Source organism: Podarcis tiliguerta (assembly GCF_965153285.1).
Source record: "Podarcis tiliguerta genome assembly, chromosome: 4".
NCBI classification, from domain to species: Eukaryota; Metazoa; Chordata; class Lepidosauria; order Squamata; family Lacertidae; genus Podarcis; species Podarcis tiliguerta.
The window spans coordinates 7,528,130-8,104,845 of NC_139537.1; the positions used below are offsets into that span (position 1 = coordinate 7,528,130).

A 576,716-nucleotide genomic window follows, 5' to 3' on the forward strand; every position below is an offset into this window, starting at 1 on the left:
TGCACGGAAACACCGTTTACCTTCCCACCGCAGCAGTACCTATTTATCTACTTGCACTGGTGTGCTTTCGAACTGCTAGGGAGTCTTCTCTTCTCATGATGTGTCCAAAGTACTGGAGCCTCAGCTTCAGGATCTGTCCTGATTTCCTTAGGAATGGAGAGGTTTGATCTTCTTGCAGTCCGTGGGACTCTCAAGAGTCTCCTCCAGCACCAGAATTCAAAAGCATCCCAATAGGGATGGACAATTTTGGTTTCTCAATCTTCCAACCTCAAGTTCAGCCCCTCTTCATTTCCACCTCAGTTTGGGCGTTTCATTTCCCCACCTCAGGAAATCTGCACATGTCTTTATTGTGCGTAATGAGCACCATTTTGTACGTCATTTTGCCTCTCACATACATTTCTCCAGGCAGTTTCCTCCAATATAGTGCAGTCCCGGAGCTTGCTGCTATTCGCAAGCCTTCTGAGCCCGGCAGGAACTCCCGCCGGGCTCCAAAGCCTTGCGGATATCTGCCCGAAGCCCGGGGTGCGCAGCACTGTGCTCCCCGGGCTTTGGGCTGCAGGCTGCTATCTGCAAGCCTTCGGAGCCCAGCGGGCACTCCCACCACACTCCCAAGGCTTGCAGAAAGCTTCCTGAAGCCAGGAGAGCGAGAGGGGTCGGTGCACGAAAGCCTGCATTCGCTCCATAGGACGCAAACACATTTTCCCCTCATTTTTGGAGGGGAAAAAGTGCGTCCTATAGAGCGAAAAATACAGTAAGTCTGTGGCTCATCTACAGCTACCTAGAGAGATGATGAGGGAGGAGATATTCAAATTGTTCACGTTAAATCCTTGGCCCCAATCCTGCCCCATTTCTTCTCTGTTTTTCTCCCAATGAACCCTTTGTTTCTGCTGCTGCTGCTGCTGCATCCCTCTGCTTCCCCCGAGGCCAATTCGTACAGATGTGCCGCCCCGGTTTTAATCGCCTTCATTTTCACATTTATCGTCCGCGCATTGCTAAAGAACTCCTAATCTCATGAAGGCAGACCCCTTTCTCCACCCCTCCTGTGCTGCCCCTGCGTTGCGTGGGTGGGTGTTTTCAGAAATATATAATGGGGGTGTCCAGCTGGTGTGGGTTGATAGAGCTCTCAAAATGAGCAACGTTGAAAGACCCCCAGCTGAGAAGGCAGGCGCTCAGCGATTAACGGAGATAAAAGGTCGCCATCGCCATCTGGGAACTCCCTCTACGGAGACAATGAAGGCAGGTCAATGCGGGGCTCGGCAGAATTAAGTGTTTTAAACTGATTTTAATATCGTATTTTTATTTGGTGATAAGATGCCCTGGGAACCTCTAGGAAGGGCAAGTACGAAAGGCAATGGCCGTTTGTCGTTTGTTATTGAGCAGGTTGCAGTGCAGGAAATCCAGGAAGATGTCTCTTTGAGCACCGCTGACCACAAGGGAAAGAGGCAAAGTCTACCTTTCATACAGCAAAACACCAACACCACAAACTGGCTTATAAGTATAAAACCAAATTTACTAGAATAATAGAGATAGACTTGTAACCATTCAAACAACAAACATACTAAGGTGCCATGTGCAAGACAAAGCCTGGAGATACTGTAAACGTGGAGTGGATAAACGTACAACTTAACTACATCTTAACAACCTAGACAGCATCTTAAAAAGCAGAGACATCACCTTGCCAACAAAGGTCCGTATAGTTAAAGCTCTGGTTTTCCCAGTACTGATGTATGGAAGTGAGAGCTGGACCCTAAAGAAGGCTGATTGCCGAAGAATTGATGCTTTTGAATTATGGTGCTGGAAGAGACTCTTGAGATTCCCATGGATTGCAAGGAGATGAAACCTCTCCATTCTGAAGGAAATCAACTATTTTACTTTTAAAAGACAACTGAAGGCAGCCCTCTTTAGGAAAAATTTTAATGTCTGATGCTGTACTGTTTTTAATATTCAGTTGGAAGCCGCCCAGAGTGGCTGGGAAACCCAGCCAGATGGGCGGGGTATAAATAATAAATTATTATTATTATTATTATTATTATTATTATTATTATTATTATTCTATCTCTATTCCAACTATTATTCTAGTAAATTTGGTTTTATACTTGACGTGGAGGAACTGGCTTATGTTTGTGGTGGTGTTGTTTTGTTGTATTATTATTACTGACACCACATTTGATACTTTGTGTATATACTACCTTTCATACAGATCACCTCAGATTTCGTATATGTGCTGCCGAAGCGAGCACCAGATCACCTCAGATTTCAGTCCCAACTGTCCTCTCCAGGTGGGGCTAGGATAGGTCCCTGCCTGAAATCCTTAAGAGTTGTCAGCCATCAGAATATTGAGTACCAATTGTCTGACTCAGTTTAGGGCAGCTCCCCATGTTCCTAAAATGTAATTTAGAGAGATGCTACTTCCTCACCTAAGAGATACGGTTCTTCTTAAGAGACTCTGACCCAATTTTGCATGCTGGCCCCTGAGATCAAAGATCAGGTTTTTGCCTATGTTTGGATACAGCTGGACGCCATTTTGAATCAAGATGGCAGACCAAGCCATTAAAAACGCTGCATTTTTTGTTTCTTCAAGCAATGCTAAGGTACGAGGCTGCTAGTTAGAGATAAACTGAACTGGCCTTGGTGTTTTATCTGCCCCTGAATCGACTAATGTCTTTTACGCCAGCGTAAAAACCAAGCACAATGAAATAAAGAAGGAGAAACAACCAGAGCCGTCTATTGAGATTCTTACAAAGTTTTTAAATCCATAGATTTCTAATGTCAAAATCAAGTTGTAGGAACGCGGAGGAGTCCAGGCGGGCTGCGTTTCAGAAAGGCAACAGGCCGTCGTTCCTCCACGTCAAGTAGTGAGCAAAGCCTTGCACGATTCTGTTGACGTTATGCTCGCCGAGAAACGCCAGGAGGGTCTCCGCCATGAATTCGTGGTTGAAAAAATAGGTGTAGCACAAGGCCAGGGTCAGCAGGAGAACGCAGCCGAGCACCAGGACGCTCAGGACTTTGCCCACCTGCCAGAACCAGTACATGGCTTTCCTGCTCTTTGACTGCTGCAAGGCAACATCCACCAGTTTGGCCTCCACGATTTCGTGCATTAGCGAGCCTATCTGCACCCTGTTTTCCTGGTCCAGCCTCAAGATGGTGGCCTGTTGCACGCAGGTCTCCAGCTGGGCCTGCAGATCTTTGATGTCGTTCCTCTGGCTCTGGCGGAGTTGAAGAAGCGCCCCGACTTTCTCCCTTAGCTGGGAGGAATTGTTCTTCTCTGCTTGATAGTGATGCTCAGTCTCCTGCAGCCTATCTTCCAGGCTCTTCAGGTATTTTTTGACCTCCACTGACAGGTTCTGCATCTCTCGAAGGTCCTTCTCCTGAGCGGCTTTGTAGTCTTCAAAAAGGGCCACCTGGGAGGTCACCTCACGGAGTTCCTTGCTGAGCTCTGCGTTCGCTTTCGCCAAGGCCTTGTTCTGGGCATCCAGTTCGTGGATCCTCGCGTTGGTGTGGTCCATCTTCTCTCTGATGTCCTCCACCTTCTTCTGCATCTCCTCCATGGCGGCCTTGAATCTGTCCGCCGTCTCTTGCAAGCTCCGGTTGTGGCCCTTGATGGTGCTGTTGTCCTTGAGCAGGGCCTGGTTCTCAGAATCAAGGTAGGCCACCGTCTCTGTCAGGTCACTGATTTGGTAGCGGAGCTTTTCGTTCGTCGTCGACAGTTCCTCCATCGTCAGTGACATGGTGAAGACGTTGCGTTCAGAGCTGGAGACCCTATGAGAAGATCAAAAAGGTAAAGGTAAAGGACCCCTGACAGTAAAGTCTAGTCACGAACGACTCTGGGGTTGCGGCGCTCATCTCGCTTTATAGGCCGAGGGAGCCGGCGTTTGTCCACAGTTTTTCCAGGTAATGTGGCCTGGACTAAGCCGCTTCTGGCAAAACCAGAGCAGCACATTTAATTATTTAAATTGCATACCGCCCTATCCATACCTGCAAGTCTTAGGGCAGTCCACAACATAAAAACACAAAACATGTAATAAAAATAAAAAACAAAACATCTCACTAGTCCCCCTCCCAAACGCATTTTGAAAGGGTACTGGACGCTGCACATTTCTTCTTATTTTAAATTTTGCGGCCCACACATTTTGTTGTTTGTTAGAAAGAAAGAAAGAAAGAAAGAAAGAAAGAAAGAAAGAAAGGCATTCTATGAATCTCTGCTTACTCAAATCCTACTTAGAATCACTGGTCCCATTCTAAGGCTCCTTCCTTTTCGATTTTGAGGTGCCTCCTGAAGTCATTTGAATGTGGTCAGGCTCATGCAACTCATTTTTGTTTCATTTTAACCGTTTTGCACTGTTTTTATGGTGTTTTATGTCTCATTGCCTATGCTGTTTCACATCGTCATGCTGCGTTGCATGAGTTGGCGGTGCGTAAATACTTTTACAAATAAAGAAGATCTTGCAGAGAGAGAGAGAGAGAGAGAGAGAGAGAGAGGGAGAGATATTTGTTAAGAGGCAGAGAGGAAGCAGTTAATGATGAACGGCTTGACAGCGAAAGGGCCCCTCAAACAGATTAAAGGGACAGAACGATTCTAATTTTGAGCCTCTTATATGAAGACAGCTAAGCCCCAGAGGGGGAAATGACAGAGATTTATTCCAGCCAAGGGAGCGCCTAATAGCTGATCATCATGATAAATATTTATGCCCAGCTGGGAGCCTTGAGCCTTCAATTCTTCACCCATATGCACTGAAGCTTGGAGCAAGCAATCTGCAGCAAAGCAGATCAGGACCCTGGTCAGCTCCCAGTGGCTTCTCACAGCTGAGCCAGGGAAGATGTTGTCTCAGCCAGAGCCACCTGAAGGCCTAAGAAAGCTGGTGAGGTTGTCTCTTCCAGGGACTTTACTCCTTAGGAGGGGGGTCTGCAGTCTTAAAGGGCCCATAGCCAATTCTATGGGAAATAATAATGGTTTTGACCTTTAAAGCCCTATGGGGCCTAGGACTCTTGGACCCACAGGACCGCCTCTCCTGGTATGCCCCACGGAGGACCTTAAAGTCCACAAATGACAACACTTTGGAGGTCCCGAGCCTCAAGGAGGTTAGATTGGTCTCAGCTAGGGCCAGGGCCTTTTCAGCGCTGGCCCTGACTTGGTGGAGCGCTCTGTCACAAGAGACCAGGACATCTTTCCACAGGGCCTGCAAGACAGAGTTGTTCCGCCCAGCCTTCGGCTTGGACTCACTCTGACTCCTTATATGGGATTTGGTATATAAATTTTCCCTTGGCTTTTTTGCTGGCCCATGTAGGACCAGCATGGATAGCTGGCTCAGGTGAATATCTGAGGTTTCCTTCCTTTATGGTCTTGATTTATGGGCTACTACTAAAGTGAGGTTGCATTTTAAGCTGTATTTTAAGCCATATTTTAATTAACTGGTTCCCCCCCTGTCCCCCCCATTATGTTTTATTGTAATTTATATTCAGTATTAGCTGCCCTGAGCCCGGCCCTGGCCAGGAAGGGTGGGGTATAAATATTATTGTTGTTGTTGTTGTTGTTGTTGTTGTTGTTAATTAAATTTGTATACTGCCCTATAAAGGTAAAAGGTAAAGGTAAATGACTCCTGGATGGTTAAGTCCAGTCAAAGGTGACTATGAGGTTGCGGCGCTCATCTCACTTTCAGGCCGAGGGAGCCGGCATTTGTGAGCTCCTGTTGCTCAGTCCCTGCTCCTGCCAACCTAGCAGTTCGAAAGCACAAAGTGCAAGTAGATAATAAGTACCACTCTGGTGGGAAGGTAAACGGTGTTTCCGTGCGTTGCTCTGGTTCGCCAGAAGCGGCTTAGTCATGCTGGCCACTACGCCGGCTCCCTCAACCAATAAAGCGAGATGAGCGCCGCAACCCCAGAGTCAGCCACGACTGGACCTAATGGTCAGGGGTCCCTTTACCTTTCCCTTTAGACCCATTGAAATTAATGAACATGACTATAACACCATGCATTTAAAGCACTATTCTGGCACCTTCACAGCCACGGAGCAGCCTGGGAACTATAGTTTGCGAAGGGTGCAATCTCCTAGAGCTGCCATGCTCAGCCCTCTTAAGAAACTACAGTTCCCAAGATTCCCCTTGTCTGCTAAAGTGGCAGAATAACCCTTTAACTGTGTTTTGTGGATGACACCACGGTTAGGCCCATTCATTTAAATAGGTCTAGTCTGAGTGCCACTCCTTCAGTCAAAATTGTGCCCTCCCCATCACAATTAGGTTTAGAAAAAGGTTAAAGGTAAAGATAAAGGGACCCCTGACCATTAGGTCCAGTCGTGACCGACTCTGGGCTTGCGGCGCTCAACTCACTTTATTGGCCGAGGGAGCCGGCGTACAGCTTCCAGGTCATGTGGCCAGCATGACTAAGCCGCTTCTGGAGAACCAGAGCAGCGCATGGAAACGCCGTTTACCTTCCCGCTGGAGCGGTACCCATTTATCTACTTGCACTTTGATGTGCTTTCGAACTGCTAGGTTGGCAGGAGTAGGGACTGAGAAACTGGAGCTCACCCCGTTGCAAGGATTCAAACTGCTGACCTTCTGATCAGTAAGTCCAAGGCTCTATGGTTTAACCCACAGCGCCACCTGCGTCCCAAAGGTTATTTTTGTATAAATGGGACCTTTCCCCCCTAAGCCTGATTCCTGCTCACAGGGGAGATTTTGCAGGAAGACTGCATATGCCCACTTTAATAACATAACACCTTTTCAATGCCTGCTCCTTAGCGTACCTGTTATTTTAATGAATGGGGAGTTGCTTATTCAAGTAAACCTAGGTTTTAAAATCCGTTCTCGTATGTATGTAACAAATGACTTTGCCGGCACATGTTTAAGGCAAAAGCGCCCCCTACTGGTGCATGTATAGTACTGCAGAAGGTTTCCCAAGACTCACTCTGTCTCCCTGGGACCCACGAAATTTGCACCAGCAGGGAGGGAGAAACTGTTTTCCTCAGGAAAAATGGGGAGGAGCGTTGGAGGATCAAGCCTTCTTTATGGAGCCTGGAGAATGAAAACAAAGGGGGTCTTTAAAACCCTGCCTGAGTGCTTTGCCTGTGCTCCAATGTTCTATTGATTCCACACACAAAAAATAAAAATAAAAAGATTTTCTTGGTTTGCAAAAATATGTGTGTTCTCTCCCGCCCCACCTCCAGGTTGTAGAATCTTTTCTACAGATCAGTTACATTTGATGCGAGACATTACTGTTGTAAACGGTATAATGTTCCCCTTCTGACCGCAGCACTAATAATAATAATAATAATAATAATAATAATAATAATAATAATAATTTATTATTTATACCCCGCCCATCTGGCTGAGTTTCCCCAGCCATTCTGGAAGGCTCCCAATTGAGTGTTAAAAAAAATACAGCATTAAATATTAAAAACTTCCCTAAACAGGGCTGCCTTCAGATGTCTTTTAAAGATAGGATAGCTGCTTATTTCCTTCATATCTGAAGGGAGGGCGTTCCACAGGGCAGGCGCCACCACCAAGAAGGCCCTCTGTCTGCTTCCCTGTAACCTTACTTTTCGCAATGAGGGAACCACCAGAAGGCCCTTGGAGCTGGACCTCAGTGTCCGGGCTGAACGATGTTTGGAAATGTTCCTCTATCCAAATGCTTGTTACATGAAAATTCATTTAACCAAACTCAAGGAATCAGTTCCCAAACCTCACTAAACGCACCGCAGATTAAGATATCCAAACATCCGGACCTGTTTTTCCCTTCCTTGTTTGCCTTTTGCAAGGTTTCGGAGGGTTTTCCTGGGTTAGAAATTTCCCCATAGAAATAAACGGAAGTGATTGACTCATTATGTGCTCACCTAAACGAACAATTTCCTGAGAATGCATTGTGTTTGGGAAGTATTGTTCCCTCAGAGCAGGAACTACAGTTCCCAGAAATTATTTTTTGTGGTTCAAATTATTATGTGTGTTCAATACTTGGCATGAATCCAGTTTCACCAATCAAAATAGGCACATCTCAGATGTTGAGGTCTAATTCCAAAGCCGAAAATTGAAACGGCGAGTCCTGTGGTCACCACACCCCCAGCGGTTGAATGGCCATTGTCAGGGAACTGCCATCGGAGCGGGAGGCGGAGAGGAGGCTCCCGGACGATGGTGGAGAAGGTCCTAGTAGGAGGAGGGATAGCCCATCCGCTGAGGAAGGTAATCAGCGCAACACCAGTGGAGAAGGGGAGGAGATGGAGGAATCGGAGAGGTGGCTCCAGGACTCTTCGCAGGAGACCAGCGGAGAGGGGACGAGTACTCCGTTGCCCACACCCACCTTGCGCAGAAAGCTTTCGCGGAGGCAACGGGGGAGGAGACTGGGCGTCAAACAGCTTCTGTGCTGGAAGTGGTTTAAGAAACGCCCACTGACGGATTCTGCCAGCGACTGAGGCAGCCACAGAACTTGAGGCTGTCCTGACAGAAAGGGTTCAACCATGCAACCTAGCCAGGAGTAAAGGCAACTTACGCACGAGCAACCCCTAGAACCATTACAGCCATGTTTCATGTATGACCTAGTTGAGATTCTTGAACCGCAAGGGGTTGGACTAGATGACCCTTGGGGTCGCTGCAAACTCTTTGATTTTTAGTATTTAGCCAAGCTTGGGCATTTTGCGAAATTTCGTCCCCGCACGAATTCCCCACCCCTGACCTCGAACCCTCAGCCTCCGTTCTGGAGATGCTATACCTGTGTGACTCAGCCGCAGGTGTGAGGGCTAGCAAGAGAATTTGGCACTGCCATGGCGCCCAGGTCGGACTCCTCCCTGGGTGGTCGTGATGAGGATCTTTCTGGCCTAGCACCCTAATTCCGCCCTTACTGCGTTGTCCATCGCAACTTCTCTCATTCCCCTGCTTCCCGCTTTCAGATATTCGGCATTTTTTGGCCTCCAAGCCCAAAAACACGGGTAGAAAACACACCCCTCTTTCCTATATCGCCGGCTGCCAGCTCCTCGTTTGTTTCCATCTGTCTGTTTTTAATTCGGCACCCGTGTCAGGAAGGTAGAAATCACTCAGGGCGCCATTGTGTTGTCGTTCGTCATGGCAACGCCTCGGCCAATAGCGTCAGCGGGGAGGCAGGGTGATGTCACAAACCTTGGCTCTGATTGGGCTCTTGAATTCCACTTTCTTTCTTTCTTGAACTTCCTGGTTGAGCGCCATCGATCATGGCGGCCCCCTGCTGAGCACCGGAGGGGGAAGCTCCGAAAAAAACAGGGTTCTACCGCTACGGCGACGCGGGGGACCCTTGGAAACGTGGACGGAGGAGGTCTACGTCCGTGGGACTCGGCGGGCACCAACAGCGCTCGCCCAAAACGTCTCCGGGGCTCAGTAAGAGCTCCGGAGCGTGGCGGGGGTTGAAGCGGTGCTGAGAGTCAATCGCTTCTTTTTCGGAGTGACGTCGCGCAGCTGTGATCGGAGCAGCGCTCAACTTTTCCCTGTGCAATCGGGACTAAAAAGAAGGATCCGTGAGTAGGAAAAATACAAATATTTTAAAGGATCTGATGAAATTAAGCAAGAATTGAGAAGTAATTGGACTTAAATCGGACTTAAATTAACAACGTAATATGACACCGAAGCGGAAAGGTTTAAACAGGGAGCCAGCCTTCCGCCTGTAAACATTGGAAAGCAAAGACGTGAGGACTAAAAACCCTATAAAATAAAGTTCGAAAGGGTTGAAATCTGAAGTCTTTGGAGAGAAATCCCCCCCCCTCGGGAAGCAGGGAAAGAGGGGGGGAGTTTAAAAAACTTTTTTTTTATTGCCTGCATTGAAAGAAGTTTACTATAAAGCTCACTGCCTGGACTCCTGGTCCTGATCTGTCAAATTTGAAAGTTAAGCCATATGGACTGTGGAAGTGCTCAAAAGGACTTTTTATAAGGACTGGAGTAATGGATATGGAGTTGTGAGTTGTGGATATTGAGAGGGAACATTACTGATACAAGTTTGCTGTGAAAGGAGAGTGGGAGACATATTATCCCTTCAGCTGCAACATCTGCTAGGTCCCCCTGGTGGTTACTGGAATTGTTACAGAGCTACAAAATAACTGAGAAAAACTTCCACTGTTTATTTTGGAGTAGATAACAAGTTTCAGCTGCAGAATAACCTTGAAACAGTCGGCTTATGGCAGAGGAAAGAGGGAAAGTACAGCAATTCCAAGACAAAACAACAAGATCTGGCAAATCTTTTCACACGGGAAGGAGGGGATCCTTCCCAGAACCTACAGGAAGTGCCTCTGTTACACCTAAAGTTAAAGTAATGTCGGGAGCAGAAGACCTTATTACGGCAGGATTTGCAAGGATACAGGGATCCTTAGACAAACTGACAGAAGAACTGGCAGACACTAAAAGACAAGTTACGGAATTAAAAAGCCAGGTTACTGAAACAAATAAAGGAGTAACAGAGGCCTTCCAAAAAATAGAACAAAATTCTGCAAATATAAAGCAAAATACAGCTTCAATTAAGGAATTACTGGAAGTATCGGCCGAGACAAGAAAAATTGCTGAGGAGGCAAAGGAAGTTGCAGTTGCCACTGAGGAGAAATTACCACCGATGAACAGACAACTAGAGGAATATAGAGCAAAATTTTCTATGCTGGACCTGAAAGAGAGACAAACGAATTTGAGAATTAGAAATATACCAGAAATTGAGGAAGGAAACCTGCGGGACCTTCTTACACAAGAATTTGAGAAATTTTGGAACTTGGAATCCGAGAAAGAGGAATTCAAGATCTTGAGTGCCTTTCGATTGGGAAGAACAAGCAAAAGGATCAAAATTAGAGACTGTTTGATTACGTTTCGAACCAAAGAAGAAAGAGACAAGGTTCTTGGACTACATTTTCAAAAACCCTTGGTAATTAATCAATCTAAAGCTGAGATCTTTAAAGATATTCCAAAATTTCTTTTGGACCTGAGGTCAAACTACAAGGATCTGGTTACCCAACTAAGAAAAAACAACATCATCTTCAGGTGGGAATTCCCGGAAGGAATTTCTTTCAGTATCAAGGGAAGAAAGATAAAGATAAAATCAGTGGAGGATAAGAATATATTCCTAGAAACCTACGAGGAGGACCTACAGAAGGGAACTTTAAAAGTAACAGACCCATCGGAATCATCAGAGGAAGGGAGTGAAGGCGTGACAGGAGCAAAACCAAAGAGGACTCGGAAGAAAAAGACACCACCGGATTCGACAGATAAGGATAAGACATTGGGAGCAACTGGAGGAACATAATAGAATAAATTCACCATGTCTCTGCAAATTTTAAGTTGGAACTGCAATGGTCTTAACTCGATTCGACGGAGGAAATCGATCTTTCATATTTTAAAAAAGGAACAATTGGACTTAATTTGCTTACAAGAAACACATGTGACAAGGCTCCATAGGAAAATTTTAATTAATAAAAGATTGGGCCAAGAATTTATCTCATCTGATAAAGTAAAAAAAAGAGGGGTTGTAATATATGCTAAAGAGAGCCTCTCACCAAAGTTTATGTTCAAAGATGAACAAGGGAGATATTTGGCAATTGAAATCCAATACCATGGACAAAAATATCTGATAGTAGGTGTGTACGCACCTAATGATGGAAAATCCGAGTTTTTCAAGAAGTTGCATGAGACATTGATGGATTATTTGGAATACAATGTGATGTTGATGGGTGACATGAATGGAGTAGTTTCGACAAATATGGACAAGGCACAACGACAGGTAGTCACCAAAGATGGGAGACTTCCAAAAACCTTTTTTGAATTGACTGATAACCTGGATTTGGTGGACATTTGGAGAACTAAAAACCCTCTAGGAAAAGAGGGTACTTTCTTCTCTGAAGCCAAAATGACCTGGACAAGAATCGACCAGATATGGATCACGAGAGGACTGGCACCGAAGACAAAAAAAGCGGTAATCTGCCCAAAGACTTGTTCCGACCATAATGCTGTTAAGATGGTAATGAACTTAATACCAACTGGTTCCTTTAGATGGAGGATGAATGACGCTCTGTTTAGAGACGAGGAAATAACTAAGAAGGCCCAGAAAACCCTGAAGGACTATTTTGAGATAAATTTAAACACTACGGTGGAGAAAAGAACGGTATGGGATGCAAGTAAAGCTGTTATGAGGGGGTTTCTGATTCAACAGAATACGGTCAAGAAGAGACTACAAAAGGAAAAAAGAGAAAAGATCCTTGAGAAAATCAATGAGGGAGAAAAGAGACTAAGAGTAAAACCAAAATCACAGGAAATTTTAAGAGAAATTAAGTTATATCAAGTTGAATATATGCAAATGATTAATCAAGAAATTGAATGGAAAATAAGGCAAATGAGACAACGGACATTTGAGTCAGCAAACAAATGTGGAAAGTTATTGGCATGGCAAATAAAGAAGAGACAAAAACAGAACACGATAACAAATTTGGAAGTGGAAGGAAGAAATATACAGAACCCAGTGGAAATAAGGACTGCCTTTCAAAAATACTTCAAACAGCTTTACTTTCAGCAACCCTAGAATGAAGCAGATATAGAGGAATTTTTGAAAGAGAATGGGCTATCGAAAATATCTCAAGAAAGCAGATTGAATCTGAGTGATAGGATAACAGATCAAGAAATTCAGAGTGCCATTCAGAATATGCAACTAGGCAAGTCCCCAGGACCGGACGGACTGACTGCTAAATACTACAAAGTATTGAAGGACTGGTTAATTCAGCCGTTGAAAGATGTCTGTAATGAAATACTTCAGGGGAAAAAAGCACCAGAAACGTGGAAGGAAGCTTTTGTCACGCTTATACCGAAGATAGAGACTGAAAAACATCAACTTAAAAACTACCGCCCAATATCGCTATTGAATGTGGATTACAAAATCTTTGCAGACATTTTGGCTAGAAGATTTAAGAAAGTATTAATAAAGGAGATTCATAAAGATCAAGCAGGTTTTCTCCCAGGAAGACATCTATCTGACAATGTGAGGAATATAATTGATATATTGGAATTTTTGGAGGAAAAAATAAATACAAAAGCAGTTTTGATATTTGTGGATGCGGAGAAGGCCTTCGACAATATTTCTTGGAGCTTTTTGAAGAAGAATCTCCAAGGTATGGGAGTAGGCCAAGAATTTGAGAATGGTATAAGTGCAATCTATTCTGAACAAAAAGCTAAATTAATTGTAAATAATGTAATAACTGAGGAGTTCAGAATAGAGAAAGGTACAAGACAAGGGTGCCCAATTTCCCCTTTACTTTTTATATCAGTCCTGGAGGTGCTGCTGAATATGATTAGAAAGGACCAACTGATCAGAGGGATACAGGTCGGATCTAAACAATATAAATTAAGAGCATTTGCAGACGATTTAGTTTTGACACTGCAGGAGCCAGAATCCAGTGTAAAAAGAGTCTTAGAATTGATTCAAGAGTTTGGTCGATTGGCAGGGTTTAAATTAAACAAAGTTAAAACCAAGGTTTTGACAAAGAACTTAACAGAAATTGAGAAAGAAAGGTTTCAGAATGAGACAGGATTGACAGTAGTGAAAAAAGTGAAATATTTGGGAATTATCATGTCTGCTAAAAATGGGAACTTATATAAAGATAACTATGATAAATGTTGGTCGGAGATAAAGAAAGATCTAGAAATATGGTCTAATTTGAAACTCTCGTTAATGGGTCGTATTGCCGCGATAAAGATGAATGTACTGCCAAGAATGTTGTTTCTATTCCAGACGTTGCAAATTATAGACAAAACTGACTGTTTCAGGAAGTGGCAAAAGGATATATCTAGATTTGTCTGGCAGGGCAAAAAGCCAAGGATAAAATTTAAAATATTAACTGATGTTAAGGAAAGAGGGGGCTTTGCCCTGCCAGATTTGAAACTTTATTATGAAGCAGCAGCTTTTTGCTGGCTAAAAGAATGGCTACTTCTTGAAAACACTGACATGTTGGACTTAGAAGGATTTAATAATGCTTTTGGTTGGCATGCATACTTATGGTATGACAAGGTTAAAGTGCATAAAATGTTTAAAATTCACATTGTCAGAAATGCATTGTTTAAAGTTTGGATGAGGTATAAAGACTTGCTTGAAAATAAGACTCCAAGGTGGTTGTCCCCAATGGAAGCAAAAGCACTAAAAAAACTTAATATGGAGGCCAATTGGCCAAAATATTGGGAGATTTTAGAGCAAGATGGTGATCGAGTGAAATTACAGAGTTACGATAAATTAAAAAGTAAAGTTCGAGATTGGCTTCATTATCACCAAATAATGGAGGCTTTCAAAATGGATAGAAAAATTGGTTTCCAGGTGGAAAAATCAAAATTGGAAACAGAATTGTTAGAACCCAAAACTAAGATTCTGTCAAGAATGTATAACTTGCTGTTGAAATGGAATACACAAGATGAGGAAGTGAAATCAGTGATGGTTAAGTGGGCCCAGGATTTGGGTCATAACATAATGTTTGCTGACTGGGAAAAGTTATGGACCACTGGTATGAAATTTACAGCATCTAATGCCTTAAGAGAGAATATTATGAAAATGATATACAGGTGGTACATGACACCAGTCAAGCTTGCAAAAATCTACCACTTACCTGACAATAAGTGTTGGAAATGTCAAGAGGTTGAAGGTACATTCTTTCACCTTTGGTGGACATGCCCAAGGATAAAGGCATTCTGGGAGATGATTTATAACGAGTTGAAAAAAGTTTTTAAATACACATTCTTGAAGAAACCAGAGGCCTTTCTCCTGGGTATGGTTAGCCAACAGGTGCATAAGAAGGATAGGACATTTTTCATGTATGCTACAGCAGCAGCAAGGATACTCATCGCACAGTATTGGAAGACTCAACAGCTACCCACACTGGAAGAATGGCAGATGAAAGTTATTGACTATATGGAATTGGCAGAAATGACCGGCAGAATCAGAGACCAGGGAGAAGAGACGGTGAAGGAAGATTGGAGGAAATTCAAGGATTATTTACAGAAACATTATAAGATAACGAACATTTGATGACATCGGATTGAGGATGAATGGGTATTTGGGAAAAAGTGATCAGAGAAAGATTTAATATTTTGTCAGACTAAGGAAATGCAATTATCTATTAGTCTTTAAGAGTATTAGAAAATCAAAGTACGATAGAGGACAAGAATTTGCAGACAGAATATATGATTTGGAATACAGAGAAGGAAGGCCTGGGGAAGTCGGAGAAATAAGTTAATGTAAAGAATACAAGGAGACAAAAATTGTCTTTAATATGTTTTATTTTCTATGTTGTATTTTGCTGTTTTGTGTTTGTGTGTTGTAATACTTATCTTTTCTATTTTTTCCTTTTCTTTTTCTTTATGTTGTTTTTCTGAGGTTGTTTGTTTAATGTTGTTTCAAGTTTCTGTTGTAAAACTCAATAAAATATTATTTAAAAAAAAAAATGAATTCCACTTTCTTGAAAGGTTCTTTGAATGCCATTTTGGAGAACTTGCCACTGCATTTTGGGCGTGTGTTCGTGGAGGAGTGGGGAGATGGTCATGGGAGAAGCAGGTGTCTTTGTCCTCTAGGGCCATAGCCTAGTGGGTAGGGTATCCGTCTAGCGTGCAGAAGGCCTCAGGTTCGATCCCCTGGAGGTTATAGCACTGGTTGGCCTTCTGCCATGTCCAGAGAAGAGGAGGCTCTCCTAGATGGAACAAGAAGAAAAGGGTGGACAGGCAGGAGGAGAAACCGCAGTAAAGTCAAGGAAACAGGTCACTTCTGGTGGTTCCCAGCACAGCTCCTGGGGTTCTGCTGACCATCATCAAGGACCGAGCCTTTAATGTGGCAGACCCTGCCCTATGGAACTCCCTGCCTCTTGAGGTTTGGGGAGAACCTGTTAGGATTCTTCCTCCGTGTTTGCAGTCATGAGATTGTTGTCTATCACATGAAGGTGTATGTTTTCATGGCCTGGAAACAATGCCTTATGAGGATCGGCTAAGGGAGCTGGGCATGTTTAGCCTGGAGAAGAGGAGGTTAAGGGGTGATATGATAGCCATGTTCAAATATATAAAAGGATGTCACATAGAGGAGGGAGAAAGGTTGTTTTCTGCTGCTCCAGAGAAGCGGACAAGGAGCAATGGATACAAACTACAAGAAAAAAGATTCCACCTAAACATGAGGAAGAACTTCCTGACAGTAAGAGCTGTTCGACAGTGGAATTTGCTGCCAAGGAGTGTGGTGGAGTCTCCTTCTTTGGAGGTCTTTAAGCAGAGGCTTGACAACCATATGTCAGGAGTGCTCTGATGGTGTTTCCTGCTTGGCAGGGGGTTGGACTCGATGACCCTTGTGGTCTCTTCCAACTCTATGATTCTATGATGATTCCACAGTGTGGGAAGTGACGGAGACAGGATGTTCGGTATTACTGTGTTCCATGAAGTGGGACTATTGTCCTTTCTCTCTTTGCTGTCTGATGAGAAAGAGGAAGGAGCTAAGGCAGAATGCTCCGAGTGTATTATATGTAAATAAAGTAGATTAGCCAAGATGCTGAGCTATGGAGTCTGTTACGCGAACCGCCAATACTCTGCTTCTTGGTATCAGTCGCTGCGATGTTCAGGCTGAAGAAAGCTTTTGAAGCTCCCGAAGGACAGACCAGGAGGACCCTGTGTCTCTGCCAGGGTCCTACTTGTGAGTAGGACAATCCTAACAGAACCATCTCTCCATTCGTTCATCCCTTGAAGACTCTCTAGAATGGAGAGGCATCTGCAGTGTGAATTTTCTTCTTTTAATCCAGTTGTAATAATAATTTATTATTTATACCCCACCCATCTGGCTGGGTTTCCCCAGTCACTCTGGGCGGCTTCCAACAAAATATTAAAAAAACAATAAAGCATCAGACATTAAAAACTTCCCTAAACAGGGCTGCCTTCAGATGTCTTCTAAAAGTCAGAATAGTTGTGTATTTCCTTGACATCTGATGGGAGGGCGTTCCACAGGGCAGGTGCCACCTCTTGAGAAGGCCCTGTAACCTCACTTCTCTCAGGGAGGGAACCGCCAGAAGGCCCTCGGAGCTGAACAATGGGGGTGGAGACGCTCCTTCAGATATACTGGACTGAGGCCGTTGAGGGCTTTCAAGGTCAGCACCAACACTTTGAATTGTGCTTGGAAACATACCGGGAGCCAAGTTATGTGGTCTCGGCGGCTGCTTCCAGTCACTGATCAGAACCCTCCTTGTACCTTAAATGGAGTTGTTTTTCACTTTTAACAGCCAGCCGTTAGGTCCCAGCCCCCCCAGTTTTGCAGTCAGGCTTCACTGATAATGGGTAATGAAATATACTCGGAGTCACATAGTGATTTCACACTCTTTATTGCAGCTCGTAAAACAGTGAAAAAATTTTCCCCAAGACCTCAGGCTTTATATACTTTATTTACACAATGGGTCCCATTGTGGTTGATTGGTTGATTCTGCTTCCCTCCTGGAGCCTGATTGGGCTGCTAATGCAGGCCAATCAGGTTGTTGCATTTTACGATCCTACCTGCCTATTGTTCTAGGATCCAAGCTCAATACATAACAGGTAAGAGAAATTCCACCTCATTGGGGGAGTAATGGCATTGTCCAATGCGGTCTGTTGTTGTCACAACATGCCCATTGGGGTGAATGAAACTTAGGCAGGTGTCGTCGTCTTTGGCGATCACTCATAGCCGAGTAAGAATGTCTTTTACAAATGCATATTTAACAGTGAGTCCGTAAGTGACTGTGGAGGCCAATTCTGGATCCACATGTCCTTCCATAATGGGGACATAGGTTTCCAGGCAGGAGTTGATCACGGTGTGGATTTGCCAAGCATGCCTTCCTCTTAGCGCATTTCTCCCTTGCATCCTGAGTTCGAGTGTCTTCAAAGCCCACGACACCTTTGGTAAAGGCTGTTCTCCAACTGGAGCGCTCGCAGGCCAGTGTTTCCCAATTGTCGGTGTTTATACTACATTTTTAAAGATTTGCCTTGAGAAAGTCTTTAAACCTCTTTTGATCACCAGCATTACGCTTTCCATTTTTAAGTTCGGAATAGAGTAGTTGCTTTGGAAAACAATCATCAGGCATCCGCACAACATGACCAGTCCAACGAAGTTGATGTTGAAGAATCATTGCTTCAACACAGGTGATCTTTGCTTCATCCAGTAAAGTGATACCTCAGGATGCAAACGGGATCCGTTCTGGAGCCCCATTCGCATCCTGAATGGAACGTAAGACGTGACGATGCATCTGCGCATGTGTGGGTCGCGTTTTGCCGCTTCCTCGCATGCGCCTGATGTCATTTTGAGCATCTGTGCATGCAAGAGTGGTGAAAACCGGAAGTAACGCGCTCCATTACTTCTGGGTTGTCGCAGAGCGCAACTCGAAAGCGCTCAACCTGAAGCACATTCAACCCGAGGTATGACTGTACATTGGTATTAGTTCGCCTGTCTTCCCAAGTGATGTGTAAAATTTTTCGGAGACACCTTTGATGGAATCTTTTGAGCTGTTGGAGATGGCGTTTATAAGTGGTCCATGTTTCACAAGCATATAGTAAGGTTGTGTCAGTCAAAAACTCACAATTCCATAATGCAACAGGTACTGACTGCATGTCTGATTTGCAGCAGTCTGATCTGGGTAGAAATAAATGAGCTCCCCATCACAAGAAAAGAGTTTCAAAGCTTTACTGCAAACGGTCTTGAACAAGTTACAAAACAAACGTTGGAAGAATACAAAGTAACACATTGCTCGTTAACATGCCAGCAACGCAGTGCGGTCTTCTTTTGAATACTGTTCAATAAACTTTCCTCTCTCTGGTGCCAGTGAGAGATCCCATGCAAGCGTCGCTGAGCCGAGCCACAACTGCTGATGGCGCCAACGACTGATTTAGATGCTGAGTTTTCAGGTTTAATTTCATGCTGCGAGAGATCTCTATTTGGGCTTCTGGGATGAGTCGTCAATTAACCTGAAACGGAAACAGCCACCCTTTCCCATGGCATTTGCTCTAGCTAAAATTCCTGAATAATGCAAGCATCTCTGCATAGTATTTTAAGCAAAATGCATTCAAACAAATTTCATGCATTTTTAGATATGATAGCCATGTTCAAATATATAAAAGGATGTCACATAGAGGAGGGAGAAAGGTTGTTTTCTGCTGCTCCAGAGAAGCGGACACGGAGCAATGGATCCAAACTACAAGAAAGAAGATTCCACCTCAACATTAGGAAGAACTTCCTGACAGTGAGCTGTTTGACAGTGGAATTTGCTGCCAAGGAGTGTGGTGGAGTCTCCTTCTTTGGAGGTCTTTAAGCAGAGGCTTGACAACCATATGTCAGGAGTGCTCTGATGGTGTTTCCTGCTTGGCAGGGGGTTGGATTCGATGGCCCTTGTGGTCTCTTCCAACTCTATGATTCTATGATTCTATAATATTTCTGGGTTAGCGGAGTCTGTAACCTGAAGCGTCTGTAACCTGAGGTAGCACTGTATTCACAAAAGGATTAACTGCCTGCAGGATGGTTCTTGATAACTAAGGATGGATTTTTGAAAAGTGAGATGGGAGCAAGCAGAAGGAGGGGGCAATCAATAGACGAGCAATTTGAAAGCCCCATCATTCATCTTCATTGATCATTCGGGATGGCACTTCCCTGAGAAGGTTTGACAACCATACGTCAGGAGTGCTCTGATGGTGTTTCCTGCTTGGCAGGGGGTTGGACTCGATGGCCCTTGTGGTCTCTTCCAACTCTATGATTCTATGATTCTATGACTGCTTAAGTGTTGCCTTCCTTCTTTCTGTTGCACCTCCCAGCTCATTCCAATGCAAGGCCTCAGGAGGTATCGCCTTCTAAGCTAAACAAGCTACAGTGGTACCTCGGGTTAAGAACTTAATTTATTCTAGAGGTCCATTCTTATCCTGAAACTGTTCTTAACCTGAGACAGCACTTTAGCTAATGGGGCCTCCCGCCACAGCCACGCCGCCACGCAATTTCTGTTCTCATCCTAAACCAAGTTCTTAACTCGAGGTACTATTTCTGGGTTAGCGGAGTCTATAACCTGAAACATCTGCAACCTGAAGCGTCTGTAACCCGAGGTACCACTGTATAGCTTAGGGCCCCACTCACTCTCTTGGGGTGCCCCAAAAAAATTTAAGGGGGAAAAAACTGGATGTACATTTCCAAAATATAAGATAAAAAACAAATTAAAATAAAATCTACATACAGCAACAGTGTTTTGTGTTGTTTAGGCTCCTAGGATGTAAGTCATGGGCCCCGCCTGCTAGCCTGCTCCCTAAAATATCACTGGTTTGCTCCTTTCTATATATAGGGTGCCTACATTCTGCATGGACTGGTTATTTTGTTATGTGCACATGGCTTTAAATACCTATTAGGTCCATAAATTTCCATATAGCATATATTCAACATAAAAAAACAGTGACCATTTGTTGTTGACAAAGGACAGCTGGACATATAAAGGGCCCCATTGCCTTCAGGAGCTGAGGGCCTCATCAAAACTAAATCCGGCCCTGAACAGGAAAGAAGATTCTGACTAAACCTTAGCCAGAACTTTCTGACAGTAGGAGCCATAGCTGTCAAGCGTCCCTTATTTGGCGGGACAGTCCCTTACCCCAGCACACGTCCCGCTGCTGTCCCTTTATTGATGGTGTCCCTTAAATTTCCCGGGTTTCAAAGGAAGCAGCTCCTCTCCCTCCCTCCCTGCCGGCCAGGGAGGAGGGAGGCTCCAACTGTGTTGCTTGGCTGTGTTGCTCACCCAATAAGGAGTCTAAGAATGACTGGGGGGTGGAGCTTGCATGCCTTGTGCTGATCAAATCGGCTGCGTTGCCTGGGGACTTGCCTTTGCTCAGCGCTTCCCAGCGGAGAGGTGACGGTGGTTTTCCTTGAGGCTTTGTTTGGCTGCTGGCTGGGCTTTCTGCCTTTGGCTCAGAGGGGCCTGTGCTGAACGTACCTGTGCTGAGTGCTCGGATCGGAATCGGATGGATACGTCATCGACGGCCCACTCACCCTTGCTGCTGAAAAGGTCTGTCTGGAGCGGGGGCACATGGTGGGGGAAAAGGAAAGGAGATCTTGTGGGGGGGGGCTTTTGAATTTGTTTTGGAGGCTCCTTCAATTGACTTATGGGGGAAAAGAAAGGAGCTGACTAAAATGGTGGGTGACTGGCGATCTCGTGGCGAGGGGGGGGAGGCTGGGTGTGTGGCTACTTAATGCAAGCTGAGGGGATTTTTGAATGCTGGACGCCATTTTGTTGCACGTGCTGCTGCAAACTTTGCAGTGCAAAGCCAGACCAGGCAGCCATCTTAAGTTGAGGCTGCATACGCCTTGTGGTGCATGTGATTCAGATTCTATTCAGTTGAACCTCTGGTTACAAAGCTGGTTGGACAGTGTTCTCGAAGCTACCAGCATGAGTTTGACCAGACTGCAGGAGGACAGGAAGACTGGAGTGCCTGGAACAGGTGAGGCTGCAGGCCCCTTATTTTGGCTGCTGGTCCCTTATTTTCAAGGCTGCTGGTCCCTTATTTTCAAATCTGTAAGTTAACAGCTATGGTAGGAGCTGTTTAACCATGGAAGGAACACCCTTAAAAGCTAGTGGACTCTCCTTCCTTGGGGTTTTAAACCAGTGTTTCCCAAAGTTGGGTCTCCAGCTGCTTTCAGACTACAATTCCCATCATCCCTGACCTAGCTGGTCTTCCTTGCTAGGGACGATAGGAGTTGTAGTCCAAAAATGGCTGGAGACTCAACTGTGGGAAACACTGGTTTAAACAGAGGGTGGTCGGCCATCTGTCAGGGGTTCTTTCGCTGTGGTTGAAGGGGGTTGGACTAGATGACCCTTGGGGTCCCTTCTAACTCTAATTGTATTCTATGATTTTGCCCGACCTGCAATTGCCAGCAGCTGGCATTCAGATGCATAGGAACAGAGCCACCATGGTTGGTAGCCATTGGTAGCCCTCTCCTCCTCATGAATTTGCCCAGTCCTCTTTTAAAGTCATCCAGCTTGGGGGCCATCACTACATCATGTGGGAGGGAGTTCCATAGCTTTAACTACGGTCTGTGTGAAGAAGTACTTTCTTTGATCTGTCCTGATTCCTCCAAATTTCGGCTTCATTGGGCGTCCCCGAGTTCTCGTGTGATGAGTGGGAACGGAGAAACGTTTCTCTATCCATTTTTGTCCATGCCAGGCATATTCACCCGCAAAGGCCAAGTCATTGTTGGCTCACACTGCCTCTGTCAAATGTGATTGGCCTACAGGTTCCCACGGCAATAATGCAAAGGGTCATTTCCCCACCATCCCCTCTGCTCCTGACATGTCCGCTCTGGGGTTGGGGGTGGGGGGATCATTAAGAACAGCTGCGTGAACGAGATCAAGCAGAAGAACACCTGGCAGCTGGCAAGAAAGGGGTTTGTTCCGTAGCTTAATATAAGGCGGGTGCCGTCCTTGAATCACAGAGGAGCAGAAGAATCCTGGACCCCCTTAGAAGCCCACGGTTTGGCTGAAATTGTACGGTGCTAGGACACGGGGTTTTCTTAAGCCCACCCAGTGGTGTAGCATCCTTTGCTGGTGCCCGGGACACCCACACATGCACCAGGTGGGACCAGGAGCTGGGCAGAGAGAGGGAACAAAACCCACCATGCCAGCCCAACTCTCACAGGGCTGGCGTTAGACATGGAGGGTTCACGGGGCCACAGAAAAGTCCCTGTGATCACACAGGGTCCCCGGACGTTTCACCGTCTATTGATCCCTGTGCCACCACTTTATTTCTCGCTGCCGCCACCCAGGCCCTACCTGGTACAATACTGAGTCCAGTCAGGGTTAAATTGGAACATAAACTTCTGTTTATTTATTGCAGTTTAACAAGCGTGTGGTTTCATAAACGGTATTGGTCAATTACAATCATGGGGTGCCTATCCAGACCTATAACTTCTGCTACCTGCTCTCACTCACTAAACCACCTCTCAGATACTTACTCATCTTCCTAGCTCCTAACTGTTCCTGACTCAGCTTATTTCTCTACACTAACTCAACCTGCCCACAGACTCTATCCCAATTCACTCCCACTCCAACCAACCACCCAACGAACCCCCGCCTTTGCCCCTCCCAGAGCTGGTTTTATAGTCCCTCTGACTCCACCCCCTGGGTCCCTGCTCCTTTGCTGGCACCCGGGACACCCAAACATGCACCAGGTGGGACAAAGGGGGGACAAAACCCACCACGCCAGCCCAACTCTCACAGGGCTGGCGTTAGACATGGAGGGTTCATGGGGCCACACTACATTGCCCACCTGCCCATCGGTGCAAGGGGGAGACCGACCAACTGATGCAGCCCTTGGCAGGTGACCCTCCCCAACACTGACCAGACAGCCATTCAAGAAGGGGGCCAGGGGCATGGAGGCCTGGCCCCGGGCTCTGGGGCCCAGAGACCCCCAGCGGCAGGCAGGGCAGGGATCCCTGTGTGGGGTACCCAACTCGCGCTCCTCAAAATAATGCGCCTGGGGTTATGGCCCTCCTATGGGCTCCCCACCAGTGGCGTAGCATAGGTTGTCAGCACCCGGGGCAAGGCAAGTAATTTGCGCCCCCCCCACTGCACTGTCCCTCCCCCAGATAGTCCCTCGCTCTCTCTCCGCACCGCACCGCACGCCTGGCACCCTCCCCTCCACAGTGGGCGGCGACCCGGTGGCTCGGATCGGATTTGCACAGCCAGCACTGCAGTGAGAGAGAGTGAGTGAGCCAGGGGCAGAGAGCTGCGAGTGCGAGTGCACCCCCCCCCCAGATGTTGCGCCCGGTGCGGCCGGCCCCCCCTGCACCCCCCACGCTACGCCACTGCTCCCCACGCTATGCCCCTGAGCCCACCTATATTTCCCTACATTTCCCTTCTATTTTCCTTCTTTCCTTCTATATTTCAGTCACTGAGTGGGGGGTAGGCAGAAAAAACAAAGCAAATAGGCACTGGTTGCTCAAACAGCAGCATCTAACAAATGGGGAACAGGTGCTGTCCAGAATGGCGTTGGACTACAAGTCCCATCAGCCCCTGCCAGCAGATGGCAGCGGTCAGAGATGATAGGAGTCTCAGCCCAGCAGGAGTGGGGAATCTGTGGCCATCCGGATTTGTTGCTTTCATTTATTTATAGCATTTATAAACAGGTTAACAGTTCCAAAACATATTTGGACTACAACTCCCATCACCCCTGACCATTGGCCAAGCCTAGTACGTGAATAAAAATAATTTCGCCCCCATTTGTATTCAGAGAAGGCCGCCACCGAACGAACAATATCCGCAAGAAGCAGCTGTCTGTAGCCAGCCGGCGACGCCACAACGAAACCTAATCCACAATCTCAGAGGCAGCGGGGGAATATTCGATCTGGTTCGCATCGATCTGGAGAAACGAAATTTGTGCTGGGAAAAGTTTTAAAAGGAAAAGAACAAGAGGAAGGAGGGAAGGAACCCAGATATATCAAGAAGATGAGCCAGAATTTGCAGGACACTCTCGAGAAGTTTCGGAACGTGATGGAAGAAATGGAGCGGAAAGTGGCGGCCATGCGGGAAAGGACGGAGGAAGCTTACAGAAAGATCAACGAGCTGGAAGAGCAGAAATATTCGCTGATTGACTCCAGCGAGCAGCTGAGCAGAGAGCTTCACAAATTGTCCTACCAAGTGGCCCTCTTTGAGACCCAGAAAAACCCTCAAGAAAAGATCTATCAGACTCCCAGGCCGAAGGGAAATTTTGCCGCCGAGAAATGAACAGGAGACAAAAGAACGGCAAAAAAAAAAATTTTTTTTTGCTAATGATCACAACCAACAGCGTGAATTAAAAAAAAAATGACACAAATGTGTTGGTTTTCCCACTTTTTAAAAGCTCAAGGGTCCCAGTCCTCAAGAAAAGACCAGGGGCCATAGGGGGCTGTTATGTAGGTTTTATTTGTTTTTTATCTTTATTTTGGAAATGTACATCCGGTTGTTTGTTTCCTTTAATTTTTGGGGGGGCCCCCAAGAGAGTGGGGCCCTAAGCTGTAGCTTGTTTAGCTTATATGTAACTCTGGCACTGTTCGTGTCATTTGAATTCATTGGCCCAGGTCCTTGCCTCTGGAGAGGAAGAATGTGTGAGATATTGAACGTGGTCACCAAACAAGACAAGGAAACCTTGGATATAAGGATAACCCTTTTATTTGTAACGCGTTTGCAAAGGCGGGCCCCCCCGCACTCAAGAGTACGGAGAGGGCCCCGAGCAAGCTTCAGCTCGTGACTTTTGTTCCTATTGCTGCCGCCCCTCCCTTAGAGGCTTGGCTTACAATCTACCTATTGCAATTTAACACGATTCTAATACATAGACCAATCTACACTCATTATCCGAGTTTTACCTAATATGGGAGCTGTGCATTCTGAAGCTCCTTGTGGTCTTTTGTGGTCTAACTGACAGGAAGCACGCTCAAGCTGCTGACTCTGCCTGCATACATGGTCTTCTGTAAATTTCCACTGGGTTTGAGGCACAATTGATTACTCCTTCTCACAATTCCCCCCTCTTGTTGTACCCTGCCTCAAATTCACATAACAATTCCCAATGTTCTCCTTCTTCGCCCTCCGTAGGCACAGGGGCATACCGCATGGACATTAGCTGGGTTTGGACCTGCCTTTGCGCTAGTAGAGAAAGAGAATTATTGATTGCCCTTACAAATATGGGCAAAACACATGGAATCAACACACACCCAGCAGCTATGAGTCCAATAAGGGCCACTTTTTGGAGGGATTATCCGAGCTCCACCATTCTTTACCATTCCATTGCCCTAGGCAGGGCATATTCCCTACCCATGTTCCATTGGTGTCATTCCTTAGAAAGCATTCTGTTCCCACCAGCTGATTAGAGATCTGCCATATCTCATTTCCCAAATGGTGGTAGGTAAAATTCTTTTGGCTTTTATAGACCTCAGTATAGTTCACCTCATGGGCTACCCAGGGCCATTGATCCCCCATGTTGGTGCCCCCGCATACAAAACAATTCCTGACTGTTAGTTCTTTTGCAATTGTTTCGGCTAAGCTTAGAAACATGTTGTGAGCTTTAGGTGGAAGAGGGAGATGGTTGAGCTGTTGCATCTGTTCCTCAAACTATCAAAGACCGTAATGGGTCTCTTTGTTACTTTGCTCGTGTGTACCTGAATAATTAAGTAGCCATAAGGATCCTTCCCTGTACCATCTATCCCCAATCCCACGTATATGTGTTTCGGTGTGGTTGTTGTAGATTCCTTGACCCATAGGCAGACGGGATTGCATCCTCCAGATTTGCAGTCTGTGGATGCTCCCCTAGTGGTGATATTTACCCCCTCAGGTCCCCTGTAACTGGGCTGCCTATTGACTCCCTCCGTGTACCAATAATTCCACGTCCCACTCCCTGCTCCCACATTGGTCTCTCCTATCCGTTTGGACAAATACTTCCTGTTCTGTAAATATGACTGTTCCCAGCTGTGGGACCCACATGTCACTCCTGCCTAGTTGTTCGGGCCCTGTCCCTTGGCTATAGCGGTGCATGCATCGAAACATACATGGACTGCTTTCCCTCCCCTCGTTACATTGTGTGCTATGTACCCCTGCCTGTCTTGGGCTATAGAGAACATTGTCTTCCTTTCCCCCCCTTTGTTTGCAGTTCCCCCTTTGTATCCATATACATATATACTTGAAGTGATCGGCCCCACCGCCAGAGGCTCATAGCATTCTGTCTTATTTTCTTTGGTCTGACACCTATAATACTGAGTTTGATTATATATACACGGTCTTAATTGTGTGAGGCACTCCGGGGCCACATTGTAATACATTAAAGTCCTGGTGACTTTATTCCCTGTCTTTGTGGTCTGAATACACTCTGTACATTCCTGGTCCTGGGTGCCCGAACAAATCCGGGCAATGCCCAGACCCAGGAAAAGGAGCATTAACCCTCTCATGGCTCAGGGAAAATGTCTCGGATCTGGCGTTTTCCTCAAATATCTCAAGGCTAGAGTCACCGTGGGGGTCTCTAGTAACTCACAATGGACCACCCCCTGCAGAGTGACTCTACAATATTGAATTATTATGTCCTCTACAAAGACTATAGAGCATTCTTCAGTACAATGCACGCAACAAACACATGCTTCACAGTGAGCGCAGCAACAACATTCGTAGAAACACTTGCAAGTACAAAATAAACACATCAGGAAAGCATTCACTGTCCTTAATCTCCTCCCTGGTTCCTGGTCCCTGATCTGGTGAGTTTCACCTTCAACGGATTGTCTGGGCTCGGTGTTGCCGTCCAACTCTCAGGCGGGGCCCTTTTTACCCGGTGATAGTGAGTCCATCCGTGTTCTCGGGTCCGTACTGCTGACTCAGTGGTGAGCAGGACCTGGAAAGGACCATCCCAACTCGGGCTAAGCTCCTCCGCCTTTCACGTTTTGATCAGGACCAAGTCGCCAGGCTGGGAAAGGTGTTGTTGTTCCAACAACGGGGGTCTTTGTGCCAAGACTCCCTGCCTATGGAGAGATAATAAGGACTGGGACAGTGACTGCAAATATTTCCTCAGAAACAAGTCTTTAAATACTATCTGGGGGTTTCCCAACTGTGTCAAATAAGGCCGTCCCATCATCATCTCAAAAGGGGACAATCCCGTGTCTTTCCTAGGAGCTACCCGCATTCGCAACAAAGCCAGGGGTAGATTTTTCGTCCAAGGTAGTCCATTTTCCAGATATAATTTAGTCAAATGTTTCTTAATTTCTGCGTTTGCACGCTCCACCTTCCCACTACTCTCGGGGTGCCAAGGAGTATGAAAGTCCCATTTTATTCCTACCAACCCCATGACTTCCTGCAGCACCTTTTGGGTAAAATGAGTTCCTCGGTCTGAGTCCAATGTCTCGATCATTCCATACCTAGGAATGAGGCTTTCTAGTATGTTTTTGGTGACTACTTGAGCTGTGGCCTTTCTACTGGGGTATGCTTCTACCCATCCCGTCAGGTGGTCTTTAAAGACCAATAAGTACTTCTGCCCTCCCCTCTCCGGTAGTTCAGTGAAGTCTGCTTGTACTCGTTGAAAAGGCCATACTGCGAGGGGTCTCCCCCCTCTTTCTGTCTTCTTTGCCCGCGTTTTATTAACCTTCTGACAAATTAAACATTTCCAGGCGATGGCATGAGCCATTGGCCACATGTCACGGCTCCAATACAGGGGCTTAACTAGGTTAATCATTCCTTCAGTCCCAAAATGTCCACTCTCGTGCACTTTCTCCAAGATTCCCATCATAGTTGTTTTGGGGAGTACCATTTGTCCCTCTGGGGTCTCCCAACCACCCTCCTTTTCTATTGGACAACCCAATATACTTAGGTTCGTCCTGGGGGACTGGCTTATATTCCTTCATCAGGGCAATCACCGTAGGATTCATCATCTTTGTCATTAAACGTTATACCATATTTTGCAAGCATTGCAATAAGCAGGGAATACACAAGCAGAGGAGCAAAAGAATTAGCAGGGGCCCTATTAACATTGCAAAGAGTCCCTGAATCCAACCACGTGGTAGGAGTCTTTCCAACCCGGACATGTCCCAGCCCTCCCAGGTCTATTATAGGGATTGTGGGCTCCCCAAACACGCATCTGGTTAGTGAGATTGAGGCCCCATACCAGAGAAGGGGGAACTCCGGCAGCTGTGGGCTCCCCTACTAGAAAAAGCAATAGAACAACTAGGGGAAATAATTGCAGGGCGCTTTCCCCACAAATTCTATGGCGTTCATGCCAGCAGAAATAAATGGCCATCCAGGAGCACAGGGTTCCCACTGCAATTCCCAGCCACCAACCCCAATGATTCCAAGGCTCCTGCATTTGGTCTAGCTCGGGCGTATCCCACCCAAAACACAGCAGGGGGTTGAGATGAACGTACTAGGGTCCCTGAAGGGGTATGTTGGGAGATATTCCGGTCAGCACATGCTGGCTGTAAGTGGTAAGGCTGGCTAAATCAGCCTGCTCCTGATAATTCCACCGTGGAGTGGTGGGGGGGGGGGGTAGACCTGGTCAAGTTGGCCCCCGTCCACTCCCTGGTCTCAGATTCTGCCAGTCATTTTTGCCATTTCAAACAATACATCAAAACACCAAGAGAAAAAAAAAAACAAAAACATCTAAAAACACATCCAATTTCCATATCTTTATCTTTCATTTACTTATTTCCTCGACTTCCTCACATCTCCCTTTCCCTTATTTTCCCAATTTCCTCCCTTCCCTTCTTTTGGCATCGGGTGGGGAGGTTTCCTTGCATTTCCTTACATGCGCAACAGCCTTGTTTATCTCAACTTGCACAGCCCCTTGCACAACAACCCTATCTTGCCCCACCAGTAACTGCTTCACCCGTTACTGACAAGTCAGTCTCTCTTCCCCCTCCCTTCTCAGGAGGCATGCTCCTGGTCACGTACACTCTTTCCTTCAATATGTATCAGTTTCCCCTTCTGGATTCCAATTATAACCTCTCTCAGGTCCTATTGGATATTGGGGCCAAACTACCCTAAAAATTAATCATTTTTACTTTTGACAGGCCCCTGGTATACTGTCTCACCCCATCTTCATCCCATTCTAGTAGGACCTGCCCCAAGGGACTATTCGGATCAATGGGATCCTGCTTTCCTCCATTAGACCCTTTTCTACACGTACTCTGTCCCTTGCCCATTGTTACAATGTCTCACAACCGCTCACTCACAGATTCACGCGGACTCGCCTGGCCGTTTCCCTCGCGGGACCACGGAACCGCAAGCTAATCCTCTCGTCAGGACTAGGTCCTGATCCACACTCACGCGTCCGTATGGAACCTCTCTTTCACTCAGGAGACGAGTCTCTCACCCCCGTCCCTCTTACAAATCCCAGGATTTACTCACCCAATGCAGTTCAGCGCCGTTTCCCACGACTAGTGAACAGGCGGGCGTCCCCGCTGGGTACTCACGGTCCCCGACCGCGATATCTCTCCCTCTCAGTCTCGGATTCAGCTCCCTATATCAGGTTTCCGTCAATCAGCCCTCGTGAACCGTCACAGACACGCCCGGGTCGGGTTTCTCCGAAAAATCGGAGTGGCGCCTACCCGTTCACCGGGGGTCGCTGCACAGCTCGTCGAGGGCCCCACGTTGGAGCGCCAATTTGTGAGATATTGAACGTGGTCACCAAACAAGACAAGGAAACCTTGGATATAAGGATAACCCTTTTATTTGTAACGCGTTTGCAAAGGCGGGCCCCCCCGCACTCAAGAGTACGGAGAGGGCCCCGAGCAAGCTTCAGCTCGTGACTTTTGTTCCTATTGCTGCCGCCCCTCCCTTAGAGGCTTGGCTTACAATCTACCTATTGCAATTTAACACGATTCTAATACATAGACCAATCTACACTCATTATCCGAGTTTTACCTAATATGGGAGCTGTGCATTCTGAAGCTCCTTGTGGTCTTTTGTGGTCTAACTGACAGGAAGCACGCTCAAGCTGCTGACTCTGCCTGCATACATGGTCTTCTGTAAATTTCCACTGGGTTTGAGGCACAATTGATTACTCCTTCTCACAAATGCAAGCTTGCATTTTCTGCCAGATATTTGAATCAGAATCATAGAATCATAGAGTTGGAAGAGACCACAAGGGCCATCGAGTCCAACCCCCTGCCAAGCAGGAAGCACCATCAGAGCTCTCCTGACATATGGTTGTCAAGCCTCTGCTTAAAGACCTCCAAAGAAGGAGACTCCACCACACTCCTTGGCAGCAAATTCCACTGTCAAACAGCTCTTACTGTCAGGAAGTTCTTCCTAATGTTTAGGTGGAATCTTCTTTCTTGTAGTTTGGATCCATTGCTCCGTGTCCGCTTCTCTGGAGCAGCAGAAAACAACCTTTCTCCCTCCTCTATGTGACATCCTTTTATATATTTGAACATGGCTATCATATCACCCCTTAACCTCCTCTTCTCCAGGCTAAACATGCCCAGCTCCCTTAGCCGTTCCTCATAAGGCATCGTTTCCAGGCCTTTGACCATTTTGGTTGCCCTCCTCTGGACACGTTCCAGTTTGTCAGTGTCCTTCTTGAACTGCGGTGCCCAGAACTGGACACAGTACTCCAGGTGAGGTCTGACCAGAGCAGAATACAGTGGCACTATTACTTCCCTTGATCTAGATGCTATACTCCTATTGATGCAGCCCAGAATTGCATTGGCTTTTTTAGCTGCCGCATCACACTGTTGGCTCATGTCAAGTTTGTGGTCAACCAAGACTCCTAGATCCTTTTCACATGTACTGCTCTCAAGCCAGGTGGCACCCATCTTGTATTTGTGCCTCTCATTTTTTTTGCCCAAGTGCAATACTTTACATTTCTCCCTGTTAAAATTCATCTTGTTTGTTTTGGCCCAGTTCTCTAATCTGTCAAGGTCGTTTTGAAGTGTGATCCTGTCCTCTGGGGTGTTAGCCACCCCTCCCAGTTTGGTGTCATCTGCAAATTTGATCAGGATGCCCTTGAAGATGGGTATCACATCGCCTCGCAGTCACCTCTTTTCCAGGCTAAACTTCCCCTTCTCCCTCAACCGTTCCTCATAAGGCTTCCAGATCCTTGATCATCTTGGTTGCCCTCCTCTGCACACCTTCCAGCTTGTCAGTGTTCTCCTAAAACTGAAGCCCAGAACACGGGTGTTGTGGTACTCAGGTTCTACTTTTGAGCTGGTGGACTTGTAAAAGGGGTAAAAGTTTATTAGGAAATAATTTGTAATGAATTGAAAAAATATATATTTAAAAGTACTTCCCCCAAAATCCAGAGTCCTTTTCGTTGGGAATAATTCAGACAGAAATTCCCAGCATAGCTGTCAACGTTTCCCCCTTTTTAAGGGAAATTCCCTTATTCTGAATAGGATTCCTCGCAAGAAAAGGGAAAAGTTGACAGCTATGATTCCCAGGTGTCAAAAAAAGGATATTTATGTATTTATGTATGCCGCTACTGTGGTCCGTGTTTTGTTAACCCCAGAATGGAAAACAAGTGAGGTCTTAACCAAACTTAAACTGATGGAATATGTGCAGATTGCAGACCTAACATATAGAATAAGAGATCAAGAAGAACATACATTTAGAGAAGATTGGAAAACGTTTATTGAATATATGGGGGGATATTTGAGAAAATGGGCAGCATTAAGATAAATTCAGCAGTGTAAATAAGTTTTGATGGATGTAATAATGGAATACTCAACGATTTAGTTGATATAAAATATGCAGGGATTTATGTTAGGCCAAATGAACCATGGAAAGAGAAGAAGGCAAGTCGTTGATATTTTAAGGTGGTTTAAATGAATATTCTAAAACGTGAAACAGAAAATTTAATAAAAAATTATGGGGGGGGGGCAGGGAAAGGTTCTGCTTTTGAGCTTTCCAGTTGGCTACTGTGAAAACAGGATCTTGGACTTCTTAGCTTAGCAGACTCATTAATCTGCCTCCTCAGGGAAGTGCCATCCCAAATGATCAATGAAGATGAATGATGGGGCTTTCAAATTGCTCGTCTATTGATTTCCCCCTCCTTCTGCTTGCTCCCATCTCACTTTTCAAAAATCCATCCTTAGTTACCAAGAACCATCCTGCAGGCACTTAATCCTTTTGTGAATACAGTGCTACCTCAGGTTACAGACGCTTCAAGTTACACACTCCGCTAACCCAGAAATATTCTCCTGGGCATGGTCGGCCAATTGGTGCCAAAGAAGGATAGAATTTTTTTTATGTACGCCACAACAGCAGCAAGGATACTCATCGGAAAGTATTGGAAGACACAAGACCTACCCACCCGGGAAGAATGGCAGATGAAGCTGATGGACTACATGGAAATGGTGGAAATGACCGGCAGAATCCGAGACCAGGGAGAAGAATCAATGGAGGAAGATTGGAAAAAAATTAAACTATATTTACAGAAATATTGCAAAATTAATGAATGTTAGAAGAATACTGGAATGAAGTTATATGGTTTTAGCAGAAATGTTATTAAGGATTATGTAAAAACTGATTGTTAATGGGCAAAAGTGGAAAATTGAAAGCAAGACTGTGTTAAGATAAATTATAGATCAAAAAACTGAGAAAGAGGGAAAGGATTTGCTGAACCAGTTAATTTGAACTAGAATACAAAAAAGGGAGGTGTGAGGAAGTCGAGGAAACAAGCAAATGAAAGATAAAGATATGAAATTTGGATGTGCTTTTAAATGTTTTTGTTTTTTCTTGTTATTTTGTTGTATTGTTTTTTTCTATTTTTGATGTATTGTTTGTTGATTTTTTGTATTGTTTTTCTTTACCTTTTTTCTTTTTGTAACTATAAACTATCTAATAAAGATTTCTTTTTTTAAAAAAAAAGAACTTTACCTCAGGATGAGAACAGAAATCGCACGGTCGCAGCGGGAGGCCCCATTAGCTAAAGTGGTGCTTCAGCTTAAGAAAAGTTTCAGGTTAAGAACGGACCTCCAGAACGAATTAAGTTCTTAACCCGAGGTACCACTGTGTGTGTGTGTGTGTGTGTGTGTGTGAACCCTTTCCCCCTACAAATTCCCACCCCAGGACCAGAGCATCTCCACCTGCTCCCCATAAAGGCTCATCGCAGCCACCCATCTGCCTTCTCCCCTCCATTTGTCTTCTCCAATGGACAGTCGTATCTGGGCTTAAGCCAGAAGAAGGCAAGATTTCATGGCAATAAATCACGGAGGGAGAAAATATCACTGTGGATCATAAACAGTAAATCTGGCGCTTTAATTAAACAGTTGGTTAATTGACGAAAACACTTCTGACTACAGTGGTACCTCGGGTTAATTACTTAATTCTTTCTGGAGGTCCGTTCTTAACCTGAAACTGTTCTTAACCTGAAGCACCACTTTAGCTAATGGGGCCTCCCGCTGCCGCCGGAGCACGATTTCTGTTCTCATCCTGAAGCAAAGTTCTTAACCCGAGGTACTATTTCTGGGTTAGCGGAGTCTGTAACCTGAAGCGTATGTAACCTGAAGTGTATGTAACCCGAGGTACCACTGTAATGAGAAAGGAACCTTTAATGATTTGGGAGAGTAAACTGTTTTCATCATTTTTTTATAAAAACCCTCCTGCATTGCAGGGGGTTGGACTAGATGACCCTCAGGGTCCCTTCCATCTCTGCTATTCTATAATTCTATATAATATAAATAAATAAATAGCAAAGGCAGCCACCTTGGCCCACAAGGGAGATTCAAAAATCAGCATGCGGGAGAAGACCCTTTTGGAGCGGCAACCAAAATGTCACAAAAATGTGTGCAAGCTTTTGAGTTCTACAGAAATCTTCATCGGGCTAGATATTAAGAGAGAGAGAGAGAGAGAGAGAGAGAGAGACTAGTTTTCAGAAGTATGGCTGCCTCTGACTGTGGAAGCAGATCAGAGCCATCCTGTTCTTGCAGGAATTTATGTCTAGGTTGTGGGGTGTTTTGCCCCTCCAGCAGATATCATGCCCACCACCAAAATCAGCACAATCACTTTTGTGACGTTTGTGATTTGTCCCCACAAAACACTTCATCACAGTTGCTTCCTGTCTATTCAAAGGGCCTTTGCTGCACGATACCAAATGTAAGAATTCACTGATAAATGTATCTGTGTATTGACTCACTGGGAAAACTTCAGAAATTCATATAGACACGTGAGCTCAGCTACTCGGCAGCCCCTCTGCCTGAGTGATAATCCCTGGCATCCTGATACCTGAGTGCCAGACAGGTAGCCATTCCGGATATAACAAACCCAGATGAAGACAAAAGGGTGTGATTAACTTGGCTGGGAAACAGGGAAATGCAAAGATCTTTTTTGTTACACTTGATGGGTCTTTGGTGGAGGGCAAGGAGAACCATGGGGCAGGGTCCAGGATGCTCAGATTACTGCCACCAGACCTCCCCTTCCATGATATAACCGTGATGTATGAGTGATGTAGTTTGGGGGGGAGATATAGCATGGGGATTAGCAGCTAATAAAAGTTTGGGTGCTTTTTTATTCAGGGTTTACATCTTGTTCCACCTTGTGGCAGGTGGGAGTCCCGTCGCAACAGTCTTCAATAAAGACCAAGCCTACTGGCTGCTGTTTTGCTCTGGTATTCCTGGCTGGTGTCCTTGTTTCTTGTCCAAGGGAGCCCATAGATGTCTCCTTTAACAGAAGGAACATCCTTAAAAGCTAGTGGACTTTCCTTCCTTGGGGGTTTTAAACTGGTGTTTCCCAAAGTGGGGACTCCAGCTGCTTTCAGACTACAATTCCCATCATCCCTGACCGCTGGCCTTCCTAGCTAGGGACGATGGGAGTTGTAGTTCAAAAACAGCTGGAGACCCAACTGTGGGAAACACTGGTTTAAACAGAGGATGGTCGGACATCTGTCAGGGGTTCTTTCGCTGTGATTGCAGTGGGTTGGACTAGATGAACCTTGGGGTCCCTTCTAACGAAAACCTAAATCCAACCCTGCACAAGCAGGATTCAAACACAAGTCCCCCCCCCCTCTCCTCCAATGGTTTCTGGCAACTAGTATTCCCAAGTATGGCTGCCTCTGACTGTCTCCGACTGCCTCCGATAGTCTCCTCCTCCATGAATTTGTCCAGTTCACCCTAAAAACTCTCTAGGTGGGTGGCCTTCACCGCTTTCTGTCCAAAACAGAACAATGCTCTGTGTGAAGAAACACTTTCTCAAGTCAAGTTCAGGACAGGGCATTGAGAAATGGCAGCCAGAGTCATTACGGCCCTTAACTTCCTCTCCCTGCCAAAATGCTACACTAGTTTTTGGAGCGGTTGTTCAGGGCCAGCTCTTAGATGACGGGCATCTCACCCCTTCTGCCCTCGGATTACATAAAAGCTGCAAGAAACAGGCACACGCTAGTCACTCAGAGTAATCCGGCCTTTGTTTTTATATAACTCTTCTTTAAAAAAAGAAAATCAACGGGTGGAAACAGAGATGAGCTGTAGCTGTTCTCATTTAGCTGTCTCTCAAAGAGCCTTTCTGGTCGTTTGCTTTTGTTGAAAAATGAGGTGCAGCTTAGCCTTTCTTTCAAAGTGTTGGTGCTGACCTTTAAAGCCCTAAACTGTCTCGGCCCAGTAGACCTGAAGGAGCATCTCCACCCCCATCATTCTGCCCGGACACGGAGGTCCAGCTCCGAGGGTCTTCTAGCAGTTCCCTCACTGCAGGAAGTGAAGCTACAGGGAACAGGCAGAGGGCCTTCTCGGTGGTGGCACCTGCCCTGCGGAACACCCTGTGGAACGCCCTCCCATAAGATGTCAAGGAAATAAGCAACTATCTAACTTTTAGAAGACATCTGAAGGCAGCCCTGTTTAGGGAAGTTTTTAATATTTGCTGGACCACGGTATTATTAATATTTTGTTGGAAGCTGCCCAGATGGGCGGGGTAATAATAATAATAATAATAATAATAATGCACAACTTAGTCTTTCATAATAGGCTGTATAATAACAATTGCAAAGTTATTTACTAGAAACTACTTCTCAAAATTATATACAGCTTCTCATAATGTCGAAATCAACATCGTGACATAACATATTAAAATGTAGCTTATTCAGTTGACCACCAAGTCCAGTATGTAGAGTTGTGAGAACCTACCACGAATAAGTTCCATGTAGCTGTTACATACAGTAACGAACTACACACAACTGATGAAGCCCCTTGGGGTGAAACAGGGGACTATCCAGGAATCTTTGTCTTGTCTGCCTGTGCCAGCATCTACCACTGCCAGCGTTCAAATGATTTGATGTTGTACTCTTCTAAGGAATACATCAGATAGAAAAATACAGTGGTACCTCGGGATAAGTACTTAATTTGTTCCGGAGGCCCGTTCCTAACTTGAAACTGTTCTTAACCTGAAGCACCACTTTAGCTAATGGGGCCTCCTGCTGCCGCCGTAGCACGATTTCTGTTCTTATCCTGAAGCAAAGTTCTTAACCTGAAGCACTATTTCTGGGTTAACGAAGTCTGTAACCTGAAGCGTATGTAACCCGAGGTACCACTGTACAAGAGAAGATGAAGAAATTAGAAACAAATATGCTATGGGACTGACAAAATAGGAATTGCATTTTGTACATACTGGACTTGGTGGTCAACTGACAAAGGGATAAAGGGGTAAAGTCGCTCACAAAAAGATTACTAGGGATGAAAACAGCAGCACAGCAAAAGCTCCATCTTCCCTTCCAGAGATCATAAATAGGTACTGCTCCGGCAGGAAGGTAAACAGCATTTCCGTGCGCTGCTCTGGTTCGCCAGAAGTGGCTTAGTCATGCTGGCCACATGACCCGGAAGCTGTACGCCGGCTCCCTCGGCCAGTAAAGCGAGATGAGCGCCGCAACCCCAGAATCGGCTACGACTGGACCTAATGGTCAGGGGTCCCTTTACCTTTTACCAGTAGATTGCGATCAACCTGCTGGACATCCCTTCAGCAGACGATGAAGCTGAACTACAGTGGTACCTCGGGTTACATACGCTTCAGGTTACATACGCTTCAGGTTACAGAGTCCGCTAACCCAGAAACATTACCTCGGCTTAAGAACTTTGCTGCTGGATGAGAACAGAAATCGTGCTCTGGCAGCGCGGCAGCAGAGGGAGGCCCCATTAGCTAAAGTGGTGTTTCAGGTTAAGAACAGTTTCAGGTTAAGAACGGACCTCCAGAATGAATTAAGTTCTTAACCCGAGGTACCACTGTACTCGGATCACTTTCTTTGTCGGGCTAATGGCCTTAGCTGCTCAGCTAAGCACTGCCGTTTGCATGACTAAAAGAGTGGCCACATTGCCATAGCAACAACCACGTACGGGCTTGGCTTTTCCCCACCCACCTTACTTGGCTGGACGCCACGTGCAAATGAGGATGCGTCTGTCCTAGTATATGTAAAAATGAGTATATGTAAAAATGTTCTCTCTGGGGAGAGAACAGCAAAGACCTGATGAAGAGAGCACAGCAGAGGTTATATTTTCTGAGAATCCTCCGGAAAAACCATCTCTCAAAGGACCTGTTGATAGCATTTTACCGTTGCACTGTGGAGAGTGTATTAACTTATGGTCTCTGTGTGTGGTTTGGGAGCTGCACGGCCAGGGGAAAAACAATGCTGTCCAGGGTTGTAAAGACTGCGGAGAGAATAATTGGGTGCACTCTTCCCACTTTGGATCAAATCTGCGCTCCCAGGTGCCATAAGAAAGCTGCAGAGATAGCGTAGGATAGTGCGCACCCCGGAAATGATCTCTTTCAGCTTCTGCCTTCTGGAAGAAGGTACGGGGTTATAAAGGCCAGGACTAGCCGCCTGAGAAACAGTTTCTACGCAAATGCAATTCTGGTTCTAAACGCGGCATAAGGGGTCTCTGTAGTATAGTGTATTTTAAAATGGGGTTTTAGAGTTTTTGGGGGTTTTAGAATGTTGTATGTAGTTTTGTAGTAGTTTTATGTAGTTTTGTGGTAGTTTTATGTAGTTTTTATGTAGTTTTATGTAGTTTTTCAATTTCATTGTTCTGCAAGGGACAATGACAATAAAGATATCGTAATGGTAATGGTAATCGTATCGTAATGGTAATCGTAGATGTGCGAAATGCCCAAGAGATAATTTTTGGCAGCCGCCCAAATGAGAGGGTCATCAGTCATACAAGTGCCTCTGAAAAGACAAGAAATACAGCATCTTTTTCAGGTGTTGGTGAAAGCCGCCAAGGACTCCCAGTAGCTGCAACATTGCTGAAAATTTGGAACGTTTTCTGGAAGATATAATCAATGGTGGATGACTAGACAGCACGGAATTCAGCAGTTCTCTGGATCCTCAGGAAGCTGCAATCGATCACAAGGATTGATGTGATCGAGAAAAGAGAGCTCCGCATAAATAGGAGACAGAAGCATTTGCATTTAATCAGCAGAATGCTATCTTTCTCCCTTTCCCCACACTTTGGCTAGCTGTGCTTACCTGTGAAGAGCAAGCAGCATTAAACTCAGGGGAAACCAATAATAATAATAATAATAATAATAATAATAATAATAATAATAATAATTTATACCCCGCCCATCTGGCTGAGCCTCCCCAGCCACTCTGGGCGACTTCCAATCAAGTGTTAAAAACAATACAGCATTAAACATTAAAAACTTCCCTAAATAGAGCTGCCTTCAGATGTCTTTTAAAGAGAAGATAGATGCTTATTTCCTTCACATCTGAAGGTTCCACAGGGCGGGCGCCACTACCGAGAAGGCCCTCTGTCTGGTTCCCTGTAACCTCACTTCTCACAGTGAGGGAACCGCCAGAAGGCCCTCGGCTCTGGACCTCAGTGTCCGGGAGAACGATGGGGGTGGAGAGGCTCCTTCAGGTATACAGGACCGAGGCCGTTTAGGGCTTTAAAGGTCAGCACCAACACTTTGAATTGTGCTCGGAAACATACTGGGAGCCAATGCAGATCTCTCAGGACCGGTGTTATGTGGTCCCGGCAGCTACTTCCAGTCACCAGTCTAGCTGCCGCATTCTGGATTAATTGCAGTTTCCAGGTCACCTTCATAGAGCGCATTGCAGTAGTCCAAGCAGGAGATAACTAGAGCATGCACCACTCTAACCTACTTTTGAGTAGACCTGTATAGGAGCCTGGCCTGACGCCGCTCTCTCTACAAGGCTGCACAGAACTAACTCCTCTGGAAGCATTATAGCTGACCATAGAATCATAGCTAAAGGTAAAGGACCCCTGGACGGTTAAGTCCAGTCAAAGGCAACTATGGGGTTGCGGCGCTCATCTCGCTTTCAGGCCGAGGGAGTCGGTGTTCTTCCACAGACAGCTTTCCAGGTCATGTGGCCAGCAGGACTAAACCGCTTCTGGCTCAACGGGACACTGTGACGGAAACCAGAGTGCACAGAAACACTGTTTACCTTCCCGCCACAGTGGTACCTATTTATCTACTTGCACTGGTGTGCTTTCGAACTGCTAGGGTGGCAGGAGCTGGGACAGAGCAACAGGAGCTCACTCCATTGTGGGGATTCGAACCACTGACCCTCCGATTGGCAAGCCCAAGAGGCCCAGTGGTTTAGACCACAGCGCCACCCACATCCCTATAGAATCATAGGATTCCTGTGTTGATGAACATGGAAGCAGGAAAGCCACACAGCAACATCACAAGCTGATTCCCTGACATCTCTACATATTAATGTCTGTAGGGAAGGGAGAGAGGGAGCCATTCATGTAATTAAATGCATAAGCTCCCTCTCCCTGCAGACATCCATGTTATACATTTATTTATTTCCTGAGTGTCTTCCAGCAAAACGTCCCAAAGCAAACGAACAATAAAAAGCATCATTAAAAAAAAAAAAAATCAGTCAAACTGTTCATCAGCCAAGGCATTGGTTTTGTAAAAAATAAAAACAGAAAAGAATGGACTCCTTTCAGTTCAGCTTCTCAATTTTGTGTGTGAAACAAATGCACACACCATATGTAGACATGGGCTAGCTCACAGCGACTTCTGCTCAGTTCTGTTGGACAAAGGAAACAGGCTGCAGTCTGGGACGGAGTCATTGCTCACTGCTAATATCCATCCGATCTTCACGGGGACTAGATGGCGGTGAAGGTCCTGTGCGATTGCCTGGAGGCGGTCAGAGGATGGATGGTGGCTAATGGTTTGAGGTTGAATCCCGACAAGACAGAAGTACTGTTCTTGGAGGACTCCCTGGTCCTGAATGGGGTAACTGTGCCCCTGAAGTACCAGGTGTGCAGCCTGGGAGTCATTTTGGACTCACAGCTGTCCATGGAGGTGCAGGTCAATTCTGTGTTCAGGGCAGCTGTCTACCAGCTCTATCTGGTACTCAGGATGAAACCCTCCCTGCCCACAGACTGTCTTACCAGAGTGGTGCATGCTTTAGTTATCTCCTGCTTGGACTACTACAATGCGCTCTATGTGGGGCTACCTATGTGGGGCTACCTATGTGGGGTCACCTATGAAGGTGACCCAGAAACTACAACCAATCCAGAATGTGGCAGCTAGACTGCTAACTGGGGGCGGCCACCGAGACCCCATAACACTGGTCCTGAAAGACCTACATTGCCTCCCAGTACGTTTCTGAGCACAATTCAAAGTGTCAGTGTTGACCTTGAAAGCCCTAAATGGCCTCGGCCCAGTAGACCTGAAGGAGCATCTCCATCCCCATCGTTCTGTCCAGACACTGAGGTCCAGCTCTAAGGGCCTTCTGGCGGTTCCCTCCCTGTGAGAAGCGAGGTTACAGGGAACCAGGCAGAGGGCCTTTTTGGTGGTGGCGCCCACCATCTTTCCCAACATCAGGGTCTTTTCCAGGGAGTCTTTTCTTCTCATGTGGTAGCCAAAGTACTGGGGCCTCAGCTTCAGGATCTGTCCTTCCAGTGAGCACTCAGGGCTGATTTCCTTCAGAATGGAGAGGTTTGATCTTCTTACAGTCCATGGGACTCTCAAGAGTCTCCTCCAGCACCATAATTCAAAAGCATCCATTCTTCTGTGGTCAGTCTTCTTTATGGTCCAGCTCTCACTTCCATACACCACTACTTGGAAAATTATTATTAGAAACCTGCTTCTTTCTTTAATGGAGAATTGGGATTCTTGAGGCGGAGTTCAGTGCCCAATGCCAACCTTCCTGCTTTTACGGCACGGTCAGAAAATACATCAAATCTCCCCCACCCCTGAGGTGTTGAAAAGTAGTTGAAAGGAAGCCTATAGAATCGTAGGATCGTAAAGGACCATGAGGGTCATCTAGTCCAACCCCGTGCAAGCCTGGAATCTTTCGCCCCACGTTGGACACAAACCCACAACCTTGAGATTATGTCTGTAGCTCTGAGGTTCCTGCATAATCCCAACATGTTACTTACGTTACAGATGTAGATCTGGATGGAGAAAGTTGTGTGTCCCCCATTTCACTTCCGCAACATGACACAGAAAGACGTTTAACTCCGGGGTCCTCACTTGGTTATACATCATTAATGCCTCTGCCTAAATAATGGATCGCTCATTAAAAATGGAACACTATAATATCCACTATTCTGAGATGGAGGAACCCTGATTGTGACCCAGAAATGTCACAAGGGTTGATGGCTGGTGGTTACTGAATGGGAAATCCTTGCCCAGCTTAAATAATAATGGAGATCTGGGATACATATGTGACTATTGCATAGTTAAGGAGAGAGGAGGAAAGGATGGAGCTGACATGAAGGTAGGGACACAAAGGAATGGAAAAAAGAGACAAAGAGAAGGAGACTCCCATCCAAGCAAGGACATCAGTGTAGACTTGTGTGTGTTTGTGTGTTTTAATAAATATGGGTCTCTTTAATACCCTGGATGTCAGTGCTTAGAGCAGGCTTCCTCAACCTCAGCCCTCCAGATGTTTGGAGACTACAATTCCCATCATCCCTGACCACTGGTCCTGCTAGCTAGGGATCATGGGAGTTGTAGGCCAAAAACATCTGGAGGGCTGAGTTTGAGGAAGCCTGCTCTAAGCACTGACATCCAGGGTATTAAAGAGACCCATATTTATTGAGGAAGCCTGGCTTAGAGACTTAGAATGGAGATCCTGTGGACCTGGTGAGGTTGGTGGGACTCCATCAGCTCTGACCAGCATGGCCACTTGTCAGGGATGATGGGAAATGGCAGCCCAAGACTTGAGATTCAGTGTGACGTAATGGTTAGAGAAGCCTTTCTCGACCTTGGCTCCCCAGATGTTGTTGGGCTACAAATCCCCAGCATCCCTAGCTAGCAGGACCAGTGGTCATGGATGACAGGAGTTGCAGACCAACAGCATCTAGGGACCCAAGGTTGAGAAAGGCTGGGTTAGAGTGTTGGGCCTGAAGACAAGGGGTTCAAATTCCCACTCAGCCATGGAATCGTAGAACTGTAAAGTTGGAAGGGAACCCAAGGCTCATCTAGTCCAACGGAGGAATCTGAATCATGTATGTCGCCTTGGGGAAAATAAGGTGGGAAAGAAAGAAAGACAGAAAGACAGAAAGACAGAAAGACAGAAAGACAGAAAGACAGAAAGACAGAAAGACAGAAAGAAAGAAAGAAAGAAAGAAAGAAAGAAAGAAAGAAAGAAAGAAAGAAAGAAAGATCCTTGCTGAATCAGGCCAAAGGCATCCTGTTCTCACAGTGGCAAACCAGATGTCCCATTTGGGAAACCCCTCCAGGAGGACCTGAGATCTGTGGGATATATCCAGTCTCATATAACCAACATGCTTAACTCTAATTAATGCATGAAGGGGTTAAGACCATAGAGTAAGCTGTCCTGCCAGGCTTAGCTAGGTCACACCCGCTCACACTGGGAGGAAGGGCTACCAGACTCTTTGTTCTTTCTCTTCCACCATGTGAACCCTTCCACTGCGGGCGTCTGAGCTAGGTTGCTCCAATCCCAGGCCGTGTGGCTTTAGCAAGTCACCTCTCTGTTTCTGTACAGATAATTTAGAAACCATTTTTGAAACAAAGTTGTCTGTCTTGCTGCTGTGTGGAAAAGCACATGAATCTGACGTTTGAAGAGTTTGTAAGTAAATCATTTTTCAAGTTACCAAATGCACGGTCTCTTTCTATGCTAAGGGAAGTGGGGAACTTTGGAAGCAACTTTGGGTGAGCTGCCGTTGCTCGGTCCCTGCTCCTGCCAACCTAGCAGTTCAAAAGCACGTCAAAGTGCAAGTAGATAAATAGGTACCGCTCCAGCGGGAAGGTAAACGGCGTTTCCGTGTACTGCTCTGGTTCACCAGAAGTGGCTTAGTCATGCTGGCCACATGACCCAGAAACTGTACGCCGGCTCCCTCGGCCAATAAAGCGAGATGAGCGCCGCAACCACAGAGTCGGCCACGACTGGACCTAATGGTCAGGGGTCCCTTTACCTTTACCTTTATGTATACATGTTCAGAGTAGTCTTTGTAGTTAACAGGATTTCTTCTGATCTGACTTTGTCCCACGTGGGTTTTTTTTTTGAATGCTCAGAGGAAATCTGATTGGTTCTTATGAACACTGTGTAAAAAGTTATTTTGTGAATAAAACGACCTGGGCCGAGGGGTGGAGAGGATTATTATGGGCACCTCCTCCCAGAGTCTTGCTGGTCAAGCCTCATGTGTATTCTATTAACCAGAGTCCAATCCTTCCTTGTTTTGAGAACGCTACAACTTAGAAGGGGATATTTTAAAGGTCTAACAGCTTACATTCCCACTCTTCACTTTGCTGAATGTTTTGCGATTTTAAATCTGTTGGAGTTCTCTCCTGTAACGTTCTTGCCCTGAACCTGGATCTAGGCATCCGGAGAGCTATCCTTTTACCACTAAAATATTTTTCTCCCCTTTCAAACAATTGGAAACAAGATCTACAGTGCTCAGCCTGCTAGGAATCCCTAGTAATTGGCCTGTAAAGGCACAGAGCCTTTAGCAGCAGAGATTTGGAACTTTACTCTTTAAAACAGGCACGGCAGACTGGGGGCGGCCGCCGAGACCATATAACACCGGTCCTGAAAGCCCTGCGTTGGCTCCCAGTATGTTTCTGAGCACAATTCAAAGTGTTGGTGTTGACCTTGAAAGCCCTAAACAGCCTCGGCCCAGTAGAACTGAAGGAGCGTCTCCACCCCCATCGTTCTGCCCGGACACTGAGGTCCAGCGCCGAGGGCCTTCTGGTGGTTCCCTCATTGCGAGAAGCCAAGTTACAAGGAACCAGGCAGAGGGCCTTCTCAGTGGTGGCACCCACCCTGTGGAATGCCCTCCCATCGGATGTCTAAGAGAACAACAACTACCAGACTTTTAGAAGACATCTGAAGGCAGCCCTCTTTAGGGAAGTTTTAATGTGTGACATTTTAATGTATTTTTAATCTTTGTTGGAAGCCGGCCAGAGTGGCTGGGGAAACCCACCAGATGGGTGGGGTACAAATAATAAATTACTATTACTATTACTACAGTGGTACCTCAGGTTAAGCACTTAATTTGTTCCGGAGGTCCGTTCTTAACCTGAAACTGTTCTTAACCTGAAGCACCACTTTGGCTAATGGGGCCTCCCGCTGCTGCAGAATTTCTGTTCTCATCCTGAAGCAAAGTTCTTAACCTGAAGCACTATTTCTGGGTTAGCGGAGTGTGTAACCTGAAGCGTATGTAACCCGAGGTACCACTGTATTACTTTTTGCTCTCCAGATGTTGTCAAAATCCAACTCTCGCCATTCTCATCTGAGGAAGCAACTTGATGGAATGAATCCAGACACAATTCTGCAAATGATTCCAGAGACAACAGAGGATCTAGCACCACTTTATTGATTTTTGAATTATTATTTTTTGTATTATTATTCAAATAAGTCTTTTATACGTTTCATGCAGGCTACATGCTTGTCCCGACTGCTTACTCAGGAATGGAAGGCAGGGGCCTAACCTCAACCAGCTGGTCCCGTCCTAAGGAAATGGGTTCCTTGTCTGTAGCACCGGTTGTTTTAATGGAGGCACTGAAAGCAAAAAAAGAGAGAAAGAAGTCATCATGCCACAAGACTGACCGAAAGCCTATTCTGTCACACATAAAAGCAGCAGACCTTGCAATCATTTGCGTAGCGTGTCATTTGCGTAGCGTGTCATAAGGTGTCATCGGGTTGCAGCTGGCTAAGAAGCTACCGAAATCTGTCACCATTCTTCTACTGTTGGAGATTGCTGCTGTTTCCAAACCCATAGCTGTCAAGCGTCCCTTATTTGGCGGGGCAGTCCCTTATCCCAGCGCCATGTCCCGCTGCTGTCCCTTATTGATGATGTCCCTTAAATAAGCTACTGAAGGTAAATGGGGCCCTTTCTATGTCCAGCTGTCCTTTGTCAACAACAAATTGTTGCTGTTTTTTTGTGTTGAATATATGCTACATGGTAATTTATGGACCTAATAGGTATCTAAAGCCATTTGCACGCAACAAAATATGTATTTTATAAAAGTAATTGTTGATCCCTTATTTTGGCTGCTGATCGCTTGTTTTCGAGGCTGCTGGTCCCTTATTTTCAAATCTGTAAGTTGACAGCTATGTCCAAACCTGGGCTAGCAGCTGGTAATGGAATATGCAGAAATAGCCAAACTAAGGGGGGAAATTCGACAACAGGGCGAGGAAACATTTCAAAAAGAATGGGGGAAATTTATGTTGTATATAGGAAGGATAAGATGAAATAGTAAAACCAGTAGAATTGGAAACAAACCTCATAACGGGAAAGATTAAGAAAAGTGATGGATAATGAAAATAATAAGAAGCAAAATGTTGAAGGAAACTTATATAACTAACAGTCGTGGTAAATGAATACAGACAGACAACAAGAATTGTATAAACATGAGGACTTATTTATGGATACACTATGGAGAAATATAGAAAATGGGTAACAATATATAAAATGGAAGAAAATAATGTGATAACATTATATGTGAGATAAAAAACCAGAAGAAGGAAGGAGGGAAGTCAGCTCTGAAGAGGAGGTATAAATGTAAAATGTAATACAATATGTGTATGTGGAGTATCTAATTGAAAAACTAATAAAGATTATTTAAAAAAAGAAGCAGCAGCTACCGAAATCAATAAACATCACTGTCTGTAGTCCATTGCTCCAATGGGTCTACTCTGAGCATGACTTCGTTGGATAAAAACTCATAAAAACAATTCATTGGGTAGGGTTGCCATATGTCTGGATTTCCCTGGACATATCTGAGATTCCAATAATGAATTTCGGGAAATTGGGAAATGTCTGGGTTTTCGAAACTTTTTCCCAAAACTCAACAACCTTTCTTAAATTTATTTTTACTTCTTGAAATGTGGAAAGCTTATCATAGTGTGTTTCTGCTCTCAAAGGTTGGCCTAAACTGGAGCTACTAAGCTATGCTGGTTTTATGGCATGTTGAGCCCTCAGTGAGTTCAATACCTCTCCCATCCAATATTGGCTATTTAATGGATTTGCCAATTATTATTACTTGCATAGAAAGCCAAACAACTCCCCAAACTGTCTACTTAATGAGAAAATTAGAACTATGCTCCTGTTAACAGCTGCGTGTAATGGAGTCATGTTGAAACTGGCTTTTGATATCGCACCCTGAAGGCTTACAATATGGAAGAAGATTCACATTTTATATATGAATAATCCTTTGTGAAAGTGTTTATTTCGTTACGGGGCTGTAGCCAAAAGGTGGACAATAATTGAAGAGCCCAAAAAAATCCAGAGCTGTTTTTCTTTGGGTCATTTTCTTTTTGAACTCAGATAATAAGGCTCCTAAACAGCCCAATGTGCAAAGGATGATGATGTATATTCTAGTCTGAGGCCCGTCCTCTGTTGTAGATGAGAGATAGTCAGTCCCTAAGCAGGGAAAATTTCTAATCTGCTTTTGCAAGCTGCACCTCGACATCCGCATGTGGAAATTTCAACCACATATTTTGGAGTTTATTCAAAATGACACCCCAGCCGTTTGCTTCCCCTTAAAGCAAAAGGTAAAGGTAAAGGGACCCCTGACCATTAGGTCCAGTCGTGGCCGACTCTGGGGTTGCGGCGCTCATCTCGCTTTACTGGCCGAGGGAGCCGGCGTACAGCTTCCGGGTCATGTGGCCAGCAGGACTAAGCCGCTTCTGGCGAACCAGAGCAGCACATGGAAACGCCGTTTACCTTCCCGCCATAGTGGTACCTATTTATCTACTTGCACTTTGACATGCTTTCGAAATGCTAGGTTGGCAGGAGCAGGGACAGAGCAACGGGAGCTCAACCCATTGCAGGGATTCGAACCGCCGACCTTCTGATCAGCAAGTCCTAGGCTCTATGGTTTAACCCACAGTGCCACCCACGTCCCTAAAGCAAAAGGTAAAGGTAAAGGGACCCCTGACCATTAGGTCCAGTCGTGACCGACTCTGGAGTTGTGGCGCTCATCTCGCTTTACTGGCCGAGGGAGCCGGCGTACAGCTTCCGGGTCATGTGGCCAGCAGGACTAAGCTGCTTCTGGCGAACCAGAGCAGCGCACAGAAACACCGTTTACCTTGCCGCCGGAGCGGTACCTATTTATCTACTTGCACTGGCGTGCTTTTGAACTGCTAGGTTGGCAGGAGCAGGGCCTGAGCAACGGGAGCTCACTCCGCCGCGGGGATTCGAACCACCGACCTTCTGATCGGCAAGTCTTTTGGTTTAACTCACAGCGCCACCCACGTCCCTCTAAAGCAAAAGGTAGAGGCTGGCAAATAGGAAAGCCTTTGCCATCTATGAAGAATGAATTCACCAGGATGTGCTACAGTGTATGGAAAATTCACAGAGAAGACTTGACTGCAGAGAGAGAGAGAGAGAGAGAGAGAGAGAAGACCAGAGATGGCCAGATACTTTGACTCTCCCTCGCTTGCAAAGCTTTCCCCAAAATGATCCACTTGGTTCACATCTGCGTGTCACAAATAATATTTTGTGTGTGTGTGTGTTTTGTAGTTGTTATCATGCTTTTGCAGGTCTTTATGGCATCTTAATCTCCCGGGACCTGTTTTAGAGATGTTTATCGTGTGAATTGGGTGGGGAATCTGTGTGGGAGGGAAGGGTTAAGTCCCCCCCCCCATGTGTCATCATCTCCATCTTTAAAAGATGAAGGAAAATAATCAGCAGGAGGTGCAGTCACCCGTTTTCTTGCAAAAGCCCAGAATATGGTATTTTTTTAACATCCCCAATGCTGGTGGGGCTTAGTGGATTTGCTAAGCAGATTTGCAGCATCCATTAAGCGGAAAGATCCAGTGGTCACAATCCAAGTGAATTGCATGAATTGCATTGGGATCGGTCGTCTTATCTCTTGTTTATGATTGGACCATTTTCTTTTGTTTCTTAAGTTGTGATGACACAACCGTGATTGGGCTCATCTCTGAAAGGGAGGGTGAAATGGATTATAGAGATGAGGTGGAGCGACTGACAGAGTGGTGCAGAGCTAACAACTTGCTCATAAATACAAGGAAGACAAAGGAACTTGTGGTGAATTTAGGAGACAGAAGAGCAATGTCCAGCCACTTTTGATTGATGGGGTCTGTGTGGAAAGGGTAACAACGTTCAGATTTTTGGGCATTGAATTACAAGAGGATCTGTCCTGGAGTGTCAACACAAGGGGGCTTGTGAAGAAGGCGTAGCAGAGACTGTATTTTTTGAGAATACTAAGGAAAAACCATCTTCCGCAGAAACTGCTGCTTGCCTTCTATCACTGTGCCATTGAGAGCGTGCTCACTTATGGCTTATGTGTGTGGTACGGAAGCTGTACTACCCAGGACAGGATGGGGTTGCGCAGGGTTGTTAAGGCAGCAGAGAGCATTGTTGGCTGCCCACTCTCCACCTTAGAGCAGATTTATGCCACAAGGTGCCATAGGAAGGCACTGGACATAGTAAAAGATCCATCGCATCCTGGTCACTGTCTCTTCGAGCTCTTGCCGTCGGGACGGAGATACAGGACGATGAAGACAAGAACGAGCCGTCTTAAGAACAGCTTCTTCTCCAGAGCGATCTCGGCCCTGAATGGGAAGCCCGGACTTTGAAAGTCATCAAATCTCCTTTGTATTTTACTATATTTTTTAATTAGTGTTTTTATGGAGCAGCCAAGTAATTTCGTTGTCCCTGAAGGGGGCAATGACAATAAAGATATTATTATTATTATTATTATTATTATTATTATTATCTGTACAGGACTCTAAGCGGCAATTTCCAAAGCCAAGTTGGACATTTTGTGGAAGCCAATTCTTGGCGAGACTGGGTAAAGTTCTTGAGAGCATCTTGAACGTGAAAACATTTATTATGGTGTTTGCTTGCGTAGGCGTGAGAGACAAAGAGAATATCTGGGTGTGCGAGGCATTTATTTTATGGGAATTTAATGTAAAGAATGCAACTTATTCTTAGGGACCAGGCAAGAAAGAGAGTTGATGATCAACACTAGGTCCCGTCTCAGAGCTTCCTACAGCAGCTGATTGCTGGAGGTGGGTGAATTTGTTAATTATGGTGTCTTCACTCCTCATTTTCCCAGTCCACTGTAATTCTGCTTAAGTTCGCAATTAACAACTCCTCGTGAATATTCAGCAGCATGTTAATTCCTCTTTATCCCAATATATGCATTTTTTGTATGCAATTTTGTCTCCTATATGCATTTTCACACTTAATTCCCCCTAACAATTTTTGTACACACTTTTTGGTTGCTGAACTGCATTGCAAAATTCAGAGAAGTGTGGAGGTCAATGGCGACCTGTGCTAAAGTTTGCTAATTGTTTCAGGAAGTACAGATTAAGTAAGTATGCATCGAAATGCAATCCAAACCAAATCTCTTCCCTATCCCTGCTGACTGCTGTGGTGACAAAAAACTCCTTTTGCAGTTTTTCCAAATTCAGTGCAAGTGGAGATTTCACCCCAAAAGCTCTGGTTACTTCTTTCCCCTGCTTTTAGTTCGGCGCTCAGAACCAAAATTATTTCCGGCCTTCCTCTAAATAAAAGCGAGCCCCCATGAAGCATGGATTTATTCCATTTGCTTATTTCATCTGAGGTTTTCCTTCATTTTGTGGTGTTTGTCTAAATCAGGCTTTGTCCAGGACAGTCGGGGTGCTTTCGTCTCCAGCGACAGGCTAGAAGATGTTTTGCTGTCTGAGGCAAAGAACAAAATGGCTAAACCAGCCCATTTCATGTGCAGGAGCTGGGCTGGCTGACAGCTGAATCTTATTTCGACACTGGGAATGGGACCGTGTCTGTCTGTGGGCAGAAGGCGGAAACTACAACTAATCCAGAATGCGGCAGCTTGACTGGTGACTGGGAGCGGCCGCCGAGACCACATAACACCGGTCTTGAAAGACCTACGTTGGCTCCCAGTACGTTTCCGAGCACAATTCAAAGTGTTGGTACTGACCTTGAAAGCCCTAAACGGCCTCGGCCCAGTATACCTGAAGGAGCTTCTCCACCCGCATCGTTCTACCCGGACACTGAGGTCCAGCTCCGAGGGCCTTCTGGCGGTTCCCTCATTGCGAGAACTCAAGTTACAGGGAACCAGGCAGAGGGCCTTCTCGGTAGTGGCACCCGCCCTGTGGAACGCCCTCCCACCAAATGTCAAAGAGAACAACAACTACCAGACTTTTAGAAGACATCTGAAGGCAGCCCTGTTCAGGGAAGTTTTTAACGTGTGACATTTTAGTGTATTTTTAGTCTCTGTTGAAGCCGCCCAGAGTGGCTGGGGAAAGCCAGCCAGATGGGCGGGGTACAAATAATAAATTATTATTATTATTATTATTATTATTATTATTATTATTATTATTATCTTGTTTCGTTTCATTTACAACCCAATTTTCCTCCAAGGTACTCCAAGCAGCCCACATGGTTCTTGCCATTTCCCACCTCAACATCACAACAACCCGGTGAGGTAGGGCAGAATACAACTCGCCTAAGAAACTCTCCCTAGTTGAGAGGGGATTTGAACCCGCAGCTCCTTGGTCCTAGAAGGACACTCTACCCAATGTTTCTAGAAAGGGGAATGACCCGTGAGGGGATATCTACCCGACAACAGTGCTGGAAAACTATACTGTCTATATAGGCTGAGTAGAATTGGGTCCAATAAAAATGGATTTGGGAGGAGAGGAGTGGGGAAATGTCTTAAAATACTTCAGTTGTGCAAAGCCACATATTGGAAGTCCAAACATTAGTAGATAGATTGTCCAATTTGAAATTATTAGAGGATTTCCAATGTTGAGTGGAGGCAATACTTTCCCCCCCCTTAAAAAATGTTTAGGGGTACTCTCATTTTGACTTGAGAAAATCACCATTTTATACTTCAAATCAGGGGAAATAAATACAGTAAATGGACAAAAGTACAAAGATTCACAAAATGTTTAGCCATATGCGTACCCCTATGTCCCACTGAGTGGAGGTACAGTGGTGCCTCGCAAGACGAAAAGAATCCGTTCCGCGAGTCTTTTCGTCTTGCGGTTTTTTCGTCTTGCGAAGCAAGCCCATTAGCGGATTAGCGCTATTAGCACTATTGGCAGTTTAAGGGCTATTAACGGCTATTAAAGGCTTAAGGGATTAGCGGATTAGCTGCTAAAAGGCTATTAGCAGCTTAGCGCTTTAGAAAAAGGGGTTGGGGAGCGAAAAAACCCCTCAAAGATTTTCGTCATTTTCGTCTTGCGAAGCAAGCCCATAGGGAAATTCGTCTTGCGAAGCGCCTCTGAAAACGGAAAACCCTTTCGTCTTGCGGGTTTTCCATCTTGCGAGGCATTCGTCTTGCGGGGCACCACTGTATTAGAGTTTGGCATCTTTTCATGTATTTGCGGTCGAAACATGAAAGAAGAAGTCTTGGGTTCAGCCCAAGACATGCCATCTTTGAAACCTGACACATTGCTATGCCCTTGACAGCCACACCATGGAGCAAAACGTTTAATAAAACCATCCTCCGATGGTCACAAAATGCACCCACATTTGAAAAAGGATCGTTTGAGCCTCCTCACAAAACGGGAGCTTCTAGTCACACGTGTAACATCAAAAAAACAGTGGTCGGGTGTTTTTAAGAGCATATTTTGTGGTTGGGCAATGTCGCAACACAAAGAAATTTCTTCCCACGCGATCGCGGCGGGTGGAATCCCAATCAAACCTCCGCCATTTTCTCCTTTGGTCTCCGGTGAAAGAGTGTGGCAGGGCTTTCGGCAGGTAACGTTCCCATGAACAAAGAGTTCTCAGAAAATGCATTCAAGAGTTTATGCTGCTGTTCACATTAACTGCTTCCTAAGGGTTGGGTTAGGGATGCGGGTGGCACTGTGGGTTAAACCACAGAGCCTAGGGCTTGCCGATCAGAAGGTCGGCGGTTCGAATCCCCGTGACAGGGTGAGCTCCCGTTGCTCGGTCCCTGCTTCTGCCAACCTAGCAGTTCGAAAGCACGTCAAAGTGCAAGTAGATAAATAAGTACCGCTCTGGCGGGAAGGTAAACGGCATTTCCATGCGCTGCTCTGGCTTGCCAGATGCGGCTTAGTCATGCTGGCCACATGACCCGGAAGCTGTACGCCAGCTCCCTCAGCCAATAAAGCGAGATGAGCGCTGCAACCCCAGAGTCGGCCATGACTGGACCTAATGGTCAGGGGTCCCTTTAACTTTAATGGTTGGGTTTAGTTGGACAAGCTGTTCCTCTGACGACTGCATTCATTACAAGATGGCCTATGAGGGAGGCTGCCTTGCCCTACGTAATATTATGTGCCATCTTGGTTTCCTTCCATTCAAGGAAATGAAGAAGGGGTTTTGTGGAGAGCAACATCCATAACCACCAAGGCAAACTCAAAAGGCCGTGATCCCAGGCACCTTTGCTTTTTCCTACACAAAAAGGTTCCGAGTTCCAGTCTCGCTGCTGTCGGTAAACAGATACCTACTGTAGTAGATGAATGACGAACCCTTTCAAGAAAGCACTAAAGCCTGTTTGCTGACAATGGGGGCTTGTGTTTTTCATTTATATGTGTGGATTTGATTGTTTTATGCCTTTGAAAACCTGTATCGAACAGTAAAAGCCACCAGCCAGTTCATCGATGCAATTAAAAGAGTTTCCTATGATTTGCGGCATAGGTGCTGGGATTTGCACCAATAACCTGCTATACTCCTTCCGCCAATAAAATGTGTGTTTAAGAGGCAACTGTTAATTTTGCGGCTGAATCCATAAGTTCATGTGCCACTAGACCTCAGCATGGGTGCCTTTTTGAGATCTGTAGGAGGCATAATATTGTAATAAAGCAAATCTGCCATGCAGGGTTAGGCCTGAGGACAATTTTCTCGCAAGTTCCCGTACTCATTCCTCACTGCAAAAGAACACACCAGAACCAAAGGTTGCCAAAACAGTGGAGAAGAAATGCGTTTAACTTGCAGCTAGGGGCGAGCGGATATGTCCAGCTTGGTACCTCATTTCCCCAGTCTGAAAATTCAGTTCTCCACATTGTCACATTACGTTTGCAATTATATACAGTGGTGCCTCGCAAGACGAAAAGAATCCGTTCCGCAAGTCTCTTCGTCTTGCGGTTTTTTTCGTCTTGCGAAGCAAGCCCATTAGCGGATTAGCGCTATTAGCGGTTTAGCGGCTATTAGCGGCTTAAGGGATTAGCGGATTAGCTGCTAAAAGGCTATTAGCGGCTTAGATAAACTGATAAGCGGCTTAGATCAGCTGTTAAGCGGTTTAGCGATCAGCTGTTAAGCGGCTTAGCGAACAGCTGTTAAGCGGCTTAGGGGCTTGGGGAAAAGGGGGGGGGGAGGGGAAAAAAACCCCAGGAATCGCAAGACATTTTCATCTTGCGAAGCAAGCCCATAGCAAATTCGTTTTGCGAAGCACCTCCAAAACGGAAAACCCTTTCATCTAGCGGGTTTTCCGTCTTGCGAGGCATTCGTCTTGCGGGGCACCACTGTGTATATATATATATATATATATATATATATATATATATGCCTTCATGAAAATTCGCCAGCGTTTTAGTGCATCCTCCCCTCCCACCCCAAACACATTTATATATGCAATTTTGCCCAATATTCACATTTTCGCAAAACAGTTTCTCCTAACAGAGTGCTTTTTTGGTATGCTATTGTCACTAATATATATGTTTTAATGCACACCACCTTCTTTACCCTAGTAATATTTGCCTGTTTGTGCACATTACTTGGCTAGAGAAATGTACTGCAACATTCAGAGGAGTGCATGTTTGAAAAGTTGGCTTTGCAGTTTTGCAAAGTGTGAATTGCGTAGTGTTATGGAAATTACCGGGGGGGGGGGCACATCTTTAAAGTTAAATATTACAAATATAATGGCTGAATGTATCCTTTCAACTTGACAGCTCAGGGAAGTTACCTAGCTTAAAAAATAATATAAAATCATCTCCTTTCCCAGTTCTCTCCATTCCAAAGCTATTTTCCCCTTGAAAAAGGACTCCAGGAAGTTCCCGGAGGTGACAATTGCTGGGCTCATTGTTATCCAAGGGAAGCCAAACCTCAACACCTGACTTGCCTCAGGCTCCAGACATGCAAAGGAACTTCTATTGTACTTTTGGGTGGTGGGTACTTAAGACATATTTGTCCATGCTAATCTTATACCTGAGTTTTGCCCTGCCATGTCTGCTTATGCTAATCTTGTACCAAGGACTTGTCTGGACATGTTTGCCAAGGTTAACCCCTCCCCTTTTGTGACATGTCAGTGATGTAGCAATGATGCTGTATGAACTGTATTCTGGGATATGGTGGGAAAGTTTTAAAAGTCTTTGTCACCCCATCCTCGGGGTTCAAATTTGCTCTTTGAACCTATTGCGCAATAAACTTTGGTCTACAGCTATTTGCTCCAGTTGGCTAGACTCCTTCCTTTATTCCGCAGGGACCCGTGGGCTCTGCCCGACGAGATGGGTGACTTAGCAGCCTAGCGTCTAGATTTTTCCATAACAGTAGGCTCACTTTTACATGCAAACTGAAGCAAACTTTTGCCTCCATCCTTACTTTCCCCCTCTTCCTATTATTATTATTATTATTATTATTATTATTATTATTATTATTCCTAATCGATCAATCAGCTCAAGCTTGAAAGAGAACCAAACTTTGCAGAGCATCGTTCTCACGATTTCTCCCAGATGAAACTAAGGTCTCTTGTGGGACTTACCGTCAAAAAAGGAAACCTCTTTGGCTTACTCAATTCGGAGGGTAAAAACAAAAAAAAATCAAGGAAGTGGGTGTTTGCGTTCAGCATTTATTTATCGTTGTCCAGGAAGAAGAAGAAGAAGAAGAAAGTGACCCTCTATTTGAACAAACACACCACAATCTATTGGCTATACATTAATATCGGTCTGGCTGTGATTATACTAACAGCAAAACTGAAGGCAGTACTGAGACAGTGAATTCTTAGCAAAGTTTAGGGAGACAATTTTGCCGCTCTTGGTGATAATGCTGCAGAATCGAGGCCACAAAATATCTCTTAAGACAACTTGGGTCTGCCTCGCAGAATCATGAGCATGGATAAGCTTGTGAAAAGACCACACAAGACCCCCCCAACAGAAACACCGCAGATGAGCAAAGCGTGTGGTTGTGGAATTTATTTCAGGGTTTTTTTTTTTGCAAAGCCAAGGTGAGTGGGAGTGTCAACAAGCCGTGAAGAGGACCTTAAGCACCATCTCAGGCAAAAAAGAGGATATAACAGTACAAGGAAGGAGGTGATCAAACAAGCAGACGAGAAAGCGCAGGAATATTCAAAAGGAAGGTGGTGAAAAAACGGGAAGGGAAGCCAGCAAGCAAATATTTGTACAAGGAATGCAAAGAATGAGGGAGTTACAAAAGTTTGCCGAGACACAGTTCGGAAGGAAAACCTGAATGGCTGAATGAAACTAAATCGTGTTTTGCATCCAAGACCACAGGAGATTTCAGGTGCTGCTGCCGCAATATGTCGGTCTTAAAAGAGACACTTGGGTGTTAACCAGAGAAAAGATAAGTCACTAAAGGCCTCTTGCACCCTCCATGACTCATGAGGATTTTTTAAATACGAAAACAAAACAAAACACACCTCCTTGTTTCATTAGACTGGAGTCTCCCCACAGACCGGTAGGGGCATCTTAGCATCCTATAAGAGGGCAGGTGAGCATTTAATCTGCCCAGTTATGATTAATGGGGCTTTGGATCAAAGAAAAATGCATTAGCTCAGATTTGGCCAACCTTTGTCCCTCCAGATGTTGACGAACTACAACTCCCACCACCCCTGGTCATTGGCTATGCTTGCTAAAGCTGATGGGAGCTGTAGTTTGGAGACATCTGGCAGGTCCAAGGTTCCGCGCACTTGCCTCAAATCAGTCTTTCCCAAACTTGGGTCTCCAGCTGTTTTTCGGACTACAACTCCCATCACCCCTAGCTTGCAAGGGATGATGGGAATTGTAGTCCGAAACCGGCAGGAAACGCTGAATTAGATCAACCTTTGCTAACCTGAGAGTTCTCAAATCAGCTCTAGCATCAGACTGTAATCAGACTGGCATATTTGCGGTGTGTGATTTTTCCTTATTTAAGTGTGTGTGCTTTTTGTTCTTTGAACAGCCATCTCAGTGAGGAGGGGAGGTCAGGATTGTGCAGGGAGAGGTGGAGCCACGCTTTCCCTCCTTCACCACTGTCCTGGTGAAAAGTGCACATGCACGCACACCTAAGATGCTATTCAGCCTGCGAAGGAAGCTCCTGGTCTCCTGCCTCGTTCGGCTGCCTGAGCCAGGCCGAATCATATCCCAGTTCTGCCCAGGACTGGAGATAGCATACCGGTAGTATAACACTTTTCTATGGCTACCCTTTGCTCTGTGTGTCAACTGACAGTGCTTCAAAGATCAAATGTAGCACCTTCTCCCTCCACTATCCAAATCCATTCCCTGTTCCCGTCCACCCAAATAAATATCTGTCACCCCAAATTTCCAAATACAGTGGTGCCTTGGTCCTCAAACAACTTGGAACCCAAACCCTGCAAACACAGAAGTAGATGTTCCGGTTTGCGAACTTTTTCCAGAAGCCGAACGTGCTCCGATTTGAGTGCCACCCTTCTGTTTTGAGTGTTACGCTGAGGTCTGTTTCTGCTGTTTATTTTGCGTTTTTGTTTTTGCGGCTTCTTTGTTTTGTTTTGGTGACTCTGTGGAACCCAGTTCAGCTACTGATTGATTGATTGTGTGACAGCAGTACATTGTCTATTGCTTTCATTTTATGGGTCAATGGTCTCGTTAGTAAAATCCATGTCAAATTGCTGTGTCAGGGGTTGTTTTTAAAAGTCTGGCACAAATTAATCCATTTTCTATGGGAAAGCGTGCCTTGGTTTTGGAACACTTTGGTTTTGGAACGGACTTCCGGAACAGATTAAGTTTGAGAACCAAGGCACCACTGTATGGCAGAAGAGAAAGGAAAAGGATTTATTCCTTGCCTGAGCTGGGTATTTGAAACCCCCTGTTTGCTGTGGCCAGCTGGCAGAAATTCAAGAAGAAAAATGGACCCAGGCCAGTTTTAAAGGTTGCGGATTCCTTAGGGTGATGGTGGTTAAGGGAAGGAGTTTAAAAAAAAAAACTCTTTAGAAAAACATGGCCCAACTTTTTGCTGCAGGGCTCTCATGGAGCATGTGGATGAGATGCTGTCGCAGAATGAAGGAGCATCTTTTCAGAGCTGCAAATTTCTATAATCAAGCAATGTCCATGCAGGTTTCTTTTCCTTTTTAAAAAGCATTCTGAATAGCAAATGAGCATTATGATCAACCAATGAAGCTCTCCACGATGCATGTATCTTTGTTGAGAATTTTTTTTTTCCTTTTTAATGCATCACACATTTGCAATTATATTTCTACGCTTCCTTCTGGATATTCCTGCATTTCTCCAAAGCACTGGAGGTATAAGAACAGGCCCCCGACCGACGACCGAGCCGAACCCCCACCCACCCAACAACCCACAAACACACAAACCTGGCTATACTTCATACTAATATAATATAGCTACACTTGGAGATACACCACAGAATTTTGTTACACATACTCTATAGCCGAAAGCATTCGGGAGCAAGCCTTAATAGAACACATCACACACAAATACAGTACGGTTTTTGCATTCAGTTCAGGAGCCAAAGCCAAGCCCACAGACATTTGCTACCCAGTTATCATACAGCTCACCCCACCCGCTCACCCACCCCACCCCAGCCTCGGAGGCTGCAATCCTAAAACCTCCACTTACACGGAAGTAAGCCCAACTCAATTCAATAGGCCTTACTTCTGGGCAGAGATGGTTAGGTCTGCAGCCCGAGATCTGTTTTTCCCCTAACCTGGTTCTGCGGCAAAGACAGTATTTCTGCTTCTTTCTCAACTACCTCAAAAATTTACATTCCGCAAATCTTGCGCTCTATAAATAATAATACTAAAAAAGATTCATGGGGTAGGGAGGGATGTGTGTGGAAGCCTTTCTCGAACATCTCCATAGCAACTGTGGACCTGGAAATTTGCCCTTTTGATCCATCCCAATCGCCTTTCCTGTTTTGTTAACGTTCTTTTAAAAACTAATTGGCAATTTGGGGCCAAAGACCAATTAAACCCAACGGCTGCTTCTCTGGGCAGTGAATTATTCTTTTCCCAGTCGCTTGCGGTGATGTTCTTACTTGTACATTGGAGGAACCAGAAAAACAAACTAAAAACTGTTTTGTCTTTGACATGAGAAAGCACCCGGGGCCTCTGATGAACCTAATCTGTATTTCCAGAACTCACCTGGAGAGATACTAACTAGTATTCTTCAAATTTGTGATGGTGGTTCAGCAGCGATCAGCTGACACTTGCATGACGCCATCGTCAGTTGTGTGACATCATCATGAGGTCATCTGCTGACGCCGGCTGTCCTCAGCAGACTCCAGGTTTATACAGTCTCTCACATCACACCTGTGTGGATATCTGACATCACACGCATGCGACACACACAACGCTTGATCTGCCCTTTTTCGCAGGCGAAAATGTTGGACAAATCACGACGTCGGTGCACATGGCTGCCAAGTGGAGATCTTGAAATTTCATGTTATTTTCAGCATGGGGTGGAAATGAGGAAAATTCTCTGCTGTTGGCAAGGTATGAAACCAACCTCTGCTGAGGACAACCGGTCCCAACATGCGAGCTCAGGTAGGGCTAGGAGAGACCTCTGAAACCTGGGGAGTTGCTGCCAGCCAGTGTAGGGAATGCTGAGCAAGGTAGACCGAGGGCACGGTAGAATGCAGCTTTCTATGTGCCATAATCTGAAATCAGCAGGGTTCTGGCCATACCGTTTAGACTGATCACAGAAATCCCTGGGTCTCTTTTTATATTCTGGAGACCAAACCGTTCCCTTTTTATTTTCTGGTTTCTGATCTACCGTATTTTTCGCTCCACAAGACGCACCTAGTTTTTGGAGGAGGAAAACAAGAAAAAATATATATTCTGAATCTCAAAAGCCAGAACAGCAAGAGGGATCGCTGCGCAGTGAAAGCAGCGATCCCTCTTGCTGTTCTGGCTTCTGGGATAGCTGCGCAGCCTGCATTCGCTCTGTAAGACGCACACACATTTCCCCTAACTTTTTAGGAGGGAAAAAGTGAGTCTTATAGAGCAAAAAAAAATACGGTACTTCTGCAAGGTTTTCTACCCCTGAACCTCTGAGCTACGTGGACTTGTAAGCTGAAAAAGAGCATTTCCACTGGGAGATGTTTAACGTCGCCATTACAAATTTCGAAACCTCGCACGGTGCGGGCTGCAGATGTCCAAAGAAACTAGGTTAATGGGAATTGCATTGTTCCTCCCCCCTCTTTCCTTCTGTCATGTTTAGTAGAACTTTCTCCTGGTGACGTCACAACATGAGATGCTCTCCACCCTGATTGGCCGAGGCGGGGCTAGGAAATACGGGACGCTGTGACATCACAGCAAGCGCCATGTTCTCCTAAGGCATTGTGGGTGGGAAGGGGCGGGCCCTCAAATTCCAGGTCACGGGTTTTGCATCTGTCCTCAAAAACGAAGGGGCTGATCCTGGCCCTTTTCCAAATTGCTTAGGAGCGACAAGGCGGTCCCGTTCACCCCCACAGAAATGTAAATTACTTTGACTTTTAAAAAACACCGCAAGGAGGTTCGGGAGGGCTATCAGATAGATTATTTTTTACGCACGAACCAATATTTATTTTACACCCTCTCTTAGTGGTATGGATTGAGGTTGTTCTTCCTCTGAGCTTTATAGGCTAAGGCATAAGAAAGGGGCACTCGGGCAGAGACTAGTATTTGTTTTTAAGGGAGCTGGAAGTGGTCAAATGGGATACTGCTTTCAGTGTGTGAATATACACACACTCCCTTTGCCTCATTATTGCCCCTGGGTACAACAGGTTTGGCAGGATTTTTGATGCCCCAAAAAACCAGGCCAACCTGTTTATCCGGGGCGAAAGCTAGACAAGAAGACCTGTCTCCCAGCCCCTGTCCTGTTCTATCTCCCCCCCTAAATCTCTGATGTACGCAGGCTGCAAACTAATCTGCTATGCCTTTCCCTGCCTCCTATTACGCTAGGCAGCCAAACAACCCCCCCCCCTTGCAAAAAGGAGGCTTTCTAATCCGCCTTTGAAATCAAAGATAAAAAGCTTCTAATACAATTGGAACACAGGCAGATTAGAAGCCTCTAATTAATTTTGTGGCCTTTATTTAATAAAATAAAGAAAATAAAGAAAATAAAAGGAGGGGGGGACAGAAAACGAGAGAAAGAGAGAGAGAGAGAAAGAGAAAAGCAAGTAAGAGCAGTGAAATTTACTCTTTCGCCTCGGCCAATTTATTGTTCATCTCTTTACTCTTCTCCTTTTCCTCGGCGTTTGTTGCGCTGGGCCCCTCGGAGCTCTTTTTCTTAGACGACCGGCTCGAAACCATCTGCTTATCTTTGGCCTTTTTCAGGGGTTTATGGCTTGTGGTCGTCTTTTTTGGCTTAGAAGGCTGAGGGCTCGGCTTCTCCACCTGGGCGGGTGCAACCGGCAAGCCGCCGCCGGCACAAAAGAGAAACAACACACACAACACACAAGGAGAGGTGAGGGGGAGGGAGGAGAAAAGCGAATTTAGAGAGGCGTTGCCGAACGGTGGCAAAGGTTTCATCGAGAGGGCAGCGTCAAGGCCTTTAAGCCAGGCACAGGCCAACTCGGCCCTCCAGATGTTTTAGGACTACAACTCCCATCATCCCTGACCACTGGTCCCGTTAGCTAGGGATGATGGGAGTTGTAGTCCCAAAACATCTGGAGGGCCGATTTGGCCTATGCCTGCTTTAAGCTGACTGGTGAACTAACCTGTCCTTAGAAGCATTAACCCTCTTTGTGTATGCACCACCATCAGGCTTGTGGGCCACAAGATTTGCCTTGCATCTCTGTCTGATATGCAGTGGAACAGCTTAGTTGATGAACAACTTGGATTAAGAACGCTGCAAACCCAGAAGTATGTGTTTTGGTTTGTGAACTTTGCCTTGGAAGCAGAACATGTTCCGCTTCCTGTTGAGTGTAAATTGAGTCCCTCGGTGCTATGGGAAAGCGTGCCTTGGTTTAAGAACGCTTTGGTTTAAGAACGGACTTCTGGAATGGATTAAGTTCGTAAACCAAGGTACCACTGTATGGAGCATTAGGGGACAGTTAGTACCACTGGTAGGGACATGCTGTGCTCCTTCTGGGGTAGTTTGTCCAGCTTTGATGGCCACCCAGCACTCAGTTCTCACCTGTGGCTCCGCAGAGGACCTTAAGGTCCACAAATGACAACATTTTGGAGGTCCCAAGACGCATGGTGGTTAGATTGGTCTCAACTAGGGCCAGGGCCTTTTCAGTACTGGCCCCGACTTGGTGGAACACTCTGTCACAAGAGACCAGGGCCCTGCGGGACTTGACATCTTTCCGCAGGGCCTGCAAGCCAGAGCTGTTCCGCCTGGCCTTTAGTTTGGACTCAGTCTGACCCTATGTTTCCCTCCCCTTATGGTCTTGATTTATCAGCTACTTTAAAATGAGGCTGCATTTTAAATTGGTTTCCCCGCCCCCTCTCTTTCTCCCCCTGAAATATACTTGGAGTCGAGAGTGGATTTCATGCTCTTTATTCAGCTCATAGTGGTGAGGAGGAATGGAAGTTCCCCCAGAATGTCTGCTTTATATACATTATTTATACAAGGGGCCCCACATGATTGGCTAATTCCAGGATTCTCCTGTAGGCCAATCAGATTGCGGATTCCCTTCCACCTGGAGCTGGATTGGGTGGCTCCTGCGGACCAATCAGACTGCTGCATTGTTCTAGGACCAATCTGATTGCTGCATTCTGAATCCTATTGTTCTAGGACCAATCAGACTGCTGCGTTCTGAATGCTATTCAACTCAGTACATAACACCCCTTTATTGTGATTTTATTGGTGTTAGCCGCCCTGAGCCCAGCTCTGGCTGGGGTGGGTGGGGTATAAATAAAGTTGTTTATTATTATTATTATTATTATTATTATTATTATTATTATTATTATTATTACATGCTGTCAGGAGGCAACAGCGGCCACACCCTAGGAATGGCTTCAACTGGCCAGCTAAACCAGGTGAGGGAAGCTGATGGGGTCTCAAACCCTCAGGGATTTAGGGGTTCCCCCTGCATGCGAAGATAGGCTCTGGCAGATTGGATGAGACCAAGACTGGGTCCAATGGTCAAGAAGATGGTTTCTGCACATGCCGTTGAGCAGAGACATCCAGCTCCCATGAAATTGTGATTTACTCACAGAATAAAAAACTGGCAATCAGGTCAAAGTTGTTGAGCTTTCTTTAGGGAGGAATGTCAAAGTTGTTGACCTTTTTTAAAAGGGGAGGGTAGTAATGTTGAGCCTTCTTTAGGGGGAAAGTCAGCGTTTTCATTTTTGCAGCTTCTTTGTTTTGTTTTCGTGACTCTGTGGAACCCAGTTCAGCTACTGAGTGATTGTGTGGCTGCAGTACACTGTTTATTGCTTTCATTTTATGGGTCAATGGTCTCGTTAGAGAGTAAAATCCATGTTAAATTGCTGTTTCGGGGATTGTTTTTAAAAGTCCGGCACAAATTAATCCATTTTGCATTATTTTCTATGGGAAAATGCACCTTGGTTTTGGAACGCTTTAGTTTTGGAATGGACTTCCAGAACAGATTAAGTTTGAGAACCAAGGTACCACTGTGTGGCAGGAGAGAAAGGGAAAGGATTTATTCCCTGCCTGAGCTGGGTATTTGAAACCCCCTGTTTAGCTGGGGAAAGGCTGCTGCAATGCTCCCACTAGGGTGAATTAGCCTGGCAGAAATTCAGGAAGAAAAATGGACCCAGGCCAGTTTTAAAGGTTGCGGATTCCTTAGGGTGATGGTGGTTAAGCTAAGGAGTAAAAAACAAAAACAAAACTCTTTAGAAAAACAGAGATCTGCCCCCTGGAACCCTCTTGGGGATCAACCCACACCTGCGTCCCTCTTAAGTGGATTAGCCTGCCCAAAAATTGCAGCCAGATATATCCAGGGAGTTTTGTGCAGGGCCCTTCTAAAACCTTGGGCATTAAAGGCTGAGAGAGACCCCTAGCCAGGGCCCTGAAGAGATGCCCCGATCTCTGCCCCTCACACCACCATCCCCGAGAGGTCAGAAAATGTCTGAGGAGGCTCCCTGTGTGGTGGTGAAGGCAGCATCCTGAATCCTGCGGCACAAGGGAAGCTGAGAGCCATGCTACACCAGTGCTCTGCAGATCCAGGAAATTAATCTGCTTACATCAGGGGTCGGCAAGGATTACCGGGCGTGGGCCGGATCACTCAAACAGAGATCCTTTGTGGGCCAGGCCAGCGCAGCGCGACGCTGGAAATTGCGTCTGCGCATGTCTGGAACACAGGTGGCGCTGTGGGTTAAACCACAGAGCCTAGGACTTGCCGATCAGAAGGTTGGCGGTTTGAATCCCCACAACGGGGTGAGCTCCCATTGCTCGGTCCCTGCTTCTGCCAACCTAGCAGTTCGAAAGCACGTCAAAGTGCAAGTAAATAGGTACCGCTCTGGCGGGAAGGTAAACGGCGTTTCCATGCGCTGCTCTGGTTCGCCAGAAGCGGCTTAGTCATGCTGGCCACATGACCCGGAAGCTGTACGCTGGCTCCCTCGGCCAGTAAAGCGAGATGAGTGCCGCAATCCCAGAGTCGGCCACAACTGGACCTAACGGTCAGGGGTCCCTTTACCTTTATTTCTGCGGTGCCGGATATCAGTTCTGCACATGCCCAGATGCTGAAAATTGTGCCTGCGCAGAAGCGATTTTCAGTGTCTGGGCATGTGCAGAAGCAATTTCCGGTGCTGCCGACATGCGCAGACGTGATTTCCGGCATCTGGGCATGTGCAGAAGTGATTTCCAGAGCAGCGGAAGAGAGTCCCCACGCTGCGCTGTGCCGGTTTAGTGCAGCGCGCGGGAACTTGCCAAGAGGGCAGCTTGGTTTGGGGGCGGCTCGGGGGTCAGTTAAACGGCCTCCGTGGGCTGCTTCTGGCCCATGGGCCGCAGGTTGGGGGACCCTGGCTTACATCAGATCATGTATAGATTTGTAGTGAACAAACGAGGGCACACAGAGATACTAGGGGTTACTATAGGCCCTGAAAACAAAACGAAAACCCCAAGCCCTGAAGCTTTTGCAACAGCGGGAGACTGATCTGATGGTTCGTAGTCTCTGTCGAATCTGGTTTATGGGCCAAAATGAAACTGAAGTCAAATCATAGAGCAGTCCATGGAGGTGAGAACTTCTGAACTAGCCAACCAACTGGACGGGATGTTAGTGGGATGCGTGAGGAGTGGTGCATCCTGTTGACCCCGCAGAGACTCCCCCCTCCCCAAATTTGCCACAGAGCAGGGAGGGAGGACCTCCCCCCCTCCAGATGACGCTGGACTCCAACTCCCATCAGCCCCAGCCAGCGTGCTAGGAAGCAGCATACAAAAGTATGAAATAAACTAATGTTTTGTTTCGGCGGGGAAGTATCCCACAGAGGAGCCGTGCCGCCCGTCTCCCGTCTCCCTTACCTTTGTGATTTCCTTGTAGGGCTCGCTGTACAGGCTCCGTATCCTCCGATGCTCGAGGAATTTGTTATCCGAAGGGCCGGGCTTTGCCCCTTCGACAGTGAACTGGGTGCTGTAACTCGTTTTGTGGTTCATCTTCCCCTCCGGAAACTTGTACTGGGGCTTGACTTTGATGGCTTTCACCGGCTTGACGTCTGTCCAGGGTTGGAATTCATTTCTGAGGGGAAGGGGGAGAGCTTGAGTGAGAAGCAGGGAATCAAAAGGCTGGCCAGAAGGGCTACGAAACAGAATGGCTTCAGTAGCTTTCTGTTTGTACACACTGTTATGCTGAACAGTGTCGGTTTTTTAATTGACACAGGAAATGCCTAGATGTGTATCACTGAAGGCTTTAATGTGGGGAAATGCCACTGGAGTATACTAAGTGGTCTCTGAACTCCTTGATGAGTTGATAATTAACTGTTGTCAGCTAGCTAACATGTGAGTGTTTAACCTTAGATCAGGTGACAAAGGTATTCGGTTGCAAATGCGCCATCTTGGAAGGGTGCTGGCTAAGTCTTTGCTCTCAGGCTCTGTGGGAGTGAGATGCTACCCTTAACCTAAGATGCTGCACAGCCTAAGCGGCTGAAATGCAGGCAAAATGGAGCCCACGTTAGAGACAGCTATGTTAGTCGGCTCTGATTATAGGTTTCTTCTATTTCTAAGAAGATGGGTCTGTGTTTGACTTGCACAAGATGGAATTATGGAAAACCAATAAAAAAATAATTGGCACACAAAAAAAGACATTGTATGGAATTATTGGGATGTACCTTTGATTTTTTCATTCTGTTTTTGAAGAAAGTTCTGCAAGTAAAGTTTCAACAATCTAATGGGTCTAGACCAGTGTTTCTCAACCTGCGGGTCCCCAGACATTGTTGGACTACAACTCCCATCATTCCTAGCCAGCATGACCAGTGGTCAGGGATGATGGGAGTTGTAGTCCAACAACATCTGGGGACCCACAGGTTGAGAACCGCTGGTCTAGACGATGTTTCACTCCAAAAGGAGCAAGTCTTTATGCATCCGGTGACTTCACGCTGAGCAATATTAATATCTGCGATAGACACAGAGAGCTCCCCCACCCTCTACCCAAGGGTTTGGGGGAAGAGGCTGTTGCCATGTCAGGTTGCCTGGTCTTTCAAAACTCAAGAGCCAGAGCTGGAGGCTACAGAGTGATCACGGGCTGGAGCGTAGTATCACTTGGTAGGGGAATAAGGTGGTACTGGGCAGGTGCCAAAAGAAGATCCTGGTTTAGATCTGTTAGATCAAGCGTGGACCACTAAAACTGGAAGATAGGAAATTGCCTTCTCCTGTGTCTGACCATTGGTCCATTTACCTCAGTGTTGTTGGCACTGACTGGCAGCAGCTCTCCAGGATTTCAGGCAGAGGAGAAACTGAGATGAAAGTTTATAACCTTCTGCACAAAAAGAAGGTGTTTCCCCATCTCCAGTCAGCACGTCTGTCTCATGCTTGTGGGGTTCAGTGGCACTGTCAAACTTTGAGGCCATTGACAGTGGAACCTCGGTGGTCGAACACTTCGGAAGTCAAACATTTCAGCTTTCGAACAACGACAACCCGGAAGCAAATTCTTCTGTTTTTTCGAACGCACCTCGGAAGTCCAACAGCTTCTGAGGCGCATTTCTCCATATTTTCCAACGGATTTTGCCAGGCGCCCATTGCGCCTTAGTTATCGAACGTTTCGGAAGTCAAACGGTCTTCTGGAACAGATTACGTTCGACAACCGAGGTTCCACTGTATAAATTTCCTCCGTTTGGGGGACTTTTGTTTGTTTTAGTGATTTGTGCAGCCTCTCTGTAAGCCTCCCCCCTTTTGGGGGGGTAAAGTCATTTAAATAAATAAATGTATGATGATTAGACACCATTCCATACATGTTTTTGTTTGTGGTTCTGCATGCCCGCCCATGGAATAACAGAGTTCAGTAATAATCTCTGAATTGGGTTTTCTGTGCATCCTAGTTCCAGTCTACAGTGGAATGTGTTTTGCTATTCATATGTTTCAAACAGTTGTTTTTTTTAAAATAAAAATTGAGATTTCCCAAGCTTGGGAATGTCACAGTCCTATTGTTTTCCCCCCTGTTCTTTTAGATGCGGCCATCTTGTGCTATGCCACACCCTAGGGCAGCCATTTTGTGTTATGTCATGACCCGTTGACAGCCATTTTGGCCGCCATGGGAGCCATTTTGTGACTGGTGTCCATGACCACATCCTCAGAAGACCTCACAAGGTCAGCGAGCTTTTCCGCAGCCCCCCAACACGCTCAAGGGCTATGTGCCTTTGGTATTCATACTCTGAACAGTCACTTATTTCATGCGTTTATAACAGCCGGAGCCAGTAAGCTGGCCAGAAATTTAGGGGATGCTGGGGAATATTCACATCCCCGTCTTTGTGGGGCAGGGAGTAGAATCCACTGACACAACGTGATATGGATAAAATGGATAAAATGAAGTCCCTGGAGACTGAAATGTGGAACAAGGAGACTTGATTCAACACTACAGCCGAGCTCAAAATGGCTGCTGTCCGTGGTTCCATTCTTCGCTGGTGTTCCCCGAAAATGTTGTCCTCCATGCACCCGTTCCCCAAACACTTTGGTTCCTGCTACTGTAATGAAGGAGGCATGTTTTTTCTATTTTACTGTTTTTTGCGTATTAGCATTGTTGTCTGTTTTGTAATTTCAGGGTTCATAGGGCTTTTAAATCATCATCATCATCATCAGTAGTAGTAGTGGTAGTAGTTTGCCAGCTTAGAGGAATTTTTTTTTTTTTTAAGGTGAGCTTTCTGAACAAGAAAATAAACACCCATAAACTTCATATGAGCATACGAAGAGCTGCCTGGATCATAGCTGTCAACGCTTCCCTTTTTTAAAGGGAAATTCCCTTATTCCAAATAGGATTCCTCACAAGAAAAGGGAAAAGTTGCCAGCTATGGCCTGGATAAGGCCAAAGGCCCATCTATAGTCCAGCATCCTGTTCTCACATATCCCTTCAAATTCATAATATTTTTGTTTACTGTACCATAACTTTAATGTAAAGTAAAGGTAAAGGTACCCCTGCCCGTACGGGCCAGTCTTGACAGACTCTGGGGTTGTGCGCCCATCTCACTTAAGAGGCCGGGGGCCAGCGCTGTCCGGAGACACTTCTGGGTCATGTGGCCAGCGTGACAAAGCCGCATCTGGCGAGCCAGCGCAGCACACGGAACGCCATTTACCTTCCCGCCAGTAAGCGGTCCCTATTTATCTACTTGCACCCAGGGGTGCTTTCGAACTGCTAGGTTGGCAGGCGCTGGGACTGAACAACGGGAGCACACCCCGCCGCAGGGATTCGAACCGCCGAACTTTCGATCGGCAAGCCCTAGGCGCTGAGGCTTTTACCCACAGCGCCACCCGCGTCCCAACTTTAATGTAGTTCTATTTATATCTAAAACTTTCAACTCTTCCCTCTTTTGGTCTAATTTTTTTCCTTATCCTTCTTTTGCTTAGACACCCTAAATTTCTCCTCCAATATCCTGACCTCCGCTTCTACCTCCCTAATCCTTCTATCTTTCCCTTTTTTAAAAACACTGACAAGCTCTGAATACATTCTCCCCTAATGACTGCTTTCATGGCTTCCCATTTTGTTGTTAATGGGAGATCTGGGTCTTTATTTTCCTCAAAATACCTTTTTAGCACTATTTTTATTTTAACCTTACTCTGTTCATCAGCTACCAACCAAGGGTTAAACCTCCAAGAATAGGACCTATTAATATGACCTATTTGGAGGATGGCAGATATAGGGGAATGGTCAGTGATCTTAACCATTCTGATATCCATTCCCTTCATCCATTCCCAACAGGATTTGAACACAAGACCTCTATCCTCTCCTGCAGCTTCCAGCAACTGGTATCCAGATTCTGACAGGTAATGGGCTCAATATAAACAGCTGCACAACTCTACTGGTACTAACAGTTCGGGGGAAACTGGCTTCCTGTTCTCTATATCTCCCCATCCTTCTAAAACAAACTTTCCAAAGTGGGCGATAACTAATAATAATAATAATAATAATAGATTTTATTTATACCCTGCCCTCCCCAGCCAAGACCGGGCTAAGGGCGGCTAACAATCAATAAAAAACCCAAGTTGATTAAAATACAATTTAAAAACAAGATTAAAATACAACATTAAAACATTAAAATGCAGCCTCATCACAGGAGGAGAAAGGAAAAAGAAAGAGGGGGGGAGGGAATCAAATTGACTCCAAGCCAAAGGCCAGGCGGAACAACTCTGTCTTACAGGCCCTGCGGAAAGAAATCAGATCCTGCAGGGCCCTGGTCTCATGAGACAGAGCGTTCCACCAGGCCGGGGCCAGTGTTGAAAAGGCCCTGGCTCTGGTTGAGGCTAATCTGACTTCCTTAGGGCCCAGGACCTCTAGGGTGTTGCTATTTATGGACCTTAAGGTCCTCCGTGGGGCATACCAGGAGAGGCTGTCCTGTAGGTACAAGGGTCCTAGGCCGTGAAGGGCTTTAAAGGTCAAAACCAGCACCTTAAATCTGACCCTGTACTCCACCGGGAGCCAATACAGCTGGAAAAGCACTGGGTGAATATGCTCCCATGGCAGAGACTCCGTGAGGAGCCTCGCTGCAGCATTCTGCACCCGCTGGAGTTTCTGGGACAGCTTCAAGGACAGCCCCACGTAGAGCAAATTACAGTAGTCAAGCCTGGAGGTGACTGTCGCATGGATCACTGTGGCCAGGTCGGGGCGGGAAAGGTAAGGGACCAACCTCTTGATGCGGCGAAGGTGGAAAAATGTCGCCTTGGCTATTGCTGTAACCTGCACGTCCTTGGAAAGGGAGGCGTCAAGGATTACACTCAAACTCTTAATGGAAGGCAATGGCGCTAAATGGGCCCCTGCAAGAGAAGGGAGTTGGTCCCTCATCCCCATGCCATCCCGACCCAGCCATAGGACCTCTGTCTTCGAAGGATTTAATTTCAATCGACTCCCACGAATCCATCCAGCATATGGGTGACAACCCAGCCCAAACTGCCACTGCCAAAGGGGGGGAAGCACTAGCCTTGGGTGTGATAGGACAGGGGGGTGTTGAATAAAAATAAGGGGCATTGCAAGCATAAAGAAGACAATTTTGAAAAACCGTTCACACATGTTCCTTGTGTTGCGGAATGACGCTTAGTCACGCAACATCAAAGTTGCGGTGAGTACTTTAGTTTCCAAATAAACACTTTCTGTGTGTAATGTGAATACAGTGGTACCTCTGGTTGTGAACGGGATCCATTCCGGAGGCCTGTTTGCAACATGAAAAGAGCACAACCCACAGCGGCGCATCTGCACATGTGCGGGCTGCTATGCGCCGCTTCTGCGCATAACATCATTTTGCGCTTCTGCTTATGCGCGAGCGGCGAAACCCGGAAGTAACCCTTTCCGGTACTTCTGGGTCGCCGCGGGACGTTACCTGAAAGAACGTAACATGAAGCGGACGTAACATGAGCTATGACTGTATCACTAGGGTTGATTTTAATAAATCATTTTATGATTTCAAGCTTCAAGGTGTCTCATTTACAACAACTGCTTTCTTTACTGTGTTTCAGGACACAGGTAGAAAGAAAGATACAGTGGTACCTCAGGTTAAGTACTTAATTCGTTCCAGAGGTCTGTACTTAACCTGAAAGTGTTCTTAACCTGAAGCACCACTTTAGCTAATGGGGCCTCCCACTGCGGCTGCACGATTTCTGTTCTCATCCTGAAGCAAAGTTCTTAACCTGAAGCACTGTTTCTGGGTTAGCGGAGTCTGTAACCTGAAGCGTATGTAACCCGAGGTACCACTGTACACAAAAGAATGCAAATTTATCTCTGCATCTTTGTTTTTTTCGCTTAAAGAAGGTAGATGGGGTGTGTGTGTGTGTGCTGAGTAAATCTTTCCCTCCTGAAAAGTAGGGCGGTAGGCCCAATAAGTTTAGGAACCCCTGTTCTAAAATAGCAATGAGAGGTAGGGTGTGTTGCTGTCAAACATCTCTGAGTTTCCACCATCCTCAATGGAAAAAAATCAATGAGAGTTGATGGTGGACTGACCAATAAGGTCTGCTTTAGTTCCCTCTCCCCTTTTCAGGATGATCAATCCACTTTGCAATCCATTTGAGTGACAGCAGGCCGTGATGCTGCGTCCTTCCTCCAGGGCAGAAACACACCCATTAATTAAAACCTAGCCGGTCGTTAATATTCAGCGCACACTCCAGGCTAGCGGCAAACTGCTTGTAAAGACCACACCGCAAACACCACAAGCAGCCAATGTGTGTCTGCACGTATATGATTTCCCCCCTTGCATTAACGGCATCCCAGAAGGGAGATTTGCATGTAGATCAGAACTCCACTCACTGGATTGAGATCTGCGTACACAACAGGTCGTTTCTAACAAGGAACTTTAGTCCGGACCAGCTTTCCTCAACTTGGTGCCTCCAGATGGCTTTGCTGGCTGGGACCGATGAGGGTTGTAATAAGGACAAATTCGCCGTTCTGGGTGGACGGAGTGACGGAGGCAGGATGTTTGTGTTACTGTGTTCCGTGAGGTGGGACTGTTGTCATTTGTTCTTTTTCTCTTTGCTGTCTGATGCTAGAGAGAGAAGGAGCCATGTTGCAGTGCTCCGTGTGTGTTTATATGTAAATAAAGTAGATTAGCCAAAATGCTGAGTTGCTGAGGTCTGTCACGCAAACTGCGCAAACTCTGCAGATCCCTAAGTGTGTCGGTGGGCATCGGTCACTGTGATGTTCGGGCTGAAGAAAGCTTTTGAAGCTCCCGAATGAAAGTCCAGGAAGAAGAAGAAGAGTTTGGATTTGATAACCCGCTTTATCACTACCCGAAGGAGTCTCAAAGCAGCTAACGTTCTCCTTTCCCTTCCTTCCCCACAACAAACACTCTGTGAGGTTAGTGGGGCTGAGAGACTTCAGAGAAGTATGACTAGCCCAAGGTCACCCAGCAGCTGCATGCGGAGGAGCGGGGAAGCGAACCCGGTTCACCAGATTACGAGACTACCGCTCTTAACCACTACACCACACTGGCATGTGTCTCTGCCAGGGTCCTACTCGGGTGTAGGCTGAACTCCTGACACCACCAGGATCATCTAGTCCAAACCCCTGCAATGCAGGAAACATTTGTCCAGTTTGAGGCTCGAACCCACAACCCTGAAAATAAGAGTTTCATGCTGTAATGGACTGAGCTATCCAGTTCATCCAAGCATTGCATTCTCCAACCACAGAGCCAGAGCATCACCTTCATGGCTGACAGCCATCGATAGCCCTCACCTCACCCATGAGTTTGTCTAATCCTCTTTCAAAGCCATGTAGGTTGGCGGCCATCTGTCCTGTGGCAGGGAGTTCCGTAGTTCAACTACATGCTGCTTTTCCCCCTCTGTCCTAAATCTTCCAACATTCTGGATGAGATGCATTCAGGATGCCGGACTAGATTGGCCATTGGCTTGATCTAGCGGGCTCGTTTCATCTTCCTGCAGGAAGCCAGAGGCATCGATTGATGTTCCCTTGGTAGCAGAACACCGAACCTTTTAGTCTGAGAGTCGAAGGCAATTCTTAATGGGTTCTTCCTTGAAACCCCCCGCGTCCAGTAGCCCACTTTTCCTACTTCCCTGGCCCTAATGCAAAGATGAGGAGGGGGACCTCCAGGCAGGCGTGGAAAGAGACATGCCACCGAGTACGCCTTCATTAAAAAGCTCTGCCTCGTGCGCATCACCAAGACAAAAGGCACATGAATAATGTAACGTGCAGCAGCTAAGAATAAGCGCAAGCCATACGGAGCTCTACAACTGGTGTGGGGCCCGGCACGCGAGTCTCGTTTCGCTGTAGTTGTTGTTTTTAAAATTTATTTAATCATTTTTTCGATACAAACAACAACTGCAAAAGACAGCTAAAAAAGTCAATGCAATTCTGGGCTGCATCAATAGGAGTATAGCATCTAGATCAAGGGAAGTAATAGTGCCACTGTATTCTGCTCTGGTCAGACCTGACCTGGAGTACTGTGTCCAGTTCTGGGCACCACAGTTCAAGAAGGACACTGACAAACTGGAACGTGTCCAGAGGAGGGCAACCAAAATGGTCAAAGGCCTGGAAACGATGCCTTATGAGGAACGGCTAAGGGAGCTGGGCATGTTTAGCCTGGAGAAGAGGAGGTTAAGGGGTGATATGATAGCCATGTTCAAATATATAAAAGGATGTCACATAGAGGAGGGAGGAAGGTTGTTTTCTGCTGCTCCAGAGAAGCGGACACGGAGCAATGGATCCAAACTACAAGAAAGAAGATTCCACCTAAACATTAGGAAGAAATTCCTGACAGTAAGAGCTGTTTGACAGTGGAATTTGCTGCCAAGGAGTGTGGTGGAGTCTCCTTCTTTGGAGATCTTTAAGCAGAGGCTTGACAACCATATGTCAGGAGTGCTCTGATGGTGTTTCCTGCTTGGCAGGGGGTTGGACTCGATGGCCCTTGTGGTCTCTTCCAACTCTATGATTCTATGGTTCTAAGACACATACAACAAAAACCATAATAACACAACTTGACAATTCAGATTTGAATACACTGATATACCTATGACTACACCTTTTTAACAATCTTTTCCCACGTCTCTCTCCTCCCCCCCACTTCCCCCCATATCACTTAAATATTCATTCCAGATTTCTTCATATATATCCATTCTTAATTTGCGTCAACATGCAATTCGTTCGTATGTAGCTAATCTGTCCATATTATCAATCCGTGTGCTCAATGGAATCTTTTTGCGGCTCCTCCAATTCAGCAAAGCAAGGTTTTTTTTGCTTCTAATATAGCACGATACATCCATTTCTTTTCTGTTTCGCTGTAGTGAAATTAAGGGAGATCGACAGCATTGCCGAAGGCAGCCTCGCTCACAGTAGCAGAACCCGGATGATATACCCGCAGCAAGCACCTGGAGTACTGTGTCCGGTTCTGGGCACCACAGTTCAAGAAGGACACTGACAAACTGGAACGTGTCCAGAGGAGGGCAACCAAAATGGTCAAAGGCCTGGAAACGATGCCTTCTGAGGAACGGCTAAGGGAGCTGGGCATGTTTAGCCTGGAGAAGAGGAGGTTAAGGGGTGATATGATAGCCATGTTCAAATATATAAAAGGATGTCACATAGAGGAGGGAGAAAGGTTGTTTTCTGCTGCTCCAGAGAAGCGGACACGGAGCAATGGATCCAAACTACAAGAAAGAAGATTCCACCTAAACATTAGGAAGAACTTCCTGACAGTAAGAGCTGTTCGACAGTGGAATTTGCTGCCAAGGAGTGTGGTGGAGTCTCCTTCTTTGGAGGTCTTTAAGCAGAGGCTTGACAACCATGTCAGGAGTGCTCTGATGGTGTTTCCTGCTTGGCAGGGGGTTGGACTCGATGGCCCTTGTGGTCTTTTCCAACTCTATCATTCTATGATTCTAAGCATGTTCGCTGGAGGCGCAGAGGCCAGCATTGCGTGCAGCGACCGTCCCCCCCCCCCGGGCATGCTCACTGAGTTTGTATCCTCTGGGCCAGGTGTGGGGACCTCTTTGGCCCTCCAGATGTGTCTGAGCCACAACTCCCATCACCCCTGGCCATTGGCCATGCTTGCTGGGAGTTGTAGTTCAGCAACACCTGAAGAACCCAAGATGCCCACACCTGCTCTCTTGGCAGACGCAAATCATGAAGCCTTTTAAGAGAAATGGGTCAGTGGTGGTTCAGTGGCTGGTGGTTCAGACCCACCCAAGGACGGTTGTGGACATGGGGGTTGGACTAGATGACCCTTAGGTGCACCCCAGCTCTGCAGTGCTATGATGCTATGATTTTATTGGGATGCGGGTGGCGCTGTGGGTTAAACCACAGAGCCTAGGACTTGCCGATCGGAAGGTCAGAGGTTTGAATCCCCGCAAGGGGTGAGCTCCCGTTGCTCGGTCCCTGCTCCTGCCAAGCTAGCAGTTCGAAAGCATGTCCAAGTACAAGTAGATAAATAGGTACCACTCCGGCGGGAAGGTAAACGGCGTTTCCGTGTGCTGCTCTGGTTCACCAGAAGCGGCTTGGTCATGCTGGCCACATGACCCGGAAGCTGTACGCTGGCTCCCTCAGCCGATAAAGCGAGATGAGTGCCACAACCCCAGAGTCGGCCACGACTGGACCTAATGGTCAGGGGTCCCTTTACCTTTTAGTTCCCGTGCTTCTCCAAATGAGTCGGTATAGCATGTAAAGCATATAAAGCCATTGCCACAACATCCTCCGTAGTAGCCCTCGATAGCCCTCTCCTCCACCGTGAATTTGCCCAACCCTCTTTTAAAACCATCTACATCGGTAGCCATCCTTGCCTACTGTGGCAGGGAGTTCCATAGTTTACCTACGTTTAACTATGTGCCGGACGAAGAAGCACTTTATTTTATCGGTACTGAACCTTCCAACGTTCCGTTTCTTTGGACGTCCACAAGTTCTAGTGGTTTGAAAGAGGGAGTGAAATGTTTCTCTGCCGCTTCCTCTATTCCATGCATAAATTTGCAAACTTCTGTCATGTCCCCTTTCTTTCTTTCTTTCTTTCTTTCTTTCTTTCTTTCTTTCCCCAACCTAGTGCCTTCTCTGGCTGCAGCTGATGGGAATTGTTGTTCAAAACAGCTGAGTTGGGTGAAAGCCCCTGAACACCGGGAGAGGTAAAAAAATTGGCAGCTGTGCCCCCCAAAAACTCTGGTTGCTATGAAAATCTGAAGCAGTGGTCTGTTTGTCGAGTCTCTCCCTGGAAACGAAGGGCGAGAAATGCATCCCAAATAGTTTGGCTCATTCCAGAACACTTAGAAAGCTGGACATTGGCACATGCAGAGTCTAAGATGCTTGGATGACTGGAAAATCCGAAAGCACGACTTACGGCTGTCTTGCTGAAGGAAAGCAAGCCTGGGCTTCCTGGTCCCTGAAGTGGATACTGCCTGGGACCCTCACCCCTTGATTTCAATCAGAGAAGAAAGATGCAATGGAAATTCCACTAAGAATAATATATGTTTGATATGTTCCATCTGCAAGATGCACATTTTCAGCTACATGAATCTCCACCAAACCAAAAAGTCCAGCAAAATCCTTAAAGAAGGACAGAACTTTCTTTATGTATGCTACAACAGCAGGAAGAATACTCATTGCGAAGTATTGGAAGACACAAGAACTACCCACTCTGGAAGAATGGCAGATGAAGGTGATGGATTATATGGAATTGGCGGAAATGACCGGCAGAATCCGAGACCAGGGAGAAGAGTTGGTGGAAGAAGATTGGAAGAAATTTAAAGACTACTTACAGAAATACTACAAAATTAATGAATTAGAATGATGTTGGATTGAGGTTAAGTGGTTTTTAGTAATAATGTCATGAAGGAATATGTAAAAATGGATTGTTAACAGGTGAAAAGCTAAAGTTATAATATATTAAGATCAAGATAAGGATAAAGTAAAGAGGGAAAGGATTTGCTGAATAAATAAACTGAACTGGAATACAAAGAGGGGAGGTGTGGGGAGGTCCGGGAAACAAGCAAATGCAAGATATGTTATGAAAAATTGAACTGTTTTTAATTGTTTTTCTTTATTATTTTTGTATTTTTTCTTTTTTCCTTTTGTGATGTTATGGAAAATCTTAATAAAATATTATTAAAAAAAACAACAACAAAAAGTCCAGCAAAATCCACCACCACTGCTCCCTCCAGATTTGCTTTCTCAAACTCCCACTTGCCCCAAGACTCAGAGGTTGGTGCAAAGGCTCCTGAGACTGCTAGCTGTTTTCATGTTCCTTCTGCACCATTTTTGCATTTTCCCCATTGGTTTTGGGCCGGTTTTGCCAGTTTTCAGCCTTTTTCCAGTTTGAATTGATTTAGTTAGTTATGTCCTGGCACCACGCATACCACCGAGGTCTCACGCAAGTCAAACGCATGGAAGTAGGGATGCACCTGCCCGCATGTTTGCATTTGAAAACTACAATCGTGTGGATGAAATAACTTCAGCAAAGCAACTACCGTATTTTTTGCTCTATAAGACTCACTTTTCCCCTCCTAAAAAGTAAGGGGAAATGTGTGTGCGTCTTATGGAGTGAATACAGGCTGCGCAGCTATCCCAGAAGCCAGAACAGCAAGAGGGATTGCTGCTTACACTGTGCAGCGATCCCTCTTGTTGTTCTGGCTTCTGAAATTCAGAATATTTTTTTTCTTGTTTTCTTCCTCCAAAAACTAGGTGCGTCTTATGGTCTGGTGCCTGTTTGCTTGCCGATCTGCCCACTCGACCACTTCCATCTGCAGAACCGTTGCAGGAGCCAAATAACGGCCATTCAAGATTTGAAAGAAATTAATCTTTCCTTGTGGTGGCAGCCACACTTTGGAACTTCCTGCCTATAGATGTCAGGCAGGAACCGTCATTGTACTTTTTTTTGGGTGCCTGCTAAAATCATTCTCCACCTGCTTCTTGGGAGGAAAGCAATGACAAACCTAGACAGCATCTTAAAAAGCAGAGACATCACCTTGCCAACAAAGGTCCGTATAGTTAAGGCTATGGTTTTCCCAGTAGTGACGTATAGAAGTGAGAGCTGGACCATAAAGAAGGCTGATCGCCGAAGAATTGGTGCTTTTGAATTCTGGTGCTGGAGGAGACTCTTGAGAGTCCCATGGACTGCAAGAAGATCAAACCGATCCATTCTGAAGGAAATCAGCCCTGAGTGCTCACTGGAAGGACAGGTCCTGAAGCTGAGGCTCCAATACTTTGGCCACCTCATGAGAAGAGAAGACTCCCAGGAAAAGACCCGGATGTTGGGAAAGACAGAGGACACAAGGAGAAGGGGGATGACAGAGGATGAGATGGCTGGACAGTGTTCTCAAAGCTACATGAGTTTGACCAAACTGCGGGAGGCAGTGGAAGATAGGAGTGCCTGGTGTGCTCTGGTCCAGGGGGTAATGAAGTCGGACATGACTAAACGACTAAAAAACAACAACAAAAGCATTCACATTTAGGAAGGCCAATGTGGGTGGCGCTGTAGGTTAAACCACAGAGCCTATGGCTTGCTGATCAGAATGTCGGCAGTTCGAATCTCCGCAACTGGGTGAGCTCCTGTTGTTCAGTTCCAGCTCCTGCCCACCTAGCAGTTCAAAAGCACATCAAGTGCAAGTAGATAAATAGGTACCGCTCTGGCGGGAAGGTAAACGGCATTTCTGTGTGCTGCTCTGGTTCGCCAGAAGCGGCTTAGTCATGCTGGCCACATGACCCGGAAGCTGTACGCCGGCTCCCTCGGCCAATAAAGCGAGATGAGCGCTGCAACCCCAGAGTCGGCTATGACTGGACCTAATGGTCAGGGGTACCTTTACTTTTACCTTTATCCAGCTATGCTGCTATGTCCTTTAATCTGGTTTTTAGCTAATTGCAGATTTGGATTCTTTTTGAATGTCTTAAATTAGTTGTTTGTAAGCGGTTTGTTTTAAGCCGATAATTTCATTGTTTCATCCTTTTTGTTTCATGCAAAAAGTGGTGGCCCCTCTCAGCTCTCACCTGGGAGCCTTCCCTCCTTCTCCCAGTCTCTCACCCTGGGGGAGGGGGGTCTTCCCTTCCCTGACTCTCAGGGTCCTTACACACACCTTCATGTGTATGTAATCCTTGGACCCTGATAACAGGCCAGAGCAGAGAACGCCAAAGGAAAACAAAAGAGAAGAGAAAGGAGAAAGGAGATAAACAGAAGGAAATAACAAAAGAAAGAAAGAAAGAAAGAAAGAAAGAAAGAAAGAAAGAAAGAAAGAAAGAAAGAAAACAAGGACTTTCCATTTTCTGCCTGTCAGGTAAATAATAATAAATAACAATAATAATACTACTACTAATAGTACTACTACTAATAAAATTTCTTTATACTGTGCCCTCCCTGGCCAGAGCCAGGCTTAGAGCGGCTAACACCAATAAAATTTCAGTAAAAATATAATAAGAAAATGCAATTTAAAATAAATAAAAGAAATTATTCAATACATTCCCTCTAGGATGACATCCAGCTATTCTACTTTCTCTAAAGCAATATTTCCCCAATCTTCAGACCCAAATGTCTGAAATTGTTTTTAATGGCTAATACCATTGTTCTAATCTTTTTGTCAATGGGTGGTATATAATTTTTTTCTTCCAATTTTTTTTTATTATTTTCTTTACATTACATATTCTTTCTTACCATACATTTATCAATATATAAACCTTTTTGCTCTGCCGAGCTTGTGACCTCTCTCCATCCCTTCAGTTGGTATCCCATATCAAATTCTTTTCGCGTATTTTATCATCACATCTTATCTATTTTACATTGTAGGAATTACTTCAATCCTGCTAGTGTTTTTAAGTTTTTACAGCTGTCCTTTAAATATTCAATAAATTTCCTCCAATTGTCCTGGAATCTCTGCATGGTATATAATTTTTAATGAAACAAATCGCTATGAGCACGCTTTCTGAACTTATTCTGGTTGCAGTATATGATGTGATGCAAAATCTGATCTCTTTGAAAAGAAAAGGAAAAAAATGTACATGCACAGACTAGGCTTCGCTGCAGCAGGAAAGCAAACTTAGGAGCTCTCCGTCGTTTCAACACCATTTTCTACAAACGGATGACCTCTTTTGCAAAAAATAAAAAACAAATCCTGGAGCCCAGCTTCTCAAACTACTAATTTAGCCCTGCTTCTCCCCATGTCAAGAATCTCTGCAAACATCAGGGCTGCCCCCAAAGGTCTCAGGGGAGTCTGCAAGGCAGGCAGAGAGCCTGGAAGCAGATGGCGAGATTGAGAGTCATCTTTTCTTTGTTTAATTAGCCATCCACTATAAAAGGACTCGGTGACTGAAGTGGAGGCAGCAGTTGACAGGCTTTTGCTGTGTCACAGGTGGTGTTTCTGGGAAAGCCATCATTAAAAGAGAGGGAGGGGGGAAAATCAGTGTCAACCATCACATTCTAGATAATGTGCAACGAAGCTTCGCAGACACTCTGCTTAAAATTTAATGCGTGCCAAGGTTTAGTCCTTGCGGCTTAGCACAAACTAACCCTCCCTTTATTTCTGTTTGATCCTCTCCCGTCCCAGAGGGAGAAACAGCCTTTATGTGTCCCCTGAATATGCACAATCCTTATCAGTTTCCCTGTTCACAACACTAAGCGGGGCATCCAATGTACTCAACGCTGTTAGTAGGCACAGCAAAAGTTTCCCCTCTTTCCTCCGCTTGAATGTGCCCCACAGTTCTGCTCTGGAGCAGTAGGAGAACCCCCGGAACAGATTTAGGGGATGGAGATGGGGAGAACACGCAAGACGAACAGTCATTAAACAGCCTGGGAGTCATTCTGGACTCACAGCTGTCCATGGAGGCACAGGTTAATTCTGTGTCCAGGGCAGCTGTTTATCAGCTCCATCTGGTACGCAGGATGAGACCCTCCCTGCCCACAGACTGTCTCGCCAGAGTGGTGCATGCTCTAGTTATCTGCTGCTTGGACTACTGCAACGCGCTCTACGTGGGGCTACCTTTGAAGATAACCTGGAAACTGCAACTAATTCAAAATGTGGCAGCTAGGCTGGTGACTGGAAGCGGCCACCGAGACCATATAGCACTGGTCTTGAAAGACCTACATTGGCTCCCAGTACGTTTCTGAGCACAATTCAAAGTCTTGGTGCTGACCTTGAAAGCCCTAAACGGCCTCAGCCCAGTAGACCTGAAGGAGCGTCTCCACCCCCATCGTTCAGCCCGGACACTGAGGTCCAGCTCCGAGGGCCTTCTGGCAGTTCCCTCCCTGCGAGAAGTGAGGTTACAGGGAACCAGGCAGAGGGCCTTTTCAGTGGTGGCGCCCACCCTGTGGAACGCCCTCCCATCGGATGTCAAGGAAATAAACAACTATCTGACTTTTAGAAGACGTCTGAAGGCAGCCTGTTTAGGGAAGTTTTTAATGTGTGATGCTTTATCGTTTTTTTAATATTCTGTTGGGAGTCACCCAGAGTGGCTGGGGAAACCCGGCCAGATAGGCGGGGTATAAATAAAAAATCACTATTATTACGATGATGATGATGATGATGATTGCTTTCTCCTGCTCTGGAGAGTAGGAACCAAACCAACATCTTCAAGCTACCAGAAAGGAGATTCTGACTAGGAATAACCTTCTGAGAGTGACAACAGTTTGACATTGTAATGGAGTCCCTTGGAAGGTCGAATGGATTCTCTATCTCTGGATGGTCATCTATCAAGTATGATCTAGTTGAGATTCCTGCACTGCAGAGGGTTGGACTAGATGACCCCTGGCTTCCCTCCTAACTCTACAATTCTGAGATTCTATGGCAGCTCCCTGTGTTCTCAATATGATTCCTAATCTGGGGAAGAAGCTCAGTGGCAGAACAACTGCCTTGTTATGCAGGAAGTCCCAGGTTTGATCCCCAGGATCTACAGATATAACTGGGAATCCCTAAAGAGCTGCTGGCAGTCAGTGTTGGCAACACTGATCTAGATGGACCAGTGGCCTGATTCACTGTAAGACAGCTAGCCTAGGTTCCTACAAATTGCAGTGCAAGAAAGGAAGAAAGCACCCGTCGCTTAAACCAGAAGCGACAAGCCCTTTCTTCGGCTCAAGAGCTGCATTCCCCCTTGGCCAAACATTCCTGCCATAAACATCCCCTGATAAAAGGGCCACTTGGAGCTAGCGGTCATCGCCACATTTTGTGGCAGGGAGTTCCACAAGTACGCAGGAATCTCCCCATTGCCGTCTGCTGCAGGAGTGGACCAGCCCAAGATATGCTTGTGGTTTCTTCCTGCTTCCAAGGAAGAATGGAGAATGAAGTTGATGGAATATGCAGAGATGGACAAATTGACTGGGAAAATAGGGAACCAATGTGACCAGAGATTTACCGAGGACTGGAATAAATTTACAGAATATATCAAAAATGTATGTGAGGAGCAACTAACGCTTGTTGGTTTTCAAAAAGCTTTGTGAAAAAGACTGATTGAAATGTTGTTTGAAAGATAGGTTAAGATTAAGAGTGGTAAAGTGCAATATAAATTTAAGAAATGTGAGATGTAGTGAGAATATGGAGAATTGTCAGATAGGCTGAGGGAAGTCCAAAAGACGTTTATGTACAAGGCGAATGTTAAATTTGGATAAAATGTTTATTGGAAATTGAATAAAAATTAATTATATTATATAAAAAAAAGATATGCTTGTGGTTGGAGTAAAGGTCAAGATGTTCCCATCATTCAACTCAGAGAAGTTGACTGGCGGCGGAATGCTATTTCAGCACTGGACAGCGCCCTCCTGGGGGAGGTAGACTAAGGCAGGTGACACAACGAAGACTCAGTGACCCTTTTCTCCGTATCACCACCCTCACAGGCATGGTTGGTGGGAATGCAGGAGGGGGTCTTCTCTGTGGTGGCAGCCCCCAGGCTACTTTTGAACTCCCTTTCTGGAGAAGTTCAGAGGCATCGGTCCTGTATACCTGAAGGAGCGTCTCCAGCCCCATTGTTCTGCCCAGACACTGAGATCCAGTGTTGGGGGCCTTCCGGCAGTTCCATCATTGCGAGAAGTGAGGTTACAGGGAACCAGGTAGAGGGCCTTCTCAGTAGTGACGCCTGCCCTGTGGAACACCCTCCCTTCAGATGTGAAGGAAATAAGCAGCTATCCTATCTTTAAAAGACATCTGAAGGCAGCCCTGTTCAGGGAAGTTTTTAATATTTAATGCTGTACTGTTTTTAACATTTGATTGGGAGCCGCCCAGAGTGGCTGGGGAAACTCAGCCAGGTGGGCGGGGTATAAATAATAAATTATTATTATTATTGAAAGGTTGTTTTCTGCTGCTCCAGAGAAGCGGACATGGAGCAATGGATCCAAACTACAAGAAAGAAGATTCCACCTAAACATTAGGAAGAACTTTCTGACAGTAAGAGCTGTTCGACAGTGGAATTTGCTGCCAAGGAGTGTGGTGGAGTCTCCTTCTTTGGAGGTCTTTAAGCAGAGGCTTGACAACCATATGTCAGGAGTGCTCTGATGGTGTTTCCTGCTTGGCAGGGGGTTGGACTCGATGGCCCTTGTGGTCTCTTCCAACTCTAGGATTCTATGTTGTTGTTGTTGTTGTTGTTGTTTCCTCCTTTCTGCCCTTCTGCCCGCACCTTTGTTCCAACAGGCCTTAGGGAACTGACTGCCTTTCATGAAAGAGCTGGTTCTATCCCACTTTCATTGCAATTATTTGTATGGTTTTAATAGATTAGATAAAATGGTAAAGGTAAAGGTAAAGGACCCCTGACAGTTAAGTCCAGTCACAGACGACTCTGGGGTTGCGGCGCTCATCTCACTTTACTGGCCGAGGGAGCCAGCGTTTATCCAAAGACAGTTTTTCCAGGTCATGTGGCCAGCATGACTAAGCCACTTCTGGTGAACCAGAGCAGTGCACAGAAATGCTGTTTACCTTCCCGCTGGAGCGGTACCTATTTATCTATTTGCCCTTTTTTGGCGTGCTTTCGAACTGCTAGGTTGGCAGGAGCAGGGACCGAGCAATGGGAGCTCACCCCGTTGTGGGGATTCGAACCCCTGCCCGTTCGGGCCAGTCTTGCCAGACTCTAGGGTTGTGCGCTCATCTCACTCTAGAGGCCGGGGGCCAGCGCTGTCCGGAGACACTTCCGGGTCACGTGGCCAGCGTGACAAGCTGCATCTGGCGAGCCAGCGCAGCACATGGAACGCCGTTTACCTTCCCGCTGGTAAGCGGTCCCTATTTATCTACTTGCACCTGGGGGTGCTTTCGAACTGCTAGGTTGGCAGGCGCTGGGACCGAACAACGGGAGCGCACCCCGCCACAGGGATTCGAACCGCCGACCATGCGATCGGCAAGTCCTAGGCGCTGAGGTTTTACCCACAGCGCCACCCGCGTCCCATAATAATTATAATAATGGCCCCCAAAACACCCAACACCTTGCTGTCCCTGCTTGAGGCAGCTGTTTTTATTTTATTTTATTTTATTTTATTTTATTTTATTTTATTTTATTTTATTTTATTTTATTTTATTTTATTTTATTTTATTTATTTTATTTTTTTGCTAGCCCTGGAGAATGAGTGTAAGAGGGAAAAATGGGCACTGGCCTACAAATGTTCTAAAATGAAAACAAAATAAAGGAAATAAATTTGCAAGAGTTCAAACGAAGGCAAACCTCTTGGACAGCTGGAGGGTGGTAGAGTATCCGCTTTGAATGCAGAAGGTCCCAGGTAGGACTAGGAATGTCCCCTGCCCAAAAAACCCCAGAGAGCTGCTGCCAGTCAGTGCAGACACTATTGAGCTACATGGACCAATGTTCTGATTCCTTTTAAGACAGCTTCCTGTGTTCTTATTGAACTGGGTGGTAAAACACCCTGTGTCAGCTCACTTCTGGATGGTGGTCTGCAGCAGATGTGGTCTGCCATGGAGGTGCTGGAAGAAGCAAAGATCACCCGTGTTGAAGCAATGATTCCTCAACATCAACTTTGTTGGACTGGTCATGTTGTGCGGATGCCTGATTATCGTCTTCCAAAGCAACTACAGTGGTAGCTCGGGTTACAGACGCTTCAGGTTACAGACTTTGCTAACCCAGAAATAGTACCTCAGGTTAAGAACTTTGCTTCAGGATGAGAACAGAAATCGTGCTCCGGCGGTGTGGCGGCAGCAGGAGGCCCCATTAGCTAAAGTGGTGCTTCAGGTTAAGAACGGAGCTCCAGAATGAATTAAGTTCTTAACCCGAGATATCACTGTACTCTATTTGGAACTTAAAAATGGAAAGCGTAATGCTGGTGGTCAACAAAAGAGGTTTCAAGACACTCTCAAAGCAAATCTAAAAAATTTTAGTATGAACACTGACAACTGGGAAACACTGGCCTGCGAGCGCTCCAATTGGAGAACAGCCTTTACCAAAGGTGTCATGGGCTTTGAAGACGCTCAAACTCAGGACAAAAGGGAGAAACGTGCTAAAGGAAGGGTCGCTTGGCAAACCCTCACCGTAATCAACTCCCACCCGAAAACCTGCGTCCCCACTGTGGAAGGACGTGTGGATCCAGAATTGGTCTCCACAGTCCCTTATGGGATCACTGCGAAGACCGTGTTCATGGAAGACAATATTACTCAGGTACGAGTAATCGCCACAGAGGAAGAAGCTGAAATCAGCAGATAACCTGCTGAGTTACTCCCATAATATTTATTGATGTGGGGAGGGGTGGCGCAAGCGAGAGACAGAGAGAAAAGCAGTGCAAATTATGGATCAAGAAAAGCCATCAGGATAATTTGAATCCTGATGGACCTTCCATCCATCACCAGGCACTTTCTATTACAATTATAATTGCTAGATGCTGCTCCGAACCTCCAGGGAAAAGATGCAAGGGATCTCAAGGTCAAGGCAGACAGGAAATCAACCAGACAGCCTGTTAAAGGGGAGGGCTCCTTCATCACCAAGTTGCACTCATCCAAGGATAACAAGGGTGCCAACCAGAATGAGCTTAGTCCAACCCAGCTCAAGTGTAATCTGATAGACTGTGTGGGAAGCACCCGGAGATAAAAGGAGAGATTAATATAAGAATATTCTGGATACCTGGTGCATGCCAAAGCGCTCTGGGCTTAGTCCTTTAACTTCAGTGGTTCTAAGGTTGACGAATCAGGCTACCCAATTTTTGTGCGTGAGTTGCAGCCGTGTAGGAACAAATTTGGCATGGGGACTTTGCAGCCTCTCAGATCCTGATTATCTTCTTCCAAAGCAACTACTCTATTCCAAACTTGAAAATGGAAAGCATAATGCTGGTGGTCAACAAATCTACACCGTGATCAACTCCCGCCCGGAAACCTAGGTCCCCACTGTGGAAGGATGTCTGGGTCCAGAATTGGCCTCCACAGTCACTTACGGACTCACTGTTAAAACTGTGATCATGGAAGACAATCTTACTCGGCTATGAGTGATCGCCAAAGAGAAAAGACTGCCACTGTCATGCTTTCTATCGTTTTAAAGTACTATTTGACGTTTAAATTTGGTTTTCTTTTCCTTTCCTTTCCTCCTTTGCAAGCCACTTTGATTGCAATAGCAAAAAACCGCTAACAGACATCACCTTGTGCAACCACACTTGGAAGACGCTAAAAAGTTCAGATGGTGTCAGCTGGGAAAAGTTCAGAAATGGCCACCCAAAAACGATCAAGGTGTGATTCTCCCTTTTTAAGTTGGGGAAAAAGAAGGTAAGATGGGGGGACCATGACCGGGAGTGTATAAAATTATGGTGCAGAGAAAGCAGAGGTTTCTTTCCCCTCGCACATAACAATGGAACTCAGGAACATCCAATAATAATAAAAATGAACGTTGGATGATTCACACTAGATAGAAGGAAGGAGGGCACAGACCATCTGCAGAATGTGCTTCACGGATAGCCACCAACTTAAAAATGGAAAGCATAATGCTGGTGGTCAACAAAAGAGGCTTAAAGACTCTCACAAGACAAATCTAAAAAAATGTAGTATAAACACCGACAACTGGGAAACACTTGCCTGCGAATGCTCCAGTTGGAGAAGAGCCAAAAGGTGTCAGGGGCTTTGAAGACACTCGAACTCAGGATGCAAGGGAGAAACGTGCTAAGAGGAAGGCACGCTTGGCAAACCCTCACTATGATTGACTCCTGCCCAGAAACCTATGTCCCCACTGTGGAAGGACGTGTGGATCCAGAATTGGTCTCCACAGTCACTTACGGACTCATTGTTAAAACCGTGTTTATGGAAGACAATTTTTCTCAGCTACGAGTGATCACCAAAGAAGAAGTTAGACTACAATTCATCTTCTTCCTGGGCAATGGCTTTGGTGGGTGGGGACAGGTGATGAGAGTCAGAGGCCATCTGAAGGACCACAGGCCCACCTGGAGCAAATGAATGAGAGAGTTAAGGTACAAGCATCTTTGGACACATTTCAGTTGGTTAGAGCGTGGTGCTGATAAGGTTGCAGGTTCGATCCCTGTATGGGACAGAAGCATATTCCATCAATGCAGGGAATTGGACAAGACGATCCTCGTGGTCTCTTCCAACTCTACAATTCTATGATTCTGTGATAAGAATTTTGTATCATGTGTTATGTTGTGAGGACCTTGCCACAGCGGCAGAAAGCACCGAATCTATAGCTTTTACTGCTCCCGACAGTCTGGACCAAAGGGTAGGCAACCTAAGGTCCGGGGGCCGGATGCAGCCCAATCGCCTGGAGAAGAGGAGGTTAAGGGGTGATATGATAGCCATGTTCAAATATATAAAAGGATGTCACATAGAGGAGGGAGAAAGGTTGTTTTCTGCTGCTCCAGAGAAGCGGACACGGAGCAATGGATCCAAACTACAAGAAAGAAGATTCCACCTCAACATTAGGAAGAACTTCCTGACAGTAAGAGCTGTTCGACAGTGGAATTTGCTGCCAAGGAGTGTGGTGGAGTCTCCTCCTTTGGAGGTCTTTAAGCAGAGGCTTGACAACCATATGTCAGGAGTGCTCTGATGGTGTTTCCTGCTTGGCAGGGGGTTGGACTCGATGGCCCTTGTGGTCTCTTCCAACTCTATGATTCTATGATTCTCAATCTGGCCCATGGACGGTCCAGGAATCAGCGTGTTTTTACATGAGTAGAATGTGTCCTTCTATTTAAAATACATCTCTGCGTTATTTGTGGGGCCTGCCTGGTGTTTTTACATGAGCAGAATGTGTGTTTTTATTTAAAATGCATCTCTGGGTTATTTGTGGGGCATAGGAATTTGTTCATTTCCCCTCCCAAAAAAATATAGTCCGGCCCACCACATGGTCTGAGGGATGGTGGACCGGCCCACAGCTGAAAAAGTTTGCTGACCCCTGGTCTGGACAGCTCTTCTCTAAAACATTGCAATGTCCTCTTGCACGACTCTAGATAAGAGCTACAGTTTGCAGGCAGGAATTTTGCAAAAGTTTACATGTTGGCTACACAGATTTGCCATGATCTGAGCAGCTCCTGGAAAGCTCACATCAATCACCGATGATGTCGTTTTGGAGGTCTTCATTGCCAGATTTAAGAAAATGCAGGTTTCATAGCATGGGGGAAGGGAATAGGTTGTAGAATTCAATAAGGCCATATTCAAAACGCAAGAACGCGACAAGCTTGGAAACACAGGGGCGTGTGACTAGCCCATTCACAAGAATGAGTTTCACAGGTCTGGGAAAAGCAGGGTGGGCCAAACTCATTCACAAAAATGAGGGCCAGCAAGTGACTGGTTTTTGTGAGAGTTTGTGAAGCAGCTGTGATCTGCAAGTAACAGGACCTGAGATGTGGCCTGATTTGGCATTCAATAAGCTTTTAATTACACCCACTCCTTAGGAGTGTATGTTTATTTGTTTGCATGTTCTGCAAGCCTCTGAAAAGTAATTTTCACCCCCGCACACCGCACCAAAACTATTATTCATCCTTCCTCCTCCGTGCCTGAGATCTTACTCTGCTTGTGGATTTGTTAACGGGAAAGAACCCGAAGGAAAATGACGGAGGGTTCAAGTAGCAGCTATCTTGGGGAACAGCTGTGAGCATGAGTGGTGAGGGCCGACAAAAAGAGCCTAGAGATTGTAGCCAGCGGTGGCTGGTCACCGCTGTGATTGGTGGAGAAGAAGGCAAGGAGCAACCAAGATGTTCAAGGGTCTGGAAGCCAAGCCTGATGAGGAACGGTTGAGGGAGCTGGCCAACCAGATACCTCCAGATGCCTGAAAGGTGTGCAGAAGAGGGCAACCAAGATGATCAAGGGTCTGGAAACCAAGCCTGATGAGGAATGGTTGAAGGAGCCAAGCATGTTTAGCCTGGGAAAGAGGAGATGGACAGAAGACGTGACAGCCATCCTCAAATATCTCAAGGGCTGTCCCATGGAAGGAGGAGCATGCTTGTTTTCTCCTGCTCTGGAGGGTAGGACCGGAACCCACAGCTTCGAGTTACAAGAAAGGAGATGCCGACTCAACATCGGGAATAACTTTCTGACGGTAAGAGCTGTTTGACCATGGAACAAACTCCCACAAGAGGTTGTGGATTCTCCTTCCTTGGAGGTTTTTAAGCAAGGTTGGATGGCCATCTGTCCTGGACGCTCTAGTTGAAGTTCCTGCATTGCAGGGGGTTGGACTAGATGACCCTGGGACCCCCCTTCCAACTCTGCAGTTCCATAATTCTATAAGCAGAACCAGAGCCAATGACTGGCAGAGGCAACTACCATATTTTTCGCTCTATAAGACGCACCAGACCACAAGATGCACCTAGTTTTTGGAGGAGGAAAACAAGGCGAAAAAATATTCTGAATCTCAGGAGCCAGAGCAGCAAGAGGGAACGCTGCGCAGTGAAAGCAGCAATCCCTCTTGCTGTTCTGGCTTCTGGGATAGCTGCGCAGCCTGCATTCGCTCCATAAGACGCACACACATTTCCCCTTGCTTTTTAGGACGGAAAAAGTGAGTCTTATAGAGCAAAAAATACGGTAATTCTAGCGTTGTCCCCGTCCTCTTCCTTCTATAAAGTCCTAAGGTGAGCCTATGGAGGAGGAAGCTGATAGGAAGATAGGAGGAAGGCAGGCAGGCAAAGACTGGCGAGCGAAGAATGAGGTTAGTGGGTCAGAGCTGCATTTGCCCCAATGGACCACCCCCTCCCCGGGGCCACTGAGATGCAAGGAGGAGGTCTCAGCACTGGGAACCCCCATGATTGGAAAGTTTAAAAATGATAATCAGAGGGAGAAGTCACTGAAGATTGAGCATGTTCAGTAGCCAAGGAACAACAACAAATTAATTAAATTTGTATACTGCTCTATACCTGCAGGTCTCAGGGCCATTACAACAACAACATTAAATTATTAATTAAATTTGTATACTGCTCTATACCTGCAGGTCTCAGGGCCATTACAACAACAGCATCAAATTATTAATTAAATTTGTATACTGCTCTATACCTGCAGGTCTCAGGGCCATTACGACATAAAGCCACAATATAAAAGCACAAAATACATAATAAAAACGAAAATGAACACAACCCAGTAACTGCTGCAAAAGAAAGCTATAGAAAGGCAGGAAGTGGAATGATAAGGAATGGAATATGTTCGTTCTGTATCTGTTGAATAAATGATGTTTAGAGAGGAATGTGGCAGGAGGTGTTTTTGGGTCCTTAGGACTGGGGGTAGGAAAGGATACAGAGCCTCCATTTCAGGGGTTGGATTAGATGACTTTCAGTGCAGTGGCAGAGGAACCATCTCTGGCACCTGGGGGGGGGGACGCCGAGGGGCAGGGCAGGGCAGGGCAAACCGCCCAGTGGCGCCCGCGTGGCATCCGTACGGAGTGCACACGTGTGGCATCCTGTAGAGAGTGCGCCCGCGCGGCAGCCCATATGGACGCTGTGCGAGCAGCGCCCATACTAACTGTGCACACCCTTGGCCGCTCTACAGCTGGGGGGAGGAAGGGGCCATCTTGCCACTCACACCCACACCCACACACCCCAGAGTGGCACCTGGCCCAGCCCGCCCCCTCTGCCCCCCACTTCGTACGCTCCTGTCTCAGGGTCCCTACCAACTCTACAGTTCTATGATTCTACCTGAAAAGGGCCCCCTGAATCCATTTGTTATCTTTTCTAGCTATATATTATGTTATTGAATTGAAATACTTTATTGTCACTTGTACAACTTGTATACAGTGAGATTACACGAGCCCCCCCACTCAGCTCTCTTAGTCTTAATTCCACTCGTTTACTCACACACACACACACACACACACACACACCAAACCCAAAAGTCAGTCGCCCTGTTGTTATCTTTTCATTCAGCAGCCTAACAGCCCACGGATAGAAGCCGTTCTTTACCCTGTTGGTGCGACTAATCATGCTTCTTTATCTTCTGCCTGAGGGCAGGAGATCAAGAAAGTGCCGACCACGGTGTGAATCATCCCTGAGAATTTTCCTCACTCTCCTGAGGCAATGTTCTTCCACTATTTCATCCAGCGGATTCACGGGACAGCCCATAATATATTGTGCTGTATTCACCACCCTCTGTAGGCACTTCCTATCAGATGATGTCAAACCAGCGTACCACACTGTGATGCAGTAGGAAAGGACACTTTCTATTGTGGACCGGTAGAAGGAGATCATCAAATGTTGATTGACATCATTCTTTCACAATATCTGAGGAGATGGAGTCTCTGTTGGGCTTTCTTAACCACCTGGGTTGTATTGATTTTCCATGTAAGGTCTTCACTGAGATAAACTCCTAGGAATTTAAAGGAAGAGACTCTCTCCACACAGCCCTCCCCGATGTACAGCGGGGCTAGTTGTCCTCTCTTCCTCTGAATGTCCAACACCATCTCCTTTTCCAGCTATATATTATGTTATACTTACATTAACAACGCAGAGGTTGGATGCTTCAAAAGCTGCGCTCGACATTCTCTCATTTGGCTTGAAGCCAAGCGAGGGGCTCAATCCATTTCCCCCCTCCCTTTCTGAGCTACTGTGCTGACCTCTGCACACCTGAGCCCAGAGTGCTTGCCAGCAAAGCACTTTAGGGGAGTGGAGCGTCCGTGATATAATGCAAGCCTGCACACGTCCTCCTCTTCTTCCCCAACTGCATCACATCGCAGTAACTGGAGCAGACAAGTAATTACCTGGCAATAAATTTGCGGTGCACGGATGGGTGTGGGCTCAGCAAGTTCCCTACCCCTACACACACATAAACACACACACACGGCCGGATTTAGGTTTGATGAGGCCCTAAGCTACTGAAGGTAATGGGGCCCGTTATATGTCTAGCTGTCCTTTGTCAACAACAAATGGTGGCTGTTTTTTGTGTTGAATAAAAGCTCTATGGTAGTTTATGGACCTAATAGGCATCTCAAGCCATTTGCGCAAAACAAAATATGTATTTTATCAAAGTAATTGTTGAACTGAAATGAAATTAAGAAGTATATTAATAGTGAAATACAATTAAGAAGAAGTATATCAAAGATGAAATAATTATTAAGCTCTAACTTAAAATGGGACACGGGTGGTTCTGTGGGTTAAACCACAGAGCCTAGGACTTGCCGATCAGAAGGTCAGCGGTTCGAATCCCCACGACGGGGTGAGCTCCCATTGCTCAGTCCCTGCTCCTGCCCACCTAGCGGTTCGAAAGCACGTCAAAGTGCAAGTGGATAAATAGGTACCACTCCGGCGGGAAGGTAAACGGCGTTTCCATGCACTGCTCTTGTTTCGCCAGAAGCGGCTTAGTCATTCTGGCCACATGACCCAGAAAAACTGTCTGCAGACAAATGTCGGCTCCCTCGGACAGTAAAGTGAGATGAGCGGCGCAACCCCAGAGTCGTTCACGACTGGACTTAACTGTCAGGGGTCCTTTACTTTTTTTTTTTAATGTAGGTTTTATTTTTAAATGGCCCTAAACAGCCTCGGCCCAGTAGATCTGAAGGAGCGTCTCCACCCCCATCGTTCTGCCCGGACACTGAGATCCAGCACCGAGGGTCTTCTGGCAGTTCCCTCTCTGCGAGAAGTGAGGTTACAGGGAACCAGGCAGAGGGCCTTCTCGGTGGTGGCACCTGCCCTTTGGAACACCCTCCCACCAGATGTCAAGGAAATAAACAACTATTCTGACTTTTAGAAGACATCTGAAGGGAGCCCTGTTTAGGGAGGTTTTTAATGTTTGATGTTTTATCGTGTTTTTAATATTCTATTGGGAGCTGCCCAGAGTGGCTGGGGAAACCCAGCCGGATGGGTGAGATATAAATTATTATTATTATTAAGCATATGCAAGAAGAGTTTTGTGCACTGGCCACAGTGGTGAGGGAGAGAAGAGGCAAACCATGTCAAAGATTTGGCAGGAGCATTAAGCTTTAAGCACGGGCTATAATTGTTGTATTTCTAAAAGCTCCTCTGTTGGCTTGTGCTCACGATGTCCTGCAAAGCTCAGCTGCCAGGATATCAGGCAGGTACTTGGATCCTCAAAATAGTATCCAAAGAAGAGCTAAGATGTTTATCCAGAGATTAGCCAGACAATGCTATTATTAATGAAAGTGAGCAGGACTTGGGTATTATTCATCAAGCAGCAGGGATTTCATTAACCAGGCAGCTGCAAAGGTTGCAGCGTGGACCAAAAAGGAACATTCTACTCTTTCTGACACCTAACGAGCAAATTCAGTGGTTAACGAAACCAGCTAGAAAATGCAGGTTCAAATCTCTCGCTATCTGCGAAGAACCTTTTCCGATACTGAGGCACACTCTTTTCCCCCTGAATTAAAACAGGAGTGCACCTGGGTGTGTAAAAGTGAGGAGGCCAATTCCGTTCTCTCTATGTGAGTTGCCGATCTGGGTGTGCCTCTTCAGAAAGCCCACGGGAGGAACCAACACAGAGATACAGTGGAAATATTTTTTTTAAAGGTAAGATAATTCTGCTACGGGACGCGGGTGGCAATGTGGGTTAAACCACAGAGCCTAGGACTTGCCAATCAGAAGGTTGGCTGTTCGAATCCCCACAATGGGGTGAGCTCCCATTGTTCGGTCCCTGCTCCTGCCAACCTAGCAGTTCGAAAGCACGTCAAAGTGCAAGTAGATAAATAGGTACTGCTCTGGCAGGAAGGTAAACAGTGTTTCTGTGTACTGCTCTGGTTCACCAGAAGTGGGGGTTGGACTCGATGGCCCTTGTGGTCTCTTCCAACTCTATGATTCTATGCTGGCCACATGACCCGGAAGCTGTACGCCAGTAAAGCAAGATGAGCACCGTAACTCCAGAGTCGGTCACGACTGGGCCTAATGGTCAGGGGTCCATTTACCTTACCTTTAATTCTGCTACATCACTGAATTGGATTACACTGGTTGGAGAGAGACTCATCTCCAGCTGATGGAAGGGGGGGGGAGGCCACAGAGCATACAGAGACATAACAGGAGGCTTCCTCTTTGCCAGGGACATTGAGTTCACCAAAACCTTTCACTATTTCATTCTTTTATGTGTCCAAGCATCATAACCAGGTTCCTTGTGGCCAGGGCTTTGCAGAGCCAGGCACAGGCCCAGGCCAGGTAGATAACCTGGCCACAGAGAAGTGAGGCTGGCCTCAACTAGAGCCAGGGCTTTTTCGGCCGTGGCTCCGATCTGGTGGAACACTCTGTCACAAGAGACCAGGGCCCTGCGGGACTTGACATCTTTCCGCAGGGCCTGCAAGACAGAACTGTTCCACCAGGCCTTTGGCCAGGGCACAGCCTGACTCCCTCCATTGGCAATCTTCGCAGAGCTCTGGCCCAATGGTTGCCAGTGGCTTGAATTAATTAATTTTATAATGAATGATTTTAGAGTGTTGTTTGTGCTGTACTTTTGTACTGCTTTATTGTTGTTAGCTGCTCTGAGCCTGGCTTCGGCTGGGGAGGGCGGGATATAAATAAAATTTATTATTATTATTATTATTATTATGTGCCCCCCTTTTTTGCCCTGGGGATAACTGGTCTTATAAATAAGTAAGTTTATAAATAATTTTCGCAAAAGTTATGATGACAAATAATTTTATTTCAAGGCTTGAACCGTATCTGCACATAAAGACAAAATGGAAAATATAGATAAATATGCTGACCAAGGACCTTTGGAATCGAAGGCCTGGGCCAAGTGGCCCATATGCGCCCCCCCCCCTCTGTCTGGGCCTGCCTGTGACCCCAGCTGTCACAGACTGGCTGGAGAATGATGGAAGGAACCAGCTGGGGAACCCCCAAGGGAAGAAGGCTCAGAGCCCAGGGATTGGTGGTGAGGCAACTATGAGTATTCAGAGGGAAAAGAAGGAGAAGACTGGGAGCAGAAGGTGTTGGAAGCTGAAGAAGTAACAGGGTTTAGTGAGCAGGAAGAAACTGTGGCAGAGAGCAGTGCAGAATCAGAGGCAGAAGAGGAGGCAGGAGAGGAGGGAGACCAAGAAGCAGGCTGCAGAAGAAGCTGGGGTCTCCCCCTCCTGCTGCAACCAGTCCCCACCCCCACTGGTCTCCTAGGACCAGAGGTGGTATGAAGAGGTTGGAGGAGAGACACACAAGGCAGCAAAGTCTCAGATTGCTTGGGAAGGATCTAGGGGAGAAGGAGATTTAGGGAACTGTGGCATCAAGGCAAGATCGACCGGACAGAGTTGTGCTCCCAAGGTCTGGCCTACTGAGCTGCTTGTTTCTTTGCATAAATAGTTAGCTTCAATGAAGCCATGCGAGTCCTTACTTGACCTGCTCTTGGCACCAGCACAGAGTCTGGGCGTTCCTGATCTAAATAGTCACATCCAACAGGTCCATTCAACATAGTGAGGATATAGCATCCTAACTTGGACATAACATCTACTGAAACCACAAGGACTGTCTTTGATAATAATAATAATTATTATTTATTATTTATTATTTATTATTTATTATTTATTATTTATTATTATTTATACCCCCGCCCATCTGGCTGGGCTTCCCCAGCCACTCTGGAAGGCTTCCAACAAAATATTAAAATACAGTAATGCATCAAACATTAAAAGCTTCCCTAAACAGGGATTTGATTTGTGTGTGTGTGTATATTTAAAAATATTATCCACTGTGTTTAACTGTCCCTTTTTTTGTCACCATCCGCACCAGCAGTCTTATTGCATTAGACCTGAAATCCCTCTGGCCTTTTCGTTGTGTAAAGCATAAACGCTTAAATGCAAACGATATAATATTGTTTTACAGGTTGCCCGTTTTACAGCACAAATGCTTTCACCTGCCTTTCCCACCCATCCCCTTCCACACCCGTGAAGCTGCCTTAGACTGAGCCAGTGACCAATCCCACCAGAATCTCTCCCAGATCTCAAGATCAGAGAGTTTTGCAGCTTGGCTGGTGTGCAGCCTCCACAGCTGAGAAGCAAAGGAGCAAACCCAAGTAAGTCTTATCCAAGCAAATCGTTATTTATAGGTGCCACATAATACCCATGGTGACAGCAGCCACGAAACTGAAAGACACCTGCTTCTTGGGAGAAAAGCAATGACAAACCTAGACAGCATCTTAAAAAGCAGAGACATCACCTTGCCAACAAAGGTCCGTCTAGTTAAAGCTATGGTTTTCCCAGTAGTGATGTATGGAAGTGAGAGCTGGACCATAAAGAAGGCTGATGGCCGAAGAATTGATGCTTTTGAATTATGGTGCTGGAGGAGACTCTTGAGAGTCCCATGGACTGCAAGAAGATCAGACCGATCCATTCTGAAGGAAATCAGCCCTGAGTGCTCACTGGAAGGACAGATCCTGAAGCTGAGGCTCCAAGACTTTGGCCACCTCATGAGAAGAGAAGACTCCCTGGAAAAGACCCTGATGTTGCGAAAGATGGAGGGCACAAGGAGAAGGGGACGACAGAGGACGAGATGGTTGGACAGTGTTCTCGAAGCTACCAGCATGAGTTTGACCAAACTGCGGGAGGCAGTGGAAGATAGGAGTGCCTGGCGTGCTCTGGTCCAGGGGGTCACGAAGAGTCGGACACGACTAAATGAATAAACAACAACAATACCTATTGTGCATTCTTAAGAAATTGATATTTTAGTGTGGGAGCACCTACATTGTGGGACTCCCTATTGACATCAGGCAGATGCCTTCACTGTACAATTTCAGGGCTTGCTAAAGAAAACAAAAGGAAGTCAAACCTTGAAATGTTCAAATGATTGTAAAATTAATGGAATGTAGACATTTGAAGAGTATAAATAAAAACTTTTTTAAAAGTAACAATAATATTAGCCTGTTGACCAATTGACAGTTGATTAATCCATCTAATAGATCAATTCATCTAACCAAACAAACAAACAAACCAGATCTGATCAATCAATCTTATCTAATCAAATCATTCTAATTAGAATCATAGAACTGCAGAGTTGGAAGGGACCCCGTGGGTCATCTAGTCCAACCCCCTGCAATGCAGGAATTTTCTGCCCAATATGCACCTAGGACCCACAATCCTGAGATTAAGTCACATGCTCTACCGATTGACTAAGCATTCAAGCAAACATTGCAGCCGTAGTTGTGATGCATGCATTTGCAAAAACATTTGTCTCTGTTGTCTGTTTCTAGGATGCGCTTAAAAACAGCATTCCCCAACCTAGCGCCCCCCAATACTTTCACCAACTCAAAGCCTTAAAAAATGGAGGTCAATGTGCGTATTGACCCATAGATCTTGTCTGTTTTATCATGCAGGGGTCAACAAACTTTTTCAGCAGGGGACTGTCCCTCAGACCTTGTGGGGGGCTGGACTATATTTTTTGGGGGGGAATGAATGTATTCCTATGCCCCACAAATAACCCAGAGATGCATTATAAATAAGAGCACACATTCTACTCATGTAAAAACCCCAGGCAGGCCCCACAAATAACCCAGAGATGCATTTTAGATAAAAGGACACATTCTACTCATGTAAAAACACGTGGATTCCCGGACTGTCCGCGGGCCGGATTGAGAAGGCGATTGGGCCGGATCCGGCCCCTGGGCCTTAGTTTGCCTACGCATGGTTTAATGCATTAACAATACTGGGAAATAATAAGCCATTGCCATGTTTGCTCCTACAGCCGCGGTCAACCAACCACCTTTCCAGACAAGAATTACTGTACTTAATTTTTACATGTGGATTCCATTCACTGAAACTAAGAACAGCAAAGCATTCTGAACACTGCGCTGTCTGCACCAACACTATCACACAATTTTGGTTATCCTTGATTATTTTAACGAAAGGAGAAGACCTTTCTCTCTCTCATACACACATCAAACACACATGCACACACCGTACCGCCACTTCTTAAAGATATGTAGCAAAACCATTTGAAAAAACGAAGAAAATTTCTCAAAAAAACCCCCCCCACACAGCAGAAAATCATCCCTGGTTTTCCCTGGCGGGTGTGTGGGTGCTTTTTAGGAACAGGGATGCCGAAAGGCTCTCTGCACACAGTCGCGGCTAATTGAAATGGGAGGAGCGCTCCACATTGCCTTTTTAGAAAACCAGAAGATGATTCACGGCGTCCCTTTTAATTAAATATAACTGCATCTGGAAGAGCTACGGTTCTATTTCTGTTTTCCAGACTTGACGGCTTCCCAGCTTTTCAGGGACGGCATTGTGCTGACCGACGAGGGCAGAAAGAGAATTTGCCAGGTCTTCTGCTAAACGATAACTGGCCTTCAAACACAGAAGGGCGACAGAAACAAGAAACGGTGAAAGGAAGAGGTGAGGAGCAACTACGTTTGGGTGGTGGGAGTACCGGCTCGGCTTCGCCGGTGCGTCTACACCATGGGTAGGCAAACTAAGGCCCGGGGGCCAGATCCGTCCCAATCGCCTTCTAAATCTGGCCCGCGGACGGTCCAGGAATCAGCGTGTTTTTACATGAGAAGAATGTGTCCTTTTGTTTAAAATGCATCTCTGGGTTATTTGTGGGGCTTGCCTGGTGTTTTGACATGAGTAGAATGTGTCCTTTTATTTAAAATGCATCTCTGGGTTATTTGTGGGGCATAGGAATTTGTTCATTTCCCCCCCAAAAAATATAGTCCGGCCCCCCACAAGGTCTGAGGGACAGTGGACCGGCCCCCTACTGAAAAGGTTTGCTGACCCCTGGTCTACACAGCCATGACCACCCCTCACGTTGCATCTCCCTCTCTTGGAAAGCAGCAGGTATGCCTGGAAGCTGGTCAGGGTGGATAAAAATCAATGACTTTTTTTAAAAAAATCAACCAATCAATCAATTATTTTTAAAAAAATAAATAATAAAAATCTGATATATTTTTTAAAATTTAAATTGGATTTTTAAAAAAATTAAATCAGTTTTTTTAAAAAATAAAATGCTTTTTTGTGGAAAAATCTTTCTAAAGATAGTTTTCTATTTAAGTTACATTATAGTCCAAAGGCTATTCACCAGGAAATATGGATTTGTTTTTAATTACGTAGCATGAGGCTTTGTATGCAATGTTTAAAATTTTCCATTAATACATTCGCAATGTCATGCTCTTCCAGACGTTTCTGTAAGATTATTTGGGGTAGTTTTTTCTAACGACAAGATATTATGACAGATGCTTCTTTTTGAAGAAGAGTGTGCTACAGAAGTTTTAAGTTTTTCCTGTGTGCTAAAACTCAGTCTAAGGTGTGTGTGTGTTTTTTGAATTGCTTAACCACATCAGTTAACAAACGTGGAGATGTATGCTATAACGTTATTGTTTTAGTTAAACAATTTTTTTTAATTGTTATTAAGGAAATGCTTATTTTTCTCCTTCCAATAAAGTACAGCAGAAAAGTTGTCCAAATATAAACAGTTAACTTACGAAACCTCACAATCATTTCACAACTATCTGCCTCTATATGTTTCTAATAGTACAGTGGTGCCTTGGTTTACAAACAGTCTGGTTTGCATACGTTTTGTATTATAAACACGTCAAACCCGGAAGAGCATGTCCCAGTTTGCAAACTACTTTTGGATTACAACCCCTTTTTTTGGTATTACGAACAATTTTGGGGGGGATGTTCATCTGAGAATCAATCACAGTCAGTGCTGGATTTGCGTATAAGCTAAACAAGCTATAGCTTAGGGCCCCACTCTTTTGGGGGCCCAAAAAAAAATTAAAGGAAAAAAACTGGGTCTACATTTCCAAAATATAAGATAAAAAATAAATAATATAAAACCTACATGCAGCAACAGTGTTTTGTGTTGTTAAGGCTCCTATGATGTAAGTCATGGGCCCTGCCTGCTAGCCTGCTCCCTAAAATATCACTGTTTTGCTTCTTTCTGTATATAGGGTGCCTACATTCTGCATGGAAGGGTTGCACGGCAACATATGCAAATGGCTTAAATTACCATAAATTACCATATAGCATTTATTCAACAAAAAGACTGCAACAATTTGTTGTTGACAAAGGACAGCTGGACATATAAAGGGCCCCATTACCTTCAGTAGCTTAGGGCCTCATCAAACCTAAATCCAGTCCTGATCACAGTCAGTTCATCGTTTGAAAAATGAGGCTTTAGAGCCGTCTTGGCCGCCCAAATGGCAACGAGACTGTTTTGGTGACTGTAACTTTAGTTTAAGGAGCCATTTGGCACCGAGTCCCCCACCACCATCGAGTATCTAATACTGCCCCCCAACCTCACAATGTCCATGAAAGCAGTGACACACAGCGAATGTTACTGGAGAAAGGACTCTGTGAATAGAGGGAACCAGGCAGAGGGCCTTCTCGGTGGTGGCACCCGCCCTGTGGAACGCCCTCCCATCAGATGTCAAGGAAATAGAGTCATACCTCCGGTTACAGCCGTTTCAGGTTGCGTTTTTTTGGGTTACGGACCACCGAAAACAGGAAGTGCTGGAACAGGTTACTTCTGGGTTTTGGCGGTCGCGCATGCGCAGAAGCGCTAAATCGCAGTGTGCGCACAGACGCGCTGCTGCGGGTTGTGAATGCTGCGAGTTGCGAACGTAAATCCCGCACGGATCACGTTTGCAACCCGACTGTCCACTGCAAACAACTGTCTGACTTTTAGAAGACATCTGAAGGCAGCCCTGTTGAGGGAAGCTTTTAATATTTGATGAATTATTGTATTTTAATATTTTGCTGGAAGCCGCCCAGAGCGGCTGGGGAAACCTGGCCAGATGGGCGGGGTATAAATGATAAATTATTATTATTATTATTATTACTTTTATTATTATTATTATTATTATTATTATTATTGAAAACAGAAGTGTTGCATGTACCCTTGTGAGCGATCCTTTAATAAAAAAACAACAACGTATAGATCGATAGAGAGATTAGATATCGATATAGATAGACACACACATAATTTCATTTAAATGCACGATGCCTTGGAATATAACTCCTCTGTAAGTGAGAAGCTGCCTGTATAACAGCATCATACACAAGAAATAAGTTTCCTTGATCTGCTGTTTGCAACCCATTCATTCCCTGCTCAGCCCCCAGGAACTGAGGGTGCCACGCCCGAGACTTAATATTCCACTAGCATTCAAAGATTAAGACACAGATGGGTCACAACCATAGCTGTCAACTTTCAGATTTGAAAATAAGGGATCAGCAGCCTCACCTGTCCCGGGGACAGTCTACAGGATATCTAACAATTCTGGATAGCAGCGGGAAGCAGTGGGAAATGGCACTGGAATAAGGGAAGGTTGACAGCTATGGTCATAACCGAAAACAGCCAGCTGTCGATTGCTGATTTGCAACCCTGCGCAGGTCTCCTCCCGAGGAACCGCCCTTCAGTTCAAGGCAAGTTGCTCCCAGGTAAGCATGTAGTGGAGCTGCCGTCTTAGTCAAGTGTCTTAAGACAGGGGCAGCCTCCAGAAGATGGTGGACTACAACTCCCATCAGCCTTGGCCAATGGTCAGGAATGATGGGAACTGTAGTAGAACAAGATTCAGAGAGCTACCCTGCTACCCTTGGCTAAAGATATAATCCTAAATCCTTCTGAGCCTCAGTTCTTTTGAGCCTGCCAGCCCTTTCTCTCTCCAACCACATGTAGTTTCACAAAGGCTACATAATCTTCTTTCTGGCCTTGCAAGGAATCAAGCCTTCTGTATTACGGCCTGTCCTTTGAAACTCCCTGCCCAGTGATATTAGGCCAGTGTGTCTTTCAGGATCTGCTAATACTGGGGGTTTTTTTTGTTGAAGCATGCCTACTCAGACATGTCAATTCAACATGTATTTTCATGTGTAATTTTAGTTTCTATTTTTAAATAAAAAAATCTGCCGGTTTCATTTTGTTTTTAACATCTGAGCTTATCAGTCATTTTAAAGTAGGTTTTCTATTTCATGTAAACCACTCAGAGGTTATGATGATTTAAAATATATATGAATCCTGTGAAAGGAACTGAACGGATAACAGCAATAAGAAGTTTTAAAAGGCACAGAATAAACTTGAAATATAAAATTCTGCAAGTTCATATATGTACCCTCATATAATTTGGGGGGGGGGGGGAGAGATTTATAGATGGCAGAATTAGGAACACCCAAGAGAATTCTCTTAGCAAATGTCAAAGTCTTGGTTCTGGGTGCAAAAATTCAGTCCCGGGTGGGTGTGAAATTTTGTACCGTCCATGTGAGAATTCAAGGACGGCAAAATTTCAGAGCCTCTTACAGAATTTCAGCTCTGGAGGCAGAACCAGAGTCGACACTTGTTATTTCTAAAGCCATGAAATCTGTTGCATTTGATGTTAGAGGAAGAAAAAAGGAAAGAAGTTTATCTCCCACAGCACGCAAAATTGGCCCAAAACATTTTGACTCCCAGGGAGAAATATATATATAATGTGCCCCTGCAGTTATTTATCTGGGAAACAATCCAATAGGGTTTTCACTAATCTGAATGCAAGCTGTAAAAGGAAAGAACCATTCACACAAGCATGTATATGCCGACCACTGACTCACCTGCCTTGTCTACTCTGAATGGCAGAGGCTCTTCAGATACCCAGGAGAACATTCCTAGCCCTGTAGTCAAGCATCTTCTCAATGGGAAATGTCAGGGATGGATCCTGGGAGATTCTGCATGCACAGCACAGGTCCTACCAACGACCTCCTTTGGTGATGGCAGCAGCTGGGGTGCAGAACATCTGCTTTGCTTGCAGAAGGGCCCAGCTTCAATTGTTGGGGCCTCCAGTTAGGGTTGGGAGATTCTCCCTTGCCTGATGCCGGTCAGTGTAGGCAATAGGGAGCTAGATGGAGCAGTGGTATATAAGGCAGCTTCTGATTTTCCTCATGTCAATGTGGCTTATGGAGGAGAACCGCCTTGTGGTTGTGCCCAGTAGACCTGAAGGAGTATCTCCACCCCCATCGTTCTGCCCGGATGCTGAGGTCCAGCTCTGAGGGCCTTTTGGCAGTTCCCACATTGCGAGAAGCAAAGCTACAAGGAACCAGGCAGAGGGCCTTCTCGGTGGTGGTGCCCGCCCTGTGGAACGCCCTCCTATCAGATGTCAAAGAGATAAACAACTACCTGACATTTAAAAGACATCTGAAGGCAGCCCTGTTCAGGGAAGTTTTTAATGTGTGACATTTGGATGTACAGTGGTACCTCAGGTTAAGTACTTGATTCGTTCCGGTGGTCTGTTCTTAACCTGAAGCACCACTTTAGCTAATGGGGCCTCCTGCTGCCGCCGCACCGCCTGAGCACGATTTCTGTTCTCATCCTGAAACAAAGTTCTTAAGCTGAGGCACTATTTCTGGGTTAGCGGAGTCTGTAACCTGAAGCGTATGTAACCTGAAGCATATGTAACCTGAGGTACCACTGTATTTTTAATCCTTGTTGGAAGCCGCCCAGGGTGGCTGGGGAAACCCAGCCAGATGGGCGGGGTACAAATAAATAATAATAATAATTATTGTTATTATTATTCCCGGCAACAAAGATCCAAGCATCTCCCACAAATTCGGCCAGCCCCCTCCCTCCATCTGGTAGTCAGGCCCACCTCCGACCACGCGACTGGACCAAGCAGGAAGTCCTACCATGTATGGGTCAACCTGCTGGGCTTCTTACCTGTAGGAGGAGGTGCTCACCCGGGCTGTGACTTCCTCCTTGATCTGCCGGTTGAGAGCATCCACGGCTGCCCGTCCTTTGCTGGTGTCGAGCGACGTGGAGTACCCGGCTGCCACCTGCTGTTGCTGCTGTATCGGGTCGCCCTCAGATACAAGGACCTTCTTCTTGGTCTTCTTGGCCCTCCCTTCTTCAGGCCTGGCGGGGTTGGGCTCCTCTTCCTTCGCTCTCTCCTCCTTCTCTGGAGCCACGTGGGTCTTCCTCCTCCTCTCCAGACTCCCGGGCCTCTCCTTCGAGCCTTTGTCCAGATCCACCGCAGGAATGGGCATAGGTTTGGGGATCCAGGGATGGTCGCCTCTCTTGGGGATGGGCCAGGCACGGAAATCCTTCTGGTACTGGCTCTCCTTCTCGAAGGGCGTGTCCGACGGCTGGTACTCGCTCTTCGGCTTGCAGCTGGGCTCGGGTCTCTGCACCTTCCAAGCCTTGTAGTCCTGGCGCATCACCGAGTCGGCCGACGGGTCTTTCGGCTGCTGCCCGGGCTTGTGGTGGCCTCCCGGGGCCGCGTGGTCCACAGCTGCAGAGGTCGCCCTGGCAACCGCATCCAGGTCACCCCCGCCAAGGGCAGAGGGCTGGGTCTCGATGGCCGAGGATGGGCGTGGCAGGTGGTGCTGCTGCTGCTGCTGCTGCTGCACCAAGACATGGGTCCCCGGGATCTCGGTGGCTTCCGAGTATTTGGTGAAGACCAAAGGCACGGCGATGTCGGCTTTGTCCAGCTGGTTCCAGAAGCGGGCGATGCAGCAGGCCCGGCTGATGCAAGGCCAGGCCATCTTGGCAGCCTGGTCCAGTTCCACTCCTCCCTCCACGTTTGGGGAGCACCTGCTCACCTCCCTCCCCCTCCCCAGATATAGACAGCTACACACACACACAGACAATGGGAGCCACCAGCTCAGTAGCTACCCAACTCTCTCTCCCTTATGTTACAGGAGTGATTTTGCACACACAAAAATCAAAGTGTGGTTGGCAAAAGCACCCAAGCTGGATCAGAGGCTGAACCTTAAGTAAGACAAACAAACACCCAGCAATTAATAATAATAAAAATCTAGAGTCATTCAGAAAAGAGGGACCAACAAATCCGGAGCCTCTCCCTTTGGTAGGCGGTTGAAGGGTCCAGAGATCCCAAGAGAAAGATGATCAGGGATGGAGAGGAAATTGTCCTATATCCGATTTGCCAATATCCAAAGCAGAGGGCGCGGGCAAGCCCCAAAAGGGAGACTGGAGACCCGCTTGCTTTCAAAGGGCATCGCCCACCCGAGGAGGAGGAGAAAGGGGGGTCTTTCGGAGCCTCATGGCTGAGAGAGGGGACGGAGGGGTGATGGATGGCGGGGGGGAGAGATCCGGCCTTGCAGCCCCACCTCTTTTCTTTCGCTCCGTCTGTCTGCCTGTCTTTCTCTCTCTCTCTCTCCGGCTCAACTGCTTGCAGACACCGAGTCAGGCTTCCGAAAGAGCCGCGCGCCTCGGGGCTCCGGCCATCGCCATCCGACGGCAGCGGCGCAAGGACGGCCGCGCTGGTTGCGGCTGCGGCAGAGAGGAGAGAAGACCGCACCCAGTCGCGCGCCCGGCGGAGAAGGATGCTGGAGGGAGGCGATGCGGTCGGATCACCTGCCTCCGTCAGCACGCACTGCACGCAGGGGAGGGAGGGGGAGGTGGGGGAGGAGGAGGAGGGAGGAAGCAGCCCTTAACCCTTCCCGGCCTGGACAGTAGAGGGAGGCTTTCCCAAGGGGGGAGGGCGTTCTTCCCAAGGAAGAAAGGCGATTGCCAAGATGCGTAAAAAGCGCTCCACGTCTCCAAAGCGCTGCGCCATGCAATGGCCGGCTCGGGATGGTCCGGAGCAAGAACCCTTGGGTTCTTCAGCGTTGTTGTTGTTTAAACTTTTAGTGGTACCGGACTTTTCATGACGCCATGGACCAGAGCACACCAGGCACTCCTGTCTTCCACTGCCTCCCGCAGTTTGGTCAAACATGTTTGTAGCTTCGAGAACACTGGCCAGCCATCTCGTCCTCTGTCGTCCCCTTCTCCTTGTGCCCTCCATCTTTCCCAACATCAGGGTCTTTTCCAGGGAGTCTTCTCTTCTCGTGAAGTGGCCAAAGTCTTGGAGCCTCAGCTTCAGGACCTGTCCTTCCAGGGAGCACTCAGGGCTGATTTCCTTCAGAATGGATCCGTTTGATCTTCTTGCAGTCCCTGGGACTCTCAAGTCTCCTCCAGCACCAGAATTCAAAAGCATCAATTCTTCGGCAATGAGCCTTCTTTATGGTCCAGCTCTCACTTCCATACATCACTACTGGGAAAACCATAACTTTAACAATACCGACCTTTGTCGGCAAGGTGATGTCTCTGATTTTTAAGATGCTGTCTAGGTTTGTCATTGCTTTTCTCCCAAGAAGCAGGCGTCTTTTCGTGGCTGCTGTCACCATCTGCAGTGATCATGGAGCCCAAGAAAGTAAAATCTCTCACTGCCTCCATTTCTTCCCCTTCTGTTTGCCAGGAGGTGATGGGACCAGTGGCCATGATCTTCGTTTTTTTGATGTTGAGCCTGGAGCAGGAACCGGCAAGCCACTCCAGTATCCCTGCCAAGAAAACTCTTCAGCGTTAGGAGCCTAGAAAGAGGCTCCTGGTGGATCAGGCCCCTGGCCCTCCTTGTCCTATTCATTCTCAATGGCCTCCGCAGATGCTTCAATGGGAAACCCGCATGAGGGACCTGAGTGCAAGGAGACTCAGGGTTTTCCATGTTTGATTATGTTTTTATATATGTTGGAAGCTGCCCAGATCAGGCAACCCTGTCAGATGGGCGGGGTATAAATAATAAAATTATTGCTATTACAATTATTATTACCATTATTATTATTGGAGGGGCATGCTGGGGATTGAACCTGCAGACTACATTCAGAATCTTTTCTCTTTCTCTCTTTGGTGATCCCTTGTAGCTGAGTAAGATTGTCTTCCATAAACACGGTTTTAACAGTGAGTCCATAAGTGACTGTGGAGGCCAATTCTGGATCCACACGTCCTTCCACATTGGAGACATTGGTTTCTGGGCAGAGGTTGATCACGGTGTGGATTTGCCAAGCGTGCCTTCCTCTTAGCACGTTTCTCCCTTGCGTCCTGAGTTCGAGTGTCTTCAAAGCCCATGACACCTTTGGTAAAGGCTGCTCTCCAACTGGAGTGCTCGCAGGCCAGTGTTTCCCAGTTGTCGGTGTTTATACTACTTTTTTTATAGATTTGCCTTGAGAGAGTCTTGAAACTTCTTTTGTTGACCACCAGCATTACACTTTCCATCCAGTGTTTGTTCCCATTTCTCCACTCTTTTTTTTTAAAAAATGAATTTTTATTGTTTTCCTGACATATTCTTTCCCAACAAACCATAATAATACCATACATTCCCTTTGACTCTGCCAAGTCGCGACTCCCCTCCCTCCCTACAATTGGTATATTTAACCCCTTTCTATCACGCACATCATTCTCACAATAATACTGTTATACATTGGAGGTATTATGTCAATCCTGCTAGTGTCTTAACCTCTTTACAATTCTTCTTTAAATATTCAATACATTTACTCCAATTATTTTGGTATCTTTGATCTTCCTGGTCCCGGATCCTCCCTGACAATTTGGCAAGTTCTGTGTATTCTATCAACTTCACCTGCCACTCCTGGATGGTTGGTATGTCTTGTGATTTCCATCTTTGGGCCAGGAGAGTTCTTGCCAGGAGGGTTCTTATCATGTTCCCCAGCCCCATTTCTGCACTCTCAGACTTCACATGCACTTGCCAAAATGTCTCTTGGAAGCACACGGTTTCTCATTTTCAGAGGCAGCTGAAAACACACAAGCACACAAACACACAAGAATCCCTCCCTCCCTCCCTCCCTCCCTCTCTCTCTCTCTCTCTCTCTCTCTCTTGCAAAGGTGCTGGACAGCACCCCAGAATCCTCACCATTCTCTTTCCCAGACAGGAATTTTCAGTACTAAAAGTCTTTGGACAGATCCCCCGGCAACCCACCCTTTAAAAAGCTCTCAAATGAAAGAGCAAGGGAAAGTCCAGAGGGAGCGAAGGAGCGGCGAATAATGAATTAATCCCCCTCTTTAATCTACCATGGCGTGCCCATTTAGAAATCTGAAAGGCGGATCATAGGCTATTGGAGTGCCAGGGGGCATTTAAAATAAATAGAATCCCAAAGTCTCTAGAGCTGTGTGTTTGTGGAGGGAGGGCGGAATTCTATTCCTGGACGTGGGATTTTAAACCTTTGCAGGCTTTTCCCACAACAGGGGAAGGAACGAAAGATATCAAGGATCCAGCACTGCCTTAACTACTTATTGCAGCCATTATTATTATTATTATTATTATTATTATTATTATTAATTTATACCCTGCCCATCTGGCTGGGCTTCCTCAGCCACTCTAGGTCGCCCCCAACAAAATATTAGTAAAGGTAAAGGGACCCCTGACGATTAGGTCCAGCCGTGGCCGACTCTGGGGTTGCGGCGCTCATCTCACTTTACTGGCCGAGGGAGCCGGCATACAGCTTCTGGCTCATGTGGCCAGCATGACTAAGCCGCTTCTGGTGAACCAGAGCAGCACACGGAAACACCGTTTACCTTCCTGCCAGAGCAGTACCTATTTATCTACTTGCGCTGGCGTGCTTTCGAACTGCTAGGTTGGCAGGAGCAGGGACCGAGCAACGGGAGCTCACCCCGTCGCAGGGATTCAAACCGCCGACCTGCTGATCAGCAAGTCCTAGGCTCTGTGGTTTAACCCACAGCGCGGGTGTAAGACTTGGCAACTGAGGGAGCACGTACTACGCTAAGTCAATTCTGTGTCCAGGGCAGTTGTTTACCAGCTCCATCTGGTGCACAGGCTGAGACCCTATCTGCCCGCAGACTGTGTCACTAGAGTGGTGCATGCTCTGGTTATCTCCTGCTTGGACTACTTTTGGGCTACCTCTTGGACTGCTTGGGCTACCTTTGAAGGTGACCTGGAACTGCAACTAATTCAGAATGCGGCAGCTATACCTTTAGTACGTGCTCCGTCAACTGCCAAATCTTACACCCGCTCATAGGAAATGGAGAACCAACCAGAAATTGGAGAGATCTGTCTGGAGGAAATGCAAAAGGCTACCAGTGTCCTTTTGTTATGAGCCAGTGTCTCCTAACTGATGGCTGAAATAGGCAGCAGCTTCGCCATTAAGAGCAGCCACATTTATAATGGCATCTTAAGAATGATATTAAGGACATAGGAGGCTGCCCTATACTGAGTCTGATCACGGGAACTTTTGCTTGCAAGGCAAACACCCCACCCCTGAGCTATGATCCTTCCCCAAATTGCAGAATTTGAAAAGATACAGAAGAGTTTGGATTTGATATCCCACCTTTCACTCCCCTTCAGGAGTCTCAAATCGGCTAACATTCTCCTTTCCCTTCCTCCCCCACAACAAACACTCTGTGAGGTGAGTGGGGCTGAGAGACTTCAAAGAAGTGTGACTAGACCAAGGTCACCCAGCAGCTGCATGTGGAGGAGCGGGGAATCGAACCCGGTTCCCCAGATTACGAGACTACCGCTCTTAACCACCACACTGGCTCTCAGAAGAAACAACCAATGGGTTGAAATTGCATATGTGGATTAAATGTTTAAGGTTTGTGGGTGTTTGGGGTAGTGATTAACATTGGTTTTTTTTTTTAAAAAAAAACAACCTTTTTTTTCTTTTCTTTTTCTTAAAGATTTTCTTGGGCTACAAAAGTACATACCTCCTATTTATTTTTCAGAAAGTCTCAAGGTTTCGCTGTGTTCAACATGCACAACAGCCGCTGACAGCCATGGAAGCAACCAATCAAACGTCCACCATTTGCATTCCCAATGTATAAGACGACCCCCACTTTTTAGCATGCTTTTTAAAGGGGGGAAAACAGTCTTATAACAGAAAAGTACGGTAATCATTCGTTCATCCTACACTGTCCAATGCCTTTCCTCATCGCTTTCCAAACCAGAAGAAGTCCCATATTTTATTTTATTTATTAATGGAATTTGCCTTACTAGGACATTTGAGCCCTTTGACCTATTTTAAGCAAGTAGACCAAAAGCGGAGATGTGCAGCTGACTCACTTTTGCAAAATACTGACAGCTGGGAAGCACCTTCTTGTGAGAAGACATCATCAATTTCACTCAGCTAGGCCCCTTCTCTCCTGCTGAGACACAACAGTCATTAGAAAGAGAGAGTAGCTGTTTCCTTTCTGTTTTACGCCCCTGTTAGTCTAGTGGAGAAGGAAGGCAGATCACCAGATCTTTTACCATCATCTGCCAAAGATTTAAAGCAACCACACTCTTCACTTTTCACTGTCTGTGTTAAGGGAATATGAGTGGATTGATTGACTGAGTTTTTATTTATTTATTTTTGATTTTTTTAAAAAATTGTTATTAAACTTTATTAAATGTTGCACATAATGAAACATGTTATTCTATTATATAAAAGAAGAAGATTTACACAAAAAGAAAAAAGAAAAGAAAAAAGAAAGAAAAGAGAAACAAAAATAAAAAATGAAAAATATTGTCAAAAACACAGCTACCCAAGAAATACAAACCATCATTGATGATATTCTAAACACATAATTCCAGTAAGAGAGCCTTTTACCTTGACCGTATCTTTTTCTACCTGCAACTCTCACTTTCTTATCTGTACCTAATCTCTGGTTTCATTCCCTGATTTATTTGATGACTTCCTTCTACCTCTATGTGGTTCCTAATTTCTCATAATGCTGGTGGTCAACAAAAGAGGTTTAAAGACTGCCTCAAGGCAAATCTAAAAAAATGTAGTATAAACACTGACAACTGGGAAACACTGGCCTGTGAGCGCTCCAGTTGGAGAACAGCCTTTCCCAAAGGTGTCATGGGTTTTGAAGACACTCGAACTCAGGACGCAAGGGAGAAGCGTGCTAAGAGGAAGGCACGCTTGGCAAACCCTCACTGTGATCAACTCCTGCCCAGGAACCTATGTCCCCACTGTGGAAGGACGTGTGGATCCAGAACTGGCCTCCACAGTCACTTATGGACTCACTGTCAAAACTGTGTTTATGGAAGACAATCTTACTTGGCTACGAGGGATCGCCAAAGAAGGAGGAGGAGGAGGAGGAGAAGAAGAAGAAGAAGAAGAAGAAGAAGAAGAAGAAAGGTATGTGAGGTGTTCTGATAGAGCAACGCTCCAGATTTTATTAACCCCAGCCTCTATTGGTATATTAGAAGTTTCCTTCTAGTAAATCAGATTGTTAGTTGAGTTCCAACATGACAGTGATTGAGGAACGGAGTGATCATTCTGTGATATTATGGCAGTGGGCAAAGCTGTGTTGTAACTTTTGAATACATGTGTTTTAATAATAAATAAATGAAAATTCTGGACAATGGTTTGGTCAGGAAATGACCACAATACTTCAGCGACACCGCAAATTTGTCTGCTAAGTCTATGGGTTGGTCAAGGCAAAGGTTTCAGCTCTCAGGAGCTCTTGACACTGATGCGGGCGGCTGCCACAACCTCAACTGCCCCCAAACGGAAAACCTGACAAGACTTGATTGTTTTGCTTTGGTATAAAAATACGTGGAGTCGACATGTAGCTGACAAAAAATTATGTGTTGCCAAAGGCTGGGAGGGCCCTGAAAAATTCTGTGCTGTTTGGTGGGATTTTATCTTATGTACAGCAAATACAGACACCAAGGATTCCCTTTTCACAATGCAATGCTTTCCTATTATTATTGTTGTTGTTGTTGTTGTTGTTAAGTTGTGGACGAACATATCAGACGACACAGCGCTTTCTCCAAAGCAGCTCTTTATTTGTAAGCTGGAACAGAACTGAACTGAGGAGCTCAGTCAGCCTGCTTATACAGAGCTCCAGAACAATTGTAACTGTTGCAACTTTCTAAAACTATCCAATCACTGAGCGTCACTTTCAATCCTTCATTTGCATAACAATCTACAGTATCCCCCTGCTGGCCCAGGGTGAGAACTTCAGTATATAACAATTATTATTTTACTTAATTTCTATACCACCCTATACCGGAAGGTCTCATAATCTTAAGCCACCCAATATTGAGTCTTTTCCAAATAGCCAGCTCTGCTGCTATTATTTTTATTGAATTGATTTGTATTGTTTGATTGACCACTTCAATCAAAGCTTTAAAAACCACACATGTATAAATCATATGCCCCCCCCCAAAGAATCCTGAGAACTGTCATTTAACTACAATTCCCAGACCCCTTAACAAAATTCAGTTGCTGAGATTCTTTGCAGAGGTACAGAACGGGCTTTAAACGCAGGGTTAGTACGCAGCCTACAACTTCCACCAGCCACAGCCAGCACAACTTTCGCTGCTTTTCAGATTAAAGGAAGCCACACAGGCACGACATATGTTCCGGCTCTCCCTATTTACCAGGGAGAGAGAGAGAGAGACTCTGTTTTCTGACTCAAGTCCCTAGTTGAACCTGCCTGTGCGTTATCACTCGGAGACCGCGAAAATTGCCACTCTTCAAATCTCAGTCCCCTACTCAGTTCCCGAGAGAGAGACAAAATGTGTGCTGAATTCCTAGAGCCCATGTGTGCTATGTCAGCAGTGGCGGAGCAAGGTGGGTGTGGTCTGCCCCGGGTGTCACCTCCAAGGGGTGTGTGACAACATGCTGTGTGGTACCCAACGTCTGTGAGAGACACTGCGTGTGTAGGCTTCCTGCTGTCAAAATGGTCCGCCTGCCGACTACCCCTCAGCTGTAGGGAGGCAGGCAGACTCCTAGTTGCAAGGCCAAAATCCTTCCTGCCACAGTGGTACCTATTTATCTGCTTACACTGGCGTGCTTTCAAACTGCTAGGTTGGCAGGAGCTGGGACAGAGCAATGGGAGCTCACTCCGTCATGGGGATTCGAACCGTCGACCTTCCGATCGGCAAGAGGCTCAGGGGTTTGGATGCCAACCAACCATGTGTGTGTAAATAATTAGGGATGTGCTGGGTTCAAATGATGAGGCGACCTGGGTCGATTCTTTGCATTGCGATCCCACATTTCTTTAGCTCAGGGGTGGGGAATCACACCCCTGGGATCTGAATGTGGCCCTTGAGGCCCCCCTCTATGGCCCTTGGGCCTTTCCTTAGGCCACACCCAACACCACCCTCCTCCAAAGCCCTCCTCTAAACTCTCCTTGGGTGTTTTTGCCTAGCTGAAATGTCCCCTTGAACAATGCCTCTTCGTTCCTGGATGGGGGGGATGCTCCCAATTTTGCCTCTGGCCCTGACTGCCACTTGCATGCGGCCCCCACAATTCTCCCTGCAATAGGATGCGGCCCTTCGGCTGGAAAATAAAACCTCCCCTGCCCCCGTGATGGGCGTGGCGCCAAGGGAACATTGCAGAATGGCACCCAATGGATCGGCAAACCTTCAGACTTTGCGATAAGGCGTAATCTTATCAGGAAGCCCGGCAGCAGGGACTTAGCTCCAGATCAGTTGCCATCAGCCTTTGACCATCAAAGGTGGCAAAGGCATTAGGTGGCTAAACGGCACATGAGTGTGTGAGCTACATGCGCCACTAAGCAGATAAGAGCTGCCCTTATATCATGTGGCCTTGCCCTTGCAGCAGCGAGGCTTTGCCATGGATGTGTGTGTGTGTGTGTGTGCAAGGCAGGGAGCAGAGGTGAAATAGGAAGGTGCTGCCTCTTGCCCCCCCCCCCCCCACTCCTGCTGTTGCGCTGCACCCCCAGGGCTCCCCCCCCCCCGGGAAAATAGGTGCCAGAACTCATCATGCAATGGTTACAGTAAGTCACTAGCCTGCTTTCACCACCTGCGGAAGTGCTAAAAACTACAGCAAGCTGTCTCCCTAGCTGGTCTGACAGTTGCCCCTGGTTCTGGTGCAGGTCAAATAATTAAATCCATTGATAATAATGATAATGATGATTTATTCACCACCCATCTGGCTGGGTTTCCCCAGCTACTCTGGGCAGTCCCCAACAGAATATTAAAAACATGATAAAACATCTTCCCTAAGCGCAGATGGTGCTGTGGTTTAAACTACATGCCAGCGCAAGTAGATAAATAGGTACCACTGTGGTGGGAAGGTAAACAGTGTTTCTGTGCACTCTGGTTTCCTTCACGGTGTTCCGTTGCGCCAGAAGCGGTTTAGTCCTGCTGGCCACATGACCCAGAAAGCTGTCTGCAGACAAACGCCGGTTCCCACAGCCTGACTTGACTTTGACTTGACTTCACTGTCCAGGGGTCCTTTACCTTTACCGCTCCCACCTAGAAACTGCATTATACAGAGTCAAACCCTTGCTCCATCTAGCACATTGGCAGCTACTGACAGCAGCTCTCCATGGTTTCTGGCAGGGGGTCTCTCCTAGCCCTCCTTGGAGATCCCGGGGATTGAACCTGAGACCTTCTGCTTCCAGGGCGGATGCTCTTCCACTGAGCTATGGCCCTTCTACCCATTGATGTCTGTAGGAAGGCTGCTGTCCAAGCAGCAGCAGACACAGCCCTGCCCACAGTTGCTCCCAGGCAAGGGGTACAGTGGTCCCTTGGTTCTCAAACTTAGTCTGTTCTAGAAGTCTGTTCCAAAACCAAAGCATTACAAAACCAAAGCGGCTTTCCAATAGAAAGTAATGCAAAATGGATTACAGTGGTACCTCTGGTTACGTACTTAATTCGTTCTGGAGGTCCATTCTTAACCTGAAACTGTTCTTAACCTGAAGCACCACTTTAGCTAATGGGGCCTCCTGCTGCTGCCGCACCACCGGAGCACGATTTCTGTTCTCATCCTGAAGGAAAGTTCTTAACCTGAAGCACTATTTCTGGGTTAGCAGAGATTGTTATCTGAAGCGTATGCAACCTGAAGCGTATGTAACCTGAAGTGTCTGTAACCTGAAGTACCACTGTAATCTGTTCCAGAGTTTTAAAAACAACCCCTAAAACGGCAATTTGACACGATTTTTACTATCTAACGAGACCATTGATCCATAAAATGAAACCAATAAAGAATGTACTGCAGTCACAGAATCACTCAATCTACCAGTAGCTGAACTGGGTTCCACAGAGTCACAAAAACAAAACAAAAAAGCCACAAAAACAAAAATGCAAAATAAATAGCAGAAACAGACAGACCTCAGCGCAACACTCAAAACGGAAGTGTGGCACTCAGAACGGAGCACGTTTGGCTTCCGAAAAGAGTTTGCAAACCAGAACACTTCCTTCTGGGTTTGCAGTGTTTGGGTTCCAAGTCATTTGAGTACCAAGGCGTTTCAGAACCAAGGTACGACTGTATTCAGAAGCAAGCTATGGCTGATCCTGAAGGCAGCATATAGCCACTGCGGCGCTCATCTCACTTTCAGGCCGAGGGAGCCGGCATTTGTCCACAGACAGCATTCAGGGTGATGCGGCCAGTAGGACCAAACCACTTCTGGCACAACAGGACACTGTGACAGAAACCAAAATGCACAGAAACACAGTTTACCTTCCCGCTGCAGTGGTACCTATTTATCTACTCGTACTGGTGTGCTTTCAAACTGCTAGGTTGGCAGGAGCTGGGACAGAGCAATGGGAGCTCACTCCGTTGTGCGGATTCGAACCACCGACCTTCTGATCGGCAAGCCCAAGAAGCTCAGTGGTTTAGACCATAGCACCACCCACATCAAATTGGGGGTAACACCTTGAACTTGGCATGGAAGAAAATCGGCAACCAGTGCAGGTCTCTGAGCACAGGTGTTGTATGCAGACAATGCCTCACACCTGTCAGCAATTGTGCTGCAGCATTCTGCAGAGTTGCAAGGGCCAGCCGAGAAGTTGGCAACCCTGCACACATGGGAGAAGACACCCTCCAGCAGCCACGGGTCACAGCACTGCCTTACTACTTTCTCCTCCTGTTCCTTGATAGAGATGGAGTTTCAGCCGGACAAAGCCCCGTTTGCCGGGAGATGCGTCTTGCGCGAGTCTTTTTTACCCTCCTGCCGTCTGCGGATACAAGAGGCTCTTCTGTTGGACTGACAAACAAAAGGTCTGTTGGTACTTGTTGCTTCTGTATTAAGGGAACTTAGAAGCCTTGCAGATGCCTCAGACGATTGTTAGGGCCACAAACAACTCCCTGAACAGACTGGCGGGGAGGATGGAGCAATGTGGAGCCAGAAGATTTACATTGTCTCCTAAATGGAGGCATCCCTCCTGTTCTGCATTATGCCTCCTCTGAAGCAAGTGCCACAGAGCCCAGTGGACTTTACGTTCGAGAAAATATGAGCACTTCACCAGGGCAAAACCTAGAGGATTCGGATGCAAAATCTTTCCAATAACATTTTTTTTAATTGAAAACATTTCAAACAAAAGAAAGTGGAAAACAAACGGAAAAATAAATAAAAGTGTATAAATACACACACACACACCACACCACACCACACCACACCATAATTCTACACATGCTTATCGAATACCACTGATATTGATCCACTGGAAAGAAAATCTATGCCCTTCCTTTCATTAATGGATGGAAGACATGGGAACTCTTGCAACATGTTTAGGGAAGTTTAAAGGTAAAGGGACCCCTGACCATTAGGTCCAGTCATGGCTGAATTTGGGCTTCCGGCGCTCATCTTGCTTTATTGGCTGAGGGAGCCGGCGTACAGCTTCTGAGTCATGTGGCCAGCATGACTAAGCCGCTTCTGGCAAACTAGAGCAGCACACAGAAACGCTGTTTACCTTCCCGCCGGAGTGGTACCTATTTACGGGAGCTCACCCCGTCACAGGGATTCGAACCACCGACCTTCTGATCGGCAAGCCCTAGGCTCTGTGGTTTAACCCACAGCACCACCCGTGTCCCACTCTGCTTCTAAATATACCTGCTGCCTCGAGGGATATCTTCAAGAGAAGACAAGGCAAAGAAGTCAACCCTACGCAGATCCAGAGCTAAGTCCCTAAGGCGGTTGGTTGGCCTTCTGATCGGCAAGCCCAAGAGCATGGGTAGGCAAACTAAGGCCCGGGGGCCGGATCTGGCCCAATCGCCTTCTAAATCTGGCCCATGGACAGTCCGGGAATCAGCATGTTTTTACATGAGTAGAATGTGTGCTTTTATTTAAAATGCATCTCTGGGTTATTTGTGGGGCATAGGAATGCATTCATTTCCCCCCAAAAAATTAGTCCTGTCCCCCATAAGCTCTGAGGGACAGTGGACTGACCCCCTGCTGAAAAAGTTTGCTGACCCCTGCCCAAGACGCTCAGTGGTTTAGCTGGGCTAGACAGGAAGACTGCAAGACTCTGCGCATTGGGTTTCGCTACCTTTCTTAAATCAAAGTTTCCCAATGCACACAGGAACACTTGATCCGTTCCATGGGATAGGCGTAATCCACTCCCACGTTAATTGCTCCCTGCAAACCACTCCTTTAATTCTGCGTCAGCAGAGACTTTGCTCTTTCCCGTTTCCTTCGCTCGTCCGTGGAAATTCCTTTGCCATCCAGTTTGAAGCCACGCACCGCAATGAAGGTCGAATTCGCTCCCCGCTCCATCCCTTTAGAAAGAAGGCTCCAGACAGCTTCCGTTCTCCAGTGGGTCTTCAGTTTCCTGGGTCTAGGTAAAACAAAACCCTACTAAATATTTGATTCAAGCAGGTAGCTGTGTTGGTCTGCTGCAGTCGAAATAAATTAAAACAGTTCTTGAAGAAGATAGTTAAAAAGACTCTTCTTAAAAACTCCTTTAAAAGAACCAAGTCTTCAAAAAAGTTATATGATCTAAGAAAGTCTTTAAAAGAATCCTTCCAAAAGAATTTAAAAATCATAATGTAGCACCTTAGAGACCAACTGAGTAGTTTTATGTATAACTTTCGTGTGCATGCACACTTTTTAGACACGTATCTGAGGTATTTGAAGAAGTGTGCAAGCACACAGAAGCTTATACACAGAACAAACTTAGTTGGTCTCTAAGGAGCTACTGGACAATTTTTAAATTTATGTAGATAACACAGACAGTCTTTACTTGGACTTTGTTATTTTAACCCAATGCAACTGTACTCATTCTACTTTATAGTTTTGTTTCTCATCAGATACCCACATCTGAAGGTATCTGCATGTACACGAAAGCTTATACCTAAAACTACAGTACTCAGTTGGTGCTACATTACAATTTTTAAATTCTTTTGGAAGGATTCTTTTAAAGACTTTCTTAGATCATACAACTTTTTTGAAGGCTTGATTCTTTTAAGGGAGTTTTTAAGAAGAGTCTTTTTAACTATCTTCTTAAAGAATTGCTTTAATTTATTTCGACTCCTAAATATTTCTGAGACACTGCCGGCTCGATCCTAACTATATCTACTCAGAGGTCAGTCCTACTTGAATTCAGTGAGTTTTGCCTAGGGAAGTGGGGTTAGGACTGCGGCCGTAGCCGTTTTGCTTGACTAGATCACAACAGCAGGTGGGAACAGGACAGTGATCTTGCTGGAAAGAGTCTCATGAAGTTGAGAGCCAGTGTGGTGTAGTGGTTAAGAGCGGTAGTCTCGTAATCTGGGGAACCGGGTTCGTGTCTCCGCTCCTCCACATGCAGCTGCTGGGTGACCTTGGGCCAGTCACACTTCTCTGAAGTCTCTCAGCCCCACTCACCTCACAGAGTGTTTGTTGTGGGGAAGGAAGGGAAAGGAGATTGTTAGCCGCTTTGAGACTCCTTAAGGGGAGTGAAAGGCGGGATATCAAAGCCAAACTCTTCTTCTTCTTCTCTAAATGAGCTTCTCTTCACCCATAGGAGATGGAGAGGTTCGTATTCCTGATTCAGTGGCAACGGTTTGCATGGCAGCCTTTCTGTGCCACCGTATGCAAACAGCAAGATCTGTAGGTTTCTTACCGGTCTGACTCCTTGAGAAATCCCCCGACACGAAGAGAATTAGTAGGCAGGGCACAGATTTGTATCGCAATTCTAGGTGCTAATCTGTATTTACAGATGCCTCAGATAGATCAGAGTGGTGCGTGCCTGTGGTAACACTATTCTTAATATATATTTGTTTACACCCCGCCTTTGCTCCTGGCGGGATTAGCCCTAAGACACCCTAAGCAAAGGTGGTTTTCTTCTCTAACTAGAACAGAGATTTCCAAACTTCTCATGTCAGTGACACACTTTTTTAGACATGCATCATTTTGCGACACAGTACAGTGGTACCTCAGGTTAAGTACTTAATTCGTTCCGGAGGTCCGTTCTTAACCTGAAACTGTTCTTAACCTGAAGCACCACTTTAGCTAATGGGGCTGCTGCTGCGCCGCCGGAGCACGATTTCTGTTCTCATCCTGAAGCAAAGTTCTTAACCCGAGGTACTATTTCTGGGTTAGTGGAGTCTGTAACCTGAAGCGTATGTAACCTGAGGTACCACTGTAATAGCAAACCGGAGGTTAAACTTCTTCTTTGGCGATCACTCGTAGTCAAGTAAGATTGTCTTCCATAAACACAGGTTTAACAGTGAGTCCACAAGTGACTGTGGAGGCCAATTCTGGATCCATACGTTCTTCCACAGTGGGGACATTGATTTCCAGGCGGGAGTTGATCACGGTGTGGATTTGCCAAGCATGCCTTCCTCTTAGCACGTTTCTCCCTTGCATCCTGAGTTCGAGCCTCTTCAAAGCCCATGACCCCTTTGGTAAAGGCTGTTCTCCAACTGGAGCGCTCGCAGGCCAGTGTTTCCCAGTTGTTGGTGTTTATGCTACATTTTTAAAGATTTGCCTTGAGACAGTCTTTAAACCTCTTTTGTTGACCACCAGCATTATGCTTTCCATTTTTAAGTTGGGAATAGAGTAGTTGCTTTGGAAAACGATCATCAGGCATCGGAACAACATGACCAGATCCCTATCTAGCCCCGTGTGTTTCGTGAGGACACACCAACACACTAATGTGTTGTGACACAGAGTTTGGAAAGCTCTGAATTAGGAGCCGCCATGCCTGCTTGTTCCTGTCCCCAACTCCAGCTACCCCTTTGTCCTTACCCACCGCTACCCCTTTTCCCAGTACATTATTTTATTAATTTTTTCAAACATTTTCACAAGGATCTTCATATCATTACATTGTTTGATAAATGGACTTCCCGTCCCCGCAGTGTTTTTACTCAAACTTTCTTCACGGCATTATAATATATCTCTTACAAAAAGGTTTCTCTATTACCGTTATTCTATCGTTTTTCTTCCGCCGCGTTCATCTCGAATCCTGCCCACGATTTCATTTGACTGTAGAGGTGTTGTTGTTTTTGAATAGTCCACGAAAGGTCTCCATCCTGCTATTAAAAAGTTCCCCATTCCGATCTCTCTGTTTTGCTGTCAGCTTTGCCATTTCTGCGTAGCCCATTGCTTTCAAAAGCCACACTCCTCCTTCGTTGCAACCTGCTCTTCTTTCCGTTTCTGTGCATATAATATTCTGGCTGCTGTTGTCACATACAGAACCCCCTCTTCTTTACACCTTGCCCACCCCCTCGGTTATCCCCCCGCAGCTCACCCCACCCCTTTTTGCTTCAGGCCCTCCCACTCCCACCCCAAGTCCCCACCCCTTTTAAAGGAAGGTGACGCTGCTTCACACAGCGGTTTCCTAAACCTCTTGCACTGTGGGTTAAACCACAGAGCCTAGGACTTGCCGATCAGAAGGTCGGCAGTTCGAATCCCTGTGACGGGGTGAGCTCCCGTTGCTCAGTCCCTGCTCCTGCCAACCTAGCAGTTCGAAAGCACGTCAAAGTGCAAGTAGATAAATAGGTACCGCTCAGGCGGGAAGGTAAACAGCGTTTCCGTGTGCTGCTCTGGTTCGGCAGAAGCGGCTTAGTCATGCTGGCCACATGACCCGGAAGCTGTACGCCGGCTCCATCGGCCAGTAAAGCGAGATGAGTGCCGTAACCCCAGAGTCGGTCACGACTGGACCTAATGGGTCCCTTTACCTTTACCCTCCCTTAAACCTTGCTGCAGTGCATTAAATGGGTTTGCTAAACTCCAGGATGCTGAACAAAATGAGTTGTTGTTGTTGTTGTTTATACCCCACCCATCTGGCTGCGTTTCCCCAGCCACTCTGGGCAGCTCCCAACAGAATATTATTGATAATAATAAAAAAGCGATAAAACGTCAAACACTAAAAACTTCCCTAAACAGGGCTGCCTTCAGATGTCTTCTAAAAGTCAGATAGTTGTTTATTTCCTTGACATCTGATGGGAGGGCATTCCACAGGGCAGGCGCCACCACCGAGAAGGCCCTCTGCCTGGTTCCATGTAACCTCACTTCTCGCAGGGAGGGAACCACCAGAAGGCCCTCGGAGCTGGACCTCAGTGTCCGGGCAGAACGATGGGGGTGGAGACGCTCCTTCAGGTATACTGGACTGAGGCCATTTAGGGCTTTAAAGGTCAGCACCAACACTTTGAATTGTGCTCAGAAATGTACTGGGAGCCAATGAAGATCTTTTAGGACCAGTGTTAAGTGGTCTCAGCGGCCACTCCCAGTCACCAGTCTAGCTGCCGCATTCTGGATTAATTGCAGTTTCCAGGTCACCTTCAAAGCGCATTGCAGTAGTCCAAGTGGGAGATAACTAGAGCATGCACCACTCTGGTGAGACAGTCTGATCAAGCAACCTTCTCTGATGTCCTTCTCTACCATGGCATTATGACAGAGATGGAGGGGAGATGATGGAGGAGGAGAAGGCATCTCCTCTGCTGGTTAAAACTCAGTAGGCAGGTGGAGGCAGACTGAGGTTCATAGGGCTGTGTCTCGTGGTCCGCATGGACCGGCATCCCCCGAGCGAGGTCAAACTTCGTTTGCTTAATTCCTACACACTGCGCACCTGCTAAAGTGAAAAAATGACAGTCCTACATGGCCAGCAGACCACTTTTTGACTGTGAGCTCAGACAGTTGGAAGTTAAGAATCCGATGCCTCGTTGTAGAGGAAGATCATTCATTGTGGTGCAACAGAGCAATGTTTCACTCTGGCCAATATTGAGTGGTGGGGAGAGGAGATGCTTGCAGTTTCCAAGGCGACAAGTTAGGGAGAGGAAAGTAGTGGCTTAGGAAACTCGTAGGAGTACGGAGTGTTTTCAGGAGGAAACGGAATGAGGCAGCAGGGGAGAAAACAAAGCAAACAATGGATGGGGTCAGGTGGATCTAGCCCAGCGATGTGATCCCAAGCATGGGTCTGCTAGGATCCCAATGATGGCATTACCCCTCTCATGCAATATTCGACCCAAACAAGTGATGAGGTTCATGTCTAGGGATGTGGAGACCAGTTGTGGGCCTGATCATTCCTTCTGTTCCCTTTGCAGGCCACATTTAAGAGGTGGATAGTCCCACCCCCTGCCCATCCCTGGATGTCATGACGACACCGGGCAACGCATTTTTTGCCTGCACGGTCGGCTGATGGTTGGAGCTTGCAAACCCCATTCATATTTTTTTTATATAATAATATGTATTAGTTTTCCAACAAATTGAACACAAACTACAAAAAAACAAAAAAGAAAAAACATACAAAAATACAATACAATACAAAAAAAACACTACAAAACACTAGCATACAACTAACAAAACAAAACAAAACCCATTTAAAACACAATCCAATTTCAATATCTTGTCTTTCACTAATTTCCATTACCTCCTCACACCCCCCCTTTTTGTATTCCACTTCTATTAATTGTTTCAGCAATTCCTTTCCATCTTCCTCTGTTTTCTATCCTATAATTATCTTAACGCTTTCTAACCTTGTATTTCCCTTTAATGCTCTAATAACCTATTTATACTTAGTTCCTTCTAACATTTCTACTAAAGCCATATAACTTCATTCCAACATTTTTCTAACATTCATTAATTTTACAGTATTTCTGTAAATAGTCTTTAAACTTTTTCCAGTCTTCTTCCGCCGACTTTTCTCCCTGGTCTCGGATTCTGCCAGTCATTTCCGCCAATTCTATGTAGTCCATCAACTTCATCTGCCATTCATCCCTGGTGGGTAAATCTTGTGTCTTCCACTTGCAAACCCCCTTCAGCCCAGCTGCACCAAACAGCTTGGGATCAGGATGCTTAGAAAATTGTCTCAACCCTTATATGCCCAAACCAAGCGCTCTGCAGGTGAGGACCTCCTGCGGATGCCAGTTTATCAGGTGGTCTGTTCCACACAATGTAGGAATCAGGCTTTTAGTGTGGTGGCCTGCCCTTTGGAACGCCCCTCCCCTTGAATATTAGACAGGTGCCATCTAGGTAAAAGGTAAAGGACCCCTGGACGGTTAAGTCCAGTCAAAGGCAACTATTGGGTTGCGGCGCTCATCTCGCTTTCAGGCCTAGGGAGCCGGCGTTTGTCCACAGACAGCTTTCCGGGTCATGTGGCCAGCAGGGCTAAACTGCTTCTGGCGCAACGGAACACAGTGATGGAAACCAGAGCGTACGGAAACACTGTTTACCTTCCTGCCGCAGCGGTACCTATTTATCTACTTGCACTGGCGTGCTTTCGAACTGCTAGGCTGGCAGGAGCTAGGACAGAGCAACGGGAGCTCACTCCGTTGTGGGGATTTGAACCGCCAGCCTTCCGATCGGCAAGCCCAAGAGGCTCAGTGGTTTAGACCACAGCGCCACCCGCGTCCCTCAGGTGCCATCTCTAACCATCGTGGCTGGCCACCATTGCTAGCTCTCTCCTCCATGAATTTCACATGTCTGGACTGTGTCCTTGAAATCTGGAAATGATTCTTGCTTGCCTGGATAGAGAGAGGGTTTGACAAATGTCTCTGCAGACTTGCCTATTCTACCCAAGTAAAATAATAATGCAGTAGTACCCTGGAAGTCGAACGGAATCCATTCCGGAAGTCCGTTCAACTTCCAAAACGTTCGGAAACCAAAGCGTGGCTTCTGATTGGCTGCAGAAAGCTCCTGCAGCCAATTGGAAGTCATGGAAGCCCCATCAAACTTTCGGCTTCCAAAAGAACGTTCGAGAACTGGGACACTCACTTCCGGGTTTCCATTGTTTGGGAGCCGATTTGTTCAGGAGCCAAGGCATTTGAGATCCAAGGTTGCTGCTGCTGCTGCTGTTGTTGTTGTTGTTGTTGTTTAGTTGTTTAGCCGTGTCCGACTCTTCGTGACCCCCTGGACCAGAGCACGCCAGGCACTCCTGTCTTCCACTGCCTCCCACAGTTTGGTCAAACTCACGCTGGTAGCTTCGAGAACACTGTCCAACCATCTCATCCTCTGTCGTCCCCTTCTCCTTGTGCCCTCCATCTTTCCCAAAATCAGGGTCTTTTCCAGGGAGTCTTCTCTTCTCATGAGGTGGCCAAAGTCTTGGAGCCTCAGCTTCAGGATCTGTCCTTCCAGTGAGCACTCAGGGCTGATTTCCTTCAGAATGGAGAGGTTTGATCTTCTTGCAGTCCACGGGACTCTCAAGAGTCTCCTCCAGCACCATAACTCAAAAGCATCAATTCTTCGGCGATCAGCCTTCTTTATGGTCCAGCTCTCACTTCCATACATCACTGCCAAAGAATGCTCCAACTACCGCACAATTGCACTCATTTCACACGCTGGCAAGGTGATGCTTAAAATTCTACAAGGCAGGCTTAAGCAGTATGTGGACCGAGAACTCCCAGAAGTGCAAGCTGGATTTCAAAGGGGCAGAGGAACCAGAGACCAAATTGCAAACATGCGCTGGATTATGCAGATAAGGTACGACTGTAATAATAAAATTACATTTGAGTCTCCGCCCTCCAATGGCACATGGCTCTTGGGATGTTGTTCTGAAAGGAATGCGGACCTCCGAAAATGTCCCCCAGCCCTGTGTTAAATGGAAGTGAGTGCGGCGTGTGTGTGTGAATGTGGCCTCGTTCCCTTGGGACATCCTCTTTGTCCGCCTGTTTGTTGATCTGTTTGTCTGGATGCTTCAGCCTCTATCTCTCTCTCTTTCTCTCTCTCTCCACGGCACGACTGATGCCAGCCATTCTGCCCGTTAGCAGATGGGCTCGGTGGCAGCCGCTCGGCTCTGCCGCTCTCAGCCGTTGCTGTGGTTACACGAGGGAAGCTCTGGAGGCCTCGCTGTGTGAGGCAAGCACGGGGTGCCCCTCGCTGGCATGAAAACCAGCGGCTGCTGCCCTCAGCCTCTCCTGTGTGGTCCCTTTCGAAGGAGGACAGCGATTCCAAAACAGCACGTTCGCGAAAGGGACTGCCGCCAGTGCAAAATGAAACGAAATGGAAAAAGGAGGATGCGTGTCCCTTTTGTTGAAAGGACAAAGGAAGCATTTTGTTTTTATTCAATCAGTTTCATCCAGGGTGCACTGGGTGGTTTACAAAACGAAAAGACCAAAATACGCACCATAATTGCAAACAAAACAATATCCCCCGTGGTTTAGAAAGGCCACGGATTAATTTTTGTCTCCTTCGCACCCTGTTTTCCATAACATTGTCGTTTCTCCCCTTCTGTTTCACCCTATTTTCTATCCAGCCATAACTGCAATATTATAATCTGATTGCTTCTGTTGCTCATAAGCTCAAATCCTGCTTGTGAGGTCATTGCACTATAGTAGGCTTCTTCAAACTCGGCCCTCCAGATGTTTTCGGCCTACAACTCCCATGATCCCTAGCTAGCAGGACCAGTGGTCAGGGATGATGGGAATTGTAGTCTCAAAACATCTGGAGGGCTGAGTTTGAGGAAACCTGCGCTAGAGTATTTCTTTAAGTATACCTGAAGAAGTGTTATACCTGAAGGAGCGTCTCCACCCCCATCGTTCCGCCCAGACACTGAGGTCCAGTGCTGAGGGCCTTCTGGCGGTTCCCTCATTGCGAGAAGCAAAGCTACAGGGAACCAGGCAGAGGGCCTTCTCGGTAGTGGCACCCGCCCTGTGGAATGCCCTCCCATCAGATGTCAAAGCGATAAGCAACTACCTGACATTCAGAAGACATCTGAAGGCAGCCCTGTTCAGGGAAGTTTTTAATGTGTGACATTTTAGTGTATTTTTTTGGTATTTGTGGAAGCCGCCCAGAGTGGCTGGGGAAACCCAGCCAGATGGGTGGGGTATAAATAATAAATTATTATTATTATTATTATTTAAGTAGTCTGAAAAAGCCCTCCAGATGTTTTGGGCCAAAGTTCCCATCAGCCCCAGCCAGGGAGCTGCAGTACAAAACCTCTGTTGGGTGCCAGTTCAGGGATTTTGGAGGAGACCAAAGTTCTGAGGAGTGGAGAACAAGAACGGGAGAGTGGTTTCACTCACGTCTTCTTCACTTGATGATCTGACCCAGCGGAGAGCTCTCCTTGCGTACTTAGAGGGGGCTCTGCCCTCAAAACGTCTGGGAAACAGCAGGTCAAGTTAGGGCTGAGTTTTGCAAGCTGGAAGGCACGGCTGCTTCTTGCCCCACGGAGGAAATCTCACCCCCAGTCTTGCCTAACAATTCTCGCAAGCATCAGAAGGGCTGGCAAGAATCAATGGATCCCGATTAATCATCAGTCAGCTGGGACAAGGGCAAGGACATGGTATCTCCTCCTGACTTGTACTTTGGGCTCCGAACAGTCATAAAATGAGGCAGCTTACAGAAGGCGGCATTTTGCAACAGACTGATCTTTAAAAAAACAAAAATAAACGAATTGTCCTGCAGCTGGTCAGCTCCTGTGTCATGAACACAACAGGCAGCAAATTCATAGAAACAAAAATTGTAGAGTTGGAAGGGACCCGAGGGTCATCTAGTCCAACCCCACGCAATGCAGGAATCTCAACTAAAATTCAAAAGGTAATGCTCACCCCAATGTTAAGCAGCGATGGCTGAGGCTTGTCAACGTCAGTCACCCGTTTCTCCAGTCTTAAATTGAGTTTTCCACATTTATGCCGCAGTTTGTGATTTCATTCTTTAAAGAAAAAACTCCATGGAAATGTGTCGCCGTTTCGGTGCATGTCTTTTGTGTGCAGTTTTTTCTAATGTACACACTTTTGCAGGAGTTTCCCCTAATATATTGCAGGATCCGGGAGAGAGACGACAGGAGGACCCCTAGTTGTATATCGTAATTTTTATGTTACGAGCCAACCTGAGATCTAGGGCTAGAGGACAGTGTACAAATTTAACAAATCATCAGCACCAACATCATTTCCAACAGCAGAATCAGGAGATTTGAAAGGATGTGCCCAGGTTTTGCAAGGTGGCGAAGCTCCTTCCCCCAGGATGTTGCAGATTGTTTGCAGGAGCTCAGAAAACTTTATTTCTTTCCTTCTTCTTCTTCTTCTTCTTCTTCTTCTTCTTCTTCTTTTTGTTGGCTCAGGTATCATATATTTTAACCGCTGTTCCAGTACAATTAAGTTCTCAGAACAAATTCATACAACAGCATAGGTTTTCATGTTTCCTTTTCACAGATCAGCAATCTTATCTTAGCACAGTTGGATAGTTCTACTTTTGTTGTTGTTGTTTAGTCGTTTAGTCGTGTCTGACACTTCATGACCCCATGGACCAGAGCATGCCAGGCACTCTTGTCTTCCACTGCTTCCCACAGTTTGGTCAGACTCATGCTGGTAGCTTCGAGAACACTGTCCAACCATCTCATCCTCTGTCGTCCCCTTCTCCTTGTGCCCTCCATCTTTCCCAACATCAGGGTCTTTTCCAGGGAGTCTTCTCTTCTCATGAGGTGGCCAAAGTATTGGAGCCTCAGCTTTACGATCTGTCCTTCCAGTGAGCACTCAGGGCTGATTTCCTTCAGAATGAATCAGTTTGATCTTCTCGCAGTCCATGGGACTCTCAAGAGTCTCCTCCAGCACAATAATTCAAAAGCATGAATTCTTTGGTGATCAGCCTTCTTTATGGTCCAGCTCTCACTTCCATACATCACTACTGGGAAAACCATAGCTTTAACTATACAGACCTTTGTTGGCAAGGTGATGTCTCTGCTTTTTAAGTTCTACTTACCTTCATACAAATTCAAACAGATTTGCTTTGGAGGCTGCACTGCAGGAAATATTATAGTATAGCAAGAATTTACTTCCAAGCCATAGAACAAATCTGCAACAAGCATTGCACCTTGCAAGTTATCAGTTACAACAAAAACAGCTACTACAACAACATCAAGTCAATATGCTTGTTGAAAAGTTCAGAAATATGCCATTATTTTTTCCCCAACCACCAGGGGCAACTAGGTTCCAGGACTACACTATACCTGTTCAAAAATCAGGATGGAAAACAAACCAATTACCACAAAAAGACGACTTTATTTCTTGGACAATGACCATCTGCATTTGCCAACTGGGAAAGAGAACTAAACTTCCCTGTTCAAAGCTAGTTCCTTTGCTTGCAAGGAGTTTCCCACTTTGACTCCTCATGATTTTGGTGTTGGTGCTGACCTTTAAAGCCCTAAATGGCCTCGGCCCAGTAGACCTGAAGGAGCGTCTCCACCCGCATCATTCTGCCCAGACACTGAGGTCCAGCTCCGAGGGCCTTCTGGCGGTTCCCTCACTGCGAGAAGTGAGGTTACAGGGAACCAGGCAGAGGGCCTTCTCGGTAGTGGCACCCTCCCTGTGGAACACCCGCCCAGCAGATGTCAAGGAAATAAATAACTACCTGACTTAGAAGACATCTGAAGGCAGCCCTGTTCGGGGAAGTTTTTAATGTTTGATGTTTGATTGTGTTTTCAATTTTGTTGGGAGCCACCCGGAGTGGCTGGGGAAACCCAGCCAGATGGGAGGGGTATAAATAATAAATTATTATTATTATTATTATTATTATTATTATTATTATTATTACAGTGGTACCTCGGGTTACATACACTTCAGGTTACTTATGCTTCAGGTTACAGACTCTGCTAACCCAGAAATAGTACCTCAGGTTAAGAACTTTGCTTCAGGGTGAGAACAGAAATCGTGCGGCGGCAGCGGGAGGCCCCATTAGCTAAAGTGGTACTTCAGGTTAAGAACAGTTTCAGCTTAAGAATGGACCTTTGGAACGAATTAAGTATGTAACCAGAGGAACCACTGTATTATTGGGTTGTATGGAAAATCCCTGCTGAATATAACTGCCCTCATCTTCCTGAGGTAAATGGCCTCCTGCCTGGGCCCTGTTCTGAGGACAGCCTTTCCTCCTCCTGACCAACGTGCTTTCCTTTCGTAGCGCAATGCTGCATCGCGATCTTCGTCGGCCTCCTCTTCACCCGCTTCTGGCTGATCAGCGCTCTGTATGCGGCCTGGTGGGCCTGCGATTGGGACACGCCAACCAAAGGCGGGAGGAGAATCCTCTTCATTCGGAACTGGGCAGCCTGGAGATACATGAAAGACTATTTCCCTGCCACGGTAAGTGTGGAAGATTTTGTGGAGGGTGTTTAAAATAACCTTTGTAAAGAAACCAGAAGCTTTCCTTTGGGGACTTACAGTGGTGCCTCGCAAGACGAAATTAATTCGTTCTGCGAGTTTTTTCGTCTTGTGAATTTTTCATCTTGCGAAGAACAGTTTCCCATAGGAAATGCATTGACCGTTTCCCATAGGAATGCATTGATGGTTTTAAGAAAAAGGCGCAAGACGTTTTTGTCTTGCGAAGCAAGCCCATAGGGAAATTCGTCTTGCAAAGCAACTCAAAAAACAAAAAACTCTTTCGTCTTGCGAGTTTTCCGTCTTGCGAGGCATTCGTCTTGCGAGGTACCACTGTACAGTCATACCTTGGGTTACAGATGCTTCAGGTTGTGTTTTTTCAGGTTACAGACGCTCCGAAACCCCGGAAGTACCGGAACAGGTTACTTCTGGGTTTCAGAGGTCGTGCATGCGCAGAAAAGCTAAATCGTTCAAATATATGTTGGAAGTGTAAGGAAAAGGAGGGGACATTCTATCATATGTGGTGGGATTGTAATGTAATTTTAAAAATTTGGGAAGTGATATACAACGAATTGAAGAAAATGTTCCATTTAACATTTCTTTAAAAACCTGAAGCATTTTTGTTAGGGATTGTAGGGAATGATCTGCCAAAAAAGCTGAAAAACATCTTCATGTATGCAACAAAGGCCGCTAGAGTTTTAATAGCACAAGGATGGAAGACTGAAGAAACCCCAACTAAAGAATCAGGGCAACAAAAACTGATGAACTATGGAGAACTGGCAAAACTGACATATAAGCTATGGGACAAGGATAACTGTGACTTTAAATTTGAATGGGAACCGTTTACAAAGTATTTGAAGACGCAACAAAGCGAACTGGACTCCTTGGCTGGCTTTGAATAAACATTCACAAACGTTTTATTGATAATAATCAGCTAAACAGTTTGAGGATCTATACAACTGTGTAACATGCAGAAAATAGCATTATTGGAGAAACCAAAGACTGGAACTGAGGGAAGTCGGGGGGTCGGGAGGTGGGTTTTGTGTGGGAGGGTTGGGGTCGGGAGGAAAAATGGGGGGGGGGGGAGATAAGGATGATATGTTTCTCGATAATATGACCAGCTCCATTTGGTACATAGGCTGAGACCCTGTCTGCCTGCGGACTGTGTCGCTAGAGTAGTGCATGCTCTGGTTATCTCCGGCTTGGACTACTGCCATGCGCTCTCCGTGGGGCTACCTCTGAAGGTGACTCAGAAACTGCAATTAATCCAGAATTTGGCAGCTAGACTGGTGACTGGGGGCGGCCGCCGAGACCATATAACACCGGTCTTGAAAGACCTACATTGGCTCCCAGTACATTTCCGAGCACAATTCAAAGTGTTGGTGCCGACCTTTAAAGCCCTAAATGGCCTCGGTCCAGTATGCCTGAAGGAGCGTCTCCACCTCCATCGTTCTGCCCAGACACTGAGATCCAGCGCCGAGGGCCTTCTGGCGGTTCCCTCACTGCGAGAGGCCAAGTTACAGGGAACCAGGCAGAGGGCCTTCTCGGTAGTGGCGCCCGCCCTGTGGAACGCCCTTCCAGCAGATGTCAAAGAGATAAACAACTACCTGACATTCAGAAGGCATCTTAAGGCAGTCCTGTTCAGGGAAGTTTTTAACGTGTGATATTTTACTGTATTTTTTGTTTCTATGGAAGCCGGCCAGAGTGGCTGGGAAGGCCCAGCCAGATGGGCGGGGTATAAATAATATATTATTATTATTATTATTATTATTATTATTATTATATGTTTTGTTCTATTTTTGAATTTAAAAAAAGCTTTAAAATAAAGAAGTGCCGAATCGCAACCCACACGTGTGCAGTCATGTCCAACTCTTTGTGACCCCATGGACCAGAGCACGCCAGGCACTCTTGTCTTTCATTCATATATATATATATATATATATACACGATAAATTGTACATTCAATGAAAAATGTATTCCATAGGATTGAAGGTGACCACGAGGGTCATCTAGTCCAACCCCCTGCAATGCAGGAATCTTTTCCCCAACATGGGGCTCGAACCCACAACCTCGAGATAAAGAATCTCACGCTCTTCCAAGTGAGCTATTGAAACTGGTCTGGCCCTCAATGATTGTTGGAGAGGCTGTTATTCCCTAGCTGATGTTGGACTGCAACTCTCACCATCCCTGACCATTGGGCTTGCTGGCTGGGGGCGGGGCTGGAATACAACATCTGGAAAATGACATCTCCCCCCATTCCCCCCCCCCTTAAATATTGAGCCTGCATGAAACCTGCCATGTGACACTTGTCCAGCAGGTGGCGCCCCACAACCAGTCTTGGCTCCAAGGAACGTCCTTGTCAGTCTGAGATGCCAAAGACATTTCCCCTGTAAAATGCTGGAAAAGGATTGAGAGGTGTTAATAAGGGAGCTTTGAGAAGGATCACAGCAGCAGGGAAGGATGCAAAGTGCTCTAGAGATTACTATTAAACTGCACAATATTTGCGGGAGCCTGCAACCTGCGGGGAATCTTCTGTACTGAGTTGAATAGGATCCAAAATGCAGCAGTCTGATTGGTCCTAGAATAGGATCCAGAATGCAGCAGTCTGATTGGTCCTAGAATAGGATCCAGAATGCAGCAGTCTGATTGGTCCACAGGAGCCACCCAATCCAGCTCCAGGTGAAAGTGAATCCGCAACCTGATTGGCCTACAGGTGAATCCCGGAATTAGCCAATCACGTGGGGCCCATTGTGTAAATAATGTATATAAAGCAGACATTCTGGGGGAACTTCCATTCCTCTTCACCACTATGAGCTGAATAAAGAGCATGAAATCCACTCTCGACTCCGAGTATATTTGAACCCGGAGCTGTCATTTTCCCAGACCGTGCGGTTCTTCCATCGGCTCTCAAAGCGCCAATCAGTGCCTGCCAATTCCAGAGGCGAGAGCTGGATTTCCTTGCCACCCTCCCGGTGTGGAGCTGTGTGTTGAAGGTTTCTTACCTGAGGCTTAGCCACTCCCGAGAGATTAACCAGAGCCCTCTAATCTCCCCATAATATCTCTGTGGCACAAACGAAGGAGTGTGTCTGGGGATAAAGAGGTGAAGTGATGATGGGACCTGGGCTCCCTGCCCACCCACCCTTTGCCACCGTTAATCCAGGATGTGGCGCTTCAAGACCCGGGGGCAGAGAGGAAGAAGAGACACACAAAGGAGATGTGCTATCCAAAGGACTGTCACACAGAAGATGGAGCCAGCCGGCTTTCTGCAGCTCTGGAGAGAAGCACCAATGGATTGAGATACGACGACTGTTTATAGCCAGAGAAAATAATAAAAAATTCCTTTACGCTACAGGGGCTGCGAGAACACTAATTGCCAAAAATCGGGGGGGGGGGGGGGGAGAAACAATACTGTCAAAAAGAGAGTGGCGAGATAAATTATTTTACTACAGTGGTACCTCGGGTTAAGTACTTAATTCGCTCTGGAGGTCCGTTCTTAACCTGAAACTGTTCTTAATCTGAAGCATCACTTTAGCTAATGGGGCCTCCCGCTGCTGCTGTGCTGCCGGAGCGCGATTTCTGTTCTCATCCTGAAGCAAAGTTCTTAAGCCAAGGTACTATTTCTGGGTTAGCAGAGTCTGTAACCTGAAGCGTATGTAACCCGAGGTACCACTGTATATTGAATTTCCTAGATTGACAGAAGACATTAGGGGCCAGCCCGAGCAAAAATTTCAAAAAAAAAAAAAAAAAAAAGAATGTGGAAAATATAGAGAATACCTTAAAAACCAGTGCCCTCAGATTAATACTTGGACTTGTTTTGATTAATTTTTGCAAAATAAATTATGGTCCAAAAGCTAAAAACAGAAAGAAAATGGGGTGATAATGAACTAAGAAGGAGATAGTTTACCAAAGATGAAAAGAGAACCGTGTTGAGGATGAAGTCAATTGGAAGAAAAGAAGAACTGAAATATTCTATATATATATTGTTGACTATTTGATCTGTGTAAATTTCCGTATGCTACTATGTTTTATTTGTATTTCTTTGTTTTTTGTTCGGATTTTGATTGTGTATTATTAATTTTATGTTTAGTTTTATGAGTGTGTGTGTGTGTGTGTTGTAAAATAAACTTAATAAAAAAAATATAAAAAGAGAGAGAAAACAACTACAGTGGTGCCTCGCAAGACGAAATTAATTCGTTCCGCGAGTTCTTTCGTTGAGTGAGTTTTTTTGTCTTGCGAAGCACCACTGCAGTTAACAACTAACAACGGCGGGGAGGGGCGGGGAGAAGCAGGGCAGCTGCCGCAGCCAGTAGCTCGGACTCACCCGCACCTTGTGGCCACCGCGCGACGCGGCTGCTGGAGGGCGGTGGGGCTCAGGAGCGCGACTCTGGCTGCAACGCTGGCTGCTGGTGGCAGCGGCTCTCAGAGGAGCGCGCAAGGGCGGTGGGCAGCGGCGCGAGGCAGTCGGAAGGTCGGAGGGAGCCGGAGGAGCCGTCAGCCGGAAGGTGGGAGGGAGCCGGAGGAGCGGGGAAGCGAGCGTGCGACCGTCGCCATGACAGGAGAGGCAGGGCCGTTTCGTCTAGCGAAGCAAGCCCTTTGGAAAATCCGTCTTGCTAATCACCTCAGAAATCGAAAAACCCTTTCGTCTAGCGAGTTTTTCGTCTTCCGAGGCATTCGTCTTGCGGGGTACCACTGTATTTATGTATGCAACCATAGCAGCACGGATGCAACTGGCCCAGAGATGTAAAGAAGATAATGTCCCGACTAGAGATGAATGGTTGGTGAAGATGATGGACTATGCCGAAATGGTGAGAATGACCGGGAGAATCAGAAACCAGGAAGAGAAGAATCTGTAAGTTGACAGCTATGAGGAGAACCCACCACTTAGGCTAAAGGGCTGGAAAAATCAACAACTAAATCACCTGAAAAGAACACTCCCAGTACAGAGGAGGATGGGGAAAGAGCTCTACTTAAGAGACAGGTTGGAAGAGGAAGGCTTTCAGCAGGCCGCGAAAAGACAACACAGATGGCACCTGCCTAATATTCATGGGGAGGGGAGTTCCAAAGAGTAGACGCCACTCTCAGGAGCTCGGCCTACACTCGAGTAGGACCCTGGCAGAGACACATGCCCGACTGGCATGTTTTCTCCCTCCTGGTCGATCGTTCTGGAGCTTCAAAAGCTTTCTTCTGCCTGAACATCACAGCGACCGATGTCAACAGACACCGGCACACTTAGGGATCCAGAGAGTTTGCGCTGTTTGCGTGACAGACCTCAGCAACTCAGCATTTTGGCTAATCTACTTTATTTACATATAAACACACACGGAGCACTGCAACATGGCTCCCTCTCTCTCTAGCATCAGACAGCAAAGAGAAAAAGAAAGAAGGACAATATAGTCCCACTTCACAGAACACAGTAACGCAAACATCCTGTCTCCGTCACTTCCCACTCTGTGGAGTCAAAACGTATACCGTCATGTGATAGACAACAATTAAAACATTAGCAGGATTTTAATCACACTTGTAACAAATACCATGGATGATATAAAGTAAAGGTAAAGGTACCCCTGCCCGTACGGGCCAGTCTTGACAGACTCTAGGGTTGTGCGCCCATCTCACTCAAGAGGCCGGGGGCCAGCGCTGTCCGGAGACACTTCCGGGTCACGTGGCCAGCGTGACATCGCTGCTCTGGCGAGCCAGAGCCGCACACGGAAACGCTGTTTAGCTTCCCGCTAGTAAGCGGTCCCTATTTATCTACTTGCACCCGGGAGTGCTTTCGAACTGCTAGGTTGGCAGGCGCTGGGACCGAACAACGGGAGCGCACCCCGCCGCGGGGATTCGAACCGCCGACCTTTCGATCGGCAAGCCCTAGGGGCTGAGGCTTTTACCCACAGCGCCACCCACGTCACCTGTGGATGATATAGATGGGTACAAAATATAGATTGTGGAATAATATGTAGTTGTAAATGTTGACAATAGGACCCACGGAGGGGATGGGCAGAAGTCTTGAGATTCTGAGAAATCTGAATTTGGATTGTTATAAATTCTAATAAAAATGATTTGCGGGGGGGGGCACAGGAGGGGAGGGGGCTCTTGTGTTTGAATCCTGCTTTGGGGTCTTCCCAAAGGCATCTGCTCATGAACCTGATCCAACAGGGATCTTCATGTTCTTATCGACTTGGGAGTAGGCCTTCCCAACAAAAACAACAACTGTGGGGCAAGCATCATCGCCTGAGCACATCCGTTATACAGTGGACGTTTCTCTTGAATGATCGGCTGGCCCTGTTTACTCTCCTTTGCCAGAGAGGAGGTCTCCCACCCCTCTCCCAACTCCTGGTTGCCATGGTACCGGCCCTCGCATCCTAAGAAGAGCCTGGAGGCCTTAAATAAGGCTCTCCAGGTTGCTATACAAGGTAATCTTGCTTAATGGCTCTTCGGAGTGTGTTGTTTGACTAAGGCAACAGGGCAGGGGAGGTGAGAAGGCAGCAAGATCCCGGTCATTGGACAGCAAGTTTGTTTGTACGTCGCTGCCCCCCCCCCCCCGCTGTAGCCAGAGCTTACTCTTGAGGTCCCTCTGAGTGTCTCTATTTTCCAGGGGCGGTCCTGGATTTACAGAAGCTGTCTTCGTTTCTGATTAGATCCCCAAATGTCCCACTTTTCCTTAGGACAGTGGTTTTGAACCAGTGTGCCATGGCACCTGGGGAGCCTTGAAGGATGGTCAGGGGTGCCGTGGGCAAGTCTGGCCCATAGCTGTCAACTTACAGATTTGAAAATAAGGGACCAGCGGCCTCGAAAATAAGGGATCAGCAGCCAAAATAAGGGATTTTCCCAGCACAGGTATGTTCAGCTTCTGAGCCCCTCCGAGCCAAAGGCAGAAAGCCCAGCTAGCAGCCAAACGAAGCCTCAAGCAGTGGTTCCCACAGCGCAGCAACCCGGCAAAGGGGATGCAGCAAGGAAAACCACCGTCACATCTCCGCTGGGAAGCGCTGAGCAAAGGCGAGTCCCCAGGCAACGCAGCACAAGGCATGCAAGCTCAACCCCCCCCCAGTCGTTCTCAGACTCCTTATTGGGTGAGCAACGCAGCCAAGCAACACAGTTGGAGCCTCCCTCCTCCCTGGCCGGCAGGGAGGGAGGGAGATGAGCTGCTTCCTTTGAAACCAGGGACATCATCAATAAGGGACAGCAACAGGACACAGCGCTGGGATAAGAGACTTTCCCGCCAAATAAGGGACGGTTGACAGCTATGATTCTCCTTCCTTGCAGCTTTCTGAACAGAGGTTAGATGCTCAGGGGATTGCTTAGCTGGGATTCCTGCATTGTGTGGGGGGTTGGGCTGGATGACGCTTGGGGTTCCCATCCATCTCAACAATTATACAATTCAGTTGGTGGAGGGAAGGCTGAGTCCCATTTGCCCCACTGGACCAGACTCCACTGGAGATATTGGTGGACAGGAAGGGAATCCAAGCCGTGAAACCAGATGTTCCAGGCTGGGGACATTGCAAAACCAGAGAAAATTCCCTCCTTATCCTGCTCTCACTGAAATGACTCTGTAAGGAAAAGCAAACAGCTGTGGTGATGGCCGAGGCACGAAGGCTCACAGCCTGGGCTCTGTAAAAGTCTAATTGATCTGTAAAAGTCTCATTAATCAGGCAGATGGGCAAGGGAAGCCAGTCATCGGCCACTGAGATCTGAGAGCGCCTGATGTTGTTTTGGATAAATGAGCGCCAGGCAGAGGAAGATTCTTAGAAATAAAACAAAGGGATGCGGTTAGGTTATCTAACTCGGCCACCCTCCCCGCTAGCGTATAAGCGTATAAGAAGAGAAGACTCCCTGGAAAAGACCCTGATGCTGGGAAAGATGGAGGGCACAAGGAGAAGGGGACAACAGAGGACGAGATGGCTGGACAGTGTTCTCGAAGCTACAAACATGAGTCTGACCAAACTGTGGGAGGCAGTGGAAGACAGGAGTGCCTGGCGTGCTCTGGTCCAGGGGGTCACAAAGAGTTGGACATGACTAAACTACTAAACAACAACAACAACATTATTCCATAATCTATATTGTGTACCCATCTATATCATCCATGGTATTTGTTACAAGTGTCATTAAAATCCTGCTAATGTTTTTATCGGCTTGAAGTGGTCTCCTATGTAAGTTATAAATTTTCCCATTCTTTTTTTTTAAAAATTGTCCTCTTGGTTCCTGAGGTTTCCAGTTAGCTTTGCCATTTCAGCCTAGTCCATCAGATTTACTTGCCATTCCTTCCTGGTATGGACTCTTTCTTCTTCCCAACTCTGGGCTAGTAGCATCCGTGCGGCTGTTGTCACATACATAACAAGTCCCTTCTGTTCCTTTGGAATGTCGTTACCTGTAATTCCTAATAGAAAAGCTTCTGGTTTTTTTTAACATTTTAAACCTTTCCCCCCGTTTCAATTAAAAAAAGTGCTCTTTCCTGGGTTTCAAATAACTGAATTATGCTGCATAGTTCAATAATATATTTTACCAATCTTGTTTACTTCTATGGTGGAGGCTTCTTTCTTCTATAAGGGCTGTAATAATGCTTGAGTTTGCTCAGCAGCACATGTGGGCCATGGTAAATCTGGAAAAGGAATTTTTTTGTGATGCCCCCCTTCCCTTGATGCCCTAAGCACGTGCTTATTTTGCTGAATGGTTAATGGTTAACCCAGCCCTAGTTCCACACAATATAGGAACCTGGCCTTTAGTGCGGTGGCTGTTAGAATTCCTGCTCCGTGACTGCAGTCATGGGATTGTTGTCTTTCACATGACGGTATATGTTTTGACTCCACAGAGTGGGAAGTGACGGAGACAGGGTGCTTCTGTTACTGTGTTCCGTGAAGTGGGACTATTGTCCTTCTTTTTTCTCTCTTTGCTGTCTGATGCTAGAGAGAGAGGGAGCCATGTTGCAGTGCTCCGTGTGTGTTTATATGTAAATAAAGTACCGTATTTTCCGGCGTATAAGATGACTGGGTGTATAAGACGACCCCCAACTTTTCCAGTTAAAATATAGAGTTTGGAATATACTCGCCGTATAAGACTACCCCTCTTCCAATGCACACCAAATAAAAATTTAAAAAACCAGTCTCCAGTCCGGCTCGGAAATCCGCTCCACTTCCCAGTGGCCGGGGGCTTCTGGGGCCCATTTTCAAGCATATTTCTGCTTCATCTAGAGAGCTTGGTGTCCTCTGATTTAATTTGCTGCCGTTTTATCCTTTGGTGGGGAGTTGCTGCTGCAGCCGGTGTATAAGACGACCCTGACTTTTGAGAAGATTTTCCTGGGTTAAAAAGCAGTCTTATACGCATAGCTGTCAACTTACAGATTTGAAAATACGGGACCAGCAACCTTGAAAATAAGGGACCAGCAGCCAAAATAAGGGACCTGCAGCCTCACCTCTTCCAGGCACTCCAGTCTTCCTGTCCTCCTGCAGTCTGGTCAAACTCATGCTGGTAGCTTCGAGAACACTGTCCAACCAACTTTGTAACCAGAGGTTCAACTGAATAGAATCTGAATCACATGCACCACAAGGCCTATGCAGCCTCAACTTAAGATGGCTCCCCGGCCTGGCTTTGCACTGCAAAGTTTGCAGCAGCACGTGCAACAAAATGGTGTCCAGCATTCAAAAAAACCTCTCAGCTTGCACTAACTAGCCACACACAAGGCATGCAAGCTCCACTCCCCAGTCGTTCTTAGACTTCTTATTGGGTGAGCAACACAGCCAAAGCAACACAGTTGGAGCTTCCCTCCTCCCTGGCTGGAAGGGAGGGAGGGAGAGGAGCTGCTTCCTTTGAAATTTAAGGGACATCATTTAAGGGACATCCATCAATAAGGGACAGCAGCGGGACATGGCGCTGGAATAAGGGACTGTCCCTTCAAATAAGGGACACTTGACAGCTATGCTTGTACGCCAGAAAATACAGTAGATTAGCCAAAATGCTGAGTTGCTGAGGTCTGTTATGCAAACTGCGGAGACTCTGCGGATCCCTAAGTGTGCCGATGTCTGTTGCTATCGGTCGCTGTGATGTTCGGGCTGAAGAAAGCTTTTGAAGCTCCCGAACGATCCACCAGGAGGGAGAAAACATGCCAGTCGGGCATGTGTCTCTGCCAGGGTCCTACTCGAGTGTAGGCTGAGCTCCTGACAGTGGTGTCTATCCTTTGGAACTCCCCTCCCCATGAATATTAGGCAGGTGCCATCTGTGTTGTCTTTTCGGCGCCTGCTGAAAGCCTTCCTCTTCCAACCTGTCTCTTAAGTAGAGCTCTTTCCCCATCCTCCTCTGTACTGGGAGTGTTCTTTTCAGGTGATTTAGTTGTTGATTTTTCCAGCCCTTTAGCCTAAGTGGTGGGTTCTCCTCATAGCTGTCAACTTACAGATTTGAAAATAAGGGACCAGCAGCCTCAGGAATAAGGGCTCAGCATCCAAAATAAGGGATTTTCCAAGCACAGGTATGTTCAACTTCTGAGCCCCTCTGAGCCAAAGGCAGAAAGCCCAGCCAGCAGCCAAACGAAGCCTCAAGTGGTGGTTCCCACAGTGCAGCAACCCGGCAAAGGGGATGCAGCAAGGAAAACCACCGTCACCTCTCCGCTGGGAAGCGCTGAGCAAAGGCAAGTCCCCAGGCAATGTGGCCGATTTGATCGGCACAAGGTATGCAAGCTTCACCCCCAGCCATTCTTAGACTCCTTATTGGGTGAGCAACGCAGCCAAGCAACACAGTTGGAGCCTCCCTCCTCCCTGGCTGGCAGGGAGGGAGGGAGATGAGCTGCTTCCTCTGAAACCCGGGAAATTTAAGGGACATCATCAATAAGGGACAGCAACGGGACACAGCGCTGGGATAAGGGACTTTCCCGCCAAATAAGGGAGGGTTGACAGCTATGGTTCTCCTTCCTTGCAGCTTTCTGAACAGAGGTTACATGCTCAGGGGATTCCTTAGCCGGGATTCCTGCATTGTGTGTGGGGTTGGGCTGGATGACGCTTGGGGTTCCCATCCATCTCAACAATTATACAATTCAGTTGGTGGAGGGAAGGCTGAGTCCCATTTGCCCCACTGGACCAGACTCCACTGGAGATATTGGTGGACAGGAATGGAATCCAAGCCGTGAAACCAGATGTTCCAGGCTGGGGATATTGCAAAACCAGAGAAAATTCCCTCCTTATCCTGCTCTCACTGAAATGACTCTGTAAGGAAAACAAACAGCTGTGGTGATGGCCGAGGCATGAAGACTCACAGCCTGTCTAATTGATCTGTAAAAGTCTCATTAATCAGGAAGATGGTCAAGGGAAGCCAGTCATCGGCCACTGAGATCTGAGAGCGCCTGATGTTGTTGCGGATAATTGAGCTCCAGGCAGAGGGAGATTCTTAGAAATAAAACAAGGGGATGCGGTTAGGTTATCTAACTCAGCCACTCTCCCCGCTAGCTTCTTCCAAGAAATAAGTGCTCTAAAGGGAAATGTCTTAATGGGAAATAAAGGAGATTCTCCCCATCTTACCCTGGAATCTGCTCCCTGAGTTGGGCAAAATGTAAATCAGGACCTGATGGCATTTATTGGTTGTAAAGTTCGTTGATTCAACAACATTTATACACTGCTCGGTTGTCATAAACCCCGGAGAGGTTTTGCAAAGCAATAAAAATTGTCAATAAAACACAGCTGAAAACGTTACAATTACAATAAACTAAAAACAAATTAGCGACACCTGCAACTGCTGCATGTGTGGGCAGGCTTGCTTAAACCAAAATGTTTTTAGCTGGCACCAGGAAGATTATACCTGCTTGATTTCAATTGTTTTTTTTTTATTTTTTAAAATAATATTTTATTTTCCACATTCAATAAACAAAAAAAGAACAAATCGACAAACACATCAAAAGGAAAAAAGCAAAAGAGAAACAATACATACATTATACAAAAACAAAAAGAAAAATGAAAACGGTAAGAATAAAAGAGTTAAAAACAAATATTGTATCATCATATTCTTCAGCATTAACTTAGGTCTGCGACTTCCCCATGCCTTCCCACTCTGTATTCTAGGTCTTATATTCTGGTAGTAAACTCTTTCCCTCTGGCGTATCTTTGGTTCAGATTAATATTATTGTCTTATTTATCCTTACATTTCCCTATGTCTTGTTAAATATACTTTCTTTAACATTGTCATTATTACAATAACATTCTTTTACATTCAATCTGATAACCTCAAACGTTCGTAGTTTTATAATGCTTCTGTAAATAGTCTTTAAATTTCCTCCAATCTTCCTTCACCATCTCTTCTCCCTGGTCTCTGATTCTGCCGGTCATTTCTGCAAGTTCCATATAGTCGATGAGCTTCATTTGCCATTCTTCCAGCGTGGGTAGATCTTGCGTCTTCCAATATTGCGCGATGAGTATTCTTGCTGCTGTTGTAGCGTACATAAAAAAAGTTCTGTCCTTCACTTGAACCTGTTGGTTTACCATACCCAGGAGAAAGGCTTCTGGGGTCTTTCTAAATGTGTATTTAAATATTTTTTTCAATTCATTATAAATCATTTCCCAGAAAACCTTAATCCTTGGGCACGTCCACCAAAGGTGAAAAAAGGTACCTTCTGCTTCTTTACATTTCCAGCATTTGTTATCAGGCATATGATACATTTTTGCAAGCTTGACTGGTGTCATGTACCACCTATATATCATTTTCATTATGTTCTCTCTTAAGGCATTACATGCCGTAAACTTTATTCCAGTGGTCCACAACCTTTCCCAGTCAGCAAACATTATGTTATGGCCAACGTCTTGAGCCCATTTAATCATAGCCGATTTCACTTCCTCATCCTGTGTGTTCCATTTCAGCAGCAAATTATACATTCTAGACAATATTTTTGTTTTAGGTTCTAATAGTTCTGTTTCCAATTTTGATTTTTCCACCTGGAAGCCAATTTTTCTGTCCATTTTAAATACCTCCATTATTTGATAATAATGAAGCCAATCTCGGACTTTACTTTTTAGTTTGTCAAAACTCTGCAGTTTCAGTTTGTCACCATCCTGTTCTAAGATCTCCCAATACTTCGGCCAATTTGCCTCCATATTGAGTCTCTTTACTGCCTTAGCTTCCATTGGAGACAACCACCTTGGGGTTTTGTTTTCCAAAAGATCTTTATATCTAATCCAGACATTGAGCAGTGCTTTTCTGACAATGTGAATTTTGAACATTCTATGCACTTTAACTTTATCATACCATAGATATGCATGCCAGCCAAATGCATTATTGAACCCTTCTAAATCCAATATGTCTGTGTTTTCAAGAAGTAGCCATTCCTTCAACCAGCAGAAAGCTGCTGCTTCATAATAGAGTTTTAAGTCTGGCAGGGCAAAGCCCCCTCTTTCTTTAACGTCTGTTAATATTTTAAATTTTATCCTTGGCTTTTTGCCCTGCCAGACAAATTTAGATAGATCTTTTTGCCACTTCTTGAAACAGTCAGTTTTATCAGTAATCTGCAGTGTCTGAAACAAAAATAACATTCTTGGCAATACATTCATCTTAATTACAGCAATGCGCCCCAGTAGTGAGAGTTTCAAGCTAGACCACGTATCTAGATCCTTTTTTATCTCCGTCCAGCATTTCTCATAGTTGTCTTTAAATAAGTTCCCATTTTTTGCTGTCATAGTTATTCCCAAATATTTAACTTTCTTCACTACTGTTAAACCTGTTTCTTTCTGAAACCTTTCATTTTCAATTTCTGTCAGATTTTTTTGTCAAAACCTTAGTTTTTGTTTTATTTAATTTAAAGCCTGCCAATTGGCCAAATTCTTGAATCAGTTCTAAGACTTTTTTTCCACTAGATTCTGGCTCCTGCAACGTCAAAACCAGGTCATCTGCAAAGGCTCTTAATTTGTATTGTTAACTCCGACCTGTATCCCTTTAACCAATTGGTCCTTTCTAATCGTATTCAGCAACACCTCCAGGACCGATATAAAAAGTAGTGGGGAAATTGGGCACCCTTGTCGTGTTCCTTTTTCTATTCTGAACTCTTCTGTCAAAACATTATTTACAATTAATTTAGCTTTTTGTTCAGAATAGATTGCCCCTATACCATTTTCAAATTCTTGGCCTACCCCCATGCCTTGGAGATTCTTCTTCATAAAACTCCAAGAGATATTGTCAAAGGCTTTCTCCGCATCCACAAATATCAGCGCCGCTTTTGTATTTATATTTTCCTGTAAAAGTTCCAAAATATCAATTATATTTCTTACGTTCTCTGATAGATGTCTTCCTGGGAGAAAGCCTGCTTGATCTTTATGAATCTCCTCTGTTAGTACCTTCTTCAATCTTCTCGCCAACATATCCGCAAATATTTTGTAATCCACATTTAACAATGATATAGGCCGGTAATTCCTAAGTTGATGTTTTTCAACGTCTGTCTTTGGTATAAGAGTCACAAAAGCTTCTTTCCACGATTCTGGAGCCTTTTTCCCCTGAAGTATTTCATTACATATTTCTTTTAAGGGTTGAGTTAGCCAGTCTTTCAATGATTTATAATATCTTGCAGTCATCTTAATGTGATCAGACAATCTCTGGTTTTAATCTTTTTACTTGCTCTTCCCAGTCGGAAGGCACTCAAAATTTTTATTTCTTCCTTTTCTGGATCTAATTCCCAAAATTTCACAAACTCTTGTGACAGGTAGTCCCGCAGGCTCTCCTTCTCAATTTCAGGCAAACCTCTGATCCTGAGATTTGCCTCTCGTTCTTTCAAGTCAAATAGAGAAAACTTAACCTTGTAGTCCTCCAGCTGTCTGGTCATCGATGGTAATTTCTCCTCCGTGGCAGCTGCGACCTGTCGAGCTTCTTCTGCAATCTTTCGCGTTTTATCGGAGTCGCCCAATAATTTCTCTATTGCAGCTGTATTTTGCCGGATGCTCAGCGTATTTTGATCTATTTTTGAAGATGCATCTGCAATCCCTTTGTTCGTTTCTACCACCTGATTTTTGATTTCTGCAATCTCCTTCTTTGTGCCTGACACCTCCGCTGTAAGTTTATCAATGGCCCCTTGTAGTTTTGAAAAGCCAGAACTTATCAGTTCATCTGTAGTAGACATTCCTTTCCCCTTCTGCTGTAAGGCAATGCCTCCTGTAGGGTCTAGAGAACCTCTTCTTCCTGGAAGAAAGGATTTGCCCGATCTTGTTGTCTTTTCCTGATAACTCTGATAACTCTCTTTCTCAGCCATAAGCCAAGCTTTCCCACGGTCAGACTGCAGCTGCAGCTGAGCTTGTGGCACAAACAGACAGTCCGATAAGAAATTGCAGTAAGATGTTACAGTGGAAAATTACCAATAGACTTGTGACGATGTCTGTGCCCACTAGGGGGACTCTAAGATTCCATAATCAGAAGAAACAAAATGTCCTTTGGTTTACAGTCAAGACCGAATTGTATCATCAATCCTTTTGGCGACAGTTTTATGGTTCTAACACCTTTATAACAGTTTTATAGCACCTTTAACTCTCATTAATCAAGCGCCGTCCACTATCCCCTTTCTGAGGCTAATATTTTCAAATTCGACAGCTCAGAACCTGGGAGTCAGAGCGATGTTTCTGTTACCGCAGCCTCTTTCTCCGGGGGATTTAGTCTTTCCCAAAATACTCCCCCTCCTTCCAGTTCTTGGGAGGGGGGTTGCAATCCTTTCTATGGCTTCAGAGTAGCTTTTTCAGTCTCTTATTTTAGAATGTTAAAAGCATAGTCTTTACTTTCTACTATATACAAAGCGGAAGGCTGACTTCCTGTTTAGACCTTCCCGCCTCTGTTCCGATCATTCTTAAAGAAATTTAAAGTCCCGATTCTTTTCCAATTCAAGTTTTCCAAATTAAAGTCCTTCAAATTTACTGTAGTTTACTCACGATTATTCTGTTTTGTAATCCAAATTGTAACAAGAAGAGGTCGAACGCTTTCCGATTAGCAGTGCGACGTCGCTCTGAGAAGGTAGCGATAGCCTCACAGCACCACGCCGGCCCCCCCTCCGTTCCCCGGGGCTATTTACAACCTGGAGACGATCTGGAGCTGCGCTTTCGGTGCCCGCTGAGTCCCACGGCCGTAGGCTTTCCCCGCCTGCGGTTTTATGGAGTTTCTGCGTCGTCGAAGCAGTAAAACCCCGTCCTTCTCAGAGCTCTTCCTCTGAGACATCAGAGGAAAGCAGCCATCTTCCGATCGCGTTCAGACCTGGAAGTCCCTGCTTGATTTCAATTGGCAGGGAGTTCCGAAGTGTAGCAGCTGCAACGCTAAAAGATTGATTTCCTACCGTTGTGGAACCGTGGCATCTGTCAAGATGCCAGCTCTATAGATGGAGGAGGTTGAGCGAGCATAGATGGGAGAATGCGATCCCTGAGCAGATCTTGGGGTGGTTTGCAGCAGATCAGCAAGATTCTGATCCGGCTCTGAAACCCTGGAGAGCCATTGCCAATAAGTCTTGACTGAGCACAATAGATCCAATAGTTTGACTGGGTGAAAGGCCGTCTCCAATTGCCACCCCAATCTCTGAGCGGCGCGAGATTTCTGGGGTTCCTGACGCTTGCCCAGGGTCCATGTTTTACCTGAACGAGGCACAAGGGAGACTGCAGTGTCTTTATGATAGATGGTGTGTTTTTATTTTTTACAAAGGTTATTTTTTTGTTAAATTTTTATTCATTTTCAACAACAATCTTCCAATTAATGACAAATCAAACCAGTCGAAATTACAATAATAACAATACCACCAATGATATATTCCCGTGTTCCAGATGTCTAGCGATGATCATCCTCATTCATGTCTCTGCATTTTTGGCTATTTTTCAAATTCAAAACTAATATTATCCATCCTTATTCTCAGTCTGATCAGTCGTTGTTTCTGTGGCTCACATCTTCTGTAGCAAAGTTTTTACATTGTTGACACACAGGAGGCATCCCATGCCCCCATATTATTATCTGTCCGGTAGGTAGCCGTGTTGGTCTGACACAGTAAAAATACCGTATTTTTTGCTCTATAAGACTCACCTTTTTCCCGTCTAAAAAGGGGAAATGTTGTGTGCATCTTATGGAGTGAATGCAGGCTGTGCAGCTATCCCAGAAGCCAGAACAGCAAGAGGGATTGCTGCTTTCACTGCGCTTCTGAGATGCAGAATATTTTTTTTTGTTTGTTTTCCTTCTCCAAAAACTAGTTGCGTCTTGTGGTCTGGTGCGTCTTATAGAGCGAAAAATATATAAAAAAAATCTGAAGAAGTGTGCATGCACACGAAAGCTTATACCAAGAACGAACTTAGTTGGTCTCTAAGGTGCTACTGGACAATTTTCTATTTTTTATATATATTCTGTCCAATTATATTGGTGTTCAGTCCTCTCATCCTTTGTTCGTCAAGTTCTCATTAAAGGCACTGGGCTTCGTTCCAAAAATAGAGTTTATAAATGGCAAGTCAACAAGTTCTCTCTGATGTCTACAAAGGTTATTTTAAGCATCCTTTTCATTTCTGGCTCACCATCCCAGGTAGCCAATGGTCCCCTTTCTCGCCAGGAACAGAAGGTTTCCTTACAGCAAGCAGGCAGCTCAAACTCCCACACTATCTAAACACCAACCTTTTCTGCGGTTAGAGCAAAGTGTGCTTCTGATTTTAATTTGGGGCGGAGAGGAGCTGTGCCCCCATGGTCAAAAAACAGGGAAACACCATTAAACAATCTCTGGGGTGAGCTCTCTGCGTGGCGGTTGTGGCACAACGGGGCAGTGCATTGGCTATCAACCAGATGGTATGTTGGCATGCAACCAAGGAAACAAGGGCAATTGGCAGGGCCCCAGCTGGCTCCAGCAGAGCTGTTTGCGGGTCTCTCGGCCGTCAGGTAGCCTCTGTTTAGAGGTGAAGAGAATGGCGAGATTGAGATCCTGGTACTTCGAGATGCCATTTTCTGCCCTCCAAAAGCGCAGCCCCAGGCTTGCACGTTGCAGCGATTGATTCTCAAACAGTAAGAATTGAATTGGCAATATCTATCGGGATACAGTGGTGCCTCGCAAGACGAAAAGAATCCGTTCTGCGAGTCTCTTCGTCTTGCGGTTTTTTTCGTCTTGCGAAGCAAGCCCATTAGCGGCTTAGCAGATTAGCGCTACTAGCGGTTTAGCGGCTATTAGCAGCTATTAAAGGCTTAAGGGATTAGCGAATTAGCTGCTAAAAGGCTATTAGCGGCTTAGCGGGCTTAGTGGATCAGCTGATAAGCAGCTTAGCGATCAGCTGCTAAGCGGCTTAGCGACCAGCTGTTAAGCGGCTTAGCGATCAGCTGTTAAGCGGCTTAGCGATCAGCTGTTAAGCGGCTTAGCGGCTTGGGAAAAAGGGGGGGAAAACCCCGCAGGAACTCGCAAGACATTTTCGTCTTGCGAAGCAAGCCCATAGCAAATTCGTTTTGCGAAGCACCTCCAAAACAGAAAACCCTTTCGTCTAGCGGGTTTTCCGTCTTGCGAGGCATTCGTCTTGCGGGGCACCACTGTACGTTGATTTGGAGCGATTCGGAAGCAGCGGGGTGCTAAAAACAGACACACGTCTGTTCTTAAGGTTGAACGGAATATCGCAACAGGTTGGCGGTTTGAGCCCACCCAATGATGGCTGTGGGCTGGATTCTTGCATTGCAGGGAGTTGGGCTAGATGAACTTTGGGGTCCCTTCTAGCTCTACAGTTCTATGATTCTACGATTCTAGTGTACCAGGCAATAACTGTTGCTGAAGCAGACTCCGAGGGGTAGGAGAGCATTTGCAAGACTTCAGGGTCCCTGAAAAGAAATCAAGCTCGTGGTAGCACAATGACTGTGCAAATCGGTCCTCAGTTCTCTAGCGCTGCTTAGATATGGTCTTGCTCCGCGGCCCATGTTTTGTTAGCCCCAAAATGGAAAACGAGCAAGGGCCCAACCAAAGAAGAACGGCAACTGAAACTGGTGGGATACGCGCAGCTTGCAGATTTAATGTATAGAATAAGCGAACAAGAAGAATGTACATTTAAAGAAGGCTGGAAAATGTTTACTGAATATATGGGTGAAAATTGTGTTCATTTAAAAATGCTAGTAGCATTAAGATGAATTCAACAGTGTAAATAAGTTTTGGTGGATGTAACAATGGAATACTGAATGGTTTAGTTCATGTAAAATATGCAGGGTTGTATGGCATGCAAAATGAACCATGGGAAGAGAAGAAGGGAAGTCAGTGATTTAAGGTTGTTTAAATGAATATTTTGAAATGTGGATTAGAAAATATATATACAGTGGTACCTTGGGTTAAGTACTTAATTCGTTCCGGAGGTCCGTTCTTAAGCTGAAACTGTTCTTAACCTGAAGCACCACTTCAGCTAATGGGGCCTCCTGCTGCTGCCGCGCCACCGCAGCACGATTTCTGTTCTCATCCTGAAGCAAAGTTCTTAACCCGAGGTACTATTTCTGGGTTAGCGGAGTCTGTAACCTGAAGCGTATATAACCTGAAGCGTATGTAACCCGAGGTACCACAAATAAATGGTCTTGCTCCGTTCTCTCATTCTCCCAGTTCAGAAGGTGAGTCCCGGAGGAGCCCTAAATGACTTTGGTCTTCTTACAGCTGGTGAAGACGGTGGAACTGGACCCGACAAAGAACTACATCTTCGGTTTCCATCCCCACGGAGTCCTGGTGGCTGGAGCCTTCCTCAATTTCTGTACGGAGGCAACTGGGTTTTCCAAGATCTTCCCAGGACTGACCCCTCATCTGATGATGCTGAACCTCTGGTTCAGATTCCCGTTTTTCCGTGACTATCTGATGAGTGGAGGTAAGAAGAGCTGTGGTGCTCAGGGCGGTTGATACAAGCCAATATCTGGCTGGTGCAAGAGAGAGAGAGAGAGAGAGAGTCTGTGCTTTTGTAAACTTCCTGCACCTAATAATAATAATAATAATAATAATAATAATAATAATAATTTAGTTATACCCTGCCGGGCTCAGGGCAGCTAACACCAGTAAAATTACAATTAAAAAACCCCAAACAATTTAAAACACAGGTTAAAATATAATTCAAAATGGACTTCCGGGTCTGAACGCGATCGGAAAATGGCTGCTTTCCTCTGATGTCTCAGAGGAAGAGCTCTGAGAAGGACGGGGTTTTACTGCTTCGACGACGCGGAAACCCCATAAAACCGCAGGCGGGGAAAGCCTACGGCCGTGGGACTCAGCGGGCACCGAAAGCGCAGCTCCAGATCGTCTCTGGGTCGTAAATAGCCCCGGGGAATGGAGGGGGGGCTGGCGTGGTGCTGTGAGGCTATCGCTACCTTCTCAGAGCGACGTCGCATTGCCAACCGGAGAGCGTTCGACCTCTTCTTGTTACAATTTGGATTACAAAACAGAATAATCGTGAGTAAACTACAGTAAATTTGAAGGACTTTAATTTGGAAAACTTGAATTGGAAAAGAATCGGGACTTTAAATTTCTTTAAGAATGATCGGAACAGAGGCGGGAAGGTCTAAACAGGAAGTCAGCCTTCCGCTTTGTATATAGTAGAAAGTAAAGACTATGCTCTTAACATTCTAAAATAAGAGATTGAAAAAGCTACTCTGAAGCCATAGAAAGGATTGCAACCCCCCTCCCAAGAACTGGAAAGGAGGGGGAGTATTTTGGGAAAGACTAAATCCCCCGGAGAAAGAGGCTGCGGTAATAGAAGCACCGCTCTGACTCCCAGGTCCTGAGCTGTCAAATTTGAAAATACTAGCCTCAGAAAGGGGATAGTGGACGGCGCTTGATTAATGAGAGTTAAATCTGCTATAAAACTGTTATAAAGGTGTTAGAACCATAAAACTGTCGCCAAAAGGATTGATGATACAATTCGGTCTTGACTGTAAACCAAAGGACATTTTGTTTCTTCTGATTGTGGAATCTTAGAGTCCCCCTAGTGGGCACAGACATTGTTACAAGTCTACTGGTAATTTTCCACTGTAACATCTTACTGCAACTTCCTATCGGACTGTCTGTTAGTGCCACAAGCCCAGCTGCAGCTGCAGTCTGACCGTGGGAAAGCTTGGCTTATGGCTGAGAAAGAGAGTTATCAGGAAAAGACGACAAGATCGGGCAAATCCTTTCTTCCAGGAAGAAGAGGTTCTCTAGACCCTACAGGAGGTACTGCCTCACAACAGAAGGGGAAAGGAATGTCCAGTACAGATGAACTGATAAGTTCGGGCTTTGCAAAGCTACAAGGGGCCATTGATAAACTTACAGCGGAGGTGTCAGGGACGAAGAAGGAGATTGCAGAAATTAAAAATCAGGTGGTAGAAACGAACAAAGGGATTGCAGATGCATCTTCTAAAATAGATCAGAATACGCTGAGCATCCAGCAAAATACAGCTGCAATAGAGAAATTATTGGGCGACTCCGATAAAACGCGAAAGATTGCAGAAGAAGCTCGACAGGTCGCAGCTGCTACGGAGGAGAAATTACCATCGATGACCAGACAGCTGGAGGACTATAAGGTTAAGTTTTCTCTAATTGACTTGAAAGAACGAGAGGCAAATCTTAGGATCAGAGGCTTGCCTGAAATTGAGAAGGAGAGCCTGCGGGACTACCTGTCACAAGAGTTTGTGAAATTTTGGGAATTAGATCTGGAAAAGGAAGAAATAAAAATTTTGAGTGCCTTCCGACTGGGAAGAGCAAGTAAAAAGATCAAAACCAGAGATTGTCTGATCATATTAAGATCCAAGGAGGAGAGGGATAAGATCCTAGGACTGCATTTTCACAAACCTTTGGAAATTTCTCAATCGAGAGCTGAAATTTTTAAAGACATCCCCAAACTTTTGCTCGATCTCAGAGCCAGATATAAAGACTTGGTGACCTTGCTGAGAAGAAATAGTATCATCTTCAGGTGGGAATTCCCAGAAGGACTCTCCTTTAGTTTCAAAGGACGAAAGATTAAAATAAAGTCAGTGGAAGACAGAGACAGTTTTTTGGAGGCCTGCGGGGAGGACCTACAGAAAGGGACAGTAGACCTACTAGAGGAAAGAAGAAAGAAGACAGCAGAGGCAATATTGAATCTAAATTTGGATGGAAAGACTCCACCAGGAGCAGAAGAAGACAAGTTACCAGAAGCAACGGGAGGAACAGAATAACAATAATACAACATGTCTCTGCAGCTTTTGAGTTGGAATTGTAATGGTTTGAACATTTCTCGGAAGAGGAAATCCATTTTTCACATATTAAAAAAAGAACATGTGGACTTGATTTGCTTGCAAGAAACACATGTGACCAGGCTTCACAGAAAAAATTTAATTAACAAAAAGTTGGGACAAGAATTTATTTCATCGGACAAAGTTAAAAAAAGAGGAGTTGTAATCTATGCTAAAGAAAGCCTGGCACCAAAGTTTATCTTTAAAGACGAGCAGGGAAGATATTTGGCTATTGAAATACAGTACCATGGACAGAAATATTTGATGGTGGGCATATATGCGCCTAATGAAGGGAAATCAGAATTCTTTAAAAGATTGCATGAGACATTGTTGGATTATATGGAGTACAATGTGATTCTAATGGGAGATTTGAACGGAGTAGTCTCAACGAATATGGATAAGGCACAAAGACAGGTAGTTACCAAAGATGGGAGACTACCGAAAACCTTTTTTGAAATGACTGATAACCTGGACTTGATTGACATTTGGAGAACGAAACATCCCCTGGAAAGAGAGGGAACCTTCTTTTCTGAAGCCCAAAAGACTTGGACTAGAATTGACCAAATTTGGACCACTAGAGAACTGGCCCCAAAGATAAATAAGGTGGAAATCTGCCCAAAGACTTGCTCCGACCATAACGCTGTTAAGATGGTAATGAACTTACAACCAACTGGATCCTTCAGATGGAGGATGAATGACTCTCTTTTTAGAGATGCGGAATTTGTAAAGAAAGCCCAGAAAACTCTGAAAGATTATTTTGAAATAAATTTGAACACTACGGTGGAGAAAAGAATTATATGGGACGCAAGTAAGGCGGTTATGAGAGGCTTTTTGATCCAACAAAATGCACTCAAGAGAAGATTACAACAGGAAAAAAGAGAAAAGATTTTGGATAAGATCAAGGAAGGTGAAAAGAGATTGAGAACAAACCCAAAATCACAGGAAATATTAAGAGAGATAAAGTTGTATCAAGTACAGTACATGCAATTAATAAACCAAGAGATTGAATGGAAAATCAAACAGATGAGACAAAGAACATTTGATTCGGCAAATAAGTGTGGAAAGTTATTGGCATGGCAAATAAAGAAGAGACAAAAAATGAACACTATTACAAATTTGGAAGTTGAAGGAAGAATGTTGCAATATCCCAACGAGATCAGGAGTGCTTTTCAAAAATATTTTAAAAAGCTCTACTCTCAACAACCACAGAAAGAAACAGAGATAGAAGAATTTTTGAAAGTGAATGGGCTACCAAAAATATCGCAAGAAAACAAACTTAAACTGAGCAGCAGGATAACAGAACAAGAGGTAGAGAGTGCCATCCAAAATATGCAACTAGGCAAAGCTCCGGGACCTGATGGGCTGACTGCAAGATATTATAAATCATTGAAAGACTGGCTAACTCAACCCTTAAAAGAAATATGTAATGAAATACTTCAGGGGGAAAAGGCTCCAGAATCGTGGAAAGAAGCTTTTGTGACTCTTATACCAAAGACAGACGTTGAAAAACATCAACTTAGGAATTACCGGCCTATATCATTGTTAAATGTGGATTACAAAATATTTGCAGATATCTTGGCGAGAAGATTGAAGAAGGTACTAACAGAGGAGATTCATAAAGATCAAGCAGGCTTTCTCCCAGGAAGACATCTATCAGAGAACGTAAGAAATATAATTGACATTTTGGAACTTTTACAGGAAAATATAAATACAAAAGCGGCGCTGATATTTGTGGATGCGGAGAAAGCCTTTGACAATATCTCTTGGAGTTTTATGAAGAAGAATCTCCAAGGCATGGGGGTAGGCCAAGAATTTGAAAATGGTATAGGGGCAATCTATTCTGAACAAAAAGCTAAATTAATTGTAAATAATGTTTTGACAGAAGAGTTCAGAATAGAAAAAGGAACACGACAAGGGTGCCCAATTTCCCCACTACTTTTTATATCGGTCCTGGAGGTGTTGCTGAATATGATCAGAAAGGACCAATTGGTTAAAGGGATACAGGTCGGAGCCAAACAATATAAATTAAGAGCCTTTGCAGATGACCTGGTTTTGACGTTGCAGGAGCCAGAATCCAGTGGGAAAAAAGTTTTAGAACTGATTCAAGAATTTGGCCAAATGGCAGGCTTTAAATTAAATAAAACAAAAACTAAGGTTTTGATAAAAATTCTGACAGAAATTGAAAATGAAAGGTTTCAGAAAGAAACAGGTTTAACAGTAGTGAAGAAAGTTAAATATTTGGGAATAACTATGACAGCAAAAAATGGGAACTTATTTAAAGACAACTATGAGAAATGCTGGACGGAGATAAAAAAGGATCTAGATACGTGGTCTAGCTTGAAACTCTCACTACTGGGGCGTATTGCTGTAATTAAGATGAATGTATTGCCAAGAATGCTATTTTTGTTTCAGACACTGCAGATTATTGATAAAACTGATTGTTTCAAGAAGTGGCAAAAAGATCTATCTAAATTTGTCTGGCAGGGCAAAAAGCCAAGGATAAAATTTAAAATATTAACAGACGTTAAAGAAAGAGGGGGCTTTGCCCTGCCAGACCTAAAACTCTATTATGAAGCAGCAGCTTTCTGCTGGTTGAAGGAATGGCTACTTCTTGAAAACACAGACATACTGGATTTAGAAGGGTTTAATAATGCATTTGGCTGGCATGCATATCTATGGTATGATAAAGTTAAAGTGCATAGAATGTTCAAAATTCACATTGTTAGAAAAGCACTGTTCAATGTCTGGATCAGATACAAAGATCTTTTGGAAAACAAAACCCTAAGGTGGTTGTCTCCAATGGAAGCTAAGGCAGTAAAGAGACTCAATATGGAGGCAAATTGGCCGAAGTATTGGGAGATCTTAGAACAGGATGGTGACAAACTGAAATTGCAGAGTTTTGACAAACTAAAAAGTAAAGTCCGAGATTGGCTTCATTATTATCAAATAATGGAGGTATTTAAAATGGACAGAAAAATTGGCTTCCAGGTGGAAAAATCAAAATTGGAAACAGAACTATTAGAACCTAAAACAAAAATATTGTCTAGAATGTATAATTTGCTGCTGAAATGGAACACACAGGATGAGGAAGTGAAATTGGCTATGATTAAATGGGCTCAAGACGTTGGCCATAACATAATGTTTGCTGACTGGGAAAGGTTGTGGACCACTGGAATAAAGTTTACGGCATGTAATGCCTTAAGAGAGAACATAATGAAAATGATATATAGGTGGTACATGACACCAGTCAAGCTTGCAAAAATGTATCATATGCCTGATAACAAATGCTGGAAATGTAAAGAAGCAGAAGGTACCTTCTTTCACCTTTGGTGGACGTGCCCAAGGATCAAGGCTTTCTGGGAAATGATTTATAATGAATTGAAAAAAAATATTTAAATATACATTTAGAAAGACCCCAGAAGCCTTTCTCCTGGGTATGGTAAACCAACAGGTTCAAGGGAAGGATAGAACTCTTTTTATGTATGCTACAACAGCAGCAAGAATACTCATCGCGCAGTACTGGAAGACGCAGGATTTACCCACGCTGGAAGAATGGCAAATGAAGCTCATTGACTATATGGAACTTGCAGAAATGACTGGCAGAATCAGAGACCAGGGAGAAGAGATGGTGAAGGAAGACTGGAGGAAATTTAAAGATTATCTACAGAAACATTATAAAATTATGAACGTTTGAGGTATCAGATTGAATGTACAAGAATGTTATTATAAAAACGACAATGTTACAGAAAGTATATTTAGTAAGACATAGGGAAATGTAAGGATAAATAAGACAATAACATTAATCTGAACCAAAGATACGCCAGAGGGAAAGAGTTTACTACCAGAATATAAGATCTAGAATACAGAGTGGGAAGGCATGGGGAAGTCGCAGACTTAAGTTAATGCTGAAGAATACAATGACATAATATTTGTTTTTAATTTTTTTTATTCTTATCTTTTTCATTTTTTTTTCTTTTTGTATAATGTATGTATTGTTTTGTTTTTGCTATTTTCTTTTTGATGTGTTTGTCGATTTGTTTTCTGTTTGTTATTGAATGTGGAAAATAAAATATTATGTAAAAAATAAAATAAAATATAATTCAAAATGCAGCCTCATTTTAATAGTAGCCCATAGATCAAAACTGTAAGGGGAGGGAAACATAAGGGTCAGACTGAGTCCAAACCAAAGGCTAGGCAGAACAGCTCTGTCTTGCAGGCCCTGCAGAAAGATGTCAAGTCCTGCAGGGCCCTTGTCTCTTGTGACAAAGCTTTCCACCAGATCGGGGCCAGTACTGGCCCTAGTTGAGACCAATCTAACCACCTTGTGACCTGGGACCTCCAAGGTGTTGTCATTTGTGGAGCTTAAGGTCCTCCGTGCGGCATACCAGATGCAGTAGCTGTGACCTTTTATATGTCATCGGACTCCCATCCTCCCCAAGCTCCATCCAGCATGGCTGTTAGTCAGCGATAACAACAACAGCAACTTATTACTTATACCCCTCTCATCTGGCCAGGTCTCTCCAGCCACTCTGGGCGGCTCCCAACAAAATATTAAAAACACGGTAAAACATCAAATATTAAAAACTTCCTTAAACAGGGCTGCCTTCAGATGTCTTCTAAACGTCAGATAGTTGTTTATTTCCTTGACATCTGGTGGGAGGGCGTTCCACAGGGCGGGTGCCACCACCAAGAAGGTCCTCTGCCTGGTTCTCTGTAACCTCACTTCTCACAGGGAGGGAACCGCCAGAAGGCCCTCGGCGCTGGACCTCAGTGTCCAGGTAGAATGATGGGGGTGGAGACGCTCCTTCAGGTCTACTGGGCCGAGGCCGTTTTAATGTATTTTAATCTTGTTTTAGGGACGCGGGTGGCGCTGTGGGTAAAAGCCTCAGCGCCTAGAGCTTGCCGATCGAAAGGTCGGCAGTTCGAATCCCCGCGGCGGGGTGCGCTCCCGTCGTTCGGTCCCAGCGCCTGCCAACCTAGCAGTTCGAAAGCACTCCTGGGTGCAAGTAGATAAATAGGGACCGCTTACTAGCGGGAAGGTAAACGGCGTTTCCGTGTGCGGCTCTGGCTCGCCAGAGCAGCTTCATCACGCTGGCCACGTGACCCAGAAGTGTCTGCGGACAGCGCTGGCCCCTGGCCTCTTGAGTGAGATGGGCGCACAACCCTAGAGTCTGTCAAGACTGGCCCGTACGGGCAGGGGTACCTTTACCTTTACGTTTAATCTGGTTTTTATACCTGGTGTTGGCCGCCCTCATCCTGGTCTTGGCTGGGGCGGGAGAGGTTTAAATAAAAATTGTTGTTGTTGTTGTTGTTGTTCTCCTGAAGATGTCCCGCAAAGGCATTTGCCAAATAATAGTACTATTAATAACACTACAGTGGTACCTCAGGTTAAGTACTTAATTTGTTCCAGAGATCCGTTCTTAACCTGAAACTGTTCTTAACCTGAAGCACCACTTTAGCTAATGGGGCCTCCCGCTGCCGCCGCACCGCCAGAGCACAATTTCTGCTCTCATCCTGAAGCAAAGTTCTTAACCCGAGGTACTATTTCTGGGTTAGCGGAGTCTGTAACCTGAAGCGTATGTAACCCCAGGTACCACTGTACTGATGGTTTTCAGGGAGCTTACTCTCACGCCTCCTGCATTTCATACCCAGGTTTAGTCCCATCTGACAAGGAAACGGCTGCCAACGTCCTACAGAGGTCAGGAGGAGGGAATGTCCTCGTCATCGCTGTGGGAGGAGCCCAAGAAGCTCTGGACGCCCGGCCAGGGGCTTGTACTCTGTTGTTGGCAAACCGGAAGGGGTTTGTTCGGCTAGCTATACATCATGGGTGAGTCGTGGCACGCTGCCGGGCGAAGGACTGCATTGTGCAAACCCCGTACGAAACATTAACTCTGGTGGCACGGCTACCTGCAAGTGCAGGAGGGCAGTGACGGGCCCCAACTTGGAGGGCTTTGAAAGAGGGTGAGAGAAATTCATGGAGGAGGAGAGAGCTATGGATGGCGCCTAGCCCTGATGGCTCTGTAACTTTATACAAGCGGTGAGCCATCAGGGGTGATATGATAGCCATGTTCAAATATATAAAAGGATGTCACATAGAGGAGGGAGAAAAGTTGTTTTCTGCTGCTCCAGAGAAGCGGACACGGAGCAATGGATCCAAACTACAAGAAAGAAGATTCCACCTAAACATTAGGAAGAACTTCCTGACAGTAAGAGCTGTTTGACAGTGGAATTTGCTGCCAAGGAGTGTGGTGGAGTCTCCTTCTTTGGAGGTCTTTAAGCAGAGGCTTGACAACCATATGTCAGGAGTGCTCTGATGGTGTTTCCTGCTTGGCAGGGGGTTGGACTCGATGGCCCTTGTGGTCTCTTCCAACTCTATGAGTCTATGATTCTATGATTCTAGGTAAAGCACAGCTCATCAGGGATCCAGGAAAATCTCCTGCTTTTGCTTCCTGCCTTGGATTGCAAAAGCAGTGTTGACATTGGGCAAGTCGCCATTGAGGGCAAGGGGTGGAGCCTCAGCGGCCCCCAGGCCTTGCTTTTTCGGGCTCATAGGTAAAGGGACTACTGATCGTTAGGTCCAGTTGTGGCCGACTCCGGGGTTGCGGCACTCATCTCGCTTTACTGGCCGAGGGAGTCAGCGTACAGTTTCCGGGTCATATGGCCAGCTTGACTAAGCCTCTTCTGGTGAACCAGAGCAGCGCACGGAAACGCCGTTTACCTTCCCACCGGAGTGGTACCTATTTATCTACTTGCACTTTGACATGCTTTCGAACTGCTAGGTTGGCAGGAGCAGGGACCGAGCAATGGGAGCTCACCCCGTCGCGGGGATTCGAACCGCCAACCTTCTGATCGGCAAGTCCTAGGCTCTGTGGTTTAACCCACAGTGGGGCCACATCAAATCCAGGATCCACTCCTAGACGGTGTTCCAAGTCGGGGTGGGGCTCCTTACCACTGGTATAAACACTGGGTGTGCTTTGGGCATTATGATGATGACGCAACACCTTCTTTTCCATTCCTCTGCCCCCTCCCCCAGCACTCCTCTTGTCCCCGTGTTTTCCTTCGGTGAGAACGAACTGTTCGATCAAGTTGAAAACCCCAAGGGCGGCTGGCTACGGTGGATCCAAGAGCGTTTGCAAAAGATCATGGGGATCTCACTCCCCCTCTTCCATGCCCGCGGGATCTTTCAGTACAGTTTTGGGCTCATTCCGTATCGGCGACCGATCCACACTGTGGGTAAGTCTGGTTGGGAGAGTAGCTAAACTGCAGCTGGGAAGCCAAATCCTGTGTGAAGATTACTCTTTCCTGGAAATTAAAGCAGTGTCCAAACCATGGGTAGGCAAACTAAGGCCCGGGGGCCGGATCCGGCCCAATCCCCTTCTAAATCCAGCCTGCGGACGGTCTGGGAATCAGCATGTTTTTACATGAGTAGAATGTGTGCTTTTATTTAAAATGCATTTCTGGGTTATTTGTGGGGCACAGGAATTCGTTCATATGTTTTTTTCAAAATATTGTCCGGCCCCCCACAAGGTCTGAGGGACAGTGGACCGGCCCCCTGCTGAAAAAGTTAGCTGACCCCTGGTTCAAACACTTGTTAAAATATTCAAAAAAGCTTTCGCTTGCAGAACATATAGCTAATGAAGAACATATGCAAAGTATTTACATTCACATAGTTATTCAAGCGTGGGCCTAGTTTTTCTTAGTTGAAGATTACGTAGGGTTCCCATATTTCAAAAAGTGAAAATCCAGACACAAAAACTGTTGAGCTTTTTTGGATAGGGAGGGGCCAGTTGATGAGGGGTTTTTTTGCAATTTTTCAAAAAAGAAGAAAAAGCTTTTGAGCTGTTTTGGGGGAAATTCGCCAAAAAATCAACACATCCAACACGGGCTGCCCAGGTTTCCCCAGACATTTTAAACAATGTTTGGAATTTCTGCCCAGATGCTATTTCCGACGGACGTGTCAGGGAACTGCCATCAGTGCTGGAGGGAGAGAGCAAAATCCAGAGGGATTCCGGAGAGCATCCCGGGATTGGGAGAGGCAGCCCATCTTCTGCGGAAGAGAATCAGCGTAGCACCAGTGGAGAAGGGGGGCAGATGGGGGAAGCGGCGAGGCAGTCCCATGACTCCTTGCTGGGGTCCAGCGGGGAGAGTAGGGGTCCTCCGCTGCCTACGCCCTCCTTGCGCAGAAGGCTTTCGCACAGAGAGAGTAGGAGAAGACTAGGCGTCAAAGAGCTTCTTTGCTGGAAGAAGTTTAAGAAACGCCCACTGACGGATTCTGCCAGCGATTGAGACAGCCACGGGTGAGTGGCTGTCCGGACAGGAAAGGTTCACTCAGGCAACCCAGCCAGGTATTTGCACCGGCTTACGCACGAGCAACCCCTAGAATCATTACAGGACGAATCCCAGATATGACCAGGAAATTCAGGACGTATGGCCCTATATTACTGATTCTTCCGTAAACATTCAATCAAACTGTGTCTTTCTCTCTTTCCGCTCAGCCTTCTGTGGAATAGCCAGCTTGGCCATGCAGTTCCTTCTGTGATGTTTCCACTTTCTCCTTCCAGTAGACCTCTCCTTACTGCTTCTTTAGGAGAACATAAACTTCTGCCCTTCTTTCCATCACATACATTCGCACAGAAACATTGTCAGACCTCTCCTTTGTTGCGATTAGAGAGAGAGAGCGCAATCTAACATGGCCTCTTCTTCAGTGTTCATGGAGCTGCAGCCATGAGTCAAGTCACTTGCACAAAACCAAATGGAGAATGTAATAAGACACCTCCCATGTGACCAGAGTTAACCAATCTCATGAGAGTTACTGGGGAACGTTCCAGAATGAAACACTCAGCAAGGCATTTAAGCATTCTCAATTTCAGTAAATTAAAACCACTTAAGCAAAGTCTGCTCATGCCTAGAAAGCCTGGGTCTAAGCAGTTTTCCACTTCACTTTCTAAGTGTTTTCCCCTTGCCTCGTTCCTTCCCTACGGAAAACTCGCTCTTTAGTGCTACATTGGAGCAAATGTCAATCCGGAGAAAACCCCAATTGCCATTTGCTCTGATTGAGCACTAGAAAGCAGTTTTCCCTGGGGGAGAGCCGCAAGACGAAAGGAAGTGTGCATGGGCCTTTAGCCAAGTCACATTTTCCAAAACAATGGGCAAACCAAAACGGTCATTCTTCAAAATCCACACACCTCCCAATTTTTCAGTTCAGTTCTTCAGCCAAGTAATGTGCACAATAAATGTGCACACTTGCGTAAAACACAAGTAGAAATGTAGATATTTATGAAAATAGCAGACAAAATTCATTATATAAAGCAGGCATAGGCAAACTCGGCCTTCCAGATGTTTTGGGACTACAACTCCCATCATCCCTAGCTAACAGGACCAGTGGTCAAGGATGATGGGAATTATAGTCCCAAAACATCTGGAGGGCCGAGTTTGCCTATGCCTGATATAAAGGGATTGGCTTTGCAAAAACATGTGCATTGGGCAAAATTACCTACAGAAAAGTGTGTACGGTATATTTGGAGTAATTTGCACCAAAATGCTGAATTTTCATGAGGACGTTAAATGGAAATAGCGGAATGTGCAAAACTTAAGATTGGAAAAGTGAGAGACAAAAGCATTCATTAGCTTAAAGACCCTCTTTTCCAACCGTAGCTGTCAACTTACAGATTTGAAAATAGGGGACCAACAGCCTTGAAAATAAGGGATCAGCAGCCAAAATAAGGGACCTGCAGCCTCACCTCTTCCAGGCACCCCAGTCTTCCTGTCCTCCTGCAGTCTGGTCAAACTCATGCTGGTAGCTTCGAGAACACTGTCCAACCAACTTTGTAACCAGAGGTTCAACTGAATAGAATCTGAATCACATGCACCACAAGGCCTATGCAGCCTCAACTTAAGATGGCTCCCCGGCCTGGCTTTGCACTGCAAAGTTTGCAGCAACACGTGCAACAAAATGGCATCCAGCATTCAAAAATTCCCTCAGCTTGCATTAACTAGCCACACACACACACAGCCTCCCTCCCTCCCTCCCACGAGATCTCCTTTCCTTTCCCCCCACCATGTGCCACCGCTCCAGACAGACCTTTTCCCCGGCAAGGGTGAGTGGCCCGTCGATGACGTATCTATCCGATTCTGATCAGAGCACTCAGCTCAGGTATGTTCAACTTCTGAGCCAAAGGCAGAAAGCCCAGCCAGCAGCCAAACGATGCCTCAAGGAAAACCACCATCACCTCTCCGCTGGGAAGCGCTGAGGAAAGGCGAGTCCCCAGGCAACGCAGCCGATTTGATCAGCACAAGGCATGGAAGCTCCAACCCCAGTTGTTCTTAGGCTTCTTATTGGGTGAGCAACGCAGCCAAGCAACACAGTTGGAGCCTCCCTCCTCCCTGGCCGGCAGGGAGGGAGGGAGAGGAGCTGCTTCCTTTGAAACCCGGGAAATTTAAGGAACATCATCAATAAGGGACAGCAGCGGGACACGGCACTGGGATAAGGGAGCTTCCCGCCAAATAAGGGACGGTTGACAGCTATGTTCTCCAACAATTGGGGATCCTACTTCTGTCGTTTAATACTAGTAATGATTCTTCTGCCTGATGCCAAACACCGAGAGAACGTTTCTAGGACTGAATTCACCGTGGCGCGGTAATTATCGCCGGAGCCGGCCACAATAACATCAGGTTAATTCAGAAAGACAGTTTTGTACAGGTAACACCGTCCTCTCTGATAGGATTTGACAGGCAGTGGTTGCCCATAATTGTTTGACAGCTTGTTTGGACCTTCTCCGTGGTTAGACGGACTTTCGCCAAGCTCTGCAGTGGAGGAGACACTTAATGGGATGTTGGTCGGAAACCGCGTTAGCCCATTGTTGCTTGACAAACACAATTAGCTCAGCCTTTCAGAGGGAAGGCAGGCAGGTCTTTGCTAGATTCCCAGCTGCACCACTTTCTGGGGCCAAGCCCCAAACCCAGACAACTTTGGCTCATCCTCCCCTCAAAAAAGCTCAACGGCTCTGGCTGATTATCTTTATTGCATTTCAATAAAAATACCAAAAAGTATAAATTAAACATTACATCCAAATATTCAAAAATGGAAAGAAGAAATACATAAAAGGAAAATATATAAAAAGAAAATAAAAAGAAAAGAGAGGAGAAGAAAGAAAGGAAAAGAAAAAATGATAAATAATAAAACATGAAAAATAATTAGTCAAGTGCACAAAATCGTTCACAGGATACAAACAGTACTTTGAATATTCTATACGCCAGGTTCTACGAAAGAAATGCATTTGTAATCCTCCTTTTCTTTCTTTCTTTCTTTCTTTCTTTCTTTCTTTCTTTCTTTCTTTCTTTCTTTCTTGTCACTTTCTTTCTGATCCGGAAAAGTAGTCTGAATCCCTGCTATATTATTTGAATTCAGCCTGATCTTTTATTTCCCTTCTCTTCCCTCCTGTTCCCCTTTTATGAAGATCACCCGCTCTGAGACCCCACAGCTAATTCTCCCCTGGCCTCCTCGCTGGCCCAAGTAGGACCAATTCAGCCAGCTAGCCTTATCTAATTGATTTTTATTGTTATTCATGTTTTTGTACTGTATTTTATGCTGCTTTTATAATTAAGTGTTTTAAAGTGTTTTAAATTTGTTGTTAGCCACCCTGAGCCTGGTTTTTGAACCGGGAAGGGCGAGGTGTAAATAAATTGTTGTTGTTGTTGTTGTTGTTATATTAGTTGATTTCCCTCTATCTCTTTGTGGCTTCAACACTTCTCTTAAGTGACAAATATTCTGCATTCATTTAATAGTATCCGTTTCCCCCCATTATATCAGTGAAATTAATCTAAGCACAACCCAGTATTATTTTTGGAACCATATTTTGTCAGGTAGTTTTTAAAGCAATCCCATTCCTTTATTTTTGTAACTTAACTCTTGTTTCACTCATATTCAAGCATTTCTTTTTACAGAGCTTCATTAAAGCTTACAAGCATTATTTGTTTTTCACTTAAATTATGCATATACTCTGTAAACTTTTCCCAATCTTCTGTAAATCTCTGATCTCGTCGATTTCGAATCCTTCCTGTCAGTCTATCAAGTTCTGCAAAATCCATCATTTTCATTCTCCATTCTTCCAATGTAGTTGGCTCCTCTTGCTTCCATTTCTGAGCCATTAGTATTCTCGTTGCTGTCACTGCATATAGAAATACCGTATTTTTTACTCTATAAGACTCACTTTTTCCCTCCTAAAAAGTAAGGGGAAATGTGTGTGCATCTTACGGAGCGAATGCAGGCTGCGCAGCTGTCCCAGAATCCAGAACAGCAAGAGGGATTGCTGCTTTCACTGCGCAGAGATCCCTCTTGCCGTTGTGGCTTCTGAGATTCAGAATATTTTTTTTCTTGTTTTCCTCCTCCAAAAACTAGGTGCGTCTTGTGGTCTGGTGCATCTTATAGAGCGAAAAATACGGTAACTTCCTGTCTTTCTTGTTTATCTCATTCCCTGTAATTCCAAGTAAGAGCGCTTCTGGTTTCTTAACAATATCGCCTGAGTTTTCTTAACCGCTCTTTGCTGTCTGTCCCTCCCCACTTGCCCGCAGTTGGAAAACCCATCCCAGTTGAGAAGCGCCCCAACCCCAGCCAAGAGGAGGTGGACAAGTTGCACGAAGTCTACATGGAGGAACTCTGCAAGCTCTTTGAAGAGCACAAGTTGAAGTATGGAGTCTCAGAGGATAAGCACCTTTCTTTCATTTGAAACAAGGAAGCCGCGCTTCCCATCCCCTTGCCCACGTTTAAAAAAATAAATAAAAATAAAATATTTATGCTTTTCAGTTTTATACATTTCATTAATTTTTACAATCATTTTAATGTTTCAAAACTTGACTTCCTCCCCCTCTTTCTGCGATTCCTTGATTTTTAATATCTTCTGCATATCCAAATTAACTTCATTTGTTCATTTATTTATCTGCTTTAAATATATACAGGGGTACCTCGGTCACGCCCACCTCTAGTCACATGCAAGAGGAAGTATGTCCCAGCTCAGGAGGAAACAGGAAGTTCTGACTGGCTGGAGCAAACATCCCCTTGCAAGTCCACTCTAGGAAAACAAGGAATGTTGTACTTGACTGCTATATATATATATCACATCCCACACCCATTCCCTTACCAACATTTTGGGTTGCCTCCAAAGAAGTAAGAAGCAGTCACTGACACTGTTTTGCAAACCTGTTGCCCTGAGGATTTGTGACATGCTAGGATAAGTACAATGGTACCTCGGGTTAAGTACTTAATTTGTTCCGGAGGTCTGTTCTTAACCTGAAACAGTTCTTAAGCTGAAGCACCACTTTAGCTAATGGGGCTTATTTTATTTAGAAAATCTGTAAGCTGCTCGATCACACAGTTCTCCAAAGAGGGTGCGAATAAAAACATAGATAAAAACCCAGTTAAAAGAAACAAACCAATTAAAAACTAATATGCACAACATCGTCGTAACTAAAAAGCAAAAATAAAACCAACCAAAGCTTTGCAAAAGAAATGTAAGAAACTAAACCACGAGCCTGGAGAGAGCTACTGAAACGAAAAGGTTTTCAGCAGGAGTCTAAAGCGATCCAGTGATTGTGCTTGCCTAGGATCCATTTCCCAACAGAAGAGATTCCCCCTTTTCAGAAAGGCAAAGAGGATCCCATGGAATGTCACAAACACTTCGACACATTCCTTGAGTCGTCTTAGCCGTAATCCAGCCAAACGCAGCATGGCAGGGCATCACTCTTTGCCGGGCGGCTATTATTAGCTGTGTGGCTTGAGCTTTAAATTAAATAAGACTGGGAGGTGCTTAAAGCAAGCAAGCAGATTTATTGCAGGAGTAGGGGGAGGAGAAAAAGGAAGAAATCCACTATCTTCAGGGCCTGGCACCAGAGCTCTTGAGAACAACAGAAGGCGGTCCACATTTAGGCTGCCTTTGCGGGGCATTTTGGTTATTCTCTGGTTGTTGAAACAGTGCGGTACAAGTGGCTTCTGTTCCACACACTTAAATCTTTTGGCATTGGGTCCTTTGGCCAGGGGGGATGCGGGTGGCGCTGTGGGTTAAACCACAGAGCCTAGGGCTTGCCGATCAGAAGGTCGGCGGTTTGAATCCCCGCGACGGGGTGAGCTCCCGTTGCTCAGTCCCTGCTCCTGCCAACCTGGCAGTTCGAAAGCACCTCAAAGTGCAAGTAGATAAGTAGGTACCGCTCCAGCGGGAAGGTAAACGGCGTTTCCGTGCGCTGCTCTGGTTCGCCAGAAGCAGCTTAGTCATGCTGGCCCCATGACCCGGAAGCTGTACGCCAGCTCCCTCGGCCAATAAAGCGAGATGAGCGCCGCAACCCCAGAGTCAGCCACGACTGGACCTAATGGCCAGGGGTCCCTTTACCTTTACCTTTGGCCAGGAGCAGCCCTAGGTAGAGTGAAGTAATTTCCTCAGATGGCAGATATGCAAGAACAGCACCCTCTGTCTTCCTAACCCCCAGCCACCCTCCTATGGTGCCACATGGCCTCTTCTGGAACCCCAAACTTGGCCTGCAGTCTCAGGTGTGGGGCAGGATACCATCCCATCAGCAGCATTGAAGTAAGATTCAGCTGCCCATAATGATGTCATATATTTAAGAAGAAGAACCTGTGATTGCATAAGCACATGCTTTGTGGAATTATCTCAGTGTATCAGGATGATTTTGTACCTGTTCTGAAGAGGTTGTGGTTAGTAAAGCTTTGAATCATCATGATGGGGTTGGACAACTTTTATTCCAAAAGGAGCCAGCTTTTATGCGTCCAGTTGCTTCATGTAACACAATATTAATTCTTCTTCTTTGGCGGTCCCTCGTAGCCTAGTAAGATTGTCTTCCATAAACATGGTTTTAACAGTGGGTCCGTAAGTGACCAGCGAGGCCAATTCTGGATCCGCACTTCCTTCCACAGTGGGGACATAGGTTTCTGGGCAGGAGTTGATCCCGGTGTGGATTTGCCAAGTGTGCCTTCCTCTTAGCATGTTTCTCCCTTGCGTCCTGAGTTCGAATGTCTTCAAAGCTCATGACACCTTTGGTAAAGGCTGTTCTCCAACTGGAGCGCTCGCAGGCCAATGTTTCCCAGTTGTCATTGTTTATATCAATTTTTAAAAATTTGCCTTGAGACAGGTTTAACTCTTTTGTTGACCACCAGCATTATGCTTTCCATTTTTAAGTTCGGAATAGAGCAGTTGCTTTGGAAGACGATAATCAGGCTAAACAACATGACCAGTCCAACGAAGTTGGTGTTGAAGAATCTTTGCTTCAACACTGGTGATCTTTGCTTCTTCCAGTACACTGGCATTAGTTCGCCTGTCTTCCCAAGTGATGTGAAATTTTTTCGGAGACAGCCTATGCAATAACTCTGGGTATTGCAGCTCTGTGAGGGGAATAGTGGGACGGGGGAAGGAAGTCCTAACAACTTTCAGCACCCTTTATGAATTACACTTCCCAGGATCCTTTGGGGGGAAGCCACGACGGTTGATAGCGGTGTGAGGGTATTTTATATGTACAGTGGTACGTCGGGTTAAGTACTTAATTCGTTCCGGAGGTCCGTTCTTAACCTGAAACTGTTCTTAGCCTGAAGCACCACTTTAGCTAATGGGGCCTCCCGCTGCCGCCGGAGCACGATTTCTGTTCTCATCCTGAAGCAAAGTTCTTAACCTGAAGCACTATTTCTGGGTTAGCGGAGTCTGTAACCTGAAGCGTCTGTAACCTGAAGCGTATGTAACCTGACGTACCACTGTACAGCGCAGAAAAAGCCTTAGCAAAAGGCTGCATTCTGTGTTCTGGGCTCTCCTCAACACTCTCTGCGCTGGTTCAATTTATTTGACTGTTTGGGTTAGAGGAAGAAGACCCAGCTTTGTACAGCTCTTGAGAAAATGTCTGGGGCTCCTTTGAAGGATTTCACACAGCCGCAGCCGCGGAGAAAACAACCTTCGAGCAAGAGGTTTGGCATGTCCAGGAAACATTCTTGAAACCAGTATGTCCAGAATGTCCATCAAAGTGGTCAGAACATGACTGGGGGAGTCCAGCTGATCGCTGCACAAAGGCAGCTCTTGTTACACAAGCAGCAGCTGTACAGGGTGGTGGTTATTTTAAAAACAGAGCATGAAATCTAGCATCAGGGGGAAAAGAAACTCATGTAATTTTAGATAGCCCTTGTGCATTCATTGCAGACCAGTGCTGTGCACCACAGGCTGAGACATCTGTCGGAGCAGGGAAGGGGAATCTGTGACCCTCTGCAGATGATGCTAGATTTCCTTCAGCTCCAGCCCACAAGGGCTGATGGGAGTTGTAGTCCGGAAACAACTGGAGGGCCGTAGTATTAAATATAATACTAGATAGAACAATAAAAGGTAGAGGGACCCCTGACCATTAGGTCCAGCTGCGGACGACTCTGGGGTTGCGGCGCTCATCTCGCTTTATTGGCCAAGGAAGCTGGCATACAGCCTCCGGGTCATGGGGCCAGCATGACTAAGCAGCTTCTGGCGAACCAGGCCACGAGACCCAACAACGCCCGCCTTCACGAGGTCCGGCGAGGCCAGCTGCCATTGCGGGGAGGCCCAGAGAGGCCCGGCCCCTCAAGACTGGGCAGCTCAGCCCTGTCCCAACTTACTTACCATCCCATAGAATTGGCATCTATGTCAGTACAGTGGTGCCTCACAAGACGAAAAGAATCCGTTCCGCGAGTCTTTTCGTCTTGCGGTTTTTTCGTCTTGCGAAGCAAGCCCATTAGCGGATTAGCGCTATTAGCAGTTTAAGGGCTATTAACGCCTATTAAAGGCTTAAGGGATTAGCGGTTTTGCTGCTAAAATGCTTTTAGCAGCTTAGCGCTTCAGAAAAAGGGGTTTTGGAGCGGAAAAAAACTCAAAAATTTTCGTCAATTTTCGTCTTGCGAAGCAAGCCCATAGGGAAATTCGTCTTGCGAAGCGCCTCTGCAAACGGAAAACCCTTTCGTCTTGCGGGTTTTCCGTCTTGCGAGGCATTCGTCTTGCGGGGCACCACTGTATCTACTGTTCTGGCTGCAAATAGCATAGATGGAATCCATGGCTAAATTATATCCCTTTGAAGAAGGCAACATTTGCTCGGAAGAGGAATTGTTTTGGGGTTAATTAGACGGCCTCACAGCCTATTGAAGCACATAGTGTGGCTGTTTCTCATGGGTGTTGCCCAGTTCTTTTTTCTAGGTGAAGTGGTGGCAACTCCAGGTGGGGTGGGTGTATGTGTGTGTGTGTGTGTGTGTGAGAGAGAGAGAGAAAGAGAGAGAGAGAAAGAGAGAGAGGGAGAGAGAGAATGAAAGAAAGAGGCACAAAAAGACGAGAAGTCTTGAAATGAAATAAACTGGCCTTGATGAAAAGTCTCCCCTTCGTTCCTACAAGGTTCACATGGGGGAAAGGGGACACATTGCACACAGACGGAGTTAAACTAGCATTAAACCTCTGCCAGCCCATCGGAGCAGTATGTTACAACTCTCAATTTCAACACAGTTGGCAGCCGAAACTTTGCGTAAGAAGCTTCTGCTCTCCCAAGAGATAAGCAGGGGCCAGATGGCAGATGGTGAGAGAAGGGCTATAGGAGGCAGAGGGTGACTGGCCATGTCTGCAAAGCAAGGACTGATGGCTGTTCCCAGTCTCGATGATGATGAAGATGGCAATGATACAGTTTAAAAAAATTAACAAATTATATGCCAGTTGCTCATTGCACAAAACGTTTTCCGAGCAACTTACAAGTCGTTTAAAACGTAAGTAATTTAAAAGTTACCTCGTAACGTAAGCACAATTACACAGGAACATATTCATATAAAAATATCCAGTTCAATAAAATACACTAAGAAACATCCCCCTCACAATACAGTGGTACCTCGGGTTACATACACTTCGGGTTACATACGCTTCAGGTTACAGATTCCGCTAACCCAGAAATAGTACCTCGGGTTAAGAACTTTGCTTCAAGATAAGAACAGAAATCGTGCGCCGGCGGCGCAGCAGCAGCGGGAGGCCCCCATTAGCTAAAGTGGTGCTTCAGGTTAAGAACAGTTTCAGGTTAAGAACGGACCTCCGGAACGAATTAAGTACTTAACCCGAGGTACCACTGTAGAGGGAAGAGATTTGTCAAGCTGGAGGGAGAAGAGACGGTGGAAGAAGATTGGAAAAAAGTTTTTTTAAAAAAAATATTTAGAGAAATATTGTAAAATTAATGAATGTTAGAAAAATGTTGGAATGAAATTACATGGCTTTAGTAGAAACATTATAAGGAGTTAAGTACAAATAAGTTTTAGGGTTTTAATGGTAAGATAAGGTTAAAATAAATTAAGATAATTAAATGACAGAAAACAGTGAAAGGTGGAAAGGATTTGCTGAAATAATTAATAACTAGAACACAAAAAAGGGAGGTAGGTGTGAGGAGGTCGATGAAACAAGTTAATGAAAGATAATGATAAATATTGGATGTGTTTTTAACTGTTTTTGCTTTTGTTTCTGTTTTGATGTATTGTGTCCTTTGTTTTCTTTTTATGTATTGTAATGTATTGATTTGTATTGTTTATTCTTTTTCTTTCTCTTTTCTTTCTTCTTCTTTCTCTTTCTTTTCTTTTTTTTATTTCTTTTTGTAATCTTTAAACTTTTAATAAATATTATTTTTTTAAAAAAGGAGAGATTTGTCAAGCTGGAAGGGACATCGAAGATCATTTGTTCCGAACCCCCGCGGTAGAGGAATCACAGCTATAAAATCCCTGACTGATAGCCATCCCACATTTAAGCAGAGACCTTTCCTTTGGCTATTTCCTCATTTGGGCAAGACTTCCATATGGCAGCTCTGGGATGGATAAAAAAAGGTAAAGGTACCCCTGCCCGTTCGGGCCAGTCTTGACAGACTCTAGGGTTGTGCGCCCATCTCACTCAAGAGGCCGAGGGCCAGCGCTGTCCGCAGACACTTCCGGGTCACGTGGCCAGCGTGACATCGCTGCTCTGGCAAGCCAGAGCCGCACACGGAAATGCCGTTTACCTTCCCGCCGGTAAGCGGTCCCTATTTATCTACTTGCACCCGGGAGTGCTTTCGAACTGCTAGGTTGGCAGGCGCTGGGACCGAACAACGGGAGCGCACCCCGCCGCGGGGATTCGAACCGCCGACCTTTCGATCGGCAAGCCCTAGGCGCTGAGGCTTTTACCCACAGCGCCACCCGCGTCCCTCTGGGATGGATAGATGCTTTCTATTTCCTGTCCTTTCCTCCAGTAGTCAAAGCAATCGAATGCTTTGTGAAAGGCACCCGTGTTGTTATCTACTCGAAATGTAGGAAGGTAGCAGCTGGAGGATGAAATTTACTTACATAAGTTCTAGCCGAAAAAAGGACCTCGGAGCAGCTTACAAATATCAGTACAGTGGTACCTCGGGTTAAGAATTTAATTCGCTCTGGAGGTCCGTTCTTAACCTGAAACTGTTCTTAAGCTGAGGTACCCTTTTAGCTAATGGAGCCTCCTGCCACCGCCTCGCGATTATTGTTCTCATCCTGAAGCAAAGTTCTTAACCCGAGGTACTATTTCTGGCTTAGCAGAGTCTGTAACCTGAAGCATCTGTAACCTGAGGTACTACTGCATCAAGATAGCTGCTTGCCCTCGGGCTCACCACCTACAAAGACACGACACACAAGGAAAATAGGAATGGGAGGGCGGAGGAGAAAACAAGCCCAAGTCCTTACGGTTACATTTCTTAAAATAACAGCAATATCAGTGATGGTTACAGTTTTTCTTGAAACTGTTGATGGATCTCTGAGCCACAATGAAACAGCAAACGGACGCTGGTCTATGGAAATCCTTCAGGTGGAATCGCATTACACAGAATCAGACCACTGATCAAGCTGGTTGTCTAGCTGTCGGCTTCAATTGATCACAGAGGCTCTTTGGGATATCAGGCAGATGTCTAGACAGGGGGCGCAGGATCGTGTGTATGTTTCAAAAGATCAAAGCAGTGTCTTGTGTATGAAAAAGCTGGGTTGTGACCCTTTGCCTAATACCCTTTTCCTGATTTGAATCCTCGTCCGCCAAAGTTGCTCTTTGCCCTATAGAGCAAAACAGGTAACAGGTACAGTTTGGCTCTCTTGTGTTTCACTGGGGACATCTGCATGCATGGCCTGGGCTCTGGGCTTGGAATACAGAACAGTCTTCTCCAGTGGCGTAGCGTGGGGGGTGAGGGGGGGCGGCCGCACCGGGCGCAACATCTGGGGGTTAGGGTTAGGGGGCGCAAATCCACGGGTTAGGGGGCGCAAATTACTTGCCTTGCCCCGGGTGCTGACAACCCACGCTACGCCACTGGTCTTCTCTGACGTGCTGCTGTTAGACCGTTTCTTGCAGAGAGTGGGAACGACTTGTTATCTTGCATATGATGATAAGGAAAGATTCAGGACAGGGAAAATACCTCTCCATTCTGAAGGAAATCAGCCCTGAGTGCTCACTGGAAGGACAGATCCTGAAGCTGAGGCTCCAATACTTGGTCACCTCATGAGAAGAGAAGACTCCCTGGAAAAGACCCTGATGTTGTTGAGAAAGATGGAGGGCACAAGGAGAAGGGGACGACAGAGGACGAGATGGTTGGACAGTGTTCTTGAAGCTTCCAGCATGAGTTTGACCAAACTGCGGGAGGCAGTGGAAGACAGGAGTGCCTGGCGTGAGAGCCAGTGTGGTGTAGTGGTTGAGAGCGGTAGTCACGTAATCTGGGGAACCGGGTTCGCGTCTCCGCTCCTCCACATGCAGCTGCTGGGTGACCTTGGGCCAGTCACACTTCCTTGAAGTCTCTCAGCCCCACTCACCTCACAGAGTGTTTGTTGTGGGGGAGGAAGGGAAAGGAGAATGTTAGCCGCTTTGAGACTCCTTAAAGGGAGTGAAAGGCGGGATATCAAATCCAAACTCTTCTTCTTCTTCTTCTTCTTCTTCTCTGGTCCATGGGGTCACGAAGATTCGGACACGACTAAACGACCAACCAAACAAAACATCCTATCTCCTCTCAGTCTCCTCTACCCCAGGCTAAACAAGTTCTGCTCCTTCAACCATTCCTCATAAGGCTTCGTTTCCAGATCCTTGATCATCTTGGTTGCCCTCTTCTGCACACCTTCCAGGTATCTGGAGGTATCTGGTTGGCCACTGTGAGAACAGCCTTTGGCCTGATCCTGCAAGCTCTTCTGGGAGATCTCAAAGCCAAGCCTGAAGCTTGCACAAATCTTGCCCTCGGTTCATTTCTTAAGGGGGTTGCCAGTAGGACCTTTGATTCCATTAACAAAGAGCACCTCTGGGGAGCAGCTGAAAAATGTCCATTGTGCTTTGCGACACAGAAGCATCTCCCTCCCTCCCCTGGCAACATTCCACCGTTTTCCTTTTCGGATAAAAATAGAAGCAGCGGCAGAACGCGAACTATTTCTACACCAGCCTTTCAGTCAAAGTCTTGCAGCAAAAAAGCTGCAAGATACCAACTATTGACCCTGAACGTCAGTGTGTCTAGACATGGCGGGTTTGTCTTGCCCCATACCAACCTGGCCCAAAATTTTGCACTTTGGCACCTCCTGTTTGTGAGCCAAACTACATGGTATGCTCAATGCCTCCTTAGCAATGTTTGCGCTATAACTGCAGGCACAGTGGGCCAAGGTGGTTTTGTTGCCACCGTGGAATCGGGAGCAAGGAGGAATTGGGGAGAGCAAACTCTGGGGCCAATTCCTAGTTACAAACATTCCATTATGCTTTCCACACAGCCAGTGGCGTAGCGTGGGTTGTCAGCACCCGGGGCAAGGCAAGTAATTTGCGCCCCCCCCCCGCTGCACTGTCCCTCCCCCAGATAGTCCCTCGCTCTCTCTCCACACCGCACCGCACGCCTGGCATCCTCCCCTCCACAGTGGGCGGTGACCCGGCGGCTCGGATCGGATTTGCACAGCCAGCACTGCAGTGAGAGAGAGTGAGTGAGCCAGGTAGGGGCAGAGAGCTGCGAGTGCGATCGCAACCCCCCCCCCCCGATGTTGCGCCCGGTGCGGCCAGCCCCCCCTGCACCCCCCACACTACGCCACTGCACACAGCAGAACCCGGCTTTCCTCAACACAATTTGGATTAGCTCGGAGAAGGATTTGCATTTCATTTTATTTTATATTTACAGCAGCGTGCAATAGGGGTGGGGGGTGTTTTTCAGCTTGGGGGTTGCATTTCCCTGTGTAGAACCATCTAGATGGGCGAAGTAATGGATATAGCAGGTTGTGTTCTGGCCATGCAAAAATGAGAGGTTTTTGTTTTTTTTTTTTTGTTTTTTTAGTAAATCTTTATTGGTTTAAAATACAAACGTACGACGAAAGTGAATATAGAAAGGTTAAATACAAAAAAAGAAAGAAAAAGAAAACACCGAGACATAAAAGTAAGAAAGAATTTAAAAAGACAAAGTAGATAAGAAGAAAAAGAACCAAAAAATTTATACAAAATCATATTTCTCAAATAAAAATTTCTGCATAAAACTTCCAATCGTTCTCATTATACTGTTTCTGTTGTTATGATTTTATCGCACAGTTTTACTTTATACCCTTTTTCATACATTCCACTCAAATATCTGTTTCATTTATATCATTCAAGTTCATCTGTATCATTCAAGTTCTGCTAGGATGGTATCATTTTTACAATATAATCTTATAAATTCTTTAAACATTTTCCATTCTCCATATGTTTTATCATTTAAGGCTCCCCTGACTTTTCCGGTCATCTTTGCTAGTTGGAAATATTCTGTCATAAGTGTCTGCTATTCCGGCCATTCTGGCCAATGAGAGGTTTTTGAGGCAAGCATCAGGCAGGATCACAGCTCAAGGAGCTGGGGAGAGAGATTGTGTTTTGGGGAAGGGGAATAGTTTAGGGGGGCTCTCAAGGGCTAGATAGAGAGGCCTTTGGGGGTACATTTTTTTTAATAATATGTATTAAAAGTTTAATAGTTACAGGAAAAAAAGGAAAAGAAACAATAAACAATTTAACAAACAATACATCAAAAATAAAAATAAAAACCACAAAAAACAACAATACATCAAAACAACAAGAAAAACAAAAACATTTAAAAACACATCCAACATTTCCTTATCTTTACCTTTCATTTACTTGTTTCATCGACCTCCTCACACCTCCCTTTTTTGTATTCCAGTTCAATTAGCTATTTCAGCAAATCCTTTCCATCTTTCTCAGTTTTTTGTTCTATAATTGATCTTAACACAATCTAACTTTTAATTTTCCACTTTGGCCCATTAACAATCAGTTTTTGCTTAATTCTTTATATCATTTCTGCTAAAACCGTATAACTTCATTCCAGCATTCTTCTAACATTCATTAATTTTGCAGTATTTCTGTAAATATACTTTGAATTTTTTTCCAATCTTCTTCCACCCTTTAGGGGTACATTTTGACAAGCGCCAGCTCATCCTCAGCCCCAAGCTTGGCAGCACTGGTGTGGGAAACAGGGACACTCCAGGAACAGAAGCTGGGATGGCCTTTGTAATTCTGGGACTGTCCCTAGAAAACAAGGGCACTTGGAGTGTATACTGAACAAGCTGGGTGGAGACACGGTTTCGAGTATACAGGTAATAATAATAATAATCTCGCTCAAGGCAACCCAAAGCGACTTACAAACAAGCAAGCAAACGGACACCTGAATACAGTGGTACCTCGGGTTACATACGCTTCAGGTTACAGACTCCGCCAACCCAGAAATAGTACCTCGGGTTAAGAACTTTGCTTCAGGATGAGAACAGAAATCGTGCTCCGGCAGCGGGAGGCCCCATTAGCTAAAGTGGTGCTTCCGGATAAGAACAGTTTCAGGTTAAGAACGGACCTCCAGAACGAATTAAGTACGTAACAAGAGGTACCACTGTAGAAACCTTCTTCTTCTTTGGTGATCCCTTGTAGCTGAGTAAGATGGTCTTCCATAAACACGGTTTTAACAGTGAGTCCGTAAGTGACCGTGGAGACTAATTCTGGATCCACACGTCCTTCCACAGTGGGGACACAGGTTTCCGGGCGGGAGTTGATCACAGTGAGGGTTTGCCAAGCGTGCCTTCTTCTTAGCCCGTTTCTCCCTTGAGTCCTGAGTTCGAGTGTCTTCAAGCCCATGACACCTTTTGTAAAGGCTGTTCTCCAACTGGAGCGCTTGCAGGCCAGTGTTTCCCAGTTGTTGGTGTTTATACCACATTTTTAAAAATTTGCCTTGAGACAGGTTTAACTCTTTTGTTGACCACCAGCATTATGCTTTCCATTTTTAAGTTTGGGATAGAGTCGTTGCTTTGGCAGACGATCATCAGGCATCCGAACAACATGAGCAGTCCAACAAAGTTGATATTGAAGAATCATTGCTTCAACACTGGTGATCTTTGCTTCTTCCAGTACACTGGCATTAGTTCGCTTGTCTTCCCAAGGGATGTGTAAAATTTTTCAGAGACGCCGTTGATGGAATAGTTTGAGGAAAAACCAAGGGGGGATACCTTAAAAACATACCACCCACTTCTAGAAGGCCACAGATCGTTAAAGGCTATGGATGTTGGAATCATAGAATTGTAGATCTGGAAGGTACCTCAGGGTCATCTAGTCCAACCCCCTGCAATGCAGGAATCTCAGCTAAAGCATCCATAACCGATGCCTCCAGCTTGGTGGCTGCACAAACTTGCAGTTGCTTTTTGCATTATCGACCACACCCTGAGGTCCCCACCATCCAGTGGCGTAGCGTGGGGGGTGCCGGCCGCACCGGGCGCAACATCTGGGGGGGGGGCGCGCTCGCACTCGCAGCTCTCTGCCCCTACCTGGCTCACTCACTCTCTCACTGCAGTGCTGGCTGTGCGAATCCGATCCGAGCCGCCGGGTCGCCGCCCACTGTGGAGGGGAGGGTGCCAGGCGTGCGGTGTGGTGCGGTGCGAAGACAGAGCGAGGGACTATCTGGGGGAGGGACAGTGCAGCGGGGGGCGCAAATTACTTGCCTTGCCCCGGGTGCTGACAACCCACGCTACGCCACTGCCACCATCCCCCCAAAATGAGTGGCGAGGGCCCTGCTTCTCTAGCAATCCAGCTCTCTGTTCCCTCCCTCCACTTCCTGCAAAATCATCACACAGATGTCGGCTGGACAGGAGGCAAAAAGAGCATCTTCCAAGAGCCGCCTCAGGACCCTTTCTCCTCTCTGTCTCCATGGCAACAGGAAAGGCTTCACAGGCCTTCATTGCCATTCCCCACTTCTGTCTCCTTCATCTTATCTGTGTCGCGTTATGTAACTGCTGGCGAGGATGAGGCAATTCAAAGGCTCAGCAAGGCAGTGGATAATTGGCATAAAAAAAAAAAAAAAATTCACAAAACTGAGCTGGATCTGAAGGCCGTATAAGTTGTGCTATGTGAATTTATGGGCTCCTGCCTCACTTTGTGACCACCAGCCATGCAAAGCAGATCCTGTCCTGATTTTCAAGGCCCTTGAAAGTCTTACACCAACCTTTTGGACTACAATTCCCATCAGCCTCAGCCAGCACCGCCAAATGTTGCTGGGTCTGATGGGAGTTGTATCCCGAAACAGCTGGAGGGATGGATGGATAAGCCTGTCATTTCTGATTTCTTTGTTTCTCGTTTTTCCGGACTTAAGTTCCACAACGTGTTGTGATTGTTGTTGTTCAAAAGAGAATTCTCAAGGAAATTCATCAGGATGGGAAAAGTACGAGAAAGTGGAAACCATAACCTTCCTTGGAGGTTTTTAAGCAGAGGTTGGATGGCCATCTGTCAGGGATGCTTTAGTTGAGATTCCTGCTTTGCAGGGGGTTGGACTAGATGACCCCTGGGGTCCCTTCCATGATTCTACAATTCTATGATTCAAATCTACAAAACTTTGTCAAAACACGGTCCACTTTTATTTCATTTGCAAAGAACATGCGCATGAACTACCCAAGGCATATGGGAACCTGTGGAATGGCACTTTTAAAACCAGCAGTTGTCGATCTAACGTTTTATTTTATCATCACTAATGGAACTGCCCAGCAGTGAAATGAAGGCCTGGAGACAAAAAATGGCCACTGTCCACTCTCAATTTTCCCTGAGACTTTTTAAAAAGCTAATAATAATAATAATAATAAATAGGAGTGCCTGGCATGCTCTGGTCCATGGGGTCATGAAGAGTCGGACACGACTAAACGGCTAAACAACAACAACAACAACAACAAACAACAACATATTAATAGTGAAATAATTATTAAGCTCTAACTCAAAATGATTGGCGGCCCATTTCTTACGTCATAGGAGCCCATACAACACAAAACACTTGCTGTGCGTAGGTTTTATTTTATTTGTTTTTTATCTTGTATTTTGAAAATGTAAATCCAGTTTCCCCCTCTTTAATTGTTTTTGGGGGGCCCCAAGAGAGTGGAATCCTAAGCTATAGCTTGTTTGACTTATGTGTAAAACCAGCACTGGGATATAGGATACTACCCAGTGGCGTAGCGTGGGTTGTCAGCACCCGGGTCAAGGCAATTAATTTGCGGCCCCCCCCCGCTGCACTGTCCCTCCCCCAGATAGTCCCTCGCTCTCTCTCCGCACCACACCGCACGCCTGGCACCCTCCCCTCCACAGTGGGCGGCGACCCGGCGGCTCGGATCGGATTCGCACAGCCAGCACTGCAGTGAGAGAGAGTGAGTGAGCCAGGTAGGGGCAGAGAGCTGTGAGCGCGAGCGCGAGCGCGCGCCCCCCCCAGATGTTGCGCCCGGTGCGGCCGGCCCCCCCTGCACCCCCACGCTACGCCACTGATACTACCATGGGTCTCCTCTCCCTCCCTCTTACCTCTGACATGTAAACAGCTCAGAGGTAAAAGGGATCCGAGTTGTTGTTCTCCCCATATGCTTTTTACAGAATCGTAGAATTGTAGACAATTCTGGGACAGCTCTGAAGTACCCCTCATGCCGCAATGCTGTTTCAGGTGTGTTTGGCTCACTTGCTTCCAGTGCAGCCATGCAGCAAACTTAACTGATTTCGTGGGAGGTGGCCCAAATTGCTATCAACTTGTCTTACTCTCTCCCGTGAAGATTGCATTCCCAAACCAGTGATTGCATTCCTGCACTCTGCAAATTAAACTTTTTTTCAGGTGGGAAGAGTGAAGTAAGTTTCAGATTCGTCAGCTCCCTGAAGTCTGGGGGACACTGTCCCTCATTGAACCGCCCCAGCATTTAAAACTGATCTGGCAACAAATCAAACTCTCTTCGACATCCTTTTGTAACTTTGGCCTTTTGTATGCATTGCAACAGAGCCGCACTCCGGATTTTGGTGCAAACCCCGTTTTTGGCACCTCGTTAAGTTTGTACAGTGGAGAAATGAGCCATGGTAAAAAAAATAAAAATACAGCCGACCTCATCTCTAGAGTCAGGGGTGAAAGTCCTGGGAGAAGTCTAGGACCCAGTGGGGACATTGAAGTTGTCCCTGTCTACTGGCTCTTTAGGGACATGGGTGGCACTGTGGGTTAAACCACAGAGCCTAGGACTTGCTGATCAGAAGGTCGGTGGTTCAAATCCCCGCAACGGGGTGAGCTCCCGTTGCTCGGTCCCTGCTCCTGCCAACCCAGCAGTTCAAAAGCATGTCAAAGTGCAAGTATCCGGTAGTTAATAGGTACTGCTCCAGCGGGAAGGTAAACGGCGTTTCCGTGCGCTGCTCTGGTTCGCCAGAAGTGGCTTAGTCTTGCTGGCCACATGACCCGGAAGCTGTACGCCGGCTCCCTCGGCCAATAAAGTGAGATGAGCGCCGCAATCCCAGAGTCGGACACAACAGGACCTAATGGTCAGGGGTCCCTTTACCTTTGCTGACTCTTTGCTGACCCTTTGGGGGGGAAACCACAGATTCTGAGCACTGGCAGGGACTTAGAATGAAAAAAGCAGCCTGCCTTTGCTCTCCCTTTCCAGGACTGGATTTAACCACGTTCCAAAAGTGGGGCAGGGCTCTCCGGGGCTCTTTGCTGAAGCAACAGATTGCAACCGAGTCTCCCGGGTTCAATTCTGCGAGAGGAGTCACGCAATGACATGATGCAAGACGCCGAAAATTGGGGCAGCGGGCACTCGTGCATGATGCGCTTCCGTGACACGTACACACCATTGTGAAAACTACGGCAGGAGTCATCCTCAGTTGTGGCTGGTAACTGCCAAAGTTGGTGGGGCAGCCAAGGTTCAGTGGGACCAGTTTGTTCTCCCCCTTCTCCTCCATTGTTAAGATATTACAGGCATTTAAGCAATGCTACAGTAATAGGGTGTGCCATTTTAGGGAGCGAAACTTAATTTTTGCACATTTCTTCAGTGAGGAAGTATTAAAAATACGTTTTTTGGGGTGTGAAGAATTCAAATCTGCTATTATTTTTGCGACAGGGCAACATTTAGCTTGGTCAACCAACATTTAATGAAGAAGCACAGAATCTGCTTTTGGAAAACCAAAGCATTTTAATTCTACCTTCTGAAACGGTCAGGTTGTTGGCATGTCTCTGTCACAAAAGACAAGTGGAGTGCACCTCCAGGGGTGAAGTCGAAGCAGCACCAAAGTGACCTCTCTGGAGTGCAAGCCTGGGCAGTGTGTCTGGAGGTCCTGGGCTACCCAAACGACAAGACCCCCTTCTCAGCCTCACTGACATGGTCAAAAGGAAAGCACAACAAGACGTTTGGCACCAGCTTCGCTGCAAGAGTTGCTGGAAGGAGGCGTACAAGGCACCATTCCACTGGTTTAGGGACTCCATTCCGGATTTGTGTAGGGTTGGCTCCTGAGCCTTTTCCTCTCCTGAAGATATCCTGCAAGGCAGCAGAGGTCTAGGATCAGTTTTTCCCCTTCTCGGTGGGCTGAACTACAACTCCCATCACCTCTACCTAGAAAGGCCAGAGCTCAGGGATGATGGGAGTTGTAATCCAACAACATCTGTGGATCCACAGGTTGAGAACCGCTGCTCTACAGCATGGGCAGTCAGCACCTTCTGACCGTCTTCTCTTGGTCTTGTGGGTGGTGCTGTGGTCTAAACCACTGAGCCTCTTGGGCTTGCCGATTAGAAGGTCGGTGGTTTGAATCCTCGCGACGGGGTGAGCTCCCATTGCTCTGTCCCAGCTCCTGCCAACCTAGCAGTTCGAAAGCACAGCTGTCACAGTCCAGTCTACGGGCGATCGAAGTCCCGGGTGAGGACATCAGGACCGGGGGCAAGATGGTGGGGTGGGAGCAGGAACGAGAGTCCAGAAGCCAGAGGTACGAGGGTCAGGAAGCAGGGAGTCATGAAGTCAAGGTTCCGAGGGTCGAGAAGCAAGGAGTCAAGGAGCCGAGGTTTGAGGATCAGGAAGCAAGGGCCTCACCTGTGCGGCTGCGCCTTGCCTCTCCAGAACAAACTTAGGAAGGCCCCAGTCCTGCGAAGCCCTACTGGTCACAGGGCTTGGCTCTTGCACGCACTCCTGACAATGCCAGTGCAAGCAGATAAATAGGTATCGCTGTGGCAGAAAGGTAAACAGCGTTTCCGTGCACTCTGGTTTCCGTCACAGTGTTCCGTTGTGGCAGAAGCGGTTTAGTCATGCTGTCCACATGACCCGGAAAACTGTCTTTGGACAAACACCAAACTCTACGCTTGTAAAATCAAATAATTTTTTTAATTTTTTTTAAAAAGCATTTGTGTGCATGTGGACAGACTTCTAAAACTGTGGTTTCAGCCATTCCCCCATCGGCACAGAGGCTGTCTGGAAATATATATATATATATATATATATATATATATGCAGGTTTTGGTGTCCTCGGGTGTCTTCCCGTGTAAAAGTTGGGGTGTCTAGGCGACGTTTCGACGAGGTCTCACTCGTCATCTTCAGGCTGGTGCTTTCGGCTTCTTGTTACTGGAACAGAGCAGGATCTCAGTGTTTGAGTTCCTATAAATACTGTTGAGGAGGTGTGGTGTATAGCCTCCAATGTTCTGGGCAGAGAGGAGGTTCCCAGGCTAGTGTGCCTTTTCTTCTTTTGTTCCTTAATTACTTGAGGGATATCTTGAGTGATTTCTTGAGTGATTTCCTGAATCCCACTTAGGTGGGTCATTAGGTGTGGATTAGTTGCTAAAGCCTTCGTGTCTTGAACTCTTGAACTTTGTGAAGAGTTTTTCTGAGAAGATGGCTGTACTGCACTTGGTTGTGCTCTGGCTTGGCTTCGTGTATAGGGGCGAGCTGTGGTTTTGTGGCCTGTGCCAGCCAGATCTGTGTAGGGATTGCAGGGGGGTGCAGCATCCGGAGGTGCCACCCTGATGCTGCACCCCCCTGCAATCCCTACACAGATCTGGCTGGCACAGGCCACAAAACCACAGCTCGCCCCTATACACGAAGCCAAGCCAGAGCACAACCAAGTGCAGTACAGCCATCTTCTCAGAAAAACTCTTCACAAAGTTCAAGAGTTCAAGACACGAAGGCTTTAGCAACTAATCCACACCTAATGACCCACCTAAGTGGGATTCAGGAAATCACTCAAGAAATCACTCAAGATATCCCTCAAGTAATTAAGGAACAAAAGAAGAAAAGGCACACTAGCCTGGGAACCTCCTCTCTGCCCAGAACATTGGAGGCTATACACCACACCTCCTCAACAGTATTTATAGGAACTCAAACACTGAGATCCTGCTCTGTTCCAGTAACAAGAAGCCGAAAGCACCAGCCTGAAGATGACGAGTGAGACCTCGTCGAAACGTCGCCTAGACACCCCAACTTTTACACGGGAAGACACCCGAGGACACCAAAACCTGCATTCCTGTACCCGTGAAAATCTACGAAAGCAAATATATATATATATATATATATATTTGCTTTCGTAGATTTTCACGGGTACAGGAATGCAGGTTTTGGTGTCCTCGGGTGTCTTCCCGTGTAAAAGTTGGGGTGTCTAGGCGACGTTTCGACGAGTGAGACCTCGTCGAAACGTCGCCTAGACACCCCAACTTTTACACGGGAAGACACCCGAGGACACCAAAACCTGCATATATATATATATATATATAAAATATTTCATAGACAACAAGGCAGCTGGGAATGGTACTTTGACCTGGAGCCAGTCTGCTTGCAGTTGGGTTGATGCCAGAAAACTTGTTTCGAAAAAGGTACAACAAATACTTTCTAAAGTTAAAAGAACAAAACGAGGGGGGGGGGAGGAAAGGGAGTTTCCAAATTTGTATCAGACCTTGATCACCCCGCAAAGGTCCCAAATGCATTTCCCTAAGGCAGGCACCCCCAAACTCAGTCCTCCAGCTGTTTTGGGACTACAACTCCCATCGTCCCTAGCTAACAGGGTCAGTGGTCAAGGATGATGGGAGTTGTAGTCCCAAAACAGCTGGAGGGCCGAGTTTGGGGGTACCTGCCCTAAGGCCATTGACGGATGGGAAGATTGTGGTGGCTGCAATACGGATATCCAGCATTGCAATCCTATCTGGAAGAGCTTTCTCTTGAAGCCAAACCCTACGTCATGGGTAGGCAAATTAAGGCTTGGGGGCCAGATCCGGCCCAATTTAGAAATCTGGCCCCCGGACGGTCCAGGAATCAGCGTGCTTTTACATGAGTAGAATGTGTCCTTTGATTTAAAATGCACCTCTGGGTTATTTGTGGGGCATAGTAATTTGTTCATTCCACCCCCCAAAAAAATAGTCCAGCCCCCCACAAGGTCTGAGGGACAGTCCACCGGCCCCCTGCTGGAAGAGTTTGCTGACCCCTGCCCTACGTGGATAGGATTGGGCTGCTACAACTATCTGCACTGGTCAGTTTGCAGATTGGCACTGGAGAGGCTATTCAGCGGTACCCTCTCCCTGGCTAGCTGGCATCCTCTTGTGCTTGCGAATGTTTCAGGTAGACCTGCTGTTTTATGTCCTACCAGGGCATGTATCAAGTTTCCTGACGAAATCTTGCAACTTCATACTGCAAATGTTCCCATAGGCGCACACTAGCGCTATAACTTTTTGACTTCTTTCCCTCCCGCAAAAAAAACTGATTTCCTGTATCATAAAGCGATGCACTTTTGCTTAGATGCACTGAAAAAGGGTCCAATTCTTCTGAGTTGTGGAAAAAGGTCACCCCAAAATGAAAAACTGGAATCACCGTGTACGTAAAGCTACAACTCGCAAGTATTAGCACTTTAAAAAAAACTTTAGGGAACTGTTTAGAACTTTTGCAGCTGTCTGGAACTTCCTAATCTGTGTAGAACGTTCCAGAAGAATCCAAATATTGGTCTATATACAAAGAACACACAATTGAAGTGATGTGGGAACTTTATGGTGCTTGCAGCAGAAACGAAGACAAACTGCAACCTCAATTTATTTAAAGCCATAAGAAGTGATGTACATTGTACAAATCATTGTGCAAGTGTTAGGAAAAAACTGCAAGCTCTGTTTATGCTATGCATATTACGTAATACATTATACAGTTACCGTATTTTTCGCCCTATAAGACGCACTTTTTCCCCTCCAAAAATGAAGGGGAAATGTGTGTGCGTCCTATGGGGCGAATGCAGGTTTTCGCGGAAGCCTGGAGAGTGAGAGGCGTCGGTGCGCACCGACACCTCTTGCTCTCCAGGCTCCAGGAAGCTATCCGCAAGCCTTGCGCACCTGGGGGGAGTTCCCCTGGGCGCGCAAGGCTTGCGGGCGGCAGCCTGCAGCGCGGAACACGGGGCGCCCTTCGGAGGACGCCCCGTGCTCCGCGCAAGTGTCAGCAAGCCTTGCGCACCGGGGGAGAACTCCCCCCGGCGCGCAAGGCTTGCGGGCGGCAGCCTGCAGCGCGGAACACGGGGCGCCCTTCGGAGGACGCCCCGTGCTTCACGCAAGTGTCAGCAAGCCTTGCGCACCGGGGGAGAACTCCCCCCGGCGCGCAAGGCTTGCGGGCGGCAGCCTGCCGCCCGGCGCATGGGGCGCCCTGAAGCAGAGCGCCCTCGCGCCGGGCAGACATCGGCCAGCCCCACAAGCTCGGGGGACAGCGGGGAGGCGCAGCGCCGCCATCCCACTGTTCCCCAACCTGGTTTTGGGGGGGAAATAAAGGGAAAAAATTTTTTCCTTTATTTCCCCCCCCAAAAAGTAGGTGCGTCCTATGGGACGGAGCGTCCTATGGGACGAAAAATACGGTACATATACAAAAATCGATATATTGATTTCGGGGTGACCTTTTTTCAAAAGATTTGGAAATGACAGTTCATTTCCTTGTTAGTAGGCAAAAGATCATCTAACTGAGCAACAGGAACATGAGGTTGTAGAAAAGTTATAACCCTGGTAACGTAGTGAAATTGACTTGCGAGGTGGTATGTTGTGCGATAAGAGATTGAGTGTGTTTTTTTGGGGGGGAGGCTCGTTTAATTTCATTGTACACAGGTTGTACAATGACAATAAAGGTATTATTATCATCATTATTATTAGTGCACCCCCCCAAAAAATATTGTTGTAATGGACTGCAGGTGCCCCCTCCAGACAGTGTCAATGATTGGGCAAGCATTGCAGAACAGCTAATAAAGCAGAAGAACATGGTTATAAATTCACCAGTATTGCATTATTATTGCATCAGTGACATGCAGTATTGCAGGATTAGACTCGCCTTTCCAAAGGGACACGCATATTTGCCATGTATAGTGAAGTCACACATCCTTTTTTTTACCCATTGACAAGCAAGACCAATTGCTGACATATGATATGTGACATGTGAAGTAACATGACATGTGAAGTTATAGTGCCACTGTATTCTGCTCTGGTCAGACCTCACCTGGAGTACTGTGTCCAGTTCTGGGCACCACAGTTCAAGAAGGACACTGACAAACTGGAACGTGTCCAGAGGAGGGCAACCAAAATGGTCAAAGGCCTGGAAACGATGCCTTATGAGGAACGCCTAAGGGAGCTGGGCATGTTTAGCCTGGAGAAGAGGAGGTTAAGGGGTGATATGATAGCCATGTTCAAATATATAAAAGGATGTCACCTAGAGGAGGGAGAAAGGTTGTTTTCTGCTGCTCCAGAGAGGCGGACACAGAGCAATGGATCCAAACTACAAGAAAGAAGATTCCACCTCAACATTAGGAAGAACTTCCTGACAGTAAGAGCTGTTTGACAGTGGAATTTGCTGCCAAGGAGTGTGGTGGAGTCTCCTTCTTTGGAGGTCTTTAAGCAGAGGCTTGACAACCATATGTCAGGAGTGCTCTGATGGCATTTCCTGCTTGGCAAGGGGTTGGACTCGATGGCCCTTGTGGTCTCTTCCAACTCTATGATTCTATGATTCTAAAGAAGATTGGAAACTCAGGACAAAAGGGAGAAATGCGCTAAGAGGAAGGCACGCTTGGCAAACCCTCACCGTGATCAAATTCCCACCAGGAAACCTATGTCCCCACTGTGGAAGGACTTGTGGATCCAGAATTGGCCTCCACAGTCCCTTACGGACTCACTGTTAAGACCGTGTTTATGGAAGACAATCTTACTTGGCTACGAGGGAACGCCAAAGAAGAAGATTCTTCTGTTTAAGGAAGCTTTTAATGTGTGATGCATTACTGTATTTTAGTGTTTTGTTGGAAGCCGCCCAGAGTGGCTGGGGAACAGAAATCGTGCTCCGGCGGCGCGGCGGCAGCAGGAGGCCCCATTAGCTAAAGTGGTGCTTCAGGTTAAGAACAGTTTCAGGTTAAGAACAGACCTCTGGAACAAATTAAGTTTTTAACCCGAGGTACCACGGTACTATTTCTGGGTTAGCGGAGTCTGTAACCTGAAGCGCCTGTAACTGTACAGTGGTACCTCGGGTTAAGTACTTAATTCGTTCTGGAGGTCCGTTCTTAAGCTGAAACTGTTCTTAGCCTGAAGCACCACTTTAGCTAATGGGGCCTCCTGCTGCCGCTGCACGATTTCTGTTCTCATCCTGAAGCAAAGTTCTTAACCCGAGGTACTATTTCTGGGTTAGCGGAGTCTGTAACCTGAAGCGTCTGTAACCTGGGGTACCACTGTATTAGCATCCCACCGGAATGCTCCATCCTTCACACTGTGCGGGGGGGGGGAGGTGGAAAGGGAAGAATTGATGGCAAGGGGGAGCCGGCGAGAGGATTCGCGACGCCTCTCCACTCCCACCCCCTCGTGGCCATTTCCAACCAGCGACGTCCCTCTCCGTCGTCCGCTTCCCCCCCCCTTCCAGCCCCGTTAATGGGCCGGCCCGCCTCGGCCAGCCGCGCGGCGTCACAATCCTCCGTGGCCCCGCCCCCGGCCAGGTGATATAAAAGGACGCGCCGCGCGCCCTCGTCCGTCTGCTGCTGCTGCCGCCGCCGGGAGAAGGAGACGCAGCCGCCTCCTCTGCCGCTGGCTTTGCTGCGCGTCCCCCCGAGCGAAGCTGCGCTGTTCCCGGCTCGCGAGCAGGAGGAGCGCCGCTGCCTCCCGGCGAGGGATGGATCGGGGCCCGAGGCCGCTCAGGTTGCAACGCTGAAGCCATGAAGACCCTCATCGCTGCCTACTCCGGCGTCTTGCGAGGTACGGGTGGTACCCAAGGCAGGGGGAGAAGGGGGGTGGGGGGGTTGGAGGAGGTTTTTTTTGGGGGGGGAGAAGCATGGGCGTAGATCCACCAAAATTATTGAAATTAACTGAGGTTCTGCTCACCTCCCCCCAGTAGAAGCCTGCAAGGCTGCCCCCCCCCGTAATGTCTTTTTTTGGGGGTATTTTTACCCGTGATTCCCCCCCCCCAAAAAAATAAGCTCAACTTTTACTGCATCCTTCCTTTTGGCAGATCAGGAAAACGGCAAGGTTTTTTTAGTGGGGGCAATAATTAGAGTAAGATCTGTTATTTGCTTATTGATGTCAACCCTTCAAATGTATTTTCTATAGTTAGGTTTTTACCTCTATCTTCAATACATTTTATTTTATTGCTACGGCTCGTGGCTGATGCAAATAAAGATTCTTCTGATTCGACAACTTTAGGGAGTGATCTCCTAAAAATAAAATATTTTAGCTGCGCCCCCCCAATCCTGGCAACGCCCATGGGAAGAAGGGATATTCAATTTTATATTTTATACTCCGCATGTAATCTCTGAATGTCACGCAGGATCGCGTTCCCTCCGCTCACCCACATCTCCTTCATAGAATCTCCATTATTGTAACCTGAAGCCATGGGTTCGAGTCCTACCACCCAGAGCAGGATAAAGCAAGCTTGCTCCATCTTCGGTGTGACAGCCCTTGAGATATTTGAAGATGGCTATCATATCGTAAATGGCATTTCCAGTTTTTTTTCCTTTTTCTGCCCCTCCCTACCTTGCAGTTTTAAGGGGGGGGGGGAGGCAGATGAAGTAAGTAAACAATTCGCCAAGGGATAGTCCAGCTAGGTTGCCAACTTTTATAAAATTGGCGGGGAGGTAAGCCCTGTCCCGCAAAATTGATATCAGAAGAGACGACACATATATGCCATATGAATGGCAATATGCCATATGAATGGCAATGTCAAATCAACTTGGGGAGGGGGCGAAATATTTTATTGTGGGGAGTCTGAAGGGCTTCGGTGCCTAGGAGTTGGCTCCTATGAAATGCAGCGGGGCAGATTGCAAAGGTGGAAGCCGCAAGGTGTGTGTGTGTGCACACCTTGGTGCCGGGAAGAATGTTGTTGGGTTGAGGTGTGCAAGAGGGGAAGGGAGAACGGTTATCTGCAATCTTTTAGCCGGCTTCCTTATTCGTGTCTCAAGGAGGTGCGCCATAACAATGGCAAAAGGGGAGCTAAGTTTGAAACGTTGAAAGATCTGCAATAAAAAGCCGGCCATTCCTTTCAAAAGAAGCTAAAACTGCTTCAAAGAGACATGGAAAAGGCAGGTTGGAACGCAGGTCTCCTCGGTTGTTTGTGGAAAGTGCATATAATGGGTGCCTCTCGTATCTGGACAGGAATGCTGTTCCACAGAGCAGGGGCAGCCCTGCTCTGTGTTACTGCGCAGATCTGAGATCTCTGGAACTTGCAGGAGAAATTGAAGGATCTTCTTTGGCGATCCTTCGTAGCCAAGTAAGATTGTCTTCCATAAACACGGTTTTAACAGTGAGTCCGTAAGTGACTGTGGAGGCCAGTTCTCGACCCACACGTCCTTCCACAGTGGGGACACAGGTTTCCGGGCGGGAGTTTGATCACAGTGAGGGTTTGCCAAGCATGCCTTCCTCTTAGCACATTTCTCCTTTGCGTCCTGAGTTTGAGTGTCTTCAAAGCCCATGACACCTTTGGTAAAGGCTGTTCTCCAACTGGAGCGCTCGCAGGCCTGTATTTCCCAGTTGTTGGTGTTTATACTACATTTTTAAAGATTTGCCTTGAGAGAGTCTCTAAACCTCTTTTGTTGACCACCAGCATTACACTTTCCATTTTTAAGTTTGGAATAGAGTAGTTGCTTTGGCAGACGATCATCAGGCATCCGCACAACATGACCAGTCCAACGAAGTTGATGTTGAAGAATCATTGCTTCAACACTGGTGATCTTTGCTTCTTCCAGTACACTGGCATTAGTTCGCCTGTCTTCCCATGTTATCTGTGACGGCCAACGCCTTGCCCCATCTGCAGATGGGTAGCCATTGCAAACACCGCAAGCAAGGTGTTTGCATGTTGGCTGTGGTTTTGCCCCCACCATGAGCAGCCTAGCCATTTTGTTCTGCACCAGCTGCAGCCTCCAGACCAACCCCCAAGGTCAGCCCCAGAAAGAGCACACTGTAGTAATCCAGCCGTTTGGGTACTGATGCACAGGTAACTGTGGTCAAGGTATCCTGATCCAGGAATGTCTGTAGCGGTCTTAAAAGGCATCCTTAAGCCTAGGACCCTCGTACCTACGGGACCGCCTCTCCTGGTATGCCCCACATAAAGGTCCATAAATAGCAACACCCTAGAGGTCCCGGGCCCTAAGGAAGTCAGATTAGCCTCAACCAGAGCCAGGGCCTTTTCAACTCTGGCCCCGGCCTGGTGGAACGCTCTGCCTCATGAGACCAGAGCCCTGCAGGATCTGATTTCTTTCCGCAGGGCCTGCAAGACAGAGTTGTTCCGCCTGGCCTTTGGCTTGGAGCCACTTTGATTCCCTCCCCCTCTTTCTTTTTTCCTTTCTCCTCCTGTGAAGAGCCTGCATTTTAATGTTTTAATATTTTAATGTTGTATTTTAATCTTGTTTTTAAGTTGTATTTCAATCAACTTGTTTTTAATAATTGGTTGTTAGCCGCCCTTAGCCCAGTCTTGGCTGGAGAGGGTGGGGTATAAATAAAAAATATTATTATTATTATTATTATTATTATTATTATTATTATTAACTGCTGAGGGCACCTTTGCCAGCTGCAAGCAATGCAGCCTGATCCATTTTATCAAAGCCCCACTTCTCTAGCCTCTTCCAAGTTGCTTCTCGGTTGTTTCCTACCTTTCTATACTAGAATAGCTGAACCTCTTTTTGATGGACTTTTTGGCTCTACGGTTGCCATATGGTACAATGCACCATTCTTCCTATGTTCCCTAGAACTCACATTGATAGCTCTTTAACACTGCGTGCCTCTGTTGGCCCTTGAGGTTTATTTACCCCCAGGTATTTTACCTGTGGGGACGCGGGGTGGCGCTGTGGGTTAAACCACAGAGCCTCTTTAGCTTGCTGATCGGAAGGTTGGCGGTTCGAATCCCCATGACGGGGTGAGCTCCCGTTGCTCGGTCCCAGCTCCTGCCAACCTAGCAGTTCGAAAGCACGTCAAAGTGCAAGTAGATAAATAGGTACCGCTCCGGCGGGAAGGTAAACGACTTTTCCGTGTGCTGCTCTGGTTCGCCAGAAGCGGCTTCGTCATGCTGGCCACATGACCCGGAAGCTGCACGCCGGCTCCCTCAGCCAATAAAGCGAGATGAGCGCCGCAACCCCAGAGTCATCCACGACTGGACCTAATGGTCAGGGGTCCCTTTACCTTTACCTATTTTACCTGTGAGGTCCAACAAGGGGTTTAAAGACAAAACAAAAAGCAGAAAGTTAACCATTCATGGAAGGGTCTGTATGAGTGGAATGGAGCTTCCACCTGCTGGTGCAGTCTACCTCGGAAAACTGGGTGCTGTTGGGAAAACAGAGAGCTGTTTCCTTTGTGCCCTTCTTGGCTGTCAGGCTTCTCGGAGGAGTCAGGTTTGCTGCTATGGAAGAAAAGCAGACTTGAACTTATGCCCTGATCCTGCTAGGTGAAGCCTGAAGGGGCCAGTGAGACTGTAAGCATTTGAAACACTAAACCTGTAAATGCAACGACAGCCACAGATACAGCGATTAAAATGCTGCCATAAAAACCACAAAGTTTCTGCGGAGATCTGGAGATCTGCAAGTATAGGATGTAAACTAAGCATGCTTGCGAGCTTATTTTCTCTTGCTCCGGAGGTCAGGAACCGAACCGATGGATTCAAGTTACAGAAAAGGAGACTCTGACTAAACATAGAACCATAGAATTGTAGAGTTGGAAGGGACCCCTAGGATCATCTCGTCCAGCCCCTGGAAGGCAGGAAAACACAGCTGTCCCATACAGGGCTCGAACCAGTAACCTTGGCGCTATCATGCTTCAACCAGCTGAGCTAACCAGCCAGATATCAGGAAGAACTTTCTGACCTTAAGAGTCGTTTGACTGTGGAACAGACTCCCTAAGGAGATGGTGGAATCTCCTACAATAGAGGTCTTTAAGCTGATTTTATTATTATTATTATTATTATTTATTATTTACTTTTCAGGTTTATATATTTCACTATTTTTACAATCATTTTAACGCTTCAAAACTTGACTTCCTTCCCCCTCTTTCTGCGGTTGCTTAAATTTATTTCGGATATCTTCTGCGTATCCAAATTAACTTACGTTGCTCTTTTATTCATCTCCTTTAAGTATATGCTCTTACGAAACTGCAGGTTATTGCAATAATCCTGCCATTGTTCTTATCTGTTTGCAATTTATCTGTAAATATTCAATAAACCATTTCCATTCTTTTATTAAAAAGTTTGCTACCTTGATTTCTTATTCTTCCGGAGAGTTTTGCCATTTCCGCACACGTTTTTGTGTTTAAGCTGAGTTTTGATGGTCATGGATGCTTTAGTTGAGATTCTTGTATTGCATGGGGTTGGTATAGAGGACCTCTGGGTTCCCTTCCAACTTTAAGATTCTATGGTTCTGGGGCCAAAGTGGAAAAATTTAAAGTTAGATTGTGTTAAGATAAATTATAGAACAAAAAACTGAGAAAGATGGAAAGGATTTGCTGAAATAGCTAATTGAACTAGAATACAAAAAAGGGAGGTGTGAGGAGGTCGATGAAACAAGTACAGTGGTGCCGCGCAAGACGAAAAGAATCCGTTCCGCGAGTCTTTTCATCTTGCGGTTTTTTTGTCTTGCGAAGCAAGCCCATTAGCAGATTAGCGCTATTAGCGCTATTGGCAGTTTAAGGGCTATTAACGGCTTTTTAAGGCTTAAGGGATTAGCGGTTTAGCTGCTAAAAGGCTCTTAGCAGCTTAGCGCTTCAGAAAAAGGGGTTGGGGAGCGAAAAAAAACTCAAAAATTTTCGTCATTTTCGTCTTGCGAAGCAAGCCCATAGGGAAATTCGTCTTGCGAAGCGCCTCTGAAAACGGAAAACCCTTTCGTCTTGCGAGGCATTCATCTTGCGGGGCACCACTGTAAATGAAAGGTAAAGGTATGGAAATATTGGATGTGGTTTCAAATGTTTTTTGTTTTTCTTATTGTTTTGATGTACTGTTTTTTTGTTTTGGTTTTTCTTTTTGATGTATTGTTTGTTAGATTTTTTATTGGTTTTTTTCTTCCTTTCCCCCCCTGTAATTATTAAACTTCTAATAAATATATTTTTTTTTTTTTTAAAAAAAAGATTCTATGGTTCTGTGCTATGTTAGGGCATGCAGCCAGGTCTCCATGTGGACTTTGCATGTGGCTGAAAGCACCTTCCATGTTTCGGAGCAATAGCCTGAATTCTTTGTAGCGCTCATCAAAGGGCTTTGCACATTGGCAATCTTTCCTTATTTACTTGGCTTGTGTGCTGTTGGCTTTCTGCTGAGGGGCTCAAGGCCATTCTCGGCCTCGCCGTTGAATAGGCAGGACCCCAAAGGGACGGAGAGCAAACAGGGAGAATTATGCAAACAATTCCCAGCGTTCTTTGGCCCATTTGCGGCAAAGGCTGTGCTGCAGGTGCTCCCTGCCGATCCGAAATTCTCTGGGATGCAACCTGGACTGCTATGGCCCTTCTTCTTCATGGTGGCTCCTTGTCTGGTGGGCTTCCTCCAGAAAAAAAGCTTCGCTGCCCCATTCCTCCCATTTCCTGGGTGTAAGTCTTCTTAAAGACCTGGCTTCTTATAAAACTTGCCCAGGTTTGTGCCACTGCAACCTGATCTCTCCCTCTTAACCGAATTCAGGAGGGATTCCCAGAAAAGTGTACAGAAATCGCAGCCCAGGGGAAACTAAAGACCGACCTTTCTTGAAATGCTTCTTTTGCCTGTTAAAGTATTGGTTCAGAAAGCATGTACAGTGGGACCTCGGGTTAAGAACTTAATTCGTTCTGGAGGTCCGTTCTTAACCCAAAACTAACGCTAACCCAGAAATAGCCCCTCGCATTAAGAACTTTGCTTCAGGATGAGAACAGAAATTGTGCAGCGGCAGCAGGAGGCCCCATTAGCTAAAGTGGTGCTTCAGGTTAAGAACAGTTTCAGGTTAAGAACAGACCTCTGGAACAAATTAAGTACTTAACCCGAGGTACCACTGTACAGTTACAGGCGCTTCAGGTTACAGACTCCGCTAACCCAGAAATAGTACCGTGGTACCTCGGGTTAAAAACTTAATTTGTTCCAGAGGTCTGTTCTTAACCTGAAACTGTTCTTAACCTGAAGCACCACTTTAGCTAATGGGGCCTCCTGCTGCCGCCGCGCCGCCAGAGCACGATTTCTGTTCTCATTCTGAACCAAAGTTCTTAACCCGAGGTACTATTTCTGGGTTAGCGGAGTCTGTAACCTGAAGCGTATGTAATCTGAACCTTATGTAACCCGAGCTACCACTGTACATTAAAAGCATTGGCTGTGAGCCTGTGTGAAAACAATAGTACAGTGGTACCCTGGTTCTCAAACGCCACAGAGCCTAGGGCTTGCTAATCAGAAGGTCGGCGGTTCGAATCCCCGCGATGGGGTGAGCTCCCGTTGCTCAGTCCCTGCTCCTGCCAACCTACCAGTTCGAAAGCACATCAAAGTGCAAGTAGATAAATAGGTTCTATGGCGGGAAGGTAAACGGCGTTTCCGTGCGCTGTTCTGGTTTCGCCAGAAGCGGCTTAGTCATGCTGGTCACATGACCCAGAAGCTGTACACCGGCTTCCTTGGCCAGTAAAGCGAGATGAGCGCCGCAACCCCAGAGTCGTCTGCGACTGGACCTAATGGTCAGGGGCACACCCATTTACCTTGGTTCTCAAACGCCTTGGTACTCAAACAACTTGGAACCCAAACACTGCAAACCTGGAAGTAAGTGTTCTGGTTTGTGAACTTTTTCTGGAAGCCGAAAGTGCTCCGTTTTGAGTGTTTCACTTCCAAACAGAGTGCCGCACTTCCATTTTGAGTGTTACTCTGAGGTCTGTCTGTTTCTGCTATTTATTTTGCATTTTTGTTGCTCTTTTTGTTTTGTTTTTGTGACTGTGTGGAACCCAGTTTAGCTACTGATTGATTGTGTGACTGCAGTACATCGTTTATTGCTTTCATTTTATGGATCAGTGGTCTTGTTAGATAGTAAAACTCATTAAATTGCTGTGTTTTTGGGTTTTTTAAAGTCTTTAACGGATTAATCCATTTTGCGTTACTTCTATGGGAAAGCGTGCCTTGGTTTTGGAATGCTTTGGTTTTGGAACGGACTTCCGGAACTGATTAAGTTTGAGAACCAAGGTACCACTGTATTGAAATCTGTGTATTTGCATTCTTGTGGGTTGTTTTTTTTAAATGGTCAGCAAAATTGTGGAGGATCTGTAACTTCACATTTATAAGATGCTTGCTTTCATTGAATCGATGTCTGTAGTTCCTTCAGGGATTTTTTAGAAAGTTAACAGCACTTTTAAGTATAGGAACAAGCCTTGTGAGATTGGTCAATATTACCTCCAGATAGCGGATTAAGGTGTGCATTTGGGGTGTGTGTGTAAAGAGTGGTTTGGGGTTTGCCCCGATTTAGAATGAAAAGGCCAGATCTCCAAAGTCATTATGAGTTACACATAATTCTAGAAAGAGTGCAAAACACAATTTGAGGTTGTTGTGGTTTTTTTTTTTTTTTTTAAAAAAATGATTTAAATATTTAATCCTCAAAGTTTGGGGCTTTAGCCTCCCAGTTCAATGCTACCTGGTGTGTTGACGGCAGAGCTGAGATTTCACAGCGCATCTTGGCCTGCATAAACTCCCTACATTTTAAAGTTCACAACTGCCTCCAATGAATTTTGGGAACTGTAGTTTATCATGCGCAGAGATATACTTCCCAGAACACTTAACACAGTACAGCTCTCAGGATTTTGGGGGGCTTTCATGTATTTTTATTTAGTACTTTTCAAGTTTACACATTTCACTAATTTTACAGTCATTTGAACATTTCAACACTTGACTTCCCTCCCCCTCTTTCTGCGGTTCCGTAAATTTATTTCTAATATCTTCTGCATATCCAAATTAACTTAATTTTCTCATTTATTCATCTTCTTTAAATATATACTCTTTTAAAAACTGCAGGTTATTACAATAATCCTGCCAATGTTCTTATCTGTTTGCAATTTATCTGTAAATATTCAATAAACCATTTCTATTCTTTTATTTAAAAAATTGTTATGTTGATTTCTTACTCTTCCGGTAAGTTTTGCCATTTCTGCATACTCCATAAGTTTTTGTATCCATTCTTCTTTCGCTGGGACTTTCGCATCTTTCCATTTTGGGGCAAGTAACATTTTGCTGCCTCGGTTGCATACATGAATAAGTTTCTATACATTTTGGGTAGTTCTGTCCCTATACTTCCCAAAGGAAAAGCTTCTGTTGTTTTTTTGTTGTTGCTGTTTTTTACAAAGGTTATTTTAAACAGCCTTTTCATTACATTATATATCATTTCCCAACAAGCTACAGCTCCCAGGATTCCTGGGTGATGAGTGTGTGTATGTGTGCAGTGGCGTAGTGTGGGTTGTCAGCACCCGGGGCAAGGCAAGTAATTTGCGCCCCCCGCTGCACTGTCCCTCCCCCAGATAGTCCCTCACTCTCTCTCCGCACCGCACCGCACGCCTGGCACCCCCCCCCCTCCACAGTGGGCGGCGACCCGGCGGCTTGGATCGGATTCGCACAGCCAGCACTGCAGTGAGAGAGAGAGAGAGAGAGAGAGAGTGAGGCAGGTAGGGGCAGAGAGCTGCGAGTGTGAGCGCGCCCACCCCCAGATGTTGCGCCCGGTGCGGCCGCCCCCCCCTGCACCCCCCACGCTACGCCACTGTATGTGTGTGTGAACTGTATTTTAAATGTATGGTGCATGTACAAACCAAGTAACTACACTGGTGCAAAGTAAATTCTTTATATTGAAGATCCTCAGGCTTAGGGCCAAATTGGACTCTCTAGGCTGTGGGTAGGCAAACTAAGGCCTGGGGCCCGGATCCGGCCCAATCGCCTTCTCAATCCGGCCCGCGGATGGTCCGGGAATCGGCGTGTTTTTACACGAGTAGAATGTGTGCTTTTATTTAAAATGCATCTCTGGGTTATTTGTGGGGCATAGGAATTTGTTCATTTCCCCCCTCCCCCAAAATATAGTCTGGCCCCCACAAGGTCTGAGGGATAGTGGACCGGCCCCCTGCTGAAAGTCTGCTGACCCCTGCTCTAGACCTCTTCATCTGAACGTAAGACAAGCCTGCAGGATTTGAACGCAAGACCATTCTTTCTGGCAACCGTGGAGGTAGAGCACATCCATCGTGGCTGCTAGCCATGGATACCGCCACGAATTTGCCTAATCTTTTAAAGGCAACCGCTCACTTGCCAGGCCACTCCACACACACACACACACACACACACACACACACACCCTGGTGTCACTCCTCCCTGGCCCTCCTCCAGTCATTTTCCCATGCTGGAAATCATAGAATTGTAGTGTTGGAAGGGATCCCAGCGGTCATTTAGTCCAACCCCCAATGCCTCTTGCTAGCCTGGATGGGGAAGCAGGTGTGAATGGCCACACCCAGTGCCGGATTTACGTATAAGCTAAACAAGCTATAGCTTCGGGCCCCACTCTCTTGGGGGCCCCCAAAAAAACAAAGACTGGATGTACATTTCCAAAATATAAGATAAAAAAACAAATAAAATAAACCCTACATGCAGCAACAGTGTTTTGTGTTGTGTAGGCTCCTAGGATGTAAGTCATGGGCCCTGCCTGCTAGCCAGCTCCCTAAAATATCACTGGTTTGCTCCTTTCTATATATAGTGTGCCTCCATTCTGCATGGACTCTTATGTGCAAATGGCTTTAGATACCTATTAGGTCCATAAATTACCATGTAGCATATATTCAATGCAAAAAAAACAGCGACAATTTGTTGTTGACAAAGGACAGCTGGACATATAAAGGGCCCCATCACCTTCAGTAGCTTAGGGCAGGCATAGGCAAACTCGGCCCTCCAGATGTTATGGGACTACAACTCCCATCACCCCTAGCTAACAGGACCAGTGGTCAGGGATGATGGGAATGGTAGTCCCAAACATCTGGAGGGCCGAGTTTGGCCATGCCTGGCTTAGGGCCTCATCAAACCTCAACCCAGCCTTGGCCAGTCTGTACAGCCTGTTGAATTTGTACAGCCAGTATTTATGTGTAGGAGAGCATGAAAAGGCCTCTATGCGCGCACCCTATGGAGGGGCTGCCATGTGGAAGCAGATCTGTCCCTTGCGCTTGGCTCTGTCATGTTGGGCTTCCTTCTGCGATGGCGTGTCGGTCATGTGGGACCCAGGATCTTGGAGACAGGGGACCTGTGGGGCCCTCCAGAGGTCGCCGGACTCCAACACCCATCCGTCCCATTGGCCATCGCTGAGATACGATGGGATTTGTATTCCAGGAGCATCTGGGCTGCTGTTTCTGCACCCGTGCGCTATTGTTTGATGTTTTATTGTGTTTTTGATATTATGTTCGCAGCTGCCCAGAGTGGCTGGGGAAACCCAGCCAGATGGGCAGGGTATAAATAATAAAAATAAAAATAAAAATAAAAATAAAAATAAAAATAAAAATAAAAATAAAAATAAAAATAAAAATAAAAATAAAAATAAAAATAAAAATAAATAATTTATTAGTTGTTGTTTAGTCATGTCCGACTCTTCATGACCGACTAAACAACAACAAATAATAGTAATAATAATATTTATTATTTATATTGGCTTCCAAATGCACACTGGGCAAGGCTGGCGCGAAATAGGCAAAGCTGCGTTAGAAGGGCAAAAATCCTTGGGAGACGTTTCAAAACGTGCCACTACCTTTTCATTTGTTCGGTTTCAAAATGTGCCTTTTCATTTGTTAGGTTTCTTTTACTGTTTTGTTGTGTTGTCGTTGTTTCTCAGTTTCACGCAACAGGCCCGCAACATACGCCTTGTGTTCTAAGGGTCGTGCCAAAAGGCAAAACCACGTTTAGTTGGTTTCAGTGGTGGGTGGGATTGCCCTGGGCATTTCCCCCTGCAAATTCACCCCCTTTCTGCCTCCTTTTTAATTTTTTTTACATGCTTTTGCCACAGGTATAAAGCCCTACTGTATTTATAATTTGTGAACTGCTTAGGACACTGACAAACTGGAACGTGTCCAGAGGAGGGCAACCAAAATGGTCAAAGGCCTGGAAACGATGCCTTATGAGGAATGGCTGAGGGAGCTGGGCATGTTTAGCCTGGAGAAGAGGAGGTTAAGGGGTGATAGGATAGCCGTGTTCAAATATATAAAAGGATGTCACCTAGAGGAGGGAGAAAGGTTGTTTTCTGCTGCTCCAGAGAAAACTCTATGATTCTATGAAATAAATCAATTTCTATACAATTTAGGTAGTTCTGTCCCTAAAATCCCCCCCCCCCAAGCTTCTGGATTTTATTTTATTTTTAACAAAAGGGGAGGATTGCCCCGAGTTGAGCCTTTTTAGGGGGGGTGTTGCCGAAAAGTACGGTAATTTGGATATGCAGAGGATAGTAAAAATACAGTGGACACTCAGGTTGCAAACGTGATCCGCGCGGGAGGCATGTCCGCAAGCCGCAGCGTCCGCAACCTGCAGCGCCATGTCTGCGCATGCGCGGGTTGCGATTCGGCGCGCATGCGCAAAGCTCAAGTTAGCAGTTATGCACATGCCCGAGCGCCAAAACCCGGAAGTAACCCGTTCCGGTACTTCCAGGTTTCGGCGCATCCGTAACCCGAAAATGCACAACCTGAAGCGTCTGTAACCTGAGATATGACTGTAAAGGGAATGCAGAAAGAGGGGGAAGGAAGTCAAGTTTTGAAATATCAAAATACATGTAAAATCAGTGAAATGTATATATCTGGAAAGTATAAATGATTTTAAAAATAAAATAAAAATAGGGATTCCGAGAGAAGGTCGGCTCAGACCTCTGCACGCTGCCTAAGGTAGTGTACCGAATCGGCTATAAAACTTGAAAGCTTTTCTTGGCCTGGCGCCACAGCTCCTCAAGAAGCCGGGAACAAGCGGACCTCTGTTTGCCGGTTCTTGCTCTTTGCGCCGCCGCGCACGACTGGCTGGGAGAAACCAGCCGAGCGAGCTTGACTTCGCCGTTGCTAAACATGACCTTCAGCACCTAGCGCCAGAGGAAGGAATCGGCAAGAAAATGATTGATATCGTTATCTCTCTCCTCTCCACTCCAAACAGGAACATCTTAAAGATTAAGTTTTAAAAATAGGTCTTTATCCAGGGCAGGGTGATTTAATGGCTAAGACTTCCTTTCACCTCTGGGCCGCGTGTAAAAAGGGTGGACGGAGATCGCTTGAGAGCCCTTGGAAGTCTAGTTTGGCACTGAGCCGTATACTGATTAATTATTGTTCATATTAATAATATTATTAATAAGTCATGTTGGCTACTGAAGCAGGTGACTCTTTTACACAAATGCGCACCGGTGCAAGTTACCCTGCGTTACTCAGAAGTAAGTGCTGCTGCATAGAATGGGGATTACTCTGGAGTAGAGTGGCTGGGGCAACCCTGTGAGATGGGCAGGGTACAAAATAACAACAACAACAATAAATAATAATAATAATAATACAGTGGTACCTCAGGTTAAGTACTTAATTTGTTCCAGAGGTCCATTCTTAACCTGAAACTGTTCTTAACCTGAAGCACCACTTTAGCTAATGGGGCCTCCTGCTGCCGCCGCGTCACTGGAGCCCGATTTCTGTTCTCGTCCTGAAGCAAAGTTCTTAACCTGAAGCACTATTTCTGGGTTAGCGGAGTGTGTAACCTGAAGCGTATGTAACCTGAAGCGTCTGTAAACCGAGGTACCACTGTAATGTTTTAGGGGTTGCATTGGGCTTCATTTAAGTGCATCTCTTTTGCACCTGATTTCAGTTTATGGATATAGGACAGGGGTCAGCAAACTTTTTCAGCAAGGGGCCGGTCCACTGTCCCTCAGACCTTGTCGGGGGGCTAGACTATATTTTGAAAAGAAAAGAAAAAGAATGAATTCCTATGCCCCACAAATAACCCAGAGATGCATTTTAAATAAAAGGACACATTCTACTCAGGTAAAAACACGCTGATTCTCGGACCGTCCGTGGGCCAGATTTAGAAGGCGATTGGGCCCTGTGCCTGTTTGCCTTCCCATGATCTAGGAGTTCCATTTTTTTAATTTACAAAATCCTGCAACCCTGAAAGTCCGCCCTCCCCTGTAGTAACAGACGTAAGCCAACGCAAGCCCAGTATGCTAATGGCGAATTGCACCATAAGCGCAATTAGCTCTTTATTCCAGCTGGGTAATTCTTTATCCCGATATTAAACCTTTGGCTTACGAGGGGGGAGCTAAGCCACTTACAAACTCGCTTGTGCGCTCAAAAGCATGGAAATTGCAAGCTAAGGAACCTGGGCTTAACCCCTGTGCCTTGTAAGCACATTTTTACAATCACACAGATTGTGCTTATACGACTCGGGGAACCTCCAGGTGCCCCTTTTATCGCACATTCGTGATTTGCGCTCATGACAATCCCACTTTCAGTACTTCGCCTTTCGCAACCGCAAAGGTTTTGGGGCAGATGTACCGCTTTGTTTTTGATCCATGCTTGTCACAGAGTTTCCTGCTGAAATCCTTCAGCTTTTTATAGCAGGAACGTTCCAGAGTTGTTGTTTTTGTTCTGCCACGGGGCAAGAGTTTCCCCTCTGGATGGCCAATGCAGTGGTACCTCGGGTTACGTACTTAATTTGTTCTGGAGGTCCGTTCTTAACCTGAAACTGTTCTTAACCTGAAGCACCACTTTAACGAATGGGGCCGCCTGCTGCTGCTGTGCCACCGCTGCACAATTTCTGTTCTCATCCTGAAGCAAAGTTTTTAACCCAAGGTAATATTTTTGGGTTAGCGGAGTCTGTAACCTGAAGCCTATGTAACCTGAAGCATCCCTAACCCGAGGTACCACTTTCAGTAACAGTGGGGGACATGGCAAATTGGAAAAATGACAGGGAACCAGGCAGAGGGCCTTCTCGGTGGTGCCCGTTCTGTGGAACGCCCTCCCATCAGATGTCAAGGAAATAAACAACTACCTGGCTTTTAGAAGACATCTGAAGGCAGCCCTGTTCAGGGAAGTTTTTAATGTTTGATGTTTTATCGCTTTATTATTATTATTATCATCAATAATATTCTCTTGGGAGCTGCCCAGAGTGGCTGGGAAAACCCAGCCAGATGGGTGGGGTATAAACAACAACAACAACAACAACAAATTAATAAAATCATTTCGTACAGCATCCTGTAGTTTAGCAAACCCATTTAATGCACTGTTTAGGGGAGTTTTTAATGTTTGAAGTTTTATTCTGTTTTTAGTCCTCCCTTTGGAGCCACCCAGAGTGGGCACGGTATAAATTATTATTATTATTATTATTATTATTATTATTATTATTGTTATTGTTATTATTATTTATTATTATTACCTGGCTCCCAGACGTATGAGCTTTGTGCATGCAAGGGAGATTCCACAGCCCGCCTCTCCAACCACAAGAGATCTGGAGTGGTACCAGCCCAGACACAGGGCTTAGAGCTACCTTGGAGTTTGACGTGATGCAAGTGTCTTGCAGTCGTCTGAGGCAGGAGGAAGCCTTTGGGTCTGGGTTGGAGGCCATCCCAGGGCACGATGGCCCATCCTTTGCAGATGCTGCCGTCTGACCTGTCTGCAAAGAGGCACGGAAGGATGGGGGAAGTAATAAAACTTCCCGCGGAAAGTCAATATTGGCTCTCCAGAACAAGAGTGTTTACAGGTCGTAAATGGCCCCAGGTGAAGAGATTTGTGTGTGTAAATAATGGGGTTGCAATGGGATCATTAGGAGTCAGTGGTCTTGGCCAGGGCAGGGCAGGGCAGGAGTCCAGAGCCTCACTCAGCAAACTGTCTAGAAGGAGTGTGAATGTGAAGACTCATTAGGGAGCAAGCCAAGTAATAATATAATTTATTATTTATACCCCGCCCATCTGGCTGGGTTTCCCCAGCCACTCTGGGCGGCTTCCAACAAAATATTAAAAACAATACAGCATCAGACATTAAAAACCTCCCTAAACAGGGGGTTGTCTTTTAAAAGTAGAATAGTTGTTCACTGCCTTGACAACTGCTGGGAGGGCGTTCCACAGGGCAGGCGCCACCACCGAGAAGGCCCTCTGCCCGGTTCCCTGTAACCTCACTTCTCACAGGGAGGCAACCGCCAGAACGCCCTTGGAAGTGGACCTCTGTGTCTGGGCTGAACCTCCTTTTGCAGGTAACTCTTATTAAGCTGTCCAGGAACCCTATCCCATCAGGATATCTGGGTATTTTCCCCTTTGTGGTATATAGAACTGGAAAGTTGTTTTGTTTTGTTTTTGTTTGCTCAACACACAACAAAAAAGGACAAAATGAACCATAGTGAAGGTACCATCAGTCTTGCCTTACATAGAGAGTTAATATAAGTTTCATAATCAATAAACTGTAATGGTCTCTTCTTTATAAACCCCACTTCCCATCTACTCCATAAATCAAATTACCATTCTTTACTGCCCATACCTGTTGTTACTGTCATCTCACATCACGTTCAAAATACGTTAAATTGTATAAGAAGTGAACGATATTGCTGGAGTTTTATTCAAATGCCGCTACGAATTTTAGGTCAGTATGACTAATTTTCAAATATATTTTAAATACTTCCCATTTTGAAATGAAATCTTTCCTTGGTTTGTTCTTTAACTTTTTGGATAAACTGGAAAGTTGTTTTAAATGCCGCAGATCTCATGGCTTTCCGCCTGCCCTCTCCGTCCCAGCACAGATTCAGTTCTCTTGCGACGTTTGCCGTTTCGCTCTTTTTCTCTGCATGAATTCTGCACTTCGGAAGTTGATAACGCAGGGCTGGAAGTGTTGGCTTGGAAACAAAGTGCGCTGCCTGCTTAATGGAGTGCTCCTAATAGGTCGGGCCTAATCTGTAGGGCAGAAAAAAACACTTTGTGGTGCCAGCATATCTGGTATTTTATAGGCAACGACTGAGTAATATAACTGGCCTTTGTGTCCAAGAGGAGTGCTGCCTATCAGCAGGGTTAGTGCGTATATAATTTTTATTACATTTTCTCTTTTACCCTTTTGAATACTCATTTAAACATCCTTAAAATATCAATGACTTCCCTTCTTCTCTTTCCATGGTTCATTTGCATACCTTAAATCCTTGCATATTTTAGATAAGCTAAACCAGGTCAGCAAACATTTTCAGCAGGAGGCCGGTCCACTGTCCCTCAGACCTTGTGGGGGGCTGGACTATATGGGGGGGGGGAATGAATGAATTCCTATGCCCCACAAATAACCCGGAGATGCATTTTAAATAAAAGCACACATTCTACTCATGTAAAAACACCAGGCAGGCCCCACAAATAACCCAGAGATGCATTTTAAATAAAAGGACACATTCTACTCATGTAAAAACACACTGATTCCCGGACCGTCTGCGGGCTGGATTTAGAAGGTGATTGGGCCGGATCCAACCCCCGGGCCTTATTTTGCCTACCCATGAGCTAAACCATTCAGTATTCCATTATTACACCCATCAAAACTTATTTACACTGTTGAATTTATCTTAATGCTGCCAACGTTTTCAAGTGTACATATATTCAATTAACGTTTTCCAATCTTCTCTAAACATATGTTCTTTTTGTTCTCTTATTCTATATGTTAGGTCTGCAAGCTGCGCATATCCCATCAGTTTCAGTTGCTATTCTTCGTTAGTTGGGACCTTGCTCGTTTTCCATTTTTGGGCTAATGAAACATGGGCCACAGTAGTGGAATACATAAATAACCTTTTTGGACCTCTGGGAATTTCAGTCTAAGTTATCCCCAACAGAAAGGACTTTGGGGTTTGGGGGAAAGTACAGTGGTACCTCTGGTTGTGAACGGGATCCGTTCTGGAGCCCTGTTTGCAATGTGAGCAGAATGCAACCCGTGTCTGCGTGGGTCGCGATTCACCACTTCTGCACATGAGCATGACGCCATTTTGAGCGTCTGCGCATGTGCGAGCGGTGAAACCCGGAAGTAACCCTTTCCGGTACTTTTGGGTCGCCGTGGGATGCAACCTGAAAACACTCAACCTGAAGTAAACGTAAAATGAGGTTTGACTGTACTTTAAAACATTTTTTTCAGTTCATTATGGATCTTTCCCCAGTACCCTTTTACAAGTCCACCACATATGAAAGTTTAGTGTGTATCTCTCTTTGGGTCATAGAACCATAGAATTGTAGAGCTGGAAGAGACCATGAAGCCAATGTAGGAATCTTTTTCCCAATGTGGTCCTCAAACTCACAACCCTGAGATGATGAGCCTCATCATACCAACTGACCAGGTGGGTCAGTCTAGACCAGCAGTTCTCAACCTGTGGGTCCCCAGATGTTGTTGGACTACAACTCCCATCATCCCTAAGCTCTGGCCTTGCTAGCTAGGGGTGATGGGTGTGGTAGTTTAACAACATCTGGGGACCCACAGGTTGGGAAAGGCTGGTCTAGACAATGTGCCGAGATGCATTTAGAACAAACACTATTTCCTGAATTTGGGTTTGGTCAACTTGGGCATTGCTTAAGGTAAGCCTTCCCCAACGTGGTGCCCTCAACATGTTTGGGTCTACAACTCCTTTAAGCTCCAGCCGTGGTGGGAGGTTGTGGGCCAAAAGATCTGAATGGCACCATGTTGGCGGGCAGTTGGTTTAAACTATGGTGTGGTGCCTTAACCATGGGTTGGTGTCTTGAGCTGCCATTTTCTCAGATAAGTCTTTTTCTAAAAGCAAAGGTGGATTAGAAGAGTCAAGTAGGCCACTTAGTTTTCATCCTGAGACTCTTGTCTCAAAATTCAGTTTCCTTTTGGGAATTATAGGGGCAGAACTACCCGAGCTGTATAGAAATTTATTCACATATGCGGCTACAGCGGCAAGAATGTTTCTTGCCCCCAAAATGGAAAGAAGTTCCAGTGAAAGAACAATGGATCCAAAAATATGCAGAAATGGCGAAACTTACTGGAAAAATAAGGAATCAAGACAACAAACTTTTAATAAAAGAATAGAAGTGGTTTATTGAATATTTGCAAATAAACTGTAAACAGATAAGAACATTGGCAGGGTTATTGTAATAACCTGCAGTTTTATAAGAGTATATATTTAAAGTAGATGAATAAATGAGTAAGTTAATTTGGAATATGCAGAAAATAGAAAGAAATGAATTTAAGGAACTGCAGAAAAGAGGGGGAAGGAAGTTGAGTTTCCAGGTGTTAAGATGACTGTGAAATTATTGAAATGTATAAAATTAAAAATCATTTTAAAAATCATTTTATGGCCTACAAAGATGGTGTGCGGCTGCGGGAGAAATACAGTGGTACCTCGGGTTAAGTACTTAATTCGTTCCGGAGGTCCGTACTTAGCCTGAAGCACCACTTTAGCTAATGGGGCCTCCTGCTGCCGCCGCACCGCTGGAGCACGATTTCTGTTCTCATCCTGAAGCAAAGTTCTTAACCTGAAGCACTATTTCTGGGTTAGCGGAGTGTGTAACCTGAAGTGTATGTAACCCGAGGTACCACTGTAATGGCACATGCAGTTTTTGGCAGCCCACTGTGATCTCCCTTACATTTGCCTGCTTGAAGTAACTCAAAATAAAAGCAAACAGCAATAGTTAGCCATTAATAAGTTTGTTCTGGTACAGCGATAAGAGTACTCACCTTTTAATACTCTTAAGTAATCTGGCTGCGTTGTAGGTGAAGTTCTTTTCTATTGTTACCAGTATGTTTTCCTTCCTTCTCTTCCTCCTTGACGTGCCTGCGGCAAGGAATTTGTCACCGTCTTGAGAAATCCCAGAAATTGGAGAATGGGTTTCCTTGTGGCTGCCTTGCAACATCTATCTAGTGGCTTTTGTTCTGCCTTGGAACGGACTGTGCAGAAAGGTTGACGCAGGGATGAATAGGGTCGCGATGGTGGGAAAGACATTGAAAGCCACGAGATTGAATTGCGCAACGCGAATGTTCACGTTAAGGCAAATTGTGGGTCTTGCAGCTGTGAAAATGAAAGGCGAGTCTTGCCAAGAGACTTGAAGTTCTCTGACGTGCTTGATGGCCTTTTGGCCATCACACTCGGGTCTGTTTATTAAAGCGCTAGGGACCTACTTGTGCGACGCTGGATTGCTCTGTTGTATTTTAACGTGCGTGCCAGCTGGTTCAATGCCATCTTTTTTTAAACATATATTTGTTGTTGTTTAGTCATTTGGTTGTGTCCGACTCTTCGTGACCCCATGGACCAGACCACGCCAGGCACTCCTGTCTTCCACTGCCTCCCGCAGTTTGGTCAAACTCATGCTGGTAGCTTCGAGAACACTGTCCAGCCATCTTGTCCTCTGTCGTCCCCTTCTTGTGCCCTCCATCTTTCCCAACATCAGGGTCTTTTCCAGGGAGTCTTCTCTTCTCATGAGGTGGCCAAAGTCTTGGAGCCTCAGCTTCAGGATCTGTCCTTCCAGTGAGCACTCAGGGCTGATTTCCTTCAGAATGGATAGGTTTGATCTTCTTGCAGTCCATGGGACTCTCAAGAGTCTCCTCCAGCACCAGAATTCAAAAGCATCAATTCTTTGGCGATCAGCCATCTTTATGGTCCAGCTCTCACTTCCATACATCACTACTGGGAAAACCATAGCTTTGACTAGACGGACCTTTGTTGGCAAGGTGATGTCTCTGCTTTTTAAGATGCTGTCTAGGTTTGTCATTGCTTTTCTCCCAAGAACCAGGCGTCTTTTAATTTCGTGGCTGCTGTCACCATCTGCAGTGATCTAAACATATATATGTATGTATAATTTTTATTGACTTTTTCTATTTTGTTGTTGTTTAGTCATCTTAGTCCCTGACCCCATGAACCAGAGCAGGCCTTGGAAACTCCCATTTTCTTCTCAAAGCCTCTCCTTTTTTATGTCCATGGAGTTTTCTTGGCAAAATACCTGAGTGGTTTGCCACATCCTTCTCCAGGTGGATCACATTTAGTCTAAACTCTTGGCTATGATCTATCCATCTTGAGTAGCCCTGCACAGCATAGTTTTTGTTTTTATTTTTAAAAAAATTATTAACAACTTCAACATAACAAATCATCAAAACAAATCATCTTCGTTATTTCCTTCCCTTTTCCCCCTTCCCCCAAGACTTCCCTCAGTTCCCCTCTCTTACTTCTCAACTCATGTTATTCTCTGCATATTGTAAAATTGTACATATCCTTTTATTATCTTATCTGCTATATTAACCCTCAATAAATTTATGTATGTTTATTCAAAACCTGCCAAGGAGTCCAGTTCATTTGGCTGCCTTTTTAAGTAATTTGTGAAAAGTTCCCATTCTTCTTTAAAGTCACAGTTGTCCTTATCTCACAGTTTGTATGTCAGTTTCGCCAGTTCGGCATATTTCATCAATTTCTCCTGCCACCGTTCTTTTGTCGGGGTTTCCTCATTCTTCCATCCTTGTGCTAGCAAGACTCTTGCCGCTGTTGTAGCATACATGAATAAATTCTTTATACAGCGTAGTTTTTCAAGCCCCTTCGCCACAACAAGGCAGTGATCCATGAAGGGGTTTTCTATTTTACATTTTAGAATATTCATTTAAACAACCTTCAAGCAATGACTTCTTCTCTTTCCGTGGTTCAATTTGCATACCACAAATCCCCGCATATTTTACATAAGCTCAACTGTTCGGTATTCCATTATTACATCCATCAGAACTTATCTCCACTGTTTAGTTTATCTTAAAGCTGCCAGCGTTTTCAGCTGTACACAACAGTTATTTCCCATTTATTTAGTAGATGTTTGCAATCTTCTCTAAACGTTGGTTCTTCTTGTTCTCATATTCTGTATGTTAAATCTGCAAGCTGCACATATTCCATCAGTTTAAATTTGCCGTTCTTCTTTGAAGAAGAAGAGTTTGGATTTGATATCCCGCCTTTCACTCCCTTTAAGGAGTCTCAAAGCGGCTCACATTCTCCTTTCCCTTTCTCCCCCACAACAAACACTCTGTGAGGTGAGTGGGGCTGAGAGACTTCAGAGAAGTGTGACTGGCCCAAGGTCACCCAGCAGCTGCATGTGGGGGAGCGGAGACGCGAACCCGGTTCCCCAGATTACGAGACTACTGCTCTTAACCACTACACCACACTGGCTCTCTTCAGTTGGGACCTCGCTCGTTTTCCAAGAGTGGCGTCGTTTTTAATGCTGCCCTTCCTTGCCCCAGGCGGGGGCGTCAATTGCTTGTCGGTTGATGGGCGGCCTACTTTTGACGGAGAATTATAGAATCATAGAATTGGAAGGAAGTTCTAGCGACATCAGCCCCCTGCAATGCAATGCCAGCTCTGCCCAAATGACTTCCACCCATCTTGTGGGCCATTGGGCAGTTGCGATGGCTGTGGTGTGCCCTTTTTATGGGCTTTGGTCTCCATCTGAGGTCGAGACTCCATGCCACCTGCCAACTGGTGGAGGCATCACATTTTCATGCCTTGCGCTCTTGGCCAGAGGTCGCCAATCTGATGCTTCTCCTGGAGGTCTCATAGAACAGGAGGGGGAAAAATGTTTCCAGAAAAAGCGGATAATCAGACATACCTCTTTCACGTGCGCCCTCGCCTTGCCAGCGTTTCCCAAACTTGAGTCCTCAGCTGTTTTGGGACTACAACTCCCATCATCCCTAGCTAGCAAGACCAGGGACGATGGGAACTGTAGTCCGAAAACGGCTGCAGACCCAAGTTTGAGAAATACTGTAAGCTCCCGATATTCTTACTTAAACTCACAGTAGCACTCGGTACAGAGGTATTCTGCGCCTTTTAAATAATGTTGTCAAGGCAAGGATTTTGGCAAGTGTAGGGCCAGGAAGCTATCTTTGCTGAGATTCCGTCTTTGACACACAAAAACTATGGGCATTGACAGTAGTCCTGCATCCTTTGCATGAGATGAGCCTAGTTGCCCTGCTATGTCCTTGAGGAGATGCTGAGTTTCTTCCATCGGATTCAGCTGCCTATTTTAATTCGCAGGAGCAGCCAGAGCGTGGAAGATGCACGACTCCTTTGGCTCTTGTTCCGGGGGCGAGAGGAGTTCCCAACATTTTTAAGGTGACTTCTGGATTGGACTATTTTGGATTCTCTGCCACCCCACCTGCTGTTAGCGAGTGCCAGAAAAAGTGTTGCGACAGCGAGAGCAGAATTAGCTGCTTATCCACAGGGACAGGCAACTTGTCCAGGGCCGGTTCTCAAATATGTCATTTCTTTCCGTGGCTATACAGTGGTACCTTGGGTTAAGAACTTAATTCGTTCTGGAGGTCCGTTCTTAACCTGAAACTGTTCTTAACCTGAAGCACCACTTTAGCTAATGGTGCCTCCTGCTGACGGAGCACGATTTCTGTTCTCCTCCTGAAGCAAAGTTCTTAAGCCGAGGTACTATTTCTGGATTAGCAGAGTCTGTAACCTGAAGCGTCTGTAACCCGAGGTACCACTGTATAGCAACCAGGTGGTGACTTGCGTGGATGAATAAGCCTATTCTGGGTAGAAAACAGTGCCATAGCGGGTGGCACCACGGAGTCTCTTGAGCTTGATGATCGGAAGGTCAGTGGTTTGAATCCCTGCGACGGAGTGAGCCCCCGTTGCTCAGTCCCAGCTCCTGCCAACCTAGCAGTTTGAAAGCACGCCAGTGCAAGTAGATAAATAGGTACTGCTGTGGTGGGAAGGTAAATGGTGTTTCTGTGCACTCTGGTTTCCATCAGAGAGTCCCATTGCGCCAGAAGTGGTTTAGTCCTGCTGGCCACATGACCCGGAAAGCTGTCTGTGGACAAATGCCAGCCTGAAAGTGAGATGAGCGCCGCAACCCCATAGTCGCCTTTGACTGGACTTAACTGTCCAGGTGTCCTTTACCTTACCTTTACCTTTTACTGTACAGTGGTACCTCAGGTTACAGAACGCTTCAGGTTACAGACTCCGCTAACCCAGAAATAGTACCTCAGGTTAAGAACTTTGCTTCAGGATGAGAAAAGAAATCGTGCGACGGTGGTGCAGCAGCAGCAGGAGGCCCCATTAGCTAAAGTGGTGCTTCAGGTTAAGAACAGTTTCAGGTTAAATACGGACCTCCAGAACGAATTAATTACTTAACCTGAAGTACCAATTTTTGGGGCGGTGGGGGGGGGGAGGAATGAATGAATTCCTATGCCCCACTCTTTAGTGCTGAGTCGGAACAAACAGCAATCCGTGGGAAATCCGAACTGCCGTTTGTTCCGATTCAGCGTTAAAGAGTGGGTTTTCCTGGGATGCGGAGCTTTAAAGCATGGACGGTGTAACAGGAAGTCTGGATGAGCCCTCAGACTTGGTCAGTGTTAGAAATTAGCCGGGCACGTTTTGTGACTGGCATAGGTCCGATTGCAACCACGTGGAGAGCTCTGGTTGCCAGGTTGGCTTCAGGTTACATACGCTTCAGGTTACAGACTCTGCTAACCCAGAAATAGTACTTCAGGTTAAGAACTTTGCTTCAGGATGAGAACAGAAATTGTGCTCCGGCGGTGCGGCGGCAGCAGGAGGCCCCATTAGCTAAAGTGGTGCTTCAGGTTAAGAACAGTTTCAGGTTAAATACGGACCTCCGGAACGAATTAATTACTTAACCTGAAGTACCAATTTTTGGGGCGGGGGGGGGGGGGAGAGGAATGAATGAATTCCTATGCCCCACAAATAACCCAGAGATGCATTTTAAATAAAAGCACACATACTACTCATGTAAAAAAACCGCTCATTCCCAGACCGTCCGCAGGCCGGATTTAGAAGGCAATTGGGTCGGATCCGGCCCCTGGGCCTTAGTTTGCCTACCCATGCTTCATGTAGCTGTCATTGCCCTACCTGACCTGGAATCCAGAATAATTGATCTTCATCAAGTCTCTTCAAATGGAAGGTGACAAGTTCTGCAAACAAAGAGATTCTCTTTGTAATCCATCTGTTGTGGACTCCTCTGCCCATGTTGTGCGGTTTCTGCCAGCCACATTTGGTGGCGTGTGGGGATGGATATTACAGCCTCCCGCTCCACATCATCTCCAGATGTTTGGACCACTTCAAGCCCAACTGGCATGGGGTTCAAAACATCTGCAGGGCACCATCCTGGGGGAAGGCAGTTACCGTACTTTTCCGTCTATAAGATTATATTTATTCTTGAAAAAACATGCTAAAAAATTGGGGTTGTCTTATACATAGGGTGGAAGTTTGATTGGCTGCTGTTACGGTGTCAGCGGCTATTGGGCGTGTTATTGGTTGCTGCGCCAATGGGTGGTGCTGATTGGCTGGCACTGCAGGGAGGGGACAGACGGGAGGCGGATTTTGTGACATGTACGGGTGAGCGATTTACGGCAGCCCCCCCCCCAAAAAATGTTCAACAACCCCTTGTAATCTCCCTCCATTTTCTGAAATTTGAGTCCCCCAAAATAGGGGGCATTTTATCCATGGGGGTGCCTTATAGACAGAAAAGTATGGTATGTTGATGGTGATTTTATTTATTATTTATTGCATGTCGTCATCACTTTTAACAAAAAATCTCAGAGCGACCAACAAAGATTATAAAATATAAAAACGTCATAAGATTCATAATAATATACTCAGAGGCTTAGAAAGCTTAGAAATTGCTGGTGTGAAATTATTATTTTTAATCTGTTTTAGTATGTTAACCTTTTGAGCGTTTAATTTTCTCTTATTTCCTTGTTTTATCTTTTTGTAAACCACTTTGAGGTATATGTTTTGTTTTGTTTTTTACAATCAAGCAGTGTATAAATTTTATGATAAATAAAAAAATATATATTGGAACTCCAATATTAGAAGGATTGAAAGACACTTCTTGCAAATCTGATCATTTTAAAGGAATGTTTTAAAGTGGGATTGGAGTATTATTTCAGGTGTGGCTTCTTTTGCCATTAGCAGCTCTGTGAAGAGGGCAAAGTACACCTTTTTTTGTTTGTTTGCTTTCTTGTGCCTTCAAGCTTACCTGTACACCTGGGAGTAAGTCCCCCTGAAATTATTGATGCGACTTCAGAGTCAAGTATGGATTCTGGTGTCCTGTTGGAACATGATCCAGACCTCCAAACCCTCTAAGTTCAGGGCATCCTACTTTGTTTCCACCTAGCCCAGAACCCATGGGAGCTCAGCTCAGGTCCAAGCTGGGCTACCAGTGATCAGGTGCCAAGGATTTTAATCCTTTGAACACCGAACCTTACACCTTTTATATAAAAGCTCAAAGGAGCTTATGCAATGCAGCTGTTGTTGTCGTTTAGTCGTGTCCGACTCTTCGTGACCCCATGGACCAGAGCACGCCAGGCACTCCTGTCTTCCACTGCCTCCCGCAGTTTGGTCAAACTCATGCTGGTAGCTTCGAGAACACTGTCCAACTATCTCATCCTCTGTCGTCCCCTTCTCCTTGTGCCCTCCATCTTTCCCAACATCAGGGTCTTTTCCAGGGAATCTTCTCTTCTCATGAGGTGGCCAAAGTCTTGGAGTCTCAGCTTCAGGATCTGTCCTTCCAGTGAGCACTCAGGGCTGATTTCCTTCAGAATGGAGAGGTGTGATCTTCTTGCAGTCCATGGGACTCTCAAGAGTCTCCTCCAGCACTATAATTCAAAAGCATCAATTCTTCGGTGATCAGCCTTCTTTATGGTCCAGCTCTCACTTCCATACATCACTACTGCGAAAACCACAGCTTTTACTATACAGACCTTTGTTGGCAAGGTGATGTCTCTACTTTTTAAGATGCTGTCTAGGTTTGCCATTGTTTTTCTCCCAAGAAGCAGGCATCTTTTAATTTCGTGGCTGCTGTCACCAATGGAATGCAGCTAGCACAACGCTATTTTTATGGCACTCGAGGAAGATCTACCTCCTGACTTCTGTATTGCCAAAGTTTCTTCCATGGGATGATGATGATGATAATGATGATAATAATAATAATAATAATAATAATAATAATAATAATAATAATAATAATAATAATAATAAAAAATATTTATTTATACCCTGCCCTTCCCGGTTCAGAAAACCGGGCTCAGGGCGGCTAACAACAAATTTAAAACAATTGATGCAACAAAAACCAGCATAAAATACAGTATAAAACGTGGATAGCAATAAATTCAGAATTCAAAAATCAGTTTAGGGGGGAAATCCATCCAATAGACATTAGATGATCACCAGGGCTAGCTGGCTAAATTAGTCCTATTTGGGCCAGCGAGGAGACCAGGGGAGAATTAGCTGTGGAATCCCACAGCTTAAAGAGAAAATCTTTAGAAAGATTTTTTCCTCCAAAAGCATCTTATTTTAAAAATCCAATTTAAATTTTTAAAAATCTGATATATTTTTTTAAATCGTTGATTTTTATCCACCCTGCTTTCCTGTGATCCTGTGTAAAGCTGGGAGATGGTGACTAACTCAAGGTAATCCAGTAAGATTTAGGGCTGAGTGTGTTACGAACCTGAGTCTCCCTGCCCTTATTCTGACACTTTAACCAGGACAGGACATTGATATCTAGATACCTGTTCTAGGTATCAAGGTATCTAAGTAGCAAGACACACATCACAGCTCTGGAATGTAGCCACTGAAGGACGCTGAAGTCTTTTGCACAGATGGAGGGGGCAATTACGCTCTTGGATAATAATGTTTGTGGCACATTATTATTAATTTTGTATAATACCACCCTTCATCCGAAGATCAAAAGCCCGTCTGTATGCCTGCTTCCTTGTTCCCTCTCCTGCTGCTTGAGTTACAATATCGCTAAACCGATTAAAAATGAATGAAAAAGCCATTTAAGCTTCCAGTTACCCTGACTTAAGGAGACAAACCCAGTAAAAGCAGCCTTTGGAGAATTTACTACTATTGAGGGAAGAGGGAGATGGGGAACATTATCATCCTTCTTTTCCAGGGGTTCTTACCGACTCAAAATTCACCCCAAAATAAATCTCCAGGTGCAAGCCAAGAGAGAGAGGAACCTCCTGTCATTTGAATCATAGAATCATAGAGTTGGAAGAGACCACAAGGGCCATCGAGTCCAACCCCCTGCCAAGCAGGAAACACCATCAGAGCACTCCTGACATATGGTTGTCAAGCCTCTGCTTAAAGACCTCCAAAGAAGGAGACTCCACCACACTCCTTGGCAGAGAATTCCACTGTCGAACAGCTCTTACTGTCAGGAAGTTCTTCCTAATGTTTAGGTGGAATCTTCTTTCTTGTAGTTTGGATCCATTGCTCCGTGTCCGCTTCTCTGGAGCAGCAGAAAACAACCTTTCTCCCTCCTCTATGTGACATCCTTTTATATGTTTGAACATGGCTATCATATCACCCCTTAACCTCCTCTTCTCCAGGCTAAACATGCCCAGCTCCCATAGCCGTTCCTCATAAGGCAGCGTTTCCAGGCCTTTGACCATTTTGGTTGCCCTCCTCTGGACACGTTCCAGTTTGTCAGTGTCCTTCTTGAACTGTGGTGCCCAGAAGTGGACACAGTACTCCAGGTGAGGTCTGACCAGAGCAGAATACAGTGGCACTATTACTTCCCTTGATCTAGATGCTATACTCCTATTGATGCAGCCCAGAATTGCATTGGCTTTTTTAGCTGCCGCATCACACTGTTGGCTCATGTCAAGTTTGTGGTCAACCAAGACTCCTAGATCCCTTTCACATGTACTGCTCTCAAGCCAGGTGTCACCCATCTTGTATTTGTGCCTCTCATTTTTTTTGCCCAAGTGCAATACTTTACATTTCTCCCTGTTAAAATTCATCTTGTTTGTTTTGGCCCAGTTCTCTAATCTGTCAAGGGCGTTTTGAAGTGTGATCCTGTCCTCTGGGGTATTTGAAACCTGGTGCATTTATTTATTTAACAGAGTTTTTATATCACTTAATTATAACCTCTGAGTAACACTGTAAAATGCACATTAAAATTACTGATGAAGTTAGATGTTTAAAAAAACTGCATGGGGAAAATGCGGAGAATACTTCACAAAACAGTGCCCTAAGATACATACCTGGACTTGTTTTGATTAATGTCTGCAGGAGACTTTGTGTATATTTAAGTTGTAATTAGAAAAATCTCAATAATTATTCATAAAAGAAACGACTTATAAGAAGTAAATAAGGAGGCCAGATACAGGATTAAGGAAGTATTTTATTTGGTTGTTTGTATTGCTGTATGTTATGCTTATTATATATTATGTTCACGTTCAATGAGGGTGGATTTCTGTACAGTGGTACCTCGGGTTACATACGCTTCAGGTTACATACGCTTCAGGTTACAGACTCAGCTACAGAAATAGTGCTTCAGGATAAGAACTTTGCTTCAGGATGAGAACAGAAATCGTGTTCCGGCAGCACGGTGGCAGCAGGAGGCCCCATTAGCTAAAGTGGTGCTTCAGGGTAAGAACAGTTTCAGGTTAAGAACGGACCTCCAGAATGAATTAAGTTCTTAACCTGAGGTACCACTGTATTGGGTGTGTGTGTTTATGTTGTAAATAAAATTTCCAATTAAAAAACCCCCTGCTTTTGTTTACGTTTTGAAAAAACGTGAGGTTAACTTGTTTTTAAAAAATGCATATTGTGAAATAAAACATTGAAACACATTTTTAAATTTACATGGCTGTGTTACGTTTGTGTAAATCAAGTCTCCCCCCCCCCCAAGCTGGTGATGAAAACAGTCACAATTGCCTTGTTCCTGGCTTTGTGAAAAGTTAAACCGAAAAGCAAATTCTGGTCTCCAAGAGTCATCTTGGGATTTCCTGTCTCTCAGGGATCCATCAATGTGTAACTTTCTCTGTGCCCATTTGCGGATGGACGGAAGCTGCTTGCAAACAAGGAGCGTGGGTTGTTTTGGTTTGGTTTGGAGGGGGGCGTGTTAGCTGAATCCTCCCCTTTCCATAGTCCATCTGCCGAAAAGTTCAAGAGCCTGTGGGATTTTGCAACGTAAGGAAACAAAAAGCTGGCAGGGGTCTCGTGGCTCAATCTCAGGCCTTCTGTTTTGCTGATCTTTGGGACCAAGGCTATTTGAAAGGTCGTTGACTTTTGGCGTTGCTGTTTTCTCCCCATAACTGGCAAGCCCCCTGTCCACATGGGCAAGGAATGCCACAGCGATGGAATTGCGTCCATGTGGCTCCTTTGCAGATTACTTACTTGCAGGGATTCTTGCACCACCACCCTCTCGGTCTGCCGTATGTATGACTTTCTCACATGGAACCAAGCTTAGACATGGCAGCTTGTTCTTGTGTAAAGCGGGTTGCAGGCTTGTTTAAGCCTCTTACTATTAGTTTCTCGGTAAGTTCCCTTATGGGACGCGGGTGGTGCTGTGGGTTAAACCACAGAGCCTAGGACCTGCTGATCAGAAGGTCGGCGGTTTGAATCCCCGCGAGGGGGTGAGCTCCCGTTGTTCAGTCCCAGCTCCTGCCAACCTACCAGTTCGAAAGCACATCAAAGTGCAAGTAGATAAATAGGTACCGCTCCGGCGGGAAGGTAAACGGTGTTTCCATGCGCTGCTCTGGTTCGCCAGAAGCGGCTTAGTCATGCTGGCCACATGACCCGGAAGCTGTACGCCGGCTCCCTTGGCCAATAAAGCGAGATGAGCGCCGCAACCCCAGAGTCAGTCACAACTGGACCTAACGGTCAGGGGTCCCTTTACCTTTACCTTTAACCCTGGTTCACCTAGCTTATACACCTGAGTTTCTAACACTTCTTGGACTTGGGGTGAGGTTGAAGGAAGGCTGCGTACAGTGGTATCTTGGTTTACGAACTTAATCCATTCTGTAAGTCCGTTCTTAAACCAAAGCCGTTCTTAAACCAAGGTGCGCTTTCCCTAATGAGGCCTCCTGCCGCCGGTGCCCTTCCACCGTTTGGATTACATTCGTAGACCGAGGTAAAGTTAGCTAACTCCGGAACACCTTCTTCCAGTTTTGCGGAGTTCGTATACCGAATAGTTCGTTAGCAGGGCTGTTCGTAGACCCCAGGTACCACTGTATTGGGCTTGTAACATTTTCTGTGAGCCTTTTTAAAGAGAATGCTGCGAACGAGGTTGTTGAGACCGTGCTCACAGGCGTTGTCAGTAGATTTCAGCTGTGAACAGAACTGTTTTATGCTTCTTTATAAAGAGACTGGGCAGATTATCACACACAATGTGGTCTATTGCTGTCTATACCAGCTGACTACCAGTTCCAAGACTTTGCCTTATTGTTCTTTTTGTGAACATCTCAGAGGCATCTGATTTGCCTTTGTGAGACAGAATGCTGGATCTCTGGCATGATCCAGCCGGGGTGGTTATGTCTTGTTGGATCTGCTTTATTGCAAAAATTAGGCACAAGTTCTGCATATATTTATTTTTCAAGTGGCTTTTATGCTGCCCTTCTGCCAATGGCTCCCAAGAGCAGCTAGCATGCAAACAAATAAATATTTCTTGCATGCCTTTTGGGGGGGAAAAGGACGCCGAATAAACATGACTACAAATACATAAAGTGCTTTTTAAAAACAGCCACAATCTGTTACCTACATAGCATTAAAGCAACACCACCACGAAATCGCCGCCATTAAGAAATCGCCAAATGTTAACCAAAAACAGATTATGAGTTTCATTGTTACACTGCTTACTATTAAATGCCTGGGAGCAGGGTCTAGACCTTGGGTCTCCAGCTGTGGCTGGATGGTTTTGTGGGAGCCGATTGAAACTAAATCCTTCGAAGACAGAGGTCCCATGGCTGGGTCAGGATGGCATGGGGATGAGGGACCAACTCCCTTCTCTTGCGGGGACCCAGTTTGTGCCATTGCCTTCTGTTAAGAGTTTGGGTGTAATCCTTGACGCCTCCCTTTCCATGGAGGGACAGCCAAGGTGACATTTTTCCACCTTCGCCACATCAAGCAGTTGGTCCCTTCCCTTTCCTGCCCCGACCTGGCCACAGTGATCCATGCGACGGTCACCTCCAGGCTTGACTACTGTAATTCGCTCTACGCGGGGCTGCCCTTGAAGCTGTCCCAGAAACTCCAGCGGGTGCAGAATGCTGCAGCAAGGCTCCTCACGGGGTCTCTGCCATGGGAGCATATTCACCCAGTGCTTTTCCAGCTGCATTGGCTCCTGGTGGAGTACAGGGTCAGTTTTAAGGTGCTGGTTTTGACCTTTAAAGCCCTTCACGGCCTAGGACCCTCATACCTATGGGACCGCCTCTCCTGGTATGCCCCACGGAGGACCTTAAGGTCCATAAATAGCAACACCTTAGAGGTCCTGGGCCCTAAGGAAGTCAGATTAGCCTCAACCAGAGCCAGGGCCTTTTCAACTCTGGCCCCAGCCTGGTGGAACGCTCTGTCTCATGAGACCAGGGCCCTGCGGGATCTGATTTCTTTCCGCAGGGCGTGTAAGACAGAGTTGTTCCGCCTGGCCTTTGGCTTGGAGTCAGTTTGATTCCCCCCCCCTTTCTTTTTCCCTTTCTCCTCCTGTGATGAGGCTGCATTTTAATGTTTTAATGTTGTATTTTAACCTTGTTTTTAAGTTGTATTTCAATCAACTTGTTTTTATTATTAGTTGTTAGCCTCCCTGAGGGCGGAGTATAAATAAAATTTATTATTATTATTATCCCTGACTACTGGTCCTGCTAGCTAGGGATGATGGGAGTTGTAGTCCAAAAAACAGCTGGAAACCCAAATTTGGGAAACCCTGCTCTAGACCTAATCCTTTGACTAGGGGTAGGTAGTCAAAGTGGTACCCTCCAGTTGTTGTTGGACTACAATTCCTATCATTCCTGGTCAATGTCCATGCTGCTTAAGGCTGATGGGAGTTGTAGTCCAACAACTTCTGCCGTGCACCTCATTGGCTACCCCTGGCCGAGTCCTTCTCTGGAGGTTATGGGGTGGTGGGTGGGGCTTATGAGCACGCCTGGAAGAAGCGGACCATTTGGATCCCCATCCTTCTGCCCGGACACTGAGGTCCAGCTCTGAGGGCCTTCTGGCGGTTCCCTCACTGAAAGAAGCAAATTACAGGGAACCAGGCAGAGGGCCTTCTCGGTAGTGGCGCCCGCCCTGTGGAACACCCTCCCACCAGATGTCAAAGAGAAAAATAACTACCAGAGTTTTAGAAGACATCTGAAGGCAGCCCTGTTTAGGGAAGCTTTTAATGTTTAACAGACTATTGTATTTTAATATTCTGTTGGAAGCCGCCCAGAGTGGCTGGGGAAACCTAGCCAGATGGGCAGGATTTAAATAATACATTATTATTATTATTGTTATTATTAATGCCAGGATATGTGGCTCAGTTCCCCTTTCATGCAGAGGACCAACGAGTAAATAGGACCATGGTTTACGTGTGTTAATTCCTACAACCAGAAAGCGACTGGAATTTTGAGACTCTGTTGCATAATTTTCTGTTTTTTGTTTCTGCTAAGGGCCTGCTAAGTCTTTCTCCTTTTCTCCCCCCACCCCCTTCTCTCTCCAGGCACGGGGTCCGGTATCCTCTCCGCATTTCAGGATCTGTCCTGGCTGTCTAAGTCTAAAGTAGAGAAGCAACTGCAGATCATCTCAGTACTACAATGGGTGCTGAGTTTCCTCATCATGGGTAAGCCGAGTGCCTTTCTGTTTTCTGTCTGCGGTTGGTTGGCAGGTCTGTTTTTGAACCATGTCTGTGTCAGGAGCTCAGCCTACACTCGAGTAGGACCCTGGCAGAGACACATGCCAGACTGGCATGATTCCTTCCTCCTGGTCGATCGTTCAGGAGCTTCAAAAGCTTTCTTCTGCCCAAACATCACAGCGACCGATGCCAACCGACACCCGCACACTTAGGAATCCGCAGAGTTTGTGCATCATGCGTAACAGACCTCAGCAACTCAGCATTTTGGCTAATCTATTTTATTTACATATAAACACACAGGGAGTGGGATGCGGGTGGTGCTGTGGGTTAAACCACAGAGCCTAGGACTGCACAATCGGAATGAATTTCAAGAACCCCAGATGTATTGAAAAAGACGACTTTCGAGCTGTCTTTTCCCAAAATTGCAAGAAGACATTCCGTTAAGGCAACTGTAACACGGGTGGCGCTGAGGGTTAAACCACAGAGCCTAGGACTTGCCGATCAGAAAGTCGGCGGTTCGAATCCCCGCAACGGGTGAGCTCCCGTTGCTCGGTCCCTGCTCCTGCCAACCTAGCAGTTTGAAAGCACGTCAAAGTACAAGTAGATAACTAGGTACTGCTCTGGCGGAAGGTAAATGGCGTTTCCATGCGCTGCTCTGGTTCACCAGAAGTGGCTTAGTCATGCTGGCCACATGACCTGGAAGCTGTACGCCGGCTCCCTTGGCCAATAAAGCGAGATGAGTGCCGCAACCCCAGAGTCGGCCACGACTGGACCTAATGTTCAGGGGTCCCTTTACCTTTACCTTTAGGGACCCTTTGGGGGAAGCCATAATCTTCTGTGAATCCCGAGTCTACCACGAATCAGGTCTGTTGGGGCCCCCTCACATATTTGCCCTCTGATGTTTGAGGAACATCCTGTTATTTACTCAGCACTATCCGTTTAAGGCATGTTAGAACATTTCCAAAAAAACAGAGGCACATGAGCTTCCCTGGACACGCTCCGCCTCGTGCCGCCCCAGCCCAAGAACATGGCACTCCAAAGCTTGCCAGCAGGGAGACATAACAAGAGGACTGCCAACAAATGCTGGCCACTTTTGGACATCATCTTGGCACTGGGTGTGTTTTCTTCACATGCAATATTCAGGATTCCCAAGGTCCGGGGAATGAGGATGCCATCGTACCTCCATTTAACGGGACCGAGCAATGGGAGCTCACCCCGTCACGGGGATTTGAACAGCCAACCTTCCGATCGGCAAGTCCTAGGCTCTGTGGTTTAACCCACAGCGCCACCCGCGTTCCTTAAAGGGTCCCTAGCGCAGATAAATGAATGGAGGGAGGGTCCGCTATGGTTAAATTGGGAACGGGGTGGCCTGCAACTTTGGGTAATTGCTATCGAGAAACAGAAAGGTGGACATCTTTTCTGAGCCAGGAGGGGCTTGTTGTTGTGGAGAACTGGCTCTCTTTAACATGGCGCACGTGGAAGCTAAACAGATGTGCACTAATGCCTAGAAGGCACGCAATGTGGGTGGGGGTATTTCAGGCATGGGGGACAATGCAGACCCCCCCCAAGTTCACCTGACCCTCCGATATCTCCCCAAGCCATTCACCCCCTTCTCAAGCCACACCCTCATTGTGCCCCAAATGTTTTTTCTTGGTTGGACTGTATCCCTCAACTCTGATGATGCCTCTTATTTGCCTAGATCAGGGGTAGGCAACCTAAGGCCCGGGGGCCGGATGCGGCCCAATCACCTTCACCCCCGGACGGTTGGGGAATCAGCGTGTTTTTACATGAGCAGAATGTGTCCCTTTTATTTAAAATGCATCTCTGGGTTATTTGTGGGGCCTTCATGGTGTCTGCCGATCAGAAGGTCGGCGGTTTGAATCCCCGCAATGGGATGAGCTCCCGTTGCTTGGTCCCTGCTCTTGCCAACCTAGCAGTTCGAAAGCACGTCAAAGTGCAAGTAGATACCGCTCCGGCGGGAAGGTAAACGACATTTCCGTGCGCTGCTCTGGTTTGCCAGAAGCGGCTTAGTCATGCCGGCCACATGACCCGGAAGCTGAATGCTGGCTCCCTCGGCCAATAAAGCGAGGTGAGCGCCACAACCCCAGAGTCGGTCACGACTGGACCTAATGGTCAGGGGTCCCTTTACCATTACCTTTACAAAGGCAACATTTGCACCCATTGCTCTGGCCACCTCTGCTCCTGGCCCTACCCAACCCTGGCTTTGAGGGGAATATGGCCCTTGTTTTCACCACCATGGGCAATGCAACCTGAGAACCTCACCTGCAGGTCTACAGCCGCCCCATCTTCTCTCTGGTGCTAAGGCATCCCTTTCGCAAGTGGTTGCAAAAAAGCTGTATCCTGACAGTGGTTGCTTAGCAACTCTGCAGAGGATGGTTTTCCTATGCAGAACTGAGTGGATGGCAGTAGTTCTGCACCCTTGAGGGTGACAGCCCGCTGCGGTATGGATCTGGGCCCCTCTCAGGTTAGAGATGGGAGAGGAGCATGAGATGGCCCAGGAGGAGTCAAGGTATTACCGCTCCAGATATTAGGAGTGTATCTTATAAATACAGGCTTGGCAATGGCCCTTTTCATGTAGATTGTCATATTGTTGAATGTGATTGGTTTAGGTATGAGTGGGGTAATGCCTGAGGTAGTGAACTGCGGAACAAACGGATCAGGACCACAATAACTCAAGAATTAGCTCTCTCCTGACCTGGACCCTCTGAGGCCTGCCTTTCTTTGCCTCCTCCATGTGAGGTCCAGAGGGTGGCAACACGAGAACGGGGCCTTTTTTGCAGTGGCTCCCTGTTTGTGGAATCCAGGGAGACTCGCCTGGCGCCTTCACTATACACCTTTAGGCACCAGGCAAAAACGTTCCTCTTTAAGCAGGCCTTTGTCCGACGGGTGCCCTTTCAAATGAGTTGGGGAGAGGGGATCATTGAGTTGTTTTTATTATGTATTTTGTGTTTTTATCCTGCGGTTTTATCTTGCGAACTGCTGCGAGACCTGTGGGAATAGGGTGGTATGCAGATTTTAACAACCGCCGCCACCAATTCATGGGAGATGGAGCAATTGATGGCTTGGGGTCCTAATGGTAATGCTGCCTCTGGGATGAGAGGTGCAACAGGAGAAGGCTCTTGTGGGCGTATCCTGCTTGTGAGTTTCCTGCTGGCATTTGGTAAACAGGATGTTGAACTACCGTATTTTTCGCTCTATAGGACACACATTCTCCCCTCCAAAAATGAAGGGGAAATGTCTGTGCGTCCTATGGAGCGAATGCAGGCTTTTGCTGAAGCCTGGAGAGTGAGAGGGGTCGGTGCGCACTGACCCCTCTTGCTCTCCAGGCTTCAGGAAGCTATCCGCAAGCCTTCGGAGCGCGGCGGGAGTTCCCTCCAGGCTCCGAAGGCTTGCGGATAGCAGCCTGAAGCCTGAAGCCCGGGGAGCGCAGCGCCAACTCCCGCTGTGCTCCCCGGGCTTCAGGCAGCTAACTACAAGCCTTTGGAGTTCCCGCTGGGCTCCAAAGGCTTGCGGATAGCAGTCTGTTCTGTCTGGGCCCCATGGCTAAAAACGAAGCCAAGACAGCAAGTGGGATCCATCCCGCTTGCTGTCTTGGCTTCTGCCAAAGCCACGCGCAGCCTCTCCCGGCTGTAGAGGTTGCGCGTGGCTAAAGAGGAAGCCAAGACAGCTATGGATCCCTCTCGCTGTCTTGGCTTCTTTGCTCTTTGGGGCTGGGGGGGGGGATTCCCCCCCCTTTATTTCCCCCCCTAAAAACTAGATGCGCCCTATAGTCCGGTGCGCCCTATGGAGCGAAAAATACGGTAAATGGTCCTTTGGCTTGATCCAGCAGAGTGCTTATGTTCGTCTGAACTTTGCCCCGTGGGGCAAAACAACCTGTACCCAGATTGTGTTTTGAGCATAGCAGGAGCTGAACGTTCCTCGCAGGCACCGGTCCCTCCCTCTTGCTCCCCTTGCATATAAACATGTTGTTGTTTTCTTATCGGCGTGCAAAGTACAAGAGAGCAGGGCTCATCCAGACTGCCTTTTGTGCTGCGTTTCTAGGCACAGTTTAAAGCTTCATGTCTGAACATTGTTTTCTTTTTGCCCTGGCACTATTTCCGTAAAACCCTGCTCTTTAGTGCTGAGTTGGAACAAACAGCAATCCGTGGGAAATCCGAACCGCCGTTTGTTCTGATTCAGCGTTAAAGAGCGGGTTTTCCTGGGATGCGGAGCTTTAAAGCATGGACGGTGTAACAGGAAGTCTGGATGAGCCCTCAGACTTGGTCAGTGTTAGAAATTAGCCGGGCACATTTTGTGACTGGCATAGGTCCGATTGCAACCATGTGGAGAGCTCTGGTTGCCAGGTTGGCTTCAGGTTACAGGTTAAATTGTGCTCCGGTGGTGCGGCGGCAGCAGGAGGCCCCATTAGCTAAAGTGGTGCTTCAGGTTAAGAACAGTTTCAGGTTAAGTACAGACCTCTGGAACGAATTAAGTACTTAACCTGAGGTACCACTGTATTATTATTATTATTAAACTGAAGCTTTGAAAAATGGGAATCTGATATTGGCACGTTCTTGGCACAAATGTAAGCCTTGAAAAATGAGAATCTGATATTGGCACATCCTAAAGTTGAAAACATCTGGGAGCCTGTGACCCAGGTAGACTCTGAAGCCGGCCGGAGTAACCTGAGGTGGCTTTGGAGAAAGCTTTTTTTGGATGAATCTGTGCAGGAGGCTTAGCCGGTCGGCTGTGATGTCACTTAAGCCTTAAACAACACAATCCGATTTAGCTTGGCCGGGCAGGGGGGAGGGCAAAGAGCGATGCAGAAGGGTTCAAGAGGCGAGGGTGTGTGTTTGTATGCCAGGACTAATCCCTTCTTAGCAAAATGAGTTAATTCTCCTTGCTCTTCATCTCTGCCCTAGGTGTGGCCTGCACTGTTATCCTCATGTACATCCTCTGTACGGACTGCTGGCTGATTGCAGCCGCCTACCTGGCCTGGCTCGTGTTTGACTGGAACACTCCGAAGAAAGGTAGGCGAATCGCTTCAGTCGGCAGAGAGGGAGACTCGACGTCTCAAGGCTGCGGGTTCGAGTCCCACATTGGGCAAAAAGATGCCTGCATTGCAGAGGGTTGGACTAGATGACCCTCAGGCATAGCTGTCAACGGTTCCCTTTTTTTAAGGGAAATCCCCTTATTCCGAATAGGATTCCTCGCAAGAAAAGGGGAAAGTTGACAGCTATGCCCTCAGGGTCCCTTCTAACAATACAGTGGTACCTCGGGTTACATACGCTTCAGGTTACATACGCTTCAGGTTACAGACTCCGCTAACCCAGAAATATTACCTCAGGTTAAGAACTTTGCTTCAGGATGAGAACAGAAATCGTGCTCCGGCGGCGCGGCAGCAGGAGGAGGCCCCATTAGCTAAAGTGGTACCTCAGGATAAGAACAGTTTCAGGTTAAGAACGGACCTCCAGAACGAATTAAGTTCTTAACCAGAGTTACCACTGTACAATTCTATGATTTTATGCATCGAGGTGGAGGCAACAGCCTCAATGTGGTCCATATCCCTGCTTCATCCCAAATCCATGCAGATTTTTTAAGAGGGGAAAATTTCCATGCTTTCCAAGCCTTTGAACCAGGCATAGGCAAACTCGGCCCTCCAGATGTTTTGGGACTACAACTCCCATCATCTCTAACTAACAGGACCAGTGGTCAGGGATGATGTGAGTTGTAGTCCCAAAACATCTGAAGGGCCAAGTTTGGCCATGGCAGCACTAGAGGATTTGAAGCAAAATGTCTCCAGTATGCTGAAGACACACAGCTCTAGCTCTGCATAACATCTGAATCGGGCATGGACCAGGGTCTGGGTTCAGTGATGAGCTGCTTGAGGGCCATTAAAGCATCTTAAAAAGCAGAGACATCACCTTGCCAACAAAAGTCCGTATAGTTAAAGCTATGGTTTTCCCAGTTGTGATGTATGGAAGTGAGAGCTGGACCATAAAGAAGGCTGATCGCCGGAGAATTGATGCTTTTGAATTCTGGTGCTGGAGGAGACTCTTGAGAGTCCCATGGACTGCAAGAAGATCAAACCTATCCATTCCTATGGAAATCAGCCCTGAGTGCTCATTGGAAGGACAGATCCTGAAGCTGAGGCTCTAAGACTTTGGCCACCTCATGAGAAGAGAAGACTCCCTGGAAAAGACCCTGATGCTGGGAAAGATGGAGGGCACAAGGAGAAGGGGATGACAGAGGGTGAGATGGTTGGACAGTGTTCTCCAAGCTACCAGCATGAGTTTGACCAAACTGCGGGAGGCAGTGGAAGACAGGAGTGCCTGGCGTGCTCTGGTCCAGGGGGTCACGAAGAGTCGGACACGACTAAACAACAACAGCAAAGTTGAAACCCTGTGGGTGAATTCACACCCATTTTCCAAGTAGGAGCTTAGTACAGTGAGCACAGACCCATTTGAACCCCAGTTCACCCCATTCCTTTGCTGTGCTGATACTCTGTTGATACCAGTGGGAATTGTTATTGATAGTTATATATTCTATTTATCACCCACCCTTCTTCAAAAGGAGGGAGGGTTACAGCAAATCTTTAAACCAGGCATAGGCAAACTCCAGATGTAGTCCAGATGTTTTGGGACTACAACTCCCACCATCCCTAGCTAATGGGACCAGTGGTCAGGGATGATGGGAATTGTAGTCCCAGAACATCTGGAGGGCCGAGTTTGCCTATGCCTGCTTTAAATGGAGGCGATCATAGGGTCCGAGATCCCATAAAATATTTCAGGGATCTGGGCGCCCCCAAAGTTGATGGGCAATGCCATTCCAATGGTCTGTGTGTGCCATGTCTTGTGATTGATTTTGTGGGGTGGGGCTTACCTGCCCCCCCAATATTTAAGTTGGCACCCCTGGAGGTAATCCAGGGCTTTCCTTGGGTTTTTGTCTCTTTTTAAAAGAACCCACTTCCCACCACCTTTCCTTTTCATCCACCCAGACTTTGACAACTGCACATTCCATGCCTGGTCTCTTTCATCAGTTCTTTCTGATCAACCACTGACTGCTGCTCCATTAATAATTATTATTTTTTAATCCCAAAAGGTGGTAGAAGATCGCAGTGGGTCAGAAACTGGGCTGTCTGGAGATATTTCCGGGACTACTTCCCGATCCGAGTAAGTACTGCTACGACCTGTTTTTCTTTTTTCTTTTCTTTTTTTATATAATATTTTATTGGGTTTTACAATAAATACAACACAACAATAGGTAAAGAACAACACAACAAAAAAGAAAAAAAGTAGGAGAACGCGACAACACACAAACACAAAACAGCAAAAACATAAAAAATAAAAATATTAAAAACAATTTTTGTCTCCTTATATTCTTTGCATTAACTTATTTCTCCGACTTCCCCAAGCCTCCCTTCTCTGTATTCCAGATCATGTATTCTGTCAGCAAATTCCTTCCCTCTGTCATATTTTAATTTTATAATAATCTTAATATCTTAATATAATTGCATTTCCTTATATCTAAAAATATTGGATCTTTTTCTTTACACTTTTTTACTAATAACCTTTTACATTCAATCTGGTGTCATCAGACATTAATTATCTTATAATGTTTCTGTAGATAGTCTTTAAATTTCTTCCAATCTTCCTTCACCGCTGCTGCGACCTGTTTTTCTCCGGCTTCCTTTTTAAAAAAAAATAAATTAATTGGGAGAAGCCTTCCTTGAAAAGGCCAGTCCGCATTGCTTCTGTCTTATCGTTCCGGCCATGCTGGGCTTGCAGAAAAGCCTGTTTTATGGGTTCCTTAGTGGATGGGTGGTGGTTTTGCCATTGTTGGCCTTCATCTCTTAAGGCCGGGATAGAGAACTGGCGCATTCTAGCTGTGGAGGACTACAAGCCCTCTCCCCTGGGGCTGATGGGGGCTGATGTTCCATAACATCTCAGGCCTCAGAGGTCCTCCGTCTCTGTGCTTAATAATAATAATAATAATAGTTTATACCCTGGGTTTCCTCAGCCACTCTGGAAGACTTATAGCACATATAAAGCCACAGAAAAACATCAACCTTTAAAAAGTTCCCTGAACAGGGCTGCCTTCAGATGTCTTCTAAAAGTCAGATAGTTGTTTATTTCCTTGACATCTGGTGGGAGGGCGTTCCACAGGGCGGGCACCACCAACATAAAGGCCCTCTGCCCTCACTTCTTAAATAAAATAATAATAATAACTTAATAACTTAAAGAAAATAATAAAATAGTAAAATAAAGAATAACTTAAATAAAATAAAATATAATGAGAATAAGAATAAAAAGAATAATAAATTATTATTATTATTATTATTATTATTATTATTATTATTAATACCCCGCCCATCTGGCTGGGTTTCCCCAACCACTCTGGGCGGCTTCCAATTGAATATTCAATACAGAATCAGACATTAAAAACTTCCCTAAACAGGGCCACCTTCAGTTGTCTTTTAAAATTAGAATAGTTGTTTATTTCCTTGACATCTGCTGGGAGTGCGTTCCACAGGGCGGGCACCACCACCAAGAAGGCCCTCTGCCTGCTTCCCTGTAACCTCACTTCTCGCAGCGAGGGAACTGCCAGAAGGCCCTCAGAGCTGGACCTCAGGGTCTGGGCTGAATAATGCAGAGCGTTATAATCTTGTGAAATGCACCCAGGGTGGCTTTGAGGAAATTAAAAGGTGTGGGTTCAGCAACTCCTTGTATCATAGTTGCAGCAAGAGCTGGATGGAAAGCCAAACAACAACAACAACAACAACAACAACAACAACAACAACAACAATTTATTATTTGTACCCACTCTGGGCGGCTTCCACAAAGACCAAAAATACACTAATATGTCATACATTAAAAACTTCCCTGAACAGGGCTGCCTTAAGATGTCTTCTGAATGTCAGGTAGTTGTTTATCTCTTTGACATCTGATGGGAGGGCGTTCCACAGAGCGGGTGCCACCACCAAGAAGGCCCTCTGCCTGGATCCCTGTAGCTTTGCTTCTCGCAATGAGGGAAAAAGTTGTGCAGATAAAATATCTCAAAAGTGGATGAGGCAACGAGTGAGTTTGATTCCTCCTGGTTGCCAGCCTTTCGTAGTTGGAGTTCTGTAGCTTTGACAAGGGCCACTGAGGAATAGCCAATGGTTGTGTTCTCTAAGCTTTTGCTTTCTAAAATGAGACATGGCTTACAAAAGTAGAATCAATTTACCCTGGAGGGTGGAAATGAACGACAGAGAAGACAGACAGCTGCTAATGTTAACCTGAAACTTCACCCTAGAAATTGCGCTGTTTCTGGTGTCTGAAAAATGGGCCCATTTCCCATATTCTCGTAAACTTGAGTCAGCAACCTTGGAGTCTTGTTTGGAATGGTTTTACTTGTGTGATTATATTGCCGTAAGTTGCCCTTGCAGCTTAGGTGAAGGACAGGGCGAGATGTCTTATAAATGAGTAACTAACTACCAGGTGATGCAATTTATTTCAAAATATTTTCGGGGCAAAGCATCCGAAAGAGCTTCCGATAAAGACAACTAAAAACCAGTTAAACATTGATGTTGCAAAAAGCAGGAAATAAAGATCTTATTAACAACAACAACAATATTGCTATAGCACCCTTTATCCGAGGATCACAAGGCAGTTTACAATTTTTTAAAAAACCCCAAAACACATAGCATAATAACAAATGAAAACATTATTCCCTCCTGGTTTAAAAGGCCATCGATTGTGGAATACCTTAGTGGAATATATGAAAAAGGATATAACGCAAAGCTGTGCGACAAAACCATGATAATAGAAATAGTATAATGAGAACGATTGGAAATTTTAAGCAGAAATTTTTATTTGATGGACATGATTTTGTATATATTTTTGGGTTCTTTTTCTCGTTTTCCTTTGTCTTTTCTTTCTGTTCTTTTTTGTCTTTTTAACTTTTTTCTTATTCTTATGTCGTGATATTTTTGCTTCTGTGCTGAATATTTCTATACTAACCTTCATTGTAAATTATCATTTACGTCTGTATTTTAAACCAATAAAGATTTACCATGAAAAAAATAAAAATAAAAGGCCATAGATTGTTTAATTAGCCAAAGGCCTAGGAGAAGAATTTTTGTCTGGCGCCTGAAGATATGAAACTAAGGTGCCTGGGGGAGAGCATTAAAAAAACGAGGAGCCACCGCAGAGAAGGCCCTGTTCTTGTGTAACCACCCTCTGGACCTCTTGCGGTAGAGGCACCACGAAGGGCCTTAGATGACAATCTCAGGGTCCGGGTAGGTTCATATAGAGAGAGGTGATCCTTAAGGCATTGCGGTCCTGAGCCATTTTATAGGTCAGAACCAGCACATTGAATTGGACCCGGAAACTTTTTCTTTCTTTTTTAAAAAAAATAATTTTTATTGAATGATTTTATGTTACAAAAAACATTACAACCATACTACCACTAAATATAATTGATAGATAAAAATTACATACATCAATATTTAGTTTATTTGTTATTTACCGTCTTATTTCCTCCCAAACATTCCATACAAAAACACACATATGTACAGACACACACACACACAAAATGATAATAATGAAAGTAAATATTTACCTCCCCCCTTTATTTTACAAAATCTTTTCTTCAGCTTTGACTTCCTATCAAGTCCCTTTGCGTATATTTTATCTTACAATCGAATGTACACCAAACAATAAACCTTTCTCTATATATTTTCCAATACGTTCTGAAAACATAATAAATTCCTAATTGTTGTCCACCTCCTTTTAATTCCTTTATCACTAGAATGCTAGCACAGAGTCAAAACTATGATTGTATTTTTGAACATATCTTCTATAACCATCCCATTTTCCCTGCCAGTTTTTGCTTTGAGTTTCCTCTGAGTTTGCTAGTCAATTGAGTCGTCTCCACAAATTCCTGTAATTTGATTTGGAATTGGACCCGGAAACTAATTGGCAGCCAGCGCAGTCTGGCCAGGATTGGTTATAATATGCTCAAACCTTCTTGCCCAGCTTGGCTTCAGAATTCTGCACCAGCCGAAGTTTCCAAACAGCCTTTAGAGGCAGCCCTAACGTGTTGCAATAATTTAACCTCCAGGTTACCAGAGCATCCGTCAAGTTATGTTGTGTTACGCTTAACTTGCCGATTTCGATAGAAAAGGCTGTTAAAAGGCCCAGAACTAGACAGGCTGGTTTTTTTGCTTTCTTCAGACACGGTAAAACCACCTGACCCACGTTCTACCTGTAAATGCACACTAAAAGGGGCTTTGATAACATTTCCTTGCCGCGGGATCACATTCATCCAGTGCTTTACCGACTGCACTGGCTTCTGGTGGAGTACAGGGTCAGGTTTAAGGTGCTGGTTTTGACCTTTAAAGCCCTATGCGGCCTAGGACCCTCGTCCCTACGGGGCCGCCTCTCCTGGTATGCCCTGCGGAGGACCTTAAGGTCCACAAATGACAACACTTTGGAGGTCCTAAGTTGCAAGGTGTTCAGATTGGTCGCAACTAGGGCCAGGGCTTTTTCAGTACTGGCCCTGACTTGGTGGAACACTCTGTCCCAAGAGACTAGGGCCCTGCGGGACTTGACATCTTTCCGCAGGGCCTGCAAGACAGAGCTGTTCCACCTGGCCTTTGGTCTGGACTCAGTCTGACCCTTATGTTTTCCTCCCCTTACGGTTTGATCTATGGGCTACTTTTAAAACGAGGCTGCATTTTAACCTGTATTTTAAATTGGGTGTCCCTCCCCCCCAAATTATGTTTTTATTGTAATTTTACTGGTGTTAGTCGCCCTGAGCCCAGCTCTGGCCGCAGAGGGCGGGGTATAAATAAAATTTACTATTATTACTATTATTTGCAATTATTTGTGCTCTTGATGGCTGTAGGGGATCCTGCTTTCAGTACTATTTATGCTTGCGGATTTCCGGGCAGGCACTTTGCTTTGCTTCCAATTGGTGCATGTCCTGTAGATTCCTGCTGTAAGCCTGTACCATTTGACACCACAAATTATTATTTTTTGGGGGGGTACCCTGGTTTTGCAGTGCTCTTGCCCTCTAGCCAGCGGCATAGCTAGCCGCTCGGGTGTCTGGTGCGGGGGCATGGTGATCCGCTCATGGGGCCGGGCACAGTGGCGTAGCGTGGGTTGTCAGCACCCGGGGCAAGGCAAGTAATTTGCGCCCCCCCCCGCTGCACTGTCCCTCCCCCAGATAGTCCCTCGCTCTCTCTCCGCACCGCACCGCATGCCTGGCACCCTCCCCTCCACAGTGGGTGGCGACCCGGCGGCTCGGATCGGATTTGCACAGCCAGCACTGCAGTGAGAGAGAGTGAGTGAGCCAGGTAGGGGCAGAGAGCTGCGAGTGCGAGCGCGCCCCCCCCCCCGATGTTGCGCCCGGTGCAGCTGGCCCCCCCTGCACCCCCCACGCTACGCCACTGGCCGGGCAAGCCTCTCTGATGCTTGGAGCCTCTCTGCTACCCCCTCCCAGCTGTAGGGCGGCTGAGGCAAGTCCCATACTGCCGTTTGGGAGTATGGCCTAAGCCACCACGTCATTCCTAAAAAGTTTCATGAGCCCATTATTTATTTTTTTAAAAAAACCTCCTTTTGTCACACGCACACCCCCAGTGATGACCCCCGGGGCGGGCCGCACCCCTCGCACTCCCTGAAATTCATTCTGATTGTGCAGATAAAATATAACAGAATTCTGCAGGATGTGTTGCTCGTGTGTGAAAACGGTCCAGATCCTAGGATCCCCAGGCATGTACCGTATTTTTCGCTCTATAGGACACACTTTTTCCCCTTCAAAAATGAAGGGGAAATGTGTGTGCGTCCTATGGAGCGAAGACGCCATAGCCCCACGACCCTCTCCTGGCTGGAGAGGTGACGCGCAGCTATGGCAGGAGCCTCTCCGCTGTGCCTTTCCGCTGCTCCCTGACCTGCTCTTTGGGGCTGGTGGTGGGCTTCCCCCCGCCAGCCCCAAAGAGCAGGTCGAAAGGAACCTGAAGCCTGGAGAGCGAGAGGAGTCAATGCACACCGACCCCTCTCGCTCTCCAGGCTTCCAAGGTAGCCGCCTGAACGCACCTGAAACGGCACCTTGTTTTAGAGCGGGAAAACAAGAGGGGGAAAGTTCTCCCCCTCTCTGCGCAGCGCCTCCTGCCGCTTCGCGGAAGGGGCGCTGGGCAGAGAGGGGGAGATTTTTTTTTTCTTGTTCTCCCCCCTCTAAAACAAAGTGGGTCCTATTGTCTGGTGCGTCCTATGGTGCGAAAAATACGGTACCTCCAGATGGTGGAGACATCAGGCACCATCCTGGCACCCGGGCATCTTCACTTGGTCGCAAGTGGCCAATAGCCAGGTGCAAAAATGCGCCTGGCATCTGGCAAATTTTGAATGCCGGCTCTCCGTATCTGACATTACATGAATCTGCTGCCGGGTTTTTGCTTGTCGGGGGACTACAGCCGATCCTAACTCTGCCCAAGTGCCTGGTTTCAAATTGCTAAACCTTTTAAGAAACAGTCTTGAGTGTGTCTCTGAGCCTGTAATGTGAGAGAAGACCTTTATTGTGTTTTTCTTATGCAACAGCAAAGGAGAGAAGGCTGTTCAACCAGACGGTTTTTTCCTGTTTTGTTCTTGACGGCTCACCTAGCTATCTGGGGATGGAACAGCAACGTGGGGCTTATGAATTCTTAGGAAACGTAAACTGAGCTGCTGTGGGCAAAATCAAGTTGCCATTCCTCAGCTAGACAAACTGCTAAGATCTCTCTCTCCTCCATCTCAAGGGGGCAGCTTTTCTCCCCATTTCAGCGGAAGTAGCTTGCCTTTCTTCTGTTCCGGTGAAGTATCTTACATTCATTTTATCTCTCTGTCTCTCCACCTCCTTCCTCAGCTCGTAAAAACCCACAACTTGGCAACGCATAGGAATTACATCTTCGGTTACCATCCGCACGGCATCATGGGGCTTGGCGCCTTCTGCAACTTTAGTACAGAAGCCACGGGCGTGAGCCAGAAGTTTCCTGGGATTCGGCCGTACCTCGCCACATTAGCCGGGAATTTCAGGATGCCCATTCTGAGGGACTACTTGATGTCTGGGGGTAAGGATTCGAAAACCTGCCGACACGGTGCTTTCTCAACACGGCAGTAAGTCGCGAGTGGCGCTGTGGTCTAAACCACCGAGCCTCTTGGACTTGCCGATCGGAAGGTCAGTGGTTCGAATCCCCACGATGGATTGAGCTACTGTCCCAGCTTCTGCCAACTTAGCAGTTTGAAAGCACACCAGTGCAAGTAGAGAAATGGGCTGTGGGGGGAAGGTAAACGGTGTTTCTGTGCGCTCTGGTTTCCATCACTGTGTCCCGTTGCACCAGAAGCGGTTTAGTCCTGCTGTCCACATGACCTGGAAAACTGTCTGTGGACAAATGCTGGCTCCCTCGGCCTGAAAGCGAGATGAGCGCTTCAACCCCATAGTCGCCTTTGACTGGACTTAACTGTCCAGTCGTCCTTTCTCCTTCTGGTTTAGAAGAGGGCTGGATGTGTGTGTGTCTGTAAGACAGAGAAGCTTCTCCCCCCCCCCCTGTGGGGAGCAGCACACGGAAACGCCGTTTACCTTCCCGCTGGAGTGGTACCTATTTATCTACTTGCACTTTGATGTGCTTTCGAACTGCTAGGTCGGCAGGAGCAGGGACTGAGCAACGGGAGCTCACCCCCTCGCGGGGATTCGAGCCGCCAACCTTCTGATCGGCTTCATCAAACCTAAATTCTGCCCTGGCGCTGATCATGCCCAAGGTTGCAGGTTCCATCACCGGTATGGGACAGCTGCATATTCCTGCGTTGAAAGGGTTTGGGCTGGCAGATGACCCTTAAGGTCCCTTCTACAATGTTATGATTCTCCCCTTTGTCTGAATGTTCTTTCTCTCTCCGAACGTTCAGGTATTTGCCCTGTGAACCGGGACACCATAGACTACATCCTTTCCAAGAATGGGAGCGGCAACGCCATTGTGATTGTGGTGGGGGGCGCTGCTGAGTCCCTGAACTGCGCCCCCGGCAAAAACTCGGTGACCCTGAGACACCGGAAGGGCTTTGTGAAGCTTGCATTGCGCCACGGGTAAGGAGGCGAGGAAACGACCTTAATCTTTCTTATATATATATATATATATATATATATATATATATATATACACACACACACACATACATACACACACACATACACACACACACATATACATATATATCTATATATATACATATACATATATATCTATATATATATATAGGTAGATAGATATAGATATACACATATATATACACACACACATATATGACCCACCTAAGTGGGATTCAGGAAATCACTCAAGAAATCACCCAAGATATCCCTCAAGTAATTAAGGAACAAAAGAAGAAAAGGCACACTAGCCTGGGAACCTCCTCTCTGCCCAGAACATTGGAGGCTATACACCACACCTCCTCAACAGTATTTATAGGAACTCAAACACTGAGATCCTGCTCTGTTCCAGTAACAAGAAGCCGAAAGCACCAGCCTGAAGATGACGAGTGAGACCTCGTCGAAACGTCGCCTAGACACCCCAACTTTTACACGGGAAGACACCCGAGGACACCAAAACCTGCATTCCTGTACCCGTGAAAATCTACGAAAGCAAATATATATATATATATATATATACACACACACACACACTCACATACACATACACACACACACATATATATATATATTAGTTTTTTTTTAACATATCATTTTCCACAGTAACTAAACATACTTTTACATCTTATTCAAATTTTGGACTTCCATCAATCCTGGCTGAAAATTTTCCAATCTAGTCTCTCAGTATGCGTTTCTTATCTTCCCTTTTACTTTTATATCAGTCCATATTATCCATGGTGATTGTGACACTACAAGTGAAATCAAAATCCTACCAATGTTTCCCTGTGCTTACAGTGGTTTGTTAGATAACTTATTACAGTACTTTGTTTTTGGCAATTTTGGATTGGATCAGATGGTTAAAAAGTTGTGTGAGCTCTGCTATTTCTTCAGCTTGCCTTGAGTATAGCAATATAAAAAGAAGGTACACACAAACTAAAAGTGAAATGAAATGACGTGAAATTCTTATTCAGCTGATAGAGCATGCAAATCCAAAACAAAAAAGGGAATACCATTTTCACCAGGGTGCATAAAAATCAATGATTTTTTTAAAAAATAAAATTAAAAAATCAGATTTTAAAAAAAATTAAATCAGATTTTTTTAAAAAAAAAATTAAATTGGATTTTTAAAATAAAATGCTTTTGGACGGAAAATCTTTCTAAAGATAGTTTTCTATTTAAGCTACATTATAGTCCAAAGGCAATCCATCAGGAAATAAGGATTTGTTTTAAGTTTTTCATGTGTGCTGAAACTCAGTCTAAGTTTTTTTTAAAATCATTTAACCACATCAGTTACCAAACATGGATACATGTGCTATAATGTTATCGTTTTAGTTAAGTAAATTGTTTAAATTGTAATAGAGAACAGCAGAAAAGTTGTCCAAATATAAGCAGTTAACTTGTTAAACCTCACCATAATTTCATAATTATCTGTCTCTGCATATTTCTACTAGCGTAACCAAATCGGTAATTTTCGATATAACTGTGAAAACTGCTCTGAAAAGTTGTTATTCCAAAAACGAAACCTTCATCTGGTTTGTAAATATTAAGGTTATACCAGTGAAGAATGAGCCTTTCTGTAAAAAAATAAATTAAATTAAATCTTGCTGACTAGGGATTTAAATCGGTTTGATTTAAATCAAATCCACCCTGATTTTCACACCTCTCTTCCAGAGCGGATTTGGTTCCCGTGTATTCCTTTGGCGAGAACGAAGTCTACAAGCAGGTCATCTTTGAGGAGGGGTCGTGGGGGCGCTGGGTTCAGAAGAAGTTCCAGAAGTACATTGGCGTGGCCCCTTGCGTTTTCCACGGACAAGGACTTTTCTCCCCCAACAGCTGGGGTCTGCTGCCCTATCCCAAGCCCATCACCACTGTCGGTAAGGATCGCACTCGACGGAATAATAATAATAATTTATTATTTATACCCCGCCCATCTGGCTGAGTCTCCCCAGCCACTCTGGGCAGCTCCCAATCAAGTACAGTGGTGCCTCGCAAGACGAAATTAATTCGTTCCGCGAGTTTTTCCTTGTACGAGTTTTTTCGTCTTGCAAAGCACCACTGCATTTAAACACTGACAATGGCGGGGAGGGGCGGGGAGAAGCAGGACAGCTGCCGCAGCCGGTACCTCAGACTCACACGCGCGTTGCGGCCACCGTGCGACGCGGCTGCTGGAGGGCGGCGGGGCTCAGGAGCGCGACTCCAGGGAGAGAGAGGCGCTGGCGGCAACGGCTCTCTGAGGGGAGCGCGCGAGGGGGGTGGGCAGCGGCGCGAGGCACTAACCGTCAGCCAGAAGGTGGGAGGGAGCCGGAAGAGCGGGGAAGCGAGCGTGCGTGCGTGCAGTGTCCTTCGCCATGACACGAGAGGCAGGGCCGTTTCGTCTAGCGAAGCAAGCCCTTAGGAAAATCCGTCTTGCGAAGCACCTCAGAAAACGGAAAACTCTTTCGTCTTGCGAGTTTTTCGTCTTCCGAGGCATTCGTCTTGCGGGGTACCACTGTATTAAAAACAATACAGCGTTAAATATTAAAAACTTCCCTGAACAGGGCTGCCTTCAGATGTCTTTTAAAGAGAAGATAGCTGCTTATTTCCTTCACATCTGAAGGGAGGGTGTTCCACAGGGCAGGCGCCACCACCAAGAAGGCCCTCTGTCTGGTTCCCTGTAACCTTACTTCTCGCAATGAGGGAACCGCCCGAAGACTCTCGGCTCTGGACCTCATGGCTGAATGATGGGGGTGGAGACGTTCCTTCAGGTCTACTGGGCCGAGGCCATTTAGGGCTTTCAGCACCAACACTTTGAATTGTGCTCGGAAACGTACTGGGAGCCAATGCAGATCTCTCAGGACCGGTGTTATGTGGTCCCAGCAGCCACTCCCAGTCTAGCTGCCACATTCTGGATTAGTTCTAGTTTCTGGGTAGCCCCACGTAGAGCACATTGCAGTAGTCCAAGCGAGAGATAACTAGAGCATGCACCACTCTGGCGAGACAGTCTGTGGGCAGGGAGGGTCTCAGCCTGCGTACCAGATGGAGCTGGTAGACAGCTGCCCTAGGCACAGAACTGACCTGCGCCTCCATGGACAGCTGTGAGTCCAAAATGACTCCCAGGCTGCGCACCTGGTCCTTCAGGGGCACAGTTACCCCACAATGCCTTCCCTTCCGTACATCACTCTTTGCCAACCTGGCGCTCTCCAGGTTTTCTTCTAAACCAGGCATGGGCAAACTCGGCCCTCCAGCTGTTTGGGGACTACAGTTCCCATCATCCCTGACCACTGGTCCTGTTAGCTAGGGATGATGGGTGTTGTAGTACCAAAACAGCTGGAGGGCCAAGTTTGGCCATGCCTGGTATACACTGACTGACTGCAGAGGTCCACAGCTAGGGATGATGGGAGTTGTAGTCCCAAAACAGCTGGAGGGCCAAGTTTGTGGGTCCCTGTTATAAACATATTTGCCTTTTTGTGTGCTTTCAAGCTGTTTTTACTGTACATCGCCCTGAGACAAGGCGATGAACAAATGGACAATGCTTGTTTCTGAATATTGCCCTTTTATCATGTCTGATTTCATTCAGCCTCACCGAAGTATCATATTTTTCTGTGTATAACACGCCCCCGTGTATAAGACGCGTCCTATTTTGGGGGACTCAGAATTAAGAAAATGGGGGAAGATTGCCAAGGGCTTTGGGGGGGGTGTTGCCCAGTGTTTGGGGGGGTGACAAAAATTGCTCACCCACCACACTGACACTGGCCATAGCAAGCGTCACAGAAGCCACCGATCGACCACCCAATTGCTGCAGTGACAGCCAATCGCAAACAGCCTCCAATCACCCACCCTATCGCCACTGAGAATCTCCTGCTCACGGCCGCAACCAATCGTCCATCTCCCCAGCAAGCCCCAATTTTTAATATTTTTTTTTTTAATTAAAAAAAACACCTCGTCTTGAACACGGAAAAATATGGTAACTGCGCCTTGGCTCTGCTGAGCCTTGGAAGAATAGAATGTTTCCAGTCGCTGGAAACTGCAGAAGGCAAAGTGAAGTTACAGGGAACCAGTCAGAGGGCCTTCTCGGTGGTGGCGCCCGCCCTGTGGAACACCCTCCCATCAGATATCAAGGAAATAAACAACTACAGTGAAACCTCGGGTTACAGACGCTTCAGGTTACAGACTCCGCTAACCCAGTAAACATTAGATGATCACCAGGGCTAGCTGGTTAAATTAGCCTAATCTAGTCCAACCCCTTGCAATGCTCCTTAATGTTTATCTTGTTTCCCCTTTTTCCATTTCAGTCGGGGAGCCCATTACCGTCCCCAAAGTCGATAACCCGAGCCAGAAGGAAGTAGACTTTTATCACAGCCTCTACGTCAGCTCCCTGATCAGACTCTTTGACAAGTACAAGACGAAATTCGGCCTGCCGGAGACAGAGATCTTGGAAGTCAACTGACCGCCACGGGGAGGGAACTGGGCGCTTTCGCTCCTGCGCGCTTTTTCTGGCAGCGAGTCGCTTGGCAAACGCGGCGTCAAAAGACAATTCTCTGCCGGAGCCCAAGTTGTTTTCTGTGTGTGTTCTGGTCTGCGAATCGGGGAGGCCAGCGCGGGTGCACGCGTGAGCTTCAAAAAGGATAAAAGGAAAAAAAAAGTTGTCTAACTATCGAAGCTTTAGACCTCGCTAGAAACCATTGTATTTTCTCTTTGGGACAGATCCGCCCAGCTCCAGCAGTGGCACTCGGTTTTTAAGTTCTCCCCGAGGGAAGACACTTCTTTTGCCTTTTATTAGACTTGGACATTGGAAGCTGCCCCAAGTCGACTCAAGCTATGGGCCCATGTAGCTCAGCCACCGATTGCTCTTTGCTCTGAAGGCAGAGAATCCCTTTTTCATTGGAGATCACCAGAGATTTAAGTTAGGAGTTAGCAAGGCGTGTGTGCTCTGCTGTAGAGCCTGGCTGTCTCCAAAGTTTCGCTGCTTGCCAAAACCAAAAGACAGGGTGGGTGCAAGGCACTTATTTTTGGGCGGATGTTTTCCCTGGCCCTGAGTGCTACGCTGCCTCCTACTGGTGGCGCCGCACAATGCACGGAAAGCGTCCCAGGGGATTAGAAGAATCAGAGAACTGTAGAGCTGGGGCCACGAGAGTCGGGAATCTTTTGCCCCATGGGGGTTTCAAACCCGTGACCTTGAGGTTAAGAGACTCATGCGCTGCCAGCGGAGCTACGCATCTAATGTAGCACGTGTGACCTGACCGCTGCCTCGTTGGCACGCTGAAACAATATTGCTGCCTTCGGAGGCCACGTGGGTTGTCTGTGGAGCTAGAGCGGCCCTCTAGGCTGAGGACTCTGTGCCCCTGTTTAACCCCCACCCTGTGTGTGATTTTCTGCAAGCCGATGATGAGTTTGTCCCAAGCCTTGAAAGCAAGTGGGCCCAAGTCGTTTTCCATTCGCCCCAGGGCTTTCCCCAGGAAAAGGCTTCTTTGCCTCTGAATCAGAACCGACGGCAATCTGTAGAAATTGTCGACATTGGCCCTGATCCAGTGGTAAATGGAGGGTTTCTCCTGGGGGAAAGCAAAGTGGGTAGGGACAAAGGGTGTGAAAGCAAGAGTGTTTTGGGAAGCACAGGCCGTTTCTGGATTCTGAATCGCTCATTGCAAGGTTTGCTATTTCAGCTGGAGAAAGCAGGTTCCTAGTCCTCATTATTCCATAGAAAAGACGGACATTGCACGGGCAGCTCCTTCTGATTCCTGGTTTTGCAAACCCCCAGAGCCCACATTTGTTTGTTCTGCAATCCACACTCATTTCTGGGTCCACCCTGGGTTTTTCTACCCTTTGCCACTGGTGCTGTAGCAACCCCTATTGCTACTGCTTTTTCTCCCAACATATGTTTTGTAGCACAAGGGGGTTTCTGGTTGAGAAAGGCCCCTCCCTGAAAGCACAAACAATGCATATTCTGAGTCTTTCGTCCCATTTTACCTCCATTTATACCTTGTTGTGTAAATGAGGCTGGGAACCAACGACCTTCTCTGAAAAAGGACCTTGGTGGTCCCCACAAATCTCCTTTCTTTGGCTCTTCTCGTGTCGGTTTCCTGGTGTCTTTCTGTGGAGATCTGGCCCTTTTTAAAGATGGCACACTCCTTTGTGTGCCTCCCAAAGAAGTGCTGGAAAAGCCAGCGATATTTTCAAGCAAAACCAAGAACCGGCAATTGGCAGGCGCAACCTTTGTGCTCGTAAAGAAGGTAAGAGACCCCTGACAGTTAAATCCAGTTGCAAACTACTCTGGGGTTGCGGCGCTCATCTCTCTTTACTGGCCGAGGGAGCCGAGGTTTGTCCGCAAACAGTTTTTCCGGGTCATGTGGCCAGCAGGACTAAGTCGCTTCTGGCGAAACCAGAGCAGCGCACGGAAACACTGTTTACCTTCCCGCCAGAGCAGTCCCTATTTATCTACTTGCACTTTTTGATGTGCTTTCAAACTGCTAGGTTGGCAGGAGCAGGGACCGAGCAACGGGAGCTCACCGCATCGCGGGGATTCGAACCGCCGACCTTCTGATCGGCAAGTCCTAGGCTCTGTGGTTTAACCCACAGTGCCACCCGCGTCCCTTTGTGCTTGTAACGAGCCACAATTATGCTACGTTACACTGTGTGTGTGTGTGTGTGTGTGTGCGCGCGCTTGTGTGTATGAGGGAATAACTGGGTTGTGAACATCTTTTCTACAGTGAAGCTACAGGGAGCTAGCGTTGTGTAGTGGTTCAGAGCGGTGGACTCGTAATCTGGTGAACCGGGTTCGCTTCCCTGCTCCTCCACATGCAGCTGCTGGGTGACCTTGGGCTAGTCACACTTCTCTGAAGTCTCTCAGCCTCACTCACCTCACAGAGTGTTTGTTGTGGGGGAGGAAGAGAAAAGAGATTGTTAGCCACTTTGAGACTCCTTAGGGTAGTGATAAAGCGGGATATCAAATCCAAACTCCTCTTCTTCCTGTGCTTTTAACATGTACAGGAGTGGGAGAAAATCACGGGGCTTAGCTTTTCCCTGTTATTGGAGCGCCTAAAAGGGGAAATCCGCCTTCTACCTCTTTGCCATTCCCCATCCCAGGGGCCAAGTGCATGCGGCCCTTAAGTCTCCTATGTTTGGCCCCTAAGACTCCCCCCAGGCTGTAGCTCCTCTGCAACCCCACCTCTTACTTTCACCCTCCTCCAGTTGCCTGGCTGGAGTGCAGATCCTTGACCTCTGATAATACCTCTTGCTTGTCTGGATGGAGAAATGTGTGTGTCTGTCTAAAAACAAGCCTACTCTGCAAAGGTAAAATTCAGATTCGTTGCTGTGTCTGCAGTTGCCTCTGGCCCCGGCCACCGCTGGCATAATACGGGAGCAGCTCCCTCCAGTTCCACAGGCTGTGAAACAGGTTCCCAGTCCCCGATTTTGAGCTCACCCTGCTCTTTCTACCCTTATTTTATCACCCAAAGGCTTTCCTTCTCCTCCAAGGACACAACTCCCCACAGATTCTCTGCTCTCTTAAATTATTCCACCCTTCCTCTCCGGCTACCCCATTCAAAACCCCTCTCAAGAACACACCTATTCTGTGAAGCCTTTAGACCAGGGATGGGAGACCTGAATGGTGGACTCCATCTCTCATCGGCCCCAGCCAACATTGTCAAAAATCAGGGATGTGGAGGGACTGCAGTCCAGCAGCATTTGGAGCAGGGGTCAGCAAACTTTTTCAGCAGGGGGCCGGTCCACTGTCCCTCAGACCTTGCGGGGTCCGGACTAGATTTTGGAAAGGGGAAAAAAATGGAACGAATTCCTATACCCCACAAATAACCCAGAGATGCATTTTAAATAAAAGGACACATTCTATTCATGTAAAAACACGCTGATTCCCGGACCGTCCATGGGCCAGATTTAGAAGGCGATTGGGCTGGATCCACCCCCCAGGCCTTAGTTTGCCTACCCATGATTTGGAGTCGTCTGTAGCTGAAACGAAAATATGTATTTGCTCATCCCACCTTGCCTCCCCCCGCTCTCCTCCCTCTTTTCCTAGAGTCTCCTCCACTGCCCCAAGATAGAAAAGTGCTTTTTCAGAGAGATAAATACATATTTACAAAAGATGACTTCCAGTGTTGGACCAATCATCAAACAAGATTCAAACACTAGATATACAGCAGAAAGTTTTCAAACCTCCAAATTAACTACTCGTTTTTGGGTTTTTTACCTTTTTCCAGATATCCATTTATAGCACTTTTATGCCACTTTTAACAGTTATGGCTCCACCCCCCCCAAGGAATCCTGGGAACAGTAGCAGACCCGACAGCCTTCTCAATTTCCAGCACGCTGAACAAACACTAGCTCCCAGGTTTCTTTGAGGGTAGCCGTGTGCGGACTTGGAAAATTCTCTGGGGCAGAAAACAGTGGCGTAGCGTGGGTTGTCAGCACCCGGGGCAAGACAAGTAATTTGCGCCCCCCCCCCCCCGCTGCACTGTCCCTCCCCCAGATAGTCCCTCGTTCTCTCTCCGCATCGCACCGCACGCCTGGCACCCTCCCCTCCACAGTGGGCGGCGACCCGGCGGCTCGGATCGGATTCGCACAGCCAGCACTGCAGTGAGAGAGAGTGAGTGAGCCAGGTAGGGGCAGAGAGCTGCGAGTGCGAGTGGGCCCCCCAAGATGTTGCGCCCGGTGCGGCCGGCCCCCCTGGTGACCCAGAAACGGAAAAGAGAAGAGTTTAAATCCAGCAGGAACCCTCAAAGATGAAACACTTTTTGGCAAAACGTCGCACCTGTAAACTCTGAGGATTTCTCTGGCTTTTGAAGAACCTGATGATTATTATTTGATGAATGTATATAAAGTAGCTCTTATGCACAAAGTATTGACTGTTTTTAAATGTTTACATGGATGTTGACGGATGCTTCGTAGAGAAATATATTCAGAGCCCCATGTCTGCATACATATATATTAAAGATATATATATATATTTAAGCGTATTGCACTATTGCATGTGTAACCTGCCGCCTTCAATTGTTTTAATCATTGAGAACGATCGAAGCTCTTAAAATGTGCCTTTGGGTAACGTGGAAAACAGGGGCTTTGGTTCCTGAGTTCTTGTTCCCCTGTGATCCTGAACATGTATAGAGGACAAATATGCTCATTTCTTTGGGCATTTTGTGGAAATACTGTACATTATTAAAAGACAAAAGATTTTTGTACAAATTTATAGAAATAAATGTAACCAAGAAAAAAAAGTTGGCTTTTTGCTTGTTCACTGTGCCTTGTTCCAGATTTGTTTGGTGCTACGTGTAAAAATTGTGCCATTATTTTTAAAAAACCCAAAACATTTCCTCTGAAGCACCTCAAAGCAATTGAAAAATAAACCCACTGACATTGAAAACAGGCATAAAACAATTTCATATATGAGGACCATTTCAATTCCAATAAAGAGACTTATTTATGGGACCGCCTCTCCTGGTCTGCCCCGCAGAGGACCTTAAGGTCCATGAATAACCATAGTTTAAAGGTCCCGGGCCCTAAGGAAGTCAGACTATCCTCCACCAGGGCCAGGGCTGGTGGAATGCTCTGTCCCATGAGACCAGGGCCCTGCAGGATTTAACCTCCTTCCGCAGGGCCTGTAAGACAGAGCTATTCTGCCTGGCTTTCAATTTGAACTTAGCCTGATGTTTTATTCCCCTTCCTTCCCTCCCCCTCCCCTTTTTATGAAGATTACCCGCTCTGAGATCCCACAGCTAATTCTCTCCTGGTCTCCTCGCTGGCCCAAATAGGACTAATTTAGCCAGCCTAGCCCTGGTGATAATCTAATGTTTATTGGATGGATTTCCCCCCTAAATTGATTTTTGAATTCTGAATTTATTGTTATTCATGTTTTATATTGTATTTTATGCTGTTTTTTGTTGCATCAATTAAGTGCATCAATTAAGAGCTTCACTCATAGCTCCTCTCTCAGTGGCCCAGGGTGAGAACATCAGTACATAACAGCCCCATGAGCTAAAGTGGTGCTTTAGGTTAAGAACAGCTTCAGGTTAAGAACGGACCTCCAGAACGAATTAAGTATGTAACCAAAGGTACCACTGTACACTGTACAGCACAAATGGTACAGAATGCTTAACACATCGGTAAAACAATCTCAAATCCCCAATAAAACAATTACCATTCACGTAACACTATTAACAAAGCAACTGAAAAATAAGTTAAGCATCTACAGTTAAACCAAAAATCATAGGAATCACAAAGCACGACAGCATTCATATCTGTGAAACAACATTAACAGAATAGCAACAAGACAAAGCCTTGTTGAATTTGTACAGGTGCTCTCCCCTTCGCCATGACTCATAAACTTTCATTCTATTCATCAAAATACACCTGCGCATCACCCTCTTGGCAGCAACTCCCTCCTGAAGGATCCTTGCGATGGAGGTGGTCAGCGCAAAGACGCTCAAACACGGCTTTTTATTCAGATCAGTTTTTTACAAGGTCAGCAGCGTGTAGCTGAGGGAGAAGAGACTGCAAATGTGTTGGCCTGGGGAGCTCACTGTGATTTAGTAAAGGTAAAGGCAAAGGGACCCCTGGCCATTAGGTCCAGTCGTGACCAACTCTGGGGTTGCAGCGCTCATCTCGCTTTACTGGCTGAGGGAGCCGGCATACAGCTGGCCGGCATACAGTGGCCAGCATGACTAAGCTGCTTCTGGCGAACCAGAGCAGCGCACGGAAACGCCGTTTACCTTCCCGCTGGAGCGGTACCTATTTATCTACTTGCACTTTGACGTGCTTTCGAACTGCTAGGTTGGCAGGAGCAGGGACCGAGCAACGGGAGCTCACCCCGTCGCGGGGATTCGAACCGCCGACCTTCTGATCGGCAAGTCCTAGGCTCTTTGGTTTAACCCACAGCGCCACCCGTGTCCCTAATTTAGTAGAAGGAGCTAAAACTGTGAGATGCGTTTGCACTGAAGAAGACAGCTTCTTAAATAAGCAACACAGTATAAGCAGGTGCTGCCCTCAGGCGGCTTGCTCCGTGCAATGCCACAACAGGAACTTTTATTCATTCATTTGTTTTACATATCAGTAAGGACAAGAAAAAGTTTTCTGGGCCCTTCAATAGCATATTTATTACAGCACATACCAGGGGTCAGCAAACTTTCTCAGCAGGGGGCTGGTCCACTGTCCCTCAGGCCTTGTGGGGGACCGGACTATATTTTGAAAAAATAATAACAAATTCCTATGCCCCACAAATCACCCAGAGATGCATTTTAAATAAAAGGACACATTCTACTCATGTAAAAACATGCTGACTGTCCACGGGCTGGATTTAGAAGGCGATAGGGCTGGATTCGGCCCCCGGGCCTTAGTTTGCCTACCCAAGACATAAACCTTTGCTGACTTTGGTCTGCTTTTTTTTAAGCATATGCCAATGAAAACTGGCTGCGCCGTCAGAAATTTATATTCCATACACGGGACAGGGAGTTTTTCGATCTGATAGCCACATTCCCTTCCACGTAATCTTACAGGGGCCACACTGGAGTGGGGGGCTCCAGAGGCAAAAGTGGGCAAGCCATGAGCATTCATTTTAGCTTTTTAATATTATAGTAAAACGGTAAAAAGGTCAAGTCCAGTCAAAGGCGACTATGGGGTTGCGGCGCTCATCACGCTTTCAGGCCGAGGGAGCCAGCGTTTGTCCACAGACAGCTTTCCAGGTCGTGTGGCCAGCAGGACTAAACCGCTTTTGGAACAACTGAACACCATGACGGAAACCATAGCGTACGGAAATGCTGTTTACCTTCCTGCCACAGCGGTACCTATTTACTTGCGCCAGCGTGCTTTTGAGCTGCTAGGTTGGCAGGAGCTGGGACAGAGCAACAGGAGCTCACCCTGTTGCGGGGATTTGAACCGCCAACCTTCCGATCAGCAAAGCCCAAGAGGCTCAGTGGTTTAGACCACAGCACCACTCTAGGTGGGTCATTATTATGGTATGGGCAAGATGGCGGGTTGAGAGCAGGAATGGGAGTCCGGAGGAAGCCAAGGGTCCGAAGGACAGCGAGTCGGGAATCAAGAAGCCAAGGGCCCGAGGGTCAGGAAACCAGGAGTTAAGAAGTCAAACACAGCAAGGTGGGAAACATGTTGCTGTGGCAAAGAGCCAAAGGGGTATGCTGACCTTATATCCTTTCCTGGCTCTTGCCACCAGGTGCTGTGAGATACCAATCGGCCTCACCTGTGTGGCCACGCCTTGCCTCTTCAGAATAAACTTAAGGAAGCCCCAGTCCTGCGAAGCCCTACTGGTCACAGGGCCCGGCTCCTGCACGCACTCCTGACACAACCTCCTCGTCGCAAGCACATGATCTCCGCCAAAGAAGTTCAACAACTCTGGCTCCCCCCGAAAAGCTGAACAACTTTGCCCCCCCAATAAATATGAGGGGCAGATGGGGCTTGTCCACCTGGGAAGGGAGCCCACCTCTGCCCTGCTTGCCCCCCCCCCAAAGTTTTTTTTTGCTTGGCTGCAGCGCATCCTGGAACTCTGATCATACCTCTGGCTTGTCTGGATGGCGCATAGGGAGGAGTGTGTAGGATCAATCCAACTGTCCAAAGCTAAAATGTACATGTGTGCCATTTTTGCCTTTGGCAAAGTCCATTGCTGCTGTGTGGCCCTTGGATGACTGACCAGAAAGGAATGCACTCCTCAGGCTGAAAACAAGTTCTGCACACCTGTTGTAGAAGATGCTGGCACATGAACCATTAACCTTGGAGCATCCCTCTTGGGGTGGGAGAGACGAGGATGTGCCAAAGCCCTCAGCATATATGGAGCCAGGATGCTGAAGCACAACATCATACCTCCAGAAAAATGCAGGCATCACCTTATTATTCCCTGACCTTATCCACCCCCTTCCGCCAGCCGCAACAGGCAGTAGAGCCGACAGGTAAATTTCCAGCTGAAGCTAATGGTGGGTTTTATTAGGTAGGTGGGGGAATATAATTAACTGTATTTTATCCCCCTGCAGACCAACGTGTGTGGGAGCAAATGAAAAACGTCTGCAAGCCTTTTGCAGACAGCAAGCGGCTCCCTTGCTAGGAGGATTGCGCTGAATCCCTCACGTGAACTCCGAAGACATAAGCCTGCTAAGCTCTTACTCTCAGATGCTTGGAAGCCAAGTGATTAATGTGAACGGAAGACGTGAAAACAGACGAGCGCTGCTTGTTTCGACTTCCAGAGCACAAAATGGCTTGCCCTCACGGCTCCAGCTGCTTTGACTGCGGGTGCAAGATTCTCCAAAGCAGGAAAGAGCTGCTACGCTCATGCCTTGCTTGGGTTTGCTGCCGTGGGAAACAAGATGGTGCTGTAGATGGTCTTCTGGCCCAATTCGACATATCTCCTCTTATAAAGGGCGGTTGTTACTCTTATAGACCCAGGCTGGATGCCAGACACATCAAAGAAGCGTTTCGGTTAATCTAAGGTTACCAGATTTTTTTCTTTAAAAAAAAATAATATTTATTAGATATTTTATAATTATAAAAAGAAAAAACAATCAAGAAAAACAATACATGGATTCAACAAACAATACATCAACAATTAAAAAAATGCAATGCAACAATACAACATAAAAAAAGAACAAAAACACACATCCAAATTTTATATCTATATCTTTCATTAGCTTATTTCCTCGACTTCCTCGCGCCTCCCTTTTTTGTATTCTGGTTCAAATTAACTGGTTCAACAAATCCTTTCCCTCTTCTTCAATTTTTGTCTATAATTTATCCTAACACAATTTAACTTTAAATTTTCCACTTTTGAGGCATCTGATCAAAGATCTGTATTTTAAAATAAGCTTAAAAATATATTTGTAGATGCTTGCTCCAAATGCTTGCTCCAGGCCAGGCAGAAACCAGCTGGCTGAGAGCTTTTGTTTATTCTCCTGAACAAGGGCCCCTCATTGATTTGTTGCAGTACCTCAAAGTTGTAAAAAGGAGCAAAAGCTGGGAACAAAGGTCATACAAATTACAGAATACAATCCAAGCTGCAAAAACATTAATTAGAGTTGGTAATTACTCAGACTCAGCCATATCTTCCCAAGGTTTAAGGTATCCTGAGAAGGTTAAAGGGGCAAAGAGCTAATAGCAACAACAGCTGCAGCCTGGTGAGGAAGAGAGACTGCTCTGAGGTTGCTTTTTGGTCACTTTGGAAACTGTTTTTTACTAATCGTTTCTTCTAAAAATCTATCTGTGTTATATATATGAAATGTATTGACTTTAGTGTAATTATGCAAAATCTAGAAAGTAAGAAATGTTAGATTCTTATGTTAGATTCTTATTTCATTGATGGTGTGTGAGAAGGTTAACCCAAGACCTCTGTTTATATGACAAAATTTGAAACCATGAGCCATCTGTTTTAGCCATTTGCCCCTGTTGCCAGAAGGGCAGAAGAGCAAAGAGCAGAAGAGCAAAGGGCATAGGGTGATCTGGTAATTAAGATGCCTTGTCAAGGCAAATGTAAGATATATGATAGAAGGAAATATAGCTCTTTGTCTCCCATAAAAGGTAATAGGAAATGGGTGTATCTTTTATGATTGGTTCTAGCAAACAGCCAATAGGAATTTCAACCAGGCTGATTGGACAGAGGCAGCCAAAGGAGGAGTAAGGAGGCTGGGCTGAGGGAATATAAGTGCTGGTCACTAGGGCTGGGGTGTGCAGAGCTTTTGGTAAATATACCACTGTGCCAATCATTTATTTGTCTGACAAATAAATTATTATTTTAATTTCTCTATTGCTGCGTTGAATATTTCATTCCAGCTAAGCGTTAACCACAAGCAGGGTGCTACATTTTATCACATTAACACTTAATATTCATATAATTCTTACCAGATATTTTTCAATGAATCCGGGGACACTTTTCAACTTCCTACTAAATAGACGGATTTTGTCAGGGGACTGATTTGTAAATCTGAGGACTGTCCCTGGGAAACGGGGAAGTCTGGCTGCCTTAGGTTAATTGCATTGCAAACTTTGTAAGAGAAACCAGGTTGGCAAAAACGGAACTCCACAGCCCCATCTGGTGTCGGTATTACACGGTATTAGAATGCATAAAATATAAAGTGATTTTTCTTTGCCCATGTAGCCGACACAGCCTCCTAAGGTTTTAACATCAGTCTGAAAGGGAGTGGGAGACCAAGCGCATGTTTACCCCATAGAGCTTAATAATAATAATAATAATAATTTATTATTTGTACCCTGCCCATCTGGCTGGGTTTCCCCAGCCACTCTGGGCGGCTTCCATAGAAACCAAAAATACACTAAAATATCACACATTAAAAATACTGAATACAGCTTCTCTGTTGCATAACTGTCTGTCAAGCAGCATGTAAAAGGGGCACGGGGAACACATGCCCTATTTTTGCAGGGCCCTCCTAGGAGGACAAGCTAGAAAATAGGAACATGTCATGCTGGCTACATGGAAGCTCCAGCTTCAGTCCCTGCCCATGAAAAACACATTCCAACATTAAAAACACACTGCAGAACACCAGTAATAAAAACATAATTAAAAAGCATGCTGACAAACCCGCTAAGTGTCCCAATTTCCCAGGGACAGTCCCGGATTTACAGAAGCCATCCTGGTTTCTGATTTCATCCCAGAATGTCCCGCTTTTCCTTAGGACGTCCCTATTTTCACTGGAGAAACATTGGATGGTATGGAGTTATGCAATCTTTGAGCCAAGGAGAAAAGTAACTACAGTTGTGCCCCGCAAGACGAATGCCTCGCAAGACGGAAAACCCGCTAGACGAAAGGGTTTTCCGTTTTGGAGGTGCTTCGCAGGACGAATTTGCTATGGGCTTGCTTCGCAAGACGAAAATGTCTTCCGAGTTCCTGCGATTTTCCCCCGATCCCCACCCCCTTTTTCTAAGGCACTAAGCTGCTAATAGCCTTTTAGCAGCTAATCCGCTAATCCCTTAAGCCTTTAATAGCCGCTAATAGCCGCTAAACTGCTAATAGCGCTAATCCGCTAATGGGCTTGCTTCGCAAGACAAAAAAACCGCTAGACGAAGAGACTCACAGAACGGATTCTTTTCGTCTTGCGAGGCACCACTGTATACAATTTTTAGAAGACATCTGAAGACTGCCCTGTCTAGAGGGTTTCTTTTTTGGGAAAAAATGTTTAATGTTTGATTATGCTTTTATATATGTTGGAAGCTGCCCAGAGTGGCTGGGACAACACAATCAGATGGGAGGGTTATAAATAATAAAATTATGGTTGTGGTTATGATTATGGAATAGGACATCCCTATTTTTATCGGATACATTTTGGAGGGTATATACTGAGAGACAGCCTAATAATAAAATAGTTACCATAATACCAGTCACCACCCACTCACTTTCATATGCATAAATAAAGAAATGTGGTACTGATAAAGAAATGTGGCACTGTATAATAATAACACATGCAAATAATATTTATTGGCATGATTTTTAAACCCACAATTTATAAGGGGAGCTCCCTTTAAGAAGAAAAGATGTTATTGCCCTAGCGCAATGCATTGTGGACCATAGCATCCTTAAGGCCTTCCTCATTTGTTGCTATGGAGACGGCCTCCCTGCCTTGCTTTTGTCACGTGACAAAACATAGAGCACGTGATGCATCTTTCCCCGCCCCTCCTATTCCATTCCCCCCCCCCCTCACCCCAGTCCGGAACGCCGTTGGCTTAACCGTCTTTCACCACGTACCCCCGCCGTCCTATCGCGAATGGCTTCTTAAGCCTTCGGTCCCGCCCCTTCCCGAGCCCGCCGACCAATGAGCTTCGGGCTCTGACTTCGCGGCTCTCAGGGCTTTTTGACAGAGGCGGCGTTTCCCCCCTTCAAAGCCCCGCATACAAACAGCGGCGTCTCGGACGTCGGCTTGGATCGACGTTGCTGCGGACCAATGAGAGCGCGGCGTGGCGAGCCGGAGCCCCTCCCCTCCTCCCGCTTGAGCCAATCGGCGGGCGGCGTGCCTCCGTCGGCGTCTTCCTCCGCGGTTCCCTTCTCGCCCAGCGGTGCGGGGCAGGAACATGGCTCCGTGAGGGAGCGAGCTGTCGGTCCTGGGCGGTTGAGGAGGCCGGTGAGGCGTCGGCGACCGTTCCTTCCCCCCCCGCCGTCATCGTTAACCCTTCCGTGCCCGACGGTGGCGGCGAGGACCCTGAGGGAGGGGGCTCAATGCGCAGGCGCGAAGGCCGCTCCCGCCGGGACGCCCCCCGCGCCCCGCCAGCATGAGCCAGACCGCCGCCGTCCTCCCCCCGCCGGGCCCGGCCTCCCGCGCCCTGCATGCGGAGCTGCCCTCTCAGCAGGTGGGTCGCCGCCTGGGGTGGGGAGGGAAGAGGGGGGTTGTGTGTCCCGCCCCCCTTCATGGCATGTGCACCGGGCAGGAAGAGGTTAATGGGCTCCGGTTTGGAGAGAAGGGCTTAGCAGCCTTGCAAGTAAGCTGGCGAAAAAGGGCAGGAAAGTCTTCATCCCAGGGCCACGGGTTCAAACCCCGCTTTGGGCAATAGGTTCCTGCATTGCAGGGGTTTGGGGCTAGATGGCCCTCGGGATCCCTTCCTAACTATGCAAATCTAGTGGTCCTAAGTACTAAATTAGGGGTCAGCAAAGGTTTCAGCAGGGGGCTGGTCCCCCGTCCCTCAGACCTTGTGAGGGGCTGGACTATATTTTGAAGGGGGGAAAATGAACGAATTCCTATGCTCCACAAATCACCCAGAGATGCATTTTAAATAAAAGGACACATTCTACTCATGTAAAAATACGCTGATTCCTGGACTGTCCGCGGGCCGGGTTTAGGAGATTGGGCCTTAGTTTGCCTACCCATGTACAGTGGTACCTCGGGTTACATACGCTTCAGGTTGCAGACCCTGCTAACTCAGAAATAGTGCCTCAGGTTAAGAACTTTGCTTCAGGATGAGAACAAAAATCGTGCTCCGGCGACGCAGCAGCAGCAGGAGGCTCCATTAGCTAAAGTGGTGCTTCAGGTTCAGAACAGTTTCAGGTTAAGAATGGACCTCCGGAACGTATTAAGTACTTAATACGAGGTACCACTGTAGTAAATGGTGTGCAGCCCTTCCGTTGGATATTAGTTTGTATTATCATTGTAGGGTGAAGAAAATAAGGCTGGTATGAATGGAGGCTGCACCTGCACCACGCATTTGTTGATACTGCTTCTGCTAACTTCTTTGCAGTCATAAAACCTCCCAGACTGGTTTGCGACAATCAGAAATAAGACGATTCCTATCCTAAGGCTTGCAATCTAAAGGAGAACACGAAAAGGAAAGCATTTAGAAGACCGGGGCGGGAAGTAAACGTAAAGTGTTCTCTATGACAAGGGGAGATGAAGCAAATCACATATGAAAACATTGTCTATGTATCCCACCCATCCTAGCTTCTGAAACATTGGGCAAAAATAGGGGAAGGGTGTAGCCTACTAGTAGAATATCTGGTTTGCATGCAGAAGTACCCAGTTTAAACCCATGGCAGAGCTGCTGCCAGTCAATGTGGACAACTTGTTGTTGTTGTTTAGTCGTGTCCGACTCTTCGTGATCCCATGGACAACTAGATGGACTCAATGGTCTGACTTGGTATGAGGAAGCTTCCTATTTTCATGTAGGGCTTCTTTATTATTGAATACATTGAGGAGGTATTTTGCCTCTCAATAGGTGGTTTGTTATGAAAATGCCATTTGTTTGGATGATGCATGTTCCTTTACCATCTTCAAGTGGCACATTTTTTTCTTAACCAAAATTACCTGATTATAAAGGAAATGAGAGGAGAGCCATTTTTTTCTCCCTTTACTCTAACATTCTTCCTCCTCCCTCTTGTTTACTTGACGGATGTTTTTGTGAAGGTCTTGTTGATGTGACTTGTGTGGTACTGTGAAGCTTGTTTGGAAAGGGACACGGAGCTTAAGCAAATCTGCAGTTCTTCTGTTTGATGGCTTACCTAAATATAGCATAGTGTGTTTGTAGCTTCAAAGCTCAGCTACTTTCAGCTATCTTTTTGAAGTTCTGCTTCAGTCAGTGGTGGAAGGGCTCGGTGATCAGTGCAGTTTCTCAACACCGTCCTCTCATGTATTCAGTTGGCAGACTAAAGATATCTTTTTTCCATTCTGTTGTTTGGAACATGCTTTGTGAAATAGAATCTGCCACTTGGTGCCTTCATACACTCTTTGAGTATGCATGCATACCATTAAAAGTTTGCCAAGAGAGGAAGTAGATACTAGTCTGTGATTGATCCCACTTTCCTCTCTTACCTACTCCACAGTTGCAAGGATTTCATTTAAAGCTTGGGTGAGGAACCTGTTTCTTTCTAGGTTTTTCTGGTACCAGTGTCTTTCAGCCCTGGCCAGTGTTACATTGGTAAGGAGTGATGGAAGTTGCAGCCCAGTAACACCTGAAGGGCCCTGAGTTCCCTATCCCTGATTTAAAGGATTAGGCAGAGTCTCTGCTTTAAAGTCTGGCAAGTCAGGTGTATGTTAGCTGCTTGGGTTTTGCTTTCAGATGCAGCACCTCTAGTATCTCCCTGACTATTGCTTATTATTTATGAGCTCTATTTCTGTGGCAATCGGTTGCTGACATCCATCTGCCTCGAGTGATGATGGAGTGCCCCTCTGGGGGTGAAACCACCAAAGCAGCACCAAAGTTACCGTATTTTTTGCTCTATAACTCACTTTTTCCCTCCTAAAAAGTAAGGGGAAATGTGTGTGCGTCTTATGGAGCGAATGCAGGCTGTGTAGCTATCCCAGAAGCCAGAACAGCAAGAGGGATCGCTGCGCAGCGAAAGCAGCGATCCCTCTTGCTGTTCTGGCTTCTGGGATTCAGGATTTTTTTTCTTCTTGTTTTCCTCCTCCAAAAACTAGGTGCGTCTTATGGTCTGGTGCGTCTTATAGAGCAAAAAATACGGTAGTTTCCTGGGGTGCAAGCCTGGGCAGTATGTATGGAGGTCCTGGGCTGCCCAGATGACAAAGCCTACCTTGCTGATGTGGTCCAGAGCAGAGCAAGACGTTTGGCATCAGCAAAACGTTGGGCCTCCTTCTGGCGCCATCCAGCTGTCTTAGGGACTTCACTCTGGATTTGTGTAGGGTTTACTCCTTAGCCTTTTCTTCTCCTGAAGATAACCTGCAAGGCAGCTAGAAGAGGATTAGGATAAGAGTTTTCCTGCTTCTAGATAAGCTACCTTCCCAGGTTGACGAACCCCAGCTACCACTTCCTTGACCACTATTGGCCTTGTCTGCTCAGTTTGTTGGAGCCTGTCTTCACATGCAGGGGAAGTCCCAAACTCTCCGAAACCCTCACTTGGTTTAGTGGGCCAGTCGAAGCCATTTCTTGGGTGTGGCCACTGTCACATGCTGGAAGCCACAGGTGAGAGCTGAGTGCTGGGTGGAGGGACCAAAGGTGGACAAGCCACCCCAGAAGGAGCCCAACATGTCCCCCACCAGTGGCACTACCCCTCCCTTAACACCCCACTCAATAGCTGCTTGGTTAATATCTAGTTCTAACGATTAAGAACAAGCTGGAATTTCTGGGGCAGGAAATAGTTATAAACAGCATAAGGAATTGAGAATAACATAACGTCCCCAATTATCCATTAGCATATTAACCTTGATGCTCACTTGGATTACGTTTTGTTTACACTGCCAAGCAACAAACATTATTATAAGCAGTGAAGCATTAGATGTGTCTTTAGATTAAAATGAATGTGAACTTCTGAATCTTAGGAGGTAATGAGGTTCTTACAGATCTTTGTTTTCCTGTTGGCTGTGACTAGGGAGCCTGGTGGAACAAATCATCCCTATAGCTGCAATTCCCCTTGGAAGAATTTCAGTAAAAATGTTGGGAGCAGTCACGCTGCTGTCAGTTGATCTCTCAGAAGTTGCAGAGCTGCTTTCGGACGCTTGTTTGACAGATGTCATGCGTTTCTACTTAAAAACAACCCATTCCACGGTTGCTTTCTCTTAGTTCTGGTTGAAGTGATCACAAGTCTTTGCCATCAAATGTAGTTTGAGCACAAGATGGATCTCTAAGGTTTGTTCACACATTCATCTTCACGTGTGGTAGCCAGGCTATAATCAGCCAGCCCATGCTAACTTGGTTCTGAGAACGCTTAAGACTCCTAAATTTTATGCTCTGCTGTACAAACTGAACACAAGTACTTATATAGTGATTCCAACACCACTATACTACACACAACATTGAGATAAGCTGACTTCAAAGGCAGATACAACAGTGTAAATATACAACAGTGTAAATATTTGAGAACTCCATCAGCTGCAACTATGGACTGTGAGTAGTTCTTGCACTCAAGCAAGTTAGCTTTCTGCACTGCCTCAACATTTCAAACTGATATCTGAAAGGGAAAGTGTTGCCTGTTATGTAAAAACCAGCACAGGTAATGGGAAAGAGAATACTGCTTGCAGAGCTACTTACCTTTGGTTTTTGGTTTTTTTCCAGTTGTGGGTGGAACATGGTTTCTTGCACGTGGCAATGGATTTCATGTCCTGAGTATCTGTGGGGATTACATGACTGTCTATTATAGAACTAGACACCTCTAAATTGATGTAGGCATAACTTTTGTGATTTTCTACAGATATTGTTGTGGCTATTCAAGGATTGCAAAATCCTTTGGCATAGGCGTTCTATTCTTGGGGTCAGCAGGTTGGAGCAGGGAACTGTGATTGTCTGCTTAACATTGTAGTTAAGGTTTTTTATTTCTTTGTTGTTTTTTAAGAAGCCCATTCGTTTTAAAACAGGGTAGAACTTTTACCTGTTAAGTCCTCCTTTTTGTCTGGTGCTTGTTGGATAACAAGACTTTCAAGATGTCATGTTGAAAGTGTTGGTGTACATGGAAGAATATAGTAAACTTTGCATTCTTGTATCTAGGGAGCTTTCATATCCCTTTATTTTTTCGGTTAACAGGAAATGAGATTTCATTCTAAATGCCTTCTGCTTGGCTGGAAATCGGCCAGTTTACTTACTTAACTTTTGAGTCCTGTAAATTTCTTCAAGCCATTAGCAGGTTTTGGACCAGAGGAGGTTTGTTTAAAAACTTAGCTTGTAGCTATGCCTGGATAGCTATGCACATTGATAGTTGTCTCAAACCTCACAATTGTACGATATCCAGACTTGTTTTGTTTTCTGGTGTTTGTGAGGACAGCTGTCAAACTACATTGTAGGCCACAGAGAAAATTGTGTGGTTTGGCATCTGGGCAAGGGACTGTTTTTGACACAGGAAGGTGTGGGAGGCTTTTGGAATCTGTGGGATATATGAATAAACTCGTAGCTTTCTGCTAAAGCAGCTTTTCCTAATTTTTCTATGAGTAGAAAGTAGGTATGACGTCCATACATACCACTTTCACTTCCCTGCTAAGGTCTTTGCTTTAACTCTGCCGGATGGGCGGGGTACAAATAATAAATTATTATTATTATTATTATTATTATTAACTTCACTAATATTTGCATGTGGAAAATATGCAGCACAATCCTAGGCATGCTTCTACTGAAGTAGGCCCCACTCATTTAGGGTTGCATTTTGCGATAGTTCCTGCAACTTGGAGTTAGCATTTTTGAAAGCAAAAAGTGGACATTGCCGCCTTTCTGGGGAGAGGGTTCTGGCATTCCTAGTTTAGAATTGCAGCATCTTCTGTGAGTTGAACTTTCCTGCAAGTTGGGGCTTATTTGTACTTCTGTTCCTCTGGTCTGTTAAGATCCCTGGGATTTTGAAAGAAATAGTTGGGGCCGTGTTAGAAACTCAGATATATCAGCTAGGTGCCAAATACCTCCTTAAGCCAGGGTTACAGTCGCCAAAACAGAATGCTTAGTTGCCATTTTGGGGCCAGACAGCTCGAAAGTTGTATTTTTCAATTCGACTTTTTAGTGCCCGAAATTCATTCTGATTGTGCAGATAAAATATAATGGATAGAATTCTGCAGGATGTGTTGCTAGTGTGTGAAAACAGTCAAGAACCATGCATCTTCACATGGTGGAGACATCAGGTGCCATCCTGGCACCTGGGCATCTTCACTTGGTTGCAAGTTGCCGATAAAAGGTAAAGGTAAAGGACCCCTGACAGTTAAGTCCAGTTGCAAACGACTCTGGGATTGCGGCGCTCATCTCGCTTTACTGGCCAAGGGAGCCGATGTTTGTCCTCAGACAGTTTTTCCGGGTCATGTGGCCAGCACAACTAAGCTGCTTCTGGCGAACCAGAGCAGCGCACAGAAACGTCATTTACCTTCCCACTGGAGCGGTACCTATTTATCTACTTGCACTTTGACGTGCTTTTGAACTGCTAGGTTGGCAGGAACTGGCACCGAACAAGGGGAGCTCACTCTGACGCAGGTATTTGAACCGCCAACCTTCCGATCAGCAAGCCCTAGGCTCAGTGGTTTAGACCACAGCGCCACCCGCGTCCCAAGTTGCCAATAGTCAGGTGCAAAATCCACCTAGCGAATTCTGAATGCTGAGTTGGAGTGGACTTTTCCTTACTTCTTTCTCCAGGGGAGAAAGCAAATGTTCCAACATGACTCTAGTATGAGGCTTCTGGTCGTTGTCTAGCACAGTTCATGGGGATAAATGAATAGAAGGAGTTGGCTACTATGATGAGAACTTTGATTATTGATTCACCCGAAATGTACTGCACTTTTATCAGGAAACACCTATACAGAGTAACAGTTACAGTTTTTCAGAGCTGCATTATGAACTTTCACTTACATCTACAAAGCCACGAAGAAAGTTCAACAACAATGTTTAGTAGCTCAATATTAAGTGTCATTTAAACTAAAGCTATTTTCAGTTGGTCTAGACAGTTGTCCTTAATTCCAGGAAATAAGTTCTGCAGCTCTGCAGGATTAAGTGGTAAAACTGGGTGGCATGATGTTTGCCTTTCTTATGTAGTGACTACGAAGACATTTTGGCACAACATAAAAGCACGAGAGGGAGCTTAGCATCGTGGCCCAGGAATTCTTTGTGATTGCAATGGGGAAACCTCTGTGCCTTTAGAAATGGGGACCTTGTGTGCCAGTGAGAAGCAGGTTCCCTGAGTTTGGTTGGTGCATTCTGGTCTGTCTACCCTCCTTCCTTTCAGATAGTGTTTAATCAAGAGGTGCCGGGGTTGAGCTTAGCTGTCAGTCATAACCTTCAGCAACCTGGGTACCAGTTGGTGTACTGTACTTCTGCATGCTTGAATCCCTAGAAGATCTAAATATTCAAATTGTGTTGCCTTAAAAGTTGTGGGGTTGGAAACTTGTTTTTGACAACTTAAACTTTTTTGAACAGTGATTGAGGTCTTCAAACAAGCAAGGAGGTAGGCTTTGGTAGTGCTGTTCAGGCTTTGTTGGTAAATCTGCTCTATAATTCTCATGTCCAAACCTTCTATAACTAATTTAGAAAAATCACACAAAGAGATTAAGGTTAAAATACCAAATTCTCAGCATGCACTGTACATTAGAAATATTCTAATAGGCAATAAAATTAATCAGGAGTATGAAGCATAATGAAATTAATACACGCAAAGAAGGACCAGTTGAGAATATTAATATCCATGGCAACACTGGCTAATTCGTTTTTCTTCAGATGCAATCACATTTTGCACATCAAACAGAAGACAGGATAGATAAGGTTCCATAATAATTGCAGTTAAACCATGCTGTACTACTTAGCTATTTGATAACCACAATTTGTGCCCTGTAGAATTTCACCATGCATTGTTCCAGTCACACTTCCGATTCAGGCACATTACATGGTGCTAGTTGTCAGAGTGGTAGGGAAAGCTTGTCAACCAGTAACTTGGGCAGCTTAAAGATGTCAGTCTGTGGTGTGGTGTTAGTCACGGATCAATTGCAGGCTCAGATATTCTCCAGGCTTCCCTTGTCCGGCATCCACACCCATCCAGTGCAGAAAGAGTTTTTTGTATTGATAGCCTCTGCATTTTACAGATGATGGAACATTGTGTTTACTACGGCTGAATTACAAAGAAAGCGCTCCGTCTTAACTTTTCAGCTTCAGGTCCTCGTGGCCTGCCAAATGGTGACTCTAGTGTAATATGAACAATACAGAGGAAATGCCTGGAAGAATCTGATACTTCAAGGCACAAATTGCCAAAGAAGATACCCCAGAAGCTTCTCCAGCACTTATTTTGTAAGCCTATATGTTGCTTCTGGAATCCTCTTCATGAGATTATAGGAGTTCTGAGTTCACCCTCTGCAGATCGTATACCCCACCAGCTCTCTGAAGCTGGGTAATCCCCCTTCTGTTATTCTGGAAGACTTCGTTGAAACCTGGTGGCGGAAAGTGAGGACAGAGTAGTTCAGGAAATGGTTTGAGGAAGTGGCAACCTTTGAAAGGAGAGCCTTGAAGTGTAGGTAGGGGATAAGCTGGAGGGGCTGAAAGGGTTTGCACTGCTTATGTGAGGTTCCTCCAGGCAAAAGAGGACTCTGTTACTTGCAGGTCACCAGTTGAGTGCAGCCATATTTAGACAATGGCCAGAGACTGCAGAGAGAAAAGGCATTCCTATCCATATTGTGCTTCTCATTTGTGTGCAGCGTCTTTCAGATCATACCAGGTGTGCAGGGATGTGCGTGAAATACTAATCTTTTCCTACCACTGTGGAAAGTAACACAACAGCTGAAGGAGGTAGGGGAAAGTGACTGTGGTACAGTGCTGTTGAAAAAAGCTGTTAATTCCTCTTAGGGCTCAGCCAGACTTCCTTCTCTGCTGTGTTTCTAGGCACAAGTCCAAGTGGGATTTTGTTGTTGTTCTCCCGGTGCTTTCTCTGGGAAAACCCGTGTTATACCGCTGATTCAGAGCAAACGGCATTCAAATTTTCCATGGACTGCCATTAGCATGGTAAAATACGGAGTTTTCCTGGGAAGGGTGGTGCAAATAGAAGTCTGGATGAGCCCCTACTCTGCAACATCCTGGTGGTTCCATCCTTGTGTACATAGAAAACAGGGACAAAATAGTTCTTCTGCTCTTTGGCTTACTTCAGCTTCAGTGTTGGTTTGTGAGATGCACCCAGGGGTGGCTAATGTTTTCAGTAAATGTGCAGCAAGTCAAGTCCCCTGGGGCTGAGAGTGCCGCTCTGATAATTGGCGCAATTCTCTAGTCTAGGGTTAGCCAGTGTGGTGCCCTTCTAATGTTGCCTCACTACAACTCGCATCATTTCTGGCCCTGATAAGGAATGTTTGGCAACAGTTGGGTATGGTTGGTGGCACTCTTGAGGAACCCTACGAAATTTGAAAACCTGTGAGAAGTTGAAATCCTGTGCTTCAGTACTTTAAGGGAAAATCAGGGATCAAAGAGGTGTACGGTGCTGTGAAACATGCTGAAGTTAGGAGAATAAAATTACGTTTTACTTGGATAAAAATTCAGTTTCTACATGTTGAATGAATTGCGTGGCGGGTTCCTGCCTCCCCCCTCCAGAAATAAAGACACGAGACACAAGAATTCGAGGTAATGGGTCAAATTAGGCCACAACTTTATTGATTACAGGAATTGAGCGGTATTGGCTTAGGCATTGGTCCTGACAACTAACTGGCTGCAACCCGTTTGCTTGAAGACCGGTAAGGGTTAACCACCAGTAGGGGGAGTCCTGCTGAGGCACGTCAACTAGGAGCTCCCCCCGGAGTTACCACTTGGGAGCATGCCGTGGGCCCACACCTCCATAGGCTTAGGACAAGGCCACGCCCCCCGGAATCCTTTATCAGATTACCCTTTGTTTCGGGGGAAGGTGATGACGCTGCCTTCCCCCCCATCTGCATAACAATAGATAATACCCACACCAATGCCTAACCGCCAATACCGCGGAGTTGTGACAGATTGCTACGAGGCAGGCGAAAACCAAGTGGCCGGTGCCAATCTGCCAAATGGAAAAATTCCTACCAGGCCCCTTGACGGCGACCGACTGGAGTCCGTAGCAACGTCAGAGAGCCTAGCCTAACGGGTGGGAGGGAAGGGGAAATAACCTAGCTGGCTGCTGCGCGGAAAAGAGGGAAAGCCTCGGCCGTGCCAGACCTAAGAGCAGCGAGGCCACGCCCCCCAGGCCAGCCAATTGGCTGGCCCGTGGATGACGCGCCCGAGGCTTCCCTGGCATTGCGGGGGCTGAAGCCAGCCCCCGCGAGTGTGGGGAGGGGCGTGAAGCCCGCAACCCCACCTCCTCTCTAGCTCAGAAATGGCTTTGCGTAACGAAGACTCCTAATTTTGTTATAATGTATGTTGTGCCTTTTCATCATCATGCTTATGTTGCCACTTCCATTCTTAAAATTTTGTTAATGTTTCTTTACAGCGGCGTCTTCGTCACCTGCGGAACATAGCAGCACGGAACATTGTTAATAGGAATGGCTATCGTCTCCTGGACACCTACTTCACTCTTCACTTGTGTAATAATGCAAAGATATGTAAAGGTACATGTAAGCCAATTCCCATAATTTCTTTCTCTCTTTCTTTGTCCTTATATGATCTAATCACAGTTTTCCAAACTTTTCATGTTGGTGGCGCACTTTTAAGACATGCATCATTTCGCGTCACAGTAATTTAGTTTTACTAACAAGCCGGAGGTTAAACTAACCCCTTATAAGAGCGTTCGCATGACACACCTACACACTGCAGCCGACGTGCTAACGTGTCGTGACACACAGTTTGGAAAGCTCTGCTCTGGGTTAATGCTTAGGCTGAAACTAGATAGCATGGTAATGTCTGCTGCTGCAAATCAGTTCACGTGACATGATTGCAGCATGAATTGCACCTTGCAAGGGGCAAGCAAGGAAGTAAAAGAGGAAAAACCAAAGTAGGAAAACAATACTTTATCCGTCACAGGCCAGGGGAGAGCAGGAGAAGGATGTTTGGGGTGGCTGGTTTCAGCATCTCTTGTTCCTTATCTCTTGCTCAGTTTTGGCTTGACATTTATGGACCACCCAGTGACTTCTTGGCAGAGCTAGTGTTTGAATCTTGGTCTCACAAGGCCAAATCTGATTCAAAGAAGGAGGGAAAATAAGTCTCGCTATGTGTGTGTATGTGTTCCTAGGGAGTTGATGCTGTCTGGGCTTGAGAAAGTATAGGAAGTGTTGAATCCTGATCAGTGAAGTTTTAGACTTTCCTAATCTTTGAAAGAGAAACTTTTTAAAAAGAGATTCTGCTCTGATTGAATTCTGTAGTTTGCAACCCAAGTCCGTTTTACTAATCCCCAAGAAACCTTATAGCTTGATCGCTCTCAACAGCCACAGTAGTAGCTACAAAAGGATTAACAGATGCCCATATACTGCTTAGTGTACGATGTCTTTGGGTGTTTACATCCCCTGTTTCTGTGGTCTGATGTCCCTGCCTCTGTATACTGGCAAGTAGATGAAAGTTCATCAAGCTGTTGCAGGCAGCTGCAATTTGCTTTCCTGTCTGCTGTAAACACAAAGAATTTATACCGTGCCACCCCTGTGCCTCTGATCTGTCCCCAGACTCTGCCCAGTCTTTCTTAATATTTTTCTAAGGTGCTTATCTCCATGGTAGCTAAGCTTTGAACTACCATTAAGAATCCAGAATATGACCTCAGTGCTTGCATTTATAGTCTTTGCTGCTCGATTCTGTGGCACGATTGAGGCCTAAATATTCCCACTCACACCACCTCTCACACTTAAGAACCGAAAGATAAGAGACTGGAGCTGCTGAAGCAGTAATCCTAGCAGTTTGTCCTTTTAAAGAGACTCTTCCCGAACAATCTTTTCAATTCAGGGTGGAGGAGCTACTTTTTTCAAAGCCTCCAAAATGATACTGAAGTGAAGCTAGGAAATCATTCCAGGGATTGTTCCTCTTGGAATGCTTACTTCTACATTTGTAGAATACGTTGCAATGTCATTGTTTGACATTTTGGATAAATTTGATTCCCCCCCCCCCCTTTCCTAAAATAAAATAATGTAGCATGCTTATATTTGGAGTTGGGAAGATTCAGTTTCTGCACATGGAAAATGTAAATGTTTTGCTCAGAAAAAGTAGAGCCAGTCTGGTGTAGTGGTTGAGAGCGGTAGTCTCGTAATCTGGGGAACCGGGTTCGCGTCTCCGCTCCTCCACATGCAGCTGCTGGGTGACCTTGGGCCAGTCACACTTCTCTGAAGTCTCTCAGCTCCACTCAGCTCACAGAGTGTTTGTTGTGGGGGAGGAAGGGAAAGGAGAATGTTAGCCGCTTTGAGACTCCTTAAAGGGAGTGAAAGGCGGGATATCAAATCCAAACTCTTCTTCTTCTTCTAGAAACAGTGTACGTTTCGCATAGTAGTGTCAGGCTCACTTGTTTCATTATAAACTCCCATTTTTATTTTTGCAGATTTTTCCATCCCCCCCCAATTGGGGGTAAGATAGTATGGTGTAGAGTGTTGGACCTGAAAGATCATATCTTGGCCATGCGCTCACTCTAACTTCTGGTTCCTTAGAGAACAATCCTATGCTGCTTGTTACGATGGCTTTGTATTACCTCCAGCATCGGAGACAGTATTCAGCTCCTGTGTATTCATCTCCTGAACACATGTATTCCGCTCCTGAATACACAGCTGGCATGCACAAGCGGGAGACATCTTTTGCCCTTTTTCGTGGCCACTGTTAGAACAGAATGCTGGACTAGAGAGGCCTCTGGTCTCATTCAGCAGAACTGCCCTTATCCATATTTACTCTTAACACAGTCCCACTGTGTTAAATGGGCATTTCTCCTAGGTAAATGTGTATAGGTTTGCAGGTTTAATCTGTTTCCTCACATTAAAAAAAAGAATGTGACAAAAGCGGGCAGGGGGTTTTGTTTCTAGTAGCCAAATAATTTTAGCTTAAACTAACGTCTGGCTGAAGCAAATGAACATTCTTCTTTGAGGCACTGTCTGCCTTCTGGAATAAAAGCCAAGCAACTGTTCTGCAGTAGTATTTAAGTTTGCAGTTCAGTAGACCTAAAATGAACCTAATTCCAGTGCTCTGTGCGTGCATACCTTTTTTTTTTTTTTTTTAAACCTTGGCATTTGCAGCATTTGTAAAAGCGGACTCTCACTTAGGCTGCTAGTGCCCCCTTCCACATCCACATTGAATCCTGCAGGTTTGTCTGTTTACACTGCGTTCAGCCTGCCAGTTCCTTTCGCTTTTTGGTGCCATCATAATGTGGCAGTGATGGATTTTCTGGCCACCTGTGCTTCCCATTCCCCTGGCACCATGTTCCCCTTCTTCATAGTCAGGGCAGCTTATTTTCCATAAGGGTCCTTCATTATTATTTTGAAAGAATCCTTATCAGGTTTCTCCCTAGAATAAAACATATTTTTTTTGGTATGCGAGTTACCTTTCGTACAAATGTGAAAATCTTTTTCCATAGCATAAGTATCTGCTCTGTATCCCAGACCTGCACAGTCTGACCTCTAACGCTCTCTTTAATTTTGTTTCCTTTTCTAGAATTTTATAAGAGTGAAGTGATAAAGAATTCCCTGGTAAGTTGCCTTCACTGTGAGGCTTCAGCAAAGTTCCAGATTAATCTTTTCTCCAAAATGTCTAGATATTTGAGTGAAACATTGTTCAAACTGTCTCAATGTTTCCATTTGGCATTATGTGCAAGTTGGCAAGCTGTGTGCGTCGCTGCGTTAAACCGGAGACTGGCATTAGTTTTTTTAGGGCAGCTGAACGAGGCTTTGTTTCCTGTCATGTAAACACAGAGCTGCTTCTGGTCAGAGTTTAAAACACTGTTAAAACTTGCAATAAATGTTTGGTGACTGTGCATGCTGCAAGGAGTGATCTTCTGGCAATCTCTTCTCTTAGCTGGCCTTAGATTTTCCTTTATAGCATGAATATCAGTGATGTCAAAGGATTGATAGGCCCTGTTCACCAATTGGAGTGCCCCACCAAGAGTGGGGGAACCCAGGATCCCGCCTACCTGCCAATCACATCCAATTCACCACCTATACAGTCATACCTTGGGTTATGAACGCTGTAGGTTGCGCGTTTTCGGGTTGCGGACCGCGCCGAACCCGGAAGTACCGGAATAGGTTACTTTCTGGTTTCGGCACATCCGCAGAAGTGCAAAATGATGTCATGCGCGTTCGCAGAAGCATGGAATTGTGTCACATGCATGCGCAGACACGGCACTGCGGGTTGCCATCATGCCTCCCGCACAGATCACGTTCGCAACCCGAGGTATGACTGTACAGTGGTACCTCGGATTAAGTACTTAATTCGTTCCGGAGGTCCATTCTTAACCTGAAACTGTTCTTAACCTGAAGCACCACTTTAGCTAATGGGGCCTCCTGCTGCCGCCGTGCCGCTGGAGTGATTTCTGTTCTCATTCTGAAGCAAAGTTCTTAACCTGAAGCACTATTTCTGGGTTAGCGGAGTCTGTAACCTGAAGCGTATGTAATCTGAAGTGTATGTAACCTGAGGTACCACTGTATTCAGGGAAAAAACCAAAACAAACACAAAATAGGCTCCATAGAAGAAAATCAAGCAAGCAAATACATACAGACACACACACGAGCGCGCGCGCACACACACACACAGAGTTCCATTCCTTCTTTTCCTGGGGTTGTTTGTTCCTGCCTTCCCTTTCCCTCCCCTGCCCATCTGTCCCCTCCTCTTCAGCCACCTTAATCTGTTCCTTTCAGAGCATTTCCCCTCCCTGTTCACTTTCTGCTCGGGCCTATCTTACTGTAGAAAACTAGAGAGTTGTGTGTGTGTGTGTGGAGTGCAGAAACTTCATGGGCACTGGAAACTTTCATAGGCACCATTGCACGGCCGTGTTGGGGCTGCTAGCTAGAGCACATTCTTTTAAAAGCATTGGACTAAATGAATCGACGGTCTGTCTGTCTTGGTATAAGGCAGCTTAATGCATGGCCAGGTAAAACCCTGAACATTTTCAGCATACTGTAGCTGTCTCTCTCGTTTCGCAACAACAGAATCCAACATGGCGAAGTCTTGACTTTGGTCTTATGCCCGATCGTCTCGATACGTCCGTTTCCTGCTTTGTGGTGAGGATATGGGGCGGCAAGAATGACACCCATCAGTTGCTGATAGAGTGGAAGGTCAATCTCGATGGACTCAGATATGTGGGCCAGCAGGTAAAATAAAAACATGCTGCTTTTACAAAGGGTTGGCTAGTTAGAGAAAGTTTCAGCAGACATCTGTTCTTGTTGGGCTATCTCAAGAGATCTCTTAAGTATCATTTTAAGGACAAAGTTAGTAAATGCCGGACAAAATTGTAATGGGACAGTGAGATTCTGTTGCTCATCTTGACAACTGACCCTCTGCACTGGTGAATGGTCGACTACTCATGGTTCAGTAATTTTACACTTTGCCAGGTTTCAAAAGAATAGCCTTCATGTTTACTGCAGTGTTTTGTATCATCATCTTCTTTTTAAAAAAAGAATAATACTTTATTTAGAGTTCAACAATAACAAAGGAAAAAACCACAGTAATTGCTACATCAATTCATTACAATTAACTAATTTTAACAATATATAAATAGTAGTAGAAAAATTACAAAACATCACTTTTAACTTACTGAAGTTTTCATATTACACTTTTATCTCTTTATCTCATTCTTAACAAATCAAAGCGAGAAAGACCAAGGAAGGAGGCACAAAAAAGAAAAAAGAGGAAGAAGAAGGGGGGGAGAGGAAGGGGGGGAAAGGAAAAAGAAAACACAGTAGAAATAATAACACAATGAGTCTAATCGGAAGTCAAATGTGTTTATTTTGTTTCATTTTGTATCTTCTTTTGAGACTAACCTTTTCAGTTTTGTTTTTTGGATTTAACTTTTGTGAAGTAGGCTCGGACCCAGGAAAACCTAGGCTGCAATTTTTATTTCTTTGTAGTCTTTTAAGTTGCCGCAATACTTGCTTCTGTGTTTGCATTTTGTGACATTTGGTCCGGGAAGTGAATGTCTGGGACCATATTCCACATTCCTCTCCTCTGTTGGGCAGATGGTGACCTTGGATAATTGAAGGAAGTCTGTATACTGATTATTCCTGTAATGAATGTTACCTTAACTGCTAGGAGAACTAATGAAATTCAAAATCAAGTTCACTGAATCTATGGCACTGTTTTAATTAACAGATACATGCTCGTAGCCCAAATGAAATTATTTTTGGGTTGAACGATGGCTATTATGGAGCCTCATACGAACAAAAGGTAAGGCTACATATATTGTAAATGTCATTAGTGTTGTATATAAGCTTTAGTTTTTCACATGGGGGGCTACAGGTAAGCCACAGATTGGAACCTACATAGCAATCCCTCTGGGGGAGACCACCTCAGTTACCATTAAGAAATAAGTCTGTTAGTTTGGCATGAATATAACAGCAGCCTCTCTGGGTGACAGCTCAGAGAGCTGAATACCGTATTGGCCTGAATATAAGCCTACTTTCCCCCCAAAATCCGACCGTGAAAAGTTAAAGTGCGGCTTAAATTCGCGACGTTACAAAAACTGGCTTTTACGATATCGCTGCTGAAACAGACATACGGTAAAATGGAACGGGTGTGAGTGCCTGCAGAATTTGAAGGGAGCGGCTTATATTTGGGTATTGTCTTTTTTTCTCCCCCCCCCCCCCGAATTTTAAAGGTGTGGCTTATATTCGGGTGCGGCTTATATTTGGGCCAATACGGTATTTCTTACAATTATGTGTGACGACTACTGGATAGAAGTTTCTGGCCTTTCTACCTGAGAGGTGGATCTTGCCAAAGTCACCCGATCAGTTTATGAAGGCAGGGTTAGCATAATGCGCTGTATTCACTGCTCCCCGGGGAGATAATTTTGATCTATTTTACCTTTTGGAAGATCATGGGTTTCAAACAGTTTTGTTGAGCTGCTTTTAATCAAAAGTGGAATTTGGAGACTTCCTACAGCTAACTAATTAAAATGAATGGGTGCGTATGGGTGTACTTGCTCATTACATTTGGAATCTGAAGGGGAAAGCCAATGGACCATGTTGAGATCTGCGGAGATTGTGCACATAGAAGCTTTTCCAGTTTGTGGAGCATTCAACTTCCAGTTCAAAATGCAGCTACAACCCTTGGGCAAGCTGTTCTTATTTTATAGCTCATGTAAAATTGGGGTTGGAGGAGCTGTGGGAATAAGAGAAGAAGAAGAAGCAGGGCTGAGTGAGCTGGCATGAGCCTCATATATAACTGACAAAAAAATGTTGTATGATAAAGCTTGGAGCATTTTCAATCGCCTTATTTTATTATCGGATGTGTGGTTCTGCCTCCAAGTGATCTGTATTTTGTATTGAATATGGGTGTAGCCTCTGGCTCAGCAGCTTGTGGGGATTTTTTCAGAAGCAGTGAGCAGTTGGGCTTTTGAGAGAGTCCTCTGCTATTGACTCCTTCATTTATGCCCTACCATTCCCAAGCGCTTTCTTCTCCGGTGGGAAAATTACTTGCGGCGGGGGGAGGGGCGCAGGAATGACACCATTGCATATATTGATCAGCTAAGCAGATTAAAAAGGGAAATTCTTTCCGCGCTTTCCTTAGGCAGCATGGGAACTGCTGTTTATGCTTAAGCTGCAGATAATTAAATTTTCCCCTTGAACTCCCTTTTTGGCCTGGTGGTGCCTTACAGGGCTCGTTTCAAAGAAGTGTTTTCATTTAGCAACTGAGATAAGCATAAGAGGTGGGCAGTCTTAAGAAGATGACTTCAAGATACCGTATTTTTCGTTCTATAGGACACACATTTTCCCCTCCAAAAATTAAGGGGAAATGTGTGTGCGTCCTATAGAGCGAATGCAGGCTGCGCCGCTAAGCCCAAAGCCAGAACAGGAAGACGGAGCTCTGCGGAGCGCTCCGTCTTGCTGCTCTAGCTTGGGGACGGCTGCGCGCACAGCCTCTCCAGGGCAGTGGGGTGCCTTCACCCCACTGTCCTGCAGAAGCTAGCAAGGCTGTTCCCAAGCCAGAACAGCAAGATGGAGGGTTCCGTCTCGCTGTTCTAGCTTGGGGATAGCTGTGCGCAAAGCCTGTGCAGGGCAGCGGGGTGCTGCGCTCCAAAGGCTTCAGGGATCTTTGAGGCTGGCGGTGGGGGAAAGCAGCGCTTCCCCCCACCGCCAGCCCCACAAGCTCTGGTGAATGTACCTTGAACGCACCTTGTTTTAGAGTTGGAGAACAAGAAAAAAATAATTCCCTGTTCTCCCCCTCCTATGGTCCGGTGCGTCCAATGGCGCGAAAAATACGGTACCTAGATACCCTTGTGGAAGGAAAAAAAAACCAATGTAAAAAGGCCTTTAATAGGGAAATGGGACCTAATTTCACTGTTATAAAAAGCAATTAATCAGCTACCCTGTTTGCCTTTAAGGGCCTCTCAGGAACCCAGAAGAATAACCTCCTCCAGGTGGATCAGAACTGTGTCCGCAACTCATACGACGTCTTCTCTTTGCTGAGGTAACTGATTTTAAATCCTGAAATAGAATTGTTGGCACAGATAGTGATATAAAAAGCATCACTGTCAATAGGCTGAACGTGCATAGCTTTTCAAGAGGTTTCCCCATCATGTCCATTATTGTGCATATAGCATTGTTGTGAAAACGCCTGGATGGTGATTCTCAACTCCCTAGTACATGATCTTGGAAGTCTAACCTTGATGCTCCTTAGGATTACTGCAGACCTGTTCCTTTTAGAGAGTTGTGCTTACTGTGGGTGGAGTTAACTGGTGAAGATTTCCCCACCATCACCGCTGGAAGAAGATGGAAGTGTCATACTAAAATGAACAGTGTGGTGGGGGATGGCCTGTGTTAGCACAAGACCAGCTGTGCTTCTCAGATGAATAGAAGCCTTGTCTCCAGTGTTTGCCTGATGTTGTAATGATTCATATTAGTAGCATAATACTCGATTCTTTGCTGCTGTTTCTTTCTTTTGCTCCCCCAGTATCGAACGATAAGTTCTAGCAAATATAAGTGTTTTAGTTTGGCCATCTCTGCTACCAGTGGCTGCAAGTTCGACACTTCAGTTGCGCGCTCTGGGGAGCAGAAATATGGGTTGGAATCTCAAGTGGTACTTAGGTGAGCCTTTGTACTTGAGAGCATTCAGTGAATTTCTGCAAAAAAATATATTAAAGGGCCTCTTGTTGGATCACGTTATTGGCCTACCCTGCAAAGTATGGTCTGCACAGTATTGTTCAGCCTTCGCCAGCCTAATGGGCTCCACATGTTTTGCACTACGGTTCCCATCAGCCCCAGCCAGCGTCTGGTAGGAGTTGTAGACCAAAACATCTGAAGGTTGGCAAAGGCTGGACTCATATTAACAGTTCTCCAAGGTCTTGAGTCTTTCTCAGCCTTGTTTGCTACATTTTGATACAAACAGCATAAGGTTCAGAAGGCAAATGCAAAGTCCTGCTCCTCAGCAACCCATCCCCAAACCCCCTCCCAAAACAAACACGCAGGTCGTAGGAAGAAGCATCCCTGTCATGGCAGTACAGTGGTGCCTCGCAAGACGAAATTAATTCGTTCCGCGAGTTTTTTCGTCTTGTGAATTTTTCGACTTGCGAAGCACGGTTTCCCATAGGAAATGCATTGACGGTTTCCCATAGGAATGCATTTACGGTTTTAAGAAAAAGACGCAAGACTGAGAGCCAGTGTGGTGTAGTGGTTAAGAGCGGTAGTCACGTAATCTGGGGAACCTGTTTCGCGTCTCCGCTCCTCCACCTGCAGCTGCTGGGTGACCTTGGGCCAGTCACACTTCTCTGAAGTCTCTCAGCCCCACTCACCTCACAGAGTGTTTGTTGTGGGGGAGGAAGGGAAAGGAGAATGTTAGCCGCTTTGAGACTCCTTAAAGGGAGTGAAAGGCGGGATATCAAATCCAAACACTTCTTCTTCTTCTTCTTCATCTTGCGGAGCAAGCCCATAGGGAAATTCGTCTTGCGAAGCAACTCAAAAAACAAAAAACTCTTTCGTCTTGCGAGGCATTCGTCCTGCGAGGCATTCGTCTTGCGAGGTACCACTGTACATGTGAAAATGATGGTGGCTGTATATTCAACCACAGGATGGTGTGATATTTAGTTGCATTAATAGACTCATACTTTCCAAGACATGAGAAATAATCCCACTTGCTTCTGTACTAGTCTGACCTCGTCTGGAATGCTATGTCAGGTTCTACATGCCTCATTTTGAGAAAAACTTGGATAAGTCTGAATGAGGTCAAAGGAGGGCAGTGAAGATGGTTCAGAGAACAAGTCCTGTGAGGGAAGATTGAAGGAACTTGAGTGCAGTGGTACCTTGGTTCTTAAATGGCTTAGTTGATGAACAAATCGGCTCCCAAATGCCACGAACCCGGAAATAAGTGTTCCGGTTTGCGAATGTTTTTCAGAAGCCGAACGTCTGACATGGCTTCTGCTTGAGTGCAGGAAGCTCCTGCAGCCAATTCAGAAGCCGCGCCTTGGTTTTTGAACTGTTTTGGGAGTCGAACAGACTTCTGGAACAGATTAGGTTCGAGAACCAAGGTAGCACTGTATGTTAAGCCAGGAAAAGAGAAGACACAGTGAGGACAGATAGCAAAATACCAGTAGGGTTAAGTCATGAGAGAATTCATTTTGGTGGACCTTAGGAGAAACTTACTGATTCTAGGGGCAGTTTGAAAATGGGATCATGTACTGGGCAGTGGGGTGTGGGGCGTGGCTCTTCTTCATCAGATCCAAGGCTTACTCTGATTCATGCAAGACTGAACTTGGTGTTAGGTTTCAAAGTGCCCACTGTTTCTACTGATGAACTGCCACAGTTTGGGTAACTAGTGCCCTGATTGATTGATTGATTGATTGATAGACTGAGTGTACTTATATGCCGCTTTTCCACAATGAGCTGTGTTCAAAGTGGCATACAGCAAATGTTCAAAACATCCAAATACAAATACACGAAATGCAAAGCATGTCAGTATATTCAGAAGTTGCCTAGCTGAGCATTGCAAGTTCTGTATGTGTGAATGGAAGTGTGAATAACTGAAGTTTGATGGCTTAATAATGAGCATAGTATGTGTTGAACTCTGCTGTAGAATATGCTCTGGGCTTTGCACACAGCCTTGTTGAACTGCTTGTCCAGCTTGCTCAGGCCTTTCTCAACACCTCTCAAATAATGGGTAGCCAGTATGGTGTTGTGCACTAAATCCCATCATCCCTGACCATTGGAATCACCACACTGGATTAACCCTGTCTTAAATACTCTTCAGAATTGCTTTGGAGTTCAAAAACTCAAATTTCTATATTGCAGCTCTACCAGAAGGTGTCACTCTTGCCTTACAAGAATTATTATAGGGCATTTTTCTTTTAATGAATGGGTGGTAGAACGACGGCTGTTTTACTCATAAAGTTGTCTTCTGCAAGCATTTTAATATTAGAGTTTTGATTCTACAGAAACGTTGGCTGTCATATTCCCAAACAACTGAGCTTATTTATATGTGTACTTAAAAGCAGGTAGAATGCTTGCTGCCTAAGACAAAATTAACTTGTCAGGTATATGATACAAGTATATCCATGCATTCACTTACATGATTGCCAAGGGCCTATCTAGTCTAGCATCCTGTTTCCAACAGATAGATGTTTCTGTGAAGGGTGGCACTAACTCAAGATCCCTTCTCCCAAGTTTGTACTGCTTATTCAGCATGGATTCTTCCAGTAAATAAAGAAGTGCTACCACAACTAATAGCCCCTGGCAGAACTGCAAGAGCCTGCTGGATTTTTTATTTTTGAATTTTATTGTTATTCATGCTTTTATACTGTATTTTATGCTGCTTTTATAATTAAGTGTTTTAAAGTGTTTTAAATTTGTTATTAGCTGCCCTGAGCCCGGTTTTTGAACCGGGAAGGGCGGGGTATAAATAAATTTATTATTATTACTAAAAAGTTACTGAAGCTGGAGACCATCTCCACATGTCGTGGTAGTGACTTTGATAAATTAACCATACATATGTGTGAAGAAGCACCTTCGTCTGTCTTTCCATGCTTAAAACAAATCAGAATTCTGGCCTCAACAATGGCTTTTGGTGACGGGAGGGAGGAATCTTCAGGCTGCACCTCCTTGACTCTGGAGATGTTTCTGTGCTTTGCACGTGCTCTTCAGCGCATCTTTTCAGCTGTGAGGGTTAGAAACAATTTAAATAAAATGATTCCCTGGATGAGGAAGACTGTCAAATCTTCTGGATGAGGAAGAGCCAGTGTGGTGTAGTGGTTAAGAGCGGTAGTCTCGTAATCTGGGGAACCGGGTTCGCGTCTCCGCTCCTCCAACTGCAGCTGCTGGGTGAGCTTGGGCCAGTCACACTTCTCTGAAGTCTCTCAGCCCCACTCACCTCACAAAGCAGCACCTGTGAGCCGCTTTGAGACTCCTGAAGGGGAGTGAAAGGCGGGATATCAAATCCAAACTCTTCTTCTTCTTCAAATACCAAATGGTCCTTCTCTGTGGCCCCCCACCTTTAAATGAACGTTATATCATGCTGCGGTAATAATTTCTTATGTAAAATAGGTGTGCCACATGTGAGTGTGCCCGGAGATCAAATAGGAGGGGGGCAGGGTTGGTTGGAGTGCCTCTCTGTTAGTTGCTTTGTAGAGGAATACTGGTGGGTCTAATGACCCCCTAGCTCCCCACAAATCAGTGTTGGCTGAGGTATACATAAGCCTTCTCCTCTCCTGCTGCTTTGAAAAATTAACAGCAGAGAGCAGCACATGGATTCAAGCTCTCGACTAGCCAGTCCAGTAAGCTTTGTGCAGCAGCTGCATCATAGCCAACGAGGTTAATCTTGAGGCGCAGTTACTGCTAATTGAAAATTTGTTTTATATGATTTATGCTGTACTTGTGATATTCTATTACGTTCTTATTATTTATTGTTTGGGGTTCATTTGAATGAAAAGCAGCGTACTAATGCAATCTATCCATCAAGGGAAGCAATAACTTAAAGGTGTTTTTTTTTTGGGAGGGGGGGCAAAAGCTGAGCAGCAGCAATGCATCTGAGAGCATTGGGTTCCCTGAAATTAATTTCTCATCCCTTCCTCCCCACCCCACAGCATAAACCCTTTAAGCTGTGAGTAGGAATGCCTTACCCAACTTGAGGCCTATCTCTGGGGCCCAAAACAATTCGTACATTTTTCAGAAATGGTGAGCAAATTTTGGCCTTTTTAAAATGACCCCTAAACTTACTGGGAATACTGAATTCTACATGCTTCGTCTCGGGAGAAATCACCTTGCCTATATTGCAGTGACCGGCTTAGTGTGTGCCAAAGAGAGGAGACTCCAAGCTGTTTCCTCCATTTCTCTTCTTTCTCGCTAATAACTCTTGACAGTGCAGTTTTCTACTGAGTTTGTGAACGGTGACCACCTCCTGGGCTTCTTGCATGGAGTTAGAGCAGGAATTTTTAACAGCTGGCAAGTGAGTGCTGAATTCTAGCCTGCGGCTGCAGACAAACCTATATGAACCATGTGCATATGTGAGGGGATTGAGAGTCGCAGGGAGATGGCTTAGTTTTCCATGGGGCTTTAATGAGAACAATATTTGCAGGTAATACTCAACACACTGAGCTCTGATACCTTAAAAATAAGCCTTCAGGGGGGAAAAGAGCTTCAATTTTTAGGATCTTTTAAAATGCCTTATTCTGTATATACCACATTGAACACTGGAATCTGTCATTCTGGGTTGAATAACTGAACTTTAACCTATCTGAGAAATATTCTGCCTTATGACAAGGTTTAGTATCTCCACAATAGTTGGATACTATAGTCTGTACACGGTGGATGACTAGTCTGCAAGTTGCCAGCGTCTTGAAATGGAATGAAATGGATTTGCTGCCAATAACGATCTCCCCTCCAAACTAACATGCAGCACAACTTGAATAATGTCCTGGTACTGATCGGTTGTGTTCTGCTCCCCTCCATCTCCACCAGCCACATGTTGCTATCATTCTGACTTGGGACACCAGATTTCAAGTGGCGTCAGAGATGGCTGTGCCTATGACACTCGAGACATGTGGCGATGAGTATTTTTCAGCTTGTTCGCCCCTGGGGACATGGGTGGGCAAGCTGCTTGAAGAGGCGGGACCAGTCGCTTTCATGCTTGACCTTCGCCCCAATCAACAAAGAAAGACAGGCAATCTGGGTTTCTCAAACTTGGGTCTCCTGCTGGTTTTGGACTACAGTTCCCATCATCCCTGATCACTGGTCCTGCTAGCTAGGGATGATGGGAGTTGTAGTCCAAAAACAGCCGGTCACCCAAATTTGGGAAATTCTGTCTTAGGTGATCAGTGCCTCAGTCAGAGAAGGCATGGTTCCTGCATGTTTGTGAGAGGCTGTAGTGAGACCCCTTGTGAAGAAAAAATAAAATGTAGAGCCAAGTAATATGAATAGCCATTGGTCCATCTCACATTAACCTTAATTTGAGCAAGGGTTTGAGCATGTGACTGTATCTCAGCTCCAGGTAGTCCTAGGGAGACCTGATTACTTAAATCTGTTACAGTCTTGTTTGGGGGCATGGAAGCTGCCTTGCTTGCCCTGGTGGATGAGCCTGTGCTGAAGGACGCATAGAAGTGTGTGATTCTGTTGATTCTCTTAAATTTCTCAATGGCTTTTTTTTTTTAGCATGGGCCATGGTATCCTCCTGTTCTTCAATGGTTCCAGACATTCCAGTTTCACAAGGTAGTTCTGGGGGATGTTGTTCAGCCCCATGACCTTTGGCTTAACAGGGTACCAAAGTGTCTGTCTTGTCTCTTACTCTGTTTCACGTCTGCATGAAACAACTTGGCGAGATCATCCAGGGGCTTAGGCCGAGGTGTCATCAGTATATTGATGGTGTGCGACTCTGCCCCCTTTCCCCCGTCGTCTAATCCCAGGAAGTCTGTGGAGCTGCTAAACCAGCGTCTGTCAGTTGAATGGGCCGAGGGAGGTGAATAAGCTGAAATAATGCAGATAAGTTTGGAAGAATGGTTGGTCAGGGGCTCTGGCAATCTGGGGAAGGTTGTGCAACTTTCTCCAGATGGGATTGTACTGCCTTTGAAGACGCAGGTCTGCCATCTGGGATGCCTCTGGCCTCCATTCTTGCCAGACATTCTTGAATGTGTAGGTGGTGATGGTAGCTAGCAGTGGTTTTTTTTTTTAATACCAGCTTCAGCTAGTTCACCAGCTGTGATCTCTCCCAAACAAGATGGCCCTGATACGAATTCTTCATGCCTTCGTTGCTTCTTGGCTGATCTACTGCGATGCTTGGTAAAAGTTAATTTTCTCTTAAAGTATTAAGTGATCTTTAGGTCACTTGTGCCCAAAGCAACTTACAGGTATTAACAAAGTTACTACTAAAACCAAGAACAAAAGATCCACACAAATAAAACAGACTCAGAAATTGAGCAGCATAACAGTTCCTCCATCCTCCATCCAGTGAGCGAGACACAACATTACCCAGGAAAAGCCAATTGAAGCAAACGACTCTTTCAGGCCTTCCAAAAAGCCTAATGTTTAGCTGGTGTAGCTCCAAAATAATTTGGAAACTTAAATTCTCAGCTCCGGTTATGGTGCCAAACTATTGTCTGGTATCCATCGATGCTATTTTATCACTCCGGTCCTATTCCAGCTCTGCTGGTTTCCTGTTTGTTTCCAGGCTCAATTTAAAGTCCTGGTATTAGCTTTAAAGCCCTAAAAATGGCCTTGGAAGCAGGTTGTTCTCAGGACCATCTATTCCTATATGAACCTTCCTGACCAGTTAAGATCAGGCTTGGAGGTCCGGCTCTTGGTCCCATTGATATGTGGTGTCAGGTGGAGGAATATAAAAGATGGGGCCTTCTTGATTGGCGGTGACAATGTTTTGGAATGTCCTCCTTTTGGGAGCCTGCCAAGCTTCCTCACTCTTGGCTTTCAGGCGTCCTTTAAATGCCCCCTCCATGTTTCAGGAAATTTAGACTTTTTAGAGATCTTTTATCTGTTGCCATGAGCTTATTAAGATTTTATGCTGCAGTCTGTCTGTGACTTTGTTTTAAATTGCAATTTTATGGAGTTCTTTTTGGTGTGTTTTAATTTTGTAAAAAGCTTTGACTCCTTAGAAAAGATACATAAAGAATGACATCAGATTATTAAATAAGCTCTACTGCATGCTATGGAGGAGAGCGGCGGAAGCTGTCCTTTTTTTTGGCAGCAGATTTTGTAAGTTCTGACATCTAGCGCTGCTGTCACATTTGCTGAGAAGCTTTTATTTTGTGAGACAAGCCCTGAAGATGGCAATTTGGTGGGTAGGAGTTAGAATCTGCCAATATTTTCGTTGGTGTGCTTGTGAAAGCAACTATCTAGGTGTCTGCTGACCATCTTAACGAAGAGAAAAACAGTGATGAATTTTGAGGGGTGCATGATTAGTACTACAGTCATACCTCAGAAACTGAACGGAATCCGTTCCAGAAGTCCATTCGACTTCCAAAATGTTTGGAAACCAAGGCGCGACTTCTAATTGGCGCCTGATTGGCGGAACCTACGAAACCTGCGTCGGACGTTCGGGTTCCAAAGAACGTTTGCAAACCGGAACACTCATTTCCGGGTTTGCGGCATTTGGGAGCCAAAGCGTTCCGACTCACAAGGCGTTCAACTTCCGAGGTACGACTGTGTATCGAAGAATCCTTTCTGTATGATTAGGCGCACCAGAATGTAGTAGTTGCTCTTGAGTGGTATTGAATTGCATTTCAGTTGTGCTAAACAAGAGATTTTCCCAGTAGTGATGTATGGAAGTGAGAGCTGGACCATAAAGAAGGCTGATCGCCGAAAAATGGATGCTTTTGAATTCTGGTGCTGGAGGAAACTCTTGAGAGTCCCATGGACTGCAAGAAGATCAAACGCATCCATTCTGAAGGAAATCAGCCCTGAGTGCTCACTAGAAGGACAGATCCTGAGGCTGAGGCTCCAATACTTTGGCCACCTCATGAGAAGAGAAGACTCCATGGAAAAGGCCCTGATGTTGGGAAAGATGGAGGGCACAAGGAGAAGGGGACGACAGAGGACGAGATGGTTAGACAGTGTTCTCGAAGCTACTAACATGAATCTGACCGAATTGCGGGAGGCAGTGGAAGACAGGAGTGCCTGGCGTGCTCTGGTCCATGGGGTCACGAAGAGTCAGACACGACTGAACGACTAAACAACAACAAACAAGAGATGTTGTTTATCGGTCCCTAAAGGAGAAGGGATGGTGACTCTGCAACACCCAAGTGGGTTTAAGACACGTTTCGGCTTGTTGGCTTCTGAGAATGGTTATTGGACCCCTCTGGGTTGCGTCTTACTGTTTGGAAAGAGGACTGGGAAAGCTTGATCCTTAAATGTTTTTCTGCTTTGGGAGCAGAGTTCATCCAAGGGTCCCGAAAGCTCTTGGAGCATTTTATCTTCATGCACTGTCCCTTTTGCTTTATGTTGCACAGGAAGCCGATGGCTGTTCAGGATAGATTCGTGGAGCCCTTCTTCATTTCTATCCCCGTTCCTCTTCTTGGCTCGTATCTTATTCTGGCATTGACTATTTGTCACATATTTTCAGGAACTGGGTGAGGATGGGGTTGCATATAAACCTGAAAAGTCCATTGGATGTGTTGGTGGGGAAGGAAATTCCGAAAACAAAATGTCAGATTAGTTGTACATGTGTCAATTTGGTTGTCTGGATTGAAGGCTGCTTCTTCTTCATGGCTAATGTAGCAGGACCTCTTTAGAATCTAGTCTCTAGGTAAGCATAAAGACTTGTTTGTTCAGGTTTCATATTTTTTGTTTTAAAATCTGTTTAATAGAAGCTCTTTTAATAATAGTACTGGGTGTTTGCAATTTGGGTATCCCATATCTCTCACTTTGCCAAAAAGCTCTCGCTCTGTTTTCTAAATCCCCAGCGGTCATTACTTTGTTTAAATAAACCCAGTGTAAACTAAGGTTGTTTTGGCAAATCTGACCTTCCCTGTATTTATTTCTCTTGTGAGAAATAGCTATAGGATGTGTGACTGTAGTATTTAGTCTGTGCATTCATGGCTTGTGACCAAGAATGAAATAAATGCTGCACATTTGGGGGGGGGGGGGGGAGGAAGGAGAGGACAAAAGAGGAAGAAAGCGAACAGCATCCAGGCGTTCAAGAAGATGGATGGAAAATGCTTCAGGCGATTGACCGCAATGCATGTCAAAAAGCCATAGATCTGGATTCTTTTATAAGCACCATCTGAGAACAGTGACGATTCTCTAACTGACCAGTGTTTGCTTTGTTGATTTGTGACTAACGTACCTAAAATGGCCTAAATACGCCAAACAAAGGGGCTGTGGGGCTGGGATAGATCATTTATTGCTGCCTCCTCACATGGTTGCTTTTTAATAGTGGAAATGTGATTTGACGTGCATCTTCTGCTTTGTTAAATTATAAGAACGCTCTGATGAATCTAGCAGAGAAATTGGACTCCTGGGAATTGGTTTCAATTTTAAAAGGTTCCTGGCCCTCGTGATTTTTGAGACATCTGAAAATGTATAGGTAATGTCTATAAAAGACTCCTAATGCCCAAGAGATGGCACTTTTTTAGCCTGCATGGCTATTGCTGCTCAGTGATTTCTGGTCATGTTTCGCCTCTATCCGAAAAGGAAAAAAGAAAAGAAAGGGGGGGGGAGAGAAACACACAATTAGCTCCAGATTCTTTGAAAATCAATCATTTAAGAATTTGCGCTTGCAGTTTAGGCTAAAGGTAGGGGAACAACACTTGGAATGTTCCTGTTGTGGACTCCCTGCAAGTGATAATAATGATAAATCTAGCACAACCTGCTGTTTTAGTCTTCTGCATGCAAGGGTTGTTTACAAAACACGTAGGAACATTAAAGAATGTGATCCCCTATGTTATGTACTGAGTTGAATAGGATCCAAAATGCAGCAGTCTGATTGGTCCTAGAACAATAGGATTCAGAATGCAGCAGTCTGATTGGTCCTAGAACAATAGGATTCAGAATGCAGCAGTCTGATTGGTCCGCAGGAGCCACCCAATCCAGCTCCAGGTGGAAGTGAATCTGCAACCTGATTGGCCTACAGGAGAATCCTAGAATTAGCCAATCATGTGGGGCCCATTGTGCAAATAATGTATATAAAGCAGACATTCTGGGGGAACTTCCACTCCTCCTCACCACTATGAGCTGAATAAAGAGCATGAAATCCACTCTCGACTCCGAGTATATTTCACCCTACCTGTAGAGTGAAGTGGTATTGGTCATTTTATCACCTCATTTAGACCTGCTGTGGGGTTTTAGAGTAAAATGGGACATTTCCGCATGAGGGGCTAGTTTGTAGCCAAAAAGTAATAATAATAAAGTGTAATAGTGTAATAGTGTTTGTGCACAAGCACTCTGATTAATATGCAGTAGTACCCAAGCCTTTGTGATAGACAACTCCCCATTTACGTGCAACTGTGCAGAAGCACAGTGCCAGGTACCTGGAAATAAGGAGCATCTTGGAGACCCCCCCCCCCCGAGCCCAAAAAGGACCTCTGTGTAAGGAGGAGCAGCAGGGCTTCTTCAGCTGATTCGCAGGGAAGTGGCTGCTTCTGCTGCTGTGCTACCACTTACACCAGCTGGTAGTTGGGGAGGCTGAGCAGCTCAGCAAAGCCCTGCTGCCTCTCCGGCTTGTGTGGAGATCCTCTCCGAAGCCCCAAGAGATTATTCTCTTTGGGCTCTGGGGTGAGTCTCTTCCCGAGCCAGGAGGACTCTCCAGGGTGCTCCTCATTTTTTGCGATTTTGCACTTGTGCACTTGGGCCTGAAATGTAACCCCCATGTGAATGGGGAGCCACCTGCATCGAGACAAAAGTTGCCCTTTTTGCTTGGTATACGTCAGAATCCAAGAACAAAATCAGTCATAATTAGCATTTGCATGTCTGAATGGGCGCCCGTCTCTTAACAATATATTCTGGTTATGAATGTAAACTGTTCATTGAAAGACCTGAATTGATGTGTGGTGTATTAAATTCTCATCCAGTTAGTATCAAACGTTCTTTTTTGATAGCTTCATTTTGGAGATATTTTCGCACTTTGTCAATAGATGTGAACTTAGTGAACTGTTTTACATGAAAATAAAGACAGCTCAGAACAACCTTTTGTATTCTAATCCATGCAATTAGTTTTAAATCCTGCATGGTGATAACTTTCAACTGAATTGGGTCACAGCTGGGCTACTTTCCAAGCCATCACAGTTTATCAGGGAAATCATTTATTGTCGAGAAATAGCTGGTGGAATCTGACTGTGATTGCTGGATGTTTGGTTCATAGCAGAACCTATTCCTTTAACATAAGCAGAATTGATTGAGGAACAAAATCGGATGAAATTATTCAAGAGAATATCTGGAATGGATTTGAAAGGTTGCTTACTTAGCATGCAATCATCTATGGCTGCGAGGAGCGGGGAGGAATCTTCTCCAAATTCGGCATTCATCATCAGTATTGCACTTGGGCAAAAAAAATGAGAGGCACAAATACAAGATGGGTGACACCTGGCTTGAGAGCAGTACATGTGAAAAGGATCTAGGAGTCTTGGTTGACCACAAATTTGACATGAGCCAACAGTGTGACGCAGCAGCTAAAAAAGCCAATGCAATTCTGGGCTGCATCAATAGGAGTATAGCATCTAGATCAAGGGAAGTAATAGTGCCACTGTATTCTGCTCTGGTCAGACCTCACCTGGAGTACTGTGTCCAGTTCTGGGCACCACAGTTCAAGAAGGACACTGACAAACTGGAACGTGTCCAGAGGAGGGCAACCAAAATGGTCAAAGGCCTGGAAACGATGCCTTAGGAGGAACGGCTAAGGGAGCTGGGCATGTTTAGCCTGGAGAAGAGGAGGTTAAGGGGTGATATGATAGCCATGTTCAAATATATAAAAGGATGTCACATAGAGGAGGGAGAAAGGTTGTTTTCTGCTGCTCCAGAGAAGCGGACACGGAGCAATGGATCCAAACTACAAGAAAGAAGATTCCACCTAAACATTAGGAAGAACTTCCTGACAGTAAGAGCTGTTTGACAGTGGAATTTGCTGCCAAGGAGTGTGGTGGAGTCTCCTTCTTTGGAGGTCTTTAAGCAGAGGCTTGACAACCATATGTCAGGAGTGCTCTGATGGTGTTTCCTGCTTGGCAGGGGGTTGGACTCGATGGCCCTTGTGGTCTCTTCCAACTCTACGATTCTATGATTCTATGATCAATCTGTTTTTCGAATTACGTTTAAAGAAAGCATTTCACTCCTCTAAATTAAGCTCATGCCCGAAGACAGTCGAAACAAGTAACACAAGAATTTCATGTGCACCAGTGTGAGTGCATGTCCCTCTTGGGGTGACGCAACAGCATGCATTATAATTGTGGGATGTGTTCCTGGAGGAGAGCAGCTACCTCTCTTCTCCTGGGCTGGGCTGCAAGCAAGTTTGTACAAAATGCAGAGTGTTTCCTCATACTCCACCTGTTGTGGTCTTCACCCACCAGATAACAACCCCATACGAGACAGCTGCATATTCCTGCATTGCATGGTGTCAGGGAACTGCCATCGGAGCGGGAGGCGGAGAGGAGGCTCCAGAACTCTGGTGGAGAGGGTCCCAGTAGGGAGAGAGGCAGCCCATCCGCTGGGGAAGGAAATCAGCGTAACACCAGTGGAGAAGGGGGGCAGATGGGGGAATCGGAGAGGTGGCTCCAGGACTCTTCGCAGGAGACCAGCAGGAGAGGGGACGAGTACTCTGCTGCCCACACCCACTTTGCGCAGAAAACTTCCGCGCAGGGAGAGTAGGAGGAGACTGGGTGTCAAACAGCTTCTATGCTGGAAGAGGTTTAAGAAACGCCCACTGACGGATTCTGCCAGCGACTGAGGCAGCCACGGAACTTGAGGCTGTCCAGACAGAAAGGGTTCAACCACGCAACCTAGCCAGGAGTAACTGCAACTTACGCACGAGCAACCCCTAGAACCATTACACATGGTCCCTTCCAACTTTACAGCTCTATGTAAAGAACTGATGTCTGATCCTCAAACTAACCAACATAGAAACCAGACCCGAGTGAAAATCTAGAGTCTCTTTTATATGTTGTAAATCTGTTAATGACGTTCACAAATATTGTGACAGTGTCATGTAAGAAGTGCTCTTCCAGGCCCAGGTGAGTCTCAGTGTATTTCTATATTTAAGAAATGACAATTTTTTAAAATGGATCCAGAGAGAGAGCCAGGAAATATGTGCTAGTCAGCTTTATGCTTCTTCCGGATATACTGGTAAAAATCAGTATTAAAGAGAATTAGTAAGCCTATTGAGGAAGAATGCTTCCTTGCTGAGAAAGAATGTGGATGTTTAAAAAATAAAGCATACTGGGAAGAAAGTGAAGGCTTTATTCGTCTCCTCCTTATACTAGAATTGAATTAGGGGCTGGGAGTGGTTGTCCAGTCAAGTTGGCCTGCCTTGAATTTCCATTTAGGGCTTTAAAAGTAATAATACCTGGAAAGGGACTCAGTAAATCAGCAAAGGAACAACATGATTCCAAAATTCTCCTCTATTTGACGTCTCTAAAAGGTCTCCAAAGGCAGCCCAATGTACATCATGTTTCAGTAATCCAGCCTAGATGTAACGAATGTAGGCTCGATTGTGTCCAAGTCTGCTCAAGGAAGGAACGCAGTTGACAAACTAGCACTAGTCTCGAGCCTTCAGGAGCAATTCCAGAACCAGAGTGCTTCCAAACTACATGACTTCCACGTTCAGATTGTGGATTTATGCCAGTTTCTCTCAGACGTTGGCGGGTGCTGCTGTTGCGTTTGGGTCCTGCTTGTGGTCTTCCTGGAAGGATTTGGCTCAACTGCTGTGCCAGGCTGAATGGATTTATTTTTTCTTTCTATCTATCTGACCAAACGGAACTGCTGTTAAGGTGCATCAGCTAAAGTATGGGTAGGCAAACTAAGGCCTGGGGGCAGGATCTGGCCTAATCACCTTCTAAATCCAGCCCGCAGACGGTCCAGGAATCAGCGTGTTTTTACAGGAGTAGAATGTGTCCTTTTACAGTGGTACCTCAGGTTACATATGCTTCAGGTTGCATACGCTTCAGGTTATAGACTCCGCTAACCCAGAAATAGTGCTTCAGGTTAAGAACTTTGCTTCAGGATGAGAACAGAAATTGTGCTCTGGCGGCGCAGCAGAATCAGGAGGCCCCATTAGCTAAAGTGGTGCTTCAGGTTAAGAACAGTTTCAGGTTAAGAACGGACCTCCGGAACGAATTAAGTACTTAACACGAGGTACCACTGTATTTAAAATGCATCTCTGGGTTGTTTGTGGGGCCTGCCTGGTGTTTTCACATGAGTAGAATGTGTCCTTTTATTTAAAATGCATCTCTGGGTTATTTGTGGGGCCTGCCTGGTGTTTTCGCATGAGTAGAATGTGTGCTTTTATTTAAAATGCATCTCTGGGTTATTTGTGGGGCATAGGAATTCATTCTTTCCCCCACAAAAAATATAGTCCACCGCCCCAACAAGGTCTGAGGGACAGTGGACCACCCCCCTGCTGAAAAAGTTTGCTGACCCCTGTAAATGTATAAATGATTGGCCACTCCAGACACAGAGAAGTGCTTCCAGCAGGACGCAGCGCACCAGTACTTTTAGCTGCCAGGACTTCATCGTGTCCAAAGTGGCTCAAAGATAATAATAATAATAATAATAATAATAATAATAATAATTATTATTATTATTATTATTTATACCCCGCCCTCCCCAGCCAAGGCCGGGCTCAGAGCGGCTTACAAGCAATAATAAAAACAAGTTAAATGATTACAACTTAAAAACAAAATTAAAAAATACAACATTAAAATATTGAAATATTAAAATGTAGCCTCATCGCAGAGGGAGAAGGAAAAGAAAAAAGAAAGAGAGGGAGGGAATCAAATTGGCTCCAAGCCAAAGGCCAGGTGGAACAACTCTGTCTTGCAGGCCCTGTGGAAAGAAATCAGATCCTGCAGGGCCCTGGTCTCGTGAGGCAGAGCGTTCCACCAGACCGGAGCCAGAGTTGAAAAGGCCCTGGCTCTGGTTGAAGCCAATCTAACCTCCTTAGGGTCCGGGACCACAAGAGTGTTGCTATTTATGGACCTTGAGGCTCTCCGTGGGGCATACCAGGAGAGGCAGTCCCGTAGGTACGAGGGTCCTAGGCCGTGAAGGGCTTTAAAGGTCAAAAGCAGCACCTTAAATCTGATCCTGTACTCCACCGGGAGCCAGTGCAGCTGGAAAAGCACTGGCTGAATATGCTCCCATGGCAGAGACCCCGTGAGGAGTCTCGCTGCAGTATTCTGCACCCGCTGGAATTTCTGGGAAAGAATGAGGCAGAGGTCTTGTAAGCCACGAGGTTCACTGGTGGTCTTGGACGAGTCAGAATCCATCAGGATGATTTGCTTTGCAAGGTTGTCATGCAGATGGAATGGGATGACCCTGGACACATTCAGCTTCTTCTTTGGGAGAAAGGCGGCGCACGCATGGGGCGAGGGCTTTAAGGTTCGGCTTTGGCTTCATTTAATCAGCCAGATGAAATGTGTGTGCGTATGAATCTCTAGTGTTAGTGATTGTTTCAATGATTGCAGTGCGTGATCCATAATCTAATTTTGCTTGGGATAATCTGCAGCAGTGGAAGCAATGAGAACCCAAAGACTTGAAACATGTCCTACATAAACTGGTTGCCTTGTGGATACTGAAAAATCTCGATCAAAATCTTTCAGATAAACAAAATTGATTTGGGCAACAACAGAGCTTGGTATTTCTGGGCATCATGTTTAACATTCTTTTATATATTATGGGTCTCTGCCTGCAAAGCTTCCTTTGCTCTGCTTTAGCTGCATCTGGAATGAGGCATTTTATTTTTAGTCTTCCTGTTGGAAACATATTGGCAAGCCCTATGAAAATTTTGCCAAACACGACAGGATGCGAGTGTTTTTACAAAAATTTGGGTAAATGTACACAAGTCTGATATGGCCAGATGACCACCGGCTGGCCTCTTCAGTTGCACCTACCACAGAAAACCCAGATGTTTTGATTCAAACTGCACCTGTTTTCTGCATCTTTACAAGTATCTGTTCATTTGGCGTTTGAGATGTGTAGTAGTTTCTGGTAAAGTACTCTACAAACTAAAACTAAGGTTTGGGGAGTATCCTATTTTTTTTTTTTACACTTTAGTCTTAAAATCGTTTGAATAAAATGCAAGGAAAGGACTAACAATCCCTTCTTGAGGGGTGGGGGTCATTATACAACCAGCTGTACTTCCCGTGAGAGTTCATCACTAATGGGGCCACCACTGAGAAGGTCTGTTTTTGCTGCTCACCAGCCTGGTGAGCCCAGAAGAAGGGCCCAATTTTCCATACGGGCCCAATCTTACATACGCAGGCAGCATGTTTGATTTTCAGACATATTAGCAGTAGATCAACATCTTGCCCTTATGCAGGATATAGTTATATGGGAGTTGTCCTGAAAGAGTAGTCCTTATTTTACATGAAGAGGGAATTCCAAATTGTTCAGGGCCCCCCTTCCTCCCATCTTCTCGCTTTCCTTGGTTGCTCTTGGATACCCAAGTGCTTCCAAAGACTTTTAAATTCTGTTTCCGGGACACCCTTGAGATATAATAACCTTGTTGACTTCTCCAGAAGAAAAGAAGAGCAGAGGCTCTTGATTATCTGTTGCTTGTTTTCACCTCGGCTCAGCTTAGCTTCTTTGTCACTGTCTGACTGTATAATAGAGTCCTTTTCTGCAGTTCTGCGCAGAGCAAAGGCATTGGGTGATGGGCCTAAATTGTATAGGCTCCTCCTTTTTGGCATGTAATGCTGTCAGACCTTGAGCTTCTTGGGTAAGTTGCAAGTGGAATTACTGTGCTGGAGCTGGCAGCGCAGCTTTACTCTGCGCACAAATATGTTTCAGGAAATCTTGGCTTCAAAACGCTAGCTGGGCTCAGTATTTATAGGTATGCGGAGAATAATATTGTCATGATTGACAGCTAAATACAAGGAAGGCTGGCTTTAGAACTGCAGTTGCAGATCTTTAGGGACTTTTAAAAATCTTATTGAAAGCAAAAGCATTTGGGGTGACTGCTTTGTGCTGCAAGAATGGCGTGTAGATAATTCTGAGGCATTCTGCAGAAAATAAGGTCTACAGGGGCTGAATATGTTTATGTAGTGTTTTAAAACATGCTGTGGATGGTTTCCTGCTCTCATCTCTTTATGGCAACTCTTGCTCTGTGCCTTAACAGGAGAGAGTATCATACCAATGCCACCCAGTGAATACTGGGGGCGTAAATGGGGGTTTAAGGGACGTGGGTGGCGCTGTGGGTAAAAGCCTCAGCGCCTAGGGCTTGCCGATTGAAAGGTCGGCGGTTCGAATCCCCGCGGCGGGGTGCGCTCCCGTTGCTCAGTCCCAGCGCCTGCCAACCTAGCAGTTCGAAAGCACCCCCGGGGGCAAGTAGATAAATAGGGACTGCTTACTAGCGGGAAGGTAAACGGCGTTCCGTGTGCGGCTCTGGCTCGCCAGAGCAGCGATGTCACGCTGGCCACATGACCTGGAAGTGTCTCCGGACAGTGCTGGCCCCCGGCCTCTTGAGTGAGATGGGCGCACAACCCTAGAGTCTGTCAAGACTGGCCCGTACGGGCAGGGGTACCTTTACCTTTTTAAATGGGGGTTTGGACTCCAGTTTTCCAGCTCAAAATCCAACCCTTAATTTACTAACAGGTTTTACAATGGTTAAGCCTTGATTCTAGTTCAGCCGCTGTACTTTTGAAGGAAGTGGCATGTTCAGTTCACATGTGGATTTTTTATCGGCTGCAACAAGGAAAGGGCAAGCGGGAAGGAGGGCGCTAAGGTGGTCCTGGGTATAGAATTTTGGGTGCAGACTTTGGAGACTTGGGTTCAAGTTTCAGCTCAGCTGTGAACTTGAGTTACCTCGAGCAAAACCTCTGTCTCAGTAAGTTCCCCACATGTAAAATGGAAATGATATTGACCCACCTCCCAGGTCGCTGAAGACAAATGAAACGAGATTTCTGAAGCGCCCTGCACAGCTCAAGGGCTCTTTTGCATTATAAATAACAGCCTGCCTCAATGGATCAAGCAAATGAGCTGTGCTGCACGGGAAAGCCAAAAGCGCCCTGCAGGGTCACCTGCCAGACTGGCCTCCAGTGGAAAATGCCCTCAAATATGTCAGTCGTGGAGGTAATTCTAATGCTTCCAAAATTGCTACATTTTTGGATCATTCTTTAAAAAACATCAACAACTCATTTCCTAAAAGGACCAAATGTGTTCAGGAAGCAGTAGGGAGACGTTGCATCATAAATCATCTTCTGCTAACTTCAACCTGTTTCTGTGCTCTTAAACTGCATGCACTTCTGTGTAGTGTAGGAATGAGGTTTGAATTAGTGCTGCAGGGCTGGGCATCCCAGATTTGAATCCCCTCCCTGGTTGTGTCACCCCCGGAGAGGTCTGTCTAGCAGAAAGTGTCTGCCTTGCATCAAATAGCTTGGGTTTGGGGAGTGACTGAAACTTACGGCATATTAAAACACTTCTGGTAACTGTTGCTGCTGCCCTTTGGAAAGTCTAAACCACTGAGCCTCTTGGGCTCGTTGATCAGAAGGTCGGTGGTTCGAATCCCCGCGACAGGGTGAGCTCCCGTTGTTTGGTCCCAGCTCCTGGCAACCTAGCAGTTCGAAAGCACGTCAAAGTGCAAGTAGATAAATAGGTGGGAAGGTAAACGGCGTTTCTGTGCACTGCTCTGGTTTCGGTGTTCCGTTGCACCAGAAGTGGCTTATTCCTGCTGGCCACATGACCTGGAAAAACTGCGGACAAACGTTGGCTCCCTCAGCCTGAAAGCGGGTTGAGCGCCGCAACCCTAGAGTCGTCTGCGACTGGACTTAACTGTTAGGGGTCCTTTACCTTTTTATTGCAATATCAAAATTGAAATTTAAAACATTTCATCTTCCTTCTGTCTTCCTCCTTCAAATATTTGCTCATGATTTCTGTTCTAATACAGTGCTATCACTGTACATGATGCTTTAGTTTTTCCCTTGCAAGGAGTCTGTGCAAGGGAGCACTCAAAAATGGTTTTTCCCACCTGCAGCCAGAAGCGATGCAGACCATTCTCTACTGCAGGCTTTCTCAAACTTGGCCCTCCAGATGTTTTTGAGACTACAGTTCCCATCATCCCTGGCCACTGGTCCTGCTAGCCAGGGATCATGGGAGTTGTAGGGCAAAAACACCTGGAGGGCCAAGTTTGAGGAAGCCTGCTCTAGTGCATCATTCTCTTCCATGTGCAGACCAAGCTTAAAATTTTGCCCAATTTAAAATTGTAATTGAAACCAGTGGCTTCTTTCTTTCTTTCTTTCTTTCTTTCTTTCTCTCTCTCTCTCTCTCTCTCTCTCTCTCTCTCTCTCTCTCTCTCCCCCCCCCCCCCCGTCTTTCAGTTCTTATGAGGCAGAAATCTGAAGTGTTGCCTGTTTGCCTGTTTAGGATCCAGCTGTCCATATTTGGAGCAACTCTTTGGGATGAGTGTCAGGGGCACTTCTAGAGAGTAGCATTGCGGGGAAACCCCTTGACCTCCTGACATTTATGTTACAATGTGCCATTGGGCACAATTTTGTCCTCAACGCTATTCAATTATTATTGATAGATTGATTGAATTTATATACCACCCTATACCCGGAGCTCTCAGGGCAGTTCACCGAATAAAATAAAAACATAAAACCACAAAATACATAATCAAAATAAAAACAACAACCCAAAAACCCCCATATGAAGCCATTGGGAGCACACATTAGAGCAGACATGGCCAAACTTGGCCCTCCAGCTGTTTTGGGATTACAATTCCCATCATCCCTAGCTATCAGGACCGGTGGTCAGGGATGATAGGAATTGCAGTCCCAAAACATCTGGAGGGCCAAGTTTGGCCATGCCTGCACTAGAGGATTCAGAGCAAAATGTCTCCAGCATGCTGAAGACACACAGCTCTAGTTCTGCATAACATCTGAATCGGGCATGGACTAGGGTCTGGGTTCAGTGATGAGCTGGTTGTGGGCCATTAAACTTGAGTTGAAACCTTGTGGGTGAATTCACACCCATTTTCCAAGTAGGAGCTTAGTACAGTGAGCACGGACTCATTTGAACCCCAGTTCACCCCATTCCTTTGCTGTGTTGATGTGCTGTTGATACCAGCGGGAATTGTTATTGTTAGTTATATATTCTATTTATCACCCACCATTCTCCAAAAGGAGGAAGGGTTACAGCAATTTAAAAAATACAATATCAACATCGTTTTAAAGCAAAGACAGTCGAGAGAAGCGTTCAGAAAGTAGCTTCCAGCATGTTCAATGCAGTGTAGCTTATTTCCAAAGGCTGTTTTAACTCTTCTGTGTGTGTTTGTTCGTTCGCAGGCTCCACCGGGCCCAGTGTGCAATTAAACAGACTCAGGTAACTGTTCAGAAAATAGGAAGGGAGATCGAAGAGAAACTGAGGCTTACGTCAACAAGCAAGGAGCTGGTAGGTTTCCGGGATGTATTTGCTTCTCTCACTTATAGCAAATGCCCTGAGTAAAACATTCAGTGGCGTAGCGTGGGTTGTCAGCACCCGGGGCAAGGCAAGTAATTTGCGCCCCCCCCCCACTGCACTGTCCCTCCCCCAGATAGTCCCTCGCTCTCTCTCCGCACCGCACCGCACACCTGGCACCCTCCCCTCCACAGTGGGCGGCGACCCGGCGGCTCGGATCAGATTCGCACAGCCAGCACTGCAGTGAGAGAGAGAGAGTGAGCCAGGTAGGGGCAGAGAGCTGCGAGTGCAAGCGCGCCCCCCGCCCAGATGTTGCGCCCGGTGCGGCCGGCCCCCCCCCTGCACCCCCCACGCTACGCCACTGAAAACATTGATGGGTTCATATAATTGGAGGGCTTTCAAAATCTGAAGGGAGTACCTTGTTAGAGAGGTGTGAGCAGTTGTTAGGGGAATTTCGGCGCAGACCCTTTCTGTGCCTAGGGCTCAGCTTATGTAAGAATGATCTGGTGGATAGAACCCTACTGCTGATCATCCTATGTCCCTTATTCGCAATTCGAAGCCAACCATTTATTTATTTCTGTATTTAGGTCTTGATTATCACTTAGGGGACCCGAATATAATGGAATTTGAGGTGCCTGGCTTGAGTGGGGGCAAACACACAAAGTTACAAACCTGTAACCAATGAAATTCAGGAATATATTTACAAAAGTCAGGAAATGCAAATAGTAAAAGGTTTGGGAATCCTACTCTGCGGAGTACAGAGATGCTCAACCAGTTTTCTCACACTTTGTGCAGACAACCTCTTCCCTGATAGTTAGGCGTGATTTGATCTGCAGCGACGAGTTTTTCACGTGCAGGAGCAATCGCTTGATGTCTTCATGTAATAACTACAGATGTATGGACTTTCTCAAGCACTGTCACTCTTGCATGTAACTCAACCCCCTTTTTATTATTAAATGGAAATATTTGTCTGGAAAGTCCCAACGTCTTGATGTATTGGATTAAGCCTAAATTGCTGAGAGGGAAAAACCAAATTAATAGGCCTCCTAATGCTCTGCAGTTGTAAAGCATCAACGCTGGCTCTGTGGCCAATGAGCAAAAAGGGGCTGCCAGGAAAAACAAACTCTTACAGATTGGGATTAATGAGCTACCAGTGGAAAGTGTGGTGAACCTTGTAATTGTTTGGGCCGAGTGTAATAGCTGAGTTTGCTGACACTCCAAGCTTTTGAGGATGAGCAAAATGCATGTAATGACTTCTTGGGCACAGTGACAAACATTTTAATTGTCAACTTAGGCTCAGTTTTTTGTTTTGTTTTTAAAAGAAGAATTTGGAACGAGGCAATCTGTTGGCGCCGACTAATGTCAAAGGGCTCAGCATGGTCTAGAATGGGGACCAGTATAGCTAGTGACTTAATTTGGAAATTTATATTGGCAGGCACCTGGTGCCTCGTATCAATTTTAAGAAGCCAATCTGCTTGTATCCCATTCTCTTCATGATGTTATGCTTGGTTCGGATTGGGGAGTCCTACATTTTATTTCAGGGAGGTTCTCCAACGAGTCTGGAAGGCTTGACACATAATGGAAAATTGAAGTCCTTCATAAAGCTGGCTTTCAATGATGAGGAACATGGGGAGTTCCGCTATCTCTCTAGCCAGAGGCTTACTGTACCGTTGTGTGCCTCTTTCAGCACTGAGCTAATTTTCTTCCTTCAGCCCCAGTGCCTTGTGTTGAGGCAATCAAGACTTCTCCGCTGGGTTTACGTGCAAGTTGGGAACAGAGCATAGATGCATATTCACAATAAGCCCATAAATCAAATCTACAAATAACATAACAAAAGCCACATTTCCTTATCACTCTAAATAACTCTTCTCCATGTTCGCTTCGCTCCCCAAGGTAAAGTGAAGCCTGTCATCTTTATGTTGGCTTGTGAGCTGCTTGGAATGGGAACTCGTCAGGCATTCTGCCTTTGTACAAGCAGGGAGGGAAAGGATATTGATAGCTTAATCTCTGAAGAGATTTGTGGACTGCAAAGGCCTCATACTTTGCTCAGCCTGCACCGGGAGAAAATGTAGTTGCAGAGGTTGCAAAATGCGGCAAGAGGCAGAGATCTCAGACTTTGCCCAGAGTTTTGTCATTAATGAAGACCGCTCGGCGGGAGTGCCCAAATTGCAGGTGTGCGTGTGCAGCAGCTTTAGCACGTCGTGCATTGAGCTCTCAGTTGGGGAGCCCTGGGATTTTCTTAACCCCCCTGAGGCTCCCAGTGCAGCCCTTTCAGTGACTGCATTTATTTATTTTTCAACTTGCCTTCCTGCCTTTCCATGTGGGATGCCCAGGGCGGCGTACAATAAAATAATTAAAACAGCAATATTGTAACAGTCAAATGACAATGCCCAGTTAAAATCACATTAAGTTGTAATCTTAATAATAAAAATAAAAATAAATTTTATCTATACCCCGCCCTCCCCAGCCAAGACCGGGCTCAAGGCGGCTAACAACCAATAATAAAAACAAGTTGATTAAAATACAATTTAAAAAACAAGATTAAAATGCAACATTAAAACATTAGGATGCAGCCTCTTCACAGGAGGAGAAAGGAAAAAGAAAGAGGGGGAGGGAATCAAACTGATTCTAAGCCAAAGGCCAGGTGGAACAACTCTGTCTTACAGGCCCTGAGGAAAGAAATCAGATCCCGCAGGGCCCTGCTCTCATGAGACAGAGCGTTCCACCAGGCCAGAGCCAGTGTTGAGAAGGCCCTGGCTCTGGCTGAGGCTAATCTAACTTAATTAAATTAACTTAAATTAAATTAATGTTTAATTCAGGTTAAAAAGGCATGGCAGCAGATAAGAAAATAATTCGGCTCACTATGGTCTGTATGAATGAAAAGGGGGTTTATTATTATTATTATTATTATTATTATTATTATTATTTTATTATCTACTGGACCAGGCATCCCCAACCTGCGGCCCTCCAGATGTTTTGGCCTACAACTCCCATGATCCCTAGCTAACAGGACCAAGTGGTCAGGGATGATGGGAATTGTAGTCCAAAACATCTGGAGGGCTGAAGGTTGGAGGTGCCTGTACTGGACGATGACATAATTGAGGGGCTAGACAGGCTTTATGATCCCAGTGTCCTTCTGTCGTGAGATTATTACTAGCCTTGATAGCTACTGCATTGTAGGAGGCTCTGCTGCTCCCAAGCCTTGACATCTTGTAGTCCAAGTCGGGTGACTTTGGCTTTGCATAGGTGCTTTCAAGAGAGCCTCTCAAGAATTTGCTCTGACCTCTTCCCAAATGGCTCTCTCAATCCTCAAGCTGTTCTGAGCCTATCATATTGTGTTCAGTGCAACAGTCAAACCAGAATCCTAGAATTGTAGAGTTGGAAGGGTCCCCGACGGTCATATGTTTCAACACCCTGCAATGCAGGAATCTCATCTAGATCGTACATGACAGATGGCCATCCAGCCTCTGTGTCACCATATTTGCTGAGCAGCCCTCTTATTAATTTGTTTAATAGAAAAAAGAGAGTGAGTGTTTACAGCTGAAGATTTTGGTGCTTCGGAATGAGCTAGAAAGGCAGAAGAAAGCCCTGGGCCGAGAGGTTGCCTTGCTACATAAGGAACAAAGCGCTCTATTTGACAGAGGTAAGTGTGAATTTACATTTCAGTTATATATTATAACTCTATACTGCACCTACAACCAATTTAGCAGATGCCTTCCCATGAAAAGTAGGTGGTCAAAGAAGCATGAGCCATCAGAGGAGCTTGATCTGTAGCTGAGCAGTGGGTTACTCCTATTGAGAAGCAGCTTTGTAGGATGAGGTGGGACCCCATTGGGCTCTTGTTTTCTCACTTGATAACCATCTGCAGTGGTGGTGCTGTAGCACAGGGTGGGCAGGTCAGTGGCTCCCCGCTTTGGCAAGCTGCCACTGTGACGCAGTTCTTCGTTTTAGAGCTGTAAGTCTTTCCAACCAGTTGTCTTAAGGTAGCTGTGAGGTCTTCTGTTGATTTATGAGCTCTGAAGAAGGAAGAAATCCAAGAGCACACCAATGGTGCAATTAGGAGAGAGCACTGTTGCTGTTTAGTCGTTTAGTCGTGTCCGACTCTTCGTGACCCCATGGACCAGAGTACGCCAGGCACTTCTGTCTTCACACAGAGCACAGCAACTAGCAAAAAGCTTGCATAGTGTCCTGGGTTCAGCTCCTTCCTCAGTGATGTATTTAGGTGTTCTCCAAAAGATGGGTTCAGACTTGTGGTAATAGAGATGGTTCTAAGGTGTTTGGCAACAAGAGGCATTCCTTAAAACCGTATTTCATAGTTTTGCTTTCTTTATAAATACTCCAAACATAGTGTTACGATTGTTGCCACTATTTAGTGCTGAAAAATGCAAAAAAACAATCAGATACTTTCTTCCAAAAATGTCCCTGGTAGGAAATGCGTTTGAGGAAGAATACCAGAAGCTCCGACTGGACAAAGAACCCTTGCAAGAGTTGAGAAAAGAATGCACTGCTAAGAGGTAAAAGGAGTTTGTCTTTTTGGTTGTAGTAGTTGGATTGCTTGTAGTAGGGAAATGCTGACCTTATCTTTCGTTTGTCAGATTTCTACCCTGCCCTTCCGTCCAAAAGGGAGCCAACAACATAAAAATGCTACACACAATAAGAGTTCAAACATCTCTGAAAAGAGCATTGAAAAAAACAGCTGTTAGTACCTTCACTGCAAATTTTTTGTCGTTTAGTCGTTTAGTCGTGTCCGACTCTTCGTGACCCCCTGGACCAGAGCACGCCAGGCCCTCCTGTCTTCCACTGCCTCCCGCAGTTTGGTCAAACTCATGTTTGTAGCTTCGAGAACTGCAAATAGCAGCAGCAAAACTAGCTCTCAAAGGCCTGGGCCAGTAGAAAGGGTTTAACATTCTGCCAGAGTGTGGCAAGTCTGGGGGACTGTCTGACTTCTCCTGGAAGGGGCACCACCACAGAGAATGCCCTGTTTCTTGTCACCATCCTTCTGGCCACTTCAGCAAGTGTGGTCTGTCCCCCGATAGGAAATTTTGGTTTGCAAGGTACTGGAAAAGCAGCTCTTCACAAGTAGAGGAGGAGGGAGAAAGGTTGTTTTCTGCTGCTCCAGAGAAGCGGACACGGAGCAATGGATCCAAACACGGAGCAATGGATCCAAACTACAAGAAAGAAGATTCCACCTTCCTGACAGTAAGAGCTGTTCGACAGTGGAATTTGCTGCCAAGGAGTGTGGTGGAGTCTCCTTCTTTGGAGGTGTTTAAGCAGAGGCTTGACAACCATATGTCAGGAGTGCTCTGATGGTGTTTCCTGCTTGGCAGGGGGTTGGACTCGATGGCCCTTGTGGTCTCTTCCAACTCTATGATTCTATGATTCTATTCTATGATTCTATTCTAAGTATGGGGTCCCATGCACACCAGTACTAGCAGTGAACAGATTGTAGCTAGGCAGAGACATTCCTTGCCATGGAGGCTCTTTGGGCCTCCAGTAATAACTTGGAATGTCCTTGCTCTTTCATGGGGAATACTCCCCCATTGAGAGCAGGCAGGCGTCACGATTGACAGACTGAGGAATGCTTCCATAATAGCACCTCCATTTTCTTCACTCTAACTGGAGCATTATCCCAGAGAATTCAGGAATTCCGCAGATTCGATAAGTCTCAAAGGATGGAGTGCAGTAATAAGTCCCCACACCTGAGGAGCTGTCCATGGTCAATCCACACCTGCACCCTTGAATCCTGGGTTGAAAATTACCCTGTTCAGTTTGTACTTGTTGGTTATGACACTACATATTGGGAGCTGTGGGGCCAAAGACTGGACATTTTGCGGATTCAGTAGTTGGAATGGTGATTGGAGGAGGTGAAGCAAATGAGCTGACAGATTCACTAATTCTTCATTTTCCCACGTACCGTATTTTTTGCTCTATAGGACGCACCCGACCATAGGACACACCTTGTTTTAGAGGGGGAGAACAAGAAAAAAAGAATTCTCCCCCTCTCTGCGCAGCGCCCCTTCAGCGAAGCGGCAAGAGAAACGGAGTCGCTTCCAATTCTCCTCCCGCTTAGCTGAAGGGGCGCTGCGCCTTAGCTGAAGGGGCACCTACCCTTCAGCGAAAGGAACCCGAAGCCTCTGGAGGCTTCAGGCGGCTATCTTTCAAGCCTGGAGAGTGAGAGGGGTCAGTGCGCACCGACCTCTCTCGCTCTCCAGGCTTCAGCGAAAGCAATGCGAACCCTCTGGAGCACGGCGGGAGCGCTCCCACTGCGCTTTGGAGGCTTCACGTTGCTATCGCTGAAGCCAAGCAGCCTGCATTCGCTCCGTAAGACGCACACACATTTCCCCTTAATTTTTGGAGGGGGAAAAGTGCGTCCTATAGAGTGAAAAATACGTCCTATAGAGCGAAAAATACGGTATGTGTCTCACACATACACACAGAAGTGTCTTGCTGACGAGTTCTCATGACTGACAGAGGGGCCTGGCAGTTGCTGCTACCACCAACCAGGAATCCCCTCTGGGTTCTGTAGTACTTCTGTCTGTGAGTCCGCTCCCTGGAGGAAACTTGTAAAGAGTCAATATGTTTGCTGTCCTCAAACCTGTTAAGTCAGAGATCTCACCATGTCTAGTGGCCTTAAGATGATTCTCTGGTCCCAATGGGTGACACTGCTGCAAGCTCATTCACTTAGCAAAAATAACCACACCCCACCCCTGGTTGTGTGAGCTTTCAGCAGCAATTAGTTCCTCTGCCGGCTCTTGTCTAGGAGAAAGCAGATGCAAAGGAAGGGGATTTCATTTCGGCTTGAGGAGTTTGCTGAAACAAACACCGGTCATTTTTCTCTAATTGTGCCAATGTATCCTACACTTTTATTAAAGGTGGCTCTCCTTTTTAGTCATTTATATATTGCACTATGATTTGGCAGTACTGTGAATATTAAACATAATTAAATCTACTGTGAGGCATCGGGAGTAATATGGGTTGACCCTTCAGGTATTCATTCAATTTTTGTCTTTTTCATCAGAGAGCAATTCTTGAAGACCAACGCACAGCTGACCATCAGATGCAGGCAATTACTTTCAGAGCTTTCCTATATTTACCCTATTGATCTGGTGAGTTTCGCATTCTCCAGTAACGCCAGCTTCCGAAGCTGTAGTTGGGATGCCACATTCATTTGTGCAACTGTCAGTATGTCAAACCAAAGATATTGTAGTCTCCTACAGATAGGCCCCTACCCATAGCATGTGTAAAGCTCCATCTTCAGCCTCCACCATCTCCAGATAAAAAGAACTTTGATCACAGGGCTGGAAAAGAACTGTGCTCAGTGCACTGGGGAACTGCTGCCTGCTGAAGCAGACCTACTGAGGACCCTGAGATCAATGATCCCTCTGTTAAGGGTATGGCACGATGTAGCAATCACCCCCTGTTGAGTGACTCTGGGGACATAGGCTAGGTCCCTTAAAATATTCTGCACTAGGATTCTCCTGTAGGCCCACCTTCAGTTCTCAGAAGCAAAGAATACCTTTAGGCCAGGAGCATGTTTATGGGGCCATCGATATAAGTAATGAAGGCAGCAAGCAAAACGCAGAGCGGAGCCGGCTGCCGTCAAATCAGGAATGCTAAAGTGAAACGTGGCTTTTGATTTCTTCTGACTCGCTTTCCCACTAAACGTTCATGGCACATATTCGAAGACCTGCCTGCTTCCATTACATGCTCAGATTTTGATTCTGTTGTTTACAATTCGGGTTTTTGATTCTCGCATGGGCACCCTTCCAACCTCACTTTCTGCTCTTAAATCCACAGAATGATCAAAAGGATTATTTTATTTGTGGAGTCAAGTTGCCCAATTCTGAAGACTTTCAAGGTAATTGGCTATTTACCTGCTTGCTTTTGATACCTAATTGCCCTGTGCAGGCACGCCAGCAGAGAAACCCAGACAGCAAATTTCAGTTGCGGGGGAGGGGAATTCCATTGTTTCGCAGGAGACAGTTTTCAAACGAATGTTCCTAACTTCTCCATGATGGGAACCCACATTTTAAGAAAACAAATTTAAATAGTGACTCACTTTGATTTCTTGCAGTAGTTTGCGCATTTTTGCAAGCCCATCATTGTTGCTATTTGATAGCATTTCTTAGTAGCCCAGATTTCCATATGAACCTTCCTTACATTGCAAAAGAAAGAATAGTAGTGATTTTTTTCTAAAACTTCTCTCCCTTTTCACATTGAAGTCATTTTTCTTATCCACGGGATAGATTGAGCATCAGTTTAGATCAGGGATCTGCAAACTTTTTCAGCAGGGGGCAGGTCCACTGTCCCTCAGACCTTGTGGGGGGCAGGACTATATTTTTTTTGGGGGGGGGAAATGAACGGATTCCTATGCCCCGCAAATAACCAAGAGAGAGATGCATTTTAAATAAAAGCACACATTCTACTCCTGTAAAAACATGCTGGTTCCTGGACCTTCCACAGGCAGGATTTAGAAGGTGATTGGGCCGGATCCGGCCCCTGGGCCTTCATTTGCCTACCCATGGTTTAGATGATTGAATTCTGAGTTAACTGTGTGTCAAAGATCTACCAAACTACCGTGTGACGTGGCTCTTCTCTGACCTTAATAAAGGTTAAATGCTACTATGCACCCAGATGTAGCTGTCTAAACAGGGGGTATCTTATGCACCAATTTAAAATCTTCGTAAATAAATACTATTCCTTGCTCTGTTACAATCCTGTCCAACGGCTCCCCTTGTGTCAATAACTTTTCAACAGCCCATTTTTTAGGTTGTCACAGTTTGCTAGTGCCCGTGAAGTGATTACAGTTCTCAGCAAACTTGTCACATAGAATTAGGTGAGCTGCCCCCACGGCATAGCTGAAAATAGAATGTGGTGAAACGAAATTGGCAGGTTGCATTGAAAAGAGTGCCTTTCCTATGATTTCCTGGAAGTTAACGCCAGACAGGTTGTGGAAATTTAAACCCAGGCAGGAGAAGATGGGGTTAATTCGTGACGCCGAAATAGTTTGCTGTAATGAAATACATGTTTTTCCCCTCCCCCATTTTATATAAAGGGAGCAATCTCTCCACCCCCCCCCCCGAGTTTGGATGTCTTGTCTCCGCTTACCAAAAGCTTGGCATGAGTTCATGGAAGCCGGGTGTGACTGATTCTCAGAAAGCCTAAAAAAAATGGGAAAGCAGAACCTCTTTTTAAAAACCAAATGCATAGGAGATGAGAACATCTGTAAGCCAGGATAGTTAGCTCATGTGCCCTAATGGGGAGGAGTGGGAGAGCAGGAGATATTCTCTCGCGAAAGGTGGATTCTGAAGTGTGGGCTGAAAGAGGTAGTCTCCCCTCCTCCCCAGAGGAGTTCAGACGTAAGGAGGACCTTAAGATCCACAAATGACAACATTTTGGAGGTCCCAAGTCGCAAGGTGGTTAGATTGGTCTCAACTAGGGCCAGGGCCTTTTCAGTACTGGCCCCGACTTGGTGGAACGCTCTGTCACAAGAGACCAGGGCCCTGCGGGACTTGACATCTTTCCGCAGGGCCTGCAAGCCAGAGCTGTTCCGCCTGGCCTTTGGTTTGGACTCAGTCTGACCCTTATGTTTCCCTCCCCTTACGGTTTTGATCTATGGGCTACTTTTAAAATGGGGCTGCATTTTAAATTGCATTTTAATCCTGTATTTTAAATTGGGTCCCCCCCCCCCTTTATGTTTTTACTGTAATTTTACTGGTGTTAGCCGCCCTGAGCCCGGCTCTGGCCGGGGAGGGCGGGGTATAAATAAATTATTATTATTATTATTAGATGTGTCGGGAAATATGGTATCAGAAGAGGTTGGCTGTGATCATCCTTGGCAAGAGGTGGCTAGGAGGGTCCGGGAAACAACACAACCCTCCATAGGGCTGACCCCTCCATAGAATCATTGAATTGGAAGGAATCCCCAAGGATCATCCAGTCTAGCCCCATGTCTATCAGCTCATTTTTCCCCCCTGCAGTGTTAATTTGCTGTGCCCCAGTTAAAAAAACCCACAACAGCGTTGAAGAGCTTTGTGCAGTAAGCCAATTCAAAGCATGGCAATGAGCCACCATTTGGACCTTAATAGGGTGGAGTGACTCTGAACTGTGTGCTTGCTCTCCTTTACAGCAAAGGATGATGGCAGCAATGCTGTCGCTTTGGGCTACACTGCTCATCTGGTCTCCATGATTTCCTTCTTCCTGCAAGTGCCACTCAGGTATCCAATAATTCACAAGGGCTCCAGGTCTGCAATCAAAGATAATATTAACGATAAACTGACCGAGAAAGAGAGAGAGTAAGTGCATTTTCTTTTTCTTTTGTTTTTTGGTGTGCTGGGGGCTGCCAGATCTTGGTCAGATTAACTTATTTTTCACACACAATCCGATGCACTCCATAAAATCCCTCCAAAATTGTGGCTGATGCCTTCTTTGTTCTCTTGTGAGATGTAGGGATCAAATAACATTAGCACCCAGACCTGGCAGAGCTGGCTGTTTGAAACAGTGTTTCCCTCAAATGTAAATTCAAGCCATTTCCTTACATACACGTTTCTCTTCAACATTTGAGCCACCTAGAACCTAGGCTCTAGCCTGCTCAAGTGTGAAGAATGTTTCTGTTTTCCCTGGACTGGACAGATTCTGGGTTCCATTCCCAACTCCTGCCAACCTAGCAGTTCGAAAGCACTCCAAAAAGTGCAAGTAGATAAATAGGTACCACTGCGGCGGGAAGGCAAATGGCATTTTTGTGCTCTGCTCTGGTTTTGCCAGAAGCGGCTTAGTCATGCTGGCCACATGACCCGGAAAAACAGTCTAAAACTGTCTGTGGACAAACACCGGCTTCCTCGGCCTGTAAAGCAAGATGAGTGCCGCAACCCCAGAGTCGTCTGCGACTGGACTTTGCTGTCAGGGGTCCTTTACCTTTTAAACAGCCTTCTAAAATCTATTGAACACAAAGAATGAATCAATAAAACTGTTTATTATATTACATTATGTTTATTATATAATAATATAATTGAAGGCAATTGCAGTCTCTAAAATACTTTAAATCCCATGTTTAAAATGGCCAGATTGTGTGTGGACCCGAGGTTCAACCTATCGGAATGTTTGCAAATATTCAAACTGCTCCGGAGTAAGCTTTCTGTGGGAGAGCGTAAGATCAGAGGTTGTATGTGCTGTTGAGAAAGGATATGAAGGCACAGGATGGGGGGTGGAGATGATTTTAGAAGAAGTCGCTTCCAATAAACCTTTCTAGAAAGGTTTCAGTTGCTTCCACTTGTATTTCATAAATCACTGATGCAGCACTATAAAGAGCAAAAGTGTTTTAGCAAAATGCTTCATTTTCATAAAATAGCACTCCCCACCACCAGGCCGATTTGCAGGATTGCCTCACCCTTCGTTAAAGTGCTTTGTGTACTGTTGAGCAGAGCAAGTATCATTTTGCTGCTTATTGGCAGTCATGCTAAATATTTTTTCCCTTAGAATTGTTGGATTTCCCCTTTAACCACATATTTATAGTGAAGGCTAAAGTCAAGCGTGTGAGCCAAGGCAAGGTCATTCTTTCCTCACAACTTACACCCCGTCCACTGGGATCACCCGCCTTCCTCTAGCCTCCAATGGACTGGAGGTGCATCAGAGAAAACAAATAGACGCCACAGAAGAAGGCAAAATTCCTAGGGTTACCAGTCAACTTTCCTGGTGGGAAACACCTTAATAGGGTGATAAGGGACGTGGGTGGCGCTGTGGTCTAAACCACTGAGCCTCTTGGGCTTGCCGATCAGAAGGTCGGTGGTTCGAATCCCCACAATGGGGTGAACTCCTGTTGCTCTGTCCCAGCTCCTGCCAACATAGCAGTTCGAAAGCACACCAGTGCAAGTAGATAAATAGGTACCACTGTGATGGGAAGGTAAATGGCGTTTCTGTGCGCTCTAACTTCCGTCACAGTGTTCTGTTGCGCTAGAAGCGGTTTAGTCCTGCTGGCCACATGACCCGGAAAGCTGTCTGTGGACAAACGCCAGCTCCCTCGGCCTGAAAGCGAGATGAGCGCCGCAACCCCATAGTCGCCTTTGACTGGACTTAACCGTCCAGGGGTCCTTTACGTTTACCTTTTACTAGGGTGGAACCTGGAGTTTGGGAGAAATGCATGCACTGAGTTTTCCAAGAGGGAATCTTCGGAGCAAGGAGGCACTGCTCTATGCTAGTCTTGTGTTTGAAGATAGAGTAGCCCTCCTGATGTTTTTGGGCTGAAACTCCCATCATCCGTGGCCACTGACCTTGCAGGCTGGGTCTGATGTTTGCTGGAGTCCAACAAGATCTGGAGGGCATTATATTGACTATCCCTGTTTTAAGAGCCTAAGAACCTTTCTGGTTCAGACCAAAGGCCTACTCAGACCAGAACCCCGTATCCCAGAGTGATTAACCACATGTCTCATTAGGGTAGATCTTGATGGCCTGAAACGAGTGGAGAAATGCGATGCACATTATCTGGAAAAGTTGCCACCTGCCCTGTTATACGTTGCTAGCCCGAGTTCTTAGCTGAGCAGCATACTGTGATGACTGGCCTTGTGTTTATCTCGAGCCCAGCCTATGTTGCAGCATGATGTTACTGCACCGTGGAAAGTTGGGAATAAAAATGGCACCAAAATAATTGATAAGGTCCATCAGATGCTTGTCTTGAATACCATCCACACGTGGCAGCAGAATGTCATAGTGTGAATAGCAAGCTTGGTGTGGGTCAGCTTTGGTGGGCAAAGGCTGAAGAGTGCCTTGGCCAGCATGGTTAAAAACATCAAAGGAAAACCTTCCAGACCCTCCCATGTTCTGTCCATAGTTGTCAACCGTCCCTTATTTGGCGGGAAACTCCCTTATCCCAGTGCCGTTTCCTGCTGCTGTCCCGGATTGATGATGTCCCTTAAATTTCCCGGGTTTCATGCTCGTCCAGCTCAGGAGGGAAGCAGCGGCTCGGGGTCCTCCGCCTCGAGAGAGCGAGAGAGAGCGTGCGCACGAGCTGCTGCGTCTCCGCTCTCCCTTTTCCCCCTCAGGGGTGCGTCATGAGGAGACGGGTGGTGGCGGGCAGGCAGGCAGCCCCTCTCTTGTGAGACTTCTGCAGCGCTGCCAGGGGAAGCCGGAGGCGGCGGCAGCGGCTGAGGAGGCGGCCTGAGGGAGGAGGAAGAGGAGGGGATGGGGAGGGACGCAGAAGGGCGGCACTTCAGCAGCTGCCGCAACCGCCTCATGCCGGCCTCGCGGGCGGGGTGGGCGAGAGTCTCTCTCCCTCCCTCCCTCTCTCTCGGGCGGTTAAGGGCCGATGGAACTCCTGGTGCCAGGACGACGGCAGCCCCGACGTGCTGCTTAGCATCCCCTCCAACCAGTGCAGCATCTTAATGTAGTGATTTCCCCCTCTGCATCCCTTTCATAACTATTTGGATAAATCATTTGTCCATCCATAGTTCAAATTTTTACTACAAGTTTTCTGTCAATCCTACCAATGTATGTAACTCTTTACAATAGCTTTTCAACTAAATTATAAACTTTCCCCATTCTTTATTAAAGAGGTCCTCTTCCTGGTTTCTAATTCTGCCTGTAAGCTTTGCCATCTCGATGTCGTTCATCGGTTTTTTCTGCCACTCTTCTTTGGTTGGAGTTGTAGACCCTTAGGATCATCTAGTCCAACCCCCTGCAAAACACAGTCAGTCGCAGCAAAAGCAGCATGGCTCCATCAGTGCTGGATTTCTGTATAAACCAAGCCAAAATCCCTTATTTTGGCTGCTGACCCCTTATTTTTGAGGCTGCTGACCCCTTATTTTCGAGGCTGCTGGTCCCTTATTTTCAAATCCGTAAGTTGACAGCTATGGTTCTGGCCAAGAGCAGCCACTCTACTCTAGAGGACAGCTTGGTGGCTCTCTTTAAAGCAGAATATTTGGGCTGACAGCTCTGATGGCACTTTATCAAGGCTGGGCCATAAAGCTGGTGAGAGACTATAATGGGGGTCTGTTGCTTGCAAATCTCTGCAACTTCTAGAGATGAAATATGGTATTAATTATTGTGTGCTACTGGTTGCTGTGCAGCCCTCTCAGATCATATGCAGAAGTTTAAGATTCCTTAATGGGCAATTCATGATAAAGTTAGCTGCAAGCCTGGCTTCCATTTTTATATTGCATGTCTGTTGATGTAATATTACAAGGCTAATTTCTTTCATAAATTTCTCAGCCTCTCCATGTTCATAGCCCACTATGTTCCTCGGGGGGGCGGGAGGGGGGAAGTCATTTTCATCAAGTACTTTACACACATATATATTTGCTATATTTCCTTGTTAACGGCCCCTCATAAACTCTAGGAAATTTACTTAAGACTACACCCCTGCTGCTAGTTGATTGGGCGTCTTTTCCACAGCTAAATTTTTGTCTCTGCTTGTCTACAACCTACTTTGTTTTTGTACTGGCTAAACAAAACAAAAAAATAAGTTAGAAGTGGAATTTGGTGCATATGCACATTGTTGGTATTGGATTAAAATGGGGGTAGCTGAACTTTGACTTTCCAGATGTTGCCGTTGCCTCTGACCATTGGTCATGCTGGTGCAGGCTGATGGGGGTTGGATTCCAGCAACATCTGGTTGGTTGGCCAGGAAAAAAATTGGTATCATGAAAGGAGAATTCCCTGGATGTCAAGATCCAGGTTTGGGGCATGTACTCTTAGATGAGTGAACCCACAGAGATTTAAAATCACAAAATATGCAGCAAAGTAAAGTGTGGAAATATGGGCTGTTAGGCTTTTAAAATATGTGCTTCAGAGTTCCAATTAAAGTTTCCCTCTTCCCCTAGCATAGAAAACGACCACCTGTTTGGTAAGTTAAAAACTGGTTTACTTGTAAACTCTTCAAAGGTCAGGTTCATGTGCTTTTCCATGCGTCAGTCAGAAAACACAGATAGTAAAACTTGGCTTAGTTATAATGGTGAACGTTCCTAAATTATTGGTATAGGAACACAAGAGCCATGTGGTCTGAGCTGCACTAACTAACCAGCTCAAAACCTTTTCGCTTGCTGAGCTTCTCAGATAGGCAGAGGTACAATAGGCTTGATTATCTTCCCCTCATGCTGAGGATGACCTAGCTAAGCTTAGCAAGGACAGCTTTCTCTGTGTTATTTTTTTTTTTTAATATAATTTTTATTCAGTTTACAAATAAGACAAATTAATATAATTCAAACAATTTATAAAACCATTCTCTCATTTTTGACTTCCCTCAACTTGGCTGGTACTCCTTCCCTTCACAATTTTCCACACATTTCTTGGTTCATATCTACTTCTTAAATTAAATCTGCTTTCAATCCATAATTTTAACTTTCATTTTTACAAAGCTTCTCTGAGCGTTACAAACGTTATTTGTTTTTCACTTAAATTATGCATATATTCTGAGAATTTTTCCCATTCTTCAATAAATCTCTGATCTCGTCGATTCCTAATTCTTCCTGTCATTCTATCGAGTTCAGCAAAGTCCATCATTTTCATTCTCCATTCTTCCAGTGTTGGTAGTGCTTCTTGTTTCCATTTCTGGGCTAACAATATTCTCGCTGCTGTTACTGCGTACAAAAATAATTTCCTATCTTTCTTGTTTATCTCATTTCTCACAATACCTAGCAGGAATGCTTCTGGCTTCTTAACAAATGTATATTTAAACATTTTCTTCAATTCATTATATATCAAGCTTTCTCTGTGTTATTAACCCCTTCATGCATTAATTAGACTTAAGCATGTTGGTTACATGAGGCTGGTCATCCCACATATCTGTAAGACTACCAGTTAGTCCCTCTTGCGTTAAAGTTCGACAGTGTGGCACAAGCAAGGGATTGCAAAAGATCCTCTCTCCGCAACAGAATCTGCAGGTTTATAGTACTCTGTTCTCTTGGAACGCAAGAGGATATGGCTCTGAAGGCACAAGATGGAGCATTATGAATCTTTAGGGGATGCTTCCTTTACAGAACATGTATCACAGCCAATTCACTTCCCAGTCTAAGGAGGTCTCTGCCACTCTAGCCCCCAAGCTGAGTGGTGTCCAGTGGCTTTCCAGTCCATCAGATTTATTTTCCAACCAAAAGAGTGAGGAGTTACCCGTCCTCAGGTATGATGCAAAACATCTCATCTAAGCTGCCAGGAATAATCAGATGACAAGTAGATTGCCCAGGGGCAGTATTATAGTGGACTAACGTGTACCGTATTGGCCCGAATATAAGCCGCACCTGCAAATAAGCCATACCTTTTAAAATTCGGGGGGGGGGGGAGAAAAAAAGACAATACATGAGTATAAGCCGCTCCCTTAAAATTCCGCAGGCATCCACACCCGTAAATGGCAGATGTAGAAGAAAATCCTACAGCAATATCGTCAAAGCCAATTTTTGTAAGGTTGCAAATTTAAGCCGTGCTTTAACTTTTCATGGTCGGAATTTGGAAAAAGTGTGGCTTATATTCGGGCCAGTACAGTAATATGTGGGATAAATACATCTGAGTAACTTAAGATTCTCCTTGTTCTAGTTTCAGACTTCCTAAAACCTTTCCTAGTGTGAGAGGTAGATGTGCATTGTGGTCATTCTTTTCTAGTGTTTCTCATTCTAGGACTAAACTTTTTCTTCTGTGAGGATCTCTGTCCATATCTTCTAGTTTCACGTTGCTTCATCTCCTGTGTGCGGAGGCAAACCTTAGCTTGACTATTCCTGTCTGCTGTCTCTGTCACCCACATAGCACCTATTTCACAAGACAGTTCTCTGGTTTGCTTCATACGTTACATTTTTTTTAAAGAAGCAATTTTTATTTCCGTGTTTGGAAAGACAGTGTGCGGTGCCATGATCGGCATTTGGAACAGATGCATGTGTTGGTTTAGGTGAGTGAACACTCATGTGTCTGACTTCCTTTCCAACTGTTATGGAAATTACCGGGGGGGGGGGCATCTTTAAAGTTAAATATTACAAATATTAGACTCACTGGAAAAAACCCTGGAATAGACCACTGGAAAAGACCCTGATGTTGGGAAAGATGGAGGGCACAAGGAGAAGGGGACGACAGAGGACGAGATGGTTAGACAGTGTTCCCGAAGCTACAAACATGAATCTGACCAAACTGCGGGTGGCAGTGGAAGACAGGAGTGCCTGGCGTGCTCTGGCCCATGGGGTCACGAAGAGTCGGACACGACTGAACGACTAAACAACAACATTACAAATATTATGGCTGAATGTATCCTTTCAACTTGACAGCTCAGGGAAGTTACCTAGCTTTAAAAATAATATAAAATCATCTCCTTCCCCAGTTCCCTCCATTCCAAAGCTATTTTCCCCTTGAAAAAGGACTCCAGGAAGTTCCCGGAGGTGACAATTGCTAGGCTCCTTGTCAGCCAAAGGAAGCCAGATCTCATCACCTGACTCGCCTCAGGCTCCAGACATGCAAAGGAACTTCTATTGTACTTTTGGGTGGTGGGTAGTTAAGACATATTTGTCTATGCTAATCTTATACCTGAGTCTTGCCCTGCCATGTCTGCTTAGGCTAATCTTGTACCAAGGACTTGTCTGGACATGTTTGCCAAGTTTAATACCTCCCCTTTTGTGACATGTCAGTGATGTAGCAATGATGCTGTATGAACTGTATTCTGGGATATGGTGGGAAAGTTTTAAAAGTCTTTGTCACCCCATCCTCGGGGTTCAAACTTGCTCTTTGAACCTGTTGCGCAATAAACTTTGGTCTACAGCTATTTGCTCCGGTTGGCTGGAATCCTTCCTTTATTCCGCAGGGACCCGCAGGCTCTGCCCGACTGAGCAGCCTCGCACTTAGATTTTTTCCTTAACACTACCCATTGATCTGATGCATCATAAGAGCACCAGGCCACACATCTCCATAGCAGAAGGGGACTTGCTGATGGAGTTTATTCTGAGTACAAGCAGCTTCAAGTTACTTGAGTCAGCTCTGGAAAATGTTATGGAAACCTAAGTCTTCTGCTTAATATTTTTATTATGTATTAAAATAATAATACACTTTAACTCTGCTATGGTAATGGAAGTATTCTTTCAGTAGTTCTGAAATCTCAGGGGGTGGGGGGGAGCGTGTGTAAAATAATACGCCTCCAGCAGACGATGCTCAAGGGCACATATAATATATCAAACCAAAAATAACGTGACTGTGGCCTACTTAACCCTAGTTTGTAAAATTCTTCCATAATCTAAGCAATCACTCACAGTATCAATGCTACTAATCAGGAATTATAGCAATTTTCAAGTGAGTCCAAATTTCATACTTAAGTAGTTTTAACCCTCATGACCTTTCAGGGATTAGGTATTTCAACTATATCCGGTCTCTTGTAGACTTGAAATGAGCCCAGGCTTTCCCAAGCTGCATGGGTAATTAGGTCAATTGGCCGAGGCCCCAGAATTCGACCACTCTAATTGGTATAATTCGAGCGTGTGCTAGTGAGTATTCCTGTTGGCTTCTCGATTAGAGTCGAGGGCTGGCTCCCTTTTGCTGCAGAGGTATTAACTAGTGCTGCAGCTTACGAATACTGCGACATCTTATGAAGAACAGTTTTAAAATTTAAGTGTTAGGCACTATTTTTAGAGGAAGTCAAAAGGATTGCTTTGCCTTTGCCATTCAAGCTGGCCACCTGGTTGCAGACTGCATGCCTGGGCAATATGCTGATATGTGATTAATGACCCACAACTAAGTTGACTTGTTATAGATAGATGTGGACTGAGCATGTTTTTGGCTGTGGTGCAACCGTTATGGGGCTAGAGGGCCAGAAAGGAGGCTCCACATCCAGTTTTCAAGCTAGAATTACTTAAAGCAGTGGCTCGAAAATACTCTGTGGTCTAGGGTGAGAATGAACAACCATCCCTCACCAGCGACCATTCTAGCTGGAGCTGATGGGAGTCTAGAGGACTACAGGTTGCCCACATTCTAGTCACTGAAGAGTAGCTGTTGAGGCTGGATTTGTCCCACCTATTTTGCGAGCTTGGTTTGTGGCCTTGGGGTAAGTCACAAGTTTCAGCTCTAGATTTCTATCTGTATAATGGAGACCAGCACGAGACAAGCAAGATACAGACTGCAAAGCATTTTACAAATGCAGAATTAGTAAATCATGACTTGGTAGTGTTTGGTGCAGTGAAGTTCATGTGTATGTGTCTGTCACTTGCAGAATGGCAGCCAAGGTCTTTGGGTACTTTTAAAGCAGGCTATATATAATTGCTTCCAGTTCACCCAGCTCTAAAGCTGCTTTGGGTAAGGTTTTCCCTTCCCAGCTTTTTAAAACTATATATTTTGCAGCTGGGGGGGGGGGGGAATTGCTATGCAGGTCTGATATGGAACACTTTGATCATTTTGGGGAGCTCTTTAAGTTCTTTGAGTGTTAGGTATACACAGGGATGTGTATACCTGTGAAGAGATCCAAGATTTAGAACCTCAAAGCCAAAGTGAGAGCATTTGGGTCAAAATTAAGGGAGAGAAGAATAACAGTGACCTCATTGTGGGAGTTTACTATAGATCCCCAAGCCAAACGGAGGACATAGATGATGCCTTCCTGGAACAGATGGCCAAGCATGCAAAAGGAAGGGAGATAGTAGTAATGGGGGACTTCAGTTACCCAGATATTTGTTGGATGTCAAACTCAGCCAAGAGCATAAGGTCAAACAGATTCCTCACTGGCCTTGCAGACAACTTCATTGTCCAGAAGGTGGGAGAAGCAACAAGAGGAACAGCCATTTTAGATCTGGTCCTAACCAATGTCGATGACCTGGTTAATGGGGTAGAAGTGGAAGGATCATTAGGCACAAGTGATCATGCTCTTCTGAAGTTTACTATACAACGGAAAGGAGCAGCCAAGCATACTAGGACTCAACTTCTTGACTTTAAGAAAGCCGACTTCATAAAACTTAGGGAAGTGCTGGGTGAGATCCCATGGACAGTAATACTAAAAGGAAAGGGAGTTCATGATGGCTGGGAGTTTGTTAAGAGGGAGATAGTAAAAGCACAACTTCAGGCAATACCAATGAGACGGAAACATGGAAGGTGCCTAAAGAAGCCAGGGTGGCTATCTAAAGAACTTTTAACTGAGTTAAGATTAAAAAAGGATGTGTACAAAAAATGGAAAAGGGGGGAAACCACCAAAGAGGAATTCAAACAAATAGCCAGCACGTGTAGACACAAAGTCAGAAAAGCTAAAGCACAGAATGAACTCAGGCTTGCTAGAGAGGTTAAAAGCAACAAAAAAGGCTTCTATGGGTATGTTCGTAGCAGAAGGAAGAACAAAGAAACAGTGGGGTCACTCAGAGGAGAAGATGGTGAAATGCAAACAGGGGACACAGAAAGGGCTGAACTCCTCAATGCCTTCTTTGCCTCAGTCTTCTCCGATAAAGAAAACAATGCCCGACCTGAAGAATTTGGAGGAAATGATTCAGCAGAGGAAACACAGCCCAGAATAACTAAGGAGATAGTACAAGAATACTTGGCTAGTTTAGATGTATTCAAGTCTCCAGGGCCAGATGAACTGCATCCAAGAGTATTAAAAGAACTGGCAGATGTGATCTCAGAACCACTGGCAGTCATCTTTGAGAATTCCTGGAGAACAGGCGAAGTCCCGGCAGACTGGAGGAGGGCAAATGTTGTCCCTATTTTCAAAAAGGGGAAAAGAGAGGACCCAAATAATTACCGCCCAGTCAGTCTAACATCAATACCAGGGAAGATTCTGGAGCAGATCATTAAGCAAACAATCTGTGAGCACCTAGAAAGGAATGCTGTGATCACCAATAGTCAGCATGGATTTCTGAAAAATAAGTCATGTCAGACTAACCTGATCTCATTTTTTGACAGAATTACAAGCCTGGTAGATGAAGGGAACACAGTGGATGTAGCCTACCTTGATTTCAGCAAGGCATTTGACAAGGTGCCCCATGATATTCTTGTAAAGAAGCTGGTAAAATGCGGTCTTGACTATGCTACCACCCAGTGGATTTGTAACTGGCTGACTGACCGGACCCAAAGGGTGCTCATCAATGGTTCCTCTTCATCCTGGAGAAGAGTGACTAGTGGGGTGCCACAGGGTTCTGTCTTGGGCCCGGTCTTATTCAACATCTTTATCAACGACTTGGATGATGGACTCAAGGGCATCCTGATCAAATTTGCAGATGACACCAAACTGGGAGGGGTGGCTAACACCCCAGAAGACAGGATCACACTTCAAAACGACCTTGACAGATTAGAGAACTGGGCCAAAACAAACAAGATGAATTTTAACAGGGAGAAATGTAAAGTATTGCACTTGGGCAAAAAAAATGAGAGGCACAAATACAAGATGGGTGACACCTGGCTTGAGAGCAGTACATGTGAAAAGGATCTAGGAGTCTTGGTTGACCACAAACTTAACATGAGCCAACAGTGTGACGCGGCAGCTAAAAAAGCCAATGAAATTCTGGGCTGCATCAATAGGAGTATAGCATCTAGATCAAGGGAAGTTATAGTGCCACTGTATTCTGCTCTGGTCAGACCTCACCTGGAGTACTGTGTCCAGTTCTGGGCACCACAGTTCAAGAAGGACACTGACAAACTAGAACGTGTACAGAGGAGGGCAACCAAAATGGTCAAAGGCCTGGAAACAATGCCTTATGAGGATCGGCTAAGGGAGCTGGGCATGTTTAGCCTGGAGAAGAGGAGGTTAAGGGGTGATATGATAGCCATGTTCAAATATATAAAAGGATGTCACATAGAGGAGGGAGAAAGGTTGTTTTCTGCTGCTCCAGAGAAGCGGACACGGAGCAATGGATACAAACTACAAGAAAGAAGATTCCACCTAAACATTAGGAAGAACTTCCTGACAGTAAGAGCTGTTCGACAGTGGAATTTGCTGCCAAGGAGTGTGGTGGAGTCTCCTTCTTTGGAGGTCTTTAAGCAGAGGCTTGACAACCATATGTCAGGAGTGCTCTGATGGTGTTTCCTGCTTGGCAGGGGGTTGGACTCGATGACCCTTGTGGTCTCTTCCAACTCTATGATTCTATGATTCTAGGTAAGGAAAGGAATAAATTTTAAATCCCAAGTGGGAAGTTCAAATCAGAGTTGGAAGGGGCCTTGAGAGTCATCTAGTCTGACCCCCTGCCATTCAGGAATCCTGCCCACAGCCTTCCCTGAGTGGGCTCAAACCTTCTAGTTAACAGCCAAATGCATGGACCCATTTGAGGATGAGAAAGACAAAAGGTGGGAAGACTCACCAGGCAGAGCAGGAGGAGCCAGCCCAAAATGACACAGATAAAGTTATGGTGCCTGGTGGCACTTACTAGAACAGGAACAATCTCTCTGCCTTTCTCCCTCCCTCCCTCCCTCCCTCTGTTAGCCAGTTGGGTGTCAAAAGCAAACTACAGTGGTGCCCCGCAAGACGAATGCCTCGCAAGACGTAAAACCCGCTAGACGAAAGGGTTTTCCGTTTTTCAATGCGCTTCGCAGGACGAATTTCCCTATGGGCTTGCTTTGCAAGACGAAAATGTCTTGCGAGTCTTGAGATTTTTTTCCGCTCCCCACCCCCTTTTTCTAAGCCGCTAAACCGCTAATAGCCGCTAAACCGCTAATAGCGCTAAGCCGCTAATAGGGTTGCTTCGCAAGACGAAAAAAACCGCTAGACGAAGAGACTCGCGGAACGAATTAATTTCGTCTTGCGAGGCACCACTGTACAGTCATACCTCATTTTGAGTCCACTTCATGTTACGTCTTTTAGCATTACGTCCTGCGGCAACCCGGAAGTACCGGAACGGGTTACTTCTGGGTTTCACCGCATGCGCAGAAGCGCTAAATCTCACTTCGTGGATGCACAAATCGCGCTGTGTGTCTGTGCAGACACAGCGCTTCGAGTTGTGGGCATTTCACGTTACGGATGGGCCTCTGGAATGGATCCCGTCTGTAACACTGTACTTGTTTTCCTGAAGCACAGTAGATGTTACAGATATATAACTCATAGGGCAACAGCTGGGAGACAGGCAAGGAAACTTGTTACTAACATGTACCTTTTTCCACTTGCAGAGGAATGGATCGCTAGCCATGAGACTACCAGGTCTTTGCACTTTACTGAAACCCAAATACCTCAGGTTGAGGAGGCACCCTAGAAAAGCTCAGTCTAACCATTTTCACCTGGCAGCTCTTACCGTGAATTGGAATGTAATCCCTTCTTTGAGTGCGCAGGGCTTCAGCTGCAGAAGCTTTCTTTTCAAGATGTGACTAGAAACATTACATTTTCAGCCATTCCACCCCTCGGTTTTGTGTGTGTGTGTATTTGCAGCTCCTTACTGGGGTTTCTTCAATTCAGTTTGAAATGCAAGCAAAAAGTCTGATTAGAGGAAAATCAGGATCTAAACCACATGTTTTTCATGTCAGATTAGAAACAGGTGGGTACAGTTAAAAATCAATCATTTCCTTAAGCTTAAAAAAAATAGTTTGGATTAAAGGCAGGTGGCTATACGTGGACATATGAAAAACCAACTTATTCGCCAACTTATTGGTACATATGAGATTGATCTCTCTGAACACAAAGAAGTTCATAAATCACAGAACTTGGCAATAAAGATGTTTAGGCTTGAGAACCTGGAAGAGCAAACCTTTGTATCTGAAAGGGTTTTTTTTTTTTTTTTTTTTTAAAATAGCACCTAGATCCTTTTTAGCTTCACTTTAACAGTTAACATCTGACTGACCTAAGAGGCCTGCGGAGACTCATTACAGCCTTTTCAAATATTGAAGCTGTCCCGTGATGCTGAACAGGTCGAGATTAGCCCAATAACATCATGTGGCTATGAAATGAAATGAGGGTGTGATTTGGGAAGTGCTTGTCTAAGGTCAGCAGAAAAAAAAAAGTGGGATAGCAAAAGTTAACAGGAGATGGATTGTACCAAAGGTATCCTTTTGTAGTCATTCTTGGCTTTAAAAGTGTGGCAGCTTAAAAAGGAAAGATTGCAGGATGTTCTTAGTTAATTTCTGCTGCTATGCTAAACTGTTAAGGAATCCTCCTACATTTCGGTTAACACTGAGCTAAGAAATACTGAGCTTATAGTAATGAATCGCTACTCTGCCAGGACAGTGCTATTATCCACAAAGTAATAATCCACGAGAAGGAGGAGAAAAATTGAGCCAGCCTAGTCCCGTTGACTTCACTGAATATTTCTCAGGTGAAGTAAGCTTTTTAGATCTTCTGTTTTTAATATTTGGAGCTTGAGAACGCCCCTGGACAAAACGCAACGCTTTTTAAGGGGAAGCAAGTTGTTAGGAAATTGGCTCACCGCTTCTGCTTCGCATGTGATCCCAGCGGCTGGAGGCTTCAGCCGAGATATTGTCTATTGCCGAAGTTTTGACACTTGATAACGGTTCAAGAATTTGGTACCATAATCATGGGAAGGGATGAGAGATAGGAGAGTCGGATGCTTGCCCACCATAGTGGGGTTTTTTTAAAAGAAATTAACCAAGAGAAGGAATCAGTAGTGGGGTTTTGTGTGTGTAGATAGCTAGATAGATAGATAGCATTGGAACATTATCTTCCTTTGTGTTGTCATTCAGTTCCCACCAATGTTAGAAACTCAGATATAAAACCTGGGTGCCAAATTACAGTTGCCAGAACGGAATGCCTAGTTGCCATTTGGGGACCAGATGGCTTGAAAGGCGTATTTTTCAACACGACTATTTGGTTCCTGAAATTCATTCCAGTTGTGCAGATAATTAAAGCCGATATTCTTAAATTCACTGGTTTTCCCCTCACGTGTTTGATGAAGTGCGGAGGGTCGCTAAAATAGAGAAACTAAAAGGATTTTATTTTTTTAACTTAACAATATGAAGCTATCTTAAAATGAAGTAGGAGGAAACGGTTGAGCCCTCTGTATCGTTCGACCATTACGTGTTCTTTTTTTTAAAAGCTTTTTGTTTCTAATTGTAGCAAATATCACTCTTCCCCCGGCAACATAATGAAATACTATCACGTAACAAATTGCACAATGTTTTTAAAGGGCATATTTATTGTCCAGGCTGAATGAATTTTGTGCTATTAATTGTAATTGTATCCTTTTATAATCCAAATCCTGCTACAGTTGGATAAAGTAACTCAGTAGATGTAGAAACAAATTCCATGTGATTTATACAACAACAGCAGGCAGTGGAATCTCGCTGCACGTATGTTCATTTTAAAGTGTGTTTTATTTTCCTGCACTGCAGACAGCTTGGATTTATAGAACTATTAAGTAAGGCGAGCTTAGATATATGGTGGTTAGAGTGATTTTATACTTCTCAACTTGAAGTGACCCATTAAGAATTTGAAGTATTGTAAAACTGAGACCTTGACGTTTTGGTGTACTGTAATGACGTCTGTTAAACCTTTGACTTTAATGGCTCTTGTTAGAAATAATATAGTTTTTGTCTTGGTTGCTGTAAAGAAATTGTTTAATAACACACAACTTCTGTCATGCATTACGATCTCATTTCAGAACTGAATTTCTGTTTTAAATTGTAATCCTGCTCTGTCCTGAAGACTCTTAATAGATCCTGTTGATCAATAGTTTTCTGATGTTTGTAGATATTATTGTTCAGCAAAATTAAAAGCCACTTTCACTGAGGACAAAAGTAAGCTTTAGCAATCATGGAATAAGAGGGGAAGTTCTTTAATGGATCAGTAACTGGTTAAACCAGGAAGCAGAGAATAGGAATAAATGGGCAGTTCTCCCATTAAGGAATGTAGAAATCAGAATTCCACAAGGATTAGTTTTAAGAGCTGTGCCTTTTAGCTTGTGTATAAATTATCTGGAGCATTCAGAATATGCTGTGCCAAATGTTGAGAAACAAACTCTAATCTTACCACTCCTGAATGGAAAAACAATAGGTATGAATATGGCAGAGTGATTATTTATTGGAACTAAAACGGTGAAAACAGTACAGATTATTTCAAAACCGGAAGCCTTTTATTATTAAAATAAGGCACACTCTTTTTAAGGATGCATCTCGTTTATTTTTTACAAACGGTAAACTATTTTTGTTTCATTTGCAATTTTTGCATTTAATTTTTGTAAATGAAAACTCAAATGTGAGTGTGAGATGGAGCTTGACTCATCTGCTTCCCTTTTCTTCCCTGCACCTTCCCAACACAAGTTCCTCTTACCCTTTCCCCCCCGCCACCTTCCATGCAGTGCAATTCTATGCATTTCTACTGAAAAGTGAATCCCATTTAGTTTAACGGGACTTAGTAAAGGTAAAGGGACCCCTGGCCGTTAGGTCCAGTTGTGGCCGACTCTGGGGTTGCGGCGCTCATCTCGCTCTGTGGGCCGAGGGAGCCGGCGTACAGCTTCCGGGTCATGTGGCCAGCATGACTAAGCTGCTTCTGGCGAACCAGAGCAGCGCACGGAAACGCTGTTTACCTTCCCGCCAGAGTGGTACCTATTTATCTACTTGCACTTTGACGTGCTTTCGAACTGCTAGGTTGGCAGGAGCAGGGACCGAGCAACGGGAGCTCACCTCGTCGCGGGGATTCGAACCGCCGACCTTCTGATCGGCAAGCCCTAGGCTCTGTGGTTTAACCCACAGCGCCACCCGTGTCCCTCAATGGGGTTTGCTGTTGCGTAAATAGGTATAAGATTGCATCTTAATAACTTTATGCAATGGTCTGTTCATTTATTTACATCTCTTTCCCACCTTCCTTCTGTAATTCATAACACTGACTCTGCGTGTGTCTTGTTTTAAAAATCTGCAACGGCCCTTAGCTGGGCTGAGTTGGTTAAATTTTACCATTTCTGGATTTATTTGTTTTTTTAAAAAAGTTTGAATGCACATATACTGGAGGAGAAGCTTTTATGGAAGGCAGTGGAAACAGCCGCCATAAGTCACTAATCTTTGGGTTGGTTGCGTAGACAAGTGTGCTCATGTTTTCCCCTCTTCCCATTTTAGATTTCCGTTGTATCCAAAGGGAGGAGAGAAACTGCAGTTTGACTATGGCGTCTACCTTCTCAACAAAAATATTGCACAGGTATGTAAGCTCAGAAAAGTACCCTTCCGTAGCAGAACTACATGCATCCATCATCGGGGGAGACAGTAATGTAGTTACTACTTTATCTATATTGCACACTTGTGGGAGATCATCCTAATTCACATGATCACTGATTCCCTGCATGCCTTGCAGAGAGTGTGTACACAGTTGGACAGCTTAACACACCCAACAATATAGGCCATCCCCATTTCCATCAGAAGACAAGAATCTGATGCCCTTCTTAGACTGCTATTGATGCCATAGGTAAGTTTTCCGGGAGCAGCCATATTAAGCTGGACATAGGGAATCAGTAGATGGTCAGGCTGGCTGTGTGAGCGGTTCTTAAGGTCAGGCAGGAAGCACTTCATCCTGGATTTCCGTGATCTGTATCTTTCCCACAGACTCCGTGGGGGGGGGGGGGCAGCGTGGAGGACCGAGGCATACAAAGCAAAATCTTTGGGCAATCAAAACACGTCCCCAGAGGGAGAATGGAATCTCTGTGAAATTGCAAAATAAGAACAATGAAAGCCATATCTAACTCCTAGGAGAACGCAAGGTAGAATTATAAGCAGGTCAATACAATTTTCTGCAGATCATTATGGGCGTTGTTTTGACCCGGGAATGGTATATCGGTGTGCTCCATTTCAACTTGCTGGTAATGGTTTCCATCTGTTTCATCTATTTATTTATTTTTTTAAAGCCCACGAATAAGTTCTCCCTTTCTTTGTTTCTTTCTTTTAAAAAAGAAGCCAACAGAGCCCTGTTAGTATTTGGAACTGACGAGTTGCAAATATTCGGGTTTTCAGCCCGATGTGAAGAGGGATTGATTGCTAATCCCTTCTGGGAATTGTAGCTTTGAGAGGGAAATGGGTCTCCTAACAGCTCTCAGCATACTTAAAAAACTACACCTCCCAGAATTCTGTGGGGAAGCAGTGGCTGTTTAAGCTGGTATCACAGTGCTTTAAATGGCATGCTGTGAATGTGGCCTAGTGGGAGGGGAGTATTATCTAGCAGTCATAACTGGCTTGCTCTATGTACTTTGAGCCTGGTAACTCCCAATAATAATAATAATAATAATACCTTTATTGTCAATGTACAACCTGTGCATAATGAAATTAACTGAGCCTCTCCCCCCCCCCCCAACACTCAGTTTCATTGCACTCTGCCTGCTTGCTAATTTAATTTGATTGGACACGCCCTAAAATAGAATTGATTTTGCTTCCCTGCTTAGGCTTGTGGGGCGTGGCTTTGCCTAACACTTCTTCTCCTTTAGAGTCAGCAGAACCAATTTTCCTGCACAGAAGGCAAGGGTGACAATTGCACACAAGAAACCGTTTTACCACTTAACAAATAAAACAAGCAGATACTGCATCATTCAGTTCCAGCTAGTCAGAAGGCAGAAAATTCAAATATTTTAATTTCCCCATTTTAAAAAAATGATTAGAAAATTATAGATGTGTAAGTATTCTCTCCGGCTTCAATGGGAAATTGCTGTTGGCTGGCTGTTTTGCTTAGCTTCACCTGGGTGACCTTGATTTGGGGACACCTGGGAAACTTCCAGCCTTTATTTACAGCTCAGTACTATTATTAAGTTCTATATTAAGGGACGCAGTTGGCACTGTGGTCTAAACCACTGAGCCCCTTGGCTTGCCGATCAAAAGGTCTGTGGTTTGAATCCCCAGACGGGGTGAGCTCCTGTTGCTCGGTCCCTGCTCCTGCCAACCCAGCAGTTTGAAAGCACACCAAAAAGTGCAAGTAGATAAATAGGTACCTCTCCTGCGGGAAGGTAAACGGCATTTCCATGCGCTGCTCTGGTTTCGGTGTTCTGTTGCTCCAGAAGCGGCTTAGTTATGCTGGCCACATGACCCAGAAAAACTGTCTGCAGACAAACGCCGGCTCCCTCGGCCACTAAAGCGAGATGAGCGCCACAATCCCAGAGTCGTCTGCGACTGGACTTAACTGTCAGGGGTCCTTTACCTTTTTACTATATTATAACTCTGAATGTCTTCAGACTTGGGTTAGGCTCTGCTGCTGGGAAGAAGTGGGGGCCTACCTGGGTCTTTGCTTGTGGATAGTGTTTGTTGGTTTAGAGCATTATTACCCTGAAAAGGTGCCCAAAGTACAGTGGTGCCTCGCAAGACGAAAAGAATCCGTTTCGTGGGTCTTTTCGTCTTGCGGTTTTTTCGTCTTGCGAAGCAAGCCCATTGGTGGATTAGCGCTATTAGTGCTATTGACAATTTAAGGGCTAAAAATGGCTTTTTAAGGCTTGGGGGATTAGCGGTTTTGCTGCTAAAATGCTTTTAGCAGCTTAGCTCTTCAGGAAAAGGGGTTTTGGAGCGGGGAAAAAATTCAAAATTTTTCGTCATTTTTCGTCTTGCGAAGCAAGCCCATAGGGAAATTCGTCTTGTGAAGCGCCTCTGCAGATGGAAAACCCTTTCGTCTTGCGGGTTTTCCGTCTTGCGAGGCATTCGTCTTGCGGGGCACCACTGTAGTTTACATACAGTCAGTGAAAACAAGGCAATCCCTGCCTGAAGGATTACCATCTAAAACACGTGATGGGGTGGAAGCGGCTGGGACCATAAATAGACAGTAGCTTTTATAATGACCAAATGAGGTGGAAACAGATAAGAGACAGGTGGAACCTGATGGATTGGGTCCTTCAGCCCCGTGTTGGCTAGAGGTGGAATTAATTTAAAAAGTAAAGGATCATATACTCGACTCTAGAAAGGCAAGACGTTCCTCTCATTCCTCAAAACATAGCCTATTGCTTCTAATTGTTGATGCTTTAATTGAGATTCCTGCATTGCAGGGGACTAGATTAGCCTCAAGGTCCCCTCTAACTCTACAATTCTGTGATCCTGTGATCAGAAATTTCCTGGGTACTTAATAGATGTGATGCAATTCAAGAACTCATCTATGCTTAACCTGATGACATCTAAGACTAAAACAAAATCCCTGCCTGTTGGTTATTGATTATCCAAAGCACCTGTTTGCTCTATTTCTCAATGAGTGATATCAAGTCACTCGAGAGCTAATTCTATTGATCTCAATGGGTCTGCTATGTATAACAGTGGATATTACCTCTTGTTCATTGAGCAGTTATCTGTTGGAGAAAGTATTCTAAATAAATGCAAGCAGTGCATTGCATATTATTTATAGAAATCTAGAAATGCCTGTGTAGTGTCCCACCAGTCCATAGAAGTTATCGGCGTATAGCTGTGCTGTATGAAAAAAAGAACCTCAGGCTGGCTGTGGTATTTTGAAGCATGGGAGCTTGTCACTTTTTTACCCTTAACACACTCTTGGTGTGGATTTCTGGGCCAGAAAGCTAATAATGCATGGAGGTGAGACTAGGACTTTTCATAGTACGTTGCTTTGCTATAATGTGTTAAAATAAAAAGGGGCGCAAATTTTAAGCAATCAGGGAATAACCGCAACTTCAGCTGCACCACACCAATCTTATGCTTTGGTGTTGTCAGGTTTTAAACTTCAGTTTCAGTTTCCCTTGACTACAGTAGACACTTTATCAAAGCAATATGTGGAGACTGGCAAGTAAACGAGCACATTCACACTTTTAGTACCAGGTGAACTTGTGAGAAGCAGGTTCACAGGAGTCCTTGTGTATTCCTAGCTCTTCAACCCGAGAATCCGGTCCTGTTTTAATGAATATGAAGTTGTTCTCCCCCACAACACACACACATGAGAGAGTTGTAGCTGCACTACCTTTCCACGCTCTAAGTGTTAGCAAAATGTTTGCCTTTCATTTCTTTATTGTAGTTAAAATCAATGCAGTTTGCAAATGCTAAATAAATGCACAAAGCATAATAAGGAAATGATCAGGTAAAAGGCGGTCCAGAGATCTTATCAAAATGTTTGGCTCATCCTGAGCCATTACTATAACCTATGCAGATGATGGATGTCAAGGAATGGAAATCCAGAGTAGCCGCTTCTTTTTAGCCCTCTCTGGAGGTCCTGATACGTACAAGGCAGAGCCACCTGCAGCCTGGCCTCCCCATCTTGACTGGGCCACTATTCTGGCCAAACAAAGCCCACATGTTCGTGACATCACGGGCAGGGCAGATAAAGATACAGCTGGGCCAAAAGAGGGTTTGCAGGCACTGCCAATCAACTGAAAGCATAGGGCTGTTCTTTTGCGAATGGATTGCATGGCATCCTTGCGATATCAGGTGATTGACAGGTGGCAGCCCCATCCACCTTGGCTGACAGAGATGGTATAAATTGAGATGCATCCCGCCAGGTGGATCTAGTTGTTCTAAGACATGTTGGACTGTTTTATATAGGCCTTGATAAAAGTCTAGTACCGTCTTGTATCAAACGTCTCATCTAGTGGCCCTCTTGAAATCAAGACTTTCTTTAGAGAAATACTGTTTTTGTTTTTACAGTAGGTAATGTTTTGGATGGGACGAGGGTGGCGCTGTGGGTAAAACCTCAGCGCCTAGGACTTGCCGATCGTCAGGCCGGCGGTTCGAATCCCCGCGGCGGGGTGCGCTCCCGTCGTTCGGTCCCAGCGCCTGCCAACCTAGCAGTTCGAAAGCACCCCCGGGTGCAAGTAGATAAATAGGGACCGCTTACCAGCGGGAAGGTAAACGGCGTTCCGTGTGCAGCACTGGTGCTGGCTCGCCAGAGCAGCTTTGTCACGCTGGCCACGTGACCCGGAAGTGTCTGCGGACAGCGCTGGCTCCCGGCCTATAGAGTGAGATGAGCGCACAACCCTAGAGTCTGGCAAGACTGGCCCGTACGGGCAGGGGTACCTTTACCTTTACTAATGTTTTTGGAATCGTCCCTAGCATCAGTGTTCTCTGATACACAGACAGCAGTCTTAATGATTAAGGCATAAGTGCTTTTGGAAGGTGATGGGCAGAGGAAGATAGCATTGGATAATCATGTGATGAAAGCTGGAAGGAACCATATCCGTTCACTTGCCTACTGTGGCAGCTGAGGAGCAACACACCGAACCGTGGTTTGGCACTCCTTTGCAAACTCCCTCACTCTGGTTTGAATTTTAGTGCAAAATCTGAAATTTCAGACGACAGCATTTTTAGATGTGTTTTTGTCCTGTTAACCCTCTGTTCTTTATGGGAACAAGAGTTGGATTAAGTTTCCTCATTGGGCTAGTGAACTTCTAACCCTGGAGAGAGAGAAAACAATCTCTTGATAGATATGATTGTTAGATTAATGTGTAAGCTGCCTCCCACGTGAGGTCATACAAACCAAATACGCCCATGTCTTGGAAATCTGATAAACATCACTTCGCGGTACTGAAGAGATTAAATAAATACAAAGGCATAAATTTTGGGATGTTTCAGGTTTATAGTGCAAGCCTGTGGCCTGATGGTAAAAAGAATTAAACATTGATATTGCGGTTTGTTTGGTTTGGGTTTGAAGTCCTTAATGATGGCACTGCCCTCTAAATCGCCCTCTTTCAAAAACTCACTTTGGGTAAAATAGTGATTGGAAATGAGGCAGCTTTTAATGGGTCTCCTGCACCTCTTCTCAAAAGCGGAACTCACTCTAGCAAGCATTAAGTTCACTCATGTAAACGGTTCCTTTGTCTTCATTGTAATGCCAAATAAAATCAAAGTGTGGCATACCTCCCTGGAGAAAGGGGTTAGATTATGAACACACAATGCTCTCTGATATTAGTGCCCTTGATCCAGCCAACTGGGCATTGCGCCCTCTGTCCGCAGTTTATCCCTGGTCTCTGGCAGAGGTCTTTCACAATTCGGCCACTGTCCACCTTTTGTGTTGTCTCAGGCTTGATGCTCCTCATTTCCTCCCATCTAAATTATTTCATTCTGTTGCTTCATGGTGGGAAACCATCTCTCTCTCAGCCCCTGTTCACTCTGAGAGAGCCAGTGTGGTGTAGTGGTTAAGAGCGGTAGTCTCGTAATCTGGGGAACTGGGTTCGATTCCCCGCTCCTCCACATGCAGCCGCTGGGTGACCTTGGGCCAGTCACACTTCTCTGAAGTCTCTCAGCCCCACTCACCTCACAGAGTGTTTGTTGTGGGTGAGGAGCCGCTTTGAGACTCCTTAAAGGGAGTGAAAGGCGGGATATCAAATCCAAACTCTTCTTCTTCTTCTGAGAGAGGAGTGAGCCCGTGGGCCTTTCCCCCCACCCTGTTCACAGATAGTAAGCAACATGTAACTTGGAGCTGAACCCGGATCTTCATAAAACCACAGTCTGTACCTGGATTGGAGAGGGATCCCCCCCACCTCCACAGACACAAAACCCCAAATCCTGTGCTGCAAAGATAGCAGGTGATCGTGGCCTGCAGCTTATCCAGGTCTGCCTTGACCACCAGCCCAACATTGCCAGATTTATTTATTTAATGAATTTATGCTATAGTGACAGGTTACAATAAGTTTGAACAACCACAAAACAAAGCAGAGCAAAATCTAAAAATACCCAAATATAAACGTGATCTGTTTAAAATGGTGCGGACTCTGCACTTGGATGAAACTATAAATGGCAAGTTGAGGGTTGTATCCTGCTAGCATTTGTTAAAACACACACACCCAGACGTGGAATTTTCTCTTGTTTGTGTAGCTACACCTGACAAGTTTCATGAAACAGCTTTGTATCTGAAGAGCCTTTAGCAGTTGCCCCCTTTAAAGCTCACATTTTTGAGCCTGCCTGTTTAATGGTTGGCTATTCTGAGAACGCGGGTTTAATGGTTGGCTATTCTATTTAATGGTTGGCTATTCTGGGACACGGGTGGCGCTGGGACGCGGGTGGCGCTGTGGGTAAAACCTCAGCGCCTAGGACTTGCTGATCACATGGTCGGCGGTTCGAATCCCTGCGGCGGGGTGCGCTCCCGTCGTTCGGTCCCAGCACCTGCCAACCTAGCAGTTCGAAAGCACCCCCGGGTGCAAGTAGATAAATAGGGACTGCTTACCAGTGGGAAGGTAAACGGCGTTTCCGTGTGCGGCTCTGGCTCGCCAGAGCAGCGTTGTCACGCTGGCCACGTGACCCAGAAGTGTCTTCGGACAGCGCTGGCCCCCGGCCTCTTTGAGTGAGATAGGCGCACAACCCTAGAGTCTGTCAAGACTGGCCCGTACGGGCAGAGGTACCTTTACCCTTTACCTTATTCTGAGAACAGGATGCAGGACAAGATGGATCCTGCAAGCCTCTTCTTAGGTTCTTAAGGATGTGTGGCAACTATGTGTGATAATCTGCATTCTCCTATGGTGGATCCAGAGGCCCATTGTGGGCTTCATTTTCATGAAAGGGGCTAATGCGAGCAAGCTGGTATCCTTCCTTTTCCAGGACTTTTATTATAACTTACAGCTTTGCCATCCTCCCAGAACTCTGAAGCCTGCACAATTTCTCCAGCTTCCTTCAATATCCCAACAATGGATTTTTTTTATTTTTTGCATTCCTTTTTTGGCAGCCCAAGAACACCTTAGCCGCCCTAGCCTCCTATCCTGCCTCTGCTCTAATATAATCTATGGGAATGTGCCTTCGGAGGTCTCCATTAATGGAGGAATCTGCTATGCATTGGACTTGGCTTTGAGCCATTCCATCCATTGGCCAGCCCATAACTGCCCATCGTAATGGGGACCCTTTTGGCATCATAAATGCTTTCGTAGCTGCATCTTCACAGCTGCTTGAAGTGCGTTGACTGCATGTTAAAACCGCTTTTACTGTTCCCATTGAGAAAGATGTGCTGATTCCGCCCCACCTCTGGTAAAGCATTGCACTTAAAAGGAAGAACTTAAATCTTGAGTAGAGTCAGCAATTCCACTGTGATACCTAAGAGAAAGCTAAAATGATCTCATACATGGAGCCAAGAAAGCTTTTATCTGACTTGAAGGCTTCTTTTGGACGGTGCTGTTGAATTCCCTTGACAACTCCAAAATTAAAATGATTAAGCGAAAGTAGTGCACAGTTGTTACGTTTATATGGCGAATAGCCTCTTTCCCGTTGCGTCGCCTCCCAGCCTGCCTATATTTGGAACTGATGCATGCCTTTCTCGAGTCCCTTAATCCAGTTATTTATATCCTACAAACCATTAGGAGTTGAGGATGGGCTTTTAAAAGTAATTCAAATATATAATGAATCGGGATTCAAGATGACCTTAACAGATTGCAGAACTGGGTCCAAGCTGACAAAATGAATTTCAATAGGGACAAATGCAAGCTTCTACACTTAAGACAGGAAGAACCAGATGCACATATATAAGATAGGGGATACCTCGAAAAGGATCTAGGCATCTTAGTAGACCACAAGCTGAACATGAGTCATCAGTATGATGCAGCTGCAAAAAAAGCTAATGCTACTCTAGACTGCATCAACAGAAGTATAGTGTCCAGATCAAGGGAAGGTATAGTCCCACTCTATCTTCCTTGGACAGATCTCACCTGGAGTTCTATGTCCTGTTCTAGGCACCACAATTTAAGAAGGTTCTTGATAAGCTGGAATGTGTGCAGATGAGGGCAACCAAGATGATCCAGGGTCTGGAAGCCAAGCCTTATGAGGAATGGTTGACGGTGCTTGGGATGTTTAGCCTGGAAAAGAGACTGAGAGGAGATATGATAGACCATCTTCAAATATCTAAAGGGTTGTCACAGGGAAGCCGCATTAGCTAACCCCTCCCCAGTTTGGTGCCATCTGCAAATTTAATGAGCATCCCCTCAATTCCTTCATCCAAGTTGGTTATGAAGACATTGAACAGCAGTGGGCCCAGGACAGAACCCTGTGGCAACCCACTTGTCACTTTTCCCCAGGATGACGAGGAACCATTAACGAGTACTCTCTGGGTTTGGTCAGTCAACCAGCTACAAATCCAACTACAGCTACAAATCCAACATCCAATGCAATGCTGGGCTGCATCAATAGGAGTATAGCATCTAGATCAAGGGAAGTAATAGTGCCACTGTATTCTGCTCTGGTCAGACCTCACCTGGAGTACTGTGTCCAGTTCTGGGCACCACAGTTCAAGAAGGACACTGACAAACTGGAACGTGTCCAGAGGAGGGCAACCAAAATGGTCAAAGGCCTGGAAACGATGCCTTATGAGGAACGACTAAGGGAGCTGGGCATGTTTAGCCTGGAGAAGAGGAGGTTAAGGGGGGATATGATAGCCATGTTCAAATATATAAAAGGATGTCGCATAGAGGAGGGAGAAAGGTTGTTTTCTGCTGCTCCAGAGAAGCGGACACGGAGCAATGGATCCAAACTACAAGAAAGAAGATTCCACCTAAACATTAGGAAGAACTTCCTGACAGTAAGAGCTGTTCGACAGTGGAATTTGCTGCCAAGGAGTGTGGTGGAGTCTCCTTCTTTGGAGGTCTTTAAGCAGAGGCTTGACAACCATATGTCAGGAGTGGACTGATGGTGTTTCCTGCTTGGCAGGGGGTTGGACTCCATGGCCCTTGTGGTCTCTTCCAACTCTATGATTCTATGATCCAGCACACATGTCACCAGCTTCCTTGCAAGAATGTCATAGGGGACTCTGTCAAGAGCCTTACTGAAATCAAGATACACTATGTCCACAGCATTCCCCTGACCCACCAAGCTTATTACTCCCATCAAAAGAAAAAAAAAAGAAATAAGGTTCATCTGACATGACTTGTTTTTGAGAAACCCATGCTGGGTCTTAGTAATCACAGCATTCTTTTCTAAGTGCTCACAGACCGACGGTTAAATTATCTGTTCTAGGACCTTCCCTGGTATTGATCTGGTCAGTAGTTTACCTGGGTCTCTCTCCCCCCCCCCCTTAAAGATGGGGACAACATCTGCTCCCCCAATCTTGCAGGCACTCTCCTCCTTTTGCACCCGGTGGTTCTTTCTCTCCTGCTTACAAGCAAAGCCCCATTTCCCAGCTTCCATAGTCTTTCTGTCCATTACTGTTTCTGAGCTCCAGCTTGCAGTTATTACAAGAGATTCCTGCAGATTCAGATGGGCAGGAGTGGCTTGTGAGAATCAAGCCGTGTCTGTGAAGCATAAGCGAACAGCAGCCCCTCGATTAGTCATGCTGAAAGGCAATCACTCCACAGGCACAGTTGTTTAAATCGTACTAAATCTTCCTTAATCTAAACTCCCTGGAGCATCAACTTCTGAGTAGTGGGCCAAGGAAAGACCTGTGAACAAAATGCCTTTGAGCTTTGTTTCATTTGCACTGCTGTAATTCGCAGTTCGGATTCTTCTTCCACCGGCTCAGCCTCATTGATGCTAGTTCACCTGAGTGCCCAAGATGCACGTTCTTGTTCTGACCGTTATTATTCATTGAATTTATATACCACCCTGTGCTCGGAGGTCTCAGGGTGGTTCACAGAATAAAATCAAAATATAAAACCGCAAAATACATAAATGCAAAATAAAAACAACAACCCAATAACAACAACCCCCCACATTTTAAAAGGGCATAGGATGTCAATCAAATCAACCCCAAGTCCTGGTTAAAAGGGAACATTTTTGCCTGGCGCCTCAAGGTGTATATGAAGGCGTCAGGCGAATATCCCTATCATTTACGTGTTTTAGGTACAGTGGTACCCTCGGGTTACAGACGCTTCGGGTTACAGACTCCGCTAACCCAGAAATAGTACCTCGGGTTAAGAACTTTGCTTCAGGATGAGAACAGAAATCGTGCTCCGGCGGTGCGGCGGCAGCAGGAGGCCCCAGTAGCTAAAGTGGTGCTTCAGGTTAAGAACAGTTTCAGATTAAGAACGGACCTCCGGAATGAATTACGTACTTAACCCGAGGTACCACTGTATTTGCGATGGTACACAAGAACCTCAGAAGTGTGATGTGCAACATGTGCCCGAAGGCAAGGGTGGGGAGAAGGTAGATAAGGATCTTCTGGTAGATTGCTTGGTAAAAGTTTCTCCTCCTCCTCCTCTTCTTCCACCCCACTCACTACCACTTTGCTAAGCAAGAACTTTGAGTGAGTTTCTCTGTGAAAGGACTTGCGATCTTGGGAGCTGGTAGTGATTACTATTTCCTGGCTAAGCGCCAGGCCTTTTCATTCTTCGTGTACACCTGCCTGTCTGAGCGGCTATTTTGCAACCTGTGCCGGTTGGTGGACCTTGGGGTTCTAGATTACAGATTTGCAGTGTAAATCTCTCCACATTTCCTGAGAAACAAGAGTTATGGTGTTCAGTGGTGCTCTCTTCTATGTGTATTTGGAATTGTACCCTTCAAACAGCAAACTTCTTTTCTGGCATGCCGATCTTGGAATGCAGCTGTCCCATCTTAAGCCCGTCAAGGTTTAATCAGGTGTTCAGAAGAACCATTGGCTAATTCACCTGTTTCTCTCTCCATAGCTTAGATACCAACATGGGCTGGGAACTACAGATCTAAGGCAGACACTTCCTAACCTGAAGAACTTCCTGGAGCACGGACTCATGGTCAGATGGTAAGTTCTGTCCATTGCAGTAATGGGAAGGTGGGGTAAATTATTAAAAGTTTGTAGAACATACTAGATACCTAGGAAGTTGCACTTAGAGCTCTTTCTCGTGACTTTTTGGTTTGCAGCGTGTCCCACCACAAACCTTTTGTCACTTGATGGTGACTTGGGGACCGGGAGCCTCAAACACATCTGAGTTGGATGTGCTTTATAAAAATAGGATCTGATCTCTTGCAGGAGAATTAGGATATTGTGCTAAAGAATCTCTTAATTCATCCGCAACTGAATATGAAGCTACATATTTAGGCAGTGTTGTCGTTCAGTCGTTTAGCCGTGTCTGACTCTTCGTGACCCCCTGGAACAGAGAACGCCAGGCACTCCTGTCTTCCACTGCCTCCCCCAGTTTGGTCAAACTCGTGTTGGCAGCCTCGAGAACTCTGTCCAACCATCTCGTCCTCTGTCGTCCCCTTCTCCTTGTGCACTCCATCTTTCCCAACATCAGGGTCTTTTCCAGGGAGTCTTCTCTTCTCATGGGTTGCAAAAGCATGGGAGCCTCAGCTTCACGATCTGTCCTTCCAGTGAGCACTCAGGGCTGATTTCCTTCAGAATGGATAAGTTTGATCTTCTTGCAGTCCATGGGACTCTCAAGAGTCTCCTCCAGCACCATAATTCAAAAGCGTCAATTCTTCGGCGATCAGCCTTCTTTATGGTCCAGCTCTCACTTCCATACATCACTACTGGGAAAACCATAGCTTTAACTAGACGGACCTTTGTCAGCAAGGTGGTGTGAGGCAGTAGCTATAGCTTTTAAAATGCTAATACAGATTTTCTAAAACCTCTGGAACTTGGGGAGGGGTCAAGAGATTGTGGGGGCTTCCAGATGTGAGATGACTGCATCTGACCCCCCCCCCATTCCATATTTCTTCAAAACCTCCCCCCACCCCAAGTTTCTATTGATCATATTTTTGGTACAGTTCAGCCCCAGATGTGATGGCGTGATAAGTCCAAGCCTAGATTAATTTTATGCTGTCTAGCATTATTATTAGCCCTGCCACCGAAGCTGGATGGAGCCTTCCAGCCACCTAGCAAATAGATCAAGCAACACCATGCGGTGTATGTCATTTGCATAGCTTAATTTGCCAGTGGAAAATATGCAGGATTTGACTTTCCCCGCTGTGGATTTCTGGTTTCCAACTTGAGGTAGACCCTTGTCCCTGGGTGGCTCCTGAGAGTGGCATGTTCTCATTATCAAGACAAAACACATTCTTTGCCTGGCTAATATTTCAAAACATGTGTGGATATTAGCCCTGCCTCTCCGGGGCTATCGCGTTCCCCCTCGCCGCATGTCTATGGCTCATTTCTTTCTCACCTCCAAGGCTCAGATAGGTCCGATGATTCTGAACGGTTCCTCTTGGTACTTCCTTACAGTATAAACGGTAATGAGGCTTTTCATAGATCCTCCCTCAAGGGGAAGATTAGGGGGGCCGTATTTCCAGCTAGGGAAGTTGGGCGCAAGCACGCTTGAGTGCCAGAGCCCGATTCACATGTGCATGTGTGGAATGTTTGCCTGCAAATGACTGTGCACAGATGGTTAAGTTGATCTCCACAGGGCCCCAGCTATTAAAATTAAAATTTATGACAGCATATATGCATAAATGTATGTGCGGCAGGTAGGCCACACTATGGACAGCAAGAGTCTCTTGATCCGTATGGCTGACAAAGCGTTGCCAGATGCCCCTTCGCTTCTGTCAGAATGAGATTGGGGAGGGTTAAGCCCCTCTGCATGAGTAGCACTTCTGTGGGATTCCTTCCGTTTGATCATTCTTCTATGTTTGCCTTTAATCCAGTGTCTTTTGTGACAAGTGGGGTGAGATTGACAGGTGTTATCCATATGCATTCCCACCTTATCCCCAGAGTGCCTCCCACCCCACCCCCCAAAAAAGAATTTGCGAGGAAGCATCCTGTTGAAGGATGCTCTAGCCCACGAAAGCTAATGCCTCAAATAAATACCTTGGTCTTTTAAGTTGCTACAAGATGCTGCTGCTGCTGCTGCTGCTGCTGCTGCTGCTGCTGCTGTTGCTGTTGCTGTTCTTCTTGTGAGTTTAGGCACAGAGTGACTCGGCCTTCCGGACGCATTTGCAGACAACTTTGTAGAGCAGAGTTGGTCTGCCAGCTGGCCTGGTCCCAGAAGCCAGTTCCCCGTAGAGCATGTACATAACGTACAGAGTTACTGCCACAAGATACAATGGCCGCTAGCCTAGTTCGTTTTAAAAGGGATTAGACAAATTCGTGGAAGGGAGGTCCATCAGCGTGGCTAGGCATGATGGTTGGCAGATGCAAGATGCTCTCGGAAGACCAAAGGAGATGCCTATGGGAGGAAGCCCATGAGCAGGACCTGAATTCAGCAGCCCCCTTCTCACCCATGCTCTCCAGCAACTGGTTCCCAGAAGCATCCTCCTCTGATGCTGGAGATAATACTAACAGCCGTTTGATAGCCTTGTTCTCTGTGAATGTGACCAAACCTCTTTTATGGCCTTCCAGCTCGGTGGCTCCCATTTCATCTTGCACAAGTAGTATTGAGAGACGTTTGTTAAGTGAAGGGCAATACCCTTTTCAGACTAGAGATTTCTGCTCGGAATTTCGCAGATTCCGCTGCACAGAGCTCAGCCCCGAGGCTGCCTCGCATAAGTACCCCTTCCCATTCATACATTTGAGCATCCTTGCATTCACTTCGCACTTTTCTCTGGCAGAATTTGCTTTCGGTTACAATGGTGTAACATATAAAGTGATTTACTGGTTCATTTTTTAACTTTTTGCCTCTCAAAGAAGCAATTTATTACTTTCAACTTTCTCTTCTCCGTATTGTCGCCCTGGACATCCATGTGTATTCTGTGTTCACACAATTTGCTGATGAAATACCGTATTTTTTGCTCTATAAAACTCACTTTTTCCCTCCTAAAAAGTAAGGAGAAATGTGTGTGCGTCTTATGGAGCGAATGCAGGCTGCGCAGCTATCCCAGAAGCCAGAACAGCAAGAGGGATTGCTGCTTTCGCTGCGCAGCGATCCCTCTTGCTGTTCTGGCATCTGAGATTCAGAATTTTTTTTTTCTTGTTTTCCTCCTCCAAAAACTAGGTGCGTCTTGTGGTCTGGTGCATCTTATAGAGCAAAAAATACGGTACGCAGGCAGGCAGTGAAAGGATTGCGCTTAATGCTCCTGGACCCACTTAAGTCTTCCTGGGGGGGGGGGTGCGTGTAATATTGCTTCTTCTAAAATGAAAGCATACAGATTTGGTTTGAGGATGAAAGCAGACGAGGTTTAAGGCTCGCTTCTTGTGTATTTATGATGGATGGATGCTCTTGCAAGTCAGTCCTTTGTAGGATTGAGCCACCCACCCAAAGCCTTTTCCAGCTCTAAAGGGGGAACTTTGAGATGAGATTTTTTTGTTGTTGCAGTAAGCTCCCCGATCCCATTTACCCCTTTCCTCCCCTTTTCTGCTGCTTGTCCATGGCAGGTACAACTGTGGTTTCTGCTCCTGCCTGATCCACATTTCACATCCTGAGGGTAGAAGAGGGGGTTGCTTCCTTTTTTTGCTGCTTCTGCACACTTCAGATGCTAAGTGGGACCGCAGGTTGTGTTCCAGTGGTGGCGAGGACCACAAAACCAGGAAAGCACCACTGGCATGGAGTGAGAAGAGGAGGAAACTCCAGGTGCGGGAAGGAAGGCCTGTTTTAGGACCGATGCATTTTGAAGTTAATATGGTGCCTCCTCTGAGCGAGGTGTGGAGAGTGGCAATGAGAAACCGGGCCTCTTTTCAGTGCTATCTTCACATTTGTGGGGATCTTTCCCCAGTGAAACCCGCCAGGCACCACCATTGTCATAACTGCAGTATGGTTATAGTCTGTGTAAGCAAGATTGGGCCTTCTGTCCATGGAGGTCAATTCTGTGTCCAGGGCAGCTGTTTACCAGCTCCATCTGGTACGCAGACTCAGACCCTACCTGCCAATGGACTGTCTCGCCAGAGTAGTGCGTGCTCTAGTTATCTCTTGCTTGGATTACTGCAATGTGCTCTATGTGGGGCTATCTTTGAAGGTGACCTGGAAACTACGACTAATCCAGAATGCGGCAGCTAGACTGGTGGCTGGGAGCGGCCGCCGAGACCACATAACACTGGTCTTGAAAGATCTGCATTGGCTCCAAGTACGTTTCCAAGCACAATTCAAAGTGTTGACCTTTAAAGCCCTAAACGGCCTCAGCCCAGTATACCTGAAGGAGGGTCTCCACACCCATCGTTCTGCCTGGACACTGAGGTCCAGCACAGAGGGCCTTCTGGCAGTTCCCTCACAGGGAACCAGCCAGAGGACCTTTTCAGTGGTGGCGCCTACCCTGTGGAATGCCCTCCCACCAGATGTCAAAGAGAAGAACAACTACCAAACTTTTAGAAGACATCTGAAGGCAGCCCTGTTTAGGGAAGCTTTTAATGTTTAACAGACCACTGTATTTTAATACTTTGTTGGAAGCCGCCCAGGGTGTCTGGAGAGACCCAGCCAGATGGTTGGGGTATAAATAATAAATTATCATCATCATCATCATCATCATCATCATCATCATCATCATCTTTCTTGTTGGATGAACACGTCTGAGGTTCCGTTCCATCTTTCCTGCTCATTTGGCTTTCAGTTATCAACACACCACATGTTTGCATGATTGTAAGTCGCTTCAAGGCTTCTTGTATGTTTGGGCATGCAGAAAGTAATAGTGATGGTGATTCAGGCACTCAGGGAGAATTGCTGTTCAGAACATGCCCCCTGACAAAGGCTTGTTCCAAATTGCATTGGGCTTTCTTTCTTCAAAAAAGAATGTATAACCTCTCTCTTCCTGTGTGCCATACTCCTAATTAGGTGGCGTGGGTACTTCACAAGGATCCCATAAGTGCAGTGGCCTGGATTCTGTGATTCTTTGCTTTCAGCATGGGGGAAGAGAAATAGTGAGAACACCATGCAGACTGACCTTCACCCTGCTCAGTCTTCTTCAGCATCAGCATGGAGCCTCACATTGCCTGACCATATCCTCTACTCCAGTTGTTGCACCAGTCCTGGGGCCAGACCATGACATCTTAGCTCCCCCCCCCCCCATCTTCTAAAGGAGAATCGCTTTATGTTGCAATTTCTGTTTCCCCTGCTTTCATTACTGGCCATCTCCTCCTGGCACCTTTCAGTGACCCCGTCATTACTCTGCATTATTTAAGCTATAATCTTTAAAGAGGTGCGAGATTTTTTTTTCCCCTCCTGCTTTTCTGTACTTGACATGATACTGGCCAAAGGGTTTGCCTGAAGTGTCAAACTTTTTGGATGGCTGTAAACCAACTTAAACACCTTCATTTTTTCTGCTGCTATGAGGTCATATTCGCAACCAAAAAAAGAAAGGTGGGGGGGGGGAATCAAATGTTTAAGTTACATTCCCGCCCTCCCCCCCCCCCTAAAGTATTCTCATACCATTGGGCTATATAGCTGTGCATCTTGGCAGGGGTCCAGACAATCACGATTTAGTATTTTAACCAGCTGCGATCAAGTAATGTCCCTCAGAGGGAACATTTTGTACAGAGGGAAAGATACATATTTGAGACTGTGAATTGTACTCTGTCTTTACATAGGTTTTTGCAGGCCTTTTGCAAACATATTAAATAACAAGGCAATCTGTTTGGGGGGGGGGGGGTTTAATCGAGGGTTTTGTTTTGTTTTAAAGAAGGATCTATTGACCAGGAAGTCGGAGGCAAGCCTTAAAAAATGATGGCAAAAACAGTGAGACGGAAATAAGTGCACTGCTTTTGTAGCGCCAAATCTTCTTAAAATTGGTTTCTGTTTGCCAGTGGCTTCACCTCAAATGATTGTCCAGTGTGGATGGTATTGTTAGCTGTTCTGATGTTGCCCTCCAGATGTTGTGTGCTACAACTCATGCACCCCAGCCAGCATGGGCACCAGGTTGGAGAAACCTAATTTATACCTTATTGATGTGAGCAGTGGAGATGAGGGACCCGGGTGGTGCTGTGGGTTAAACCACAGAGCCTAGGACTTGCCGATCTGAAGGTCGGCGGTTTGAATCCCCACAACGGAGTGAGCTCCCGTTGCTCGGTCCCTGCTCCTGCCAACCTAGCAGTTCGAAAGCACATCAAGTGCAAGTAGATAAATAGGTACCGCTCTGGCAGGAAGGTAAACGGGGTTTCCGTGCGCTGCTCTGGTTCGCCAGAAGTGGCTTAGTCCTGCTGGCCACATGACCCGGAAGCTGTACGCCGGCTCCCTTGGCCAATAAAGCGAGATGAGCGCCACAACCCCAGAGTCGGCCACGACTGGACCTAATGGTCAGGGGTCCCTTTACCTTTACCTAGTGTATACTTTATTGATGTGAGCAGTGGAGACATCCAGTTGATTTAGCTTCCAAAAGTGGAACTCCTCAGACATTGCCCAAATAAATTATGACACAATGCATCTTTTTAGACACTGTCTCTGCCAACCTGTCACCACCTCCCCCCAAAAAAATTGTATTTAGGAAGAGGTTGGGAGCAGGTCTTGGCCTTTCAAGGATTCTAGCTCTTGCTACAGCATGTCAAAGTCATCCAGAAGTTCCAGAATTTATTTGAACGCAAAATTCTCCTCTGAAGAGGGTTTCATCTTCCAGGGTCTGGGGAGATACAGACGTAGGATCTCTTGGCTTAGACTCGAGTTACAAGGGACAAAGTGTCTGAGCCCAGGACTCACTTCTGATCTCTCCCTTGAAGCAATTTGATGGTGGTGAGAAGATAAATTAATACAGGCAGCCCCTCATTTATTTGCGTTCAATATGTGCATGACCGCGCATCGTTCCGAACCTGGAAGAGACCCTAAAATGTTACAAAAAGCGGTGGGGGCAGAACGAGGTGTTTGCAGGCATTTTCAGTGGTGTTTGAAATATACACGACCTCACTTGGACGCATGGTGCCTCGGAAAGTACCGTATTTTTCGCCCTATGGGACACACTTTTTCCCCTCCAAAAATGAAGGGGAAATGTATGTGCGTCCTATGGGGCGAATGCAGGCTTTCGCTGAAGCCTGGAGAGCTAGAGGCGTCGGTGCGCACCGACCCTTCTCGCTCTCCAGGGTTCAGGAAGCTATCCGCAAGCCTCGCGTGCCCGGCGGGAGGTCCGCCGGGCGCGCAAGGCTTGGGGCGGCAGCCTGTTCTGGGGGATGGGGTCGTGGGAAGCTCAGGCTTCCCCCGCGCCAGCCCCCGTGCCTGGGGGGGGGGGAATAAATTTCCCCCCCTTTATTTCCCCCCCAAAAAACTAGGTGCGTCCTATGGGGCGAAAAATACGGTAACCGCTGAGTAAATTGGGAGTTGTAGGTACCTTAGAGCCAGCTCTGGAATTCATCAGGAATGGAGAATGCAGAAGCAAAAGCGAATGGCTTAGGATGCAGAATCCAAAGTTGAGACTTGCATGTGGCACTGTCCGTTAACATCAGAACGTGCAAGCTTTCAGGGTACCAGGATCTCAAATGAGCTTGGGACTTCTGTAAAAGTTTAAAACCTGGCCAAGTTGGATCAAGTCGGGAGTGACTGTGACCTGCCTTGTGCCTATGTTGCTGATAAATTGGCATATGCTTAGTGAGGTTTCCCCTCTCGCCTTCCCCATAGACTTAGTACCACCCTGAGCGTTGGAGCCTCATAAATGGACTAAAACAAACAATACTAAACGGTGGTGCAATGGATAGGGAGTGCGGCTTTCATGTAAGAAACTTGGGCTCAGATCTCCACTGAATTGCAAAACCAGGGAGAAGTCACTGTTTTCTTGCTGCATGCCTTTCTTCATGGTTTTGTGGCAAGGATAACAGGAAGCTATGATGCTCCAATGGCATATAAATAAAATAGTGAGCCATAGGAGTAGGCATTGAAGCCTGTTGCTGAAATAAGAAATTGTAATCGCAGATCTGGAAGGGATGAACCGGACTCCACTGACCTTAGCATGGCTTAGGTGAGATAACTGTTCACTGTCTTTATCATTTCTCCCCGTAGTGATCGGCACCACATGTCCAGCGCCATTCCAGTTCCAAAGAGGCAGAGTTCTGCGTTTGGGGGTTTGGATATTGGGTTCACCAGCAGCCACCCTTCTCCGGACAAGGGACTCCGAAAACGGGCCAACTCTGAGAACGAGAGACTTCAGTACAAGACTCCTCCTCCGAGTTACAACTCTGCTTTAACACAGCCCATTGCCATTGCTGGAGAGCCCAATAAGAAGGCCGGGTCGTTATCCTCCTCTTTAGATACCTCCATTGACTTCTCGAAAGAAAACAAAAAGGGAGGGGATCTGTGCCACAGCTTGAACGGCGAAAACAGAGGCCCAAACACCTCCCGAGACCAACAGGAGTCTTTCCTGGGACCCTCTCGTGCAATAAACGGCGCGGCGTTGCCCAGCGAGCGCCCCAGCACAGCCACCAGTGACCAGCTGTGTGCCTTCCGCGGTGCCCTCGGCGCCGACCTCCTCTGCACGGTTGAGCAGGCGGAAGAGATCATGGGCATGGAAGCGACGGGCTTCGGCACCGGAGACCAGCTCGAAGCCTTTAACTACATCCCGGTGGACCACGCCGTGGCGGTGGAGTGCGACGACCAAGTCCTGGGGGAATTCGAAGAGTTTTCCCGGAGGATTTGCGCCCTGAACAAGGACGCCCCCACGTTCCGCAGGCCGCGGAAGGGTTCCGACAAGTGAGCTTTTTTTTGGGACACAGCGGAGGTGGTGCCACGTTTCACAAGGTGAAAACTATGTATCTGGAATGGAGATAAAACTTGCACTCGTAATCCCTGATCAGTTATCGGGTGGGATTGGGTGGGTGGGCGGGGGAGACAAGTTTTATAGTTTTTGGGAAGTAGATTTGGGTTACACACAATCATGGTATCGCCACAGTCCAGGTAAACCTCTGCTGCTTCCTCTCCCGGTTTTCCTAGTCTTTACAGATTGCTTTGGCAATTGGATCGGGCCACTGGAGCATTGTCTGCTTTTAAGTTTTCGATTTCTTTCAGCCCTTTGACAGGTTGGGGTGGAGGAAAATTAAGTCAAACACTTAGCTGAAGACATACAGGGGTGAATGTGTGCGCGGTTCGACAAATGATCTCTCTCCTCCTCAACAGCTTTTTGCCTTCATCCAGGTCTTGTCGCCCTTCCTGCTTCAGGGGCAAGATGCCCTGTCAAACCCAGTAAGAACACCTCTCCCTACACAATGTTATCTCCTTCCTTCCTGCACCACTCTTGCCGGCGTCAGTCTCTGCGCACAGCCCAGTAAGCGCCCCGTGCATTTCAGTAGGTCATGTGCCCGACATATTGCTCCCATTGCTCCTAGGTAGAAAATTTGAGTGGGGGTGGTGATGGAGAGGGAAGCCCTATGGGCTTAGGTCTTACAGTTTAGTAGCTCTCTGGAGCACTTGGGACTACAGGTGTGTCTCATGGGACCAGCAAACTGCAATAAATCAATCCAGAGGCACATTAATTATTTCCCCCCAGACCCTATCAATCTGTGAAGCAGTATACAAACTCGCAAGCCGGATGTTATATATACAGTGCAATAGGTTTTGAGATGATGTGAATGGACTCTTAATAGTGCTTGCTGTTGGCCGTACTTAATAATAAGTTTATTTGGTTGAGGTGGGGCAAATCAACCAAACCTTCTGTACTTCTCAACTGGAGCAGTCCAACAATTTGTTTTGTTTTTTCCAGTGGAGCAGGTTCGACTCCAGATGAGGTAGTTTGCCACTGGGGCATGTGTTTCCAACTGCACTAACGTACAAGCGGATTTTGTGGTCCGCTTGAGATTCCCAACGATATGCATTTATTATTATTATTATTTTGGAGTTCAGGTGTGTCTGGCTCTCGCTTTCTACATTGTATACCGATGTCTGGGCTCGGTTGTGAGCTCACAAATAAATATATATATATAAATATAAATAAATAAATCTATATATATGTATAGCAGAATAAAAGTTTAATTTACTTCACGGTGTGGTGCCTGACAACTTCTTCCCTCAGCTTGCCTGCTCCTTTGAACCTCTGCTGTGGCGCATTTGGCAGACATCATAACAGAGTTGAAGCCAACCGTTAAGGAAACAGCGGAACATGGAAGACAAATCAGGACACTCTTGGTAGCTCTGGCAGGCCGTGGACACAACTGTATTGAGATCAACTGTGTTGCTTTCATTTAACCTTCCTTGGTATGGAGACTTCCAGCTGTTCTGTACTCCCATAAGCCCCAGCCAGCCCTGAGAAACCAGTAGACGGGAATAATAATAATAATAATAATAATTTATTTATTTATATCCCGCCCTCCCCAGCCAAAGCTGGGCTCAGAGCGGCTAACAACAGTAAAATAATACAGCATTATAAAATCAGTTCGTTATAAAATCAGTTCAAATCAAATTGATGGCAACCATTGGGCTAGAGTTCTGTGAGGATTGCCAAAGGCCTGGTGGAACAGCTCTGTCTTGCAGGCCCTGCGGAAAGATATCAAGTCCCGCAGGGCCCTAGTCTCTTGTGACAGAGCGTTCCACCAGATTGGGGCCACGGCCGAAAAAGCCCTGGCTCTGGTTGAGGCCAGCCTAACCTCCCTGTGGCCTAGGATCTCCAAGATGTTTTTATTTGAAGACCGTAAGGTCCTCCGTGGGACATACCAGGAGAGGCGGTCCCATAGGTACGAGGGTCCTAGGCTGTATAGGGCTTTAAAGGTCTCAACCAGCACTTTAAACCTGATCCTGTACTCCACCGGGAGCCCATAAGGAGTCTCACCATGGCATTGTGCACATGCTGGATTTTCTGGGTCAGTCTCAAGGGCAGCCCCACGTAGAGCGAGTTACAATAATCCAGTCTACATCTACATCTAGGGGAGGCCAAATCTGTCTTACCGCCAGTCCAAGTAACTTGTGCATGTTTTTGGTTTTTTAAAAACCCCATCATTCCATTTCTGCATCGTAATACCAAATCACATACTTTGATACGTTTCGAACCGCCTTGCAACGTTCAGAGAAGTGTGAAGTCTTGCGGATAGCAGAGTTCCAATACGCACATGAGTCTGAAACGTGGCTTAGATCACTGCCTGTAGGAATTTGCCGAGATCAAAGCATCCCCCATAGGCGCCTTGATATTTCTCATTTCTCGCCGACTTCCCAACGATACATGCAGGAGGGAGCCCTGTTTTAGGAGAACATTGTGTTTCCAAGATGAAAGCAGATACGAAGGGTCTTTCTGTGCTGCCTGCTCCAAGGCTGCTCATTCAGGCTTGAATACTGGCACTCGGTTCTGCTATTGTTGCCATCGCAAAGTGATGAATGGGGAACTGCCAGCTGGCCCACAGCCAACGAGGCTGCACCCCTGTAAGCGACCTGAATCTCGCCCAAGGTTTTGGAGCGTAGATCGCACTGCTGTGCGTCTGCCAGACGAGTCTGTTCATTTGTCTTCCACCCATGTAATCTATTCCGTCTGTCGTCGTCATCTCCTTCAACGTGCATTTGCCAGGAACCAAATAGTAAAGATTATATACAATTCTATTGTAATTATTTATAATTATAAATAGTCCAAACAGTTATCTCCCGCTTGGACTACTGCAATGCGCTCTACGTGGGGCTACCTTTGAAGGTGACCCGGAAGCTGCAATTAATCCAGAACGGGGCAGCTAGACTGGTGACTGGGAGCGGCTGCTGAGACCACATAACCAGTGGCATAGCGTGGGGGGTGCAGGGGGGGCCGGCCGCACCGGGCGCAACATCTGGGGGGGGCGCGCTCGCACTCGCAGCTCTCTGCCCCTACCTGGCTCGCTCACTCTCACTGCAGTGCTGGCTGTGCGAATCCGATCCGAGCCGCCGGGTCGCCGCCCACTGTGGAGGGGAGGGTGCCAGGCGTGCGGTGCGGAGAGAGAGCGAGGGACTATCTGGGGGAGGGACAGTGCAGCGGGGGGGGGGGGCGCAAATTACTTGCCTTGCCCCGGGTGCTGACAACCCACGCTACGCCACTGCACATAACACTGGTCTTGAAAGACCTACATTGGCTCCCAATACGTTTCCGAGCACAATTCAAAGTGTTGGTGCTGACTTTTAAAGCCCTAAACGGCCTCGGTCCAGTATATCTGAAGGAGCGTCTCCACCCCCATCGTTCTACCTGGACACAGGTCCAGTGCTGAGGGCCTTCTGGCGGTTCCCTCACTGCGAGAAGCCAAGTTACAGGGAACCAGGCAGAGGGCCTTCTTGGTGGTGGCGCCCTCCCTGTGGAATGCCCTCCCACCAGATGTCAAAGAGAACAGCTACCAGACTTTTAGAAGACATCTGAAGGCAGCCCTGTTTAGGGAAGCTTTTAATGTTTGATGTATTACAGTATTTTAATATTTTTTAGGGAGCTGCCCAGAGTGGTTGGGGAAGCCCAGCCAGATAGGCGGGGTATAAATAATAAATTATTATTATTATTAATATTATTTGCATTTATATCCCCCCCCTTCTTTCTCCAAGGAGCTCAGTGTGACATAACATGGTTCTCCTCATTTAATCTCCTGCTACAATCCTGGGAGATCGGTTAGGGCAAGAGGCAGTGACTGTGGGGATTCGAACCCTGGTCTCCCAGGTCCTAGTCTAACACTCTAACCATAATACTATGCTGGCAGTTCACTTGTACAACAAGAAACAGGGATGTGCGTGGCGCTGTGGTCTAAATCACTGAGCCTCTTGGGCTTGCCGATTAGAAGGTTGGCAGTTCAAATCCCTGTGACGGGGTCAGCTCCCAGCTCCTGCCAACCCAGCAGTTCGAAAGCACACCAGTGCAAGTAGATAAATAGGTACCAATGCGGCGGGAAGGTAACAGCGTTTCCGTGCTTTTTAGTTTCCGTCCCGTTGCGTCAGAAGCGATTTAGTCCTGCTGGCCACATGACTCGGAAAGCTGTCTGTGGACAAACGCCGGCTCCCTCGGCCTGAAAGCACCACAACCCCATAGTCGCCTTTGACTGAACTTAACCGTCCAGGGGTCCTTTACCTTTTACAACAAGATGACTGCTACTACCATTATTCCTTTGTCTCTGACTTGCCCTTCACCCGCAGATCCCAGGGCAGGTTACAACAATTTAATTTAAAAAACAGTTCAGACATATTTCATTCACAATAATAGAGTTGGTCCTAAAACCACACGTCTTGGATGTCAAAGATCGGGATAAAGATGTCTGTGTGAAATCTCTTGACTTCTCGGGTACCACTGGACAGATCTCAGAGGTTGGTGGCACAACTAATGGAGGTTTTCAAACAGAAAGCGTGTGACCAATTCCTGCATTCCAGGGGCTGGACTAGATGGCCTTCGGGGGTCCTTTATATGATTCCATGTTTCCTTCTCTAGTTAAGGCTACGCATCGCTTTTTGGACCTTCTTCCAGAGATGCCGCGCAGCTGGAATAACAGACCCGCAGAGCATTCTGGTGCTAGGCGCCATATGGGTTTGTGGAGCTTTATGGAGTGTGGAAATGGGATGTTCGCACATGGAGGCAGGTTTTCTTAATCTTCCGGCACTTCCTGAGATCCAGGCAACGGTATGTCTCTGCCCCCCCTGCCAACCCCCCCACATTTGCTTCTGATATATCCAGACAGCAAAAGCAATCGAGAAATAATCTTTAGCTGATGTGAAGTGGTATATACCTCGAGTAAAGAGGGGTGGTGGCTGAAGTGTGTCACCCGAAAGTTCGGAATGATAAAAATCAGAAAAGGAGATTGCAAGGGGCTCCAGGGGGGTCTTTGCAAAGTGGGCGAATTGGCCATTAAAACGACAGATGCATTTCAGCTTCAGGGGTGGCAGGGATCCTTCTAGCATCACAAAGAGGGGAATAGAATCTGAACCAGCTAAGACTGACCATGAAAAGAAATTTGGGATTGTAGTAAGTAGCATGAAGGAAACCTTGACCCCATGTGCAGGTGCCATGAAAAAGGTAAATCCCATGTTAGGAATAATTAGTTTGGAAACGGAGTTTCCCGTATTACAATGTTGTATAGCCGCACTTGGATTGCTGTGTACAGGTCTTGTCGACGCACCTCAAAAACTTGTGACAATGGAAAATAAACAAGTAAGGGAGTATTTAGACACACGTGTACATACACACACACAAAAAGTCATTAATAGTGATCCTGAATTAAACATATTAATATAATAAGCAGTCCATATGTCTGAATAGAGACTGAAATGAGATTAATGGTAAGATAATTATTTAATTATAATTATAGACACTAGTTTGACATCAACTGATAGAGAAGTGCCTACAGAGGTTGGTGAATACAACACAAGTTATTATGGGCTGTCCCATGAATCCGCTGGATGAAATAGCGGGAGAACGTTGCCTCAGGAGGGTGAGGAACATTCCCAGGGATGATTCACACCCTGGCCGGCACTTTCTTGATCTCCTGCCCTCGGTCAGAAGATATAGAAGCATGATTAGTCGCACCAACAGGGTAAAGAACAGCTTCTATCCGTGAGCTGTTAGGCTGCTGAATGAAAAGATAACAACAGGGCAAGTGACTTTCGGGTTTGGTGGGTGTGCGTCAGTAAACGAGGGGAATTAAGACTAAGAGAGCTGAGTGGGGGGTGCTCGTGTAATCTCACTGTATACAAGTTGTACGAGTGACAAAGTATTTCAAATATACGTTCAGTTCTAGAAAGGGCAGCAAGTTATTGAGACCAGCGAGGAATGAATGGAAGATTCTTCGCCTCCAGGGCTCTCGCAGGATCACACTTCCATTGCCCATCTGTTAGTCATCACGTTGCAGTAATATTAAAAAGGAGGAATTGTTGGCATCTGTCTTGAAAGACAATGGAGTGCTCCTCCTCTCTGCGGTGCAGGCCTGAACACTATGAAGGTCCTAGATTTCCCAGACAGCACTGATGGGATCCAAAGGAACACAGAGCAAGACATTGGGCACCAGCTTGGCTGCAGGTGTTGCCGGAAGGAGACGTACAAGGCGCCACCCAACTGCCTTAGGGACTCCACTCTGGATTTTGGTAGGGTTGACTCCATAACCTTTTCTTCTCCTGAAGATGTCCCACAAAGCAGCCAGTATGGATTCTACAGCATGTTCAGAAACGGCCTTCTTGACCGCTGGACCCACTATTGGTCTCGTCCGTGCCATCCACCTGGCAGGATGCTGTGCTAAGATGGACCAGTGGCCTGATCCTGCCGGGCTTCTTTTGTGTCCTTAAGGAAGGCGCCAGATCAGCAAAGTTTGCTCTGCACCGTCAGGGAAACTACCACAAAAATACAGATATAGCAGGCTGGTTCTTGTTCTGCGCTCCCTCCAGCTTGTTTTTAAATTGATAATATTGTCAACAGGACCCCTGGCGTGACAACGCCACTGGAGCGCTTTGGCTCTCTGCCTCTGCCTGGGTCCAGCTCCCCTGCCTCAGTTGGGAATAAGATTTCCTTGAGGTGAGAAATTCAAGATGCTGTCAGCCTGGCCTGAACCTTTTTGCACCAGCTAATGGAGATTGAACTCCTCTCTTCCCACTTGACAAGATCCAGGCCATCGTGGAAATAAACGATTAATATATATACCGTATTTTTCGCTCCATAAGACATACCTGACAATAAGACGCACCTAGTTTTTAGAGGAGGAAAACAAGAAAAAAAATATATTCTGAACGAAACAGTGGATGTATGATTTTTGTGGCTCATGCTGTGGTCACAGACATGATATGAGATTTGACGGTGAGTTTGGGGTAGCCCAATGCAAAAATCCTGAGGATCCATGTGGATCTGTGCTTTGTAACCATGTTTTTGCACCATTGCAGCCCCACGCAACAGTGGGTGCATGATTTTTTTGGTGCCGGCTGTAGCCATGGACATGCTATGTGATCTGATGGTGAATTTGGGGTGACCCAATGCAAAAATCCTGAGGATCCGTGGGGTTTTACCTCCCCCCTCCCAGACAGCCTCCTTTATCACTAGCCACCCTTATCTCCCTCCCGATCGCTTGCCGATCAGCTGCTTCCTTTCAACACCCCCTTCCATCTTGTTTGCCTTAGTGTCTTTTCCTTAACTGGAGCTGTTTTTTGCTCCTCCTTTTCTTCCAATTTCTCTCCTCATTGCTTGTTTTAGTCTTCCTGTCTCCTTTCCTTGCAACTTCACTGTCTTTACCTCCCAGGCAGCCTCCTTTACCTCTAGAGTCCCTTATCTCCCTCCCGATCGCTTGCCGGTCAGCTGCTCAGCGGCTTCCTTTCAATACCCCCTTCCCTCTTTCCAAAAAACCCCCACACAATCTGCTTTTCGCCCCTGGGCAATTCGGCTCCAGGGGCCACACATTCATTCCATAAGATGCACAGACATTTCCCCTTACTTTTTAGGAGGAAAAAAGTGTGTCTTATGGAGTGAAAAATACAGTATATCTTCATGCAGAGTCGTGGTACGGCATAGTGGCTAAGTGGCTGAGCTGTAAACAGGAAAGTCTCCCAGCCTTGCTTGCCTCTGCTGTGACCTCAGTTGCCTCAGGCAAAACAATGCCAGCTATCCATTAGCCCCACACATGCCTTGTAATGTTCTGGTCTGGTGCCAGAGGTGAGGCAAGTCAAAGGTTGGCAGCCATGGGGCGCTCCGAGTGTGCAGCTTGCGCCGACAGTTGGCAGTGGACTCAGGACTTTTCTGCCTCTAGATTTTATTTATTTATTGAATTTATCTCCCACCCTATACCCGGAGGTCTCAGGGTGGTTCACAGAATAAAACCACAATCTATAAAATCAAAATAAGAACAGTAACCCAATTAACACACACCGCTCCCTCAAAAGAGCCACATTTTGAAAGGGCATAGGATGTCCATCAGGTCAACCAAAGGCCTGGTTAAATAGGATCATTTTTGCCTGGTGCCTATAGGTGTATAATGAAGGCGGCAGGCAAACTTCCCTGGGGAGAGCGTTCTGCAAATGGGGAGCCACTGCAGAGAAGGCCCCGTTCTCGTGTTGCCACCCTCCGGACCTCTCGAGTAGGAGGCATGTGCTGGGCCCGGGGGTAACCCAAGAACTGTGGTTCAGGTCCAGTCCAGAATCCAAAGTTTCTGAAGGGAGTCAGTCCAACAGGGTCAAGGCAGGACACGAGGCAGGAAACCAGGCAAGGACAGGTACAGGATCTCAGGCAGGATCTGGCATACAGCAATGCTGCTCCTGCAACCTGGGCTGGGTCCGACAGCCTTTTATCTTTTTCGGGGTAACGGCCGGTCCTGATCCCCCGGCAACTCACCTCCCTGTTTCGCCCGGAGGCAAGCGCTCCTCCTGCGAGTACTCAGGTCTCTCCTTCTCTCAGACCTTAGTCTCTGCAGCTCGGGAGACGTCGGTGGGTTACTAGACCCAGAGGCCGCCTCAGCCTCCCCTGACCCAACCGGTAGTGGAGCAGCTGTAAGCGATGGCCCAGCTGGAGGCAACGAGGTCATCCCCGCATCTGGAGCCAGGGCAGGCTCAAGCTCCTGACTCGGCCCAGCTGGTGTTTGTTGCAGGGGAACCTGTGCAGACTGGGACTCTTCAGGATCAGGCCCCAGACTTGGTTCAGGTGATGACTGAGGCAAAGGATCCGGTGCAGACTGAGACTCCTCTGGTTCCGAGCCCCAGGCCATCACAAGGCACACGAAGGAGGGCCTCAGAAGATGATCTCAGGGTCCGGGTAGGTTCATGTGGGAAGAGGCAGTCCTTGAGGTATTGTGGTTCTGGGCCATTTAAGGCTTTATAGTTCCAAACCAGCACTTTGAATTGGGCGCGGAAACTCATCGATAGCCAGTGCAGTCGGACCAGGATCGGTGTAATGTGCTCAAACTGTTCCAGATTGCCTCTTCCTGGCTCCACCCCCTTGCAGAGAACCCTGGAGGCTTAAAAGGCCACATCTCTGCCCTGAAGACAGGAAGGGACCCCTGGGGTCATCTAGTCCAACCCCCTGAAATGCAGGAATCTTGGCGAAAGCATTCAGGACAGATGGCCAATGAAGGAGATCCCACCAGCTCCCAAGGGAGACCGCTACACAGCTGAACAGCTCAGGAAAGTTCTTCCTGACGTTGAGTCTGAATATCCTTTCTCGTAACTGGAAGCCGCGAGTTCGAGTCCTACCTTCCACAGCAGGAGAAAACAAGCTTTCTCCATTTCTCACGTGGCAGCCCTTGGGATATTTGTCGATTTCACAACAGGGCAGTTGAGAAAGGGAGGAGGAAGGCAGGAAGAAGCGGCAAATTCTTCCGCTTCAAAAGAAGCGCGTCCATCCCTTGTTGGCAGAGACACTGAGCCCTGATTGTTGCAGGATTTCTCCCTTTGCTATCTGGATAGCCTCAGTCCTGAGTTCCTGACAAGCCGCCCCAGGGTATATTAAGACACAAGCTTATTTTTATGCCGTAATCCAAATTGACGGTCAGGGTTAGGCTGCGCAATAAATTTGTTACCGCTAACCCCTCCATTGGGCGGCTGGATTTCCTGTTGGCGAGTCGAGGAGGAGGAGATTAGCCCTCGAAGCAAAGGCTTTGGAAAAATGCGTCTGCAGGTAAGAGCTTAATTTTAATAAGTAGTGTCAGTGTTTATTCCCAGGAAACAGCTGGAATTTCAGGGTTTACCAGCGGGCTGAAAATGGTGTTTATGGACGCGGTCCCATCTCCAAGTCCTTAGGGCAGCCTCCGGTTTGCTGAGAGGCCCCAACCCGCCCCTGTTTACTCGACGGAAATCCCAGTTTGTTCCTGCGCTGCGTCGAGAAATATCGAGGCCGTTTTGGGGTCCCCTCCATCTTTCCAAACATCGTGTCAAATGAGCGTTTTTCCCAAAGTATAATTTATCATTTTTATATACACTATTAAAGCTGAGCCAAACATGCTTAGAAGGCTGGGTCGTGCGGGATGTGGAACTGGCCTCTCTTTTGCATTATGGGATGTTTTTTTTTGGGGGGGGGCAAGGTAGATTTCCACAATACTTAACCCCCCTCCGTCAGCTTGTCTCAGAAACTGGGCAACATTTAAATTCCCCTGAAATGCTGCGTAGCATCACAATTTCAAGTCAGGGTATTCTAGGAGAAAATGACGACCGTTAATCTAAAATTCATTTTAGAGCAGATTTGGGTGGTAAATGTGTTTATTGGCTCTCCTATTCAAAGAGTCCTGTATGGGGCTCTGATTTAATATTTTAGAAAAGGTTCGTCCCGTCCCCCCCCAGGTTTTTGTGTTCAGTGTTGCTTTGGAAAGCAGAACATAAGCTCCGAAGAAACTGGATATTATGGATCTACATGGTTTCGATCCTCGTGTTTTTACTCTCAAGGTATACGGCCAACACAGCTTTTTATGTGGGGGTAGCCAGTGCTTTTGAATTCTGGTGCTGGAGGAGACTCTTGAGAGTCCCATGGACTGCAAGAAGATCAAACCTCTCCATTCTGAAGGAAATCAGCCCTGAGCACTCACTGGAAGGACAGATCCTGAAGCTGAGGCTCCAATACTTTGGCCACCTCATGAGAAGGGAAGACTCCCTGGAGAAGACCCTGATGTTGGGGAAGATGGAGGGCACAAGGAGAAGGGGACGATAGAGGACGAGATGGTTGGACAGTGTTCTCAAAGCTACCAGCATGAGTTTGACTAAACTGCGGGAGGCAGTGGAAGACAGGAGTGCCTGGAGTGTTCTGGTCCAGGGGATCACGAAGAGTCGGACACGACTAAACAACAACTGCCAATGTGATGGCCTTCCAGATGGTTTTTGTTGGACTACAATTCCCATCACCCCTCATCACGCTGGCTGAGGCTGATGGGAGTTGGAGTCCCCAAAACATCTAGAGGTCACCATATTGGCCAGCTTTGATTTCTGCAGATGTGTGAATCCTGCATATTTAATAGCTGATGCTCTGTTTTCTCCTCCTATTCTGTGGAAGTGAGCCATGGCTATCATCAAAATAATTAATGGTGATCAGAAATGCAGAGTCAGGGCCTTAAGCTAATAGCCGCAACATGTTACTGTAAGGTGCAATTTAACATATGGAATCGATCATCATTGCCTAAAAGCACCCTGAAGCAGCCAGTTTAAATGCATTGATGAGCCTCCTCTACATTTATGTTAGATGAAGGAGAAGGGAGAGACCATATAACACCAGTCCTGAAAGACCTACATTGGCTCCCAGTACGTTTCCAAGCACAATTCAAAGTGTTGGTGCTGACCTTCAAAGCCCTAAACGGCCTCGGCCCAGTCGACCTGAAGGAGCGTCTCCACTCCCATCGTTCTGCCCAGACACCGAGGTCCAGCTCCGAGGGCCTTCTGGTGGTTCCCTCCTTGTGAGAAGTGAAGCTACAGGGAACCAGGCAGAGGGCCTTCTTGGTAGTGGCGCCCGCCCTGTGGAACGCCCTCCAATCAGATGTCAAGGAAATAAACAACGACCTGACTTTTAGAAGACTTCTGGAGGCAGCCCTGTTTAGGGAAGTCTTAAACGTTTGATGTATTATCGTGTTTTTAATATTCTGTTGGGAGCCGCCCAGAGTGGCTGTGGATACCCAGCCAGATGAGCGGGGTAATAATAATAATAATAATAATTTGAAACAAAAGACCCTCAAAGGAGCTGAATTGACGTTAGCAGAAGGAATGCTTCCATGAGCCAAAGTAGGGACCCAGCTCCATCCAGCACGTCCCTGAATTGTATCCTGGCAACAGCTATTACATCAGTCTCTAGCAAAGAAAGGGACTCTATTGGCTCAAGTGGAAGACCACCTACTTGCACCCTTCTCTCCTTGAACCAATTCAATTCCTGCTGTCCATTTATACAAATTTTGTGACTTAAGTTTGCTTTCCCCCCCTCCTCCCTCCCAGCCACTTTTCCTTTTGTGCCATGACTTTCCGGCTGTAAGTCTGAGGGCAGAGACTTCCTTCTTCCTTCCCTCTGTGAACTGCCTGGGGAGCCTTCTTGCGGCTGAAGCGTGGGCCAGAAAATACGTCAAATAAATACATCTTAAAATGAGTATTTGCAGTCCAGGGGTAATCAGAACCAGGAGGTTTAACTGCCAAACCCTCAAACTAATGCACAATCCGATTTTTCTGGATGCGCCGGCTTGTATCTCTTCCAGTTCTCCAAATCGCCCTGCCTTAGCGCTTAGACTTGGCAGCCGTTTGTATACCTGTCCCTTCTTCCTCCTGGTCGAGACGGCAAGAAACGGTTGTGACGGGCTGGAAATGACCTGGTTGCTGAAATATCCATCCCTGGTATTAATCAGCCTGGCAGGGAAGGTGGGCGGGAATTGCCTAATGGGAAAAGCAATCATCTCTCCTGAATTTGCTTGTGCGATGGAAAGAGAAGTGGGAGGGTGAATCTCATGCGAAAGTGTCATCCATGGGCTTCTCTTCTTAACATGGAAATATGCTGTGGCCAGCGGTGGCTCACATGATGAGACACAGGAACAAAAGACGAACCTTCTGGATCAGGCAAATGTTGTGGATTCCAACTCCCAGTGGCCCCAGTTGTTTGTTTTCAAATGTTTATTGGGTTTTACATTTAACCATTAGACCATAAAGAAGGCTGATCACTGAAGAATTGATGCTTTTGAACCATGGTGCTGGAGGAGACTCTTGAGAGTCCCATGGACTGCAAGAAGATCAAACCTCTCCATTCTTAAGGAAATCAGCCCTGAGTGCTCACTGGAAGGACAGATCCTGAAGCTGAAGCTCCAATACTTTGGCCACCTCATGAGAAAAGAAGACTCCCTGGAAAAGACCCTGATGTTGGGAAAGATGGAGGGCACAAGGAGAAGGGGACGACAGAGGATGAGATGGTTGGATAGTGTTGTCGAAGCTACCAGCATGAGTTTGACCAAACTGCAGGAGGCAGTGGAAGACAGGAGTGCCTGGCGTGCTCTGGTCTATGGGGTCATGAAGAGTCAGACACGACTAAACGACTAAACAACAACATTTAACAATTCAAGTCACATATAAATCATAATCATATACACATAGGATTCTCTGAATCCCTAGATTTCCCTCCTTTGGCGATCACTGGTAGCCGAGTAATATTGTCTTCCATGAACACGGTTTTAACAATGAGTCCATAAGTGACTGTGGAGGCCAATTCTGGAGCCACACGTCCTTCCACAGTGGGGACATTGGTTTCCAGGCAGGAGTTGATCACGGTGTGGATTTGCCAAGCGTGCCTTCCTCTTAGCACGTTTCTCCCTTGCGTCCTGAGTTCAAGCGTCTTCAAAGCCCATGACAACTTTGGTAAAGGCTGTTCTCCAACTGGAGCGCTCGCAGGTCAGTGTTTTCCAATTGTTGGTGTTTTTTTTAAAGATTTGCCTTGAGAGAGTCTTTAAACCTCTTTTGTTGACTACCAGCATTACGCTTTCCATTTTTAAGTTTGGAATAGAGTAGTTGCTTTTGAAGACGAACATCCGGCATCCACACAACATGACCAGTCCAACAAAGTTGATGTTGAAGAATCATCATTTCAACACTGGTGATCTTTGCTTCTTCCAGTACACTGGCATTAGTTCGCCTATCTTCCCAAGTGATGTGTAAAATTTTTTGGAGACACCGACAACCTCAATGGAATCTTTCGAGGAGTTGGAGATGGCGTTTATAAGTGGTCCATGTTTCACAATACAATACAATAGTACAATATATTTGAACTAGTTTTGTACATTTTCCCTAACTGCACTGGTGTACCATCTGTTTTTAATTGTTTACAGTGTTCTTTTAAGTAACTTATAAAATTTCCCCATTCTTTATTAAATGTGTTATCTTCTTGGTTTCTGATCTTCCTGGTCATTTTCGCCATTTCGGCATAGTCCATCATCTCTGTTAACCATTCTTCTCTGGTAGGTACGTTATCTTCTTTCCACCTCTGGGCTAGCAGCATCTGCGCAGCTGTCGTGGCATACATAAACAGTCCTTTCTGCTCCTTTGGTATTTCTGGACCTAATTCCTAATAAAAAAGCTTTTCCCCCCACAAAAGTTATTCAAAACATTTTTTCAACTCGTTATAAATCATTTCCCAATATGCTTTTGTCATCTAGCACGTCCACCACATACGCTAGAAGAATGTGCCTTCTGTCTCTTTATACTTACAACATATATTTGTAGCAGTTCAATACATTTTTGCTAGTTTAGTAGGAGTTAGGTACCAGCGATGCATCATTTTCATATAATTTTCTTTCAACGTGTGGCCCAGCCGGCCCAGTTGTTAGGGGCGATGGGAGCTTTAGTCTGAAGACCCACAGATTCCACATCCCTCTCTTATGCAAAAAAAGAAGAAGAAGATTAAAAACAAGAAGTCCTAAGCTCCAGCCAAACTCTCAGTGCAGTAAAAAATTCAATTTCCAGCAGCCCCTGCCTAACTCCTCCCTGCTGTGTAGACACAAGCACTCTTTACTCCGCCATCTGCCTCTCGGCATGTCTTCCACTTCGCGCTCCAATCCTGCTCCAGAGATCACCCAGGGCAGGAATCCGCTGTCACCGGAGGTCAAAACCAGCCCCGGGCATATAAAGGATTTCAGGAAGATGCTTGTTTCCTTTCAAGTTGGCTCCCCATCTCCCAACGCGCCCATTAGCTGTTTTTTGCCTTTAATAAATTTCCAGGGTCTGTGACCTTGGGAAACCTCCGCAGAGGAGCCTGCTTCTCTGTGTTCAGGAAATTGCTGTCATTTTTCACTCCCCATCAGAGTGGCACCACAGTATGGCTGCTGTTGGCCACAGCACAGCAACCAAGAGGTATTTCGGCTGGCACCGGACAGGCAGCTCCAGAATTTCACCGGCACCAACTTGGTGGAAGTCTCTGTAGCCGGGAGTGAAATCCCAGCTAAGGAATCTCTCAATCCCTAGCAAATTTGGCAGCACGTGGGGCTATTACATAATTAACTAAATTAAAATAGACCTAATTACGCTAAACTTCTCTTTGCTGTATACAAATACAACACAGTTAGAAATTTTATATTAAAGCTTTTATATTATAAATAATATTTCAAATTCCACTATACCCCCTTCACCCATGTGTGATCTCAATTTTTTTATTTTACTTTTTTACTTCTTCCATCTTGTAGTGTTGTTATAATTTAATCATTGTTCAGCTGATTCTTTTATTATTTCCTTGCTTACCCCTGCACATTTTACACATTATCTACTAATATTCCAGTTCTGGAACCATATTTTTTCATACATTCCTTCACTTCCTTACTACTCTTTAATTATTCCCTGATTTGAATGGCCTCTAATAGTTGCCGTCAATTTTGCCAGTTCCACAAACTCACAGAGTTTACTTTGCCATTCTAATAATGATGGTATTTTCTCCCCCTTCCAGTTCTTTGCGATCAGTATTCTGGCTGCTGCTGTTGCGTAAAGGAATACATTTTTCTTATCTCTGGGAATGTCATTTGATTTTAGGCCTAACAAAAAAGCATCTAGCTTTTTGGCAAAAGAAATATTGAATAATTTTTTCTTTTCTTTTTCTTTAAAAAAAATATTCATTTTATAACACAAATAAAAAACACAAAGAGAAAAGACAAAAAATACAAACAAATTCTTGTCATATTCTTATTTTTTTAAACATTGTTAAGTGCGCTTCCCCAAGTCCCACCTATCTGATTTTCATTTTACTTCATCTTTAGCAGTTTACATATATCCTAATCATCTATCTAACCATCTCTTTTTTTTTAATCACACTTAAAATAACTTCACATTTTATCACTTACAAATAATACTATTTCAAAATACCCTATCTTCTACTTCTACTTCCCTATCTTCTACTTCTAACCCTACAGCCTATATCCAAGTGGAAATCTTGAATAATTTTTTCAGCTCCTCATATACCTCGTTCCAAAATTTCCTTACAATTTTACATCCCCAACGCACATGCTCTCTACCTGTGGGATGTGATCCATGAGAGGCAGTCAAATACAACATTCCTTGAAATGCTAGAGAAGACATGCGAGTCCAGCCAGTCGAAACTTCCTGTTCCTCCTGACTGGAGCATCCTTCCTTTTGCATGTGATAGAAGGTGGGCGTGACCTAACCTGTCCAGGTAACAAAAGGACGATTCACGCAGCAACCTCCCCATTTTTTGACTTCCTTCTTCATTTGACCAGCTTTTAGCTAAGACTGCTCTGCTAGCTCTCAGCTAGCAGAAGCCCTGGGATTATTCCCCCATATGGGGTAGATCCACATGTACATATCTGTAACTAAGTCTGCCTTCAGGAATCCAACTGTGAACTGATGTAAGTAAACTTTGAATAAGATTGTGGTGTCTTTATTCTTTTAAGAGGGATTCAAGGGTCTTTCCAGGAACATACAATTCAATCTGAAGACAGACTGAATTGTATAATAGTGAGAGGCTCACACGAGCCTGCAACCAGCTATCCGCTGTGCATGTAAAAAGGGGAATGTAACTATGCTAATTAAAGGAACGTGCTAGCGCAAGTTAGGGAGGATATTAATAAACAACATATCCTCTCCTGCCACCCTGAACATTCCCACACTACCAATGATCTATGGCCAAGAATTATTAAAATTATGATGTAAAACCTATTTTTCCAGATCTTCGGAGGAAACCTATTTTGCCAGATCTTTGTGCTTGTGGGTTTCATTGGTTGGCCACTGCGAGAACAGGATGCTACACTAGATGGGCCATGGGCCTGATCCACCAGCTCTTTTTTATGTTCTTGTGTGCGTTTCGTAGCAGCCCTCTATGCATACAGTTATCAGCAGACACTTTTCCAGGCACGGAGGTGAAAGAGGAAGAAGAGGCTTTGCCCTACTTAAAACGTCCCTGCATCCAGCTTCCGCGATCAAAGCATGGGAGCAGGGGCTGCTCAGGAAAGATGCCACCAGCCACGTGGTATGATTTCGACCATGCTGCAGGTCCATGGCTTTTGCGACAATGCCACAGTGGAGGCCGCAATCTGTGGCAGAGTTTTTTTGATCGCTGGTCCACCTAGTAGTGGATAATAATAATAATAATAATAATAATTTTATTTTTTATTTTTATTTTTTTACATTCTCTTTATTAATTTTCATTACACACCAATACACACAAGACAAATTCATCACAAACAAAAAATAAACCAAACAACACAGCTAAATAGAAAAAAAACCAAAGAACAAAAAACAACATATAACTAATTGACTTCCCTCCACCTCGGTTTTGGGTTATATAATGAAGGATTTTTTCCGCAGTTTATCTTGAAGACTTCTACACGTCGGAGGGTTATATTGAGCCTACTGTGATCTTTAGATTTTTTAAATCTGCTTCAATATATGTTATGAATTTATTCCATTCCTTAATAAACTTTGTTTCTTTCTGATCTCTGATTTTTTCTGTTATTTTTGCCAATTCTAAGTGTTCAAATAGTTTACTTTGCCAATCTCTTACCGTTGGGAAATAATAATTTTATTTATACCCTGCCCTCCCCAGCCAAGACCAGGCTCAGGGCGGCTAACACCAGATATAAAACAGTTGATTGAAATACAACTTAAAAAACAAGATTAAAATACATTAAAATGCAGCCTCGTTTCAGCAGAAACTCAAACTTTTTCGGGGATGAAAATGTCAAGTCTTCACCAAGGCTAACTATTCAGACTGGTCCTATGTGGGCCAGAAAAAAAGCCAGGGAAGTCCCCAAGTAGGAGTTCCATCACAGAAGGAGAAAGGAAAGAGGGGAAGGGGATCAAGTTGATTCCAAGCCAAAGGCCAGGTGGAACAACCCTGTCTTACAGGCCCTGCGGAAAGAAATCAGATCCTGCAGGGCCCTGGTCTGATGAGACAGAGCGCTCCACCAGGCTGGGGCCAGTGTTGAGAAGGCCCTGGCTCTGGTTGAGGCTAATCTGACTTCCTTAGGGCCCGGGACCTCTAGGGTGTTGCTATTTATGGACCTGAAGGTCCTTCACGGAGCATACCGGGAGAGTCGGTCCTGTAGGTACGAGGGTCCTAGGCTGCAAAGGGCTTTAAAGGGGTGATGGGAGTCCACAAACACCATCTCTGATGGTGTTTCCTGCTTGGCAGGGGGTTGGACTCGATGGCCCTTGTGGTCTCTTCCAACTCTATGATTCTATGAAACAGCTGGAGTCCCAAGTTTGGGAAACCCTCGTCTATGGGAAAACATGGCTTTCTTGTAATGAATCGTTGTCTTCCTACGTTCCCCTCTCCTCCCCCACCCTTGAAAAAAAGTCAGCCGGACAATGTTCCATTATCATAAGATATATGGAGACCCCGTGAGGGACCTGTAATAATTGCTACCATTTGAGCTTCGTTCCTTCATTTGAGCAGAGAGGTTCTCTGTAGCTATCAGCATTCCACAGAGAGGCGAAAGTGCTTTTCCGCCGGGGCCGGTAATGCCACGCGGCTTAATTGCCCCTGACATTTTTCTTGGCCTCGTCAAGGACTTCCTCGCTATATCAAAAGCCCAATGGAAATTTATTGTACGTTGTCAAGAGACCGGGGGGGTGCGGGGAGGAAATTAAGACCTGTGCCATCTCCAAAGAAGCTTCGATGACCGAGTTGCGTTTAAAATAAATCAGCAAACAGAGCTCCTCTCCTGGGAGCAATAGCCTGCAAAATATTTCATCAGGAGGCCCAGACACCGTTGCGATGGTAATTAATCTTCCTGGTAATAACGCTGATGATGTTTTCCTGCGACCCAAAAAAATCAGACAGTTCCTAAAGGGGCCACAAGGTGGCATTGGGGTACCCTGCTCTGCGGAAGGAATGGTATGTTTGGAAAAGAACTTTTTAGAGTGCTTTGGTACCTTTCACGGGCTGGGCTCTTAAATTTAGATCAAAACCCTTTTAGATGAAGCTCAGAACATCTCAGAATGAAGGTGTGGTCTGGGAAAGACTGGCTGCATCCATCGAGGGAGAAGTCTTGGCCAGAGACTAAAGGTAAGTACAGTGGTACCATGGTTCTCAATCTATTCTGAAAGTCTGTTCCAAAACCAAAGCGTTCCAAAACCAAGGCATGCTTTCCCATAGAAAGTAATGCAAAACAGATTAATCTGTTCCAGACTTTTAAAAACAACCCCTAAAACAGCAATTTAACATGAATTTTACTATCTAACGATGCCATCGTTCCATAAAATGAAAGCAATAATGATACAGTACAATAATCAATGTACTGCACTATATAATAAATAAGACAGTATTGTAGATGATCAAGATAAAAATTAATTTTTTTTGTTACCTGCACTGATGATAGTCGTTGTTTTGATGGGAGGCATTTATCCATTTCTGCAGTCATACAATCAATCAATCAGTAGCTGAACTGGGTTCCACACACTAGCAAAAACAAATTACAGTGGTACCTCGGGTTAAGTACTTAATTCATTCCGGAGATCCGTTCTTAACCTGAAACTGTTTTTAACCTGAAGCACCACTTTAGCTAATGGGGCCTCCCGCTGCTGCTGCGCCGCCCGAGCACGATTTCTGTTCTCATCCTGAAGCAAAGTTCTTAACCTGAAGCATTACTTCTGGGTTAGTGGAGTCTGTAACCTGAAGCATATGTAACCTGAAGCGTATGTAACCCGAGGTACCACTGTATCCAAAAAAGCCTGAAAAACAAAAATGCAAAATAAATAGCAAAAACAAAAACGCCAAACTTAATCCGTTCCACAAGTTCGTTTGACTTCTGAAATGTTTGAAAACCAAGGCGCAGCTTCTGATTGGTGCAGGCGCCCCGGAAACAATAGACGACAGCTGCATCGGACGTTCGTCTTCCGAAACACATTCAAAAACCAGAACACTTCTGCCACTGAGCTATTGTCCTTCTTTAAATATCTGGAAGCCGAAGGAGGGCCAAAGTTAACATCTCAAGTCCAGATCCTGAAACAGGCTGGATACACCATTAATTTGCACGGCCAATGATCAAACAAAGCTGCAGTGATATATAAAATTACAAGCCAGCAAGGGAAACAGATTGCTGAAACAAGACTGATCGGATAACTCTGCTAATTGAAATGAAAATGGGCTGAGTATCGACGGCAGCAGCCTTGAAATCTGAGATCCGTTTTGGACACACACAGAGACGGGTTTGTTTTAATTAACCGTCTACAGGTGAGCCGTGAAGACAGTTGGCAAAAGTCCATAGGAGGGCATTCCATGGCACCACTGCAGAAAAGACTCTGCTTTCACTGTGCTTTCACTATACAAAAGGTAAAAAGGGCAAGGACCCCTGGACGGTTAAGCCCAGTCAAAGGCGACTATGGGGTTGCGGCGCTCAACTCGCTTTCAGGCCGAGGGAGCCGGCGTTTGTCCACAGACAGCTTTCCGGGTCATGTGGCCAGTGTGATTAAACTGCTTCTGCTGCAATGATAATAATAATGATAATAATAACAATAATAATAATTTATTATTTATACCCCGCCCATCTGGCTGGGTTTCCCCAGCCACTCTGGGCAGCTTCCAACAGAACACTAAAACACAATAACCTATTAAACATTAAAAGCTTCTCTAAACAGGGCTGCCGTCAGATGTATTCTAAAAGTTTGGTAGATATTTTTCTCTTTGACATCCGGTGGGAGGGCGTTCCACAGGGCAGGTGCCACTACTGAGAAGGCCCTCTGCCTGGTTCCCTGTAACTTGGCTTCTCGTAGCAAGGGAACCGCCAGAAGGCCCTCAGAGCTGGACCTCAGTGTCCAGGCAGAATGATGGGGGTGGAGACTCTCCTTCATTCCAGGCAGAATGATGGGGGTGGAGACCCTCCTTCAGGCCGTTTAGGGCTTTAAAGGTCAACACCAACACTTTGAATTGTGCTCGGAAACATACTTTCAAAACCAGTGTTATGTGGTCTCGGCGGCCGCTCCCAGTCACCAGTCTAGCTGCCACATTCTGGATTAGTTGTAGTTTCCGGGTCACCTTCAAAGGTAGCCCCACATAGAGCACATTGCAGTAGTCCAAGCGAGACACTGTGATAGAAGCCAGAGCGTATAGAAATGCTGTTTTAACTTCCCACAGTGGTACCTATTTATCTACTTGCACTGGCGTGCTTTCGAACTACTAGGTTGGCAGGAGCTGGGACAGAGCTCACTCCGTCATGTGGATTCGAACTGCTGACCTTACCATCAGCAAGCCCAAGAGGCTCAGTGGTTTAGGCCACAGCACCACCCACTTCCCTTTCACTACACAGATGAGCATTCAACCATGTCCCCCATGATACTTTGGTTAGCAAATGATTTAAATGCTGCCTAGGTGGTAGTCCTGTTGGCAGGGGGTGTTCACAGGTTGTTGGAAAACCCTACTCAAAAAGTGCTCATTAGTTAGTCCTACTTGGCTAAATTAGTCCTATTTGGGCCAGCAAGGAGACCAGGGGAGAATTAGCTATGGGATCCCAGAGTGGGTAATCTTCATAAAAAGGGGAAGGGAGGAGGGAAGGAAGGGGAATAAAAGACCAGGCTATGTTCAGATTGAAAGCCAGGCGGAATATCTCTGTCTTACAGGCCCCGCGGAAGGAGGTTAAATCCTGCAGGGCCCTGGTCTCCTGGGACAGAGCATTCCACCAGGTCGGAGCCATCACTGAGAAGGTCCCCATTGCGGGGATTCGAACCACCAACCTTCTGATCGGCAAGTCCTAGGTTCTGTGGTTTAACCCACAGCGCCACCAGTAGGGCTTAAAGTCAGCATCCCTCAGAGCCTGATGGACACGGGCAGTCCTTGTGCTCTGTGAAAAAGAACTTAGTTCTTTCTTCCCTAAACCTTCCAATATTCAACTTCCTAGGATCTCCCCAGGATTATGAGATAAGGAAGGAAAATGTCTCCCAGCTCACTTTCTCAGGCACCTTGCCCCGCCCAGAATATAAAAGATATAACTTTAAAAAATGGAAGCAGGAATGTCACGCTGACCTTTTTCTCTAGGCCTATGGAAGAGAGCCAGCGAAATGTCACAAAGACCTCTGCAAACGGGCCGAGGCTGAGAGAAATGCCTCCTTTCGGTACCTTCCAGCGCCCACTCGTCAGAGGTATGTCCAACTCCTATCACAAACCGCTAATAAACTGATTTTTCTCCCCTCTCTCCCTCCCCACTTTTGAAACTTTCCCACTGGCTTAATCTCTATTAGGCTGGGGAGGCAGGCAGAAAAATGGCTTGCCCTCGCATCGGAGAGGTTAGAGCCGCCCCGCCCAGCCGGGCTGATTTAATAGCAATCAATTAATAAAGCAATCTGCCGGTGTTATTCTTCTTCAGCTGGCCCCGTTCTCAGGGCCATGATTCAGTGCTGCTCGGCGCAGGAGCCATTCCTGCACATTGTCTGAAGCACCCGCCGCGCTAAGTGCCCAATTAATCAGCAGACAGAACGGCCCTGGGCCATTGTCACAGCCAATTCTTATGAGCCCAGCTGTGGAAGGATACTTTTAAGGAGGAGCTGATGGATGTATCATAGGAAAGTGCTTCGTTCTGAGTCAAGGCTATCGCCCGATCTGGCTCAAATGGTCTGCAATGCCTGGCAATGGATTTCCAGCAGGGATCGTGGACAGCCCAGGCAGGAGATGCCTTCTGCAGGTCTTCTTCTTCTTCGGCTGTTATGTACTGTGTAGAATAGACAGTATCTTAAAAAGTAGAGACATCACCTTGCCAACAAAGGTCCGTATAGTTAAAGCCATGGTTTTTCCAGTAGTGATGTATGTTGGGAAAGATGGAGGGCACAAGGAGAAGGGGACGACAGAGGACGAGATGGTTGGACAGTGTTCTCAAAGCTACCAGCATGAGTTTGACCACACTGCGGGAGGCAGTGGAAGACAGAAATGCCTGGCGTGCTCTGGTCCAGGGGGTCATTCCAACTCTACTATTCTATCATTCTATGAAGAGAAAATAACCGACCACAGAGAATAACAAGCCTGGCTGAAGCCAAGTGTGGCTTCTGCAAGGACAAGTGCTATCTCATGAAGCTATCGGAATTCTTTGGGAGTGTCAGCATGCATATAGAGGAGATCTGACTGAAAACAGGTACTTGCGCTTTCAAAAAGCTTTTGATGAGGACTCCAGAGTAAGCTTAGCAGTCATGGAATGAGAAGAGAGGTCCTCTTGTGGATCAGGAATTGGTTAAGTGACAGGAAGCAGAAAAATGGAATAGATGAGCAGTTCTCTGAACTGAATGGAGAGAACTCCAATATCCATTAGAAGAAGAAGAGTTTGGATTTGATATCCCGCTTTATCACTACCAGAAGGAGTCTCAAAGTGGCTAACAATCTCCTTTCCCTTCCTCCCCCACAACAAACACTCTGTGAGGTGAGTGGGGCTGAGAGACTTCAAAGAAGTGTGACTGGCCCAAGGTCACCCAGCAGCTGCATGTGGAGGAGCGGGGAAGCGAACCCGGTTCCCCAGATTACGAGACTACCGCTCTTAACCACTACGCCACACTGGCTCTCATTAAAAATGGATATACTAATACTAATAATTTATTATTTATTATTTATACCCCGCCCATCTGGCTGGGTTTCCCCAGCCACTCTGGGCGGCTTCCAACAGAACACTAAAATACAATAACCCATTAAACATTAAAAGCTTCTCTAAACAGGGCTGCCATCAGATGTCTTCTAAAAGTTTGGTAGTTATTTTTCTCTTTGACATCTGGTGGGAGGGAGTTCCACAGGGCGGGTGCCACTACCAAGAAACCCTTCTGCCTGGTGATGTTATGTGAAATATTAATGTATTAATGAATTATATTCCCCCTCCCACACTTTTCCTCTGTAAGGTATTATGTACTGTATATCTTTTTTTGCTGAAAGTCACTTGGAGGCCCTCAAGTGACAAGCGACAAATAAGTCCAATACAGAGGTACCTCGGGTTACATACGCTTCAGGTTACAGATGCTTCAGGTGGGAGATGCTTCAAGTGACAGACTCCGCTAACCCAGAAATATTACCTCAGGTTAAGAACTTTGCTTCAGGTTGAGAACAGAAATCGTGCTCCGGTGGCGCAGCAGCAGCAGCAGGAGGCCCCATTAGCTAAAGTGGTGCTTCAGGTTAAGAACAGTTTCAGGTTAAGAACGGACTTCCAGAACGAATTAAGTACTTAACCCAAGGTACCACTGTAAATGAAATGAAATTCATTGCCCATGTTTGCTTCCGGCCCTTTCCCACCTCTGGCCATAGCTGTCAACGTTTCCCTTTTTTAAAAGGGAAATTCCCTTATTCCAAATAGGATTCCTCACAAGAAAAGGGAAAAGTTGACAGCTATGCCTCTGACATGTGACCCTCAAATGGTGGCCCAAAAGGGAATATGGACCTTAAAATGTTTCCCTGTCCCTGGTTCTGTTCTCATATAAATATACAGCTGGTAAAGCATTTGGTTCAGCGATAGGTTAGGAAGATTTTGAGATGGCGGCCATCTTGGTTCCCTTCGGCCTGCATCTCCCAGGGGTTTGCTTGGGCTCTTCTTGAAGTCTTCCCCATTCTCGACAGAGCAGCGCCTTTTGACTTGTAAAAATAAAAGTCAGAGAGAAGGAGAGGGTCTTCAACTCCAGAGGAAATCTCTTCCTCCAACTGCACACCACCACAGACCAAATGTGCAAAAACGGGGTGTGGGTGTGTGGAGAATCACTTTTCAAGATGCCCAGGTCTCCTGATGGAGGCGAGCTCACCAGAGAGTTCAAAGTGTCTCTGCTTGATGTTGGCTTCACCACAGGATTTCTCCGCCCAGATAAATCTCTCGGTGCTGGTTAACCTCCTTCCTGACTCCTGGCGTGTGAAACTCACCCGCCTGCGAGAGATCAGAGATGGCCTGGAGTTCACGTTAAGGAACAGATGTCACAGTTCTAAGCGCGGAGGTGTCAGGGAGCATGGCGGTCGAGACATTGAATTAATTAACTGGATCCCTGCAGGCGAAGCCAAAGGACTTGGCCACTTAGAACAAGCCCAAGTGTGAAATTCAGCCCAACACCCCAGTCTGCTGCTCTCTGGCTTTTGCCGCCCCGTGTAGGACTTACTACGGACCCCTCCAGAGGTCCTTTTATTTCTGCATCCGTGGTGTTTTGTGTTCATGATGGCAACAGGGAGGTTATACACAATACTGCAAAAGTTTTGGGGCGATAGGTAAAGGTAAAGGTACCCCTGCCCGTTCGGGCCAGTCTTGCCAGACTCTAGGGTTGTGCGCTCATCTCACTCTAAAGGCCGGGAGCCAGCGCTGTCCGAAGACACTTCCGGGTCACGTGGCCAGTGTGACAAGCTGCATCTGGCGAGCCAGCGCAGCACACGGAACGCCGTTTACCTTCCCGCTAGTAAGCGGTCCCTATTTATCTACTTGCACCCAGGGGTGCTTTTGAACTGCTAGGTTGGCAGGCGCTGGGACCGAACAACGGGAGCGCACCCCGCCGCGGGGATTCAAATCGCCGACCTTTTGATCGGCAAGCCCTAGGTGCTGAGGCTTTAACCCACAGCGCCACCCGCATCCCATAAGGTAAAAGTAAAGAACCCCTGGACGGTTAAATCCAGTCAAAGGCGACTATGGGGTTGCGGCGCTCATCTCGCTTTATTGGCCAAGGGAGCCGGCGTTTGTCCACAGACAGCTGTGATGGCCTGGGACTCAGGCTCAGACTCGGAACCAGAGGAGTCTCAGTCTGCACCGGATCCTTTGCCTCAGGCATCATCTGAACCAAGTCTGGGGCCTGATCCTGAAGAGTCCCAGTCTGCACAGGTTCCCCTGCATCAAACACCAGCTGGGCCGAGTCAGGGGCCTGAGCCTGCCCTGGCTCCAGATGTATGGATGACCTCGTTGCCTCCAGCTGGGCCATCACTCACAGCTGCTCCACTACCGGTTGGGTCAGGGGAGGCTGAGGCGGCCCCTGGGTCTAGTAACCCACCGACGTCTCCCGAGCTGCAGAGACTAAGGTCTGAGAGAAGGAGTGCTTGCCTCCGGGTGAAACAGGGAGGTGAGTCGCCGGGGGATCAGGACTGGCTGCTACCCTGACAGAGATAAAAGGCTGTCGGACCCTGCCCCAGGTTGTGGGAGCAACATTGCTGTATGCTAGATCCTGCCTGAGATTCTGTACCTGTCCTTGCCTGGTTTCCTGCCTCGTGTCCTGCCTTGACCCTGTCGGACTGACTCCTAGCGGAACCGATGGATTCTGGACTGGACCTGGACCGTGGTTCTCGGATTACCCCCGGGCCCAGCATGACTAAACTACTTCTGGCACAACGGGACACCATGACGGAAATCAGAACACATGGAAACGCCGTTTACCTTCCCGCCAGAGCGATACCTATTTATCTACTTGCACTGGTGTGCTTTTGAACTGCTAGGTTGGCAGGAGCTGGGACAGAGAAATGAGAGCTCACCCTGTCGTGGGGATTCGAACCGCCAACCTTCTGATCAGCAAGCCCAAGAAGCTCAGTCATTTAGACCCCAGCGCCACCCGTGTCCCCTAATGCTTCTGAATACCAGTTGCTGGAAGCCACAGGAGGGGGGGAATTGCTCTTGTGCTTAAATTCTTCTTGCTAGTTTCCCACAGGTCAGCCACTGTGAGAACCATTAGACCACAGCGCCATCCTATTTCAGGGTGGACACACCACTTATAGTCAGAGCTTGACCTGTAACTTCTGGCTAAAGTCATGCAGTCTTTCACATACCACAAATGTTCTTTTTTTGTGTCTGTGGGGGTGGTGGTGTGCTTTTTATTTCTTTTATTTATTGATTATATTTCTGTGCCCCTCTTCACTCACGTGAGTCCCAAAGCGGCTTGCAAACAAAAAGTAACAGCTTAGAGCATTTTTGCTTTTGCTTTTTATACCCCGCCCATCTGGCTGGGTTTCCTCAGACACTCTGGGAGGCTCCCAACAGAATATTAAAAACATGATAAAACATAAAATATTAAAAACTTCCCTAAACACGGCTGCCTTCAGATATCTTCTAAAAGTCAGCTAGTTGTTTATTTCCTTGACATCTGATGGGAGAGTATTTCACAGGGTGGGGACCACCACCGAGAAGGCCCTCTGCCTGGTTCCATGTAATTTCGCTTCTCGCAGGGAGGGAACATTGCAGTAATCCAACCTTGAGGTTACCAGAGCATAGACAACAGCAGTTAGGCTATCCCTGCCCCTCATCCTCATTCGATGATCCCACAGTGTCATTCTGGAGGTCATCGCCAACCGAGCACAGTCTTGTCTGTCAGTCAAAGGGATGTTGACAGAGGGAACTGAGCTTTTTAATTTTTTTTAATTTCAAAACCAAAAAATAAAATAAAATCACAAACATCAAATTCAAAATCCATATTCATTTTCTAACATAAGGCTATTACATAGATTACCTAAATTAAAATATATCTAATTGCTCTAGCCTTCCATTTGCTATATGTAAATACAATGCAATTAACAAATTATATTACAAATGATATTCTAAGTTCCCATATACCCCCACTCCCCTTCACCCATGTGTGATCTCAATATTTTACTTCTTCCATCTTGGTGTCTTGTTATGATTTAGTAATTATTCAGTTGATTCTTTTATTATTTCCTTGATTACCCCTGCACATTTTACACATTCTCTATTAATATTTCAATTCCAGAACCATGTTTTTTCATGTATTCCTTCACTCTATCCCACTTTCTAATTATTCTCTGATTTGAGCGGACTCTAATGACATTATTGGGACGCAGGTTGCACTGTGGGTTAATCCACAGAGCCTAGGACTTGCCGATCAGAAGGTCGGTGGTTCGAATCCCTGCGATGGAGTGAGCTCCTGTTGCTCGGTCCCTGCTCCTGCCAACCTAGCAGTTCGAAAGCACACCAGTGCAAGTAGATAAATAGGTACCACTCCGGCGGGAAGGTAAACGGTGTTTCCTTGCGCTGCTCTGGTTTGCCAGAAGCAGCTTCGTCATGCTGGCCACATGACCCGGAAGAAGAAGAAGAAGAAGAGTTTGGATTTGATATCCCGCCTTTCACTCCCTTTAAGGAGTCTCAAAGCAGCTAACATTCTCCTTTCCCTTCCTCCCCCACAACAAACACTCTGTGAGGTGAGTGGAGCTGAGAGACTGTGACTGGCCCAAGGTCACCCAGCAGCTGCATGTGGAGGAGCGGAGACGTCAACCCGGTTACCCAGATTACGTGGCTACCGCTCTTAACCACTATACCACACTGGAAGCTGTACGCCGGCTCCCTCGGCCAATAAAGCCAGATGAGCGCCGCAACCCCAGAGTCGGCCATGACTGGACCTAATGGTCAGGGGCCCCTTTACCCCTTTACCTAATAATATTATTAGGGAACTGAGCTTTCCTGAGGAATTGCTGCCTGCATTCTTTCAAAGGCTGATGCACTTCTGAAGAGACCCTTTGTGGACATCATTGGATACAGCCCTGCTTTCTCCAGAAGATTGGAGGCATCCTTTATTTTTAAAAATGTGACCAAGCTGATGTAAATGAATACACTATGGCATGGGGGATGAGTCATGTCATGTGTCGGTAAACTGAAGCAGGAAGTGGCCACTCGGCAGGTAAACAGTAGGAGCGTGTGGCAGAATTTCCTTTCTAATCTCTGGAAGCGGCTGAGAAAACATGATTGTTGTGGCCAGACATAGCAGAAGCGAAAGACATGGCACGCTGTTGCAGCCAGAGATGGATGCCAGCCTTTCCCAAAAGAATATCCTACCGGATTGCGTTTCTTCCTGGTACTAAATGACAGTCTCCTTCCAGAGAATCCCATCATTTAAATTAAATTAAATTATAAATTATAATTAAATAATAATAAATTTTTATTTATACCCCGCCCTTCCCGGTTCAAAAACCGGGCTCAGGGCGGCTAACAACAAATTTAAAACACTTAATTGTAAAAGCAGCATAAAAGGCAGTATAAAATTTATATATATATCATCATCGTATTTAGGGCCCTCGTATTTACGGGACCGCTTCTCCTGATATGCCCCGCAGAGGACCTTAAGGTCCATGAATAACCATAGTTTAATGGTCACGGGCCCTAAGGAAGTCAGACTATCCTCCGCCAAGGCCTTTTCAACTCTGGCTCCGACCTGGAGGAGTGCTCTGTCCCATGAGACCAGGGCCCTGCAGGATTTAACTTCCTTCCGCAGGGCCTGTGAGAGAGAGCTATTCCGCCTGGCCTTTAATTTGAATTCAGCCTGATCTTTTATTTCCCTTCTCTTCCCTCCCCCTCCCCTTTTATGAAGATCACCCGCTCTGAGACCCCACAGCTGATTCTTGGATGTTCACGGGCTCTAGTGAGAGGGAGAAAAACCCTCATATTTGAGCCCTGCTTGTGTAAATATTCATTTAAGCATTCCCATTGTTTCTGTACCGTAGTTTTGGATTTGTGTCTCATTAAATACGAAATACGAAAGTTTGGTTGTGCTTAAGCTAACCTTGCGAAGAATATAGAAAACACAAAGATTTGATGGACTATGAAAAAACTCAAAGAAAGGAAGTGACTGAAGAACAGAAGTAAACTAAGAGACGTGTGGTGAATGCGGTGGAAGTCTTTCAGAATATTTTAACAAGGATTTATATTTTGTAATGTTTGAAGTATAAATTTGGTACTATTGATTATGAAAAGTATTTTCTTTCTTTCATCTTTCGTCTCTTTTCTAGTCTGCATGTTGGAAAATACGTAGGCAAATGTGTTTACAGTGTTATGTATTGATTTTTGTTTCTATTTCTTTTTCCCTTTTCTTTTCTTGTAATATTTAATAAAAAAGTAATATTTAAAAAAAAGAGAGAGGGGGAGAAAAAGTTTTCTCCATCGACTTTCTTCTTGTCCCTCTGGAATTTGCCAGGAGAGGCTAAGATCCACATTCCCAACGCCTCCTGTTACACATCTTGATTTTAGCGTAAGGTGTAATGGGCTGGGACGTGCCATGAGACGGAACCTTTTTGCGGTTCATGCGCCGCCATGCCACAGTCCTCTGGGAGCTCCTCCGACATCCCTCAGAAGGGCTTCTGGGAGTTCTACGGCATGTGCAGAATCGATCTCCTCGGGCGGCGGAGCACAAGGAAGAGGGAGACGTCTTGCAGAGCCGGGGAATCGCAGGGCAGTTCGTCGGCCGTGCCATCGATCACTTCGCGCCAGCTACGACATGACAAGCCCATCATAATATTTGTGAGGGATCGCTTCCTCGTCAGCGGCAGCGAGCGCCAAAACCAACGCTTTACGGTTGCAGTGGGAGCGCCGGGGCTGCGCCGTGCTAACTCGAGGTCACAAAACACAACAATCTGAAATATTGCCCCTCCATTAAAAATAACAACTCGGGGTTAGAAGACTGTTTCATTACAGCTGGGAGGGGGAGTTGGGTGAATGGTAGGATGGGGGGGGGAGAGAAAACGCCGCAGATGGGATGGAATTCAGATGTCTGCACTGGTGGAACTCCTGCTGTTCTGCAACCATCAAGGATTAGAGGGCAGTTGCTCAGAGTCAATGTTGCCCTGACAGAAGAGGTTTGTGGGAGACATTTTTCATTTGTACAAGCAGTATAGCATCTGAAGTTTTTGTGCCTGTGTCCACAAATGTGAGAGAAAGAGTGAAAGAGATCCCTTTTGATGGCCACCCCAAAATGTGCAATTTTCGGGCAGCGCCAGGAATGCGGAAAATTTCGACTCCCTCCCCCCCCCTTCTTATTTCCCAAGGATTGTTTCAACGTTTGGGAACGGCAAAGGCTGACAGAAAATGGCTAGACAGAAAACATAGCCGTGTTGACACGGCTTAAGATCCAGCCATTTCTCTTGTTTACCGAAACGTACTTTCATCTCGATTCATCTTCCCAGTTTGTAGCTAGGGATGAGTGAATCGGTCAATTTCAGCTTCTCATTTTTCTACGCTCTCCCCAGTTCTTCAGATTTCCACACCAATTTACAACTGAGATGAAATAAAAGTCCTCAGGAGGAATAATCAGCGTGTTGACACAATTTTCCCCTGCTATACACCTTTGCGTGCAATTTTGCTTGAGGCACAAAGCAAAGGAATTTCCCCCAGTTGTGTTGCATTTCTGTATGTTTGGTTCACTAAGATATGCATTTTTATATACGCACCACCCTGCTATGTTTATTTCTGCACACATTATTTGACTGGAGGACCACGTTGCAAAATTCGGAGAAGTTCAAATTTAGGAAATACGGCTTTCTTTTTGTTTGCGTCTTGTCTCGGAAAGCACAAATTAGGCAGGTTTTCCTTTGAATGCAATCTGAATCAACATTCTCCCCCGTCCCTGTGTGCATCATTTATTACTTCAGATTTCTAACGCACCTGCCCACCCCAAAGGGAGCCCAGGGAAGCTCACGATAATAAAGATCACATTAAAAACAATTCAAGGCAGCGGCGTAACACACTGCAGACAGCAGTTCAAGCCAGCGGTGCAAAAACTTCATGCAACGAGAAGCCCAAAGCCTGGATAAATAAGAAGGTTTTTACATGCATCCTGAACGCCAAGAGTGACCTACCTGAGTTCTCTTGGGAGGAAGTTCCACAACTGGGGAATAATATGATTTATTGGTTGTTTGACATAATCAAAAAGCATAAGATTAAAAAATGCATTACAATAAAATAGCCCAGCCGTTACCAACTTGGCACCCTCTACATGTTTTCAATTATGACTCCCATCAGGGCTGGGGCATCCGTGGTTGAGCAGCTTCCTTGAATGTGGAAGGTCTCAGGTTCAAATTCTGAGCATCTCCTGGTAGGGCTGGGAGACATTCCATGCCTGAAACCCTGGAGAGATTTTGCCAGTCAATGTAGATGTGATGAATTGGCTGGACTTGGAATGCTGGAATGATAGGAGGCACCGGCTAAGAGACCCCTCAAGAGAAGGAAGCTCAGGGTGGTGGTAGGACAATGATGAGTGCTCCGAAGGAGAATGGGGAGAAGACAGGGAGGAGGAGGTGTCAGGAGCTAGAGAGGCAACAGGGTTTAGTGAGCTGCAAGAGTCTGTGACAGAAAGTAGTCCAGAATCAGAGGCAGGAGCTAAAGCAGGAGATGAAGGAGGGCAAGAGTCAGGCTAATGAAGAGTCTCCAGTGTCTCCTCCTCCTGCTGCGACAAGCTCCCCTTCCTGCTGTTCTTCCAGGACCAGAAGAGGTATGAAAGAGGAGGAGCAAAGACAGCAATGGCACCATAACCTCAGATTGCTTGGGAAGGATCTGTTGGAGATTCATTCCCCGTGTCTGCAGTCATGGGATTGTTGTCTATCACATGACGGTGTATGTTTTCATTCCACAGTGTGAGAAGTGATGGAGACAGATGTTTTAGTGTTACTGTGTTCCGTGAAGTGGGACTATGGTCTTTTGTTCTTTTTCTCTTTGCTGTCTCATGAGAAAGGAGGAAGGAGCTAAGGCAGAATGCTCCGAGTGTATTATATGTAAATGAATGTAGATTAGCCAACATGCTGTGCTACTGAGGTCTGTTACGCAAACTGCGGATCCTCTGCGGATCCCTAAGCGTGCTAATGCCTTTTGGTATCTGTCTCTGTGATGTTCAGGTTAAAGAAAGCTTTTGAAGCTCCCAAACAACTGACCAGGAGGGAGAGAACATGCCAGTCGGGCATGTGCCTCTGCCAGGGTCTTACACAAGAGTAGGACGCTCCTAACAGGATCACCATCAGATCTACTGAGACAAGATCTACTGAGAAGAGTTGCTGTGTTCTCTAGGCCTGGCCTGGTGAGCTGTTTGTTTCTTTGAAGATGGGACGCGGGTGATGCTATGGTCTAAACCACCGTGCCTCTTGGGCTTGCTGATCGGAAGGTTGCAACTGGTCACAATTCCTCCCCTCCTGTGGCTTCCAGCAACTGGTATTCAGAAGCATTAGGGATGCGGGTGGCGCTGTGGTCTAAACCACTGAGCCTCTTGGGCTTGCCGATCGGAAGGTTGGCAGTTCGAATCCCCGCGACGGAGTGAGCTCCCGTTGCTCTCTCCCAGCTCCTGCCAACCTAGCAGTTCGAAAGCACACCAGTGCAAGTAGATAAATAGGTACCACTGTGGCAGGAAGGTAAATGGTGTTTTCGTGCACCCTGGTTTATGTCATGGTGTTCCGTTGCGCCAGAAGTGGTTTAGTCCTGCTGGCCACATGACCCGGAAAGCTGTCTGTGGATAAACACCGGCTCCCTCGGCCTGAAAGTGAGAAGAGTGCCGCAACCCCACAGTGACTGGACTTAACCGTCCAGGGGTCCTTTACATTTTTTTTACCTCTTTGAAAATAGAGTTAACGTCATTGACGCCGTGTGATTTATTACTCTTCCACTCCTGACAGTAGATCAGGTGTGGGGAGCCTTTTTCGGCCCATGCACCTTGTGCCATTCTGGGCAACCTGTGGGCGAGGGAGACACTGCTGTGGGTGGTGCAATGAAGCTGAGCTTTACCTTTGCACTGCAGGCAAGGTATCTCCACATTCTCCTCTCCATCCAGACAAGCAGGAGACATTATCCGAGCTCAGTGAGATATCTCAGTGGAAAAAAGACAGTCACGGAACCAAGAAATTACACAAAACCAAAGAATTGCCGTGAAAATCCCTGAAACGAGAGGTGATCGACTATAGAATTGAATAAAAAAAAATCAAACAATTTAAGGAAAAAATAACCTAGAATTAAACAAAGGCTTAACGAGATGCCGGCTACAAAACTCGTTTCACTGAACTAATCAGTTTCCTCAGAAGGAAATAAAGAATTTTAAACCTTAAATGATTTTAAGTGATATCAAACAAACTCAAAAACAGGGCTGAAGCGCTCCTGACTGCTGATGTTAAAGACTTATATTCGGTGTTTCCAATCACAGGTTTTTATACTGTAAGGTGAAGGAATTTTTAAAGGGACAGAACATCTAGTTCAAAGAAAGGGTGGGGTTGCAAAAGTTTGTAAAGAATAACAAGAATAATATTAAATAGAGTTGTAAGAAATTATAAGAAGGAACTGAAGTCAATATAAGAATTGAGGAACCAAATCTAAAGATCCAACATATCTCAGCTAGGGAAAAGACATAGTGAAGCAGGGCCAATGAATGGTGGCAGAAACATTCACATCCCATACTTGATGTTCCCCACTCCTAGTATAGATGATATTGAACTATCCCAGTAGTGATGTATGGAAGTGAAAGCTGGACCATAAAGAAGACCGATCGCCGAAGAATTGATGCTTCTGAATTATGGTGCTGGAGGAGACTCTTGAGAGTCCCATGGGCTGCAAGAAGATCAAACATCTCCATTCTTAAGGAAATCAGCCCTGAGTGCTCACTGGAAGGACAGATCGTGAAGCTGAGGCTCCAGTACTTTGGCCACTCATGAGAAGAGAAGACTCCCTGGAAAAGACCCTGATGTTGGGAAAGATGGAGGGCACAAGGAGAAGGGGGCGACAGAGGACAAGATGGTTGGACAGTGTTCTCGAAGCTACCAGCAGGAGTTTGACCAAACTGTGGGAGGCAGTGGAAGAAGAAGAAGAAGAAGAAGAGGAGGAGTTTGGATTTGATATCCCGCCTTTCACTCCCTTTAAGGAGTCTCAAAGCGGCTAACATTCTCCTTTCCCTTCCTCCCCCACAACAAACACTCTGTGAGGTGAGTGGGGCTGAGAGACTTCAGAGAAGTGTGACTAGCCCAAGGTCACCCAGCAGCTGCAGGTGGAGGAGCGGAGACGCGAACCCGGTTCCCCAGATTACAAGACTACCGCTCTCAACCACTACACCACACTGGCTCAGGAGTGCCTGGCATGCTCTGGTCCAGGGGATCACAAAGAGTTGGACACGACTAAACGACTAAACAACAACAACAACAATGGACCAATGGTCTGGCTTCATATAAAGCAGTTGCTTGTGTTCGCAGCTCTATGGTAGAACACATGCTTTGAATGCAGAAGATTTATCCATCTCTGGCATCTCCAGGTAGGGTGAAGAGATGCTCCTGTCTGGTAGCCGCTGAGGAGCTAGATGGATGAATGGCCAGGCTCCGTTTAAGGCAGCTGCCTAATTTCCTCCTCCAGAGGAAGATTAGTTTAACAGCTGGAAGAGAAGCGCAGCCATGTTTGGGTGTTTTGACATGACAGAGCTCTGGGCTTTGATCCCTTCGCAATATGGATGTGAAAGGCTCGCCGATAAGAACGCTCATTCATATTACAAAGGCCTCCCCTCTGCTTTCTCCATTGCGTGAGCAACGACGGGCTGGTCAGATGTTAACATAAATTACAGGAGAGGCGCGAGAAGAAACAAAGGATGAAATGGATTGTGGCAATGGATCTCTCTTTCGCCGTGGGAGTTGGGCGGTTGAACATTTAACATGCTTGCCTTGAAACGAACCCCCTAGTCATTATCCATCAAATATGAAGGCCCTGGTACTTCTAAGCTCATCAACACAGTTTAATTAGGGAAATGCGTGGATGACAAGGCTAGCCAAAGCTACAATGGCTTTGTTCTTGCTCCATCGTTGGAGGTGGCATGTGCCTCTGAGGACCATGAATCATGAGAAGGGAGAGTTGTTGTGCTGGTCCCAGGGGGCTAACTGAGAGGAGAGGTCCGAGTCCAGTCCGCAGTCGATGGTGCGGTGTGGAGGCTGTCCGTCAAAGCTGTAGCTGGGTCCAAGGCGGGGAGTTGGGTGGGGTCAGGAACTCTGGCAGAAGAGCAGGACAGGGTGCAGGCAGGAACAGGCTAGCAACAACTTTGCTCCCGCAACTTGGGACTGGGGCTGGCTGGCTTTTAGCTGCCCCGATGCATAGGGCGTCCCCGGTCCACAGGTGACTCGCCTCTCCTGGCCTGGAGGCAAGCACTCCTCCTGCGGGAACTTAGTTCCCTCCGCCTCTCTGCCCTGAGCCTCTGCCCTGAGCCTCTGCAGCTCAGGAGAGGCTGGAGGGTTACCGGACCCAGAGGCAACCTCCTCTTCTTCTGACGGGGCTGAGAGTGGAGCACCTGCAGGCAATGGGTCCTCCATCACCTCAGGGGCCAGAGCAGACTCAGCTGGTGCCTGCACCTGAGGATCCAGCACAGGTGGGGACCCTTCAGGCTCATGCCCCAGCCCCAGCTCAGCTGGTTCTGCAGGCTGGGATTCCTCAGGTTCAGCCTCTGAGTCCGAATCCCAGGCCATCACAGTTGTTGTTGTGTTCAGATCTTTCTTGTGGGCTTCCTAGAAGAGGAAAGCTTGGGGGGGGGGGGAGAGAAAACATCAAGAGCACCCTCCCCACTTGTGATCCATAACAAATGACCTTCAGAGACATATTGCCTGTAACACGGAAGGCACAATACAGACCCTCCAAGTGTCCCTATTTTCTAGGGCAGCGGTTCCCATCATCCCTGAGCTCCGGCCTTGCTAGCTAGGGGTGATGGGAGTTGTAGTTCAACAGCATCTGGGGACCCACAGGTTGAGAAAGGCTGTTCTAGGGACAGTCCTGGATTTCCAGAAGCCGTCCCAGTTTCTGATTTGATCCCAGAAGGTCCCACTTTTCCTTGGGATTTCCCTATTTTCACTGGAGAGAAGTTGGAGGGTGTGGAGTTCTGCAACCCCAGAGCCAAGGAGCTAGGTAACTATACAACCTATACAGAACATCTGTTTAGGAAAGCTTTCTGATGTTTAATGTTTGATCATGTGTTTATATTTGTTGGAAGCTGCCCAGAGTGGCTGGGGCAACCTGGTCCAATGGGTAGGGTATGATAATAATGATGACATTATTATTGTTGGTGTTGTTGTTTAGTCGTTTAGTTGTGTCCGACTCTTCGTGACCCCCTGGACCAGAGCACGCCAGGCACTCCTGTCTTCCACTGCCTCCCGCAGTTTGGTCAAACTCATGCTGGTAGCTTCGAGAACACTATCCAACCATCTCGTCCTCTGTCGTCCCCTTCTCCTTGTGCCCTCCATCTTTCCCAACATCAGGGTCTTTTCCAGGGAGTCTGGAGAGCCAGTGTGGTGTAGTGGTTAAGAGCGGTGGACTCGCAATCTGGGGAACTGGGTTCGCATCTCCGCTCCTCCACCTGCAGCTGCTGGGTGACCTTGGGCTAGTCACACTTCTCTGAAGTCTCTCAGCCCCACTCACCTCACAGAGTGTTTGTTGTGGGGGAGGAAGGGAAAGGAGACTGTTAGCCGCTTTGAGACTCCTTCGGATAGTGATAAAGCGGGATATCAAATCCAAACTCTTCTTCTTCTCATGAGGTGGCCAAAGTCTTGGAGCCTCAGCTTCAGGATCTGTCCTTCCAGTGAGCACTCAGGGCTGATTTCCTTCAGAATGGATAGGTTTGATCTTCTTGCAGTCCATGGGACTCTCAAGAGTCTCCTCCAGCACCACAATTCAAAAGCATCCATTCTTCGGCGATCAGCCTTCTTTATGGTCCATCTCTCACTTCCATACATCACTACTGGGAAAACCAGAGCTTTAACTATGCGGGCCTTTGTTGGCAAGGTGATATCTCATTATTTTTAATAGGGCATCCCTGTTTTCATCAGAGAAATGTTGGAGGGTATGAGAGCATAGCCATCAATATCCCTCTCCTCCATGAATGCATCTAATCATCTTTTAGAGTCAATTTGCGGGATCAAATCCTTTTAAAAAAGAACTCTGTGAGGCAATTCATCCTTTCCTCTATCCCGAATCTTCTAACTAATCTGTTGGAAATTTGTGGCATGGCACAGATTCACAATTGCCTCTGTCATCACCACACACCTTTCCTCCCCCCCCCTTTAGAAAAATAAATAAATTCTGTGCCTACCAACCCATCACATCCTTGTGCAAAGTTTCACCATGACAGTCTCACCCTGATATATTTCACCTCCTTGGGGAGCACCTGGAAAGTGTTTCTATCTCATTAATCTGAACTTTGAAGTTTAGCGCTCCCCTGAAGAAGAATAAATCATTTGCCGAGGTAGGATGGAGTGGCCGGCATGAGATTTTCCTCTCAGGAGACCGGCATCTGACCCTTCCTGGCTCTTCTTTCCCCTCTTCCATGAAGGATGGAGGGGCAATACGTTCACCATCCACGAAATGAGCAGTTTCACATTATTTTTGAGGTGTTAATTCTGCCTGTCTCGCGAGACGCTGGAAGGCCTCAGCAAAAACACTTCCTTTTGAGTGTCTCTCACAGAACATTGGACCTCCCTGTCATGAGCTCATTTTATAATGTGTTTATTTCATAACATTTATACACCTCTCGATTGTAAAACAAAAGCCCAAGAACCTCAAAGCGGTTTAAAAAGAGAATAAAAGAATAACATTATCAGATATATATACAGTTATACCTCGGGTTACAGATGCTTCAGGTTGCGTGTTTTCAGGTTATGGACGCGCTAAAACCCAGAAGTACCGGAACAGGTTATTTCTGGGTTTTGGCGCTCGCGCATGCGCAGAAACAGTAAACCGCAGAAGCACTGAATCACGACCTGCGCATGTGCAGACGCAGCGCTGTGGGTTGCGAACACTGCGGATTGCGAATGTGCCTCCCGCATGGATCACGTTCGCGATCCAAGCATCCACTGTATATAAAACAACTATTTAGAACAGTGGTTCCCAATTAGCTAATTACGGTAGACCCCCTATTTTCAAAAGCCAAGCCACAGACCACCTACTCTGGAAAATTCTGGTAATTCTATGGTAGTTACATGGGACTCGCTCACCATGTAGGGCTGGGCCATATATCTCGGAAGAAGTAGCTGAGCTAAATTCCAGTCATTGTAAATTCCAGGTTAAGTATTTAATTCATTCCGGAGGGCCGTTCTTAACCTGAAACTGTTCTTAACCTGAAGCACCACTTTAGCTAACGGGGCCCCCCGCTGCTGCCGCACCGCCGGAGCACGATTTCTGTTCTCATCCTGAAGCAAAGTTCTTAACCCAAGGTACTATTTATGGGTTAGCAGAGTCTGTAACCTGAAGCGTCTGTAACCAGAGGTACCACTGTATCAGCATATAGTCGTACTTTGGATCTCGAATGCCTTGGCCCCTGAACAAATTGGCTCCCGAACAATCAAAACCCAGAAGCAAGTGTTCCAGTTTTCAAACGATTTTTGGAAGCCGAATGTGCAGCATGGCTTCCGATTGGCTGCAGGAACTTCCTGAAAAGGCCCTGGCCCTGGTTGTGGTCAATCTAACCTCCTTGGGGCTCAGAACTTCCAAATTCTTGTTATTTATGGAGGTAAATATGGAGGTAACCTTTTGGCCCAAATCCTGACGCAAGAAAGCTATTGCAATTGTAGACTGCATCGACAGAAGTATGTTATCCACATCAAGAGAGGTGATAGTGCTCCTTGACCAGACCCCAGCTGGAGTCTTGTGTCCAGTTCTAGGCACCACGGTTTAAGAAGGATATTGATAAGCTGGAACAGGTGCTGAGGAAGGCAACTGTCAGGAATCAGCCAGCTCCGAGCAAAGAAAGCAGCCAGGAACAGAGAGGCTTAGGTGTGAGTCAGAAAGGATAGAGCTGTTAGCTCTCTCTTCGACTCTCCTGAACCTTGACGGGCCTGCTGATAAGGCAGTAGCTGAGAGTGGGTTAGGAACACAGCCAAAGCTCTCTGGCAGCTCAAACAGGCCCAAACAGAGACAGAGAGATTCTCTCAAGAAAGGAAGAGGTTGGAGCTGATCCACTAAGTCTGCAGAGTTGGCGAACGGGAGGGCTGTTAGACAGGAAGCAAAACAAAAGACGTAAGGTGTGAAAGTTCAATATATTCTGTAGACACAGGAAGGAGTCTTCAGAAGGGTCATCTTGCGTAATGATACTGGAGGCTTTGTTGGAGCTGTCCAGAGTTATCTGTTGTTGTTTTTTTGGCAATAAATCCTCCTTTTTAATTATCCGCGCTTACAGTGTTATCAAGTGGGGAACCTGGACAGCGACCAAGATGATCAAGTGTCTGGTAACCAAGCCTTAGGAGAAACAGTTGAGGGAATTGGGCACATTTGAACTGGAAAAGAGGAGACTGAAAGGAGCTATGCTAGTGGTCTTCAAATATATCAATGCATGTCACATGGAAGATGGAACAAGCTTGTTTTCTCCTGCCCTGGAAGGTAGGATTCAAAGTTACGAGAAAGGAGATTATGACTAAACATCAGGAAGAACTTTTTGACACTAAGAGCTGTTCAGTTGTGGAACAGACACCCTCGGGAGGTGATGGACTCTCTTTCCTTGGAGGTTTTCAAGCAGAGGTTGGATGTGTTGGGATTTTGCCTACGTGCAGCTTCACACAAAGCAATTAAGAGTTGGCTGAAGGCCAAGAAGACTGAGCAGAGGGAGTTATTCTCCCTAGGGATATGGGACCTTGGATACAGCTCTACTATAGGTTGAGGTCTCCACACAGGCATGACCTTCCTAGGCTGGATAGGTGGTTGGTCAGTGTGGTGTTCTGAGAGCCGTTTGGAGTTTGTTAAGAGAGAGAGTTTAAGATCCGTGTCTGCATCTTGTATATAGTAATTGTAGAGTCTGCTGTAAATAATAAACACCTCTAAGTAACCAAGTTACGGGTAGCAGCGACTTGTTCCTGCTTCATGCTTCCTGCCTGCAACGGATTGTTTCTGGAAGTCTGCGTATGCTCTGCTATTGTGCTGGTCTCAAGGGTTAACAGTCCGGCGAGGTCCAAGTCCAGTCCGAGGTCGAGGGTGCGGTATGGAGGCTGTCCGTCAAAGCTGAAGCTGGGTCCAAGGCAGGGAGTCGGGTGAGGTCAGGAACTCTGGCAGAAGAGCAGGACAGGGTGCAGGCAGGAACAGGCTACCAACAATGTTGCTCCTGCAACCTGGGACTGGGCTAGCTGGCTTTTATCTGCCTCGAGGCACAGGGCAGCCCCGGTCCACAGGTGACTCGCCTCTCCTGGCCTGGAGGCGAGCACTCCTCCTGCGGGAACTTGGTTCCCTCTGCCTCTCTGCCCTGAGCCTCTGCAGCTCAGGAGAGGCTGGAGGATTACCGGACCCAGAGGCAACCTCAGCTTCCCCTGACGGGGCTGAGAGTGGAGCACCTGCAGGCAATGGGTCCTCCATCACCTCAGGAGCCAGAGCAGACTCAGCTGGTGCCCGCACCTGAGGATCCAGCACAGGTGAGGACCCTTCAGGCTCATTCCCTCAGCTGGTTCTGGAGGCGGGGACTCCTGTGCAGGCTGGGATCCCTCAGGTTCAGCATCTGAGTCCGAATCCCAGGCCATCGCAGCTATATTCAACTGGGTCTGACTGAGATCCTGCAACAGGCCAAAGCTGCGAAACACCAATAGGATGGCCATCTGTCAAGAATTCTTTAGCTGCGATTCCAACATTTCAGGGGTAGGAACAGATGACCCTCCAACTCTATGATTCTGTTGTCCTGGATGACTCTGCAATCCTCTTTTATTGCATCGACCTCTTCTCTTTTTTTTCCTTTTCTGGAATGTTTTCGTACGGGCCAGCTGTGCGTATGGGCACCAAGCACACAAAACAGATCTTATTTGGAAAGGCATGAAACGGATCCAGCTGAGGGATGGAGCAGCAACAAACTTTAACAAGCCGTCAGAAGCCATTCCCTTTTGAGAGTGTCCAGCCGTAAGCAGACAGGATAGCCGGGAGATGTCAAATTTTGCTACCATCTGCTGAGCGACGTCGGGTCTGGAGGAAAATAACAAAGCCTGCAGACAAACGGACCCAGCCCCTTTCTCGACAGTGACTCTGCTTCCCGCTGAGACTAAAAACGTCTCATAATCGTTGTGGAATATTTCTCCTCCACTGCCTGCTGTCTCTGCTTGAGGATAATGGTTTCCATACCCAAGCTGTGTCATGAAGAGCCAGTGGTGGAGCTTGCAAGCTGTCTACTCTGACTTGCAGTGGCACCCCAGAGTAGGGAAAACGTGTCACCGGAAAAGGGAGCAGAGGTGGACATGATAGTGCAAGGTTTTGCATTTGCTAATTGATAGGATTTATATCAAGAAGAGAATTATCTACAATTAGAAAATAATAATAATAATAATAATAATAATAATAATAATAATAATAATACAGTGGTACCTGTGGTTAAGAACTTAATTCATTCTGGAGGTCCCTTCTTAACCTGAAACTGTTCTTAACCTGAAGCACCACTTTAGCTAATGGGGCCTCCTGCTGCCGCCGCGCCATTTCTGTTCTCATCCTGAAGCAAAGTTCTTAACCTGAAGCACTATTTCTGGGTTAGCGGAGTCTGTAACCTGAAGCGTATGTAACCTGAAGCGTATGTAACCCGAGGTACCACTGTAATAATAATAATTTTTTATTTGTACCCTGCAAATAATAGCCACTCTGGGCAGCTTCCAACAAGGATTAAAAATACATCAAAATGTCACACATTAAAAACTTCCCTGAACAGATGTCTTCTAAATGTCAGGTAGTTGTTTATCTCTTTGACATCTGGTGGGAGGGCATTCCACAGGGAGGGCGCCACTACCGAGAAGGCCCTCTGCCTGGTTCCCTGTAGCTTTCCTTCTCACAGTGAGGGAACCGCCAGAAGGCCCTCGGAGCTGAACCTCAGTGTCCAGGCAGAACGATGGGGGTGGAGACGCTCCTTCAGGTCTATTGGGCCAAGGCCGTTTAGGGCTTTCAAGGTCAGCACCAATATTTTGAATTGTGCTCGGAAGCGTACTGGGAGCCAATGCAGGTCTTTCAAGACCGGTGTTATGTGGTCTCAGCGGCCGCCCCCAGTCACCCATCTAGCTGCCGCGTTCTGGATTAGTTGTAGTTTCCGGGTCACCGTCAAAGGTAGCCCCACCTTTAATAAAGAAATAGAGCAAGATGAATTACACATCTGCTTAGAAATCATGGTGAGAAGAGAAAACCAAACAGTAGAAATGAAAAGGACAATGAAACAATCATGGGCGGCCTTTGGAAAACTCAGCTTCATGTTGAAAAACGGAAACATTTCCTTAGAGTTGATCACAGAAGTGATCAACGTGCATGTTACTTGTGATGTGTTATGGAGCGGAGAAGTGGGCCATGACACAGAGAAACACCAACAGCTTATGGACAACAAAGATAAAGGTAAAAAAAAAAAAGGTAAAGGACCCAATGGAAGTTAATAATACAATAATAATAATAATAAATACAATAATCTATTAAACATTAAAAGGTTCCCTAAACAGGGTTGTCTTCAGATGTCTTCTAAAAGTTTGGTAGTTATTTTTCTCTTTGACATCTGGTGGGAGGGCGTTCCACAGGGTGGGTGCCACTACCGAGAAGACCCTCTGCCTGGTTAAGTTCAGTCAAAGGTGACTAAGGGGTTGTGGTGCTCACCTCGCTTTTCAGGCTGAGGAGCCGGCATTTGTCCACAGACAGCTTTCCAGAGTGGAAACCAGAGCAGATAGAAACGCTGTTTAACTTCCCGCCGCAGCGGTGCCTATTTATCTACTTGCACTGGTGTGCTTTCAAACTGCTAGGTTGGCAGGAGCTGGGACAGAGCAACAGGAGCTCAATCTGTTGCGGGGATTCGAACCCCTGACCTTCTGATCGGCAAGCCCAAGAGGCTCAGTGGTTTAGACCACAGCACCTCCCGCGTCCTGGAACACATCCACAACACGCCCTGGAACGTGCAACATTAGAAATATCATCAAAAGACAGGAGAATTAGATATGTCAAAGATGGAAAGTTGTGTGTTGGAAAAGGCTTCCCCAGCCACTCTGGGCTGCTTCCAACAAAATATTAAAATACTATTAAACATTAAAAGCTTCCCTATGATCCAGTGTGGTGTAGTGGTTAAGAGCAGTGGACTCGTAATCTGGGGAACCGGGTTCGATTCCCCGCTCCTCCACATGCAGCTGCTGGGTGACCTTGGGCCAGTCACACTTCTTTGAAGTCTCTCAGCCCCACTCACCTCACAGAGTGTTTGTTGTGGGGAGGAAGGGAAAGGAGAATATTAGCCGCTTTGAGACTCCTTAAAGGGAGTGAAAGGCGGGATATCAAATCCAAACTCCTCCTCTTCTTCTTCTAAACAGGGCTGCCTTCGGATGTCTTAATAATAATAATTTATTTCTCTTCAGATAGTGGTGGGATATGGAGCAGAAATATCCTTCAAAGGATTCTGATGGTCAAATAGACACACACATGGCCTGTTTCCTGTAGCGCCCAGAAGAGAAGTTTCTTCTCATCTCGAGACATAAGGACACACCACCAAAATTAAAAAAGCTCCGTGTTGGGGTTTCTAACATTGTAAGCTGAGGTTGCATGATGATTATTCATTGTAAGAAAAGTAGGGGGTGAAACCACAGCACTGCATTATTGAATCATACACCACAAGGGATGTTTATCTGTTACGGGCTTAGCGAGACTTCAATGTGTTTCGAATCAGTCCATATTCCAGTAAAAGTTATGAAGTCTCACTTAATCAAGACACCACCCACCTTTCCCATGGCGGCTGCTTTGGAAATGCCTTCTCAATTCCCAGATAAATCCAGATTGAGGATATGGGCAATCTTCTTGTTGCTGTTGAGGACCATATTCCCTCAGGTCCTCAAAGGAGTGGGGGAGCTGGATGATACTGGAAGCAGCCAAGGCTGGAGACCAACATTATGGGGCCATCCCCTCTCCTCCCCTCTCCTCCCTTCTTTATTCTCTTTTTATCACTCTCCCTCCTTGCCACCCACATGAAATCAGGGCAAGGGATGCATGAAATTGGCCAGTTGATGGCGACGTCCTGACAGGGCCTTCTTGGTGGTGGCTCCCCATTTGTGTGGAAATACTACCCCTCCAAGGGAGTTGCCTTTGTCTCCCTCAGCATTGACTTTATGGAAGAACCTAAATCTATTCCTGTTTACCCAGGGACTGGGTGGATGAAAGACCTGTTCCTGGCAACCCTGAAATTATTAATTTTTTTCCAAAAAAAATTTATTGATTTTCCAAAATTTATAAACAAACAAACATAAATCCTAACTGTAATTATTCCACTCTTAATAACATTGTTACATGACTTCCTCGAATCCCCCTGGCTGAGTTTCAATATATACCATTATAACGGTTTTCCAAAACAAATTTCTCATAAAATTTACTTAACCAATTAACGTCTTTCTTTCTTTTCATTTTAAATTTAAATGTTCTATAACATCACATATTTAAATCCTAAGCCTATCTAGATTTTGCAAGTATTTCTATTTAAGTTATCTTAGCATATTTAACTAAAGAGTCTTTGAATTTCCTCCATTCCTCCTGGTATTCCTCCTCCTTCTGGTCGCGGACTCTTCCGGTGAGGTTGGCTAGCTCTGAAAAGTACATCATCTTCATCTGCCATTCCTCCACTGTTGGGACTTCTTGTGTTTTCCAGTTCTTAGCTAGCAAAATTCTAGCTGTGGTTGTGGCATACAAAAACAGTCTAACATCTTTCTTGGGCAATTCCAAACCTGTTATTCCAAGAAGAAAGGCCTCTATTTTCTTAGTAAATGTATATTTCAACATTTTTTTCAATTCATTATAAATCTTCTCCCAGAAGTCTTTCACCTTGGGGCAGGTCTACCACATATGATAAAAGGTACCTTCTTTTTCTTTACATTTCCAACATAGATTATCACTATTGCTATGGGTTAAACCACAGAGCCTAGGACTTGCCGATCAGAAGGTCAGCGGTTCGAATCCCCGCGACGGGGTGAGCTCCCGTTGCTCGGTCCCTGCTCCTGCCAACCTAGCAGTTCGAAAGCATGCCAGTGCAAGTAGATAAATAGATACCGCTCCGGCAGGAAGGTAAGCGGCGTTTCCGTGCGCTGCTCTGGTTCACCAGAAGCGGCTTAGTCCTGCTGGCCACATGACCTGGAAGCTGTACGCCGGCTCCCTCGGCCATTAAAGCGAGATGAGCACTGCAACCCCAGAGTCGGCCACAACTGGACTTAATGGTCAGGGGTCCCTTTACCTTTACCCTTAGGTACCATCTATAGCAACCCTGAAATTATTAACTGGGAGTAGGCAATTTGTTCAACTGTTTTTTAAGGAGTCTTAAACTCTTTTTAGAAGTTTTTTTAAAAAATTGTTTTTGAGAAGTTTTAATTGCATTCTCTTGTGGATGGGTTTACTCCTTTGAGAGGAAAGTGTGTGTGTGTGTAAATTTAATAAATTTATATGTGAATAAGATGGAGGGCTGCACGCAATCCTAGTTCCACTGGGTGCCCATCCTTGATCAAGATTGTCCAATTTATCCTTCAGTGTCTCTGAAGGATTTCCTCCCTCCATCTCCAGCTGTGTTAACCTTTGATCAGTCAGTTCCAAAATTCGGGGAAATGGCAAGGGGGAAATGGTGTCCTTCACTCGCCATTGACACACATTTTTTGGAGTCCTTGCCAGATTTGGCAGGTCAGTTCTCGGAAGGGTGGAAACTTCTATTTTGACTACATACATATATATGCAAAAAAACCCATACCAAATTTCTGAAGCGTGCCAGCCTGCGAGCTCTGACACAGCGGCTTGCGGGTTCTTAATAACTTATTATTACACACACATGTTTACGCGGTTACTGGGAGCGTATTGTATTACTCCACTGGTTTATAGACTTTTAATACTTTCCCCCCTCTGAGAGCCTTACGGTTTTCAAGGTGCTGAGGGTCAAACTTTGTGTATGGAAATGGGAGGCAAAGAGACAGAGAGGGAGAGAGATGGAGGACTTTAGAATAATAGAACCATAGCGTTGGGACACCAAGAGTTGTCCATTTCCTGGAATAAAGGAACCACAGATTTTTTTTAAAAAAACCTGACAGATGGCCTTCCAACCTCCAAGAAAGGAGAGTCCATCACCTCTTCTGGGAGTCTGTTTCGCTGTCAAACAGCTCTTACCTTCAGAAAGTTTTTCCTGAAAGTTTAGTTGGAATCTCTTTATAACTTGAAGACATCGCCTTGAATCCGAGCTTCTAGAGCAGGAGAAAACAGGCTTGCTCCATCTTCCATGTGACAGCCCTTGAGATACGGTAGTTGAAGATGTCTATCCTATCTCCACTCAGTCTCTTCTTTTCCAGGCTAAACATACCCAGCTCCTTCAACTGTTCATCATAAGGCTTGGTTTCCAGACCCTTGATCATCTTGGGCGCCCTCCTCTGCACATGTTCCAGCTTATCAATATCCTTCTCAAATTGCAGCACCCAGAACTGGACACAGGACCCCAGGTATGGTCTGACCAAGGCAGAATCTTCTTCTTCTTCTTTGGCGATGCCTCGTAGCCAAGTAAGATTGTCTTCCATAAACACGGTTTTAACAATGAGTTCGTAAGTGACTGTGGAGGCCAATTCTGGAACCACACGTCCTTCCACAGTGGGGACATTAATTTATGGGTGGGAGTTGATCATGGCAAGGGTTTGCCAAGCGTGCCTTCCTCTTAGCACGTTTCACTCTTGCGCCCTGGGTTCGAGTGTCTTCAAAGCCCATGACACTTTTGGCAAAGGCTGTTCTCCAACTGGAGCGCTCGCAGGCAAGTGTTTCCCAGGTGTCAGTGTTTATACTATATTTTTAAAGATTTGCCTTGAGAGAGTCTTTAAACCTCTTTTGTTGACCACCAGGATTACGCTTTCCAGTTTGTCAATATCCTTCTCAAATTGTGGCACCTGGAACTGGACACAGGACTCCAGGTGAGGTCCGACCAAGACAGAATAGTGTGGAACTAATACGTTAGTTGTAGACCATCACACATAATTTTTTTTCATTATTTTACAAGACCACCATGAATGAAAAAATGTGCCAAAGAACTTAAGAAAATGCTTAAAAGAACCTTTCCTAAAAACCCCAGAAGCTTTCCTTCTGGGAATAATAACAACAGAGAAAGCCCCCTTCCCCAAATTCCCCACTATTACTTTCAAGGGAAGTAATAGTGCCACTGTATTCTGCTCTGGTCAGACCTCACCTGGAGTACTGTGTCCAGTTCTGGGCACCACAGTTCAAGAAGGACACTGACAAACTGGAACGTGTCCAGAGGAGGGCAACCAAAATGGTCAAAGGCCTGGAAACAATGCCTTATGAGGAACGGCGAAGGGAGCTGGGCATGTTTAGCCTGGAGAAGAGGAGGTTAAGGGGTGATATGATAGCCATGTTCAAATATATAAAAGGATGTCACATAGAGGAGGGAGAAAGGTTGTTTTCTGCTGCTCCAGAGAAGCGGACACGGAGCAATGGATCCAAACTACAAGAAAGAAGATTCCACCTAAACATTAGGAAGAACTTCCTGACAGTAAGAGCTGTTCGACAGTGGAATTTGCTGCCAAGGAGTGTGGTGGAGTCTCCTTCTTTGGAGGTCTTTAAGCAGAGGCTTGACAACCATATGTCAGGAGTGCTCTGATGGTGTTTCCTGCTTGGCAGGGGGTTGGACTCGATGGCCCTTGTGGTCTCTTCCAACTCTCTCTGATTCTATGATTCAAATCAAACTACTTTATGGATGTGACTACAGCTGCCCAAATTTTGGCAGCACAAAAGTGTAGAACAGATGCAGTACCATCAAGAGAAGAATGGCATCTTAAAATATTAGAACTTGCCTGCATGACAAATAGATTAAGAAATAAAGATGACAAGAATTTAAAAGAGGACTGGACATTCCATATACAGTGGACACTCGGGTCACGAACGTGATCCGTGCGGGATGCACATTCGCAACCCGCATTGTTCGCCACCCATGACTGCATGTCTGCACATGCGTGGGTTGCGATTTAGTGCTTCTGCGCATGCGCAAAGCGTGACTTAGCGCTTCTGTGCATGCGTGACCACTGAAACCCGAAAGTAACCCATTCTGGTACTTCCGGGTTTCGGTGGTCCGTAACCCAAAAAAACGCCAACTGAAGCATCTATAACCCGAGGTATGACTGTGGATTATACGGAAAAATACTATAACAAGAAAAGTGTAACAGACTGGGAAAAAAATACTCAACAGTGGGAGAGTGTATGGTAATGAAAACTACTTAGTAGAGCAAGAAAACGCAGTTGAAAATATAGGAAACTGGGGGGAAAGTGGTAGAGGAATTAAAATTAAGGTTTAAAAGAGTCAAATAAATTGGAGGAATAAGTTATGTTGCTATTATTATTATAGGTTTTATATTTACGCTATCTTTTTCTTTCTTTCTTATTACCATGTGTTTGACTGTAACACAGTATACATTGTATATTGATGATGTGATAAAATAGAAAAGCAAATTAGAGAGAGGGGGAGAGAGATATGGACTATTAAACGGCCTCGGTCCAGTATATCTGAAGGAGCGTCTCCACCCCCATCGTTCTGCCCGGACACTGAGGTCCAGCTCCAAGGGCCTTCTGGCAGTTCCCTCTCTGCAAGAAGCCAAGTTACAGGGAACCAGGCAGAGGGCCTTCTCGGTAGTGGCACCCGCCCTGTGGAACGCCCTCCCACCAGATGTCAAAGCGATAAACAACTACCTGACATTCAGAAGACATCTGAAGGCAGCCCTGTTCAGGGAAGTTTTTAATATGTGACATTTTAGTGTATTTTTCATCTTTGTTGGAAGCCGCCCAGAGTGGCTGGGGAAACCCAGCCAGATGGGCGGGGTACAAATAATAAATTATTATTATTATTATTATTATTATTATTATTATTATTATTATTATTCCCTTGATCAGGACACTATACTTCACGCTAGAGTACCATTAACCTCTTCTTCTTTTTTAATGCTCCATCACACAGGTGAGAGCCAAGTGCTCCTTTGACCAAAGCTGGACCCACTACCCAAAAATAAGCATGACTTGCCCCCCAGCAGAGGTCCTACGCTTCCCATTACGTCCCATCCACTGAGATGCGTTGTTCTAAAAAAGTAAAGGAAAACACAAACGTTGAAAGAGACCTTGCTCTTGAATCTCAGCGTGGCTCCAAGAAAGGTCAGAGAGTATATCGGCTTCTCTAGCCGGGTTGCAGTGAAGTGGTTGCATCTAGAACTTATGTCAGCCACACGTCGCACCCCGCAGATGAATGCTTGATGAGACCTGGGCAGAGAAGACAGTGTGACCAGGTCACTCTCAGGAGGCTGGTGTTTGTAGTCTCCTCCATCTTCCAACCCCCTTTTGGAGTGCATTGGATCATGTTGCTCCTTCATAGCGGGAGGCAAAGATGTCTTGAAACACGAGACCAGGAGCGGCTCTTTAAAGCTCTCCATGGCCGACTTCCTGCAGTGGGGCTGCTTTGTTGATTACATATATAAGGAACCAACTTCACACCGGTCCTGAAAGACCTACATTGGCTCCCAGTACGTTTCTGAGCACAATTAAAAGTGTTGGTGCTGATCTTTAAAGTGCAAAATGGCCTTGGCCCTGTACACCTGAAGGAGTGTCTCCACCCCCATCGTCCGGCCCAAACACTGAGGTCCAGCTCCGAGGGCCTTCTGGCGGTTCCCTCATTGTGAGAAGGGAGCTTACAGGGAACCAGGCAGAGGGCCTTCTCGGTGGTGGCGCCCGCCCTCCCATCAGATGTCAATGAAATAAACAACTATTTGACTTTTAGAAGACATCTGAAGGCAGCCCTGTTTAGGGAAGCTTTTATTGTTTGATGTGGTTGCTTTTTTATTATTAATATTCTGTTGGGAGCTGCCCAGAGTGGCTGGGGAAACCCAGCAAGATGGGTGGGGTATAAATAATAAATTATTATTATTATTATTATTATTATTTGTTTCAGGATGGCTCTTACCCTGCATCCACTAGAATTTGGTTTATGGGGAAGTATCTGTCCAGCACCAGCCAAACCAAACTGGAGTCCACTCCAGTTTCAGAACAGGAGAAGAAAGTCAGGTTCTAGTAATAATTAAATGCATGAATGTGGAGCTGCACCTGTATAATTTCAAAGAGCTTAGGGATTTTGGCAAGGGGACTTACGTTTATAACGGCTGGACGGAATTTCTGAGGATTTTTGAGGATTTCAGCATGTTCCTCAAGTTTTCTTTTTTTTGAAAATAATATTTATTACTTTTCCAACAATTTAAACACTACAAAACAAAGCAAAAACAGAAAACAAAAGAAACAAAAAACAAACAAAAAGAAAAAAGAAAAAAGAACAATGCAATACAATACAAAAACACTACATATCACTAACACATTAAACTAACAAAACCAAACAAGAACAGTTTAAAACACCTCAAACAATTTCAATATCTTATCTTTCATTCACTTATTTCACTGACCTCCTCACACCTCCCTTTTTGTATTCCACTTCTATCAATTGTTTCAGCAATTCCTTTCCATCTTCCTCTGTTTTCTATCCTATAATTATCTTAACACATTCTAACCTTATTTTTTCCTTTAATATTCTATTAATCTATTTATACTTAAATCCTTATAACATTTCTACTAAAGCCATATAACTTCATTCCAACATTCTTCTAACATTCATTAATTTTGCAGTATTTCTGTAAATATACTTTAAATTTTTTCCAATCTTCTTCCATCAACTCTTCTCCCTGGTCTCGGATTCTGCCAGTCATTTCCGCCATTTCCATGTAGTCCATCAGTTTCATCTGCCATTCTTCCCGGGTGGGTAGATCTTGTGTCTTCCAATACTTCGCAATAAGTATTCTTGCTGCTGTTGTTGCATACATAAAAAAAGTTCTATCCTTCTTTAACACCAATTGGCCGACCATGCCCAGGAGAAAGGCCTCTGGTTTCTTCAGGAAGGTATATTTGAATACCTTTTTCATTTCGTTATAAATCATCTCCCAGAATATCTTAATCCTTGGGCATGTCCACCAAAGGTGAAAGAATGTACCTTCAGTCTCTTTACATTTCCAGCATTTATTGTCGGGCAAATGATAAATTTTTTCAAGCTTGACTGGTGTCATGTACCACCTATAAATCACTTTCATTAAATTTTCTCTTAGGGCATTACATGCCGGTTCTTCAAGTTTTCATGTGCTCCAAATGCCCCTGTTTCCCAGAAAATGGGACTAGAGGTGGGGGGGTGAATCCATTCCATTCAGATTTTAATACCAACGTAACTAATTCACACTTTCCAAACCAAGATGTGAACCGAAACACAGTTTCCCTTGGGAATTTGCAGCTCTCTGAATTTTTGCAATGACATTATGCAATGTGTACAGTATAATAGTGATACCTGCATAATCCGTAAAAAAAAGAAAAGAAAAGAAAAAATTGTGTTGGTGAAGATAATGCACAAAAATCCATTGGGGAGTGGCGGTTGCTTGCAGGCTCAAGAGCACACCGAAAGATGTGTATATCCATAATACCAAAACTGAAATGAAAGCGTACTGTTTTGACTCAGCTCTCAAGTTAAGCAGGAACGCAGCTTAAATTCAGGCCTTAGCCTAATGCCCTTTCACCCTTATCCTTTGGCAATACAGTCGTACCTTGGTTCTTGAGCAGAATCCGTTCCGGAAGTCCGTTCCACTTCTGAAAATGTTCAAGAACCAATGCGCGGCTTCCGATTGGCTGCAGGAGCATCCTACACTCAGCTGGAAGCCATGGAAGCCACGATGGACGTTCTGGTTCCCAAGAACGTTCACAAACCAGAACACAGCGTTCGGGAGCCAAAACATTTGAGTCACAAGGCATTCATTAACCAAGGTATGACTGTATATAAATATTAAGACGCTTGAGTAAACGAGATCAGGTCACGCCTTTCTCCTGGGCATGGTCGGCCAATTGGTGCCAAAGAAGGATAGAACTTTCTTTATGTATGCCACAACAGCAGCAAGAATACTTATCGGAAAGTATTGGAAGACACAAGATCTACCCACCCGGGAAGAATGGCAGATGAAGCTGATGGACTATATGGCGGAAATGACTGGCAGAATCCGAGACCAGGGAGAAGAGTCAGTGGAAGAAGATTGGAAGAAATTCAAAGTATATCTACAGAAATATTGCAAAATTAATGAATGTTAAAAGAATGCTGGAATGAAGTTATATGGCTTTAGCAGAAATGTTATAAAGAATTAAGCAAAAACTGATTGCAAATGGGCCAAAGTGGAAAATTAAAAGTTAGATTGTGCTAAGATAAATTATAGAACAAAAAATCGAGAAAGATGGAAAGGATTTGCTGAAATAGCTAATTGAACTAGAATACAAAAAAGGGAGGTGTGGGGAGGTCGATGAAATAAGTAATTGAAAGGTAAAGATATGGCAATATTAGATGTGTTTTTAAATGTTTTTGTTTTTCTTTTGTTGTTGTTTTGCTGTATTGTTTTTTGTTTTTCTTTTTATTTTTGATGTATTGTCTGTTAAATTTTTTATTGTTTCTTTTTTCTGTAACTATTAAACCTCTAATAAATATTATTTTTTTAAAAAAACGGGTTCAGGTCACAATCTTCAGGTAAGTATGCGAAGAAATTCAATTCGTTTCACCTTTAAGGTGCTACTTAATTTGTACTTTGCAAAACGATGCATGAACACCCCTCCTTTGAAAGCCCGTTTCAGAATCTTGCAGTGCAGTTTTCCAACCAAGTGATGTATTCAGAAATGCATACACCAGGGTAAAGTGTGCCTATAAATGCATATATTAGTGAAAAGAACATACAAAAGTGCCTTCTATTGGGGCAAATGCTTTACAAATATGTGTATATTAGGCGAAATGTGTAATCCCTGACAAATGAGCATCCGACCTCTGTTTGAAAACCTCCAGTGTGGTGTAGTGGTTAAGAGTGGTAGTCTCGTAATCTGGGGAACCGGGTTCGCTTCCCCGCTCCTCCACATGCAGCTGCTGGGTGACCTTGGGCCAGTCACACTTCCTTGAAGTCTCTCAGCCCCACTCACCTCACAGAGTGTTTGTTGTGGGGGAGGAAGGGAAAGGAGAATGTTAGCCGCTTTGAGACTCCTGAAGGGGAGTGGAAGGCGGGATATCAAATCCAAACTCTTCTTCTTCTTCTTCTTCTTCAAACCACCCTCCTTCCAAGGGAGTTCGTTCGAAAGAATCGAACCTCAGAAATTGTCTAGCTCCCTAAACCCTTAAGAATCAGTCTTCTAGGGACTTTCCCCCAGCTCCCTCCGGAGTCCAGGACTTGGATGAAAAACAGGGGACATGTCAATGGAGCAACTCAAGAGCATATCAACGGAAGTGTATATCCGTAATGCCAAAACCAGAATTGAAACGAAAGCATATTGCTTTGGCTCAGCGCTCAAGTTAAGCAGGAATCCCTGCTTAAGTTCAGGCCTTAGTCAAATGCCCCTTCGCTCTCCTGCAGTTGTAAAAAAGAAAGATAATATTAAGACACCTGATTAAACAAGGTCAGTATTCACAATCCCAGAGAGTTCCCAGAACTGTTATTGTGGGGTGTAAAATGACTAATGTGGGGCAGGATGGTTCAAAAGTCATGGGTAGCAATTTTGCTTTGCCTTACACATGACCTGGACATCTTCCAGGGTATCCTAATATTAGCAGAGCGAGCAGATATTTTTTTCTTTTCTCTTTGCTGAAGTGAAATCTTGAATGTCTATCTCCAGTTTGCTTTAGTTAATTAAAACGTAGATCTTCACCATGCATCTTCAGACTCTGCCAAGCTCCTTGGGATTCAAAAACTGCTTTTGGCATCTAAAGCAGCCTTTCTCAACATGTGGGTCCCCAGATGTTGTTGAACTACAACTCCCATCACCCCTAGCTAGCAAGGCCAGAACTCAGGGATGATGGGAGTTGTAGTCCAACAACATCTGGGGACCCACAGGTTGACAACCGCTGATCTAAAGGAATGCATTGACAAAATATTTTTTATTGACTCGGATATTTAAATACCGTATTTTTCACCCCATAAGACGCACATTTTCCCTCCTAAAAAGTAAGGGGAAATGTGTGGGCGTCTTATGGAGCGAATGCAGGCGGGAGGCTCTGCTCAGCGCTCCCTTTAAAGAGCCGCGTGGAGCGTGTGTGTGGTTCTTGGGGGCTTTTCCCCACGGAGGGAGAAGGGCAGCCCATCAGTCCCTTCTCCCTCCTCGGCGAAAAGCCCCCAAGATGAAGGCTCTCCCTGCCCTGAAGAGGCTTCACACGAGGAAGCCAGAAGCCAGAACAGCAAGAGGGATCCCTGCGCAGCGATCCCTCTTGCTGTTCTGGCTTCTGGGATTCAGAATATTTTTTTTCTTGTTTTCCTTCTCCAAAAACTAGGTGCGTCTTATGGTCTGGTGCGTCTTATAGAGGGAAAAATACGGTATTTACATTTCCTCGCTATGTTTTTCGAGAGCATTATAGGACACACTAGGGGCAAGAGGATGGCAATGAGACCCAACAGAGTCTAGAATCATAGAATCATAGAGTTGGAAGAGACCACAAGGGCCATCGAGTCCAACCTCCTGCCAAGCAGGAAACACCATCAGAGCACTCCTGACATATGGTTGTCAAGCCTCTGCTTAAAGACCTCCAAAGAAGGAGACTCCACCACACTCCTTGGCAGCAAATTCCACTGTCAAACAGCTCTTACTGTCAGGAAGTTCTTCCTAATGTTGAGGTGGAATCTTCTTTCTTGTAGTTTGGATCCATTGCTCCGTGTCCGCTTCTCTGGAGCAGCAGAAAACAACCTTTCTCCCTCCTCTATGTGACATCCTTTTATATATTTGAACATGGCTATCATATCACCCCTTAACCTCCTCTTCTCCAGGCTTCTCCTCCCTCTCCATTCCATCCATGAATTTATAAGTGATCAGGTCTCTGTGGTCACTTGGGGGATAGAGGGTAGAAAATCCATACGTACTGCCTTGTGGGACATCTTTGGGAGAAGAAAAGGCTGAGGAGTAAACCCTACACAAATCCCTAAGGCGGTTGGATGGTTCCTTGTGCGCCTCCTTCCGGCAACTCCTGCAGCCAAGCTGGTGCCAAAGGTCTTGCTCTGCTTTCCTTTGGACCACATCGGCGAGGCCAAGAGAGGGGTCTTGTCATCTGGGCAGCCCTGGGCCTCCAGACACACTGCCCAGGCTTGTGCCCCAGGGAATTCACTGCTAACACAACAAAAACAGCACAGGAGGTAGCATTTGCGAGTTACCCATCTCTGCAGCCACAGCAGGCGCTGTGATTCCCCAGCAGCTGGACTTCACCCCTGAAGGCGCACTCCATTGTCTCTTGAGAAAGAAACATGCCAACAGCATATGTTTGTTATCCTGCCCTGAAACCTTATGGTGAAGTCTGGGTAAGAAATCTTTTCAAGTAATAGTAAGGGGCTGTACACACAGGTTTCTGACTAAGCATACCCCCCCGGCCACATGCATCACAACCTTGCTTTGCAACAGGAGTGTCCCCTCCTCCTGCTTGGATCGTGTCCTTGAGTTTTGATAATGCTTCTTGCTTCTCTGGGTGGAAGGTAGAGCAGCAACTGGTTTGTTGTGCAAAGCTAAAAATTAATTTGCTGCTTCACCCACGTTTGCTTCTGGCCTTACCCATCACTGGCGTACGACCCCTGGAGAAAGTGACAACTACATTAGATGGAATAAATAAATAAAATTTAAAAAATGTCCAGTAGCACCTTAAAGGACCCCTGACCATTAGGTCCAGTCGTGACCGACTCTGGGGTTGCGTGCTCATCTCGCTCTATAGGCCGAGGGAGCCGGCATTGGTCCGCAGACAGCTTCCGGGTCATGTGGCCAGCATGACTAAGCCGCTTCTGGCGAACCAGAGCAGCGCATGGAAACACCGTTTACCTTCCCACCAGAGTGGTACCTATTTATCTACTTGCACTTTGATGTGCTTTTGAACTGCTAGGTTGGCAGGAGCAGGGACCGAGCAACGGGAGCTCACCCCGTCACGGGGTTCCGAACCGCCGACCTTCTGATTGGCAAGTCCTAGGCTCTGTGGTTTAACCCACAGCACCACCCGCGTCGCTAGTAGCACCTTAGAGGCCAACTAAGTTTGTTCTGAGTAACCAACTAAATTTGTTCAACTTAGAGACTTAGTTGGCCTCTAAGGTGCAGCTGCACAATTTTTTAATTTTATTTATTTATTTCGACTGCGTCAGACCAACATGGCTACCTGCCCAAATCTACAGTAGATGGATCTTTGAACACATAAGATGCTCTTTGGTTTAGCGGCAGGGTCTATACCACTCCCTTGGCAAAATGTCTACACACAATAGATCAGGGGTCAGCAACCTAAGGCCCTTGGGTCAGTAGCGGCCCATGGGGTTCATCTATCCAGCCCATGGCGACCCTTGCCACCCCCTTACCGGCATGGCACGGAGCAGGGAACCGACTTCTGGGTTGATGGCACCGGAAATAAGGTGTGTGCACGCATGTGGGATGGAGAAGCCCCTGTGTGCATGCACACATGCTATTTCCGGCGCACATCCGGGTCAGAGGAGCAGCTAAATCCGGGTCACGCAGCAGCTAAAAAAGCCAATGCAATTCTGGGCTGCATCAATAGGAGTATAGCATCTAGATCAAGGGAAGTAATAGTGCCACTGTATTCTGCTCTGGTCAGACCTCACCTGGAGTACTGTGTCCAGTTCTGGGCACCACAGTTCAAGAAGGACACTGACAAACTGGAACGTGTCCAGAGGAGGGCAACCAAAATGGTCAAAGGCCTGGAAGCGATGCCTTATGAGGAACGGCTAAGGGAGCTGGGCATGTTTAGCCTGGAGAAGAGGAGGTTAAGGGGTGATATGATAGCCATGTTCAAATATATAAAAGGATGTCACATAGAGGAGGGAGAAAGGTTGTTTTCTGCGGCTCCAGAGAAGCGGACACGGAGCAATGGATCCAAACTACAAGACAGAAGATTCCCCCTAAACATTCGGAAGAACTTCCTGACAGTAAGAGCTGTTCGACAGTGGAATTTGCTGCCAAGGAGTGTGGTGGAGTCTCCTTCTTTGGAGGTCTTTAAGCAGAGGCTTGACAAGCATATGTCAGGAGTGCTCTGATGGTGTTTCCTGCTTGGCAGGGGGTTGGACTCGATGGCCCTTGTGGTCTCTTCCAACTCTATGATTCCCATGATTCTATGATTCTATGTGTGCATGCGCACGGGCGCAGCTCTGATCCAGAAGAGCGCGCGTACGCACACACTCCAGCCCATCATTCGACAGACAGAACATGGACCGGTCCATCGTTCGGTAAGCTTGCTGACGCCTGCAATAGGTGCCAATTGCTCACCGTCACTGAAGATCCCTTTCCTTTTCCCTTGCCGGAATCAAAGGGCAAATTAACTCCTTCGTCTTGGCTGAAACCCCAATATCTCTCTTTTCTTTGTAGAGGTAAACTGGGGGAAGGTCAGAAATAGGAAATGTGTGCACAATATGTGTGTGTGTGTGAGAGAGAGAGAGAGAGAGAGTGAAGGCCAGGGAGGGTCTTCTGGGAAAGTACTTCTGTGTTGCAAAATTAGTTTCGCTGGGTTTATAAGGTGTCGAAGACTTTTAATGCCATGGGCTGCGGTACTAGGAGATAGTAAACAGGTCTAGCAAAAATGTCCCTCTCCAGACAGCCCTCCCCGGCCCCCAATTCCCCCCTCTCTCTTTTTGGCCCCTTTCCAACCATTTCTCCGTAATTTCTTCCCCATCTTTTTGCTCTGTCTCTTGGATTGCGTCCCATTCTCTCCGGACTGTCTTATTAATTTTCCTCTCCCTCTCAAAGAAACCAGGTCTGCGGCTGCAGGCTTTACGGCATTCTCCGGCAGACCTGAACATTAAGGAAAGGGGCGGTGGGGGGGGGGTGGAAGGTATGGACAAAAGAGATTGTATGTATGTGAAAGAGAGAGAGAGGGAGAGAGAGAGAGAGAGAGAGAGAGAGAGAGGGAGAGAGTAGCAACGCCTAGCAGGGTGCCAGTAATGGACTCACATTGATGGGCCAGACTTATTATTAAAGTAATACCCCTGGAATTTTTATGGACTACAGACGTTTTATGGGTATGCCTCACCACCTGGCATGGCTGCTGGAGAAAAGGAAGCAGTGGCAGTGGTAGACCCACTGGCCTGGAAACTCAGCCTGCCCTTGTAAACTTGGAGCCACGATAAAGTTATAGGCCCAGCTGACTATGAACCGGTCATCACACATCCAGAAGCTCCCAGGTGACTGTAGCAGCTGTCGTTGGACCCGACAGCAGCACGAGAGGTCCTTCACCATCTTACCAAAAGGTGCTTCTTGTTTATCCTCCGGCAATGGCTTCTCTAAGCAGAAGGGTGGGTGGACAAGGAAATCATTGCCAAAGGAAGTTGCCCGTGTGCTTTCGTTCCTTTTGGCTGCAGCTGAACCCAGCCAGGTGCTGCAGAAAAGTGAGAGGGTGACCTTCTAGGAATGCCTGTAGCTGTCGTTTCTGATAACGGCTGCTACAGTCAACTGGAGGCTTCTGAAAAGACAATGACAGGCTGCTGAGCGAACTGGTCTGTTGGCTCACCTATATAGCCTGGTTGCAAAGCATAAGCATATGTGTGTGACACCCCCCCCCAATGCACAGCCCAGGCCACAGAGAATAGGAGCAGCTCAGCAAGGTGCCTGCAGGGACATATACAGATAGCTCATGCAAGTGAGTCCATGCGCACATTGCTATCCCTGATATTCTGACTTGGATGGGGGGAAAATCTTTAGATGTAACTCCAAAGAACGTGAGCATTCAGATTCAGGAAGAGCAAATCACATAAGCTGAAATGCTCCCCAAAATTTATTTTGTGGGGAGTTCTTTCTTCTGCCAGTCCTAAATCTCCCGACTTTCAGCTTCGTGACATGTCAACGTTCTAGTGTTATATTGAAGGATTTCAGCATCAGTGTCGACCCTTGTGGAAAGGTAACTGCCCAGATAAGAGACGTGATCAACATTTACCAACGTTACACCATTGAGTTGGATATGTGGTGCTGCAGAGGTAGACAGGCGAACTAATGCCAGTGTACTGGAAGAAGCAAAGATCACCATTGTCAAAGCAATGATTCTTCAACATCAACGTCGTTGGACTGGTCATGTTGTGGGGATGCCTGATGATCGTCTTCCAAAGCAACTGCTCTATTCCAAACTTAAAAATGGAAAGCGTAATGCTAGTGGTCAACAAAAGAGGTTTAAAGAGTGTCTTAAGGTAAATCTAAAAAAATGTAGTATAAACACCAATAACTGGGAAACACTGGCCTGTGAGCACTTCAATTGGAGAAGAGCCTTTACCAAAGGTGTCATGGTCTTTGAAGACACTTGAACTCAGGACGCAAGGGAGAAACGTGCTAAGAGGAAGGCGCGCTTGGCAAACCCTCATCATGATCAACTCCCGCCCGGAAACCAATGTCCCCACTGTGGAAGGACGTGTGGATCCAGAATTGGCCTCCACAGTCACTTACGGACTCACTGTTTAGACCGTGTTCATGGAAGACAATATTACTCAGCTACGAGTGATTGTCAAAGAAGAAGAAGACAATGAAGGGAGAAAAATTCTTCTCCTGCTTTCCCTACACTGCGCATCAATTTTCAGCCTTCCATCATGTTTCCTCTTACTCGTTTGCCCGAAATGGCCTTGGTATACCTGAAGGAGCATCTCCAACCCCATCGTTCTGCCTGTACACTGTGGTACAGCTCCAACGGCCTTCTGGTGGTTCCCTCACTGCGAGAGGCCAAGTTACAGGGAACCAGGCAGAGGGCCTTCTTGGTGGTGGCGCCCGCACTGTGGAACGCCCTCCCACCAGATGTCAAAGCGATAAACAACTACCTGACATTCAGAAGACATCTGAAGGCAGCCCTGTTCAGGGAAGTTTTTAATATGTGACATTTTAGTGTATTTTTCATCTTTGTTGGAAGCCGCCCATTATTTGTACTCTGGGGGTACAAATAATGAATTATTATTATTATTACTAAACTTACAGTGCTGCAAGCTTTTCCTCCCAGGATTCCCTGCTCTAGCTGATTGGCCAGCCGTGTCGAGTAGGGCAAAAGGCCTCTATGCCGAGGGCTGCGGAGAACCCCTCTCACTCGAGCCACTTCCAACTCCCTCTTTAAAAGAATGAAAAAAATTAAAACGGCTGTCTGTTTCCAGCCTTTGATTGCAGTTGATGGATCGCTATCATATTCCGGCCTCTTGGGGGAGAAAAGGCACACAGCTGACGCGGGAGATGAAAACAGTTAAGGAGCCACATTCTGTACGGACCCCTTCCTTCCCCCATAATCAGCAACAGCTGAGAATGTCATGGTGCCCACAGAGCGAAATGCAGCCGGCTTTGTGATTCATACCACGTCTCCCGCCGCTGCCTGCCTCTTGCATCTAAGTGATGCATGGCCGCTCTGTAACATGGACATATTTCTCCCTTTTGCCGCGAGGTTCCGACTTCCCGGCCAAGACAGACTCCAGAGAGAGCGAGGAAGAGCGGGACTTAAGCCTTTCTCTTTGATTGCAATGCAAAGACTATGGAGGCAAGATGGGGGGTGGGGTGGGGTGGGATGTCCTCTGTGGACCCCCGGATGGGACCAATGGATTGGTAGCATGTCAAGGAAATTGAAAGCTACAAGGCTTAGCTGCAAAGCGCTATCTTGGGCCTTCTTAAGAGGAGGGCCTCCGTGGGAGTCGCGACACATAATGCATAAGGTGATTACAGAGAGATATGACTATCAGTACCGCCAGGGACATTTTGACAGGCGAGATCTTCCGCCTTAAGCTCGTCGGGTGGGAAAGGGGCTGAGACGTTTCATGTGTCTGGAAAAACCTGTGCCCCCTATTTTCCCAAGATAGCAAGCAATTGCAGCGCAGTCCTTTCCAATTAGCCAAAAAGCCACGTCGGAGGAGGAAGAAAGGGGGAAGGATATGGGCAGCGCAGCAGATTCTGGTTTGACAACACACAAGATCATGTTTAGATGCTGCCGTTCGAGATGTCCTGGGCTCCTTCGTCGGTGCTGCTTGGGGGAACATGACTGTTCTCGATGTGACCGCAGCGGCCATGTTAATTACCATATTTTTCGCTCTATAAGACGCACCAGACCACAGGACGCACCTAGTTTTTGGAGGAGGAAAACAAGAAAAATAATATTCTGAATCTCGAAAGCCAGAACAGCAAGAGGGATCGCTGTGCAGTGAAAGCAGCGATCCCTCTTGCTGTTCTGGCTCCTGGGATAGCTGCGCAGCCTGCATTCGCTCCATAAGATGCACACACATTTCCCCTTACTTTTTAGGAGGGAAAAAGTGAGTCTTATAGAGCAAAAAATACGGTATTCTCTGTTGCTGTTCCCATATCTGCTCCATTCAGGTACAGGTAGCAACAACTTTGTCCTGATTTTCACTTTGGGGAATATGGCAACCCTACCTGTACCTGGGGGACGTGGGTGGTGCTGTGGGTTAAACCACAGAGCCTAGGACTTGCCGATCAGAAGGTCAGGCGGTTTGAATCCCTGCGACGGGGTGAGCTCCCGTTGCTAGGTCCCTGCTCCTGCCAACCTAGCAGTTCAAAAGCACGTCAAATGCAAGTAGATAAAGAGGTACTGCTACAGCGGGAAGGTAAACGGCGTTTCCATGTGCTGCTCTGGTTTTCCAGAAGCGGCTTAGTCATGCTGGCCACATGACCCAGAAGCTGTACGCCGGCTCCCTCAGCCAGTAAAGCGAGATGAGCGCCACCCCGGAGTCCGCCACGACTGGACCTAATGGTCAGGGGCCCCTTTCCCTTTATTCATTGTATCAAACTGTGGATTTCAACGGAAGTCTCAGAAAGTTCAACGGAAAAAGCAGAAGACCCAGTGGATCAGTTCATTCTCTAGTCAGTTCGTGCATAAGGTCCATATGTTGAACTTTATGAGACTTTATGATTAAATGTTATCCTTCCTCACTCACGCTAGGGAGCTAGAAGCAGAGCACATTGCACATTGCTGGAAGCAAGTTGATGGATTTGTCAGAATCATATAAGTTGAACAATCCAGGCTGGCTTGTTCCTGGTAAATTTCCTCTTTAGTTCCCTCAAGAAGACACAAGTCTTCTTTTAAAAAAGTACAGTCATACCTCTTGCTACGTTTGCTTCATCTTATGTTTTTTCAGGTTGCGTACCGCTGCGACCTGGAAGTACTGTAAAGGGTTACTTCCGGGTTTTGCCGCTCGTGCATGCGCAGATGCGCAAAATGACACCATGCGCATGCGCAGAAGTAGCGAATCGCGGCCCGCAAGAGCACAGACACGGGTTGCGTTCCTTTCAGGTTGCGAACGGGGCTCCGGAACAGATCCCCAGAGGTACCACTGTAATGGTAAAGTTTACTTACATTCAGTTCACAGTATAGTCCCGAAGGCAGGCTTTATCTTGTAGTTACAGGTACATGTGTAGAGAAAAGAAGTTTGAGCTGGGCCTCAGACTTTCTACCTTGTAGCTTCCATCCTCTGTAAGGATGAGCCATGTGCTGCTGGCTAAGAGGCAGCAGAGAGGAAGAGAACAAAAAAACAGCAGAAGGAGGAAGATGGCTGCGTGACTAACCCTTTTATAGGGTCTGCTAGGGTTACGCCCATCTACCTGGTCACAGAGTGAGGATGCTCCAGAGCAGGTATGACAGGAAGTCTTCCCTGTCTGGAGCAACACTCCCCTGTGTGTCCACTCTAGGAAACAGGAAATGTTGTGTTTGACTGCTTCAGTGAATGATACGCCCCACACCTTGTTCTCTTATAATGGCAGTGGCACTCACCTGAGAGGTGCAGAAACTGAGTCCCAGTGAGTTCTGGCTGGAAAAGAAAAGCCCTGTCGCAAACCACTTTGAGGTTTTCTACCACAAACGCTAGGGACGCAGGTGGCACTGTGGGTTAAACCACAGAGCCTAGTACTTGCCGATCAGAAGGTCTGTGGTTCGAATCCCTGCGACAGGGTGAGCTCCCGTTGCTCGGTCCCTGCTCCTGCCAACCTAGCAGTTCGAAATCACGTCAAAGTGCAAGGAAGGCGGGAAGGTAAACGGTGTTTCCCTGCACTGCTCTGGTTCGCCAGAAGCGGCTTAGTCATGCTGGTCACATGACCCGGAAGCTGTACGCCGGCTCCCTCGGCCAGTAAAGCGAGATGAGCACCACAACCCCAGACTCAGCCACGACTGGACCTAATGGTCAGGGGTCCCTTTACCTTTACCACAAACGCTATATAAAATTTATGAAATAAATAAGTTTGTAGAGCTTGAGGCTTTTAATCTCAGGGCCGTGGGTTTGAGCCCTATGTTGGGCAAAAGATTCCTGCATGCCCCATGTGATTCCCTTCCAACTCTGCAATTCTGTGATTCTATTATCCGCTCTACTGCCTTGCTTCTTGTTTGAGCATTATTTAACTTTGGGAGGGACTCTTGCCCTCCAAGCAGGCGTAAATCTCCCCTTAACTGTAGGAACCATCAGCAAAGTTCCAAAGTCCACTTCTTTGATCACAAAAATCACCCGAGGTGCAAAGCCCCCACCCCCAGGCCTTGGCGGATGACCCCGGAGCACGCAGGGCAGGTGAGCAGTGATCGATGACTCCTAAACAAGATGTCCCACTGAAACAGCACATGTTTTAGAAATTCCTCCCCTCCCTCCCTCTCTCCCAACCCCAGTTGCCAGTTGTGACCTGGAAATCTGTAATAGAAACCCAGGTCTTTCTCTCGGCGTCGCCACACTGGGGCTTTGTGCCTTGAGGGGCGTGTGGTATTCTATCACTCTGCAGGGGCTCTTTCAAGTCAGAGACTATAGCAAGAGAGCTGAGCTTTAGGAATTAGAAACATCCAGTCCTTGCAGGGGAGGGATTGGGGGCTGCTGTGCCAGCAGCGGTGTGTCAAAACGAGATCCCTCTGCAAAACTGCCAGCGGGCAACTGAAGGCTACCTCCACCCCAGGTGTGATGGCCTGGGACTCGGGCTCAGACTCGGAACCAGAGGAGTCTCAGTTGCCACCGGATCCTTTGTTCCCCTGCAACAAACACCAGCTGGGGCGAGAAGGAAAGACCTGAGTACTCGCAGGAGGAGTGCTCGCCTTCGGGCGAAACAGGGAGGTGAGTCGCCAGGGGATCAGGACCGGGATAAAAGGCTGTCTGGCCCCACCCCAGGTTGCAGGTGCAGGTGTATGCCAGATCCTGCCTGAGATCCTGTACCTGTCCTTGCCTGGTTTGCTGCCTTGTGTCCTGCCTTGGCCCTGTCGGACTGACTCCTACTGGAACCTTCAGATTCTGGACTGGTCCTGATCCCGCAGCAACTCACCTCCCTGTTTCGCCCGAAGGCGAGCACTCCTCCTGCAAGTACTCAGGTCTCTCCTTCTCTCAGACCTCAGTCTCTGCAGCTCGGGAGACGTCGGTGGGTTACTAGACCCAGGGGCCGCCTCAGCCTCCCCTGACCCAACCAGTAGTGGAACAGCTGTAAGTGATGGCCCAGCTGGAGGCAACGAGGTCATCCCCACATCTGGAGCCAGGGCAGGCTCAGGCCCCAGCTGGTGTTTGTTGCAGGGGAACCTGTGCAGACTGGGACTCTTCAGGATCAGACTCGGGTCAGATGGTGCCTGAGGCAAAGGATCCGGTGCAGACTGAGAATCCTCTGGTTCCAAGTCTGAGCCCGAGTCCCAGGCCATCACACCATGAAAAATGGAATGGATCACCCCATTCCAGATTCCCTCGGTTTCTCATTTTAACTACTTGTCTCACTCTGTTTTCACATCAGCTTGAGTTTTTCATGTCCACACAAAAATTCACATGGCTTTTGAAGCCCCTTCCTACCAATAGGCACATTTTATATGCAATTTGCTCAGTATATTACTTTTTGCAAGCCATTTCCCCATATATAATGAGATTTTATTTTGCCGCAACGGACAGAATCGAGATTCAAAATTAATTTTGATCAGGACAAATGTAAGGTTCTGCACTTGGGAAGGAATATCAAACTGCACAAATAGAAGATGGCTTCCCAGTAATATGTGTGAGAAGGATCTAGGGCAGTGGTTCTCAACCTGTGGATCCCCAGATGTGGTTGGACTACAACTCCCATCATCCCTGAGCTCTGGCCTTGCTAGCTAGGGGTGATGGGAGTTGCAGTTCAACAACATCTGGGGACTCACAGGTTGAGAAATGCTGATCTAGGAGGTCTTAGTAGACCACAAGCTTAACGAGAGCCAATGGTATGATGCAACAGAAAAAGAGGTTAATGCTATTCTAGGCTGCATCAACAGAAGTATAGTGTCCACGTCAAGGGAAGTCATAGTCCATCTTCCAAAGCAACTGCTCTATTCCGAACTTAAAAATGGAAAGAGTAATGCTGGTGGTCAAAAAAAGAGGTTTAAAGACTCTCTCAAGGCAAATCTAAAAAAATGTAGAATAAACACTGACAACTGGGAAACACTGGCCTGCGAGCGCTCCAGTTGGAGAACAGTCCTTGCCAAAAGTGTAATGGGCTTTGAAGACACTCGAACTCAGGACGCAAGGGAGAAACGTGCTAAGAGGAAGGCATGCTTGGCAAGTCCACACTGTGATCAACTCCCACCCAGAAGCCAGTGTCCCCACTGTGGAAGGACGTGTGGATCCAGAATTGGCCTCCACAGTCACTTATGGATTCATTGTTAAAACCATGTTTATGGAAGACAATCTTACTCGGCTACGAGTGATTGCCGAAGAAGAAGAAGAAGAAGAAGAAGAAGAAGAAGAAGAAGAAGAAGAAGATTCTGCCTTGGTCAGACCGTACCTGGGCTCCTGTGTCCAGTTCTGGGTGCTGCAATTTGAGAAGGATATTGATAAGCTGGAATGTGTGCAGGGGAGGGCAACCAAGATGATCAAGGGTCTGGAAGCCAAGCCTTATGATGAACGGTTGAAGGAGCTGGGTTTGTTTAGCCTGGAAAATAAGAGACTGAGAGGAGATATGATAGACATCTTCCAATATCTCCAGGGCTGTCACATGGGAGATGGAGCAAGCTTGATTTCTCCTCCTTCTCTTTCATTGGAGGATATTTAAACAGATGTTGGCTGGCCATCTGTCATGGATGCTTTAGTTGAGATTTCTGTATTGCAAGGGTTGAACTAGATGGATCTCAGGTCCCATCCAACTCTAGAGTTCTATGTTTCTCTCAAATATACACATCTTTGTGCACATTATTTGGCCAGAGAGCTGCACTGAAAAATCCGTGATTGGGGCAATGGAGACCATGCGGTGCTTGGTGTGTTTCCCAGCTATTCAATTCTCTCTCACCCGCATGCATGTGCATCCACCAGCCTATGTGTGTAATGCGCACCCGGCCTATTACCAAACAGCCCCCAAACGAAATGGACAGGCCACAAGATTCCTGATCTCTACGCACAATGCTGCTCAATGTCCTCACCCTCAAATCGAAGACACTTCCCCAATCTCTGTTCCGGAGCAGTTTTCTGGGCCAGGCGAACAACGATTCCTTGTGCAGCTGGTAAGCAGAGCTCTCACGGCCAACATCTGACTCCTGGAGAAATTGAAAACAGTCCTCCCCATGCAAATCTGTATCCACGTGGCACGCCATGTATTTATTATCCTGTGGGGTGCTGGGCAGGGAGATAAAAGCGAGTTGAACAGAATGAGGAATCTGGCTGGAATCTTCCAGGGTTCCAGCAGTCCGGGGAATAGAAAAACAAAGCAAAAATATCCTCTCTCTCTGTGCATTGGTGGGATAATCTATGCTATAGAGTTCCTCATCTACCATGCAGTACAATCATGTGCTGCTTTAAGTCTCCTGTAAGCATCTTAGTCTTGACAGAAATGCACCACAAAGGATCCACAAGGCTCCCTTGTGGGATAAAGAAGCCCATTACAGTGGTACCTCGGGTTACAGATGCTTCAAGTTACAGACGCTTCAGGTTACAGACTCCGCTAACCCAGAAATAGTACCTCGGGTTAAGAACTTTGCTTCAGGATAAGAACTGAAATCGTGCGGCAGCAGTGGGAGGCCGCATTAGCTAAAATGGTACCTCAGGTTAAGAACAGTTTCAGGTGAAGAACAGACCTCCAGAATGAATTAAGTTCTTAACCCAAGGTACCACTGTACAGAGGATCCAGAGTATGGTTACCAGACGTCCCCATTTCCCGGCAACAGTCCCCGGATTTACAAATCTGTCCCTGGACAAAATCCGTCCCCGGAATGTCCCCGGATTTCATTTAATGTCCCTGGATTTATATTTTAAGTGTTGTAGATTTATTAGTAAGGAATGAATGTTGTGCGATTGGTTGAACGGCACAAGACACATTGTACGGGGACTGCCGGCGAGACAAAATGGCGGGTGCCATGACAGCGAGCAGCTCCTGAAGCCAGCCAGAGCCAACTGTGCTACCAGGCTGGCTCTGGGCTGCTGAGACTTCTGCTGCTGCCGCCACTGCCAAGGGGGAACCGGGGATGCCTGGTGCGTCAACTGGGGGAACCGCTGACACCCCCCTGCAACCCAAATCAAACCAGGAGCAAGAGTGCCTGGCCAGTGGCGCTCCAGGGCCAGGAAAACCCTGGAGCCGACGCAAGGAGAAGGAGAAGAGGAGAAGGAGAAGGAAGAGAGAGAAAGAGGAAGGAGAAAAAAGAGGGGAGCCCCAATCTTCCCGCGCCGCTGCAGCCACTCAGGAGCAGAGGTAGGAGAGCACCGGGAGGGCAAGGACATGTGGCCGAGCCCAGACCTGACCCGAGCCAACTCCACGGCAGCTAGCGCTCCAAGAGAACAGGCTGGGGCCCAGAGGAAGGCCACGCGACAGAGGAGACCACAGAACAGAAGATATTGTTGTTTAGTCATTTAGTCGTGTCCGACTCTTCGTGACCCCTGGACCAGAGCACGCCAGGCACTCCTGTCTTCCACTGCCTCCCACAGTTTGGTCAGACTCATGTTTGTGGCTTCGAGAACACTGTCCAACCATCTCGTCCTCTGCCGTCCCCTTCTCCTTGTGCCCTCCATCTTTCCCAACATCAGGGTCTTTTCCAGGGAGTCTTCTCTTCCCCTGAGGTGGCCAAAGTCTTGGAGCCTCAGCTTCAGGATCTGTCCTTCCAGTGAGCACTCAGGGCTGATTTCCTTCAGAATGGATCGGTTTGATCTTCTTGCAGTCCATGGGACTCTCAAGAGTCTCCTCCAGCACCATAATTCAAAAGCATCAATTATTCGGCCATCAGCCTTTTTTATGGTCCAGCTCTCACTTCCATACATCACTACTGGGAAAACCATAAGATATTACTTCTTAATTTTTTTTAAATAACTTTTTAAAAATATCTTCTCTCTCTCTCTCTTTAAAAAAAGTGTCCCCAAATTCTTTGAAAAAAATCTGGTAACCTTAATCAAGAGAGCTTTAAGGTCCAGCTGGGCTGTGAGGAGGCTAAGATTTTAAAGCATTATCTTACTGGCCACCTAGCAGGGATATCGTAGGAGTGGGTGTCCTACATTGGAAATGGGTTGGGTTGGATTAGATTGGCTTTGAGGTGCCTTCCACCTCTATGATTCCCTCTACCAGGTTTATGGAAAAACTGGGTTTTAATTTTTTTTGTAATGTCATGGAACCATAGCTGTCAACCTTTCCTTTTTTGCAGGAAATTCCCTTGTTCCAGCACCATTTTCCGCTGCTTCCTGCTGCTATCTTGAATTGTTAGATATCCCGTAGACTGTCCCCGGGACAGGGGAGGCTGCTGATCCCTTATTTTCAAATCTGAAAGTTGACAGCTATACATGGAACATTCAGGGTCCAATTTTATGCTGCCTTCAATCTGCTGTAACAGTATTTCATAGAACCACAGAACTGTAGAATTGGGAAATGATACATAATGAGTTGAAAAAAAAATGTTTAAAATAATCTTTGTTAAAAAGCCTGAAGCCTTCCTTTTTGGAATTTTAGGCGCCGAAATCTCAAGGGATCATAAAAGACTATTTATGTATGTGACCTCAGCTGCACGGATGTTACTGGCCCAGAGATGGAGAGAAGATGTGTAGTGGTTAAGAGCGGTAGACTCGTAATCTGGGGAACCGGGTTCGCGTCTCCGCTCCTTCACATGCAGCTGCTGGGTGACCTTGGGCCAGTCACACTTCTCTGAAGTCTCTCAGCCTCACTCACCTCACAGACTGTTTGTTGTGGGGGAGGAAGGGACAGGAGATTGTGAGCCGCTTTGAGACTCCTTCGGGTAGTGATAAAGCAGGATATCAAATCCAAAGATCAAGTTCCTCCTCGAGAAGAATGGCAGATGAAATTGATGGACTATGCTGAAATGGCTGAAATGGCTAAAATGACCAGAAGGATCAGAAATCAGGAAGACCAAAATTTTAATAAGGAATGGGGGGAAATTGATAACTTACCTTAAAGACCATTGTAAACAGTTAAAATTGTAAGTAGGATTGGAATATCACTTGTAGTTTAAGTTTGAATTCTGGACAGAATGGAGATGCAAAGGATTAATCATAAAAGATGCGGGACGAAACGATTAATAATAGGACCCACAGAGGGGAGGATGGAAGTCCAGGAGATTCCTTGGAATCTTGTTTTTATGATTTATGTTTGATATATCTCTGTAAGATTTTAATTTGAAAAACCAAATAAACATTTTATTTTATGTTAAAAAGAATTGTAGAGTTGAAAGATGCAGGGATCTTTTTGCCCAAAGTGTGGCTCAAACACGAGGCCAAGAGATTAAGAATCTTGTGCTCTACCGACGGAGCTATCTCGTTGGCTTATTTTGTTTATTAATAAAATAAGAATCATTTAATTTAAAAGGGGGCAGAGCAGCAGATGTGGCTTGGGCCTTCTTGCGGCAGCCTACGTTCAAGTTGTGCATGATTCGGAGGCCCTTACATGCGCAGCGTGGTGAGCAAGAGGCATTAAGAGGAAAGTACAGTTTAATTTGCAGTGGTGGCCATCAATGTGAATGGCTCTAAAATGTGAATGGCTCTACTAAATGATTTTTTAAAAAAACAGCACAGTCGATTGAATGGCTTCTGGCTCAATTTGAGTTGTCATGCACAAGAACTACCCACTCTGGAGGAATGGCAGATGAAGCTGATGGACTATATGGAAATGGCGGAAATGACTGGCAGAATCCGAGACCAGGGAGAAGAGTCGATGGAAGAAGATTGGAAAAAAATTAAAGTATATTTACAGAAATATTGCAAAATTAATGAATGTTTAGAAGAATATTGGAATGAAGTTACATGGTTTTAGCAGAAGTGTTATTAAGAATTATATGAATATTAATTGTTAATGCGCTAAAGTGGAAAATTTAAAGTTAAATTGTGTTAGGATAAATTATAGAACAAAAATTGAGAAAGAGGGAAAGGATTTGTTGAACTAGCTAATTTGAACTAGAATACAAAAAAGGGAGGTGCGAGGAAGTCGAGGAAACAAGCATATGAAAGATAATGAAATGAAAATTGGATGTGTTTTTAAATGTTTTAGTTTTTTCTTGTTTTTTGTGGTATTGTTTTTTCTTTTAATTTTTGATGTATTGCTTGTTAAACTTTTATTGTTTCCTTTTTTCTTTTTTCTTTTTCTTTTTGTAACTATTAAACATTTAATAAATATCATTTTTTTAAAAAAACAACAACAATTTGAGTTGTCATGATGTTCATTTCTCAGTGACGTCTTAGAAGGGGGGGAATCCGAGGCAAAGTGCTGCCCGTGGAACGATTTAGTAAAAATGTAAATGGGTATTATAGTAAAAAGAAAGCAGAGCAGTTGTAAATCCCCATGCAAACAAACGTGAGCCTCAGGGAACATAAATAGTCTTTAGATGATGATTTACATGTGGGATTGTAGGTACCGCACCCCCCCCCCCACCTTCCAGGCTCTCTGTATGCTTTTCTGCAATCGAATGGAGTTTAGGAATGGTGGAAGAAAGCCAAATCAGTGGGATATTTGTGGCTTTTTTCTCGTTAGTCCCCCTACTTTGAAGATCTCTGCTGCCTGTCAACCCCAATCCATTTTGCTCCGAAGCCAAACTGAACCGTTCTTCCTTGTGCAGCTTCAATGGAGTCCCTGGCCAATGCTCGATCGGGAGCGAGGTGGATACATGGATGCATGTGGGGCTGGAGAGAAAGGCAGTTGTACCCTTTGACCACCCCTCCTTTTAGAGATAGGGGGTGAATTTGGTTTGGCTTGCGTTTAGAAGCCAATCTGTGCGGTCTGAAATAGCCGGAGATGCATGCTCATTGGAAAGTTAAGGGACCTGATTGGAAGATTGGAAAAAAAATTGAAGTATATTTACAGAAATATTGTAAAATTAATGAATGTTAGAAGGATGCTAGAAAGACGTTATATGGCTTTAGTAGAAATGTTATTAAGAATTAAGTAAGAATGGATTGATTATGGGTTAAGGTGTAAAATTTAAGGCTAAATTGCGTTAAGATAAATTGTGGAACTAAATTTGAGAAAGAGGGAAAGGACTTGTTGAAACAACTAATTGTAGTAGAATACAAAAAGGGAGGTGTGAGGAAGTCAAGGAAATAAGCAAATGAAAATTAAGGATATGAAAATATTGGTGTTTTTTTTCTTTTTTAAATGTTCTTGCTTTTTAAATGTTCTTGTGTTTTGATGTAACTGTTGTTTTTTTGTTGTTTTTTACTGTATTTCCCCCCTTTTTTATCTACTTTTGAAGTTTTGTAACCTTTTATTGTTCGCTTTTCTTTTCTCTGTATTTGTTAAACCCTAATAAATATTTTATATATAAAAAAAGGAAAGTTAAGGGACCTGGACCTTTCGTCTAACATCTGTGATACATAGGATTGCGTTTCATCTGACCCATCTACTGCAATTGTTAAGTTTGCTGATGACACCACCATAATGGGTTTAATTACAGGCGGAGACGAATTCTGCACCTAAGCATTGACAAGACAAAGGAGATGGTGTTGGACTTTCGGAGGAAGAGAAGGGAACTAGCCCCTTTGTATATCGGGTGTGTGTGTGTTTGTGTGTGTGTGTGAAGAGAGTCTCTTCTTTTAAATTCCCGGGAGTCCATCTTAGTGAAGACCTTACTTGGAAGGTCCACTTGGTAGTTCGGAAGGCCCAACAGAGACTTCATTTCCTTAGGGTCTTGTGAAAGAACAATGTTAGACAGCAACTGATGGTTTCCTTATATCGGTCCATGATAGAAAGTGTTCTCTCATACTGTATTAAGGTGTGGTATGCTGGTTTGACAAGGGATGCTGGTGGCGCTGTGGGTTAAACCACAGAGCCTAGGACTTGCCGATCAGAAGGTTGGCGGTTCGAATCCCTGCGACGGGGTGAGCTCCCGTTGCTCGGTCCCTGCTCCTGCCAACCTAGCAGTTAGAAAGCACACCAGTGCAAGTAGATAAATAGGTACCGCTGTGGCAGGAAGGTAGACGGCATTTCCGTGCACTGCTCTGGTTTGCCAGAAGCGGCTTAGTCATGCTGGACACATGACCCGGAAGCTGTACGCCAGCTCCCTCGGCCAATAAAGCGAGATGAGTGCCGCAACCCCAGAGTCGGTCACGACTGGACCTAATGGTCAGGGGTCCCTTTACCCTTTACTTTACCTTTATGCTGGTTTGACAGTCATTGACAGAAAGACGCTACAGAGGGTGGTGAAGACAGCCCACGATATCATGGGCTGTCCCCTGAGTCCACTAGATGTCATCACAGGAGACCGTTGCCTCAGAAGAGCAAGGAACGTTCTCAGCGATGACTCACACCCTGGCCAGCACCTTTTAAATCTCCTGCCCTTGGGCAGGAAATATAGAAGCATGATAAGCCTCAACAACATGTAAAAGAACAGTTTCTACCCGTGGGCTGTGAGGCTGCTGAATGGAAGACAGCAACATTGCAGCTGACATTTGGGGTTGATGGTCGTATGACAGCACACAGAGTGTAACAAGGACTGAGAGATTGGGGGGGGGGGAAGCAGGGGCTCGTTTAATCTCACTGTAAACAAGTGGTGCAGTGACAATAAAGTATTTCTATTTCTATTTTAAATAAAAGGACACATTCTACTCATGGCTCCCAGTACGTTTCTGAGCACAATTCAAAGTGTTGGTGCTGACCTTTAAAGCCCTAAACAGCCTCGGTCCAGTATACCTGAAGGAGCGTCTCCACCTCCATCGTTCAGCCTGGACACTGAGGTCCAGCTCCGAGGGCCTTCTGGCGGTTCCCTTGCTGAGAGAAGCCAAGTTACAGGGAACCAGGCAGAGGGCCTTCTCGGTAGTGGCACCTGCCCTGCGGAACGCCCTCCCATCAGATGTCAAAGCGATAAACAACTACCTGACATTCAGAAGACATCTGAAGGCAGCCCTGTTCAGGGAAGTTTTTAATATGTGACATTTTAGTGTATTTTTCATCTTTGTTGGAAGCTGCCCAGAGTGGCTGGGGAAACCCAGCCAGATGGGCGGGGTACAAATAATAAATTATTATTATTATTATTATTATTATTATTATTATTATTATTCTTTAAAAACATGCTGATTCCTGGACCGTCCACAGGCCGGATTTAGAAGGCGATTGGGCTGGATCCGGCCCCCAGGCCTTAGTTTGCCTACCCATGCTCTAAACCAAGAAAAGTTCCTTTGCACAGTTGTATTGCCTGTGTGGGTTTAATGCTTCTGTATCTATTGCATCCTTGAGCAGAGAAATGCAAACAAGTTAGGTAATTTGCACTCGAGACGTGGGAGCCCCTGGGGATATATTTCCACTGGAAAAATCCAGAGGCATTTCACATTCTACGTGAAATGAAAAGCTGGCGGTCTTTCTTTCCACTGCCTGGCCTTTTCACGTACCCAAACACCAACACAACGAAATCAAAGTCAGATGGCTCTCCCACTGCCAAACCCGAAAAACTGCAAACATCAATGCTGGCACGAAGAAAGTTTCTTCCATTCTTTCTGCTCTGTGCCCTGCCTGCTAATGAACAACCTACCAATGTCAATTAGGATTTCTCCTTTGTTTTCTATAGGCAGCTCTCAGCCCCCCCTGCATAACCCCCTCCCCACAAAAAGGGTCTAGTGAAACTGGGAGCTCAGACTGTGTGCCACACTCTGGTTTCTCTCTCTCTAAATCTCTATAAAGAACCTTTTAATGAAGGTGAAAGAGGGGAGCGCAAAATAAGATCTGAAGCTCAACATCAAAAAACCTAAGATCATGGCCACTGGTCCCATCACCTCCTGGCAAATAGAAGGGGAAGAAATGGAGGCAGTGAGAGATTTTACTTCCTTGGGCTCCATGATCACTGCAGACGGTGACAGCAGTCACGAAATTAAAAGACACTTGCTTCTTGGGAGAAAAGCAATGACAAACCTAGACAGCATCTTAAAAAGCAGAGACATCACCTTGCCGACAAAGGTCCATATAGTTAAAGCTATGGCTTCCCCAGTAGTGATGTATGGAAGTGAGAGCTGGACCATAAAGAAGGCTGATCACCGAAGAATTGATGCTTTTGAATTCTGGTGCTGGAGGAGACTCTTGAGAGTCCCATGGACTGCAAGAAGATCAAACGCATCCATTCTGAAGGAAATCAGCACTGAGTGCTCACTGGAAGGACAGATTGTGAAGCTGAGGCTCCAATACTTTGGCCACCTCATGAGAAGAGAAGACTCCATGGAAAAGACCCTGATGTTGGGGAAGATGGAGGGCACAAGGAGAAGGGGACGATAGAGGACTAGATGGTTGGACAGTGTTCTCGAAGCTACCAGCATGCGTTTGACCAAACTGGGGGAGGCAGTGGAAGACAGGAGTGCCTGGCGTGCTCTGTTTCATGGGGTCACAAAGAGTCGGACACGACTAAACGACTAAACAACAACACTGCCTGAATATGTAGCTTCATATTCAGTCGCAGATGAATTAAGAGATCCTTTAGCACAATATCCTAATTCTCCTGAAAGAGATCAGATCCTATTTTTATAAAACACATCCAACCCAGATGTGTTTGAGGCTCCCGGTCCCCAAGTCACCATCAAGTGACAAAAGGTTTGTGGTGGGTCACGCTGCAAACCAAAAAGTCACAAGAAAGAGCTCTAAGTGCAAATTCCTAGGTATATAGTATGTTCTACAATTTTTTCATAATTTACCCCACCTTCCCATTACTGCAATGGACAGAACTTACCATCTGACCATGAGGCCGTGCTCCAGGAAGTTCTTCAGGTTAGGAAGTGTCTGCCTTAGATCTGTAGTGCAGACTGAGACTCCTCTGGTTCCAAGTCTGAGCCCCAGGCCATCACACCTACCTAAAAAAAGGTAAACCAACAACTTGTAATATGTGTGTGTGTGAGGGGGGTTGACAAAAAATGTTTCGCACCTGGTACCACCTGACCTTGCTACTCCTCCGAGTTGAGATACTGTTTGGCAGGTAAACCAGTTTTGCAGAGTGCAATTCAAGATCTCTTCAGCTCCAGAGATGCTGATTCGAGGATCTCACTGGTAACACGTGGGAAAGACCAGACAAAGAAAGGCTGAGGTGAGCTCTAGGCAGGTTTCTATGTTGGTGGTGGCGACCATGGTACACTGAAATTGGATAAAAGAAGAGCAAATTTGCCATGACGGAAATAAAATACCCAGGACATTTCTCAGCCAAAACAAAGGGGTTAAGAACATTGGAATTAATGGACAACATGCAGCTGTCTGCAAGAAGGGAGTCGGAGTGATCGGGAGCGCAGTAAATGTCTTGAGACGATGATGGATGGAGCAGCTAAGAAGCCAAGTCTATCTACACCACATATGGGCAAGGCAGGAGCCCAATCTGGGAATTTCATACTTGGTCGAAATGGCATGAGCCCTGATCTCTTGGCACACCACCTTCTCCCCACCCCCACCCCAGTCCATGTGTTGGAGAGCAAAATTCTGAAATAGAGATCTTCTTGAAGAAGAGATCCTTCTCACACATATATTTGTCTGGACCGCTGAAATGCTTTTTTTTATTTTTACGTTTTTCAGATTTTAATGGGTTTAATTTTTATTTAATAGTATTGTGTATGTCTTCTTCTTCTTCTTCTTCTTCTTCTTCTTCTTCTTCTTCTTCTTCTTCTTCTTCTTCTGCCATCCCTTGCAGCCGAGTGAGATTGCCTTCCATGAACACAGTCTTAACAGAGAGTCCGCAAGTGACTGTGGAGGCCAATTCTGGATCCACACATCCTTCCACAGTGGGGACATAGGTTTTCGGGTGGGAGTTGATCACGGTGAGGGTTTGCCAAGCGTGCCTTCCTCTTAGCACGTTTCTCCCTTGCGTCCTGAGTTCGAGTGTCTTCAGAGCCCACGACACCTTTGGCAAAGGCTGTTCTCCAACTGGAGCACTCGCAGGCAAATGTTTCCCAATTGTCAGTGTTTATACGACATTATTTTTAAAATTGAGACAGTCTTTAAACCTCTATTGTTGACCACCAGCATTACACTTTCCATTTTTAAGTTTGGAATAGAGTAGTTGCTTTGGAAGATGATCATCAGGCATCCGCACAACATGACCAGTCCAACGAAGCTGATGTCAAAGAATCATTGCTTTGACACTGGTGATCTTTGCTTCTTCCAGTACACTGGCATTAGTTCGCTTGCCTTCCCAAATGATGTGTAAAAATCCAGTGATTGAGGTGTATTTATGAACGATTACGATGATTATATGCAGATGGTGGTGATTATTTCTATTTTCTGTGCAGCCGTTGCTTGTTTCCCTGGGATCGTAATAATAATAATAATAATAATAATAATAATAATAATAATAATAATAATAATAATAATAGCAGCAGCAGCAACAACAGCTTTTTACAAAGAACTGCTAATGGCCATCCTGATTTTGCCACCGAGGCTGCCCCCTCCTTCTCAGTTGATGTGTTCAGCACATTCCATTGCAAAGGAAAGTAATATTTTGACTTGGTGGTAATTTATTCTGCTGGTCAAAATAGTGTGTGGGAGCTCAGCTCTCTATACCCGCCTCTCTGCTCTCTCCTTTTGCACTGGGTATATTTGGCTTGGGATGCTATCTGTTGATACAGGAAGCTGGAATCTGCTTCTGCGAGATTCTTGGGAAAGGACATGGTGTGACCAAGAAGAGCTTCAAAGCTCTAAACTTATATTGCTTTTCATATTGTGGAGTGGATTCCCTTTTTTGGGGGGTGCAACACCTGAACAAAGTGTGTACGTGTATTTCTGTGTGTGCGATGTTCCAAGGAAGTACAGGATCTTGAACCAGGTGGAGCCTTCCTTCCTTCGAAGTGCAGGCAAAGACCTGCATGGGTTGAATTCTGCTTTGCAAAGGACCCTCGCTGACTCACATTCTATGCCACAGGGATAAATGAATTTGTCAATGCTGACTTTTCTTAGTTTCTCTCTTTCCCCCCTGCCTTAAGCTCAGTTTCCCACACTGGTTTGTTATTTTTTCTATTTAAAAAGTCCTCATAAAAATTCACCCATATATGAAGTGTGATTTTCTCCTAATGTATTGCTGTCTGTTGTTTAGTTGTTTAGTTGTTTTGTCATGTCCGACTCTTCGTGACCCCATGGACCAGAGCACGCCAGGCACTTCTGTCTTCCACTGCCTCCCGCAGTTTGTTCAGACTCATGCTGGTAGCTTCGAGAACACTGTCCCACCATCTCGTCCTCTGTCATCCCCTCCTCCTTGTGCCCTCCATCTTTCCCAACATCAGGGTCTTTTCCAGGGAGTCTTCTCTTCTCATGAGGTGACCAAAGTGTTGGAGCCTCAGCTTCAGGATCTGTCCTTCCAGTGAGCACCCAGGGCTGATTTCCTTAAGAATGGAGAGGTTTGATCTTCTTGCAGTCCAAGGGACTCTCAAGAGTCTCCTCCAGCACCATAATTCAGAAGCATCAATTCTTCGGCGATCAGCCTTCTTGATGGTCCAGCTCTCACTTCCATACATCCTGCAAAACAGTATACATTTTGCAAAACAGTTTCCCCCTCGGAAAATGTGCTACCAGCCTTGTATCTGGCATCACTTGGGAATTCTAAGGTTGTGTGTGGAATCAGTTTTGAAAAGTACATCCCATAATGTTACCACTACTACTATTATTAACATTATTATAATAATATTTGTTTATATCCCACCTTTTTCCTAGGCTGGAACTCAGGGTGGCTTGCACAGAAAACAGAAAACAAAACAAAAAGGCAGATAAAATGTTAAAAGCGAAAAACATAGAAAAGATAAAAGGTAAACAGTGATGAGCATATAATAAAATAAAAACAATAAGAAGATTCAAAGTAGCATCCAGTTGTAGCCAAACATAGATGAAAACCTGCTTCTTGATTGCAGGAACCATTGTGCAAAAGTGGATATCTTCAGAGGCATCCAATTTCATAGTGAGCAAGCAACTTTCCAAAATATATAATTGATTTTGATATGTGTTTTTAATACAAAAATGTGCATTCCTGTGTATACCCAGCCACACCCCAATACAAGAAATTTTTGTACACATTTTCCTGTTGGAAGGCAGCACCTCAAAATTGGGGGAAGTGCAAATTTTGAAGGAATGTTGAATTTCGTCTGCCGTTTTGCAGGGAAGGCTGAATTAGATCGGTTCACATGGAAATGTAAACCAAGTCAAATTTCTCTCCCATTCCTACATTCCCCCATCACTGCCCCTTCACGATCTCTGCTGTTGCACTTCCAACAAGTTCACATACTTGTGAACTGCCCTGTGGTATGCAAAGTTAATAAATAAAATAAAATAATAAACAAATAAATAAAGCAAGCATTGGTCATCTTGGGATCTGTTTCTGACAGCTGAGGGCATCCCTATGGACCGAGCGGGAAGAAGGAGGATGGACAGAGAGATTTTGGTAACAGGAGGAGAAATTTTACGTTGAGGTTCAAAGGCCTTTTCTCTGATGTGTTTGGGATTAAATTGCAAAGAAACCCGCAAGCCCGTGTATTTTAAGAGCAGTTGCTGTGGTTGCTTTTGGTGCCATATAAAAACCAGAGAAATATGTTCTCCTGAACAAAAAGCACATGTGGTCTGAAATATAAGATGCGCTGGTCGTTCCTCAGTGGTATGCACCTTTCATTCAGCTAGAAACCTCTTAAGCCATGGACTTTCAAATGTCCTACATTTAGCCAGGGAACCATTTAAACATGGGTGCATCTGCCATGGAAGAAGTATGCCTTGCAGAGGATTCTGGGAGGTGGGCTGCTGCTCACACTTGGTTTGAGGACCAGAGTGTTTAAGGACATTCTCAGGGAAACCAAAATGCTTGTTTACAAAGCTATTGTACTACCAACCTTACTGTATGCTTTTGAAACGTGGACCGCTTACAAATGCCATCTCCAACTCCTTGAAAGATTCCATCAATGGTGCCTCCCAAAATTTTTACACATCCCTTGGGAAGACAGGTGAACTAATGCCAGTGTACTGGAATAAACAAATATCACCAGTGTCAAAGCAATGATTCTTCAACATCAACTTTGTTGGACTGGTCATATTGTGCGGATGCCTGATGATCGTCTTCCAAAGCAACTACTCTATTCCCAACTTAAAAATGGAAAGCGTAATGCTGGTGGTCAACAAAAGAGGTTTAAAGACTGTCTCAAGGAAATCTTTAAAACTGTAGCATAAACACCAACAACTGGGAAACACTGGCCTGCAAGTGCTCCAGTTGGAGAACAGCCTTTACCAAAGGTGTCATGGGCTTTGAAGACGCTCGAACTCAAGACGAAAGGGAGATACGTGCTAAGAGGAAGGGACGCTTGGCAAATCCACACCGTGATCAAACTCCCGCCCAGAAACCAATGTCCCCACTGTGGAAGGACGTGTGGATCCAGAATTGGCCTCCACAGCCACTTACGGACTCACTGTTAAGACCGTGTTCATGGAAGACAATCTTACTCAGCTACGAGGGGTCACCAAAGAAGAAGAGGAAGAAGTCGAGTTGGAGCTTAGCATCGCCCTGGGTAATATGTGTCCCAGGACACACTGAGCACATTCTAGGCCGGAAATGGGGACCCTGTCTGCTTCCTTATGGTCCTGAACTCCAACACTCATCAATGACAACCAACAGGACCATCGCTGAGGGATGATGGGAACTGGAGTCCAGCAATACCTGGAGGACCAAAGGCTTCTCATCCGTGTCATAGGGGGATTTCAGTGATGCAAGCAGGTTCTCTTTTACCCCTGAACAAGAACCTCTCCCAGCCCTACCTGGAGATGCGAGAGATTGAATCAGGGACTTTCTACATGCAAGGTCCCCTGCCTGAATCCTTGGAGGGCGGCTGTCAATCAGCATGGATGATTCTGAGCTAGAAGGACCCAATGGTCCGACTGCCAATAAGACGGCTTCCGATGTATTGTATCTCAGCACCAACGGGTTCAAATTCCTAACTGGGCTTAGGAAACAAATATGCTGTTTTCCTGACATGTGCCGCACTCCTTACTGAGGGGTTGATGCTCGTGCTGCCTGTTACCGCCGCTGGTGGTTTTCTTTTCTTTTTTTAAAAGCTACCCCCTTTCTTTATTCGACTCAGCATGACCAACCCAGTTGTGTTTTTTGATGTTGCCGCCGCTGGCGAGCCCATGGGGCATGTCACCTTCGAGCTATTTGCAGACAAGTTTCCAAAGACAGCAGAGAATTTCCGTCCCTTAAGGGGGAAAGGTTTTGGTTACAAGGGGCCCTGCTTCCACAGAATCATTCTTGGGTTCATGCGCCAGGGTGGTGACTTTACTCATCATAATGGAACAGGTGGTAAATCGATTTACGGTGAGAAGTTTGCTGATGAGAACTTCGTCGTCAAGCACACAGGTGCTGGCATCTTGTCTATGGCAAATGCTGGTCCCAATACAAATGGGCCTCAATTATTCATCTGCACTGCCAAAACTGACCGGCTGGATGGTAAACATGTGGTCTTTGGCAAAGTCAAAGATGGAATGAATATTGTGGAAGCAATGGAGCGCTTTGGGTCAAGGAACGGCAAGATAAGCAAGAAGTTCACCATCTGACTGTGGGGAGCTGTCATAAAATTCCTTTGTCTTAACAGTCAACCATTCCTTCTGTAGCTGGGGGTAGTCCCCTCTAATCCTTGTGCTCCTGACTTACTGACATGTACCGTATTTTTCACCCTATAGGACGCACTTTTTCCCCTCCAAAAACTAAGGGGAAATGTGAGTGCGTCCTATGGAGCGAATGCAGGCTCCTTGGCTTCAGCGATAGCAACACGAAGCCTCCTAAGCGCAGAGGGAGCGCTCCCTCCGTGCTCCGGAGGCTACGTGTTGCTTTCGCTGAAGCCTGGAGAGCGAGAGGGGTCAGTGCGCACCGACCCCTCTCCCTCTCCAGGCTTCAGGGATAGCCGTCTGAAGCCTTCAGAGCACAGCACGAGTTTCTGCTGCGCTCCGGAGGCTTCGGGTTCTTTTTGCTGAAGCCGGGAGAGCAAGACTCTCCTGGCTTCAGCAGAGAGGGAGAGCAAGACTCTCCTGGCTTCAGCAGAGAGGGAGAGCTGCGCAGCGCCCCTTCAGCCAAGCGGGAGGAGAAATGGAAGGGGCTCCATTTCTCCTACCGCTTTGCTGAAGGGGCACTGAGCAGAGAGGGGGAGATTTTTTTTTTCTTGTTCTCCCCCTCTAAAACAAGGTGCGTCCTATGGTCGGGTGTGTCTATAGAGCGAAAAATACTGTATTTTTAAAGCAGGGTTCGGGGAAGCTGTGATAGCTCAGTCAGTAGAGCATGAGACTCTTAATCTCAAGGTTCTGGGTTCGGATCCCACGTTGGGCAAAAGATTCCTGCATTGCAGGGGTTTGGAGTAGACGACCCTTGCGTTCCCTTCCAACTCTACAATTCCATGATTCCAGATGTTGCTGGACTCTAACTCCCATCATCCCTCACTGTCAGCCAGTGCAGACTGGGGCTGATGGAGACCCCCACATACAGAGGTTTCTTCTCCCTGTTTTAAAGCTTTGGTTGGTGGAGCCCAGTTCTGAACTGAGCGGTGAGTATGGTGCCCACGACTAACTTTGGTGATGTTTCTTCTTCTTCTTTATTTCCATGCTGATTTGGAAGTCTGGCACGTGTTTCTGGGTTGTTTATCGGCCTGGGAAGATGAGTCTTGTACAGGAAGGAGGAGGGGGTTGCAAAAGTAGAAAAGGGATGGAAAACAGCAGCTTCCATGGGAATTTGTCCCTGGAACTCTTTAGTACACACATGTGGCTGTTGGGCAAGGCTGGTTCTGTGGGAACGAAACAACACAGCAAGCCGCAAAGAAAAGGAACCAGCACCAAAGGAAAAAATGCAGAGTGTAAACACGAACCCAGAATTTTTATGTTGCCGTCGCTGACTTGTTCCATTGACTGCTTCAAACACAAAGCGGATTTCTCTCCACTCTGGGGGATTGTGGGACCAGAGACCAGGCCAACATGATGGGTATGGTTTTCATTTTCCTCCCCAGGATGAAACATGAGCCGTTTTGCAGCCAAGTAAGTTCTACTCAAAGTAGACCCATGGAAATTAATTGGCCTAAAGTTTGCCACAGTGGCAACATGCGCTTGACCTGAGTCGAAGAGGCTAGAACCCGAAGGGAAAGTGACAGGATGTACTTAGGGCTTGAAAAGAGACGCTCTAAGCAGGACTCTCTAAGATAGTGGTTCTCAACCTGTGGGTCCCCAGATATTGTTGGACTACAACTCCCATCATCCCTGAGCTCTGGCCTTGCTAGCTGGGGTGATGGGAGTTGTAGTTCAACAACATTAGGGACCCGCAGGTTGAGAAAGGCTGCTTTAAGAGCAACATAACATGGCTCTTGAGAGCTAGAGGAGTGTTGTAAGCAGTTAGCAGACATATAGCAAACGCCAGTGCTGCTGACACGACTAAATGACTAAACAAACATATGCTATATGGTAATTTATGGACCTAAAAGGTATCAAAGCCATTTGCACATGTTGCCATGCAGCCAGTCCATGCAGAATGTCGGCACCCTGTATATAGAAAGGAGCAAACCAGTGATATTTTAGAGAGCAGGCTAGCAGGCGGGGCCCATGACTTACATCATAGGAGCCTACACAACACAAAACACTGTTGCTGTATGTAGGTTTTATTTTATTTGCTTTTTATCTTATACACTGGTGCCTCGCAAGACGAAATTAATTCGTTCTGCGAGTTTTTTTTCGTTCTACGAATTTTTTCGTCTTGCGAAGCACCACTGTGTATTGATGGTTTCCCGTAGGAATGCATTGGCGGTTTTAAAAAAAAGGCGCAAGACGTTTCGTCTTGCAAAGCAAGCCCATAGGGAAATCCGTCTTGCGAAGCAACTCAGAAAACAAAAAACTCTTTCGTCTTGCGAGTTTTTCGTCTTCAGAGGCATTCGTCTTGCGAGGTACCACTGTATTTTGGAACTGTACATCCAGTCTTTCCCCCCTTTAAATTTTTTTGGAGCCCCCAAGAGAGTGGGGCCCGAAGCTATAGCTTATTTAGCTTATACGTAAATCTGGCACTGCATTATCCATATAAAGGAGCAAAACCTATTATTTGCTCTCTCTCTCTTTTTTTAGTCCTCATGAAAACTCACCAGCAATTCAGTGTGAATTTCTCCTAATATATATTTTTTAAAAAAATGTTTTACCTAATAGAATGCATTTTGGGAGCAAACTTTTCAAAACTGCCCTGATTTTGCATCATGGTTACTCGGATCAAGGAGTTTGGATATGGTTGAAGACCATTTCGAATCAAGATGGTGCCCTTAGAAATAATTTGGATGTACAGTGGTACCTCAGGTTAAGAACTTAATTCGTTCCAGAGGTCCGTTCTTAACCTGAAACAATTCTTAACCTGAGGCGTGCTTTTGCTAATGGGGCCTCCAGCTGCTGTTGCGCCACTGGTGCACGATTTCCATTCTTATCTTGAGGCAAATTTCTTAACCTGGAGCAACCACTTCCTGGTTAGCGGAATTTGTAACCCGAAGCAGTGGTACCTCGGGTTACATACGCTTCAGGTTACAGACGCTTCAGGTTAAGAACTTTGCTTCAGGATGAGAACAGAAATCGTGGTTCGGGTGGCGCGGCGGCAGCGGGAAGCCCCATTAGCTAAAGTGGTGCTTCAGGTTAAGAACAGTTTCAGGTTAAGTACGGACCTCTGGAACGAATTAAGTACTTAACCTGAGGTACCACTGTATGTGCAAGGTCATTGACCTGACTGACAGACCGACCTTTCTGAAAGCGCACTGATTTTAGTCACCAATTTCAAAATTGTACGGATTCCCCCCATTTCTTAGACTCCCCAAGTAATGCTAGGCATGTTGCTGCTGGATCATCTATAATAAACTCATTTACAGGTCACCCTTTGGGCACAGATCACACAAAGTGGCTTTCCATTCCTAATGCAACTAGACAGTTTGGAACATAGGAAACTGCTAAGGTAGACCATTGATCCATGTAGCTGAGTGTTGTGGACACTGGCTGGCTGTGGCTCTCTGGGAAGAAACATCCACACCCCCACGTGTGGGAATGTTCAGGGTGGCAGGAGAGGATATATTGTTTATTAATATCCTTCCTGACTTGTGCTAGCACGTTCCATTCCCCTTTTTACATGTACAGCAGATAGCTGGTTGCAGGCTCTTCTCACTATTATACAATTCAGTCTGTCTTCAGTTTGAATTGTACGTTCCTAGAAAGTTCCCTTGAATCCCTCTTAAAAGAATAAAGATGCCTCAATCTTATTCAAAGTCAATAAAATAAGTTTACTTACATCAGTTCACAGTTGGATTCCTGAAGGCAGACTTAGTTACAGATATGTATATGTGGATCTACCCCATATGGGGGAATAATCCCAGTGCTTCTGCTAGCTGAATATTTCTTCCAGCAATCTTAATTCCGGCTAGGGATTCATCTAGCCCAGCCTTTCGCATGATGAATTCTGCATATAAGTTAAATAAGCAGGGAGACAATATATAGCCTTGTCGTACTCCTTTCCCAATTTTGAACCAATCAGTTGTTCCATATCCAGTTCTAACTGTAGCTTCTTGTCCCACACAGAGATTTCTCAGGAGACAGATGAGGTGATCAGGCACTCCCATTTCTTTAAGAACTTGCCATAGTTTGCTGTGGTCGACACAGTCAAAGGCTTTTGCATAGTCAATGAAGCAGAAGTAGATGTCTTTCTGGAACTCTCTAGCTTTCTCCATAATCCAGCGCATGTTTGCAATTTGGTCTCTGGTTCCCCTGCCTCTTCTAAATCCAGCTTGCACTTCTGGGAGTTCTCGGTCCACATACTGCTTGAGCCTTCCTTGAAGAATTTTAAGCATAACCTTGCTAGAGTGTGAAATGAGTGCAATTGTGCGGTAGGTGGAGCATTCTTTAGCATTGCCCTTCTTTGGGATTGGGATGTAGACTGACCTTCTCCAATCTTCTGGCCACTGCTGAGTTTTCCAAACTTGCTGGCATATTGAGTGTAGCACCTTAACAGCATCATCTTTTAAAATTTTAAATAGTTCAGCTGGAATACCATCACTTCCACTGGCCTTGTTATTTGCAATGCTTTCTAAGGCCCATTTGACTTCACTCTCCAGGATGTCTGGCTCAAGGTCAGCAACCACACTACCTGGGGTGTACGAGACATCCATATCTTTCTGGTATAATTCCTCTGTGTATTCTTGCCACCTCTTCTTGATGTCTTCTGCTTCTGTTAGGTCCTTACCACTTTTGTCCTTTATTATGGTAATCTTTGAACGAAATGTTCCTTTCATATCTCCAATTTTCTTGAACAGATCTCTGGTTCTTCCCATTCTGTTGTTTTCCTCTATTTCTTTGCATTGCTCATTTAAGAAGGCCTTCTTGTCTCTCCTTGCTATTTTTTGGAATTCTGCATTCAATTTCCTGTATCTTTCTCTATCTCCCTCGCATTTTGCTTGCCTTCTCTCCCCCGCTATTTGTAAGGCCTCATTGGACAGCCACTTTGCTTTCTTGCATTTCCTTTTCATTGGGATGGTTTTCGTTGCTGCCTCCTGTATAATGTTTCGAGCCTCCATCCATAGTTCTTCAGGCACTCTGTCCACCAAATCTAAATCCTTAAACCTGTTCCTCACTTCCACTGTGTATTCATAAGGGATTTGGTTTAGATTGTATCTTACCGGCCCAGTGGTTTTTCCTACTTTCTTCAGTTTAAGCTTGAATTTTGCTATAAGAAGCTGATGATCTGAGCCACAGTCAGCTCCAGGTCTTGTTTTTGCTGACTGTATAGAGCTTCTCCATCTTTGGCTGCAGAGAATATAATCAATCTGATTTCGATGCTGCCCATCTGGTGATGTCCATGTGTAGAGTCGTCTCTTGTGTTGTTGGAAAAGAGTGTTTGTGATGACCAGCTTGTTCTCTTGACAGAACTCTATTAGCCTTTGCCCTGCTTCGTTTTGAATTCCAAGACCAAATTTGCCAGTTGTTCCTTTTATCTCTTGATTCCCTACTTTAGCATTCCAATCCCCTATAATGAGAAGAACATCCTTCTTTGGTGTCAACTTCTATAAGGTGTTGTAAGTCTTCATAGAATTGGTCAGTTTCAGTTTCTTCAGCACCAGTAGTTGGTGCATAAACTTGGATTATTGTTATGTTAAAAGGTCTGCCTTGGATTCGTATCGAGATCATTCTATCATTTTTGAGATTGCATCCCAGTACAGCTTTCGCCACTCTTTTGTTGACTATGAGGGCCACTCCATTTCTTTTGCGGGTTTCTTGCCCACAGTAGTAGATATGATGGTCATCCGAACTGAATTCACCCATTCCCATCCATTTTAGTTCACTGATGCCCAGGATGTCAATGTTTATTCTTGCCATCTCATTTTTGACCACATCCAACTTACCCAGGTTCATGGTTCTTACATTCCAGGTTCCTATGCAATATTTTTCTTTACAGCATTGGACTTTCCTTTCGCTTCCATGCATATCCGCAACTGAGCGTCCTTTCGGCTTTGGCCCAGCCGCTTCATCAGCTCTGGATCTACTTGTACTTGTCCTCCGCTCTTCCCCAGTAGCATGTTGGACGCCTTCCGACCTGAGGGGCTCATCTTCCAGCGTCATAACTTTTATATGCCTGTTGTCTTTGTCCATGGAGTTTTCTTGGCAGGGATACTGGAGTGGCTTGCCGATTCCTGCTCCAGGTGGATCACGTTTGGTCAAAACTCTCCACTATGACCTGTTCATCTTGGGTGCCCTGCTCGGCATAGTTCATAGCTTCTCTGAGTTCTTCAAGCCCCTTCGCCACGGCAAGGCAGTGATCCATGAAGGGGAGATCAGGTGATTAAGGTATTGAATTACAAATTGCCATCTTGAAAGGGAATTGGCTTTGTTCTCAGACTGTGAGAGTAAGGATGTAAATGAAGTTCTCCAGGTAAACAGCCTAAGGCAAAATGGAGGCTGGAACCTCTGCCTCTAGGTCTGTTGGAGTTATTTCATATTTTGTAAGATGCTGTGCCTTGGATGGGCATATGTCTTGTGGAACTGTCTGGATGTATCGTTTGATGTTTCTGTTTTGTTTTGATGAAAGTTCTGCAAAGTAAAGTTTTGAACAATATCTAATGGGTCTGGACTATGCTTCATTATAAAAAGGAGTTCGTTTTTATGCTTCCTGTCAGTTCAAAGTGCAATAGTAATATCTGCAGCACCTCCTTGCCATTTGCATTGTGTTTCCTTTGCGGTGAAATAAATGAGGTTGGATAACGTAATGAGAAGATAACTTACGTAATTTCACCACAGTGGACAATGAGGTGAATAGAGTAGCTTTTGGAGGAGGGCAAACTGCAGCAGAATTGAAACGGCAGCAGAACCAGACACAATGCCTTCTTCCATCCCTAAGTTACACCATCGTCTAGGCTGTACCACATCAGATTGCAGGTGAAACATGAATCGGATTTCTCCTCTGTGCAACATCAGCAATGAAAGTCCTCCGTGATGAAAATGATGTATAGATGGTATATTACACCTGTCAAGTTAGCAAAAATGTATAAAGTCAGTAATAAATATTGGAAATGTAAAGAAAAAGAGGGAACATTTTATCACATGTGGTGGGAATGTAAAAAGGTGAAATGCTTCTGGGAGATGATATATAATGAGATGAAAAAAATGTTGAAATATACATTTATAAAGAAACCAGAAGCATTTTTACTGGGCATTGTGGGGAGTGATATAAATCGAAAGGAATGTAAGCTCTTTTTATATGCAATAACAGCAGCAAGAATATTACTGGCCCAAAAATGGAAGCAAGAAGAATTACCGACGATTGAAGAATGGAGGATGAAGTTAATGGACTATGCAGAACTAGATAAACTAACAGGAAGGATTCGAAACCGGCGGGACCAGAAATTCACAGAAGACTGGAGTAAATTTACGGACTATTTGAAAAGTATTTGTGAAGATCAGACAACGTTTGTAGGTTTGCAAGAAGTTTTGTGAGGCGTATTATTGGAAGTATTGCAAAAATGGAAAAGGAGAAGGATGATTTGTTAAGAGATGTAAAGGCAATATAAAGTTAAGAAATGCAGAAGAAGCGGTTAAAATGGTGGCTCATCAGAGGTGCTGATGGAAGTCTCAAAAGATTGTACAGTGGTGCCCCGCAAGACGAATGCCTCGCAAGACGGAAAACCCGCTAGACGAAAGGATTTTCCGTTTTCAATGCGCTTCGCAGGACGAATTTCTCTATGGGCTTGCTTCGCAAGACGAAAATGTCTTGCGATTCCTGGGGGTTTTTTTTCCACTCCTCACCCCCTTTTTCTAAGGCGCTAAGCTGCTAATAGCCTTTTAGCAGCTAATCCGCTAATCCCTTAAGCCTTTAATAGCCGCTAATAGCCGCTAAACCGCTAATAGCGCTAATCCGCTAATAGGGTTGCTTCGCAAGACGAAAAAACCACTAGATGAAGAGACTCGCGGAACGGATTAATTTCATCTTGTGAGGCACCACTGTATAAGTGATAAGTTTTGTGGTACATTTTATAATTTATATGTTAAAATCAATAAAAATTATTCAAAAAAAAAAAAAAAAGGCAGTGAAAGTCCTCCGCAAATGCTGGTTCTGGATAATGGCGGCCCATAAATTTCTCAGTAGATCCTCTGCTTTCTTCAATTTGCTTTGCGGTTGCTTTCCGAAAGCCGTTATGACGCTCAAATCGCTTTCAGCTTTGTAGTCTTAGCCAGGGCACTGAGTTTTCTTTTCTGGAGAGCCATCGAAGGACGTTCAGCTCTACATATTTGCTCCATGAGATCAGAGTCTTCTGGGGGGTGGTGGGGAGAGGAATGAACCGCAACGCTGGGCATCGTGGCAGCAGAGAGAATCCGTTTTCCGGCCCGGGCCCTTATGGGCGCACATAAACGAATGTACAGGAAATGCAGCCTGTTGGCAAGATTTATGGAGGCGCTGAGTGCTAGGAATGCAAGCGCCGGCCTTCCAATCGGGCTCTTGGAACCAACTGTGCAGGTACAGACATAAATGCTTAGGGGTGTGCATATAGGAAACACTCCCCGCCCTCCAGACCAAATATTTCAACTGCAGCGCCTCTACATAAGATACTTATTCTCTCTCCTGCCCCCCCCCCCAAATCATAAACAAAGGAAAGGATTCAAAGTGCCTTCTCCATGTGCAACACACATGTCAGATCATGTGTTGTTCTTTGCAATAAAGAGCCCTTCATCTGCCTCCCTGGAGTCTCTTTCACACTCACTTTTCCAAAAAAAAACCCTCTTTATTTGTTTCCTTTTGTCTACCCTTCCTCTGCCCCCACATCGCATCACTTGGCTAAAATGAAGTTTTATATTGATTCCAGTCCTGTCAGAATTCAGGACTTCTACGGCCCAAGCCTCCCTTATCTATCTTCTTGCGAGTGTGTTTTAAACCAACGAGTTTAGCTCCACGTGAAACAAGGGAGAAGAATGGCTGGGCTTGTCCAAAAGCTGATGGTCCCTGCGGCGCGCTGATGATGTCATCAGGGCGCACCAATGTATATGAATTTTGGCACGGCATACAGCGTATATAGCATCCTCCCTATGATTTCATATGTCCTGGTTAGGGATGGAAGGAGGCGGATTCGATTTATTATTATTATTTTTATAATAATATTTATTAGAAGTTTAATAGTTACAGGGGGAAAAGAGAAAAAACAACAAAGAATTTAACAAACAATACATCAAAGATAAAAAAGAAAACAGAAAAAACAATACATCAAAACAACAAGAAAAACAAAAACATTTAAAAACGCATCCAATTTCCATATCTTTACCTTTCATTTACTTGTTTCATTGATCTCCTCACACCTCCCTTTTTTGTATTCTAGTTCAATTAGCTATTTCAGCAGATCCTTTCCATCTTTCTCAATTTTTTGTTCTATAATTTATCTTAACACAATCTAACTTTTAATTTTCCACTTTGGCCCATTTACAATCAGTTTTTGCTTAATTCTTTATAACATTTCTACTAAAACGATATAACTTCATTCCAGCATTCTTCTAACATTCATTAATTTTGCAGTATTTCTGTAAATATACTTTGAATTTTTTCCAGTCTTCTTCCACCGACTCTTCTCCCTGGTCTCGGATTCTGCCAGTCATTTCCGCCAATTCCATGTAGTCCATCAGCTTCATCTGCTAGGAGGCGGATTCGATTTAGTTCATATTTAAAAGCCTCACTTTCCCATATTTACCACAGCCTCACTTTTCAGAACGATATGCAAATCAAACCACAGCCACCATTCAAAATGTATAGTGCAGTTTTCTATGAAAGCAATGTGCCAAAAAATGCACATACAGCCGTACCTTGGTTCTCAAACGTCTTGGTACTCGTACATTTTAGGTGCCGAGAACCCGGAAGTAAGTGTTCCGGTTTTTCGGAAGCAGAACGTCCGACGCGGCTTCCGCTTGAGTACAGGAAGCTCCTGCAGCCAATCGGAAGCCGCACCTTGGTTGTTGAACGTTTCGGAAGTCAAACGGACTTCCGGAATGGATTATGTTTGAGAACCAAGGTACGACTGTAGGATGTAGAGTGTGTGGGATGAAAATATATTAATGAAAATAACAGAACTGCAATATATTAGGGAACATTGTTTTGCAAAGATGCACATATTATTGGTTGCAAAAATGTGTCTATCAGGATACATTTACAATGGTACCTCGGGTTACAAACGCTTCAGCTTACAGACCCTGCTAACCCAGAAATAGTACCTCGGGTTAAGAACTTTGCTTCAGGATGAGAACAGAAATCGCGTAGCAGTGGCGAGGTGGCAGCGGGAGACCCCATTAGCTAAAGTGGTACCTCACAGTTTCAGGTTAAGAACGGACCTCCAGAACGAATTAAGTTCTTAACCCAAGGTACCACTGTACATTAAACCACTGGTGAATTTTCATGAGAACATTTAAACATAATAAACAGGTTAAATTCATCTGCCCTGCATTGAGGCTCTGGAGACTAATACCAAAACCTAGAATTGGACCCTGTAGCTCGCAGGCAACCACAGCCAGCGGTTAAGAGCAGTGGACTTCTAATCTGGTGAACCGGGTTCGATTCCCCGCTCCTCCACATGCAGCTGCTGGGTGACCTTGGGCCAGTCACACTTCTCTGAAGACTCCCAGCCCCATTCACCTCACAGAGTGTTTGTTGTGAGGGAGGAAGGGAAAGGAGAATGTTAGCCGCTTTGAGACTCCTTCGGGTAGTGATAAAGCGGGATATTCAATCCAAACTCTTCTTCTTCTCCTTCTCTAAGACCGGTGTTACGTTCTCCCAAATTGTTGCCCTTCTCCATAGCCAGGCAACTGCATTCTGCACCTGCTGCAGTCTACAGATTTCAAGGGCAGCCTTATGCGGAACCCATTGCAGCAGTCCAACTATGAGGTTACTAGAGACCCATTTAGCTTGTTCCAGGAACGGCCACAGCTGGCGAACCAGAACCAGCTGGAAATTGTTGTGTCCCTCTTCACGAATGTTTTATGGCCCTCTTGCCTGAGGTTAAAGTTGACGTTCTGTTGATTTGCAAGATACGCTGTCTCCCGCCTTAAGTGCTTGAAAGAATTTTTGCCCACCTCTCCTCCTTTCCCAGGATATTGGAGGTTATTATTACCTCGATCTCGACAACAATTCGAGGAAAGCTCGAGGCAATGACCTGAAGCTCCCTGGAAGGGATCCCAATATTCCCCCGAATAGAAACCACATGTCAAATATTTGCAGCGGAGGGGAACATTCTCTGATGTAATGAGAACTTAGATTGATCAGCTCCTTATCTCCTGGCCAAGCAAAGCCTCATCAGCTCTGCAATTCGGAGAGGGAAGGGTAAGGGCAGAGAACGGTTTGATATATAGATGGTCAAGGCGGGGAGGGAGGGGAGAAGACATTCCTTTCCTCCTACAGAAAATCGCCTCCTTAATTAACTTTTTAAAAGTCAATTTTCAGCAGGATTAAAGTGCCTCTGCCTTTGTGGTAGCTGGGAGCGTTTGTGGAGCGGCGAGGCAGCCCTGGAGCCAGCGTGATGTCAGCTCGCTACCCTTTAATGGATCCACGGGGCCTTGTTGGTTCACGCTTGGCCCCATAACAGAAACGAGAAAATGGGGAAGGCGGCCTTTATAGCGACTCGGGGGAGAAAGGAAGGGGTGAAAGAGAGTTTTCTTGCAATTTCCTTTTTCGTCGAGAGGAAAAGGGGGATTCCCCACCCGCCTGCCCTTTTCCTTATAATTCCTTGGAGGGCGAGCAGTAGGGGGGAAAAGTTGACGAGATGGGGCACAGTCGACGCGAAAAAGGGAAAAGGTAGAATTTTGCCAGACCTTCCATTAGGGTGCGTCCAAATCATTGCTGTTTTTGAGTGGGAGTCAATTGCACGCTGGCAAATATAAGCTGTGCAGTTATGGTTGGTTGGGAGGTACGGATGCCACCTTTGTTCTGGCAAAATACAGCACAGGGCAGGGCAGCTGTGTGACTTTTTTTTTCATCTGGTGCTGAAGTGACTTCAAAGCAATCCATTACAACCTATGGCAGCCTAACAAGATTGTCTCTTGGGGGTTTCTCTCTGTCTCTCTCTCTCTCTCTCTCTCTCTCTCTCTCTCTCTCTCTCTCTCACACACACACACACACACACACGAGAATTTATAAACCTGTCTGTGCCTGGCAACTCAGAGCTTAAATAGCTTTCACACACCCTTTCAAACGCTTGAATTTGGAGAAGATCCTGAACATGGAAGAATGAGAGAGGAGGAGGAGAAGAAGAAGAAGAAGAAGAAGAAGAAGAGGAGGAGGTGGAGGAGGAGGAGTTTGGATTTGATCTCCCACTTTATCACTCCCCTTCAGGAGTTTCAAAGCAGCTAACATTCTCCTTCCCTTCCTTCCCCACAACAAACACTCTGTGAAGTGAGTGGGGCTGAGAGACTTCAGAGAAGTGTGACTGGCCCAAGGTCACCCAGCAGCTGCATGTAGAGGAGCGGGGAAGCGAACCCAGTTCACCAGATTACGAGTCCACCCCTCTGAACCACCACACCACACTGGCTCTACACTGGAGAGGTACACATGCACCACAATCTGAAATACAGGACAAAACTGTATCAATATAGGACGTTGCATTTTACGTTGCAATATGGGACAACCCTGTTGGGAGGTCTTGCACAACAAGCCTGCTTCCTCCCCAGATAGTGGACTTTTTGCCAGAAGGAAAGTGATGGGGAAAATTCACTAGGAAGTGTGGGGGTGACACTTGCTTAATAATAATAATAATAATAATAATAATAATAATAATTTATACCCTGCACATCTGGCTGGGTTTCCCCAGCCACTCTGGGCGGCTTCCAGTAAATTACTAAAATACAAGGATTTGTCAAATATTAAAAGCTTCCCTAAAGAGGGCATCTGGCATCTCCAGGTGTCCTTCATCTGTGAGTGTCCCTCATCTGAAACCCAGGAAAGGCGCCGCGAGTCACTGTAGACAGTGCTGAGTCAACGTTTGACTCAAGTCTTTGCAAGACAGGGAATGTGGCATAGCTGTCAACTTACAGATTTGAAAATAAGGGACCAGCAGCCTCGAAAATAAGGGACCAGCAGCCAAAATAAGGGGTTTTCCTAGCACAGGTATGTTCAACTTCTCAGCCCCTCCGTGCCAAAGGCAGAAAGCCCAGTCAGCAGCCAAATGAAGCCTCAAGCGGTGGTTCCCACAGCGCAGCAACCCGGCAAAGGGGATGCAGCAAGGGAAACCACCGTCACCTCTCCGCTGGGAAGCGCTGAGCAAAGGCGAGTCCCCAGGCAGCGCGGCCAATTTGATCGGCACAAGGCATGCAAGCTCCACCCCCCAGTCATTCTTAGACTCCTTATTGGGTGAGCAACGCAGCCAAGCAACACAGTTGGAGCCTCCCTCCTCCCTGGCCGGCAGGGAGGGAGGGAGAGGAGCTGCTTCCTTTGAAACCCGGGAAATTTAAGGGACATCATCAATAAGGGACAGCAGCGGGACACAGCGCTGGGATAAGGGAGCTTCCCGCCAAATAAGGGACAGTTGACAGCTATGGAATGTTGTCCGACCTCCCTGAACACAAACCAGGATAAATGCTCAATAAACAGGTCCCCTAGAAGGACCCTTAGTGTTAGCAAGCTTTTTTCAGTATCATTTCCACCCCACTGTGGGCGAGTTTCCACAGTGGTACCTTGGGTTATAGACGCTTCAGGTTACAGACGCTTCAGGTTACAGACTCCGCTAACCCAGAAATAGTACCTTGGGTTAAGAACTTTGCTTCAGGATGAGAACAGAAACCGTGCGGCAGCGGGAGGCCCCATTGGCTAAAGTGGTGCTTCAGGTTAAGAACAGTTTCAGGTGAAGAACAGACCTCCACAACGAATTAAGTTCTTAATCCGAGGTACCACTGTACTGGAAAGGGTAATAAGGGGGCATTTAAACAAACATTGTTGCACCCTCAAAAGCAAACTCTACAGGTCAGCCCCTAGGATTAGACCCTAGTGTTGGATACAGACAGGGATTTAGAAATTGCTGCTGAGAATCTGTCTTGAGTGGTATTTGGAGTAAAAAAAGCAAAAAATACCAGCAACACAAAAAACCAGCAAACTCCCTTAAAACGCTCATTCTGTTAACATGCCTCCTCCCCGCATTCTGTGTCCATTTTTACGGCTTTCCTTTCAAGTCTCCCATCAAATGGTTTTGAGCACCGCACAGGTTAAGAGGCCTGGCATAAAAAGGACAGTAAAACCAGACGCATTTGCAAAGATCCGTTCTGTGCAAATACCTGGGGGAAAACCATCTGGGTGGAAACTGCGCAGATCAGAGCTGGTTAAGTCAAACTGAACAGCTGCGAGAAATTGAAGCACAATGAGCCGGAATAATTTACTGCCCTTCGTTTGCACAAACAATGCAGAAGAAGAAGCCCGAATCTTCAGCCTCCTCTTTACAACGCAACAGATCTTGGTGCCAAGATATTCCCCCCCCCACCCCCTTGCAAATCATGGCATTGTTCCCAGATGGTGGATATATGTCTGCTTACGCTTTGCTGTGTTCATAAACAGAGGGGGGGGGCAAGAATAAAGAGAATGTCTTCCGCGTCCCGACTGTTCTTGGTTAAGAACATAAGATGAACACTGTTGGATCCTTTGTCTCCAGCATCCTGTTTTGTACAATGCCTAGTCAAATCCTTCCCAAAAAACCCCACAAGCAAGAGGTGATGACAATAGCCTAACCCCCTTTCACATTGCATGTCTCTAGCACAAGGGTGGGGAACCTCTGGTCCCCAGGCCTAATCTGGCCTCCATATTTGGCCCACAAAAGCCGAGTCACAGCCATCTGCTGCCGTGGACTGGCTGGCTGCAAAGAAATGGCGAACCCCCCAAGAGAAGAAGGGTCATAGCTCAGGGATTGGTAGTGGGATAATGATGAGTGGTCAGAGGGAGAAGAGGGAGAAGACTGGGAGGAGGAGGTGTCGGAAGCTGAAGAAGTAACAGAGCTTAGTGAGCTGGGAGACTCTGTGAAAGACAGCAGTCCAGAACCAGAGCAGAAGAGGAAGCTGGAGAGGAAGGCAGCCAAGAGTGCAGCTTGGACTACTGCAATGCGCTTTATGTGGGGCTACCTTTGAAGGTGACTTGGAAACTGCAATTAATCCAGAATGCGTGGGAGTGGCCCACGAGACCATATAACACCGGTCCTGAAAGATCTTCATTGGCTCCCAAGTACATTTCTGAGCACAATTCAAAGTGTTGGTGCTGACCTTGAAAGCCCTAAACGGCCTCAGGCCAGTATATCTGAAGGAGCGTCTCCATCCCTATCGTTCTGCCCGGACACTGAGGCCCAGCTCCGAGGGCCTTCTGGTGGTTCCCTCACTGCGAGAAGCAAAGTTACAGGGAACCAGGCAGAGGGGCTTCTTGGTGGTGGTGCCTGCCCTGTGGAACACCCTCCCACCAGATGTCAAAGGAAAAAAACAGCTACCAGACTTTTAGGAGACATCTGAAGGCAGCCCTGTTTAGGGAAGCTTTTAATATCTGAAGGACTATTGCATTTTAATATTTTACATGCCTTTTCTCTAAACTAAAATTTAAAAAACCCCAAGCTTGCAGTCTTTCCTCATAGGGGAATTGCCCCGTCGCTTTGATTGTTCCCCTCAAGAAACATGGCTCTTGGGCTTACCCTATGGTTACCAGACATCCCCGTTTCCTGGGAACAGTCCCTGGATTTACAAATCTGTCCCCGGACAAAATCCGTCCCCGGAATGTCTCTGGATTTCATTTAATGTCCCTGGATTTATATTTTAAGTGTTGTAGATTTATTAGTAGGGAATGAATGTTGCGTGATTGGTTGAACGGCACAAGGCACATCGTATGGGGACTGCCGGCGAGACAAAATGGCGGGTGCCATGACAGCGAACAGCTCCTGAAGCCAGCCAGAACCAACTGCGCTACCAGGCTGCCTCTGGGCTGCTGAGACTGCCACTGCCGCCGCCACCGCCAGGGGGGAACCGGGGACGCCCGGCGCCTCAGCTGGGGGAACTGTTGACTCCCCCCCTTGACCCAAATCGAGTCCGAAGCCAGTGGCGTAGCGTGGGTTGTCAAGCGTGGGTTGGCAAGGCAAGTAATTTGCGCCCCCTCCCCCGCTGCACTGTCCCTCCCCCAGATAGTCCCTCGCTCTCTCTCCGCACCGCACCGCACGCCTGGCACCCTCCCCTCCACAGTGGGCGGCGACCCGGCGGCTCGGATCGGATTCGCACAGCCAGCACTGCAGTGAGAGAGAGTGAGTGAGCTAGGTAGGGGCAGAGAGCTGCGAGTGCCCCCCCCAGATGTTGTGCCCGGTGCGGCCGGCCCCCCTGCACCCCCCACGCTACACCACTGTCCGGCGCAAGAGTGCCCGGCCACCCGGCCAACTGCCCAGTGGCACTACGGGGCCAGGAAATCCCTGGAGCCGACGCAGGGAGAAGGAGGAGAGGAGAAGGAGAAGAAGGAAGCGAGAGAAAGAGGAAGGAGAAAAAAGAGGGGAGCCCTGACCTTGCTGCGCCGCTACTGCCACTCAGGAGGAGAGCACGGGGAGGGCAAGGACACGTGGCCGAGCCCAGGCCCAATCCGAGTCTACTCCACAGCTGCTAGCGCTTCAAGAGAGCAGGCCAGGCCCCAGAGGAAGGCTGCGCGATAGAGGAGACCATAGAAGAGAAGATATTAAGATATTAAAAAACAACTTTTTAAAATAACTTTTTTTTCTCTTTAAAAAAAAAAAGTGTCCCTGGATTCTTTGAAAGAAATCTGGTAGCCTTAGCTTACACCTGCTGTTATGTACTGAGTTGAATAGGATCCAAATTGCAGCAGTCTGATTGGTCCTAGAACAATAGGATTCAGAATGCAGCAGTCTGATTGGTCCTAGAACAATGCAGCAGTATGACTGGTTGGCAGGAACCACCCAATCACGCTCCAGATATAAGTGAATCCACAACCTGATTGGCTTACAGTAGAATTCCGGAATTAGCCAATCATGTGCAGCCCATTGTGTAAATAATGTATATAAAGCAGATACTTTGAGCGGACATTCATTCATTCCTCCTCACCACTATGAGCTGAATAAAGAGCATGAAATCACTTTGCGACTCTGAGTATATTTCACCTGCCTTAGGGACACCTGCGATCACCTGGTGCAAGCCTGATTATTGTTGGACAGTGTCTGGTCCTGGCCTGTCTGTCAGTCTAGATATAATATCCTCTGCAAAGCCCAGGACTGCGCTAACGTAACTGCCGTTGATGTCAGTGGGTGGGTTCGTGTTAGAGACAGACTGCCGCTCCCTGGCATCCCTTCTGATTCAAATAGGAATCACATCTGCGGAATGGGAGAAGCATATGGGACTCCCTATACTTTTTAACATGCATAGCCCCTCCCCCCCCTTCAAACTTTTTTAAAGAATTAAATTGACTCCAAAGCTTATCTCTGGCTTTTGTTTTTTTAAAGCTATCTCTCAAATATTCACCTTTTTAAAAAAATAAAAAAGGTAATACTTCATCTTGTAAAATAACACAAAAAACCCACCCCAATCTTGTCAGGGGGCTGCATATAAGTTACAGTTGCTAATACTAACCAGATCTCCCTATTCTAATAATAACAGTAATAATGATTTTTTTTTAAAAAAAAAATGCATCTATTCCATCCCTGTGAGGTCAGTAGGATCAAATCCGCACACTGCCATAAAGAGTTTTTTTTAAAAAAAATAAAGCTATAATGGCTCTACCTGGTAAAAAATTAACTACACTCAATTAAGCTTATAAAGGACTCCGGGGTGTGGGTAAGTGATGTGAAAACTGCACACACAGGAGTTCTCTTCCACAGAAAAGAGGGGGGGGGGGGAGCAGAGAGAGCCTGAGTCATCTGAGCCGAGCGGTTATTGCATTATGATAAAAGGACACCATATATTTCCTAACATTAAAACAAATCAATTTCCTAAATTTATGGGACAGCTTATTAGCAGTGTTGTAAGTAGCCAGAGTGCAACTCAACAGCTGCAGACGGAGAGCCGGGTCAGATCTTTCCTGCTTCGCCTGATGTTTTGCAGAGTTCTGGTTCCCCTGGTAACAGTGAGCCACCTTCGAATCACAGAATCGTAGACTAGGGAGGCAACACAGGGGTCATCTAGTCCAACCCCTGCAATGCAGGAATCTCAGTTGAAGCATCCATGGCAGATGGCCGTCCAACCACTGCTTAAAAACCTCAAAGGAAGGAGAGTCAACCAGCTCCTGAGGGAGACTGTTCCACTGTCTAACAGCAACTACCATCAGAAAGTTCTTCCTGATGTTTAGTGGGAATCTCCATTCTTGTAATTTGAATCTGTTGGTTTGGCTGCCAGCTTCCAGATGCTGACATGTTTATTGTGCTGTGCACTCTCTTTCTTCTCTTTGGTGATCCCTCGTAGCTGAGTAATATTGTCTTCCATGAACACAGTCTAAACAGTGAGTCCGCAAGTGACTGTGGAGGCCAATTCTCGACCCACACATCCTTCCACAGTGGGGACACAGGTTTCCAAGCAGGAGCTGATCACAGTGAGGGTTTGCCAAGTGTGCCTTCCTCTTAGCATGTTTCTCCTTTTGGTCCTGAGTTTGAGTGTCTTCAAAGCCCATGACACCACCAACTGGAGCGCTCGCAAGCCAGTGTTTCCCAATTGTTGGTGTTTATCCTACATTTTTAAAGATTTGCCTTGAGACAGTCTTTAAACCTCTTTTGTTGACCACCAGCGTTACGCTTTCCATTTTTAAGTTCAGAATAGAGTAGTTGCTTTGGCAGACGATCATCAGGCATCCACATAACATGACCAGTCCAATGAAGTTGATACTTTTATTATTATTATTAAATTTTATTTATACCCCGCCCTCCCCAGCCAAGACCAGGCTCAGGGTGGCTAACACTGGTATAAAAACAATTGATTGAAATACAACTTAAAAATAAGATTAAAATACAACATTAAAATGCATTAAAATGCTGGCCTGTGAGCGCTCCAGTTGGAGAACAGCCTTTACCAAAGGTGTCAGGGGCTTTGAAGACACTCGAACTCAGGACGCAAGGGAGAAATGTGCTAAGAGAAAGGCACACTTGGCAAATCCACACCGTGATCAACTCCTACCCAGAAACCAATGTCCCCACTGTGGAAGGACGTGTGGATCCAGAATTGGCCTCCACAGTCACTTACGGACTCATTCTTAAAACTGTGTTTATGGAAGACAATCTTACTCGGCTACGAGGGATCGCCAAAGAAGAACATTTTCATGCATTTTTAATTTTAAAAAACCAATTGCAGGTTAGCGTGAAAGGTGACAGAACAGACTTATTGAGTGAGCAAAAGTGCCATTGGACAGGAAACGGACTGCTTCATCCATCCATTTTCCAAGGTGCTCCTCCCATTTCTACCAATTGTGTCTTTCCTCCAGGGAGCTGAGAGGAAGCCCAATGGCCTGCAGGATTCAAGAATATGATTCAAGCTGACCTTCTCCTGACACCCCAGCTTGGCTGGGACCACACATCTCACTTGCAAAAGGCAGCACATCGGTGCCAGGAGCAATCAGGGAAGATGCTTGAGAGCGGATTTTTTTTTAATTAAAAAAAAAAATCAGAACTGCAGGCCGCTGACAGTTATGATTATACATTTCATCATTAGGCCATCACAGGTCTGCAGAGATTTCTTAGCCATGTAGATTGGAAAACTGAGAGATGCAATTTCAGGGCACATTGACACCATCCATTTTAACTAGCTCTGAATCAAACCCTAGGAGCTGTTATCCGAAAGATGATGATGATGATACAGTAGTACCTCGGGTTACAGATGCTTCAGGTTACACACTCCGCTAACCCAGAAATAGTAACTCGGGTTAAGAACTTTGCTTCAGGATGAGAACAGAAATCGTGCAGCAGCAGCAGGAGGCCCCATTAGCTAAAGTGGTACCTCAGGTTAAGAACAGTTTCAGGTTAAGAACGGACCTCTGGAACAAATTAAGTTCTTAACCTGAGGTCCCACTGTAATAATAATTTTATTTATTTATACATACATACATACATACATACATACATACATACATACATACATAAATACATAAAGGTAAAGGTACCCCTGCCCGTACGGGCCAGTCTTGACAGACTCTAGGGTTGTGCGCCCATCTCACTCAAGGAGGCCGGGGGCCAGCGCTGTCCGAAGACACTTCCGGGTCACGTGGCCAGCGTGACATCGCTGCTCTGGCGAGCCAGAGCCGCACACGGAAACGCCGTTTACCTTCCCGCTAGTAAGCGGTCCCTATTTATCTACTTGCACCTGAGAGTGCTTTCGAACTGCTAGGTTGGCAGGCGCTGGGACCGAACAACGGGAGCGCACCCCGCTGCGGGGATTCGAACCGCCGACCTCTTGATCGGCAAGCCCTAGGCGCTGAGGCTTTAACCCACAGCGCCACCCGCGTCCCATACATACATACATGCATACATACCCCACCCATCTGGCTGGGTTTCCCCAGCCACTCTGGGCAGCTCCCAACAGAATATTAAAAAACACAATAAAACATCAAACATTAAAAACTTCCCTGAACAGGGCTGCCTTCGGATGTCTTCTAAAAGTCAGGTAGTTGTTTATTTCCTTGACATCTGGTGGGAGGGCGTTCCACAGGGCAGATGCCACCACCGAGAAGGCCCTCTGCCTGGTTCCCTGTAACCTCACTTCTCGCAGGGAGGGAACTGCCAGAAGGCCCTCGGAGCTGGACCTCAGTGTCCGGGCAGAACGATGGAGGTGGAGACCCAAGAGAGCTTGGGTTGCAGCAAAAAGTCTCTGGATTAAACTCAGAATCTTATGTCTGAGTCAGGGACCTCACCCCTAACATTATCATTTCAGAAATAGGCTGGGGAAAAACAAGGTTATGCTCATATGCCCCCATTTTAATATGCCCAGGCTGGTGCCTCCTGCTGGAGAAAATTCCATATTATATCTATTTGCTTCCTTTTAATGGCATCTACGTTGGAAACCACCACTGCTTACTGTGGGATGGATTGCCATGGTTCACTGGAGCAAGATGGTCTGAGCACATTACACCGATCCTGGTCCGACTGCACTGGCTACAGATTAGTTTCCGGGCCCAATTCAAAGTGCTGGTTTTGACCTACAAATGGCTCAGGACCGCAATGCCTCAAGGACTACCTCTTCCCATATGAACCTACCCGGACCCTGAGGTTATCTTCTGAGGCCCTCCTTCATGTGCCTCCTCCTCAAGAGGTCTGGAGGGTGGCAACATGAGAACGGGGCCTTCTCTGCAGTGGCTCCCCGTTTAAGTAACACTCTCCCCAGGGGCGTTCGCTTGGTGCCTTAATTATACACCTTTAGGCACCAGGCAAAAACATTCCTTTTTAACCAGGCCATTGGTTGATCAGTTTGACATCCAACACCCTTTTAGAAAGTGGCTTTTTTTGGAGGGGCAGGTGTTTATTGGGTTACTGCTTTTGGTCTGATTTTGTATTTTGTGGTCCTGTTGTGAACCACCCTGAAACCTCCTGGTATAGGGCAGTGTATAAATTGAATAAACAACAGCAACAACAATGCACTGCACTGCAGTGGAGTGTGGTGAAATTTTTCATAGGAGCCCAGTTAGGGCCAGATGCGCCAGATTGCAAGGCTGATGGGCTGGGGAAGGGGTGTCCTGACATCGTGTGTGTGAGCATCCAGAGCTTTGGGAAGGTGGCGCCAGGCTTTAATACTTTAACGCTTTTGAATTCTGGTGCTGGAGGAGACTCTTGAGAGTCCCATGGACTGCAAGAAGATCAAACCAAAACATTCTGATGGACATCTGCCCCGAGTGCTCACTGGAAGGACAGATCCTGAAGCTGAGGCTCCAATACTTTGGCCATCTCATGAGAAGACTCCCTGGAAAAGACCCTGATGTTGGGAAAGATGGAGGGCACAAGGAGAAGGGGACAACAGAGGATGGGATGGTTGGACAGTGTTCTCAAAGCTACCAGCATGAGTTTGACCAAACTGCGGGAGGCAGTGGAAGACAGGAGTGCCTGGCGTGCTCTGGTCCATGAAAAGTTGAACACGACTAAACAACAACAACTCTAATTTACCAGGGGCATTTAGAAGACTAGCTTCGTGCCCCTTGTCCACTGACTTCACGACATTGGAGTAAACCTTTGAGGAATGAGGAATGGTGGTGGGGTGTGTGTGATCATAGGTTTGAAAATCGCAGGGCTGTTCCAACAACGCTTCCTTGCTTGTTTACATACAGTGGCACCTCTGGTTGCAAACGGGATCCGTTCCGGAGCCCCGTTCGCAACCTGAACGGAATACAACCCGCGTCTGCACGTCTGCGCATGCGCGGGCTGCGATTCGCCGCTTCTGCGCATGCGTGTGATGTCATTTTGCACATCTGTGCATGCGCGAGCGGCAAAACCCGGAAGTAACCCTTTCCGGTACTTCCGGGTCGCCGTGGGACGCAACCTGAAAAGATGTAACCCGCCGCATTCACAACATGAGGTATGACTGTATCAGCATTTCCAAAGGACTGGCTATTTAAAATCTCTAAGTGGCGTACAAGGATACAAGGAGTAAAACAGAGATGAAAACAGGACCCTGGTTGTAGTAACCTCTAGGGCTTCCCTCCTCCCCTTCCAGGCTAGATAGGATTCCATGCTATGAGCTAACACCACGTCAGTATAACCTCTCTGGTTTCAAGAGTCTTAGCGGGAGAATAAATTTCATCCTCTCCCCCACCATTAGAGTAACCAGAGCAGGGCTCCCAATACATCACGGCACCCTGATGTCTTGACCCCTCAACTTCTTCCAAGCTGAATGGATTTGTCCTCGCAGCAGAAACATTCGCTACGTTCCGAAATCCCGGAGCAGCCAAGGGCAGGTCAGTTTTTAGTGTGAGCTACACATGTTCAGTTTCAGCTGAGCCCAGCTAACAATGGATTAGTTAATTAAGTTATACGAGAGCAGGATCTTACCCTACCTCATTCTCCCCCAAATGCCCCAGGATCGCCCGCTTTCAAATTCCACCATCTGCATCGTTTCAAACACAGAAGAAAGTCCAGGTTAGGGATTCAAAGACTTTGAAGTCCCGTTATTACCTTCCAAAACGCATTGGCCACGGGATTCAGTATGTTGCGAATCTCAGCTTTGCATGTTTCTAGTCCAGTGTGTGCATTGTACCTCTAGCTAGAAAAAGCTTCTCACTTTTTTGCAATAATATTTTATTCTTTTTTTCCATATAGAAAATTGCATTTGTTACTCAACAATTATATTCCAGGTTGACAAAACTAGTGGCTTCCCACTCACCCAAATGTTTATAACTCAAATTACATACAATTGTGTTTTAATTTGCGTTTTAATTTCACCCTCTCTAACACGTTGATAAATCCTGCTGTTTTCTTACACTTTAAACCCCACTGTGATCTTTGCATATGGGAAATAACTTTTTCATATAGATTAGAGAGGGTTTCCAGTCTTTTTAAAAAGATTCTAAATTTGTACAGTGGTACCTCGGGTTACAGATGCTTCAAGTCAGATAGTCCTTTATTTCCTTGACATCTTATGGGAGGGTGTTCCACGGGGCAGGCACCACTACCAAGAAGGCTCTCTGCCTGGTTCCCTGTAACTTTGCTTCTCGCAGGGAGGGAACCGCCCGAAGGCCCTCGGAGCTGGACCTGAGTGTCCGGGCAGAACAATGGGGGTGGAGGGAAACCCAGCCAAATAGGTGGGGTATAAATATATTATTATTATTATTATTATTATTATTATTATTATTATTATTATTACATTGGCCAAACCAGTTTCCAAAATATATACCATATCCAGGCAAGAAGGAGGCATTATCAGAGTTCAAGCCAGGAAGAAGCATACAAGGAGGCTGCAAAGCAGGGCATAGGGAGATCAGGTTATGGCTTGGGAAGGTTCCCGGGGGCCAAATAAAGAGTCACAGAGGGCCACATCTGGCCTGATATGCCCTGTCCCTGATTTAGGACATCTAAGTTCCACATTAACTTAGGAAGCTGCCTTCAACGTGCCTCCTCTGCCCCCTTTCTTTAAATATCTAGGTCCATTTCAAAGTGAATTGAACAATTGCCATTTCCGCAGCAAACCCCATGACCTACAAAGCCGCCCCCCTGAGCTTTGTGCCATTTTGTCCTCTCCTCCCCCCCATAACCACCTCCAGCCCTTCCAAGAGAGTGCAGAAACTCTGGCAGCAAAACCCATCCGTCAAATTGGCAACATGGAGAGGAAACGACCTCTGACACTGGCTTAAAATGAGCCTAGATGAGTCTCCGAAGGAGGAGGGGGGGACCCAGCAGGCTACGCAAACCCCGCTCCCCCCCCCAATCTTCCCAGCCACCCCCCCACCCCGTCCCGCTGGCCCAAAAATGTAATGAATAAAAAGCCAACATTTGGTTGCCATTACTGGTGATTAGGATAAGCTGTTTTAAAATATGAAGTGGGGGAATTTATCTTTATTTCCTAGGACAGCCCAGATGAAGACAGCACAGCCCCATCTCGGTCTTCTGAGCTGTTTCGGTTTTCAATCATTTTTCTTTGTCAGATATTCGTCTTGCTTGGCAAAAGACCCCAACTAGACCCAGGGCTGGTGCAGTCTTAGGTGGAGACATTGATTGGTTATCTGCTGTGGTTAAGATGGCACAGGATGCCATAGAACTGTAGAATTGTACAGTTGAAAGGGGACGCAAGGGTCATCTAGCCCAACCCCATGCAATGCTTGAACCCACGACCCTGCAATTAGGAGTCACATGCTCTACTCCCTGAACAGCAATTTCCTGGGGTGGGGGTGGGGAGTGCTGGATTTACGTATAAGCTAAACAAGCTATAGTTTAGGGCTCTACTCTCTTGGGGGCCCCCCAAAAAATTAAAGGGGAAAAAACTGGATGTACATTTCCAAAATATAAGATTAAAAAACAAATAAAATAAAACCTACATGCAGCAACAGTGTTTTGTGTTGTGTAGGCTCCTGTGATATAAGTGATGGGCCCCGCCTGCTAGCCTGCTCCCTAAAATATCACTGGTTCGTTCCTTTCTATATATCTGGCTGGGTCTTCCCAGCCACTTTGGGTGGCTTCCAACAAAATATTAAAATACAATAATTTATCAAATATTAAAAGCTTCCCTAAACAGGGCTGCCTCCAGATTCCTTCTAAAAGTCAGATAGTCCTTTATTTCCTTGACATCCGGTGGGAGGGCATTCCACAGGACCGGTGCCACCACCGAGAAGGCCCTCTGCCTGGTTCCCTGTAACCTCACTTCTTGCAGTGAGGGAACCACCAGAAGGCCCTCGGAGCTGGACCTCAGTGAACGATGGGGGTGGAGACGCTCCTTCAGGTCTACTGGGCCGAGGCCGTTTAGGCCTTTAAAGGTCAGCACCAAAACTGTTGCAACAATTGGGGACCACTCCTCCTCCATCAGTTTATGTACCTTTTCCCGATGGGCTGCCCCCACATAGCCACAGGGGGACAGTGGTGTGGGATGTGTAAGCCAGTGGCGTAGCGTGGGGGGTGCAGGGGGGGCCGGCCGCATCGGGCCCAACATCTGGGGGGGGGGCGCTCGCACTCGCAGCCCTCTGCCCCTACCTGGCTCACTCACTCTCTCTCACTGCAGTGCTGGCTGTGCGAATCCGATCCAAGCCGCCGGGTCGCCGCCCACTGTGGAGGGGAGGGTGCCAGGCGTGCGGTGCGGAGAGAGAGCGAGGGACTATCTGGGGGAGGGACAGTGCAGCGGGGGGGGGGGGGAATTACTTGCCTTGCCCGGGTTAGGGGGCGCAAATTACTTGCCTTGCCCCGGGTGCTGACAACCCACGCTACGCCACTGGTGTAAGCAGCCAGCCCTTCCTTTGCCTGACTAGCCTCTTCCTCCTCTTCCTCCATCTCTGAAGCTCCCCCTGCCTCTAATTCTTGCCTTCGGGCTGATACAAGCCCCCCAAAACTACTGCCCCCCTCTCCTGAGTCAAATCTCGGCCCCCTTTACCCCTTTACCTTCGTCGGCTTCCCGCAAGTCCATGGCATTTTGTAAGTTATTTTGAGTCGCCTCTCACGGGGGGGGGGGGGGGAAAGATGCCTAATAAATTAACATAACAAATGCTAATAAGAGCAATTAATCTCGTTGGAAACCATTTAAAGTTACGTTACTGTCTGCTCAAGTCATCTCTTCGAAAGCTGGAGGGGTAATCAAATTTCTCTGGCTTGAGTCGTAAATCACTAGAAAAAATTAATTACACATGCTTGTTTATTTATTTAAACATTTGCATAAATATCAGGTGCCTGAGGTTTCTTTAAAAAATAATAATATTCATTTTGATTTTGATTCTCCTTGGAGGGCAGCGCAGCAGGGTCCATAACTCAACATTACCTGCATGCAATATGGTTTAAACCAGACACTGATATATGGGTTTGCTCCTGCTTCTATTCAAGTCAATGGAATATTTGCTCAGGGCCTGAAGGAAATAGGCGAAGGGTCTGAATATTAACTTGCCTTTTCCTCCCGGGGAATCTCTTTCTGATTCTTAAAAAAACAAACAACGCGCAAACCGGTGCAGAGAGCGATGGGATGAGGGAATACAGCATGCCGGAACTCCACCATAAATTTCAGGAGTTCATAAAGCAAGGCAGCGAAGGAGAGAGAAAGAGGAGACTTCGAAAGAGAATGATCCCCTCTCTTTCTTCGTGGCCATCTGGTGATCTGTTTTTGTCCTGGTCGTGGCTTGGCAGGAATATCCCACCCGGGACAAGGAAGGTCACGACCAGACAAGAAGGAAATATAATTTCTTCCTTCCCTGAAGTCCAAAGTGGGGGACAGTTGAAAGGTAAACTCATCCGCCGGTGAGCTACTGCTACTTCCCTGCTAGCCAAGGAAAGCATGTCATGAACATAAAGAGGCCTTTCCAAAGCTTAGGGCTTCAACAGAATGCAGATCTCCCTTCCCTCTGATACATAAGAAGAGCCTGCTGGATTGGGACCATGGCCAATCCCGACCAGATGCCTTTGGGAAACCCGCAAGCAAGATTTGAGCACAAGAGAACTCACCATAGAGCCAGTGTGGTGTAGTGGTTAAGAGCAGTGGACTCGTAATCTGGTGAACCGGGTTCACTTCCCCGCTCCTCCACATGCAGCTGCTGGGTGACCTTGGGCCAGTCACACTTCTCTGAAGTCTCTCAGCCTCACTCACCTCACAGAGTGTTTGTTGTGAAGGGAAAGGAGATTGTAAGCCGCTTTGAGACTCCTTAGGGTAGTGATATTATATATATATATATATATATATATGCAGGTTTTGGTGTCCTCGGGTGTCTTCCCGTGTAAAAGTTGGGGTGTCTAGGCGACGTTTCGACGAGGTCTCACTCGTCATCTTCAGGCTGGTGCTTTCGGCTTCTTGTTACTGGAACAGAGCAGGATCTCAGTGTTTGAGTTCCTATAAATACTGTTGAGGAGGTGTGGTGTATAGCCTCCAATGTTCTGGGCAGAGAGGAGGTTCCCAGGCTAGTGTGCCTTTTCTTCTTTTGTTCCTTAATTACTTGAGGGATATCTTGAGTGATTTCTTGAGTGATTTCCTGAATCCCACTTAGGTGGGTCATTAGGTGTGGATTAGTTGCTAAAGCCTTCGTGTCTTGAACTCTTGAACTTTGTGAAGAGTTTTTCTGAGAAGATGGCTGTACTGCACTTGGTTGTGCTCTGGCTTGGCTTCGTGTATAGGGGCGAGCTGTGGTTTTGTGGCCTGTGCCAGCCAGATCTGTGTAGGGATTGCAGGGGGGTGCAGCATCCGGAGGTGCCACCCTGGTTTGGTTACTGGATGGTGTCTGTAATTTATCTGTGGAGAGGGTCTGGGTTTGGGTCTGGTGTGGTTGATTGGTGATGGCGTTCTGTGTGCCTCTGGATCTGGTGTCAGATTTTGTGGGGAGGGCTAATTTCCAGATGTCTGGCAAGCGGGATGTGTCGTCACGCTTGTTCATGTTGTGAGGGTGTTTCTCTATCTCGATGGCTTCCATGATTATTCTCTTGTGGTGATGTTTCATGTTAAAGAGCAATTTGGAATCTGCAAAATTAATTTCGTGTCCTGTTTCTTTCATGTGTTGGAAAAGAGAGGAAGTTTTTTCTTCTTTTTTGACGGCATTCTTGTGTTCTGCGATCCGTGCATTTATTCGTCTGTTTGTTTGTCCAATGTACGTGGCTGGGCAGACTTTGCAGGGTATTTCATAGACCCCTTGGTTTTCCAACTGAATTTTATCCTTGGGGTTTCTGAGGATATTGGCTATTTTTTGGTTGGTGCAAAAGGCTGTTTTGATATTGTGTTTATGGAGGATTTTGCTAATTTTATCTGTAGTGCCTTTGATATAAGGAAGGAGGGCTATGCCATTGTTTTCTTCTGTGTCTTGGTTTTTGGGGGGTGTTTCTTTTTGGATTAGCTTCGTAACCCTGTTTTGCTGGTATCCATTGGCAATTAACACATTTGAGAGATTCTGTAACTCAGTTGTCAAGTGGTCTTCGTCAGCCAGGCGTTTGGTTCTGGAGATGAGAGTCTTGGCTACGGAGTTTATTTGTGCAGGGTGGTGGTGTGATTGTGCATGTAAGTAGCGGTTGGTGTGTGTTTTTTTCCGGTAGATAGTGTGTCCTAGGGAGCCATCAGGTTTTTTGTAGATTAGGACGTCAAGGAAGGGAAGTTGGTTGTTGGCTTCTATTTCCATAGTGAATTGTATTTTGGGGTGTAGGCTGTTCATACAATTCACTATGGAAATAGAAGCCAACAACCAACTTCCCTTCCTTGACGTCCTAATCTACAAAAAACCTGATGGCTCCCTAGGACACACTATCTACCGGAAAAAAACACACACCAACCGCTACTTACATGCACAATCACACCACCACCCTGCACAAATAAACTCCGTAGCCAAGACTCTCATCTCCAGAACCAAACGCCTGGCTGACGAAGACCACTTGACAACTGAGTTACAGAATCTCTCAAATGTGTTAATTGCCAATGGATACCAGCAAAACAGGGTTACGAAGCTAATCCAAAAAGAAACACCCCCCAAAAACCAAGACACAGAAGAAAACAATGGCATAGCCCTCCTTCCTTATATCAAAGGCACTACAGATAAAATTAGCAAAATCCTCCATAAACACAATATCAAAACAGCCTTTTGCACCAACCAAAAAATAGCCAATATCCTCAGAAACCCCAAGGATAAAATTCAGTTGGAAAACCAAGGGGTCTATGAAATACCCTGCAAAGTCTGCCCAGCCACGTACATTGGACAAACAAACAGACGAATAAATGCACGGATCGCAGAACACAAGAATGCCGTCAAAAAAGAAGAAAAAACTTCCTCTCTTTTCCAACACATGAAAGAAACAGGACACGAAATTAATTTTGCAGATTCCAAATTGCTCTTTAACATGAAACATCACCACAAGAGAATAATCATGGAAGCCATCGAGATAGAGAAACACCCTCACAACATGAACAAGCGTGACGACACATCCCGCTTGCCAGACATCTGGAAATTAGCCCTCCCCACAAAATCTGACACCAGATCCAGAGGCACACAGAACGCCATCACCAATCAACCACACCAGACCCAAACCCAGACCCTCTCCACAGATAAATTACAGACACCATCCAGTAACCAAACCAGGGTGGCACCTCCGGATGCTGCACCCCCCTGCAATCCCTACACAGATCTGGCTGGCACAGGCCACAAAACCACAGCTCGCCCCTATACACGAAGCCAAGCCAGAGCACAACCAAGTGCAGTACAGCCATCTTCTCAGAAAAACTCTTCACAAAGTTCAAGAGTTCAAGACACGAAGGCTTTAGCAACTAATCCACACCTAATGACCCACCTAAGTGGGATTCAGGAAATCACTCAAGAAATCACTCAAGATATCCCTCAAGTAATTAAGGAACAAAAGAAGAAAAGGCACACTAGCCTGGGAACCTCCTCTCTGCCCAGAACATTGGAGGCTATACACCACACCTCCTCAACAGTATTTATAGGAACTCAAACACTGAGATCCTGCTCTGTTCCAGTAACAAGAAGCCGAAAGCACCAGCCTGAAGATGACGAGTGAGACCTCGTCGAAACGTCGCCTAGACACCCCAACTTTTACACGGGAAGACACCCGAGGACACCAAAACCTGCATTCCTGTACCCGTGAAAATCTACGAAAGCAAATATATATATATATATATATATATATATATATAATATTTTATTGGGTTTTACAATAAATACAACACAACAATGGGTAGAGAAAACAACACAACAAAAAGGGGAAAAAATAGGGGAACGCGACAACACACCAACACAAAAACAGCAAAAACATAAAAAAATAAAAATAAAAATATTAAAAACAATTTTTATCTCCTTATATTCTTTACATTAACTTATTTCTCCAACTTCCCCAAGCCTCCCTTCTCTGTATTCCAGATCGTATATTCTATCAGCAAATTCCTTCCCTCTGTCATATTTTAATTTTATGATAATCTTAATATCTTAATATAGTTGCATTTCCTTATATCTAAAAATATTGGATCTTTTTCTTTACACTTTTTTACTAGTAACCTTTTACATTCAATCTGGTGTCATCAGACATTCATTATCTTATAATGTTTCTGTAGGTAGTCTTTAAATTTCTTCCAATCTTCCTTCACCGTCTCTTCTCCCTGGTCTCTGATTCTGCCAGTCATTTCTGCCAGTTCCATGTAGTCGATAACTTTCATCTGCCATTCTTCCAGCGTGGGTAGCTCCTGTGTCTTCCACTCCTTAGGGTAGTGATAAAGCACGGTATCAAATCCAAACTCTTCCTCTTCTTCTCCTTCTCCCCTTCTGTGGTTTCCAGAGAATGGGATTCAGAAGCACGGCTCTGGGAATGATCCTCATGCACCTGACAGCCCTGCACACAAGGGATTTGGACAGGTGGGCAGGACAACCCACCTGTCAATCAGTGGCAGAGTGCCAAGCTCCGGCGGGGAGGGCGGAGAACAGGTGTGGTTGGCGCAGGTTCTGGGGGCGTGGTACACATCCCGGGGGCGTGACACGCCGTCCACAGAGGCATGGCTCGCGTCCTGGGGGCGCAGTGCGCCGCCTGCGGGGACATGGTGCTCAGCACAGGGTGGGGGGCAGCCGCGATGGCTCCCCACCGGGAACGTGCTGCCGGGGGCACCGCACCCCTGTTCCTCCACCAGTGCTGTCAATTCATGTCCTGCCCATGTTCTGCAGCTGGTCCACAGAGCCAATAAAGTTCATCACCCCCCGACCCAAACCAGTGCTTTGAAATGGCAGTAAAGAAGATTTTGGCTAAACATCAGGAAGAATCTTCTGAAGGCAAAATCTGTTTGACAGTAGAATAGTCTCCCTTGGAAGACAGTGAATTCTCCTTCCTTGGAGGTTTTTAATAAGTGGTTGGATCCTTTAGCTGTGATTCCTGCATTGCACATGATCCCTGCCCAGGATCCCTTCCAACTCTGTTTCTACAATTCTAGGAGACAGATGAGAGAGATCAGTTTTCACCGTCGTCAAGACCATGGAAGTACCTTGTTCTCAGCCTCTCTTGGGCTGAGCACACCTGATTTACAACAGCAATCCCGCAGGCTGGTGGACCTCAAGACCTGGCAGCCTCAGGAAATCTACGCAGACACGCCACAAATAATGTCGAGCTCATGTCCGTAGAGCCGGACGTGCAGAACTGATGCTCAGATTTATTAGCCAATCAATTTCTTGGAAAGAGAAGCGGAGGAAAGGAATGGTGCGGGAGGAGGGGGCAGAGAGAAAGAATGACAATGCGTTATTTGAAAATATTTCATGAAGACAAGCAGGCCCAGAAGTGTCTGGCGGATAGCTAGGAAAGGGTTGGTTTTTGTTTTGGGTTTTTTTTTTGGGGGGGGGGGTTTGCACTGATTTGGCAGTTGCAGTCCCAGGTGGTTGGATATACCCGCTTGCGGAATGAATAACAGGCCAACCATCCAACTGTGAGTCAGGTTTTGCTAGCAAGAGCAAAAGTTGGAAGTTCTCCAAAGAGTTATTGTGGAGAAGCTGGGCGTCTTCTAAAGGCCCCAGGCTATGTTCATCACCATGCATGGGGTGAAGGACTCTGTATTTAACGGAGATAATTGACCTTGAGCCAGACATCCTGGAGAGTGAAGTCAAATGGGCCTTAGAAAGCATTGCAAATAACAGGGCCAGTGGAAGTGATGGTATTCCAGCTGAACTATTTAAAATTTTAAAAGATGATGCTGTTAAGGTGCTACACTCAATATGCCAGCAAGTTTGGAAAACTCAGCAGTGGCCAGAGGATTGGAGAAGGTCAGTCTACATCCCAATCCCAAAGAAGGGCAGTGCTAAAGATTGCTCCAACTACCGCACAATTGCACTCATTTCACACGCCATGGACTGCAAGAAGATCAAACGCATCCATTCTTAAGGAAATCAGCCCTGAGTGCTCACTGGAAGGGCAGATCCTGAAGCTGAGGCTCCAAGACTTTGGCCACCTCATGAGAAGAGAAGACTCCCTGGAAAAGACCCTGATGTTGGGAAAGATGGAGGGCACAAGGAGAAGGGGACAACAGAGGACGAGATGGTTAGACAGTGTCTTCGAAGCTACAAACATGAATCTGACCAAACTGCGGGTGGCAGTGGAAGACAGGAGTGCCTGGCGTGCTCTGGTCCATGGGGTCACGAAGAGTCGGACACGACTGAACAACTAAACAACAATTGGAATTAAAGAGGCAACTAGTCCACTTCATTGACTAATTAGATGTCACAGCGCTGTCAGGCAAAGAAGGTCCAGAGTGAAGAATTAACTCTTTATTTTCAAAAGTACACTTACAAGTTAGGAAAAGGCATGTCCACCTGTCCTATGTTTCTCAACTAGGTAAAGGTAAAGTAAAGGACTCCAGTCGGCTAATCCAGCAGGGCTGTGATATGCCATGCCAGCAGTTTCAAGGTTGAGCAAAGACCTAAGCCAAGGTCACCCTGGTTCAAACCCTAAACACTGCACCGGCTCTCCAATTAGCATTATCTCCCACTTGGACAGGGACGTGGGTGGCGCTGTAGGTTAAACCACAGAGCCTAGGACTTGCCGATCTGAAGGTCGGCGGTTCGAATCCCCGCAACAGGGTGAGCTCCCGTTGCTTGGTCCATGCTCCTGCCAACCTAGCAGTTCAAAAGCACGTCAAAGTGCAAGTGGATAAATAGGTACCACTCCAGTGGGAAGGTAAATGGCGTTTCGTTGCACTGCTCTGGTTCGCCAGAAGCGGCTTAGTCCTGCTGGCCACATGACCCAGAAGCTGTATGCTGGCTCCCTCGGCCAATAAAGCGAGATGAGCACCGCAACCCCAGAGTCAGTCACGACTGGACCTAGTGGTCAGGGGTCCCTTTACCTTTACCTTTACGCACTTGGACTATCGCAATGCGCTCCACGTGGGGCTACCTTTGAAGGTGACCCGGAAACTACAACTAATCCAGAATGCGGCAGCTAGACTGGTGACTGGGAGCGGCCGCCAAGATCACATAACACTGGTCTTGAAAGATATGTATTGGCTCCCAGTACGTTTCCAGGCACAGTTCAAAGTGTTGGTGCTGACCTTGAAAGCCCTAAATGGCCTCTGCCCTGTATACCTGAAGCAGCTTCTCCATCACCATTGTTAAGCCCAGATGCTGAGGGTTGTTGTGCAGATTAGCTGAAGTGGGGCAGAACCATGTATGTCACCTTGAGCTCCTTGGAGAAACAGGTGGGTTATAAATGCAATCAATAAGGAAATGCATACATGAACAGGGCCATGGAATCATCACCTGCACCAGCAAAAAGCCCCTTTTGGTGGACTGATGGTTGTTCTGAGATTCCACAACAAGCCCTAAACAGCCTCGGCCCAGCATACCTGAAGGAATGTCTCCACCCCCATTGCTCAGCCCAGACACTGATGTCCAGCTCTAAGGACCTTCTGGCGGTTCCCTCCCTGCAAGAAATAAGGTTACAGGGAACCAGGCAGAGGGCCTTCTCGGTAATGGCACCAGCCCTGTGGAACACCCTCCCATCAGATGTCAACGAAATAAGCAACTTTGTTGTTGTTTAGTCATTTAGTCGTGTCCGACTCTTCGTGACCCCATGAACCAGAGCACGCCAGGCACTCCTGTCTTCCACTGCCTCCCGCAGTTTAGTCAAACTCATGCTGGTAGCTTCGAGAACACTGTCCAGCCATCTTGTCCTCTGTCATCCCCTTCTCCTTGGGCCCTCCATCTTTCCCAACATCAGGGTGTTTTCCAGGGAGTCTTTTCTTCTCCTGAGGTGGCCAAAGTCTTGGAGCCTCAGCTTCAGGATCTGTCCTTCCAGTGAGCACTCACTGACTTTAAAAGACATCCAAAGGCTTTTAATATTTGATGAATTATTGTATTTTAATATTTTGCTGGAAGCCACCCAGAGTGGCTGGGGAAGCTCAGCCAGATGAGCGGGGTATAAATAAATTATTATTATTATTATTATTATTATTATTATTATTATTATTATTATTATTGCTTTGGCACACATCAGCATCTTTATATGCTCCATGGGCAAGTATATGTTGCGCCCAGTTCTGGGCAGGGGCTGTTGAGAGTCTTCCACCAGCCTTATCCTCTTATTCACCCCAAGAGCATATAAACAAATCAAGAGGTTGACAGGAGTTCGGGAAGGTTGCTCTCCCAGGATAACGGATGGTGTAAACAAGCGCCTTCGTGGTGGCTTAATCCCCTCTAGCACCAGCTATGTTAATCTACTCAGGGGTTTGATAAATGGCTTCGCTGCTGAAAGTAACACAAGACATGTGAGATCAAGCTGTGGAAATGGGATTGCTGCAAAAGATTAGGAGCTCTCGCAGGAGGAGGAAATTGTTGGTGTTGTTGTTTCCTACCTGCCCTTCACCATAAGGTAGTAAGGGTAAAGGGACCCTTGACCGTTAGGTCCAGTCGTGGCTGACTCTGGGGTTGCGCGCTCATCTCGCTTTACTAGCCGAGGGAGCCGGCGTACAGCTTCCCGGTCATGTGGCCAGCATGACTAAGCCGCTTCTGGCGAACCAGAGCAGTGCATGGAAACGCCGTTTACCTTCCCGCCGGAGTGGTATCTATTTATCTACTTGCACTTTGATGTGCTTTCGAACTGCTAGGTTGGCAGGAGCAGGGACTGAACAATGGGAGCTCACCCCGTTACGGGGATTCGAACCACCAACCTTCTGATCGGCAAGTCCTAGGCTCTGTGGTTTAACCCACAGCGCCACCCGTGTCCCTTCACCATAAGGTCCCAAAGCAGATTTGGATTGGCGTTTGTCTGTCTCAAGAGACAATGGAGTCTGCCTCCGGGGATGAAGTCAAAGCATTGCGTTTACAGCACTGGAGTGACCTTGCTGGGGCGCAAGCCTAGGCAGTATGTATGGAGGTCCTGGGCTGCCCAGACAACAAGACTCCCCTCTCAGCCTCATTGATGTGGTCCAAAGGAAAGCAGAGCATCAATATCAAGGGAAGTAATAGTGCCACTGTATTCTGCTCTGGTCAGACCTCACCTGGAGTACTGTGTCCAGTTCTGGGCACCACAGTTCAAGAAGGACACTGACAAACTGGAACGTGTCCAGAGGAGGGCAACCAAAATGGTCAAAGGCCTGGAAACGATGCCTTATGAGGAACGGCTAAAGGAGCTGGGCATGTTTAGCCTGGAGAAGAGGAGGTTAAGGGGTGATATGATAGCCATGTTCAAATATATAAAAGGATGTCACCTAGAGGAGGGAGAAAGGTTGTTTTCTGCTGCTCCAGAGAAGCAGACACAGAGCAATGGATCCAAACTACAAGAAAGAAGATTCCACCTAAACATTAGGAAGAACTTCCTGACAGGAAGAGCTGTTTGACAGTGGAATTTGCTGCCAAGGAGTGTGGTGGAGTCTCCTTCTTTGGAGGTCTTTAAGCAGAGGCTTGACAACCATATGTCAGGAGTGCTCTGATGGTGTTTCCTGATTGGCAGGGGGTTGGACTCGATGGCCCTTGTGGTCTCTTCCAACTCTATGATTCTATGATTCTATGAGAGCAAGACGTTTGCCACCAGCTTGGCTGCAGGAGTTGCCTGAACAAAAAGGTGCCATACAATGTCTTAAGGACTCCACTCTGGATTTGTGTAGGGTTGACTTCTGAGCCTTTTCTTGTCCCACAAGGCAGCGGAGGTTTAGGATCAGAGTTTTCCTTCTCCTAGATTAGGGTTACCAGTAGTCCCTGGTTCCCGGAGACAGTCCCCAGATTTGCAAATGTGTCCCCGGACAAATTTCTGTCCCTGGAATGTCCCCGGATTTGTAAATCTGTCCCTGGGAAATGTGGCAGCGGCAGCCTCAGCAGCCCGGAGCCAGCCTGGTAGCGCAGTTGGCTCTGGCTGGCTTCAGGAGTTGCTCGCTGCCACCGCCACTGCCGAAGGGGAACAGGTGACGTCCGGCAGTACAGATCTCCTGCCCCCTTCTCTCTTTATTTTGACAGATCAGGGGAGGCTTGGGAGGCTCAGCCAGACAGGCATTGACTAGTTTTTTTAAAAAAAACTCTGCACATTTATGTTTCACAGGGTGGGAAAGAAGGGCTTTGCGCCTTGCCTGGCAGAGAAACCACGCTCCTTGTGGCCCTTCTGGGCAATGGCCGCCCGCCCACAACTCCTGAGCATCCCCCAATCTGTCAAAACAAAGGTGGAAGGGGGCAGGAGATCAGGGAAGGCTCAGGAGTCACAGGCAGGTGGCGTGCCGTTGTCCAGTTTTTTAAAAATTCTGTGCATTTATGTTTCACAGGGTGCAAAGAAGGGCTTTGCACCTTTATACATGTGTGCTTGGGCCCAGGGTCTTTTGCCTCATCATCCCCACTACTGACTCCCTGTTGCTACTTAAAAAAAAAGTGTCCCTGGATTCACTGAAAAAAATCTGCTAACCATATCCTAGACTGTTAAGTTGTGGGGGAACATATCAGACGACACAACGATTCTTCAGACAGCTGTTGTTTATTCACAGGCCAGAACAGAACTGAACTGAAGGGTTCAGCCAACCAGCTTATATAGAGCTCAACTACAAAGCAACAGTAACAACTTTCTGTAACTATCCCATCACTGAATGTCACTTTCAATTCCTTATTTGCATATGCGGACCTGAGTGAAAACTATCTACAGTATCCCCCTGCTGGCCCAGGATGAGAACTTCAGTACATAACATGCACAGTACATAACATGAACTGCCTTCATGATCAATGAACCCACTATTGGTCTCGTCTGCTCAATCTGCCAGAGCCTGTCTTCACATGCAGGGGAAGTCTCTAACCCACCGAGGGTTTGAGACCCATCGGGTACCTTCACTTGGTGTGATGGCCTGGGATTCAGATTCAGATGCTGAACCTGAGGAATCCCAGCCTGCACAGGATTCCCTGCTTCCAGAACCAGCTGAGCCGGGGCTGGGGCAGGAGCCTGAAGGGTCCTCACCTGTGCTGGACCCTCAGATGCAGGCACCAGCTGAGTCTGCTCTGGCTCCTGAGGTGATGGAGGACCCATTGCCTGCAGGTGCTCCACTCTCAGCCCCGTCAGGGGAAGCTGAGGTTGCCTCTGGGTCCGGTAACCCTCCAGCCTCTCCTGAGCTGCAGAGGCTCAGGGCAGAGAGGCGGAGGGAACTAAGTTCCTGCAGGAGGAGTGCTTGCCTCCAGGCCAGGAGAGGCGAGTCACCTGAGGATCGGGGCCGCCCTGTGCCTCGGGGCAGATAAAAGCCAGCCAGCCCCAGTCCCAAGTGGCAGGAGCAACTTCATGGGTTGTTAGTTCCTGCCTGAACCCTGTCCTGCTATCCTGCCTGAGCTCCTGGCCTCACCCGACTCCCTGCCCTGCATCCAGCTTCAACTTCTTCGAACTACCTCTATACTGTACCTTTGACCGTGGACTGGACTCGGACCTCGCCTCTCGGTTAGCCCACGGGACCAGCACACCTTGTTTAGCCAGCCAGTTGGAGCCATTCCTGGGATTGTGGCTGCTGTCACACACCGACAGCTTCTAGGAGCCACAGGTAAGAGCTGAGTGCATGTTGGGCACCAAAGCTGGACAAAGCTGGAACATGATGCATCTCCCACCAGGAGCTCTTCTGGCATTTTTTATTGCTCTACTTTTTGGGATGCAGGTGGTGCTGTGGGTTAAACCACAGAGCCTAGGACTTGCTGATCAGAAGGTCAGCGGTTCGAATCCCTGCGATGGGGTGAGCTGCCGTTGCTCGGTCCCTGCTCCTGCCAACCTGTCGATAAAGTCTAATAAGGCTACACTCCTGCCAACCTAGCAGTTCGAAAGCACATCAAAGTGCAAGTAGATAAATAGGTACCACTCCGGCGGGAAGGTAAATGGCGTTTCCGTGCGCTGCTCTGGTTCACCAGAAGTGGCTTAGTCATGCTGGCCATATGACCCGGAAGCTGTACGCCGGCTCCCTCGGCCAGTAAAGAGAGACGGGTGCCGCAACCCCAGAGTCGGTCACGACTGGACCTAACGGTCAGGGGTCCCTTTGCCTTTACAATGCTCTACTTTGCTTGCCATTTGTCCTCGTGAACGTGTTGCATATTATGTAGGCCTCCTCTCCCCCACCCCCTATTGTCTCCTCCTTCCACCTCTATTCTTTTTTGGCAAATCATTTTTCCCAGCCTTTTTTTTTAAAAAAAATAAAATGAAAAGATAGATTAAAAATAAAATAAACCCAGCTTCATGCCAGGCATCTTAAAACCATTTGGAAACTCACATCCTCTTCTGCAATCCATTATCTGAAATTCCCATGTGCTCTCCATCATCGGAGACGGCCAGATTGATAATGCGGTATTTGGCGGGGGGCCCCAGATGGGGCGAGAGATTAGAAATAGGATTACAGCATTCCTAATGTCCAGCCGTTTCCCGCTTTCGTTGCAAACCTGGTGAGGGTCAGGGAGACCTGCTAGCAGAGAGAGCGTAGATTGAGAAGACAGAGAAAAATCACACTAAGTCCCGATGTTAAAGAGGTTCATATCCAATCACACATAGATAAACTATGGAACTCACTGACACTGGAGCCAGTGATGGCCACCAACCTGGGTGGCTTGAAAAGAGAATTGGGCAAATTTATGGAGGAAAGGACTATTGATGGCTACCAGCCATTATGTCTCTGCTCAGCCTCCATGGCTGGAGACAGCAATATTTATGGAGACCAGCTGCTGGTAAACTCAAAAGGGGAGAGTAACTCTTGTGCTCAAATGTGTTTCCCATTGGGGCACCTGAGTCCTGAATGCTGGACTAGAAGGGCCATTGGTCTGATCCAGCAGACTCTTCTGCTGTTTTTACATCATCCTATGTCTCTATCAACGTAAAGGCAAAGGGACCCTTGACCATTAGGTCCAGTTGTGGCCGACTATGGGGTTGTGACGCTCATCTCGCTTTATTGGCTGAGGGAGCCGGCGTACAGCTTCCGGGTCATGTAGCCAGCAAGACTAAGCCGCTTCTGGCAAATCCAGAGCAGCACACGGAAACGCCGTTTACCTTCCCGCCAGAGTGGTACCTATTTATCTACTTGCACTTTGATGTGCTTTCGAACTGCTAGGTTGGCAGGAGCAAGGACCGAGCAATGGGAGCTCACCCTGTCGCGGGGATTTGAACCGCCCACCTTCTGATCGGCAAGTCCTAGGCTCTGTGGTTTAACCTGCAGCGCCACCCGCGTCCCTGAGACGAATACCGTAGATAGTCAGGGATGAATATTCTTCGTGGTTTCCTGCCAAATTCCCAAGCTCTACCCTCCCCCTTCCCAAACTCTTCCTTCCTCTCTCTTGCATGAAGCAGCCACCAGAAACCAGCTCCCACCATGTAGGTTTCAAATCCAAATCCATCCTTTTAAATCTGAAGAAACTGTAAGTAAAGAACCATTTCTTCCTTCACCAACGAGACTTCTCTGTGTTTTATGAACTCTTTTAAGCCATGCAAGTAATATGTGAATGAGACAGACTGAGGGACTGGCTAGATCCAGCTTCCAAGCTTCAAACTCGGCTAGACATAAGTCATTGGGGGAAGATATAGCCACTTAAAGTTGTATCATAACACTTTAGGGACGCGGGTGCCGCTGTCGTCTAAACCACTGAGCCTCTTGGGCTTGCCGCTCCGAAGGTGGGCGGTTCGAATCCCTGCGATGGGGTGAGCTCCTATTGCTCTGTCCCAACTCCTGCCGACCTAACAGTTCAAAAGCACACCAGCACAAGTAGATAAATAGGTACCGCTGTGGCAGGAAGGTAAACGGTGTTTCCGTGTGCTCTGGCAGTGGTCACGGTCCTCCGTGGGCCAGAAGCGGTTTTGTCATGCTGGCCACATGACCTGGAAAGCGAGATGAGCACCGCAACCCCATAGTCTTCTTTGACTGGACTTAACCGTCCAGGGGTCCTTTGCTTTTACTTTTTTTACCATAACACTTTAAACGTATGGTGCAAATGTGACCATTGCTTTTCCCATAGAATGCTGAGGTGGTTCCATGGACTTGAGATGGCCGGTAGGTGGTTGAATCCCATGTGGAGCAGTTCTCTGTTAAGTAAAAGCTTCGTGCCAGAAAGCGGACACACACTGCAAGGAATGGTATGTTAGGTTCAGGTTTTGTTTTCATTAGAGAGATATGTGAAAAAAGACATGGTGAACATTTAAAAACGGTAACCCCTCTCTGTCCCCCATGACTGCAGTGGTAGAGTCCACTCTAGCACCCTAGGATTCTACTACCTCATTTGTCCATTGCAGGGGGGGGGGGAGAGAGAGTCCTTGGCTCAGAATCTAGATTTGCCCTATTTCCCCCCACCCAATGAAATCTATAGTGGCTGCGATCTTGGCCTTCCAGGTTAGTGCTCTTGCCTGTTGGACGGCCAGACCCTCTCCACAATCAGGCCGCCCTTGGCTACCATGACGATGTAGCCAACAAACATTTGGCCCCGAAACTGGCACGGAACGTAGGAAGCGAAAGAAACCTGAAACCTGGCCTGGAATCCATAAGTCGTAAACACCCCCTTATGCAGGCCGGCAGGGAGAACACGTGGGACCCCCGGCTGCGGTTCCTGCTCACTGTCTCGACTCTGACAGCTGGGAAATTGATGCGCCCGACATGAGGCAACCTTGGCCGCTGCCCATTCCCCAAAGCAAATTATCTAAAGCCCAGATAAGTTCTCCAAAAAAGGCTGCTCTCTCATACGCATCCGTTTCGGATCAGTGCTCTGGCAGCAAGGCAGGTAAGCTTGAAAACCCAGAAAGTGGATGCCAGGTTCCTGCACAATCTCAAGGGAGCCCAATTTCTTCCTTCCAAGGGAGCCAGCATCCTTTGGCATGAATGGCCACTGGTCCCATCACCTTCTGGCAAATAGAAGGAGAAGAAATGGAGGCAGTGAGAGATTTTACTTTCTTGGGCTCCATGATCACTGCAGATGGTGACAGCAGCCACGAAATTAAAAGACACCTGCTTCTTGGGAGAAAAGCGATGACAAACCTAGACAGCATCTTAAAAAGCAGAGACATCACCTTGCCGACAAAGGTCCGTATAGTTAAAGCCATGGTTTTCCAAGTAGTGATGTATAGAAGTGAGAGCTGGACCATAAAGAAGGCTGATCGTCGAAGAATGGATGCTTTTGAATTATGGTGCTGGAAGAGACTCTTGAGAGTCCCATGGACTGCAAGAAGATCAAACCGATCCATTCTTAAGGAAATCAGCCCTGAGTGCTCACTGGAAGGACAGATCCTGAAGCTGAGGCTCCAATACTTTGGCCACCTCATGAGAAGAGAAGACTCCCTGGAAAAGACCCTGATGCTGGGAAAGATTGAGGACACAAGGAGAAGGGGACGACAGAGGACGAGATGGTTGGACAGTGTTCTCAAAGCTACTAACATGAGTTTGACCAAACTGTGGGTGCCTGGCGTGCTCTTGTCCATGGCGTCACGAAGAGTCGGACACAACTAAACGACAACATTTATACCCCACCCATCTCGCTGTGTTTCCCCAGCCACTCTGGGGCAGCTCCCAATCGAGTGTTAAAAACAATACAGCATTAAATATTAAAAACTTCCCTAAACAGGGCTGCCTTCAGATGTCTTTTAAAAATAGGGTAGCTGCTTATTTCCTTGACATCGGATGGGAAGGCGTTCCACAGGGTGGGCGCCACCACCGAGAAGGCCGTCTGCCTGGTTCCCTGTAACTTCTCGCAAAGAGGGAACCAGGCAGAAGGCCCTCAGTGAACAATGAGGGTGGAGATGCACCTTCAGGTCTACTGGGCTGAGGCCGTTTAGGGCTTTCAGGGTCAGCACCAACACTTTGAATTGTGCTTGGAAATGTACTGGGAGCCAATGTCGGTCTTTCAGGACTGGTGTTATATGGTCCTGGCAGCCACTCGGAGTCACCAGTCTGGCAGCTGTGTTGGTTGTAGTTACTGGGTCACCTTCAAAGGTAGCCCTACGTAGAGCGCATGGCAGTAGTCGAAGCGAGAGATAACCTGAGCATGCACCACTCTGGCAGGACAGTCTGCGGGCTTTCATCATTTTATTTTCTATAGCTGAAATTCTCTTAATAAAATATTATTTTTTAAAAAAGCAGAGGTTGGATGGCCATCTGTCACCTGTGATTCCCGGATTAGCCGATCCTTGGGGTCCCTTCTATGATTCTGTGGCCTGCAACTCCCATTTGCCACAGCAAGAATGGCCAATGGCTAAAGATGATAAGAGCTACAGTTCAGTAACATGGACAGCCATGGATTCCCCATGCCCAGGGGTCTGCAACCCGCGGCTCTGGAGCCGCATGTGGCTCTTTTACACCTTTGCCGCGGCTCCAGGGCGGATACTAGCGAGGGGAGGAGGCGCATTGTGCGCCCCAACACTCCCCACTGTGGCGGGCGCTGTACTGGCTGTGACGTCGCATGGGGGCGGTGCGTGCGTTAGTCACGCACCGTCCCGACGTCACCTTCCCGCCTGCCCACCCGCTACATTGTAAAGGGCATGTACGCTGGTCACTGCATTGAAAGGGGGCATGTACGCTGGTCACTGTCTTGAAGGGGAGTGAAGAACACACACACACACAAAAAGGTAACTTGTTAATTTAACATTTATTTCTATGAGGAGGAGTAATTCTGAGGGGTCAAACAAAGAAATAATAATAAAAAGTGACAAAAAAGTTATTTTTATAATGACGAGTTTTGCGGCTCCCAGTTTTTCCCCCCTTTGGAAACGGGTCCAAGTGGCTCTTTTTGTCTTAAAGGTTGCAGACCCCTGCCCATGCCTGTTATATACAGGGAAGCTTCCAATCAGAGCTGCAGCACATTGAGCTCTTGAACTCGGGTCCTGCTTGCAGGCATCCCAGTAATGCCTCGGTTGTCCACTGTGAGAACAGGATTCTTGGACAGATGGCTTAATCCTGCAGGGCAGTTCTTATGTTCTTACGCATTTTCATTTAAACAACGACTTCTGCTGAGAGCTCCCTTGAGCTGCAGAGCTCCAGGTTGTCGATTCCTTTGCAACCGCAGATCTGCAGAGCTGCCGTCGTTCGGATGGGAAACGATTTCTTCCCCAGACAAAGCCAATTTAAATGTATATGAATTGGCAATTTGCAGGAGGATGAGAAATTGCTAAGGCATGGGAACTGGGTCTTTAGGGAGAGAGGAATCTCGGCTAAATGGGTTCCATCCCCACCACTGTAAGCAAAAAAACGAAGCCCCATTTTTTATTTTTTTTTGCATTTAAGTGCCCTGTTAAGTCACCGGCTTGACAGATACTAATCGTTTTAATAACTGATGACCCCTTACGCAGCTGTCTGAGCTCTGCCTGAGCTTCAACATGTCACAGGTTTCCTAGGGCCCTTGATCTAAGATCCGCTCATTGGGAAAGTCTTTCTGACAGACTAAATATTAGCAGATCTTTCTCGCACCGGCGATGAGTCTCATTCCAGGCTCCGGTACACTGCTGTCCTGTTGGCACAATCTCCTGATCGCAGCCCCAGCTGAAGAGAAGTCGCTGCTTTTGGAAATTATTTGGAGTCAATGAGTGTGTGTGTGTGTGTGTGGTCAAAATGGAAAAGGATGTAAAATTAAGTTTGGATGTGCGGTTGAGGAACCATGTCTGACTGCTGGGCCCGTTCTTTAGCTCCCCATCCCCCTGCGGGCTGCCCCACCTGTCAATCACCAGACATCACAATTACATCTCTTCTGGAGGAAGAGAGGGGAACTTGCCTTGTTGTATATCAGGGGGTGTTGTGTGGAGAGAGTCTCCGGCTTTAAATTCCTGGGAGTTTACCTTAGTGAGGACCTCACCTGGAAAATCAACATAACTCAGGTGGTCAGAAAGGCCCAACAGACTCCATTTCCTCAGGGTCTTGTGAAAGAATACAGTGGTACCTTGGGTTAAGTACTTAATTCGTTCCGGAGGTCCGTTCTTAACCTGAAACTGTTCTTAACCTGAAGCACCACTTTAGTTAATGGGGGCCTCCCACTGCCAATGCGCCACTGGAGCACGATTTCTGTTCTCATCCCAAAGCAAAGTTCTTAACCCGAGGTACTATTTCTGGGTTAGTGGAGTCTGTAACCTGAAGCGCATGTAACCTGAAGCATATGTAACCTGAGGTACCACTGTAATGTTAAACAACTGATGAACTTCTTTTACCGGTCCACAATAGAAAGTGTCTTTTCATATTGTATCACAGTGTGGTATGCTGGCCTGACAGCCACGGACAGAAAGTCTTTACAGAGGGTGGTGAACACAGCACATGATATCACAGGCTGTCCCTTGAGTCCACTAGATTGTTCTAGTGGATCTAGTGGATCATTACCTTAGGAGAGCAAGAAAAATTCTCAGGGATGACTCACAACCTAGCCATCACCTCTTTAATCTTCTACCCTCGGGCAGGAGATATAGAAGTTTAATCAGCCGTACCAACAGGCTAAAAAATAGCTTTTATCCATGGGCTGTTAGGCTGTTGAATGGAAAATAACATAGTGAAATTGACTTGCGAGGTGGTGTGTTGTTCGATAAGAGATTGAGTGTTTGGGGTGTAGGCTTGTTTAATTTCATTGTACACAGACTGTACAATGACAATAAAGGTACATAAATATCCTGCTGTACATCGGGGAGGGCTGTGTGGAGAGAGTCTCTTCCTTTAAATTCCTAGGAGTTTATCTCAGTGAAGACCTTACTTGGAAAATAAATACAACCCAGGTGGTTAAGAAAGCCCAACAGAGACTCCATCTCCTCAGAGTATTGCAGAAGAACGATGTCAATCAACATTTGATGATCTCCTTCTATCGGTCCACAATAGAAAGTGTCCTTTCCTACTGCATCACAGTGTGGTACGCTGGTTTGACATCAATGGATAGGAAGTGCCTACAGAGGATGGTGAATACAGCACAAGATATTATGGGCTGTTCCATCAATCCGCTGGATGACATCACGGAAGAACGTTGCCTCAGGAGAGTGAGGAAAATTCTCAGGGATGATTCACACCCTGGCCGGCACAGAGTGCCTGGGGAATGCCGGCCGGATGGGTGGGGTATAAATAATAATAATAATTTATTATTTATACCCTGCCCATCTGGCTGGGCTTCCCCAGCCACTCTGGATAGCTTCCAACAAAATATTAAAATACCGTAATACATCAAACATTAAAAGTGTCCCTAAACAGGGCTGCCTTCAGATGTCTTCTAAAAGTCTGATAGTTGTTCTCTTTGACATCTTCTGGGAGGGCATTCCACAGGGTTGGTGCCACCACTGAGAAGGCCCTCTGCCTGGTTCCCTTTGGCTTTGCTTCTCGCAGTGAGGGAACCGCCAGAAGGCCCTCGGAGCTGGACCTGAGGTAGAACGATAGGGGTGGAGACGCTCCTTCAGATATACTGGATTATTACTACTACTACTACTACTGCTATTATTTTCAGATTTAGCTTGCCAGTTTCCCACAGGCATCTAGCTGGCCAATGCGACAACAGGATGCTGGACAAGGTAGGCCCTTGGCCTGATCCAGCAAGCTGTTTGTATGTTCTTACGTTCTGACGCTGAATTCTGAGCTTGGATATCTGCAGTCAGGCATAAGTTTGGCTTGACAAAGAGCAGAGTCCTACATCCGACAGTTCCTTTAATGAGCATCCTTGTGACACAAATCAACACAAACAGGCGCACACATGCACATCCCACTCTTGCGCAAGTCTGTGGAGGTGAAGGGGCGTGAAATAAGTATTCCTCCAGACTCTGAGGCTCTCAGGTGCGCATATCTGGCCAGGAAAGTGATGCAGCTGCCGCTACCGGGATTTCATGACTGACAAGTGGTCTGTTGACATCAAACCAGCTTATAGGAACAGGTGGTGATGAACCACAATTGTGCATTGTTGGGAGCACATCTGCAGCCGTGACCACTTTCTCTCCCACTCATGAGATACCTGTTCTATTTAGCTGAGAGGATTTGAAATCTACAGCAGCAGCAAGGCGGCCGATGCAAGAACCCATATCATATAATGGAAGCATTATAGTTATCATCCTCAGATTTATAATGATTATTATTTAGCCTGGGGAAGGCTGAGAGAAGGTATGATAGCCATCTTCAAATATCTAAAGGGCTGTGACATGGAAGATGGAGCAAGCTTATTTTCTCCTGCTCTGGAGGGTAGGACTCGAACCAGTGACTTTAAGGGACAAGAAAGGAGATTTCGACTAAACATCAGGAATAACTTTCATCCTTTTTTCGAAATTCATTCCCTTTCTTGAACACACATTACATACACAAAAGAAAAAACAAAGGAAAAAACCCCACAAACTGATCTTACATTGGATATTTCTAGATTTAAGATAGTTATTACAGTTATTACAGTATACATCTTTTTTAAAAAATATTTTATTAGTTGACTAAAGGAACAACATATAATCAAATACAAGCAAATACAGTTTCCCCTTAACTCACCCCCCCCCCAAAAGCCCCAACTACGTCCAGGTAATTACATTAGTAATATAAACAAAAAAATATTTCTACAGTTGCTGGTTTAAAAATATTATTACAGTATACATAATCAAATGATCAAACCTCTAGAATAAATTTGTATTATATAAAAGAAATAAAGAGATAAAGAGAGAAAAGAAAAAGGGGTGAAAAAAGAAATAAAAACACATGACAAAAATAATAATGAAAATTTACAAGACTAAAGATACCTATCGAACAAAAAGCATTATTTAGTTAATTCAAACCCGGAAGAACTTTCTGATGGTAAGAGCTGTTTGACAGTGGAATGGACTCTCTCAGCAGGTGGCGAACTCTCCTTCCTTGGAGGTTTTTAAGCAGAGGCTAGATGGCCATCTCTCTTGGATGCTTTAGCTGAAATTCCTGCATTGCAGGGGTTGGACTAGATGACCCTAGGTGTCCCTTCCAACTCTACAGTTCTATGATGCTATGATTTTGTGGGAAATCTCTAAGCGGTGTACTGTACAATACAAAGAACAGTCAATGTCATTCAAACAATACAGGAGGCGATCCTTAAGATAAAGGTAAAGGTACCCCTGCCCGTACGGGCCAGTCTTGACAGACTCTAGGGTTGTGCGGCCATCTCACTCAAGAGGCCGGGGGCCAGCGCTGTCCGAAGACACTTCCGGGTCACGTGGCCAGCGTGACATCACTGCTCTGGCGAGCCAGAGCCGCACACGGAAACGCCGTTTACCTTCCCGCTAGTAAGCAGTCCCTATTTATCTACGTGCACCCGGAGGTGCTTTCGAACTGCTAGGTTGGCAGGCGCTGGGACCGAACGACGGGAGCGCACCCCGCCGCGGGGATTCAAACCGCCGACCTTACGATTGGCAAGCCCTAGGCGCTGAGGCTTTAACCCACAGCGCCACCCGCGTCCCTTCGATCCTTAAGATAGCCTGATCCCAACCAGCGGATTCTTCCCACTCATGAGGAACATCCAAGAAATTTCAAGGAAGGAAAAAGGAAAAGGGAAAAAGAATTTTATTAAAAAAATAAAAATGAGAAAGAGAGATTTGCATCTTCCCAGATAAATTACAGTAGTCATGAAATTAAAGGACGCCTTCTTCTTGGGACATAAGCGATGACAAACCTAGACAGCATCTTAAAAAGCAGAGACATCACTTTGCCGACAAAGGTTTGTATAGTCAAAGCTATGGTTTTCCCAGTAGTGATGTATGGAAATGAGAGCTGGACCATAAAGAAGGCTGATCGCCAAAGAATTGATGCCTTTGAATTATGGTGCTGGAGGAGACTCTTGAGAGTCCCATGGACTGCAAGAAGATCAAACTGATCCATTCTGAAGGAAATCAGCCCTGAGTGCTCACTGGAAGGACAGATCCTGAAGCTGAGGCTCCAATACTTTGGCCACCTCATGAGAAGAGAAGACTCCCTGGAAAAGACCCTGATGTTGGGAAGGATGGAGGGCACAAGGAGAAGGGGACGACAGAGGACGAGATGGTTGGACAGTGTTCTTGAAGCTACGAACATGAGTTTGACCAAACTGCGGGAGGCAGTGGAAGACAGGAGTGCCTGGCGTGCTCTGGTCCATGGGGTCACGAAGAGTTGGACATGAGTAAAAGACTAAACAACAGCAATAACAAAATGTTATTTGAGCATATAAATGCCTCCTTTCCCTCCCTTTATTGACTTGTGTACATTACACATCATCTGCTGCTTGGACCTGGTAACCTCAATGGACGCAACGCCTTCTACATTGGACTGAACATCTCACTACACACAGCTCATCCCCGTCCTTCTGGACTGTTTTGATTTGGTCACAAGCCGCACTACATCTTTTTCTAATATTATCCCGACGGAGGCCTTTGTTCCCGGAGCTGGGCCATAATATTGCAAATATTTAGTCTCCAGCTCTTGCCAGGTATGGCTTTATTAGTTTTGCTGCATGCGTCAGATCATGGTTTGGATTATTACACAATCAATTCCTGAACAATAAGACATTCCCATCCACTATTGAGTGTTTCCATATTTCCACCGTCCCCTGCAAATTCCTGAGTCCAATAGCAGAAAAATAAAATAATAATTAGCCGTGGCTCTTTGGCCTGCAGACGTCACCTCCCTGGTGGAAAAATGCCCCCGTAGCATCTGGGATCCAATCTTCCAAGCCAAAATTCAATAATTCGTTGGTTACCTTTGACAATATTTCTTTACGGCCGTTTCCTTCAACACCCGTCAATATTTGCATTATAAAGATGGCCAGGCCCTGGCTCCCAGGTTTTGCATCTTGGACGCATGCCCTGGACCTAACGGGAAAGCCAGCCTTAAGACCGCAAGACCAAATAATTCCCTTCGCTTGTGCAAGGATTTCCCTTCTGGTTACTTGGCTGGGTTTGTGCCTTCTGGACCGCCCGGATCTTTCATTAAAAATGCCTCTTCTCTTACGAAAGGTTGGGGTTGTGCTGGATAAGTTAGAAGGAACCTCCTGAGGAGAACCACACAAGTGAAAACCCAGCCATTGGTACTTAAGAAACAAGGAGAGGCGTAGCAAAACAAAGGAAAATATGATCCATCTTGCAAGAGGGTTGAGAAACTCAGCTGAGGTCACTGTGTAGCACCAGAATGTGGCAGATAGACCGGGGACTGGGAATGGCTGCCGAGACCATATAACACCGGTCCTGAAAGACCTACATTGGCTCCCAGTACATTTCCAAGCACCATTCAAAGTGTTGGTGCCAACCTTGAAATCCCTAAACTGCCTTGGCACAGTATCCCTGAAAGAGCGTCTCCACCCCCATCGTTCAGCCCAGACACTGAGGTCCAGCTCCGAGGGCCTTCTGGCAGTTCCCTCACTGCAAGAATCGAGGTTACAGGGAACCAGGCAGAGGGCCTTCTCACTGGTGGTGGCCGCCCTGTGGAACACCCTCCCACCAGATGTCCAGGAAATAAACAACTATCTGACTTTTAGAAGACACCTGAAGGCAGCCCTGTTTAGGGAAGTTTTTAATGTTTGATGTTTTATCATGTTTTTAAAATTGTGTTGGTAGCCACCCAGAGTGGGCTGATGTATAGGCAAGCAAGCAAACAAACAAACTTCTTCTTCTTCTTCTTCTTCTTCTTCTTCTTCTTCTTCTTCTTCTTCTTCTTCTTCTCCTTCTCCTTCTCCTCCTCCTCCTCCTCCTCCTCCTCCTCCTCCTCCTCCTCCTCCTCCCTGAGACTCTAAATTTAGGAATTGGGATTTTGGAGTTTGGGTGCTATGGGGTGATGCTTCCTAATCTGGGGGAGGATTTAGTAGTGGGAAGGGGTCCAGCCTAGAGGATAGGCATCTTGCAGTCACTGCAAGAATAGGCAATATCAGAGATGGGGAACCTAAGACCTCCTAGCCTCTGGAGTCTTGCTAGAGAGCCTATCTGGCCTGTCTACCTTGCTGGGGATCTGTTTGCCATTGTTTGACTCTGGCGTTAACTGGCCTTTAGTGAGCCCAGATTGTAAAATCCCCTTTGAGCCTTGCAAGCAGCTGTTAAGATGTGTTCCTGAAGAGATTGACTGTCCCATCTGGAAATGCCTGTGGCTTCTTAATGGCGGCAAGGCGGGTTTCAGCCAAACTGCAATTGAACAACAATTGGGAAATCCCAAACTAGGTGCGAAATCTGCCACGCTTGTAGTTTGCCCTTCGTGTTGGGATTCTGTCTGCCCGGAGGTTGCATGCTCAGAATTAAGTACCAGGGTGCCTCTGAGCACATGTTGTGGAGCTGCAAGAAGTTATGGTCAGAACCAGAAGCACAAGTCCTTTCACACAAAAACCTGCCCTTGTTATTTCCTCCAAACAACCAAATTTAAGAAGGGGGAAGATATTTAGCTAGCATTGTTGCTGGACAGCTGGGAATCTGAAACTCTTCATCATCTATTGCCAGTCACCCAGTGATGACACTGGGAGATCCCATCTGACTTCAGCTCATGCTTAGTGTGTAGATAATGAAATCCCAGATGGTGGTGAGGTCAAATTGTTGCATTCACAACACTGAAGTGACCTCCCCAGGGGTGCAAGACTGGGCAGTTTGCCTGGAGGTCTTGGGCTGCCCATATGACAAAACCCTCCTCTTGGCCTCACCGATGTGGTCTGAAGGAAAGCAGAGCAAGACGTTTGGCACCAGCTTGGCTGCAGGAGTTGCTGGAAGGAGGCGTACAAGGCACCATCCAATCACCTTAGGGGTCCCACTCCAGATTTGTATGGGTTTTACTCCTTGGCCTTTTCTTGGGCTCCGTCACTCACTGGCAGCCAGTAGCACATGGTCCCGAAAGATGTAAAAATGTATTATTTTTAAAAAAATAATATTTATTAAAAGTTTAAAGATTACGGGGGGGGGGGGGATAAGAAAAAGAAAGAAAGAAAATAAACAATACAAATCAATACATTACAATACATAAAAAAGAAAAAACGAAAAAACACAATACATCAAAACACAAACAAAAACAATTAAAAACACATTCAATATTTATCATTATCTTTCATTAACTTGTTTCCTCGACCTCCTCCCACCTCCCTTTTTTGTATTCTAGTTATGAATTATTTCAGAAAATCCTTTCCATCTTTCACTGCTTTCTGTCATTTAATTATCTTAATTTATTTTATCTTACCTTATCTTACCTTATCTTACCATCAAAACCCTAAAGCTTATTTATACTTAACTCCTTATAATGTTTCTATTAAAGCCATGTGATTTCATTCCAACATTTTCCTAACATTCATTAATTTTACAATAGTTCTCTAAATATTTTTTTTTCCCAATCGTCTTCCAGTGTCAATGCAAAGGACCCCTGGACGGTTAAGTCCAGTCAAAGGCAACTGTGGGCTTGTGGCGCTCATCTCACTTTCAGGCCAAGGGAGCCGGCGTTTGTCCGCAGACAACTTTCTGGGTCATGTCCCGAGCATGACTAAACCACTTCTGGTGCAACAGAACACCATGACGGAAAGCAGAGCACACGGAATCGCCGTTTACCTTCCCGCCGGAGCGGTACCTATTTATCTACTTGCACTTTGACGTGCTTTTGAACTGCTAGGTTGGCAGGAGCAGGGACCGAGCAACGGGAGCTCACCCCGTCACGGGGATTCGAACCGCCAACCTTCTGATTGCCAAGCCCAAGAAACTCAGTGGTTTAGACCACAGCGCCACCCACATCCCTTTTAAGACGTAAGACGTACCTACCAGACTACAGCAGGGATCTATCTGCCTAACCCAGTGAGCCGAAGCAGGATTGTACCCTTACCGATGCTTATGGGTCATTAAGGGCCATTTCCAAAGGAAGCCCCGTGTAGAACGCATTGCATTAATCATCGCTAGCTCCGATTCGGTTCAAGGAGAAGAGCAGATTGCTCCATAAAATATCCTTTCCAAGCCTGACAAGACATCACATCCTAAGGCGAAGTTACACTAAGCAGACGCAGCCCATTAAGGAGGGGAACCCGAATATGCACTTACTCCTGTCAGGGCAAATCCTAGTTGAAAACTTTGGTCCTTTAAGAAATAGCCGTGAGAAGATGTTTGCTCTTTAGCTCTATTACGCTAATCTATTCCCTTGTCAGTCCCAGCGACGCAGGGATGATAAATATGGGATCTCCTCAGCTTGGACTTCTGGCGTGTTGCCTATCGTGGGCTGAGGAGCTGCGCAGCTCTCTCATCACGAAAGCCACCTGCTTCCGAATGTCATCGCGGCAGAGCTGCATCGGCAGCAGAGGAGCTCACTAGCTCATCTTTCTGTACAAGCCTTCTGGCCTGGAAAAGGGAGCACGTCTAGGATTGGGGGGATCTCCTTCCTAAGGGACATAGGAGCCAAGGCTTAGAGGCCAAGGTCCCTTCAGTCCCCCATAAAATATTTGAGGGGGCTAGGATGGAAGGTGAAGAGATGTGTGGGTGTGGCTGTGGTTTTTGAATGCAGACAACTGAGTCACACTTGTTGCTCCACCCACTTTTACCTTTGGCTCCACCCACTAATGGGCAGTGGCCCCTGGAAAATTGCCTGCAAGGGAATGTGGCCCTGGCACTCATTCTCCAGTCCTGTCCTGTAGCTTTTGCTGGCCTGGACCTTTGCAGAATGTTTAAGAGAAATACTTGCTGCACATAGAAAAGAAGCATGTCAGGTAGAAGTCTTCTTCTTCCTCTTCTGTGAAAATTCACTTATCCACACGTAGCGAATCATGCCCAAACCTTGCTGTACGCTCTGCAGATTCACTTATCCAAACAGCTGACTTCCTTGTTTGTGCTTCGCTGGTCTGTGGCAGCCATTTGCGGAGAGAGCGGGTAGCGAGATCACATCTAGACGTTTCGCCCTTAGTCTCTCTTGCTGATTGGCTGAAGTCATTTCGGGACGAACCCACAGAGAGAGGGAGGAGAGAGAGCGGACAAATCCCGCATTAGAAACATTTCCATATGAAATGATGGAAATCGTGGACTCGTTATGTGAACACTCATCTGACGAAACATTTCCAGGTAATAACCGAACTCAGGAGGGGGGGGTGCGGGCCCACGCCCCACCATCCACACCCTCGCGGGGCTGGAGCCAGCCCCGCGGGACTCGTAGTTCCCATTCCTCATGTTTATTCATTGTTGGTAGCGCCAGCCTAGCTGGGGGCGGACCCACCTGAGGGCACTTAAGGTCAGGGCAGCCCTGGCTCGCCCCTTTCCCTTCTGCAGCAGCCGCGGTTTTCCCACCCACCCGCCCTTTAGGTGTGCATTTCGGACTTTGCTATGGGCTTTGGCTGGTCGCCGCAAGGGGCCTGGTAGGAGTTTTTCCATTTGGCTAATTGGCTGGATTTTGAAGCCATTTGGTTTTTTTGCCTACCTCGTAGCAAAACGTCACAACTTCCTGGTTTGGCGGTTAGGCATTGGCCGGGGTATTGTTATGCAAATGAGGTGGGGGGGAGTATCGCCATCACCTCCCCCAGTGCTTGATGGGTAGTTTGTTAAAGGACTCCGGGGGGCGTCGCCTCGTGAAAAACCTATGGAGGCTAGGGCCTAAAGCGCGCTCCCAAGCGGTAACCCCTCGGGGAGCGCCCAGGGATGTGCATCTCGGGGGGTCCCCCTGTTGGTGCTTAACCCTTACCGGTTAGACCGGTTAGTCTGATAGGGCCAATGCCTAAGGCCAATACCGCTCTTACCTGTAATCAATAAAGTTGTGGCCATTTTCGCCCATTAACTTAAAATTCTGGTGTCTGTGTCTTTATTTATTCCACCTGTGGGAGGGGGCGGGTATAGCCATGCAAGCAGGCCTTATACACACGCACACACAAGTACAAGATCTCAGACTATCGAAAGACTGGAAGGAAATGCAAGATACCAGTGAAGGCGCTCCTGGATGGGTGGGGAGCCACAAAAGAAGAGCCCCCTCCTTTGACATCATTCTTTGAGTCTTCCTCAGAGGGGGGGAACCTGGAGAAGGGTCTCAGATGATCTAAGACAGCCTTTCTCAACCTGTGGGTCCCCAGATGTTGTTGACCTACAACTCCCATCACCCCTAGCTAGCAAGGCTAAAGCTCAGGGATGATGGGAGTTGTAGTCCAACAACATCTGGGGACCCACAGGTTGAGAACTGATGATCTAAGAGTTCCAGGAGATCTTGGGAGTCCTGAGATGTAAAGGGCTTTAAAGATCAAAACCAGCATTTTGACTTGGAAGACTAGAGGCAGCCAGTGTAGCTGGAACAATAACTTGTGTTATATGATCTGTTCGCCTCCAACCTGTCAACAGTCAGCCAGCCACATTCTGCACTAATAGAAGCTTCCAAGCCGTGTTCAAAGGGAACCCCATGTAAAGAGCATTGCAATGGCCCGGTTTTGAGGTTACCAGGGCGTACATCTGTGTAACCCAACTTTCCATCTGACCTGCTCGTTTTCTGCGTTGCACAAAACAAGCTCCTCTGTCCGAAAACATGGATTATAAATACGATTTAATAATACCATGCATTTGTATTTTAAAAGTCATTTATGTTTTTAAAATCGTTGCATACACTTACCAGGTATCCTTGGTTACGAATGCGTTCTCAAGCAGCCGGCCAAATTACGTGACTGAAAGCAATGCATAAGCTTGAAGGTTGTCTTGGAATTTTGCTTTCCTATAATTAACGGGCTCCAATTTTTCGATAAATGTGTTTGGTGCACATCCTTCAGTATTTATTGAATTATATAGCAAGTTTTGTCAACTTGCTATATTCCCACATTTTTCTGTACCATTGCGTCAGCTGGTTTGTCCAGTTTCCATTTTCTTGCTAGGACTACTCTACTTCTCTCCCTTCACCTCATCACTTTGCGGTTGGCTGCTGAAAGTCTTCTCTTTGCCTGAATGTTGTGCTGAATCATGGATTTTTAAGAGGTGACTTCTTCTTTTTTTGAAAAGTTTTTATTGTTAAAATAATTCATTACTACACATATATTAAAGGTAAAGGTAAAGGTACCCCTGCCCGTACGGGCCAGTCTTGACAGACTCTAGGGTTGTGCGCCCATCTCACTCAAGAGGCCGGGGGCCAGCGCTGTCCGAAGACACTTCCGGGTCACGTGGCCAGCGTGACATCGCTGCTCTGGCGAGCCAGAGCTGCACACGGAAACACTGTTTACCTTCCCGCTAGTAAGCGGTCCCTATTTATCTACTTGCACCCAGGAGTGCTTTCGAACTGCTAGGTTGCCAGGTGCTGGGACCGAACAACGGGAGCGCACCCCGCCGCGGGGATTCGAACTGCCGACCTTTCGATCGGCAAGCCCTAGGCACTGAGGCTTTTACCCACAGCGCCACCCGCGTCCCATATATTACACATATGTTACAAATATACAAACATACATTTCATACAATCCTTAAAAGTGTTCAAACATAGCCACACTCAATCCCACAGATAATTCCTTTTCCCGTCACCATCCACCACCCCTCACCCCACCTTTGTGTTAGACTTCCAATCTACTCAATTGCAATTTCTTTCCACTTCTATTACTTTCTTTCACACACCTTTAACCTAATTTCATACTTCTTTTTTCTATTACCCATTGTTATCCATCTTATTCAGTATTTCAGTATTTGAAACAGAACTTGTTTATTCTAATAGGAGTTCTGATTTTTCGATATGGTTTTGCAAGTATCTTTTAAACACCTTCCAGTCCCTGTCTGCCTTCTCTTTTGAGATCCTTCCAATTTCTCCCATTGTTTTGGATATATTGTAGTACTCCAATAATTTGGCAAGCCACTCTCTAATAGAGAAGGTGACTTCTAGTCCCACCTCCTGCCAATGTAGAACCTCTGCTGTTATTGCACCCTTGATAGGTCGCGGGGAGAAGAATCCTTGTCTCCAGGATACTACAGCTGCCCAGAGGTGGCTGTGCAATCTCTAGATCAGTGTCTGAATGCAGTGGTGAACTGGACGAGAGCCAATGAACTGTGTCTGAATCCTCGGAAGATGGAGAATCTTTGGGCGTGTGGTTCCCATGTTGGGAAAACTGGTGGGTTACCTGTTCTGGATGGGGCTGCAGTATCTCTGAAGGAGCAAGTGCTTATTTTGGAAGTATTCCTGGATTCATCTTTGTCACTAGAGGCCCAGATGTCCTCTGTAGGTGACTGTCAGGGACTGGCTAGATGCAGAGGACCTCCAAGAGGAGGAAGAGGGAACCCCCAGAGGAGGAAGGCTCAGAGCCAGGGGATTGGTGGTGGGACTGTACAAAAAAACACACCCTGTATATAAATAGTCTCTTAATCCTCTCCAGGTTGTTGTTGTTTGTTGTTTAGTCGTTTAGTCGTTTAGTCGTTTAGTCGTGTCTGACTCTTCGTGACCCCCTGGACCAGAGCACGCCAGGCACTCCTGTCTTCCACTGCCTCCCGCAGTTTGGTCAGACTCATGTTTGTAGCTTCGAGAACACCGTCCAACCATCTCGTCCTCTGTCGTCCCCTTCTCCTTGTGCCCTCCATCTTTCCCCACATCAGGGTCTTTTCCAGGGAGTCTTCTCTTCTCATGAGGTGGCCAAAGTCTTGGAGCCTCAGCTTCAGCATCTGTCCTTCCAGTGAGCACTCAGGGCTGATTTCCTTAAGGATGGATAGGTTTGATCTTCTTGCAGTCTTCTTGAGGTGGCCAAAGTATTGGATCCCTTCATGGATCACTGCCTTGCCATGGCAAAGGGGCTTGAATAACTCAGAGAAGCTATGAGCTATGCCGTGCAGGGCCACCCAAGATGAACAGGTCATAGTGGAGAGTTTTGACCAAACGTGATCCACCTGGAGCAGGAACCGGCAAGCCACTCCAGTATCCCTGCCAAGAAAACTCCATGGACAAAGGCCTCTCCAGGTTAAAGGGACTCAACTCCTTCAGCCTTTCCTTGGAGAGCTTGCCCCCAGGTCCTTCACCATCCATGCTACACTCCAGTTTTGTCAATAGCCTTGTTAAAGCATGGTGCTCAGAACGGGACAAAGGACTCCAGGTGAGGTCTGAGCAAAGCAGAAGAGAGCAGAACCATTTGCTTCTTGTCATCTGGCCACTGTAACTTCTGAGGATGCAACCTCGAGTTGCATTGACCTCTTCAGATGCTGCGTCGCTTTGCCAAATCACGCTTAGCCTGCAGTCTACCAAACCCCCTGAGATCCTTTTCACAGCTGTCAAGCCATCTTGCATTTGTGCGTCTGACTTGTTGCAGAACTTTCTCTTTATCTCTGTTGAAATGCATTCATTTCTTCCTTGGTTTTTTGGCCCAGTTCTCCATCCTGTCAAGATAAACTTAGATCTTGTTTCTGTCTCTGAAGGTATTAACCACCCCTCCCCAGTTGGGTGTCATTTGCAAATCTTTCCTCTTCTTCATTGTCCAAGTCATTTATGAAGATGTTAAGCAAGACTGCACCCCAACTGTCACTCCCGTCCCACTGACGAGGCAAAGCTGTTGATGAGCCCTCTTTGGGATGCAAGTCCACCCACCACTTGCCAATCCACCGCCGAAGAGTATTATAATCTAGCAAACATTTCTTCCAGCTTGCCAAGAAGAATATCATGGGGGAACCTTGTCAGATGCCTTCAAGATGAATTCAAGATGTTCAATGTCCACATATAGAGGAGAGCCAGAGCTTACTGCGGAGATGAAAGGGAGACAACAACATGCTTCAGAATGGAGAACTCCAGATGCAAAGTCGTGAGAGATATGCTTCTGCCCATGCAATCATATGGTTGCTGGCAGACGCTGTGACAGCCATCTTTGAGGATCAGAGATGTGTGCTTTAAAAAGAGAGCCATTCCTTACTTTTGAGGTGGACTTGCAGCAAGATGGGCTGACGACCCCTGAAAAAAAGATGGCCTGGTCTGATATCTCAGGTTGGTCACTGAGGTAATCTACAGGAGTGTTGTCTGTTGTTCTCTGAGTTGGTGAGACTCATTTGGCATCAATGCAAAACAGAACTTTTCGTCCCAACCCTCTGGAATGCTCTGCCAACAGAGATCCTACAGGTGCCTTCTGTTTCAATCATTCAACATCTGCTGAAAACATTTGCCCTCTGCCAGGCACTTAAGGATATATATTTCCATAACAATAATAATATTATAATAATTTATTATTTATACCCCGCCCATCTGGCCAGGTTTCTCCAGCCACTCTGGGCGGCTCCCAACAGAATATTAAAAACACAATAAAACGTCAAACGTTAAAAACTTCCCTGAACATGGCTGCCTTCAGATGTCTTCTAAAAGTCAATTAGTTGCTTATTTCCTTGACATCTGATGGGAGGGAGTTCCACAGGGCGGGTGCCACCACTGAGAAGGCCCTCTGCCTGGTTCTTTGTAACCTCACTTCTCGCAGGGAGGGAACCGCCAGAAGGCCCTCGGAGCTGGACCTCAGTGTCCGGGTTGAAAGATGGGGATGGAGACACTCCTTCAGGTCTATTAGGGCCGAGGTCATTTAGGGCTTTAACGGTCAGAACCAACACTTTGAATTGTGCTTGGAAACATACTGGGAACCAATGTAGGTCTTTCAGGACCTGTGTTATGTGGTCTCGGCGGCCACTCCCATAACAATTCGCTGTTGGCTAGGACCAGCCCAAAACATCTTGGTACCTGAGGCAAACCAGAAAATGGAGCCTCCTCCCAACCAGGGAAGAAGAAGGGAGTGAATATCTATATCGGGGTCAAGGGTGGGAGGAAGAGGAGGAGGAGGAGGAGGAGGAAGAAGAAGAAGAAGAAGAAGAGTAGTTTGGATTTGATAACCTGCTTTATCACTACCCTAAGGAGTCTCATGGGACGCGGGTGGGGCTGTGGGTAAAAGCCTCAGTGCCTAGGGCTTGCCGATCAAGAGGTCGGCGGTTCGAATCCCCGCGGCGGGGTGCGCTCCCGCTGTTCGGTCCCAGCGCCTGCCAACCTAGCAGTTCGAAAGCACTCCCGGGGGCAAGTAGATAAATAGGGACCGCTTACTAGCGGGAAGGTAAACAGCGTTTCCGTGTGCGGCTCTGGCTCGCCAGAGCAGCGATGTCACGCTGGCCACGTGACCCGGAAGTGTCTCCGGACAGCGCTGGCCCCCGGCCTCTTGAGTGAGATGGGCGCACCACCCCAGAGTCTGTCAAGACTGGCACGTACGGGCAGGGGTACCTTTACCTTTTAAGGAGTCTCAAAGCGGCTAACATTCTCCTTTCCCTTCCTCCCCCACAACAAACACCCTGTGAGGTGAGTGGGGCTGAGAGACTTCAGAGAAGTGTGACTGGCCCAAGGCCACCCAGCAGCTGCATGTGGAGGAGCGGAGACGCGAACCCGGTTCACCAGATTACGAGTCTACCAGTCTTAACCACTACATCACACTGGCTGCTGTAGAGGTAGCTTCAGGCATGCTGCTGCTGCTGAGAAGATGGTAGTTCCAACACCCAAGGAGCGTGCCACAGCTTTCACTGCCACCATGGCAGCAGCAGCAGCAGCAGCAGCTGATGATGCATTCCTTGGAGGCTGGATCTGCTGCCCCTCATGGACCTTGCCACCTGAGGTGGTAGTCTCACTGCAGTTGGCCTGTGATTTTGCCTTTTTTGGGCATCTATTATATTGTTGTGGTGTGGGGGTGGTCAGTCTAGAAGATGCCACGAGTCCCTTCCAATTCTTGAGGTCCCATACCTAGTGAGGGTTGGAACCTAGCAGAGTCTGTTGAACTAAGGCAAGTTTCTTTGTGAGATAATGACCTTAGCTGGCCTCTTAAGTGTCCTCATCAGCATCCCAAAAGAATGAGCTCCATCGCAAGATCTGCGATTAAGAGATGGTGTCCTCCGGGATAATGGGCGGACCTTTCGTCACCTGCCTCCGCTCTCTAACACCTCCAACGGGTTTTCTGCTCACCGCCCAGATTGGACCTCACTCCTCCTGGAAGCAGTGGTGGTCACCAACTTGGATTGCTTTAAAACAAGATTTGGCAAATCAATGGAGAAGGGTAATAATAATAATAATAATAATTTTTATTTATACCCTGCCCTCCCCAGCCAAGGCCGGGCTCAGAGCGGCTTACAAGCAATAATAAAGACAAGCTGAATGATTACAACTTAAAAACAAAATTAAAATACATTAAAATATTGAAACATTAAAATATTAAAATGTAGCCTCATCGCAGGAGGAGAAGGAAAAGAAAAAAGAAAGAGAGGGAGGGAATCAAATTAGCTCCAAGCCAAAGGCCAGGTGGAACAACTCTGTCTTACAGGCCCTGCGGAAAGAAATCAGATCCTACAGGGCCCTGGTCTCATGAGGCAGAGCGTTCCACCAGGCCGGGGCCAGCATTGAAAAGGCCCTGGCTCTGGTTGAAGCCAATCTAACTTCCTTAGGGCCTGGGACCACTAGGGTGTTGCTATTTATGGACCTTGAGGCTCTCCGTGGGGCATACCGGGAGAGGCGGTCCCGTAGGTACGGGGGTCCTAGGCCGTGAAGGGCTTTAAAGGTCAAAAGCAGCACCTTGAACCTGACCCTGTATTCCACTGGGAGCCAGTGCAGCTGGAAAAGCACTGGGTAAATATGCTGCCATGGCAGAGACCCCGTGAGGAGCCTCGCTGCAGCATTCTGCACCTGCTGGAGTTTCTGGGTCAGCTTCAAGGGCAGCCCCGCGTAGAGCGTAGGCTACTAGCCATTATGGCTATGTTCTGTCTCCAGATCAGAGGCAGCAATGCCTCTGAATACCATTTGCTGGAAACCACAAGCTCTCTGATATCGTGCATTTTGTCTGGGTGCCAGTTCTGCAAAAACTTTGCTCCAGGTTCACAATCCGAAACCCTGAGCCGCGTTCTCCAGTTTTTCCATTTCCCCAAGGACTCAGCAAAGACGCGCAACTGAAGAAGGCAGGAAATAAACTGTGCGAAGTAGCCTGAGGAGGATGGAAGACTTGAGAGGGATGACGGAAGGGTGCGTGGAGAGATAAAGGGATGTGCGAGAGATTAAAACCTTTTCTGGTTTCTGTTCTTTCAGCTGACAGTCAGGAAGCTGGAGATCTCACAGCCTTCTCGAAGATTATCCCATGGGAAGCAGCTGGAGACTCCACCGCTTTGAATGTTTCGGAGGCAGCCCATCTTGGCTTAAGGGTGGAAGAGAATTACCTCGCAAGGTGGGATGGAGACAGAAGCGCTCTGTTTTCACACATTTCAAGGTCCCTCCAGATGGTCTCTCCCACCCCCAGGCGACTGATGGGATGACTAGTTGCAAAAACAAGTTCTCAGCTGTGATGGCAGGAGCAACGGTTCTGCAAGCACACCAATGTTGTGTGAACCACATCCTCGCCAACGACACCAGGCTATTGCAGTGCACTAGGGACGCGGGTGGCGCTGTGGGTTAAACCACAGAGCCTAGGGCTTGCTGATCAGAAGGTCGGTGGTTCGAATCCCTGCGACGGGGTGAGCTCCTGTTGCTCGGTCCCTGCTCCTGCCAACCTAGCAGTTCAAAAGCACCTCAAAGTGCAAGTAGATAAACAGGTACCACTCCGGCGGGAAGGTAAACGGCGTTTCCGTGCGCTGCTCTGGTTCACCAGAAGCAACTTAGTCATGCTGGTCGCATGACTCGGAAGCTGTACGCAGGCTCCCTCGGCCAATAAAGTGAGATGAGCACCACAACCCCAGTGTCATCCGTGACTGGACCTAATGGTCAGGGGTCCCTTTACCTTTTATTGCAGTGCGCTGGGTTGGGCTAAATTCCAAACAGAATCAGGCTGATTCAGGGAGATCATGGAGACAGCCTCGGATCGCTCTGGGTTTGGGTGCACCAACCGAAGCAATCTGGGGCTGTTGGAAAGCAGGAGAGGCAGGCTGCCTCTGCAAAGAGCAGCATGGGGCTGTTTGCAAAAGGGCTTTTAAACAGCCCTGCACTTCGCTTTGGCTACATGCCAGAAACAGTCAACCAAAGACATCTGAGGGCAGCCCTGTCTAGGGAAGCTTTTATTGTATTTTAATCTTTTGTTGGAAGCTGCCCAGAGTGGCTGGGGAAACCCAGATAGATGGGTGGGGTATAAATAATAAATTATTATTATTATTATTATTATTATTATTATTATTATTATTATCCGCTGGCTGCATTGGTCTCCTTCTATAACATGTTTTACTTATCACACCTATATCCCACCTTTTTCTCCAAGGATATCAAGGTGACATACATGGTTTTATTCCTCCTCAGCTAATCCACACAACAACCCTGTAAGGCTGAAGTAAGTAAGTAATTTTTTATTTATACCCCGGCCAAGACTGGGCTCAGGGCGGCTAACATCAACTGTCAAATACATTAAAACACAATCAAACAATTGATTAAAATACAGCTTTAAAATTAGAATCAGGATAAAATTAAATAACTGCCCATGAGAGGCAGCGACAGGCCCAAATGAGCTTCATGGCTGAGTGGGGATTCAAACCCTTGTCTCCCAGGTCCTAGTCTGATACTCTAACCACTACACCACACTGGCTCTCAGGTTCTCTGCAGGATTGAATTCTCCACTCAGCAGGCCACCAGCTGCACTAGCGAAGGAGACCCCTGGAGTGAGCAAAGGGTTCCGTCCTGTTCTGTGTGCTTTGTGTGCGTGTTCCCCTGCTGAGAAGAAGCACCTCCAGACAGATAGCACCATGGGGCTGTTTAAGCCTTGTTGAAATAAACCCTGGACTGCCGTATCATAGTATCGTTGGGTCATCTAGTCCAACTTCTGCCCTGCAAAGGAGGTGGTGTTGCGGGCTTCACACCCCCCTCCGCCCGATTGAGGGAATCCCCGGCCCTGTCACCTCCTGGTCAGCCAATTGGCTGGATCGGGGGGCGTAGCTTGCCCTATTTAACGCAGGTGCGGCCGGGGATCTCCCTCTTTTGCCGCCTCCAGCTGCTCCTGTTTTCCCATCCTCCCGCCCTATAAGGTTTTCGTTCCTTGACCTTGCTATGGACCTTGGTTGGTCGCCGTTGAGGGGCCTGGTAGGGATTTTTTCCATGTGGCAAATTGGCACCAGCCACTTGGTTTTCCGCCTACCTCGTAGCAAATCGTCACAACTTTCTTGGTATTGGCGGTTAGGCATTGGCATTGGTATTGTTATGTAGATGAAGAGGGGAGGTAGCGCCATCACCTGCCCCGCATATTGAAGGGTAGTCCGATAAAGGATTCTGGGGGCCGTGGCCCTGTCTGAAGCCTATGGAGGTGAGGGCCTAAGGCACGCCCCCTATCAGTGATCCCGGGGGAGTTCCTAGTTGATGTGCATCAGAAGGACTCCCCCTACTGGTGGTTAACCCTTCCGGCTGAAGTCGGATATAGTCGGTTAGGACCAGTGCCTAAGCCAATACCGCTCATCACCTGTAACCAATAAAGTTGAGGCCTTATTTAGCCCATTGTTATTGCTCTTTAGTCGTTTAGTCGTGTCCGAGTCTTCATGACCCCGTGGACCAGAGCACGCCAGGCACTTCTGTCCCCCACTGTTTGGTCAAACTCATGTTGGTAGCTTCGAGAACACTGTCCAACCATCTCGTCCTCTGTCGTCCCCTTCTCCTTGTGCCCTCCATCTTTCCCAACATCAGGGTCTTTTCCAGGGAGTCTTCTCTTCTCATGAGGTGGCCAAAGTCTTGGAGCCTCAGCTTCCAGATCTGTCCTTCCAGTGAGCACTCAGGGCTGATTTCCTTCAGAATGGATAGGTTTGATCTTCTTGCAGTCCATGGGACTCTCAAGAGTCTCCTTCAGCACCAGAATTCAAAAGCATCCATTCTTCGGCAATCAGCCTTCTTGATGGTCCAGCTCTCACTTCCATACATCACTACTGGCTAAACTATACGGGCCTTTGTTGGCTAGGTGATGTCTCTGCTTTTTAAGATGCTGTCTAGGTTTGTCGTTGCTTTTCTCCCAAGAAGCAGGCGTCTTTTAATTTCGTGACTGTTGTCACCATCTGCAGTGATCATGGAGCCCAAGAAAGTAAAATCTCTCACTGCCTCTATTTCTTCCCCTTCTATTTGCCAGGAGTTGATGGGCCCAGTGGCCATGATCTTCGTTTTTTTGATGTTGAGCTTCAGACCATATTTTGCACTCTCCTCTTTCACCCTCATTAGCCCATTAACCTTAATAATTGTGTCATGTGTCTTTATTTCCATGGGGGCAGGCGGGAACTCGCCACACAATGCAGGAATTGCAGCTAAATAATCCCTGACAGATGGCCATCCAGCCTCTGCTAAAAAACCTCAAACTCCACTTCCTTGGTGTGACTTACTGCCGGCTTGCTCCTGTTCCATTTGCAGGAAAAAATGGAATCGCAGGCAGCCAGCATTGTTGTTGTTGTTGTTGTTGTTGTTGTTGTTGTTGTTATTAAATATAATCTTTATTGATTTTATGATTACATACTTTACATATACACATTACTTTACATTTACATTTACTCCTAAGAGTTGACTTAATCCTTCCATCTTCTGGCTGGCTTTTTTATGTCGTCTCTAAGTTTTTCGCATTGTCTTTATCGATTTTGTATATCGTTGTTCTTCTTTCCACTTTATCCGTACAGTGCCTATTTGTATATAGACACTGTATTCTTCTTCTTCTTCTAATTATTATTATTATTAATCAAACTTATATAGCATCCTTCATCCGCAGGGCAGTTTACAGTAATTTTGCTCCAGGGAAAAAATCCCTCTCTCGTGCTGTTTGCAACATTTTGGGATGCTATCCTCTGTACAGAAGAGGTTGGGGAGGCCGTGTCCCAGGGAGCGGTGTATGCAACCTGCAAGAAGCAGAGAGGGCTGGTTTCTCTTCCCCGGCAGACCAGCCACATGGCTTCCACAGCAAGACACTTTGAGTGGTTCTGCCTTCAGGGGTCTGTTTTCTAGCAGGAAACAAGGCTGATCCCTCCGGGACCCGTTTATCACTTTCCTGACAAAGCCATTGTTAATTGCATTCAGATTGCAGTTTTCCTCGCCCAAACCCTCTTCTCTCTCTCTCTTTCCCCCCAAACTCCCAAATGTGTAGCTTCATGGGAAACAATGTCATTTGCCTTGTCTGTTGTGGTGTGGTGTGGTGTGGTGTGTGTGTGTGTGTGTGTGTGTGTGTGTGTGTAAAGGCACTTTCCTCTTTTGCCTATGCAACAACAACACCCCCCCCCCACACACACCCAGAATAAAACCCCACAAAGGGGCAGCTGGGAGTTTTCTCAAACGGACATCATTATTACCACAGATGAGGCGAGGCATCCAAAGGATATTAGACAGGCTGGAAAGAGGCCAAAACACAAGGAAGGGGGCTTTTTCTTCCTTTTTCTTCCTCCCCTCGTTCCTTTTTCCTTTCTCCTTCTGTGATGGAACTCCTATTTGGGGACTTCCCTGGCTTTTTTCTGGCCCACGTAGGACCAGTCTGGATAGTTGGCCTTGGTGAAAATTTGACGTTTTCATCCCCCCAAAAAGTGTTTGATTTGAGTTCCTACTGAAATGAGGCTGCATTTTAATGTTGTATTTTAATCTTGTTTTTAAGTTGTATTTCAATCTATTGTTTTTATACCGGTGTTAGCCGCCCCGAGCCCGGTCTTGAGAGCCAGTGTGGTGTAGTGGTTAAGAGCGGTAGTCTCGTAATCTGGTGAACCGGGTTCGATTCCCCGCTCCTCCACATGCAGCTGCTGGGTGACCTTGGGCCAGTCACACTGCTTTGAAGTCTCTCAGCCCCACTCACCTCACAGAGTGTTTGTTGTGGGGGAGGAAGGGAAAGGAGAATGTTAGCCGCTTTGAGACTCCTGAAGGGGAGTGAAAGGCAGGATATCAAATCCAAACTCTTCTTCTTGGCTGGGGAGGGTGGGGTATAAATAAAATTTAATAATTATAATAATATTTTTTCTCAGCCCAGTGGCCACATAACTTTCTATGCAATCTTCAGAGGGCGGGGCACATCCCATGGCTGGGCGGAGCCGGAAGCAAAAGTGGGTGGAGCAATGAGTGAAGTTCACCTACTCAACCATCTCTCTGGACTACTCAGAATTAGACAAAATCACAGGAAGGATTCGAAACCTGCGGGACCAGAGATTTACAGAAGATTGAAAGAAATATAAGAACTATTTGAAGAGCAACTGTAATCAACAAATTATGCTAGTAGGACTACAAGAAGTTTTGTAAGGAGAAATATATGGAACATTGCAAAATAGAGAAAGATTAGAGATATTAGTTATGAGATTTAAATGTAATAGTGAAAGTAAGAAATGTATATAAAATGATTAGATTGGAACATTTTTCAGATGTGCTTGATGGAAGTCAAAAAAAAGTGTATAAGATGTAAAAGTATGTTTAATTATTGTTGAAAATGAAATGTTAAAAAACTAATAAAATTATATATATATATATATAAAAGGAAGAAGAGCCCGCTGGATCAGGCCAATGGTCTGTCTGGCCCATCATCCTGCTCACACTGTGGCCAACCAGATGCTCCAAAGCAGGACCCAAGCACTAGAAGACGCTCCCCTCCTGTGGTTTCGAGCGAATGGTATTTGGTAGACTTGCCCCCTCCAGCTGTGGAGGCAGATAATAGCCATCATGGCTAGAAGCCAACTCTCGTCTTCTCCATGCATTTGCCCAACCCTCTTTTAAAGCCATCCAAGTTGGTGGCCGTCCTGTGGCAGTGAGTTCCATAGTTTAACCTTGCACTGGTTGAGAGCAGCCATTTAAATTTCCCACAATGCCTTGGGGTGAAGCTACTTTGGGAAAGTGGTAGGAAATTGGCATGGGGACAGAGAGACCTAGATGGTTGGCATTTCTTGGTGGTCAGGAAATTCAAGCCAGCAACCATGGTGGGTTTTGCCGTTGACCTGGGACTCCCAGTATCTACCAGAGAGTGCTTTTCACTGGTGCAGGTGATGATCATGTGACCCTGCTTATGTATGCATTCCTTTCTTTATGGCATTTATATTCAGTCTCCCCCCCCCCCCCCGGTTTTATTCTCACAACAACCCTATGAGGTAGGTTAGGCTGAGAGGCAGCGATGGGCCCCAAGGTCACCCAGCGAGCTTCATAGCTGAGTGGGGATTCAAACCCTGGCCTCCCAGCTCCTAGCCTGGCGCTCTAACCACTATGCCACACTGCCCCAATGGCATCTGAGACTCAAGTTGCCAGCGCCTTCCCAGGAAAAGCATTGCTTCGGGTTAATAAGCATTCTCAAGATTCGTGTGCAATTCCAGCCTTTATTTCATACCATTGTTAAGCTTGCTTATAATATATATATAATATATATATATAATATTTATATATAAAGTAGAATAGAGGGAGGGGAAAGCATCGGATATATTTTCATAAATATTTCTGAATGTTCCGCATACAAAACAAAATATGTACATCTGCGAAAGATAGTGGTTCTGTGCTGGGATTAATCCTGGCAGGACCGTGCAGCCTGTCCCCAGTGTTTTCAGCAAGGTCTGCCAAAAAGGGACAATGTCAGTGTCTGAAATTCATGCATATCCCTCTGTGGGGGTCTCAAGACTTTTCGTCTGTAGCTAGCATACACACACAAACATAGACACCCCCCTCCAGAACCAACTGCAGTGAGACTCAGGGTACCAGCAGATAATATTCTTTAGTTGTGATTCCTGCTGGTCAGAGGGTTGGCCGAGATGACCTGTGTCCACACCTTTCCCATCCCTGGCCTAGCAGAACCACCCACAGCCCAAGTGTGCCCAACACAAACCTTTCTCCTTGTCCCGGTCTGTGGTTGGGTATAAGCAACATTGCCGTTCAGGAGAGGGCAAGGCTGAGACTAATAGGTAAAGGTAATGGGACCCCTGACCATTAGGTCCAGTTGCGGACAACTCTGGGGTTGCGGCGCTCATTTCGCTTTACTGGACGAGGGAGCCGGCGTACAGCTTCTGGGTCATGTGGCCAGCATGACTAATCCGCTTCTGGCGAACCAGAGCAGCACACAGAAACTCTGTTTACCTTCCCACCGGAGTGGTATCTATTTATCTACTTGCACTTTGACGTGCTTTTGAACTGCTAGGTGGGCAGGAGCAGGGACCAGGCAACGGGAGCTCACCCCATCATGGGGATTTGAACCGCCGACCTTCTGATCGGCAAGTCCTAGACTCTGTGGTTTAACCTATAGCACCACCCGTGTCCCTGTGATTAATAGATAGTCAGGGATGAATATTCTTCGCGGTTTCCTGCCAAATTCCCAAGCTCTACCCTTCCCCTTCCCAAACTCTTCCTTCCCCTCTCTTGCATGAAGCAGCCACGAGAAACCAGCTCCCACCATGTAGGTTTAAAATCCAAAGCCATCCTTGTAAATCTGAAGAAACTATAAGTAAAGAACGGTTTTTTCCTTTAGCAACGAGACTTCTCTGTGTTTTATGAACTCTTTTAAGCAATGCAAGTGATGTGTGAATGAGACAGACTGAGGGACTGGCTAGGTCCAGCTTCCAAGCTTCAAACTCAGCTATACAGTGGTACCTCGGGAGTCGAACAGAATCCATTCCGGAAGTCCACCTGACTCCCGAAACTGTTGTAGCAGCCAATTGGAAGTTGCGGAAGTTCAAGCAGCCAATCGGAAGCTGCAGAAGTTCAAGCAGCCAATTGGAAGCTGCAGAAGTTCAAGCAGCCAATCGGAAGCTGCGGAAGTTCAAGCAGCCAATTGGAAGCTGCGGAAGTTCAAGCAGCCAATCGGAAGCTGCGGAAGTTGCATCAGACATTCGCAAAGAACTTTCGCAAACCGGAACGCTCACTTCCGGGTTTGCGGCGTCCGCGAACCAAAACGTTCCACTCCCAAGGTGTTTGGCTTCCAAGGTACAGCTGTATAACTATATATTTTTTTTTAAAAAAACCCACAACAAGCACAAAATCTGCCATGTGGTTTTCCTCAACGCATCCCTTGCTGTGGATATTTTAGGTCCCATCTGCAGTACACACTTAAAGCAGTGTCATGCCACGATTCCCTGCTTAGGAATAATAACACCTTAACTTTGGGTACCAATCCAAGATTATGCCCATTCCTAGCCATATCTTGCCACCATGAGTGGGACGCATGAGATTGTCCTTTGCCGCCGAAGCTCTCTTTCAAGGTGGATCGATGCAAGGATCAGTAGCTGGCAGGTCTGGGGCCAGGGCATAAGAAGAGCCCTACTGGATTGGCACGAAATCTCAGCATCCTGATCCCGGGAGTGGTCCACCGGGTGCATCCCAGAATCCCACAAAGACAACAGTTGCCGTCCCTGACCCTGTATTCCCAGCAACTGGTATTTCGAGAAAGACTGCTCTTGAACCTGGAGGCTCCACTGACTTTTCACGGCTGACAGGGGTGAAGCCAGGCCTGGCGTCGGCACCCAGCATGCTCAGGCAATTGCCAGGGCAACCCCAAAGTGCCCACTGGTGCTGATGTTGGTTGCTGGCATCGTTTTCTTTTGTTTGGCTTTCTTTTGCACGGCAAGTGTGCCGTGATGCCAAGGTGGCAGCCGCTCGCCCCTTTCAGGACTTAGAAGCATTCTAAAGAAAAGAAGGCAGCGTGAAGCTACAGCCTCAGGGGGGCGCTCTGCTTTGCAGTGTGCCCACTGTCCTCAGAAAAATATCAAAGCACAAGGGTCTCTTCCCCACTGCCACCTCATAAGCTTCCTTGGGGAGACCACCAGTATGAAATGGGGATCCCCCAGAGGACACCGTGCCCAGGGCTCCCAGAAACCTGATGCCAACTCTGGGGGAAGGCTACCCTCCAACTGCCCAGCCCCAAATCTAAAGCTGTGGGAGGTAGTGGTTGCTGCAAGCGTAGGACTTTGAGCACTTCCAGATGGCCTGCTTATTGAGCATGTATCTTGATTTGCCTGCAGGGAGGTTAGGCAACTAGCAAGAGCTCTTCCCCAACCAAAATGGGCAAAGGCCTGGAAATGATGCCTTAGGAGGAACGGCTAAGGGAGCTGGGCATGTTTAGCCTGGAGAAGAGGAGGTTAAGGGGTGATATGATAGCCATGTTCAAATGTATAAAGGGATGTCACATAGAGGAGGGAGAAAGGTTGTTTTCTGCTGCTCCAGAGAAGCGGACACGGAGCAATGGATCCAAACTACAAGAAAGAAGATTCCACCTAAACATTAGGAAGAACTTCCTGACAGTAAGAGCTGTTCGACAGTGGAATTTGCTGCCAAGGAGTGTGGTGGAGTCTCCTTCTTTGGAGGTCTTTAAGCAGAGGCTTGACAACCATATGTCAGGAGTGCTCTGATGGTGTTTCCTGCTTGGCAGGGGGTTGGACTCGATGGCCCTTGTGGTCTCTTCCAACTCTATGATTCTATGATTCCATCACTTTCCTTCCAGCAAAAGTCCCCAAGACTGCTAGTTTGGTTGCAGTTGTGCAACCTGTCTTTGCTGGTCTGCAGCTGAATCCTACCCACAAAACTAAGACAGCACGGAGGTGCCCCAAGTCTCTCCCGTGTTGTTCTTGATGTTTGTACCCTCCCCCTCTGCCAATTCAGAAGCATGGCATACCGCCTCCTTCTGGACATGCTCTGCAAGCGCAGGAGCCTCTGAGCAAGGCACACAAGAGAGAACTCAAGAGAAAGAGAGAAACATTGTGAAATTCACAACACGAGAGCTCACTTTTGAGGAACAGGGCTCGATCCTTGCCTGCTCCTTTCCGCTGCGTCATCAGCTTCTCAAAGTGACCTTCTGTCAAAAGCAGGGTTTCCCAAACTTGGGCCTCCAGCTGTTTTTGGACTACAACTCCCATCATCCCTAGCTAGCAGGACCAGCGGTCAGGGATGATGGGATTTGTAGTCCAAAAACAGCTGGAGACCCAAGTTTCCTGGTCAAAAGCAATCGCTCACACCAGGCACAGCCACTCAACCCTAGAAGGATGGGGAAAACGGGGGCAAAATACTATGGGGATCTTTGACGGCACTCCCATCCAAAAAAAGAACGATGTTGTGAAAAGGGAACCAGTAGAGAGAGGGAGAGGGAGAGCCTCTGCAGTAAAACACTGTAGAATTTCCTTTGTCCGCTAACAAATGTCATGTTACATTACAACAGAGAAACAAAGGCTCTCCTCTATTGACTTTCATGTGTTCTTATCCCATTCCTGGCAGCCTGCTTCCCATTCCCCCGGCCCCACAGCACACACAGAAGGCACTCAGTGGCCACGTATTGAACAATAACAAGGAGGCCGGTTGTCCACTATATAAGCACCGAGTTTGGTCTTTGCGGTTGTTTTGGCAATGAAGATCCAAGCGCCAACACCTGTTTGCCAGCTTAAGCCACGCCGTCCTCCACGGATCGCGAAAGATGCTTCCCCAAAGGTGACAATTTATGAAATGTCTGGTCATTCCAGCGTTGCGATGGCTTTCCAACAGTCTTGCGGGTTTCTTGTTTATAAAAGCAAGGCAAACATCGTCCAGGGTTCGGAAAGCTTTTCTCCTGTCTGAAAAGCGCCGGGGAGGAGGGTGGGGAATGTGGCACAGATGTCTCAAGTCTGCGGGCCCAGAGGGGAGCCGAGTGGCGCGAGGAGGGACCTCACTTGCACACGTATCTCTCGACAGTCCTCTCGCACTTTTTGCAGGTGACGTAGCAGCACCAGTGGTACTTGCAGTGGCAGCGCTCCACCACTTTGTCCATGTAGGGGTTGTAGCCGCGGCCGCAGCACATAAGGTCACAGCTGTCGCTGCCGTTGGAGGTCTTGTTGCATTGCCTGCAAGACAGAAAACGTCATGAGCTGGGGATGCCAAAGGCTGGAGGGTGGGGAAGGATGCCTGAGGAACTCAGCTGCGAAGCCCATCAGGCTCCTTGTGGGACTGGGAGCTGGAAGGGAACCAAGACATCATCAGGTTGGAAGCGGCCAAAAGCATCTCCGCCTGGGAAGACTTTTCCCTTTCGGGGAAAGGGCTGAAGCTCAGCCGTGGAGCATCTGTTTCGCATGCAGAAGGGCCCAAGTCCAATCCTCTCCAAGGAGGGCTGGGAATATCCCCTGATTGGAACCTCAGAGAGCCTTTTCCAAGAAGGACCAATAGTCCAATTTAGCTGAAAGTGACGTCCAACGTTTCTATCCTCAAACGCAATGCATGGTCTCCCCCTGACATTGCAGGAAGAGGAGACAGGACACAAAGAGAGGCACATCTGCTGAAATTGCAGCATTTGAACAGGTTACAGCATCCCACTTTTCCGGGCACCGAATTTGGACCGGGACCCTCTTGTTGTCGGTGCTCACACCTCCAAACTGGAAGGGGCTGATGCATACCTTCCAATTTTTTTCTGATGGAAATAGGGATGTCCTATTCTGTATGCCCTCCAACATTTCTCTGATGAAAATAGGGACACCCTATTCCATACCCTCCAACATTTCTCGAATGAAAATAGGGACATCCTATTCCATACCTGCCAACATTTCTCTGATGAAAATAGGGGCATCCTATTCCATACCCTCTAACATTTCTCTGATGAAAATAAAAGGTAAAGGTATCCCTGCCCATACGGGCCAGTCGTGTCCGACTCTAGGGTTGTGCGCCCATCTCATTTAAGAGGCCGGGGGCCAGCGTTGTCCGGAGACACTTCCTGGTCACGTGGCCAGCGTGACGAAGCTGCTCTGGCAAATGGGTGGCAAATCAGAAACTGGGACAGCTCCTGTAAATCTGAGGCTGTCCCTGAAAAATAGGGACACTTGGAGGCTACTGATGGAGTCACCAGAACAAGGATAGTGCTTTGAAAGGAAGGGGGAGGCAGTTTTCACCGTGTTCCTATAATCTTTCAGGGGACATGTGAAGAGGGGTGAAAACACTTGTCTCCTTTGAACTGCCACATTAAAGGAAGCCATCCCAGCAGGGCAATCCTTGCAACGCAGCTGCGGGAGTTGTTTTTCTTTCTGCTCAAAGGAGTGCTGTTCTTTTCTTAATATTGGGGTGGAGGGAATACCCCCTCAAAACGTTGCCTTTTGCCATGATCACATGAATATAAGAATGTGCTTTATGCCAGATCAGACTATTTGTCTACTGAGCTCAGTGCTGTCTACTCCAGGGGTGAGAAATGTAATTCCCCGCCCCAATTTTCGGGGACAACGCACATGAGCTCCAGCCAGCATTGTCTAGGATCAGGGATGATTGGGGGGGGGGGATTAGTTAGTGATGGGCGCATTCTGTCAGTTTTCTGTTTCTCTCACCTTCTTACTTTGCCACCCTTAAGTTCAGTTCTCCACACTGCCAAATCAGTCCCCCCCCCCTTTTTAAAAAGCACTCAGCAAATTCATCAGCATTCCTGTGTGAATTTCTCCTAATACACACAATTTTTGTTTGCAAAGCAATTTCCCCCAATGCAAAGCAGCAGCAGCCTCATATCTGGTGCTGCTTGGGGATTCTAAGAAACCAAAAAATCAGCGCGGTTCTGAAAAGTTCTGCCCGCCATGTTGATTCAAAATGGCACCTAACTGTATTCAAACATAGACAAAAACCTGCTCCCTGACCTCAGGAACCACCATGCAACATTTGGTGATGATAACGTGGTCTTAGATTGTCCTTTAAATGTGAACAGAATCAGAATTCTCTACAAAAACTGGGTATCGGCTACTCCTGGTCCAGTCTCACTGGCAGTTCTTCAGGGTCTCAGGGACAGAGAGGCGCTTTTACTGCCTTCTGCTTGACCCTTCTAGCTAGAGATGCTAGGGATTGAATCTGGACTGTCTACATGCAAAGCAGATGCTCAAACCACTGGGCTATGGCCCTCCCATAAATAATAATAATAATAATAATAATAATAATAATAATAATAATAATAATTTATTATTTCTACCCCGCCCATCTGGCTGGGTTTCCCCAGCCACTCTGGGCAGCTTTCAACAGAACATTAGAAACAGAATAAAACTTCAAACATTACAAAGTTCCCTAAACAGGGTTCCCTTCAGATGTCTTCTAAAAGTCAGATACAGTGGTACCTTGGGTTAAGAACTTAATTCGTTCTGGAGGTCCGTTCTTAACCTGAAACTGTTCTTAACCTGAGGTACCACTTTAGCTAATGGGGCCTCCCGCTGCCGCCGTGCGATTTCTGTTCTCATCCTGAAGCAAAGTTCTTAACCCGAGGTACTATTTCTGGGTTAGCGGAGTCTGTAACCTGAAGCGTCTGTAACCCGAGGTACCACTGTATTTCCTTGACATCTGACGGGAGGGCGTTCCATAGGGCGGGCGCCACCACCGAGAAGGCCCTCTGCCTGGTTCCCTGTAACCTCATTTCTCGCAGATAGGAAACTGCCAGAAGGCCCTCGGAGCTGGACCTCAGTGTCCAGGCAGAACAATGGGGGTGGAGACGCTCCTTCAGGTATACTTGGCCGAAGCAAAGAATTTTTTGGCAAGCCCTAAATCTCATTCCTCCAGCAACCCCCCCCCCCAATACCACACAAGGCCATGCATCGCCCCCTCTTAACCGTGATCCAAACTTCACAGCAGCACCATTCTGGGCTCAGTTTCTGGTTGCAGCTGCACGGTGCCAACTGCCAATAAACACAAGGTCCAATGGATGTGGAAAAGCTGTGGTTTTTTTCTCTCTCTCTTTACAAACGGCTTCAACGTCGCTTCCAAAGCAGCCTGACGTGCTCCGTCGCTTTGGACGCAGCCGTAATTCAACATGAGATCTGGCTGGCGAGAAGCAGGGGAGGGAAAGCGAGGTGGTGGATGAGCTGAGGACTGCTGGACCCTACGCCGTGGACCATCGGTTAATGGATGGAAATGAATCCGAAGAGATTTATATGAAATTCCTCATGAGGTAATGCTTATGAGAAGTTATGGGATTAATGAAGTGCTGAGATCTCGTTCTCGGCCTGTCCTTTTATTTATTTCTGACTCAGTCTGGCCTCCTGTTTGTTATTTCAGATTTGAGTTCCTATCCAGGTTTAACCCTCCCTCCCCTTTCCTGGCTCTCTTAAGCCGGCCGTTCTCATCACCCACTTCTTTTTTTTCCAGGGGTGTGGGGTGGGCTAAGGGGGAGAGAAGAGATGCATGCAAATATTTACAGATCTCTGGAAGGCTCGGCGCGGCTCCTTCGTTGCAGAACGTCCCCCCGGGAGCCAAAAACCCACAATTTGCGGCCACATGCTGCATGTTTGTCTAGTGCTGGACCAAAGGCGTCGCTCACAAGACACCCCTGCGAGCCAGGATGGCCGCCGGCAGCAAACCTCAGCACAATCCCTCCTACACAAATTAGCCGAGAAGACAAATATTTGGAGCAAAGGTTCACAGCTGAAAACAGGCGCGCGGGGGTAGCTGGAGGGTCCGGGAGGAACTTTCGTGACTGTAAACCCCCTGGATTGCCAGAAAATCAGCAGCAGGGAAGGGTGTGATTTGTAGGAGAAAAGTGTGGGGTGAAAGGTGTGAGAGGATTAGACAAATTCATGGAGGTCATCACGACTATCTTCCACTGCTAGAGGCCCTAAGCCTCTGAATACCAGTTGTTCAGGAACACAAGCGTTCTTGAGCTCAGGTCCTACTTGAAGGCATCAGGTTGGCCAACAGGATGCTAGACTAGATGGACCATTGGCTTGATCCAACAGGCTCACCTTCTGTTCTTCTCATGTTTAGACTAGGACCACAGCCCTGAATCTGCTTCCTTTGCAGATGTTAAGACACACAGCATCTTAAAAAGCAGAGACATCACCTTGCCGACAAAGGTCCGTATAGTTAAAGCTCTGGTTTTCCCACTAGTGATGTATGGAAGTGAGAGCTGGACCATAAAGAAGGCTGACCGCCAAAGAATGGATGCTTTTGAATTCTGGTGCTGGAGGAGACTCTTGAGAGTCCCATGGACTGCAAGAAGATCAAACCTATCAATTCTGAAGGAAACCAGCCCTGAGTGCTCACTGGAAGGACAGATCGTGAAGCTGAGGCTCCAAGACTTTGGCCACCTCATGAGAAGAGAAGACTCCCTGGAAAAGACCCTGATGTTGGGAAAGATGGAGGGCACAAGGAGAAGGGGACGGCAGAGGACGAGATGGTGGGACAGTGTTCTCGAAGCTACCAGCATGAGTTTGACCAAACTGTGGGAGGCAGTGGAAGACAGGAGTGCCTGGCGTGCTCTGGTCCAGGGGGGTCACGAAGAGTCGGACATGACTAAACAACTAAACAACAACAACACACTGCACTCTTTCTGCCATTGCCCTCATGCCCTGCACTGATTTGCTTCCCAGAAGAGACATCTCTTCTGCAGTGGAAAACAGCATGGTAGATCTTTAGCCTGGCCGGCAGATTGACTCTTCTGATATCTGTATTCCAGATAAGAACCCATCTCTCCCTTCACCGCCCTGCAAACTCTTCTGCTTTGTTCAGAACTTGTTTACTCCTCCTTTCCCTTCTTGTCTTCGACTTATCCAGGCAGCAAAGATCAGATCATGCCAAAGAACAAAGGAGCGTAGATGAATACCGTGTGCCAAATTCAACTATTTTCCCATTTACACCAGTGTAGTTTATTTTGATTGACAGGGGCACCCCAATGGCTGTTTCAAAAGAACTCCCAAGCGCCTGCTACCAGAGATTCCTACTTTTTTTTTAGATTACCCACTCTGGATCCCACAGCTAATTCTCCCCTGGTCTCCTCGCTGGCCCAAATAGGACTAATTTAGCCAGCTATCCCTGGAGATCATCTAATGTTTATTGGATGGATTTCCCCCCTAAATTGATTTTTGAATTTATTGTTATTCCCATTTTATACTGTATTTTATGCTGTTTTTTGTTGCATCAATTAAGATTTCTGAACTGGGAAGGGCAGGGTATAAATAAAAAATTGTTGTTGTTGTTGTTGTTGTTGTTGTTATTCTGCAAACATCACACAACCAATTACGCTCTTCTCGGCAATGTTTCTACAGTTTGCCTTCTGTTAAAATGCACGGCCCGTAGCAGATAGGGCGATGAATGAAGCAGGTTTTAGTAGAAGCAAAACTGTAGCAGAACAGAAAGTGCAGATTGCGATGAACATAGGGCAATATGAAAATCACTACCTCCTTACATCCCTGGCTTTGGCGCTTCCCCATAGCTCTTCCACAAACCAAACCAGAGCTCACTAATCTAAAAGGGATGGGGGAAAGAGAGCCATTTCGCTTTCCAAGTAATTGCTCATTTCATAGAGAATTGAATCAACTGATTTATTTATTTTTTGGAAACCTAAGTTGTTTCACCCTTCCCAGTGAAAGGCAGAGATATCCCTGCTTTGTATTTTATTCTTTCCCCTATTTCCCTTTCCATTAACTGCATCCTAGTCTGGTATCATTTACCGCTTATTTCAAAACTGTCGCTGAGTGTTTTAGGAAGAAGGTGGGAGGCTGGTGTTAGGCAACTCAAAGGGCCTCATTTAAAAGATAAGGTTAAACAGGGTTTTCCTTACAAGGAGGTTCCATCCCCAAAGCTGAATAGAAACCATCTTTTCTCCCCGGCGCTCATAAATCGGCGGAGCTGTTTCGCAAACCGGTTCCTGTCAAGATTTATCTTCCTCTCCAGGTTGTATTTCTTTTGCTTAGCAAAACCACGGCAGAGATAATCATGAGGAGAGATCTATCTACACAATAGCGCTGGCCCATTGGAAACGTAATTCTCAAGATGTAGAATCGCGCACCAATTCTATGCAGTTTAAAACTATTGGTTCCCATCTAGGCCTTCTGCAATTTGGCCATTTGCGGAATCTGGGAGGGTTCTGGGAGAATCCAAGAGGGCAGGGCACATTAGCAGGAACTCCAGATTCAAGCTACGAATGCTCCCTAAAGCTTGGGTGTGTTTAGTTTTCAGGACTTTGGTTCAGGACCGCTTCCAGTTTCAACATTTTTGTTGTTGTTGAAAAAGAGGAAGGAAAGAAAGAGCATAAACGAAAACAGGCTTTCTTTTTCCAAAATGGCCCCAGGATAACTAAGAACGAGTCCCAGGTTTCCACTTAAAGCTTTCTAAGCATCACCGTGCCCTCATTTGGGTGGGTGGGGTGAGCGTTTTACATAGACCTGTTTCGGTCATTTGACTCCCCCCAGGAATTCACCCGTAGGGGGAGGATGCTAATTGAGGAATGATCGTTAGGTCAAAATGGACACATCCTCTTCAGTTAACCAATGCATCCACCTGCTGGCGTGAAATTGTTCCCTGCGGCGCATGATGCAACTGTATGCATAAAGTCATAGACAATGGAACATTCTCCCTAATTATCCCCATCATCCTGTTAAGTGATCAAAACACAATTGACGGGACGCGAGAGAAGTTCCCCATCTTCGCTTCTGCTTCTTTTTCCACACATTCATTTTCTCCCACCCTCGAGTTCCTCCTTCTTTCCAGTTCCACTTTACAAGACCATTGGGGGAAACAATGGATGCAGCAGAGATTTTGGGTTTCTAAATCACATGAAGGTACCAATTCAGAGCGTTGTTTCAGATTACCTTGCCGGCAACTCTCCTTTGGAACACAGGTGCAAGGGACTGACCTTGGAACTTGCAGCACGTAAGGTGGGTTATTTATTTGCTATTTATTACAGCGTGATCACAGGGACGCGGGTGGCGCTGTGGGTTAAATCACAGAGCCTGGGACTTGCCGATCAGAAGGTTGGTGGTTTGAATCCCCACGACGGGGTGAGCTCCTGTTTTTCGGTCCCTGCTCCTGCCAACCTAGCAGTTCAAAAGCACATCAAAGTGCAAGTAGATAAATAGGTACCACTATGGTGGGAAGGTAAACGGCGTTTCCGTGCGCTGCTCTGGTTTGCCAGAAGCGGCTTAGTCATGCTGGCCACATGACCCGGAAGCTGTACACTGGCTCCCTCGGCCAATAAAGCGAGATGTGCGCCACAACCCCAGAGTCGTCCGCGACTGGACCTAATGGTCAGGGGTCCCTTTAGCTTTTTTTACAGCGTGATCACATCTGATGCACGTTCAGCTCATGCAGTATCAGCCACACACTGTTGATGCCTGGCTGGTTAAAAACCCACAAGTTAGCTCAGCTGATTAGAGCGTGGTGCTGATAACTTCCAGGTTGTGGGTTTTATCCCTATACAGGCCACCTACACATTCCTGCATTGCAGGGGACTAGACAACCCTCGGGGGCAGGCCCGGAAATAGGTTTGATGAGGCCCTAAGCTACTGAAGGTAACGGGGCCCTTTATATGTCCAGCTGCCCTTTGTCAACAACAAATTGTTGCTGTTTTTTGTGTTGAATATATGCTACATGGTGAGAGCTGGACCCTAAAGAAGGCTGATCACTGAAGAATTGATGCTTTTGAATTATTGTGCTGGAGGAGACTCTTGAGAGTCCCATGGACTGCAAGAAGATCAAACCTCTCCATTCTGAAGGAAATCAGCCCTGAGTGCTCACTGGAAGGATAGATCCTGAGGCTGAGGCTCCAAGACTTTGGCCACCTCATGAGAAGAGAAGACTCCCTGGAAAAGACCCTGGTGTTGGGAAAGATGGAGGGCACAAGGAGAAGGGGACGACAGAGGACGAGATGGTTGGACAGTGTTCTCGAAGCTACCAGCATGAGTTTGACCAAACTGCGGGAGGCAGTGGAAGACAGGAGTGCCTGGCGTGCTCTGGTCCAGGGGGTCACGAAGAGTCGGACATGACTAAATGACTAAACAACAACAATTTATGGACCTAATAGGTATCAGAATGTAGGCACCCTATATATAGAAAGGAGCAAACTGGTGATATTTTAGGGAGCAGGCTAGCAGGCGGGGCCCATGACTTACATCAAAGGAGCCTGCACAACACAAAACACTGTTGCGTGGCAATTCCCGCCCCCTCCTCCAGATGAAATAAAGACACTGGACACCAGAATTTAGGTTAATGGGCGTAAATGGGCGTAAATGGCCACAACTTTATTGTTTACAGGTAAGAGCGGTATTGGCTTTAGGCATTGGCCCTATCAGACTAAACAGCATAGAACCGGGAAGGGTTAAGCACCAACAGGGAGAGCCCCCGAGATGCACATCCTTAGGCGCTCCCCGAGGGGTTACCGCTCAGGAGCGCGCTTTAGGCCCTAGCCTCCATAGGTTTCGGGCGAGGCGACGCCCCCCGGAGTCCTTTAACGAACTACCCTTCAAGATCTTGGGGGAGGTGATGGTGCTCCTCCCCCCCAACTCATTTGCATAACAATACCCCTGCCAATGCCTAACCGCCAAAACCAAAGTGTTGTGACGTTTTGCTACGAGGTAGGCGAAAAAACCAAGTGGCTTCCAAAATACAGCCAATTAGCCAAATGGGAAAACTCCTACCAGGCTCCTTGCGGCGACCAGCCGAAGCCCATAGCAAAGTCCGAGTGAAAACCTAAAGGGAGGGTGGGTGGGAAACCGCAGCTGTTGAAAAGAAAGAAAGGGGCGAGCCAGAGCTGCCCCGACCTTAAGTGCCCCCCAGTATGCCCGCCCCTACTGCCAGCCAATTGGCTGGCCGCTGTGGGTGATGAATAATAATGACCCTGGGAAATCCCTGAGTCCCGCGGGGCTGCAGCCAGCCCCGCGAGAATGTAGGTGGGGGCTTGAGCCCGCAACACCCCCCCTCCTTATGTCGGGAGTGGCTTTGCTGTATGTAGGTTTTATTTTATTTGTTTTTTATCTTATATTTTGGAAATGTACATCCAGTTTTTCCCCCTTTAAATTTTTTTGGGGGGCCCCAAGAGAGTGGGACCCTAAGCTATGGCATGTTTAGCTTATACGTAAATCTGGCACTGCTCAGGGGACCTTCCATCTAAACAATTCCTATGATTCTATGAAATTCAAGTAAGGCAGAGAGCTTGTTGGGCTTCCTGAGGCTTCACTACGCACTGTTCCCCTGTTTTTAGTAATGCTTCATAAATTTATTACAAATTACATGGAGGGCACCAGAATCTTTGCACCGCTTGGGGCCTCTCAAGGCCTTAATCCAGCCCTGGGCAGGGAGCTTAGATGATGATGCCTATCTGTTCTGATGTGCTAGCAGGGACACTAGATGACGTTGCATCAAAATAAGTGTGATCCCACACTCCCCAATGCATTTCCAGCGCACTTTGGGGGGGGGCGAGCAGGTTTGTTGCACAAGACCACCCTATAAAATACAACAGGGCAATTTATCTGGATGTGATGGAATCCCACCCGAAAACAGCAATAGTCTGGAAGCCCTACACTTCTATACGGGACAGACCACAGGCACTTATTTGTTAAGCATCGCTTCCAGAAGTACAAAGCCACCAATTCTGCAAACCGCAAACAGCCGAGCACACCAGAGATTGAAGATGTGGGTTCCTATTTCCATGAGTGAGAGAGGGAAGCTTAAATCTGCTAGTAAAAGCATTGGACAGATAGCTTATCAGCTCTTTCTGAGCATGTTAAGCATCTGAGCTGCTCCAGACAATAAGGTCTGCATTATGCATTCCTGGAAAGTCCATCCCAGATATGGAACTCATAGCATGGTTCTGGAGAAAACAAAGTTATCTTTTATGCCTCCATACATTTTTGTTTCTTTTCTAAAGGGGCTTTTAATAAAGGGACAGAAGCAATGATGGAATCAACTACTACCGGCTACCTGCAATATTACAAAGCATTTAACTAGATGCATGCAAGCAGTGGGTTGCCTTGTTCTGCACAGATAGCTGCCTTAAACTGAGTCAGACCATTGGTCCATTTGACTCAGTATTGGCTACACAGGCTGGCAGCAGCTTTCCAGGATTTCAGGCAGGGGACACCCCAAGCCCCACCTGAGGACTGAACTGAGCACCTCCTGTGTACAAAGCAGATCTTACACCGCTAAGCTACAGCAACCATTCTTTTGGATATGTGTTATGTAGAGATCTCAGTTTGGGCAATCAACTTCCAACCTCCAGGGGTTTCCTGGTTATAAAAGGGGAAGTCATACAGAAATTCAGAGAAGTTTTCAAACTGGAAGACAGGCGAACTAATGCCAGTGTACTGGAAGAAGCAAAGATCACCCATGTTGAAGCAATGATTCTTCAACATCAACTTCGTTGGACTGGTCATGTTGTGCGGATGCCTGATGATCGTCTTCCAAAGCAACTACTCTATTCTGAACTTAAAAATGGAAAGTTTAATGCTGGTGGTCAACAAAAATGGTTTAAAGACTGTCTCAAGGCAAATCTAAAAAATGTAGTATAAACACTGACAACTGGGAAACGCTGGTCTGCAAGTGCTCCAGTTGGAGAACAGCCTTTACCAAAGGTGTCATGAAGACACTCGAACTCAGGACACAAGGGAGAAACGTGCCAAGAGGAAGGCACGCTTGGCGAATCCACACCGTGATCAACTCCCGCCCAGAAACCAACGTCAACACTGTGGATGGATGTGTGGATCCAGAAGTGGCCTCCACAGTCACTTATGGTCTCATAGTTAAAATCATGTTCATGGAAGACAATCTTACTTGGCTATGAGTGAGAAGAAGAAGAAGAAGAAGAAGGAGGAGGAGGAGGAGCAGCAGCAGCAGCCGCCTCCAGGTGACTGTAGAAACAGCTGTCAGAATTTAGAGCTACAGGTGGTCCACCTTTTCAGCGTCACAACTCCTGCTTTCAGTGTTTGGCTCTGTGGTCTAAACCACCAAGCCTAGGGCTTGCCGATCAGAAGGTCAACAGTTTGAATCCCCGCCACAGGGTGAGCTCCCGTTGCTCGGTTCCTGCTCCTGCCAACCTAGCAGTTCAAAAGCATGTCAAAGTGCAAGTAGATAAATAGGTACCACTCTGGCGGGAAGGTAAACAGCGTTTTCGTGCGCTGCTCTGGTTCGCCAGAAGCGGCTTAGTCATGCTGGCCACATGACCCGGAAGCTGTACGCCGGCTCCCTCGGCCAGTAAAGCGTGATGAGCACCGCAACCCCAGTGTCATCCACAGCTGGACCTAAATGTCAGGGGCCCCTTTACCTTTTACCTAAAGGAATTGATCTGCTGGTTTGAATGAGCAAGTGAGAGGGCTCTGTGTGGATGCCTGTAACTCCCATTCTGATGCCACTACAGTCACCCAGAGGCTTCTGGATGCGTGGCAGCTGGGTCAAAGTCTAATGTGTGAACTGGGGGGCAGTTTATGAGCTTCTTGTGTGCTGCTCTGCTTTTGTACTTGTAGGTTTCATACAAGCAGGAATTGTGGACAATTTTAGTCAGAAAACATTGCACGCATAGTGCTGGACTCACAGCTCCAAATTCCATTAAATATGGCAGCGCTTCCCTATCATTAGGACAGAGATGGAGAAACTCAGGCTCAATGCGGCCCTTCAATCTCTCTGTCTGGCCCTCAAGACTCTCCCCAAGCCACACCCTCTCATGCCTCTGCTTTGACTCCTCCTTAAGTATGTTTGCCTGGTTTGTTGAACGCTGTCTGCTTATCTGGCTGGAGGGCAGAGACATCAATCTTATTGTGCAGAGGTAAAATTTACATTCACGGCTCCACCCACTTTTGCCACTGGCACATGGCTCCCAGAAGGCAAGGCGGCTCTCACTTTAAGAAAAGTTCCTCACCCCTGGCTTAGGTAAAAAGGGTAAAAGGTAAAGGACCCCTGCATGGTTAAGTCCAGTCAAAGGCGACTATGGGGTTGCGGCGCTCATCTCGCTTCCAGGCCGAGGGAGCCGGTGTTTGTCCACAGACAGCTTTCCGGGTCATGTGGCCAGCAGGAATAAACCGCTTCTGGTGCAATGGGACACCGTGATGGAAACCAGAGTGCACGGAAATGACGTTTACCTTCCTGCCACAGCGGTACCAATTATCTACTTGCACTGGTGTGCTTTCGAACTGCTAGGTTGGCAGGAGCAGGGTCAGAGCAAAGGGAGCTCACTCCATTGCAGGGATTTGAACCGCCGACCTTCTGATCGGCAAGCCCAAGAGGCCCCCTGGATCCTTTTCTCTGAGATGGAGCAACATGCTTGGGAATCCAGGGACAGGGAAAGGAGGCTGCAGGTAGCAGCAGTTGATATGGTGGTAGACTACCCCTGAGCCTGGAGGTTCCATTGGACCACAACTAATAGGCATTGATAGACTTCTGTAGCGCAACCCACAGCCCAGATACACCTAAGAGAATCCAATTCATAGCAGCACTGCCCGGAGTCCATTCTTGAGTACATAAATCCATTAATAGCACCAGTTAATCCACTAATGTTCTCAGAGGAGGGGAAAGCGGGAAGGAGGGGGAAAGAGAGGCTTGTCCTGGCGACATCGCCTTCCCGGCACCTCTGGTTTGCTGATCCCTGCTCCAACTTGAAAGGGAAAGTGTCTTTTCTTCTTCCTCTGCCAGTAGAGAGCAAGCGAGTGTGAATGGATGAAATGGGAACGCATTATTGCTGGGGAGGCTGGTGGGCAGCCAGAAGGATGCACACCTTCCGAGAAAGCGCTTTCGGCCCAACAGATCGGTTTTAAAAGGCAGCAGCAGTGGGATCTTCCAAACGTGGAAGCTCAAACAGCGCATAATATTATAGATGCCCCTGGGGCCTTATAAAGCTATTTGGAAGAGGTCCATATGAGCATTACACTTCTTTATGTGTGGGAAGTGTGAACTATATTTCATATATTTTCACACACCCCCACACACAGAGATTCCATAACGCCTTTGGCTCCTGCATGAAAAGTCTCTGCTCCCTTATAAGACCATAGGAAACTGCCTTAAATGGAGCGAGACTTTGGTCCATTGAGCTCAGGCTTGCCTACACTGACTGGCAGAGGCTCTCCGGGGTTTCAGACTGGGGACATTCCAAGCCTGGAGGTGCCAGTGGAGATTGATCCGGGGATCTTCTTCATGCAGCGCAGATGCTCTCGCACTGAGCTACAGCCCCAGTTTGTGAGGACTAGAGTTGGGCATAGAAGAAGAAGAAGAGTTTGGATTTGATATCCCGCCTTTCACTCCCCTTCAGGAGTCTCAAAGCGGCTAACATTCTCCTTTCCCTTCCTCCCCCACAACAAACACTCTGTGAGGTGAGTGGGGCTGAGAGACTTCAGAGAAGTGTGACTGGCCCAAGGTCACCCAGCAGCTGCATGTGGAGGAGCAGAGACGCGAACCTGGTTCCCCAGATTACGAGTCCACCGCTCTTAACCACTACACCACACTGGCTCTCATAGGTCATCACCTGGTACGCAGGCTGGGACCCTACCTGCCCGCAGACTGATGGCGGCTAATAGATTGAGGTTGAATCCTGACAAGACAGAAGTTCTGTTTTTGGGGGACAGGGGGCGGGCTGGTGTGGAGGACTCCCTGGTCCTGCATGGGGTAACTGTGCCCCTGAAGGACTAGGTGCACAGCCTGGGAGTCATTTTGGACTCACAGCTGTCCATGGAGGCGCAGGTCAATTCTGTATCCCGGGCAGCTGTCTACCAACTCCACCTGGCACGCAGGATGAGACCCTACCTGCCCGCGGACTGTCTTGCCAGAGTGGTGCATGCTCTAGTTATCTCCTGCCTGGACTACTGCAATGCGCTCTACGTGGGGCTACCTTTGAAGGGGACCCAGAAACTGCAACTAATTCAGAATGTGGCAGCTAGACTGGTGACTGCGAGCGGCCGCCGAGACCACATAACACCGGTCCTGAAAGACCTACCTTGGCTCCCACTATGTTTCCAAGCACAGTTCAAAGTGTTGGTGCTGACCTTTAAAGCCCTAAACGGCCTCTGCCCAGTAGACCTGAAGGAGTGTCTCCACCCCCATCGTTCAGCCCGGACACTGAGGGCCAGCTCCGAGGGCCTTCTGGCAGTTCCCTCACTGCGAGAAGTGAGGTTGCAGGAAACCAGGCAGAGGGCCTTCTTGGTGGTGGCGCCCTCCCTCCCATCAGATGTCAAGGAAATAAACAACTATCTGACTTTTAGAAGACATCTGAAGGCAGACCTGTTTAGGGAAGTTTCCAATGTTTGATGGTTTATCGTGTTTTTAATATTCTGTTGGGAGCCTCCCAGAGTGGCTGGGGAAACCCAGCCGGATGGACGGGGTACAAATAAATCAAAATGGTCAAAGGCCTGGAAACGATGCCTTATGAGGAACGGCTAAGGGAGCTGGGCATGTTTAGCCTGGAGAAGAGGAGGTTAAGGGGTGATATGATAGCCATGTTCAAATATATAAAAGGATGTCACATAGAGGACGGAGAAAGGTTGTTTTCTGCTGCTCCAGAGAAGCGGACACGGAGCAATGGATCCAAACTACAAGAAAGAAGATTCCACCTAAACATTAGGAAGAACTTCCTGACAGTAAGAGCTGTTCGACAGTGGAATTTGCTGCCAAGGAGTGTGGTGGAGTCTCCTTCTTTGGAGGTCTTTAAGCAGAGGCTTGACAACCATATGTCAGGAGTGCTCTGATGGTGTTTCCTGCTTGGCAGGGGGTTGGACTCGATGACCCTTGTGGTCTCTTCCAACTCTATGATTCTATGATTCTAAATCATCATCATCATCATCATCAACAACAACAACAACAACAAAACAATAACTCCGCAAAAATTAAAGGAATATGTTGAGCAAAGATTTTCAGAGCAAAGAGCAGCCACTGTTTAACTGAGCGCAGCAATATTGCCTGGCTGACTGAAGGCAGCAACTCAAGACGGCAAGAACGAGGAGGGAAGGAGGGGGGGAAAGCAGACAATTATTAAAAATGTGGTTGTGTCCAACTGGACAATTCTGAAAGGCAGAAATTCAATGCTTTGAGTGGGAATTCAACCAGGATACGGCTTTAAAAACAAATAAACGTGTGCCGAGGGATCTTGGATAACCTCCCTGTACAAATCCAAAGCACTTTGGATGTCAACGGTGTTGGGTCATCTCCAGGCCAGTTGGAGAGCTGACTTTTGGGTTCTCCAATCCCCAAACACAAGCCCTTTTGTTTTGCCACGGCCACAGGTCATTTGTCTGGCAGTGGATCTTCCAGATGGAAAAGAGGATACCAAGACAAGACTGTACAGCTGAGGAATGAGGGCAGTAACATGGAGATGGTGGAAACTGTTGTTGGGAGATACTGCCAGAGAGATAAAGTCCATCTTGACTCCACGTCGTCTCCGGACATCCATCAATCTCCCGTAGACACGCAGTATCAGCAATTAGCGACAGGAGCTCCAGAAATAGCTTCCCAAAGATCCAGAGCTCTTGCACGCTCTATCAGCAGATTTGCACAACGGAAGATGCACACAGGAGAGCATTATTTAGAGGTTTATTCAGTGTTGATCAGAACAATGAAAAGCCATGACTGCCTGCATGAGATTCCGGCAGTGAGAGAGAATCGAAAGCAAAAGACACAACAGAAACATCCTGTGAGACAGGAAATACGCAGGCTGTGACACAAACATCCTGCTCCCTTTTAAGGTGGAACGGAAATATCCCAACATCCTCCCCCTTTCCGTGTAACCTGTAGTACCTGTGGTTCAACCCAACTGCAACCTTTGTGCATAAACCTTAAGTTGTTCTCTGTTAACAACCTTCGACAACAGATCAGCAGGAATTTCATTTCCTGCCATGTAGGACACCTGAATGAGTCCTTTCTGAATACACTCTCTTGCACGATGTAACTTAATCTGCAAGTACTTGGTTCTTTGCTTGCAACTCTCTGAGTTCAGCAAAGCCAAACAGGATCTATTGTCTTGATACACTTGTACAGGACATTTCACAGACACCCTGATGTCCTTAAACAGTTGCATCAACCATTCACAATCCATGAGTGAAAATGACAGAGCATTGAGTTCTGCTTCACAGGAACCTAGGCTCACTGTCGTCTGCTTCTTGCACAGCCAGTCAAACAGACAGTGGTTGTACATGTAGCATACTCCAGAAGTGCTTGTACCATCCGTGGTGTCACTTCCAAAACTTGCATCAGCAAAGATTTCAAGACCTCCAGTCTTCTGACTGGTGAACCTCAGCCTGTAGTGCATAGTCCCTTTCAAATAGCGGGCTATGCGCTTCAGTGCTTTCCAATCCTGAACAGTAGGATTATTAGCATGTCTGCTAAGCAGGTTAGTGCTTACAGCTATGTCAGGTCTTGAGCATCTAGCAATGAAATTCAACTTGCCTAGAATGCATCTGTACAGCGTTGTGTCAGAAAACGCTTCAGCAGTACTATCTACCTGGTAACCTGTCACCATCGGTGTGTCTGCTGGGTTTGCATCAACCAAATTCAACCTGGTTAATACATCAGCAATTTTCTGTGTTTGGTGCACCAGAAAATTACCTGCTTGGTCCCTCTCCACCTGCAGAGAAAGATAGTTGGATACCTCACCAAGATCTTTCATGTCAAAGTGCTCCTTCAGCTGAGCTAGGGTGCTTTGGTACAAAGCCTGATTCTTCCAGAACATCAGAAGATCATCAACAAAACATAAACAATACAGTTTGTTTTGCCCCTCCTCCTTGACAAACACACATGGATCAGCTTCACCCTGGTGAAAACCTAGAGAAAGCAATGTCTCTTTGAGTTTTGTGTTCCAACACCTGGCACTCTGCTTGAGACCATATATGGATTTCCGCAGTTTACAGACCATTCCCTTCTGTATCTGCATTCCATCAGGTGGAAGCATATACAGCTCCTCCCCCAAAATCCCGTACAAAAAAGCTGTATTAATGTCATGATGGGAAACATGCAGTTTCTCCTCCGCAGCAATCTTGAGCATCAGTCGAATGCTCTCATATTTGACGGTGGGTGAGTAGGTCTCGTGGTAATCCTGTCCTGGTACCTGTGAAAAACCTCTGGCAACCAATCTGGCTTTGTGTCTGACAACCTTGCCATTCTGGTCTGTCTTGGCCTTGAAGACCCATTTGCTGCCAACCAGTCTCATTCCTGGGACTACCGGTACCAATTCCCAAGTTTGGTTCCTGTTCAAGGAATCAACTTCAGCCTTCATGGCATCAAGCCAAGGCTCAGCATCTTTAGAGGTTAACTCCTGAACCTCTTTGAAGCTTGAAGGTTCCCACACCTTCTCTGAGCTACTAAGAACAGCAGTTGCTGTCTTAGCAAACTCATCAGCAAATCTCTTTGGAGGTCTGCCCTTCGTAGCCCTTTCAGATCTGCGTACTAGACGCAAGTCTTCTGGACTCATCTCCTCCTTCTTGGGAGAAAAACGACCAATGGTGAACAGTGGTTCTTCCAGTTCATTGTCAGACGCATCAGATGGTCTGACTGAGGCCTTTGCGCTCTTGAAGTCTGCTGTGTCATCACTGTCACTGACATCAGCAGCAGCGCCGCCCACTGAACTGGAATCCGAACTCTGATCATCATCATCATCATCATCATCAGCTTCCTCAGCTTCTTTAGCATCATCTGCTTTTTTCACATCACCTTCATCCTCCTCTGGGTAACTCTGGAAAATTCCCACATTTTCCCCCCATTTAGGATTGTACTCAACACTCCTCGTGAACTTAATGGACTTAGAGTCAGTCATCCATACCCTGTATGCACCTTTGTCGTACCCCATGAACAAACCATGTGCCCCACGCTTCCCAAGCTTGTTGCTTTGTGGGGTGTGTACCCACATGTCAGAACTAAAGATTCTCATGTGCTTGACATTTGGTTTCTTACCAAACATCTTCTCGTAGGGAGTACAACCAATAGGTGATGACAATCTGCGATTAAACGTGTAAACATACGTTGACAGAGACTCCCCCCAAAACTTCTCAGGGAGATTGGCATCATGCAACAAGGTTTTAATGCCTTGAAGCAATGTTTGCTTTGCTTGCTCACAAACCTCCCATGGGGATCCAGGACTTGAGAGGCTATGCTTAATTCCCTTCTCAGTCAGGAAAGCTTCAAACTGCTGAGAAGTGAATTGCCCGCCTCGATCAGTAAACAGACAGCCGATGCGTTTACTGTGAACATTCTCCAACCAAGCACAGAATGCCTTGAACCTAGGCAACGCTTGCGATTTCTGCTCAAGCATAAACACATGAATGTACCTGGAAAAAGAATCAATTAGAACCATGAAGTACCTTGCTCCACCCAAAGAGGGCGCAAGTGGACCAACCAGGTCTGCGTGAACAAGCTGGTAGGGTTTGGAAGCCTGCCTGCTAGACTCCTTGCCTTTTGGAGCAACCTTCACCTTGTTCTCTGCACAAGATACACATTTCGTGTGAAACTTACAGGGTTTGATGTTCAAACCCTCAACCAGTTCCGGCATCTTGGCCAGCGCCTGCCAAGACATGTGACAAAATCTTCTGTGTGCTTCATGAACACATCCTGCATGAAGAACCTTGTTAGTTTGTGCAACACAACAAGAATCAACATTTGACACAGCAACAGCATTGTCATCATAAGTTATACAGAACAAGCCATCCATAAACTTTGCATGCAAAATGTCCTCTTTGCCTTTCCTGATGACACAGCCGCTCCTCTTGAAGGAAACCTGAAAACCACGCCCAATCAGCTGTGGGACACTGAGCAAATTGTTCACAGCACCTGGAACATAAAGTACATTTCTGATGGTAGTATGCAGACTTGCAAGTTTCACAGTCCCTTCTCCTGCGATCTGCAACGTCCTTCCGTCAGCCAGGTGGATCTCACCTTCTTGAGGTTTGAAGGAGATAAAGAGATGCTTATCTTTTGCTAGATGGCGGCTGGCCCCAGAATCAACAATAAATCGGGGCTGGGCCTTTGGAGCAGCTTTTCTGGCAAGCATTACCTTGTTTTCCACCGGCATGGGCTTAAACTGCTTGCCCCCCTGCTCCTGGCCATGAGGCTTGCCTTTAGCCTTTGGTGAAGCTGTGCCAGCAAACAAAGCCTTGTTTTCCACTGGCGTGGGCTCTTCACCCCCCTTCTGCTCCTGGCCATCTGCAGGCATCTGTCTCTGTTTACCTCTGGCCTTCCGGCCTCTGCAGAGGCGATGACCTTGGTTCCCACGAGAAACAGAGCTCTCAGCTGCCAACTCCTTGGCTCCCCCTGGAGGCTGGAATGCTGCCTGGGATGACATCACAGTCAGCTCCCCCTGCAGCTTGCAACCGGTGCCCACGGCATCCCTGCATTGACTTGCATTCCGGGAAACAGCCAGGACCTCCGATGCAGTCAAACTCTGGGCTGGGTTGACTGGTAGATGGGCCAGCTTCAAAGCATTCCACATCCCACGAGCAGTGGTGTTGCCAGCTAGCGTGGCAATTTCCTCCAGAGAGACGGACAAGACTATTATGTCTATGGCCCTTGAATCTTGGGTCTTCCATCTCTCTGTCAGAGGAACTGGAGGGGCCTCACTCACAGTATGCCACACTCCAAACTGACGCAGTAGACTTTCACACCACACAGCCCAGGCATCATAATTTTGCCGATTTAGCTTTGGGCACTCAACAGCAGCTTCAGAAGCAGCTTGAGAAGCTTGGAAAGACTCCATCCCAGCTTTTCACTCTAGCCGAGCCCTTTTCAACTTCAGGAGCTTCTTATCTTGGCTGCCCATAAATCACGAAGCCTTTGGCTCGACTCCCAGGCCAATTAAGCCAGCCGGACATCAAAGGCACTCTGCCGCGGCAACGAAAAGCCTTACTTTCGCTTTCCCACACATACCTCAGCAGTCTGTCGCAGTCTTACTCTCCTGTAAATGCTGTTTATCTGGGCCCGAAACCTTGTTGTTGGGAGATACTGCCAGAGAGATAAAGTCCATCTTGACTCCACGTCGTCTCCGGACATCCATCAATCTCCCGTAGACACGCAGTATCAGCAATTAGCGACAGGAGCTCCAGAAATAGCTTCCCAAAGATCCAGAGCTCTTGCACGCTCTATCAGCAGATTTGCACAACGGAAGATGCACACAGGAGAGCATTATTTAGAGGTTTATTCAGTGTTGATCAGAACAATGAAAAGCCATGACTGCCTGCATGAGATTCCGGCAGTGAGAGAGAATCGAAAGCAAAAGACACAACAGAAACATCCTGTGAGACAGGAAATACGCAGGCTGTGACACAAACATCCTGCTCCCTTTTAAGGTGGAACGGAAATATCCCAACAGAAACTGCCTTAGATAGAGTCAGATCCTTGGCCTCTCTAGTGTAGCATAAGTCTTTCTATCTACAGTTCCCAGGATTCTTTGGGGGAAGCCATGACTGTAAAAGTGGTATAGCAGTGCTTTAAACTGTAAGGCGTGGCCTCGGTCTCAGCCACAGAGCCTGATTCAGCATGGAAAAACAGGAAACCACCTTACACAATGTCATACTATATTCAACTAGCCAAGCATGGTCTACTCTGACTGGCAGTGGCTCCTAGGATCTCAGGTATCATGGCCTTGAGCTCAGAGGAGGAGGAAACGGAGCCTGTGTTACCTGTTCCACACCTGACCAATAGCTCAGGCAGCATGGCAAGTGGGAGACCACAGTATGTCGAAGAAGTGACTGCGTGTAGGCCAGAAGATTGGTTCTTAAGAGCCCTAATATTTCGGGTAATTGGGTGGAGCTTAGGAAGAAGGGTCTCATAAGGGCCTCAGCTGACCTCCAGCCTTGGTCAGAGCAACGTGGCTCACGGGGAACTATCCGTGGTGCTGAAACTACTAGGCAGCAGGTGCTGAAACCTGCGTGTACCCGGCGCACAACTTTGGACTGATCCAGCAGGACTCTTCTGGATGCACATACAGACCAGACACTCAATGCCCACACGTTTGGACAGGCAGGTGCCCACTCTCACTCACACCCGTTCAGATCCCCCACACTTCTGCCAATCAGAAGTGGTTCTCCCCACCACAGTGCTGCAATTGGATGGGGAAAGCAGGAGAAGGGAAGGCCTCTTCATACTTTTAAAAGCCATTGCATGAAAGTCTTGGCAAACAGAAAGGAGCCCTCCTTCCCTGAGCTCCAAGACTTTCTTCCAAAGGCACAACGGAAGGAAGTGTCCTTTCTAGAGGTAAGAAGAGTACCTTCGGGTAATTGGGTGGAGCTTAGGAAGAAGGGTCTCATAAGGGCCTCAGCTGACCTCCAGCCTTGGTCAGAGCAACGTGGCTCACGGGGAACTATCCGTGGTGCTGACACTACTGGGCAGCAGGTGCTGACTATTGCTTGGGGGACTATAGCTGTTTTGGACACCCAAGCATACCCCAAACCACTAACAAGAACCCCATGGATGAAGAACAAGCAGAAATATGTTATTATTGTTATTTTAAGAAGACTAAAACTTTTTTTTAAGAAACACTTGCAGACTGGATGCCACCTGCAGACTGCAGATTCTAAGGATGTGCTCTGCTCCTGGGCCTTTTAGGAATACATTTCTGAATGAGTCAGACTCCACTGAGTCCCTGCTCTGAAGCTCAATGGATTTGCAAAACACAGACCCTTGAATCAACCACTGGCCTGCAGGGTTTTCTGGACACTGGTGCCAAGTCTTGTTTCCTGAGTGTTTACTGCAGAAAGAAGATTTTAATGACTTTGGCTTAGTGGTGCTGATTTGGAGGGAACTACTAAGCGAGAGGAGGATGAATAACAGGTTCCACCTGGAGAGCATTTACCTGTCCTGAGTCCCGTGCGATCCCACCTTCTCGTTCTTCATGCAGAAATCAGGCGAGCTTTGCAAATAAACCAGCTCCGTCTCCTTTACCGGGCGGATGTCAAGATCCTTGGGGACTAGATGCTTGCGGGTGCCCATAGGCCGATGCACCACCTTTGTAGCCGAAAGGTATTTGTTTTTTAAATCCAGGGCAATGTCTCTCAGTTCCTGAAGCCCCCTCCAGCAGGTCTTGATCGAGCAGGAACCAGATACGCCGTGGCATTTGCATTTCATCTCCAGAGAAGCTTTCAGGGCCTGTGGAAAGAGCAGCACAGGGATTTTGAAGTGACTTTTCCCTATTGCTCAAATGCTCACCATCATCCCCCAACTGTTGCCGCCCCTCCCAGGGAGAGGCTGAAAGGAGTAAGTGCCCTCACTGTGTTACAATCAAGGCTGTGTGTCTTGGGCACGTGAATGAAGCTCATTTGTATATACTGTATTTTTTGCTCTATAAGACTCACTTTTTCCCTCCTAAAACCTAAGGGGAAATGTGTGTGCGTCTTATGGAGCGAATGCAGGCTGCGCAGCTATCCCAGAAGCCAGAACAGCAAGAGGAATCACTGCTTTCACTGTGCTGCGATCCCTCTTGCTGTTCTGACTTCTGGGATTCAGAATATTTTTTTTCTTGTTTTCCTCCTCCAAAAACTAGGTGCGTCTTATGGTCTGGTGCATCTTATAGAGCAAAAAATACGGTAATTTACATAGGTCTGGGGAAGCATTTCAATTCCGCCCCTGTTTCTCTCTCTTTGCCCCTTGACTCGACCTCCCTGCCCCGCTCCGCCCTCTGCCATCTTGCCCCACTGCCGCAATTTAGATTGTAAGCTCACAGGGGCAAGGACCCACCATTTTTGCTTATGCTACTCTGTTACACCATGAAACAATTCACCCTGCTTTTGCTCCTCGTGAGAAGGCGTACACAGAAACGCATCTCTGAGTCGTGGTGGAGGATGTGGCTCAAACAAACCCATTTACAACTGGAGCTATTTCTAATAATAATAATAATAATAATAATAATAATAATAATAATATACAGAAATGGAATTCAGAGGCATGAAAAGTCACTCCATCTGGAATCTACTAGCCAAAGAGGTTGCTTCATATCATGCCACAGTGAGGATGGCCTCAGTAAGGAGTTGACATGCCCATTCAGGTAAAATGTAAAGGTAAACCCTGGACGGTTAAATCCAGTTAAAGGCAACTATGGGGTTGGGGCGCTCATCTCTGTTTGTCCAAAGACAGCTTTCCGGGTCATGACTAAACCGCTTCTGGTGCAACGGAACACCGTGATGGAAACCAGAGCGCACCGGAAATTCCATTTTCCTTCCCGCCACAGCGGTACCTATTTATCTACTTGCACTGGCGTGCTTTTGAACTACTGGGTTGGCAGGAGCTGGGACAGAGCACCACCGAGATTTGAACCGCCAACCTTCTGATTGGCAAGCCCAAGAGGCTCAGTGGTTTAGACCACAGCGTCCCACTCAACCAATGGGTAAAATCCCTGGAAATTTTGGTTGCAGTTTTGAATGGGCTTCTGCACTTTTAGAATTCATTTGCAGAAATCTTCTACTTTTAGGTTCACTTCTCCACCTGTTTTTGTCCATGAAGCCGCCTCTGAAAGTGAGCAGCCAACCACACCAGCTGGTTGCAGAAGGAGAGTTGGCTTAGCAAGCAAGCGCTACGCAGCCTCCATTGTAAGCTGCAAGCCTAAACATCTCCATTCAGGAGTAAAAGTCCTATTGATTTGGGTTAGGGTAGGCAAACTCAGCCAGGCATTTTTGCTTGCTGAGCAAGGGCGGTGGGAGCTAGACCAAAACAGAATGCTTAGTGGAAACTGGAAAAAAGAATGAATGGCAAGCCATAACATGGATATGCAAGGGAATAACTGAAACATTAAAAGGGATGCGGGTGGCACTGTGGGTTGAACCACAGAGCCTAGGACTTGCCAATCAGAAGGTTGGCGGTTCGAATCCCCGCGACGGGGTGAGCTCCCATTGCTCAGTCCCTGCTCCTGCCAACCTAGCAGTTCAAAAGCACGTCAAAGTGCAAGTAGATAAATAGGTACCGCTCTGGCGGGAAGGTAAACAGCGTTTCCGTGCGCTGCTCTGGTTCACCAGAAGCAGCTTAGTCATGCTGGCCACGACCTGGAAGCTGTACGCTGGCTCCCTCGGCCAGTAAAGCGAGATGAGCGCTGCAACCCCAGAGTCGGTCACGACTGGACCTAATGGTCACGGGTCCCTTTACCTTTACTGAAACATTAATGGGCACAGAGCAGAGAATGGATGGACTCTCCCAGAAACGCCAAAGGGTTGGGACTCAATGAGACCATCAAACTGACTAGCATTGGCTCTCCAGGGTCTCAAACAGGGACCCTGAAGATGGCAAGGACTGAACCTGGTGCCTGTGCTCAACCACAGGCGTGCAGGGGGAAGGATTTGGGGAGAGGGCCTTCTTGGTGGAAGCCAGAGAAGAGGCCAATATCTCCCTCCAGGAACTCTGCCACCAGTGACCGCAGGAGAAAACATACTGGTGCAATAGGTCTCCTGTCCAGTTTCATTAATGGTACCCACAGTCTGCCAGCTGAGGAGTCCACCTCCATTTGCTTCTTGGCAGGGTGACGGCCCAGCCGAAAGCTCTCCCTTTGTACACAGGTTCAGCCCAATTGCTGGTTGAATCCGTACTGGCTTCCAACCCTTTTGTTAACCCCGGACGGCGATTGCATAATGAGAAGATCTCTTTTCGGAATTGGTTACCTGTCTCCCTACTTCACTGTTGTGCAGATGCATCAGCTTATTGGCTTGTGATCCTGATTTTTTCATCTTCATGGGAGCATCTGAAAATTTGGACCCCATGACAAGACCATAGTTGAGGTTGTCAGCACATCCTCCCCAGCGATACCCAGGTCCAGGTGTCTCACCTGGGATGGGACCACAGGAGCAGCCAGGGAGGTCCCCGGTGGTGCAGGCTCTGGCGATGGTGTGGCTGATGGCTGCGGCGGAGAGGGCGTACACAAAGGCCGACTCCCTCGTGCCTGCGGAGACAGAAAGGTCGATAGGAGCACATTTCCACTGGATTTTCAGTCGGGTAGAAAACAAACGGGGGAGGGAAACATGGCTCAATGAATAGGAAAACTCGGAAGCTCTCGTGATAATCGGGCTGTCAACCTCTAAAGGTCGTAGCTTCTCATCTAGCAAGTACTGCCAGGTGCCAAAAATACCTGCCAGGAACCACCCAAAACTGTAAAATGTCCAATATTAAATAAAATACCCAATACAGTCATACCTCGGGTTGAATGTGCTTCAGATTGAGTGCTTTCGGGTTGTGCTCCGCGGCAACCCGGAAGTAACAGAGTGTGTTGCTTCCGGGTTTCGCCGCTCGCGCATGCGCTCAAAATGACGTCATGTGCATGTGCAGAAGAGGCAAAACGCGACTCACGCACGAGCAGACGCGCCGTCGTGCCTTACGTACTATCCAGGATGTGAATGGGGCTCCGGAACGGATCCTGTTCGCATCCCGAGGTACCACTGTACAGAAATCACAGATATCACCAGATGCCAAATGTAGGCACTGAATATTCACTGAAAATAGAGCCAGAATATTCACATATTCTTATTTTCTCTATTATTATTATTATTATTATTATTATTATTATTATTATTATTATTACGCCCTATACCCGTAAGTCTCAAGGCCATTTTGGGAAGTCACTGCAGCTCGATAGCAAACTATACGCAATCAAGGTATAGTTAAAGGGACCTTGAGGATCATTTAGTTCAACCGCTTGCAATGCAGGAATATGCAGCTGCCCCATATGGAAATCCAACCTGCAACCTTGGCGTTATCAGCACTAAGCTCTGGCCAGCGGAGCTATTCATCTAACTAAGAGATGAGAGAACCAGCCCTATCATTAGGCAGAGTGAGGTCATTGCCTCAGGTGGCAGACACAGGAGGGCAGGCCCCTCCAAACTGTTCCCCCACCTGTGCCCCCTGGCGATTCCCCTCTGCTGGAGGGCATAGTGAAGCATGCCGTGGGCCTGTTAAAGGGGACCCCTGACCATTAGGTCTAGGCGTGGACGACTCTGGGGTTGTGGCGCTCATCTCGCTTTATTGGACGAGGGAGCCGGCATACAGCTTCCAGGTCATGGGGCCAGCAGGACTAAGCCGCTTCTGGCGAACCAGAGCAGCGCACGGAAACGCCGTTTACTTTCCCACCGGAGCAGTACCTATTTATCTACTTGCACTTTGACGTGCTTTCGAACTGCTAGGTTGGCAGGAGCTGGGACCGAGCAACAGGAGCTCACCCCATCGCGGGGATTCGAACCGCCAACCTTCTGATCGGCAAGTCCTAGGCTCTGTAGTTTAACCCACAGCACCTCCTGTGTCCCTTGCCGTAGGCCTGTTACGTACCCACTAAACCAGCCAGCTGTCCTCAGGTGTCCTTGGGGACTGTATTCTGTTGCGAGTGTGGAAGTAAGATTCAACTGTCAGTCCAGTCCGTTCCCATACATGGGGGGGGGGGGGAAGGCATCAACTTGTCATTTAAGAACACAGAGAACTGCTTTATAATGAGTCAGGCCATCACTCTCCAAAGTTTGAGGCCAAACATTCCAAACCCTACCTGTAGATGCCGAGGATTAAATCGGGTACCTTCTGCATACAAAGCAGGTGTGGTACCCATAGAGATGCATCCAGTCTGTGTTCAACAAAATGCCTTGGGATGGCCCTACATATCAGATATGTGAATAATAATAATAATAATAATAATAATAATAATAATAATAATAATAATAATTTATTTATATCCCACCCTCCCCAGCTGAAACCGGGCTCAGAGCGGCTAACAACAGTAAAAGTAACACAGTTTACATAAAATCACAATCAATTAATTGAAATACCTTCTAAAATCAATTCATTCTAAAATCAATTCAGAATCAAATTAATGCCAACCAATGGGCTAGAGTTCTATGAGGATTACCAAAGGAGGGGGTCAGGCTGTGCCTTGGCCAAAGGCCTGGTGGAACAGCTCTGTCTTGCAGGCCCTGCGGAAAGATGCCAAGTCCTGCAGGGCCCTAGTCTCTTGTGACAGAGCGTTCCACCAGATCGGGGCCACGGCCGAAAGGGCCCTGGCTCTGGTTGAGGCCAGCCTAACCTCCCTGTGGCCCGGGACCTCCAGGGTGTTGTTATTTGCAGACCGTAAGGTCCTCCGTGGGACATACCAGGAGAGGCGGTCCCGTAGGTACGAGGGTCCTAGGCTGTATAGGGCTTCTAAGGTTAAAACCAGCACCTTAAACCTGATCCTATACTCCACTGGGAGCCAGTGCAGTTGGTATAGGACAGGGTGAATGTGATCCCGTGGCAAGGATCCCGTGAGGAGTCTCGCCACGGCATTCTGCACCCGCTGGAGTTTCTAGGTCAGCCTCAAGGGCAGCCCCACGTAGAGTGAGTCACAATAATCAAGTCTGGAGGTGACCGTCATGTGGACCACAGTGGCTAGGTCAGGGTGAGAGAGGTAAGAATCTCAGAGCATAGGGTGCTGCCTTATAATGAGCTGGACCATTGACTCAGTACTGCCTACACTGATGGTTCCCAGCCCCACCTGTAAGCTCCAGGGATTGAAGAAGGGATGTTTTGCATGCTAACCAGGTTCTCTACCGCTGAGCTACAGCCAGTCTGCAGAATCGAGGCACTAAATGTGTGTTATGCAAATAGCACCCTTTTAAAGGTAAAGGTAAAGGGACCCCTGACCATTAGGTCCAGTCATGGCCAACTCTGGGGTTGCGGCGCTCATCTCGCTTTACTGGCCGAGGGAGCCGGTGTACAGCTTCCGGGTCATGTGGCCAGCATGACAAAGCCGCTTCTGGCGAACCAGAGCAGCACATAGAAACGCCGTTTACCTTCCCACCATAGTGGTACCTATTTATCTACTTGCACTTTGACATGCTTTCGAAATGCTAGGTTGGCAGGAGCAGGGACAGAGCAACGGGAGCTCAACCCATTGCGGGGATTCGAACCGCCGACCTTCTGATCAGCAAGTCCTAGGCTCTGTGGTTTAACCCACAGCACCACCCGCGTCCCTAATGCAAAAGGTAAAGGTAAAGGGACCCCTGACCATTAGGTCCAGTAGTGACCGACTCTGGGGTTGTGGCGCTCATCTCACTTTACTGGCCGAGGGAGCCAGCGTACAGCTTCCGGGTCATGTGGCCAGCATGACTAAGCCGCTTCTGGCAAACCAGAGCAGCGCACGGAAACGCCGTTTACCTTCCCGCCAGAGAAGGTATTTATCTACCTATTTATCTACTTGCACTTTGACGTGCTTTCGAACTGCTAGGTTGGCAGGAGCAGGGACTGAGCAACAGGAGCTCACCCCGTCGCAGGGATTCGAACCTCTGACCTTCTGATCGGCAAGTCCTAGGCTCTGTGGTTTAACTCACAGCACCACCTTACCTCTCTCCAAATCCAGGAGGTAGTTGGGCGCCAGCTCGATGGAGGAGCAATTCCACCGCATGTCGGAGAACGTCTTGCGGCACGTCTTGATCACTTCCCGCGCGGCCTGGATGATGGTTTGCATCAGCTCCAGGTTGCTCCGACACAGCTGGACTTGTGAAACCATCAGCCCTTCCAGCTGCTTGCAGTGCTGCGTCTGGTTCAGGGCTAGAACCGAGGGAGTCTTGAACAAGGCTCTGGGAAGGCGAAGAAAGAAACACAGCCATCACCATTAGCAATTTTGGCAATCCTCAAAGGTCCCAGAGAAGGAGACTTGGCGCTCCTAGAACCCTGACAGGCCTCCCCATTCGATCCGGCTTTAATGAATTTCATCACCAAACACACAGCATCTTGCGGTTGGCGGAAACCAGTTCCTAGCTTGCAGCACACTTCCCCATTCCCCTAATCCCTATCTGAAAACATCCTAAGTAGTTTGCGCAGCCGTAAGGCTGGACTGAAGTGAACCATCTCATTCTGTGTCTGTTCTCAGAAGCAGCTCCCAGTTGCCAGAGATTTCACGTCCCCACTGGGCACAGATCTTTGATTGATTTGCCGTAAACGTCCTCGAGTCTCATTCCCGCTATTTAATCCTATCAACAGAGGTGACCCCCATGACTTTCCCAACTATGTTGTGACGCTAAGATAAAGGTGAAGAACCCCTGGACAGTTAAGTCCCATTTGACTCTGGGGTGCAGCGCTCATCTCGCTTTTCAGGCCGCGGGAGCTGGCCCTCGTATGTACAGGACCGCCTCTCCTGGTCTGCCCCGCAGAGGACTTTAAGGTCTATGAATAACCATAGTTTAGAGGTCCCAGGCCCTAAGAAGTCAGACTATCCTCCACCAGGGCCAGGGCCTTTTCAGTGATGGCTCCAACCTGGTGGAATGCTCTGTCCCATGAGACTAGGGCCCTTCAGGATTTAACCTCCTTCCGTCAGGCCTGTAAGACAGAGCTATTCCGCCTGGCCTTTACTTTGAATTCAGCCTGATCTTTTATTTCCCTTCTCTTCCCTCCCCCTCCCCTTGTATGAAGATCACCCGCTCTGAGACCCCACAGCTAATTCTCCCCTGGCCTCCTTGGTGGCCCAAGTAGGACCAATTCAGCCAGCTAGCCCTGGGGATTATCTAATTGATTTTTGAATTTTATTGTTATTCATGTTTTTATACTGTATTTTATGCTGCTTTTATAATTAAGTGTTTTAAAGTGCTTTAAATTTGTTGTTAGCCACCCTGAGCCTGGTTTTTGAACTGGGAAGGGCGAGGTATAAATAAATTATTATTATTATTATTATTATTATTATTATTATTATTATTATTATTAATTTGTCCACAGACAGCTTTCTAGGTCATGTGGCCAGCAGGACTAAACCTCTTCTGACACACGGGACACTGTAACAAGTGCCTGAGCGCATGGAAACACCGTTTACCTTCCCACCACAGCGGTACCTATTTATCTACTTGAACCAGTGTGCTTTTGAGCTGCTAGGTTGGCAGGAGCTGGGACAGAGCAACGGGAGCTCACTCTGTCACAGGGATTCAAATTGCTGGCTTTCCAATTGGCAAGGCCAAGAGGCTCAGTGGTTTAGATCACAGTGATACAAACATCCCCACATTGTGACACTATGCCCGATGATATGGGATGGTCTTACAGATGCTTATAGGTTACAGGTAACTGCTGGTGTCAGCCCAAGAAATGTTGCTGCTTGAGGCAAGGTATAGTGATTATATCTAGTGGCCCTGGGAGAGCAGGGTTCATGTATGTCACCTTGAGCTCCTTGGATAAACAGGTGGGATAGAAATGTAGTTAATAAGGAAATCATCACCTGCCCCAGGAAAAAGCCCCTTTTGGTGGATTGATGGTTGTTCTGAGATTCCACAACAAGCCCTAAACAGCCTCAGCCCCATATACCTGAAGGAGTGTCTCCACCCCCATCATTCTGCCCGGACACAGAGGTCCAGCTCCAAGGGCCTTCTGGTGGTTCCCTCCCTGAGAGAAGGAAAGTTAGAGGGAACCAGGCACAGGGCCTTCTCAGTAGTGGTGCCTGCCCTGTGGAACGCCCTCCCATCAGACGTCAAAGCAATAAACAACTATCTGACTTTTAGAAGACATCTGAAGGCAGCCCTGTTTAGGGAAGTTTTTAATGTCTGATGCTTTAATGTGTTTTTAATCTCCTGTTGGAAGCCGCCCAGAGTGGCTGGGGAAACCCAGCTGGATGGGCGGGGTATAAGTAATAAGTTGTTGTTGTTTGAACCCTGGATTTCCTGGCACCAGACTTTTCACTGCTAAGCCACACAGCTGTCTGGAGATTCAGTCATTCATTCATAAGGTAAAGGTAAAGGGACCCCTGACCATTAGGTCCAGTCGTGACCGACTCTGGGATTGCAGCCCTCATCTTGCTTTATTGGCCGAGGGAGCCGGCGTACAGCTTCCGGGTCATGTGGCCAGCATAGAATCATAGAATCATAGAATCATAGAATCATAGAGTTGGAAGAGACCACAAGGGCCATCGAGTCCAACCCCCTGCCAAGCAGGAAACACCATCAGAGCACTCCTGACATATGGTTGTCAAGCCTCTGCTTAAAGACCCCCAAAGAAGGAGACTCCACCACACTCCTTGGCAGCAAATTCCACTGTCGAACAGCTCTTACTGTCAGGAAGTTCTTCTTAATGTTTAGGTGGAATCTTCTTTCTTGTAGTTTGGATCCATTGCTCCGTGTCCGCTTCTCTGGAGCAGCAGAAAACAACCTTTCTCCCTCCTCTATGTGACATCCTTTTATATATTTGAACATGGCTATCATATCCCCCCTTAACCTCCTCTTCTCCAGGCTAAACATGCCCAGCTCCCTTAGCCGTTCCTCATAAGGCATCGTTTCCAGGCCTTTGACCATTTTGGTTGCCCTCCTCTGGACACGTTCCAGTTTGTCAGTGTCCTTCTTGAACTGTGGTGCCCAGAACTGGACACAGTACTCCAGGTGAGGTCTGACCAGAGCAGAATACAGTGGCACTATAACTTCCCTTGATCTAGATGCTATACTCCTATTGATGCAGCCCAGAATTGCATTGGCTTTTTTAGCTGCCGCGTCACACTGTTGGCTCATGTCAAGTTTGTGGTCCACCAAGACTCCTAGATCCTTTTCACATGTACTGCTCTCAAGCCAGGTGTCACCCATCTTGTATTTGTGCCTCTCATTTTTTTTGCCCAAGTGCAATACTTTACATTTCTCCCTGTTAAAATTCATCTTGTTTGTTTTGGCCCAGTTCTCTAATCTGTCAAGGTCGTTTTGAAGTGTGATCCTGTCCTCTGGGGTGTTAGCCACCCCTCCCAGTTTGGTGTCATCTGCAAATTTGATCAGGATGCCCTTGAGTCCATCATCCAAGTCGTTGATAAAGATGTTGAATAAGACCGGGCCCAAGACAGAACCCTGTGGCACCCCACTAGTCACTCTTCTCCAGGATGAAGAGGAACCATTGATGAGCACCCTTTGGGTCCGGTCAGTCAGCCAGTTACAAATCCACTGAGTGGTAGCATAGTCAAGACCGCATTTTACCAGCTTCTTTACAAGAATATCATGGGGCACCTTGTCAAATGCCTTGCTGAAATCAAGGTAGGCTACTAAGCCACTTCTGGCGAACCAGAGCAGCTCACGGAAACGCCGTTTACCTTCCCGCCGGAGCGGTACCTATTTATCTACTTGCACTTTGACATGCTTTTGAACTGCTAGGTTGGCAGGAGCAGGGACCGAGCAACGGGAGCTCACCCCGTCGCGGGGATTCGAACCACCGACTTCTGATCGGCAAGTCCTAGGCTCTGTGGTTTAACCCACAGCGCCACCCGCATCCCTCATTCACTCATACATTACTCTTAAAAGCTGCACTGCTTTCGAGTGAAAGTGGAGGCGGTATGCCTAGAAAATAATAAAAAAATGGGAAGGGTTGCTAGAGAGACAGGTAAAAACTCGCTTCGTGGAGCACAAAAGGCCCACAGTTGGCCATGTTGGGCCGAGAAGACGGTGTTTTGTCTCCATGTTGCAGCTGGAAATCTGAGGGGTAAACGGAAGAGAAGCGGACATTTTGGAAAGGATTCTATCCCAGCCACCCAGCCAGGTCAGGCTGAAACACGAAGAGCTACTTCCCGTGCAGCTTTTATCATCTAGCTGGCGTGGCCGTAAACCGTTCTCCTTTTGCTCATAAAAAGTCTTTTACAGCTCACAGCTGGAGAATGACCCTCTCACAGTTCGGTGATGGCCACGGCTCAAAAGGAAAGCCCACCTCTAGCTGCGCTAACATGACACTTGCACCTCACCTCGGTTTCTCTGTGTGCCATCTTGAGACCCTGAGGTGAATACCCTCTGGTCGCTAATGGACACGTTTTATGGGTGTGATTTATTCCCTGCCACCGGCAAATGGCTACTTCTCCGACTCTCTTAAAGACCTGGATTAGAGGCGGGCTTGGAACCAGATGCTTTGATCAGGGAAACCCTTATCCGGAGCCGCCTCTGAGGAGTTTGAACCCACGCCATGTGAGGCTTTTACCTCAGCAATGGGCTTAGCCATTAGTCACCACCCACCCCTTCAAAGCCTTCTCCGGCTCTGAACTTTGAAAGTTTGGTTTGGCAAATGGGACGGCCGAGACTGCCAGATCTGACTGAAAAGCAAGGGGAAAGGAAATGCTCCAGAATGTTCTGGAAGCGCATGTAAGGATAGGAAGAGGACTTTGATGCCCACAAAGCTGCTGACGGGATCTGGCCTGGGCCTATCCTTTCGTGCTTTTTTTTGTTTGTTTGTTTTTAAACTGTTTTAACTGTTTAGCTGTTTGTAATTTATCTGTAAGCCTCCTTGAGTCCCTGCCAGGATAACAACAACAACAACAACCAGTATTTTTAATACCACTTTTCAATACTAATTTTACAGAGCCAGTTGCAGCATAAGAACATGATAATGTGACTATTTAAGCCAATAAAATAAAACGACAATAGGGGCTGATTAAAAATTAGGTTCAGTCAGGTAGAAGTTTATCAGAAAGCTGCCTCGAAAGCTAGACAAATCCTCCCTTAAAGAGGGCATGTGTTGCGGTGAGACCTGGCAACCAAACCCTGTGCTGTGGGTGGGTACGTTTGGAAAGCCACTACACCTGATTGGTAGGTCCCTTGATGCAGGGTTCAATCAGGCCAATGGGACGCAGTCCAAATGGTTTGAGGGACCTATTTATACCCATGCGCGTGACCCAGAGCTTCCTCTTTTGGTGTGTGCATTGGAACACCCGCCCACCTCTCCCTATTTTTAGGGCTGTGCGCTTGACCTTGTTATGCGGTCGTGTGTCATCTGTTGTTGGGACAGGGGCACGGCAGGAATTTTCCCCACTTGGATGACTGGCTGTTGCCATTTGGGTTTCGCCTGCCGCGTAGCATATCGTCACAACTTGTAAGGTTCGGGTGATAGGGATGGGAGAACGCTCTCGCCATCCCTATGTGAAGGGTATTCCGTTAAAGGAATCCAGGGACTCGATGGTTTGGTCAACCCCTGAGAGGGGGCTGTGCCCGTGCCTGAGTCCAGGGGACATATGTGTGTTGCGGAGAAAGCCTGTTCCCGGCTTTCCGCTTATCCAGGTGTTCACCCTTGGCTGACCTATGCTGGTGCCACGGGTCAGCGCTACCTGCTTGGCAGGGAGCTAGTTGAACCAGAGCCTATGCAACCAGTCACTTGCTGTAATCAATAAAGTTGTGGCCTAAATTGTGCCAAAAACCAAAATTTGAGTCTTGTCTGAATTTATTTAAGGGGGAGGTTTAAAGGTCTAAACACACCAAACTTATCCATTTTTATCAGCTTTTGGTATGGGGCGAGGAGTAAACCTCAGGGGTGGGGAAGAGGTTCCACATTTGGGGCGTGAGTGCTGAGAAGTGGGTCAGGGTCACCAATGGGGCACTCGTGGGCTCGCATCCATCTGAAGAGGCCTGGGTTGATGTCAACATCTGAGACTAGACTTTATTTCACCCAGGTCAAAGACTCAGTTTGGCACACACACCCCAACGCACATTTGTGTACACACACAGAGAGACTGGAAACTTCAATGGTGCCCCCCTGGGGGGGGGGACCGGCTAGCCTCCACATAGCTATGGACCTGCCCTCTCCCCCCTTCCGAAATTAACGGGAGAACATAAGAGGAGCCTGCTGAATCAGGTCAGTGGCCCATCTAATCTGGTGGCCAACCAGATGCCCCAATAGGAAACCCACAAGCAGAACTTGAACCCAAGATCCCTCTCCCCTTCTGTGTTTATCCAGACCCTCCAAGTGTCCCTATTTTCCAGGGACCTCCCTGCTTTAGAGAAGCCGTCCCAGTTTCTGATTTGATCCCCTAATGTCCCACTTTTCCTTAAGATGTCCCTATTTTCATTGGAGGGTGTGGACTTAACCGACCCCTGAGCCATCTGTGTGGGATATGAAACACAAGAGCAGTCAAGTACAACATTCCTAGAGTGAACATGTTTACACATGGGGAGGAATGTTTGTCCAGCCAGCAGGTAAACTTCCTATTTCCTTCTGGGCTGGGACAGACTTCCTCTGCATGTGACTAGAGGTGGGCGTGGCCTCACCTGTGGAGATAACGGCAAAAGCACAGGGCAGGGCAGCCATCTCTCTCACTTTTGACTACATGCATCAAAGAAGCAACATCTGCTTAGCCAAAGACGCTCTCTTGGCAAGAGAGGACAAAGGGACTGTCTTCTTATGAGATAGTTTCCAAGTGTATGTTACTTTTCTAAGCTAAGTCTGCCTTCTGGGATCCGACTGTGAACAGAATGTGAGTGAGTAAACTCTTTTTATACTTTTATAGAAGACTGTGTCGTGTCTTATCTTTTATGAGGGAATAAGGGGAAAACACCCTAACAGTTATTATAGAGGCTTTGGCGAGCCTGAGCAAATGCATCCGCTGCAAGTTTAAAAAGGGGGATGTTACTCTGCTAAATTGTGGAACTTGTTAACACAAGTTGGAAAGGCTATAATCAATATATACTCTCTTGCATCCCTGAACATTCTCACAATCTGAAGGCAATCCTCTATAGGGAAGGTTTTCTTTTAATGATTTATTATTGTTTTATATATGTTGGGAGTGGCTGGGACAACCCAGTAAGGTGTGTGGGATATAAACAGTAAAATATCATTATGGAATGTGACGTCCCTATTTTCATTGGAGAAATGTTAGAGGGTATGGGTTTCCGGCTGTTCTGACCCCCAAAAATCAGCTCAGGTGGGTGGGTGGGTGGAAGAAAGGGCAGATCATTCAATCAGGTAGGCAGAAATGTTCTAGCTCTATGTTGAATTCTTCCCTAAATTGTGTGTTTGTGTGCCACATGGACAAATGTACGATAGACCATGTCCTGGTCTGGAGAAAGAAAAAACATTTGTGCAGAACAGCATACTACAAATGGTGGCATTTAACACTCTCAGGCATTCTGTGAAAGGAGCTTATAAACTGACAACTGTTTTCATCAGCGAAACGCGTTAAAGAGCACTTGGTTATAACTTTTGTGCATTAAAACTTTAAAAGGACGGTGAATTCCGGTAGAGTAAGGGAGGATTTGTGAGACGGCGGAAAGCGAGACATTTCAAAATGTGGAATCAAAGAGCGGAATTCGGTTAACTCTTAGGCGGGGCTGTTTCTCATAGAGTCAGTCACACTCTAAAGAGCCGACCGTGACGGATAAATATAGTTTCTGATCGTCTTTCACGTTTGAACCTCTTGCTTTAAAGCTTCATAATTGGAAACATCTCTGTGGGTGAATCGGGAGAGAGGCAGAAATATTACGAGTGTTCTGGCTGGCGTTTCTTAGAGTACAACACGGCGTTTTGTGGAACTCAACACAGAAACGGCCAATCTGCCTTATGCATTGGCACTGCAGCCTGGATATTGTTTTCAACTTCTCCCGCCTCTGAAGTACCCGGTTCTGTTTTCAAGTTGTGCTGACACATTAGGGAACCCTCCACTGTTATATTTCTGGGATATTAAGTTTGTGTAGATATGGGGCCAGAGAATCAAAATGGAGATGTGGGAACTGAACATACCAAGGGCAGAACTTCCTTATAGTGGCCAGGTTGTTCCGATGCTCGATATCTTTTAGACGTTGACCAATTAGACTGTTTGCTTTAGTGGGGCCCATAGCGAGTAGGTGTTGTGGGGACAAGCCACAAGAGTAAAGTTTTTGATAAGATGGTTTTAAGCCAGGCACTTTTATGGGAGTCTTGAAGTACTAGGGATAGTAAACCGGGGGGGGGGGGGATTTGAGTTATTTCTGGTTCTGTGCATCATCATGGCTAGCAGTCTCAGTGGCTGTGTCTTGACTCCCAGTGTCTAGGTTGTATGTCTTTGAACATCAGTTGGTGGGAATCAAATATGGGGAGAAAGCCGTTGCACTCAGATCCTCTTTGTAGGAGGAGTTTGGATTTGATATCCCGCTTTATCACTACCCGAAGGAGTCTCAAAGCAGCTAACAATCTCCTTTCCCTTCCTCCCCCACAACAAACACTCTGTGAGGTGAGTGGGGCTGAGAGACTTCAGAGAAGTGTGAATAGCCCAAAGTCACCCAGCAGCTGCATGTGGAGAAGCGGAGACGCGAACCCGGTTCACCAGATTACGAGTCTACCGCTCTTAATCACTACACCACACTGGCTCTCTGTTTGTAGGCTTAAGAACAAAAGAAGAGCCCGCTGGATCAGGCCAATGGCCCATCTAGTCCAGAATCCTGTTCTCACAGTAGCCAACCGGGTACAGAATAGATATTCCACCGCAAAGCTACAGCAACCACTGACAAACTGGAATGTGTCCAGAGGAGGGCAACCAAAATGGTCAAAGGCCTGGAAACGATGCCTTATGAGGAACGGCTAAGGGAGCTGGGCATGTTTAGCCTGGAGAAGAGGAGGTTAAGGAGTGATATGATAGCCATGTTCAAATATATAAAAGGATGTCACATAGAGGAGGGAGAAAGGTTGTTTTCTGCTGCTCCAGAGAAGCGGACATGAAGCAATGGATCCAAACTACAAGAAAGAAGATTCCACCTAAACATTAGGAAGAACTTCCCGACAGTAAGAGCTGTTTGACAGTGGAATTTGCTGCCAAGGAGTGTGTTGGAGTCTCCTTCTTTGGAGGTCTTTAAGCAGAGGCTTGACAACCATATGTCAGGAGTGCTCTGATGGTGTTTCCTGCTTGGCAGGGGGTTGGACTCGATGGCCCTTGTGGTCTCTTCCAACTCTAGGATTCTATGATTCTATGAACCATTCTCTTGGATATGTGTTATGCAGGGATCTCAGTTTGGGCAATCAACTTCCAACCTCCAGGGGTTCCCTGGTTATAAAAGGGGAAGTCATAGAGAAATTCAGAGAAGTTTTCAAATTGGAAGACAAGCGAACTAATACCAGTGTACTGGAAGAAGCAAAGATCACCCGTGTTGAAGCAATGATTTGCACACAAAGCAGATGTTCTGCCACTGAACTATTGCTCTTCCCTCACATGGGCTTGCAAGCTTGCTGGATTTAGCTTTCATGAGGCCCTAAGCTACTGAAGGTAATGGGGCCCTTTATATGTCCAGCAGTCCTTTGTCAACAACAAATGGTCATTGTTTTTGTTGTTGAATAAATGCTATATGGTAATTTATGGACCTAATAGGTATCTCAAGCCATTTGCACATGTTGCCATGCAAGCAGTCCATGCAGAATGTGGGCACCCTATATATAGAAAAGAGCAAATCAGTGATATTTTAGGGAGCAGGCTAGCAGGCGGGGCCCATGACTCACATCCTAGGAGCCTACACAACACAAAACACTGTTGCTGCATGTAGGTTTTATTTTACTTGTTTTTATCTTATATTTTGGAAACGTATATCCAGTTTTTCCCCTCTAATTTTTTAAGGGGCCCCCTAGAGAGTGGGGCCCTAAGCTATAGCTTGTTTAGCTTATACGTAAATCCGGCACTGCATATACCCTCCTATTAGTCGAAATTTCCTGAGCTACAGTTCTCCCTGCCTGAGATCTTGAACAGAGCTGGTTTCTTTTTTTATTCTTCTCTTTCTAAAAAGAAAAAGAAAAAGTTATTACCACTCTTCAGCCCTTCCCCTGATAATATAAACAAGTGTCAAATCCGATTTATACCGAGTTGATGAAGCTTTCAAATAGTGTTAGGGATACTGTCAGAAAAGCATAACCCTGATTGCCACAGACTCCCAGTCCAGGCACATATTTCGGGGTTTGTCAGCTTACGTAATTAGCTTGGGCAGGCTGAACACATTCACTCAGAAGTAGGAATAAGGTATAGCAGGTAACATGGTACCAGACCTTCTCTAGCTCTTTGAGTCTCTAATCCTCTGGAGAGAATTTTCCTGACTCTAGAAAACTGGAGGCTCCGGTTGCATAAATAAGCGCTGAACTACATACTAAGGATTATCACGCGGTGCAACCTTTCCAGGGACAGTGAAGCAGCATCACTGGCCAGGTCAGAGATTTGTAGCCCCCCAAATGTCTCTAGTGAAGGGTACAGAGTGGCTTCCTGGCTCTTAGCCTGATGCTGACCCTCCAGGGACAGAATTTACAGAAGCCGTCCCAGTTTCTGACTTGAACCCAGAATGTCCCGCTTTTCCTTAGGACGGCCCTATTTTCATCAGAGAAATGTTGGACGGTATGGAGTTATGCAACCCCCAAGCCAATAACTATACAGTGGTACCTCAGGTTACAGATGCTTCAGGTTACAGACTCCGCTAACCCAAAAATAGTACCTCGGGTTAAGAACTTTGCTTCAGGATGAGAACAGAAATCGCACAGCGGCAGCGGGAGGCCCTATTAGCTAAAGTGGTACCTCAGGTTAAGAACAGTTTCAGCTTAAGAATGGACCTCCAGAACGAATTAAGTTCTTAACCCGAGGTACCACTGTACAACCTTTAAAAGACGTCTGAAGGCAGGCCTGCCTAGGGAAGTTTTTAATGTTTATATATGTATGTTGGAAGGGACCCGGGTGGCGCTGTGGGTAAAAGCCTCAGCGCCTAGGACTTGCCGATCGAAAGGTCGGCGGTTCGAATCCCCGCGGCGGGGTGCGCTCCCGTCGCTCGGTCCCAGCGGCTGCCAACCTAGCAGTTCGAAAGCACCCCCAGGTGCAAGTAGATAAATAGGGACCGCTTACTAGCGGGAAGGTAAACGGCGTTTCCGTGTGCGGCTCTGGCTCACCAGAGCAGCGATGTCACGCTGGCCACGTGACCCGGATGTGTCTGCGGACAGCGCTGGCTCCTGGCCTCTAGAGTGAGATGAGCGCACAACCCTAGAGTCTGTCAAGAGTGGCTAGGGCTAGTCCAGTCAGATGGGAGGGGTATAAATAAAATGAAATAATAAAATAAAATAAAATAAAATAAAATATAAAATAAAATTGTACCTGCTCTTCACCTTAAGGTCCCAAGGCAGGTTAAAACAATAGAACATACAATTATTCTTTTTTTAAAAAAATTAAATCATTACCATTCTAAAACAGAATGGTATAAAATGGGTATAAGCCCAAAAGGTGGGTCCCACAAAGCCTTAACTGCCAACGGCCAGGGCAAAGAGATGCAACTTCAGCATAGGACAGAAGCTGTACTATGAGGATGCTAGAAGAAGCTCTGTAGGGTGAGAGCCCCACAGTTCAGGGGCTGCCATTCCCTGCACTTTTGAGAGTGGTGGAACTATCAAGAGAGCTTAGCGCCCAAGAAGGTTGGTGGGAGCGGAGATGGGCTTTCAGATATTTTGAGCCTAAGTTATTGAAACTTTAAGAGACTCAAGACAGTATGTCCTAAGAGAGGTGAGCTGCAAGGTAGCAGCTCAAAGGCATAGGTAGGCAAACTAAGGCCAGGGGGCTGGATCCAGCCCAATCGCCTTCTCAATCCGGCCCGCAGATGGTCCGGGAATCAGCGTGTTTTTACATGAGTAGAATTTGTGTTTTTATTTAAAATGCATCTCTGGGTTATTTGTGGGCCATAGGAATTAATTCTCCCCACCCCAAAAAAATATAGTTTGCCCCCCCCCACAAGGTCTGAGGAACAGTGGACCAGGCCCCCTGCTGAAAATGTTTGCTGACCCCTGCTCAAAGGCACTTAGTTCAACAACAGCCTTCCTTGGAGCACGTTGCTCACTGGGATCTCTCCATGGTGCTGAAATAACCAACCAGCCTTGCTCCATGGGATCCTGCGTGGAACCAAAACAGGATGGCTGTGATACTGCTCCATCATGTATATAGTCATAATCATCTTGTTTACATCTTGCAGAACTAATGCATACTAGCCTAGGAATGGCTGATCGCCGAATAATAGATGCTTTTGAATTATGGTGCTGGAGGAGACTCTTGAGAGTCCCATGGACTGCAAGAAGATCAAACCTATCCATTCTGAAGGAAATCTGCCCTGAGTGCTCACTGGAAGGACAGATCCTGAAGCTGAGGCTCCAGTACTTTGGCCACCTCATGAGAAGAGAAGGCTCCCTGGAAAAGACCCTGATGTTGGGAAAGATGGAGGGCACAAGGAGAAGGGGACAGTAGAGGACGAGATGGTCGGACAGTGTTCTCGAAGCTACCAGCATGAGTTTGACCAAACTGTGGGAGGCAGTGGAAGACAGGAGTGCCTATCATAGGAACATACAAAGAGTCTGCTGGAGAAGGCTAATTCCCCATCTATCCCAGCATCCTCTTCTCACAGTGGGCAACCAGATACCCATTATAATGCATGTGGGAGGGTGATGGTAAATAGAAGTGGAACACACACACACACCCTCAAGAATGTCCCAGGATGATGCAACCTTTGGGGCATTCTGGTTTTTAAACTGGTAGCTGCCAGAAAGAGCTGCCAAAGCAAACTGCGCTGGCAGTGGCGATGCAAGGAGGGGAGGACACACAGGGAAACAATTGCAAACTAACAAAACAAATTGAAGTGCGACAACTGAATAATGAAACAAATGTGATTGTAACAAAGACAAGCAAAAGAAGGATTGGAGAACAAAACAAGCGCGGCAATGAAATTAAAAACTTCTTGTTTTACATCCCTAACGCCTGACATGCTAACTATCCACAGGCAGAGTATTTCATCGACTTCCAACATTTCACAGGCCAAATCAGGAACACGCACTTGTCGTCATGCCTTAGAGCTTACAGCCAAGGGTCATTGCCCAAACTCGACACACACACACACACAAAGAGAGAGAGAGAAAGAGAGAGAGAGAGAGGTACACATGCACCACAATTTATGTGTCAGTAACCTCATGCTTAGACTACTGCAATGTGTGCTGGTAGTTGAGTAGTACACCTGGTCATTTGACATCACACTTCTGCTAAGGCAGGGATGTCCAGCAGGTCAATCAGGATTGAGTGGTCCGGACCTCTGGAACGAATTAAGTACTTAACCCGAGGTACCACTGTATTTCTCTCAACAACATGACTTTCCTCCCTCCCTTACAAAAGCTTAATAAGTTTGACTCGACCCCCCACCCCCAATGGAACTTTACTCCCTTAAAAAAGCCCTCAAAAAGGGTAGATCACTGCCATTTTTTTACAGTGGTACCTTGGGGACATGGGTGGCGCTGTGGGTTAAAGCCTCAGCGCCTAGGGCTTGCCAATCAGAAGGTTGGCGTTTCGAATCCCCGCAACGGGGTGCGCTCCTGTTGCTCGGTCCCAGCGCCTGCCAATCTAGCAGTTCGAAAGCACTCCCGGGTGCAAGTAGATAAATAGGGACCGCTTACTAGCGGGAAGGTAAACGGTGTTTCCGTGTGTGGCTCTGGCTCGCCAGAGCAGCGATGTCACGCTGGCCACGTGACCCGGAAGTGTCTTCGGACAGCGCTGGCCCCTGGCCTCTTGAGTGAGATGGGCGCACAACCCTAGAGTCTGTCAAGACTGGCCCGTACGGGCAGGGGTACCTTTACCTTTACCTTACCTTGGGTTAAGTACCTAATTCATTCCGGAGGTCCGTTCTTAACCTGAAACTGTTCTTAACCTGAAGCACCACTTTAGCTAATGGGGCCTCCTGCTGCCGCCATGCTGCCGGAGCACGATTTCTGTTCTTATCCTGAAGCAAAGTTCTTAACCCAAGGTAATATTTCTGGGTTAGCGGAGTCTGTAACCTGAAGCGTATGTAACCCGAGGTACCACTGTATTCTGTGAATAGATTGTAGTCTCTTGGGAATTGGACATCCCTGTACTAAGGGAACTGCACAGGCAACCAATGAGCTATCAGGCTATGTTCAAGGTTTTGTTGTAACCTATGAGGCTCAGCAGGGACACGAGTGGTGCTGTGGGTTAAACCACTGAGCCTAGGACTTGCCAATCAGAAGGTCGGCGGTTTGAATCCCTGCGACGGGGTTTGCTCCCGTTGCTCGGTCCCAGCTCCTGCCAACCTTGCAGTTCGAAAGCATGTCAAAGTGCAAGTAGATAAATAGGTACCGCTCCGGCGGGAAGCTAAACGGCATTTCCATGCGCTGCTCTGGTTTCGCCAGAAGCGGCTTAGTCACATGACCTGGAAGCTGTACGCCAGCTCCCTCGGCCAGTAAAGCAAGATGAGCACCGCAACCCCAGAGTCGTCCGCGACTGGACCTGATGGTCCCTTTACCTTTACCTATGAGGCTCAGCACCAGGTTGCCGGAAGGATCACCTAGATATACCTGGATCATCTGGGGGAAATGACACCACACCTTACAGAGTATCTCAAGGAGATGTCCCCCAAACTGGCCTTTTCCACCATGGCCCCTGCACTCTAGAAAGCCGTTCCCATTGCCATTTAGGAAGCATCAGCCATCAACTGCTTCAGATATTCTGTAAAGGCACTTCCAGTGAAGGCCTTGCCCTCAAGAGGGAGGCTGCCCGTCACCTCTCTGCATGAAGAACTCTTAGTTTTGTATTGGATTGCAGCTTTTGTCGCTTGCCCTGCAGAGGGAGGCTGCCCGTCGCCTCTCTGATTGAAAACCTCTTAGTGCTGTGCTGTATTGCAGCTTTTGTGGCTTGCCCTGCAGAGGGAGGCTGCCTGTCGCCTCTCTGCATGAAGACCTCTTAACGCTGTGCTGTATTGTAGCTTTTGTCTTCTGGGTGCAGCTTTCCCAGGACAACCATTTAGCGTGGGGAGAGGAAGAGAAATGCCTGGGAAGCAATTGCCAGCTCCCCCAGGAGCCCAGCATTCAGAGAAGCCAAAAAGACTGTGGCTTAGCCAACCCAAACCGAAATGTGCGAACAAGGTCTGAGTCAACAATATGTGTCGCCCCGCTCTCCCTCTCTCCTTGGCACACGGCTGAGATTTTTCAGCAGGAAAATATCAGAAGAGCAGCCAGCCTTTAACAAACAACGACGATGTTTGCCCGCTGGACGGGAAAGAAAGGGAAGGAGTTGGATGCCCTCACCTTGTCGACTCGCGAAGGGAACGCACAGAGCAAGACAATGATCTTTGCGCAACGAGCCAGCGCTGCAGGCTTCCCACCCCATTACTCAGGAGTAAGCTCACCGGAGGCAGCAGAGCTTCAGAGCAGCGACCCAAAGACTGCAGGCTAAACAAGTCAAATATAAAATATTACGTGCCGCCGAATGAGGCTCAGCCAACTCCTCTCTGGGCATTGGCAGGCACTGCTTTGTTGAATTCAAATAGGAAACCCGCCTTGAAGTTCATGCCAGCTGTGAGAGTTTGGCTCTGTGAGCGCACAGGGAGGCCAGCATGTTCGGGGACATTTGTCAGCTTTTGTTTGGTGCGGTCAGCCCCAAAGGCCGTGTGAAGCTGCCTCCCACCGGGTCAGATCATTAGCCCATCTGTGCAACATCCCTCCAAGGTCTCAGAAAGATCTGCTATCTGGGATCCCTGATTGTTTGGAACCACCATATCCAGGGATCCTGTTCAGGGAATTTTTTTCAGTGTTTGATGCTGCATCTTTTTTGTTGGGAGCTGCCTAGAGTGGCTGTAGGCACTGTAATATAACTATATTATTATTATTATTATTACAGTGGTACCTCTAGTTGCGGACACAATCCATTCCGGGGTGCCGTTTGCACCCCAAAAAGTTCGCAACTAGAGCGGTGCTTCGGCGCAAGCGCGGAGCGCAATAGAGCACTTTTGCGCATGTGCGAAGCACACAGAATGCTTCTGCGCATGCACAAAGCATGCAGAACACTTCTGCGCATGCACGAGCGGCAAAACCCGGAAGTATACACTTCTGGGTTTGCCGCGTTTGCAACCCGAAAAGCCGCAAGGTGAACCAACCGCAACAAGAGGTATGATTGTATTATTATTATTATTATTATTATTATTATTATTATTATTATTATTGAATGTGCAAAGTTGTCCTAAAGTGAGTGAGATTAGTGGTTCATCTAGGCCAGTTTTTGCTTTCTCGGCCTGGCAAACGTTCTCCAAGGCCTCAGGAAGAGCGAGAGGCCTTTCTGAGCAATGCTAGCTGAGATTCCTGGCTGCAGTGTTGTCTCTCAATGAGCGAGATTCCTGTTCCACCCACATATCAAAAGGGAGTGTGGTGTAGTGGTTAGAGCTTCAGACTAGGACCTGGGAAACCAGGGGTTGAATGCCGGCTTAGCCTTATGAAGCCCACTTGGGCCAGTCTCTGCTTCCTAATCTGACCTCCCTCACAGGGTTGTTGTGAGGATAATACATGGAGGCGGAGAATTACACCGCATTGAGCTCACTGGAGGAAAAGACGGCAATATAAAAGCAACAGATCAATAAACCAATAAAAAATTGCCAGGACACCACTGCCCAAAATACCATGGGCATTATTCTTAAAAATAAGACCATGGCTGCAACGGAAGTCTGCTGGTAGGTATTTTCCATCATTTTTTCCTTTAATTTTCCCCTTGCTTGGTACCAATTAATCTTTTTTAATAAGGATACCCTTTGTGTCCGTACTGCCAGCAACTCCCCCTAGTGGACATCTTTGAAAAGCCATTTCCCATCTCCTCATAATCTATTTCTTCCACATACCGGGTGGACTGTTGGCATCCCTGCCTGCCTCCAGTTTGGGCTCCCCTAGCAGTTCAGCGGGTAGGCGCTGTGGGTTAAACCACAGAGCCTTGGGCTTGCCGATCAGAAGGTCGGCGGTTCGATTCCCCATGACAGGGTGAGCTCCCGTTGCTCGGTCCCTGCTCCTGCCCACTTAGCAGTTTGAAAGCACGTCAAAGTGCAAGCAGATAAATAGGTACCACTCTGGCGGGAAGGTAAACGGCGTTTCCATGTGCTGCTCTGGTTCGCCAGAAGCGGCTTAGTCATGCTGGCCACATGACCCGGAAGCTGTACGCCGGCTCCCTCGGCCAATAAAGCGAGATGAGCACCGCAGCCCCAGAGTCGGCCACGACTGGACCTAATGGTCAGGGGTCCCCTTTACCTTGACCTTATGGCTATTGTGAAGATGATACCTTCACCCCTATATGGCTCCCCTTCATCACATACACAGCCCAGCAAGACGACGACAAGAATCCACCAACAGCATATGAATCAATATGGCTAACCTGATTCAAAAACTCCCACCCACCCCACTCACACACAAAAACTAAGTTCAACACAGTCAATCGCAAACAAGCCCTAGACCAACCCCAATTTCTCTCACCACCAAAGGAATACAAGCAAATAGCAAAGGGAACCTGCACAAACGACACTGACACAAAACCCCACACATACATTAAGCAAAATAGAAATATCGCCTCCCGACCCCACCCCCACGCACGATGGCCCCCTCTACCTCCTCTCCCCTTCTTTCTTCCTAAAGGTAAAGCTAAAGATGACCATCTTAAGACTCCCTCGAGAGCTTGTGGGCTCTCCTTTCTTGAAGGTTTTCAGACAGAACTTAGACGGCCATCTGTCATGGGTGCCCTAGTTTAGATGCCTGCATTTCAGGGGGTCAAGACTAGAAGACGCAACTCTACAATTCTGGGATTCAACTTCCTACAAGCTGCTTTGAGGGATGCGGGTGGCACTGTGGGTTAAACCTCAGAGCCTAGGACTTGCTGATCAGAAGGTCAGAGGTTCAAATCCTCGCGACGGGGTGAGCTCCTGTTGCTCAGTCCCTGCTCCTGCCAACCTAGCAGTTCGAAAGCACGTCAAAGTGCAAGTAGATAAATAGGTACCACTCCGGCGGGAAGATAGACGGCGTTTCCATGCGCTCCTCTGGTTCGTCAGAAGCGGAGTAGTCATGCTGGCCACATGACATGGAAGTTGTACGCTGGCTCCCTCGGCCAATAAAGTGAGATGAGCGCCGCAACCCCAGAGTCGGTCATGACTGGATCTAATGGTCAGGGGTCCCTTTACCTTTACCTTACAGAGAAAATAGGACTAGGACTCACTGCTAGAGGGGGGGGGGGGGGGAGAGAAATGGAAAACCTGAAGTGAGGAAGAGAAATGGATTGGAGCCGCTGGAATCTTGAACAGCTGCACTCCACATGCCAACATTTTGGCTGCGTACAACACCAAACTGTTAAATCACCATTCAAAGCACATTACTCCCAAGCCCTGAGAGAATCCAGGGAGTTGTAGTTTAACCCACAAAGAGCTACTATCCTCAGCACCCTTAAGCAAGCTACAGTTCCCAAGATTCTTTTGGGAGGGAGTTCTGTTCTTTCAATGGGCTCTAAACGCCTGGATGAGCTGAAGAACCCCACATGCGGGTGCTATGATGTCTGATCTCACAACGAATTTCGCTCTTTCCATTTTAATGCAGCAGACACTCAAAAAGCCATTCAGCAGCTGTTTCCATCTGGCTATGGAGCATGATCCTGCCATGTGGCAGCCGTGTGTGCTGGAGGAGACTGTTGAGAGCCCCATGGACTGCAAGAAGATCAAACCTCTCCATTCTGAAGGAAATCAGCCCTGAGTGCTCACTGGAAGGACACATCCTGAAGCTGAGGCTCCAAGACTTTGGCCACCTCATGAGAAGAGAAGACTCCCTGGAAAAGACCCTGGTGTTGGGAAAGATGGAGGGCACAAGGAGAAGGGGACGACAGAGGACGAGATGGTTGGACAGTGTTCTCGAAGCTACCAGCATGAGTTTGACGAAACTGCGGGAGGCAGTGGAAGACAGGAGTGCCTGGCGTGCTCTGGTCCAGGGGGTCACGAAGAGTGGGACACGACTAAACAACAACAACAAGTTATGAGCAAGACGCGCCTCCCCTTTCCAAGCCAAGCCTGCGATTTAACTCTCAGCAATCCCAGGGAAAGGGATGGCTTGGAATATTAGAATTGCAGAGTTGGAAGGGGCCTCAAGGGTCATCTAGTCCAACCCCCCGCAACGCAGGAATCTTTTGCCCAACGTGGGGCTTGAACCCACGTCCCTCAAGATTCAGAGGCTCATGCTCTACCAACTGAGCTATCCCCACCCACCCAGACTACTCTACAGCCAATCTGAACACCCTAACACATTTATAAAAGACATTAAACGGCCTCGGTCCAGTATACCTGAAGGAGCGTCTCCACCCCCATCGTTCAGCCCGGACACTGAGGTCCAGCTCCAAGGGCCTTCTGGCAGGTCCCTCTTTGCAAGAAGCAAAGCTGCAGGGAACCAGGCAGAGGGCCTTCTCGGTGGTGGCACCCTTCCTGTGGAACACCCTCCCACCAGATGTCAAAGAGAACAACAACTACCAGACTTTTAGAAGACATCTGGAGGCAGCCCTGTTTAGGGAAGCTTTTAATGTTTAACACACCACTGTATTCTAATACTTTGTTGGAAGCTGCCCAGGGTGGCTGGAGAGACCCAGTCAGATGGGCAGGGTATAAATAAATCATTATTATTACTATTACTATTATTAATTATTACTATTACTATTACTATTATTACTATTTGGTGACCCACCTAAGACAGGGATGAGAGCTTCCAGCCCCGGGTTCAAGAGCAGCCTTCCCATGCTGTCTATCCAGCCTCTGAGACTCTTTCTCAAGTCAAGCTAGGACTACAAGATACCCAAATATAGACGGTCTTTTACCCTCGCCAGATTTAACGTTCTCCCTTCTGCCTTACTTCAGGGCGGATTTGAGGGTAAACCATACACAACACGGGTCTGTCCTTGTGGCTCGTTGGAAGTTGAAACTGCTTCACACGTACTATTACATTGTCGTCTTTATGAGGACATACGTTTGACTTTTATTACACCTGTTTTGCAAAAGTTTAGGAAAGAATCGGAATACCATAGTCTAAAACTACTGCTAGAGGACAAGAAGCCCAAGACTACATTAAATGTAGTTAAATTCTGTGTGTCTGCAATCAATCGCAGGAAGCAAGTGGTATCCCATAATGCCCAATCCCCTAAATGTTAATTACAGGGGGCACGTTTACAATTAATTTTAATTTTTATATTTAAATCCTTGTCATTGTCATATTGTCCCTTGTATTTCTGATATTTTTATGATTTGTGATATTGTGTGTGTTGAAGCTGGTCTGTGACCGTATCAATAAATTCATTCATTCATTCTTTCTCAAGTCAACTTGAAACTCCACTGGTGATCTTTTCAGTCCAAGTCTGGTTCAGAGATTAAAAAACCAGGAGTCAGTGGCACCTGGTCAGTAGATAGAACAGGAACACAGGCCTTTTGGTTCTTTCTCCACTAGGGTGAAATGCATTGCATTTCTATTTAATTTATGGTTATTAATCCTACATTTGTGTCTATATGCATACATTAACATGTGTAAATCTTATGCAAATGAGTGTCCTCATTTCTGCATAAGTCACCACCCTAAGACAAACTCACAGGCAGGGCCGGATTTAGGTTTGATGAGGCCCGAAGCTACTGAAGGTAATGGGGCCCTTTATATCTCCAGCTGTCTTTTGTCAACAACAAATTGTCGCTTTTTTTGTGTTGAATATATGCTAGGTGGTAATTTATGGACCTAATAGGTATCTCAAGCCATTTGCACATAACAAAATATGTATTTTATCAAAGTAACTGTTGAAAAGTCCATGCAGAATGTAGGCACCCTATATATAGAAAGGAGCAAACCAGTGATATTTTAGGGAGCAGGCGGGGCCCATGACTTACATGATAGGAGCTTACACAACATAAAACACTCTTGCTGTATGTAGGCTTTATTTTATTTGTTTTTTATCTTATATTTTGGAAATGTACATCCAGTTTTTTTCTTTAATTTTTTGGGGGGCCCCAAGAGAGTTGGGCCCTAAGCTGTAGCTTGTTTAGCTTATACATAAATCCGGCACTGATCATAGGCTAGATTTGAGTCCACCAAAATCAGCTATCAGAGGAATCAAGGAACAATTTGGAACGAAACGGCGTGAGCTTTAGCTAAAGCCAGGGTGTAAACTGTTGGGCTGACTTGAGTGATATTTCTCGACGTTCCCTGGCAAACAGAAAAGTCCGTCTTTCAAAATCTGACCAGTTTCCCTTAGCCAAAAGCAGTTGGGAGAGAAAGCTGTACATTACATACATCCACACAAACACCATCCATGCGGGTTTAAAGAGATTGTGTGCAATAAATATGGGTGAATGGTAGATTTGCAGAAGTTCAGCAAGGCAGCTTGACTCCCAATTGCTTAACAACAGCAACAACGAAACAATATTTTCCCTACCTAAATTGGGCTGAAGAAATGCTATCTAGGCATAGATGTCTGCGTTGAAAAGACCATGAGTTCAGTTCTGGTACTGTAAATAAATCTATGGGCTTTCATTCTGTCTGTCGTTTGAACCTAGCTCTGGTTGGTAGATCTTCGGGTTCCAGTAAGAAACCAAGTTAAAATTGCACACATTTCTCAAACTATTTTCACCGTTGGGACAGATACATGAATAAACAAGGATAATGCTTCCCTCAGGCCTAGTTGGACCTTGGGTTTTCTGCCTCCACCCTGACACATCATTTAAAGTACGTGGCAAAATTGCAAAATTGTCACGCAATGCCTGGGCAGATTTTAAAAAATAATAATAATTAAAGACAACACTTACAACCACTTGATTCCATTGCAGGTCCCACTCTGCAAGACGAAAGCCAGGAAAAAGGCCACCAAAAATTGCCGTGTCATCATTGCCCGGTTCTACCTCTCTCTTTTCGCCACAAAATCTCTTCGGGAGAAAATAAAAGTGGCTTTTGGGAGAAGAAAGAAAACCCTCCTTTGCGGGGGAGGGAGGAGAGAGGAATTCCTCAAAATGCCAACCTGAAATTGAGGAAGGGGAGAAGAAAACAAAAACGGGTTAACGCCGCGCCTTTTTACATCTGTACCGAAAGAGAAATCAAACTGCAAAGGAGTGGTTTGCGAATCGCGAACGAAATTCGGGTTCCCGCCACCACAGAGTCCCCCTGTTTTTGATAGAATCGATGTAGTTCCTGAGACAGGCAGACTGGATGGCTTGAATTACGGCATAGGCACTCAAGTCCTATTGCATGTTTTTGGTTAACTCTGCATATGGCAGATTTTCATTCTTTATCCTGCCTTATCCCTCCCCATTTATATATATATGTATGGCTGAGAAGAGGAAAGGGGGGTGGAATGTATGGACATCAAATCTCCACCCTCCCTGGAGGTTTTAATCTTCATCCTTTTTTCATTTGCAAATATATTAAAAGTCGAAGTGGAGGGAAAGAGCGCTTTTTTTTTTTAAGGAGACGAATTACAGGAACGGATGTCGGCTAATGGAGATGCCCTCTCTTGCTTGCAGATGTTGCAGGCTGCCTGGAGTGCCTGTGAGGGATGCTCGAAGCTGCCTTCTGCCTCCTTGATTTCCTTCGCACCTCATTAGGTAGAGTATCTCACTTCTCCCACATACTCAAACACCTGGACCCCAAGGAAGAACCGCAGCTGGGAATAAGCACGCAATTGCAAACAGCCTCTCTGCATCGCTCAGGGCTTTGCAGGAGGTGTGCGTGTGTGTGGAAGGGATAATAATAGCCCAGGATTTAAATGCATTTATTGAATCCTTCTCTTCACTCAATGACCTCAGAAGAGCACACATGATATGCATCAAGGCAAGGGGGAAATTGCACCAGTTTTCCCGATTAGAACGCTAGCATCTCTGTCCTGTTTCCTAGCATTCCTTTCACACCTGCATCATGGAACGGAGGCTTCTGGACCAATTTATAGTCATACCTCATGTTACGTTTGCTTCCCAGTACATTTTTTCAGGTTGCCTACGGGACCGCCTCTCCTGGTCTGCCCCACAGAGGAACTTACGGTCTTCAGATAAAAACATCTTGAAGGTCCCAGGCCACAGAGAGGTTAGGCTGGCCTCAGCCAGAGCCAGGGCTTTTTCAGCTGCGGCTCCAACCTGGTGGAACGCTCTGTCACAAGAGACAAGGGCCCTGCAGGACTTGACATCTTTCTGCAGGGCCTGCAAGACAGAGCTGTTCCACCAGGCCTTTGGTCAGGGTGCAGCCTGACTCCCTCCTTTGGCAATCTTTACAAAACTTTAGTTTATGGTTGCCATCAATTTTGATTTTAATTAATTTTTTATAATGTTTTTATAATGTTGCACTATTTTAGTGTTGTTAGCCGCCCTGAGCCCGGCTTCGGCTGGGGAGGGCGGGATATAAATAAAATTTATTATTATTATTATTATTTATTGCGTCCCGCAACTACTGGAAAGGGTTACTTCCGGATTTCGGCGCAGACACACAAAATGACGTCACGCACATGCACAGAAGTGGCGAATTGCGACCCGCGCAGATGCACCGCTGCAGGTTGAGTTCTTTTCATGTTGCGAATGGGCCTCCAGAACAGATCCCGTTCACAACCAGAAGTACCACTGTACTGGCATGTCGTGCTAAATCTCATGCACACCAGTGGGTAACAGCAACAGACATTACTGGAAAATGTTGCTACTCCCTCCCCCCCATCCCTTTCTTGTTATGTAGTCGTTTAGTCGTGTCCAACTCTTCGTGACCCCCTGGACCAGAGCACACCAGGCACTCCTGTCTTCCACTGCCTCCTGCAGTTTGGTCAAACTCATGTTAGTAGCTTTGAGAACACTGTCCAACCATCTCGTCCTCTGTCGTCCCCTTCTCCTCCCTTTCTACATATGCACAATTTTGTCCCCAGATTATTCCTCCATGAAAATGGCGGGTATTAACTGTCTGCTTTTATACTGCTAGAGGGACGCAGGTGGAGCTGTGGGTTAAACCACAGAACCTAGGGCTTGCTGATCAGAAGGTCAGTGGTTCGAATCCCCGCAATGGCGTGAGCTCCCGTTGCTCGGTCCCTGCTCCTGCCAATATAGCAGTTTGAAAGCACATCAAAGTGCAAGTAGATAAATAGGTACCACTCCGGCGGGAAGGTAAACAGCGTTTGGAGTATGTAACCTGAAGCGTATGTAACCCGAGGTACCACTGTAGATCCCATTGCTTGAAAAAAAGGGTGTGTGAGAGACAGAGTGGGTTTGATCACGTTTCTAACAATATTCAGAGCACGTCTTATGCTTTACTCGCATTATTATGTTGTTAGGATCAAAGAATTGCAGAGCTGGAAGGGACCCCAGGGGTCATCTAGTCTAACCCCCTGCAATGAAGGAATCTCAACAAGATCATATGTGGCAGGTGGATATCTAACCTCTGCTTAAAAGCCCCCAAGGAAGGAGAGTCCACAACCTCCCGTGGGAGACAATTCCACTGTCGGACAGCTGTTACTGTCAGAAAGTTCTTCCCGATGTTTAGTCGGAACCTCAATTCTTGCCATTGGAATCCATTGGTTCAGGTCTTGCCCTCCGGAGCAGCAGAGAAAAAGCTTACTCCATCATCCAAGCGACAACTCTTCAGACATTGGCAATTCTATCACATCTTGGTCTTCTCTTCTCCAGGCTAAACATACCCAACTGCCTCAACCGTTACTCATCAGTGTGGGAACGTTCAGGGATGCAGGAGAGGATATATTGTTTGATTATAGCCTTTCCAACTTGTGTTAACAAGTTCCACACTTTAGCAGAGTAACATTCCCCTTTTTAAACTCACAACGGATGCGTTTGCTCAGGCTATCTAAAGCCTCTATAATAACTGTTCTGGTATTTTCACCTTATTCCCTCATAAAAGATAGGACACGACACAGTCTTCTATAGAAGTATTAAAAGAGTTTACTCACTCACATTCTGTTCACAACTGGATCCCAGAAGGCAGACTTAGCTTAGAAAAGTAACATACACCTGGAAACTATCTCATAAGGAGACAGTCCCTCTGTCATCTCTTGGCTGAAAGCCAAAAGAGCATCTTTGGCTAAGCAGATGTTGCTTCTTCGATGAAAGTAGTCATAGAGAGAGAGATGGCTGCCCTGCCCTGTGCTTTTGTCGTTACCTGCACAGGTGAGGCCATGCCCACCTCTAGTCACATGCAGAGGAAGTCTGTCCCAGCCCAGAAGGAAACAGGAAGTTTACCTGCTGGCTGGACAAACATTCCTCCCCATGTGTAAACATGTTCACTCTAGGAATGTTGTACTTGACTGCTCTTGTGTTTCACATCCCACAATCAGGGCTGGTTTCCTGGCCCTTGAACACCTTGGTCCACCTCCACTGCGCATGTTCCAGCTTCTTCTTCTTCTTCTTCTTCTTCTTCTTCATCTTTCAGTCCCAGGGCAAGTTGAAACACAATATTACAAACAATTAAAAAAAATAAAAAACCCTCATAATCACAAAGATAAGGCTAGTTCATATATACTGTATAAATCGGTCATTTGCATTATTTCCCATATTGCAGATAGGGAATCTTGAGGTCTGCTTAAAGCCACCCAGCATGTTCATAGAAGAGACAAGCTTTGAAACCAAATATTTGTTGATTTGCTACAGCAATTGCTCTCTCTCTTGCTTGCCTTGGTCTGCACTGGCTTTGCGGTTTCATGGTTTTATAGCTTTACTCATACGCCTGACGGTTTTAACTTGTAAACCACCCAGGATTTTTTCCTCTTCAGTTGGGCAGCCTAAAAATGCAGCAAACAGATACATGGATTGATTCGCAGCTCAGTCTCTTTGTTGCTACATCACCCTTTGTTTATCACAGCAGACATGCGAAAGACAGCAGTCGTAACAACAGCTTTATTCCCAAGTGGGCTTTGAACCCGGGTCTCCTCGTCCGACACTCTAACCACTACCCCAATCACTGCAGAGACCTAGCAAGGCCCGAGCCATTCCTTGCCATGCAGGGCCACACTTCACAACAGCAGAATCACGTCATTTAAAAGAGGTGGTAACAGCTCCTGGCATCCTCAGGCAGTTGGCAGGGCCTGAAGGCTGCCCCTCACCCAGGCAACTGGGTGCAAAGAAATCATACATAGTTGTACCTTCACAGCCTAACCATATATTTGAGGAAAACTCCCTCTCTTTTTCCCCACCCATCTAATTCTTGTTGTTTAGTCGTTTAGTCGTGTCCGACTCTTCGTGACCCCACGGACCAGAGCACGCCAGGCACTCCTGTCTTCCACTGCCTCCCGCAGTTTGATCAAACTCATGCTGGTAGCTTTGAGAACACTGCCCAACCATCTCATCCTCTGTCATCCGCTTCTCCTTCTGCCCTCCATCTTTCCCAACACCAGGGTCTTTTCCAGGGAGTCTTCTCTTCTCACGAGGTGGCCAAAGTATTGGAGCCTCAGTTTCAGGATCTGTCCTTCCAATGAGCACTCAGGGCTGATTTCCTTAAGAATGGATAATTTTGATCTTCTTGCAGTCCATAATTCAAAAGCGTCAATTCTTCGGCGATCAGCCTTCTTTATGGTCCAGCTCTCACTTCCATACATCACAACTAGGAAAACCATAGCTTTTACTATACGGACCATCTAATTCTACCTAATGGAAGTAAGGGCTGGAACTCAGTAGCAAAGCAGACTCTGTAAGAGAAGGTCTCAGGGTCAATCCCAGACAACATAGACAACGCTGAGCTACCTAGACCATTGGCCCATCTCAGTGTAACACACCTTGCTACATTCTTTTCCATAGTGCAGCCTTAAGATAAGCACGGGGTTGGACTAGATGACCCTCGGGGTTCCTTCCAACTCCACCATTCTATGATTCAAATATGCACGGCTTGATCCATCCTGGATCGCTCTCAACGGGAAGGAAATGTTATTGACCGCAGTCCAAACTTATTTCTAAGTAAGGCTGCAGCCCTACGAAATCCTTGCTTGGAGATTATTTATTGTTATTTATGTCTTCCTCCTATGGGAGTGGAGGGCCGGTAAAAACACAGTCAAGTAACCAATTACGGAACCATCAGTTTAAAAACATGTCTCTTCTTCTTTGGCGATTACTCGTAGCCAATTGTCTTCCATGAATGTGGTTTTAACAGTGAGTCCGTAAGGGACTGTGGAGGCCAATTCTGGATCCACACATCCTTCCACAGTGGGGACATTGGTTTCCTGGAAGGAGTTAATCACGGTGTGGATTTGCCAAGTGTGCCTTCCTCTTAGTACATTTCTCCCCTTCGTCCTGAGTTTGAGCGCCTTCGAAGCCCATGACACCTTTGGTAAAGGCTGTTCTCTAACTGGAGTGCTCGTAGGCCAGTGTTTCCCAGTTGTCAGTGCTTATACTACATTTTTTAAGATTTGCCTTGAGAGAGTCTTTAAACCTCTTTTGTTGACTACTAGTATTCCCTTTCCAAAGTTTGGAATAGCGTAGTTGCTTTGGAAGATGATATTCAGGCTAGATAACTATTCGACTGAATAATTTCCATGATAATGGAGACCTCAAACAACAACAACTTAAAGTGTCGGATTCTACAATGAATGGAGCCTCAGCTTCAGGATCTGTCCTTCCAGTGAGCACTCAGGGCTGATTTCCTTAAGAATGGATTGGTTTGATCTTCTTGCAGTCCATGGGACTCTCAAGAGTCTCCTCCGGCACCAGAATTCAAAAGCATCCATTCTTCGGGGATCAGCCTGTTGCATATCCTCCAACATTTCTCCGATGGAAATAGGGATGTCCTAAGGAAAAGCAGGACATTCTTCATCCACAATCAAATCAGAAATTGGGATGGCTTCTGTAAATCCAGGACCGTTCCTGGAAAATAGGGACAATTGGAGGGTCTCCTAGGCACAAGGACTATGTTCTGCCTCCACTGTCTGAATGTGTGTTCCTAATGGGGAGAGTTGCTGCTGCTCTCTGGTTCTGCTTGCAGCCTTCCCATAATAGGCAGCTGGTTGGCCACTGGTAAGCATAGGAAGCTGGACTAGATGGGTCTTCGGCCTGATCCAGCCAAGCTGCTCTTATGTTCTTACACACCCTACTTTTTATGAGTGTGTTTGAACCACCTGGGAGACTCAGTGGGGATCAATCTCTGAGCATGACTCTGGAGGAGAGAGCTGTGCTCTGCTGTGTGTGTTAGAAAGTTTTCGTCCAGGGAGTCCCACCGGCCTTGGAATCCACTCTCTCCAAGCGCCGTTCCTGGAAAAGTGCCATTATAAAGAGCAGGCTTGTCTTGGCAGACCTCCTCTTCTAACTTCTTTTAATAAAAAAAAACTCCAATCACTGCAAGCAGAGATAAGTTCAGTCCATCGCTGGCCATTTTTATCCCGGCTTCGCCTCTGCTGCCACTGGAGTGTTTCAAATGCCTTTTATCGCTGCCCTAAAGAAGCCCCACTTCAAAACTTCACTCCTTAAAGCATTCGCTGCACTGCTTGAAATGGGCTATTTTGGAGCCCCTATCTCTCTGATGGATTTGGGCTTCTTAACAACGCAGGCTCCTGTTGCTGCTGTTTCCTAAAGCAGCACTTTGCTATATTCCATTTTTTAAAAAAAATAATATTTATTACTTTTTGAACAATTTAAACACTACAAAACAAAACAAAAACAAAAAGAGCAATACAATACAATAAAAAAACACTATATAACACTAACACATTAAACTAACAAAACCAAACAAAAACAATTTAAAACACTCAAACAGTTTCAACATCTTATCTTTCATTCACTTATTTCACCGACCTTCTCACACCTCCCTTTTTGTATTCCACCTCTATCAATTATTTCAGCAATTCCTTTCCGTCTTCCTCTGTTTCCTGTCCTATAATTATCTTAACACATTCTAACCTTATTTTACCTATAATATTCTATTAATCTACTTACACTTAAATCCTTATAACATTTCTACTAAAGCCATATAACTTCATTGCTATATTCCAGAGGTGAAACTCAAAAGCCCAATTTGAAGAGTGCAGATCCTGAGAAAAACCAGCCGTAACGTACCAACATTGCACTGTTTTCTCCAAATAATTCAACAAAACGAACAGGATCTATGCATTCCTTCCCAATCATCTCTATCATTAACTGCTGAATGATGGGCCAATAACAATGAAATCAATTGGCCTTAGTTTAGTCTTTGGGACTAAAATGGGCTGAATTTGTGTTTTTATTCCATTGGGTGATGGGTTTTATTCCTGATGGCTCTGCCTGATGGCTCATCCTAAGTCTATTCTCTCCTTAAAAGCTATTTGTTGTTTAGTCGTGTCCGACTCTTCGTGACCCCATGGACCAGAGCACGCCAGGCACTCCTGTCTTCCACTGCCTCCTGCAGTTTCGTCAAACTCATGCTGGTAGCTTCGAGAACACTGTCCCACCATCTTGTCCTCTGTCGTCCCCTTCTCCTTGTGCCCTCCATCTTTCCCAGCGTCAGGGTCTTTTCCAGGGAGTCTTCTCTTCTCATGAGGTGGCCAAAGTATTGGAGCCTCAGCTTCAGGATCTGTCCTTCCAGTGAGCACTCAGGGCTGATTTCCTTCAGAATGGATAGGTTTGATCTTCTTGCAGTCCATGGGACTCTCAAGAGTCTCCTCCAGCACCATAATTCAAAAGCATCCATTCTTTGGCGATCAGCCTTCTTTATGGTCCAGCTCTCACTTCCATACATCACTACTGGGAAAACCAGAGCTTTAACTATACGGACCTTTGTTGGCAAGGTGATGTCTCTGCTTTTTAAGATGCTGTCTAGGTTTGTCATTGCTTTCCTCCCAAGAAGCAGGCATCTTTTATTTTCGTGACTGCTGTCACCATCTGCAGTGATCATGGAGCCCAAGAAAGTAAAATCTCTCACTGCCTCCATTTCTTCCCTTTCCATTTGCCAGGAGGTGATGGGACCAGCGGTGCTTAATTTTGAACAGATTGCATTTTAAAGAATTGCACTTGGTGAACAAAGACTCACCCAGTCTACCTAAGAAAGTCGACTATCATGGTTACGATGGCTGTGCTCTGCCTGCCGCAATGCTCCTGAGTAACAGTTGCAGGAAAAGCCAGGAGGGTAGAGTGCACTTGTGCTCGGTGCTCGCTTATTGACAACTTGTTGACCACTGTGAGAACAGGATGCTGATATAAAAGGGACTTTGGCTTCATCCAGCATGCCATAAGAGGAGCATTTTGTACACCAGATGAAGACCTTTTGATTCACACAAATTTTAAATAGCTCTTGGATTTCCCCCCCCCCCCCTTCTATTTCCACTTTGGGAGTACAATGGGCTTCTTCCACCATTGCAACTTTTGATTCAACTGTTATGTTTTATTTTCTATTTACAGTGGTACCTCGGGTTAAGAACTTAATTCATTCTGGAGGTCCATTCTTAACCTGAAACTATTCTTAACCTGAAGCACCACTTTAGCTAATGGGGCCCCTCTGCACCATGCACTTTCTGTTCTCATCCTGAAGCAAAGTTCTTAACCTGAGGTATGAATGAACTTTATTACTGGTCACAGACCAGGATAAAAAAACAACAACATATAAATAAAATAGCAGTTAGGATTTATTTATTTTTAACTGATGAATGTTGGAGCAAATAAGGACAAAGAAACAAGCAATAGGATAAAACATCTGAATAAAATACAAGATTAAACACGGATAATGGATTGATAAAAACTGGTAATTAAAACAGATAAGAACTAAAACCAAATAAAAACATGCAGTTAAAACAACTGTAAGAGCTTAAGAACTAAAAGACTCGCAGTTAAAACAACTATAAGTTCTTAACCTGAGGTACTATTTCTGGCTTATCGGAGTCTGTAACCTGAAGCATCTGTAACCTGAGGTACCACTGTAAATTGGACTTTTTCTTCTTTATTGTAAGCCACCAGAAAACTTTATTTTATGGGGTGGCGTGTTGTCTATTTTTTTATTTTTTTTAGAAGACCAGAATTTCTGCCAGAATGGAGATTCTTAGGATCAAAACATCAGCAGGTGGAGAAAATGTGTCACATATTTTTGCAAGCTCCTTTTGCATACCCTGAGGTCACAGGGAGCTAAAGGTGTGACCTGAAGAGGAATTTCTAAAGGGAGGAAAGGATGAGGGATGGGGCGGTGAAATCGGATGTGTTGTTTACAAAGGTGAAAGGTCAGGTCACAAGTCAAGGCAGGAACAAGTGGCTTGTTATCTGCTGCTACTAACCTGACCCTGTTTGTCTTTGGATGAGTCCCCCCCCCCTTAAACACATCTGTGTGAGTTTGTAGAGAAAGATAGCTTCTTCTTTGGCTGCTATTGGCTTTTAAAAAGAGGAAATGGACAGATTTGTGGGCAGTGGCAAATGCTGATGTGCAGGGAGATGCTTGGGGAGAAAATGAAGGCAGCTGTATTGAGCCATTTAAAAAAGGACATCACCTTGCCAACAAAGGTCCGTCTAGTTAAAGCTATGGTTTTCCCAGTAGTGATGTATAGAAGTGAGAACTGGACCATAAAGAAGGCTGATCGCCGAAGAATTGATGCTTTTCAATTCTGGAGCTGGAGGAGACTCTTGAGAGTCCCTTGGACTGCAAGAAGATCAAACCGATCCATTCTGAAGGAAATCAGCCCTGAGTGCTCACTGGAAGGACAGATCGTGAAGCTGAGGCTCTAAGACTTTGGCCACCTCATGAGAAGAGAAGACTCCTTGGAAAAGACCCTGATGCTGGGAAAGATGGAGGGCACAAGGAGAAGGGGACGACAGAGGACGAGATGGTTAGATAGTGTTCTTGAAGCAACCAACGTGAGTTTGACCAAACTGCGGGAGGCAGTGGAAGACAGGAGTGCCTGGCGTGCTCTGGTCCATGGGGTCACAAAGAGTCGGACACGACTAAATGACTAAATGCCAATTGCAAGGCTGCTGGCTGCTTATATTTAGGAGGGAAGTTAAAAGCTTTGCTTTTTAACCAGATATTGACGATACTTTAGCCACTGTGTTATCTTGCTACTGTTTCCTATTGGCTGTTACATCCATAGATCAACTTTTTTTTTTTTTACAAAAATGTATACTGCTCTGATCTCCTAGGGGAAGAAAAGCAGGATATAAATGATGTTAAACTAATGGATTGTTTTAAAGAAAACATTCCTTTAATTAACTCTCGTGTCATTCCTCCCTAAATGTTATGTAAGACAAGGGAAGAAAGAGAGAGAGACGGGGATTATATTTTCAGCCACAAGATGACATTACTCTTGTTAACATCTAGTTCCAAGTCATTGAAAGTTTGCAGGATGGAGCTCTGCCAAGACCAGATGTTTTGGAGTTCATGAGAAATCCTGTCTGTGGCATTTTGCCTTCGACAAAATGTAGGAATAATTTGGGGGCAAAATAATTTGGGGGCTACTATATATATACGGTATGGGACGCGGCTGGCGCTGTGGGTAAAAGCCTCAGCGCCTAGGGCTTGCCGATCGAAAGGTCGGTGGTTCGAATCCCCACGGCGGGGTGCGCTCCCGTTGTTCGGTCCCAGCGCCTGCCAACCTAGCAGTTAGAAAGCACCCCCGGGTGCAAGTAGATAAATAGGGACTGCTTACTAGCGGGAAGGTAAACGGCGTTTCCGTGTGTGGCTCTGGCTCGCCAGAGCAGCGATGTCACGCTGGCCACGTGACCCGGAAGTGTCTTCGGACAGCGCTGGCCCCCGGCCTCTTTGAGTGAGATGGGCGCACAACCCTAGAGTCTGTCAAGACTGGCCTGTACGGGCAGGGGTACCTTTACGTTTATATATATACGGTAAAGCATGTCTTGAACTACAAATTCAGGCTACAGAAGGGGGTGGGTTGCATGTCTGGCTACCCCTTCCCAACAAAACCATTTGCAGCCCATGCATAAATAGCTTAGAATCATAGCATTGTAGAGTTGGAAGGGACCCTGAGGGTCATCTAGTCCAACCCCCTGCAACGCAGCTGTCCCGTACAGGGATCAAACTTGCAACCTTGTCATTATCAGAACCATGCTCTCACCAACTGAGCTATTTCCTCAGCTTATCAAGAGAGATAAAAGGTAAAGGTACCCCTTTTGGGGCAGTCTTGCCAGACTCTAGTGTTGTGCGCCCATCTCACTTAAGAGGCCGGGGGCCAGCGCTGTCCGAAGACACTTACGGGTCACGTGGCCAGCGTGACAAGCTGCATCTGGTGAGCCAGCGCAGCACACGCAACACCGTTTACCTTCCCGCTAGTAAGCGGTCCCTATTTATCTACTTGCACCCAAAGGTGCTTTCGAACTGCTAGGTTGGCAGGCGCTGGGACCGAACGACGGGAGCGCACCCCGCCACGGGGATTCGAACCGCCGACCTTTCGATCAGCAAGTCCTAGGCGCTGAGGCTTTAACCCACAGTGCCACCCGCGTCCTATCAAGAGAGAAGACGAAACCAAACTTTCCTCCCTGACATGCTATGTTTCCCATTGCATGGAGTTGTGCTCCCGTTCTCCACAAAGGGAAAACAGTATAAGCCCAGCTCGATTTAAACATGATCATTGATTTCAGCAAGTCTACTCTGAGTAAAAACTTAGTTGAAGACCACCCAGAATATACAGTGGTATCTCGGGTTAATTCATTCCGGAGGTCCGTTCTTAACCTGAAACTGTTCTTAACCTGAAGCACCACTTTAGCTAATGGGGCCTCCCGCAGCTGCTGTGCTATTTCTGTTCTCATCCTAAAACAAAGTTCTTAACCCGAGGTACTATTTCTGGGTTAGCAGAGTCATGTAACCTGAAGCGTACGTAACCCGAGGTACCACTGTATATTGAAGGCTTAAGCATGCAGCTACTTTATATAAAGGGATGCGGGTGGCGCTGTGGGTTAAACCACAGAGCCTAGGACTTGCCGATCAGAAGGTTGGTGGTTCGAATCCCCGCAACGGGGTGAGCTCCTGTTGCTCGGTCCCTGCTCCTGCCAACCTAGCAGTTCGAAAGCATGCTAGTGCAAGTAGATAAATAGGTACCGCTCCGGCGGGAAGGTAAACGGTGTTTCCGTGTGCTGCTCTGGTTCGCCAGAAGTGGCTTAATCATGCTGGCCACATGACCCGGAAGCTGTACGCCGGCTCCCTCGGCCAATAAAGCGAGATGAGCACCTCAACCCCAGAGTCGGCCACGACTGGACCTAATGGTCAGGGGCCCCTTTACCTTTAGGAACATGGAAAGTGTGTTAAAGCACTGGTCCATTAGCCCATTATTGTCAGCAATGACTGACAGCAGTTCCCTGGGGTCTTGGGCAGAGAGAGTCTCCCCCTGCCCATTAGTGATTGAACCCAGGGTCCTCTGCACATGCAGCACTGAGCTACAGCCCTGCCCACTGAAAAACCAATTTTCTTTTTCATGCAACGTAAGAACATCAAATGCCTTTAGGATGCCCCTGGGCAACTATGAGGGGAACACCGCACCTGCCTCTCCACACCCAGCACCTAGTATTCAAAGGCAAAATATATTTGGCCACACCCCGGTTTGAATTAGAGTACAGCCACCCAGGACCAGAAAAGCTTGTTTTGTGAGCCTGATCCTACCTTTGAAAAACCAGTCAGCTCTCCTTAAGTGCAGTCAAAAAGCAGCTAAACACAGGCCTGAAGGTGCGTAGGGCTACCATCTTTCTGACCCTAATAAGCAGGTCGAGATCAGCTCTCTGAGAACCACAAGTAGGACACATACATAAAAGGCAGAATGCAAATGTAAGAGGTGGGAGCCTGAGTCCCAAACCTGGATGAAAGATTCATTTATAGCCTGTTAGGCCGACGGAGGTTTGTTGTTGTTTTCTTGTAGGTTTCTATGGAAAGTATTTTTGTGTTCTTGCACACTGTAAAACACACCCTGTGTTCCTCAGATGAAAGACGGTCTGGAAATTTAAAAGTAAGCAGAATGCTCTTTCCCCCTTTGCAAAATTCAGAACAGGGACGCGCCTGCCAGCAATTATCCCTGGCTCATCTTGACCACAGGTTTGGATTTGCAAATCCAGACTCCTATGAAATCACATCTGTGGAGTGGTTGGGCGGGGGGGGGGGAAGGCGGAGAAAGAAAGCAAACATTTTCCAACACCAAAAAGTCTGCACCCATGACGTTTTGTCTTTACTAGGTGAATTGCAGTCTGCCTGGGACGCAGTAAAATAGATCATGTTGCCGTCCCATAGAAGTCCACGCTCCTACAACGTCTCCTGTCCCCCCCCCCCAGTTCTCAGCGCACCCCCTTTTTCCTATAAAGTGTCCCCACAACCTTCGAAAGCTTGTTGGCTGAACCGTGCCTATCATCAGTTTTTAACAACGGCAACAAAATGAACCTGCGTTTCCAGCTGTTTTAGGGACAAGTAGCACCTGCCTTCTGTTTGCAAGAGCCACTGTGTGTTTTCGTAAAAATGCGAGGCATATATTAAACTAATAATAATAATTGATCGTTATATTAATTGGCATTTTAAATGATTTTTTCCCCTAATGCTTTTACTCATGTTGCTATAGTCTTGCATGCTGCTCAGCACCTTTCTGTACTCGTATAAAAGTACGGATTTTAAATGCTTCGATAAATAAGCAAACGAGAGTGCTGTTCCAATCCTGGGTATATTTAAGGTGGAGGAAGTTCAGCTGAGTTCAGTGCAGCTTACAAACCAAAAAAGTATCCCTAGGTCATGGGTGGGCCCCCACTGTCAGCTGTCTACCAAACTGGCAGACTGGCATGTTTACTCATGAGTAGGACCCATTTTATTAGCGGCCCCCCTACCTTTCAATGAACAGCTTTGCAGCTCAACCCCTGCATGTGATTGCTCAGAATTAATTCCCACTGAGTTCAATGGAATATTGTCCAACAAGTGTGTTTAGACATATAAAATCCTATAGACATTTACACCAGGGAGTCCCGTTTGGTGCAACGGGGCTTACTACTTCTGGGTAGAAATGCTCCAATTTAAATGTCCACAAGCTTGCCACCTGCTCCTTTTTCCTTTTTTAGCTCCCAGAATATTATCTAGGGATTTCTCCAGCGCAATTCGCATTGAGAGCAGGAATTGTGTAGAGCTCAAAGGGTCTTACGCAACAGGCATTCTTGATGGCTTGCGCTCCAAGTTTCTAGCCCTCGTGATATCGCGAGGAGGGCGAATCCAATTAAAATGCATTCCCTGGACAAAGTGACGTACATTGTGGCGCAAAGGCAGAATAAATGTTGGCAGCGTTATATTAAAAGGGGAAAGGGGCCTTCTTGAATTCTGGTTCTGTGTTCGGAAATAGGAACGTGACTATTCTTCTATATTTCAAGCAATCCGGAATCAGAGGTTACACTTGAAAGAAAGGCGCTTGTTTATTAGAGCCACAGGTGTGTGTTACAGCGGGTCACACGCGGACCCCTCTCTGTCTGTCTGCACGTCCGGAAAACCCGCATCTAGAGATAGTTTTCCAGCATATAGATAACGAGAGCAGCAGTTTCTTTCTCCAGAGAGCAGCCTGGCAAGCCACGGCGCATCTGTTTCCATAACCACACCGCGTCGCATTTCCTGCTCTCTCGACTTCTTTTTTTTACAAAAACGCTGACTTCTTTTTAAAATAAGAGCGCTTTACAAGCAGGCTCGGCAACCCCGACCACTTTTAAACGTGGGGGTTTTGCAGCAGCGCAACGCGCCTCTAAGCCGAAGTACCAAACGCTCGCGATTTCTGCTCACGCGCCACAGCTCCAGGTTTGGAAACCCTGACTTTTTGCCATCCCTGTTTTGCAAAACTGGCCAACTCTCGCCAATCAAGGGCTGTGTGAAACACACAAAGCTGTGGCTGTTTTAAATAAATAAAAGTGTTTGTGTGTGCACTTTAACATAAACAGCTTCCACGGACTTGCATTTCCACCCTCCGAAACAACGCAGCGCCGTCTTGTCAATTTCACTGAAACGGACCACACAGCGCCGCTTAAGCGTAATTGGGTATCCGGGCGCATCAACTTTCCGTCAGTGAATAAATCCCAGACTTTCCGAGCAAGCCGGATCTAGTCGATCTCCTCACCCTCTCAAATCATTCAGCCAGGAATTACTAGGACCGCTCCTCTGCCCACCCCAAACCAAGCCTCAAAGGATCGCAGCGTTTACTAGGGGGGGGGGGACAGCAACAGAAAGTCCCTCGCTTCTCCTTACCTTTTGGCAGCGTTGGGGCGGGGGAAATCGTCTTCCTTGTCCCTTCTCCAAAATCGTCTTCCAAAAACTGGGCTGGGGAAGGAATGGGATTTGAGGTGGGCGATCGCTTCGACAGCCCCGCTTCTTCAAATGTTTCCTGGGCAGAGAGGACGCCTCGGTTTTGCAGATGTTAGCAGTCCAAGATAAGGTTCCCAAACACGGTTCCCGAGCGCAGCCGGAGGGAAAATAGATGTTAAACTGAAAAACACACAGCTAGGACGGGCGAGGGATTTGGAGAGAGAAAGAGACGCTGGGAAGCTGGAGCGGGGGAGCAAATCGAGAAGGAGGGGAAAAAATGATTGCAAAAAATAAGAATAATGCAAGAGAGGCTCTGCGAAGATGTTGCAAAGTGCGCGTCTTTTTCTCTGTGTGTGTGTGTGGCTCCTGAGTCGCAGGCGATCGCCCCTTCTTCTTCCTAAACCCCCGTCCAGCTCCACAGCTGCAAAAGTCCTTTATGGCTCTTCTCCGGCTGACGGAACCTGCTTTTATGCGCTCCTCGGGGCTTTGATGTGAGTGGTGATGTCAGCCCGTATTAGCATAACAAAAACGTGCGGGATTTACTGCCTTGGAGAGAGAGAGGAAAAAATACAGGGCAAATAAAACGTGTTTGATCTGTTCAGCGGGGAGTTAACAAAAAAAAAGAGGGGGGAGTATATATTTGCCCAGGATTCCGCCCCCCCCCCCAAACACACAACACTGTCCCTCTGCAGGCCCCCCTGCAGCAAAACTCCTCTCGCTTTCCCCCCTTCCGTGCACAGAAATAAACGCCAGAGGGCAGGCGGGTGAGCGTGGAAAGAAGCCGCAGGTTGCTGCGCGCAGGCTTAAGCGCCACTGCAGACGGATCCCAGGAGCCTTGCCTCATAAGAACCCTGCTCTCCTTGGTCAAGTTGAAAGGGGTCCATTCTAGTCCATTATCTGGCAGCACCGGATTTAGAGCGGTACTGCTGGCTTCCTCCACAGGGAGCCAAGCTGATGGTGCACAAAATAGTGAACTTCAGAGCATGTGCAGAATGGAAGGTGAGACAAGGGGTGCTTTAACAAACTCTGTTCTCAAAGGAATTATCGTTCTACCCGGACACTGAGGTCCAGCACCGAGGGCCTTCTGGCGGTTCCCTCACTGCGAGAAGCCAAGTTACAGGGAACCACGCACAGGGTATATACCCGGTCTTATTCAACATCTTTATCAACGACTTGGATGATGGACTCAAGGGCATCCTGATCAAATTTGCAGACGACACCAAACTGGGAGGGGTGGCTAACACCCCAGAGGACAGGATCACACTTCAAAACGACCTTGACAGATTAGAGAGCTGGGCAAAAACAAACAAGATGAATTTTAACAGGGAGAATTGTAAAGTATTGCACTTGGGCAAAAAAAATGAGAGGCACAAATACAAGATGGGTGACACCTGGCTTGAGAGCAGTACATGTGAAAAGGATCTAGGAGTCTTGGTTGACCACAAACTTGACATGAGCCAACAGTGTGACGCGGCAGCTAAAAAAGCCAATGCAATTCTGGGCTGCATCAATAGGAGTATAGCATCTAGATCAAGGGAAGTAATAGTGCCACTGTATTCTGCTCTGGTCAGACCTCACCTGGAGTACTGTGTCCAGTTCTGGGCACCACAGTTCCAGAAGGACACTGACAAACTGGAACGTGTCCAGAGGAGGGCAACCAAAATGGTCAAAGGCCTGGAAACGATGCCTTATGAGGAACGACTAAGGGAGCTGGGCATGTTTAGCCTGGAGAAGAGGAGGTTAAGGGGTGATATGATAGCCATGTTCAAATATATAAAAGGATGTCACATAGAGGAGGGAGAAAGGTTGTGTTCTGCTGCTCCAGAGAAGCGGACACGGAGCAATGGATCCAAACTACAAGAAAGAAGATTCCACCTAAACATTAGGAAGAACTTCCTGACAGTAAGAGCTGTTCGACAGTGGAATTTGCTGCCAAGGAGTGTGGTGGAGTCTCCTTCTTTGGAGGTCTTTAAGCAGAGGCTTGACAACCATATGTCAGGAGTGCTCTGATGGTGTTTCCTGCTTGGCAGGGGGTTGGACTCGATGGCCCTTGTGGTCTCTTCCAACTCTATGATTCTATGATTCTAGGGTCTTTTCCAGGGAGTCTTCTCTTCTCATGAGGTGGCCAAAATATTGGAGTCTCAGCTTCAGGATCTGTCCTTCCAGTGAGCACTCAGGGCTGATTTCCTTCAGAATGGATCGGTTTGATCTTCTTACAGTCCATGGGACTCTCAAGAGTCTCCTCCAGCACCAGAATTCAAAAGCATCAATTCTTCGACGATCAGCCTTCTTTATGGTCCAGCTCTCACTTCCATGTCAAAAACCTTAGTCAGGTCAATAAACGCCATATACGTTGGTTTTGCTCTCTGCATTTTTCTTGAAGCTGTTGAGTGGTGAAAATCATGTCCACTGTCCCCCTAGAAGGCCGAAAACCATTTTGGGATTCAGGAAGGGTCACCTCAGATATTGTTAAGAGATGGTTTGCAAAGATCCTTGCAAGAATTTTTCCTGCCGCAGCTCATAGAGAGATGTCTTGATAGTTTCTGCAATCAGTTCTGCCACCTTTTTTAAAGTGGACTTGTGGATCTAGAATTGGCCTCCGCAGTCACTTACGGACTCACTGTTAAAACCGTGTTTATGGAAGACAATCTTACTTGGCTACAAGTGATTGCCAAACGAGAGGAAGGTGGTTGGCCACTGTGAAATTTGCCATGGGCATTGCCATTGGCGCTGTGAAATTTGCCAGCAAGCATTTCTAACATTCCAAAGTCAAAAGGAAACACAACTTTTAACAACTCACCTTTGGTTCCCTCTTGACAGAACATGCCCAAAAGCAAATAGATTAACCAATAATAAACAGGTGTGTGCCCTGAACTTCCAGCCTCACCAATTAAAGTTTGCCTTGCACGATTCCACTGCGGCCCTAGGAAAAAGAAACACCGTGCGTAATAAATTAAACGTTTCTGTTTGCAAAAGCAGCAGCAGGATATAAAATAACAACGCCGCAGCCTGCCCAAGGATTTAAGATGTGTAAACTTTTAAATGGGTTATTCTCCCTTCTCCCCGCCCCCTTTCCCCCAGCAAACGGCTTCGGCATCCATATTTTCTGCTCCATAGGAAATCTTCATGCTAGAATTGTCCTGAACACGATTCCAGGGGATGGCTAATGATTACCAAGAAAAATAAGCAAGTTAACCTTTCAGCCGGAACTCTTTCATGTTACCTTTCCAAAGGCTGGCTGCTATCGACTGATTCCAGGGGCTGATTTCATAAGTAAACCCGAGCAATATTAATATTTTTTAGGCGGAGTTTTTCTTTTGCTGAATGTATCCTCCCATCTGATAAAGAGGATGAAAGGACAGAGGTAAAATGCCAGAGGAAGTGCGGGGAAGATTGGGAAGTTGCGGGTGCACACACACACAAAAACCCTGTTAAGTATTACAGCTAAGCCTTAAGATTATATCGGCCAGATTCATTGGAGGCAAGGAATCCTTTGCATTATTGATTTAAGCTGGAAGCCCTCCTAGAGCTATAACTGGGGTGGAGAACCTTGCACCTGCAGGCAAAAGATTGCTCTCCAGTCCTATCTGGCTCCTCCTGAGCCATGCCTCTTCTCCCCAGGCCAGCCCCCTCTCTGGCAACGTTTTGCACCCTTTTGGCCTGGCTAAAATCTATCCTTCATAGAGTTGGAAGGGTCCCTCGTGATCATCTAGTCCAACCCCCTTGCAACGCAGGAATATGCAGCTGTCCCGTACGGGGATCAAACCTGCAACCTTGGCATTATCAGCGCCACGCTCTAACCGACTGAACTATGCAGGCTCTTGAACTGTGATACAGTGGTACCTTGGTTCTCGAACTGAATCCGTTCCGGAAGTCCGTTCCAAAACCAAAGCGTTCCAAAACCAAGGCGCGCTTTCCCATAGAAAGCAATGCAAAACGGATTCATCAGTTCCACACTTTAAAAAACAACCCCTAAAACAGCGATTTGAGAGTCCCGTGGACTGCAAAAAGATCAAACCTATCCATATGAAGAGTCAGACATGACTAAATGACTAAACAACAACAACAGGAGGGGTGATCAAATGGGTTCAAGTTGTTGGTTTTGGTGTATGAAACCCTATATGGAATGGGACCAAGATACCCGAAAGACCATCTCTCCCACAGGTCACAGGTGCCAACACCCTTGAGCCCTGGGGGCTTCAGCACCCACAAAATTCCCCATGAAGGGACTTGGCACCCACAAATTGTTGGTGCCTGGGCCATGCATGCTGCATAGCACCCAGGGCCCCAGACACCCATGGCCACAGGGCCAAGCTGGAATTCTGGGTCTCACCTCTTACATACCTGATAACTGTGCCCCGCAGGATTAGGTCACTTGCAGATATCATCTTATCAGAAAGTCCGCTCGGCACAGCACAGAAAGTAGGCCTTTAGCTTATTAGTGTATTTTAATATTTTGTTGAAAGCCGCCCAGAGTGGCTGGGGAAGCCCAGCCAGATGGGCGGGGTATAAATTTTATTATTATTATTATTATTATTATTATTATTATTATTATTATCACCACCACCATCATTATTATTATTAAGCTTGGTGGGACTAAACCGGCAACATCTCTGTCATCTTTTTGTTGCCTGGTGAAGACTTTGCTCTTCCAACAAGACTTTTCAGCGGAGATCTTTCCCTGCCTTCAAAAACGGCAACAAAGAACTGAACTCATTCCTATACAGGGACTTCCTGCTTGTCACCTACAACTGCAACTGTGTTTTAATTTTTATTTTTTAAAAAGATGGTTTCATTATTTGACAGCTTGTTCTTTGCTGCCCTGGGCTCCTTTCATCGATGACAAAAATCTTGTTAAACAGGCAAACAGTTTGACCTGCACACTGCGTCCCTATTCTCGGAAGGTAGCAAAGTCTCGGAAACAAATCACACAGCGTGCAGCCTCCTTTGCGCGTTGGGTATATTTTGCGGGGCTCACAGGCCCATTTAATTTATTCCTCGTGGCACCATTGCGGTTACCCTTGCGGCACACCATTTACGAATCAGCGTCTTAAGGCATCAAGATGTTTGGTTTTCCTCAAGCTTACGGAAAACCCTTCTCCCTGTTCTTCCCCCTCCCCTCTTTTCCACAGAAAGGTGCATCTGTATCTTCTTAGTTGGATAATTCAGATGTTTACAGGAAGGACTACACAATCTAATTAAATTTCATTGCAAGTAAACAGAAAGACCAGCCCAAACATTCAAATTGAAGTCAGATTGCAAGGCAGACTCCATTCCATCTCTCTCTCGAAGGAGGAGGAGGAGGGGGAGATAAAGTGCTGGAGGGGGAAATTTCTTAAAGAGTATGTAAGAACATAAAATGAGCCTGTTGAACAAGGCAAAAGGACCATCTAACTGAGCATCCATTTCTCGCAGTGGACGACCAGGTGCCTGTCGGAAGCCCGCAAGCTGGACATTTGCACAACTGCACTCTCGCCTCCTGCAGTCTTTGGCAGGTGGTACAGTGGTACCTCATGGGACGCAGGTGGCGCTGTGGGTTAAACTACAGAGCCTAGGACTTGCCGATCAGAAGGTCGGCAGTTCGAATCCCCGCGACGGGGTGAGCTCCCGTTGCTCGGTCCCTGCTCCTGCCAACCTAGCAGTATGAAAGCACGTCAAAGTGCAAGTAGATAAATAGGTACTGCTCCGGCGGGAAGGTAAATGGCGTTTCCGTGCGCTGCTCTGGTTCGCCAGAAGCGGCTTCGTCATGCTGGCCACATGACCTGGAAGCTGTAGGCCGGCTCCCTCGGCCAATAAAGCGAGATGAGCGCCGCAACCCCAGAGTCGGCCACAACTGGATCTAATGGTCAGGGGTCCCTTTACCTTTACCTTTTACAGTGGTACCTTGGGTTACAGGTGCTTCAGGTTACAGACTCCGCTAACCCAGAAAAAGTACCTTGGGTTAAGAACTTTGCTTCAGGATGAGAACAGAAATTGTGCTCCGGCTGCGCGGTGGCAGCAGGAGACCCCATTAGCTAAAGTGGTGCTTCAGATTAAGAACAGTTTCAGGTTAAGAACGGACCTCCACAACGAATTAAGTTCTTAACCACAGGTACCACTGTATTTAGAAGCACACTGGGGAACATAGCCATAGCAGCGAGTTGCCATCAATAACTTTCTCATCAATTAATTTGTCTCATCGTATTTTAAAGTAAAAAAAAAGGTAAAGGTAAAGGACCCCTGGATGGTTAAGTCCAGTCATAGGCGACTATGGGGTTGCGGCGCTCATCTCGCTTTCAGGCTGAGGGAGCCAGCGTTTGTTCACAGGCAGCTTTCTGGGTCATGTGGCCAGCAGGACTAAATCACTTCTTGCACAACGGGACACCGTGATGGAAGCCAGAGCGCATGGAAACGCTGTTTACCTTCCCGCCACAGTGGTCCCTATTTATCTACTTGCACTTTGACGTGCTTTCGAACTGCTAGGTTGGCAGGAGCAGGGACTGAGCAACGGGAGCTCACCCCGTTGCAGAGATTCGAACCTTCCCGAGAACAAAGGGACAGTATAGATGTAGAACAGTGGTTTGCAGAAGGGCATAGTTCAAAGGCTGTAGAGGGCAGTAGCTGGGAAATACTGGAAGAGAAACAGCAGGAAGAAGGAGAAGCACCAGGGGAGAGACAGCTGACAGACTCAGTGTCCTTGGAAAGTATTCCTGACCCCCCCCCTCCCAGGACCAGACGGGCATTGAGGGTATTAGAACAGAAAGCTCAGAGGCAGAAAGCTCAGATTAACCGTCACAGGAGTGTCGTCGAATAGGGGAGACATAGGGGTGGGTGGGACTTTACTTGGAGCAATGCCATTATTAGGGAAAGCTGCATTCCGTCATCATTCTCTGTGAATTATTGAATAAATTGCTTGGTAAGAACTTTTGTCGTTTCTCTGATTCTGGGCTGCCACCGTGGGAAGGATGTGATTCCCTGAAGCCTGGCTCTGCTGCATCCAACCAAAGGCATATCAAGTCTACCTAGGGATGGGGAGGAATTTGATGCCTTCATTCCCTGTAGCCCCAGAATACCTGGATGGATGGATGTTGGCTAGTCATAAGCCAACCTTGCCAATCATAAATGGCAACTCCTCCTTGCCCCTGAACATTTTTAGCAGCCCGCTTCCTCGAACAAGCAAAGCTTAGCTCAGAAGCCACGACAGACATTTCAGCTTCCCATTTCTATGCTTCTTACAAAGGTAAAGGGACCCCTGACCATTAGGTCCAGTCGTGACCGACTCTGGGGTTGCAGTGCTCATCTCGCTTTATTGGCCAAGGGAGCCGGCGTACAGCTTCCGGGTCATGGGGCCAGCATGACTAAACCGCTTCTGGTGAACCAGAGCAGCGCACGGAAACGCCGTTTACCTTCCCGCCACAGTGGTACCTATTTATCTACTTGCACTTTGACGTGCTTTCGAACTGCTAGGTTGGCAGGAGCAGGGACCGAGCAACGGGAGCTCACCCTGTTGCGGGGATTCAAACCGCAGACCTTCTGATCGGCAAGTCCTAGGCTCTGTGGCTTAACCCACAGCGCCAAGCTTCTTAGTGTGGAAATAAATTTGTGGGAGCCTTGACTCTTCTCATGAACCCTTCTCATGAACCCAGGGATTGTTAACCTGTGGCTCTCTAGATATCCTTCAACCACAGCTCCCACCAGTCCTGGTGAAGGCTGATGGCAGCAGAAGAGATACCAGGGAGGCCATGGCCCTGGGTGCACAATTTTTGAGCCGGCATGAACCAGGCACCCTCAGGTGGACACACCTTGTGTGGCTTGGTGCTCCTCTCTGCCCAGACAGCCAGGTTCCACCCTGGGCAGGTAGTTCAGCGTAGCCCTCCTTTGCTCCACTGGGGGGTAGGGTCACTCTGGCAGCATCAGCAGCATCGAAGGCAAGGGCTAGGCTGGTGTCCCCCCATTCGGTGTAGAAGAAGAAGAAGCATGCCTGTCCCGGGTACCAGCAACCAACGCTACGCCACTGGGTGGAAGTTAGATTCCAGCAGTATCTGGAGGGCTGCAGGTTCCCTGTTCCTGTCTAATCCTCGCGTTCTCCCAGCAGAAACATATAAAAATCATCTTATAAACTTTGCATTGCGGATTTGAACAGAAAAAGGAGAAGGCTTGAAATGACTAAGGCATGGTTATGTTTGTCGGGGCTACACCCTTGTTTTTGCAGTTAGCAGTGTTTATTTTACCCGCTTTCCATGTGATCTTATTCTCCCAGGTTTGGAAATATGCAATTGTTCTCTTGCACAAATCCACTTTCACTCATTCTGTCTCTCTCTCTCTCTCTTCCGAGGCACCTGGGAGGGGAATAGGGTGTCGATCCAAATCTTTGTCTGAGCAAGAAAGAATTCATTGGAGGCAGGCGCAGGAATGAATGACAAGCCAGACATTCTCAAAGCAACATGTGGGAGAAAGCATCTTTAAAGGAAGTTTGGAGGGGGGGAGGGATGTGCTGGGGGGGTCGGAATCAAACAATTCTTTTTATCGCACTGAGCCAAAAACGCAGATCTGCCAAAGAAGAGATGTGAGAGGAGGAGGAGGAGGAGGAGGAGGAGAAGAAAGCGGCTGAAGTTCTGGAAAAAGGCCACCGCAGCATCTTGCAATGAAGCCAAGATGACATTTGGCTGTAAACGATGCATGATCCATTTTGCGAAAAATGCTTTTTCTCTCGGAGTTTTTCAGATCGTGGAGAGATGGGAGGCAGAATCCAGGAGAGAAATGGAGCGCTGGGGGGGGGGGGCGGGGAGAGGAAGGTGGTGCTCACAGAGGCTGGAAATTATTTTCATTCTTCGAGAGACAATAGAAATCCTATATTTTCCCTGCCTGGAGTTTTCCATACACTGTGAAATCCCTTTCGATCCCTGCAGTTGGCTTCCGTTCTGTCCTTTTCTGTATCCTTCACAAACTCTTCATCCTTTGAATGTAATCGTTTCGTTCCGTAGGCTCACAGCAAAGGAGCTGGAAATTATGACATTCGTTCTTTGAGAAACAACAGAAATTCCACATTTTCCTGCCTGGAGTTTTCCATGCATTGCAAAAAAATCCCTTTAAATCCCTGCAATTGGGGTCCATTCTCTGCATTTCCATATCCATCACAAACTTTTCATCCTTAGAACATAATTCCTAAATTCCGTCCTGGTAGCCAGAGAGGTCCTTGGCTGTAGATGTTGCTCTTTCAGTTGTTCAAGCCAAAACCAGACATTTGAGGCTTATCCTTGGACTAGGGAAATATGGAGGAATTAGCCTTATGTAACGGGTCAAACACATTTGGCCAACTAGCCCAGTATTGTCAGCTCAGACTGGCAGCTGCTCTCTCTAGCAGAGGTATCTCCCACCACCTGTTTCCGAATCGTTTTAGCTGGAGGTGCGAATGTACTCCTCCAAGCAAGTAATGTGTACAAAAATGCACGCACCAGGGCAAATTGTGCCTAAAACTGCATATGTTGGTGAACATGACATACAAAAGTGCACACATTCTCCTCTACCCCTCTAAAGGTAAAAGGCAAAGGTACCCCTGCCCGTACGGGCCAGTCTTGACAGACTCTAGGGTTGTGTGCCCATCTCACTTAAGAGGCCTGGGGCCAGCGCTGTCCGAAGACACTTCCGGGTCACGTGGCCAGCGTGACATCGCTGCTCTGGCGAGCCAGAGCCGCACACGGAAACGCCGTTTACCTTCCCGCTAGTAAGCGGTCCCTATTTATCTACTTGCACCCAGGGGTGCTTTCGAACTGCTAGGTTGGCAGGCGCTGGGACCGAACAACGGGAGCGCACCCCGCCGCAGGGATTCGAACCGCCGACCTTTCGATCAGCAAGCCCTAGGCGCTGAGGCTTTTACCCACAGTGCCACCCGCGTCCCTTCTACCCCTCTAACCCCCCCCCAAAAAAACACTTATCAGCAGATGACTGCTCTTCTGAGCTAGCTCTGTTGGGAATGGCTGTCGTAAAAAATAAAAACCAATCTCCTCTCTCTCTCTCTCTTTCCCTGACTCTTTTTGGTATGTAATGGACTCCCCAGAGCATCCTTAAAAGCTTGAAGGGCTTTGCTCAGAAAATGAACATCAGGAGGAGAACAGGTCTGGAGTGAAGGCTGCTTGGCAGATTAATGCATCCTTAAGTATTACAAGAGGGTGAGGGTCTGTCGCCACATTATCTTCAACGTCGGTATCAAAACCGCCCAGTGCCAGCCATAAAGTTTGGGGAGTTGCCTGATGGGCCAGACCATTGGTCCACGTGGCTCAGTACTGACTCCTGTTTAAAATCATTTTTATTTAAAAAGTACAGGGGTCTTCCATAGAGAAGACACATCACCAGGGAGAAAAGTGTTATAATAAAATACTTTACCTTTTTACCATCATCCCTGACTGCTGGTCCTACTGGCTAGGAATGATGGGAGTTGTAGTCCAAAAACAGCTGGAGACCCAAGTTGAGAAACACTAACGTTAAGTCATAGAACCGTAAGACCCTCCCTGCCCACAGACTGTCTGGCCAGAGTGATGCATGCTCTAGTTATCTCCCATTTGGACTACTGCAATGCTTTCTGTGTGGGGCTACCTTTGAAGGAGACCTGGAAACTACAACTAATCCAGAATGCAGCAGCTAGACTGCTGACTGGGAGGAGCTGCTGAGACCATATAACACTGGTCCTGAAAGACCTACATTGGCTCCCAGTACATTTCCAAGCACAATTCAAATGTTGGTGCTGACCTTTAAAGCCCTAAACGGCTTCAGACCAGTAGACCTGAAGGAGCATCTCCACCCCCATCGTTCTGCCCGGATACTGAGGTCCAGCTCCGATGGCCTTCTGGCGGTTTCCTCCCTGTGAGAAGCGAGGTTACAGAGAACCAGGTAGAGGGCCTTCTCGGTAGTGGTGCCCACCCTGTGGAATGCCCTCCCATCAGATGTCAAGGAAATAAACAACTATCTGACTTTTAGAAGACATCTGAAGGCAGCCCTGTTTAGAAAAGCTTTTAATTTTTGATGTTTTATTGCGTTTCTAATATTCTGTTGGTAGCTGCCCAGAGTGGCTGGAGAAACCCAGCCAGATGGGCAGGGTATAAATAATAAGTTGTTGTTGTTGCTGTTGTTAGGTTCAAAATCCCTCTATGATTCTATAATCTTTTGGTATTGCAGTCACAATCACAACATCAATGTCCGTGTGAACCAGATATGCGCCCAGATTTAGTCAGCACATTGCAAATTGGGGGACATTTAAATAATAATAATAATAATAATAATAATAATAATAATAATAATAATTTATTTATTTATTTATTTATACCCCGCCCATCTGGGCTGGGCTTCCCTAACCACTCTGGGCAGCTTCCAACAAAATATTAAAATACAGTAATGCATCAAACATTAAAAGCTTCCCTAAACAGGACTGCCTTCAGATGCCTTCTAAAAGTCAGATAGCTGTTTATTTCCTTGACATCTGGTGGGAGGGCATTCCACAGGGCGGGTGCCACCACCGAGAAGGCCCTCTGCCTGGTTCCCTGTAACTTGGCTTCTCGCAGGGAGGGAACCGCCAGAAGGCCCTCGGCGCTGGACCTCAGTGTCCGGGCAGAATGATGGGGGTGGAAACACTCCTTCAGATATACTCTCCAAAATGAGCACACACTTAAGTTGGCGCCATTGTGTAGCCAGTTGCTACAGCCAATCATCTCTTCACTTTGCTGTAGCCACCAGGGAGAAATGAGGCATCAGACATCCGAATCATTTGCCGATATTAGGAGATGCTGTACAGCCACTCGTCAGCGATGGTGAGGTTGCAAAACTGAGCTGGAGGTTGTTGTAGACAACCTCTAAAGACCCTCCCAAGCCCATGATTCTATCATCTCTTGCTATTGCCATCACCAGTAATGTGCACGCCTGTGCGGACCAGCTCGGTGTCTGGATTCAGTCAACGCGTTGCCACAAAGGGAGTGTTTATATCCTAAGAGATCTGCACTTAATCAAGTTGGCACCGTCATGCAGCCAGCCACGGCAGACAACAGTCTCTTCACTAGGGATAGAGGGGAAATCTGATTCTGTTTGCATTTAAAGACTTTCCAAAACAACGCAAGAAGCGGAATGCAGACACCCTTCAAAATTCACACTTTTCTGACTTGGGCAACCAGCCTACCCAGGTTTGCAAAAATGCATGTATTAGGGGAAACTATACATAAAAATTAGTACATTAGTAAAAATAACACAGAAAGATGTATTCTATTAGGGATACAGTGGTACCTGTGGTTAAGAACTTAATTCATTCCGGAGGTCCGTTCTTAACCTGAAACTGTTCTTAACCTGAAGCACCACTTTAGCTAATGGGGCCTTCTGCCGCTGCGCTGCCGCTGCACGATTTCTGTTCTCATCCTGAAGCAAAGTTCTTAACCCGAGGTACTATTTCTGGGTTAGCGGAGTCTGTAACCTGAAGCGTATGTAACCCGAGGTACCACTGTAGTGTGCAAAAATGCGTACATTAATCAAAACGACATACAGAAATGCATTTATTAGGAGGAAATTTCATGAGCATGAAATTCATGAGCATGAAAAAACAACAACACGCTTCTCAAATTGCTGCAGAAATCTGCTGAACAATGTGGGGGAGATCAAACTGAATGAACTGAAATGAGCTAATCCTTCCATCCCTAGTCATTACAGTCATTTGACTCCCAGTCCGTTTGACTCCCAGAACCGTTCGACAACCAAGGCGTGGCTTCCAATTGGCTGCAGGAGATTCCTGCACTCAATTGGAAGCTGTGGAAGCCATGCTATATGTTCAGCTTCCGAAAAACCTTCGAAAACCGGAACACTCACTTCTGGTTTTCAATCGTTTGGAAGCCGAAACATTCGGCAACTAAGCCGTTCGGCAACCAAGGTATGACTGCATTTCACTGTGGTGATGATGGCGAAATGAGGCCTCGGATGTCTGAATCTGTCCTCTGATTTTCTGCTAAGAATTGGTTGTCTAGTTGTAAAGGCTGAACTTCCTTTTGCTTCAGAAATCATGCCACTTCTGCAATCACTGGCTACAGACCGGGCCGTCTTAACCATAGGCGCCATGGGTGCGGAGCACCCGGGCGCCGGGCTCTTAGGGGCACCAGGCCCAGAGTCTGGGGCCCGAGAATTGGAGAATTGGGAAGAGCCCGCCAGTTGGTCAGAGCGCTGCAGGGTGCTCTTCTACTGCAGGCTGCTCTGTGCCACGAGTTTGGGGCCAAGCAAGCCAGTGAGGCTCTGAGGCGGGTGGGTGGCTCCCTCCTCCTGCATGCCTGGGATTGGTGTAGAGCCGTGGAGAAGCCTGCCCAGCACACGCTGCTTACACCACGAGGCACCTGGCTTCGCTCAGTCGGCGATGGAAATACCTTGGGCTGGTTTGTTGTGCTGGGCTCCTTGTTGTTGTTTAGTTGTTTAGTCGTGTCCGACTCTTCGTGATCCCCTGGACCAGAGCATGCCAGGCACTCCTGTCTTCCACTGCCTCCCGCAGTTTGGTCAAACTCATGCTGGTAGCTTCGAGAGCACTGTCCAACCATCTCGTCCTCTGTCGTCCCCTTCTCCTTGTGCCCTCCATCTTTCCCAACATCAGGGTCTTTTCCAGGGAGTCTTCTCTTCTCATGAGGTGGCCAAAGTCTTGGAGCCTCAGCTTCAGGATCTGTCCTTCCAGTGAGCACTCAGGGCTGATTTCCTTCAGAATGGAGAGGTTTGTTCTTCTTGCAGTCCATGGGACTCTCAAGAGTCTCCTCCAGCTCCATAATTCAAAAGCTGGGCTCCCTAGTTTCCCTGTTTTAAAGTGAGTTTCCTGAGCAGAGATAAGCATGGTGTCAGCTCCCTTAAAAAGGTTGACAACTTTGGGTCCCCCCCCCTAAAAAAAGGTCGACAACTCTGGGTAAGGTGGGGAGGGGGTGCCAAGCGGATCTTTGCACCCTGGCACCAGATATGCCCTGGCTACAGACATCCTCCAGGTAATTTGACAAAGTGGAGTTTGCAGAATTTCACAGACCAGTCTGAGGCCAAGAGCTCAGAACAGGAATGCCGTGTCCTTTTTCTCTGAGCTCTGTGAAGCCGGCGCTGTATTGTTGTTGTTTTTTAAAAGAGAGTAAAATTCACAGACGACGTGAAGGTAACAGCAAAGCCAGCTCTTTCATGCTCAACAATCGCTGCTGAAAGAGTACCAAGGGGATTGTGTTTATGCCTTTCGGTGATATCATGGCAGCTTTTGCTCAGTTTACAAATAAAAAGGGAAGGGAATTCATGCGTATGTACCCTTGCTTCTCTCCGAAACTGCAAGTGTTGGGAAATCGACCTGGGATCGTAGAATCCAGATGTCTATCCTTCCCTAGTTATACCTTGCATGAAGTTATTTTCCCTCTTCCCTCCAACTCCCTCACCCTCGGCCTCATTTCACCAACTCAGCCCGGTCTTCACTGCGACAAACAGAGAGCTTTTGATGAAGTGATACCCAAAACATGTGTGGATGTGGGGTGAGGTGGGGAGAACCACAGAAAAGCCACACCATTCGGATCAGACGGTTAAAAAAAGAATTTGGCTGCCCTTGGTTCGCTTGAGAACCTAATGGGGAGGTAACAGGCAGACGTGGTTTAGGAAAGTCCCGGTTTCCTTTTAATACCGGGTAGAGCAGTGTTCCCCAACCTGGTGCCCCCGAGATGGGGTTTTTTATTATTTATTTATTTTCCCCATGCTTATTAGATACAAGAAAAGAGGGGACAATACTGAAAAGGGGGGTACAACTTAAGAGGGGAGGGAAAAGGAAAGAAAATAAAATTTATACAATCTGTTATTAAGATAAAAATTATGACAAAAACTTGTAAAATATGCAGGGATTTACGATCTGTCAAAAGGGACGCGGCTGGCACTGTGGGTTAAACCTCAGAGCCTAGGACTTGCCAATCAGAAGGTCGGCGGTTCGAATCCCCGCGATGGGGTGAGCTCCTGTTGCTCGGTCCCTGCTCCTGCCAGCCTAGCAGCTTGAAAGCACGTCAAAGTGCAAGTAGATAAATAGGTACCGCTCCAGCGGGAAGGTAAACAGCATTTCCATGCGCTGCTCTGGTTTGCCAGAAGTGGCTTAGTCATGCTGGCCACATGACCCGGAAGCTGTACGCCGGCTCCCTCGGCCAGTAAAGCAAGATGAGCGCCGCAACCCCAGAGTCGGCCACGACTGGTCCTAATGGTCAGGGGTCCCTTTACCTTTCGATATGTAAAATGAACCATGGAACGAGAAGAAGGGAAGTCATTGGTATTATAAGGAGGTTAAAATGAGTATTTTAAATTGTTATGATTCCATGTTGGTTCCTGCAGCATGCAGTTAATCGTGGAAGGAGACCAGTTGCAAAAGGGCAAAGTCCCATCCCCGGAACCAGTCATTCTCCTGGGTCTCCTTTTCCAAAGGACGTGTTACGAGTTGAGACGGACTCAAGGCTCAAAGACACAGACCAGCTAGAAAGTTAGATTAAGGCAAAACAAACTTTTGCATCAGAGGAGAATAAAACCTTAAGGCACAGATCAAGGGTGAATGAAAACCAGAGTTGTCCAACTACTGAGGAAAGACAGAAGCTATGAATACACAGCCAAACATTCCTCACACTTAAAATTATTGGTGATTACAGCGCCGTCTCCTCCAGCAGCTCTCCTCTGAATTTATCCTGTATCCTGGTCAGCCTCTTGGAGCCAATCACTTTCAGGCTTAGAGGCTCAGCCTTGGTGACAGCTGACAGCTCCTCACTGTTTTTGGCAAATATTCTGGCTGAGCGCGAAATGCTTTGCTGCATGTTTGTTTAGTTTTGTACTGGAGACTTAAGAGTCAGAAAAGGGCAACCAAAACTATTAAGCGGGTAAGGAAAAGGTTGCAGCATTCAGGGCTTTTTAGTTTGGAGAAAAGGCAACAGGATCTCTAGAGCTGAATCGGAGCAAAAGTCAATGAGGTTTTCTCCAGATTCACGTTTTCTCCAGTTTAGCACCAAAGAGCAGGTTTTCTGAGAGACGGTGGCAGGGAAAAGGCTAAACTGTTCTTTTATTTTTATTATTATTAAAATTTAAATATATTTATTTTATTAAAATAATTCAACATTAATGCATACATATTATGAATATACAAACAAACATACATTTCATACAGTCCTTAAAAATATTCATACATACGCACACTCAATCCCACACCTACTTTCTTTTCCCACCACCATCCTTCACCCCACCCTTCCAATCTACTCAATTGCAATTTCTTTCCACTTCTATTACTTTCTTCCACACACTTTAAAACCAGCTTTCTGCTTCTTTTTCTGTTACACATTGTTATCCATCTTATTTAGTATTTCAGTGTTTATAACAGAACTTATTTATTCTATTAGAGTTCTGATTTTTCAATATGATTTTGCAAATATCCTTTAAACACCTTCCAGTCCTTGTCTATCTTCTCTTTTGGGATCCTTCCGATTTCTCCCATTGTTTTGGAGATATTATAAAACTCCAATAATTTGGCAAGCCACTCTATTTTTGTTGGTATGATACCACTTTTCCAATTTTTCACAATCAATAGCCTTGCGGCTACTGTTGCATATAAATATATGTCTTGGCCTCTTCCTTTAGACTTCCTGGCACTATTCCCAATAGAAAACCTTCTGGTGTTGGGAAAAGGCTAAACTGTTCAAACCCATGCCTCGAAAGTCCTAAGAGATGACATGATAGAATTTTGTAAAATGACGCATTGAATGGATAAAGTGGAGAGAGGGAGGAAAACCTTTCTAACTCTGTTATTCATGGACATCCAAATGAAGCTGAATGTTGGAAGATTCGGGACAGATAAAAGAAAATACTCCTTTATGCAGAGCACAGTTTAACTGTGGAACTCACTCCCACTAGAGGCAGTGATGTGGCAGCACTTTTTTTGGTTATCTCTCGCTTGGACTATTGCAATGCACTTTATGTGGGGCTACCTTTGAAGGTGACCTGGAACCTGCAATTAATCCAGAATGCGGCAGCTAGACTGGTGACTGGGAGCAGCCGCTGAGACAATATAACACCGGTCCTGGAAGATCTTCATTGGCTCCCAGTACGTTTCTGAGCACAATTCAAGGCGTTGGTGCTGACCTTTAAATCCCTAAACAGCCTCAGCCCAGTATACCTGAAGGAGCGTCTCCATCCCCATCATTCTGTCTAGACACTGAGGTCCAGTTCTGAGGGCCTTCTGGCGGTTCCCTCCCTGCGAGAAGCCAAGTTACAGGGAACCAGGCAGAGGGCCTTCTCGGTAGTGGCACCCGCCCTGTAGAACGCCCTCCCACCAGATGTCAAAGAGAAAAACAACTACCAGACTTTCAGAAGACATCTGAAGGCAGCCCTGTTAGGGAAGCTTTTAATGTTTGGTGCATTACTGTATTTTAATATTTTGTTGGAAACCGCCCAGAGTGGCTGGGGAATAAATAATAAATAAATATTATTTTATTATTATATTTTGCCTATCTTGAATTTTTTCCAGTGTTTTATTCCACGAGGAAGAAAAACGTCACAGGATGTTGAACAAGATGACATCCTGGGACAACTTCCCAATTCTATGAATGGAGGGTCTGTGAATCAGCTGTAGCTGAGCTAACCAAGCCAGTAATATGCATCCCACTCACGGTGCAGTTACAGAATCTGTCTCTTAATTGGCCTGCAAGTTCCTCACCAACAGAATCAGACAAGGAGCACCCTGCTAGATTGGACCAAAGGCAAAACTATCCCACCATCCTCTTTCTCAGAGTGGCCAGCCAGGTGTCAAAGGAAAGCCCAGAAGACATGAGCACAACAGCTCTCTCCCATTTAATCCAGAGGGAATCTGCCTTGGATATTGTATATACCGTATTTTTCGCTCTATAGGACACACTTTTTCCCCTTCAAAAATGAAGGGGAAATGTGTGTGCGTCCTATGGAGCGAATACACCATAGCCCCGCGACCCTCTCCCGGCTGGAGAGGTGACGCACAGCTATGGCAGGAACCTCTATAGCCGCGCGTCACCTCTCCAGCCGGGAGAGCGCGCAGGGGGCTAAAGCAGCCCCCCGCGACCCTCTCCCAGCTGGAGAAGTGACGTGCAACTATGGCAGCAGCCTCTCCATTACGCCTTTCCGCTGCTCTCTGACCTGCTCTTTGGGGCTGGTGGTGGGCTTCCCCCCGCCAGCCCCAAAGAGCAGGTTGAAAGGAACCTGAAGCCTGGAGAGCAAGAGGGGTCCGTGTGCACCGACTCCTCTCGCTCTCCAGGCTTCCAAGGTAGCCGCCTTAACGCACCTTAAACGGCACCTTGTTTTAGAGCAGGAAAACAAGAGGGGGAAAATTCTCCCTCTCTCTGCGCAGCGCCTCCTGCCGCTTCGCTGAAGGGGTGCTAGGCAGAGAGGGGGAGAATTTTTTCTTCTTCTTCTCCCCCCTCTAAAACAAGGTGCGTCCTATTGTCCGGTGCGTCCTATGGTGCGAAAAATACGGCAATATATAAACATCACGATTAGTCGCTATTGCTAGTAACCTTATCATCCGTGAGTTTGTCTGATTCCATTTTAAAGCCATTTGCTATTATGGCCATTACCACACAGCAAACAGCCTTATTCTGTTTCATCTGTGTTCCAATACCATTCCAGGGGAAAAAATTCTACCTCCTGTTGGACACTGGTTTTAGGTTACCCACAAGGTCTCTCTTTTTGCCCTGGCAGCAATGAAAATCTGGGCAAGAGTTATTAAGGAGACTGCAGTTGACTGCTCTGGGAATGCTCTTATTTAACCATAATATATTTTAATAACTAATGTTTTTATCTGTATTAAATTTTACCCTTTCAATATGTGAGTTCTACATGTATTACAGGTGATCTATGTAGGGATGTAGGTGGCACTGTGGTCTAAGCCACTGAGCCTCTTGGGCTTGCCAATTGGAAGGTCAGTGGTTTGAATCCCTGTGACGGGGTGAGCTCCCGTTGCTCTGTCCCAGCTCCTGCCAACCTAGCACTTCAAAAGCACACCAGTGCAAGTAGATAAATAGGTACCACTACAGTGGGAATATACAGTAAATGGCATTTCCGTGCGCTCTGGTTTACATCGTGATTTCCCGTTGCGCTGGAAGCGGTTTAGTCATGCTGGCCACATGACCCAAAAAGCTGTCTGCGGACAAACACCGGCTCCCTCGGCCTGAAAAGCGAGATGAGTACTGCACTGTATTTTAAAGATGTAGGTTTCATGTATGAGTCTAGCCAGCAGCGTGGTTTGCTGCTGTATTTTATACTGTTGGGTTTTGTACTGTACTTATTTGTCTTATACGCCTCTTATTCTTCTTTGGCAATCACTTGTAGCCGAGTAAGATTGTCTTCCATGAACATGGTTTTAACAGTGAGTTCGTAAGTGATTGTGGAGGCCAATTCTGGATCCACACGTCCTTCCACAGTGGGGACATAGGTTTCCGGGTGGGAGTTAATCATGGTGAGGGTTTGCCAAGCGTGCCTTCCTCTTAGCACGTTTCTCCCTTTCGTCCTGAGTTCGAGTGTCTTCAAAGCCCCTGACACCTTTGGAAAGGCTGTTCTCCAACTGGAGCGCTCGCAGGCCAGTGTTTCACAGTTGTTGGTGTTTATACCACATTTTTAAAAATTTGCCTTGAGACAGGTTTAACTCTTTTGTTGACCACCAGCATTACGCTTTCCATTTTAAAGTTCGGAATAGAGCAGTTGCTTTGGAAGATG

General features: G+C 46.4%; 7 protein-coding genes and 2 long non-coding RNA genes across 11 annotated transcripts; 6 read left to right on the forward strand and 3 right to left on the reverse strand.

Annotated features, from left to right (window-relative positions):
* Positions 1-2,727: 2,727 nt before the first annotated feature.
* On the reverse strand, positions 2,728-9,064 carry LOC310675749 (uncharacterized protein). Of its 3 annotated transcripts, none has more exons than XM_083436803.1 (3): positions 8,925-9,064; positions 6,901-7,007; positions 2,728-3,759 (listed from the first exon to the last, which is right to left on the reverse strand). In XM_083436803.1, the coding sequence occupies exon 3, from the start codon at positions 3,726-3,728 to the stop codon at positions 2,817-2,819; it is 912 nt and encodes a 303-aa protein (XP_083292929.1). In that variant the 5' UTR covers positions 3,729-3,759; positions 6,901-7,007; positions 8,925-9,064; the 3' UTR covers positions 2,728-2,816. The 3 variants fall into 3 exon arrangements, with proteins under 3 accessions (XP_083292929.1, XP_083292927.1, XP_083292928.1); XM_083436801.1 differs by having other exon boundaries at positions 8,695-9,050; XM_083436802.1 differs by lacking the exon at positions 6,901-7,007 and having other exon boundaries at positions 8,925-9,047.
* A 12,620-nt stretch (positions 9,065-21,684) lies between these two features.
* LOC310676937 lies at positions 21,685-24,776 on the forward strand. Its single transcript, XR_014510809.1, has 2 exons — positions 21,685-22,350; positions 24,195-24,776. It is a non-coding gene; the product is annotated as an uncharacterized lncRNA (long non-coding RNA).
* A 20,353-nt stretch (positions 24,777-45,129) lies between these two features.
* MAP6 (microtubule associated protein 6) lies at positions 45,130-105,504 on the reverse strand. The gene is made up of 4 exons (XM_083436626.1): positions 103,829-105,504; positions 65,337-65,550; positions 61,104-61,300; positions 45,130-45,335 (listed from the first exon to the last, which is right to left on the reverse strand). Exons 1-4 carry the CDS (start codon positions 104,650-104,652, stop codon positions 45,236-45,238), a joined length of 1,335 nt encoding a protein of 444 aa, XP_083292752.1. The 5' UTR covers positions 104,653-105,504; the 3' UTR covers positions 45,130-45,235.
* LOC310675839 lies at positions 87,527-412,314 on the forward strand. The gene is made up of 3 exons (XR_014510216.1): positions 87,527-87,537; positions 240,111-242,955; positions 412,305-412,314. It is a non-coding gene; the product is annotated as an uncharacterized lncRNA (long non-coding RNA).
* MOGAT2 (monoacylglycerol O-acyltransferase 2) lies at positions 117,302-164,043 on the forward strand. Its single transcript, XM_083436724.1, has 6 exons — positions 117,302-117,441; positions 128,909-129,087; positions 148,658-148,862; positions 156,889-157,063; positions 158,270-158,469; positions 163,807-164,043. The coding sequence occupies exons 1-6, from the start codon at positions 117,348-117,350 to the stop codon at positions 163,959-163,961; spliced, it is 1,008 nt and encodes a 335-aa protein (XP_083292850.1). The 5' UTR covers positions 117,302-117,347; the 3' UTR covers positions 163,962-164,043.
* Positions 186,476-239,210, forward strand: DGAT2 (diacylglycerol O-acyltransferase 2). Its single transcript, XM_083436701.1, has 8 exons — positions 186,476-186,693; positions 219,282-219,401; positions 224,336-224,443; positions 226,515-226,585; positions 233,295-233,499; positions 234,332-234,506; positions 236,238-236,440; positions 238,838-239,210. Exons 1-8 carry the CDS (start codon positions 186,654-186,656, stop codon positions 238,990-238,992), a joined length of 1,077 nt encoding a protein of 358 aa, XP_083292827.1. The 5' UTR covers positions 186,476-186,653; the 3' UTR covers positions 238,993-239,210.
* UVRAG (UV radiation resistance associated) lies at positions 251,506-338,121 on the forward strand. Its single transcript, XM_083436466.1, has 15 exons — positions 251,506-251,837; positions 261,811-261,928; positions 264,930-264,964; positions 266,420-266,581; positions 267,579-267,653; positions 269,809-269,894; positions 290,833-290,938; positions 294,461-294,587; positions 295,374-295,458; positions 297,963-298,050; positions 298,742-298,802; positions 301,074-301,239; positions 317,852-317,930; positions 329,218-329,309; positions 337,342-338,121. The coding sequence occupies exons 1-15, from the start codon at positions 251,760-251,762 to the stop codon at positions 338,030-338,032; spliced, it is 2,049 nt and encodes a 682-aa protein (XP_083292592.1). The 5' UTR covers positions 251,506-251,759; the 3' UTR covers positions 338,033-338,121.
* Positions 412,315-419,195: 6,881 nt separating the features above from the next.
* On the forward strand, positions 419,196-419,735 carry LOC310676884 (peptidyl-prolyl cis-trans isomerase A-like; the record flags this gene model as incomplete). Its single annotated transcript, XM_083439059.1, has 1 exon — positions 419,196-419,735. The coding sequence occupies one exon, from the start codon at positions 419,196-419,198 to the stop codon at positions 419,664-419,666; it is 471 nt and encodes a 156-aa protein (XP_083295185.1). The 3' UTR covers positions 419,667-419,735.
* Positions 419,736-487,127: 67,392 nt separating this feature from the next.
* Positions 487,128-559,929, reverse strand: WNT11 (Wnt family member 11). The gene is made up of 7 exons (XM_083436702.1): positions 559,816-559,929; positions 556,959-557,561; positions 541,661-541,869; positions 519,717-519,952; positions 516,026-516,303; positions 513,238-513,530; positions 487,128-491,617 (listed from the first exon to the last, which is right to left on the reverse strand). Exons 3-7 carry the CDS (start codon positions 541,738-541,740, stop codon positions 491,443-491,445), a joined length of 1,062 nt encoding a protein of 353 aa, XP_083292828.1. The 5' UTR covers positions 541,741-541,869; positions 556,959-557,561; positions 559,816-559,929; the 3' UTR covers positions 487,128-491,442.
* Positions 559,930-576,716: the final 16,787 nt, after the last annotated feature.

Bases quoted from the DNA above. Each gene is read 5' to 3' on its own strand.
- UVRAG (XM_083436466.1), top strand. From the start codon at position 251,760: ATGAGCCAGACCGCCGCCGTCCTCCCCCCGCCGGGCCCGGCCTCCCGC. The intron at 261,929-264,929 runs GTACATGTAAGC...TTCCTTTTCTAG, and splicing joins TAATGCAAAGATATGTAAAG to AATTTTATAAGAGTGAAGTG. The intron at 329,310-337,341 runs GTAAGTTCTGTC...TTCTCCCCGTAG, and splicing joins CACGGACTCATGGTCAGATG to TGATCGGCACCACATGTCCA.
- MAP6 (XM_083436626.1), bottom strand. From the start codon at position 104,652: ATGGCCTGGCCTTGCATCAGCCGGGCCTGCTGCATCGCCCGCTTCTGG. The intron at 61,301-65,336 runs GTAAGGGAGACG...GCACCCGCCCAG, and splicing joins CCTACAAGGAAATCACAAAG to GTGGAGAAGCCGAGCCCTCA. The intron at 45,336-61,103 runs GTAAATTTCACT...TTTTGCTTTCAG, and splicing joins AAATTGGCCGAGGCGAAAGA to TGCCTCCATTAAAACAACCG.
- DGAT2 (XM_083436701.1), top strand. From the start codon at position 186,654: ATGAAGACCCTCATCGCTGCCTACTCCGGCGTCTTGCGAG. The intron at 224,444-226,514 runs GTAGGCGAATCG...TAATCCCAAAAG, and splicing joins CTGGAACACTCCGAAGAAAG to GTGGTAGAAGATCGCAGTGG. The intron at 233,500-234,331 runs GTAAGGATTCGA...CCGAACGTTCAG, and splicing joins GGACTACTTGATGTCTGGGG to GTATTTGCCCTGTGAACCGG.
- LOC310675749 (XM_083436803.1), bottom strand. From the start codon at position 3,728: ATGTCACTGACGATGGAGGAACTGTCGACGACGAACGAAAAGCTCCGC.
- WNT11 (XM_083436702.1), bottom strand. From the start codon at position 541,740: ATGATGACACGGCAATTTTTGGTGGCCTTTTTCCTGGCTTTCGTCTTG. The intron at 519,953-541,660 runs GTAAGTGTTGTC...TCGCCTTCCCAG, and splicing joins TGCAATGGAATCAAGTGGTT to AGCCTTGTTCAAGACTCCCT. The intron at 491,618-513,237 runs GTAAATGCTCTC...TCTGTCTTGCAG, and splicing joins TCGCACGGGACTCAGGACAG to GCAATGCAACAAGACCTCCA.
- MOGAT2 (XM_083436724.1), top strand. From the start codon at position 117,348: ATGAAGGTCGAATTCGCTCCCCGCTCCATCCCTTTAGAAAGAAGGCTC. The intron at 148,863-156,888 runs GTAAGAAGAGCT...TTTCATACCCAG, and splicing joins TGACTATCTGATGAGTGGAG to GTTTAGTCCCATCTGACAAG. The intron at 158,470-163,806 runs GTAAGTCTGGTT...ACTTGCCCGCAG, and splicing joins GCGACCGATCCACACTGTGG to TTGGAAAACCCATCCCAGTT.